General features: G+C 34.0%; 13 protein-coding genes, 6 long non-coding RNA genes and 4 other non-coding genes across 52 annotated transcripts; 13 read left to right on the top strand and 10 right to left on the bottom strand.

Moving 5' to 3' along the window:
* Positions 1-52,523: 52,523 nt before the first annotated feature.
* LOC145725597 (homeobox protein invected-like) lies at positions 52,524-63,146 on the bottom strand. Its single transcript, XM_081974401.1, has 2 exons — positions 62,485-63,146; positions 52,524-53,076 (listed from the first exon to the last, which is right to left on the bottom strand). Exons 1-2 carry the CDS (start codon positions 63,051-63,053, stop codon positions 52,560-52,562), a joined length of 1,086 nt encoding a protein of 361 aa, XP_081830527.1. The 5' UTR covers positions 63,054-63,146; the 3' UTR covers positions 52,524-52,559.
* Positions 63,147-81,881: 18,735 nt separating this feature from the next.
* LOC145725074 (uncharacterized) lies at positions 81,882-85,840 on the bottom strand. Its single transcript, XM_081973653.1, has 2 exons — positions 84,339-85,840; positions 81,882-84,284 (listed from the first exon to the last, which is right to left on the bottom strand). The coding sequence occupies exon 1, from the start codon at positions 85,751-85,753 to the stop codon at positions 84,473-84,475; it is 1,281 nt and encodes a 426-aa protein (XP_081829779.1). The 5' UTR covers positions 85,754-85,840; the 3' UTR covers positions 81,882-84,284; positions 84,339-84,472.
* Positions 85,841-86,153: 313 nt separating this feature from the next.
* LOC145724013 (beta-1,3-galactosyltransferase 5-like) lies at positions 86,154-113,471 on the top strand. 4 transcript variants are annotated; one of them, XR_014176903.1, is made up of 7 exons: positions 86,154-86,619; positions 91,483-91,739; positions 95,944-96,221; positions 101,467-101,618; positions 101,676-101,959; positions 102,036-106,464; positions 108,502-113,471. XR_014176903.1 is itself a non-coding variant. In XM_081972079.1 (7 exons), the coding sequence occupies exons 2-6, from the start codon at positions 86,523-86,525 to the stop codon at positions 101,942-101,944; spliced, it is 1,053 nt and encodes a 350-aa protein (XP_081828205.1). In that variant the 5' UTR covers positions 86,154-86,395; positions 86,469-86,522; the 3' UTR covers positions 101,945-101,959; positions 102,036-113,471. The 4 variants fall into 4 exon arrangements, 3 of the variants coding, with proteins under 3 accessions (XP_081828205.1, XP_081828206.1, XP_081828204.1); XM_081972079.1 differs by having other exon boundaries at positions 86,154-86,395; positions 86,469-86,619; positions 102,036-113,471; XM_081972080.1 differs by lacking the exon at positions 102,036-106,464 and having other exon boundaries at positions 109,623-113,471.
* A 3,867-nt stretch (positions 113,472-117,338) lies between these two features.
* Positions 117,339-119,382, top strand: LOC145725212 (uncharacterized). Its single transcript, XR_014177198.1, has 2 exons — positions 117,339-117,724; positions 117,980-119,382. It is a non-coding gene; the product is annotated as an uncharacterized LOC145725212 (long non-coding RNA).
* Positions 119,383-119,730: 348 nt separating this feature from the next.
* LOC145725729 (U4 spliceosomal RNA) lies at positions 119,731-119,871 on the bottom strand. Its single transcript, XR_014177380.1, has one exon. It is a non-coding gene; the product is annotated as a U4 spliceosomal RNA (small nuclear RNA).
* A 228-nt stretch (positions 119,872-120,099) lies between these two features.
* LOC145725736 (small nucleolar RNA U3) lies at positions 120,100-120,313 on the top strand. The gene has a single exon (XR_014177387.1). It is a non-coding gene; the product is annotated as a small nucleolar RNA U3 (small nucleolar RNA).
* An 11,505-nt stretch (positions 120,314-131,818) lies between these two features.
* Positions 131,819-131,959, bottom strand: LOC145725738 (U4 spliceosomal RNA). Its single transcript, XR_014177389.1, has one exon. It is a non-coding gene; the product is annotated as a U4 spliceosomal RNA (small nuclear RNA).
* A 228-nt stretch (positions 131,960-132,187) lies between these two features.
* LOC145725737 (small nucleolar RNA U3) lies at positions 132,188-132,403 on the top strand. Its single transcript, XR_014177388.1, has one exon. It is a non-coding gene; the product is annotated as a small nucleolar RNA U3 (small nucleolar RNA).
* A 6,240-nt stretch (positions 132,404-138,643) lies between these two features.
* On the top strand, positions 138,644-142,186 carry Naa40 (N-alpha-acetyltransferase 40). Its single transcript, XM_081974315.1, has 5 exons — positions 138,644-138,835; positions 138,892-139,148; positions 141,148-141,309; positions 141,607-141,762; positions 141,818-142,186. The coding sequence occupies exons 1-5, from the start codon at positions 138,830-138,832 to the stop codon at positions 142,020-142,022; spliced, it is 786 nt and encodes a 261-aa protein (XP_081830441.1). The 5' UTR covers positions 138,644-138,829; the 3' UTR covers positions 142,023-142,186.
* Positions 142,187-144,107: 1,921 nt separating this feature from the next.
* Nadk2 (NAD kinase 2, mitochondrial) lies at positions 144,108-156,108 on the bottom strand. 2 transcript variants are annotated; one of them, XM_081974313.1, is made up of 6 exons: positions 155,930-156,108; positions 152,429-152,693; positions 152,168-152,378; positions 144,868-145,044; positions 144,548-144,815; positions 144,108-144,466 (listed from the first exon to the last, which is right to left on the bottom strand). In XM_081974313.1, exons 1-6 carry the CDS (start codon positions 155,967-155,969, stop codon positions 144,234-144,236), a joined length of 1,194 nt encoding a protein of 397 aa, XP_081830439.1. In that variant the 5' UTR covers positions 155,970-156,108; the 3' UTR covers positions 144,108-144,233. The 2 variants fall into 2 exon arrangements, with proteins under 2 accessions (XP_081830439.1, XP_081830440.1); XM_081974314.1 differs by lacking the exon at positions 155,930-156,108 and adding an exon at positions 155,608-155,714.
* Positions 156,109-156,122: 14 nt separating this feature from the next.
* LOC145725521 (uncharacterized) lies at positions 156,123-157,933 on the top strand. Its single transcript, XR_014177319.1, has 2 exons — positions 156,123-156,208; positions 156,274-157,933. It is a non-coding gene; the product is annotated as an uncharacterized LOC145725521 (long non-coding RNA).
* qvr (glycosylphosphatidylinositol-anchored protein quiver) lies at positions 157,408-179,546 on the bottom strand. 5 transcript variants are annotated; one of them, XR_014177317.1, is made up of 6 exons: positions 179,171-179,546; positions 175,416-175,457; positions 174,581-174,628; positions 166,756-166,902; positions 159,915-163,007; positions 157,408-159,870 (listed from the first exon to the last, which is right to left on the bottom strand). XR_014177317.1 is itself a non-coding variant. In XM_081974316.1 (5 exons), exons 1-5 carry the CDS (start codon positions 179,196-179,198, stop codon positions 162,790-162,792), a joined length of 483 nt encoding a protein of 160 aa, XP_081830442.1. In that variant the 5' UTR covers positions 179,199-179,546; the 3' UTR covers positions 157,408-162,789. The 5 variants fall into 5 exon arrangements, 4 of the variants coding, with proteins under 4 accessions (XP_081830442.1, XP_081830444.1, XP_081830443.1 ...); XM_081974316.1 differs by having other exon boundaries at positions 157,408-163,007; XM_081974318.1 differs by lacking the exon at positions 174,581-174,628 and having other exon boundaries at positions 157,408-163,007.
* On the bottom strand, positions 163,050-166,699 carry LOC145725520 (uncharacterized). The gene is made up of 2 exons (XR_014177318.1): positions 163,599-166,699; positions 163,050-163,520 (listed from the first exon to the last, which is right to left on the bottom strand). It is a non-coding gene; the product is annotated as an uncharacterized LOC145725520 (long non-coding RNA).
* Positions 179,547-184,504: 4,958 nt separating the features above from the next.
* LOC145725596 (uncharacterized) lies at positions 184,505-252,059 on the top strand. The gene is made up of 10 exons (XM_081974400.1): positions 184,505-185,029; positions 214,438-214,478; positions 220,462-220,586; positions 235,132-235,296; positions 236,125-236,202; positions 247,679-247,812; positions 247,870-248,006; positions 249,955-250,126; positions 250,249-250,364; positions 250,422-252,059. Exons 2-10 carry the CDS (start codon positions 214,439-214,441, stop codon positions 251,933-251,935), a joined length of 2,481 nt encoding a protein of 826 aa, XP_081830526.1. The 5' UTR covers positions 184,505-185,029; position 214,438; the 3' UTR covers positions 251,936-252,059.
* Positions 252,060-255,733: 3,674 nt separating this feature from the next.
* On the top strand, positions 255,734-257,286 carry LOC145724600 (uncharacterized). Its single transcript, XR_014177050.1, has 3 exons — positions 255,734-256,782; positions 256,871-257,148; positions 257,202-257,286. It is a non-coding gene; the product is annotated as an uncharacterized LOC145724600 (long non-coding RNA).
* A 9,119-nt stretch (positions 257,287-266,405) lies between these two features.
* Positions 266,406-272,298, top strand: LOC145724609 (uncharacterized). Of its 3 annotated transcripts, none has more exons than XM_081972957.1 (2): positions 266,406-268,179; positions 268,235-272,298. In XM_081972957.1, exon 2 carries the CDS (start codon positions 268,501-268,503, stop codon positions 272,080-272,082), a length of 3,582 nt encoding a protein of 1,193 aa, XP_081829083.1. In that variant the 5' UTR covers positions 266,406-268,179; positions 268,235-268,500; the 3' UTR covers positions 272,083-272,298. The 3 variants fall into 2 exon arrangements, with proteins under 3 accessions (XP_081829085.1, XP_081829083.1, XP_081829084.1); XM_081972959.1 differs by having other exon boundaries at positions 266,406-267,021; positions 267,096-272,298.
* Positions 272,299-289,986: 17,688 nt separating this feature from the next.
* On the top strand, positions 289,987-423,768 carry Dad (Daughters against dpp). Of its 5 annotated transcripts, XM_081973554.1 has the most exons (8): positions 289,987-290,345; positions 290,410-290,576; positions 312,799-313,036; positions 350,269-350,322; positions 375,048-375,113; positions 409,007-409,219; positions 412,747-412,990; positions 418,870-423,768. In XM_081973554.1, exons 2-8 carry the CDS (start codon positions 290,502-290,504, stop codon positions 418,964-418,966), a joined length of 987 nt encoding a protein of 328 aa, XP_081829680.1. In that variant the 5' UTR covers positions 289,987-290,345; positions 290,410-290,501; the 3' UTR covers positions 418,967-423,768. The 5 variants fall into 5 exon arrangements, with proteins under 5 accessions (XP_081829680.1, XP_081829678.1, XP_081829681.1 ...); XM_081973551.1 differs by lacking the exons at positions 289,987-290,345; positions 290,410-290,576 and adding an exon at positions 300,404-300,792; XM_081973552.1 differs by lacking the exons at positions 289,987-290,345; positions 290,410-290,576; positions 350,269-350,322 and adding an exon at positions 300,403-300,792.
* Positions 298,547-300,044, bottom strand: LOC145725032 (uncharacterized). The gene is made up of 2 exons (XR_014177153.1): positions 299,458-300,044; positions 298,547-299,342 (listed from the first exon to the last, which is right to left on the bottom strand). It is a non-coding gene; the product is annotated as an uncharacterized LOC145725032 (long non-coding RNA).
* Positions 313,703-567,065, bottom strand: LOC145725031 (SRR1-like protein). 2 transcript variants are annotated; one of them, XM_081973557.1, is made up of 3 exons: positions 566,937-567,065; positions 565,989-566,876; positions 313,703-313,719 (listed from the first exon to the last, which is right to left on the bottom strand). In XM_081973557.1, the coding sequence occupies exon 2, from the start codon at positions 566,813-566,815 to the stop codon at positions 565,997-565,999; it is 819 nt and encodes a 272-aa protein (XP_081829683.1). In that variant the 5' UTR covers positions 566,816-566,876; positions 566,937-567,065; the 3' UTR covers positions 313,703-313,719; positions 565,989-565,996. The 2 variants fall into 2 exon arrangements, with proteins under 2 accessions (XP_081829683.1, XP_081829682.1); XM_081973556.1 differs by lacking the exon at positions 313,703-313,719 and having other exon boundaries at positions 565,892-566,876; positions 566,937-567,064.
* LOC145725033 (uncharacterized) lies at positions 358,121-358,953 on the top strand. Its single transcript, XR_014177154.1, has 2 exons — positions 358,121-358,856; positions 358,914-358,953. It is a non-coding gene; the product is annotated as an uncharacterized LOC145725033 (long non-coding RNA).
* On the top strand, positions 424,870-452,673 carry LOC145725027 (protein vav-like). Of its 2 annotated transcripts, none has more exons than XM_081973548.1 (14): positions 424,870-425,074; positions 425,123-425,381; positions 428,278-428,453; positions 429,634-429,684; positions 430,070-430,235; positions 434,831-435,031; positions 435,086-435,205; positions 439,084-439,362; positions 443,192-443,367; positions 443,433-443,639; positions 448,862-449,059; positions 449,603-449,761; positions 450,194-450,380; positions 452,429-452,673. In XM_081973548.1, exons 2-14 carry the CDS (start codon positions 425,166-425,168, stop codon positions 452,477-452,479), a joined length of 2,187 nt encoding a protein of 728 aa, XP_081829674.1. In that variant the 5' UTR covers positions 424,870-425,074; positions 425,123-425,165; the 3' UTR covers positions 452,480-452,673. The 2 variants fall into 2 exon arrangements, with proteins under 2 accessions (XP_081829674.1, XP_081829673.1); XM_081973547.1 differs by having other exon boundaries at positions 424,872-425,074; positions 448,859-449,059.
* On the top strand, positions 453,032-505,465 carry LOC145723978 (protein vav-like). Of its 12 annotated transcripts, XM_081972026.1 has the most exons (19): positions 453,032-453,308; positions 459,347-459,586; positions 459,808-459,983; positions 463,440-463,499; positions 463,588-463,732; positions 470,300-470,461; positions 470,518-470,718; positions 470,770-470,889; positions 470,941-471,095; positions 474,316-474,442; positions 474,503-474,702; positions 478,193-478,393; positions 488,751-488,957; positions 489,013-489,168; positions 489,228-489,405; positions 497,278-499,813; positions 499,967-500,020; positions 500,195-500,286; positions 500,439-505,465. In XM_081972026.1, the coding sequence occupies exons 2-16, from the start codon at positions 459,356-459,358 to the stop codon at positions 497,332-497,334; spliced, it is 2,376 nt and encodes a 791-aa protein (XP_081828152.1). In that variant the 5' UTR covers positions 453,032-453,308; positions 459,347-459,355; the 3' UTR covers positions 497,335-499,813; positions 499,967-500,020; positions 500,195-500,286; positions 500,439-505,465. The 12 variants fall into 12 exon arrangements, with proteins under 12 accessions (XP_081828152.1, XP_081828158.1, XP_081828156.1 ...); XM_081972032.1 differs by lacking the exon at positions 499,967-500,020 and having other exon boundaries at positions 497,278-498,942; positions 499,686-499,813; positions 500,140-505,465; XM_081972030.1 differs by lacking the exon at positions 499,967-500,020 and having other exon boundaries at positions 497,278-498,969; positions 499,144-499,813; positions 500,140-505,465.
* On the bottom strand, positions 513,373-565,612 carry LOC145725026 (immunomodulatory peroxidase-like). Of its 3 annotated transcripts, none has more exons than XM_081973546.1 (14): positions 565,481-565,612; positions 544,840-544,974; positions 535,795-535,965; positions 535,611-535,737; positions 530,651-530,860; positions 528,604-528,812; positions 522,457-522,650; positions 522,174-522,398; positions 521,943-522,111; positions 519,803-520,089; positions 519,573-519,740; positions 516,192-516,339; positions 515,968-516,124; positions 513,373-514,197 (listed from the first exon to the last, which is right to left on the bottom strand). In XM_081973546.1, exons 2-14 carry the CDS (start codon positions 544,955-544,957, stop codon positions 514,104-514,106), a joined length of 2,277 nt encoding a protein of 758 aa, XP_081829672.1. In that variant the 5' UTR covers positions 544,958-544,974; positions 565,481-565,612; the 3' UTR covers positions 513,373-514,103. The 3 variants fall into 3 exon arrangements, with proteins under 3 accessions (XP_081829672.1, XP_081829671.1, XP_081829670.1); XM_081973545.1 differs by having other exon boundaries at positions 565,451-565,605; XM_081973544.1 differs by lacking the exon at positions 565,481-565,612 and adding an exon at positions 551,603-551,762.
* Positions 567,066-576,716: the final 9,651 nt, after the last annotated feature.

The raw sequence follows: 576,716 nt of genomic DNA, 5'->3' as shown, positions 1-576,716 counted from the left end.
ACTATGCATGCATGCCACAATAAGAGAACCAAAATCGTCCGAGCCACAAATCTAATAATCACCCAGTGGTTATGGTAACAGATACCGACAATCCGATGTTTTGACTGCGGTCATTATTTAAAGCCCAGTTTTGACAGTCGAGGAGATTCGACTATTGTCGTGTATAAATAGGCCACCGTTCCGAAGGGTAAATGGGCATTTGTCAAAAACGAGGAAAAAGAAGCTTTTATATTTATTGCCGGATTAAATGGACCCATTGTGCCTTAATGGTCCTCATATAGGTGTTTATTTATAAAACTGACGAAATTGCTTAGCGGTGACAGTGAATGAACGGTTACACAATAGCTACCTGACTCTTAGATACGAAGATTGTTGTTTGGAATATTTCTGATTCCGAAAACAATGGAACTTAAAAGGGCACTTTTCGGTTTCTGATGATTAGATTCAGCTTGAATAATGTTAAAAAAAAAGTTACCTCATTTCTCAACGGAATAGTGAAAAGGTGAACATTTAAAAATGCAATGACCAAACACAGTTGATTGTGCTTTCTACGGTATAAACCGATAAACAAAATTGCCACGGATAATTCAATTGAATGTGTTAACGCGTGGTTTTGATCGAATTATTTCCAGTCAGCCCAATTGGTAAATACATATCTGTTAAAGTAAGGTAATAATACAATAATTTTTTTTCCAGCCAAACAAACGGAAATTGCCACCGATTATATTATGAACAATTATTCCGTAACAATGAAACAGTCCGTTTCGTCGATTTTAATTGATTGGCTGCGACATTAGCAAATTTAGTCCAGTCGTTGACTAAATCTAGTACAACGTGTTTACGAATTAGTCATAGTAAAAGTCATATTATGCTGGATTTGTACTGTTGTTAATCGGCAATGATTTATCGATTTATAGCGCTATTTTACCTTGTATGGACTTCATTTAGCATTTGCCTTAACAGTTGATTTCCGTCCACTACTTGTATGGTGTAGAAAAGGAGCAGCAATCTTACCTGAAAGAAAAAAATTTCATATTAAAATTGACTGCAAAACATTGTATTGGTTGCTTTATTTACATTCCAAGAATGTGATTTAAGTTTCTAGCAGTTTGATGCCAATGAAATAAATTTATTTATAAAGAAAATTTTATGTCAAATCTACCTTCAAAGAAATAAGACTTGCTTGCTATTTTGTCTTCTGCCAACACTTAAAACCAACAAAGTTTCCTTTCTGGCACATTTACAGAGGAGGTTTAAATATTTCTTCCAACTCCAAATAGTGTCGTTTATATCAAAAACAACAAATATCATTATGGTTGAAATTTGATTTAAATAAGCCACAATCTTTTAATGGGTTTTGCCATAAGAACTGAGAAAAGTATTGACCAAAATCACCTGTTAAACCCACTTGGAATAAAGAAATTACTGTTTTAAGGACATTTTTGAAATCCTTATCAAATTTCCTATCCAACAATGTGAGAAAACACTTGAAAATTCGATAAAGTCGGGGAGAAAAGTGGTGTCAAAATGGTGAAATGCCAGAAACACAGTTTAAAAGAACAGTCAGGGACAAAATTGATTATAAAACCCACTTGGAGAAAGAAAATTACTGTTTTAAGCACATTTTTGGAATCCTTATTAAATTTTCTATAAGACAATCTAAGAAAAACACTACAAAATTTGGTAGTCAGTGAGAAAAGTGTTTGAACTGCCAGAAACACTGTTTGAAAAGACAGTCAACGACAAGATCGCTTGTAAAACCCACTTGAAGTAAGAAAATGACTGTTTTCAACACATTTTTGGAACCCTCATTAAATTTCCTATCTAACAACATGAAAAAACACTAAAAAATTAGATACAGTCAGGGAGAAAAGCGGTGTCAAAGTTTGAAATGCCAGAAACACAGTTCGAATGGACAGCCAGGGACAAAATTGATGATAAAACCCACTTGGAGAAAGAAAATGACTGTTTTAAGCACATTTTTGGAATCCTTATTAAATTTCCTATAAAATATTCTAAGAAAAACACTACAAAATTTGGTAGTCAGTGAGAAAAGTGTTGTCAAAGTTTGAACTGCCAAAAACACTGTTTGAAAGGACAGTCAGATGCAAAATCGCTTGTAAAACCCACTGGAAATAAGAAAATTACTATTTTTAACACATTTTTGGAACCCTTATTAAATTTCAAAACACTACAAAAAAACACACAAAAAATTAGATACAGTCAGGGAGAAAAGCGGTGTCAAAATTTGAAATGCCAGAAACACAGTTCGAATGGACAGTCAGGGACAAAATTGATGATAAAACCCACTTGAAGTGAGAAAATGACGGTCTTAAGCACATTTTTGAAATCCTCATCAAATTTTCTATCCAACAAAATAAAAAAACGCAAAAAAAATTGATATAGTCAGGGAGAAAAGCGGTGTCAAAGTTTGAAATGCCAGAAACACAGTTCGAATGGACAGTCAGGGACAAAATTGATGATAAAACCCACTTGGAGAAAGAAAATGACTGTTTTAAGGACATTTTTGGAATCCTTATTAAATTTTCTATAAGACAATCTAAGAAAAACACTACAAAATTTGGTAGTCAGTGAGAAAAGGGTTGTCAAAGTTTGAACTGCCAGAAACACTGTTTGAAAGGACAGTTAGATGCAAAATCGCTTGTAAAACCCACTGGAAATAAGAAAATTACTGTTTTCAACACATTTTTGGAATCCTTATTAAATTTCCTATAAAATATTCTAAGAAAAACACTACAAAATTTGGTAGTCAGTGAGAAAAGTGTTGTCAAAGTTTGAACTGCCAGAAACACTGTTTAAGAGGACAGTCAGATGGAAAATCGCTTGTAAAACCCACTGGAAGTAAGAAAATTACTGTTTTCAACAAATTTTTGAAACCCTCATTAAATTTCCTATCTAACAACATAAAAAAACACTAAAAAATTAAATACAGTCAGGGAGAAAAGCGGTGTCAAAATTTGAAATGCCAGAAACGCAGTTAGAAATGACAGTCAGGAACAAAATCGCTTGTAAAACCCTCTTGGAGTGAGAAAATGACGGTCTTAAGCACATTTTTGAAATCCTCATCAAATTTCCTATCCAACAACATAAAAAAACACAAAAAAATTTGATACGGTCAGGAAGAAAAGCGGTGTCAAAATTTGAAATGCTAGAAACACAATTTGTAAGAACAGTCAGTGACAAAATCGCCTGTAAAACCCACGTGGAGTAAGAAAATGACTGTTTTAAGCACATTTTTGGAATCCCCTTTAAATTTTCTATCAGTAACCTGAGAAACATTACAAAATTTGGTACAGTCAGAAAGAAAAGCGGTGGCAAAGTTTGAACTGACAGAAACACAATTTGTACGAACAGACAGTGACAAAATCGCCTGTAAAACCCACTTGGAGTAAGAAAATTACTGTTTTAAGCGCATTTTTGGAATCCCCTTTAAATTTTCTATCAGTAACCTGAGAAACATTACAAAATTTAGTACAGTCAGGGAAAAAAGTCAAAATTTGAACTGCCAGAAGCACAGTATTTGTAATTTATCTGGTAAAAAAAAATATTTACTTTACCGGTAATTTTCCGATCACTATACTAAACAAATTACGAAACCAGGCACTTTTCAAAGAGAATTTTCACGTTTTTTGACACATCTGTTGAATGTTTTAAAAATCACCTTTAAAAGGTTTAATTAAGTATTTCATTTCAAAATACAACAAAAACAAGTACAAATGGTTACTAAGGCTTAAACACTGAATTCTCTGACTTTGTTTTTAAATCTTTGGTGTAAAACTAGTTGAGACTAGATTAAACTTAGTTTTGAATGTGACAGAATTGATGTAAAAGGTCACAGTCAAAGCAAAACAGGCTGAGTTGTTCTACTATAATAGACGTATCGTATGTTTCTTGATAAACGTTGTAGATTGTTATACATCTGTGGATAGCTAATGAAACGAGCTTTCCAACAGTACATAAACTTTGATAGGTTAGTCATCAAAACTTGTTTAATTTGTAAAATATCTGTAAAGTTGTTAACCTAAAAATGTCCATCAAAACATTGAATATTTAACTCACCGTTACTACTGATATTATCTCTATGCATACTAATGAAACGAGAACATAAATTTCTAGAATTCTGTATAATATAACCGATTGATATACTGAGTTTCTGATTACAGATTTCTGATTAGTAATACTTTTAGTCCGTAAACGGCAAATTCCAGAATCACTTTAAGTCAGATATTATACTCTAATTATTGAATTTAATTTGATACTATGATTTATAATTATTAGTAAGACAAAATTGAGTAACACTTACGAATGGATAATTATGAAAAAATTAAAGTAAAATGGAATGACTTAACCATATAATACAGATTGACATTTGAAAGTGCTTTCCTAACTATTGCTTTTGAGTTAAAAAATTTAATTTTAATTAAAATAATCAAAAATCACTGATTTTTAATGTTTCGTATCATAATTTTTTCGATTTTAATTAAAACCCTCAATTATTTGAAGTGATTTAAAATTATTTCGATATTGTACTAAAGTACGAAAGTTGTTGAACGTCTAAGTCCAAATCAGTAAAACTTTTGGATAAAAATCGCTGTTTATTGCGTAAAATGTGATCGCTACAACATAAATGTAATTTAGTTTCTTCCTGTCAAGCAAAATATCATTGCAACGTTTGGATTTCTACTCTGTAATAGAAGAAACAGCATGGGAATAGAGAAAAGAGGAAAATAAGTTTTTTGTTTAAGCCTTGCAAATAAAAATGGATTTTTTATAAATTATTTATTTTTCAGTAGATAGGAGCTTAATACATTTTGTTCAAGTTTTGTTTTTAGAAAGACTTTTCAGTACATTTTGTCAGTCTAATTAAAAAATTAGAATTTTTGATTTAAAACGTGATTTTTATTAAAAAAATCAGGTGATTTAAATCAGCCATCTAGATGATTCATCTTGGTTTTGTATCGGAAAATGTATTATTGAACTTGTGTTGGGAATATAAAAAAAATTCTGTCTTATATCCGACCATCATCAAACATAACTCGTTCAAGTGATTGATACGAAAAATGTTTACCTTTTTTGATTTAAAAGTGCGTTTTCACGGAAAAGGTACATTTTCTCGACAATGCATCGAGAAATAGATAGTTTTCAGAGTCGTATAATGAAAAAAAAATTTTTCTCGGTAACCTAATTTTAAACCGTCTCTGTACACATTCCCATCACCGTACTGCTTTCGAAAATTGCGAACCAAAAATTCGAGAAACGTTAGACAGAAACACTGTTTGAAAGGAAAGTCAAATAGAGAATCGCCTGTAAAACCCACTTGAAGTAAGAAAATTACACTTTTAAACACATTTTTGGAACCGCCATTAAATTTTCTATCTAGTAACTTGAGAAACACTACAAAATTTGGTACAATCATGGAGAAAAACGGAGTCAAAGTTTAAACTTACAGAAACACTGTTTTTGAAAAGCCAGAAGTTTGAAATGCCAGATACACAGTTTGAAAGAACAGTCAGAGACAAAATTGATTATAAAACCCACTTGGAAAAAGAAAATGACTAGTTTAAGCACATTTTTGAAATCCCTATCAAATTTCCTATTCAAAAACATGAAAAAACGCTAGAAAATTTGATAAAGTCCGAGAGAAAAGCTTTGTCAAAGTTTGAAATGCCAGAAACACAGTTTAAAAAAACAGTCAGAGACAAAATTGATTATAAAACCCACTTGGAGTGAGAAAATGACTGTTTTAAGTACATTTTTGAAATCCTTATCAAATTTCCTATTCAACAACAGGAAAAAAACACTAGAAAATTTTATAAAGTCAGAGAGAAAAGCGGTGTCAAAATTTGAAATGCCAGAAACACAGTTTGAAAGATGAAAGATCAGTCAGAGACAAAATTGATTATAAAACCCACTTAAAGTAAGAAAATTACTGTTTTAAACACATTTTTGGAATCCTTATTAAATTTACTATCCAATAATCTAGGAAAAACATTACAAAATTTGATAGTCAGTGAAAAAAGTGTTTTAAAAGTTTGTACTGTCAGAAATATAATTTGAAAGGACAGTCAACATCAAAATCGCCTGTAAATCCCTTTTGGAGTGAGAAAATGACTGTTTTAAGCACATTTTTGAAATCCTTATTCAATTTCCCATCCAATAAAATGGAAAAACACTACAAAATTTGTTACAGTCAGGGAGAAAAGCGGTGTCAAATTTTGAACTGCCAGAAATACAGTTTGAAAGAACAGTCAGACACAAAATCGTCTTCAAAACCCCCTTGGAGTGAGAAAATGACTGTTTTAAGCACATTTTTGAAATCCTCATTAAATTTCCTATCTAATAACATGAAAAAAACACTGCAAAATTTGGTACAGGCAGGAAGGAAAGCGGCGTCAAAGTTTGAAATGCCAGGCATACAGTTTGAAAGAACAGTCAGAGACAAAATTCATTATAAAACACACTTGGAGTGAGAAAATGACTAGTTTAAGCACATTTTTGGAATCCTTATTAAATTTGCTATCCAACCACATGAAAAAACACTAGAAAATTTTATAAAGTCAGAGAGAAAAGCGGTCTCAAAGTTTGAAATGCCAGAAACACAGTTTGAAAGATCAGTCAGAGACAAAATTGATTATATAACCCACTTAAAGTTAGAAAATTACTGTTTTAAACACATTTTTGGAATCCTTATTAAATTTGCTATCCAATAATCTAGGAAAAACATTACAAAATTTGGTAGTCAGTGAAAAAACTGTTTTAAAAGTTTGTACTGCCAGAAACACAATTTGAAAGGACAGTCAACGTCAAAATCGCCTGTAAAACCCTTTTGGAGTGAGAAAATGAATGTTTTAAGCACATTTTTGAAATCCTTATTCAATTTCCCATCCAATAAAATGGAAAAACACTACAAAATTTGTTACAGTCAGAGAGAAAAGCGGCGTCAAAGTTTGAACTGCCAGAAATACAGTTTGAAAGGACAGTCAGACACAAAATCGTCTTCAAAACCCCCTTGGAGTGAGAAAATGACTGTTTTAAGCACATTTTTGAAATCCTCATTAAATTTCCTATCTAATAACATGAAAAAAATACTGCAAAATTTGGTACAGGCAGGAAGAAAAGCGGTGTCAAAGTTTGAAATGCCAGACATACAGTTTGAAAGGACAGTCAGAGACAAAATCGTCTGTAAAACCCTTTTGGACTGAGAAAATGACTGCTTTAGCACATTTTTTGAATCGTCATTAAATTTCCTATCCCATGAAATGGAAAAATACTACAATATTTGGTAGTTAGTGAAAAAGCGGTGTCGAAGTTTGAAGGGCAGAAACACATTTTGAAAGGACAGTCATGGACAAAATCGTCTGTAAAACCCTTTTGGAGTGAGAAAATGACTGTTTTAAGCACATTTTTGAAATTTTTATCAAATTTCCTATCCAAAAACATGAAAAAACGCTAGAAAATTTAATAAAGTCAGAGAGAAAGGCGGTGACAAAGTTTGAAATTGAAACACAATTTGTAAGGACACTTAGTCACTTGGAGTAAGAAAATGACTGGTTTAAGCACATTTTTGAAATCCTTATCAAATTTCCTATCCAACAACATAAAAAAACACAAAAAAATTTGATACAGTCAGGAAGAAAAGCGGTGTCAAAATTTGAAATGCCAGAAACACAATTTGTAAGGACAGTCAGTGACAAAATCGCCTGTAAAACCCACTTGAAGTAAGAAAATTACTGTTTTAAACACATTTTTGGAACTCTTATTCATTTTTCTATCCAATAACTTGAGAAACACTACAAAATTTGGTACAATCAGGGAGAAAAACGGTGTCTAAATTTGAAATGCCAGAAACACAATTTGTAAGGACAGCCAGTGACAAGACCTGTAAAACCCACTTGGAGTAAGAAAACGACTGTTTTCAGCACATTTTTGGAATAGATAGTTTTCAGAGCCGTATAATAGAAAAAATATTTTTCTCGGTAACCTAATTTTAAACCGTCTCTGCACACATTCCCATCACCGTACCGCTTTTGAAAATTGCGAACCAAAAATTCCTGAAACGTTAGACAGTCGGGCAACTGGCGGCGTTGCAGTCTTCGTTTGGCTCGGCTCATCGCGTGCCCATACAGGACCACACACGAAGAAAGTTGTTAAATAAAACATAAAGCACGTTAACAGTTGTGTGTCCTTTATTTTCGCCCGCTGCTGCTGCTGCTGCTGAACTGCTTTTTGTCCGCCGGGAAATTTGCCGCATAACTTTATAAGCGGGACCGCCCGAGTCGCTGCTGCCTCCGGCCTTAAATATCGTTCAGTACTCATTACGCAACTAGTTCATTTCTAAATTGATTTAATTCAAAAGAATAACTATGATCCAATCTGATCGATAATAATTGCTAACGTGCCAAACGCGTATGTCGAAAGCACGCCACATTAACACGCATAAGAAAATTTACTAAAAACATAAAATTAGGTGAGTGTAATTGCGGATTTGCTTCGTGAGTAACCAAAAATATTTAGTTGCATAAAAATAACACTTTGCTTATTAATATTGACAACCCCTCTCTTGTTTTCACAATCCGGTAATAGTATATTACGTAACTAGTGCAAGAAGAAGCATTTTACGCACGATATGGAAAAAGTGTAATTCCATGAGTGCGTAAAATGCCTTAGAGCACGTGGAACGTACTATATTTTACCTACGACCAAATGGAAAGTGCTGTTTCCGCAATTCATATAATTCAGAGTAACTTTTCATTAAAAAAGTATATTTTCAACGTATTGACATCGTATTTGTACTAATCATAGGTATTATGCCACTAAAGAAAAAAATAATAACGTAATAAATTCACAAATCGTGTTACTTAAATAATTATTAGTGTTGTTCTTAAAATAATTATTTATGGTGACATTACAGTTATTAAGAAGAAAGGGAAAACTTTCAGTAATATTACTTGATGTGTTTGCTATTGCAGATAATATTCTAGACGAAGTGGTAGTTACTTAAAACTGTATGAACAATGCATTACGCTATCTCCATCTAATATACTCTGATAAAGGAAGAAATGTAAACAAAATCAATTTCCAGCATTAGAGCGATAGTTTGTGGCCGATCTTAGAACTGTGCGTAAAGAGGTTCATTACGTAACGGAAAACTATGCGTAAATAGCTATTTAAACTGAGGTCGTAGGTAAAAATACAAAAACCATCCGACAAGTTCCGTGCCTTGTCCTTTTTTGATTTCTGAATCTCTTATATACAGGGTGTCCGCTTTACGAGCCTCAATATAGGAATCTCGATTACTTGAAGAGAGATCAAAATTGAGCAACTAAGAGAAGATTAAAATGTCGCTTTAAAAATTCTTAGTACTTCCGGAGACATCCGAAAAATTTTGGAAATTACTGTATTTGCTATGATAACTGAAAACAAAAAGCACTATAATTTTTGATATTCGACGTTTCGTTTTTTAGTTTTTTCTACTTAAAATCTTTGTTAAATGACACTTTAAAGCGTTTTTTTTACAGCCTGAAACCTTTATTGCGTTTTATCGATATTTTGACAATCAAAAAACATTAATTAAACCTTTATAATCATCCATATCCTTGCATTCTTCAGGTAAACATTTAAAAATTGTCAAGATTTGCATCAACACCGGTAATAAAAACATCCCATATCTGAAATCCTCTGGATTACCAGATTTAAGCGTAAAATACCGTACATTTTGGCTCACATCCAGAATCTGGAGATCATTTTAAATAGTAGTAAATATGATTAGTATTTTAAATCAGAAAAGCAAGTCTATTTACATCGCTATAAAAAAACTGTAACTCGGTTATTTTTGTGACTTCAGAGAGGTTGAACCACTCAAATTAACCGTCTTGAGCTCCTTTTTTCAGTGGTGTTGAGCAAAAAATTCTATCTGAAAGATTGCGTACAGAGTGACCAAAAACAGTCAATCACCATACTTTTCATGCACACCCAGTATACTGGAAGCAAAAACGGTCCTGCAAACTTACGGTGCTGAGTTAAGAAGTTGATCAAGAATATTTTTGGTCCCTTGCAAATTTTTCGTAATTTTCACCGTTTTCTAGTTATTCAGGAAAAACTGGGTTAATGCGACAAATTTTCAAATAAGTTGAAATTATTGTGGTTTGAAATTTGAGCACCCTGTAACTCGGTTATTTTTTAGAGTTCAGGGTGGTTCAACCACTTAAAAAAACCGCCTTGAGCTGCTCTTTGCAGGGGTGTTAAGCAAAAAATGCTATCTGAAAGATTACGTACAGGGTGACCAAAAACAGTCAATCACTATACTTTTCATGCACACCCAGTATACTGGAAGCAAAAACTGTTCTGCAGACGTACGGTGATGAGTTAAGAAGTTGATCAAGAACATTTTTGGTACCTTGCAAATTTTTTGTAAATTTCACCGTTTTCGAGTTATTTCGGAAAAACTGAGTTAATGCGACAAATTTTCAAATCAGTTGAAATTATTGTGGTTTGAAATTTGAGCACCCTGTAACTCGGTTATTTTTTAGAGTTCAGGGTGGTTCAACCACTTAAAAAAACCGTCTTGAGCTGCTCTTTCCAAAAATGTTGAGCAAAAAATGCTATCTGAAAAATTGCGTACAGGTTGACCAAAAACAGTCAAACATTGTACTTTTCATGCACACCCAGTGTACTGGAAGCAAAAACGGTCCTGCAAACTTACGGTGATGAGTTCAGAAGTTTATCAAGAACATTTTTGGCCCCTTGCAGATTTTTCGTAATTTTCACCGTTTTCTAGTTATTAAGGAAAAACTGAGTTGATGCAACAAACATTGAAATCAGTTGAAATTGTGTTTTGAAATTTGTGCACCCTGTAACTAGGTTATTTTTGAGAGTACAGGGTGGTTCAGCCACTTAAAAAAACCGCCTTGAGCTGCTCTTTGCATTGGTGTTAAGCAAAAAATGCTATCTGAAAAACTACGTACAGGGTGACCAAAAACAGTCAATCACTATACTTTTCATGCACACACAGTATACTGGAAGCAAAAACAGTCCTGTAAACTTATGATGCTGAGTTAAGAAGTTGATAAAGAACATTTTTGGTCCCTTGCAAATTTTTCGTAATTTTCACCGTTTTCGAGTTATTTCGGAAAAACTGCGTTAATGCGACAAATTTTCAAATCAGTTGAAATTATTGTGGTTTGAAATTTGAGCACTCTGTAACTCGGTTATTTTTGAGAGTACAGGGTGGCTCAACCACTTAAAAAACCCGTTTTGAGCTGCTCTTTTCAGTGGTGTTAAGCAAAAAATTCTGTCTGAAAAATTGCGTACAGGGTGACCAAAAACAGTCAATCACTATACTTTTCATACACACCCAGTATACTAGAAGCAAAAACTGTTCTGCAAACTTACGGTGATGAGTTAAGAAGTTAATCAAGAACATTTTTGGTCCCTTGCAGATTTTTTGTAATTTTCACCGTTTTCGAGTTATTTCGGAAAAACTGGGTTGATGCGACAAATTTTCAAATAAGTTGAAATTATTGTGGTTTGAAATTTGCACACCCTGTAACTCGGTTATTTTTGAGAGTTCAGAGAGGTTGAACCACTCAAATTAACAGTCTTGAGCTCCTTTTTCCAGTGGTGTTGAGCAAAAAATTCTATCTGAAAAATTACGTACAGGGTGACCAAAAACAGTCAATCACTATACTTTTCATGCACACCCAGTATACTGGAAGCAAAAACTGTTCTGCAAACTTACGGTGCTGAGTTAAGAAGTTGATCAAGAACATTTTTGGTCCCTTGCAAATTTTTCGTAATTTTCACCGTTTTTTAGTTATATAGGAAAAACTGGGTTAATGAGACAAATTTTCAAATAAGTTGAAATTATTGTGGTTTGAAATTTGAGCACCCTGTAACTCGGTTATTTTTGAAAGTTCAGGGTGGTTCAACCACTTAAAAAAACCGTCTTGAGCTGCTCTTTGCAGTGGTGTTAAGCAAAAAATTCTATCTGAAAAATTACGTACAGGGTGACCAAAAACAGTCAATCACTATACTTTTCATGCACACCCAGTATACTGGAAGCAAAAACTGTTCTGCAAACTTACGGTGATGAGTTAAGACGTTGATCAAGAACATTTGTGGTTCCTTGCAAATTTTTCGTAATTTTCACCGTTTTCGAGTTATTTCGGAAAAACTGGGTTCATGCGACAAATTTTCAAATAAGTTGAAATTATTGTGGTTTGAAATTTGAGCACCCTGTAACTCGGTTATTTTTGAGAGTACAGGGTGGCTCAACCACTTAAAAAACCCGTTTTGAGCTGCTCTTTTCAGTGGTGTTAAGCAAAAAATTCTATCTGAAAAATTGCGTACAGGGTGACCAAAAACATTCAATCACTATACTTTTCATACACACCCAGTATACTAGAAGCAAAAACTGTTCTGCAAACTTACGGTGATGAGTTAAGAAGTTGATCAAGAACATTTTTGACCTCTTGTGAATTTTTCGTTACTTTTACCGTTTTCTAGTTATTTCGGAAAAACTGGGTTGATGCGACAAATTTTCAAATAAGTTGAAATTATTGTGGTTTGAAATTTGAACACCCTGTAACTCGGTTATTTTTGAGAGTTTAGAGTGATTCAACCACTTAAAAAAACCGCCTTGAGCTGCTCTTTGCAGGGGTGTTGAGCAAAAAATTATATCTGAATAATTGCGTACAGGGTGACCAAAAACAGTCAATCACTATACTTTTCATGCACACCCAGTATACTGGAAGCAAAAACGGTCCGGCAGATTTACGATGATGAGTAAAGAAGTTGATTGGGAACATTTTTGGTCCCTTACAAATTTTTCGTAATTTTCACCGTTTTCGAGTTATTTCGGAAAAACTGAGTTGATGCAACAAACATTGAAATTAGTTGAAATTGTGTTTTGAAATTTGAGCACCCTGTAACTCGGTTATTTTTGAGAGTACAGGGTGGTTCAACCACTTAAAAAACCCGTTTTGAGCTGCTCTTTTCAGTGGTGTTAAGCAAAAAATTCTACCTAAAAAATGTCGTACAGGGTAACCAAAAACAGTCAATCGCCATATTGCACAGCGTATACTGGAAGCAAAAATGATAATTTTTGAGAAAAAGGAACATTTTTAATTCCTATACCCTTTTCCGTTATAAGTTTCATGAGTGAAATGATCCCCAAAAGAGAGGGTTTTACAGTTTTTTTCAACATCATGCTAAAAACCATTGCAATACTCGAAGGTAGCCAAAACGAAAACACAAAATGAATGTGGTGCAAAACAATGGAAAATGATACAAAACAGAAACGAATCCCATAACTGAAAAAGGAAAACGTTTGACAGGAATTCAACTCGTCAGTGTTCAACACAAATAAATCTATTAACGACTTATTAATAAAATAGAAACGTAAAACAATCGGACAGTTTGTTATGCCTTGCTGGTAGACGAAACGATTCAGCTTTGACAGCCGCTTGAAGGATTTATTTATCGCGGACTATTGTTCGTGTAATTTATTTATTTGACGTTCGTCATCGGAAATCTTTATGCGCAAGAAGCAGCTTCATTTCTTCACTTTCCAGTCCTTTTTTGCAATCGAGTGGAATCCATTATTAAGAAATCTCCGTGCTGTAGACAACCAGGTCACTGAAAACATTCAAATGTTGTTTGTTTGGTTTGTCTATTTAATTAAGTTGGATGTAATGACTCTGTCTTGTTGACCAATTGGTAAACAAACCAAAACTAGTGTATTTAAGGAAAGTACTTTGATACGGTAGAAAAACGGATTTTTAATTTACTAGTACGAATAACGCAATGTTATTGTCTAGGATCAACTAACTACTACTCAACAATTCCAACAGCAACAACGGCAGTTCCAACAGTAACAACACGAATAATACCATCTTCACCAGGATGTGTTTCTAGAATTCTTCCTAGACACCTTCTACCAAAAGCACCATTGTGTTCCAGAAGCCAGATTTTGGGAAGCCGGTGCACCATGACTGGAAGGATGCTGCAACTCTGTGATGTAGTCCTTGGACCATCTTGACCAAAACTGTTGCATCAGTTGTGTTAAATGTTGATATCTATCAAGTCGTCCAGACTTCAACTCTTTAATGTCTGGTTCGGGTACAGTGAGTAAAGAAGCAACAATCAGAAAATGTCCCGGAGTTAAAGGATTTAGATCAATGATATCAGATGAAAGTGGTTTTAACGGACGGGAATTTAGACAGGCTTCAATTTGCACTATAATGGTATAAAATTCCTCATACGTTAATGATAGTTCGACGCATATGATATTTTACTGCTTTTATGGCCGATTCCCATATTCCACCAAAATGTGGGGAGAATAAAATGCCAATTAATACCTTCGTTCGTAAAAAAGTTATAAAATGAATTTTGACATTGAACCTGACTGAGGAAATTGCTCAATTCCCTATTTGCACTTACAAAAGTAGTACCATTGTCAGAATAAATATGTAAGCTCTTACCTCTACGCGATACAAATCTTTTGAATGCATTTAGAAAAGATTTAGTGGTGAGATCCGTAACCAATTCCAAGTGTAAGGCTTTAGTAACTAAACAAATAAAAACACACAAATACGCCTTCACTAATTGTTTACTTCTTGCCAATCCCACCTTAATATGAAACGGTTCAGCATAATCAACAGTCACATTTAAAAAAGGCCTACATGGGGGTAAGGTAATTGGCCCAATAATGTATCCATCGTAATAGGTTTTACTCTGAAGCAAACTACACAGTTTTCAAAACCCTTTTAACTTCATTTCGCCCTCCGATAGGCCAAAATCGAGTACGTATATTAGCAAGCAAAGCTTGAAGTCCTGCTTGCAGTAATTTAGTCAATAAGTGATTTTTAGGTAAAATTATCGGATGTTTCTGATCATATTCAAAATCTCGAAAAAGCAGTGAGACTGAGCTTCTAACTAATGAACTAATGAATTCATGTACCTAACCTAACCTAACCTAATCTCTCGACAAAAATCAAACACTTTCCACCTGAGTATGTAATATACTATTGTCTATATACAATTTTAAAGATGATCTGGCCTGTTGGCTTAATCTTGCTGCCAAGAGAGCACCACACAGTTGTAATCGAGAAAGAGTCAAACATTTTAAAGGAACTACTATTGATTTGGCACATAATAATTTAATGCTACATTCCTTATTATCAGTTGTAGACCTAAGATGCATGCTCCATACGCAATTTCAGATGCATCAGAAAAACCATGCATTTCGATTCTAATTGCTCTTGGTAAGTCTTCCAAGTAGAATATATTTGCATTGGAACACTTTCATCCCAATCTAAACACAATTGCCATGTCTGTTGTAATAAAATTATTGGTCCCACAATTCAACAGGATTTATTTTCCATTCTTAATAGATTTCGCAAATATCGATATGTTATGTCTGCTGATTGTGTCAAAATGTATAGACAAATCAATATACAATCTGATGGGACTAATAACTAGAATCTGGATTAAAAAGCAATAAAGTCGTGGAAAAAAGCGTTTAAAAAGCAAAATCGTTTTTCTCAAAAAACCACAAAACTCTGATTTTAGACTGTTTTGGAAACTATCAAATTTTTTTTTTAACTACTTGAAGAGCATTTGGACAGTTCAAAGAGCATGTTAAATAAAGGTTCTGGAATGCTTTAGAGGCATTTGAAAACTCTTAGAAGTTTCTAGACTGTTTTGAAAGACTTCCGACTGCTTTAGAAGAATTTTCGAGCCTTTTAGACTACTTTAGGAACATTTGGACAGTTAAAAGAGCATTGAAGGTTCTGGACTGCTTTTAAGGCATTTGAAACCTGTGGACGGTTCGAGAAACTTTTTACGACAATCTGTAGACCCAATTTTGACAAATTGCATTACAATTATTATGAATAATTATTCTTAATTATTATTTAAGGTAAATTATTTTTAACGCCTTGTATATTTGTTATCATTGAGTTTTCGAAAAAATGTTATAAAAACTGCTTTTTTTGTACTTATTTCACCTAATTTAAGGTCTTTTGGTATAAATATGCCTTTGCTGTGCATTGGAACCCCTCCTACAGTAAAACAAAATGCACATTTTGCAAAAATGGCATTTTTTCATTTTTTTAATGATTGTAACTTTTTTATTCGAACTCTTATAGATTTCACTAAAACGCCATTAGACAGAGGATAAAAAATACTACAAAATGAGTCAAAACCTGAGCCTCTCTAGCTCTTCATGTTACCGAGATATTGAATTTCAAAAAGAAGTAAAAAACAGGCCCCATTTTTAAATTTTTTCGAAAAATTAAAAATTTAAAAGTGCTTTTTTTGTACTTATTTTACTTAATTTATGGTCTTTTGGTATAAATATTTTCTTTTGCTGTGCATTGGAACCCTCCTGGAGTAAAACAAAATATTGCCAAAATTGCACTTTTTGCAAAAATGGCATTTTTTCAATTTTTGAATAATTGTAACTTTTTTATTCGAACTCTTATAGATTTCACTAAAACGCCATTAGAAAAAGGGTAAAAAATACTACAAAATGAGCCAAAACTGGCCTATCTAGCTCTTCATGTTACCGAGATATTGAATTTCAAAAAGTAGTAAAAAAAGACACCATTCTTTAAATTTTTTCGAAAAATAAAAAATTTAAAAGTGCTTTTTTTGTACTTATTTTACTTAATTTATGGTCTTTTGGTATAAATATGCCTTTTGCTGTGCATTGGAAACCCCTCCTGGAGTAAAACAAAATATTGCCAAAATTGCACTTTTTGCAAAAATGGCATTTTTTCAATTTTTGAATAATTGTAACTTTTTTATTCGAACTCTTATAGATTTCACTAAAACGCTATTAGAAAAAGGGTAAAAAATACTACAAAATGAGCCAAAACTAGCCTCTCTAGCTCTTCATGTTACCGAGATATTGAATTTCAAAAAGTAGTAAAAAAAGACCCCATTTTTTTAATTTTTTCGAAAAATTAAAAATTTAAAAATGCTTTTTTTGTACTTATTTTACTTAATTTATGGTCTTTTGGTATAAATATGCCTTTTGTTGTGCATTGGAAACCCCTCCTGGAGTAAAACAAAATATTGCCAAAATTGCACTTTTTGCAAAAATGGCATTTTTTCAATTTTTGAATAATTGTAACTTTTTTATTCGAACTCTTATAGATTTCACTAAAACGCTATTAGAAAAAGGGTAAAAAATACTACAAAATGAGCCAAAACTGGCCTCTCTAGCTCTTCATGTTACCGAGATATTGAATTTCAAAAAGTAGTAAGAAAAGACCCCATTCTTTAAATTTTTTCGAAAAATTAAAAATTTAAAAGTGCTTTTTTTGTACTTATTTTACTTAATTTATGGTCTTTTGGTATAAATATGCCTTTTGCTGTGCATTGGAAACCCCTCCTGGAGTAAAACAAAATATTGCCAAAATTGCACTTTTTGCAAAAATGGCATTTTTTCAATTTTTGAATAATTGTAACTTTTTTATTCGAACTCTTATAGATTTCACTAAAACGCTATTAGAAAAAGGGTAAAAAATACTACAAAATGAGCCAAAACTGGCCTCTCTAGCTCTTCATGTTACCGAGATATTGAATTTCAAAAAGTAGTAAGAAAAGACCCCATTCTTTAAATTTTTTCGAAAAATTAAAAATTTAAAAGTGCTTTTTTTGTACTTATTTTACTTAATTTATGGTCTTTTGGTATAAATATGCCTTTTGCTGTGCATTGGAAACCCCTCCTGGAGTAAAACAAAATATTGCCAAAATTGCACTTTTTGCAAAAATGGCATTTTTTCAATTTTTGAATAATTGTAACTTTTTTATTCGAACTCTTATAGATTTCACTAAAACGCTATTAGAAAAAGGGTAAAAAATACTACAAAATGAGCCAAAACTGGCCTCTCTAGCTCTTCATGTTACCGAGATATTGAATTTCAAAAAAAAGTAAGAAAAGACCCAATTCTTTAAATTTTTTCGAAAAATTAAAAATTTAAAAGTGCTTTTTTTGTACTTATTTTACTTAATTTATGGTCTTTTGGTATAAATATGCCTTTTGCTGTGCATTGGAAACCCCTCCTGGAGTAAAACAAAATATTGCCAAAATTGCACTTTTTGCAAAAATGGCATTTTTTCAATTTTTGAATAATTGTAACTTTTTTATTCGAACTCTTATAGATTTCACTAAAACGCTATTAGAAAAAGGGTAAAAAATACTACAAAATGAGCCAAAACTGGCCTCTCTAGCTCTTCATGTTACCGAGATATTGAATTTCAAAAAGTAGTAAGAAAAGACCCCATTCTTTAAATTTTTTCGAAAAATTAAAAATTTAAAAGTGCTTTTTTTGTACTTATTTTACTTAATTTATGGTCTTTTGGTATAAATATGCCTTTTGCTGTGCATTGGAAACCCCTCCTGGAGTAAAACAAAATATTGCCAAAATTGCACTTTTTGCAAAAATGGCATTTTTTCAATTTTTGAATAATTGTAACTTTTTTATTCGAACTCTTATAGATTTCACTAAAACGCTATTAGAAAAAGGGTAAAAAATACTACAAAATGAGCCAAAACTGGCCTCTCTAGCTCTTCATGTTACCGAGATATTGAATTTCAAAAAAAAGTAAGAAAAGACCCAATTCTTTAAATTTTTTCGAAAAATTAAAAATTTAAAAGTGCTTTTTTTGTACTTATTTTACTTAATTTATGGTCTTTTGGTATAAATATGCCTTTTGTTGTGCATTGGAAACCCCTCCTGGAGTAAAACAAAATATTGCCAAAATTGCACTTTTTGCAAAAATGGCATTTTTTCAATTTTTGAATAATTGTAACTTTTTTATTCGAACTCTTATAGATTTCACTAAAACGCCATTAGAAAAAGGGTAAAAAATACTACAAAATGAGCCAAAACTGGCCTCTCTAGCTCTTCATGTTACCGAGATATTGAATTTCAAAAAGTAGTAAAAAAAGACCCCATTCTTTCAATTTTTTCGAAAAATTAAAAATTTAAAAATGCTTTTTTTGTACTTATTTTACTTAATTTATGGTCTTTTGGTATAAATATGCGCTTTTTGCTGTGCATTGGACCCCTCCTGGAGCAAAATAAAAAAATTCCAAAAATTGCACGTTTTGCAAAAATAGCATTTGTTCAATTTTTGAATTATTGTAACTTTTTTATTCGAACTCTTATAGATTTCACTAAAACGCTATTAGAAAAAGGGTAAAAAATACTACAAAATGAGCCAAAACTGGCTTCTCTAGCCCTTCATGTTACCAAGATATTAAATTTCAAAAAGTAGTAAAAAAAACCCTAATACTCCATTCTTTCATTTTTTTTTTTGAAAAATTAGGAACTCGTCACAACTATTGTATATTTTATTTTGCTCTTCATGTATTTTTTTTTCTTACGAAAATGACAGTAAAAATTTGTTCTGCAATTTTTGGCTATTCATAAAAACTTAAAACCGGTTTTTATTAGTATATCAAAGGAAAACTGATTGATCATCAGCATAATGGTTGCTGTCTAGAAAACGTATCTACCAGAAACTAAAATCACAGTCACATTACCAGAGATTTAGTGAAATAAAATACCTTAAATACCTTGTCATGTACACATTTTGCCATGGGTTTCTATTCCACTCCCACTGTTACGACAAGAGATATTTGCGTTTTGATGAGAAAATAATCCTCGCAAAGGAAAACGACCGGGGCAGAAACTCGCAATGCAATTATTTAGCATTCTGACAACCATAAGATTAGCAGCTATTAAAGTCTTGTATAATAGGACGAATAGCTGTGTCAGTTATTTATTATGCGATACGCATATAAGCTCTTAATGGGCTATGAATGGAAAAATATGCCCGTCAGGATTAGTTTGATTCTGATAATGGTGGTAAGATTTTCATTTTTCCGATCAGATCGTTCAAGTAAAAGTATATACGTTTCGTAAGACCACACATTCGTCTCAATCTAAACGAACCGCCACATGTAACTTATTTCCATAAGGTTGTCTATCAAGATTATACAGCCAGCAATAAAGCAACAAAAAGCAGTTTAATGACATAATTTAAATAACCGAACAAAACTAAACGAGTAGTATAGAAGCGAATAATGACCGTTTTTATCGCATAATGACGATGACATCATTTGGTTTCTATTTCTATCTTGCTTCAAGTCATTATTCATGTTTGCTGTGAGTGGCAGTTTAATTCTGACAAGCTTTAAGATTAAGGTGTGATAGATTCAGGAGAGAAAATCGCTTAAAAATGCTGAAATCGATGCTTAAAATGGCTAACAAATGATGAAATTGATGCGTTATCAAATGTTTGAGAAATGATGAGATTGCTGATGTTAATTACTAAAATCGCTTAAAAATGCTGAAATCGATGCTTAAAATGGCTAAAAAATGCTAAAACTGATGTTTAAATTTACTTTAAAATGCTGAAATTGTTTAAAAACGCTAAAATCAATGCACATTGTCGCTTAAAATGCTGAAATTAATGCTTCCAATTGCTGAAATTGTTTAAAACTGATGAAATCATTGCTCAACGTGAGTGCTAAAATTGACACTTAGTTGCTTAAAAAATGATGAAACTTATGCTTAAAATCGCTTAAAAATGCTGAAATCGACCAAAGCGCCTTAAAAATGCCAAAAATGTATGTTTAAAATCGCCTCAAAATGCAGAAATTGTCTAAAAATGATGAAATCAATGCTCAAAGTGGCTTGAAAATGCTGAATTTCACATCTAAGAATGTAGAAAATGACTTTTCTTCCCAGGGAGTAAAAGTGCCACTAGTAAATGTGAAATTAATGTTCTGTCCAAAGACACTTTGTCAATATTATTTATTTATTTTATTATATTCCATTGCTTAAAAATCCTGAAATCGATGCTCAAAGTCGCCTGAAAAGTCATTTAAGAAAGTCAAAAATATTAAAACTTAGAGTAGGTTAAAAAGCACTAAAATCGCTTAAAAATGATGAAATCGATGCCTAAAATAGCTAAAAAATGACGAAATTGATGCGTTATCAAATGTTTGAGAAGTGATGAGATTGAATCGTTTAAAAATGATAACCGGTGATCATAGTGGTATGAAAAATGATAAATTTGTCACTGACAGCCGCTGAAAAATGCTGGATATTGCTTAGAAATGATGAAATTGATGCTTTAAAATGCTGAAATTGTTTAAAACGCTGAAATCAATGCACATTGTCGCTTAAAATGCTGAAATAAATGCTTCCAATTGCTGAAATTGTTTAAAACTGATGAAATCATTGCTCAACGTGATTTAAAAATTCTGAACTTAATATTAGAGAATGTCAAAAATGCAAAAAATTGAAATCATCAAACGCTGAAATCAATGCATATTGTCGCTTAAAATGCTGAAATTAATGCTTCCAATTGCTGAAATTGTTTAAAACGTGAGTGCTAAAATTGACACTTAGTTGCTTAAAAAATGATGAAACTTATGCTTAAAATCGCTTAAAAATGCTGAAATCGACCAAAGCGCCTTAAAAATGCCAAAAATGTATGTTTAAAATCGCTTCAAAATGCAGAAATTGTCTAAAAATGATGAAATCAATGCTCAAAGTGGCTTGAAAATGCTGAATTTTACATCTAAAATGACAAAAAATGCTTAAATTTATACTTCAAAATACTTGCCGGATAAAATTTACTTTTCTTCCCAGGGAGTAAAAGTGCCACTAGTAAATGTGAAATCAAAGTCCAAAGACACTTTGTCAATATTATTTATTTATATTATTATATTCTATTGCTTAAAAATCCTGAAATCGATGCTCAAGTCGCCTGAAAAGTCAAAAATATTAAAACTTAGAGTAGGTTAAAAATGCTGAAATCGATACTTAAAATGGCTAAAAAATGCTAAAATTGATGTTTAAATTGGCTTAAAAATTACGAAATTGATGCGTTATCAAATGTTTAAGAAGTGATGAGATTGAATCGTTTAAAAATGATAATCGGTGACCACAGTGGCATGAAAAATGATAAATTTGTCACTGATAGCCGCTGAAAAATGCGAAAATTGATGCTGGATATTGCTTAGAAATGATGAAATTGATGCTTTAAATGCTGAAATTGCTTAAAAACGCTGAAATCAATGCACACTGTCGCTTAAAATGCTGAAATTAATGCTTCCAATTGCTGAAATTGTTTAAAACTGATGAAATCATTGCTCAACGTGAGTGCTAAAATTGACACTTAGTTGCTTAAAAAATGATGAAACTTATGCTTAAAAATGCTGAAATCGATCAAAGGGCTTTAAAAATGCCAAAAATTGATGTTAAAAATTTGCCTCAAAATGCAGAAATTGTCTAAAAATGATAAAATCAATGCTCAAAGTGGCTTGAAAATGCTGAATTTCGCATTAAGAATGTCAAAAAATGCTTAAATTTGTACTTCAAATTACTTGTCTGATAAAATTTACTTTTCTTCCCAGGGAGTAAAAGTACCACTAGTAAATGTGAAATCAAAGATGTTCAAAGACACTTTGTCAATATTATTTATTTATATTATTATATTCCATTGCTTAAAAATCCTGAAATTGATGCTCAAAGTCGCTTGAAAATGCTGAAAAGTCATTTAAGAAAGTCAAAAATATTAAAACTTACAGTAGCTTAAAAATGCTGAAATCGATGCCTAAAATGGCTAAAAATGACGAAATTGATGCGATATCAAATGTGTGAGAAGTGATGAGATTGAATCGTTTAAAAATGATAATCGGTGATCGCAGTGTCATGAAAAATTATAAATTTGTCACTGATAGCCGCTGAAAAATGCGGAAATAGATGATGGATATTGCTTAGAAATGATGAAATTGATGCTTAAAATGCTGAAATTGCTTAAAAACGCTGAAATCAATGCACATTGTCGCTTAAAATGCTGAAATTAATGCTTCCAATTGCTGAAATTGTTTAAAACTGATGAAATCATTGCTCAACGTGAGTGCTAAAATTGACACTTAATTGCTTAAAAAATGATGAAACATGCATAAAATCGCTTAAAAATGCTGAAATCGACCAAAGCACTTTAAAAATGCAGAAAATGTCTAAAAATTATGAAATCAATGCTCAAAGTGGCTTGAAAATGATGAATTTCACATCTAAGAAAGTCAAAAATATTAAAACTTACAGTAGCTTAAAAATGCTGAAATTAATGACTAAAATCGCTTAAAAATGCAAAAATCGACATTTAAAGTGGCTTAAGAACGCTTAGGCTGGGAAATGCTAAAATTGATGTTTAAATTTACTTAAAAATGCTGAAATCGATGCTCAAAGAAGCTAAAAATAATGAAAAAACCTGCAAAGAAATTTGAGGAATAGCATTTAACTAACATGTAACTGAATTTGGCACATAATTTGAACAATTGGGCAGTTACGAACCTGAAATTCTCACTGGGGCTAGTAAATTGAACCTAAATAGCAGGACAGTACTAACAAATTTTTTAGAAAAAATTCTGGTTTAAGTTAAATGGCAAAAACCTTGAAAAACATTGGAGAAAACACAGTCAACTGACATGTAACTGAATTTACCTAATTGGGCAGTTACGGACCTGAAATTTTCACTGGGGACAGTTTTAATAAATTGAACTCAAATAACAGGGCCGTACTGAACAATTTGAAAAACTTAGAGAAAAATTTAAATGACTACAGCCTATTTAAACTCAATTTGAACAGTTTAAGTAATATCTTGTGCAGAAAGAGAAAAATCAAAGAAATAACGAAATTCAACACGCCTTAATAATCCCCATTTAATAAATCAAACGATCGCAGATCAATCACCTAAGTAAATAAACGGTCTTAATTTGAGCGAGGCCCCCGGGGGGTCAGCGAAGCCCCGCGGCCGCGGACCACCCAAGAAGGACCTCGGCCCCATGAATGATCCGTCTCAGCTGATCTTGGACCGGCTTCGTTTTACTTTGCGTATGTGGGATTCTTGTCGTGCCGACTTTGTTACACCGGAAACTTTAAAAGACCCAATACAGCGTGTCGTTTTGATTGCCATTCAAATTTGAACTTGTTATATACAGTGTGCTTCAAAAGTTATATACAAAAAAAATACATTCCACTCTGTTTATTCGTAACGAATCAAACATTAGAGAAGGTGAAGTATGTACATACATTGGACATTGGAAATTATAAGTTTGGTCAAATTTGGGACACCCTGTATACTAATGGATTATCTAGGGGTAAAGTAGACACAAATAACTACAAGTTTCATATCTGGTAATGTTTTGATAAAGTGAAAAATACAGGATTAAGGGGGTGGTCAAAATTCAATCAATAAGCCTGTACAGGGTGTCCGGATTTAGTGTGTTTTGACAGGAAAACCCCATTTCCCGGCTAGATAGGAAAAAACTGGTATACATGTCTAGAGGTCGATTTTTGAGAAAAGATTAATGGCAAAAACCGTATTTCGATACCTTGTCAGTTCGCGACGCTAGAGGGCGTTTTTGAAATTTCGATATTTAGCAAAAACCACCAAAAACAAGAGCCAAATTTGACGCCCTCTACCGGCCAAGCAGGACCACCTAGCCGTGTCCGGTCAACGTCACGTGATAGCCCCATTTATTAGCTTTCCTTCGTTATAGAGTGTTTATATACAGAATGTTTCAAATAAGTGAGTTACTCACAATTTTTTGAAGAAAGTGCCCGAAAATGTAGTTCAAATTAGAAATGTTTAGGCCTACTATACTAACAGCGGCCATATTAGATTTTGCTCGATTAAAGTGACCTTTTTAACTAATTTCAACCTGAGAAACTCGAATCTTACGTTCGTTTTGCTCTAACAGGGTTTCGGAAATGACTTTGAAATTATGTCAATTTTTAGAGTTTTCAGAGCGTGACACCCTTAAAAAATGGTATTTTGACAAATGACACTTTACGTCATTTTCGTATCATTAACCTAAAAGAATTTAGGCAGTAAAAGTAAATTTTAAAAATTCAAAATTTTTTTCTAAAAAAAATCAAAAGATACTACTGTAATTTTTTGACAATGCTAGTTTTTAATTTTTTAAGGTCAAACGGTGTCTGGTACCGAAAAAGTGCGTAAAAGGCAAAAATTGTATTCCATCGAGCTGCGTTTGTGGTAAAAAAATCAGACCTCTAACTTGAAACGTTTTTGAGATATTTAGCAAAAACTACAAAAAACAACGGTCAACTTTGACGCCCTCTAGCGACCAAACGGGGCAACTTAGCCATGCCGCCTTAACGTCACGTAATAGCTCCATTTATTAGCTTTTGTTGGTTAAAGAATGTGTATATACAGAATGTTTCAAATAAGTGAGTTACTCACAATTTTTTGGGAAAAGTGCACGAAAATTTAAGTCAAATTAGAACATTTTTGGCCTACTATACTAACAGCGGCCATATTGGATTTTGCTGGATCAAAGTGACCTTTTTAACTAATTTCAACCTGAGAAACTCGAATCTAACGTTCGTTTTGCTCTAACACTGTTTCGGAAATGACTTTGAAACTATGTCAATTTTGACAGTTTTCAGAGCGTGACACCCTAAAAAAATGACATTTTGACAAGTGACACTTTACGTCATTTTTGTATCATTAACCTAAAAGAATTTAGACCGTGAAAGTAAATTTTAAAAATTCAAAATTTTTTCCTAAAAAAATTCATTAGATACTACTGTAATTTTTTGACAATTCTAGTTTTTAATTTTTCAAGGTCAAACAGTGTATGTTACCAAAAAAGTGCGTAAAAGGCAAAAATTGTATACCATCGAGCTGCGTTTGTGTTAAAAAATCACACCTTTAACTTGAAGCGTTTTTGAGATATTTAACAAAAACTGCAAAAAACAATGGTCAACTTTGACGCCCTCTACCGGCCAAACAGGACCACCTAGCCGTGTCCGGTCAACGTCACGTGATAGCCCCATTTATTAGCTTTCCTTCGTTATAGAGTGTTTATATACAGAATGTTTCAAATAAGTGAGTTACTCACAATTTTTTGAAGAAAGTGCCCGAAAATGTAGTTCAAATTAGAAATGTTTAGGCCTACTATACTAACAGCGGCCATATTAGATTTTGCTCGATTAAAGTGACCTTTTTAACTAATTTCAACCTGAGAAACTCGAATCTAACGTTCGTTTTGCTCTAACAGGGTTTCGGAAATAACTTTGAAATTATGTCAATTTTGACAGTTTCCAGAGCGTGACACCCTAAAAAAATGGCATTTTGACAAGTGACACTTTACGTCATTTTTGTATCATTAACCTGAAAGAATTTAGGCCGTGAAAGTAAATTTTAAAAATTCAAAATTTTTCTGTAAAAAAATTCAAAAAATACCATCCTCTAAATTTATTGACAATTCTAGTTTTTAATTTTTCAATGTCAAACGGTGTCTGTTATCGAAAAAGTGCGTAAATGGTAAAAATTGATACAATTTTTACCTTTTACTTACTTTTAAAAATTGTATCCCATCGAGCTGCGTTTGTGGTAAAAAAATCAAACCTCTAACTTGAAGAGTTTTTGAGATATTTAGCAAAAACTACAAAAAACAACGGTCAACTTTGACGCCCCTTAGCGGCCATACGGGGCAACTTAGCCATGCCGCCTCAACGTCACGTGATAGCCCCATTTATTAGCTTTCGTTCGTTATAGAGTGTGTATATACAGAATGTTTCAAATAAGTGAGTTACTCACAATTTAAACAAAAATTGACTTGGAAGTATCGGGGAAACAGCCATAAGTCCCTGCTTATCTGACAGTTGTAAAATACGTATTAATCACAGATCTTATGATTTTTTTTTAGCAGATTTTTGCAAAATTTTGCGTTTGAATCAGTTTTTCCTTTTACATAAATCGCCGCCGATTTTATTGCCAACTTATGTGGCAAAATGCAATTTGAGTGCTTCTTAAAACACTTGTTGTATAATATTCTATGGTCACAATAGTTATGCTTTTCCAGGTTTTAACTGAACAGAATTGTGATAATTGTTGTAAATAAACCGTTATTTTTCAACGTGTTATACCAGGACCGTTTTAAACTTTATCCACAAGTGGTAAACCGCAGAATTGTGGCGAATATTCCAACCTTAAGAGTTAATCACCATATTGCCTTACAAATAAGAGGAACAATGTCGCAATAATCCCGACATCTTGTAACAATATTGCTGTTATTATATATTCGTTGCATAAATCAACGGTTGATTTATTAATTGCTAATGTACAGCCAGGCAATCTGACACGCATAGAAATCGACCGATCAATAATAGATTCGTTTTAATTGAAAAGTCGGTGATTTATTTGCTTTTTTCCTTGTAGATCTGAAGAAATATCACCGTTTGTTTGAGTATTGCGATGCATTTTAATGCACCTTCCATTTACACAAACGCATTTAATTGCATTTAACGACTCTCCCTTTTGAATAAGTGGGAGCAAACCCTTATAAGTAAATTGTCGATAATCGTCTTAGTTACATAACAAAGGTGTAGTTATTTCATTACTATTGTATCTTTGGTTTTTTTTTACCTTAAAAAAACATGGCTTCCACAGTAGTATTTCCTCAGTTAAATTCGGAAAGCTTAGGAAATTGAAAGTTACGTGCATTCTTAGAAAAAGACTAATAGGATATGGCTTCCAAAAAAAAAAAGATAAATTCAAACTTAAAGATGCAAAAGCAAAAAGTGTCATTGTCTAGTGTGTAACAGACAAACACTTAAAAGAAGCTTTGACCGCCAGAGATATGATGAATATTGTTAGATGGGCTCCCTTCGGAGGAGACACTTGGCCCATTGTGACCCATCACAAGCTAGTACCCCTCCAGTTCGCCCTGACAAAGCCGCAGAGACTCCTTGGCCGGGTATCCTCGTCTTCCAGACACAAGCGACATACCGGATCCTGTGACAGACCCAGAATGTGCTTCTCATATGACAGTGACCCGTGAGAAGTCCTGTCGCACATCTGAGGTCTTTCTGGATAATTCCATCAGGGACTTCGACTTGTTTCTTGGTTCCATGAGACATCGCGACTACCGCATGCCTCCGGCCTCCTTCCAAGCAATATCGGATCTTTGCCAGAAGATACGGTCCACAATGGCGGATACGACCGCGCCGGCTAATCCTACAATAGGTTCGGGCCCTACGGGACTCTTTTTGGAGCCACGAAGGGCCAACCTGCCCGCCTCAAACACCGGAGTGCCCTGGAACCCAAGTTAGACGTACCTAGGCAATCCGCGTGAGCGACAAGAGTGTTTTCTTACACTCCAGCACCAGCGCAGACGTCGTTAAATCAGCTTTTAAGGCAGCCATTCCTGCCTTGCTGTCCGTACAGATAAATATCTCCTTCCGGCGTAGCGATGAGTTTAAAATGAACTCCTCGCATCGGATGATCGCGAAAAACTCGGCTTGGAAGATGGTACAGTGGCAGCCTAGAGGGAAGCTAAGCCTCGTCCCAGAAGTCGCACCATACACACCTGCCCCTGCCCCCGTCACGGTTTTGGATCAATCCAACCAGATGGTTCCATGCGACGGGAAGATAGAGTTTTGAAAGAATTTCCAGTCCTTCCTCTCGGGTACTACAAACTTTAGAGGTCCGCTTGACAGAAACGTCGGAGGCACCCGATCCTGCTTCATCAACAGTTCCGGGCACTCCCTCAACAGCCCTTGAGATGACCCCACGATTCAGCTGAGTCTGTAGCATATTAGGACCTGCCAGTCTGTGGGCCGCCCTGGCGGCTTCTTTTTGTATAAACAGGGCTTGACATATCGATGCAAAGGAGGTGTTGTCAAACGCTCCCTCTATATCCACAAACGCCGCCAGGGTGGCGCATCCGGACGCACTGCCCCTCCAGCCTCTGTACAAGGTGATGAAGGGCGGCCTCCGTAGACCTACCCGCCCTGTAAGCGTATTGTTGCTCGTGTAGAGGAGCCACAGTGAGCAGCTCTTCCTTAATATGACGGCCCACAATGCGCTCAAGAGTCTTCAACATAAAGCTCGAGAGGCTGATGGGACGAAACGATTTCGGATTAGAATAATCCGCCTTTCCCAGCTTGGGAATGAACACGACTCTCACTCTTCTCCAGGCCCCCGGGATGTACTCCAGAGTGAGCGATCGCCTAAATATCCTCTAGAAGATGTATTTCATAGGAAAAGTGTGTTTACAAAACTTGCATTAAAAAGAATACTTCTTACTATGAGTTCTAAAAGTACTGAAAAATTAGAGGACCACTTTATGAAATTTGGTACGGTGATTAGAAAGCATTGGCTCAAAGATGGATAAATCAGATAAACTGTGCCATCTTCTACTGTCATTAAGTGAGGACTATTCATCAGCCATAGAGACCATTAATACAGAATACAGTCATAAATGTGGAAGACAAGGGCATTTGCTGACTGATTGCACCCAAGAAACACACAGTAACTTTAGAGGAAGAAGGAGCTACAGAGGAGCACAAAAAAACTCTCGTGGACTAGGGACATCACAACTCACAACATCTCAAAAGGTTCAACAAGCTCAGGAAGCAGTGGACAAGGACGTGGTGTTTATTGCATTAAATTGTGCTAACATCATAAATAATCAATACACTTTCATTTTAGTGAGACTACTGAATGAAGAAGTAAAGATAGGAACTGCCAAGAGTGGAGACATTTTAGTCACAAGAAACATTGGTTGGAACTTGTCTCTTCTTCTTACATTAGGACTGAGTCCTGGGTCTTCATCAATGATTAGCCAGGAGCAGTTGGGTGGGATGCTGAAGACCAACTTTCATACCATCTTATCCGTCCAGGAAGTGGAGATGTATTTGGTTTTTTCTCTTTCGCAATCTTTGCCAGCCGATCATCTGGCATTCTGTCCACGTGGTCTCTCCATTTTCTTCTTCGGTTTCTTGCCCATCTTATTACATCTTAAATCTCACATATTTCCCTTATTTCTTCATTCCTCTTCCGGTCAAGAACTGTCATGTCTTGTTATTGATCTTAGTGTTCGCATTTCAGTTGTTCTTAAAAGTTTAGTTTAGTTGTTGCTCTAGTATACAGTGTGACCCATTTAGAATGGAAACACCCCTATAAAATTTTAGGTTATTAACCGATTTCAATGATTTTTTTTTGAAATAATTAGGAATGAAATGTCTATTACGGGAGAAAATTTTAAATATTTATTTCAGTTTTCAGCTCATATTACGATACTTTTTCTTGATAGAAAATGGAGAATTTTTATTAGCGATTTTTTTATTGAAAAAATTACTACGCCACTGATTTTTTTTTTTTTTAATTTTTTTTTTTTTTAGAAATTAATTAATTAATAATTAATAATAAACAAGTAAATAATAACACCATTTCTATGGCAACAGTTGATGCAGGGTGTTCTTTTGTGACTGTTAGCTTAGAGGATTTTTGAATTTTAATTTGTCATAACTTTGTTATTAATGAATGGATTTTCATGAAATTTTGGTCACAGCTATTTGAAAGCACTATAGATCCAGTGGCGTAGTAATTTTTTTAATAAAAAAATTGCTAATAAAAATTCTCCATTTTCTATCAAGAAAAAGTATCGTAATATTACCTGAAAACTGAAATAAATATTTAAAATTTTCTCCCGTAATAGACATTTAATTCCTAATTATTTAAAAAAAAAATCATTGAAATCGGTTAATAACCTAAAATTTTATAGGGGTGTTTCCATTCTAAATGGGTCTCACTGTATATATTCTCAAGTTTTGCTAGTCGATTATTCACACTTTTTAGTAGTCAAATAAAAATAAAAGTGAAGCAAAATTTGATTGATTTTATAAGAGTAATAAAAACACAACATGGCTAGAAAACTAAAAGAATAAGAACTAATAATGGGGGTGAGTTTTCTAGTTATTTTTTTTTTTTTTTTTTTTGTTTGTTACAAATATGCGATTTGACACTTTATTTAACCTTAGTTTTTAAAAGTTCTCACGATACACCAAAGTTAAGGGGTGCAGTTTTGAAACCAACTGAATCAAATTCCAGGTGCATTTATAACTGGGACAGTCAGTTGAAAACCCCATAAAGAAGGGTAATTAAAGTCCAATAATCAACAAATTCCTTCGGTCCAGTTAGTGGTTTAATGTCCGTACGACGACATTATCTACTATAGGCAATGTGGGTTAATGCCTACCCCGAGGAACGTCCACATTTCTAATTTTTATTTATATGCTTTAATTGGGATAATTATTGTCATAAAAGCTTCTGTTTCGTTTTAATTGCGTCGAGTTCGCGGAAAGATGACGTTTGCTTGCAGCTTTTCCATTGAACCCGTGACATAGTCATAGATTATATAAAGACATACCAATGTGGTTGGAATTATTCAATCCAGGTCAAAGCTGTAAACTTACCTTCGTTTTAATGTCATCATTCTGAGATAAACGTTTATTATTATTACAATTGTATGTGCAAAATTGCACCACTAATTTGGTATTAAGTATTTCAAACTTGGGACTTCAGATTCCTTAATTTGTATTCGATAATTTACAAATTGTCAACCAACTAGTTGTCATCTTTGAATATAGGTATGTCGTATAAATTTTCTGATCATATTTTGAACCGTTGTTGTACCACCGGGCCTAAGAGGTGCATACGTTTTATACAGGGTGGCGCTAACATATTCTGCTAATTTTTTGAAATTTGAAATACCCACGGCACATTATATTAAGAATGATTGTTAATGCTATGACTGTTCTTTCAAACTGTGTTTCTGGCAGTTCAAATTTTAACACCACTTTTCTCCCTGACTGTACCAAGTTTTGTAGTGTTTCTTTAGGTTATTGAATAGGAAATTTAATGAGAAATCTAAAAATGTGCTTAAAACTGTCATTTTCTTACTCCAAGTGGGTTTGACATGCAATTTTGTCCGTGACTGTTTTTTCAAACTGTGTCTCTTTAACACCGCTTTCCTCAACACAGTTTTCGAAATTATACGTGTTTCTGAGATTTATGACAGTTATTTTGACAATTGTCACGTGACCGTCTAGCTAAATAGTGTTTTAGAATCACATGACAACTGTCACTAACGTCAAAACTATCAAACTGTTATTCAACCCAAAAATTGCAAAAATCAGAGATAAGAAAATTTTCTTGCAGTATTTGATATAAAACGTGTTTCTGAGGTTTACGGACTGTTATTTTGACAGTTGTCACGTGACTGCCTAACTAAATTATCCACGTGATATCTGTCACTGATGCCAAAACTGTCAATATTTGACTAAAAGTTGCAAGAATTAAAGTTTAACACAGTTTTCCTTACAGTTTTCGAAACGAGAGGTGTTTTTGAAATTTATGACAATTATTTTGACAATTATCACGTGACTGTCTAGCTAAATAGTGTTTTAGAATCACATGACAACTGTCACTAACGTCAAAACTGTCAAACTGTGCCCAAAAGTTTCAAAAATCAGAGATAAGAAAATTTTCTTGCAGTTTTTTTGATATAAAACGTGTTTCTGAGATTTACGGACAGTTATTTTGACAGTTGTCACGTGACTGCCTAACTAAATTATCCACGTGATATCTGTCACTGATGCCAAAAGTGTCAATAATTGACTAGAATTTGCAAGAATTAAAGTTTAACACAGTTTTTCTTACAGTTTTCGAAACGAGAGGTGTTTCTGAAATTAATGACAATTATTTTGACAATTGTCACGTGACCGTCTAGCTAAATAGTGTTTTAGAATCACATGACAACTGTAACTAACTTAAAAACTGCCAAATTGTGGTCAAAAGTTGCAAAAATCAGGATTTAGAAAAGTTTTCTTGTAGTATTTGATATAAAACGTGATTCTAAGAATTACGACAATTATTTTAGTAGTTGTCACGTGACTGCCTAACTAAATTAACCTCTGAAGCCACGTAATATCTGTCACTAATGCCGAAACTGTCAATATTTGACTAGAATTTGCAATAATTAAACTTAAACACAGTTTTCCTTACAGTTTTCGAAACGAGAGGTGTTTCTGAAATTTATGACAGTTATTTTGACAATTGTCACGTGACCGTCTAGCTAAATAGCGTTTTAGAATCACATGACAACTGTCACTAACGTCAAAACTGTCAAACTATGCTCAAAAGTTGCAAAAATCAGGGTTTAGAAAAGTATTCTTGTAGTATTTAATATAAAACGTGTTTCTGAGATTTACGACAAATATTTTAGTAGTTGTCACGTGACTCCCTAGCTAAATTAACCTCAGAAGCCACGTAATATCTGTCACTAATGCCGAAACTGTCAATATTTGACTAGAATTTGCAATAATTAAACTTAAACACAGTTTTCCTTACAGTTTTCGAAACGAGAGGTGTTTCTGAGATTTATGACAGTTATTTTGACAATTGTCACGTGACCGTCTAGCTAAATAGCGTTTTAGAATCACATGACAACTGTCACTAACGTCAAAACTGTCAAACTATGCTCAAAAGTTGCAAAAATCAGGGTTTAGAAAAGTATTCTTGTAGTATTTAATATAAAACGTGTTTCTGAGATTTACGACAAATATTTTAGTAGTTATCACGTGACTGCCTAGCTAAATTAACCTCTAAAACCACGTGATATCTGTCACCAATGCCGAAACTGTCAATATTTGACTAGAAGTTGCAAGAATTAAAGTTTAACACAGTTTTCCTTACAGTTTTCGAAACGAGAGGTGTTTTTGAGATTTATGACAATTATTTTGACAATTATCACGTGACCATCTAGCTAAATAGTGTTTTAGAATCACATGACGACTGTCACTAACGTCAAAACTGTCAAACTATGCTCAAAAGTTGCAAAAATCAGGGTTTAGAAAAGTATTCTTATAGTATTTGAAATAAAACGTGTTTCTGAGATTTACGACAATTATTTTAGTAGTTGTCACGTGACTGCCTAGCTAAATTAACCTCTAAAACCACATGATATATGTCGCTAATGCCGAAACTGTCAATAATTGACTAGAATTTGCAAGAATTAAAGTTTAACACAGTTTTCCTTACAGTTTTCGAAACGAGACGTGTTCCTGAGATTTATGACAATTGTCATGTGACCGTCTAGCTAAATAGTGTTTTAGAACCACATGACAACTGTCACTAACGTCAAAACTCCCAAACTGTGCACAAAAGTTTCAAAAATCAGGGTTTAGAAAAGTTTTCTTGTAGTATGTGATATAAAACGTGTTTCTGAGATTTACGACAATTATTTTAGTAGTTGTCACGTGACTGCCTAGCTAAATTAACCTCCAAAACCACGTGATATCTGTCGCTAATACCGAAACTGTCAGAATTTGACTAGAATGTGCAATAACTTAAGTTTAACACAGTTTTCGAAACAAAACTTGTTTCTAAGGTTTCTGACAGTGATGTTGACCTTTGTCACGCGATCGTCTAGCTAAATAGTGTTCTAGAACCTCATGACAACTGTCACTAACGTCAAAACTGTCAAACTGTGCTCAAAAGTTGCAAAAATCAAAGTTTCTTGCAGTATGTGATGTGATATAAAACGTGTTTCTAAGATTTACGACAATTATTTGTCACATGACTGTCTAGCTAAATAATCCTATAAAACCACGTGATGTCTGTCAATATTTGACTAGAATGTAGAAGAATTAATGTTTAACTGGCTAAACTCGATTAATTGTTCTTTTCGTGAATAAACGAGTTTAAATCACGTGTTTTATGTAATACTTTATTAAACTTTGACGCCTTATATTATACATAATATACAATGGTTGTGACGAGTTTCTAAAAGACCTAAAATAATAATTAACAGTAATTATGTATAATAAATTGTAATATACAGGGTGGTCCAAATTGATTGTAGGACAATTCAAGAGTGAAAACTACAAAATAAACTCCAAAGTATCATATAAACTCTAGTCGAAAAGTGGCCTCTAGCGGAGAAAAAAAGCAGTTTTTTTGAGGCACATATTTTAGGGTTTGCTAGCTCTGCTAGGGGGCGCTTTTCGACCATAGTTTATATGACACTTTCGAGATTATATTTATTTATATTATGTCAAAATTGTGTGTACAGATTGTTATAAAAACCGTGAAACGATGCAAATTTAACGTCAGTATTATTCATTGTCCGCACAGTAAATTTTCTCAAAAACTGCTGATTTTAGGGTAATGTAACGCTTTTTTAGGCAGTTTTGTGACCATATTGACCAGTTTAGTAGATGACTTGAGTTGAATTCAACCAATTAGCAATAAATAATGTCAACTCTTGTCCGATAATTAAGAAAAAAATTCAGATGGCCAAGAAAAAGTGTATTATTTCAATAATTACTCTAAACTACTTAATTTGATGACATGGAACAGTCACACGCTAAAAACGATGAAACCAGTCATACTTCACCGCATATATCCGGGGTGGGCCTTAATAATTATTGTTGTCGACCCAGGAATGCCTTAATTAGTTCTAGTAATTTAATTAACAAACGCCATCAAGGTAAAGTGGAATTTTAATCAGGAGGCCATATTCGATTACCAATAACCGTTAATGTATGTTTTATTTTTGCCAATGTCCTGGTTTCTTCCATTTTGAGGAGCAAACTTGAATTCGTGTACGTGGTACATCCCCATTATACCAAAGACGTTTTTCGTGTAGTAAATTCAGTTGAAATGATGTGTTTTCCCACCAATAGTATTACATAATAATATCATTAATACATATGTATAATTACAACTTGGGAACTGGTAATATTTTATCGTTAATCAGCACAGTATTTATGATACCAACCAAGTACTTCTCAACATTAGTTAACTAAGATATTTTCTATATTTTACGACCGTACATTTGCATAATTTATCAATTAACGGCGGTGTGTCAATGAGAGGATAAAAAGACATGATTATTAACCAAATGATAATTAGCGTTATGGAAATTAGACAACTTTTTTAATTAAGCTAGTGAATAATACAAAATGTGTATATTGTAAATTGATGGTATATTTCAAGTTTTATAACATTATTACATTTTGAATTCGAGACTAAAATCTGACATTTTATTATGTAAATACTACTATTATGTATATCTATAACGTATAACAAGTTTCACGTTGGCAGGTTTTAAAAAAATATAAATTTATATACTAAATTGCATTTTTCTGTGTTTTATTACCATGACTGACAAATAGCTACAAGAAAGTGTCTAAAATAACCAAAATTCATCATTCACTTTTCAAATATAGGCTAGGATTATGTTACGTTACTTATCAGGAGTAATAGCACTAATGCCGTCAATAGTATATTATTCAACGAGCATGTAATGATGGCTATTACTCACAAAAGTTTGCGTAAATCATCGAGTGAGAAGTAGCCATTACATGCGTGTAGAATACTATACTTTCCTTATTGGTACACCAGACAACAAAGTAAATTGAGCCACACTAATTTGGTTACTTTTCAAGTATAAAAGAAAATTCAGTGGTTGTTTTGTACCTTCATGGGATAAAATTTGACAGTTTCTAGGTTTAAAACTAAACCGCCGGGCAAATGTCATAGCTGTCAAAATTCCACTCATCAAGCTATAAAATGCGCTTGGTATTGCTTATAGTGATTTTACTGTGGTTTTACAGCTTTATTGAGAAGATTTTGACGGTTGTCATATTTAAAAATAGACTAAAAGAAAGTCAGATTTACACAGACAAATGTTATAAATGCCATAAGGAAGGTATAAATTGCATTCAACCAAAGTCACGCTAATTTTGTAACTTTTCAAGAATGTTTCGTTGTTTTGTGCCTCTATAGGATTAAATTTGACAGTTTCTAGGTTTAAGACAGAACTATAACTGTCGGTCAAATGTCATAACTGTCAAAATTCCACTCATCAAGCTATAAAATTCGCTTGGTATTGCTTATCACTATAATATAAAAATCACTATTTTACTGGATTTTAAAAGTGTGTTGTTGGTTTTACAGCTTTATGGTGCAGATTTTGACGGTTGTCATATTTAAAAATAGACTAAAGTTCAGAATCACACAGCCAAATGTTATATAAATATCAAAAATGCACTGATGAAAGTATAAAATGCATTTAAGCAAAGTCAAACTGATTTCGTTACTTTTTAAGAATGTTTCGTTGTTTTGTACTTCCATGGGATCGAATTTGACAGTTTCCAGGTTTAATGCAACTATCGGCAAAATGTCATAGCTGTCAAAATTCCACTCATCAAGCTATAAAATGCGTTTAGTATTACTTGTATTGCTTATTTGCTATACTGATTTTACTGAATTTTAACAGGGTGTTGTGGTTTTACAGCTTTATGGAGAAGATTTTGATGGTTGTCATATTTAAAAAATACTAAAATTAAGTCAGAAACACAAAACCAAATGTTATAAATATCAAAAATGCACTGATAAAAGTATAAAATGCATTTAAGCAAAGTCAAACTGATTTCGTTACTTTTCAAGAATGTTTCGTTGTTTTGTACTTCCATGGGATCGAATTTGACAGTTTCCAGATTTAAGACAGAACTGTAACTGTCGGCCAAATGTCATAGCTGTCAAAACTCCAATCATCAAGCTATAAAATGCGTTTGGTATTGCTTATACTGATTTTACTGAATTTTAACAGTGTGTTGTCGTTGTATAGCTTTATGGAGAAGATTTTGACGGTTGTCATATTTAAAAAAGACTAAAATTAAGTCAGAAACACAAAACCAAATGTTATAAATATCAAAAATGCACTGATAAAAGTATAAAATGCATTTAAGCAAAGTCAAACTGATTTCGTTACTTTTCAAGAATGTTTCGTTGTTTTGTACTTCCATGGGATCGAATTTGACAGTTTCCAGATTTAAGACAGAACTGTAACTGTCGGCCAAATGTCATAGCTGTCAAAACTCCAATCATCAAGCTATAAAATGCGTTTGGTATTGCTTATACTGATTTTACTGAATTTTAACAGTGTGTTGTCGTTGTATAGCTTTATGGAGAAGATTTTGACGGTTGTCATATTTAAAAAAGACTAAAATTAAGTCGGAAACACAAAACCAAATGTTATAAATATCAAAAATGCACTGATGAATGTATAAAATGCATTTAACCAAAGTCAAACTGATTTCATTATTTTTCAAGAATGTTTCGTTGTTTTGTACTTCCATGGGATTGAATTTGACAGTTTCCAGGTTTGAAATAAAACTGCAACTGTCGGCCAAATGTCATAGCTGTCAAAACTCCACTCATCAAGCTATAAAATGCGTTTAGTATTGCTTATACTGATTTTACTGAATTTTAACAGTGTGTTGTGGTTTTATAGCTTTATGGAGAAGATTTTGATGGTTGTCATATTTAAAAAAGACTAAAATTAAGTCAGAATCGCACAGCTAAATGTTATATAAATGCCAAAAATGCACTGAAAACGCATTCAAACAAAGCCACACTGACTTTTCAAGAATGTTTCGTTGTTTTGTACCTCTATGGGATTCAATTTTTTTTACTGAATTACTCTGAAGTATAACATATTCAAAAATCACCGATCATCGATTGACTCCTTCATGGTTTTCATAAGGTCGAAACTGAAGTAAAATTAGTATTAAGATAGAGTAGAATATCTCCAGAACTAATAGAGGTATAAAAATTATTTTTTTTGTTGAATTACTACTACCTATCCATAAATCACGGTCAGGAATTAAGTTGATGGTTTTCACAGGAGCAAAATTAAAGAAAAATCATAATTTAATCAACTACAGTGTAAGACAGAAATATTAATATCTCCGGAACTAATAGAGGTATCAAAATGATTTTTTTGTTGAATTACTGGACACACTCTGGGCTGTTACATATCCAAACCACGGTCACAGATTGAGTTCTTGATGGTTTTCAGAGGACCGGAATGAGGAAGAAAATAAAAATTTTTGCTAATATGTTAAATATCTCCAAAACTAGTAGGTATCAAAATGATTTTTTGCTAAATTTCAACAAAATTCCTCTGTTTTAAAAGATGTATATTGTTCCCCGTCTAAAATTAGGGCAAGTTTGTGTTATGTTACTTATTTGAAAAACTTTTTGAAATATACCCAAATTGTTTTCTTTGATCAACCCTGAGGATGACTAAAATATAGTCGAAAAGGTGGCTTGAGGGTAAGCACACTTTTCCAAGTTATTTTTCCGAAAAAATGAGAAAACGTGCAACACTGCATTTGTTTTAGTTTTTCAAACAACACATCCAAATGCAATTTTCAAATGAAGACACATTTTTACATACAATTTGATTAAGTTTTCAGAAAAATTCCATGGGTATATGCTTGGTGACATGGTTTTGTAATCAATTTAGTTAATTAAAACACTTACTGATTTGATTTACTACAAAACAGATTGGTAATATTATTGAAAAAGTAAATTAACGTATATGGAACAAGAATTCGTTACATTGTAGTAACTTACCGCCGTTGATCTATTCATTACGACCATGTTTGACCAATACCAACCATAAACGCAAAAGTGATAAAACCATTAAACATCTTTTTCTCTAAATCAGATTCTAATTAAATTACCATCAAAGCGCAATTAATTCACTTTTAATCGCATAAATCGCGCAATCATATACGCGTTTTGCATTTCTAACGACAGAAAAATGTATCACGGAACGGCCTCGTATATTATAAATTATAAAATAATTCTATGTTGTGTAACCTGTAATTTTCAGTTTTTTGTTACTATTTATTTAGTTTTTACTCGGTTGAGTACTGATTATTCAGCTATTATGAGACAATGTCCGTCAACTAGTGTGATTTGTTTGCTGGAGTCTCTTCCAAACTTTCAATCTTGTAAAACACGACCTGGGTTAATTCAATATTATTCAATGCCAACTGATTTGTAATCAAAGTCAAAACAACCAAGTTGCTTACACTACTAAAAATACTCCTTACTTGCACTAACACAATCAAACCGATGGAAATTATCGCCGATTATGGGAAATATGATACAGAAGGCAGGGACGGAAACGTTTCTAATTGAACCGATCACCTAAAGTGATCCAAAAAAAGTGTGATAAAAATAGCCAAAATAAAAGCGTACGTGAATTGCACAATACACTCTTGGCAAGCCGAGTGTGTTTTTAGCAAACTACAAAAGCCCATTGAAACATTTATATATCGGAGATTATGGCCCACCCACAATGTAAACCGAGTCGGCGATGATGGTTTAACACTTCAGATGAATACCACACACGCTCTTTCGTACTTCCTTCCTGAATCTAACTAGGGAAATATAGCTTCTGATCCCTTTATGGGGCAATTTTCAATTTTCAATTTTCAAGAAATTTTCTTTCTGCTCAGGATCAGTCTGACTCTAGGCCATCCCCAGGCAGGCCTCTTGGTGGTATACAAATCAATTGATTGTCTTGTGTGGTTTCTGAGCTTAAGATCAGTTATCTACAATCATACCATCTTAACCCCTAGATCTCTGATTCTTATCCTACATCATTATTTAGTCGGTTCTTCTTTATCATCCTATTCTTATTATCATTGTACTATCATCTAGGTCTTTCGTGTTTAGCAATTTCTGATATGCTTTTTGCTTTGTTGCTCTTTGATGTTGTAGTTCCTCATGGAGATGGAGAAGATACTACATGATCAGAACCTTATACACCCTGCATTTTGCAGATGATCAGGTTGTTATCGCACAAGACAAAGAGGACTTATAGAGTATATGACAAGGAAGCTATTAAAAGAGTACGAAGAAAAAAGGTAAACCATTCCAAAATCAAATATCTATGTATTGGAGACAACAGAGATGATCTTCACCCACAAGAAAATGAAAAGATAAGCTGCTGTACTGAATATACATACCTGGGAACAAAAATTGATAACGGAGGTCGTACAGAGAAAGGAATATAGGACCGAATTATAAAAGGGGGGTGATAGGCTGCCTGAACTAGATCCTGTGGTCCAAATGTATCTCTTGAGAAAAGAAGCACCTCTTATACCACTCAATATTCAAAAGTATAGTGCTGTACGGATGTGAAACTTGGCAATTAACAACAAATTTAGGGACTTTTGGCGTAGATCAGCAGGAAGAGCGAGATTGGAAAAACTGAAGGTCGAGACAACTATAGAATGGAGAAAGCTATGTCGGAACGAAACCTGCAACCAGGGGACTGGGAAGACAGAAGAGGTTGGACGCTACGAAACCGGTAAATATATATATTTAGTTTGTTGGGCTCTGAATCAAACTAGGAAAACTCATCGGGAATGATATTTCCTTCCCTGCACAGCTGTACCAACTTGTTCAATCCACCATTCTCAACCACTTGCTTCGAAGCTTCCACATCGCGACACAACCTGGATCACACTATTTTGCTGCAGCCTACGTTCAACATCTTCGTTGTGGGTAACTTTAGGAGATCGCAGAAAGTGTATCAATGCTGCAGGAGCCTACAATCTGCTGCAGCGCAAAGTAACAAGTTTTGGCAACATTTGGTTGTGGCAGAAAATTTAGTGATTGTAGATAATAATCTAGGAATAATTATATATAATCTTACGGATAATCTGGAATATAATTGTCATAAGACTCAAATATTTGTAAAACAATAAGAAACATACCGAATGATTGTCTTCTAATCAAGGTGCAGTCACCTGAGCCATAGGTTCGTTTCGCTCGGTCTCAGGTTGGAGTGTCTGTGATAATTTGAATTCCTGAATACTTTTCAAAGTATCTAATTGCGGTCGATTTGGTGCACATTGTACTTAAGGCTCTAAGAATGAGCACTCTTAAAGATGATCCCTCACATCTTTCGCAAAGTATCAGTAGCACAGGAATTATGTCAGCATTCTGCAGGTCTCTAAAAAGGTCATCATAGTTGATAGGGCATTGGAAAAATATGTTGCTTTGCATCTCATTCCTTTCTCTATCCATCAATTCTTGCCTTGTGTAAGTCTTATATCCAAGTCTAGTTGCTTAGAAGCATTAAGGTTTCTCCCTAACTTTGCCAATTGATCCACTTCTTCATTCCCGTTCATTTTGGAATCCAAGCCAATGATATCTCAAATCCTGCATCTCTTGCTTCTTTTTGTCTTTTTGTTTTTAAAGTGATATGATCATTTTTAAGGTTCACGGTATTGTCATCCAATTTTTGTATGGCACTCTTGGAGTTGGTGAGAATTAAGGCCTTCTTGATATTCTTCTTCAGTTTCTTTGGTAAGCGTGAGGTGTAGCTGTGATTATTTGTGAACCATGTGTGTATATAAAGATCCTTCCTCAGTTTCTCTGTTATTTCTCTAAACATTATTAAAACATTGTTAGATTTTGGAACGAGTGGGTATATCTGGGCGATGGTCTGTATTTGGATCTTCTCGGTCTATTTTAAAGCATTGAGTAGTTTGTAGGATTCCACCAAATATGGGACCTCTTCACCCTATCAATAAGAAGAAATGTCAAATTTCTTTGTTTGTATTTTAATATACCTGTTAACATTTGGGATAATCTGTTGTTGACAGGTAATTGTCTCCTAGCTTCGAGTGTTAACTCTCCTGCTTCCTCTCTCAAGGCATTTACCGGAATTGATCTCATACACCCCAATGCCATTCTAAAATTTTGATTTTAAATTTTTTCCATTTTTTAAGAGTTTTTTTTGGATATTAAAAAGAACTATCGATATTCGCGTTTTTTAGATCAGCTACAATGGTTATCATTAATGACCCATAAGATTTTCGGATTGTTCACGTGTACGTTACATCGAAACAGGGCTCTGCAAGCGAGAAACAACTTGTTCCATCACCGCCCATCAATGGTATCATTATGCAAAACGCTCAACTTGATTGATACTCTCTCTGCCCACATTAGGATTCTCCTAACTCCTTCCAGCCCATTTCAAAGAGAGATCTCTAGACAGGTGTGCAATACGTAATGTTAACCATATTATAATGGGATTCAGTTCGATGGTAATGAGCCTTAATAAACAACTTGAAGGAGAGACAGAAAATTGTATGAAGGCTTGTTATAGCTGAAAGGTACTTTGGCAGCACAAAACTTACAGGTATTAATTAATACGTGTAAGTTTACATATGAGAATTCAAAAATGCGTGTAATATGCATCAAGTATTGAAGAAGAAATAAAATTTCTGAACGTATACAGAGTGTTTGAAACTCTGGATGTACACTAGCAGAAAGCAGAAAGTCATTCTGAAGCTAACTTGTAATGTAAATACTTTACAATTTTCCCTTTTATTGAAGCTTGTGTCTATTTGTTTTTTAGCAACCTTCGTATTTGTGTCATATGCAAATTTTGCCTATTAGTTTGCAACACTAATTAAAAATTATCAAGTTATTGTATGCAACTAATGAGTATTGTTAATTTGGAATTCTAAATGTATATTTATACCGACTATTTCTAACAGTCTATCTGTACAACCTTAGCCGGAAGTAACAACTTTTGAATACTGATTTGGTGGGAAAATCCAATTTTGTGTATTTATCAGCAAGCAAGTTTTAACTTTTCTACTGTCAAGATGAAAATAATCAAAAAATCAGTATCAGTAGTATCTGTGAAATGCCGTGACCAAACTTGACTTTTTTAGGTCGTTTCTTACGAATTAGGACCAAAGATTGAGTTTGAACGTAACGTAAGAACGATCAAACTTGTCAACTTGATTTAAACTTTTGACATCATGTTCAACCAATTTATGGCAGTTGGTAACATTTTTTGGCAAATTTAGACGCTTTACAGACTGACGAAGTTTTACCAACTCTCCAGTATGATCTAGACTTTTACCAACATGTTCAACCAATTGTAGACTGTTGTCAATAATGTCTGTAGACACTTTCCAACATAGTTTAGACTTTTGACGAAATGCTCATCAAAGTTTAGACAGTTGACCACATGTTTAGTCCAATGTAGACCTTTCAGAAACTGATTAAACACTTTTGAACATTTTGACAACAAATTCTGCCATTTTTTGAGATTTGACAATATTTGAAGGCCAAGTTCAGCACTTAATCAACTGCTTAGACAAAAGCAAGTCTAAATAATTTTGACCATTTTTTCTAGCTGTCGAGGATGATCTACCCCCATTTGCACTTTAAACCTAGCTTAAGTTACGTGTAGTCCGGACTGTGACTTGGGATTTGTGACTTATCTGTATGGTCACAGTCTGAACCAAACTTACTTTAAGCTAGTCTTAAAGTACGACGGTGCAAATGGGAGCTAGACTTTTGACAACATGTTCATTCAACTAATTTTCGATTGCTGTCAACGTTTTGAGATGGCTCAAAAGGTCTAGATTTTTGTAGGCGCTTTCCAACATAGTTTAGACATTTGACAACAGTTTTATCCAAGTTTAGACAGTTAGCAACATGTTTAGACAATTTTAAACACTTTTAGGCAAATCTAGATGATTTTGAACATTTTAGAAGGTTTCCAGAATGATCTGGACTTTAGACAACATGTTCAACTAATTTTAGATTGCTGTCAACGTTTTGAGATGGCTCAAAAGGTCTAGATTTTTGTAGGCGCTTTCCAATATAGCTTAGACATTTGACAACAATTTTATCCAAGTTTAGACAGTTAGCAACATGTTTAGACAATTTTAAACATTTTTAGGCAAATCTAGATGATAATGAACATTTTTAGAAGCTTTCCAGTATGATCTGGACTTTAGACAACATGTTCAACTAATTTTAGATTGCTGTCAACGTTTTGAGATGGCTCAAAGGGTCTAGATTTTTGTAGGCGCTTTCCAACATGTTTAGACATTTCACACCAATCTTATCCAAATTTAGACAGTTAGCAACATGTTTAGACAATTTTAAACAATTTTAGGCAAGTTTAGATGATTTTGAACACTTTTAGAAGCTTTCCAGGATAATCTGGACTTTTGACAACATGTTCATCTAATTTTAGATTGCTGTCAAAGTTTTGAGATGGCTCAAAATGTCTAGATTTTTCTAGACACTTTCCAATATAGTTTAGACATTTGACAACAATCTGATCCAAGTTTAGACAGTTAGTAACATGTTTAGACAATTTTAAACAATTTTAGACAAGTCTAGATGATTTTGAACATTTTAGAAGCTTTCCAGGATGATCTGGACTTTTGACAACATGTTCAACTAATTTTAGATTGCTTTCAACGTTTTGAGATGGTTCACAATGTCTAGATTTTTCTAGACACTTTCCTATATAGTTTAGACATTTGACAACAATCTTATCCTAGTTTAGACAGTTAGCAACATGTTTAGACAATTTTAAACATTTTTAGGCAAGTCTAGATGATATTGAACATTTTTAGAAGCTTTTCAGGATGATCTGGACTTTAGACAACATGTTCAACTAATTTTAGATTGCTTTCAACGTTTTGAGATGGTTCACAATGTCTAGATTTTTCTAGACACTTTCCTATATAGTTTAGACATTTGACAACAATCTTATCCTAGTTTAGACAGTTAGCAACATGTTTAGACAATTTTAAACATTTTTAGGCAAGTCTAGATGATATTGAACATTTTTAGAAGCTTTTCAGGATGATCTGGACTTTAGACAACATGTTCAACTAATTTTAGATTGCTTTCAACGTTTTGAGATGGTTCACAATGTCTAGATTGTTCTAGACACTTTCCTATATAGTTTAGACATTTGACAACAATCTTATCTTAGTTTAGACAGTTAACAACATATTTAACCAACTGTTTAGACAGTTTTAAACATTTTTAGGCAAATCTAGATGATTTTGAACACTTTTAGAAGCTTTCCAGTATGATCTGGACTTTAGACAACATGTTCAACTAATTTAAATTGTTATCAACGTTTTGAGATGGCTCAAAATGTCTAAATTTTTCTAGACACTTTTTAATAAAGTTTAGACATTTGACAACAATCTTATCCTAGTTTAGACAGTTAACAACATGTTTAGACAATTTTAAACATTTTTGGGCAAGTCTAGATACTTTTCAGTCCTGTGAATCAAATTATTCTTGCGTATTTGACTAAATCCATTGTTATATCCAAAACCGAATGATTTGTGTAAGTTATGCAAATCTTAACACTGATTAAAGAAAATTAAATAACGATTTATAAGAATTAAAAAAATAAACCATGGCATAAAAGTACGTTTAATTAAAATAAACTATAATTAAATTAAGTAGGAAGAAACAAAAAATAAAATGAATAATGTTTTAATACCCTGAATTTTGAAAAAACTTCTAAATTATCATTATTTTTGATAGTAAAGAAATTTGTTTAGTGAATTTTTAACGAAATTTAAGATAAATGATATACAATTATTAGGCAAAAAAAAATTATTAATTAAAACACATATTGAAAACGACATTTTTAAATCATAACTTTTTTGTGACATGTTATTACACTAAAATAATAAAAAAACAAAATAATTAACGACAAAACTTGACATCTGTTAGCTGAAAAATTACCAACATAACAAAATTTAATGAGTATGAAATAATAATTATAATAAAGCAATCACAACACCGGTAATTACTGTTAAATTGTATTGGTTATTAATATATTAATCGAGTAAATTTTTCATACAGTTTGAAATTGAAACAATAAGCCGAAAGTTACATAATCCGGTTAGCAATTAATGATTTATTAAGGGAATAATTATAATGTTAACAAATTGAGACGTTGATAATATCTTGCTGCGTGTAGGTTTATGCAAATGATTAACTATAAATTTAACTCACGGGCGTTATTTAAACAAATAGCCGGAGCATGAACGAGAGAAATAGCGGTTATTAATAACCTTTAAAACGTAAAATTATCGTATTAGGTAAATTGGAAATAGGTAATGAGTTAAAACATCCAATTAACTAGTAATAGCTCCATATTTTAACTTATCGAATGTATTTTCTCTTTCCAATAATGCAAGAATCCGGAAAATAGGTAATATAAAGTAATGCATAACAGCAACAGTATTTTGAGGTTATTAATATATATTTTTTTCTGGTTTAGTAAATAATTGCTAAATTTTACGTCTCAAGGCTTCCTCCATTTACTGTACATGTAAAAATAGTTTTACTAAATAAAACATAACCTTGATTTTTTATTACTAAGAAATATAGTCAAGTTTTCCTTTTCGTTTATTGTTTATCACTAATCCGTTTATAGATATTTGGTCTTATTTTGCTTAACCTAACCAAGACCTGAACAGTATTTGTATAGAGTGTCTAAAGCAAAAGGTATTTTTTAAAAAAATTTAATTATATCCGCGTCAAAAACGAAGAGTGGAAATTCTTGGAAAAATCTGTTCAAATGATTGAGCTGGTTACTTGCCCAGACATTTTGAAAGAAGACTGAGTGGTTGCTAAAAAGAAGAGTCAGTGTTGATATACCTAATTGAGTTGGCTAATTACCCAGAAATTATAAAAGAAGACTGAGTGATTGACTTCAAAAGTTAAACATGTTTTAAAGAAGAATAAAATTCTATCCACGTCAGAAAAGAAGAACTGAATAATCTGTTCAGAAGATTGAGCTTGCTTAACTGTCCAGAAATGTTTGAAAGAGAAACAAGTACTAGTGGTTGATTTCAAAACCCAAGCATATTTTAAAGAAGAATTAAATTCTCAGTAAAGAAGAACGGAAGAATCAGTTCGAATGAATGTACTGGCATATTACCCAGAAATTGTAGAAGAAGACTGAGTGATTGCTTTCAAAAGCTTAACATATTTTAAAGAATATTTAAATTAATAGAAGAACGGAATAATTTGTTTAAATGATTGAACTAGCAAATTTTCGAGAAATGTTGAAAGAAAACTGAATGAGAGATATTGGGAGCCAACATATTTTAAAGAAGAATTAATAAGTTCTATCAACTGTCAAAGACAAGTCTTTACAACTACAAGTAAAAAACGGTCACGTGGCATTTCAAAAGAGTCACGTGTCACGTGTTTCAGTATATCAGTTTAATACTAAAAAATACGGTCACGTGACCCTCCAAACCTAAATTTGATGATTGGAAATGTTACGTAACCGTTTTTACCTTAAAAAATATTAGTTTAAACTTAACAACGGTCACGTGATCTTTCAAATACGATTTCGCCATTTAAAACACTTACGTGACCTTAAGAGCTTTAAATTAGTCACGTGACCATTTAAACAGTTTAAAAATATTAGTATAAACGTAAAAATTGCCATGTGACGTAAAGAATGACATTTTAATCTTAAAATAAACAGTCACGTGTTTCAGTATATCAGTTTCAAACTAAATAACGGTTACGTGACCTTTAGGATTCTGTTTTGACGTCAGAAAAGAGTCACGTGACTTTAAAAACATCAGCCTAAACTTCAGAATTCGGTTTTGACGTTAAAAAAAGTCACCTGATTTTTAAAAATAAATCTGATGATTGGAAACTGTTTCACTGTCAAAATAGTCACGTCACTTAAAAAATGTCAGTTTAAACTAAAAAAACGGTCACGTGACCTTCCAAATCTAAAAAATTGATGATTGGAAATGTTACGTAACCGTTTTTACCTTAAAAAATATCAGTTTAAACTTAACAACGGTCACGTGATCTTTCAAATACGATTTTCCCTTTTAAAACAGTTACATGACCTTTAGGATTCAGATTTGACGTTTAAAAAACAACAGCTTTAAATTTTTTTAAATTTAACGACTGAAATTAGTCACGTGACCATTTAAACAGACTTTAAAAATAGTAGTTTTAAGTGAAAAAGGGTCACGTGACCCTTCAAATAATATTTTGACGTTTACACACTTTTTGAAACTAACTCCATTTCGACTGAGCGTAGCTCCGTTATTTAAACAGCTACAAAAAAGTGTAAATAAAGAAAATTGTCGTAAATTTCATCCTCTACAAGATTGTATTAAGGTATTTTTGCCATTAAGGGCCTCTATAAGAAGTTATCAAGGCAAAAAGTGACAGAATGCACCAAACTGGTTTTTTTTAACTAACTTCATTTCGACTGAAAAATAAGCTTATGTTATCATTTTCAATGTAATATAGTGAAGATGTGACATTTTTTTTGTTTTTCTTCTTTATTTCAGTATTTCCACATCCTCAAGAGGCTCAATTTATATGACTTATTGCATTTTTGTATGTTCCCTGATGATTTATGGTATATTTGTGTTTTTTCACTTAAGTACTGAGAAAACATTGACATATCCTCCATAGAGAAATTGGGCAAATGTGCTCAAATAGTGCATTTTAATTGTAAAACCAACCAACAAATGGGAAAGCAAACTAGAAAAGATCTTCCAGACTGGGAAAAGTTTGACTGTTTTTAGGAATATTAATTCATCTGTATTATTATAATAGAAATAAAATAACACAAATATTATTTATTCATTACTTTGATTGTTTGCCTGTGGTCGTTTATTTAGGACGTTTCGACAACTTGTTCATTAATTACACACAAAACACTTTAGACCATGTTTTTTTTTTATTTTGATTGGAAGGCTTACTAATTAAAAATATCAGCGATTTTTCTCAATTAAAATTTTAACATACCAGTTTTACCTGAAAGGTTACTGCTTTAAGTCAATGACTAAATAATCATATGTACAGACAAAATACCTCAAGTGTCCCTGACATACTGAAGTGATAAACGGTTTATATATGTTAAAAGTAAATTGGGTGCTTAATTAATGTGTTTTTTTTTTTGCAGAAAACATTCTTTTTGGTTGTACTACATCGGTAGCCAGAAAATGGCTACAGAACCGATTTGGTAAGGGAATATGTGAGAAAATTTAAAGTGAATTTCTTGTGGCTTTTTCTGGAAAATAAGCAAAACGTCGAAAACTGCGTTTTAATTTTTTATTCTCATAGTTTTTAGGTAAAATATTAGAAAATTAACGTTATTATTTGCTTCTGAGTTATGAACGATAACTTTGGAAATTCTTTGTGATTTCTTCCCCTTTTCTTGAATTTTTAATGTTTAAAAATATTCTAAATGATATCATTTACTTTCTAACTTTTTGTCTCAGTAGTTCTAGAACAGTTTTTCTGTCCTCATGAAAAACAAAAGAAAATTAGTGTTATTAGTTATGGAGTTCAATAATAATGGCAATGTTTTTCTGTTTATGCCAAACTGGATTTTGAGAACACGATTATTTTTGCAGCAAATTTTAGCAGAACGAGGGGTAAGAGTAGAATTTGGTACACTAATTCCTAATATGCCAGTAATGCCCACTAATTTCTTGTAATATTCCTAATAATTAACCTAACCTAACCTAGATTAACAATACTCACTAACTTCCTGAATTATCACAACTGGAGAGTATAAAAAAACCTTTTTTAATTAAAAAAAGTGAAAATAAGAATGGGATACCCTGTATATTTTTTCATTTTTGTATTCTACGTCAAATGGTAGACATAAATTCGTGTATTAATATTATATACCTCTATCTGTATCCGTTTCTGAGATATTTACCATTTTATGTGAAATTTGATATTTTCGGTCTCCAAAACATTTTTAATTTTGTCCTGTTAGACGTCCTGTTCTAGGAATGGGTGTAGAAAAACGTCAAAATATATAATACAGTGTGGTCAAAAAATGAGTTCTAAAAAAGGACAGAAAGTTTAGTTTTTCAAACGGATCACATTCTCATAATTCTGTCTGAGTCTCTGTTCAAAATTAAAGAAGTTTGTATTAGGCCACTTATTTAAAAAAATCACTTTTTAAATTGATACATTGAACCACCCTGTAACTGCCAAAATAACCGAATTAATGAAGGTTAAAGTAGTAGTTGTCAGATTTAGTTAAAACTGTCTTTATTGTGACACACAACACTTTGTATAGACTTTTATATGTCAATGGATAGAAAATAAAATGTGTTTTCAAAAAATATGGCCTGTGTTGATAGGTTGCTTCGTTTGGCCGCCAGAGGACTCCAAAGCTAACTAAATGTTGACTGTTACAGCTCTAATATCTTTTAAGCATTTTTTTTTAAATCGGGCAGATACGGCCCTGATATTTGACACAAACCTAGCACAATAACTGTCAAATCTAGGGTAGTAGCAAAACTGTAGAAATACAATCATTAAAGTCGATTTTCGCTTGCACTAACTGGCCAACATAACGCAAAACCCATTAGGATAGTGGCGGTGTTTCAGGCAAATTTGGCCCTTACAAAAATTGTCATTTGCAAAAACAGTTTTTCAAAAAATTTCCAAGCATTACGTCGTGGTAGACCTAATAAGTCACGTGACCGTGTTTTCCTAATTTTCTATAGTCAAATTAGCCTTGAACCAGTCAAAAAATGGTTGTGGTGCATCCTATCACTAAACCGTAAATAACACACGTGTATTTGTAGCACTTTGTATCTACTTTTATATGTCGATGGACAGCCAATGAAATGAGTTTTCTATTGACGTATAAAAATCGATTGGTTAGTCGTTTGCCCGCTAGACGGCGTCAACGTTGACCAATTTTTTTGGGGTATCTTTTTGTTTAATCCTTATAAACTCGCTTGATTGCACTACTTTTAGTAGAGTTTTATACGTCAATGGATAGCCAATGAAATGAGCTTTCTAAAAATATCCCTTTTTGAGTTGACAGGTTAGACGGTTTGGCAGCTAGAGGACATCAAATTTGACAATTTTTTTATCACTTTCTTGGTGCATCAGTTTGTTTAATCCTCAAAAACTCGCTTAATTGCGCTATTTTTGGTAAAGTTTTATACGTCAGTGGATAGCCAATGAAATGAGCTTTCTAAAAATGTCCCTATTTAGGTTGACAGGTTAGACGGTTTGGTCGCTAGACGACGTCAAATTTGACCAATTTTTTTATCACTTTCTTGGTGCATCCTTTTGTTTAATCCTCAAAAACTCGCTTAATTGCACTATTTTTGGTAAAGTTTTATACGTCAGTGGATAGTCAATGAAATGAGCTTTCTAAAAATGTCCCTATTTAGGTTGACAGGTTAGACGGTTTGGCAGCTAGAGGACGTCAAATTTGACCAATTTTTTTATCACTTTCTTGGTGCATCCTTTTGTTTAATCCTCAAAAACTCGCTTAACTGCACTATTTTTGGTAAAGTTTTATACATCAATGGATAGCCAATGAAATGAGCTTTCTAAAAATACACGAACTGGGGTTAATAGGTTGGACGGTTTGGCCACTAGAGGGCGTCAAAGTTGACTCATTTTTTCGTGACTTTTTTGGTCCATTTTTTTGTTCAATCGTTAATAACTAGCTTATTTGCTACACTTTGTATAAGCTTTTATATATCAATGGATAGCTAATGAAATGAGCTTTTTATTGACGTATAAAGTTGATTGATTAGTTGTACGGTTTCGCCGCTAGAGACAGTCAAAGTTTTGAAAGTAAAAATACAAAATTCATAAGTTTTCTTTGTTTTCCAACGGATTTCATGGAAATTACCAAACTTTATTTATGTTTATATTTCAATAGTAGATGTATAGAAAAAAATAACAAAGAAACTAGTGAGAACAAACATTCTCTGTTCATAACTACTGACAAAAGTCAGTTGTCATGTTGTCAAATAGTAGCAGGAGAGAAAAAATGCCAAAAGAATTTAACAAATTTTAGGAGAATTCAAAAGAATGATAAAGAAAAAGCTAATAAGTGTACATCACAATTCTCACAAAAGAAAATTCTCGATAACTTACCGTTTTCCGTAAACTCCTCGTGGAGAAATATACCCTTAATATTAATTGTATGAAAACTTACCTGAACTTGGTCGATCCGAATACCTAGTGCAGTAAACCCAAGCAGGCCATAACATAGGTTGTCCATCTTTCCCAGTTTCCGTTTTGCTGTCACTACCACCGTCACCTTTTGGACTCAAATCGACCGGTCCCTTATCACCATCCACCCTCAAACTCTCACCAGGTCTACCACTCAAATTACAGGGTTTCTCTTGTAACCGATACTCGCCCGGGAAATTGGTGACTTTGTCTCCCACCAAACAAGCGAGTTTTTCGGTCGAAGTTCTGCGACAAGGTGGCGGTTTGCTTTTCCGAATCGTAATCGGATCTAGAATTTTACTGCGACCGAAATCGGCTTTGAGGATGTTGTCAATCGAGAATTTGAGGCTGCCTTGATTTATGGATGCGGCTGATTCGTTTGAATTGTTGTTGTCGCTGTTTTGAGGACTGGGCGGATGGGCGGAAACGGTCGTGTGCGACGAATGGGTGCTGGGGTAGAACGGGCTTCCAGATTGATATCTGCAAAAAAATACAAAGGTTAGGTTGTTCTTTTTTTTTGGTTAATACGGCATCACTGTAAAGTTTAATGTAGTGATGGGTAAATTACAAATACTGTGTTTCTGCCAATTTAAATTTTTGACACCGCTTTTCTCCCTGACTGTACCAAATCTTGTAGGGTTTTTTTGAGGTTATGGGATAGGAAATTTAACGAGGATTAGAAAAATGTGCTTGAAACTGTCATTTTCTCACTCCAAGTGAGTTTTACAGGCGATTTTCTCCCTGACTGTCCTTACAAACTGTGTTTTTGGCAGTTTAAACTTTGACACCGCTTTTTTTCGGTACTGTACCAAATTTGGTGTCGTTTTTTCCGGTTATTGGATAGTAAATTTAATGAGGATTCCAAAAATTTGCTTAAAACAGTCATTTTCTCACTCCAAGTGGGTTTTACAGGCGATTTTGTCCCTGACTGTCCTTTCAAACAGTGTTTCTGGCGGTTCAAATTTTGACACTGATTTTCTCACTGACTGTACCAAAATTTGTAGTCTTTTTTGAGGTTATCGGATAAGAAATTTAATGAGGATTCTAAAAATTTGCTTAAAACAGTTATTTTCCTACTCCAAGTGGGTTTTACAGGCGATTTTGTCCCTGACTGTCCTTACAAACTGTGTTTTTGGCAGTTCAAACTTTGACACCGCTTTTTTTTCCGTGACTGTACCAAATCTTGTCGTTTTTTCAGGTTATTGGATAGTAAATTTAATGAGGATTCCAAAAATTTGCTTAAAACAGTCATTTTCTCACTCCAAGTGGGTTTTACAGGCGATTTTGTCCCTGACTGCCCTTTCAAACTGTGTTTCTGGCAGTTCAAATTTTGACACCGCTTTTCTCCCTGACTGTACCAAATTTTCTAGTGTTTTTTGAGGTTATATGATAGGAAATTTAATGAGGATTAGAAAAATGTGCTTGAACTAATCATTTTCTCACTCCAAGTGGCTTTTACGGACGATTTTGTCTCTGACTGTCCTTTTAAACTGTGTTTCTGGCAGTTCAAACTTTGACACTGCTTTTCTTCCTGCCTGTACCAAATTTTGTAGTGTTTTTTGAGGTTATGGGATAGGAAATTTAATGAGGATTCCAAAAATTTGGTTAAAACAGTCATTTTCTCACTCCATGTGAGTTTTACAAGCGATTTTGTCTGTGACTGTTCTTTCAAACTGTGTTTCTGGCCGTTCAAATTTTGACAACGATTTTTTCCCTGACTGTACCAAATTTTGTAGTCTTTTTTGCGGTTGTATGATAGGGAATTTAATGAGGATTAGAAAGATGTGCTTGAACTAATCATTTTCTCACTCCAAGTGGCTTTTACGGACGATTTTGTCTCTGACTGTCCTTTTAAACTGTGTTTCTGGCAGTTCAAACTTTGACACTGCTTTTCTTCCTGACTGTACCAAATTTTGTAGTGTTTTTTGAGGTTATGGGATAGGAAATTTTATGAGGATTCCAAAAATTTGGTTAAAACAGTCATTTTCTCACTCCATGTGAGTTTTACAGGCGATTTTGTCTGTGACTGTTCCTTCAAACTATGTTTCTGGCCGTTCAAATTTTGACAACGATTTTTTCACTGACTACCAAATTTTGTAGTCTTTTTTGCGGTTATGTGATAGGGAATTTAATGAGGATTAGAAAAATGTGCTTGAACTAATCATTTTCTCACTCCAAGTGGCTTTTACGGATGATTTTGTGTCTGACTGTCCTTTTAAACTGCGTTTCTGGTAGTTCAAACTTTGACACTGCTTTCCTTCCTGACTGTACCAAATTTTGTAGTGTTTTTTGAGGTCATGGGATAGGAAATTTTATGAAGATTGGAAAAATGTTCTTGAAACTGTCATTTTCTCACTCCAAGTGGGTTTTACAGGCGATTTTGTCTGTGACTGTCCTTTGAAACTGTGGTTCTGGCAGTTTAAATTTTGACAACGATTTTTTCCCTGACTCTACCGAATTTTGTAGTCTTTTTTGAGGTTATGTGATAGGAAATTTAATGAGGATTAGAAAAATGTGCTTGAACTAATCATTTTCTCAGTCCGAGTGGCTTTTACTGACGATTTTGTCTCTGACTGTCCTTTTAAACTGTGTTTCTGGCAGTTCAAACTTTGACACTGCTTTTCTTCCTGACTGTACCAAATTTTGTAGTGTTTTTTGAGGTTATGGGATAGGAAATTTTATGAGGATTCCAAAAATTTTCTTAAAACAGTCATTTTCTCACTCCAAGTGGGTTTTACAAGCGATTATGTCTTTTCAAGCAGTATTTCTGGCAGTTCAAACATTGACGCCTCTTTTCTTCCTGACTGTACCAAATTTTGTAATGTTTTTTCAGGTTTTTGGATAGGAAATTTAATAAGAATTCCAAATATTACAGTAAACATCAAACAACAATTATTATTCTTATCTATAATAGATTATAAATGATAAACTGTCAACATTTCAAAAAAAAGCTATCAGTGTTCAATAATTGTCTCATTCTGTACATATCTGGCGCAAAACCGTTAATTAATACGTATATTTAACCTACTTTCATCCTTGACAATTATTATTATTGCAAAATTGTTCAAAACATAGTTCGTTACCAAGTTCCATTTAAGAAAATGTTTTTAATCGTTTCTTCTCGTTATTGCAATGATTAATTCGAAAAATGTTAATTACTAAAATGCTGGAAAAGTTCCTATTTAATGATGAAAGATACATCACGAAGCTCAATCTACGTTTTAATTAGGCTTATCGGACAACTTTTAACTAGTTTTTTTAATTTAAATTCAAGTAAACCGGATTTTCCATTCCCTATTTCTCGAATTATTTAAGATATTTTTAATGATACATTTTTTGTTGCATACGCAGTTATGAATCTTATTGGTAACCGAGTGAATAAGTAGTCTGGTTGAATTGCAAAACTATTACATTTCTAATAACTAATCTGTAGGTTACATGAATTGATGACTTTTAATGTTATTTCATAATGTAAAAAGTTGAAAAAAGTCAAAACAATTCTAACTAAACTGTTCACAGAAATAACCGGGACGGCAAAATTTTTGGAAATTATATGAAAATCAGGCTAGGAAATTGAAAATGTGTAAAGTAAATAAAAAAGTGAAAAAGGGAAAATAAACACTCGTAATTGTCAGATAATTTTCAATTTTTGGTCTGCAAGAAACTTTTCAAACAATTTGCTGTTTTTCGAGGGGTAAACCGCTGAGTAAAATTTTGTACAGTAATTCCTAATACGCCAGTAATGCCCACTAATTTCTTGTAATGACCAGTAATTCCTAATAATTAACCTAACCTAACCTAGCCTAACAATATCCACTAACTTCCTGCATTATCACAACTGGAGAGTCTAAAAAAACCTTTTTTAATTAAAAAAAGTAAAAATAAGAAAATAGGCGTGCAACGAATTAACCGGAATGGGACACCCTGTATATTTTTTTATTTTTGTATTCTACGTCAAATTGTAGACATATTTCGTGTATTAAAGTCATATACCTCTATCTGTGTCGGTTTCTGAGATATTTACAATTTTATGTAAAATTTTATATTTTTGGTCTCTAAAACATTTAAAATTTATTCATATCAAGGAAGGTTTTTTTCTTGGTGTTTGTGTTTTGCATTGTTAGACAAGGTTTGTTGTAGGAATGGATGCAGAAAGACGTCAAAATATATAATACAGTGTGGTCAAAAAATCAGTTCTAAAAAAGGACAGAAAGTCTAGCTTTTCAAACGGAACACATTCTTATAATTCTGTCTGATTCTCTGTTCAAAATTAAAGAAGTTTGTATTACGCCACTTATTTAAAAAAATCACTTTTTAAATTGATACATTGAACCACCCTGTAACTGTCAAAATAACCGAATTAATGAAGGTTAAAGTAGTAGTTGTCAAATTTAGTCAAAACTGTCTTTATTGTCACACACAACACTTTCTATAAACTTTTATATGTCGATGGATAGGAAATAAAATAGGTTTTCAAAAAATATGGCCGCCTGTGTTGATAGGTTGCTTCGTTTGGCCGCCAGAGGTCTCCAAATCTAACTAAATGTTGACTGTTACCGCTCTAATATTTTTAAAGGATTTTTTTTAAATCGGGCAAATACGGCCCTGATATTTCGCACAACCTAGCACAATGATTGCAAAATCTAGGGTAGTAGCAAAACTGTAGAAATACAATCATTAAGGTCGATTTTCGCTTGCACTAACTGGCCAACTTAACGCAAAACCCATTAGGACAGTGACGGTGTTTCAGGCAAATTTGACCCTTACGAAAATTGTCATTTGCAAAAATAGTTTTTCAAAAAATATCCAAGCATTACGTCGTAGTAGATTTAGTAAGTCACGTGACCGTGTTTTCCTAATTTTCTATAGTCAAATTAGCCTTTAACCAGTCAAAAAATGTTTGTGGTGCATCCTGTCACTAAACCGTAAATAACACCCGTGTATTTGTAGCACTTTGAATATGAATATATTTATTTATATGTCGATGGACAGCCAGTGAAATGAGCTTCCTCCCATTGACGTATCAAAATCGATTGATTAGCCGCTTGCCGCTAGAAGGCGTCAACTTTTTTGGGGTATCCTTTTGTTTAATCCTCAAAAACTCGCTTAATTGCACTATTTCTGGTAGAGTTTTATACGTCAATGGACAGCCAATGAAATGAGCTTTCTAAAAATACCCAATTTGGGTTAATAGGTTGGAGGGTTTGGCCGCTAGATGGCGTCAAAGTTGACTAATTTTTTCATGAATTTTTTTAAGCATCCTCTTGTTTAATCCTCAAAAACTCGCTTAATTGCACAATTTTTGGTAGGGTTTTATAGGTCAATGGACAGTCAATAAAATGAGCTTTCTAAAAATACCTAATTTGGGTTAATAGGTTGGAGGGTTTGACCGCTAGACGGCGTCAAAGTTGACTCATTTTTTCATGACTTTTTTGGTGCCTTTTATCGTTCAATCGTCAATAACTAGCTTATTTGCTACACTTTGTATAAGTTTTTATCTGTCAATAGATAGCCAATCAAATGAACTTTTTATTTACGTATAAAGTTGATTGATTAGTTGTACGGTTTCGCCGCTAGAGGGAGTCAAAATTTTTGAAAGTAAAATTACAAAATTCATAATTTTTCCTTGTTTTCCAACGGATTTTATTGAAATTACCAAACTTTATTTATTTTATTTATGTTTATACAGGATGATTCCAAAGTTGGGGCTTTCCTTTCACCTGCGAATAGGGCTTCAAAAAATAGTTTTTTTTTTTATTTGACGCTTTTTTGAAATATGAACAATAACGAAGATACAGGGTGTATACTATTGACATTTTATAGCATTTTTTTATCATTTTTTCAACGATATATAGAAAATCTAGATTGGAAAACAAATTACAGCGTCACAAGGCTTCAAACCTGACAACATCGCTGCAAACTCACAAAAAGTGACACAATTTTTGAATTAAAATATCTCAAAAACTGAAAAAGTTAGACAGTTTGCTCAAACGCCATATTGTGGAATTCTAGATTGGAAAAAAAAATCTAGATTGGAGTGCAAATTACAGCTTCACAAGGCTTAGCAACAACGCTGTAAACTCACAAAAAGTGACACAATTTTCGAATTGAAATTTCTCAAAAACTGTAAAAGTTAGAAAATTCGCTCAACCGACAATTTGTAACATTTTTCACCCTCTTTCTAGTTATATATAAAAAATCTATATTGGAGTGCAAATTACAGCTTCACAAGACTTCAAACTTAGCAAACAACGCTGCAAACTCACAGAAAGTGACACAATTTTCGAGTTGAAATTTCTCAAAAACTGAAAAAGTTAGAAAATTCGCTCAACCGACATTCTTTAACATTTTTCATCCTCTTTCTAGTGATATATAAAAAATCTAGATTGGAGTGCAAATTACAGCTTTACAAGGCTTCAAACTTAGCAACAACGCTGCAAACTCACAAAAAGTGACACAATTTTCGAATTGAAATATCTCAAAAACTAAAAAAGTTAGAAAATAAAAAAAAAATTGTTAATGTGTGTTGATAGGAAATAACCTGTCAGTTAGTTAAAATTAAGTTAAAGTAATTTTTTATTTTCGTTTTTTCAGTAAAACTTTGACACCCTGTATCTTCGTTAATGTTCACATTTCGAAAAAATGTTATTTAACCTTATTTTTTGAAGCCCTATTCGCAGGTGAAAGGAAAGCCCCAACTTTGAAATCACCCTGTATTTCAATGGTAGATGTATAAAAAAAATTATTTTATGATATTTTTTTATAATACATATAATTTAGACTTTTTCAATTTTATTAATAGTGTCCATAATACTAATGTAATGAGTAATGCCTACTTATTTCTTAGTAATGTTGCCAATTCCCAATAAGTAATGCCCATTAATTCCTACAGTTTGTACACTATAATACCCCTTGGGCATAAGTAATTATTATTTATTTTAAAAAATTTATAAACTTGCCGAAAACTAAATGAATTCAATTCAAGATAAAATGTAACATAAAAACAACAGAACCGTATTTAAAAAGTTAATGATGGTTCCACAAAGACGAAACGTCGGAATAAACAATGCCACAATAAAGAACATTAAATGTTGATATGGAGAAGTGTATTTAGTTTTGGTTTAGGTCCAATATTAACGTCACCAAAAATTAAAACGTAAAATCAAAAAATTCATTATTTTCAAAATATCTCACAAACTAAAAAAAAAATACGTTCTCTAAAGGATATTTTATTTCTTTCTTTCCATTTAACCAAATTTGTATCTCTAACCGTTTCCAATATCCTCATTGTGGCCTTCCTTATCCTGGACACACTGTATATCGATATAGATATTTATTAGTAATAATAAATTCAAGAGTATATTAAATAAACGATATTTTTTCAACGTCTATTATAGAAAATCGGAAAAAATTGCTATTTGACAATCAATCAAAATTAACTGAAAGTCGAGCTGAAAATGTCAAAATATTGTTCTGCAGTGGAACTATGTAAGGGAATAGAAAAAAATTTCTTTCTTTATCTCACTTTGACTTGCATCTCCTACTATAAGTCTGCCTTGTTTAAATCTCTGTTTCTATCTCTATCAAGTTACATAGTACCCCTACTGGTTTTGTTGCTACGGATTTGTTACTATTTTAAGTTTAACCGTAGGAATTAAAAATTAAAAAATACCGTTAGGAAATAGGCATATCTTACTTAATCTTAATTTTGTTCAAATAATGATGACGTTATGTGTTAGACGTAGAAAAACTTTTTTAAAAAATATAAAGCAATGTAAAAACTAAAAAAACAATATAATGATGTTTTCATTTACGTAATGGTCCGTATTACGCACAGTTAAAGTAACAGTAATTTAAAACCGGTCATTTGCCATAAACTAACTGCTCTAATCCTGAGGAAAATTGATTTCGTTTCCATTTATTGTTTTATCTATTTATTAGATAGAGATAGAGTTGTTTGTTTGGAAATTTCAAATTGAAATAATCAGAAGTTCTGAAGATGATCTGAAATTTCAATAAAAAGTCAATGAAATCTAAAAAATTTCAAAAATTTTAAGTTTTATAGAAATTTCCTGGAATATTTTAATAAATGTTTCAGTTACGAAAGCAATTTTATTGAAAATAACAAATAAAGTCTTTTGATATGTCATGTCATACTACTCAACTTCAAACTTCTGATTATCATAAAATAAAAATCATTCTAACCTGAAAACTCAGAAATATTTGAATTTTATTAATTTGATTCTCAATCTCCAATTCTCTTGTCACAGAAAAATGAATTAAAAATGACATAAGTCTATTAACTATGCGACACCTGAAAATTTCATGATTAGTAGGATGAAATTATTGAAATTTTATGACCACTTTGCTGAAAAGTTTTATTAATTTCAGGTGTTTGCTTGTTATTCAGATGGCATCCGAAATTTCATGACCACTTTGCTGAAATTTCAACTCGGTTCATGAAATTTAACAACCCTACAGAGATCATTGCGTAATGCATTGTTTGTACAGTTTTCTAGAATATCATCTGCAATAGCAAAGACATCAAGTAATTTTACTTTTTTTACCTACGACCTCAGTGTAAATAGTTAATTAGTTATCCGTTACGTAATGAACCTCTTTACGCACAGTTTTACGATGGGCCACAAACTATCGCTGGGCTCTCTAATGCTGGGAAAAATTGATTTTGATTACATTTCTTCCTTTATCAGAGTATATTAGATGGAAATCATGCGTAATGCCTTCAGTTCATACAGTTTTAAGTAACTACCACTTCGTCTAGAATATTATCTGCAATAGCAAACACATTAAGTAATATTACTGAAAGTTTTCCCTTTCTTCTTAATAACTGTAATGGTACCATAAATAATTATTTTAAGAACAACAATAATAATTATTTAAGTAACATGATTTGTGAATTTTACGTTATTATTTTTTTTTTGTAGTGGCATAATACCTATGATTAGTACAAATATGATGTCAATACGTTGAAAATATACTTTTTTAATGAAAAGTTACTGTGAATTATATGAATTGCGAAAACAGGATTTTCCATTCGGTCGTAGGTAAAGTATAGTACGTGCTCTAAAGCATTTTATGCACTCATGGAATTACACACTCGCCGCTACGCGGCTTTTAAGCGTAACTTTTGCCATATTGTGCATAAAATGCTTCTTACAGCACTATAGTTACGTAATATATATTATCGATGTAAAGAAAAATCGAGTGTCATACATCATTGAATTCAGAATAGAAAGAGCTTTAAGAATCTAACATAAAAACACCGTACTTAGAAAAACGAAATTTCAAGAATTTTCAAAGTTCAATATTAACGTCACAAAAAATTTGCTTTTTTCAAAATATCTCAAAAACTAAAAAGAATTACGTTCTCTAAAGGCCTTTTTAAGATATCCATTATCCTGGACACACTGTATACGAAATTTAAAGTTATTTTATTTTTTAATATTTAATCAGACTTAAGAGAGAATTATTTTTTTATCAAATATAACATTTTAAAACAAAATTTACAGTTGCACAGATTTTCTACACAATTTCCCGTTGAAATCCTTTTATTTTATGTTTATATGGTTACTTTTTTTTACTCTCGTTTAATGGAATTTGTTATGGGATTGGAAATAGCAGATTTCCGAATTATCTAAACAATGTCTACTGATGACCTACTGATTTTTGATATATGAGCATCAAAATGGGCTGGTTTTCAGTAATCAAAAAGCTAGTTAAATTGAAACTAATCAAAATTCTTAAATTTTGATTCTTCAGACAAAATCCAAAATAACTTCCCTACTAAGTGCGAGAAATGAATTTGACCAGTTTGTACTGATTTAAACTCGAATTCTCACTTTGTGGTATAGAAAAAAGTAATTCTACCTTGATCCAGGACTTCCGGGGCTATCACCACCGTCGCTTCTAACCGATCTGGGCGAGCACAAACTAGAACTAGTTTCGCCTGTCCGAAAATTCAATTGTTCGTTTCTGAACCCAAAACAACTTAACTGTTCACTCTTAAAACCTCCATGGTCACTTTTAAACAACAAACTATTGGAAGGCGAAGGACACTCGCCTCCAAACGATCGACTGCTGCTATTCGAAGGACTTAGTCTGTGATTTCCTAGTGACGAAATAGGACTAGAGGATACTCTGGCAGAATCAGCAGGATCACTACGTAGAGCATTATTGGCAATTCTTGATAGAGCGTTTAAATGATTTTCAATGTTTTTAAAGCTCAACGTTGAGGTCTCCTCCGTTGGAGTAGGATTGGTTGGTTGAATTTCATTACCCACCGATAAAACCGTATCGTCACTGGAACAACTGTTTTGATCTACGTCGCGTTCGAAATGATCACTATTCGAATCCATCGAGTCCGTTGGTGTCACTAATCGAGGTCTAAATACCAGATGATGTGGAATCATAGTAACGTTACCGGCTAGAGCTGCCATAATGTCATTTTTCGCGTTTCGTACACAGAGTCAATCGAAAACCACCACACGATCTGGCACCAACAGATCAAAACCATCGATCGATCTTCACGAACCAGCTTACAATAAAGATCTGACGGTTTGCCGAACATATTTGGGCGGGGCGAACCGGTATGGGTGGAGTCAGTTGGGCGGGGCCCAAAAGGCAAACGAATCAAGTGGGAGGACATCGTGTCGGCTTGTCCGGATCAGAGTTTTTTTCTGTTTTATTTATAGATAAAGGCGAGCAAAAAGTTGCCTGTCCGCGTATTAAAGCGGTTTTAAAGATATTCTACATGGAGTATTTAAACGTATTACGATGTTGGGCTGTTTATGCTGGTGAAGATTTTTTGACGTGATGTCTTGTTTGCGGAATGCGAACTCGTTGAAACGGATTGTCTGTGATGGGTGTCTGAACGGTGATTGGCTAGTTGGTAATTGTTTATTGCCCTACACGGTTGTTTTACGATTCCTTGGTGTTAGTGATTCTTCTCTTGACAAATCCTAACCAGTACCAGTACATGTGATGGTAACTTTTCCCTACATGTAGGGGAAAAATTGAGAATAATTGCAAGCTTAGGGAAATGTAAGGAATCATTTTTAACACGTATCTAATGTCCAGGACAACCCTGGACATGAGAGAGATGGAGGAGAGGAGATTAACAAATTCTTATTTTTTTTTAGATAAAAGTTGTAGATTACCTACATTTTCAGCATCAATCAACTTGTAATTTTTTCAATACCGTAAATTTGACCATTAAGACGCAAAACGGCTCTAAAATTGGAAAATTTAAAATCTCGCGCCAAGCGGTTGTTAAGTAATATTTACCTACCGCAGTGCTACCAACCTTTTAAAATCATTACAAATCGCGAACCGTCATTCTCTAATCAAAACATTCAAAACAAGTTTATTTAATAATAATTTTGAGTTACTATACCAACCTAATGCACGGAAAATAAAACGAAAACGTGATAATGACACTTCTGAATCTGGTAAGTTGCATTTATAACCTCTACCCAACTTATTTACTTTGTAGCTAAGTTTCTTAAGAAAACACTGGTTTTGGTTGCAATATTAATTAATATATATTAATTTATATATATTAATAATTTTTAATGCAAATATTTAATGAGGACGACCGAATCACCTATTTCAAGCCTTCATTCATAAAATTTCAAACGATTTAAAGTGATGAAAACGGTGGACAATGAAAGCCTGCCAGATCTTTGAAGATAAGTTTCCTTGCTCTACAGGGACAACCAGAAAAAGGCCAAATACTTCCTTCAAACAATATTGCCAAGTCAAAATATTTAATGGCGGTAGAATAATTTGTCAAAAAAACGGTAGATCAAAACAAATTCATTCATTTTACATTATTATAAAGGGTGTCTTTTAATAGTTGTCAAAAATTTTAATCATTGATTCTTGCTATAAATATACAAACCGTATTGCAAAAATACAGGTTTTTTCATTTTTTTTTATTAATAATTGTTTTCTATGTTTTGTCATTAGTGACAGATATCACGTGGTTTTAAAGGATAATTTAGCTACACAGTCACGTGACAATGTCCAAACCATAAATCTCAAAAACACTCTCTATATCGAATACTGCATGAAAACTTTTCTAAGCCCTGAGTTTTGCAACTTTTAAGCACAGTTTTAACGTTAGTACCAGTTGTTACGTGATTGTAGAACACTATTCACGTGACAAATGTCAAAATAAATCTGAAAAACACGTTTTATATCAAATACTGCAAGAAAACGTTTCTAAACCCTATTTTTTGCAACTTTAGAGCATAGTTTGACAGTTTTGACGTTAGTGACAGTTGTCACGTGATTGTACAACACTATTCAGCTAGACAGTCACGTGACAATTGTCAAAATAACTGTCATAAATCTCAAAAATACGTTTTATATCGAACATTTCAAGAAAATTTTTCTAAACAATGATTTTTACAACTTTATAGCATAGTTTAACAGTTTTGGCGTTAGTGACAATTGTCACGTGATTGTACAGCACTATTCAGCTAGAGAGTCACGTGACAATTGTCAAAATAACTGTCATAAATCTCAAAAACACGTTTTATATCAAACATTGCAAGAAAACGTTTCTAAACCCTATTTTTTGCAACTTTAGCGCATAGTTAGACAGTTTTGACGTTAGTGACAGTTGTCACGTGATTGTACAACACTATTCAGCTAGACAGTCACGTGACAATTGTCAAAATAACTGTCATAAATCTCAAAAACACGTTTTATATCAAACATTTCAAGAAAATTTTTCTAAACAATGATTTTTACAACTTTATAGCATAGTTTGACAGTTTTGGCGTTAGTGACAGTTGTTACGTGTTTGTAGAACACTATTTAGCTAGAGGATCACGTGACAATTGTCAAAATAACTGTCATAAATCTCAAAAACACGTTTTATTTTAAATACTGCAAGAAAACGTTTCTAAACTATGTTTTTTGCAACTTTAGAGCATAGTTTGACAGTTTTGACGTTAGTGACAGTTGTCACGTGCATGTAGAATACTATTTAGCTGGACGGTCAAGTGACAATTGTCAAAATAACTGTCATAAATCTCAAAAACACGTTTTATATCAAACATTGCAAGAAAACGTTTCTAAACCCTATTTTTTGCAACTTTAGCGCATAGTTTGATAGTTTTGACGTTAGTGACAGTTGTCACGTGTTTGCAGAACACTATTCAGCAAGACAGTCACGTGACGATTGTCAAAATAACTGTCATAAATATCAAAACACTCGTTTTATATCAAACATTGTACGAAAACGTTTCTGAACCCCGATTTTTGCAACTTTATAGCATGGTTTGACAGTTTTGACGTTAGTGACAGTTGTCACGTATTTGTAGAACACTACTCAGCTAGACAGTCACGTGGCAATTGTCAAAACAACTGTCATAAATCTCAAAAACACGTTTTATATCAAACATTGCAAGAAAACGTTTCTAAACCCTACTTTTTGCAACTTTAGTGCATAGTTTGCGGGTTTTGATATTAGTGACAGTTGTCACGTGAATGTAGAACACTATTTAGCTAGACGGTCACGTGACAATTGTCAAAATAACTGTCATAATTGTCAGAAACACGTTTTATTTCAAATACTGCAAGAAAACGTTTCTAAACCCTGATTTTTGCAACTTTATAGCATAGTTTGACAGTTTTGACGCTAGTGACAGTTGTCACGTGATTGTAGAACACACTATTTGCACTATTAGATTCTACGCAAAAAGTTTCTGTAGAAATGTATTTTTAGACATAAAAAATAATGCACCTGGAAGTTTTAAAGACAAATACGAATTCTGAGAAACATCCTACATCTGTCAAACGGTGACAGATTGACACCAACGGTTTTTGCCATTAAGTTTTCTATCAGTTTTCGCCTATCTCTATTAATAAGAGCACTTCCTAACGTCCAATTTGGCCCACTCTGTACTACAGCAAATTAATGAACTTGTGTGATCATCACAACTCAGTCTACGACCTCCTCGTGGCAATATTTCTCACTCGGTCACCTTAGTAATGTAAATCACTATTAGTGCGAAAAAGTACTATTTTCGCCATTAATTAAAAATTGTGCGACAAAGTATACACTTACAAAGTAGAAACTTAATGTACTAAGTGGTTTAACAGGTATAAAGGGATTATTCAGATAGTATCTATAAAAGGAACATTTTAAGTATATACGGGGTGATTGGTTTTATTTTATAATCCTTTACCGTCATTTGTCAATTGTTATTTTTACCGATCAGTTCAGTTATCCACTGGCAGTTATCTAGTGCAAAATTAGAAAAACATGTCATTGAAACTTAGTAGGTCAATTCAGTTTTGCTATATGCAAAGGCGACATTGCGTGTTGTGTCAATGTCAAATACGTTATATAACCACAAACAAAAATTGCTATTAATTCGAATATATTTTCGGAAAGTTTCGTTAATACGAAAATTCCCAGATTTGCCAACTCTAATTTTACCTAAACAAAAAAATAAATCATTCTGTAGTTAGATCACTTAGAACCTGTGAGAACTTGCTGCTTGGTTACATACAACCGGTAAACTTTGACGCGGCCATTAACGAAAATAATAAAAAGAAGCATCAGCCTTGAATGTGCCTAATCAAGAGTAATCGTTTTTGTTCGCTACTCGAAACTCACTCTGCTGAAAGTTGCTGTTCATGGAAGGCAATCATCCGCATTTTCTGTGGTAATTTGCGAACGCAACCGTCCGTTTTCATTAATTAAAATACTGTGAACCAGTGCAGATGATTCCGCTAAACGATTTAGACGAGTATTTTTATCACTTTATAGTTCCTTGAAACGACTGTCTCTGTACAGGGTTTTATGGCATAATTTAATTTTATTTAGAGCGAAAATGGCAACATTGACTTGCCATTTTTACCTTGCATCAGTGTATTTTTTGAATAACTAATATTGTCATACGTGACCTCCTGAATGTATTTTCTTACTATGCAGGGTGTTCAGTAAGCACATGATCAAAAGAGTACTGTAACTGTGTAACTTTTTCAAAAATTACCAGAACTTTTTATTTCGTAGTTAAAATTAATTTATTATTATTTAATCTGATGTATTGGTCCTTTTTCAAGGTTTTACTACTCTTGGTAAAATCTTTTAGAATTCATAGTTCTTCCGCAAAAAATGTTTTTTGGGTCCCCTCTGCTATTTACCATTTTACACATTTTTATTGCAAATAACCAGGTAAATTGATTAACTACAAACTATCAAAGTTTTGACGTTGCTAAAAAAAATAAAACATAATTTTCTATTGAAACTACCAGCCAGATCTCAAAAGCAGAAGATTCTCAAAAAAATAGAAATTACAACAAATGTTCGATATGCCAGCCATTTTCTCGGATGCATAGCTGGATCCTTCGAATGAAACCTTCCTCAACATTTCTGCATCATCCCGAATCACGTTCGTCTCGATCTGCACCCTACGGATTCCACAGGAGTAGCCTGGGCACCCCATAAAAAAATCGAATGGTGTTAAGTCGGGGTATCTAGGAGGCCATTCGACAGGAACATCTCTCCCTCTCCTTCCGATCCAATTGTGTGGGAAAGTGGTGTTTAAATGTGCAGTTACATTTCTATTAATGTGTGGAGGAACACCATCGTGCATGAATCACATCTGAGCACGCACATCGAGAGGGACATCCTCCATTAGAACAGGCAAAGTATTCACTAAGAATTCAAGACAAATTTCACCATTCAAGCGAGATATAATAATGGGTCCAAACTGACAAAATTACTCAACACCACATCACACATTTGTCTACTTCACAGGTCTACCTTGCTGGCATAACCCAACATTTCCTCTGATGATCTAATACCAGACAACTCCTGATAATCGACATCCTTGCGGTTGGTACGCTGTGGCCTAGAATCTGGAGCTGTACTGCCAGAATCACAATCTTTCAAACCATCATCAGGATGCAGCGTTGATGTGTAATCTTCCTAAAATACTTTTTCAGAACAACTGTTTTCCACGTCTTCTACCTCACTGTCATTTACTACTTCATTGCCATTAGAATTGAATTGTACGCACTCTAACCGAAGATTATTAATCCTGTCGTCTTGAACTTGATTAGTCTCCGGCAATCCATTCACTTCCTGAAAGGGTAAATGGGGTTATTCGCAATATTATTGGTTATACCACTATTACTCGCCATTTTAACCAACTGTGGAAACGACATCCAAGTAGAAAACCCTCCCATCCAATTCTAATGGCAATGAAGTAGTAAATGACAGTGAGGTAGAAGACTCGGAAAACAGTTGTTCTACAACGATAACATTCCCTGATAGGTCCCCTCTTCTTTTTCTGATTCCTTAAATTTTGTTGTCGAACTGCATTGACCTCAAGAGGCAGCTGGGGTACGGTAGTTTCAATCCGAGTGTTTACAAGCTGTTCTGCATGTGCACAACATAAATCTCTGACTTTCATCATGTTGGCATTGTCAACTTCGCTTTCCTTTAAAATGATCGCACGGTATGGTTGTAAAGCTGGTTGATTTGTATATAGATCTGCCAGAAGAAGTTTGAACTTATCAATGGTTAGTTCGTTGAATTCAAATAGATCACCATTGAGGTTTGCAAGATCAATAACATTAACTATGCTTATATCATAACGTCGTTGAAATATTGACCTAGTATCAGCAAATAGAACATTGAGCGTGTTGATAAGGTCATTGAAAGTACACTCGTGTGGATACTTAGGTGAAATACGTGCTTTTAAGCGATTGAACTCACTTTCAAAGGCTTGTAGTAATAAGTCTACGCATTCAGTATCCGAGAGGACTTCCTTCGCTCCGTCGAACGTAGTCTTGTGTCTGGCAAACCATTCTGGAAACGTGCAACCAGCTCTAAGGTCGTAAATAAATTCTCTTAAACGCTTTGTAAACGAATTGACGTCTAAAGTCGCAGGTGTGTTTCTTCCCTTCTCTTGAAGACATGTAATAAGCTCCCTTATCTGACTTTGGTGCCTGTTGTTGCATTTCTAGCTGTTGGGCTTTCAATAATTTAACGAAACGGTCCATCATAGTTTTAGTATCGGAATCCATTGTAAAGGTTCGAATGACTGCGCCAATAATGGGTCCAATACGATAAAACTTTTTATTTACAAACTGACATACAACTGACAAAATTACTCAACACCACATCACACATTTTTCTACCTCACAGGTCTACCTTGCTGGCATAACCCAACATATAAGGACACAGAAGAATGTCTCCGATGATACCCGCCCACACATTTATGCGGAATTCCAGCTGAAAGTGGTTAATACGCCTCACATGAAGGTTTTCTTCTGCGTAATGATGGAAGTTATGTGAATTAAAAACAACACTTCTAGAAAATCCAGCTTCATCGGTGAATACAATTTTGCTGGTAAAATTTGGTTAACCTGCCCGCGCATCTTAACCCTTTTTTATAAAGGGTAATAAAGGTAGATGTGCACCCAGCATTGTTTGTTACATATCCTCCACAAGAAATCAATACCTTTTGTATTAAGCTGTTTTAGCATTTCTGCGTTTATATTATCCTCGCCAGTGCTTCTGTTGTTTTTTAAATAGCAAATGACCTGTTGTATTTTGTTTTTTAAAATATCGGGTTTCTGTGCCACGTCTTTGATGGAAGGTAGTTGTTTTAACTGTTTTAGTTCTTCCTCAGGGCCTACATCCTCCTTGTAGAGGTTTTCACAGTATTGTCTTTATAGACTTCATCTGTGATAATTTTACCATTAACATCTTCTATTTTCCATGTCTTTGGTTTAAATTCTCTGGTGATTTCCTTGATTTTTTGGAAAAAATCTCGCGTTTTACTGGTATTGTGGAGTCTTTCTATCTCTTGACAAATCTTTAGTAAGTGTTAATTTTTGTCGTGTCTGCTCAATCGTTGGGAGCTGTCTTTCTTTCACCACATCCCACGTTTCTTCAGTAATCCATTGTTTGTTTTTTACAGTCTTGATGTTCTGTAGAATTATTTCTTTTTTGTCTCGATCTTTTGAAGATTTGCCACAATATTTCTCTATAGAATACGTTATTTGGGATTGTTTTCAGTCTCTCTTCTAGTTTTTTTTAAGAGATCCATGTTTCCAGAAATCAAAGACGGAGTATTCTCATTTATTTTCGGAACTTTGTTATGTATTTTTACTTGAACTAATAAAAGTTTGTGATCGCTGCCACATGTAGTAGTCTCTCTGATTTCTGTATTGGTTGCCAGGGGACGTATACCGTCGTCTTGGATAGTGGGAAAAATGACTATTTGCAACGGGTAGTTTCCTGTACTTACCTCGGAACCAAGATAAGTGAAACGTAGGATCACTCTCTGGAGATCAAATGCCGAATAGAGAGGGCCAGAGCTGTATTTCTGAAAATGTCTAAATTATTTAAGTTCCATGATCTATCGCTGCAAACTAAGATCAGACTATTGAAGTGCTACGTTTTTCCGGTTCTGCTCTACGGGGTCGAATCCTGGACTCTAACTGAAGCTTCCTGTACAAAACTTGAGTCATTTGAGCTGTGGTTATATCGACGTATTTTAAGAATCCCATGGACCGACCATGTCACCAACCTTAGGGTCTTAGAAAGAATGGGTAAAGACAAGAAGCTGCTTCTCTTAATAAAAACCCGTTAGCTGGAATATTTGGGACATATAATGAGAAATAGCCAGCGGTATAACTTACTACAACTGATTCTTCAGGGCAAGGTGGAGGGCAGGAGGAGGCCTGGTAGACGAAGAATATCCTGGTTAAAGAACTTGCGCTCATAGTTCAATACAACAACAGTAGGCCTCTTTCGTGCAGCGGTTGACAAAGTACGCATCGCCATGATGATCGCCAACATTCGTAACGGATAGGCACCACAAGAAGAAGTTTTCTGTGCAGAATTCCAATAATTTTCGTCCCGATTTATTCCTGGAACCCAATCTGTTACAAGATGTTTCACTTGTTCATCTTCCTGAGTTTGTCCAATTTTGGCGTCAGGAATGTTACCTTGAACAATCATTATTCCTTTGCTGAGTATTTCATGTATGTTTTTTCCATTTTATTATAGAAATCGTTTTTCGGTGCTTCCTGATGTTGGTGCATAGCATTGGATCATGTTCAAGTTACATGCTTTAGCATTGATTTTTATGGTGAGTATTCTGGAACTAATAGGATACTAGCCCAGTATGCTTGATTGTAGATGTTTTAGAATTTACCGTTTTTTGAGTTGAAAGGACCGGCTACCAGCCCAATGAGTATCACATATACCTACGATGTTAATATCTGCCACTTCTCGTTCCATAATATCTAGCTTACCAGGCTAGCAGCTTATTCATGAAGAGTCCTTGGACGTTCCAAGTAGCAATTAAGATATGCCTTCAAAAGAAAAACTTTGTTTTCGACAAAAGCTTTCTCACTGCCTTCCCTCCCAGAGATACGACAGTACCCTTTTGAACATGTGTTTACTGGACACCCTGTATTCAGCAGTACAAATAGTAGTGCTTCATTAGAGTGCTTGAAAACGCAATTATAATTGGTTGGTGGAGCTTGCCTGGTAATTTATCGCATTACCTCTGTGTCCGCAATTCAATATTATCTTGGCTAATAGTTTGAAAAGTAATTGACGGTTGCTAGACTAGTTATTAAGCCGAGTTAAAATCATGGTAATTAATATCTCGTTTCCGCCGACAGTGGGCATAACAATCTCGGATAATATTATCGCTGATGATCGCTTCAATAATCAAGATCATAATAATCATGAAAGCGAGCTCGCAATTACAATCTCGTTACCGTGTTTACAGAACATGTGCATTTCTCACCAGCTCGGTTCCCAATAAAATTAATAAAATCGTTAATTTAATTAGCGAGTGTTTTGCGGTAGCCTTTGTTCTCTTCTCTTTGCCTAATTAAATCCTTAATCAAACTGACTAATTAGCAGGTTTGATTAATTTTAATTCCGATTATCAACGCTAGGTCTTAACATAAATATTGCCAGGAAACCCCTAATAACAGCGTTGTGGATTGGTCGTTTCTCTTTCTCACTGACTTTGTTGATTACGTGGGTACGTAACAATTTAATTCATCCAAGGCTGTTACTACTGAGTTGATCATTACTATACGGTTTCTAATTTCAGATCTAAACGCGTTAGGCCTCCGTGTGATTTTGCTGCTTTTGAAGTGCAAATCTACAGGCTCACAGTTGTACAGCTCCAGGGGCCCAATTCTACAAAGTGATCCAAAATAGTTCGGTTTATTTCGATTACCTAAATTGGTATACGAAAAATTATTCACATTCACCAACACTAATCGAAAAAAATACTCGCATTCGATGAACGAAACGTGGCAACACCGATAAAACCACAAAAAAGAAGAAACGTCGTTACAAGACGTTACGGAAGGAAGAACCGGGAAAGAAAAAATGAATATAACCTAAAAATATTTGTTAGAGTTACCGATTCTAGTCTGATAACTACGAGTCCGTATTAAAAAGCACTAAAATCGTGAAAACAAGCGCTTAATAAGCAAAATTATTTTCCTTAAAAAAACATAAAAATCTGTAAAAAAGCTTTAAAAAACGCACAAAACTCTTTCAGAGATGCAAATATTTTTTTTTTTATGAGTTCTAGAAATTTTTTGAAGCTTTTAAACTGCTTTAGAAGCGCACGAAATTTTGATATCTTTTGGGAGCATCTGGACTGGTTGAAGAGCATTCTAGTTTGTTTTGAAAGGTTTCCGACTGTTTTAGAAGAATTTTGGTGTTTCTGCAGTGTTTTGAAATCTTTCTACACTACTTTAGGAGCATTGAAGGTTCTGGACTGCTTTAAAGGCATTTGAAACCTTGTAGACGGTTCTAGAAACCTTTAGAAGCTTTTAAACTGTTTTAAAACTGCTTTTAGACTGCCTTGAATTTTTTTAAAATCTTCTACACTAGTTGAAGATCATCTGGAAGCTTTTCATCATTTGGAAACTTCTAGACTGTTTTGGAAGACTTTCGACTGCTTGAGAAGCATTTTGGAGTTTCTGTAGTTTTTTTTTTAATTCTAACCGTTTTCGAGATATTTTCCAAAAACTACTTCAAAGTAGTTCAAAATTTTAACACCCTGTAGCTTGGTTATTTTTGGGAGCTCAGGGTGGTTCAACCACTCAAAAGAATGGTCTTGAACTGCTCTTTCCAGTGGTGTAGAGCAAAAAATTGTATCTAAAAAATTGTGTACAGGGTGAGCAAAAATAATGATCCACTAACAATTTTGTGCACACCCTGTATACACGCAACTGTTTTGAAGTTCAAACGTTACGTAGTTTGGTTTAGTGATCCATCAGGAACAATTTTGCGCTCTTGTAGTTTTTATGTAAATCTAACCGTTTTCGAAATATTTACTAAAAACCACTTTAATTCAGGCGGCGGTCAGTATAGTAGGAAAAACCTTCATTTTGACAAAATTTCGGTGCATTTTCCCAAAAAATCGGAAATAACTTGATAATTTGAAACGTACGGTATATACACATTAAATGATCGTAAGTGGCTAATGATTAGAGCTATCACATCATTGCCCCGTTTGGCCGCTAGAGGGCGTCAGACTTGATTACTTTTCTTCGGACATTTTTCCAAATATTTCGAAAACGGTTTGAGTTAGCAGTGTGAAATTTTTACCATGTATGCTCCTCAAAGCCCCCTATATAACAATATATTTCATTAAATATAACATTTTACCGGTCGACCTTGAAAAGTAAAAAACTAGATTTTTGACATTTTTAAATACAAATTTTTTGGAATTTTTTTTCATTTTGAAAATTGTCTTTAACTGTTTTAGTTAGTTTAGGTTAATAGTAGAAATGTGACGTAAACTGCTATTTGACAAAATATAATTTTTAAGGGTGCCATGTCTTGAAAACTGTTAAATATGCCCTAATTTTAAAGGCAATGACTAAATGGCTAAATGACTAAATCATTAGTTAAAATAGCCTTTTTAGACTACTTTAGGAGTATTTAGAAAGTGTTTACAGTTTAAAGAGCACTGAAGGTTCTGGACTGTTTTTAAGGCATTCTAGAAACCAGTCTAGAAACTTTAGGAAGCTGTTAAACTGCTTTAGAATGTTTCTAGAAAGAGAATGTTTTCGTCTCCCAAAAGTCTTCAATATCTCAATATAGCTATTGCAATTGTAAATTAGCCTATTCAACTTAAAACCATACAAAAAATAGCAACAAATAAGCACAAAAAGAACAAAAAAGCATTAAAAAAATCTGTCAAATGACGTAGTTTTGCGTAAATCGTTCACATTAGATAAAGCAAAACTCCTAGAAATCCGGACTGTACTGATAACTCTCTGAAGCAACAAACTGTAATGCTGTTAAGACTTTTCTCTCCACTGAAAGGGCAGATAGTCTTGTTGGATGATGCATGTGGTGTGAAACAATATTAATAATCGAAAAGTAGTAGTCCATATGCCCACAGTGGAGTAGTGAGTGTAAGTGAAAACAAAACTCAGAGTCGATCTCCAAAATACTTGTGGAGATCGACTCTGAAGAAGTAAAAATACAACGTGATGTAAGGTAAGGATGTGCACTAATCTTTCTTCGGAAGAAATCATTCAAAGAGCACTGGAGAAAATAACAACGGAAGTAAAGGTAAATGGAACACCCATTAACAATATCCAATATGCAGATGACACCATACTTATTGCCGCCAGATTTACATTGCTTGATTGATCAAAAAGACCAAATTTATGACTATAACAGAATCAGTCCAGCAGCAGAAATCAAAGGAGAACTAGTAAAGATAGTCAGTAAGAACAAATACTTAGGAACCACAGTCATTGAGGATAATGATTACAGAATATCATTAGGAATTGGGCAACCAGAACCATATTAACAAAATGAGTTTTGTTTTCACTTAATATTAATAATGGAAGACTGTTTACACGGATGTAATGAGTTGCAGGAAAGTGTTTATTGGGCAATTTTCCAAAAAGGTGAAGCAGCGAGGAACAAGGATGATAATACGTGTTTCTGCTTTTTGGCTTCATCAGGCATGCAGCTCCATCTGTATGAAAGGAGGTTCAAAAACCAACTGACATACACATAGTGAAACATATACGGGTGTAACATGGAAAAGCAGCTTATTCCTCTCTGCTTCACCTTTTTGTGGAATTGCCCAATAAACACTTTCCTGTAAATATTAATAACGTCTTCAAACAATGTTAACTCTGTATCATTTAATTCACTTAATGGATTTTCTGCAATTTTGTGACCAAACCTTCTTACAGAGATATCTGCTACTGCTTCTTCTAAATAATTGGCCACAATAAAGTTCGCAATCCACTGATTAATCGACGGACTGAAGGCAGAGGACGAAAGCAAGCAACAAATCACTTAACGACTTTTCTATTCTGAACTGCCAACCGGAAACTTGACAGAACCCCTCAAATTTAATATTTTTTTTGTGCAATATTTGATCATTCAACCAATGAATTCGACGGGTTTAACCCGAATCGTTTTTCGTCGCTTCGAATCGCTTTTGTTCAAACATTCGAGCCAAGAAATCGTATTAATACGAATACATGCAGCAGCATAGCAGTCGCAGATTCATGATGATTCACATGTCACTTGTATATTTCGTCTTGTAAGTAATAACCTGGTGTGTATTCTTGAAATGAGAGAAGGGACCAAGATACAAAGTATGCAGAATGTGACAGAGCCCTGCCATTGTCAGCTTCTTCTGTCACATTCTATCAACACTTCCTGATCCCTGCTTGAGGGTCACTAGAATATTTCTAGATTGGCTGTGAGGATTGCAAAAGGATGATTTGATTGGTTAGCACCAATGATTCTAATTTGGTACTATTAAGATTTGAAACTTGATACTACAAATAATTTGGTTTCCAAAAGCACAAAAGTGCTCTTAAAATCCCAGTTTATAGATGTTTATCATTCCGTCTTTGCCTTAATCTCATCAGCACACAATCTAGCGTATCACTCGCTAACCGCTCTTATCCTCCATCTCGCTCTAACCTCGTATTCCCAACGAAACTCTTCGATTAGCTCCCGCTGAGCTTCTCAACGACTCCGCGGCGTTTCAAATCTCTAAATTGGCAACGTGGATATAATAAAGATCCTTTACGTGGACCACACACGTCGCCGCAACGATTGGTCATCGGCAACGCCCTCCGCCAACCAACCCATCCCCCACCACGACCCTGAGGGCGGTAACGAGGCCTTTCTCAAGGGGAAATGGGTAGGTAGGGATGGGCCCCCTCCGACGGTAATCGGGGAGTGAGGGCGCCACGGGCGATGTTCAGGGGAACTGAGAAATTAAACGTGTGAAAACGAGATGGAGGATGAGAGGGAGATAAAAAGGGACCGCAACGGTTAAGTAAGGATCATAACCGGCAAGTGTTTTATGGGCGATTATGAGGTGGTATGGGTTTCGGTGTGTATGATTTATTTTGTTTGATATCGGGGCTCTGTTATTGAGCGCGCATAATCGTTTATCCATTTAATTTTCTTTTGTTTTAAGGATTGCGCTGTATAAGTAAATATTTGATAAGGATAACGAGATTATAAATCGACTGGCTGACGTGATTAATACCATTAATACCAAGGTTCTGCCATTTACGTCGTATTGTATAGTAGTTAAATTCCATGTTATAAACAAGCCCAATTCTTAAAAACAAGGTGACAAACTGTTACACTAATATTATGGTGGAACCTTCCTACATGTTATGAATACTAATCTTTTGCCTCCCTAATATCAGTAACAATTGGTTTCTTATTAACCAGCAAAAGCTATATCATTACTAAATAACAGTTAAAACTAAATGACAAAATGGTTGGTTTACCAACTTGGTAAATCGGAATTAAACCATCAAACCTAATTCCCAAAAGAACACTTTAAACAATAATTACTTTTACATGCACAAAATACCATACAGTAATAAAATAGATTTTGCTTACATTTGCTACACGATAAGGGCAGCTTTCTGGAAGGTTGGCACTAGCGACTATTATAATTATTTAGTAATGATTTACTATTTTTATTAATTTGCGAACCCGATGCAGATTGCGAGACGACTACATTATGTGGCACGAGACGGAGTCTTCTGACCGTCTTCTACCTTGCAGTAGCGGTGACTTGTCATCGCTAAAAATGCGTATGATGACTGTAACTTTGCATTTTACTATTTTGCCATCTTCGAATATGTGCTTTAATTTACTGAATTTATATTTTGTAAACCATACCAAATTCTAACCTTCCTACATGTTATAATATTCTTTTGCCTTCCTAATATATCAGTAACAATTGGTTTCTTATTAACCATCAAAAGCTATATCATTACTAAATAACAGTTAAAACTAAATGACAAAATGGTTGGTTTACCAACTTGGTAAATCGGAATTAAACCATCAAACCTAATTCCCAAACGAACACTTTAAACAATAATTACTTTTACATGCACAAAATACCATACAATAATAAAATAGATTTTGCTTACATTTGCTACACGATAAGGGCAGCTTTCTGGAGAGTTGGCACTAACGACTATTATAATTTAGTAATGATTTACTATATTTTCATTAATTTGCGAACCCGATGCAGATTGCGAGACGACTACATTTTGTGGCACGAGACGGAGTCTTCTGACTGTCTTCTACCTTGCAGTAGCGGTGACTTGTCATCGCTAAAAATAGGTATGATTTTACTATTTTGCCATCTTCGAATATGTGCTTTAATTTACTGAATTTATATTTTGTAAACCATACGAAATTCTATTCGTGACATTATAAGAATATGTCTGTAATCGCTTTCTTTTTAAGGTACAGGGTGTAGTATGTATTTTCAACACAGCTTCTAATTTAAACAATTTGCAGACTTTGATATTGATTTATTTTGGTTTTACACTTGTTTACAAATTACAGTTTAAGGTTATGGCTCTCGTCAATTTGATTTTGAATTATAGTTTCGTATCGATGTAGGAAATAGAAAACGCATAAAGATAGACAAGAAAGAAAAGGTCTTTCTACTAACAGTTGGTACTCTCTAAGCTGTTTTCTATCACATAAACACAGTATTTAAGGTTATTGATAAGTATCAGTGACAATAATTTGAATAATTCTACCTTTTTTACTTTCTTTCTCAGAATTAGTTTGTTTCGTTGCCATTATTGTTGTTTGTTTTATTTATTTTAGTTGTCTTTTCACTTTTAAATTTCTTATTTTCTTGTTTGACCATTTTTTTCTGTTACTTGTAAACATGTTACCGATTTTTGGATGAGAGTCCATTCCAGGCAGAATATTGGCCGTCCCTAGGTTTTTGCTCAAGGATCTTATCAAATAAGTAATATTGTGACGATAGAAATTCGTATATTATTTAAAAAATTTAAGTTTATTAAATTAGTGCTGATATTCAAAGATGCCCACATAGCAAAATTGTACAGTTACTTTCAGACAGGGGCATATTCTCAAAAAATGCCAGATATGTGCCCAGTATATGAAAGTATATTCTCAATACGTGCCTGGCATATTACTTTACCTATTTAGTTCATGTGCCAGGCATGTTTCTCAGGAATCTAAAAATAACATTGATGTAGGCGGAAATTTCAAAATTGTACTTATTTTGTAATTTCAGTAATTTTTGTAGTTTTTGTTTGGTTTGCGCGTTGTAATCTTCTTGTGCTTAGACACGAAAGACATATTCATATTTTACTTTTCTTATATCCATTTATAGTTTATACTATATTTTAGTTATTCTCATTTAATCATTCAGTTTGAAATAGTGTGTGTTATATCTTGTAACAATTTTACGAAACTGTTTTCAATTTATAACAAACTATACTATAGACACCAGTTTTCACTTCTCAGACATACACCTGGCATATACTTATTGGAATATTTAAAAAGTTAAATTTGTACAGCAGCCGGGTATATTGCCTGGCATATTCTCAAATTCATATGCTAGTCATATGCCTGGCATGTATTTTTCACATGAATATACTTTATTTGTTATGTGGGTGGAAAAATAAAAAAAATGCACAAGAAAAAAGAAACCAAATTTTCCAAATGCTTTTCATCGGTGATAGTGATGATATCAACAAATTCAGAGGTCGACGCGCCCTCTGTTGAAGAGGCATTGAAATAACCACTGAGCTAGAAAGACTCCGTCTAAGGTACTTGCAGTACTACTTGTATTGGTTAGCAGAGGTCGCTGTTTAAATTGATATGGAAAGGAAGGTAACTTATTGATTAAAAATGGATGTTAGTTCAGCAATTTTCTGCGTAGAGGGATCCAGCGGTTTCATTGTATTTACAATTGACATGTACTAGTCTTTTAATACAAAGTTTTACATAAAAGATTTGGTGTTTTATGACCGGCAATTCGTAAAATTTTGTCTCTTTTAAGTTTTAACATTTAAGGGCCTTTGGTATAAATATATGATCTTTGCTGTGAATTGGAACCCTTAGAGCAAAAAAAAAATAAAAATTCGCCAAAATTACACTTTTGACCAAAAATGTCATTTTTTCAGTTTTTGAAAGGTCGTAACTTTTTTATTTAAATTCCAATCAATTTCGCTAAATCGCCGTTAGAAAAGGGATTAAAAATACTACAAAGTGAGTCAAAACTGGCCTCTCTAGCTCGTCATGTTACCGAGATATTGAATTTCAAAAAGTAGTAAAAAGAGACTTTTAATATCACCCTATTCTTTCAATTTTTTTGAAAAATTAAAAGTTTGAAAGTGCTTTTTTTGTACTTATTTTAAGGTCCTTTGGTATAAATATGCCCTTTGCTGTGTATTAGAACTCTCTTGGAGCAAAATAAAAAATTGCCAAAATTGCACTTTTTGTAAAAATGTCATTTTTTCAATTTTTGAATGATTGTAACTTTTTTATTTGTACTCCTATAGATTTCACAAAAACGCCATTATAAAAAGGATAAAAAAACACTACAAAATGAAAAACTGGCCTCTCTAACTCTTCATGTTACCGAGATATTGAATTTCAATAAGTAGCAAAAAAAAGAGATATTTTTGAGACTTTTTAAGATTTTGAAAGGTTGTAACTTTTTTATTTGAACTCCAATCAATTTCCCTAAATCGCCATTAGAAAAATGATAAAAAATACTACAAAATGAGCCAAAACTCGCCTCTCTAGCTTCTCATGTTACCAAAATATTGAATCTTTAAAAGTACTTAAAAAAGACCCCTAATACCTACCTACTGAGAAATGAAAAATTTTAAAGTCCTTTTTTTGTGCTTATTTCAACTAATTTGAGGTCCTTTGATATAAATATACAATTTGCTGTGCACTGGGACCCTTATGGAGCAAAATAAAAAATTTGCCAAAATTGCACTTTATGCAAATTGCATTTTTTCAATTTTTGATTCATTGTAATTTTTTTATTTAAACTCTTATAGATTTCACTAAAACGCTATTAGAAAGAGGATACAAAATATTACAAAATTAGCCAAAACTGGCCTCTCTAACTCTTCATGTAACCGAGATGGATAATATGTTCGCCTGCTACAGTCTTCCAAGTAGTAAAAAATCCAATGTTTAATAATCAATATCTCGAAAACGACTTATATACCCTAACATGATTTTACACTAATTTTAGTATTTATAAACTTTATTCTTTTAATACATAAATAACTATCAATTATTGCCATGTGTATGACAATTAGGAAGTTTTTTAGGGATTTAGAAAGTTCATAGCACTTATAACATGAATAAGGGATCAAAATTCAGATGATGCAACAGAAACAGAAAATACTTATTCAGAAAAGTAGTCCATATTCTCGACGAGACTTTACAGTAACAACAATCAATGAAAAAATTCAAAGTCTAAGTCTCATAGTTTATATTGGACAACTACGTGACCTGGGTTTCACCTTCAAAAGGCATCATCAGACGTTAACACACGCACACAACTACCACATTTGAAGATGAATACAGTCAATATCATATCAATAACATATTATCTAATAGACAATATCATATTGACTGTACTCATCTTAAAATGTGGTAGTTGTGTGCGTGTGTTTTAACCATTGTTAACGTCTGATGATGTCTTTTGAAGGCGAAACCCGGGTCACGTAGTTTCCCAATATAAACTATGAGACCAACTATATTATGATTGTATTTGGTTAATGAAGAGTTTTTTGTAGTGTAATTGACTTTCAAACTCATACTTCGCTTTTATTTAATTTAACTGTTTACGTCCCTTTGTAATGAAAGAAAAGAAACGAATGACCGGTAAATAAAACACTCCCAAAGGGCCGGCAATAAAAAAGGAATTTAATTAAAATTCTCGCTCGCCGGGATCGTATATTACACGGGTAGGAATAAAACAAAACAACTACTAAAGCAACGATACAATTTCTTTAAACCGAATGCTTTAATCGCCTAAGTCTCAAGTAAATTAAATAAGCAAGTATATTCAGCTAATACTTTTAGGAGGAGGAGGGTTTAAGCAAGCAGAATTGCCTAATCAAATAACAGGAAGGGACTTTAAGTTAATTAATTTTTTTCTTGCTAAAAAAGTAGATAACACAAATAGACTTTAGACAGAAAATACAGAAAAGATACCCGATAGCATAGACAGAAAAAAATCAGAAAACTATTGGGCCCTAAGCTTAATGAATAGAACTCTGAAACTACTGTCTTGAAAATATTAGTTTTTCAAGAAAATAACGAAAGACTATGAAAGCTTTCACGGCCGGTTAAAACTGAAATACAAAAGTTATTCGGGCTTATAAGCCTACTTCTCCTTAGATGCCGTGACACCAAGACCACCCCAAAATTTCTCAGGATTAAAAGGACTTTCTAATCCAACCACGCTAAGAGAACCTACGATCGGACCGAACAAGCTCTTTAACGTGAAAAAATACAAGACACTCGCCGGGACTTGGCACGAAATGACCATAAACTTCTGGATATCAACTTACATCTGGCGAACGATTTACATGACTGGGAAAAAGTGGACCGTTTAACACACGAACGCAGGAGTATATCTGAAGCCATAGCGACAGAGCGTCAAAAAAGAAGTTTGAAGCTCTGACACAACATAACCGGCAAACGGATTTAGTAGACGCACCACCTGAAGACAGACAACGTAGAACTATTGTCAATCTTACTCAAAAGGAACGGTCTGCTGATGAACAGAGTGTTTTGAGCAAAGAAGGATTTTGCGATAGTACCTGCAAAGCTGCCGAGAGAGGAAATCATTGCAAATGTGGAAAGTGGAATATGGTCGTTGCCAATAAATACCGCGGAGCACATAAGAGCAGAGACGTCACGAATTCAGGACAACTAGACCAAGCAACAAACGAATTCGTCACTCAATCAAGACAGAGAGATCCTCATTTTACCTGCTAATAAAAGAAACGCAACAGTCATCATATCAACAACTGACTACGAACGGAAGATCGAAACCCTTCTGGATCCCATAACCTACAATAAGTTGCCACGTGATCCAACAGGTCGAATACTTAGAACCACAAACCAACTTATTAAAGATTCCACGACTGTCGCTACTGAGGATAGCTTGAAACTCAAGAAGACAGAGGCCCTTCCACCCAGACTTTATGGTTTGCCTAAAATACACAAGCCGGATGTACCTCTGAGACCCATCGTTAGTGCCATAGGAGGCCCTACGTATGAGATAGCAAAGTACCTTACGGAACTCCTTCAACCAAAAATAGGAAAGACGGACAGCTTCATCAAAGACTCAGCACATTTTGTGGACAAATTGCATGCCTTAACTTTATCTCCAGGTGACGTCCTTGTGAGTTTTGATGTTGTTTCTTTATTCACTATGGTACCCATCAAAACGGCTATGGAGCAGATAGAAGGAAATTTTCCACTGGACATCGCCAAATTGTTCACACACTGCCTAACCACCACTTACTTCCAGTGGCAGGGTGAATTCTTCGAACAGAATGATGGTGCAGCAATGGGCAGTCCTCTCAGTCCGGTAATAGCAAACAATTTTATGGAAACATTTGAAGTAAATGCCCTAGACACCGCTCTAAACAAACCAAAGTGCTGGTTTCGATACGTTGACGATACCTTTGTAGTTTGGAGCCACGGTGAAGACGAACTGCAGCGATTCTTGGTACATCTAAACTCCGTAAATCCAAGAATTCAATTTACTATGGAGACCGAAAAAGAAGGACGTCTACCTGTCCTGGATGTAATGGTGACAAGGAAACCTAATGGAACACTGGCTCACACGGTGTATCGAAAACCAACACACACGGATCGTTATCTCAATAGTGGATCTAATCATCACCCAAGCCAAAATAGAGGAGTGATCAAAACCCTATCGGAGCGGGAAAAAAGGATTTGCGAACTATCAGAATTAGAAAAGGAGCTGAAACATCTGGAAAGGGTTTTCGGATGGAACGGATACAGTAGACAACAATTCAACAGAGCCACTCACCCAAGAAAGACTTGCTTACCATACATACACAAGGTCACGGATAGGATTGGAAGGATTTTAGAGAAGCACAAGATCAAGAATGTCTTTAAACCAACCCGCACGATACAACAGAGTCTCAGATCGGCCAAGGACAAACGGGATTCTTTATCGGCTTCTGGAGTTTACAGGATCCCTTGCAGCTGTGGATCCGCATACATTGGAACTTTTTGATTTTGCCTTTTGAATAACCCCTTTAGATAACAACTGCAAAATCTCCTGCTGAAGGTAAATTTGCTCAGTTGGAGACCAATTAGATAATCTAGGAAAACCAACCTGATAAGGTGTCCTAGCAAAAGGTATTTTAAGGCCCATAATCCAATCACAAATATACTGTGGGGAACCAAGTAGCTCCCAATTTGATATAAAGTATTGTAAACGGCCTGCAGGCAAAATACTTACTGGAAAAGTTACTTCCTGTAGTAATTGCGTTGAGGTCGCTGTTTCGGTTGCCCCCTCCTCTTTTGAGTCTGATGTAGATTGTTCTGCGAAGATTGCCCAGGTTGATGTCGGTTTTCCCTTCGCTGAGGAAACGACGGGCGATAAGAGTTTAAAGGCTTTGAGACACCTACACGAAAACGAGCTAAATCCTGGCCTGATCTTTCTGCACTCTTCAGTGCCTTAATTTTTTCGCCAAAATCGGAACCAAATAAAAATTGATCGATTTTAGTGGTGGTAGCCAGGTGGGAAATGGATTTATTAAACGTCCTTGCTGCCAAATATCTCCTTTGTTTAGAAATCTTATAATGTAGGTTAGCTAGAATAACCCCAGCTTGACTGCACAAAGTAACAGCCTTATTAGTCAAGTCTTGATCATTAGCAAGAGCACAGGTAGTTAATCTGCCTATGGCAGACAGGGCAAAAGCCAGGTCGTGCTGGAAATCAGCTTTAAATTTGTCCCGAGTTAAAGTATCTTGTGACACAGTAACTGACACCTCTGGGTTCAAGAGGGGCGCATTAGCCAAAGGGAGATTATCAAGAATTGGATTGAGCAGCTGATATTTATTTACAAGCTCCTCTTTGGCACCATTGGTCAAAATATAGGACCAGCGAGTTTCTAACTCAGGATTCACTACAAAACTATTATTATTTTTAACTTGAGGGTTGTCCCCTAACAATTCCAACAAGTGGTCAGGAAGAGCATTTTGTTGCTCCCCTCTGTCCGAAGTTAAAGCAGGATTATGTCCGGAATTGCTCAAATTATCTTCAGTAGGCAAACCAGATAAAAAACTTCTTTCTGGGCTGGTCAAGAGAGAAATAACAGACCCACTTCGGCTTTGGTCACTGGTATCAAAATCTTGATCTTGAGTTTTACAGGAACGAGCCGAGTCACTATAAATGGGTTGCGGACGATCAACTGACGCCGAACCACATGAACTACGGACACGCCTGGTAGTAAAAGATATTTTTTGTTTTGAATTATTCCGACTAGGCGGACTGCTACTTAAATGCCGGGATTGCCGGGTGGAGGCTGAACCATGTCTCTCATATCGATCACACTCCTTGGACCTTCTCCGGCGAGATGAAGAAGGACTAGAGGGAGAACGGCCATCTTGTGCATGAGCATGATTGCCGCGACGAGCATCACCAGTCGAAACATTACTTTTCCCTCGACTACGGCGGTCAGAACGACGCCGTAACCGATCCAATTTTTCCTGTAAGCGTTGAAGCTCGTTATCGTACTTACCCATCCCAAAAAACTAAAAATCTAAAAGAAAAAACCTAAAATCGAAGATTAAGATAAGATTTTTATGATGCTACACCATATGCACTAAAAAGCGTAATGGTTACGTTTGACAGAGGATAGAACAATGATAGAATGGGTAAAGATGACAATTTTCTTTTTTATTTCTCTGAAATTAGTGGCTCCACCTAGCACCTAAAAGCGGTACTACAGTGTAAGTGTAAAGTGATCTAGAGGACGAAGCGCTGAATATAATCAGTTTCAAGCTGGTATAAAACAAAACGCACGTTCCCTTTCCTGGTAGTTTCGCCTGTTCTGGGGTTTGGCTTGTGACAGCACAAGTGTCCACTCTTCCCTAGAGTGAATTTGACATTTGACATTCCACATTTGACATTGCTTTGAGTTTGTTGATGGGTAACGGGGTGATAAAGATTAAAGATAAGATAAAAAATAATATTGATAAAATGATAAAATTTTATGGTCTTTTCACAGATTTGCTGTAGTAGTATCAGTGTAACAGCATTATCCGGACAATGCTCGTTGTTGTATTAATAACAGTTGTTGTGAATTGTACTTTAATTTAGTCAATGAAGAAATGTTTTGTTGCTAGGGCTCTATTTAAAATGATTGATTTAAATCATTATTGAAGGTTAAGTTTGCTGGAATCCAGGCACAAAATATATAATAATATGTATTTTTAAATTTTGCTGGTTAATGAATAGTGAGTTGGTGGAAATTAATATATCAATATTTTGCTAAACCTAAAAAGCAAAACCATGAGGGTGAAGAAAATAAATCCCAAATTGTTTATTGGATTATGGGTGCTCTTTATGTTTTTATTGTTCTTCACCATGATGACCAATGTGGGAGAAGGTAAGTTGATTTTTTATTTTATTTTATGTATAAACAAGCTTTATTTTGAAATAAGCTATAGACCAGTCCGAGGACCAGTCTTTCTGCCCTTGTGCACATTTAGTAGTTTAAGTTATACAATTATAATTATTTACTACCAACTATACAGATATAAATATCCAATTACAGAGTAGGAAAAAGAAAAATCTATATTTGTTTTAACTACTCTCTATCTATACCTACTAATAATTTAAATGAATTCAATCAAACCTACACTAAATATATCAATATTATCCTAAATTTGGTTATATAGACTACACATTACATTGATAAGAGTATTGTCGATCCATAAGTCTGTAAGTTGAAACACAAAAACTCAATTTAGCCAATAATTCAGAATCACTTAGGTATAATATCAGTTTATAGATGTGATTTTTCCAAGGATTTTCTAGAGGTTTAAAAGGGTGATTTCATAACATCAAATTTGGGAATATGCATTTCAAACCTACCAGTTTCCTTATAATATATACAGGGTTAAACAGCCAAACCTATATCATGTCTAGAGAATTGGGTTTTAAGCAGAAAGTTGAAATCAAGTTGTGTCCAAAAATGAGTTGTTACTGAAATACATTTCATTTGGTCTATATGTCAAAAATGTCATGTTTTCTAAGATCATTTTTTATTGATTAATCAAGATGATCATTAATTACGGAGATATCTTGCAATTTGAACACAAAACTGACACCTTATACATCATACACCCTAGGTAATATAACATTGGCTAGAAATTGTAATATACTATTAAATAAACCTACTATGAACTCAAAAGTAACAGACTTGGTAAGATAGTAACTATCGTATATTTACTATTTACACAGAGTATTATTTTTGACAGGGTTTGAAAATATCATGATATATATATTTTCAATCTTTATATACTTAGCTATAAAAAATATAAAAAACTAAAAAAATTGTTTTGTTTTATGCTTACTTAAGCTATATTTTGTTTTAACACAAATCCTTTTATAATAACTTATATTATTTCTATACAAAAAAAATAAACTTTTTATTATGCGACTCTGAAAACTATCTATTTCTCGACACACAGTAACAGCTTTACTAATCTCAGACAAATTAGAAAACCAAACTTTGTCATCGTTCAGTAAAGCTTACGTAATATTCTTGATACTTTATATAATAATTTTTTGATTCTTATGAATTACTGAAACCGGTTTTTATTCAATTAATAAAAATATCGAATATATCGGATATACAGGGTAATTCAAATTCGACCCTCACCATTGGGATCTCGGAAACTATAAGAGATACAAGAAAGTTTAAATTGGGGCAAAGTTGCGCAATGCAAAGCTCAACCAAATGCAGTTTTAAAAATTTCGATTTTCCAAGTACTTCCAAAGATATCCGAAAAAAACTGAAAATTTGAATTTTTGTTTTTATTTATTTCTAATCTTATTTGAAGAGATATTCCAAAATTAAAAGCACCTTTTCATTGCCACTTTTTCTCAGCTATTCGATGATGGATTCAAATTTGCCACACGACGTTTCGTTTTTTGGCAGCCATCATCAACTTTCTTTTTTCTTATGGGCGCCATATTGGATTTTTAGCCCACCAAATAGTACGTTTTATTCTGATTTTAGTGATGTATAATAACTTATGATTTGCTTCATAAATAACAAAATAATTCTATAAAAACTATTTTTACTTTAGTTATTGGCTTTGAATTATTGGGCCGTTTTAAAAAATGTCATTATTTGACAGTACTTGTCAAACACGATAATTTGGACGATCATTAGATCTTTTAGAGATTTTATCTTTGTTACCTTTGAGTGAATGAGACGTTTTATGAAGATTACTTGGTAGTACTTGTCACACGCAATTGGCCTGAACATACTTAGTCACAAAGGTGTACACGTGACTTAAACCGGTTTATTCACTCGAAGAGCTTAGGCCACTCGCTACGCTTGTGGACCTAGTTGTTCTTTTCGTGAATAAAAAATGGTTTAAGTCACTTGCTGTATAAATAACTATTAAATCACTCTGAATGACATTCGCTTATTTACAGATGTAAACAAACAAACATCAATGTTACATCTACGGGGCGCGGTGCAAATTTAATAGAACTGTAATTTTAGTTTTTTTTTTTAATATAAGAAGTCGAAATTTAATAAAATACTGTATAAGACACGTGACTTAAACCGGTATATTCACTCGAATAAATATGAATGAATAAAAAATGGTTTGTCACTTTCAAAATAAATAACTATAAACTGGCACTTAACATTATAAAAAATTGAAATTTGGCAAAAAATTAAGTTCCTAAAATGATGATCTTTCTCTTGGAAACATAAATAAGCCTTTTAAGTTAGAGATAATGCTAACAAATCTCTTTTTCTGATTAACCTAAATAGTTAACATTTTCTGCGGGGGTTTCTTTTCTAGATACATTTTCAACTATGATTGACGCTCTAATGATCGTCCGAATTATCGTGTTTGACAAGTACTGTCAAAAAATTTAAAAACTGACATTTTTTAAAACGGCCCATTAACTCAAAGCCAATAACTAAAGTAAAAATAGTTTTTATTGAATTATTTTGTTATTTATGAAGGAAAAAAAAAAATTATTATACATCACTAAAATCAGAATAAAACGTACTATTTGGTGGGCTAAAAATCCAATATGGCGCCCATAAGAAAAAAGAAAGTTGATGATGACTGACAGAAAACGAAACGTCGTGTGGCAAATTTGAATCCATCATCGAATAGCTAGGAAAAAATGGCAATGAAAAGATGCTTTTAGTTTTGGGATATCTCTTCAAATAAGGTTAGAAATAAATAAAAACAAAAACTCAAATTTTCAGTTTTTTTCGGATATCTTCGGAAGTACTCGGAAAATCAAAATTTTTAAAACAGCATTTGGTTGAGCTTTAAATTGCGCAACTTTGCCCCAATTTAAACTTTCTCGTATCTCTTATGGTTTCTGAGATCCCAATGGTGAGGGTCGAATTTGAATTACCCTGTATATCAAGCTGTAAATATCAAGATATATAAAATGATATTTATCATGATATATATCACTGGATATATATCCTCTGAACCCTGATTTTTGATGGTCTTGTACATTTTCTACAAGTTTAAATTATGTGAAGGTGACTCATCAATTTATCAAATTTATGTTCAGATATAAACATTTCAAAAGTATTCCTAGGAATCCCATGATAAGAAGAGAGAGGTTTTGCCAATTATTCCCTAGACAAATTTGCCTTGTTTTGAAGAAGGCTAACCTATCCTCATATGATAAGATAAACCCACTGAGTATTCTATTAATTGGTGAATCATCACTTAATAAAAGTTCTGAATAATGTAGTTCAGAGGTGCCTGAAAAGTCATTTGATTACTTTTTTGCCAATAAAATTCCATGAGAGGTCCAAGCAACATCAACAAACGTGTGGAAACATCAAATTGCCTAGATACAACCATTAATAAACCGAGGGGTAAACTGCTGAGTAAAATTTTCTACACTAATTCCTAATATGCCAGTAATGCCCACTAATTTGTTGTAATGCCCAGTAATTCCTAATAATTAACCTAACCTAACCTAGCCTAACAATACCCACTAACTTCCTGAATTAGCACAACTGGAGAGTCTAAAAAAACCTTTTTTAATTAAAAAAAGTAAAAATAAGAAAATATATATCAACTGCTGCTTATTTTACATGGGACACCCTGTTTATTTTTTGATTTTTGTATTCTACATCAAATTCTAGACATATTTCGTGTATTAATGTCATATACCTATTTATATCCCTTTCTGAGGTTTTTATGTAAAATTTGATTCATTTGTCTCCAAAACATTTTTAATTTAATCATATCAGGAAAGGTTTTTTCCTTGGTTTTTGTGTATTTTCATGTTAGACAAGGTTTGTTCTAAGAATGGGTGCAGAAAAACGTCCAAATATATAATACAGTGTGGTCAAAAAAACAGTTCTAAAAAAGGACAGAAAGTCTAGCTTTTGATTTTGATGCATTTTTTTTTCAATCGTTAATAATTAGCTTATTTGCTACACTTTGTATAAGCTTTTATATGTTAATGGATAGCCAATAAAACGAGCTTTTTATTGACGTATAAAAGTTGATTGATTAGTTGTAGGGTTTCGCCGCTAGGGACAGTCAAATTTTTTGAACGATTTATGTTTATATTTCGATGGTAGATGTATAGAAAAAAATATTGTATGATAATTCTTTTTTATAATATAATTTAGACCTTTTCATTAATAATACTAATTTAATGCCCAGTAATGCCTACTTATTCTTAGTAATGTTGCCCACTAATTCCTACAGTTTGTACACTATAATTCCCCAGTGGTTTACCCCTCGCAATAAACACATTACTCATACATGTAAATAAATTCATCATTTGCAGCAAATAATTATTTTTATTTAATTTGCTAAATGTGTTTGCAATAACTTTGTTTATCAATAATAATCTTGACAATAACAGATCAAAACCTGCATGTGGATTAGTGATACAAACATAACTTAATCCCAAAATAAATCTTTGTAACTGAATTAAGGTCTGAATTGAATGATGACACTTGGCAAATAAATATCTATCTTGTTATCGATTGATAAGAACTTTTATTAAGGCTGTAAATAAATTTGGATTTTGTGTAAACTGTAAAGGGAATTCTTTTAAATCTGAAAGTTTTGTACACAAACCTCAATAAATGTTATGTTAACTGATACTGTGGATATCTTCACACAGTGGAGTTGTAGTGTAAGTATCAGGAAATATCGGCAAAAAAATTGACTTTGTGTTTTTTGCTTATATTTTGCTATGACACTATAAATATTTACTGTTTTAGGGGAAGTTCCTGGCTGGGAGTTCAACATTAGCCGTAACTTAAACGACTATATACATAGGGAGAAGAAGACTGCAACAATAATGCCTAAAGATTTCTGTGATAATCCATCGTTCTTAGTGATAATTTGTATTTCGAGTCCGACTGGTTTTGAAGCCCGACGCGTGATAAGGTCCAGTTGGGGCATGGATAGAACCGTCATGGGTCACAATGTATCTCTCTATTTTTTGATAGGACAAACGACTGATTTAGAAATACAGGTAAGTAGATAACACTTTGGAGAAAGTGCAAGGTGATTTATACAAATGCAATAAGTAAATTAAATAGTTAGTGTCAAACTTCTTTTTTTTCTTCTCTTGTCATCTCCGCGGCGAAGGATATTCTTCTCATTTTCAAACTACTTTTGCCTTGGATTTTACCCTGTATAATCAATTACAACATGGTATATCTCTCTCTCCGTATAACATGTCCCAGGTAGTGTAACTTTGATGGTTTCTACAATCTCCACTCTTCTCATGCCTTGGTTGTTTGTCACATTGTGTTCCGTCCATGATATTTAAAGTATTCTTCTATACACACACATCTCAAAGGTTCAGGCTTGTTTACAGTTGCTGCGTTTAGGATCCAGTCCTTTATTCCATAAAACAAAGTTGAAAAGATCACTTTGCTATTCTGAATGTCAGATCCAGCTTCAAATCTCTTGTACCCAGCACTCTCTTCTCAGCTTATTAAAGTTTGGTCGTGCCTTTTCTATGCGTATTTTCATTTCTCTTAGAGTAGTTGTTGGTAGAGCTGATCATTGTGACCAAATATCTGTAGTTATCTACCTGTTCAACAGTTTTTCAAATATTTGCCTCACCTCTTTGTTCCAACAGCCGTGAAGTACGCACTTTTCGTTATGTTCAGGGTGATTTAGTGAGGAACTGAACAGGACCTCCTTGTATGAATATGATAAATTTAACGATAACCGTGTCAGGCAATTTTTTCTGCAGAATTGACAAATTTAGGCAAACAATCTTATTGTAGAAACAGCAGGGAAGATATTATGTTTTTTAAAGCAATGTAAGGTTTTTGGTTTAGTTATTGTAAAACAGGACAGGGTTAACAAGGTTAATTTTTTTCAAAGTATTTATCGGTAGTAAATTGATATCATCTGGTCTAATTAAATCAGACTAGGGAAGCGGATAGTACTCCTTTTCAGTCCCAGTAAGGGACAGATTACCACACGGTTTGGCGAGTGCCCGCCCCTACTAGCTGCTGTTTCACTCTTATTCTTCTCCCAGGAGGAAACAGGCCTCAACTCCATTTAACCACATATCTCATTTCTTCCTACCCCGCATCCAAACCGAACGACTGTCGAAAAATCTATCTAAAGAACGACTTAAATCTATAATCTTATTTCATGTATTAAGCTTCTTAATTACGAACTTATTGAACAAAATTGCCCTTTTTCTTGCTTTCTCAGTCCTCTGTGACTGTCACTATCACTATAATCTGTAACAAATTACTGTTGGACTGTGTAGATATATTACATTCCGTTTAAGTGTATAAAAGTCATGTTACTATTATGTTAGTGTTATTGTGAATAAGTTTCGGGCTTATTAATTCATTTGTTATTGGGCCTAAATACATAAATTACATAATATACTATTAAATTAGTTTGAAACCACCAATATATTGGAACTGTCAGATTGCCAACAAATCTTTGATAGTTAAATATCTATGACAATAGTTGTTTGCTTAAAAGCTATGCCTGTTAGAAGGTTTCAAGAGTACTAAAAGATCAAAAAACGTGAAATAACAAAAATAGTATATTGTACAAGGGTGGATAAGATGTCCCTCTCGCACGAGGACAGTCAATCAATCGGACGAGGGCGATATGGACAATTTGCCCGAGTTTTACAGGCTATTTTTTCTATGACTAATTGGAATTACTTACCAAATTTTACACAAATAAACACTCAATAGACACTTTAAGTGGCAGCAAAACCTTATTCGTAATACGTTATTTCACCACCTACACATGCAAAAATAACGGCTTTAACGTATTGCGTTGTAACGTAACTTTACGGACTATAACGTGTACGTTATACGCAACCCGCAAACAGATTTCTGTCAATCACCGTTTTATGATTCATGTCATTTTTCAAACAAAACATAGAACAATCAGATTTCAATTTGCGCTTTAGATTTACAAAAGAGTTAATTTACATTTTTTGGCAATAGATGTATATAAGCAAAACTAAAAGACTCCAAGAGATGGGAGAGCCATAGAGCTCTTTTCTTATCACTATATTATTTTCATTATGCAAGTGCATAAGCATCAAATCATCCAAGTCGTCTTCATCTTCCGAGTCGAAATCTAGAATAGCAATTTCAAAAATGTCATTCATTATGTAGCATACGTGTTATAAGTATACAAAATACAAAGAAAACAAGAATGCCTACAGTACACATAAACAGTACATATCAAAGAAAATTTAAGAGAAAACACGAGGTTAATAGATGTCCTGACTTATATTGTCATTTGATATTTGAAATAGCGTATACCGTGTAAGGTAAAACTTAAAACGAACTTAAAGTCAATTTTAACATAAACGCAAAATTCTTAAATACGTACGTCATCTTAAGAATTACGTATTACGTCTTCCTGCCACTTAAAGTGTCTAATGTTTGAAACGTTTCCGTATTTACATTATCACTTTTGATCGCAGCCAAAGTTTGTCCAGTGTCCCGGATTGTCACCGGGTGATAGCTGATTAACTTCGTCTTTTAGGTTGAGGTGTTGAATGGATTTGATTCATTGTAAATTGTAAGTTTGTACAATTTACTTTAACATATAATAAAGTAGATGTTTTTATTCTTTAATTGAACACTAACTTGAACGGCTTTTTCATTGCCTCAAAACATAAGCCAAAATGCAATGTTTTGATGCCAACTGTCGAGTGAGGATGACATTGTTTACGTTCAAGATTAGCTGTTATTGATCTATTTCATATCGCCAGAAATTGCCTGTGATTGGTCAATTTTATGTCGCACAGTTGCGGAAAGTCTAGGATTCTGTATTCGTTCAACCATTGGCAATTGCCTACTTATCCGTTCTCTAAACTGTTAAGGAATGAACCAATATCCCTGTAGGAGTAAAAAAAATTGGTTCCAACTGCGATATAAAAAATTCTGATAATTTTTAAAGACACTGAAAAACTTACTACTTGTCGAAGGCGGAGGAACGTTGTTGTGGAATCAAAACATGGTCCTTAGAAAGGAATTTACAGCACGTTTTATTTAAATCCTAATATTGGAAAAAAAAAACAGATTTCTTTCTAAGAACTTTGCTCACCAACTGCAGTGGTACCAGACAGTTCTTATTTACGTCAAGTCGTCATAGTATTGAGTTCTGATAATGCACTTACTGGACTGGACCCACTGAACTTTTATATTTATCATCATACTTTATTTTTCCGTTCTCAGTCAGTGCTGCCTGGCTAGCCGGCTAAACCTCAACATCTCGAAATGTAACGCAGTCTCTTACTCACGAAATAAAACCCTCGTACAATTTAATTATGCATTGTGCGAATCCACCCTTGACAGACACTATAAAGGACCTGGGAGTCGTTTTCGATGCCAGATTCTCTTTTATTCCTCACATCGAACAAGTGGCTGCCAGCGCCTCTAAAACTTTTGAGAAACTGCAAACATTTTGCTAACCAGGATACTATCAAAGTGCTGTATAACTCCTATGTAAGATCAAAATTGGATTACGGTTCAATAGTGTGGTCCCCTATATACAACTCCCGCTTTCAAACTCTTGAGCCCGTGCAAAGAAGATTCCTAAAATACTTGATGTTTAGAAAGGATAATGTATACCCAGAAAGGGGTTTGGAGCATAACCGTATTCTTCTTAGGTTTTCGGAACTTTCTCTGGCTGTACGTCTGGAATTGCAGTCACTCTCGTTTCTTTATAAACTTACCAACTCTAAAATAGACTGCCCATACTTTTTAGAGCGGGTTTCGTTTAATATTCCTCGTACGGCGGTCAGGCATCAACCAACTTTTTCATTGGCATTTGCGAGGTCCAACATCCTATCCCAAGACCCTATACACAAAGCCTGTTACAGCTATAACTGTGTAGCGGCTGACTCAGATATTTTTTGCGACAGTCTCACGTCCTTGTTGCACAGGTTTCACTCGTTCTCCGGCTTTCCCCCCTGAATCCTGTTGTCCACAAGCACATATCCTTTGCACCTACCTTTTTGTGATTGTATTGTGAAACTTCATTCTTGTTCGTCTTTTTTAATTTTTAGTATTTAGTTATTAATTATTTAAGTTTGAGTTCGTATACTACCTTTCAATTTTCTGTAAGTGGGCGTCGGCCTGTTGGAAATAAACAGCTTTATTATTATTATTATTATTTATGATTTACAATTTTTAAATAATTCTACTCATAAACAAGTTATATTTCAGAAACGCATTACTGCTGAATCACTCGAATTCGAAGATATTGTGCAAGAAAACTGCTATGATAGTTACAATAATTTAACGATCAAATCGGCGATGATGTTGAAATTGTTTACTCAGCGATGCCAAAGTACCGCCAAGTATTTGTTGAAGATAGACGATGACAGTTATTTGAACGTACCTAAACTGGTCGACGATCTGTTAACTCGAAATCGGACTCAGAATTTACTGATGGGAAACGCCATTTGCGGCTCAAAACCTATTAGAAACTACGGTGATAAATGGTAAGTATTTGTTATGTTTGTTTATTCAATTCAACTCATTGGTTATTAAAGTATTTTAAGTGTTTAATTTATTAATTGTTTACACACGGTTAAGAAATGCGTGTTTCATGTTAAAAAAGTGAAACACAAAAAGGATTTCAGTGCCATTTGGTGTCGAACGGGCAAACTATTTTTGACGTAAATTATGCTGGAGTTGTCGCTCCCATAACCCATCTATTTGTAAATAATTTGTAAGGTTTTTAACTTTTTCTAGTTTATTTAAAGTTGACTGTATATTTTGGCTGTTCTTTTAGAAACTCACAGTCAAAACACTAACAATTCACTGCTAGAGCATTCAGGATTGGATGTTTCATCAGTTTTATCATCTCAATAGACATAGTCGCACCTCAGGACAAATTCTGAATGGTTTATCCTTAAAACAGACCCAGTTAGAACATAATTCTGTGCCAAATTGTATTCTCGTCTCAAAACCGGCAAAGATCGATTCCGGTGTTGTTCTAGTCTGCATAATTGTTACTTTTGAGCCATTCTACGTCTGTTGGGACTACATTGGTCGCTGAATTTGGCTCGTTCGTGGTCAATCTGTGCCAAATTGTATTCTTTCGTCTCAAAACCAGCAAAGATCGATTCCGGTGTTGTTCTAGTCTTCATAATTGTTACTTTTGAGCCTATCTACGTCTGTTGGGACCACATTGGACGCTGAATTTGGCATTTCGTGGTCAATCTGTGCCAAATTGTATTCTTTCGTCTTAAAACCGGCAAAGATCGATTCCGCTGTTGTTCTAGTCTGCATAATTGTTACTTTTGAGTCATTCTACGTCTGTTGGGACTACATTGGACGCTGAATTTGGCTTGTTCGTGGTCAATCTGTGCCAAATTGTATTATTTCGTCTCAAAACTGGCAAAGATCGATTCCGCTGTTGTTCTAGTCTGCATATTTGTTACTTTTGAGCTATTCTACGTCTGTTGGGACTACATTGGTCGCTGTATTTCACTCGTTCGTGGTCAATCTGTGCCCAATTGTATTATTACGTCTCAAAATAGACATAGATCGATTTCGCTGATGTTCTAGTATGCATATTTGTTACTTTTGAGCCATTCTACGTCTGTTGGGACCACATTGGACGCTGAATTTGGCTCGTTCATGGTCAATCTGTGCCAAAATGTATTCTTTCGTCTCAAAACCGGCAAAGATCGATTCCGGTGTTGTTTCAGTCTGCATATTTATTACTTTTGAGCCATTCTACGTCTGTTGGGACTACATTGGTCGCTGAATTTGGCTCGTTCGTGGTCAATCTGTGCCAAATTGTATTCTTTCGTCTCAAAACCAGCAAAGGTCGATTCCCGTGTTGTTCTAGTCTTCATAATTGTTACTTTTGAGCCTATCTACGTCTGTTGGGACCACATTGGACGCTGAATTTGGCATTTCGTGGTCAATCTGTGCCAAATTGTATTCTTTCGTCTTAAAACCGGCAAAGATCGATTCCGCTGTTGTTCTAGTCTGCATAATTGTTACTTTTGAGTCATTCTACGTCTGTTGGGACTACATTGGACGCTGAATTTGGCTTGTTCGTGGTCAATCTGTGCCAAATTGTATTCTTTCGTCTCAAAACCGGCAAAGAGCGATTCCGCTGTTGTTCTAGTCTGCATAATTGTTACTTTTGTTTAACACGTTTGAACTAAAAATATTGTCTACTAAAAGCCAATTGCATCTTTCAAAAAAACTCACCCTACTTGCTCCTTATTTGGTTAAAAAACAATCCTCAATCCTGGTTCTTCTTTATTGCGTGAATTTTACGGCCTGGCTACACGGACGGACGTTTCTTATGTGTAAACCAAGTGGAAAGATGAAAACGTTCCACTCAGATAGAAAGTGAGTACTACTTAACTACCAAATTCCTCAACAGAAATCAAACAATTTTTTTTAGTATATTACAAAGTATGTAATATACTATTTATCATTCCCTGAAGTAAAGTTCTAACATTGTGTATCATTGAACTGCTGGGGTACTATGTAACTTGATAGAGATAGAAACAAGGCAGATTTATAGTAGGACATGCAAGTGAGATAAAGAAAGAAATTTCTTTTCTATTCCCTTACATATTTCCACTGCTGGTCTTTATAAGTACTCTTAAAATCTGAAGTGAATCTGAATCACAGGGTGTTAGGTTTGAATTAAGAAATCTGGTATACTTTGTTACTGACCCTGTGTACTTGCAAACCTCGTTTCACCCTCACGTCACGCGATCTTAGTGACTATAATAATATGCAAACTTCTTCTTCTTCTTCCAATGCGTATCCACTAATAGATGTTTGCGATAACATTTTCCATTTCTTCCTTATTTCTTGCGGTGTGTATCAGCGACTGTACATCGTTCACTGCCCTGTCCACTGTCTGATATTTCGCAGCCAAGACATTTTTTTCCTTCCGATCCCTCTCCGGCCTTCGATCTTGCCTTCAATCAATAGATGTAAGAATTGATATTTCGTGTTTCGCATTATATGCCCCAGGTATGCCGTTTTTCTTTTCTTAATCGATTCAAACAGTTCACGTTGTCTGTTGACTCGTCTTAGAACTTCTTCGTTTGTTAGTCTAGCCGTCCAGGGTATCTTCAGGATTCTGCGATACAGCCACATCTCGAAAGCCTCCAATTTATTGATTGCAGCCGCCTTCAATATCCAACCTTCCATACCGTAGAGAAGCACTGACCAAACGTAGCATTTAGTGAATCTGAGCCTTAGGTTAAGGTCAAAATCGGAACAGGTAAGCACTCTTCGAAGACTTAGGAATGCCTGTCGAGCTTGTTCAATGCCACATTTTATTTCCTTGTCTGATGTCCAGTCTTCGAAAAGCCAGGTGCCCAAGTATTTAAATTTATCTACTCTTTCTATGGGCCTTGCGTTAAATGTTATGGTGGAGTTTCCAAACATATTTAGGTTTCTAGAGATAATCATAAACTTTGTTTCTTTGGTGTTGATATTTAAGCCCATTGATTTGCTCTGTTCTCCTACCTTGTTGACCAGTTCTTGTAGGTCGTGTATGTTATCAGCAATTAAGGCCGTGTCGTCAGCATAGCGGATGTTGTTGATCCACACTCCATTGACTTTGATTCCCATTTCCACGTCCTCCAGGGCCTCTTGGAATGTTGCTTCCGAATATAAGTTGAATAGGAGTGGAGACAGCACACATCCCTGTCGTACCCCCCTTCTAATCTGTATGGCGTTGGACATATTATTGCCTAGTTTGATTTGCGCTGTTTAGTTCCAATATAGGTTTTCAATGCATCTAATGTCCTTTTGGTCTATATCAAGCCTATTGAGGAGCTGCTATGCAAACTTAACAACAAATATTCCAGTCTTTTTCGACACACTGTATACAGTCCTAACCTTGCTACCGCTTTAGATCTTCCAGCATTTCTTGTGCGTCTCTTAGACTGTCAGTTGTTATAACTATGTCGTCGGCGAAACTCTGTATTTATTACAATTAAAACAGGTAGATTTGTGCGAATTTGAAATATTTCGTTATTATCACCTGGTTTTAAGAAGATAGTTAGACATTGTATTTTGGTTTGGGTAAAAAGTGAAGGTATTGCTGATTGGATTGGTAATTTAAATTGAGAACTGAATGTTTCAGTGACCCAGTTTGGTTTGGTTGTTTCAAAACACGGAGATTAGTCCCGGTTTTTAAAAATTATTTGTGTCTCCTTTCTTTGTTTATTTGACCCAACATTATGTGGCATTTGCGCCGGGCTCTGGGAAAAATCTGGGACCTAAAACCACACGTTATGAGGTGGTTATAAGGCCGAGGATCTGTTATGGTTCATTGGTCTGGTGGCCGGCGGTGGAGAAGGCCTTCGTATCCTGGAAACTGGCGGGTTTGCAAAGACTAGCCTGTCTGGCAATAAGCGCAATGAGGACGTCACAGTAAACGCAGTAAACGCTCTTCTGGGCCGCCATGCATCGGGATTAGGGAAGACGACCATCTTTCAGACGGAATTATTTGCAATCCTCGAGGTCGCCACAAGCAAAGAAGTTACATAAGGACGAGAGGGAGTGATTGAGATCTACTCCGACAATCAGGCTGCCCTAAAGCCACTTTGTAGTGCCAGGATGGACAACAGACTGATTCAGGAATGCTGGGATACAAAGTGGCAGAACAGAAGCAGATAAACCTAGTGTGGATTCCGGCACATATGGGGTTTGCGGGAAACGAGCGGGCCGATGCACTGGCCCGGCTCGGGTCTTCTGAGAGTCCAATAACTGTCGAACTTCACATCATGGGATTAAGCAACAGACAGGTAGCAAGCTCACTAAATGACTGGGAGCTTGAAGGTACCACAGAGACGTGGAGAAAGGCGGAAGGGTGCAGACAAGCCAAGGAATTGATTGGAATCCCAAGCGACGCCAAGGCAAAATCTAAATGGTTGATGTCAAGGAGTCGCTGGGCCTTAAAAACACTGGTTGCGGTTCTGACAGGCCACTGTGGCCTAAACAGACATTTGCATCTACTAGGAATTGGTGATAGCCCCGTTTGTTCACAATGTGGAACGGCGGAGGAATCATCATACTGCCATCGCTGATCGTCTATCAGGAGGCGCTTTCTTGGGGCCTCCACACTCTCCTGAAGGGAACTGTCTTCCTTGGAGTGGGGACGGATCCTTGCCTTCCTCAGGGAGACGGGACGTCTGGTTGGCGTAGGTCATGGGTGGTAAGTTGGGGAGGGTTTGATGGGAAACGGCGTTAAGGGCCTTAAGGACTAATCGCCGGACCTTTTAGTGTCCTCCCGCATTATTACTACTACTACTACTACTGACCCAACATTAAATATATTCCAAGCTGCTTTCATTTTGTTTTTTGAGGTTGTAATATTACCACACAGTATTCAACAGTTTCTTCACTACCAGTCTTTTGTGCCAAACAAAGATCTTAAAAAAAAATGTACAACTCCTGAAGATGGGTATTTATGTGCATGAAACATGTAGAGCGTTTTGACCGTTACCTCTGTCTTTCTGAGGGCTTCGCTTCCACTGTGAGAATCACGGACTACTACTTTACTCCAAAGATCTTTTTAGGTGGCGAGAAGCCTGTTTGCTTTTATTAGTGACAGAGTTGGGACGATAATGAGTCGGGGCAAAACAAATATTGAATTATTGGAAAAAGCAGTCAAAAAATTATCATACTTTTTCTTTTGCACTTCTTTTATTTTGTTGGAGTGTCTATTACAGAGTCCTCTATGATTTGCAGGTACGCTGGTCCTAAGTATTTGTTTCCTGATGAAGATTACCCTAACTACCTTTCTGGTAGCGGATATTGCATGTCCAAAGATGTCGCTACGAAATTACTAGATGCAGCCATGACAACTCCTGTGTTTCACCTCGAAGATGTATATTTGACTGGTAATGTAACATTTTAAGTGCTTTTTGACACGACCGGAGGAATAATCATTCTTGTAGGCATGTGCGCCACTAAAATTGGTCAAGAACTAACACACAACGGCCGTTTCACTTTTCACTATATCAAACCGGACTATTGTTTGTTTAAAGATCTGATAGTTGCGCATTATCAGAGCCCTGAAAATATACGAAAAATTTACGAAGCGCTCAAAAATCCGGAAATACAGAAACAATGTCAAAGGGAGGAGAATGTTTTTATGGTGCACAAATGGTTAATGGACCACGTGTTCACTGTCAGTAAGCCCAAAAGAAGAAAGAGTTGTCCTTAATATTTAATCAAATCGGTAAGTTTATTATCGTGTTTTTACTTGAAAACGTTGTTACCTAATTAAGTAACGTTTACGACTTTTTTCAATTCAGAAATTAGCCAATAATATGGTGGAAATGATGAAACGAAGAGTGCGAGGCAGCTTTAAAACAAATTACTACAGTCCTTAGATAGTACTTATCTCGTTTAAACGATTGTGATGTGATACGACATACGTGATTGAAACATTTCTAGGATTTTAACTAGGTTAGCTAGCCTTTCTAGATTATTCCGGTAAACGGCTTTTTAACGCACACGAATATCCTTAAATTTTACAATGCAATTAGAATATTAGATTGTTATACAGTGCGTTTTTTTTAACGCGCAACATAGGATTTTACGTGTTAAATTTTTAAGCCCATGTTAGACCATTTTATTTTGGAACTGCAAGTCTATAACTTGACGGGTGTGTCTTTAGTACCCTGAAGCTTAAGTAAGTCTACCAATTTGGTCTAAAAAGTGATTAAAAACTGGAAAAAAATCATTTATTTTCGTAAAGATTATATCGTTCCATACTCCCTGTATGCATTGTTGTTCCTTGTTGTTTTTATACTGGCAGGGCAGGTAGCAGGTAAAGTGACATATTTTGACTGCATCACGACCCGACATCTTTTGAACGTCAAAAGGGCATTTTATGATTGTTTGGAATACTGTTTGGCTTCAAACGGAGGTCACTTTCAACAATTCACTTATAAAAATACTTCTTTTGTTCTTAACTTTCTTGATATAAAGTTAATGATCACCCTGTTTTACTTTCTACGCCAAATTTTACCTGCTACCTGCCGTGCCAGTATCAAAAACAACAAGCACCTATCATACATACAGGGAGTATGGAAAGATCAAATCTTTTCGAAAAAATATGATTTTTTGCAAGCTTTTTAACACTTTTTAGGCCGAATTGGTAAACTTACTTAAGCTTCAGGGTACGAAACAGCCACCCGTCAAGTTTTATACTTGTAGTTCCAAAATAACATGGTCTAACATGGACTTAAAAATTTAACACGTGAAATCCTATGTTGCGCGTTAAAAAAAACGCACTGTATAGCAACTATACGCTATCGATGGAGATTATTAACGAAATTTCAAATTAATCCAATTTACAGCATGTCCAAGATCTCGCTTCCCGTCAGAGCTACTGCAAAGGTTAAACGGGGAAAGTTTTAGAGAATTTAATAGGCAATCCAACACCGTTTTAAAAATATTTAATTTTTGCTTCGTTTTTGAATTATTTTCGAAAAACCTTAAACGACCATTTTCAAAAAAGTGCTGTGCTTTCGCTCGTTAGAGCAACTTTTTAAGGACTATCTTTCTGTGTATTTCGTTTTCAGTTCCGACGTTTCGGTCTCGAGATACCATCATCAACTTCTTTTTTTTCTTATGGACGCCATTTTGTTTTTTTATCTACACCATTTACACATGTAGTTTACAAAATATCACTTGGAATTTAAAAATATAAGTTGGATTTCAGAATCTATAACTTGTATTTCATTATCGTAAATTTGGTTTTAGAAAACGTAAGTTGTATTTCAGATTCGTCACTTGTATTTCGGAAAAGGTCACTTGTATTTTAGAACGCGTTATTTCAATTTCAGATTTTTTTGTGTTACTATGTGGTTATTAGTTCATTGTTTTTTTTAATATCTCTTTAAGCAAAAAAACCCGTCCATCGGGAGTATTAATTTATATAAAATATACAGGGTGTCCCATAACTATATGACAATCTCTCGGGGGCATAGAGGGAAGGTCAAAATAATACGATTTGTTCATATAATTAATTTTTTTTAAAGTCACTCCTAAGGGAAATATCGAGCCCCAAAAAACTGCCTTCCAATTAACGTTTTTGGCCGTAACTTTTGAAACACTTTGTATATTGTAATGATTATTGGGTTTAATGTTTTATCGAAAGAGACCTTCTATTTGACATGAAAACCAGGTATCTCGTCTTCGAAAGGCTGGAACTAACTGGACCTAAGACACAATTTGCTTAAACTTTGACAGCTGTCATTATTTTCGGCTGCAAACGCCATTAATGGATACTCTTAACATTTTTATCGAAAAATTGTACTCTTCTTTTATTTCGACAAAATAAACGGTTTTCGAAATAAATCGATTTTTTTCATTGAACTGCTTAAACCACAATGTTATTAAAAATATTCAAACTATTTACTTTTTTTACTTATTTACTTTTTTTTATTAACTTTTTTTGCTCCACTTTAATTTTCCAAATTACAAATGACCATGTCTAAAATCCAACTGCTCTTTTCTATACTACAAGTGACTAATCTGAAATACAAATTGCAATTTCGAAAATCAAAGTTATTTTTCTAAAATTGAAAGTACCTTTTCTGAAATACAAATGATATTTTTCAAATCCATCGTTTGATTTCTAAAATTCAACTGACGCTTTCTAAACTACATGTGTAAATGGTGTAGTTAAAAAGAGCACGTTTTTTGCATTAAAATTGCTGTTACAAAAAAAATACTTTTATGTTAAAAAAACAGTAAATCTTAAAATTACGTTAATGCAAAATCTAAACGATTACAAAATTATGAAAATGTAGTATGTAATTAAGGTCTAAACTAGCTTTCAATCTAACCAAACGTATCTTAATCTGGTAAGTTTTCAAAATGTCTCCCGTTCGCTCGTCGATACTTTTCGCAATTCTTTAGCACCCTACTTATGACTCTGCCAAGTGTTATTTCGGTTTATCATTGCAAAAGTATTTATTATCCTTTTTCGGAGAACATCAACATTTGTAGGAGGTTCAAACTCATAAATTTCATTCTTAGCAGGACCCCAAAGATGAAAATCTGAAGGGGGTAGGTCTGGGGACCTAGCTGGCCAGGGTATTGAACCGTTTAATGCAATGACATTGTTTCCAAAATTTTCTCTAAGAAAATCCATAACGATAACCATATCATATTTTATAAAATCAGCTTCATTTGGCACAATGAAGAAATCTCGAAGAGCTGGTAAGATCTCAGCTCTCGATAAATCCAAATACTTCCATTAAGATTACAATCAAATGTAAATGGCCCTATTAAACGATTTCCTAAAATGAGAAACATTGCTCAGTCGCAACTTTATTATAAAAGTAATATTTTATTTGCATACCAATGATTCCACACTAAATATTTAAGCCAAATTTTGTCTGCATCCGTCTTTGAACAACCTCATGGGGATTCTCTACAGCCCAAAAATGTCTGTTGTGCTTATTAAAAACACCACAATTAGTAATCAACACATGGCCCTATTAAACGATTTCCTAAAATGAGAAACATTGCTCAGTCGCAACTTTATTATAAAAGTAATATTTTATTTGCATACCAATGATTCCACACTAAATATTTAAGCCAAATTTTGTCTGCATCCGTCTTTGAACAACCTCATGGGGATTCTCTACAGCCCAAAAATGTCTGTTGTGCTTATTAAAAACACCACAATTAGTAATCAACACATGGCCCTATTAAACGATTTCCTAAAATGAGAAACATTGTTCAGTCGCAACTTTATTATAAAAGTAATATTTTATTTGCGTACCAATGATTCCACACCAAATATTTAAGCCAAATCTTGTCTGCACCCGTCTTTGAACAACCTCATGGGGATTCTCTACAGTCCAAAAATGTCTGTTGTGCTTATTAAAAACACCACAATTAGTAATCCTGCTTTCATCAGTCCATACAACAAAATTAGAGAATTCTGGGTCCTCATTATATTTATTAATGTACCAGTTCGAGAAACGAAGAGTCTTCTGGGATAATCGGTCTCCAAAAGTCCTTTCACAACTGTTGGCTTATAAGGATGATATCCAGAAGTTTTAAGAACTTGGTGAACAGTTGATTTTGGTACGTTTACATCTTATCCTACCATTTTAACAGATGCGGTTGAGTTTTCATTGAGGGCTTGCAAAATATTCCGATTCCGGATTTCATTATGAAGACGGTATGATCCCCTCGGTTTTTCAAAAGCACCGTATTCTAATAAATAAACAACTACATTTCTAAAGTGGGTCTTGTGAGGTTGGCGTCGTTCTGGATATGTCCCCAAATACCTAATTCAAGTCACGTCTGCGTTTCTGTCTGCGGACTGAAGATACAGTGCCAACATGTCAAATTTCTCCTCATTTGAATACTTATTTTGTGGTATTTCAATACAAATATTAATTACAACCACGAACGAAAGCTAGTCCTTAAAAAGTTGTTACTTAAACAGTGTTGCCAGTTGCAAATTTACATTGTCACTATCAGAAGACGGGCTTTAACAATTTCAGCTGTCCCGACAATTTAAATGTAATTTACAGACTTTTCAAGATTAAAAGTGACATTTTCCCGGTCACATGACTGTTGTTGACAAGTTCAAACTTAACTTTACAGTTTTGCCAGCTGTAAATTTAAATTACCACGTTCACGTGACGTGCTTTTACAACTTTAGCTTTTCCAAATGTTTAAATGTAGTTTACAGACTTTTCAAGGTTAAAAGTGACATTTTCTTGGTCACATGACTGTTGTTGACAAGTTCAAACTTAACTTTACAGTTTTGCCAGCTGCGAATTTAAATTGTCACGATCACGTGACGTGTTTTTACAATTTTTGAGGGCTTGCAAAATATTCCGATTCCGGATTTCATTATGAACACGGTATGATCCCCTCGGTTTTTCAAAGGCACCGAATTCTAATAAATTAACAACTAGATTTCTAAAGTGGGTCTTGTGAGGTTGGCGTCGTTCTGGATACGTCCCCAAATACCTAATTCAAGTCACGTCTGCGTTTCTGTTGGACTGAAGATACAGTGCCAGCATATCAGATTTCTCCTCATTTTAATACTTATTTTGTGGCATTTTAATACAAATATTAATTACAACCACGAACGAAAGCTAGTCCTTAAAAAGTTGCTCTAACAATGTTCAAGCCAAATTTGAAAATTTTTAAAATTAGCGAAAATACAGCATTTTTTTGAAAATGTTGTCGTTTTTTCGAAAATAATTCAAAAATGAAACAAAAATTAAATATTTTTAAAACGGTGTTGGATTGCCTAATAAATTCTCTAAAACTTTCCCCATTTAACCTTTCCTCTTACGGGAAGCGAGATCGATGTATAGAGAATCGAATCTTGGACATACTCTATTATTATAGTTTTGCGATATCGTCTAAAAACGTCCACATTTTTAAAAAGTTATATCAATTGTTGCAGCTAAACTTATTTGTTTTGCATGTAGAAAAGTAGGATTGTTGAAGAATTAAGAATTTGCAAAGTTTCGTTAGTACCTTGTAAAAACCGTTCTAAATTGAAAATAGGAGATTACTATGCTTTTCGTTTGCGTTTATTCCGCAAAAGTAGTTAGTAGTCTTAGTTTTAAAATTGAAATTAACTTGCAGTAGCTCTCATATCATTCTGTTTTTAATACAATTTTGCAGGCATAAATCAATATTAATTGTTGCTCTAAATATAGTAGAAATGGAGCTTAGAGAGAAGTATTTTTTTAATTACTTTTCCATTAAAGTTAAATGAATATTATTACCGAGTCTCTTCCGATTTGGCGCATATTTTATTATTATGGCAGCAGGTCTGCACAGGGCTGGTCCGTATATTTAAACAGCTTGTGACGATTTTATTTTTGCAGATAGGAGAAAGTTATAGGGCTTCACCTAAATTACCAAAAAATTTTTATAAATTAATAGATTGTTACAAAATTGGAAAAAAATTCATACATTTTTAATGGAACACCCTGTATATTTTCTGATGAGTTGATAGATCTTTTTATTCTGATTCTAAAAATATATATTAAGTCGACATTAGGTTTAGCTTTTTCGAATTATTGGCATTTAAAAGATTGCAATTTTATTATGTTTTAAAATTACAGTTGCAATGGATTTGGTTGATTTCAACGTTAAAAATGACGTTTTTCTGGTTAAATGACAGGTGTCAGTTTAACTTTACAGTCTTGCCAGCTGCAAATTTAATCACGTGACGTGCTTTTACAATTTTAGCTTTTCCAGCTGTTTAAATGTAGTTTACAGACTGTTTAAGGGTAAAAATGACATTTTCCGTGTCCCATGACTGTTGTTGACAGATGTTAACTTAACTTAACAGTGTTTCCAGTTGCAAATTTACATTGTCACGATCAGAACAGGTGCTTTTACAATTTTAGCCGTCCCGACAGTTTAAATGTAATTTACAGACTTTTCAAGGTTAAAGGAGACATTTTCCCGGTCACATGACTGTTGTTGACAAGTTCAAATTTAACTGTACAGTTTTGCCAGCTGCGAATTTAAATTGCCACGTTCGCGTGACGTGCTTTTACAACTTTAGCGTTTCCAAATGTTTAAATGTAATTTACAGACTTTTCAATGTTAAAAGTGACATTTTCTTAATCACGTGACTGTTTTTGAGAAGCTTCAACTTAACTGTACAGCGTTGCCAGCTGCGAATTAAAATTGTCACGATCACGTGACGTCTTTTTACAATTTCAGCTTTTCCAACTGTTTAAATGTAATTTAAAGACTTTAAGGTTAAAGTTGACAGTTGGTCAATATATTGTTTGGTTAAACTACGTCATTGTGACGCTAAGTTTGCTCTGCACACCTCGAATACTGATGACGTTTCTGGTCTGGCTAAACCAAATGTCAACAACCAAAAAATAGAAAATTGGCAGCCATTTGTGGCAGAGATTTTGGGTTGACAATGTTTTCGTTGTTCCTAACTTTTTGACGAGAAAATGGCATTTTATGACCAAAAAACACAAAACTTAATTTAATGAATTGGAAGCATTTACAGCATAAAACAAGTTAGGTTTTCAAAAATTCTAACATAATTAAATATAACAATTAACTAATCATTTACAATTAATTAACAATTTCAACATTGTCAACATAGTTTAAAGTTTGTTTGAAAAAGAAAATGTGAAATTAGTGATTTTTTGTTATGAAAAATGTCATTTTTTGCAAAAACAATCGACTTTTTGAGAAATTATCAATTTTTTGATGTGGAACACTCCAATGCTTTTAAAAACGTTTTTCAATTTCAAAAGCATACAATTTTCCATATTTGGTCTCTGCTTTATGCAAAATCAATCAATTTACACGATTATTTCCTTCCTATCAATTTTGACCAATCGCTATCAAGAATTAGTATAACAAATGTAAATTTTAAGTGGAAAAATCACTTAACAACTGTCAACTTAGCTGTCAGCAGTTTTTCCGGAAAGAAATTTTACACTCCTCACAGCAACATAAAGAATAGTGTTACCCTTTCTAGCTTGAAAGTTATTGTTCTTATTGTTTTAATTAAAATAAAATGTTTATTTAACTCAGGAAATAATCTTACCAAATATCCCTCGTGCATCTAATTTTTCCGGAAAAATTAAATGCACTAGGAATATTACCCCCGAAAAAAACTGCATTCTAGGAGACTAAATTCTGCAAAAATTGCTCTCAACTTGAACAATATTTATTCACACATTCACAACATTTTTACATCTTTGACACTCTGTATATCCAAGAAGGGGCATTAAAAAGATTATATTTATAGAGATCCTAATATTTTTGGGTGTTTTACCTTTTTTTACAGTTTGTGACAGCAATTCAGGAACACTCTGAATATTATTTTCAATATTTATTTGTTTTTTTTTTTTTAATAGTTGACGTTGGTTTTTGGGAGTTGGATCTGGTACTGGAAATCAAACTTCACAGTTTAATCAACGTTTTACCTTTAATTAAAGAATTTTTAAATGTTGCCAAATGAACAAAGTTTTTCAAGAAACAGTACAATATGGGAAAACGTGCCAATTTTGTGTTTAATATTTATAGTACTCTTTTTTGAATGCCATTAGAATTAAACAATAAACATGTCAAACAATCAACAACGACTAGAAAAATTGTAGATAAAATTCAGAGCTTAACAACACGTAAAATTTTATTACATAACAGAAAGAAGAAAATAATTTTCAGAATTTTGTTAAGCTCTGAATTGTGTCTACAATTTTTCATTCTCATTTCTTTATATTTTACAAATTATGGTTGTTTTTTAAATCTTTAAAATATACATTATGTGTCTCAAATTCGGTTATCTAATGAGATTTTTGTGGCCCCAAAATTTAAGATTTTATTGTGTTTTTTCACTTTACACTTGATTCCTATATTTTCAGTTCAGGATGACAGGTAAATTTACATCCATCAAGCAATTTACGTCACTTTTTGACCTAAATATTGCTGAACTGTCAGATTGACAGTGACATGACGTTTTAGATCAAAAGATTTCTTGAACAATAACTTTTTTCAAACATGACAATTCAAATTAATTAAGGTAGCTCATTTTAATTGGATTGTTCTGACCGCATTCGTTTTCACGATCCATGGAACGAGCAGAGCGAATGAGACAAAGACATTAATATCTTAGGATAGACCTGCCTAGTCATTCATAAATACACATAATTTTTAAGCATACACCTCTCTTTATCGATCCGTTGCAGCCGAAAGTAATGAATGAACAAACGGCGGGTGGGGATAGGTCTGTGCTAACACGTGTTTTAGGTTGTTGTCTCTCTCCTTATAGTCCAAAGTGGAATTTAGTGGCGGAAAACTGAATTGTGCATCTCATATCATATAGGGTTAAATGTATTGCTAATATTATTTATTTTTTTACTGAAAATTGAGAAATATTTTTACAAACTATTTGGAAATACCAGGTCACACCATCAAAATGCAAATAACAACAAAGCACTTTCAACATGGCCGCAATTTACTAGAAATACTACCACCAGCTAGGAGCTTCCCCATTGGTCAGCTTTGTATAGTCGTGTTCTGCGCTGTTGCCACGTTTCTTACAACGTTTTCGCAGTTTATGAGGCCAAATCATATTTTACAATGTAAATTTTAAAATACTCGTATATATTAATATGCAGAACAAATGTGTAGAAAAAATTCACACGAAAGTTTTTTTACAGTAAGACTTTCGCTATAGACTAATTTCCTCTTTCTTTTCGTCTCTTATAACTGTGTATTACTTGTCAGCGTAGTTGCACAAGCGGGCAACATTGCCTACATAATTGGCTCAAATTTTGGTGGGGTAAAAGATGTGCTAAATGCCGTTTATAATGTGACATTTCATCTTGGCACAAACTTTGATAGAATAGGGGCAGGTCTATATACGTTAGTATATATTAATGTCTTTGGAATGAGACATCACATTGACATAATTTGACCCAATTTTGGGCTTAAACCTGTTCGAAAACCCACTACCCAGCAAAACCGCTCACAAGAGAACCCCAACGCCTCCACTTCTCCGAAAATCCGCGGGAAGACCCTTAATTCCTTTAAACTTAAACTAAAATTGGATATATCTTATATTACAAACTAAGTCTCCTAACTTAAATACAATACTGCTTTTCCTCATACCCCCAAATTTCTTTCAGTGCTTGACCCCCTGTTCCTCCCTTATTACTCCACCCCCCATGGTCATTAATTATTTTTACCCACTCCACATTTTTCCTCCCCTCCTAAGCTGGACGGAGCTCCACCTGATTCTCCGTTCCCTCATCATTTCCCTCACCCACAACCTATCTTCTCTGTCGCACTCCTCTGTCACATGCTCCCCAGTCTCCTCTCCCTTTCCACACTCACATTCACCCCCTTCCACTCTCAACCTATGTTTACTCAAGTACCCTCTTAGGTTGCCGTGACCCGTGTGGAGTTGCGCCCCCCTAAAGGTCAACAGCAACCTATCCCGTTCAATTTTCTCAGACTGCTCCCACTCCGTCATAATCCACTCCTCCTGGTTTTCCTTCGGTACCACAGATTGCAAGACCCGAGATCCACTCTCGTACCCACTTGCCTCGCCCTCCCAACCCAACGGTCCGCCTCCTTAATCCCCTCATTACTCCTCTCCACCCATTTTATGCCTATATCCCATCCACTCATATTTAACCTCAAGCGAATGGATCCTGACGTCACATTCAAAAGTCTCAGGCGCACAATTCGCTAAATATGATGGACTTGCAATTGGTTAACAATCGCGCATACGCGCGATCTCCGACTTGATGGTGACGTAAAAATCGTCACCGGCCCGAGCCGAAACGGGCAACATTGCGCATATGAGATTAAGTAATCCTTTACTGTTTACCGTTCTTGGTCAGTGTCAACTTTGCAAACCACAGAACTAAGAACGGTCTTACAACAAGAATGTTCCAAATATAAATCATGGAATGTATCTAATGATTTGGCAAACTCCTATAGGTCCTACTGTGTTACTGCGGTGGATTTGTGAAAGAAATAGTATTGTGAATTTTTTATTCTAATTGCCTCTAATTGCCTCTCGAGGCCCTCAGGTGCCACGGCGGAGTACCGCATAGCACCCTGAGGGTATCCGTGGCCACGGTTCGGTAGCACGTTGCCCCGGCCAGCAGAAATTTTCTTTCCGCAGCGGCGAGGTGCCTCTTTACTCTACTGTCACTCCCTCTCCTGACAGTTGGTAAATTTATGGTTTTGCCAAATTACTTCATCGAAACGTCGCATGTGCTCTGCTCGCTCTATAGAGCGTGAAAACGAATGCGCCCTCTGTAGTCCGATTTAATAGTAATATTTTATAATTTTAGACTTAAGGAAAAAAAATGTTAAATTACGCTTATTAATTTTTTAGGTTTTGAAGACTAAACACTTTTTATTAAGTGCAATTTTATATTTAAAGTTTACTATGTAGGTTGGTTAATTTAGGTAAAATTTAGAACAACATGTTCGTTATTTTACATTTTGACTTATAAAAACATTATTCGTATACAATCATGGTACTTATTGAGTGCACCTTTTACTGTATTTATATTATATATTTTCTGTGTTGTTTCTTTTTTTACCGTTTTCCGAGAATACTCATACTCAGCACGGTTGTGTATTTATTTATTAATTTCGATTTTCCTACCTTCTAATTATCATCAAAAGTACCTTAATTAGTTATTAAAGAAGCTATTTTTAAAAGCCTGTAGTTGAACAAGGTACAAAATGGTTGCTATGTTATTTTGAGATTTCACTTACTAACTTTTGGTTGTTCCCTATTAAAATACTTACACTGACAAGAAACAAACGATTTTTTGGCTACTCTGGAAAGTATTAGTAGGTTGTTTAAAAACAGTTCATGTTTTTTTATATTTATACACCTTTGTCACAATATTGCAAAATAATATCGATCACTGCATAGCATATGCAGTCTATTACTGCTTTTTACTACTTTTAATTGGTAGGTGCTTCTACGATCCACTAAAATGTCTTTAAAGTATAGCCGTTACATGCTAAAGGTTATATTATTAGTTAGTAAAATTAGATTATTTTAAAATTTGAAACTCCTGTTAATTTAGTTCCTAAGAAACATGATTTAGCAATGTTTCAACAATTGTAGGTTGATAATATTTTAGTTAGGCAAATAACTAATGCTTTGTCAGAATGAAATAGTTTAAATTTTAATGTCGTTTTTAGGTAATTAAAATCATATTTTCAATGAATTATTGCAGTTTGATTTTGTTGTACCTGAATTTTTGTATGTCTTTTTGAAAGTCTACATGTTTACATATATGGAAGTGGGTTATTTTACCTTTACACGAGGTTTAGAAAATATAAGTCGCGGTTACACAGGAAAAAACAGAAATTTAAATAACGGATTTGGTAAAAGGTGTAAACCGGTAAAATAAATAAACATAGATGGAGTACTTTTAAAACCATCACTCTCGGGACTGGGTTGTTCCAAGGATTTCCTTTCTTGAACCGTTGGACGACACAATTCTAGTGATTTGTCTAATTGCAATATTATGTCATCGAAACTCTCGCGAGAGTGATTATCTTGATTAATATCCATTCTCTCAAATAAAAACTACAAAAAAAAACAGATCCCAGGGATGCCAAGTTATTTTATAAATGGAGAAATAACTAAACCTAAAACAAAACTAACCTAACTACTTTTCTACATCAGTAACTCTTCTATTCAGACACTAACAGGGTAATTGTTTGGCGCTCAATGTTTACATGCATGAATAGATCGGATACCAAAAACGATTGCAGATATAAACTTCTTATACATACTTATATATGAACTTCTGTCTATATTGTCACGTTTAAGGGTGCGTAGTGAGGGATGGTAGAGAAACAACTCAGGTCACAGGTAAGCCTTGTTTATTAAAAATAATGTAAACCAAACACTTAAGAGGGGTTATTCTTACCCCCAGAATAGAAGTTCGGGGAGAGTGAGTCTAGTTTTAGCCCTTCAGCTACACCGTAAAGGGGGGCACGCAAGGTGTTCTTGTACGATGTGACCAAAGGACCAAGTAGTCAACTGATAGGGTTAAGGGTTCTAACGGTCACTTCAAGTTGCGAGAGAACCCTTCTCTTTTCAGCCTGGGATCCTAAGAGGGTAGCGAGCCGATCACTTCAAGTTAGAGACTGTTGCTCGCCGACCGACCCGGAGACCAGTGATTTTAGATCCGCGCCAATATTCGTTGGCAGGGAATACGGCCTCAGATAGACGGATCAAGCAAGACTACTGCTTTTTACCATCCCATCGTTGTAGACCAAAGGATAGGTCTGGAAGAGGAAGTCGCTACAAGTCCAGTAGTTTTCCCTTTCGAGAAGTTCCCAGAGTTGCATCGGCATTCTCTGTCCTGGGAGAAGGATGCCCCCGCTGACGAAGGGGCTCTTCAGGCATCTCTGGTGGCCTTGGCAAACTATTAACGTGTCCAAACAGCCGGCTTTCGTCCGTCTGTTTTTACATCCTAAAGTTTTGGAGAGTTAGGGTCTGGTGAGTGGGGGTTGGTTTTCCCCCTTTTGCATAGCAAAGCAGGGGAAAGTGCCGGGAGTGCAGCCAGAGCCTAGTTAGCACCAGGTTAGCTGCGGAAAGGTTCTGCCCAGATGTTGAGAATGAATTCTCGCAATCCGGGGGGAAGGTCTTGGGGGAATTTGCGGTCCTCTTCTTGGCTGGTTGGTCCTGAATTGTCATCTATCTGAAAGAAAACTTATTATTAATAGTTACCCGTTATCCAGTAGTTGGTATCGGAGTCGTTTGTGGGATGCTTCTAGCTCCGGGTCGTAGTTCACTGCCTCTCGCAGAGTAACTGATTTTCGCTGCTTTCCGCTTTTTGGAATATCCAGTTTGATCCTTTCAGTTGTGGTGGTGAACTTCAAGTCTCGCTGGATGTCCACGTTTCTGACGTACCATGGGGCGTCCACCGCTGTCCTGAGCGCGATGTTTTCCACAGGTGATTTTAGATAGCCAGCGAAGCTGATGAAATACTCGTCGATTGACCCAGATTTCCATCAAACTTGCTTACATAGACGATTATTGTACTTCAGGTTTTCTGAAATTTGCTCACAACATTATCGGGGTATCAGTATCGTTTTTGAACAGCAGCAATCAGCTCAGTCTCTAGCTCTTCAGAGATGAAATCTGTTAAACAGCTTTGCAGCGTTCCCAACTAGTTTGCTTAAGCAGCAACAAATGCTTCCAATTGGTACCTTACTGGAACTGCCCAATGCAGATTACACTATCTTTAGCTTTAGTTCTCGAACATCAAACGACGGGGCGAAAACTATCGTATTTCCGGCCAGCCGTTTACGCAAGGTGTATTAACTGTTTGGAGCTTTCTACAAGCTATTCTTCCATCAGTCCGCAGCTTTAGCTTCGCAAGAAAATTAGATATATATATAAGTCTGACAATTCTAAAAAAATATTATCAAAAAATCTGACATCTCTACCTGAATATCCCTGGCATCCCTTAATAAATTTTAATTTGCGCAAAAAGAAAAAATAATCAATCTTAAAAAGAATAGATATTTTTAAGACGGTACAACTGATAAATCAGAAAATCGGATTGAGATCTGATGATCAACTTAGAAATTAAGTTAGGTATATCCGCTTTAGCAACCTGCCCCATATGTTACTTATTCTAAGTTTAGGCGTCTTTTGGTCAAAGTATTAAGCTGGAGTAACAGTGACCTGTGTTGTGTCCTTCAACCTGAATAAGTAACACTGTAAACATTTTAGTAAATATTCACTCCAAAATTTGCTTTAGTCTCTATCTTTGGCAAAAATTACAATTAAAAGGCACAAGAGACACCTAAAACATTTTTGTGATTCCAGCGTTCCCACATCTAAATGAAATGAGTGACTTTTTCTTCGACCCCTAGTAAATGATAGCATTTTTTGGATTCTGCTACTTAATCTCTGAACAATTTTAGTTCTAAAAAGTTTCTCTCTAAATTTTGTACCAAACATTGAAACTTTCTTACTTGGAAGGCTGTAGCAGTGTAGCAGTCATAATATAAATCTCAGAAAAGTAAAATAGGAATCAATACAAAACCCTTTTGTCTTAACATCATTATTTGCCTGCTATAATATACCAAAGATTATCGAATCAGTCGGTATAAGATAGAGAAGCCATATACTTGGTGAATGTAATTTTTGTAGTTCATTCTTCAAACAAAAGTGTAATTTTGTTTAACATGGGAACATTTTAACCACTTCAAATTTGCGTGTCTGTGTGTGGTGCTTAATGATTAATTCCAAGTTTCAGCGAACACTTTTCAGTCAGTGCATGTAAAGAGAAGACAAATTTTAGGTGCTGATGGTGACTTTAAAAGCAAAAACCAATCCACTAGGGCAGTAATCATATCTAATATGTTAATTAATGCAAAAAGATCACGTTTTTGTCTTAAAAACCATGCACAAAGCGTTACGAACCACATATTTCTAAAATTCATAATAATCTTTATCCAACCTAGATTGGTCTAAACTGTTATAGACAAGTTTAGTTCTAGAGTTAGCTGTCAGAAAATATTTTCCAGTGATTCTTCATGGCCAAACCCGTACCTAAATTAGTATTACTACACCGTATAGAGGGTAAAAGGACTGACTAAAAAGACGTCTACTTCTACTTTTAAGATCTACTCTTTTCATTCCTTCAGCTGACCACTCACAGTATGACTGTAACCGTTAACAGTGTTAGTAACCTTAAAACTAATGAAGGATATAGCAGTAATCTTTACCTCAATTACCTTTGTTTCTGTGTGATTATTTCCTTCATTGTACCAGCAGCCAATAAAATTCCGAGAACCTTTCTAGTTTCACCAATGGAAACCGTTTTATACTGATTAAATCCCTGGCTGCTAAAATTTAACAGTGATTAACACCACCTACCTTTTTCGAATACGTTTTTTGAAGAAAATTTGATATTAAACGAAACGGGATTTAGACACTTATAAAATTTAAGTTATCTTCTTCAATATTAACAATTAATAAATCACTGTAACGTAGTTTTCATTAAATAATTACATAAATTAAAATATTTTGACGTATGATTGTCAATTTGAAATGTAAACAAAACATACAAATTCTTGCTATTTTAATATATTTCTTAAACATAAAACAATGATTTTCAATCAAGATCGACATCCACCTTAATCTGAGTTTACAACTATGAAGGAGTAAATAAACACATTCCATTGTCATACCAAAATCCGGCATGCTGAAATGATAAATAGGCAGTTAGACTCGAAGAAACATCGAAATAACCGAGTTAAATGGTGTTCAAAGCGTACAAGAAGTGAATCCCACTACACATTACAAGCACGCTGATTACTTTAAAAAAATAAAAATAAATAGTACAAAATTGAATCTAGAACAAATAATTCAATTTATAAATGTGTGCAACGATGGAGTTACATGTGTCCTACATTTTGAAGACCCTTACTAAGGCGTTTTAAACTACACGTAAGTTTTTGGTGTTGCCTGTCCTTTGTTTGTTCCTTTCTTTGTTTCTGTACTAAACCTACATGATTTAGGTCTGTCTTTTAATTATATTATAATTAAGTGTTTTTATTTATGTATATGTGTTATAATAATCATATATCTGGAGTCAGTTCATGTGTTAAGCTAATTTTTTTTTTTTTTTTGTGAGCTAAATTGTGATATGTATTCTACACCCTCAGTGTAGCCACTATGTAAACAGGAATAATAAATTTTTAGAGTCCTGAGGATGACCACCAACAGTGGTCGAAACGTCGACTCGTGGTAGACAATAAACGTCTGCTTTTTTCTGGCCTAATCCAACCAATACCACTTAAGAAAAAAAAATATACATGGCTGAACGAAAATCTGTAGTGAGCCGGGGTGGTCTCCATAGTAACGCCGCTGTTTGTAATACAAACATTCAAAACAGTTTGTGAAAAATTCCGCGATTTAAAATGTCACGCTTTGGAAATTCTAATATTGTGGAAATTGATCAAGAAATTGAAAACTGTACTCCCAGGACTACAAAGAGGACACATATATCCATTTGGAATCAGTTTAGTGCCTTTTATGAAGAAAAAGGGTATGCTTTAAATGAAACAACTTCAGTTAAAAACCTTGCAAACATTTTGAAAGACTATGCGTTTAATATGAAAAAAGTTGATGGAACAGATTATAAAGAAGGAGTTATCAAAACAATGTGGAATATAACAGCCAAGCAGTTACAACAGCTTTATTTTGACAATTATAACATGGTATTTGATCCCTTTAAAGACGTAATGTTTCGACAAGCAAGAAAGAAATGCTCGAGATACAAAGCGAAAATTATTACAAAAAGATTCTACTAAAAAAAAGCAAAGTTCTAAAGCTTTCACCCCAATTGTTTGATGAAGATACCCCGGCTGGTTTACAAAAGAAGTTCTATCAAATTGCTGCAAAATAAAAACATCTGCCCTGTCAGACTTTTTAATAAACTAATCGCTAAGAGAACAAGCGCCATAACTACAAATAGATTATTTTTCTAAGTTGCAACCGATTTTGGACCAAGAATAGCAACAAACCATGGTACAAAAATAGTCCTTTAGGTAGAAATGAAATTTCAAAGTGGACAAAAAATGCAGCCAAAAAAGTTGGTTTAGTCATCACTCTAATCGAGCAACTGCAGTAAGCAATCTCTCTTTCCACGGTGTTGAAGAACAAGAATTAATAAAGATAACGGGTCACTCTAATGCAAGTTCTATAAAACCATGTTTGCAGCTAAATCCCGACCATCATTTAAATATTATTGAGAAAATGAGAAACATTCATTCTGAACAGATTCTTGCCAGCAGTAGTACTCTATCTCCCTCAGCCACAACAACTATAACTTCAAATTCAGCAGCTGCAACCACCTTAAGCAATGAAAATCTACCACCACGTGAAGTGAAGCAAGAAAGTAAAGACTCTACATACTCTGTAATTTATCAAAATTGCAATTTCTTTACTAATTGTTCAAACTTTAGGCCTGCTTAAATGTTAATGTAAAAAAATCAACATTTAATATTATTATTACGTTTGTGATGTTTAGTTTAATTAGTAGTTTTGTGTTGTTAAGTACTCGTAGTAGGTGTTCTTTTGTTAATAAAGCAAACGTTGAAAAATGTGTGTTTTCAGGAAATAATCTTGACATATACCCCTCGGCGTTCACGTTTTATCACGTAAAATGTGCATTAGTAGGTTTTTTGCAAAATTTTTCTTTTAGGCAAATGGTTTCGACTAAATAATTCTTTGGAAAAAATCCTTCGACCTGCGGTCTCAGGATTTTATCGTCGAATTATTTAGTCTCAATCATTTTCCAAGCAAAATTTTGCAAAAAATCACCTATGCACAGTTTACCCGATAAAACTTGAACGTCTCGGGATATAACCTATGAATAATTGACTAGGGCTTAGTCACTACAGTCAAAGTTTACATTTATCCGGTTTTTGTTGTTAAATTGATTAATATGGCCTCAATAGAGGCCTACAAAAATTGCCTTAGCGCACGGTCTTTCACGTGCACGTGGCGGGGTATTGGTTAAAGTTTTCAACTAGCAATAATCGCACCTCGGATAAACCTCATTGGTTACGATAATGCCACTGCGCAAAGCTAACACCCGCTTGGATAATTTTGCTACCTGCTTCTTCTTTCTATAGTCGAAAGGGCATTGTATGACTTATGGCGCTATCTGTTCTAAGCAAACGCATAAGATGGTGAAGGAATAGTGCAGGTATTCTCGTTTTACCTGGTGTCGACTACAGAGTGCACCACTTAAGATCTCTCGCCAACTTTGGCGGATAATGACAGTTTATAAAGCCACCTTGTCCAATGTAAATGTTAAGATCATACTTCACAGGATCATTTCTGTAGTATATCTTCGCATACTCTCTACTCACAAGTAGAGTTGTCGCAACCACGAGGATGAGGTACAGTCTCGTTTCTTGAGCGTGAGATATGTTCCTGAACCACCTTCACGGTGGGTCAGTGGACGCCGATGATCGTTCAACCATCGCTTTTTGCGGTTGGGGATGGAAACGAGGCAGTCTGAGTGGTTGCAATTTTTAAAAATGTAACAGAAATTTGTACACTGCACAGCAGAATGCGACAGTTTTCAATGAGTTGCACGGAACTCAAAAATTGCATATAACATTTTCTTCTGGAGGGTTATTCAAGTTTCCTGAGACAGTAAGATAGAAGCAGTGCAACACAAAGGGCTTGAAACTGACATTATTAAGGCACTTTTTTACGTAGAACACGATGACGTAATTAGAAAAAATCCATCGTCAATGGTTTCCGAGATATGGATGCTGACTTGGTAAATTCTTATTGCCGCCATTTTGAATTTTTGGAAAGCGCTTAAAAAATCTTTTTTATTATACTTAACAGAAAATACTACGTTTTCAACTGTTTATAAAATACAGTAAATATGACATTTTCGGAACAGCGCAGGGAAATTTTTTCCCGATCTTTCTTTCCGTGCGCTTAATAATAAACATAGATATCCATGATACTAGATATCCTATGGCAACCCGAAGAAAAAAAGGAAACTAGTAATGTGTCTATAGCAACGATTTATTTATTAATGACAATTTTTATTTTCTGTCAGTGAAAATTAAGTATTTATGTATTTATTCACCGCCCTCTGTACAAGAAAGCCTAGAATGTCGCTTTTAATGGCGGCGTTAGCGATTTTTTTTTTGTACACAAACCTATGGAGATGCAGTAGAAAATATGTTTTTTTTTTATTTTTTCGTGTAGTTGATTAGAAGTTGTGAGTGAAAAATCAAAGAACGCTTCATTCCTGATCCAGATATGTATAGATATGGCTTTTTATATCCAATAAAGTCCAGCCAAAGCAAGTTTGGTTAGAACCCTTTGTCTTGGAAAGTACAACAAACTAATGTAAAAACTGCTCAATCAAAGAAAATTGGGAAATCCTTGAATCTAGGTAAGCAAAACTGGTAAATGGGTTTTATATTATTACCAAGACCTTTCTTTTAAAATGTAAATCTGCCAATGAAACTTCTAAAAGCTGTCCTGTTTCTTCAGAGTAAACCTTTGTTGCTCTCAAAATGCAGGCGGCCTCAAAATTTAACTCACTTATGTATGTAAGAGGCAATAAGTTTACTGAATGAGAAAGCATATTGTACTTACCACTGAGTATTGTGTTGGAGTAAAATCATTCCAGTTCAAAGCTTTCAACCACTGTTGGGTTCGAGCAGGGTCTTTTGGAAAGGAAAGGACACTTTTGGGCCTTTCTCCAAATTGCTTTTACAATTTGGCAAACAACAAGTGTGACGGCATATTGTAGAGGCAATAGAATTTAAGTTAAAAAACCAACAACAAATTATATAGAACAATGAAGGAACAATAACAATAGTGATAACACAATAAAATGAACACAAACTACACTTTCACTAGAACAACAAACATATAAACAACAATATATAATAGCAAACAAAAATTACTTTGGCAAGTAATCCCAAGTCTTGACTTTAAACTTTAAAAATTAATTTAATCATCCAAAAACTCAATTTCCACAATACAAACAAATGCAAACTGTCAATCCCATATTTCGGCCATATTGGAATTTTTGGCATGCACCTTCTTGGCTTTCTTGTACAGAGGGCGGTGATTTATTACATTTTGCAAAAATGAATTCAGATTGTGAAGAAAATCGGGATATTCCCGAAAATATCTTACAACGAGCGGCAGAAGTGAGTGCAGATTTATTACCAGTGAAATCCAGGTTGAGATATGAACAAGAATATAACAGTTTTACCGAATGGCTGACTCAGAAACGAATCAAAATTGTGAGTGACGATATTCTTTTAGTATATTTTTCTGAAAAAGCCAACACTATGAAATCCTCCACTTTATGGAGTCGATTCTCTATGTTAAAGAGTTGTTTGGCAATAAAAGAAAATACTCACCATCAATATCCAAAAACGATTGCTTTTTTGAAACGACAAGCTGTAGGATATATACCAAAGAAATCCAAGATTCTTACAGCAGAACAAGTAACCAAATTTTTATGTGAAGCTTCAGATGGAGAATATCTACTAGCAAAAGTAATTTTAGTGTTTGGCATCTTCGGTGCATGCCGCAGAGATGATTTAATACGTTTCAGTTTAGATGATGTGGAAGATAATGGGCGTTTCCTTGTCGTGTTCTTACGAGATGGAAAAACTCACAGGTCAAGAAGTTTTACCATTACCAATGAAAATTGCAAATTCGATCCCTGTACAATTTACCGTAAATACGCAGATCTCCGCCCTAAACATATGGAGAGTAGAAGATTATTTGTCGTGTTCTTACGAGATGGAAAAACTCACAGGTCAAGAAGTTTTACCATTACCAATGAAAATTGCAAATTCGATCCCTGTACAATTTACCGTAAATACGCAGATCTCCGCCCTAAACATATGGAGAGTAGAAGATTATTTGTTGCATACCGAAACCAAAGATGTTACGCTCAACATGTTGGGTGCCATACTATCAGTGGTATTCCAAAACTTGTTGCAAAATACCTAAAACTAAAAAATCCCGAAGAATATACCGGACATGGGCTAAGGCGCTCTTCGGCAACCATGTTGGTGGAAAACGGCGGTGATTTGCTCACTTTGAAAAGACACGGAGGATGGCTTTCTTCCAATGTAGCAGAAGGATATATAGAAGAGTCCATACAAAGAAAAATTGAAGTATCACGGAAGTTGTTTAGCCCTTGTAACTTGGAAACTACAACATCTGTAACAGTCAATCAAGAGAACCAAAGCACACACGAACCCTCCGCTTCAACATCTTTAGCAGAGTCTTTAGTTCAACAAAAAGAAATGCAAAAGGGATTGAGCTTCAACAATAATACGAATTGTACAATAAATATTACTATTAATAATAACGGTTCTGACCAAAATTAATTTTCTTAGAATTACCTACTTGTATTTTTTTTGTTAATTTGAGTTGTATGTACTTATATTTTTACTGTTTTAAAAATAAAAATAAATATTCCCGATTTTCTTAATAATTTTTTTGCGATATTTTTTGTTTATGTTGATTTCAGGTACCTAAGTATAATAAAAAATATCGTTCATTACTCGTCCAGAAATGGATTTTCCGTTCTTGCATGACTTCCCGTGTTCGGCTGCGCCTCACACGAGAATTTGTCACGCGCGCACGGAAAAATCCTCATTTCTGTACTGGTAATGAAATATACTATTTCAATGATGTACTTGAAATTTAAATGTCACGGAAATCCATGTCAAAAATGACAATATTGACATAGAACAATGAAAATTCATTATTGTACTAGTAAAATAATGTAGTCTTTCTACGCAGGCAGATTACCACACCCTTTTTGAATAATGAACTATTATAAAATGGGAAGTAAAGTCCATAATCACCCAATTCTCAATAATGAAGGTGTAATACGAACACCGATGGTAACTCAAGTTCGGAGCACTCGTCAGTTTGGTTCGGAACACTATTGCCTTGCCTTTCACCTTTCACTGCCATCCAGAACATAATGAGCATTATTACCCCTAGGGCCCAACGTCTAATTGGCAACGAACAACAAATGAATTGCTAACTTACAGCTATCAAGGGAATATTATTAGGGAAGGTAGTACTTATTTGTATACCGGCGCCATCTATACGTACTATATACGACTTACAATTCAGAAATATACTTTATCTACTACTAGCACGGTAATGATACCTTACATAATATCTTCCCGACCTGAAATAAGTAGCCGCCTAAACTACTTAAAGTAATAAGTAGTAAATAGCCATAATTACAAACCTATTTGAAGTATTAAACGAATATACTTATACTTTCAGGTAATAAGTATTGAATTGAAACATTCGCAGTACAAGTAAAAAATAAACTATACTTAAAGTACTTTCATACAAAAGTTTAATTTTATCACAACTTAAGTAGTCTAAGTAGTACTTAGTTACTTATAAATTAAAAAGAAGTTCTTTAGTACTTTAAAAACATACTTTTTGTCTGTATGTCATTTTTTTTCAAGATCTGTGATGTTAGTTAATAAGTTAAATATTAGTCATATAAGGGGATTAACAAGCTTTTTATTTATTTTTTTTTTATTGACATTTTTTAAGTAATAAGTAGAAGTCATTTATTTAAAAAATACTAATTACTTTTGAACAAGTATTCCATTTTTAAAAGTATTTCAGTAAACTACCTGAAGCAGCGAAACTACTTATTACTTTATTACTTCAAGTAGATTTTGGTACCAAAAGTAATCCAGCTGTGATAGCTTCCTTTCGAGTTACGTAATGAGGGATTTTACCACAAAGGTGTATAATTATGTTAGTTTTATAGTCTATGGATTTTACAGTCACTAGTGCGATAATACTTGATTTTAACTCACTAGTGCGGTAAAACACTCTAAGAGTACAATAAAACATAATAATAATAATAAACAATCTTTATTTCATTACGAAATGGGCTATCGACCGAAATGGTCTTTCTGCCCTTGTTTGTGTACATTTGTTGGTTTAGGCTTACTTTAAGTTGGTATAATATAATAATCTAAAATAAAGTATTGCAAACATTTATCTTAACCTAAAATTACATTTTGTAACATTTATTATTGTCTTAGTTGTGTTATGTTTGTAAGTGTTCGAGTAGAGTCGTCGATGGAAAAAGAAAACGGGATTGTCTTGTCTGTCTTGTGAGGCAAAGAGGATTTAGTATGGTCCAGTTCTGTTGGTTGTTTTTCCATTTGGATTGAATTTGTAGTAGTCTTTCTGTTATTCTAGTTAAGTTTGTGCGCTGGTACAGTAGCTCATTTGGGGGATTGTGGAGTGAGTTTTGGGGATGTCTTATCCGTGTTATCAGTCTTAGGGCGATTTGTTCGGTTGTTTGTATATGTCGTTTAGTTCTTTCTGAGGCATTTGCCATAAGTACGTTGCCATAGTCAAGTAGTGGTCTACAAATTGCTTTGTATATTTTTGTAGCAGTCTTTATGCTAATTCCTTTGTTCTTGTAGGTCAGTGATTGAAAATGTTTTGTTCTTTTAGTCATTTCTGTTCTGATGTTTTGTACATGTTTTGTGAATTTAAGTTTATGGTCTATTGTAATGCCTAGGTATTTTGCGTAAGGTTTTGGTTCAGTTATGTGGCCGCCTGCTGTTATTGTAGGAGAGTTTATGTTGATTCTGACAATAAAACATTTTCCCAACATTGGCTAAGTTGAGTTTAAGTACAGCTTAGATAAGTTTAGTTTAGTCTGTGTTATTTTGCATCTGAATCTGTCACATTCAAACCTCAACTTAGCTTAAGTTGTACTTAAAATCGACTTGGAAGTGTCGGGGAACCAGAGGCATTAATTAGGTTTAGACGACCCTATTAGTATGTTAGGCGTTGGGTACTCCGGGTACTATATTTATGTCAGTTGCCCCAACATTGACTAAATTCAGTTTAGACTGTGTTATTTTGCCACTAATTGTACTTAAAATCGACTTAGAATTCTGAGAAATATGGGGAAAGCAGGCTTTAAACAAATGAAATTAGGAGAATAATCTCTAAATGTAAATTTGTATAGTGCTGCAAAGTGCAGAGCAGAGACAGAATAGGCAAACAAAACGACGTATCTTCTTTTATGATTCAATTAAAGTATTCTTTCATTTTGAAGGGAGAAAGTCTCTTAGGAGATAGAAACAACCCTTTAACCGTAAAAGTGGTTAGGTTAGGAATCTCTGGTCACCTACCAACGGTTAGTTGGTAGGCAACACAAAGGGTGCGGTTAAGCACGATTTAGAAATCGTCTATTCAAAAATGTTTATCTGAAGATTTCCTGAACAATAAGAGAGCTATAAGATGTGCTGCCACCTTGAAGAGATATATTCAGTTAAGCTCTGTTGAATTCTTGATAAAAGGTGACGAAACAGTATACAGGATGACCAAAGGAGGCTTTGCATGGGGATCTCCGGAGCTGCAAGAGATACGAAGTCGGTTAAATTAGAGTTGAGCAGTCAGGGTGTTTCAAAACACACAGCAGTTTAAAAAATCAGGTATTTTCAGTTTTGAGATACATAGAAAAGTGATTTTTTTATGTTTTATTTCAAATCATACCAAAAAAATAGTTGATGAGGAAAAAATAGTACCAGAAAAAAGAAACAAAAAAGTTTATAGCAAATGTTCAAAAAGGTAACATTATTTTCTAGACATAATTACGCTCTTCTATCCATTGAATCTACAATCTTTTGTATTCCATATTTTTTTCAAAGGTTTTCTTTATCTTAAAAGTTATTAAAACTTAAAACTTATGGGATTAAGCAATCCTTTACTGTTTACAGTCCTTGATTTAACCCAGCCACTCTCCCTCTCACTCTCTCAACCACTTTATGCAGACTACTATACTGCAACATCCCCCAGGTTGTCCGTCAGGATCTCGTACACCCCCTTACCTATCTCTCCCGCTAATTTTACTCCCTCTTCTATCGCCCTCAGTTCCGCCGCGAGGCTTTTCCTTTCGATGTCGTCCCATTTTATCCACCTCTCCCCGGTCGCACTCACCACCGCTATAGCCGTGAAATTCTCCGCCACACTAGCATCCACCCATCCCCATCGGCCTCTTCTTCGCCTTTGCCCCGTTCTCTTTCTTCTTCCCTGTCTCTCGAGGCCCTCAGGTGCCACGGCGGAGTACCGCATAGCACCCTGAGGGTATCCGTGGCCACGGTTCGGTAGCACCTTGCCCCGGCCAGCAGAAATTTTCTTTCCGCAGCGGCGAGGTGCCTCTTTACTCTACTGTCACTCCCTCTCCTGACAGTTGGTAAATTTATGGTTTTGCCAAATTACTTCATCGAAACGTCGCATGTGCTCTGCTCGCTCTATAGAGCGTGAAAACGAATGCGCCCTCTGTAGTCCGATTTAATAGTAATATTTTATAATTTTAGACTTAAGGAAAAAAAATGTTAAATTACGCTTATTAATTTTTTAGGTTTTGAAGACTAAACACTTTTTATTAAGTGCAATTTTATATTTAAAGTTTACTATGTAGGTTGGTTAATTTAGGTAAAATTTAGAACAACATCACACAGTTATTTTACATTTTGACTTATAAAAACATTATTCGTATACAATCATGGTACTTATTGAGTGCACCTTTTACTGTATTTATATTATATATTTTCTGTGTTGTTTCTTTTTTTACCGTTTTCCGAGAATACTCATACTCAGCACGGTTGTGTATTTATTTATTAATTTCGATTTTCCTACCTTCTAATTATCATCAAAAGTACCTTAATTAGTTATTAAAGAAGCTATTTTTAAAAGCCTGTAGTTGAACAAGGTACAAAATGGTTGCTATGTTATTTTGAGATTTCACTTACTAACTTTTGGTTGTTCCCTATTAAAATACTTACACTGACAAGAAACAAACAATTTTTTGGCTACTCTGGAAAGTATTAGTAGGTTGTTTAAAAACAGATCATGTTTTTTTATATTTATACACCTTTGTCACAATATTGCAAAATAATATCAATCACTGCATGGCATATGCAGTCTATTACTGCTTTTTACTACTTTTAATTGGTAGGTGCTTCTACGATCCACTAAAATGTCTTTAAAGTATAGCCGTTACATGTTAAAGGTTATATTATTAGTTAGTAAAATTAGATTATTTTAAAAATTGAAACTCCTGTTAATTTAGTTCCTAAGAAACATGATTTAGCAATGTTTCAACAATTGTAGGTTGATAATATTTTAGTTAGGCAAATAACTAATGCTTTGTCAGAATGAAATAGTTTAAATTTTAATGTCGTTTTTGGGTAATTAAAATCATATTTTCAATGAATTATTGCTGTTTGATTTTGTTGTACCTGAATTTTTGTATGTCTTTTTGAAAGTCTACATGTTTACATATATGGAAGTGGGTTATTTTACCTTTACACGAGGTTTAGAAAATATAAGTCGCGGTTACACAGGAAAAAACAGAAATTTAAATAACGGATTTGGTAAAAGGTGTAAACCGGTAAAATAAATAAACATAGATGGAGTACTTTTAAAACCATCACTCTCGGGACTGGGTTGTTCCAAGGATTTCCTTTCTTGAACCGTTGGACGACACAATTCTAGTGATTTGTCTAATTGCAATATTATGTCATCGAAACTCTCGCGAGAGTGATTATCTTGATTAATATCCATTCTCTCAAATAAAAACTACAAAAAAAAACAGATCCCAGGGATGCCAAGTTATTTTATAAATGGAGAAATAACTAAACCTAAAACAAAACTAACCTAACTACTTTTCTACATCAGTAACTCTTCTATTCAGACACTAACAGGGTAATTGTTTGGCGCTCAATGTTTACATGCATGAATAGATCGGATACCAAAAACGATTGCAGATATATGAACTTCTGTCTATATTGTCACGTTTAAGGGTGCGTAGTGAGGGATGGTAGAGAAACAACTCAGGTCACAGGTAAGCCTTGTTTATTAAAAATAATGTAAACCAAACACTTAAGAAGGGTTATTCTTACCCCCAGAATAGAAGTTCGGGGAGAGTGAGTCTAGTTTTAGCCCTTCAGCTACACCGTAAAGGGGGGCAAAGTGTTCTTGTACGATGTGACCAAAGGACCAAGTAGTCAACTGATAAGGTTAAGGGTTCTAACGGTCACTTCAAGTTGCGAGAGAACCCTTCTCTTTTCAGCCTAGGATCCTAAGAGGGTAGGGAGGACTTCAAGTTAGAGACTGTTGCTCGCCGACCGACCCGGAGACCAGTGATTTTAGATCCGCGCCAATATTCGTTGGCAGGGAATACGGCCTCAGATAGACGGATCAAGCAAGACTACTGCTTTTTACTATCCCATCGTTGTAGACCAAAGGATAGGTCTGGAAGAGGAAGTCGCTACAAGTCCAGTAGTTTTCCCTTTCTAGAAGTTCCCAGAGTTGCATCGGCATTCTCTGTCCTGGGAGAAGGATGCCCCCGCTGACGGAGGAGCTCTTCTGGCGCTCTTCTTGTCCTCCATTTCTTCTTTCTTCGTCAGCTCGCCAATCTCTGGTGGTCCTGGCAAACTATTAGGATGTCCAAACAGCCGGCTTTCGTCCGTCTGTTTTTACATCCTAAACTTTTGGGGAGTTAGGGTCTGGTGAGTGGGGGATGGTTTTCCCCCTTTTGCATAGCAAGTGCCGGTAGTGCAGCCAGAGCCTAGTTAGCACCAGGTTAGCTGCGGAAAGATTCTACCCAGATGTTGAGAATGAATTCTCGCAATCCGGGTGGAAGGTCTTGGGGGAATTTGCGGTCCTCTTCTTGGCTGGTTGGTCCTGAATTGTCATCTATCTGAAAGAAAACTTATTATTAATAGTTACCCGTTATCCAGTAGCTGGTATCGGAGTCGTTTGTGGGGTGCTTCTAACTCCGGGTCGTAGTTCACTGCCTCTTGCAGTAACTGATTCCGCTTTTTGGAATATCTTCACTGCGCTCTGTTTGATCCTTTCAGTTGCGGTGGTGAACTTCAAGTCTCGCTGGATGTCCACGTTTCTTACGTACCATGGGGCATCCACCGCTGTCCTGAGCGCGATGTTTTCCACAGGTGATTTTAGATAGCCAGCGAAGCTGATGAAATACTCGTCGATTGACCCAGATTTCCATCAGACTTGCTTACATAGACGATTATTCGGTGTAAAGTACAACCGGTATGATAAATGCGAATGTTGGAATCTGTGACAATATTAGCCTAATTACTTACTGTCTCTGACACGTTTACGGAATTTGTTCAAGAAACAAAACATCTAAAGATCACGTGGTGTGTTACACTATGACTCCTACTTCAGGTTTTCTGAAATTCGCTCACAACATTATCGGGGTATCAGTATCGTTTTTGAACAGCAGCAATCTCTTCAGAGATGAAATCTGTTAGACGGCTTTGCAGCGTTCCCAACTAGTTTGCTTAAGCAGCAACAAATGCTTCCAATTGGTACCTTACTGGAACTGCCCAATGCAGATTACACTATCTTTAGCTTTAGTTCTCGAACATCAAACGACGGGGCGAAAACTATCGTATTTCCGGCCAGCCCTTTACGCAAGGTGTATTAACTGTTTGGAGCTTTCTACAAGCTATTCTTCCATCAGTCCGCAGCTTTAGCTTTGCAAGAAAATTAGATATAGGTATATATGTCTGACAATTCTAAAAATTCTTATCAAAAAATCTGACATCTCTGCCTGAATATCCCTGGCATCCCTTAATAAATTTTAATTTGCGCAAAAAGAAAAAATAAATAAATCAATCTTAAAAAGAATAGATATTTTTAAGACAGTACAACTGATAAATCAGAAAATCGGATTGAGATCTGATGATCAACTTAGAAATTAAGTTAGGTATATCCGCTTTAGCAACCTGCCCCATATGTTACTTATTCTAAGTTTAGGCGTCTTTTGATCAGCAAGCTGGAGTAACAGTGTCTATCTCCTTCAACCTGAATAAGTAACACTGTAAACGTTTTAGTATAAATTCACTCCAAAATTTGCTTTAGTCTCTATCTTTGGCAAAAATTACAATTAAAAGGCACAAGAGACACCTAAAACATTTTTGTGATTCCAGCGTTACTACATCTAAATGAAATGAGTGACTTTCTTCGACCCCTAGTAAATGATAGCATTTTTTGATTCTGCTGCTTAATCTCTGAACAATTTTAGTTCTAAAAAGTTTCTCTCTAAATTTTGTACCAAACATTGAAACTTTCTTACTTGGAAGGCTGTAGCAGTGTAGCAGTCATAATATAAATCTCAGAAAAGTAAAATAGGAATCAATACAAAACCCTTTTGTCTTAACATCATTATTTGCCTGCTATAATATACCAAAGATTATCGAATCAGTCGGTATAAGATAGAGAAGCCATATACTTGGTGAATGTAATTTTTGTAGTTCATTCTTCAAACAAAAGTGTAATTTTGTTTAACATGGGAACATTTTAACCACTTCAAATTTGCGTGTCTGTGTGTGGTGCTTAATGATTAATTCCAAGTTTCAGCGAACACTTTTCAGTCAGTGCATGTAAAGAGAAGACAAATTTTAGGTGCTGATGGTGACTTTAAAAGCAAAAACCAATCCACTAGGGCAGTAATCATATCTAATATGTTAATTAATGCAAAAAGATCACGTTTTTGTCTTAAAAACCATGCACAAAGCGTTACGAACCACATATTTCTAAAATTCATAATAATCTTTATCCAACCTAGATTGGTCTAAACTGTTATAAGTTTAGTTCTAGAGTTAGCTGTCAGAAAATATTTTCCAGTGATTCTTCATGGCCAAACACGTACCTAAATTAGTATTACTACACCGTATAGAGGGTAAAAGGACTGACTAAAAAGACGTCTATTTCTACTTTTAAGATCTACTCTTTTCATTCCTTCAGCTGACCACTTACAGTTTGACTGTAACCGTTTAAACTTAAAACTAATAATGAAGGATATTGCAGTAATCTTTACCTCAATTATCTCTGTTTTTGTGTTAATAATTGAATAGGGATTAGTCACTACAGTCAAAGTTTACAGTTATCCGGTTTTTGTTGTTAAATTGATTGATATGGCCTCGATAGAGGCCTACAAAAATTGCCTTAGCGCACGGTCTTTCACGTGCACATGGCGGGGTATTGGTTAAAGTTTTCAACTAGCAATAATCGCACCTCGGATAAACCTCATTGGTTACGATAATGCCACTGCGCAAAGCTAACACCCGCTTGGATAATTTTGCTACCTGCTTCTTCTTTCTATAGTCGAAAGGGCATTGTATGACTTATGGCGCTATCTGTTCTAAGCAAACGCATAAGATGGTGAAGGAATAGTGCAGGTATTCTCGTTTTACCTGGTGTCGACTACAGAGTGCACCACTTAAGATCTCTCGCCAACTTTGGCGGATAATGACAGTTTATAAAGCCACCTTGTCCAATGTAAAAGTTAAGATCATACTTCACAGGATCATTTCTGTAGTATATCTTCGCATACTCTCTACTCACAAGTAGAGTTGTCGCAACCACGAGGATGAGGTACAGTCTCGTTTCTTGAGCGTGAGATATGTTCCTGAACCACTTTTACGGTGGGTCAGTGGACGCCGATGATCGTTCAACCATCGCTTTTTTTGCGGTTGGGGATGGAAACGAGGCAGTCTGAGTGGTTGCAATTTTTAAAAATGTAACAGAAATTTCTACACTGCACAGCAGAATGCGACAGTTTTCAGTGAGTTGCACGCAACTCAAAAATTGCATATAAAATTTTCTTCTGGAGGGTTATTCAAGTTTCCTGAGACAGTTAGAAGCAGTGCAACACAAAGGGCTTGAAACTGACATTATTAAGGCACTTTTTTACGTAGAACACGATGACGTAATTAGAAAAAATCCACCGTTGACTTGGTAAATTCTTATTGCCGCCATTTTGAATTTTTGGAAAGCGCTTAAAAAATCTTTTTTATTATACTTAACAGAAAATACTACGTTTTCAACTGTTTATAAAATACAGTAAATATGACATTTTCGGAACAGCGCAGGAAAATTTTTTCCCGATCTTTCTTTCCGTGCGCTTAATAATAAACATAGATATCCATGATACTAGATATCCTATGGCAACCCGAAGAAAAAAAGGAAACGAGTAATGTGTCTATAGCAACGATTTATTTATTAATGACAATTTTTATTTTCTGTCAGTGAAAATTAAGTATTTATGTATTTATTCACCGCCCTCTGTACAAGAAAGCCTAGAATGTCGCTTTTAATGGCGGCGTTAGCGATTTTTTTTTTGTACACAAACCTATGGAGATGCAGTAGAAAATATGTTTTTTTTTATTTTTTCGTGTAGTTGATTAGAAGTTGTGAGTGAAAAATCAAAGAACGCTTCATTCCTGATCCAGATATGTATAGATATGGCTTTTTATATCCAATAAAGTCCAGCCAAAGCAAGTTTGGTTAGAACCCTTTGTCTTGGAAAGTACAACAAACTAATGTAAAAACTGCTCAATCAAAGAAAATTTGGAAATCCTTGAATCTAGGTAAGCAAAACTCGTAAATGGGTTTTATATTATTACCAAGACCTTTCTTTTAAAATGTAAATGTGCCAATGAAACTTCTAAAAGCTGTCCTGTTTCTTCAGAGTAAACCTTTGTTGCTCTCAAAATGCAGGCGGCCTCAAAATTTAACTCACTTATGTATGTAAGAGGCAATAAGTTTACTGAATGAGAAAGCATATTGTACTTACCACTGAGTATTGTGTTGGAGTAAAATCATTCCAGTTCAAAGCTTTCAACCACTGTTGGGTTCGAGCAGGGTCTTTTGGAAAGGAAAGGACACTTTTGGGCCTTTCTCCAAATTGCTTTTACAATTTGGCAAACAACAAGTGTGACGGCATATTGTAGAGGCAATAGAATTTAAGTTAAAAAACCAACAACAAATTATATAGAACAATGAAGGAACAATAACAATAGTGATAACACAATAAAATGAACACAAACTACACTTTCACTAGAACAACAAACATATAAACAACAATATATAATAGCAAACAAAAATTACTTTGGCAAGTAATCCCAAGTCTTGACTTTAAACTTTAAAAATTAATTTAATCATCCAAAAACTCAATTTCCACAATACAAACAAATGCAAACTGTCAATCCCATATTTCGGCCATATTGGAATTTTTGGCATGCACCTTCTTGGCTTTCTTGTACAGAGGGCGGTGATTTATTACATTTTGCAAAAATGAATTCAGATTGTGAAGAAAATCGGGATATTCCCGAAAATATCTTACAACGAGCGGCAGAAGTGAGTGCAGATTTATTACCAGTGAAATCCAGGTTGAGATATGAACAAGAATATAACAGTTTTACCGAATGGCTGACTCAGAAACGAATCAAAATTGTGAGTGACGATATTCTTTTAGTATATTTTTCTGAAAAAGCCAACACTATGAAATCCTCCACTTTATGGAGTCGATTCTCTATGTTAAAGAGTTGTTTGGCAATAAAAGAAAATACTCACCATCAATATCCAAAAACGATTGCTTTTTTGAAACGACAAGCTGTAGGATATATACCAAAGAAATCCAAGATTCTTACAGCAGAACAAGTAACCAAATTTTTATGTGAAGCTTCAGATGGAGAATATCTACTAGCAAAAGTAATTTTAGTGTTTGGCATCTTCGGTGCATGCCGCAGAGATGATTTAATACGTTTGAGTTTAGATGATGTGGAAGATAATGGGCGTTTCCTTGTCGTGTTCTTACGAGATGGAAAAACTCACAGGTCAAGAAGTTTTACCATTACCAATGAAAATTGCAAATTCGATCCCTGTACAATTTACCGTAAATACGCAGATCTCCGCCCTAAACATATGGAGAGTAGAAGATTATTTGTTGCATACCGAAACCAAAGATGTTACGCTCAACATGTTGGGTGCCATACTATCAGTGGTATTCCAAAACTTGTTGCAAAATACCTAAAACTAAAAAATCCCGAAGAATATACCGGACATGGGCTAAGGCGCTCTTCGGCAACCATGTTGGTGGAAAACGGCGGTGATTTGCTCACTTTGAAAAGACACGGAGGATGGCTTTCTTCCAATGTAGCAGAAGGATATATAGAAGAGTCCATACAAAGAAAAATTGAAGTATCACGGAAGTTGTTTAGCCCTTGTAACTTGGAAACTACAACATCTGTAACAGTCAATCAAGAGAACCAAAGCACACACGAACACTCCGCTTCAACATCTTTAGCAGAGTCTTTAGTTCAACAAAAAGAAATGCAAAAGGGATTGAGCTTCAACAATAATACGAATTGTACAATAAATATTACTATTAATAATAACGGTTCTGTCCAAAATTAATTTTCTTAGAATTACCTACTTGTATTTTTTTTGTTAATTTGAGTTGTATGTACTTACATTTTTACTGTTTTAAAAATAAAAATAAATATTCCCGATTTTCTTAATAATTTTTTGCGATATTTTTTGTTTATGTTGATTTCAGGTACCTAAGTATAATAAAAAATATCGTTCATTACTCGTCCAGAAATGGATTTTCCGTTCTTGCATGACTTCCCGTGTTCGGCTGCGCCTCACACGAGAATTTGTCACGCGCGCACGGAAAAATCCTCATTTCTGTACTGGTAATGAAATATACTATTTCAATGATGTACTTGAAATTTAAATGTCACGGAAATCCATGTCAAAAATTACAATATTGACATAGAACAATGAAAATTCATTATTGTACTAGTAAAATAATGTAGTCTTTCTACGCAGGCAGATTACCACACCCTTTTTGAATAATGAACTATTATAAAATGGGAAGTAAAGTCCATAATCACCCAATTCTCAATAATGAAGGTGTAATACGAATACCGATGGTAACTCAAGTTCGGAGCACTCGTCAGTTTGGTTCGGAACACTATTGCCTTGCCTTTCACCTTTCACTGCCATCCAGAACATAATGAGCATTATTACCCCTAGGGCCCAACGTCTAATTGGCAACGAACAACAAATGAATTGCTAACTTACAGCTATCAAGGGAATATTATTAGGGAAGGTAGTACTTATTTGTATACCGGCGCCATCTATACGTACTATATACGACTTACAATTCAGAAATATACTTTATCTACTACTAGCACGGTAATGATACCTTACATAATATCTTCCCGACCTGAAATAAGTAGCCGCCTAAACTACTTAAAGTAATAAGTAGTAAATAGCCATAATTACAAACCTATTTGAAGTATTAAACGAATATACTTATACTTTCAGGTAATAAGTATTGCATTGAAACATTCGCAGTACAAGTAAAAAATAAACTATACTTAAAGTACTTTCATACAAAAGTTTAATTTTATCACAACTTAAGTAGTCTAAGTAGTACTTAGTTACTTATAAATTAAGAAGTAAATTAAAGAAGTTCTTTAGTACTTTAAAAACATACTTTTTGTCTGTATGTCATTTTTTTTCAAGATCTGTGATGTTAGTTAATAAGTTAAATATTAGTCATATAAGGGGATCAACAAGCTTTTTATTTATTTTTTTTTATTGACATTTTTTAAGTATTAAGTAGAAGTCATTTATTTAAAAAATACTAATTACTTTTGAACAAGTATTCCATTTTTAAAAGTATTTCAGTAAACTACCTGAAGCAGCAAAACTACTTATTACTTTATTACTTCAAGTAGATTTTGGTACCAAAAGTAATCCAGCTGTGATAGCTTCCTTTCGAGTTACGTAATGAGGGATTTTACCACAAAGGTGTATAATTATCTTAGTTTTATAGTCTATGGATTTTACAGTCACTAGTGCGATAATACTTGATTTTAACTCACTAGTGCGGTAAAGCACTCTAAGAGTACAATAAAACATTTTCCCAACATTGGCTAAGTTGAGTTTAAGTACAGCTTAGATAAGTTTAGTTTAGTCTGTGTTATTTTGCATCTGAATCTGTCACATTCAAACCTCAACTTAGCTTAAGTTGTACTTAAAATCGACTTGGAAGTGTCGGGGAACCAGAGGCATTAATTAGGTTTAGACGATCCTATTAGTATGTTAGGCGTTGGGTACTCCGGGTACTGTATTTATGTCAGTTTCCCCAACATTGACTAAATTCAGTTTAGACTGTGTTATTTTGCCCCTAATTGTACTTAAAATCGACTTAGAAATATGGGAAAAGCAGGTATTAAACAAATGAAATTGGGAGAATAATCTCTAAATGTAAATTTGTATAGTGCTGCAGAGTGCAGAGCAGAGACAGAATAGGCAAACAAAACGACGTATCTTCTTTTATGATTCAATTAAAGTATTCTTTCATTTTGAAGGGAGAAAGTCTCTTAGGAGATAGAAACAACCCTTTAACCGTAAAAGTGGTTAGGTTAGGAATCTCTGGTCACCTACCAACGGTTAGTTGGTAGGCAACACAAAGGGTGCAGTTAAGCACGATTGAGAAGTGTCCATTCAAAAATGTTTATCTGAAGATTTCCTGAACAACAAGAGAGCTATATAATGTGCTGCCACCTTGAAGAGATATATTCAGTTAAGCTCTGTTGAATTCTTGATAAAAGGTGACGAAACAGTATACAGAATGACCAAAGGATGGTTTGCATGGGGATCTTCTGAACTGTACGAGATACGAAGTCGGTTAAATTAGAGTTGAGCAGTCAGGGTGTTTCAAAACACACAGCAGTTTAAAAAATCAGGTATTTTCAGTTTTGAGATATATAGAAAAGTGATTTTTTTATGTTTTATTTCAAATCATACCAAAAAAATAGTTGATGAGGAAAAAATAGTACTAAAACCAGAAAAAAGAAACAAAAAAGTTTATAACAAATGTTCAAAAAGGTAACCATTATTTTCTAGACATAATTACGCTCTTCTATCCATTGAATCTACAATCTTGATGGATTCTAGATCTAGGGTTATGGAATGAAATACTTTTTGGTAACTGCCCTCATAAGTTGGTCGTCAGTATCAAATTGATAAATTATTTTTTTGATTTAACTCCAAAAAAAAAAGAAGAAAGTACAGTGCGGTCAAGTCTGGAGATCGTGCGTTCCAGGAAAAGTCACCATAGAAGATTCGATCCAAGTTTGACCTATTAGGCTGTCTTCTGTTGGTAAGATACAGGAGGAAATTGAAAAATATTACTTTTGAGGTACCCCCCGTATCTCCGATATCTTTAAACTTTTTGAAGAGGTGAAAACGGATTCTTATAGTTAATTGTTTTTTGTTGAAACCTTGTTTGTAAAAATAGTTATATACAATTATATATTTTTGAAAAGTTCACAATAAACCTAATAAAAAATAATATACAGGGTGTTCCATTTAAAAAAAACATATGTTTATGTCATAATTAAAAAACGAAAGATTTTGAGATACCTCAAAAGTGATATTTTTCAATTTTCCCCTATATCTTAACAACGAAATAGATTATGATAATTCTGCTGACGCCATGTTAAATTACACACACACTGTCGCAATCCCGTATCTTTAAAAATAAGTGAAATACCCTACAAAAGTGTCGAAAATGGGACACCCTGTACATATCTCAAAAATGAAAAAAAAAAATTTCAAATGCGCCATGTTTATGGTCTCGTGATGGCGCAACATTTTTAACTTAACCGACTTCGTAACTTCGTAACTCATGGTTTTGGAGATCCCCATGCATGCATCCATATCTGGGTCACCCTGTATGTTTAACAGTTTAACACAGAAACTAAAAGTTTGTTTATTTCTTTTTTCACCAGTCGGACTATATGCTGACAATTACCACGTGACTGCGCTAATCGTACACGATGGAGCGTCACGTGATAATTGCCAAATTCAAGTCTATTGAAGAATATAGGAACATAACCTATATGATTGTGCTGTCATATGTCGATACTGTCAAATTTCAAAGCCGGGAAGTTTCTGCCTAGAGCATTGGATTGGGAAGAAATTACAAATGGCCTTTGTTGATGTTTGACTCGTTTGTTGTATTTTTAAATTTGCTAATTAAATTGAATAGTTTAGATATTCAGGACAAGATTTCATTAATTAAGTGATAATTACATATTTGTGGTTAGTAATATTAAGCGTTAAATCATGGGGGTAAGCCAACTCTATTTGCCTGTAGACAGAGATACCTCATGCTTGAATTTTCACAGCGAAAAACAGCGGCTAGTTCTGCAAAAGGTAAGGAAAAACGGCTTCAAAGGAAGGAGGAACAGCAAAGAATACGCGACGCGATGGTCGTGGTAGCTGAAGCTAATAAAATTGAGAACCCCCTGGCGGAGTTCCCAGTATTTCAAAAGTACAACAAGAATGGTATAGTAGCAGATCTGATTTACAGAACCAGTACCCAATTGACGGAATCTGAAAAGAAGTGGGCGCTCGGTCTATTGAAGAAAAACATGCAGCTCAAGTAAGATAGTTTCGATAGATGGTTAGAAGCAAAATAGTCTCAAAAGTGGTTCAAGTGTTTAATTTTAAAAATACAATAACATAGATACAAAAGGAGGGATATAGAATTTTTTTTATTTGCCAGAGGCCTCTACAAGTGTTTGGAACCTTCCTAGAATTGTTTTAAATTGCCAGAGGCCCCTTGGACCAATTTTAAAGTGTCATAGACCTCTAAATACTACTGAAAACCTTCTAAAAAAGTTCTATACCCCTCAATGCTACTCAGAACCTTCTAAAAAGTGCCAGAGGCCTTTAGGACCATTTTGAAAGTTCTATAGACTTTTAAATGCTATTTAAAACCTACTAAAAAGTGTCAGAGCCCTCTACAAGTGTGTTCCCAGTATTGTCCTTCCCAGAATTGTTTTACTTTGTCAGAGGAATCTAGGGCATTTTTGAGAGTTCTATACCCCTCAATGCTACTCAGAACCTTCTAAAAAGTGCCAGAGGCCTCTAGAAGTGTTTTAAACTTTCCTAGAATTGTCTTAGATTGCCAGAGGCCTCTTGGACCATTTTTAAAGTTCCATAGACCTCCAAATGCCACTGAGAGTCTTCTTAAAAGTGCCAAAGGCTTCTACAAGTGTTTTAAATCTTCCTAGAATTGTTTTAATTTGCCAGAGGCTTCTAGGACCATTTTTAAAGTTCCATAGACCTCTAAGTACTAAAATACTACTGAGAACCTTTTAAAAAGTGCCAAAAGCCTCTAGAACCATTTTGACAGTTCCATAGACCTTTGAATGTTATTTAAAATCTACTAAAAAGTGTTAGAGCCCTCTACAAGTGTGTTAAATCTTCCCAGAATTGTTTTACTTTGTCAGAGGACTCTAGGGCATTTTTGAGAGTTCTATACCCCTCAATGCTACTCAGAACCTTCTAAAAAGTGTCAGAGGCCTCTAGAAGTGTTTTAAACTTTCCTAGATTTGTCTTAGATTGCCAGAGACTTCTTGGACCATTTTTAAAGTTCCATAGACCTCCAAATGCCACTGAGAGTCTTCTTAAAAGGGCCAAAGGCTTCTACAAGTGTTTTAAACCTTCCTAGAATTGTTTTAATTTGCCAGAGGCTTCTAAGACCATTTTTAAAGTTCCATAGACCTCTAAATTCTAAAATACGACTGAGAACCTTTTAAAAAGTGCCAAAAACCTCTAGAACCATTTTGAAAGTTCCATAGTCCTTTGAATGTTATTTAAAATCTACTAAAAAGTGTCAGAGCCCCCTACAAGTGTCTTAAACCTTCCCAGAATGGTTTCAATTTGCCAGAGGCCTCTAAGACCATTTTGAAAGTTTTATAGATCTATAAATGTTCTTGAGAACCTTCTAAAAAATACCAGAGGCCTCTACAAGGAGTTGCTTTAAAAATTATCTAACAGATAATATTGGATCTACACCCAACTAAAACGACCCATAAAAAGCTGCTGCCATAACTTAATTCCAGCTTGAGCACTGTAATGACGTCTTTTTCGGATAAATCAATCTTTTTTGAGACATGGGACGTTAATTGGGAAAGGCCCAAAAACTTCCCGAGATACTGACCTAAATAACACTTTCTTGTGTTAAAACAATACCAAAAAAAATTATTGGGCAATTGGGGACTACTTGAAAATTTTACTTTTTTGCACGCACTTCTTTCACACCCTGTAAAAGGCAGTTAGAGTGCATTAAAGCTAAAGCTTTTTACTTCAGTAAAAAGCCAATAAACCAAACCCAACGACAGTCCAAACCGCATTAAAATCTGTTAATTCGTTTCGAAATGGGGAGGTTTTAAAAATGACCAAAAAAATCACTGTCCCGTTTGACGTGGCGAGAAGTTTAGTTAATTTTGCAACTCTGTATCTTGAGAGCTCACTTTGTTTAGTCAAAAACGGGATTAGTCTTCTTCAAAAAATTAAAATAAGTTAAAAAATGTCTTAAAATACCGGGATACTTAATTTTGAATCAAAGGAAATTCAAAAACATTTTTTTCCAGATACGAGCAAAGCTCGTGGGGTTGGAGCGAAACGAAGAAAGCCGAAGAGTTGTTTGATGAAGCGGCCAAGTTTTTAATTGCAAAAAGTGCAAATGACGGTGCTTACCTTGGATTTTCTCATTTTCGATTTGACCTGGACGAGGGAATTGAAGTATTATACTGGTAAGTGATTAAATAACTTCATGTTTACCATGGCTATACTCCTAATCTAGTGTTTTGATTACAACAAATAGTATTACTAAAGCTGCAAACAAACATTACTGCTTGAAAATGGTGAGGTTTTGTTTTTTGTTTATCAATCCCAATCCTCATCAGAGAGGCTATAGGGCTTGATAACCAAAGAACAAAACCTTCATTCCAGTATAGTCAACTGGATGCCAGAAATGATAACAAACATTGCACAACAACAAACATTACTGCTTGTTTTAAATTGTTATCAGGTTGTAATGTAATTTTTAGCTACGAGTTGCAGTTAGATAATCACCTTCAAAGAAAGGGTTTAGGCAAATTTATGATGCAAATCCTCGAATTGATAGCATTTAAAAACAACATGAAAAAGGTTGTTCTTACAGTTCTGAAGAACAATAACAACTCAAAATTTTTTAAGGCCATAGGGTATGTACTTTATTTACTTTAGGGCGGAACACAAACTTACCTAGTATATATTTAGATATGAACTTGACGAAAGTTCACCAGTAGACGACGAAGAAGAAGTCTATCCCTATGAGATTCTAAGTAAAGTGAATAAAAGATTAGCGGCTACTCTACCAATCACCAATATCAACAAAAATCACCTTCATTCTCACAACAGTCACGGACATGGTCATATGCACAGTCACGCAAATGGTCACTGTTGTCCCGGCCATCATCATTAATTTTTAACCACACTTTTACTTGGTTTTACAGCTCTCATTTTTTTTTTCATTTTACTTATGCATATAGACGAAGTAAGTCAAACCCGAATTTTTATACTGTGTATTTATTTTCTTGTACGCAAATTTCGAAAATACAATAATGCAAGTTTCGTTCATATACGTAATGTTGTCTTTTTTGTCATCCTTTTTACCTTACTACTCTTTAGAGTGTTACGCTATTGTTTCTATTTATTTGTACAGGGTGTCCAAATAAGGAGTGACTTTCTGAGTAACTGTAGAGCAAAAACCAAAATTTTCTATACAATGACGTTTTTAAAATATTTGTAAAAGGAAGCCACAAAGTTGATTAAAACCTTTCTCCATCTTTTTTAAAGTTATTTATAAAACCCGGAAAAAAATATTGCGATTTTTTCGAGGGCTAGGGGGACTTCCTAATGGGTTTTGCGCGTTAGGTTGGCCAGTTGGTGCAAGCGAAAATCTACCTTAATGATTGTATTTCTAGAGTTTTGCTACTACCCTAGATTTGGCAATCATTGTGCTAGGATTGTGCCAAATATCAGGGCCAAGTATCTATATCTGCCCATCGCAGAAGAGACCTATTTTGGAAAGGGTAGTAATGGGCGTAAATTTACCGGTAACCGGGTAAGGTAAAGTAAAATTCAGTGTGCAAGGAAAATTTACCAGTAAATTCCAATTTGATCAGTAAATTTATGGGCTTGAAATATAGAAATAATACTCTAAGTTCAATAATACGATAAACCAAATGCCATTTATTCAATAAAGTGAATTATAATTTGCTTCATTTGTTACATTGAGTCGAGGTGTAAACCACTGGGGCATTATAGTGTACAAATTGTAGGATTAGGTCATTGCATTAGTATTATGGAAACTATTAATAAAATTGAAAAAGTCTAAATTATATGTATGTATTATAAAAAAAATATCATAAAATAATTTTTTCTATACATCTACCATTCAAATATAAACATAAAGTTTGGTAATTTCAATGAAATCCGTTGGAAAAAAAGAAAAAATTATGAATTTTGTAATTTTACTTTCAAAAATTTTGACTTTCTCTAGCGGCGAAACCGTACCACTAATCAACGTCAATAAAAATCTCATTTCATTGGCTATCTATTGACAGATGAAAACTTATTCAAAATATAGCAAATAAGCTATTTATTGACGATTGAACGAAAAAATGAATCAAATTTGACGCCCTCTAGCGGCCAAACCGTCCAACCTATTAACCCAGATTGGGTATTTTTAGAAAGCTCATTTCATTGGCTGCCAATTGACCTATAAACAAAAGCATGCACCAAAATCTCATGAAAAAATGAGTCAACTTTGACGCCCCCTGGCGGCCAAACCGTTTACATATCAAACCAAATAGGTATATTTTTAGAAAGCCCATTTCATTGGCTGTCCATTGACGTATAAAACTCTACCAAAAATAGTGCAATTAAGCGAGTTTTTGAGGATTAAACAAAAGGATAGCCCAGAAAAATTGGTCAACGTTGACGCCCTTTAGCGGGCAAACGGTACCACTAACCAATCGATTTTTATACGTCAATGGGAAGTTCATTTCATTGGCTGCCCATCGACATATAAAAGTATATACAAAGTGCTACAAATACACGTGTGTTATTTACGGTTTAGTGACAGAAAATTAGGAAAACACGGTCAGGTGACTTACTAGATCTACCACGACGTAATGCTCGAAAATTGTAAAATAAAATTGTATTATAAGTGTACTTTGAAGCATTTGGAACTTATTTGGTCAGTTTAAATTTGTAAATTAATACTTACCCATTTTCCAACAGATAATTGGTATGTTTTTGTCTCTCAGAAGCCTTCAATATCTCAATATAGCTATTGCAATTGTAAATTAGCCTATTCAACTTAAAACCAAAAAATAGCAACAAATAAGCACAAAAAGAGGAAAGAAGCAAAAAAAGCATTAAAAAATCTGTCAAATAACGTGTTTTTGCGTAAATCGTTCACAGTTCAAAGGTTTTGGTTGCTTTTATTATTTAGAAAAAGCAAAATTCCTAGAAATCCGGACTCTACAAATAATACACTGAATACAAAACTTTCTTCTACTTAAACCATTAATTGCTTCTCGTACAAAGTAAATACCTTAAATTTACAACATAGTAGATTAAATTTAGGTTAAGTATAAAAATAAAAGCATTAAATAAAAATCAACTTTTAGTCCTTAAACACTACGGTTCGTAAGGCATCTTTGGGTCGAATTTCCAATAAAGCAGTAGTGCCGTCATTGAAAGAAAAAGAAACTCCTCCGTCGATAACTAACGACGCGTCAAAGCATTTTGACTTAATTTCTATTTTTTGGGCAAATCCTCGAGGTTTAATGCCCTTTGGATCTGGCCATACGGCCGCAGAGATCAATTCTCTAATGGTATACGCCATCCGTTTATTATCTAAATAAAAAATTATGGCTGTATTACTTCGCTCGATTATGATGATCTTTGAGAGTATTTTGGTATAACAACTATACATACCTGGACTGAAAACCAAGTTTTTATTGTATATATCAGAGAGGACGGTGGCCAAACTATCCTTGCCTTCTGTAGGCTCAATATCAATTAACCTCAATAATTCCGCTACGTTTTGAACTGGCAAACGATTTATGCTCAGGTGCCAAGATGTGGATCCTGTCCCTGTGCACACACAAATTCCTGAACTTTTTAAGTTTGTAATTTCTGTTGACCCATTAAGTCTCAATTGTAAATGCGAAACTCTGGCTGATAATGACTCTCCCATAAACACCTATCAACAGTTATGATTATTATAGTTTTCTGTGACCAGATGAATTGTATACCTCATTTAAAGCCAAACATGGTAGAACTTTGGGTGTGTTCTCATTTACGATAGCGTCGGTTTTTCTTGGATAGAGATCAAATTCGTTATCATGAAGATATTTGGGTTTTAAGTTTTCAGTATCGCATACTAACAGCGATGTTCTGATTCGACTTCTCATGAGCCAGTGGAAATTACCCTGTAACATTCAATATTACAGTCAAAAACAGAGAGAGATTTTGAATCTTACTGAAGTGAACTTGTGTTTTGTTCCATCACAAATCAGTGCAGGCAATTGCATTTTTAATTAAACGTAGTTATTTATTATCTTAGTTATTTTAAAAATTTCAAACACTCCAAACCGCCAACTTTAAATTCAAAATTGGCTTGAATAGTTATTCGTGAACATTGCAATGTCCGAGACGGTGTTAAATCGCTAATAATCGAGTTACATTCAAAGCTTTATCGCATCATTGACAAAAGGAAAATTTAGATATTCCTGATAATATATTGGCTGCAGCCAACACTATAAGGTTGAATTTGCTTCCGGAAAAATCGAAAATCCAGTCTGAGAAAGAATATGAACAGTTTTGTGTGTGGCGAAACCAATTACAAGTTCGAGGTGCAGAAGAAACGGTGTTGCTAGCATATTTTGCAAAACTCGCTGCAGAATATTCTGTTTCGTCCTTATGGCCAAAATATTCCATGTTACGAGTGACCTTAGAATTAAAGGAAAGAGTGGAAATCGACAAATACGGCGCTTTAATACTGTCTTGAAAATAAGGATTTTTTTTTTCAAGAAAATAAAGAAAATTTATTTATTTAATTTATAAAAAAGGTACATTTTTGTAAGGATGTCAAGTGTTTACCATTATAGTTAGTTTTAGTAGGATTGTATGTAGTTATTAAGAAAATTAACAGTATTACTTGATGAACTTCAAAGGAGATGAAAAAGGTGGTACGTGGAGGTAGAAGGTGGGAAAAAAGTTTTTTTTTTTGTTTTTGGTGGTTGATTGTCAAGAGAGACTTTTAATGAGAGCTGGAAAGTCAGTTTTCTAAAAAAATCGAGCAAAAATCAGACTATTGAAGATCAGGGGATCTTAGAAAGCTATTTCCTTCCGGAACGGAAGTTACTGAGTGTAATACCGAGTGCTACCAGCAATTGTACCGTCTAGTCCACGTTATGACATGGAGCAGATTGTGATAGAGGACCTATTCTAGAAGTGGTTAAATCGATAACCGAGGAGGCCTCCCGGATGTTACCGAGATACAGCCTTTGCAGTTAAAAATCCACCTCAACGGAAAAGAAGAAGATTGGTCAACTGACGGTTTATTTTGGACAATTTGGACTCTTTGACGAAGAGTATTAGTTGTAAGTAGTTTGTAATTTTTTGTATGAAAGATATTTGTAGTTTCAATGATATATTTAGAAGCAGGATTTTTAGGTAGAAAGTAAGTTAAATAGGTTTAGTTATTTACCTTAAAAATAACTTGGCATCCCTATAATAGAATTTTTATTCAAGCTTATTTATTTAAATTTTCTTTATTTACTAGAATATTAGAATGAATGGTCAGGGTGAATCTGATGCCAGTTATGACGATATTATCATGCAACTAGGAGGTGAGGGAGATTTGAGTAAATCTCATCTTCAGGATGATAATAATCATGACAATACGTTTTATCACGAAGAAAAACGTCGGATATAGAGCAAAAAAATCAAAGGTATTTACAAGAGAACAAATCAACGAATTTGTACGTTCTGCTCCAGATAAGGAGTTTTTGGTGTTAAAATTGGAAGTCGAGGAGCCTTCTGAACCCATGAACTAACCAAGATGACCACGGAAGATGTTGACGTTTTAGAGGACAAGCTGATTGTTACTATTCCCGACTCCAAAACCCACAAGAAACGGACGTTCGCGATAGTATCTGAGGGCGAAGTCATTCCTGTGCTTTTATTTAAAAAGTATGCAATGTTAAGGCCAGCCCATGTTACCCTCCGAAGATTGTTTCAATCATATAGAAAAGGAAAATGTACAGTACAGCCTTTGCGGCATTCATTTCTTCGCTAAACTACCTCAAAAAATAGCTGAGTATCTTTCTCTTGAAAATCCTAATATGTATACTGGTCACTGTGTTAGAAGATCTTCGGCAAATTTTCTTGTTAATGCTGGAGGGGATATATTGGATTTACAAGAACTTGGTGGATGGGAATCAACGAAGGTTGCTAGAGGTTATCTAGAACAAAATGTGTCCAAGAAAGTTTCCATTTCTCGCAAAATTCAAATCGGCGATGCCTTCGGCAGTGGATTGAGCCCTAGGGAACCGCATGAAATGGAGAGGAATGCATACTCGGCCATTAATCAGCCTTCAAAAGACATAAATATGATTGTGGACTCCAAAGGCAGTGGAGTATCCGTTAAGTTTGAAAACTGTCAAAACATTGTTTTGAATATTCGTGAAAAGTCGTTTTAATATTTATCTGTTATCGAACCTGTTGTCCTTCGTAACTAACGTATTATTAGTAACTAAGGTTTTATGAAGGAATTAGTACATTTATGATGTTAATAATTATTAGTAAAGATTTCATATAAAATCGTCAATATACAAGTCATTTAATAGGCTTTGCGTTATAATTAAGATTGACCGGGTGACAATAAAAAAATTACAACCAAATTGTCACGAATGTGACATGAAGGTCTATTAAGTTTGAAAGTGCTTGATATTTTTATTCGATTATTCGTTAAAAATACTACATATAAGTTATGTTTTAATTTTATTCAGTACTTTTAAGCTACTTTATTAAGATGTCAAACCAGAGAGAATTTTGGCGTTACATGAGTTGGAAAAGCGTCCGATCGATATTGTGCGAACGCATCGACAAATCTAACATCCGACGAACCATCAAGCCGTTGGAAGAGCTCGGCCATACTGGTCGTCGTCCAGGAAGTGGCAGAAAGCGCACCGTTAGAACCGCTAAGAACCGAGAACGAGTGAGGCAAAATCCGAGGGTCTCCATGCGAAAAATCGTTCGTGAGACTGGTATTAATCGGGAATCAATCCGCCAAATAGCCAAAGAGGATCTACATCTCAAACCTTACAAGCTCCAAAAAGTTCAGCTCCTCACCGACGATAACAAGCGCGTACGGCTTGAAAGATGCAAACGACTCCTTCGTGCAGATTGGACGTTCCAACAGGACACCGCTTGGGCCCACAAAGCAAAAGCGACTCAGGACATTTTCCGGATTTCATTTCATTGAAGGAATGGCCACCCTACTCAGATCTAAATCCGATGGAATACAGTGTGTGGTCTATTTTGGAGACCAGGACCTGTGCTACACGTCACAAAACTTTGGAGTCGGGAATGGGACCAATTGTCGCCGGATGAGGTGCGTGGCGCGGCAGAAAATGTTCGGAAGCGTTTGGTACTCTGTCGATACGCACAAGGAGGCCACTTCGAAACCGACTGAGTATGTTAGTAAATTAAACATTTTATAGAGTTTTTACTAGAGGTCATTTTTTTATTGTCACCCTGTATATGATAGGTGATTTTAAATCTTTAATTATGTTTGCCTTTTCATAAGTTAAAAGTTGTTTCTTTATCAATAAATCTTTACCTTTAAAAAGAAGACAACTTTATTTTTAATGAGAACACATTTTCTCGTGTCAAAATTAACGTTTTTACTTACATACAGTGTGGAACAGCCAAATGGAATAAATCCGATAACGAATAAATGAGAGCGTGTTGCGAAAAACGCTTGGACACGTCGATTTGTATTTTTAGATGCGCATTTTAAAAAAAAATAAAATTATGTAGAGGGTGTGTCCTGTGACAGTGGCCGATACCAACTTTCTTATTTTAAATACAACCCCCTGAATATTATTAGTTTTTTGGATTCTTCAGAAAATTCTAGACATAATTCATGTACAGGGTGATTGATTGAATTTTGACCACCCCTTTAACTTTCTTAATTTTGATTTTTAGCAAAAAACGTTAAATACAAAACCAGTAGATATTTAGGTCTACTTTATTTTTAGATAAACAGTTATTATACAGGGTGTCCCAAATTTGAGTAATAAACCAAACTTATGTTTTTTTAAATACGATGACCAACTTTTTATCCGATATTTGAATTCTACGTCAAATTCTAGGCCTAATTGATGTAAAATGTCTGTATCGATATTCAACTGTTTCCACAGCAGCGTCCTTGATTGGTTGAATTTTGACCACCCCTTTAACTTCTTTAATTTTGATTTTAGCAAAAAACGTTAAATACAAAACTAGAAGATATTTAGGTCTACTTTATTCTTAGATAAACAGTTATTATACAGGGTGTACCAAATTTTAGTAACAAACCGAACTTATGTTTTTTTAAACACAATGACCAACTTTTTATCCGATATTTGCATTCTACGTCAAATTTTAGGAATTGATGTAAAATGTCTGTATCGATATTCAACTGTTTCCGCAGCATCTGTTACTTTAACAATGTTTCCTCGACTATGTGATTAAAGTTTAATTTAGTTACTCAAATTTGGGGCAGCCTGTATAATAACTGTTTATATAAGAGTAAAAGTAGACCCAAATATCTATAACTGTTGCTACAACTAGTTTTTTTACTAAAATAAAAAATACGGAAGTTAAGGGGGTGGTTAAAATTCAATCAATCAAAGACTCTGCTGCGAAAACATTTGAATATCGATACAGACATTTTACATTAATTAGGCCTAGAATTTGACGTAGAATTCAAATATAGATTAAAAAGTTGGTCATTCTATTTAAAAAAACATAAGTTTGGTTCGTTACTCAAATTTGGGACACCCTGTATAATAACTGTTTATCTAAGAATAAAGTAGACCTAAATATCTACTAGTTTTGTATTTAACGTTTTTTGCTAAAATCAAAATCAAGGAAGTTAAGGGGGTGGTCAAAATTCAATCAATCACCCTGTACAATGTCCCATACCTATCTTCAACTGTTTCGGAAATATTAAGTGTTTTCAGATGTATTACAAAAATTAACATTAAAAAAAGAAAATTATTTTATTTCACAAATTCGCTACATTACACTCAATACTTATTTTCGCAAACATTTTGACCATCTCTTACATTGAAATTAATGTTTTTTTGTTTTTTTTACATTATTTGTGAAATAATTATTAATATTCTTTTTTTTTAATGTTAATTTTTGTAATACATCTGAAAACACTTAATATAAAGAAAAGAAAAAAAAAATAAAAATAAATAAGATATATATCAGATATATATATTATTTTTATAAATAAGATAAATTCGAAATGATTTTTGTTCTTATTTATATGAGTTTTTGTCTTTTTTGTTAACGCTATTGTTTAGGCTGAATTATAAATGTACAATATTTAAACGAATATTTGGTTGGGTTGGCAACATGGTATCGGGTACCTAAACTTGAGGTTTGTAATTTTGTTTTTTGGGGAATTCATTCTTCTTATCGGTATCGGTTAAAAAAGTTCGGGACGCGCTAGTACAAAACTTATTAGTTCTAATTTTGTTAATCAGTATTTTTGTTTAATGGTCCTTCGACGGAGTGAACTTCGTACAAAATTTATTCGAAACACGAGAAGTTGGTGCTGTTTCCCTCTTTCATCCCTTTAACTATCCAATACCCAAATTCCTTTTACAATTACATACCTGATTGAAAATAAACATATTTCTTATGTTGAAATTAACATTTTTTTTACACAACAGCCAGTGCGGAAAAATATTTCTTTTATAAATAGTAATGGGCGTTTTACCGGCAAGGTAAAGTAAAATTCACTGTGACAGGAAAATTTACCAGTAAATTCCAATTGGACCAGTAAATTTATGGGTCTAATTTGCTGAAAAGATATCATTTTTCTGTCATGGCTGTCATAAATCTGAATCACTATACTTTTTGTGCACCCCCTGTATAGTGGCGGCACTGACGGACTGTGAAACTTCCGGGGATTAGTTTAGCAGTATTTTACGCACATTTTTGCTCTCTTTCAAATTTTTTGTAACTTTTACCGTTTCTGAGTTATTAAGCAAAACTGGTTTGATGCAACAAATTTTAAAATCAGGTCAAATTGTGATTTGAAATTTGAGTACCCTGTAACTCGATTATTTTTGGGAGTTCAGGGAGGTTGAACCACTCAAATTAACCGTCGTGAGCTCCTATTTCCAGTGGAGTAAAGGAAAAAATTATTTCTTAAAAATTGCATACAGGGTGGCCAAAAATATGAATCACTTTATTTTCCATGCACCCCCTGTATAATAGCGGCACTGACAGACTGTGAAACTTCCAGGGATGAGTTTAGCAGTTCTTTACGAACGTTTTTGCTCTCTTTCAAATTTTTCGTAACTTTTACCGTTTTTACCGAGTTATTTAGCAAAAACTGGTTTGTTGGAACAAATTTTAAAATCAGGTCAAATTGTGGTTTGAAATTTAGGCATCCTGTAACTCGGTTATTCTTGTGGGTTCAGGGTGGTTCAACCACTTAAAAGAACCGTTTTAAGCTCCGGTTTCCAGTAGTGCTGAGCAAAAAATTCTATCTGAAAAATTGCGTACAGGGTACCTGTACTTTTCATACACACCCTGTATACTGGAAGCAAAAACGGTCCTGCAAATTTACGGAGTTAGGTTAATGAGTTGATTAGGAATATTTTTCATCTCTTGCTATTTTTTGTAACTTTCACCATTTTCGAGTTATTTAGGAAAAACTGGTTTGGGGCAACAATTTTACAAATCGGTGAAATTGTGACCTAAAATTTGAACACGGTTTAAAGGACAGTCAGTGCCTGTAAAACTCATGTGGAGTGACCCAATCACATTTTTTAAATCCTCATTAAATTACCTATCTAATGACATAAAAAAACACTACAAAATCAGACAAAGTCAGGGAGAAAAGTGGTGTCAAAATATAAACTGTCAAAAAAAGACGGTTTGAAAGGACAGTTGACAAAATCGCCTGTAGAACCCACAGGGTGAGAAAATAATTGTTTTTAAGCACATTATTGGAATCCTCATTAAATTTTCTATCCAATAACCTAAAAAAACATTTTAAAATTTAGTACTGTCGGGGAGAAAAGCGGTGCCAAATTTTAGACTGCCAGAAACACAGTATTTGAATTTGACCAGTAATTTACCCATCACTATTAATAAAATGTTTCTGATCCTACTAGCACTACTACCATTTGTGACTGATGTTAAAAAGACAACTGTCAAATCTATTTAGCAAAAAATTATTACCTGGAATCAGTAAAAAGTTTGAATTTGACAGTTACTAGCTAATAAAAAATAATTCTATAATTTAATTATACTTACTGAATTCAACCTTTCAATAGCATTTCGAATATTAGTAGAATACTTTTTAGGTAGACATAAATAACCTTCAGATCTGTTTGGATCAGAATTGAACCCTACCACAGGCTTCTGATTATCAGTTACCATACTGGCGGCAAGCAGAAAAGTACCATCTCCTCCCACAGGTATAACCACATCTGAATCCTTAACATCTTCTTCAGTGTATAAATATCTAAAACAGAACTGTCATAACTAAAAACCACTTGTGTGCCTTGAACTAACCTGTTCACAACTTTAACACTAATTCCTAGGTTTTTGAAAGTATTCACTACATTTTCTTCAAACTTCTTGTGCAAGTCATGAAATCTTATCATCTTTTCTACATCCACACCCTTTCCTCGCAGAATTTCGAGGACATTTTTGTCTGTCAAGTTTTTATATTTTTTCTTTTCAAAATCAAAGCGCGACAGCTTTGAAACCACCAAGACTTTTTCGGTTCTGATTCCGTTATTACCTGACAAAGCTCTGACAGCAACATTGTATATACCTACAAATTGTTCCTTAGTTAACAGTTAAGAATGTACAAAAGATAATATGTATAGTCTTAATACCCCAGCAGACTAACACAAATAAAAAATATTATTTTATACCAGGTCTGTTGCTTCTTATCTATGTATTGTTTGAAAAACAAACCAAATTAAAATTGCTAACAAAAGATCTGCTTGATGATGAAAAAACTTAGTTCACTTTCACTCACTCAAGAAATTTACATTATTTCTTGTAATTCTGGTAAATTTTGAATTGTTTGCCCCTTAACACAGCATTATAAATAAGCAACACTTTTTTTATTAAGAATTATCTAATTTTTGACAGCATGTCTTGTGTTGTTCCTTATCGCATTAATCCTAAAAACAAGGCAGAAGAAACACAGTACAAATTATGAAAAAAACATTTAATTAATACAGAGTGGTGTAGTAGTAATTGGTTGGGTAAAGTGGGCCAAGTACATTTTATTTCTTCTTTACTCAGTCTCCACAAAACTACCCCACACTTCTTTGGCTAGGAGTTTTAGGAGCCTAATTTTTTACCACCCTTACTAAATTTGAAGCATTTTTTGGTCTTCAAATGTGTTGTATAATTTTGAATTGTGGATTTGGCCTTCAGAATCCCATAAATATGAGAGATTAGTTAGCAGGGTACTCTATTCAGTGACTGATGAGTCACATCCCTTTTCTCATTTCATTAGAGGAATTTCCAATAAAAATGTGGGTTTTATCATACTAACAGCTAGTCCAAAATGCGTTCAAACAAAAAATTGTAATAATTCAATTTCTAGTTATCTTTAATTTGCCTTTCTAGTATAATATCTGTTTTTCATTTGTGATCTTTGTCATTTTTAAAGCTAAAAAATAAAGTTTGATTTCTAGAACAATTTTTTCATCATGCTTAGCAAAATAACAATATCTTTGCAAAATGAAAGAGCAAAACAAACTTTTTTAGGATCAAAATTTTCAATTTGACAAATTTTAAGTAACTTTTTGTCGGTTAAGAATTGAAGTTAAAAAATAGACTATTTTTTGGTGTTTTAGGGCTTGCTAGAGGGCTCCAAAATGCGTTCAAACAAAAAATTGTAATAATTCAATTTCTAGTTATCTTTAATTTGCCTTTCTAGTATAATATCTGTTTTTCATTTGTGATCTTTGTCATTTTTAAAGCTAAAAAATAAAGTTTGATTTCTAGAACAATTTTTTCATCATGCTTAGCAAAATAACAATATCTTTGCAAAATGAAAGAGCAAAACAAACTTTTTTAGGATCAAAATTTTCAATTTGACAAATTTTAAGTAACTTTTTGTCGGTTAAGAATTGAAGTTAAAAAATAGACTATTTTTTGGTGTTTTAGGGCTTGCTAGAGGGCTTAACCACAATTTATATGACATTTTTGCATACTTATTTCTTATGTACTTTCAACCCTTTAGTTATCCTACAATCAATTTGGACTACTCAATGATAACGTCAGATTGAAATTCGCTCAGGAACACAGTTTCAAAGGTTTTCATTGGTATTTTGCTTAAAAGTTTTGTTTTCGTTAAGCCAGACACACAAAAGTTCCTGTAAAATGTATTTTGAGAAATGAAAACTAACACAGTTTTAAAGACATTTTTGTGGAAAAGTTTAAATTTATAGAAACAATTTTTATTTGCCAAACAATAATAGATAGAGACAAACAGTTTCTACCATTCAATTGTCAATCTCTAGTAAAGGTGTTTATAGAATTAGAACCATTCAATTTGGCCCACCTGGTTTTCTCTAGTGTCTAATAATAATGTTTGGTTGTTGTAACGTCAAGCTTGTTAGATAAATAAAATTCTCTAATAAAAGATATGCAAATTGAAAAATTGATTTGACCTTCAGCATCTCCCAGTTTGGCAACCCCTGTACCTCAAAAAATAGTCAAAATTTATTTATTTTTTTGTTTTTAATGGTGATTAAACAGAATATATTGTTGATATAAAATTGACTGATCCAACCCACTTTAGAAGGCTGTTAAAGACATTTTTGGTTACCGAAAATATCAAAATATGAAAAACACAAACATAACTGGCACAAAATAATAATCTAATAGATAAATTTAAGTTGCAAGGGGAAAAGTTGAAAGAAACTGTCAACAAACAAGCATAATTATAAATTTTAAATGTGGAATTTACCAGGACTTTTAAGGATTGGTTAAAGAACATGTTAATGAGGTCAAAATTCTGTCCCCCTCAGTTCACAACAAATAGACTAGGAGGGACAATTATTATGTCTCTGCCACTAGCCCTGGAATAGACTTTATGTAATATAGTGTGACTGTAATTAATTAAGTATTGCTCTCAAGCAAAAATAACTGTATAAAGTTTATTAGTGAATCTCAAATTAAGCTAAACACACCAAATCATTATTTGCAAAAACTATAGGAATACTTTGAAAGAGGACTTGAAAAAAGCTAGTGTAAGGCTAAGCTAGGCTGCTAATATTTATAGGAATTACAAATTGGGTCTTGTTAGAGATTTCATAACAGAAACTGGACCTTACATCTAAATGTATTCTGCCCCTAACAAGTAAATTAAGTACCCTTTAGCTTATAACAAAAGGTAAAAGGAGTACTTATTAGCCTCAATGATCTAATAATTAACAATATTTCTCTGCTTATTTATTTTAATTTAGTTTTTCTTGTTTGAGTAGTCTTAGGAGGATTGTTTGTGCTTGAGGGTCTAGTAGTGCGTCTTTTGGTGCACCTTCATGTTCTAGATATATAATTTCTAGGTAAAAGAAAACATTTTTTTCTGGTATTTAGAAACTACCAACCTAGTTTGCTTCAGGGATATGGCAAATGGAAGTTTAACTTTACCATAACATGTAAAAAAAAAGCAAAACGCTACGTCACACAAAAACTAATTTCACTAAAATATATGTACTCACCAATTTTAAAAGTAACTGAAATAGTTTTAAGTACTTGCATAAATGTATTATAAATATTAAATAAAGTTTTTTAAAAAAATGTTATTTTAACAGATTAACATAACCTAGCGCGTTATGATCTAAAAATCACATGACACACTGAATACAAAATCACACGGAGATCACGTGATCTTTGGATTCGAAATCACAAAACGAAAGAAAATGGTTCTTGAGCTGTCACTGCTGTCAGTCAGACAGAACAATGACAATTTTGCATTTTTGAGGTTATTATTTATTATTTTATTTTGTTATTAATTATTAATGAAAATCAACATGCCCTTACCTGGTATTTTATCCTTAAGGAATAACCGTGGACCCAACATCGATTTAGGTGAATATCAAGGATGCATTCAGATTATAAGAGTAATTTCTTGATACTTGCCAGTGCATAAGAAAGGAAGGTTAGTTTTCACTACTTTAATGCACTTTGAACTTATTTTATCACTATTGTGTGTATTTTATTGAAAAGGAGATAACTGTACGTCACCAACATTGCTTATACTGCTGTTTACTTACTCGACAACCATATGTTCAGAATTTCTCAACATAACTATAAACTGTTGTAATATTTCAACAAATATACCTACCCTCTATTTTTGATTAAAATAAACTTGTATTTTTATTTAGGTTGTTGCTTCTGAACTGTTTAGAATATGGGTTTGTACCATTTGCAGGATAGTTTGTATACAGTCCTGTAAATCAATGGCCCAAATCAGTTCAAAAACAGTGTCTGAACCGTTCAGAATCATGAACCTGAATAAAGCTAGTAAGTAGTAAGTCAAGCTTTACTGATTGCTGACAAAGTTTGGAGGCTGAGGGAGGCAAAGTCTGAAATCACTAACTAAAGCTGTTACCTACTCTTACCAACACTATTTCTTGTAAGACTTTCTGCAAATCATCCCAATTATTTAGTAAAATAATATATTGAAAAATTAATAAATAAACTGGTTATCAAAACAAATGGGACAGCAAAATTGTTGTTCTTTTTTCAGGCCGGTTTCTTTAAATTGATTGACAAAATTTTAGTAATTCTTTTGACAATTAAAATTTAATTAATTTCTTTGAAACTTGCCAGGGATCTGTGTATACATCAGGGTGTGTCTGAGGTACAGTTCAAAAATAAAAAATTTGGTCTAATGCCATGTTAGTTTACAAATTCATCTTTTGTCAAAAAAGAGGAAGATTAACAAGGTTAGGTAAGAAAAAGTAAAAAACTTGAACCGCCTTATACCAGGGTGACCCAAAAAAACTTTGGTAACAGAAGCTTATGTTTTATCTATCTTTCAATCTAATCCAACTCAAATTTTTGCCAGCATGGCAATTAAAGGCTGTTTACAAAATGTATTGCAAAATATGAAAAATGGATATATTTCTACTTCTCTCCTTTCAAATTCAACAATTTCTTTTAATCTTTTGCCCGATTAGCAAAGTTACTCTTAAATTATTACTATTTCAAGTCCAATAGACCGCTGTGGACCTGTTTTTTGTAATAAAAAATCGTTATTTTCGATTAAGTTTACCAAACAAATAAACATGGTTTATTTTTATTATAAAACATTTGATTTCAAGTTTGTCTGATTGACATTGAAATGTTTACCTAATATGGGTAAATTGAGATGTAATTTTGCTAATCCTACTTTACTTTCAAAAAAATAATCTTAAATTATTAAGGATTTAAAACAAGAAAAGTAACAACAACTCATTTTTAAAATTTTGCAGTAACGGTGTATATAGGTATAATCCACTATTAAAGCAACCATATTTAATTGTATTTACATTTATATTTCATAAGTTTATAAACAACAAGGGACAAGTAATGAGAATATAATAGATTAGATTGACATAGGATCATTTGCTACACACTTTTTTGGATCAAGTATCAACATTAAAAACACCAAGCTCTATTAGTGTGTTGCATATAAAAACAATTTGTTATTTTGTTGTAACAATTTTTTTGTTTATATTTGATAAGGTATATTACAAAGAAGACAAACTTATGGTCGATTACATCAACATATTTTTGGATTGCTGAAACTTAGGTGAGCTTAAAATATGTTGACACATTCGGCCATTAATGTTTTATATGGTACTTACAGGTCTGTTTTTTCACATTTTTCTTGTGTGTAGTGTGATTTAGTTAAGTTAATCGCTTTGTAGACTGGTTACTAAGCCTTTCACAATAAAATACTGGTTTAGAGAGAATTAAAAAGAGAGTAAAATTGGTAACAATTTGGTGACGGAATCAATTATTTTATACATACTATCACTTAATATAAAATTTCAAAAACTTAACACGCTTAAATATAGCAATATAATGAGATTTTCCGTAAAAGTTGCAGCGCAGCTGATCTTTACTTTGTTGTAATAATGAACAAAGTAAGAGATCGAATACAACTTTATCCTGAAATGTCGCTATACTAGCTTCACTTTGATACGCAACATTTAATATCAAAGGTGAAGCTAGACCTTAGCAAAATTTCAGGTATGCACACGATAAAAATAACCAAGAAAGGTCTAATTGTTACTTCTGTGAGGGGACCTAAAGTGAGATTGAGTAGTATGTCTAAGCAGAACATTTCTGATAACATCGATCAAAAAATGTTGGTGCTCACATACTAAATCGTTTAGAATTAGAATCGTCAGGACTGGACGGGAAGTGCTTTGAATTTATCTTCGTCAAATTCTTCCTAAGAAGCATGGCATGCTCACGATTCACTAATAATCACTGCAGTTCTTCTATTGTTCTACAGTCAAAACGATTTTCTAAGGTGCTCTAGAATGTTTCTAATTTCAACAGTCTCGGGTGTTTTGTTTTGTGTGTTGTTTCTACTACTTCATATATACAAAAAGTATTTATAATGTATTCATAGTGGTTTAGTTTAAATAGGTAAGGTGTATGAGTTAATAGAGATTCTTTAGAGGAAAATAGAAACATTCTTAAACTAAGTGCAAATCGTGCAGACACATGCTCTAAATTTAATCAGAATGAGAGTGAGAGTGATGAAGTTGGTCATAAAAAACTTTGTTAGAAGATTGAACAAAATAATACTTTACATAAATGACAAAGTGTGGTGAGAGCTTTTACTTTTTACAGTTATATGAAGCCAAAAGACAGGGTTAAGTATAAAATAGAGTTACATAAAATAATAGTGATTCTCAAACATTTCCACGGATAATTTGTTCTAAACTGTAGGTGGACTGGAGAGTTGCTAGTTCGATATCTTACATTTATGTCTAGCTCCAAATTCCGGTTGATCCCAATGTCCTTTATGGTAAGTAAGAACAGGTACACGCCACTGTCTGAGGAATACTGTCATATATGACAGAAAAGTCCATCAGGACTAAGACTATCCATAAATTCTAACAGTTTGCTTGTGTAACTAATTTGAATTTTGTAAAAGTAGCTTCTCCTAACTTATTTATTTACTTATCAAACCGTTTTGCAGAAATTAATAATTTGAAAGCATGGTTTTTGCGGATCCATGTATATTTTAACTTTTTACACATTTAAGTCTATTTACTTTTAAATTATTTCAAGAGACACTTGCCTTCTGACTCTTCCCTCTATAATTACCAAAGTGTTTATATTTAATTTACGGACAAACAAATAAATAAAAGTATGTTTGGAACAAATTTGAAAATTACTATTTTATGTAACTCACTGTAACATTAATTGAACTTTTCTTAACTGGTTACATCATGTAAATAGCTGATTTTAGAATTTCTATACTTACCTTAAAAGTTACAAGTTGGGTTCTATAAGACAAAAATTAATGACAAATTTAGCTCTGGAGACAGTGTTGTCAAATTTTGTTCCGTTTCCAACGATAATGGGAGTTTAATGTGATAATGCATGTCAACTTATTTTTTGATTTGTCATTGTAGTTTTTCTGAAAAATGTTTCTTAAGGAAGATATACAGTCCTCCAATTTCTTTTCTTTGCTATAATTGTTAGACTGTTTTTTAGACTATAGGTAATGTAAAACTGAACATTCAAGACTTGTGAGAGTCCAAATTTGTACTGAATAGTCGAAAAACTTGCTATTTACTATTTACCACTAGGAATAGTCGGTTTTCTCAGACTGTTAAGGCTTGAACTGACTTTACCAGGACTAAAGAGAGTCTAAAAGGTTATTTTCAGGACTTTAATTGGTGCACAACTCAATTTTCTGTACTGATACAAGTCTAGAAGACTATTTCGTTTCTAAAAATTACTTCTTCAGACTAATATCGTAGCGTTTAGTACCAATTTTTTTTACTTTTATTACTGAAGAAACTTGCCTTTTGGAAATAGTCTTTAACTCGATTTTTCAGTCTTAAAAAGCACAAAAAACAGTCTGAATTTGGATTGAAGCTTGAAATGACATTTTCAAGACTATGAACAGTGTACAAACTGGCTTTTAAGCCTGATAAGTCAAAAACTTTGTAAACATAGTCTTGAAACTCGATTTGAGGCACTGAAAACAGTCTTAAAGCACTAAAAACAATCTAGATTTTTAAGAAATGCTCGAATTTTTAGCACTGAGGTGTCTAGAAGTCGATTTAATAGTGACAAAGGTTGGAATGACATTTTAAGTCTGTGGAGAATGTTAAAATTGTTTTTTAAGTTTGCTATGTCAATTTAGCTTGGTGAAGATAGTCTTGAAACTCGGTTTTCCAAGCTGAAAGCAGTTTTGAAGCACTAAAAATAGTCCAGAATTCGAAGAAAATGAAAAGCAAAGTAAAAAGCACGAAAAGTTCGTTTTCAAGACAATTTTCATGAATCTAATGTCAATGTCCTGTATCTAAGACTGTATTTGTAAGACTAAAATATTGAAATTTGTCTTCAAATTATGAAAACTTACTTCAAATGCAAATTTTAAGCTTCTGATGTCACTTTTCATTAGTTCAGAGTAACTTTTTGGTATTCAAGTCAAATTTCGAGGTTAAATGTATGAATTTGTAGTCAAAAATTCTAGAAAAAATAGTTTTTCACGCCTACAAGTCAATTTTCAATATTAAAGTCTCTCAATTTGTATGAAAGCTAGTTACAAACACAATTTTTGGATCTTTGAACGTAATAAATCTTGAACAATGAAATTAAAAGAAACTGTAATTTTTGAAAAATATCCAGAGACATAGAAAATAAGGCAAAAACATGAAAACCACTTTCCTGTATCTACGTCCCTGGAGAATTTTGGCAAACGTCATTCATAATGAGTATTAATTTCATAAGTGCTTGTTCTGACAGTTATGACAAAAAAACGAGTTTTTAAACTGCAATTTGAAGGACTGTATTTTCCTTAGGAAGCATTTTTCAGAAAATGACTGAATGCATGTCAACTCATTTTTGAATGGGCTATGGAATGGTGAATTATTGACATTTAAAACTGGACCACACTGTATAAAGTAAGTTTCATTCCTGTAATGAAAGCTTCTTGTTCAAGAAGACTGTTACTGGCCTGTAGCTTTGAAATTCTTTATTTAGATTTATGCCATTCATATCCTTGCTTATCCTTTCAAAATCCATCTGATCAAAGTGGAATAATTACTTTATTGAACTGACTGCATTTTCAGCAAAAGTGTATTCTATTGAGCTTCACCTACTTGAAAGAGCTTTTGCATAAATTGGCCCCCAAGATTTCCGGACTTAACCTTCCTTGATTTGGATTTTTTGAAAGCTTTGAAGGGTTGAAAAGTTGCAAATCAATTAACATTTGAGGTACTTTGTAGATCCACATGTATCTATGCCAAAAGCAGCTAGATTAACTAGAAGTTTTAAAAACTAACAAATTTTAGCGAAATTCTATCGATACAAGCTTCCACTGAAGACGATTATGACTGACGGATAAGAATTTTGCAAATCCAATGTTCCCAAATTACTTAGCAGGTAAATATCATGGTATCCAATTAAGTTATGTTTTGGAACCTTTCAGAAAATGTTTCTATGTGTAATAGAAATTGCTGAAAAAGTTACTCTTCAGTTCAAAAGACAATTCATTTTCGTTTCTAGAAAGATGTTATTAGGGCTCATCCACATTTTGACAGAATTTCAGTTCAGCGTTTCGGTTTTAACAGAGTTATTTTCAAAAATTAAAATATGACAACAGTGTCTTTAGGTAGTAAATTATCATCAAATTTGGCAGCTAGTGAGACTTTTTCGACATTAATGTAGTTAATCATACAAACATGGGAATTCGTATCAATATTGCCAAATTGAATCTGAGAGAAAACACTTAAATCATTCAAGGTAGAACCATCAGTAATTGTTAATAGAATTTTTTCAGATTTGCCTCATGTTAAGCAAGACATTTTATGTATAAAGTAAATTGCTATACAAAAGCACAAACCAGTCAACATTTGTCTTTTTAAGTTGTTCAACTATACAACATATTTTATGACCATTAATAAAGTATGGCAATGACATGGTCAAAGCTTAATTTTTTTTTGCTGGGTATTATTATTGCTTCCAAAGAGTTTTTAAAAGAAATTAAATAAGATGTTGTTACATTTTCAAAATGCGATCTTTTTGTTTACTTGAAACTGTGCGTGATACATGTTTTAAAATGCAAAAAAAGTCCTTTTTAACTTGTTTTGATGTTCAATTGCACACTTGTGTGAAAGATATGAATGCCATTTTTTAGAGATATTGCTTAAAACTTACAACTAAAATTTGTCCTGTTATCATTTATAATTGGATTATTATTAAAACATCAAGTTTAAAACATGTTAGTCAAAGATTGTGGTTATTACGGAATTTATGTTTATCTTAAGTAACACAATTGCGAAAATGTTTTTGAGCAAGACTTCGAAAAAGTGCAATCAGTCTCGAAACTAGTGATATGAACTAATATTGTTTTACGTTTCTATATGATATGCTACAGAATTGAGGTGGGAAATATGTCAAAGTCGTTATACCAGCCCTTTATAGCATGTGGGGCGAATCCATACATATTTCTCGATCAGAAGTAAGTCCAAATTCTTTGGTGTTTTTACTTGCTACAGCGAAATGGGTTCAACAATGATGGATGATGTTTATCTTGTATTCATATTATCCGTTATTGTCCGCTAAGTCTCGATTTGTTCTAAAGCATACTGAACCGAACTTTAAATGTTGCATTTTTATCAAGAAAACTGAATAGGTGGGGCAAAAACTCATCTGGTCTAACTAATCATGCAACAGAGCAGGCGCAGCACTACAGCGGTCACTACTGATGCGATCGTGTGGGATAGGCCGGTTTGAAGACCGGCTCTGTTGCACATGTCCTCCTCACAAAAGCACATGTGACCCGTCCCGCTACTTTCCATCATGCACACGTGATCTACCATGAAGAGGTTGATTTGTAGTTGGGAGGTGCAGGTTCGTCTTACCACTTCGTAGGCTGAAAATTGTAATGATTGAATCAAAAAGCTACAGTATTAAGTTATCTCTAAGAATTACTGCAATCTTTGTAATGCTAGTAATAGATAAAACATCTGACAAGTATGTCCTCATCTGCACTTATAACGTGGGATATCGAAACTGCTTCATGCAGAAGCCTGAAGCCAGGCATATGAAGGTTTGTTGAAGAAAAAATTACCGCAAGAGTTCATATTCTATTTTGTGAGTGTTTCCTTAATAATAATGGGAAAAGCTGGCTGATTTCTGGTTACAAACCATCAGACAGTGGTGGTAGCCGCTTTACGTGTCCCAACCCTTCTAAAAACCCTCTCCGCTTTGTTCAGTGGAAAAGGATTTTGAGATTTTTGTTGATCTGGACAATGCGAACAGATATAGAACTGTATCACACATAAGTTTAGTCGTTTTAGAAGTGCGCAAATTAAGGTCATCCAAGAGACGTTCTCCAGGTCCTGGAAACATTCCAGTAGAGCTGCTCAAAGCTCGAGGTCCAGCTCTAATAGGAAGAATAGCGTACTTAATGAATAACTGATGCCAACAAGTTCAAGTGCCATCGGAATGGAAGATTGCTCACCTGGTGTCCATAATCGTAAGGATCCCAACTGCTACAGAAGATTATGTACAATCCCGACTTTTGAAAAAATATTTGTAAAAATATTGGATATCAAATTGACGAAAATCAAAGTGGATTTACCTCTGGTCGATCTTGTGCGTACAGATAATCTGTTTATACTACAACAATTGATAGAGAAAAGCATAGCAGTTGAGTCTGAAGTACATCTAGCCTTTGTCGGTTTAGATAAAGTATATCCAATTCCAAGATTTAAATTATGGAATGCATTACAACTAGCTGGGTATCACCTTTTGGGTATAATCATAGATCTCTACAGAAATAACACTTCGTACATAAAAATCGGCCATTTCAGAGCCAATAGCAGTAAACAAGGGACTAGGATGTATGTCCCCCTTTTATTCAACTTATATGTAGAAGTAGCCCTTCGCAACTGGAAAAACCATTGCCGAGGAATGGGAATCTCCATAGGAAACGTCCTCTTTTCTCTGAACTTGAGATGATTTCTATGACTAGAGTTTATGATGAAGCGACTTTCCAAAGAATATGCACTTTGAGGCCTTCAGCTTAAAGAAGACAGAATATCTGGTCACTATCTAGGATCTTGCATCTACAAGAACGGTTTGGAACAAACCGAATCAAGCAGAGTCTGAAAATAGGATGTTTAAATTATTTATGGTGGGATAAAGAATAGGACAGACAATGGTTGAATCGGTTCCCTCTGTTGGTTCGAAGGTGTGGACATTAAATGCAGACCTAAAGAGATGGACTCTACTTGAGAAAAAGTGCCAGAACATCAAGGCTGTGAGTACATAAGGAATAATATGGATGCTGCAGAAACGATCGTCGACAGAATAGAAGCAAGGGGACACAAATGGTTTGGGCATTTGTTGAGGATGCCAGACGAACGTTGCCAAAGAAAATATTTAAGCAAAATTCCCTAGGGAAAAGGAAAAGACGAAGACCTCGACGCACATGGAATGAGAGAGTAAGAAGAGCGATGGAAGCTAGAAACTTAGAGGAGGAGCATGGCTTGGATTGAGAGAATTGGCGTAGGAAAACGAAAATACGGCGATAAGCTGTCTCCAAAATCTACTATTTGGATCCTGTAATATATATATAGATTCTCTAAAGATGGTGGTAAATGTTCCATCGAAATGTCAGAAGGTTTTCTAGGTATCAAGACCTAGCCTAAGTCAGTGGTCTTGTGTTGGAACGACTAGGTTAATGTTATTTTCAACTTTTTCCCAAACAAATTTTATGGTTCGGTTCTTTTCAACCAGCGAGTTTGGTGTGACACTCTGTATCTTGCTATAATTTGGAGTAGTAGTAGGCGCATATTGAAACTCTATCCTACGTTACAGTTTTACAAACCCTACCACGATATAAAATGATATTCATCTGGATAATGGTAGGTATAGAACGAAATTACGGCCAATAAACCAGTTCATCAATGGACAAGCAATCAACAACATTAGATATGCCGACGACGCAGTTATTTTAGCAAATAACAATGAAGAGCTACAAAATATTATGCAAAACATATACATAGCAAGTGAAGAATATGGACTCTCCCTGAATATATCAAAAACAAAACATATGATGATTAGCAAAGGTCAGCATCCTCCAGTGCGTCTAACGATAAATGGTCAGGACATAGATCAGATGGAAACGTCTCTCGGAAACACAGTTAACGCGAAATGAGACCAGGCATCAGAAATGCGATCACGGATAGATAGGGCTCGCGTTTAATAACATGAAGAAACTATTTACCAGCAAAGATATTTCTCTACAACTAAAATTAAGATTAGTCAGGTGCTACATATTTTCTGTTTTCTTCTATGGTGTAGAGGCTTGGACCACAACTGAGGCCACTTTAAAGGAGAGATCCTGGACGGAACAGATCATTAACATGGAAGTCATGCAGAGGCTAGGGAAAAAGAAGGAAGTCGCCTTTACAGTAAAAAAACGAAAGCTGGAGTATTTTGGTCAAATACCATCTTCTACAGTTGGTTGTCCAGGGCAAGGTGGATGGATAGCAGGAGAGGACCAGGGAGGAGACGACATTCTTGGTTGCACAACCTACGTCAGTGGTTTGGATTGTCATCTGTTGACCTGTTTAGAAGCGCAGTAAACAAGATAAGAATAGCCATGTTAATAGCCAACGTCCGCAACGGATAAGAGGCAATGAGAGAAGAAGAAGAAACCAGTTTATATAAAAATAATTATTTTAAACTAAGTATTTCTTTAGATATCAAAAGGTTTTAGAGTGGATAAGGGCCTGAAGCAATAAGGATGCTGCCTCTCACCGACGTTGTTTAAAATATATCTGGAACAAGCTTTGAAAGCATGGAAACGAAAGTGTAAGGATATGGGCATCCCACAGACAATCAAGTAATTTTGGCCCAGGACTAAGAAGACCTGGAGTATATGACCCGGAAATTAGTTGAAGAATATACCAAATGGGGCCTTGAAGTGAACGTAAATAAAACCGAATATATGTGCATATAACAAGAACTTATCCTCGAAGATACACAACAGAGAATAAAACCCTACAACAAATATAAACACCTGGGAATGTACATTACGAACAACGGTATCAACATCCAAGAGGGCAACATCCAGAGACGTAGAGTCATTCAACCTTCTAAACAGTGTATTATGGGACAAAAGCATATCCAAAGCCAATAAACACCGAATATACAATAGCATCATCAAAAGCATAGTCACATACGGCAGTGAGGTGTGGCAATTAAAACAACGCTCAGAGAACTCGTTAAAGGTAACCGAGATGGACTTTTGGAGAAATCAAGGTCGGAAAGGATCCGAAATGAACGGATTCAAGAAATTATGAATGTCGTACATACAGTAGTAGAGGACATACACGTGGTGCAACTCAAATGGTATGGACACGTCCAGAGGATGGGAGAAGAAAGGCTACCCAAGCAAATCCTTAACTGGACACCACAGGGGAGAAGAAAAAGCTGGAGAGAGGGCATCATTACACAAGTTCGAGAAGGAGAATTGGAAGAAGACCTGTGGATGAACCAATGGCGACTGGAGATCGGAAGATGTCGAAGTCGAATATATTTCTTTAGAAATTTTCTGTTATCAAAAGTTAAATGCCCACGATGTAAATTAGTAATTTACTGATACTTACGCGATTTAGCATTTCTGACCATTTTGACACAACAGCCATTACAAGTCATAAGAGGTGGTTGATCTTTAGGCAGGGCTGTATAGTTAAATGGGTCCTTACATCGCATATCCGACCAACTGTCGCACTCATAACAATATATCTGTCGGGCTGCAAAATTCTCAATTAATTTCCTGCTACAACGTTAAGTTACGAAAACAATGGATTTACGACATACAAAGTTCAAATCTGCCAAGTTTAATAAATAATATGACCAAAAACGCATGTGAAATAATGCTTTTCATGAAAATTATTAAACTTACCAGCTTTGCATATACAAGCATGCAAATATGTAGTTATTACAAATTTAAAAAACACTTTTTGTTTAAGTGAAAGTTTATCATTGATTATATCTAACTACAGTATTGTGTAAGTGTTATTAATGTTAAAAAGCTGAATTAGCATTTGTTATTATAGTTTCAATAAGCTTTAACATTGATTCTCATGCATGATAATTCTGGATGAATATGGATTTACATATATAAGTACAAAAATTAGTATCCATATTAATCAGTAAACTGCTGGAGTGGGTAAAATTTATGTAATAGTGTTATTTTTTGCAATCTAGCCATGCTTTTTGAAAAGTGATGAAAAAACAAGCTAGTTGCAAAATGTTAGCGTGAAATCCATAAAATGACAGCCATAAAATGGGGAAATATTCAATCCGCACCAATAGAATCCTACTAGAAACGTTGACTGAATTGCTGAAAAAGAAATGGTAAATATCTGTTTTTCATATTTTTATGAAGTTGAAAATAATTTAATTACTTTACTACTAACCTAACTTATATTTTCTTGTTAGATGTGAGAGATTCCTTAAATCCTCATCAGAAGTTTTCAGGATCGTAAAATCTCTCTGCAGTACTTAAACTAGCAGTACTACCAAAACGTAAAAGAGCAAAACTGTTCCCTAGTTAATTCAAGGAGGTTCCTTGAAGTTCTGAGAAACTCCCCGTTCCATAAGCATTTTGGTCGTGCTCTACCAGTACCACCAAATTACAGAGCATATGAAATGATCCTGGGCAGACAATGATTGAACTGTATTCTGATGTAGGAAGGACTTTTTGTCAAATTCCAATAAATCTTTAGATTAAGGTACTTATTGACTGTTATTGTCACTCTCATTGTTATGACGAATACATAATTGTGAGAAACCCAGTCAACAAAGAAATTCAGGCAATCAAAAGAATAAGGTTTTGGGGGAAATATTTAAGAGACATGGAAAATATGGAGTATTCTGCAAAACCGGTTTGTTTTTACTAAAAGCCTTGAAAACATCTTTACAAATGCAGTACGTTTCTGGATTTTAAGGTCAATTTACTACTTACACAGCAAATTTGAGGATAGAAACCGCTGGAATTCAGAAATACTGGCTAAAATTGGGTTTGGTAGCATTTTAACTGGTTTTCCTTCATTTTCAGTGGTATTTATCACAGTTTGAGTAAAGTAAGGTTGGTTTATGAAAAAAATTCAGTTTGCTCCTGAATTTTAAATTGGATTAACTACTCACACACCAAATTTCAAGGTGGTAACCATCAGATTTCACAAATACTAACTAAAAATGTGTTTTGTTTTGTTGCATTTTAGGCAACTTTTTTGTATTTTCTATGACTTTTAGTATAATCTGACTAAAATAAGAATGGTTTGTGGAAAAGATGCCGTACTCTTTTGAATTTTAAGGTAAATTAACTGTCTGCATAGCAAATTTCAGGAAATTCAGTACGTTTCTGGATTTTAGGGTAAGTTTATTGTCTGCACAGTAAATTTCAGGGCAGTAACCCATTTATTTCAGATATACTGATTAAATTTGTTTCATAGCATTTTTACTGACTTTCCTTCATTTTCAATAATATTTATCACAATTTGAGTAAACTAAGGTTTGTTTATAGAAATATTGCACTACATTCCTGGATTTGAAGGTCAATTTACTATCTTAACAACAAATTTCAGGACCGTAACCCTCAGATTTCAGAACTACTGACTAAAAGTGTGTTTAAATGCATTTTAACTGATTGTTCATTCAATTTCAATGGCATTTATTTAGTCCACCTGAGGTAAGGGTAGTTTATGAAAAAAATACAGTACGTCTCTGGATTTTAAAGTGAATTTACTTTCTGAACAGCAAATTTCAGGGCCATGATTCCCCAATTTCTGAAATACTTACTGAAATTGTGTTTTGTTACATTTTAAGCAACTTTTCTGTATTTTCCATGACTTTTAGTATAATCTGACTGAAATAAGAATGGTTTGTGGAAATTATGCAGTACGTCCTTGGATTTTAAGGTAAATTAACTGTCTGCACAGCAAATTTCAGGGCCGCAACCCTCAGATTTCAAAATTACTGACTGAAATTGTGTTTCATTGCAATTTAAGTGACTTTTCTTCATTTTCAATCATATTTATCACAATCTGAGTGAACTAAGGTTTCTTTATTAAAATATTGCTTTACGTTCCTGAATTTTAAGATAAATTTAGTATCTACACAACTAATTTCAGGACCGTAACCCTCAGATTTCAGAAATACTGATCGAAATTGTGCGTAGATGCATTTTAACTGACTTTCCTTCATTTTCAATAATATTTATCGCAATTTGAGTGAACTAAGGTTTGTTTATAGAAATATTGCACTACATTCTTGGATTTTAAGGTCAATTTACTATCTTAACAACAAATTTCAGGACCGTAACCCTCAGATTTTAGAACTACTGACTAAAAGTGTGTTTTGATGCATTTTAACTGATTGTTCTTTCAATTTCAATGGCATTTATTTAGCCCACCTGAGGTAAGGGTAGTTTATGAAAACAATACAGTACGTCTCGGGATTTTAAAGTGAATTTACTGTCTGAACAGCAAATTTAAGGGCCATGATTCCCCAATTTCTGAAATACTTACTGAAATTGTGTTTTGTTGCATTTTAAGCAACTTTTCTGTATTTTTCATGGCTTTTAGTATAATCTGACAGAAATAAGAATGATTTGTGGAAAGGATGCGGCACTCCCTTGAATTTTAAGGTAAATTAACTGTCTGCACAGCAAATTTCAGGGCTGCAACCCTCAGATTTCAAAATTACTGATTTTATTGCAATTGAAGTGACTTTTCTTCATTTTCAATAATATTTATCACAATTTGAGTGAACTAAGGTTTGTTTATAGAAATATTTCAGTGTTCCTCGATTTTAAGGTCAATTTACTATCTACACAACAAATTTCAGTACCCTAACCCTCAGATTTCAGAACTACTGACTAAAAGTGTGTTTAGATGCATTTTAACTGATTGTTCCTTCAATTTCAATGGCATTTATTTAGTCCACCTGAGGTAAAGGTAGTTTATGAAAAAAATACAGTACGTCTCTGGATTTTAAAGTGAATTTACTGTCTGAACATGCAAATTTCAGGGCTGTGATTCCTCGATTTCTGAAATACTTACTGAAATTGTGTTTTGTTGCATTTTAAGCAACTTTTCTGTATTTTCCATGACTTTTAGTATAATCTGACTGAAATAAGAATGTTTTGTGGAAAAGATGACGTACGTCCTTGAATTTTAAGGTAAATTAACTGTCTGCACAACAAATTTCAGGACCGCAACCATCAGACTTCAAAATTACTGACTAAAATTGTGTTTTATTGCAATTTAAGTGACTTTTCTTCATTTTCAATAATATTTATCACAATTTGACTGAACTAAGGTTTATTTATTAAAAGATTGCAGTACGTTTCTGAATTTTAACATAAATTTAGTATCTACTCAACTAATTTCAGGACCGTAATCTCAGATTTCAGAAATACTGATCGAAGTTGTGCGTAGATGCATTTTAACTGACTTTCCTTTATTTTCAATGGCATTTTTCCAGTCTGCCTGAGAAAAGGGTGGTTTATGAACAAAATGCAGTACGTTTTTGGATTTTAGGGTAAGTTTATTGTCTGCACAGTAAATTTCAGGGCAGTAACCCATTTATTTCAGATATACTGATTGAATTTGTTTCATAGCATTTTTACTGACTTTCCTTCATTTTCAATAATATTTATCACAATTTGAGTAAACTAAGGTTTGTTTATAGAAATATTGCACTACATTCCTGGATTTGAAGGTCAATTTACTATCTTAACAACAAATTTCAGGACCGTAACCCTCAGATTTCAGAACTACTGACTAAAAGTGTGTTTAAATGCATTTTAACTGATTGTTCATTCAATTTCAATGGCATTTATTTAGTCCACCTGAGGTAAGGGTAGTTTATGAAAAAAATACAGTACGTCTCTGGATTTTAAATAAAATTTACTGTCTGAACAGCAAATTTCAGGGCTGTGATTCCCCTATTTCCGAAATACTTACTGAAATTGTGTTTTGTTACATTTTAAGCAACTTTTCTGTATTTTCCATGACTTTTAGTATAATCTGACTGAAATAAGAATGGTTTGTGGAAATTATGCAGTACGTCCTTGGATTTTAAGGTAAATCAACTGTCTGCACAGCAAATTTCAGGACCGCAACCCTCAAATTTCTAAATTACTGACTGAAATTGTGTTTCATTGCAATTTAAGTGACTTTTCTTCATTTTCAATAAGATTTATCACATTTTGAGTGAACTAAAGTTTGTTTATAGAAATATTGCAGTACGTTCCTGAATTTTAACATAAATTTAGTATCTACACAACTAATTTCAGGACCGTAACCCTCAGATTTCAGAAATACTGATCGAAATTGTGCGTAGATGCATTTTAACTGACTTTCCTTCATTTTCAATGGTATTATTCCAGTCTGCCTGAGAAAAGGGTGGTTTATGAAAAAAATTCAGTACGTTTCTGGATTTTAGGGTAAGTTTATTGTCTGCACAGTAAATTTCAGGGCAGTAACCCATTTATTTCAGATATACTGATTGAATTTGTTTCATAGCATTTTTACTGACTTTCCTTCATTTTCAATAATATTTATCACAATTTGAGTAAACTAAGGTTTCTTTATTAAAAGATTGCAGTACGTTCCTGAATTTTAACATAAATTTAGTATCTACACAACTAATTTCAGGACCGTAACCCTTAGATTTCAGAAATACTGATCGAAATTGTGCGTAGATGCATTTTAACTGACTTTCCTTTATTTTCAATGGCATTTTTCCAGTCTGCCTGAGAAAAGGGTGGTTTATGAAAAAAATTCAGTTCGTTTCTGGATTTTAGGGTAAGTTTATTGTCTGCACAGTAAATTTCAGGGCAGTAACCCATTTATTTCAGATATACTGATTAAATTTGTTTCATAGCATTTTTACTGACTTTCCTTCATTTTCAATAATATTTATCACAATTTGAGTGAACTAAGGTTTGTTTATAGAAATATTGCACTACATTCCTGGATTTCAAGGTCAATTTACTATCTTAACAACAAATTTCAGGACCGTAACCCTCAGATTTCAGAACTACTGACTAAAAGTGTGTTTAAATGCATTTTAACTGATTGTTCATTCAATTTCAATGGCATTTATTTAGTCCACCTGAGGTAAGGGTAGTTTATGAAAAAAATACAGTACGTCTCTGGATTTTAAAGTGAATTTACTGTCTGAACAGCAAATTTCAGGGCTGTGATTCCTCGATTTCTGAAATACTTACTGAAATTGTGTTTTGTTGCATTTTAAGCAACTTTTCTGTATTTTCCATGACTTTTAGTATAATCTGACTGAAATAAGAATGGTTTGTGGAAATTATGCAGTACGTCCTTGGATTTTAAGGTAAATTAACTGTCTGCACAGCAAATTTCAGGACCGCAACCCTCAGATTTCAAAAATTACTGACCGAAATTGTGTTTCATTGCAATTTAAGTGACTTTTCTTCATTTTCAATAATATTTATCACAATTTGAGTAAACTAAGGTTTATTTATTAAAATATTGCAGTACGTTCCTGAATTTTAACATAAATTTAGTATCTACACAACTAATTTCAGGACCGTAACCCTCAGATATCAGAAATACTGATCGAAGTTGTGCGTAGATGCATTTTAACTGACTTTCCTTTATTTTCAATGGCATTTTTCCAGTCTGCCTGAGAAAAGGGTGGTTTATGAAAAAAATTCAGTTCGTTTCTGGATTTTAGGGTAAGTTTATTGTCTGCACAGTAAATTTCAGGGCAGTAACCCATTTATTTCAGATATACTGATTGAATTTGTTTCATAGCATTTTTACTGACTTTCCTTCATTTTCAATAATATTTATCACAATTTGAGTGAACTAAGGTTTGTTTATAGAAATATTGCACTACATTACTGGATTTTAAGGTCAATTTACTATCTTAACAACAAATTTCTGGACCGTAACCCTCAGCTTTCAGAACTACTGACTAAAAGGGTGTTTTGAAGCATTTTAACTGATTGTTCTTTCAATTTCAATGGCATTTGTTTAGTCCACCTGAGGTAAGGGTAGTTTATGAAAAAAAGACAGTACGTCTCTGGATTTTAAAGTGAATTTACTGTCTGAACAGCAAATTTAAGGGCCATGATTCCCCTATTTCTGAAATACTTACTGAAATTGTGTTTTGTTGCATTTTAAGCAACTTTTCTGTATTTTCCATGACTTTTAGAATAATCTGACTGAAATAAGAATGGTTTGTGGAAAAGATGCGGTACTTCCTTGAATTTTAAGGTAAATTAACTGTCTGCATAGCAAATTTCAGGACCGCAACCCTCAAATTTCTAAATTACTGACTGAAATTGTAGTGTTTCATTGCAATTTAAGCGACTTTTCTTCATTTTCAATAATATTTATCGCAATTTGAGTAAACTAAGGTTTGTTTATAGAAATATTGCACTACATTCTTGGATTTTAAGGTCAATTTACTATCTTAACAACAAATTTCAGGACCGTAACCCTCAGATTTCAGAACTACTGACTAAAAGTGTGTTTTGATGCATTTTAACTGATTGTTCTTTCAATTTCAATGGCATTTATTTAGCCCACCTGAGGTAAGGGTAGTTTATGAAAAAAATACAGTACGTCTCTGGATTTTAAAGTGAATTTACTGTCTGAAAAGCAAATTTCAGGGCCATGATTTCTCGATTTCTGAAATACTTACTGAAATTGTGTTTTGTTGCATTTTAAGCAACTTTTCTGTATTTTCCATGACTTTTAGTATAATCTGACTAAAATAAGAATGGTTTGTGGAAAAGATGCGGCACTTCCTTGAATTTTAAGGTAAATTAACTGTCTGCACAGCAAATTTCAGGGCCGCAACCCTCAAATCTCTAAATTACTGACTGAAATTGTGTTTCATTGCAATTTAAGTGACTTTTCTTCATTTTCAATCATATTTATCACAATTTGAGTGAACTAAGGTTTCTTTATTAAAATATTGCAGTACGTTCCTGAATTTTAAGGTCAATTTACTATCTACACAGCGAATTTCAGTACCGTAACCTTCAGATATCAGAAATACTGACTAAAAGTGTGTTTAGATGCATTTTAACTGATTGTTCCTTTATTTTCAATGGCATTTTATCAGTCTGCCCGAAGTAAGGGTTGTTTATGGAAAAAATGCGGTGGGTCTCTGGATTTTAAGGTAAATTTGCTGTCTACACAGCAAATTTTAGCAAATTTATTTATGGTATTGGTGCGGATGGAATGAATTGAATGAATTCATTGAATGATCGCATTTTATGGAGATCTTCGCGCTAACATAAACCATAAACATAATTTCCACTTTAATATTTTAATTGTTTTGCTGCTTATACAAAAACAGTGCACATTTACACAGCTGAAACACAACAGTAAATTGTGATAGGTGAGATGCAAAAATAACTAAACTTACTCTGACATTCCGCTTTACAAACGGTAGTTATAGCTAGCAATATTATCACTGAAAAACAAAGCAAAAAAGAAAATTAATGTGAAAATACTTTATAGTATTATATGGCAAATCAAATATTTAGAATGTTCGATTTGATTTACCAACCAAATGATATGTGTGTATTTGTGTATACAGGGTGTTTTTACTTCCTCGGTCTATACAAGAGGGCTAAAAAACACCCTGTATAACTGTCCCCCCTCGACTATTGTACAGTTATGATAAAAATACCTGATAATATTTTTTGTTCAGACTATCCTGGTTAAGTAAAACCACCCTGTATGAAGCGAACTAAACATAAAGGAAATGTGATTAAAGCGTCTAATCATCTATATGTGTGTTTTACAAAACTTTTTTAACAAAACAATATTTTAGGACATGCTTATATAAATTGGATTTAAATCTAACAAAAAACATTAACAAGGTATTCTTATGCTTAAACTAATGTTAAATAATTGAGGCAAGAAACTTTCAGTAGTCAAAAGCCTCATTTTATGTGAATGAAACAAAATAATGCAACTAAAAAATTTAAAAAAGTTTTGTTTTTCTCTAAAACTATTTTGAAACTAAACTGTATAGTAGATATTTTCAAACCTTGTATGAAATGGTCTCTGAAACTATTAACAGGATTTTGAAATGGGAATCGTTCGGCAATTTCGGGTTTTCGGTATGTATAATGAAGTATAACATGTATTAGAACAAAAATTCCTAAATTCTAGATAAAACACTACTGAAAAAGTTATTGGTCTCTAGCAGAAATTTGCATAAACGTGTAGATTGGTTGAATTTTATTACTCACGCGCACATTCCCATTGAGTTTTTCCGAAATGTACAAAATATACTGTAATAAAATAGGTCGGTGCTTCAGTAATCAAAAATTCGTAAAAGTCAGTTGGAAAAACAAACACTTTACTGACATTTTATGTAAAGAACGCTCAAGTTTTCTTTTTTGCTTTTCCCACTAGCTTTCAGCACAAATCCACTACAGTATTATTGTACAAAAGTGTATGGTGGTGGTACTGTTAAAATGTCTCATATATTAGTTATGTTACCTTGTTTTGTTATATTAGAATGGACGAAAGTCTCCTTTCTGTTGTGGATTGCAACCAAGAGATAATTATTGGCAGTTCTAATAACAATACATTGTCAACCTAGTTTATAATAAAAAAAATAACCCTAACCTGACCTAAAACTTTACAGTTATACAATTTACCTCCCTGTATATTATTCAAATATAATAACTAAAATTCACTTTAACCAACGAGGAAGAATCAAGAAGAATAACGATTAATGTCAGTTGAACAGTTTTCTTAAAAATTTCATAACTCTAGCCGTTTCCGAGATATTCAACGTTTTTTTTTTTTTTTTTTTTTTGAACTGAACTTACCACAAATTTTGAGTGTGTATTCTGTGAATGAATGATAAGTGAACACACTTCCTGATATTCACATTCACAAGATTTGTGATCTAATTCTATCTACACGTTATTACTATTTTAATTATAAAACTAACGGTTTCTTGTGGTCAACTGTCAAATTATGTCTATTATGATTTAAATCTTTGTCTTACCAAACTACTTACCAAAAAAATGTTATTTTCAAAGTTTTTAAAAATAGTTTTGATGGTAAACTTGATGAGAATTTAAATAATTAATTTACTTATTAGTTTAGTTTAGTTTGATTTGGTTTTGAATTCTTTTTGCAGTAAAATAATTTTTGACATAATATTATCTCTAGGTTGCAATGCCAGTAATAGTTCATTTTCTTGTAATAGTGTAGTTCTTGTAATACTAAATACAGGGTGGTCCAGTTTTAAATGTCAATAATTCACTATTCGATGGCCCATCAAAAAATAAGTTGACATGCATTATGTCATTTTCCTGAAAAATGGGACAATACACTTCTTCAAAGTTCAGTTTGTCAAAACTGTCCACTGAGGTAGATACAGAAAGATTGTTTTAATTTTCGGCCTTATTTCCTACATCACTGGATATTTTTCAAAAATTACAGTTTTTACTGTTCTTGTTCAGTTTGAAAAAACAAGTAGGTTAAGTTATCTAATTCTTATATAATTCTGATTTAAATCTTCGTTTACGAGATAATTGAGTTATTACGTTCAAAGACCCAAAACCAACCCAACCTAACTTAAAAACTGTCTTAGAAACAGTGAAAATTAACTTAAAAGGCTTAAAAATTGTCTTTGTAACCAGTTTTCATAGTTTTCCGACAAATTGAAAGACTTTAGTCTTGAAAATTGACTTGAGAAGCTTTTAAAAACTGTCTTTGTAGTCAGTCGTCATAGTTTTCAGATAAGTTGAAGAACTTTAGTATTGAAAATTGACTTTCTCTAGAATTTTAAAAATGGACTTATTGGACACAAAACAGTGACTGAACCAACGAAAAGTGACATCAGAAACTTAAAATTTGCATTCGAAGTAAGTTTTCATAATTTGAAAACACATTTCAATATTTTAGTCTAAAAAATAGTTTTAAATACAGAATATTGACATTAGATTCATGAAAATTGACTTGAAGACTAACTATTAAATTTTTTTTACTTTGCTTTTCATTTTTTTAGAACTCTGGACAATTTTTAGGGCTTCAAAACTGCTTTCAGCTTGGATAATCGAGTTTCAAGACTATCTTCGCCAAGTTTTTGACAAAAAAAAACAATTTTTACATTATCCATAAGCTTAAAAATGCCATCTCAAGCTTTGTCACTATTAAATTGACTTTTAGACACTTCAGTGTTAAAAATTCGACCATTTCTTAAAAATCTAGACTTTTTTTAGTGCTTTTAGACTGATTTTAGCCTGAAAAATAGAGTTTTAAGGCTCTTCTCAGGATATTGACATTAGATTCATGAAAATTGACTTGAAGACTAACTTTTGAAGTTTTTTACTTTGTTTTTTATTTTCCTAGAACTCTGGACAATTTTTAGAACTTCAAATCTGCTTTCAGCTTGGAAAATCAAGTTTCAAGACTATCTTCGCCAAGTTTTTGACAAAACAGACTTAAAAAACAATTTTTACATTATCCATATGCTTAAAAATGCCATCTCAAGCTTTGTCCATATTAAATTGACTTTTAGACACTTCAGTTTTAAAAATCCGACCATTTCTTGAAAATCGACTTTTTTAGTGCTAAAAGGCTGATTTTAGCCTGAAAAATAGAGTTTTACGGCTCTTCTCAGGATATTGACATTTAGATTCAAGAAAATTGACTTGAAGACTAACTATTAATTTTTTTTACTTTGCTTTTCATTTTCTTAGAACTCTGGACAATTTTTAGGGCTTCAAAACTGCTTTCAGCTTGAAAAGTCGAGTTTCAATACTATCTTCGCCAAGTTTTTGACATAACAGACTTAAAAAACAATTTTTACATTATTCATAAGCTTAAAAATGCCATCTCAAGCTTTGTCACTATTAAATTGACTTTTAGACAATTCAGTGTTAAAAATTCGACCATTTCTTAAAAATCTAGACTTTTTTAGTGCTAAAAGGCTGATTTTAGCCTGAAAAATAGAGTTTTAAGGCTCTTCTCAGGATATTGACATTAGATTCATGAAAATTGACTTGAAGACTAACTTTTGAAGTTTTTTTACTTTGTTTTTTATTTTCCTAGAACTCTGGACAATTTTTAGAGCTTCAAAACTGCTTTCAGATTAGAAAATTGAGTTTCAAGACTATCTTCGCCAAGTTTTTGACAAAACAGACTTAAAAAACAATTTTTACATTATCCATATGCTTAAAAATGCCATTTCAAGCTTTGTCACTATTAAATTGACTTTTAAACACTTCAGTGTTAAAAATTCGACCATTTCTTAAAAATCTAGACTTTTTTTAATGCTTTAAGACTGATTTTAGCTTGAAAAATAGAGTTTTAAGGTTCTTCTCGATCTTCACAAGGTTTTCCCTTATCAGCCCTGAAAGCCAGTTTGTACACTGTCCATTAGTCTTGAAAACGTCATTTCAAACTTCTTCACTATTAAATTGACTTCTACACTCATCGGTGCAACAAATAGGAGCATTCTAAGCAACTCGGACTGTTAGTTAGTGTTTTAACACTGAAAAATCGACTTTAAAACTATTTATACTAGTAAAAGTTAAGTTTCAGACACTTCAGTGATAAAAGTAAAAAGTTTTGGCACTAAATGCTACGAAATTAGTCTTGAACACTATTTTTTAGAATTGAAATAGTCCAAAAATTTAATTTGAACTGTTACCAGTGTTTAATTGAATTCAAGACTTGTTTCAGTCCAGAAAATTGAGTTGTACACCAATTAAAGTCCAGAAAAAAGACTTTTGGACTATCTTTAATGTTAGTAAAGTCATTTCTACCTTTAAAATCAACTTTTAGACTACGTTTAGTAGTAAAAAATGAGTTTTATGCGCAACAATCTTTGAAATCAGACACTGGTCAATGGATTGCAGTATAAAAAAACGTTCTTCAGGAAAATGACATAATGCAAGTCAACTCATTTTTTGCTGGCCTATCGAATGGTGTGACACTTAAAACTGGACTACCCTGTATATTAAAAGAAAAACAAACTTACCTAAAACAGCAAACAATTCTCTATACATGTTTACAAGGCTCGCTTGCAATCACAGTCATTTGAAACAGCAGGAAATCGGTATTGATATATTGAACGCTATCAAATTCTCCCAGGATATGTGATCACACTGGATGACCGTAACATATTTTTTTGTATGATTTCCCGTAGTTTTAGTCGTAATTTTTAGCTGAAATCGCGACAATGTTCTAACATTCGTAGGGGGTTGAAAACGGGGCCGTATTGATTTTCCTATCTTGGTCAGGAGCAATGCAGTAGCGCGTCGAGGGTTATCGCGCAATATTCTGGGTTTACGTTAACGCTATTTCGTTTTGTTGTTATTGCAATTTATAGGTCACCGGGTCAGGAAAAAAACTAAATTGTTCCTAATGATGCTCGCCAGAAAAAAGCGCTAATTTGATACTCTTTGAAAAGGGAATTTTAATTCTACTGGAAGGCTTAATTATTTTGTTTGTAAACACATTTGTGCAGTCGTTATGGGTTAAATTAATTCCGGGTCTGAATAAATATGGTTCATGTCCAGAAATAGCAAAACCTTAATTTAGAAGTTATTAAGTGAACTTGGAAAAGGTTTTTAGGATTTTGATTGCAGTCGGTTCGATTACTATTTTCAAGTCAAAGTAAAAAGGCTAAAGGTTACTTTATTTATACAAATCTATTCTAAAAGACATGAATACACCGATTTTTAAGAAAACTACGCAATCGAGAAAACTTAAAGTAATTTAAAATAACGTTTTTATAAAATCGTGCAAAAAAGTACACTTTTTTGAATGATTTTTAGTGCAAAAAGTTCTTCTTTTTAGCAGTAGTGCAAAAAAGACTTTTACCTACGACCTCAGTGTAAATAGCTCATTACGCATAGTTTTCTGTTACGTAATGTACCTCTTTACCCACAGTTGTAAAAAAAGCGCACAGTTTTAAGATCGGCCACAAACTATCGCTCTAATGCTGGGAAAAATTGATTTTCTTTACATTTCTTCCTTCATCAGAATATATTAGATGGAGATCATCGCGTAATGCATTGTTCATACAGTTTTAAGTAACTACCACTTTGTCTAGAATATTATCTGCAATAGCAAACACATCAAGTAATATTACTGAAAGTTTTTCCTTTCTTCTTATTAACTGTGATGTCACCATAAATAATTATTTTAAGAACAACACTAATAATTATTTAAGTAACACGATTTGTGAATTTTTTTATTACGTTATTATTCATCATATTTGTACTATAATTAGTACAAATATGATGTCAATAAGTTGTAAATATACTTTTTTAATGAAAAGTTACTCTGAATTATATGAATTGCAAAAACAGGACTTTCCATTTGGTCGTAGGTAAAGTATAGTATGTCACACGTGCTCTAAGGCATTTTACGCACTCATGGAATTACACTACACAGTAACTTTTTCAATATCGTGCTTAAAATGCTTCTTACAGCACTAGTTACGTGATATACTATTTATGTTGTTTTTTTACTATGTTTTAATTGGTTAATGATTTTTAGTGCAAAAAAAAACATGTTATATTTGCTGCGCTTTTGTTATCAAACAAGTCGATTTTATAAAAAATGTTGTATGCAACCTATGAAAAAAGTATTTTTTTGCACACGTGTTGTTAAAAGAACTTTCACTTGCGTGTAAAAAAGATGTACTTTTTGCACTTGGTGCATAAATAACTATTTTGCCGATCAAAAAGCGTTTTTGTCATGTGATTTAGAACCCACCTGAAACAAAATAAAAAAAGCCATAACTGCACATTTTACAAAAATGGCATTTTTTCAATTTTTGAATGATTGTTTTTGTTTGAACTCTTATAGATTTCACTAAAACGCCATTAGAAAGAGGATAAAAAATACTACAAAATAAGCCTATACTGGCCTCTCTAGCTCCTCATGTTACCGAGATATTCAATTTCAAAAAGTAGTAAAAAAGACCTCAAATATTTAAATTTTTTGAAAAATGAAAAATTTAAAGTCTTTTTTTGTACTTATTTCACCTAATTTAAGGTCCTTTGGTATAAATATGCCCTTTGCTGTGCATTGGAACCCTCATAGGAGCAAAATAAAAAATTGCCAAAATTGCACTTTTTGCAAAAATGGGATTTTTTCAATTTTTGAATGATTGTAACTTTTTTATTTGAACTCTTATAAATTTCACTAAAACGCCATTAGAAAGAGGATAAAAAATACTACAAAATGAGCCTGAACTGGCCTCTCTAGCTCCTCATGTTACCGAGATATTCAATTTCAAAAAGTAGTAAAAAAGACCTCAAATATTTAAATTTTTTGAAAAATGAAAAATGTATAATGCTTTTTTTGTATTCATTTCAGCTAATTTAAGGTCCTTTGGTATAAATATGCCATTTGCTGTGCATTGGAACCCTCCTGGAGCAAAATAAAAAATTGCGAAAATTGCACTTTTTGCAAAAAAGCAGTTTTGTAATTTTTTTATGATTGTAGCTTATTTATTTGAACTCTTATAGATTTCACTAAAACGCCATTAGAAAGAGGATACAAAATACTACAAAATGAGCCAAAACTGGCCTCTATAGCTTTTCATGTTACCGAGATATTAAATTTCAAAAAGTAGTAAAAAAAGACCTGAAAAATGAAAAATTTTATAGTGTTTTTTTTATACTGATTTTACCTAATTTAAGGTCTTTTGGTATAAATATGTCCTTTGCTGTGTCACATGAGTTGATTGATCCTTCACCATAAAATCACATATTTTTTGACACTAAATTACGCTCTTATTTGACAAGTCACGTCAAAATGTCATAGAAAACAAAAGATAGAGAAGATTTCAAGCTTTCCAAAAGTATCCCTACATGAGTTGATTGGTCCCATTGTTTGACCCCTAGAAGGCGTCCAAGTTCCTTCACCATAAAATCACATATTTTTTGACACACACTGCTTTGACCCTAAATTACTCTCTTATTTGACAAGTCACGTCAAAATGTCATAAAAAACAAAAGATAGAGAAGATCTCAGGCTTTCCAAAAATATTCCCACTTGAGTTGATTGATCACACCGTTTGGCCGCCAGAAGGCGTTCAAGTTCCTTCACCATAAAATCACATATTTTGTGACACACGCTGCTTTGACCCTAAATTACTCTCTTATTTGACAAGTCACGTCAAAATGTCATAAAAAACAAAAGATAGAGAAAATCTCAGGCTTTCCAAAAATATTCCCACTTGAGTTGATTGGTCACACCGTTTGGCCGCCAGAAGGCGTCCAAGTTCCTTCACCATAAAATCACATATTTTTTGACACACGTTGCTTTGACCCTAAATTACTCTCTTATTTGACAAGTCACGTCAAAATATCATAGAAAACCAAAGATAGAGAAGATTTCAGGCTTTCCAAAAATATTCCCACATAAGTTGATTGATCACACCGTTTGGCCGCCAGAAGGCGTTCAATTTCCTTCACCATAAAATCACATATTTTTTGACACACGCTGCTTTGACCCTAAATTACTCTCTTATTTGACAAGTCACGTCAAAATGTCATAAAAAACAAAAGATAGAGAAAATCTCAGGCTTTCCAAAAATATTCCCACTTGAGTTGATTGATCACACCGTTTGGCCGCTAGAAGGCGTCCAAGTTCCTTCACCATAAAATCACATATTTTTTGACACACACTGCTTTGACCCTAAATTACTCTCTTATTTGACAAGTCACGTCAAAATGTCATAAAAAAACAAAAGATAGAGAAGATTTCAAGCTTTCCAAAAACATTCCCACATGAGTTGATTGATCACACCGTTTGGCCGCTAGAAGGCGTCCAAGTTCCTTCACCATAAAATCACATATTTTTTGACACACACTGCTTTGACCCTAAATTACTCTCTTATTTGACAAGTCACGTCAAAATGTCATAAAAAAACAAAAGATAGAGAAGATTTCAAGCTTTCCAAAAACATTCCCACATGAGTTGATTGATCACACCGTTTGGCCGCTAGAAGGCGTCCAAGTTCCTTCACCATAAAATCACATATTTTTTGACACACGTTGCTTTGACCCTAAATTACTCTCTTATTTGACAAGTCACGTCAAAATATCATAGAAAACCAAAGATAGAGAAGATTTCAGGCTTTCCAAAAATATTCTCGCTTGAGTTGATTGATCACACCGTTTGGCCGCCAGAAGGCGTCCAAGTTCCTTCACCATAAAATCACATATTTTTTGACACACGCTGCTTTGACCCTAAATTACTCTCATATTTGACAAGTCACGTCAAAATGTCATAGAAAACAAAAGATAGAGAAGATTTCAAGCTTTCCAAAAGTATCCCCACATGAGTTGATTGGTCACATTGTTTGACAGCTAGAGAGCGGCAAATTTCCTTCACCATAAAATCACATATTTTTTGACACACGCTGCTTTGACCCTAAATTACTCTCTTATTTGACAAATCACGTCAAAATGTCATAGAAAACAAAAGATAGAGAAGATTTCAAGCTTTCCAAAAGTATCCTTACATGAGTTGATTGGTCACATTGTTTGACAGCTAGAGAGCGGCAAAGTTCCTTCACCATAAAATTACTTAAATAAAGCCTCTTAATTGAGAAATCAAATAAGCAGTTATTGTTTTTTGATTTAAATGTATTTTCTTCTTCTCTTAAATATCTCATAAAAAGGTTGATGCAAATGGTTATTTTCGCTCTACACATCAAAAAATTGCAGGTTTATTATACATTTATTGTAAATTAATCTTGCAATGCGGAAAAGTAACTTTACCCGAGTGGGAAAAATCAATTTTTTAAACTGAAATTTAAAGAACTGTAATTTTCTTAGGAAGAATTTTTCAGAAAAATTAATTATTGACATTAAAAACTAGACCATCCTGTATAATTTATTGTCTACTCTATGGACACACTGTATATGCTGTTAAAAGAAAATGTTTACTTTCAGATTCAGGGGAAAAACAGTGCCAAAATTCTCGTGGTTAAACGGTACCATATGTCTGGTTCCGCCAATTTTTCTCTTGTGTAACTGACCAGCAGTAGTTGTCGTTAAGGCAGCTAGTGGTACCGACGGTGGTACTATATAGAAAGTGACGGCCGACAGGTGATTGCGGTGCCACCATCGCTAGCGAGCGTAATTCTTCCTTACAAGAACAACGAACCGTTCTTAAGACCAGCCGCTTTACTGTTGTGGTGGTGGGTGCTGATTTAATTCGGTTCAGGACAGGACTCGGACAACAAAGTGAAATTATTACTGCCGCAAGTTTTCAATGTGGTTTGCGTGAATGAACCCGATCCTGTTCTGCCACCCAAACCACAAAAGCACTGGGTACCACTTACCCGCCGTAGTTAAGTCACATCGGCCAGGTACCAGTGCGCAACGACGGTTTAGACACTATTATGTCCGAAATTTCGAGGGTTATTAGAAATTTCAACTAGTAATCGATATTGAGGTGGTGTTACACCAATGCTTTTAAATTGTTGCGAAATTTTCGTCGGTCTAAAAAAACAACTCGAAAAATATATCCCAGACAACGTTTCGCTACTTGTACGTTTCACCATCATCGGGGTTTACGCGGTTTCTCCCGTGCGAGTTTTCACGGTGAAGCAATATATTAACGGTTTACTTTCAAAATAATTGAAATTTTCAAACACTTTAGCTGACGTTTTTGCTTTGTGACTTACTCGTACATGATTGTATTTAGTGGCATGCCAAAACCTTAATTGAAAAGTGTTTTATTATTATAAACTGCTTTGGAGTGGAAAAATCGTGACGAAATTGCCTTTCCGGATAATGTTATAAACTTGAAATTTTCTCTTTGGAGTAATTTCTACTTTATACAATAATATACAAACTAGTGGAATCAGGTAAGTGTGCTAAGTGTTTATAAATATTTTAAAACTAGTTTGGGCTCTTTATATTAGGTTGTTTCAAGTAAACTGCTCGTCAAAAAGAATGGGACATGAAAATTTTTGGTCTTTTTTGAGCGGCTGTTTCTTCAAATTGATTCACTTGATTTTACTAATTTTTTTTTGAGGATTAAAAGGTATTTTTTCCTCTTTCTGATAACATAAATGATCTTTTTGAAAGTTGCCACGAATCCGAGTGAAAAGTGACTGAAAAGTAGTCAAAAAATGAAAAATTCAGTCTTACGCCATTTCTCGCAAAAAATATTTTTGGATTTCACAATAATATCTTATTTAAATAAGCTCCTTATTTAGTAATTACATTCACTTGTCTTTTCCATGTAGACATTTTGCACTTTGGAACCCCACTAACGATTTTACTTTACTATTAAATACTATTTTCATTCTAATACACCCACTCAAATGTTATCACTTAAAGTTTCCGAAAACCCACGTTCTAAAAGCATTATCAAAACGTTCTACGTCACTTTATACCTCTATATTGAACAATCCTAAAATACCTTTTCAGAACATTAACAAAATGGCGCTTTATGCAAAAATGGCATTTTTTAAATTTTTGATTGTTTTTAACTTTTTTGTTTGAACTCCTATAGATTTCACTAAAACGCCATTAGAAAGAGGATAAAAAATACTACAAAATGAGCCAAAACTGGCCTCTCTAGCTCTTCCTGTTACCGAGTTATTGAATTTCAAAAAGTGGCCAAAAAAGACCCCAAACCACCCCCATTCTTTTCATTTTTTTGGAAAATTAAAAATTTTAGTGCTTTTTTTGTACTTATTTCACCTATTTTAAGGTCCTTTGGTATAAATATGCTTTTTGCTGTGCATAGGAACCATCCTGGAACAAAATAAAAAATTGGTAGCCTTCAACAGAGGATTTTTAGTTAATTTAACGTCTAAAGATTGAAAACGTTTCAAAGCTGTGTTTAATGAATCCCCTAATTGTAAATGATTATTTTTAAAAGGTAAGTTTACGACAAAATTACCTCCTTTATCTCTTTTGTGTGTGTTTTGAAAATGAACTTCACATTCATTTTCTTCTCTTGAATAGGGCTTAGTATGTGGAATTTCTTTTATTGACCAAAATGACTCCAAATTCTTATTTAAACTTTCTAAACCCAAGTCAGTGAGTGAATGACAACAGTTTTGTGAAGAATACAATGATAGCTTATTATCAAAAGCTCCTGAAATTATCCATCCTAATTTGGTATTCTGTATAATAGGTTTTTTGTAACCAAGATTAATTTGTGATTTTAACAACAAATGATAAAAAATGTTGGCACCTAATAAAATTTTAATTTCAGCAGATTGATTAAAATTAGGGTCTGCCAAAGTTACATTATCAGGAATCTCAAGACATGAACAATCAAATGTAGTTTGAGGAATGTTATCAGTAATTTTTTCAATCACTAAGAATTGAAGTTTAAATTCATTATTATTAACTGTTGATTTAATTTTGGTTTTAACCAAACTATTGACATTTGAAACAGATGAATTAATCCCAACAATTGGTATATTAATTTTTTCTGAATTTTTGCACTTTTTGCAAAAATGGCATTTTTCCAATTTTTAAATGGTTGTAACTTTTTTATTTGAACCCGTATAGATTTCCTTCTCAGGGTGTAAAGTAAAAAATTATATCTTAAAAATTGCGGACAGGGTGACGAAAAACAGTCAATCACCATAATTATCATGCACACCCTGTATATTTCAAGCAAAAACGGTTTTGCAAACTTACGGTGCTGAGTTAAGGAGTTGATTAGGAACATTTTTGATTTCTTGCAAATTTTTCGTCACTTTCACCGTTTCTGAGTTATTTAGCAAAAACTGGTTTGATTCAACCAGTTTTCCAATCAGTTGAAATTGTAGTTTGAAGTTTGTACACCTTGTAACTCAGTTATTTTTAGGAGTTCAGGGTGTTTCAACCACTTAAAAGAACCGTTTTGAGCTCCTCTTTCTCAGGGTGTAAAGCAAAAAATTCTCTCTAAAAAATTGCGCACAGGGTGATCAAAAACAGTCAATCACCATAATTATCATGCACACCCTGTATATTTCAAGCAAAAACGGTCCTGCAAACTTACGGCGCTGAGTTAAGGAGTTGATTAAGAACATTTTTGATCTCTTGCAAATTTTTCGTCACTTTCACCGTTTCTGAGTTATTTAGCAAAAACTGGTTTGATTCAACCAGTTTTACAATCAGTTGAAATTGTAGTTTGAAGTTTGAACACCTTGTACTCAGTTATTTTTAAGAGTTCAGGGTGTTTCAACCACTTAAAAGAACCGTTTTGAGCTCCTCTTTCTCAGGGTGTAAAGCAAAAAATTCTCACTAAAAAATTGCGGACAGGGTGACCAAAAACAGTCTATCACCATAATTATCATGCACACCCTGTATATTTCAAGCAAAAACGGTCCTGCAAACTTGCGGTGCTGAGTTAAGGAGTTGATTAAGAACATTTTTGATCTCTTGCAAATTTTTCGTCACTTTCACCGTTTCTGAGTTATTTAGCAAAAACTGGTTTGATTCAACCAGTTTTCCAATCAGTTGAAATTGTAGTTTGAAGTTTGTACACCTTGTAACTCAGTTATTTTTAGGAGTTCAGGGTGTTTCAACCACTTAAAAGAACCCTTTTGAGCTCCTCTTTCTCAAAGTGTAAAGCAAAAAATTCTCTCTAAAAAATTGCGGACAGGGTGATCAAAAACAATCAATCACCATAATTATCATGCACACCCTGTATATTTCAAGCAAAAACGGTCCTGCAAACTTACGGTGTTGAGTTAAGGAGTTGATTAGGAACATTTTTGATTTCTTGCAAATTTTTCGTCACTTTCACCGTTTCTGAGTTATTTAGCAAAAACTGGTTTGATTCAACCAGTTTTCCAATCAGTTGAAATTGTAGTTTGAAGTTTGTACACCTTGTAACTCAGTTATTTTTAGGAGTTCAGGGTGTTTCAACCACTTAAAAGAACCGTTTTGAGCTCCTCTTTCTCAGGGTGTAAAGCAAAAAATTCTCACTAAAAAATTGCGGACAGGGTGACCAAAAACAGTCTATCACCATAATTATCATGCACACCCTGTATATTTCAAGCAAAAACGGTCCTGCAAACTTGCGGTGCTGAGTTAAGGAGTTGATTAAGAACATTTTTGATCTCTTGCAAATTTTTCGTCACTTTCACCGTTTCTGAGTTATTTAGCAAAAACTGGTTTGATTCAACCAGTTTTCCAATCAGTTGAAATTGTAGTTTGAAGTTTGAACACCTTGTAACTCAGTTATTTTTAAGAGTTCAGGGTGTTTCAACCACTTAAAAGAACCGTTTTGAGCTCCTCTTTCTCAGGGTGTAAAGAAAAAAATTCTCTCTAAAAAATTGCGGACAGGGTGATCAAAAACAGTCAATCACCATAATTATCATGCACACCCTGTATATTTCAAGCAAAAACGGTCCTGCAAACTTACGGTGCTGAGTTAAGGAGTTGATTAGGAACATTTTTGATCTCTCGCAAATTTTTTGTTACCTTCACTGTTTCCGAGTTATTTAGCAAAAACTGGTTTGATTCAACCAGTTTTCCAATCAGTTGAAATTGTAGTTTGAAGTTTAAACACCTTGTAACTCAGTTATTTTTAAGAGTTCAGGGTGTTTCAATCACTTAAAAGAACCGTTTTGAGGTCCTCTTTCTCAGGGTGTAAAGCAAAAAATTCTCTCTAAAAAATTGCGGACAGGGTGATCAAAAACAATCAATCACCATAATTATCATGCACACCCTGTATATTATATAATGGGCCAAAACTGGCCTCTCTAACTCTTTACCGAGATATTGAATTTCAAAAAATATTAAAAAATAACCCAAATACCCCCCATTATTTCAATTTTTTTAAAAAATTTTAAATTGTTTTTTCTGTACTTACTTTACCTAATTTAAGGTTCTTTGGTATAAATATGCCCTTTGCTGTACATTGGAACCCTCCTGGAGCAAAATAAAAAACTGCGAAAATTGCACTTTTTGCAAAAAATTGTTTTCATTTTTTCCATTTTTGAATAATTGTAACTTTTTTATTTGAATTCTTATAAATTTCACTAAAACGCCATTAAAAAGAGGATAAAAAATACTACAAAATGAGCCTAAACTGGCCTCCATAGCTCTTCATGTTACGGAGATATTGAATTTCAAAAAGTAGTCAAAAAGACCCCAAATACCCCCCATTCTTTCAATTTTTTTGAAAAAAAAATAAATTTTCAAGTTCTTTTTTTGTACTTATTTCACCTAATGCAAGGTCCATTGGTATAAATATGCCCTTTGCTGTGCATTGGAACACTCCTGGAAAAAAATAAAAAATTGTCATAAATGCACTTTTTGCAAAAATGGCATTTTTTCAATTTTTGAATGATTGTAACTCTTTTATTTGAACTCTTGTAGATTTCACTAAAACGCCATTAGAAAGAGGATAAAAAATACTAGAAAATAATGGACCAAAACTTGCCTGTCTAGCTCTTCATGTTACCGAGATATTGAATTTCATTTAAGGTCCTGAAATTCAATTTAAGGTCCTTTGGTATAAATGTTCCCTTTGCTGTGCATTGGAAAAAGATAAAAAATTGCCAAAATTGTATTTTTTGCAAAAAAAGCATTTTTCAAAAATTGAATGATTGTAACTTTTTCATTAATAAAGATTGTTTATTATTATTATTACAAAATATGGTAATTACTTTACATAACGCTGGTTTTTGTGCAAAGTTAGGTAATGTGTGTCGTGATTTTCAATCAATCGGTTCAAGATTAGGCGATATAGAAACCAGTAGCCAAATCTGGTTCACTTACCTTAACAGACCTAGTTATTATGTGAGCACGTACCAGTTACTGTTACGAACCTCGAAAAGTCCGTACCTACCTAAAATGCAAAATATTAAGGAAATGACCCAGGGTCGATATATGCCCGTACAATTTTTGGGAGTGTCCTTCTTATGTTTTATTAACAACAATGCAGCAAGTTTAAAGTCGACTTGGCGCAGGTGTATAAATACGCGGAATTATAAACCGCAATATTATCAAAAGGTGTGGTCGAAAAAATCCGTCAAGACAACAAGTAAACAGCCTTTCCAGTGAAGGTAATCGGCTTTTTAATGACATTCTTGTTGCTGCCATAACTATAACCTGATCGTCAAAATGTCGTAGGAATTTTTGCCACTCTAATTACAAAGAAACAACCACGGGTTTAATCAAATTTTTTCTTAATAGGAAACGTCGTTGAAATTACAATATATTCGAGGAAGCTATAAAAGTAGGAGAAAGTGTCTCATGAATTTCAAACGTTATTACGTTTTTACTATATTTTGTATGTCTATTTGTTTTCTTCTCTTCTTCTTCTTCTTCTATTGCCCTATCCGACTACGGACGTTGGCTATCATCATGGCAATGCGGATGTTGTTCCAAACCATTTTCGCAGGTTAGCCAGCCATGAAATTCTTCTTCTTCCAGGCCCTCGTCGGCTATCAACTTTGCCTTGGATTATGTTTTGGAAAATTTGTTATTTCTCATGATAAGGCCAAAATACTCTTCTACGCTTCACAGTAAGCATGATTTCAGGCTCACAACCCATTCTTCGGAGCACACTTCTTCGTTTGTAATTCTTTCTATCCAAGAGATTCTAAGAATTCTTTTGAAAATCCATTTCAAAAGCTTCTGACAGCGTCCAAGCCTCCACACCGTACAGAAGTAGTACTGTTTTCTTTTCACTTTGACTAATAATCTGTATCGCAAGACTTTGTTTAAACTGAATATTGCGAAGACGTTAATCTCTTTTACTACACGGGTGTGGTAAAGTACACTTTTCCGAACAGACTTAAGTGTGAGAAGGAGTATTTTTCTGCACCTGATGCGGTAAGGTTACATTTTCCGCGGTCAGTTTGATTTTTTAAAATTTAAAATCAAGAAATAACAACTGTTTTTTTTTTTAATTTTACTGTACTACATTTTCGTTTAACTTAATTAAAATTGATACTCGTAGAAAAATAACTTTATTATATGGTGCTAGAAATATCAATATTGTTTTTCATGGGAAAGTTGAATTAATATGAATCATGATTTTTGGTTGGGCAAATTTAAAGTAATAACAAAAGAAAAAAAATTGTACTTAAAACCAGAGCTGTCGATAGTAGGGACACTTAAAAGAACCGGTTTTGAGCTCCTCTTTTCAGTGGTGTTAAGCAAAAGATCCTATCTGAAAAATTGCGTACAGGGTGACCAAAAACAATCAGTCACCATACTTTTCATGCACACACTGTATACTGGAAGCAAAAACGGTCCCGGAAACTTACGGTGTTGAGTTAAGGAGTTGATTAGGAACATTTTTGGTATCTTATAAATTTGTTGTAACTTTAACCGTTTCTGAGTTATTTAGCAAAAACTGGTTTGATGCAACAAATTTTCAAATCAGTTGAAACTGTGGTTTAAAATTTGAATACCCTGTAACTCCGTTGTTAGTTCAGGGTGGTTCAACCACTTAAAAGAACCGTTATGAGCTCCTCTTTCCAGTGGTGTAAAGTAAAAAATTCTATCCCAAAAATTGCGTACAGGGTGACAAAAATAGTAAACCACCACACTTTCCTTGCACATCCTGTATACTGGAAGTAAAAATGGTCCTGCAAACTTACAGCGTTAGGTTAAGGAGTTGATTGGGAACATTTTTGGTCTCTTGCAATTTTTTTAACTTTTACTGTTTTCGAGTTTTATAGGAAAAAGTGGTTTGGTGCAACAAATATTTAAAATCAGTTGTCTGAAATTTGAACACGGTTTATAGGGACAAAATCGCTTGTAAAACCCACTTGGGGTAAAAAAATGATTGTTTTAAGCATATTTTTGGAATCCTCATTAAATTTTCTATCCAATGACATGGAAAAACACTACAAAATTTCGTACAGTCAGGGAGAAAAGCGGTGTCAAAATTTGAACTGCAAGGAACACAGTTTGAAAGGACTGTCAGAGACACAATCGCATATAAAACCGACTTGGAGTGAGAAAAGTACTATTTTAAGCACATATTTGGAATTCTCATTAAATTTCCTATCAAATGACATGAAAAACACTACAAAATTTGGTACAGTCAGGGGGAAAAGCGGTGCCAAAATTTGCACAGCAAGGAACACAGTTTGAAAGGACTGTCAGAGACACCATCGCATATAAAACCGACTTGGAGTGAGAAAATTACTATTTTAAGCACATTTTTGGAATCCTCATTAAATTTCCTATCAAATGACATGAAAAAACACTAAAAATTTTGGTACAGTCTGGGAGAAAAGCGGGATAAAGTTTTAACTGCAAGGAACACAGTTTGAAAGGACAGTCAGAGACGCAAACGCTCTTATAAAACCTACTTGGAATGAGACAATTACTATTATAGGTACATTTTTGGAATTGTCATTAAATTTCCTATCCAATGACATGAAAAAAACACTACAAAATTTGGTACAGTAAGGGAGAAAAGTGGTGTCAAAATTTGAGCTGCAAGGAACACAGTTTGAAAAGACTGCCAGAGACACAATCGCCTATAAAACCGACTTGGAATGAGACAATTACTATTTTAAGCACATTTTTGGAATCCTCATTAAATTTCCTATCAAATGACATGAAAAAACACTACAAAATTTGGTACAGTCAGGGAGAAAAGTGGTGTCAAAATTTGAACTGCAAGGAACACAGTTTGAAAGGACAGTCAGATACACAATCGCTTATAAAACCTACTTGGAGTGAGACAATTACTATTTTATACACATTTTTGGAATCCACATTAAAATTCCTAACCATTGACATGAAAAAACACTACAAATTTTAGTACAGTCAGGGAGAAAAGCGGTGTCAAAATTTGAACTGTAAGGACCACAGTTTGAAAGACAGTCAGAGACACAATCGCTTATAAAACCTACTTGGAGTGAGACAATTACTATTTTATGTACATTTTTAGAATCCTCATTAAATTTCCTATCCAATTCAATGAAAAAACACTAAAATTTTGGTACAGTCAGGGAGAAAAGCGATGTCAAAATTTGAACTGCAAGGAACACAGTTTGAAAGGACAGTCAGAGACACAATCGCCTATAAAACCGACTTGGAGTGAGAAAATTACTATTTTAAGCACATTTTTGGAATTCTCATTAAATTTCCTATCAAATGACATGAAAAAACACTACAAAATTTGGTACAGTCAGGGAGAAAACCGGTGTCAAAATTTGAACTGCAAGGTACACAGTTTGAAAGGACAGTCAGAGACACAATCGCTTATAAAAGCTACTTGTGGTGAGAAAATTACTATTTTAAGCACATTTTTGGAATCCTCATTAAATTTCCTATCCAATGATAGGAAAAAACACTAATATTTTTTTACAGTCAGGGAGAAAAGCGGTTTCAAAATTTGAACTGCAAGGAACACAGTTTGAAAGGACTGTCAGAGACACAATCGCTTATAAAACCGACTTAGAGTGAGAAAATTACTATTTTAAGCACATTTTTGGAATCTTCATTAAATTTCCTATCCAATGACATGAAAAACACTACAAAATTTGGTACAGTCAGGGAGAAAAGCAGTGTCAAAATTCGATCTGTCAGAAAAACAGAGTATTTATAATTTACCAGTAATTTACTGGTAATTTACCGGTCAAAGACTTGTGAGTCAAATGAAAAATTAAATTTCAACCTTCTGTATTTTTTTCCTTGACTGAAATAGGAAAAAATTGCAGAAAAACCTTTGTGTTTAAGGGTCTAAGAAAGGAAATATTTGCTTAGGAATGTTTAGTGAGCGCAAAGTGAATGTCTACTTCCGAAACTTCAATCCTTCCGTAACTCGGCCACATGGCAAAATTCAATGAAATGTTAAGGGACGAAAATTGTGGGAAATTTAATTTTCTACAAAAATCTAGGAGGTACATTTTGCCCTAAAGGCGCCAGAAAAAAGTTACCTTCCGTAAACTAAGACGAGATCTGCGAGTCCCTGAGAAACAATTTCAATCTTCGGTAGGTATTTTCTTTTCCTTGATAGAATTCGCCATTTCTAAAAGGAAAAATTGAAGCTGGTTTTATTTTCTACCAAAACCACCAAAATGTGTGTTAAAACAAAAATTGTGACGGATTGGGCCAAAAGGCAGAGTCTACCATATTTAGGACCAGTACTTTCACCTCCGGATAAATTTATTGTTGGGATAATTTCTATAAAAATGACAGTATTGACCAATAGCAGCGTCTGATTTCACGGTTTCCATTATCTTTAGAATAAAGTTATTCTGAACTGAAAGTGCTGGCCCTAAGAGTCATAATGAGTTCTTAATTATCTAAGTAAAATTTTGGAGGGTTGTTTTAAATTAATATTCTTAAATCTCATTCATTTAATTAAGGCCTTGGCATTGAAGTAAACTTTTAACAATCCTAATGTAGTTTAAAACAAAAAAAGGAACTAATGTTAAAAAAAAAACATATAACATATAAAAAGTTAAAGGATTAGTATATTAACTATGACGGATGACAGCTTACAATACGACTTCTAATTAAGTAACGATAGAATCAGTACAAAAGAACCGAGAAAATATCAGCAAATGCTTTAAAAGGAATTAGTACCTAATCAACATTATTCAAGTGGGTAGATCGATATTTTCCAAAGTGATCGTGATACCAAGGTTAAACGACTTTCATATTCTTGTGGTAATGTACCTACCCTACTTCAATGACTTTTTCTTTCACTTCTATACACTGCTATGAATTTTTAAACAAAATAGCAACATAAAAAGGACGTTGTTGAAAAAATAGTACTTCCTGAAGATATCGAAAATGGTGGTTGTATTTAAGTCTTAATAAACAAAGTCTATTTATTATAATACAACTTAGAGAATACCTTTAATTAGTTGATCGGTTATTAAAAATTCTATTTCACAAATATGAGTAAGGATATGGTTTGTGATCACAAAGTTCTTAAAATTGTCTCTAAAACTATATCTTTTTTTATATTGAAAATACATGTCTTATTATGTTTTTTTAACCTATAAGCATCCTTTCTAATTGTTTACACAGTTTTCCCCTTATTATAGGAAAGGTGACTTTTTTAAAGCTTTCTTAAAGTGCAAAAGTGCAGAAAAACCCAGAGTTTAAAAATTATACAGTGCGTTTTTTTTAACGCGCAACATAGGATTTTACGTGTTAAATTTTTAAGCCCATGTTAGACCATTTTATTTTGGAACTGCAAGTCTATAACTTGACGGGTGTGTCTTTAGTACCCTGAAGCTTAAGTAAGTCTACCAATTTGGTCTAAAAAGTGATTAAAAACTAGAAAAAAATCATTTTTTTTCGAAAAGATTTTATCGTTCCATACTCCCTGTATGCATTGTTGTTCCTTGTTGTTTTTATACTGGCAGGGCAGGTAGCAGGTAAAGTGACATATTTTGCATCACGACCCGACATCTTTTGAACGTCAAAAGGGCATTTTATGATTGTTTGGAATATACTGTTTGGCTTCAAACGGAGGTCAATTTGAACAATTCACTTATAAAAATACTTCTTTTGTTCTTAACTTTCTTGATATAAAGTTAATGATCACCCTGTTTTACTTTCTACGCCAAATTTTACCTGCTACCTGCCGTGCCAGTATCAAAAACAACAAAGAACAACAATGCATACAGGGAGTATGAAACGATAAAACCTTTTCGAAAAAAGATGATTTTTTGCAAGCTTTTTAACACTTTTTAGGCCGAATTGGTAAACTTACTTAAGCTTCAGGATACGAAACAGCCACCCGTCAAGTTTTATACTTGTACTTCCAAAATAACATGGTCTAACATGGGCTTAAAAATTTAACACGTAAAATCCTATGTTGCGCGTTAAAAAAAACGCACTGTATATATTAAAATAACATTTACATTAAATTGCACCCTTAACACTTACCACCTATACTTACCATAGCACCACCCACCAAGGAGGGGAGAAAGTTATCATCCATCATGATGAACGAGAATTGGAGAGGTATGCTATTACCATCCAAAATGCCATCATACAAAATTACAAAAAGTCGTGCCAACTGAGGGTGTTTCAATACTCTGGCAATACCTCCGCGTGATGATGGCAGGAACTGGAACACCTCAGATGGACAACAAGAAAAGCTTTCAACAAAGCAAAATTTACAAAACTACCTGAGGATTGGAACAAGTGCCACCTCAATCAAAGACCCTTTTAGTTGAAATTGTGGTTTGAAATTTGAATACTCTGTAACTCCGTTATTATTGGGAGTTCAAGGTGGTTCAACCACTTAAAAGAACCGTTTTAAACTCCTTTTTGTGGTGTTAAGCAAAAAAACCTATCTTAAAAATTGCGTACAGGGTGACCAAAAACAGTCAAGCACCATAATTTTCATGCACACACTGTTTACTGGAAGCAAAATCGGTCCTGCAAACTTACAGTGTTAGGTTAAGGAGTTGATTGGCAACATTTTTGGTCTCTTGCAATTTTTTTGTAACTTTTACTGTTTTCGAGTTTTTTAGGAAAAAGTGGTTTGGTGTAACAAATATTTAAAATCAGTTGTCTGAAATTTGAACACGGTTTATAGGGACAAAATCGCTTGTAAAACCCACTTGGGGTAAAAAAATTATTGTTTTAAACACATTTTTGGAATCCTCATTAAATTTTCTATCCAATGACATAAAAAAACACTAAAATTTTGGCACAGTCCGGGAGAAAAGCGGTGTCAAAATTTGAACTGCAAGGAACACAGTTTGAAAGGACAGTCAGAGACACAATCGCCTACAAAACCTACTTGGAGTGAGACAATTACTATTTTAAGCACATTTTTGGAATCCACATTAAATTTTCTATCCAATGACATGAAAAAACACTAAAATTTTTGGTACAGTCAGGGAGAAAAGCGGTGTCAAAATTTGAACTGCAAGGAACACAGTTTGAAAGGACAGTCAGAGACACAATCGCCTACAAAACCTACTTGGAGTGAGACAATTACTATTTTAAGGACATTTTTGGAATCCTCATTAAATTCTACCCAATGACATGAAAAAACACTAAAATTTTGGTACAGTCAGGGAGAAAAACGGTGTCAAAACTTGAACTGCAAGGAACACAGTTTGAAAGGACAGTCAGAGACACAATTGCCTATAAAACCTACTTGGAGTGAGAAAATTACTATTTTAAGCACATTTTTGGAATCCACATTAAATTCTACCCAATGACATGAAAAAACACTAAAATTTTGGTACAATCATGGAGAAAAGCGGTGTCAAAATTTGAACTGCAAGGAACACAGTTTGAAAGGACAGTCAGAGACATAATCGCCTATAAAACCGACTTGGAGTGAGAAAATTACTATTTTAAGCACATTTTTGGAATCCACATTAAATTCTACCCAATGACATGAAAAAACACTAAAATTTTGGTACAATCATGGAGAAAAGCGGTGTCAAAATTTGAACTGCAAGCAACACAGTTTGAAAGGACAGTCAGAGACACAATCGCTTATAAAACCTACTTGGAGTGAGACAATTACTATTTTAAGCACATTTTTGGAATCCACATTAAATTTTCTATCCAATGACATGAAAAAACACTAAAATTTTTGGTACAGTCAGGGAGAAAAGCGGTGTCAAAATTTGAACTGCAAGGAACACAGTTTGAAAGGACAGTCAGAGACACAATCGCTTATAAAACCTACTTGGAGTGAGACAATTACTATTTTAAGGACATTTTTGGAATTCTCATTAAATTTCCTATCCAATGACATGAAAAAACACTAAAATTTTGGTACAGTCAGGGAGAAAAACGGTGTCAAAACTTGAACTGCAAGGAACACAGTTTGAAAGGACAGTCAGAGACACAATTGCCTATAAAACCTACTTGGAGTGAGACAATTACTATTTTAAGCACATTTTTGGAATCCACATTAAATTTTCTATCCAATGACATGAAAAAACACTAAAATTTTTGGTACAGTCAGGGAGAAAAGCGGTGTCAAAATTTGAACTGCAAGGAACACAGTTTGAAAGGACAGTCAGAGACACAATCGCCTACAAAACCTACTTGGAGTGAGACAATTACTATTTTAAGCACATTTTTGGAATCCACATTAAATTTTCTATCCAATGACATGAAAAAACTCTAAAATTTTTGGTACAGTCAGGGAGAAAAGCGGTGTCAAAATTTGAACTGCAAGGAACACAGTTTGAAAGGACAGTCAGAGACACAATCGCTTATAAAACCTACTTGGAGTGAGACAATTACTATTTTAAGGACATTTTTGGAATCCTCATTAAATTTCCTATCCAATGACATGAAAAAACACTAAAATTTTGGTACAGTCAGGGAGAAAAACGGTGTCAAAACTTGAACTGCAAGGAACACAGTTTGAAAGGACAGTCAGAGACACAATTGCCTATAAAACCTACTTGGAGTGAGAAAATTACTATTTTAAGCACATTTTTGGAATCCACATTAAATTCTACCCAATGACATGAAAAAACACTAAAATTTTGGTACAATCATGGAGAAAAGCGGTGTCAAAATTTGAACTGCAAGGAACACAGTTTGAAAGGACAGTCAGAGACATAATCGCCTATAAAACCGACTTGGAGTGAGAAAATTACTATTTTAAGCACATTTTTGGAATCCTCATTAAATTTTCTATCCAATGACATGAAAAAACACTAAAATTTTGGTACAGTCAGGGAGACAAGCGGTGTCAAAATTTGAACTGCAAGGAACACGAGTTTGAAAGGACTGTCAGAGACACAATCGCCTATAAAACCGACTTGGAGTGAGAAAATTACTATTTTAAGCACATTTTTGGAATCCTCATTAAATTTTCTATCCAATGACATGAAAAAACACTAAAATTTTGGTACAGTCAGGGAGAAAAGCGGTGTCAAAATTTGAACTGCAAGAAACACAGTTTGAAAGGATAGTCAGAGACACAATCGCCTATAAAACCTACTTGGAGTGAGAAAATTACTATTTTAAGCACATTTTTGGAATCCTCATTAAATTTCCTATCCAATGACATGAAAAAGCACTACAAAATTTGAAACAGTCAGGGAGAAAAGTGGTGTCAAAATTTGAACTGCAAGGAACACAGTTTGAAAGGACAGTCAGAGACACAATCGCCTATAAAACCTACTTGTAGTGAGAAAATTACTATTTTAAGCACATTTTTGAAATCCTCATTAAATTTCCTATCTAATGACATGAAAAAACACTACAAAATTTGAAACAGTCAGGGAGAAAAGTGGTGTCAAAATTTGAACTGCAAGGAACACAGTTTGAAAGGACTGTCAGAGACATAATCGCCTATAAAGCCGACTTGGAGTGAGAAAATTACTATTTTAAGCACATTTTTGGAATCCTCATTAAATTTTGTCCTTGTCCTGCGGGCTGGAACTATTGTCCAGTCCTCTAATTGGACAGAATATTAATATCTGCTCAGATAGCAGGAGAGCCATCCAAAGCACTCAGTGTCGAGAAGGTAAGCTCCCGGCTGGTGCTGGAATGTAAAACAATCCTCGAGACACTCTCGTTGGGAAATAACATCCGCCTCATCTGGGTCATTCTGATGTTCCTGGCAATGAGGAGGCCGACCGGTTGGCTAGATTGGGCGCACAAGTGACACCGTGGACCGTTGGGATCTCAAAGAGTACGGCTACACGCTCCATGGGGGCCTTGGCCAGGCAATTATTTCACTGCCGCTGGGTTGTCGCCTCGGGCATGAGACAGGCCAGTGCTCTGAAAACTAAACAACTACTGAGACTCGACAGAAGCAATTTAAGAACGGTGACAGGCTTATTGACCGGTCATTGTCACCTTAGACGACATCAGTCTTTGATGGGTGTTGCTGAGGATGCTGAATGTAGGGGATGCTTAGAAGATGAAGATACTTCGGGACATGTCCTTATGAGCTGTCCTGCCTTCTGTTACGTGCGTATGCGCATACTGGGACAGCCAATGCTGTTGCCCAGGGACTTAAGAGACCTATGCCCCAGCAACCTAGTGGCTTTTATAAAGGACACTGGGCTGCTGTAGCTCCCTTACTGGCGGGACGTGAGGGGTCCATATAGGAGGCCTATACGTATTTCAAGGGCTGGAGCCCCCCGCGTCACACACTCACTCACTTTGGTGCATTTTCTCGGTTACAACCTGAAACACCCTGTATCATAAATATAGTAAAAGTAGTGTATGAGAAAATGTGTTCAAGTGCGTTTGCTGAGTCCAACTTTGGTATTCGTAATTTGTCTTCATAACCTGTGGACATATCGAGTGCATTGAACTAGTCGACGTATAAGTTTTACCGTCTTACTTCCGTTACGTTTACCATACAAGAAGCCATTATTACACACGGTCACAATACATTTATTGCATACGATTACTTCAGTTTGATTAATATGAGGATTTGTCGCCACGTTTCTTGTTATTGTTATGTTGCCAACCTGCTAGTTATAATGCAGAAGCACCGTCGACTTTATAGTACTTACTTATCTTGATTTCCTCTCTAACTCCTTTGTTTTAGAAAAATTTTGCGAATAACACAAGGTGAAAGAACAGTTCATGATGAATATTTTGAGTTTTCACACCAGTTTTTGAAACCCCAAAAATGACTGAGATAGGGAATTTTCAGAAAGAGCAGTTCAAAACAAACGTTTTGAGTTTCTTACCGTTGCTGAAACCACCAAAAATGGCGGAGATACGAGATTTTCAAAATATTTATGTAATTTCCAAAAAAAGATAAAGAATGTTAAATATTTCGAAAACGACTACACCATTTCCAAATGTAGTTCAGGAAAGGTCAAGTAATTCAGAATAAGCAACAGAAATGGTGTAGAAATATGGAAATTTTGCCAGAGACCAGAACGACGTCCAGAATGCAGTAAAATTTTGAAGGATGTAGTAGTCTATTTTTCACTTAGTGGGTTTGAAGTAAACTGGACAGGAGTGGTTAAACAACACAAAGTCGTCTCCACAGTAAATTTACATGTTTCGAGTGCAGAAGCAGCTCATCTTCAGAGGCTAGATGAAAACTTCTTATAAGGTGATATATTAACAAAATCCAAAAAAGCCTACCTTGTTAAACGGTATTATCAACTAGCTGTCATTCTACACAATTTCCAAATGTAGTTCATGATAGGCCAAGTGAAATTCAGAAAAGGTCAAGCGGAATTCAGAATAAGCAACTGCAATTCAGAAGTGCAATTCGGAAAAAATCCATTTAAATTCAGAAACATCAAATGAAATTCAGAACATTTAAAGGCAATTCCATAAAATACCTTATCTGTGGATAAAATTACCAAAGCCAAAACTCCAGGACACTTAAAATACTTTAATAAAATGAATGTTATGAAAAAATTACACAATTGTTACAAATTAAAGTGAGTTTTACTTGATATACTTTCTGAATTGCAATTAACAATTTCTGAATTACAGATGCCTGCTGAATTATTCTTTACATTTTCTGAATTACATTTAACCATTCTAAATTACACTTGACTCTTTCTGAATTACAACTAGAAATGGTGTAGAAATTCGGAAATTTTGCTAGAGACCAAAAACCTCCAGAATGGAGTAAAATTTTGAAGAATGAAGTCCATTTTTCACTAAGTTGATTTGAAGTAGACTGGACAGGAGTGGTTGAACAACACAAAGTCGTCTCCACAGTAAATTTACATGTTTCGAGCGCAGAAGCAGCTCATCTTCAGAGGCTAGAAGAACACTTCTTATAAGGTGATACATTAACAAAATCCAAAAAAGTCTACCTTGTTAAACGGTATTATCAACTAGCTGTCATTTTACACCATTTTCAAATGTAGTTCAGGATAGGCCAAGTGAGATTCAGAAAAGGTCAAGCGTAATTCAGAATAAGCAACTGCAATTCAGAAGTGCAATTCGGAAAAAATCTATTTAAATTCCGAAACCATTAAATCAAATTCAGAACATTTAAAGGCAATTCCATAAAATACATTATCTGTGGATAAAATTACCAAAGCCGAAACTCCAAGACACTTAAAATACTTTAATAAAATGAATGTTATGAAAAAATTACACAATTGTTACAAATTAAAGTGAGTTTTACTTGATATACTTTCTGAATTGCAATTAACAATTTCTGAATGACTCTTTACATTTTCTGAATTACATTTAACCATTCTAAATTACACTTGACTCTTTCTGAATTTTATAGGACTATTCTGAATTACACTTGACTCTTTCTGAATTACAGCTAGAAATGGTGTAGAAATACGGAAATTTTGCTAGAAACCAAAAACGTCCAGAATGGAGTAAAATTTTGAAAAATGAAGTCCAATTTTCACTAAGTTGATTTGAAGTAGACTGAACAGGAGTGGTTGAACAACACAAAGTCGTCTCCACAGTAAATTTACATGTTTTGAGCGCAGAAGCAGCTCATCTTCAGAGGCTATAAGAACACTTGTTATAAGGTGATACATTAACAAAATCCAAAAAAGCCTACCTTGTTAATCGGTATCATCAACTAGCTGTCATACTACACCATTTCCAAATGTAGTTCAGGAGAGGCCAAGTGAGATTCAGAAAAGGTCAAGCGGAATTCAGAATAAGCAACTGCAATTCGGAAAAAATCTATTTAAATTCCGAAACCATTAAATGAAATTCAGAACATTTAAAGGCAATTCCATAAAAAACATTATCTGTGGATAAAATTACCAAAGCCGAAACTCCAAGACACTTAAAATACTTTAATAAAATGAATGTTATGAAAAAATTACACAATTGTTACAAATTCAAGTGAGTTTTACTGTTTGAATTGCAATTAACAATTTCTAAATTAGAGTTGCCTGCTGAATTATTCTTTACATTTTCTGAATTACATTTAACCATTCTAAATTACACTTGACTCTTTCTGAATTACAGCTAGAAATGGTGTAGAAATACAGAAAGTTTGCTAGAGACCAAAAACGTCCAGAATTGAGTAAAATTTTGAAAAATGAAGTCCATTTTTCACTAAGTTGATTTGAAGTAGACTGGACAGGAGTGGTTGAACAACACAAAGTCGTCTGCACAGTAAATTTACATGTTTCGAGCGCAGAAGCAGCTCATCTTCAGAGGCTAGAAGAACACTTCTTATAAGGTGATACATTAACAAAATCCAAAAAAGCCTACCTTGTTAAACGGTATCATCAACTAGCTGTCATTCTACACAATTTCCAAATGTAGTTCATGATAGGCCAAGTGAAATTCAGAAAAGGTCAAGCGGAATTCAGAATAAGCAACTGCAATTCAGAAGTGTAATTCGGAAAAAATATATTTAAATTCCGAAACCATTAAATGAAATTCAGAACATTTAAAGGTAATTCCATAAAATACTTTATCTATGGATAAAATTACCAAAGCCGAAACTCCAAAACACTTAAAATACTTTAATAAAATGAATGTTATGAAAAAATTACACAATTGTTACAAATTAAAGTGAGTGTTACTTGATATACTTTCTGAATTGCAATTAACAATTTCTGAATTACTCTTTACATTTTCTGAATTACATTTAACCATTCTAAATTACACTTGACTCTTTCTGAATTACAGCTAGAAATGGTGTAGAAATACGGAAATTTTGCTAGAGACCAAAAACGTCCGGAATGGAGTAAAATTTTGAAGAATGAAGTCCATTTTTCCCTAAGTTGATTTGAAGTAGACTGGACAGAAGTGGTTGAACAACACAAAGTCGTCTCCACAGTAAATTTACATGTTTCGAGCGCAGAAGCAGCTCATCTTCAGAGGCTAGAAGAACACTTCTTATAAGGTGATACATTAACAAAATCCAAAAAAGCCTACCTTGTTAAACGGTATCATCAACTAGCTGTCATTCTACACCATTTCCAAATGTAGTTCAGATTAGGTCAAGTGAGATTCAGAAAAGGTCAAGCGGAACTCAGAATAAGCAACTGTAATTCAGAAGGGCAATTCGGAAAAAATCTATTTAAATTCCGAAACCAGTAAATGAAATTCAGAACATTTAAAGGCAATTCCATAAAATACTTTATCTGTGGATAAAATTACCAAAGCCAAAACTCCAAGACACTTAAAATACTTTAATAAAATGAATGTTATGAAAAAATTACACAATTGTTACAAACTAAAGTGAGTTTTACTTGATATACTTTCTGAATTGCAATTAACATTTTCTGAATTACATTTAACCATTCTAAATTACACTTTACTCTTTCTGAATTTTATAGGACTATTCTGAATTACACTTGACTCTTTCTGAATTACAACTAGAAATGGTGTAGAAATACGGAAATTTTGCTAGAGACCAAAAACGTCCAGAATGAAGTAAAATTTTGAAGAATGAAGTCCATTTTTCACTAAGTTGATTTGAAGTAGACTGGACAGGAGTGGTTGAACAACACAAAGTCGTCTCCACAGTAAATTTATATGTTTCGAGCGCAGAAGCAGCTCATCTTCAGAGGCTAGAAGAACACTTCTTATAAGGTGATACATTAACAAAATCCAAAAAAGCCTACCTTGTTAAACGGTATCATCAACTAGCTGTCATTCTACACAATTTCCAAATGTAGTTCATGATAGGCCAAGTGAGATTCAGAAAAGGTCAAGCGGAATTCAGAATAAGCAACTGCAATTCAGAAGTGTAATTCGGAAAAAATATATTTAAATTCCGAAACCATTAAATGAAATTCAGAACATTTAAAGGTAATTCCATAAAATACTTTATCTATGGATAAAATTACCAAAGCCGAAACTCCAAGACACTTAAAATACTTTAATAAAATGAATGTTATGAAAAAATTACACAATTGTTACAAATTCAAGTGAGTTTTACTTGATATACTTTCTGAATTGTAATTAACAATTTCTGAATTACAGTTGCCTGCTGAATTATTCTTTACATTTTCTGAATTACATTTAACCATTTTAAATTACACTTGACTCTTTCTGAATTACAACTAGAAATGGTGTAGAAATTCGGAAATTTTGCTAGAGACCAAAAACGTCCAGAATGGAGTAAAATTTTGAAGAATGAAGTCCATTTTTCACTAAGGTGATTTGAAGTAGACTGGACAGGAGTGGTTGAACAACACAAAGTCGTCTCCACAGTAAATTTACATGTTTTGAGCGCAGAAGCAGCTCATCTTCAGAGGCTATAAGAACACTTGTTATAAGGTGATACATTAACAAAATCCAAAAAAGCCTACCTTGTTAAACGGTATCATCAACTAGCTGTCATACTACACCATTTCCAAATGTAGTTCAGGATAGGCCAAGTGAGATTCAGAAAAGGTCAAGCGGAATTCAGAATAAGCAACTGCAATTCGGAAAAAATCTATTTAAATTCCGAAACCATTAAATGAAATTCAAAACATTTAAAGGCAATTCCATAAAATACATTATCTGTGGATAAAATTACCAAAGCCGAAACTCCAAGACACTTAAAATACTTTAATAAAATGAATGTTATGAAAAAATTACACAATTGTTACAAATTCAAGTGAGTTTTACTGTTTGAATTGCAATTAACAATTTCTAAATTAGAGTTGCCTGCTGAATTATTCTTTACATTTTCTGAATTACATTTAACCATTCTAAATTACACTTGACTCTTTCTGAATTACAGCTAGAAATGGTGTAGAAATACAGAAAGTTTGCTAGAGACCAAAAACGTCCAGAATGGAGTAAAATTTTGAAAAATGAAGTCCATTTTTCACTAAGTTGATTTGAAGTAGACTGGACAGGAGTGGTTGAACAACACAAAGTCCTTTCCACAGTAAATTTACATGTTTTGAGCACAGAAGCAGCTCATCTTCAGAGGCTAGAAGAACACTTCTTATAAGGTGATACATTAACAAAATCCAAAAAAGCCTACCTTGTTAAACGGTATCATCAACTAGCTGTCATTCTACACCATTTCCAAATGTAGTTCAGATTAGGTCAAGTGAGATTCAGAAAAGGTCAAGCGGAACTCAGAATAAGCAACTGCAATTCAGAAGGGCAATTCGGAAAAAATCTATTTAAATTCCGAAACCATTAAATGAAATTCAGAACATTTAAAGGTAATTCCATAAAATACTTTATCTGTGGATAAAATTACCAAAGCCAAAACTCCAAGGCACTTTAATAAATTAATATACTTTATAACACAATGAATGTTATGAAAAAATAACACAGTTTAGGTTAAAAGTTAAACTAAATTACACTTGTCTCTTTCTGAATTACAGCTGGAAATGTGCAGCAGAAAAAAACCACTAGCACAAACATCCTAAGAACCACTTTAAAATAATAATTTAAAAAAACTACATTATGTAGTTGATGAACCTTAGTGAATGGAAAATTCTTAGACATTTTGGAAAATTATAAAAATTTTTAGGAATAACGTGATTATTACCGTTTGCTGTCGAGTTGGTTGCCTAGGTGGAAATGGACGAATTGATAACATGGTGGTGCTAAGCAGATGGTGATAACGATTTGCTGTGGAGACGACTTTGTGTTATTCAACTTGGCAGTCAAATTTTGTTTTTGTCTTTATTTATGTGATGTCTCCAGAAAAAGTTTTACAATAATTTGGAATTTTCTTAGAAAGCACTTTTTTGGACATTAATCGGTATTCTCTTTGGCTCTTCGTATATCAGTCCAAAAACATTGTTTCAACATTACCAAACAATAAAATTATTGTTAAATTCTTGTTGATCCTCTAATATCTTAACTAATAAAAGAGATTAAATGCAATTTTCTATTTTGCCATAGACCACAAACAAGAATTTCTTTAAAATCACCATTAAAAAATAATTAAAACCATTAGTTTTTGACATTTTTCTTTATTTAATATTTTCCAACCTAAATAATTTTGATAAGTTTTTTTTTAAGTGAATTGCAAATTTTGTAATTAATTTAGTAGGGTTTTTTTTTGAAAATGGTTAAGTTTTCTTTATTATAAAATGAAGTCAGTTGTCAAAAATAACTAACATAACCTAACCTAACCTAACCTTTCTATTACATTGTTACGTTATCGGTTTTTGCTTTGAATTTGCCATAATGTACGACATTTACTAATGCCAACCAAAGACACAATTAGAGACATACACAAGGAAAACATTTTTTTTTGTGGCACTGTAGGTACTGTAACGACGTGAATTCAACAAAAATACATACTAAATATGGAAAAACATATAATTATGGATTGAGATTCTAGGTTACAAAATGTGGGTTAGCGCAACAGTAACATAAGGAAGGGACCGCAAAAGGAGTATAGTATTACATAAAGATAATGTGACAATCGAAGCATTACAATTAGTAATATGTAAAGCTTAACGGGATTACAGCAACGCATGCCTTTTAAATTACAAGTAGAAATGTTGTGTTAGATAATATAGGGTGTCCCAAGTTATTTGCGCAACTAGGGAAGAAAGTGCAATTTTTGCACCCGTTAACAATTTTCCGCTTTGCTTCGAGTTTTAAAGTTCAAGGGTGTAAAAAACAAAAAATGTTTTCACCGAGTTTACACGGTTTTAAGCGGGTGTAAACCCAGTCCACTGGGTGTAACAAATCACTCTGAACATTTTTGCAAAATTTCTGTAACTCTACCTGTTTCCGAAATATTCGCCGTTTTGGGGTTTCAGCAACTGTAAAAAGGTCAAAATGTGCGTCTTGAACTGATATTTTACTTCGTGCCAACCGCAGCACAATTAAACATATACAGGCTGTTCAAAAAACAAAAAATCTACAGTTAAATTTCAAATTAACATTCTGCCAGTTATGACTGCGTTTATCCGATTTTAAGTGGGTATAAACCTAATTCACTAGATGTGGAAAGCCATTCTAAACATTTTTGGTTTCTTGCAAAATTACCAAAACTATAACCGTTTTCTAGATATTCGAAATGTTATACTCTTTTTTGGAAATTGCATATAAATTTTGTATCTCCGCCATTTTTTGGGTTACAGAGACTGTACAAATCTTAAAATGTTCGTCTTAAACTACTTTTTGACTTTGTGCTAACCGCAAAATGATTGAACATATACAGGGTGTTCAAAAAACAAAAAACCCACAGTTAAATTTTAAATTAACATTCTGCCAGTTGTGACTGCGTTTATCCGTTTCTAAGTGGGTATAAACCTAGTTCACTAGATGTGGAAAATCATTCTAAACATTTTTGGTTTTTTGCAAAATTACCAAAACTCTAACCGTTTTCTAGATATTCGAAATGTTATACTCTTTTTTGGAAATTGCATACAAATTTTGTATTTCCGCCATTTTTTGGGTTACAGAGACTGTACTAATCTTAAAATGTTCGTCTTAAACTACTTTTTGGCTTTGTGCTAACCGCAAAATGATTGAACATATACAGGGTGTTCAAAAAACAAAAAACCCACAGTTAAATTTCAAATTAACGTTCTGCCAGTTGTGACTGCGTTTATCCGTTTCTAAGTGGGTATAAACCTAGTTCACTAGATGTGGAAAATCATTCTAAACATTTTTGGTTTTTTGCAAAATTACCAAAACTCTAACCGTTTTCTAGATATTCGAAATGTTATACTCTTTTTTGGAAATTGCATACAAATTTTGTATTTCCGCCATTTTTTGGGTTACAGACTCTGTACAAATCTTAAAATGTTCGTCTTAAACTACTTTTTGACTTTGTGCTAACCGCAAAATGATTGAACATATACAGTGTTCAAAAAACAAAAAATCCACAGTTAAATTTCAAATTAACATTCTGCCAGTTGTGACTGCGTTTATCCGATTCTAAGTGGGTATAAACCTAGTTCACTAGATGTGGAAAGCCATTCTAAACATTTTTGGTCTCTTGCAAAATTACCAAAACTATAACCGTTTTCTAGATATTCGAAATGTTATACTCTTTTTTGGAAATTGCATACAAATTTTATATCTCCGTAATTTTTTGGTTTACAGACTCTATACAAATATTAAAATGTTCGTCTTAAACTACTTTTTAACTTTGTGCTAACCGTAAAATTATTGAACATATACAGGGCGTTCAAAAAACAAAAAACCCAAAGTTAAATTTCAAATTAACATTCTGCCAGTTGTAACTGCGTTTATCCGATTCTAAGTGGGTATAAACCTAGTTCACTAGATGTGAAAAATCATTCTAAATATTTTTGGTTTCTTGCAAAATTACCAAAAACTCTAACCGTTTTCTAGATATTCGAAATGTTATACTCTTTTTTGGAAATTGCATACAAATTTCGTATCTCCGCCATTTTTTGGGTTACAGAGACTGTACTAATCTTAAAATGTTCGTCATAAACTACTTTTTAACTTTGTGCTAACCGCAAAATGATGGAACATATACAGGGTGTTTAAAAAACAAAAAATCCACAGTTAAATTTCAAATTAACGTTCTGCCAGTTGTGACTGCGTTTATTCGATTCTAAGTGGGTATAAACCTAGTTCACTAGATGTGGAAAATCATTCTAAACATTTTTGGTTTCTTGCAAAATTACCAAAAACTCTAACCGTTTTCTAGATATTCGAAATGTTATACTCTTTTTTGGAAATTGCATACAAATTTTGTATCTCCGCCATTTTTTGGGTTACAGAGTCTGTACTAATCTTAAAATGTTCGTCTTAAACTACTTTTTAACTTTGTGCTAACCGCAAAATGATGGAACATATACAGGGTGTTCAAAAAACAAAAAAAACACAGTTAAATTTCAAATTAACGTTCTGCCAGTTGTGACTGCGTTTATCCGATTCTAAGTGGGTATAAACCTAGTTCACTAGATGTAGAAAGTCATTCCAAACATTTTTGGTCTCTTGCAAAATTACCAAAAACTCTAACCGTTTTCTGGATATTCGAATTGTTATACTCTTTTTTGGAAATCGCATACAAATTTTGTTTATTCCGCCATTTTTTGGGTTACAGAGACTGTACAAATCTTATAATAATGTTCGTCTTAAACTACTTTTTGACTTTGTGCTAACCGCTAAATGATTGAACATATACAGGGTGTTTAAAAAACAAAAAATCCACAGTTAAATTTAAAATTAACATTCTGCGTTGTGACTGCGTTTATCCGATTCTAAGTGGGTATAAACCTAGTTCACTAGATGTGGAAAGCCATTCTAAACATTTTTGGTCTCTTGCAAAATTACCAAAACTATAACCGTTTTCTAGATATTCGAAATGTTATACTCTTTTTTGGAAATTGCATATAAATTTTGTATCTCCGCCATTTTTTGGGTTACAGAGACTGTACAAATCTTAAAATGTTCGTCTTAAACTACTTTTTGACTTTGTGCTAACCGCAAAATGATTGAACATATACAGGGTGTTTAAAAAACAAAAAACCCACAGTTAAATTTCAAATTAACATTCTGCCAGTTGTGACTGCGTTTATCCGATTCCAAGTGGGTATAAACCTAGTTCACTAGATGTGGAAAGCCATTCTAAACATTTTTGGTCTCTTGCAAAATTACCAAAACTATAACCGTTTTCTAGATATTCGAAATGTTATACTCTTTTTTGGAAATTGCATACAAATTTTGTATCTCCGCCATTTTTTGGGTTACAGAGACTGTACTAATCTTAAAATGTTCGTCTTAAACTACTTTTTGACTTTGTGCTAACCGCAAAATTATTGAACATATACAGGGTGTTCAAAAAACGAAAAACCCACAGTTAAATTTCAAATTAACATTCTGCCAGCTGTGACTGCGTTTTTTCGATTCTAAGTGGGTATAAACCTAGTTCACTAGATGTCGAAAATCATTCTAAACATTTTTGGTTTCTTGCAAAATTACCAAAACTCTAACCGTTTTCTAGAGATTCGAAATGTTATACTCTTTTTTGGAAATTGCATACAAATTTTGTATCTCCGCCATTTTTTGGGTTACAGACTCTGTACAAATCTTAAAATGTTCGTCTTAAACTACTTTTTGACTTTGTGCTAACCGCAAAATGATTGAACATATACAGGGTGTTCAAAAAACAAAAAACCCACAGTTAAATTTTAAATTAACATTCTGCCAGTTGTGACTGCATTTATCCGATTCTAAGTGGGTATAAACCTAGTTCACTAGATGTGGAAAGTCATTCTAAATATTTTTGGTTTCTTGCAAAATTACCAAAAACTCTAACCGTTTTCTAGATATTCGAAATGTTATACTCTTTTTTGGAAATCGCATACAAATTTTGTATCTCCGCCATTTTTTGGGTTACAGACTCTGTACAAATCTTAAAATGTTCGTCTTAAACTACTTTTTGACTTTGTGCTAACCGCAAAATGATTGAACATATACAGGGTGTTCAAAAAACAAAAAACCCACAGTTAAATTTTAAATTAACATTCTGCCAGTTGTGACTGCATTTATCCGATTCTAAGTGGGTATAAACCTAGTTCACTAGATGTGGAAAATTATTCTAAACATTTTTGGTTTCTTGCAAAATTACCAAAAACTCTAACCGTTTTCTAGATATTCGAAATGTTACACTCTTTTTTGGAAATTGCATACAAATTTTGTATCTCCGCCATTTTTTGGGTTACAGAGACTGTACAAATCTTAAAATGTTCGTCTTAAACTACTTTTTAACTTTGTGCTAACCGCAAAATGATTGAACATATATAGGGTGTTCAAAAAACAAAAAACCCACAGTTAAATTTCAAATTAACATTCTGCCAGTTCTGACTGCGTTTATCCGATTCCAAGTGGGTATAAACCTAGTTCACTAGATGCGGAAAGCCATTCTAAACATTTTTGGTCTCTTGCAAAATTACCAAAAACTCTAACCGTTTTCTAGATATTCGAAATGTTATACTCTTTTTTGGAAATCGCATACAAATTTTGTATCTCCGCCATTTTTTGGGTTACAAAGACTGTACTAATCTTAAAATGTTCGTCTTAAACTACTTTTTGACTTTGTGCTAATCGCAAAATGATTGAACATATACAGGGTGTTAAAAAAACAAAAAACCCACAGTTAAATTTCAAATTAACATTCTGCCAGTTGTGACTGCGTTTATCCGATTCTAAGTGGGTATAAACCTAGTTCACTAGATGTGGAAAGCCATTCTAAACATTTTTGGTTTCTTGCAAAATTACCAAAAACTCTAACCGTTTTCTGGATATTCGAAATGTTCGTAGTCGTTGTTGTAGTTTTTTAGGTTTTCAGGGTGTTCAAAAAGCATATACAGGAAGCGTGATTTGCTTTTTATAGTATCAATTCCAGATACTACATAAAAAAGTAAATATTCCTACTGGCACTGCATATGTAATTACATAAAGAGTACAAAAAAAATGTTAATTTCTGAAAATCCAGAAGACAAAAACAAAAAATATTAGCAATATCACTAAATAAAAATATTGTAATATACAGGGTGGTCCAGTTTTAAATGTCAATAATTCACCAATCCATAGCCAATTAAAAAATAAGTTGACATTCATTATGTAATTTTCCTGAAAAGTGCTTCCTAAAGAAAATACAGTCCTTCAAATTTCGGTTTAAAAAATCGATTTTTTTGTCATAACTGTCAGACCGTTGGAGCAATATTGATCAAATTTGGAACAAGCACTTTATTACACGTTATTACGGTCAAAGACCCAAAACTAACCCAACCCAACTTAAAAATTGTCTTGGAAACGGAAAATTCACTTAAGAAGTTTAAAAAATACTTCTACTAATGAAAAGTGACATCAGAAGCTTAAAATTTGCATTTGAAGTAAGTTTTCATAATTTGAAGACAAATTTCAATATTTTAGTCTTGAAAATAGTCTTAGATGCAGGACATTAACATTAGATTCATGAAAATTGTCTTGAAAACGAACTTTTCGTGCTTTTTACTTTGCTTTTAATTTTCTTCGAATTCTGGACTATTTTAGTGCTTCAAAACTGCTTTCAGCTTGGAAAATCGAGTTTCAAGACTATCTTCACCAAGTTATTGATATAGCAAACTTAAAAAACAATTTTTACATTCTTCATAGACTTAAAATTCCAAGCTTTGTCACTATTAAATCGACTTCTAGACACCTCAGTGCTAAAAATTCGGATATTTCTAAATAAACTAGATTGTTTTTAGTGTTTTAAGGCTGTTTTCAGTGCCTCAAATCGAGTTTCAAGACTATCTTTTCAAAGTTTTTGACTTATCACGCCTAAAAGCCAGTTTGTCCACTGACCATAATCTTGAAAATGTTATTTCAAGCTTCTTCACTATTAAATTGACTTCTACACTCATAGGTGCAATAAATTGAAGCATCTCTAAGAAATTCAGACTGTTTTTAGTGCTTTTTAAGACTGAAAAATCAAGTTTAAGACTATTTCCAAAAGTCAAGTTTCTTCAGTAATAAAAGTAGGAAATGTTGGTACCAAATGCTACAATAATAGTCTTGAGAACTAATTTTTAGAAATAAAATAGTCCGAAAATTTAATTTACTTCTAGACTTGTTGTCCAATCCAGAAAATTGAGTTGTACACCAATTAAAGTTTTGAAAATATACTTTTGGACTCTCTTTAGTCCTAGTAAGGTCCGTTCTAGCATTAAAAGTCAACTTTTATACTATTTTTAGTAGTAAAAAATGAGTTTCATGCACAATACAATCTTTGTCTTGATTTCCGGACTTTTTTTAGTTCTTGAATGCCAGTTTCAGACACTCAACCAGGATGGCAGTCTGAGAAAGCGAATCATAAGACCATTCCTAGTAGTAAAAAAGTTTTTAGACTATTCAGTACAAATTTGGACTTTCACAAGTCTTGGATGTTCAGTTTTAAACTATAAAACGATTTTTTAAATTGAAATTTGGAGGACTGTATCTTCCTTCGGAAACCTTTTTCAGAAAAATTACATAATGCAAGTCAACTTATTTGTTGATTAGCTATCAAATGGTGAATTATTGCCACTTAAAACTGGACCACCCTGTATTTAAATAATAAAGTAATATTTTCAATAAATAAATAATTATTTTAACATTGTCAATCTTGTTTTTAGTTTCTGATTGCTCCTTTGTCACACTTTCTGAAAAAAAAAAAGATTTTGTCCATGATTTTTGATATAATTATTATGCATTAACCAGAAAATTATCTTAAACAAGGAATGTAAGTAATCCACTTGCTCTTTTAGTGTCTGTCACGATTAATTACCATCCTAAAGCAATATTCTGATGAACTTAAAACATCACGACTTACCCTATAAAATCACTTTTCATCAAAGTGTTGTCCTCATCACCATTGTTCAATTACCGCACCTAATTCAAGAAAGGAAATTAAGCGAAAGGATGTTTAGACATTTCTTGATTGTAAGCAATGTCAAATGGTAATTGTTAGTTGCTAATTTACGCAGATGTTGCATCTAAAACCAGCACATTTTAATTACTCTTGTTCTTTTAATTGCAGAATGAAAAGACCACCCGGGCTATGGATTCTACTGTCAGCTGGTAAGTAGAAGCTAAAACACGATTTTACTACAAATTTTATATGAAAAATTGCGTGCAAGGTGACCAAAGATAGTCAATCACCATACTTTTCATGCACCCCCTGTATACTGGAAGCAAAAACGATCCTGTAAATTTACGAGGTTCGGTTAAGGTGTTGATAAGAATCATTTTTGGTCTCTTGTATTTTTTTGGTAACTTTTACCGTTTCCGAGTTATTAGGAAAAACTAGTTTAAAGCAACAAATTTTCAAATCCGTTGAAGTTGTGATTTGAACACTTTGTAACTTGGTTCGTTTTGGGAGTTCAGGGAAGTTGAACCACTCAAATTAACCGTCTTGAGCTCATCTTTCCAGTGGTGTTGAACAAAAAATTCTTTTTTCAAAATTGCGTGCAGGGTGACCAAGAACAGTCAATCACCATAATTTTCATGCACACCCTGTATACTCGACGCAATAACGGTCATGTAAATTTACGGTGTTGGGTTAAGCAGTTAATTACAAACGTTTGTGGTCCCTTGCAATTTTTTTTTGGAACTTTCACCGTTTCCGAGTTATTTAGGAAAAACTGTTTGGTGCAAAAATTTATAAATCAGTGAAATTTGAATAGGTACTGTTAAGAACAGTCAGAGACAAAATCGCCTGTAAAACCCAATTAGAGTAACCGAATCATGTTTTTAAGCACGTTTTTGGAATCCTCATTAAATTTTCTATTCAATATCAGGTAAAGTCTTGGAGAAAAGTGGTGGCAAAGTATACACTGCCAGAAAGACTGTTTGAATGGACAGTTAGGGACCAAATCGCCTGTAAATCACACTTAGAGTGAGAAAATGACTATGTTTAGCACATTTTTGGAATCTTCATTAAATATCCTATCCGATAACCTGAAAAAACATTACAAAATTTGGTACAGTCAGGGAAAAAAGCGGTGTCAAAATTTGAATTTTCAGAAACACAGTATTCGTAATTTACCGGTAATTTACAGGTCAAATTTTCCTGGTAAAGTAAAATATTTACTTTACTGGTAAATTAATATTATCCATCACTAGATTTAAGACGTAAGTTCAATAAAAGCTGTCTAAACCGTGGATAATATAGCGTTTTTTTCCACTAATAACAAAACTTAGGATAACAACAAAACAACAACTGTCAAGTCCAATTCATTTCATATGTCTTAATAGACATTGACATTATTATTTCCCTAGGTCAATAATATTTCCTTTTTTCTGGTGTTTGTGCCAGACTAGAACTAGAGATTAGACTCAAATTTTGACCTAGGTCAACAATTAAGACTATTAAGGTAGAGAAAACTAATTTCTCAATGTCTATCATGTTAGTAGTGAAAAAATACAGTTAATTTTGCGTGAGAACACTTTTAATTCGTGTTTCAACGAAGCAAAACACTGTATAATATAATGGTTAGTGAATACTCACGATATAATTTTTGCCACTAACTAGACACCTTATGGTTAAAACGCGGGCAACAAGACAACCTTCACCTACTAACGAATGTAAAACGGTAAGTTGCTTGTTTTCAACAATATTTTGTTGTTCCAATGCTTTTGTACTGGTGAAATTGAGGATTTAATAACACTTGAAAGCACTGGAAAACGTAATTATACCGTGGGGCTTTATTTACATGAAAAGTGTGTGAATTATTGTATTTATAAGCTGCAAATGGTGTGAACTGTGAACATTCAGCTTTCTGTACTTATGAATTTTAATATGTTCATGTTGGCATATATTTTACATTGAAGATATGCATCACAAATCACAAACAGAAAGTAGAGTGTTTTGTTTAAAATCAATAATTAGTAATAATTACTTAACAGTGGGTTTTTATTTTTTAAAAAAGTAAAGTTAACATTTTAAGACAAAAAAAATGTAAGTATGTAAAATGTAATTAAATTGTTAGGTTGTTGTAAGAATCATTTTCAAGAAAGAACATTTTTGGTCTCTTGCAAAATTTCCGTAACTCTAACCGTTTCCGAGATATGCAACCTTTTTCCTTTTTTTTCGGAAATTGCTTCAACATTTTGAAAATTCCGTATCTCCCGCCATTTTTGGGTTTCAGTGACTGTAGAAAGCTCAAAATGTTCGTTTCAAACTGCTCTTTCACCTCGTATAAATCCCAACATTGGTGAACATGTACAAAATGTTCAAAACACAAAAAGAAAAACGGTTAAATTTGAAACTAACGCTCTGCCAATTGTGGCCGCATTTACCCGGTTCTAATCATGTGTAAACCTAGTACACTGTATGCACAAATTTAGTCTGAACATTTTTGGTCTCTTGCAAATTTTCCGTAACTCTAACCGTTTCCGAGATATGCAACATTTTTCCTTTTTTTTTTTGAAAATTGCAAGTTTTTAGGTGCGAGTTACTTACTGTTCAAGAATTACAATAAGATTCCTATTGACAAAGCTATGGATTAAACAATCCACTACTAAAGCCTAGATTATATTTTTTTTAACTTTAACTGTAACTTTAGCATTAGCAATAAATTTAGTATTAATCTTAAGAAAGAAGGGATTTTATAAAACTTTTAATTGAACCATACAGTTTGCTGAAAAGTAACCTAACTTTTTTTAACGTTATTTTTTTTTTAAGTTTTGCTGCCTAATGCCACATTACTGCACTAAATATCAATAGTAAAAGAATATTTTTTTTAATTCTACTTCAGAAATATCATAAATAAAGCATAAATTCAATTTAAACAGAAAGTTTAAACATTGAAGATTTAACTTTAGTATTAGCTGTAAGAAAATTTAGAATTTTATCTAAAACAAACATTTTGTTTGATAAATCAATCAGGCTTAATACGAATAATAATAATAATAATCAGTGAATAATTATTAGTCAAGTAGGTAAATTAGTTAAGAATATAAATGGTACAAGAAAACATGACAAAAAAAATCAAATTAAACATTTTGTACACTAAAAATTGGAAAGTAATTATTGTTCAAATATTTATGGGCAATATTTAAATAGAACCCTGATTTCAAATATTTATTGAGGTTAGGTTGGTTACTTTTCTGTTCCCCAAAAATAGCGAAGTATTTTCAAAATTTGATTGCATTTTTCAAAAAAAGTAAAAAAGTGCTTACGAAAATTTTGTAAAAAACCAAAAATTTTTTCAGATTGACTAATCAGGACGTGTTGTGAGCGCTTTAGTTTCAAATTGGACTTTTTGGATTTTGTTTTTGTTTTTTTTTTGAACATCCTGTAGATGTAACTCGTTCTGTGGTTGACACGTGGTGGAAGGGTAGTTCAAGAGGAATATTTTGAGTTTTTTACAGCCTCTGAAACCCCAAAAATGGCAGAGATACGGAATTTTCAAAATGTTGATGAAATGTTGAATATCTCGGAAACGGTTAGAATTACGGAAATTTTGCAAGAGACCAAAAATGTTCCGACTGAATTTGTGCATACAGTGTACTAGGTTTACACATGATTAGAACCGCGTAAACGCGGTCACAACTGGCAGAGCGTTAGTTTCAAATTTAACCGTTTTTCTTTTTGTATTTTGAACATTCTGTACATGTTCATTAATGCTGGGATTAATACGAGGTGAAAGAGCAGTTTGAAACGAACATTTTGAGTTTTCTGCAGTCACTGAAACCCAAAAATAGCGGAAGATACAAAATTTTCAAAATGTTAATGCAATTTAAAAAAAAAGGATAAATGTTGCATATCTCGGAAACGGTTAGAGTTACGGAAATTTTGCAAGAGACCAAAAATGTTCCGACTGAATTTGTGCATACAATGTACTAGCTTTACACATTATTAGAATCGGGTAAACGCGGCCACAATTGGCAGAGCGTTAGTTTCTAATTTAACCGTTTTTCTTTTTGTGTTTTGAACATTCTGTACATGTTCACCAATGTTGGGATTTATACGAGCTAAAAGAGCAGTTTGAGACAAACATTTTGAGCTTTCTACAGTCACTGAAACCCAAAAATGGCGGGAGATACGGAATTTTCAAAAAGTTGAAGCATTTTCCGAAAAAAAAGGAAAAAGGTTGAATATCTCGGAAACGGTTAGAATTACGGAAATTTTGCAAGAGACCAAAAATGTTCCGACTGAATTTGTGCATACAGTGTACTAGGTTTACACATGATTAGAACCGCGTAAACGCGGTCACAACTGGCAGAGCGTTAGTTTCAAATTTAACCGTTTTTCTTTTTGTGTTTTGAACATTCTGTACATGTTCACCCATGTTGGGATTAATACGAGGTGAAAGAGCAGTTTGAAACAAACATTTTGAGTTTTCTGCCGTCACTGAAACCCAAAAATGGCGGGAGATACGGAATTTTCAAAATGTTGAAGCAATTTCCAAAAAAAAAGGAAAAAGGTTGAATATCTCCGAAACGGTTAGAGTTACGGACATTTTTCAAGAGACCAAAAATGTTCAGTCTGAATTTGTACACCCAGTGGACTAGGTTTACACATGATTAGAACCAGGTAAACGCAGTCACATCTGGCAGAGCGTTAGTTTCTAATTTAACGGTTTTTCTTTTTGTGTTTTCAAAATTCTGTACATGTTCATTAATGTTGGGATTAATACGAGGTGAAAGAGCACTTCAACACGAACATTTTCAGTTTTCTACAGTCACTGAAACCCAAAAATGGCGGGAGATACGGAATTTTCAAAATGTTAATGCAATTTCCAAAAAAAAGGGAAAATGTTGAATATCTCGGAAACGGTTAGAGTTACGGAGATTTTGCAAGGGACAAAAAATGTTCAGAATGGCTTTTTGCACCTAGTAGACTAGATTTGCGTTGTTAAAACTGGGTAAACGCGGTCACAACTGGCAGAGCGTTAGTTTTAAATTCAACTGTTTTTGTTTTTGCGTTTTGAACACCCTGTATATGTTCAATCATGTTAGAGTTAAGAAGAAGGCAAAGAACAGTTTGAAACCAACATTTTGAGAGTTCTTCAGTCGCTGAAACTACAAAATTAGCGGAGATACGGATAATTTTCAAAACTTTGATGCAACTTCCAAAAAAAAAAGAAAAATTATCGATTATCTCGGAAACGGTTAGTGTTACGGAAATTTTTCAAGAGACCAAAAATGTTCCGACTGAATTTGTGCATATAATAATGTTCCGATTTGAACTGCTAAATTCGAGGATTTTCTGAGGCAGAAAAAAATTGATATTCTGTCAGTTGTCATTAAAAAAACCAATAAAAATCAACGTTCAACCAGTCAGGAATATAGAAATAAAATATAAATGTTTGAACTCAGAAATCCGACTAAAAAAATAAAATACAGGGTGTTTCTATTTGAAATATTCAAAACATGTAAAAAAAGTGCATATGTGATGATATGTCATTTTGACGTGAGATTCAAGAAAAGTGCCAAAAGTTTTAGTAATTTAAGCTGTGCATGCTGTCAGATCAAGATTCAGCTAGTTATTGAGTAAAATATAATTAATCACCCTGTACATTGTCAAGCTACGAGTAGTACAACTCAGCCGGATATTGTTCCAGTTGAAATAATTAATTATTTCTTCTCCAGTGAGTAATAAGCATTATTAATATATGCTTATTACTCACTGGTTTTGAATAGATAATAACACCCATTATCACACCGTGAGTAATCACACCACAGATATATAGCAAAAACCAAAGTAAACTGCTTTTACGTAACAATGTAATAGAGACAAATGTTTCGAATATAACGCTTGTTAACGTTATCTTTGTTGTTATTCCTAAACTTATTACATTGTTACGTCATCTCAATGTACTTTGATTTTTGCAATAGCTGTCAAATTGTCTGGTACCAAACCGAATAATAGCAGGTGTGTTATTTTCTCTCGTTGTTAATACTTAACATAGCGAGTCGTAGAAAAAGTATAGTATTCTACACGCATGAGTAATGGCTATCTTCATGAGTAATAATCATTCATGCTCGTTGAATAATATACTATTAATTTCACTGAATAGACAATAACAAGAATATTAAATAACTTTATTATTTTCAGGTGTATTGTGGTTAAGTCTACAAGATGTTTACGGAATTAGGGCAACTGCACTGATTTTCGGAAAATCATCCACATCAACCACCACCGAAGCAGTATCTTCATCTGAAGCAACTAACGGAGTAGAGGTGAGCTATTACGTGTTTACGATTAAAAAAAATTACAATTCATCGGCAAAATCAAAGAAAAAAAAACGAAATCGATTTCAATGCTGTAACCGCATCAAATTCAATTATTGTTTGATTTTTTCGGCATTTTTTTTCTTGAGCTAAAGTAACAATAACGACGATTTGACCGTGCATACGTGCGATTAAAATATTAAACAACCGTATTCGGTTCACTTGAAAAAAAATAATAGAAAGTGGTCAAACTGCCCGCTGAAACATATTCAGACCGAGACGGAATTCCACCCGTAAGCAATAACACTCTAATCGTCCGCTATTAGTCAAATTGTAGACGTATTTGTTGTACAAATTGGGATCGTTTTGATGATTCGATTAGCGCACAAATTGTGTAAACGACCGCATAAAGTACTTTCCAAACATTTAATTTGAAAATGGTTATACTTAATAGGACAATATTGTTACGATTAAAGTCAATTTAACTCAACAATTAATAAATTTATTCAAAACACTCCGTACAATAATTAATTCAGCTACTAAAAACACTACTACAATTCCACAATTATTCCACTATTTAAACTTTACCGCGCTCCCAAATTCACTACTCCCGCCGTGTGAAACCGCTTCTTTATATTATTATTTTATCTAAAAAAATATATTTATATATTTTTCTATTTATTATATTTATATTTTATTCGCAAACCACGTTCTAGAATGACCGCAAAACGCTTCGCGATTTGCCTCGAATATCAAAGATGCTTCCAGGTGTCGCTTCCTAACTGTGGCCTACTTTAACACGCGCCTGGCCAGATATTGCGGCGCATCGGTTTCATCCCGAATCGAGTGCTCGTTCAGAAGTATCGAGCATAGTAGGCCCAAACCGTAACACTGCCCCCCTCTTAAAGCTGATCGTCCCGATCCGCTTCATCTAGTCCCTGGTATTTCTTGAGTCTGTCCAGATGGACAATTTTCATCTTGCCTTTGGGGCTGCGTTGGACTCTGTACGCGACGTCGTTTAACCTTTTTACGACATTGTAAGGTCCCTCCCAGTGTCGTTGCCATCTTTGACTTAATCCTTTGCTCCTCCTGGGTTGAAACATCCACACAGCATCACCTTCCTTATAATTGCCACCAGCTGGTCTGTGGTCCAGTGTCATCTTCAAACGGTCGTTGTTTGGTTTCATCTTCTCTCTCTCAAGTTCCTGAATTGTGCTGGATCCCTTCTGTAACGAACACTGGTCACACCGTTTACACCATTCCTCAACGTCTTTTCTGAAGTTAATCCAGTAAAATCGATCTCTTATTCTAGCCAAAGTCTGGCTTACTCCAAAGTGTCCTCCTCCGCGACTGTTATGTAGTTCTCGCAGCACATTCTCTTTGCCGGAATTGGGCACTATTGTTTGGTAAACAAAGCGTTTTCCGTCTGGACTTTCCCATTTGCGAGTAAGTAAGTTACGATTTTCCCGTGGGTTCACACAAAGTCAATTTAACTCAACAATTAATAAATTTATTTACACTTCAAAACACTCCGTACAATAATTAACTCAGCTACTAAAAACACTACTACAATTCCACAATTATTCCACTATTTAAACTTTACCGCGCTCCCAAATTCACTACTCCCGCCGTGTGAAACCGCTTCTATTAGATTCGCAAACCACGTTCTAGAATGACCGCAAAACGCTTTGCGATTTGCCTCGAATATCAAAGATGCGTCCAGGTGTCGCTTCCTAACTGTGGCCTACTTTAACACGCGCCCGCCAGATATTGCGGCGCATCGGTTTCATCCCGAATCGAGTGTTCAGAAGTATCGAGCATAGTAGGCCCAAACCGTAACAATATAATAATCTCTCTGCGTCCTTTGACGAGAGGGCACACTGTTGTTCTCCAAGCTTCTCTGTCCTTAGACTCCTGTAGTCCCAGTCCAACTGGGACTTGGTGATCTTCCTCACGGTCGATTTCCATCCACTTACCCCAACACAATAAGTCTCTCTAGATCATCAGTTCTTCGTGACAGATGGCCAAAGTATTTCTTTTATCTTTGGGGTTGTGTGTGAATAGGTTCTCCCAGGTTGTTGATGCACCCACGCGAGTCGCTGAGCGAAGCGGAACTCTTATTGATTATATGATCACTAATGACAGTAGTCTTTCGGTCAATGTGCACCTCACGCCAAAAATTAGTGACCACAATCTCCTGTTATTTTGCATTGATGGGAGATCCGTGGATAACTCTGATATAATAGTGCATAATAAGTCAATGAGAAATTATAGCATGGAGAGGTTGCAGGATTATTTGCTTCGTGTATACGAATGAAGAAATAGTATATGCCTTAAAAACAGCAAAAGAAGGAAAAAGCCCAGGCCCTGACGAACTTCCTATTGAGCTACTGAAAATTATAGAAACAGAATACATAGACATCTTGGTGAAACTGTTTAATCAAATATACAAGTCAGGTGTTATTCCTAAAGAATGGTTAGTGTCGACCTTTATTTGCCTGCCCAAAAAAGTGAATGCTAGGGAATGCAGCGACCACCGCACCATTAGTCTGATGTCTCATACACTAAAATTATTCTTAAAAATCATCCATAATCGCATATATCAAAAACTGGACATGGATATAGGGGAAACACAATTTGGCTTTCGGAAAAGTCTGGGCACGCGAGAGGCCCTTTTCGCACTCAATGTACTGATTCAGAGATGTCTGGATGTGAATCAGGATATGTACATTTGTTTTATAGACTACAACAAAGCGTTTGATAGAGTCCGCCACAAACAACTAATGGAAGTCCTCAAAGCAAAACAAATAGACTACAATGACCTAAGAATTATATCAAATCTATATTATGAACAACGAGCAAAGGTACGCATTAACGGACACATGTCAGAAGAAATCGAAATTAAGCGTAAGACAGGGATGCATACTATCACCGCTACTCTTCAACGCGTACTCCGAAGAGATCCTGAAAAAAGCACTGGAGGAAGAGACAGCAGGAATAAAAATAAACGAAATACCGGTAAACAACATTAGATATGCAGATGACACCATAATTATAGCGGAAAATATCGACGATCTTCAGAGACTAATGAACAGAATAGCCGAGTGTGGTCAAGAATATGGACTAACAATGAATGCTAAGAAAACAAAATTTATGAGAATATCAAAAACACAGAGATATAACGAGCAGCTGACAATTAACGGCACTAAGATCGAACAAGTAGATAAATAACTATATGACTATATGACTGTATCTACACTAATTGACTCCACAAATGACTACTCTAGAGAGATTAGAGCAAGAATAGAAATAGCACGAGCAAATTTTAACAAATTAAAAAGAGTACTCTGCACAAGAGATCTGAAGTTAAACCTAAGAGTCAGACTATTGAAGTGCTATGTCTTCTCAACCTTACTTTACGGAATGGAAGCCTGGACCCTGAATGCGGCAACTATCAGAAAACTTGAATCATTCGAGAGGTGGACGTATAGAAGAATTTTGAAGATACCCTGGACAGAACATGTTACAAACAACGAGGTAATGAGGAGGATAAACAAAGAAATGGAAATCATAGAAACTATTAAAACCAGAAAGCTACAATATCTTGGACATATCACACGTGGGACAAAATACGCCAGACTTCAACTTATAATGCAGGGAAAAATCCTTGGGAAAAGAAGTATAGGAAGAAGGAAAAAGTCGTGGCTGCGCTATCTGAGAGAGTGGTACGGCTGCTTCAAAAGTCCGAATAGCTGTGATGATTACCAACCTCCGTCGCGGAGATGGTACATGAAGAAGATACAAATGGGTCATTACGCACCCTCAGTTTAATAAAACGATCCTTTATTTACAATAACCCAAAATTTCATTGCAAAATGAAATACGGTTTTGACAGAGTACAAAAATATGTTGAGCGTTGCAACTGTCTCTTTTTTGGAAAAACATCTAATATTTCGAAAACGGCTAGAGATAGACATAGGGCATTGTACACAAAAGTTGGTCAGAATTTTGTGAGGAATCCAAATATGTAATAATATATAGGGTGTTCTATTTAAAATAAGAAAGTTGTGATCGACTTCCGGTATAAACGGAAGTGCAACCATCTTGAAAATATTTTAGTTGGATTGGGCATGCCCACATTAGTATCCTGCCAAATTTTCAAAACTCTCCTATTTATACTTTTTCCAATATCAATCGATGTCTTTCGTCGTGGGACACCCTGTATATGCAAGCGGATCAAGTCTTTTGACGAAGTCCACAGTTACAGCACGAGAAACTGTTCTGATTTTGTTTTGAGTGGAAATTGTAGAACAACACATATGTTCAATTCAGTATTGTACAAAGGTCTTCGGCATTTTAATATGTTGCCCAATGTAATAAAAAACTGTGATAATTTGAACAATTTTAAAAGATTTTTCCCCCTGCCTTTGTATTAACGGCTTATCACTGCGGTTTTTTCAAAGTTTTTTAAAAATCACCATTTTGTTTCCTGTTCGATCGCCTCTGCCGTGGATGGTGGATTGGTTTTACATTTATCTTTTTCACCCTAGGGTCTAACCCAGCCCTTAAAATGGGTCTAATTTTAAGTATTTTTGTTTAAATAGGATGTAGTGTCAGTTTTTTCTTTTTTTCTCCATTCAGGTAATTATTCAAATTTTTTAAAAACCCTTTTAATTTATACTACACGTGTTAAAAATTTAAATTCACAAAACTTTTACAACATGGGTCTCACTGTCTCCCCCTTTATAAAAAGACAGCCCGCACATTGATTGTCGAGTTGAGGTAGGTTTTTCCCGTTTGTTAAACACCTGTTTCGCATAAGTAGAGTAAGTTATTCTTGTAGCTCCTGAAGATGGCCATTTATATGTCCGAAACTAGTAGAGCAGGCCTTTGAAGGTCGTAATAAAGATTTGTGGAGACGACTGCGTGTCATTCCCCTCCTTTTGTAATTTTAAAAGAGCCCTAAGACAACATGTAATTTAAGTGCTTTAGCTTGTTTTTGTACAATGTTTTTACTTTTAATTCGTTACTTGTTTTTAAAGAGGTCCATATTTGTCCATTTTATTTTTTTTACATTAATTTTAATATATTTTTTTTATTTGCATGATTTGTCATATTGTTTATTTTATAGCTACATGCTAAATAAAATTCTCCAATTTAGAGTCAGTTATCAAAAAATTCAACTCAAACTAATGTTGAAGAGCAAAAAGGGAAAAACACAAATTACCAATAAGGTTCTGTCCTTAACATTAATCCCATATTTGTTAAATTATCTTCAATCCCACATTTATGCAAAATAAGCCAAGGCAAATTTCACAATGAAGACATAAATTAACATCGATGTGCAATCAATAACCTATACATACAATATCTAGAACTTGGTAATTTTATCTTGCGGTTCAACTAGCTATCTATAAGAAATAGTAATTTACTATTTTTGAAGGTTACTCTTTACCATCGAGTCGAAAAAGTGGTTGGGATTAGAAGAACATTTCTGGCTGAAAGTAGCATTTCACTCCTAAATCTGGCCCCAAAAGCTTTTTCCTACATTTCGATGAAAAACCTGTTTCAGAAGAAGTTAGAATGTCACAAAAGGTGAATGTTGCTTTCAACTACCTGTGTAGTTAAAATTAGTGTGAACAGGGTGCTGCATTTTCGATGGTTTTACGGGGTACAGAGAAAACGGTAATAGATAGAAAAAAAGTAGCATACGTGTTCTGATTTCTTTTTCTGAGTTGAGATGACTGGCGAAAAGTGGGCGGCACAAACTTCTTTTGTTTCAAAGATACGGGGGGTTTTCGAAAATTGGTCATTTTGGAACCTCCTCTGTATTTCATTTGCTATTAAAGTTATCAAAAAAGGAATAACGGTTTCCGGTAGAAGTTTTGACGTAGAATCCAATGGCGTAGTCAGTTTTTTCTATTACGTTTAGTTTCTGACATATGACAGTAAGTTATATTTTTTTAAATGGAACACCGTACATATTTTTAGTTCATTTAATTCTGTTGGTTTTTACTTTTTCAACGGTGTATTAAAACATATAAGTTTGTAAACGTTAATCTTGGTAATTAGAAAAAAAGCGTTTCCTTAACAAAAAAGTGCTAAATAATATGTATAAAAATACCCACAGTTGAAACAAAATTTGGCTATGTTCATATTAACATGTTACATGTCGTTTATAAACAGTTTTTTCAACTTCTACCTTAAAAATAGTAGAAAATAGAAATGGCCACTTTTCTTATTAAAGTGACGGTAGAACTGTTTGTAACTTAGAATTTTAATAAGATTTATTAAAAATATTTAATTTTCTGATGTGTTAGTTTATGTGATTTCCGATTTTGTTTGGTATTTTAGATATTGGCCTTTTTTTAGCTTAGCAAAGGTCTTTTTTTAAAATAACAGGATTAACCTCTACAAACTTATATGTTGTAATACATCGTTGAAAAGGTAAAAATCAACTGAATTAAATGACGTAAAAATATATAGGATGTTCCATTTAAAAAAATGTAACTTACTGTCATATGTCAGAAACTAAACGGAATAGAAAAAAACTGACTACGCCATTGGATTCTACATAAAAACTTCTACCGGGAACCGTTCTTCCTTTTTTGATAACTTTAAGAGCAACTGAAATACAGAAGAGGTTCAAAAATTACCAATTTTCGAAAACCCCCCGTATCTTTGAAACAAAAGAAGTTTGCGCCGCCCACTTTTCGCCAGTCATTTCAGCTCAGAAAAAGAGATCAGAACACGTATGCTACTTTTTTTATATCTATTACCGTTTTCTCTGTACGCCGTAAAACCATCGAAAATGCAGCACCCTGAACAGTGTTGCCAAGTCAAAATATTTAATAGCGGTAGATTAATCGATCAAAAAACGGTATATTAAAAAAAAAACAATTTACATAAGAAAAACAAAATTAATTTTTCATTATTATACATAAATTTTATTCAACGATTCTTGATCGAAAAATAATGTATAAACCAAAAATACAAATTTTAATTTTTTCATCTTTTGTTCACCGTTTTCTAAGTTTTAACATTTGTGACAGATATCACGTGGTTTTAGACGATTTTATCTAGGCAGTCACGTGACAACAGTAAAAAATATCTATCATAAAATCTCAGAAACATGCTTTATACCAAATACTACTAGAAAACTTTTCTAAACCCTGATTTTTCCACCTTTTAGCACAGTTTGATGTTAGTGACCGTTATCACGTGATTTAGAACACTATTTAGCTAAACGGTCACGTGATAATTGTTAACTGTCATAAATCTAATAATATATAATGTTAATTAATTTAGCTAGGCAGTCACGTGATCCACTTAAAGTAAAAAAAATTATATACTGTTTTAAGCACATTCTTGGAATTCTCATTCCATTTCCGATTCAATAACCCGAAAAAATACTACAAAATTTGGTACAGTCAGGTAGAAAAACGGTGTCAAAGTTTGAACTGCCAAATATTGACTTCAAACGATGTTTGAAAAGACAGTCAAGGATAAAATCGTAATCGTATCTGTAAATCAACTTGGAATGAAAAACAGTCATTTTAAGCACATTTTTGAAATCCTCATTAAATTTCCTATTCAATTCCCTAAAAAAAAACCTACAAAATCTAGTACAGTCAAAAAGAAAAGCGTGTCAAAGTTTGAACTACCAGAAACGTAGTTTGAAAAGCCAAATTCGCTGGTAAAACCCACTTGGATTAAGAAAAGGACTGTTTTAAGCACATTTTTGGAATCCTCATTAAATTTCCTATCCAATAACCTGAAAAAACCAGTACAATCAGTGAGAGAAGCGATATTTAAGTTTGAACTGCCAGAAACACAGTTTGAAAAGACAGTCAAGAACAAAATAATTTGCTGGTAAAACCCAGTTGGAATAAGAAAATGACTGTTTTAAGCACATTTTTGAAATACCCATTAAATTTCCTATTCAATAACCTGAAAAAAACCAGTACAATCAGTGAGAGAAGCGGTACTTAAGTTCGAACTGCTAGAAACACAATTTGAAAAGACAGTCAAGAACAAAATCGCCTCTAAAACCCACTTGGAATGAGAAAATAACTGTTTTAACCGCATTTTTGAAATCCTCATTAAATTTCCTATCCAATAACCTGAAAAAACCAGTACAATCAGTGAGAGAAGCGGTATTTAAGTTCGAACTGCTAGAAACACAGTTTGAAAAGACAGTCAAGAACAAAATCGCCTCCAAAACCCACTTGGAATGAGAAAATGACTGTTTTAACCGCATTTTTGAAATCCTCATTAAATTTCTTATCCAATAACCTGAAAATCAGTGAGAGAAGCGATATTTAAGTTTGAACTGCTAGAAACACAGTTTGAAAAAACAGTTAAGAACAAAATCGCCTCCAAAACCCACTTGGAATGAGAAAATGACTGTTTTAACCGCATTTTTGAAATCCTCATTAAATTTCCTATCCAATAACCTGAAAAAAACCAGTACAATCAGTGAGAGAAGCGATATTTAAGTTTGAACTGCTAGAAACACAGTTTGAAAAAACAGTTAAGAACAAAATCGCCTCCAAAACCCACTTGGAATGAGAAAATGACTGTTTTAACCGCATTTTTGAAATCCTCATTAAATTTCCTATCCAATAACCTGAAAAAAAACCAGTACAATCAGTGAGAGAAGCGGTATTTAAGTTCGAACTGCTAGAAACACAGTTTGAAAACACAGTCAAGAACAAAATCGCCTCTAAAACCCACTTGGAATGAGAAAATAACTGTTTTAACCGCATTTTTGAAATCCTCATTAAATTTACTATCCAATAACCTGAAAAAAACCAGTACAATCAGTGAGAGAAGCGGTATTTAAGTTTGAACTGCTAGAAACACAGTTTGAAAAAACAGTGAAGAACAAAATCGCCTCCAAAACCCACTTGGAATGAGAAAATGACTGTTTTAACCGCATTTTTGAAATCCTCATTAAATTTCCTATCCAATAACCTGAAAAAAACCAGTACAATCAGTGAGAGAAGCGATATTTAAGTTTGAACTGCTAGAAACACAGTTTGAAAAAACAGTTAAGAACAAAATCGCCTCCAAAACCCACTTGGAATGAGAAAATGACTGTTTTAACCGCATTTTTGAAATCCTCATTAAATTTCCTATCCAATAACCTGAAAAAAACCAGTACAATCAGTGAGAGAAGCGGTATTTAAGTTTGAACTGCTAGAAACACAGTTTGAAAAAACAGTGAAGAACAAAATCGCCTCCAAAACCCACTTGGAATGAGAAAATGACTGTTTTAACAGCATTTTTGAAATCCTCATTAAATTTCCTATCTAATAACCTGAAAAAAACCAGTACAATCAGTGAGAGAAGCGATATTTAAGTTTGAACTGCTAGAAACACAGTTTGAAAAAACAGTTAAGAACAAAATCGCCTCCAAAACCCACTTGGAATGAGAAAATGTCTGTTTTAACCGCATTTTTTAAATCCTCATTAAATTTCCTATCCAATAACCTGAAAAAAACCAGTATAATCAGTGAGAGAAGCGATATTTAAGTTTGAACTACTAGAAACCCAGTTTGAAAAGACAGTCAGGGACAAAAACGCACTGGGAGTTTCTCACTCCAGGTTTTAAGCACATTTTTGGAATTTCCATTAAATTATCTATCCAATAACCCGAAAAACATTACAAAATAAAACATGTGGATTTGGGATTTGCAGTATATAAAACATTTCACAACCCACATAATGGCAATGTTAAAAACGGTATATTGAATTTAAAAAATAAAAACAGGAGAACGGTAGAAGAACCACAAAAACGGTAGATATACTTTTTTAACAGTAGACCTGGCAACATTGTGAGTGTGAAACGTGCACATTCCGTCAAAACTTTGTTTAATCAATAATCAGGATTTTTAAAAAATAAAGGAAAATTGTTAAAGATTGTTTCTCAGTGTGTTTTCTTTTTTCAATTATCTGCAAATCACTTTTTCTGTTCCCTTCAACTGCCCTTTTTCTGTTCGACTAATTCTGTTCAGCTGAAATAACTTATAACCACCGATTAATGTTCTATGATAATGCAATAATTAGAAATGAACGCATAGAAAATATTTAGGGGAAAAAAATTGCCTGACCAAACTCGTTTTTGCAATGACATTTCAATAGAAAGCAAAATTTAAATCAGTCTATTGCAGAATTTCTAGGCGCAACTTTTATTTTTCAGCCTTGAGTTGCATATTGCAGTTTGATTTTTGTGCAATCACAAATCATTATGATTATAATGAGACGGTCAATAATTACTAGATTAATTGGAAAATTGCTAATAAATGGTGTTAATGTTTCGTGTGCGTGCATTTTTGTAATTCATGATGAATTGACATGATAAGAGAGAAAATTACACCTAAAATCCAAATCAAAGCCGCTTGTGAAAGCGTCATTAATAGCAACAACAATACCGAATGACTTAGGTAATAGTGAAGTGTTACAACGTGCTAAATAATTCAATAAAGCGCTTCAAAGAAGATCCTACGCAACATAGAATTTTAATTCACCTTGAAACCACAATGTTGAAACCAATACGGCAAAACTACTAACGACGTTATGCTACCGACACGGAAGTTTGGTGAAATGATTAATTTACATCTAATTAGTGTGAAGAGAAACAATAACAAAACCTCCAAATGGTGTCACCCTTGTGAATTATACACATTACGTTAAATCCATAACTTTTTATGTCTCCTAATTTTGCGCTGTGATATAAGAGCTTTATTACACAAGTTATGCTCTTAGGTAATTTGCTTCAGAGGCTTGCAATTAAAGTTACTTTTATGTGTGGTTTACTTAACTGTATAATGTGTACGGAATATGCAAAGTCAGAACGCTTTTGAGGTTTTGTTGTTGTATAATGCGTTTTTACGCCTAAAAGTTTCTTTTTGAGCCTCTCAGGATAACGGACTGTAACTTAGACCAACCTATCTGTTGGAACATTTTCAAACAGATCTCTAGAAATCTTCGAAAGGTAGTTGCGATCAGAAATAGCGCTATCAATAAAATATGGAGCAAAATATGATTTGTGTCAGACATTTCAGAAAATAATACTTTTAAACAGTCAGACTAAACAACATTCGTTACGCCGACGATACCACGGTGCTGGTAAATAGGTCTGTTCAGGGACTTCTGACTGTTGCATCACATTCCTTCACCTTATTTTATTAGACAAAGATCGAGAAAAAATGCGTGTTCTATAACATCATACTACCAGCTATTATCTGTTTGACGGTTAAACTAATGTCAGACTATTTTAACGGGGTCTAGAACGATACTTCTAAAAGTGGAGTAGTGATTTCGATTAAGAATTGATTTAAATTACCAGAAACCTCTATAGGGCCATTTTGAAAGTGCCAGAGACCTCTAAATGCTACTGAAAACCGTCTAAAAACTGTCAAAGGCCTCTACAAGTGTCTTAATTCTTATCAGAGTTGTTTTAAACTGTTAGAGGCCTCTAAGATCATTTTGAATGTGCCAAAGACCTCTAAATCTGTAAGTCTTAAATTTTCACAGAAATGTTTTAAATTGCCTTAGGCTTCTAAGACCATTTTGAAAGTTCCATTGACCTCTGAATGTTAAGAACTTTCTAAAAAGTGCCAGAGGCCTCTACAAATGTCTTAACCTTTCCAGAGTTGTTTTAAATTGTCAAAGGCATCTAGGATTGTTCTGAAAGTTCCATAGACTTTAAAATGCTATTGAGAAAAAGTGCCAGAGGCCTCTTCAAGTGTCTGAATTCTTACCAGAGTTGATTTTAACTGCCAGAGGCCTCTAAGATTGTTTTGAATGTGCCAAAGACCTCTAAATGATACTGAGAACTTTCTGAGAAGCTTCAGAAACCTCTACAACTGTCTTAAATTTTCCCAGAAATGATTTAAATTGCCACAGGCCTTTAGGACCATTTTGAAAGTTCCACAGACCTCTAGATGCTATTGAAAAAAGTGCCAGAGGCCTCTACGAGTGTCTTAATCCTTATCAGAGTTGTTTTCAACTGTCAGAAGCCTCTAAAAACATTTTGAATGTGCCAAATACCTCTAAATGCTACTGAGAACTTTTTAAAAAATGTCAGAGCTCTCTACAGGTGTCTTAATCTTCCCAGAGTTGTTTTAAATTGTCAGAGGCCTTTAGGATTGTTCTGAAAGTTCCATAGACTTTCAAATGCTAATGAGAATATTCTAAAAAGTGCCAGAGGCCTCTTCAAGTGTCTGAATTCTTACCAGAGTTGATTTTAACTGTCAGAGGCCTCTAAGATCTTTTTGAAAGTTCCATAGACCTGTAAATGCTATTAAGAACCTTCTAAAAAGTGCCAGAGGTCTCTACAAGTGTCTTAAGCCTTATCAGAGTTATTTTAAACTGTCAGAGTCCTCTAAGATCATTTTGAATGTGCCAAATACCTCTAAATGATACTGAGAACTTTCTGAAAAGTGCCAGAGGCCTCTACAAGTGTCTGAACCTTCCAAGAGTTGTTTTAAATTGTCAGAGGCCTCTACGATCGTTCAGAAAGTTCCATAGACTTTTAAATGCCATTGAAAATCTTCTAAAAAGTGCCAGAGGCCTATTCAAGTGTCTGAATTCTTACCAGAGTTGATTTTAACTGTCAGAGGCCTCTAAGATCTTTTTGAAAGTTCCATAGACCTGTAAATGCTATTAACAACCTTCTAAACAGTGCCAGAGGTCTCTACAAGTGTCTTAAGCCTTATCAGAGTTGTTTTAAACTATCGGAGTCCTCTAAGATCATTTTGAATGTTCCAAAGACCTCTAAATGCTACTGAGAACTTTTTAAAAAATGCCAGAGCCCTCTACAGGTGTCTTAATCTTCCCAGAGTTGTTTTAAATTGTCAGAGGCCGTTAGGATTGTTCTGAATGTTCCATAGACTTTCAAATGCTAATGAGAACATTCTAAAAAGTACCAGAGGCCTCTACAAGTGTCTTAAGCCTTATCATAGTTGTTTTAAACTGTCGGAGTCCTCTAAGAGCATTTTGAATGTGCCAAATACCTCTAAATGATACTGAGAACTTTCTGAAAAGTGTCAGAGGCCTCTACAAGTGTCTGAACCTTCCAAGAGTTGTTTTAAATTGTCGGAGGCCTCTAGGATCGTTCTGAAAGTTCCATAGACTTTTAAATGCCATTGAAAATCTTCTAAAAAGTGCCAGAGGCCTCTTAAAGTGTCTGAATTCTTACCAGAGTTGATTTTAACTGTCAGAGGCCTCTAAGACCCTTTTGAATTTGTCGAAGACCTCTAAATGATACTGAAAACTTTCTGAAAAGTTCCAGAATCCTCTACAACTGTCTTAACTTTCACAGAACTGTTTTAATTTGTCAGAGGCATTTAGAACCATTTTGAAAGTTTCATAGACCTCTAAATGCTATTAAGAGCCTTCAAAATAGTGCGAAAAGCTTTTACAAGTATTTTAAACCTTTCCAGAGTTCTTTTAACTTGTCAGAGGCTGCTAGAACCGTTTTGAATATGCCAAAGTCTTCTAAATGCTACTGAGAACTTTCTGCAAAGTTTCAGAGCCCTCTACAACAGTCTTAAACTTTCTCAGAACTGTTTTAAATTATCAGAGGTTTTTAGGACCATTTTGAAAGTTCCATAGACCTAAAAAATGCTACTGAGAACTTTCTGATAAGTTCCAGAGCCCTCTACAATTGTATTAAATTTTCCCAGAACTCTTTTAAATTGTTACGAGGGCTTGAGGACTATTTTCAAAACTTAAACTTAAATTCAAAACTTAAAGTTAAACTCAAACTCAAAATAAACTCACAACTTAAACTCAAAACAAACTCAAAACTTAAACTCAAAACTTAAGCTCCAAACTTAAACTCAAAACTTAAACTCAAAACTTAAACTCAAAATAAACTCAAAACTTAAACTCAAAACTTGATCTTAAACTCAAAACAAACTCAAAACTTAAACTCAAAACTTAAACTCAAAATTTAAACTCTAAACTTAAACTTAAACTTTCAGAAACCTCTAAAACTGTTTTGAATTTTCCAGAGACATCCAAGTGCTGCTGACAACCTTCTAAAAAGTGTCAGAGGACTACAAGGGTCTTAATCCTTCCAAAAATTGTATTCAGATGCCTCTAGGATCATTTTTGAGTGCCAGAGCTCTCTAAATAATACTGTACACTTTCTAAAAATGTGCCAGAGGCTTCTACAACTTTCCAAGAGTTCTTTTAAATGGTCAAAAGCTTCTAGATTCAATACGAAAATTCCAGTTAAATGCTACTGAGCCGTGTAAAAAGTGCCAGAGGCTTTTACATTATTTACATTACATTTTATTTGTTTTAAGACTAAGAAAACTACAAATGTACAAAAACTCAATATAATATATACAGGATGTCCAAGAGTGGATGGACCCTTAGACGTTTACAGTGACAAGGGACAATTTCGTTTATTTCTCAAGCATTTTTAAGACTCAATTTTTTATGGAAGGTATAAATAAGTTGAAAAGGGAATTTTAAGCCCGATAATGCAGAAAAACAAAATCCAACAAGAACCCTAAATTATATTATTTGTTTCCAGACAGTAAATAGCACAGAAGCCACCACAACTAACAGCACATCGAGTTCTTCAAACAGCTCAGAACCGACATTGACTGGAAATCCCCAGCTTGACTATATTTATGATCCCAATCTACCCAAAGTGTTGAATGGATATAATTTGTCTGAGTACCCCTTCTATGAAAGGGTAAGTACAAACTAATACGTAATCCAAAAATTAAATGTCTTTCTCCTCTGAAAAGGATGTAAATTAGCAGTAAGTTCCAAAAACTTTTTCTCTGTAATAAGTTTTATTCATCTTCTAATTAGTGATGTTAGTATTATGAACATTCTAATATAAATTTGACTTCACCATGGGTTTTGCTGTCTCCCCCTTGTAGAAAGACAGTCAGCGCTATTTCCAAACAAGTTTGTTGTGGAGAAGGCTCAAGTAATTAATCTTCTTAAAGAAGGTACAATTTAATGAAAAATAATTTAGTTTAATGAATGTTATGAAGAAGTTGGACAATTGGAAAAAAGCCAGACCACCTGCGTTATGCAGACGATATCGTGTTGATTTCTGACCGATCCGATGAAGAAAATGGTTGAAGCTTCCCCAAAAGTCATACTTGCCAAATTTCAATTTGGTATAAATCTAGTCTTCAGATGTAATGATAAAAGCAATAGAATATCAATTAACAAAAAGATCATCAGTCCTGCAAATTGAGTAGAAGACTGACTTGGACTGCTTTCAGCAGGTCATGTGTCTTGTAGTTTATGATTTAGTTTTGCTTTGAAATTGACCAATTAAACGGGAGAATTTTCAAAAAAATATTTTTAGCTTGTATCTGCTATTGAAATGACAGCAACAGATATTAATGTACAGATACTTCGTTCCACTACATGACTGAAACGACCAGTTACACCCTGGTTAGCTTGGTCTACTTAAATCATTCTTGCTTTAATGGTTTGGCAGTCTTAAAAGTGAAACTTAAATCACTAAATACAAAAATATTAACTAATTTTGTAATTTCAGGTACCAGCAGAAGAAATAGAGTTTAAGTGCGACGGACTGCATGACGGATTTTATGCTAGTGTACCTCACAAATGCCAAGTAAGTATTTTTTTTCTACGACTGTTTAATAATAATAGAGAGAATAGTTAATAACAGTCATTACCTACCCGTGAGTAAAGAGTTATTATTCACGGGTTTTGTCCAACCGCGGGCAAAGTAAAATGGCAATAGAAACATAAATGTAACGTCTGTAAACGTTTTTTTCTAATTTTGGCATATAAAGTGACACTTTTCAAAACTGATTAGAGTGACAAAACGTTTTACTTTATGTAACTAGTTATGAAAAGTTTATTTCATCACTCCCTGTTTTTATGCATTTCCGTAGAAACATATGGGCGACATCCATCATAACATGTCGTTGTCACTGTTTATACAAGGTGCTATGAAAGTGAATATTTGTGTTAAATCACTTTAAAAGATGGTTTTTACCGCTTTTTGGTCAAAATTAGAAAAAATTATGTATGCAACGTTTCGAAAATGTCTTATTGTGTAACTCATTCAAATTGTAGGACCTCGCTGCGCTAGCCCTACAAACATTCATTCGTTACACAAAATCGATCTTTTCGTAACTGGTTACATAAATAGCTATTATCTTCATGTGTCAAGTACAATGTCACTTCAATTTTTGAAACCGCTTTTCTCCCTGACTGTACCAATACTTGTAGTTTTTTTCAGTTTACTGGATAGGAAATTTGATGAGGATTTCAAAAATGTGCTTAAAACAGTAATTTTCTCACTCCAAGTTGGTTTTACACACGATTTTGTCCCTGACTGTCTTTTCAAACTGGGTTTCTGACAGTTCAAATTTTGACACCACTTTTCTCACTGACTGTACCAAAACTTTTAGTTCTTTTTCAGGTTATTGGATAGGAAATTTAATGAGGATTCCAAAAATGTGCTTAAAACAGCCATTTTCTCACTTAAAGTTGGTTTTGCAGACAATTTTATCCCTGACTGTCCTTTCAAACTATGTTTCTTGCAGTTCAAATTTTGAAACCGCTTTTCTCCCTGATTGTAACAATTTTTGCAGTGTTTTTTTATGCTATTAGATAAGAAATTTAATGAAGATTCCAAAAATATGCTTATAACATTCATTTTCTCACTTAAAGTTAGTTTTAAAGACGATTTTGTCACTGAATGTCCTATTAAACTGTGTTTCTGGCAATGCACACTTTGACACCGCTTTTCTCCCTGACTGTAAAAATTTTTGAAGTGTTTGTTATGCTATTGGATAGGAAATTTAATGAGGATTTCAAAAATGTGCTTAAAACAGTAATTTTCTCACTCCAAGTTAGTTTTACACACGATTTTGTCCCTGACTGTCTTTTCAAACTGTGTTTCTGGCAGTTCAAATTTTGACACCACTTTTCTCCCTCACTGTACCAAAACATTTAGTGTTATTCAGGTTACTGGATAGGAAATTTAATGAAGAATCTTAAAATGTGCTTAAATCACTAATTTTTTCACTTGAAGTTAGTTTTACACACGATTTTGTCCCTGGCTGTCATTTCAAACTATGTTTCTGGCTTTTTTCACTGACTGTACCAAATTTTGAAGTGTTTTTCTAGACTACTGTATAGGAAATTTAATGAGGATTCCAAAAATGTGCTTAAAACAGTAATTTTCTCACTCCAAGTTGGTTTTACACACGATTTTGTCCCTAACTGTCCTTTCAAACTCTGTTTCTGGCAGTTGAAATTTTGGCACCGCTTTTTTCCCTGACTGTACGAAATTTTGTAATGTTTTTTATGCTAATGGATAGGAAATTCGATGACGATTCCAAAAATGTGCTTATAACATTCATTTTCTCACTTAAAAGGAAGGAAATAGGAAATTTAATGGGGATTTCAAAAATGTGCTTAAAACAGTCATTTCCTCACTCCAAGTTAGTTTTACACACGATTTTGTCCCTGACTGTCTTTTCAAACTGTGTTTCTGGCAGTTCAAATTTTGACACCACTTTTCTCACTGACTGTACCAAAACTTTTAGTTTTTTTTTCAGGTTATTGGATAGGAAATTTAATTAGGATTCCAAAAATGTGTTTAAAACCGTGATTTTCTCACTCCAAGTTAGTTTTACAGACAATATTATCTCTGACTGTCCTTTCAAACTCTGTTTCAAGCAGTTCAAATTTTGACATCGCTTTTCTCCCTGAATGTACCAAATTTTCTAATGTTTTTTATACTAATAGATAGAAAATTTTATGAGGATTCCAAAAATGTGCTTGGAACAGTCATTTTCTCAGTCCAAGTTGGTTTTACACACGATTTTGTCCCTGACTGTCCTTTCAAACTCTGTTTCTGGCAGTGCACACTTTGACACCGCTTTTCTCCCTGACTGTATCAAATCTTGTAGTGTTTTTTCGGGTTATTAGATATAAAATTTAATGAAGATTCCAAAAATGTGCCTAAAACAGTCGTTTTCTTACTCCAGGTGGGTTTGACAAGCAATTTTGTCTCTGACAGACATACTGTGCTCAAAAGTTGAAAAAGTTTTCTTGCAGTATTCGATACAAAACGCAATTTTGAGATATATGACAGGTATTTTGACAGTGGTCACGTGACTGCGTAGCTAGATTATGTGATTTCTGTCGCTTTATGTCAAAACCGTTAAAATTTGCCTAGAACTCACATCTTCGTGAGTAATAATTTATTATATTACTCACGCTTTCATTACATACTCCTTGAATAATCTACTATTCTACAACACATTTCTGATTAATTGATAATTTTACATTATTATTAGTAATACTAGTGAGTTGGTATTAATCTTCTTCGACTACTAGACAAAAATAATCCTCTTTATAATTCAGTATTTGTTTTCTGTTATTGTTTGATGAATTCGGAACCACAAGCGGTTAATCTTATTTTACCGGATACGTTTTTGTGTAATTAGCAAAGTTGTGGGTTCTAAGATTTTCCATTGTCAACTAAAACAAATCTACTGAAACCATGGAATGCGGTTTTGGGTCAATGTCACGGCCCAGTCTGAATTTTGGGTTAAATTACTACTTTAACGCAGTTATCCTTGTATAGAATGTGCCAATCAGCGGTGCACGCAGCTGTTTCTTGAAAACGATGCATGGCCACATCTAAATATGTGTGACCACTAAAAATACCTGAAAATTTCTCTGTGTGTATCTGTGTCTATCCCCAGGTGCTGTCATCTATGTGGAACGAAAAAAAATTGACTCTTGCTTGTAGATCTGCTTGTTATAATTTGAAGTATCGTCCATCTTGGTTAACTCCGCCATTGCCTGGTCCTAAGACCAGGATGAGAAAAGAGAAAGGTTACCTACCTGCCTGGAGGCAGGAAAAGAAAAAGAAAGTAAACACAAAGCCATGGTATACCTACCCCGAAAGTAAAAAAATCACAAGAGAGAAAAATGAATCTTATATAAGACACAAGAACTCAGACTCAAGAGAATTAAAGGACAAATATAAATACAAAAACGAAATGAAGTCAATAACAGAGTCCGACTTATTAAACAGGAATACTGGGCAAACCTAAGGAGAGAAGAGCTCAAAAGAGAGTAGGTATGGAACACGTTAAGAAGAATAAAGAAATCAGTCATTGAACACATGGAAATCAAAAGCATCAACAAAGAACAATGGACTGGTTACTTATACAGGGTGGTCCAGTTTTAAATGTCAATAATTCACCAATCCATAGCCAATTAAAAAATAAGTTGACATTCATTATGTCATTTTCCTGAAAAGTGCTTCCTAAGGAAAATAGAGTCCTTCAAATTTCTGTTTAAAAAATCGTTTTTTTGTCATAAGTGTCAGACCGTTGGAGGAATATTGATCAAATTTGGAACACGCACTTTATTACACGTTATTACGGTCAAAGACCCAAAACTAACCCAACCCAACTTAAAAATTGTCTTGGAAACGGAAAATTCACTTAAGAAGTTTAAAAAATATTATTGTAGCCAGTTTTCATAGTTTCCAGACAAACTGAAAGACTTTAGTTTTGAAAATTGACTTTTCATGCAAATCATTTTTCATTTTCATTTCAATAAGTTTTCATAATTTGAAGACAAATTTCAATATTTTAGTCTTGAAAATAGTCTTAGATGCAGGACATTGACATTAGATTCATGAAAATTGTCTTGAAAACTAACTTTTCGTGCTTTTTACTTTGCTTTTCATTTTCTTCGAATTCTGGACTAATTTTAGTGCTTTAAAACTGCTTTCAGCTTGGAAAATCGAGTTTCAAGACTATCTTCACCAAGTTATTGACATAGCAAACTTAAAAAACAATTTTTACATTATTCATAGACTTAAAATGGCATTCCAAGCTTTGTCACTATTAAATCGACTTCTAGACACCTCAGTGCTAAAAATTCGAGTATTTCTTAGTAAACTAGACTGTTTTAAGGCTGTTTTCAGTGCCTCAAATCGAGTTTCAAGACTATCTTTACAAAGTTTTTGACTTATCAGGCCTAAAAGCCAGTGTGTCCACTGACCATAGTCTTGAAAATGTTATTTCAAGTTTCTTCACTATTAAATTGACTTCTACACTCATAGGTGCAATAAATTGTAGCATCTCTAAGAAATTCAGACTGTTTTTAGTGCTTTTTAAGACTGAAAAATCGAGTTTAAGACTATTTCCAAAAGTCAAGTTTCTTCAGTAATAAAAGTAAAAAATTTTGGTACCAAATGCTACAATAATAGTCTTGAGAACTAATTTTTAGAAATAAAATAGTCCGAAAATTTAATTTACTACTAGACTTATTGTCCAGTCCAGAAAATTGAGTTGTACACCAATTAAAGTCTTGAAAATATACTTTTGGACTCTCTTTAGTCCTAGTAAAGTCAGTTCTAGCATTAAAAGTCAACTTTTATACTATTTTTAGTAGTAAAAAATGAGTTTCATGCACAATACAATCTTTGTCTTGATTTCCGGACTTTTTTTAGTTCTTGAATGCCAGTTTCAGACACTCAACCAGGATGGCAGTCTGAGAAAGCGAATCATAAGACCATTCCTAGTAGTAAAAAAGTTTTTAGACTATTCAGTACAAATTTGGACTTTCACAAGTCTTGGATATTGAGTTTTAAACTATAAAACGATTTTTTAAATTGAAATTTGGAGGACTGTATCTTCCTTAGGAAACCTTTTTCAGAAAAATGACATAATGCAAGTCAACTTATTTTTTGATTAACTATCAAATGGTGAATTATTGACACTTAAAACTGGACCACCCTGTATAACCAGAACAAGACGACACCCAATATAGTAGTTATAACAGGAGAGGAAGTAGAAGTAGATACAAAAAATTTTAAGAATCGAAAGACACCAAACCAAAACCGGATACATAAGGAATTCATTAAATATGGAAGAGACCTACTAACCCAAGAACTAACAAAACTGTCTAACGACATTATAAAGAACGGTAAAATTCCTGAAGAATGGAGAAAAAGCCCAACAATCCCTTTATTTAAGGAAGGAGAAAGAACTGACCCTTCTTATAGAGGCATTACCCTCCTAAGCTCAGCGATGAAACTATTTACCAGCATTTTAGCTACCAAACTAAGTCCTGAATGAAAAACAACAAGGCACTCAGAAACACTACCCAAATAAGAGTAAACTCTGAATTAATTGGAGAAATAAGCAATATCAGGATCAGGAGTCAAGGAGACTGCTTTGGGATACAGAATGGGCAATACGAAAATAAAAGTTCGAAACCGAAGACAATCTGCAAAAATTTCAACAAGGAAGACGGGAAATGGAACATGGAAATCTCGAAATCTAAAACAAAATCGATAACCATAAATCGAAAACCACCAACACCAAGCAAAAGACCCAATAAGATGTAAACTAGTAATTAATGACGTAGAGTCGTAGATTTCGATTACCTGGGTTGGAAGATTTCCAGCCGAGGAAATTTGGAAGGAAAAGGTTATATTCTCAGCGGAAATTGCTACCGGATCCTACAGCTTATAATGAAGGGCAAAATAGAATGCCGTAGGGGCGTAGGAAGAAAACAAATCTCTTGGTTAAAGAACATCCGGGACTGGACAGGCATACATAGCGTCAAACAATTGTTTAGAGTGGCTGAAGACAGGGATCAACTCGCCCTCGTCAGGGGGACCTGACAGGGCACAATAAGAAGTAGAAGGACAGTAATGACCTACGGAGCAGAGATAAGAGCCGATACACGAAAAGAATACTCAGAACAACAAAGATGAACTGACACCAGCGATATCGTAAAAAATGGTGTAGAGCTCGACGAAGACACTGGAATACGTCAGCAGGATGAATGAAGATAGATTAACACGAATCGTCAGGGATAACATACGAACAGGAAGAAGACCCCTGGGCAGACCATCAAAAAGATCGAGGATCCACTTCACAGGGAAAAAATCAGTGAACTACAGGCGGTACGCCTTCTACAAAGGTTGAAGGTTGTCTTGGTGCCTTGTCTTGACAACGTTGTGTGCAAACTAACGATGAGATCTGTCATATTCTGAAGATGTGGGTTCTTGGCAACCACGATCATATCGTCAGCCAGTGTCATGTTATATTAAAGAGGAGAGGGACAAGATACATCCTTCTCTCTAACACTTCTGATCTGAACACTGAAGATTTCAATTAGCTTGTGATGAGAGACACATTCGAAAGCTGTTCGGTTCTAATGAATGATTTGAGGATTCTCAACTACAACATTCTTGTTAAGTGAAGTTCAGGTTACATTTAAGAGAAACCAAATAATTTAATTGCTTAAGCCGGCTCAAATAATCTATTCTGGTTTGTCCTTGTATGTCAGACACATATTATAAAACAATATATATTTTTTTTAATTTTGGAAGCTTTGGCAGAATCTAATAACATAATTTACAAATCTGCATACTAATGATGATGTCCTAAATTCGCTTTTTCCAAACTGTGTAACCTTCTTATGACAGTGAAAACGAATGATTTATGTTAGTAAAAAAAGAAATTCGAAGAAGTTTTCTAAAAATTACGTAATTTGAAAGTAAAATTCAATTAAGTTCTTTTGACATTTTACAGTCAACTATTTACTTCAGTGTTTAGTATTTCGGGTAATTACCTCATATTCGCCATAGCTAAAATAAAAATTATATAAGTAGCCTTGCAGTAGAACCGGATTTTTAACCCATCGCTTTCGAGTCGTTGAATTAAAAGGTTAAGTTATTCCAGCATGTTTATTGAACAGTTTTAGGAATTAATTATACAATTGTTAAAAATCCGAAAAAAATCTTTTCATCGCACCTTAAGAGCAAAATAAACATGCATATGACGAAATCCTTATAAACGGTAATAGCAGAAAAAACATTTGTGATTGCGTACCTATTGAAAAATGATAAAACCACAAGCAATCTACTAATGAATATTTTGCAACAAAGTTTTTTGTATCAGTTTAAGTAACGTGCATAAGTGTCTAAGTAGTCCATTGCAACCGCAATTCTCAGTCACCACGAAGTCAGCAGACGTATGGACCATACTTTTTGCACATATTTAGAGTATTATTATGAAACACATTGATCTATTTGTTGATTTAAAGATTTTAGAGTGTAATTAAGGAGTCCAACGTGGAGTGACTACTTATACATATACAGGGTGGTCCAGTTTTAAATGTCAATAATTCACCAATTCATAGCCAATTAAAAAATAAGTTGACATTCATTATGCCATTTTCCTGAAAAGCGCTTCCTAAGGAAAATACAGTCCTTCAAATTTCTGTTTAAAAAATCGGTTTTTTGTCATAACTGTCAGACCGTTGGAGCAATATTGATCAAATTTGGAACAAGCACTATTTACTATATTACACGATATTACGGTCGAAGACCCAAAACTAACCCAACCCAACTTAAAAATTGTCTTGGAAACGGAAAATTCACTTAAGAAGTTTAAAAAATATTATTGTAGCCAGTTTTCATAGTTTCCAGACAAACTAAAAGACTTTAGTTTTGAAAATTGAATTAGAAAAGATAAAAATTTCAGAAGCTTAAAAATTGTGTTTGTAACCAGTTTTCATGCAAATCGAGTGACTTTAATACTGAAAATTGACTTGTAGACATAAAAACTACTTTTTCAAGAATTTGTTACAACAAATTCATACATTTAAACCTTAAAAATTGACTTGAACCCCAAAATGTGACTTAACTAATAAAAAGTGACATCAGAAGCTTAAAATTTGCATTTGAAGTAAGTTTTCATAATTTGAAGACAAATTTCAATATTTTAGTCTTGAAAATAGTCTTAGATGCAGGACATTAACATTAGATTCATGAAAATTGTTTTAAAAACGAACTTTTCATTCTTTTTACTTTGCTTTTCATTTTCTTCGAATTCTGGACTATTTTTAGTGCTTCAAAACTGCTTTTAGCTTGGAAAATCGAGTTTCAAGACTATCTTCACCAAGTTATTGACATTAAGTAGCAAACTTAAAAAACAATTTTTACATTCTTCATAGACTTAAAATAGCATTCCAAGCTTTGTCACTATTAAATCGACTTCTAGACACCTCAGTGCTAAAAATTCGGGTATTTCTTAATAAACTAGACTGTTTTTAGTGTTTTAAGGCTGTTTTCAGTGCCTCAAATCGAGTTTCAAGACTATCTTTTCAAAGTTTTTGACTTATCAGGCCTAAAAGCCAGTTTGTCCACTGACCATAATCTTGAAAATGTTATTTCAAGCTTCTTCACTATTAAATTGACTTCTACACTCATAGGTGCAATAAATTGTAGCACCTCTAAGAAATTCAGACTGTTTTTAGTGCTTTTTAAGTCTGAAAAATCGAGTTTAAGACTATTTCCAAAAGTCAAGTTTCTTTAGTAATAAAAGTAAAAAATTTTGGTACCAAATGCTATAATAATAGTCTTGAGAACTAATTTTTAGAAATAAAATGTCCGAAAATTTAATTTACTTCTAGACTTGTTGTCCCGTCCAGAAAATTGAGTTGTACACCAATTAAAGTCTTGAAAATATACTTTTGGACCTTTTGGAGTCCTAGTAAAGTCAGTTCTAGCATTAAAAGTCAACTTTTATATTATTTTTAGTAGTAAAAAATGAGTTTCATGCACAATACAATCTTTGTCTTGATTTCCGGACTTTTTTAGTTCTTGAATGCCAGTTTCAGACACTCAACCAGGATGGCAGTCTGAGAAAGCGAATCATAAGACCATTCCTAGTAGTAAAAAAGTTTTTAGACTATTCAGTACAAATTTGGACTTTCACAAGTCTTGGATGTTCAGTTTTAAAATATAAAACGATTTTTTAAATTGAAATTTGGAGGACTGTATCTTCCTTAGGAAACGTTTTTCAGAAAAATGACATAATGCAAGTCAACTTTATTTTTTGATTAGCTATCAAATGGTGAATTATTGACACTTAAAACTGGACCACCCTGTATAGCCGGTTTCATAGCGTCCTCCGCCTTCTGGTTCCGAGCCTCCAGCCTCTTCTGTCTTCCCAGTCCCCTGGTTGCAGGTTTCGTTCCGACCTAGCTTTCTTTATTCCGCCAGTCCATGTCGCCCTGAGTCTTCCTCTTTTCTGTCTTCTTCTCTATCTGCTTAGGTATTCTAGTATCTTCCATCCTCTCCACATGTCCATACCATATTAGTTGTCCACGTTGGATCTCTTCTACTATAGTCTCTACCTTCATAATTTCCCTAATTTTGTCATTCGTTATTTTTTCCAATCTCGACCTTCCTGCTGATCTACGCCAAAAGTCCATTTTTAAAGATAGTAGCCGACGCTCTAAATTTGTTGTTAATTTCCAGGTTTCACATCCGTACAGCACTATACTTTTGAATATTTAGTTGTATAAGAGGTGCTTCTTTTCTCGAGAGATACCTTTGGACCACAGGATCTAGTTCAGGTAGCCTATCACCTTTTTCCCTTTGACAATTCGCCCTCTATTTCTTTCTCTGTACGACCTCCGTTATCAATTTTTGTCCCCAGGTATGTATATTCAGTACAGCAGCAGCTTGTGGATAAAGGTCATCTCTGTCGTCTTCAATACATAGATAGTTGGTTTTGGAACGGTTTACCGACAGCCCCCATTCTTCGGTCCTCTTTGTCTTGTGCGATAACAACCTGATCATCTGCAAAGTGCAGGGTGTATAAAGTTCTGTCATCACTTATTTGTTTGCTCATCCCACTACATGATCTTCTCCATCGCCTCAAAGCTTCGTTCAGATAGATTTTAAATAGTGTAGGAGAGAGACAACAGCACTGCCTTAAGCCCTTCGTAACCGGAAAGCTGTCTGAGATTTTGTTTTTCAATTTGATCTTAGAAGATCGACAATTTCGTTTAGTTGGACAAGGCTAAATATGTGGTCCAGACAAGAGCGACCGGCTCGAAAACCAATTGTTGCTTGTTCTTCAATTTCCAGAGGACTGTACGCTTCCTCTATAAACTTTCTGAGAATTTTCCCATAGAGACGGCTCATTGTACTGGTAACAGATATACACCTATAGTTAGAACAATCTTCCTTGTTTCCCTTTTTGTGTTCGTTTTCCGTTAATATATCTGGTAAACAGTTCCCTTATATGCTTTATGAATGTAGTGACTACTTTACATCTGGTAAATATATGTCCTAGGTACTTTACTTCGGGTACACCAAACTTACACTAGTTTTCGTTGAATCTCACATTAGCACTTTAGCTCTTTCAAATACTGCCTTCAATCTATCATCATCAACTCCCACACTATGACATCATCAATGTAAGTCTTTGAATGTGTCAGTGAACATTCTGTGGAACACCTCCAGGGTGGGTATTCTTGAAACGAGGGAAAGGAATTATGAAGAAAAAACGTGTAAAATCAGCTTCTTCTGTCACATTCTATCAACAGTTTTCTTGAGAATTCCGTTCGCTGCTTTCAAGAATTAGGCCCCTGGTGCAGAACATAACCCATATAGTACACGTAAGTTGCAATATCGACCATAGTGTCCTGCATTGAATTTAGTAAGTAAGTAACTTTCTTAAGCCAATTTTATCTGGTAAAATCCCTTGTTTCCATACAAAATGGAAAAGACTTGAGCTCCATTAATTCTAGCTGACAACTTATAATTACTTTGTTTAGGCTCTGAAGGATTTTCCTAAGAGGTTACACTACTAGATCAATATTTTCTTTAATCTTGATTTAATATTGTTCTTTCATCTCACCAAAACTTTCTAGAAGATAAGCATATCTACTAATTTAAGTCACTGAGCTCATTTGTAATCTCTGCTATTTGGAGAGCAGGACTTGGTCTTGACTAAGTTTAAACTTCTCTATAAAAGGTAATAATAACCTGAGCTATCTCTGATTTAAGTATGTTCATATCAGCTCCTGTATCAACAACTTGCAGTCAATTGAATGTTTTCAACCATTTACCATTCTTAAAATACTACCCACATGTCCTGTCTCCTTTACCATATCAATGCATAACGTGAAACTGATTAACGAAACCGTTTGCCACTTGATATACCCCTTAACAAGCCACGTTATATCTGTCCTTTACCACTAATTATTGTAAAAACTATAAATATTTCCAGGTTTATCATCATTGCCTTTTCGGAACGAGATACGACTTTTTATGTGCCAACTATACTGCCTTTGATCAAAAAACCTTCATCTGCCAGTTCGTTTCCGAAGTCGACTGCCAAAACTCGAAAAAGTTTTGGCACAGGTAAAAGCGATTTTCACTTGTCGTACAAGCTTAATTAGTAACCAAGTGCTCTTGCAGAAATGACGCCCTGTATACAGCCCAGAGCACCACCACCAGTGCTCCCGTTGACTTGAAGGCGGCAATTTATACTACAGCGTCGCCGGATGCTGCCGCTGCCAACCCTATTACACCATTAGCATCAAGACGACCACCGGGTGAGTAGACTTAACTTCGTTTTCTTCCTCGTGAAGTGGTATTTGTTCCGAATATTGGCGATCATCCTGGATATGATGACGAACTGGAATGAAGCAATCATATTCTTCTTCTTCCTGTTGCCCTTGGAAACAGACATTAAAAGGAGATGTTTGCTTTCGTTCCTCATAATTTGTTTAAAGTACTCAAGCTTTCTCTTCTCTTGGTGGTTCATTACTTCCTAAGTCCTTCTTCAGGCTTTAACCATCTGGTTGAAGGTGGCCCTTACTTTCTCTATTCTACACCTGACCTCCTGTGAGTGGTCCCAGTTATCATGGATCATAGTTTCCAGATAGGTGAAATTTAAGCGTCCATGACTTCGCAGCGTCGGTGACAATGGGAAACACGAACGTCCTGACCATCATTGTTTTGGTGTTTCTGGAGATTCCGTTATCTTTCTATACTCGGATAGTTTAACCCATAGCGATTCTTCATCTTATTTCTTCCACACAGCTACCTTCGTAAGTGATTTTTGCGCCTAGGTATGTAATTTCTTCACCACCTCAATTCCACCAACACATCTCGGGGTGGTGTAATCTTTTACTTTTTGACGTATTGATTTGCAGACTCTTGCAGAGAAGGCTAGATATCATCATCATTCTAGTCACTCGTGGCTTTGAGAGTAATCCATTCTGCATATAGATTAAACAAAACAGGCGAGAGAATGCAGCCTTGTCGTACTCCTTTATGAATGCTGAAACAAAGTTACTCAAGCTATGTTTTACTTTTATTTTGACTTATGTGCAGATGGGTATAGATTGCCAATAAGGTAGACGAGATGATCAGGTATTGCCATCTCCGTCATTATACTCCAGAGTTTGTTCCCCTTCACTTTGTCAAAACCTTCTGCTAATAGATGAAAGGTAGATTGGCACGAAGATTGATGTTACCCAGTAAGTTGGACAGATTCCTGATTTCCAGATCTTGCAGTTTTTTTGGGTTTAACTTTCGTTGAGCTGCTTCAACTTCAGCGCGTAAAATATCTGGTTATTAATTCTGTGCTGTTAAGTAAATATCTTCTTCTTCTTATTCATATTTAAGATCTCGCGATCTGTTTTGCAGGTTCCTCTAGATCAGTTCCTGGAAGGTGGACTGCCAGCTGTCCTTTCATTTCTTAGGTGGTCTTCCGGGTGCTCTTTTTCCTATTGGTTTCCCTTCAAGTGCGATGCGTGGCAGTCTTCCCTCTTCCATTCTTCTTACGCGAGCGTACCAATATCTTTTTCTTTGTCTCCCCCATCTTACGAGGTCTTGCATTGTTCCCTAATGTCAGTGTTCCTAATTCGGTCTATTCTTGTTTTTCCCATTATAGTCCTGAGCGTTTTCATTTTGGCTACTCGAAGCATTCTTTTCGTTGTGTTGGTTTCTTCTCTGGTTTCTATTCCGTATGTCATGATTGGCCTGATACAAGTCATATAGATTCTGACCTTGCTATCCTTTCGCATGTATTCGTTCTGCCTTAAGTAGCCAGCCCGACATGGCAGACGCTTTGTTGATCTGGCTTCTTAGGTCCTTCACTGGGTCGTGATAACTCGACCGATCCATATCCTGATATTTGAATTGTGAGACTTGATCGGTGATTTTGTCCTGAACTACCCGCTTACATCTTACGGAATCTTTAGCAAATGTTATGCTTTTCGTTTTTTCTATAGATATGGTCATGTTCATCGCTTGGCTGACCTGGCAGAATTTGTGTAGTTGTCTCTGTAGATCGTCTTCCGTTTCTGCGAAATTAGCTGCATCATCGGCGTAGCATACCATTCTGATTATTTTATTCTGTCCCATTCGATATCCCATATTTAGTGATGATACTACTGACATCTACTTTAATCCTGTTCTACCTTCTTTTTTCTTGATAAATTTACAACTATAGTCTAATTTTGTACACTTTATAGTGATTCGTTTGACTTTTAGGTGCTCGACGCCCTTACCGACCTGGTCGTAGAAGACCGCCTGTAGAATACTACGACGACGAATACTATGATGATGAAGAGTATTACGACGAAAGACCTAGATTGAGACGAAAAAGACCGAGAAGACCTGTTCGCGTCTACGACGATGATTATGAGGAATATGAAGACGAAAGGTAATAGGCCATTCGTCATTTATTGTACTTTGGTTGAAGGTTATAGCATGAAATAAACAATTAAAAAAAAACACACAAGTGAAGCTACCAATTGAACGATACATCTGAAATTCTTCTCTTAGATACGAAAGTCGACGTAGGCCATACCGTAATCGAAGACGAAATAAAGGCAGAAGAAAGCCAGAGTATGAAGACGAAGAGGTAGCGGACGATCGAGCTAAAGACGAAGAAGTTCAAGGTAGGTTATGATTACGTATACGTGATGGTCTTAATAAAGTGACTTTGATATTAATAGCACCTAAACGACCAAAAAACGAGGAACGTCGCAAAAATCCACCAGATGATGAAGAACCAGCCGAAGATCGGAATAGAAAACGACCTAGCGATCGTAAGAAAAACAACCGCCGACCTGTCCAAGACTATGAAGAAGATGAAATACCCGAGTCTGACGATAGTCACACTTATGAGCAACGGCCTAGAAAAAAACAGAACAGGGACAATGAAGGGCCGGTAAGCAGCGATGGTAGACCAATAATTAAATCAGCTACTGGAACTATATACGACAGACCGAGGGTAGCACCCAGGATTAATTTACCGGTTCCCAAGAATGCTGCCGACAAGTACGCGTACAAAGCTATAGGAAGCGCTAAGTCTGCAACTACTACTACGACTACTACCACCACCACCACCACCCCGCCTGTACAAGAAGAACAAGAGTATGAAGATGAAGAGTATGAAGAACCAGTGCCTGTAAAACGGCGTCCGACTGCGACTGTTAGAAATAGAAGACCTGAAGTTAAGCGGGAAAAAAATAAAAGTGAAGAAAGTAGGTCACCGTCCAACGTATCACGGTCGCGAACCCGAAAACCAGAAGAAACTGAAGAAACTACCAAAACTCCAACAAAGCCACGATTTGAAACATTACGTAACCGGTATCGAGCTAACATGAAGAAACCTGCTGAAGTTGTTGAAGAAGAATATGATGACGCTGACTATTTGGAAGAAACGGTGAAAAAAGAAGAGAAGTTGACTAGTAAAAATGATAGAAGAACTTCCACTACTACTACTACATCTAGCCCTACTACGACGACCACGACAACTACAACAACATCAGAGGCTCCAGTTCGTAAAGAATCAGTAATGCGAATTATAAAAAGACCTTTCCTGCCCAGCAGAGGTGGAAGTCCATACAATGGTAGAGGACTGCACCCAATCGGACTTAAAGCTGCAGATAAAGCAGTCTTGGAAAACGATTCCCAAGAGTCCAGGGTGGAAGAACAGGAACCTGACTATGTCGATGAGGAGCAGAGTAAAGAACTGGAACCAATCAGAGAATTCTCAAAAACTGATGACCGACCTAAACCTCTTTTCAAACCATCTCCAGTGATAGTCCCTGTTAGATCTAAATATCCACCGAGCGCTCCTGAGCTAATTTCTCCTGAATCATCCCGACTGCAAACTTACAAGTTAAGTCACACAACACCTAAAAATCTAAAGGATCCTTTAGACTTAAATGAGTACGATGTGACGTTAAACGAGGCGTTGAGCCCAACATTGCCCAATTTACCAGTACGAGCCTTTCCAACTGGATTTGGTTCGGCCGGAGATTATGGTTATACAGCATATTCCCGACCACGCTATGTGCTCGAACCAGTTCTGAGTCCAACCAATCACAATTACGTGAATGCCAATAAACGATCGCAACAAAGGTATGAAGCAGTCCCCCAAGTGCAATATACAGAAGCAAATCGCGGCTACAGACATCAGCAGCAACATGGACAAACGCAAGCGATACTGTCCGGATACTAAAGAATACTCAATCGAATAAGCCATATTCTAATGTGTTAGGGTAGACGTCTAGTTTTAAGTTTAGTCGATGATGGTTGTGTAAAATATTTTGTAAATGTATTTTAAATAAAATATTGCCTAGTGAGTGTTGTGACTTATTTTCCTTTCCACAAGTGTAGAAGTAGTTACATAAGTATTCGGGCAAAATTAAACCCATCAAGTTGGGCACATTAAATCCGTTCCTTAATAGTGTTACGATTTTCCCAAGTCAATTTAACTCAACAATTAATAAATGTATTAACACTTCAAAACACTCCGTACAATAACTAATTCAGCTACTAAAAACACTACTACAATTCCACAATTATTCCACTATATAAACTTTACCACGTTCCCAAATTCACCACTCCCGCCGTCGACACCGCTTCTTTTATATTCGCAAACCTCGTTCTAGAATGACCGCAAAAGGCTTCGCGATTTGCGTCGAATATCAAAGATGCTTCCAGGTGTCGCTTCCTAACTGTGGCCTACTTTAACACGCGCCCGGCCAGATATTGCGGCGCTTCGATTCCATCCCGAATCGAGTGCTCGTTCAGAAGTATCGAGCATAGTAGGCCCAAACCATAACACTTCATCTAGTCCCTGGTATTTCTTGAGTATGTCCAGATGGACAATTTTCATCTTGTCTTTAGGGCTGCGTTGGACTCTGTACGCGACGTCGTTTAACCTTTTTACCACATTGTAAGGTCCCTCCCAGTGTCGTTGCCATCTTTGACTTAATCCTTTGCTCCTCCTGGGTTGAAACATCCACACAGCATCACTTTCCTTATAATTGCCACCAGCTGGTTATGGTCCAGTGTCATCTTCATACGGTCGTTGTTTGGTTTCATCTTATCTCCCTCAAGTTCCCGAATTGTGCTGGATCCCTTCTGTAACGAACACTGGTCACACCGTTTACACCATTCCTCAACGTCCTTTCTGAAGTTAATCCAGTAAAATCGATCTCTTATTCTAGCCAAAGTCTGGTTTACTCCAAAGTGTCCTTCTCCGCGACTGTCATGTAGTTATCGCAGCACATTCTCTTTGCAGGAATTGGGCACTATTGTTTGGTAAACAAAGCGTTTTCCGTCTGGACTTTCCCATTTGCGAGTAATTAAGTCATCGCACTCAAAGCGAATTCCACTGCAACCAGTAACCCCTTACTGTTGGTCCATATCTGGAAATCTGTTGCCAATCCGGTTTCAAATCCTTCTCCAACCATCTTCTGATTACTTTCAAATCAGAGTCTGAGCGCTGTCCTTTTATTATGTTTTCCTTAGAAAGGCTGCTCTTCATTCTTTTTGTAGCCTCTTTGTCACCTTCGCGATTTGACCAATCCACCAACTATTATGAATTTGTCCTTTCCGGTACCTTAAGTATCAAAAGCTTGACGATCCTCTACATATCGCGGTAAATGTCTTTCCGGATTCTTCATTTCCTGCTCCTGGTTACGCCAGTTCTGCGGGGTCGGTAAACGAGACTGCTGTCTGCAATTCCAGCGGTAATGTCCTTTACGTCCACAATTATAACACCTAATGTTTCTTTTAGCAGAGGAGCTCCGGTGATTTGTTCTGATGTCCTGGTTTCGTCGGCACTGTGGGTTTGGAGAACAAGACCGCTGTCTGCAATTCCTTCTATAGTGTCCTTTGCGTCCACATCGATAACATTCCACTCTAGTGATCGGACGTGATCGTTCTAACTGTGTGGACTGACCATTCGAAGCGTCGAATATCAAAGATGCTTTCAGGTGTCGCTTCCTAACTGTGGCCTACTTTAACACGCGCCCGGCCTGATATTGCGGCGCTTCGATTCCATCCCGAATCGAGTGCTCGTTCAGAAGTATCGAGCATAGTAGGCCCAAACCGTAACAACAGTTTAGAGAACAAATAAGTAGGCAACTGCCACTGGCTAAACGGATATGGAATCACAGTCTAATGTGATAAATGATTTAGTTTTACAGATTTTTGAATCTGATTATACACCTTGTATATAATTCGTTTAATATTTGGATATTTCAATGCGATTTTGGCGCGCTTCGGAGTGTCCTCAACCGCAACTGATTGTAGAATTATTTTGCAGTGCAGTCGGCTTAAGGTACAAGATCGATAGTAGAAAAACATGTTTTCTATCGTCACAGAGACGCCTTTAATAATCTCCCTTTCTGTATATATCCAATTAAATCGGTTTTATCTGGATGAAATGAAAATATTCGACAAACATCCATGGCTGCCAAAGACGCCGCGACGGGCCCGGCCAGGGCGTCAGGGCGCCCCACTTGCGGCGCCACCGATTTTGTTATTCCGGCGTCATATTTCCCTTGAACACATGGAAATTGATACTTTAGTCAAATTACACGATGTCCATTTACTGACAACGCGTGTATAGGTAAGTGGCTTGCATTTATGTTCTCTTCCTGTAGCTAAAATTATATCATGCAATCCACTTTCTCATGCTCACTATCAGAATTTCCGTTAGATTTTCTAAAGACAAAATTATTTTTGTCTACTAGTAGAAGGTTTTTACCCCCTTTTACCAATGAAAACTGCTTTGTTTCAAGACAAAGACGAGTTTCACTTAATCCACTTTTACCACTTTTATTACATGATCAGACGAATTGGCAATATACTTCCGACTATCACGACTTCAAGACAACATTAAGCGCATAAGAAAACGCAGCCAAGAAACCATTAATGTACTGCAGAAAACATTTAATTAAAGCTCAATTTTGTTTGGCGGATTTGTATAAATTGGTCTCCACAACTATGTAGCATTACTCCGATTTCTGTAAGGATATGGTTTTAAAGTCATAAACCTCCAACAGTCTGCCTGGATAATGCTTGAAATACGTGTTCATTATGGAAAGTTTCCTTTGCAAGCAGAATTACAACAGCTTTTCTTCCCTTTAATTCCTCTCACCCAGTCCATCAAATCCTCTGATATGGTGGTCCACGTAGGTCCACGTATTTTGGAGTTAAAATCATCCAAAATGATTGTAATATCCTTGAAAACGGAGGATCTTGTTATTAACTGTGATTTGTTGATTCTTTGTATGTAGTTTTCAATAAAAGATAACTTAACTTTAATGGTTTTATTGCACTTTCTAAGTGTAACTGAAGATTACCCTGCCTTTTCCCAAAAATGGCTTCTCCAGTCTTTGCTACATTTACACGGAAATTAACATCTCTGACATTTGATAAAAATTGTCTCACACAACTTTTCACTAGATGATTGGTTGCTCCACTGTCAATTACAAAGGTTATATTATTGTCATCACTTATCAATGTTTCAGCATTCATTGACAGTTCTAAAGGTGTTATAAAACAAACTTCATCATCATCTTGCTCAGTTAAATTGCAATTTCGAGTTTGATTTCTAAGTTTTGGACAATCCATCTTTTTATGTCTTCTTACTCCACAATTGTAGCACTTATACCAAAACTTATTAGGTTGACCAGTTTTCTTATTACCTTTTGGTCCTCGTCCATGTTGCCAGTTTCCTCTTGCTGCGAAAGCTGTTTCTACTTGTTCACTAGATCCACTATGGTCATTAAACTTTGATTGCCTGGCTTCTTCCATCAGTAGCTTACTTTTTACAAATTCTAAGCTCACTGCTATAACGTCTTAGGAAAATATCACATCCAATGCTGTAACAACTCCTTGCTGCTGCCAGAAGTTGAGATATCACTTCAGTTTCTTGTATTGTCCCACCACAATTTGGTAGTTTACTGACTGTCTTTTCATAGTCCAACAAAAACTCACTTAATGCTGATTTCCCAGAGTATTTCAAATTCCTTAACCGTCTCTGCAGTTGTACTTGACTTGCCACACCTGACTGTACATATATTCCCCTAGGAGTGTCAATAATCTTTTTGGCAGTTGTTTTTTCTTTGATTACTCCTAGCACATTGTCTGCTAGACAATTTACAATCAAGTTCCTTGCCTTTACATCACTCTTTTTGAAAGTTGCATGTTCTGAAGGTTCAACTGGAGGAATTGTGCTCAACATCTCCAAAACCCCACGATGCTCAAGCAACAATTTCATTCGGAATTCCCAGTTGGAGTAGCCTGTACCATCGAACTGCTTAATTCCACCAATTGGTGCTCCCATCGACGCCATTTTATAACACTTCCTTATAGATCCGCTGCTGATGCAATAGACACTACCACCAAAGTTATCCTTTACTCGATTAACCACTATTTACTTCCTCAGACAACACATTCCGTCACTGGGCCCATAACCTGTGATTTGTTCATTCTTTGTATGTAGTTTTCAATAAAAGATAACTTAACTTTAATGGTTTTATTGCACTTTAAATCAGTGTTTAAACAAAATACATGACATGGCACGCATGACTTCGTACAACTACTACCCTTGACATCTTGTACATGACACACATGACAATTGACTTATAAACTAATACAGTGTTCATATACATATAGAATTGTTATCAACACTGACTACATCATAACCATAAACAAAATTCTGCAATTTCTGGGGCACTATTATCGCGACACCGTTAATGATTTCCTCTGCATGGCCTGAAAAAATAAATATTATTGCCTGGTATACTCTGGAAGTAATCCTATCCATGGGCTGTTATCTCCTTTTCGATTATTTGGACATTCTCTGGTTGTTATTTTAGTCCCCTTACATTCCAGGTCCATTCTTATCGGTTTTCCAAGAGTCAGTCTACGTTGACTCTGTCAAATCAATTCTTCCCAGAGATCCGATTGAGGAACTATTTAGGCTCCGGAGTTGTCTTGAGTTGAATTTTCTTGGGAAGGAAAATAGCAGAGTGCACCGGGTGATCAAGATCACCACTCGAGCAGGTGAGGTTACCATTTGGGTAGTTTTTTTGCACCCCAGATTTTCTTCGAGAAGAAGTTTTCTGGAGGACTGTATTGTAACATATTACAGAAATAAAACTAATAATAGTGGCTCTAGGAAGTGGCCCACCCGATTTAGTGTAGGGAACTGTTCCCATACAGTTTAGGAAAGTCCTTCGGAACTACAAGTTGGTCAATGATAATGAGGTATTTATAGAAGATAATGTAAGTAATAGTGACCACTGCAAGTTTGAAAGATAGTTTAAACAAGATGAATCACAACTTCCATTGCTTCCAGTTACCAACTAAACCAAATTTAAGAAGCCAACCATCACAATATTTGAATGACAACAATGTAATAAGGATAAGGTATCAAAACTCTATTTACTAGGCATTACATGAGCAATCTTTTCAAATTCCAGGTTTTGGTTGATCAATTTGCCAAAAGATGTCCAGACTAGTGATGGTTCATTTTAATCAAATTGATAGCATTATAAAATCTTTGCTGAGTATGTCTTTGATTGACAAGAAATTTCATCCCTCTTCTGCTAAAAAATTGTCTATTTTAGACTGTTCTAGAAAAGTTTATAAACTGATCTAGAATCATAAAGGAGCTTTTATACCAAAGACTTATTTCGGAAGCTTCTATGCTGCTTCAGGAGCATTTGGAAGTTTTTAGACGCTTTTTCAGATTCCATAGTGTTTTGGAAGCTTTCGATTTCGATGGTTCTAGAAATTGTTGGAAGTTTATAAACTGCTCTAGAATCATAAGGAAGCTTTTATTCCAAAGGCTTATTTCGGAAGCATCTATGCTGCATCAGGAGCATTTGCATGTTTTTAGACACTATTTTGAAAGAGTTTCTATATAGTTTTGACAGCTTGTGAAAATTTTTTGACTACTTCAGGAGCATTCAGAGGGTTTTTGGACATTTTGAAGGTTCTGCACTACTTTAGGAGCATTTGGAAGCTTTAAAACTGCTCTAGAGTCATAAAGAAGTTTGTAGACTAATGGAAGCATTTAGACTGTTCCCAAAGCTTTTGGAAGCTTCTAGGTTGTTTCCGGAACATTTCGAAGCTTTTAGAGTTTCTAAAGTGTTTTGCAAGCTTTTGAAATCTTTTTAGACTACTTCAGAAGCATTTGGACAGTTAAAAGAACGTATTGACTTCTTTAGAGACATTTGGAAATCTTAACTGGATCTGGAAACTTTTGGAAGGTTTTAATAACAAAGTTATGTCAGTATTTAATTATAATCCAACCAGTAAAATCAGTAAATTTGACAACACTACTTACAAATTTTGGCCTACTTTGACTTTTTGGAGATTTTCCGTCTTTGTCTCGCGCATGCAATTATCTATGTTTTTTTGTCAGTTTTAGATTTCTCACAGCTGTATATATTTTTATTAAGGGCTACACTTCACCTTAATTTTGATTTTAAAATATTTCAATAAATCAAAGCTAAATGGTTCTAAAGTTTAACCAAACTAAACCCCGACATCATGGTGACGGGAAAATTTTCTGTTTTAACAACTCTAGGTCTTTTCCCAGCCTAGATTATATTCGAAGACAATCCTAATGTGAGTTTCGCATTTTCTCAAAGTAATTTTCATTTAAGTTTTATCAGCAAAATTTGCTAAATAAATTTTAGCCGCACGCGCACTGTTTATAGAAAATATTAGAACAATGTTTTATTTTAATTTAAACGAATCAAACTTAATATTTTAAACTCTAGTGCTGTTATGAATGTTATTATTCTTTATTATGACACAAAGTACAGAGAAAGTCTGAAAAAGTACCGTTTTCAAGTGGAGAAACACGGACTCGTCATTTTATTTTATCTTGTATCTTTTTTAGCAATTTTAAGATAATTTGTTTTTGACACCGCATTTTTCCCTGACTGTACTAAATTTTGAAAGTGCTTTTTCAGGTTATTGAATAGGAAATTTAATGAGGATTCCAAAAATGTACTTAAAAGTGTTATTTTCTCACTCCAAGTGAGTTTTACAGGCGATTTTATCCCTGACTGTCCTTTCAAACTGTGTTTCTGGCAGTTAAAATTTTGACACCGCATTTCTCTCTGACTGAACTAAATTTTGAAAGTGTTTTTTGAGGTTATTGGTTAGAAAATTTAATGGGGATTCCAAAAATGCACTTAAAACAGTCATTTTCTTACTCCAAGTGAGTTTTACAGGCAATTTTGCCCTCTGACTGTCCTTTCAAACTATGTTTCTGGCAATTGAAATTTTGACAAAGTTTTTCTCTTTGAGTGTACCAAATTTTGTAGTGTTTTTTCAGGGTATTGGATAGGAAATTTAATGAGGATTCTAAAAATGTGCTTAAAACAGTCATTTTCTCACTCCAAGTGGGTTTTACAGGCGATTTTATCCCTGACTGTTTTTTCAAACTGTTTCTTAGCAGTTGAAATTTTGACACCGCATTTCTCTCTGACTGTACCAAATTTTGTAGTGTTTTTTCAGGTTATTGGATAGGAAATTTAATGGGTATTCTAAAAATGTACTTAAAACAGTCATTTTCTCACTACAAGTGGATTTTCCATGCGATTTTGTCCCTGACTGTCCTTTCAAACTGTGTTTCTGGTAATTGAAATTTTGACAGAGTTTTTCTCTCTGAGCGTACCAAATTTTGTAGGGTTTTTTCAGGGTATTGGATAGAAAATTTCATGAGGATTTCAAAAATGTGCTTAAAACAGTCATTTTTTCACTCCAAGTGAGTTTTACAGGCGATTTTCTCCCTGACTGTTTCTTCAAACTGTGTTTCTATCAGTTGAAATTTTGACACCGCATTTCTCTCTGACTGTACCAAATTTTGAAAGTGTTTTTTCAGGTTATTGAATAGGAAACTTAATGAGGATTCTAAAAATGTGCTTAAAACAGTCATTTTCCCACCAAGTGGGTTTTTTAGTCGATTTTGTCCCTGACTGACCTGTCAAACAGTGTTTCTGGCAGTTGAAATTTTGACACCGCATTTCTCTCTGACTGAACTAAATTTTGAAAGTGTTTTTTGAGGTTATTGGATAGGAAATTTAATGAGGATTCTAAAAATGTGTTTAAAACAGTAATTTTCTTACTCCAAGTGGGTTTTTTAGTCGATTTTGTCCCTGACTGACCTGTCAAACAGTGTTTCTGGAAGTTGAAATTTTGACACCGCATTTCTCTCTGACTGTACCAAATTTTGAAAGTGTTTTCTCAGGTTATTGAATAGGAAATTTAATGGGGATTCTAAAAATGTGCTTAAAACAGTCATTTTATCACTCCAAGTGGGTTTTCGAGGCCATTTTGTTCCTGACTGTCCTTTCAAACTGTGTTTCTAGCAGTTGAAATTTTGCACACCGCATTTCTCCCTGACTGTACCAATTTTTGTAGTGTTTTTTTAGGTTATTAGATAGGAAATTTAACGAGGATTTCAAAAATGTGTTTAAAACAGCGATTTTCTTACTCTATTACTGCTTTTGAGTGAGATACTTATATGACTCTAATACAACTGAGTGGCGAATAAGTTTGATGTGAGCAGACAGTTCACTCACCTAAAAATACCTTTGAGATTTCGTTATTGGTTTACGATACTTTTGATACAGAGTGTCTGCAAAATATCTGTACAGAATTCTTCCACAAATTCTTGAGGTAAAAACATTACCACAACTATCTCAACGAAATTCACAGACGAAAAATTAGAATCCGTTTATATTTTCAATCCATGGAAGATATTTCGACGTAAAACTTTCCCCATTTAACCGACTCGGTAGCTCTAAAGGTTACCGAGATACATGTAGAACCAATTTGGGACACACTGTATACTTGACAGGAAACTTGGTATTTTTTCCTTCTAGTTAGAAATTGTATAACATTTGTACCAAATTACGATATTCTATTTTTTTTTCAGTAATAATTAGCAGCATTTTTCAATTTCAATCGAAAAGGAAGAAAACGATTATTTCGACATTAGTTTATGTAAATTACAATAATATCAGACAAAAGTAGTATGAAAACAATGCCAGAGAGAAAGTCTCGACTAAATTATTGTCAGAAACGGTTGATGATTATATTCTTCCAAACTTCTGTCTGTCTAGACGCACTGCAACATTAGTAATTTTCGGTAATTTTACTCGACCGACCATGGATGGTACCATGTAATTTGGTTGGTTTTTGATTGCACCTCTGGAGTGCAGTTTTTTCATGATTCGTAATTTGTTTGCGTTTATTAGAACCAAAGAACCAGTTTCAATCTAAACAAATTGTTTACTAATATTGTACTATAAATATCTTGTCATAAGAAAGATTTCTGACATTTTGCATTTTTCAAATTGGACGTTCTCTAAGGTTCAGTTTAATGTCTTTTTTCTCATACCGATATTTGTGTTTACAATCTAAATAAATATATTCGTCACCATCGGGAAGTCGACATTTATCAAAATGTCTGGGTAATAATATGACAGAGGGGTGCCACGGTGATTAGGAGGGCTACTGGCGCCAAATCGGTGGTAGGGTGCATACAAACAAGTTGTCTCAGACACCGTCGTCGGAATGTAATACACACGTATTTTGATTGTCGCCACGGCGAGACTTTTGCCTTTTATTCTCTGCCCCTCATATCATAAACGACTCATTAGTCAGCAGAGATGTTACGATCGTTTATATATCAGAATCCACCAATGTTGACGAGTTTAACGTTCAGCCAAACAATATTAAAAAATTGGCAAATATAAGTAGCAATGTAATTATTGAAAATCTGTACTAGGAATACCCAGAAAGTTGATAAGCATGAGTAAAGTATGTATCGAAAGTCCTTTAGCAGTGTCAGGATAGGGAGAAGAGTTTCTACACCTTTTTTTCAGAAACTTCTTCTTTTTCTTCTTGGAGATCTGTTGATTTTGAAGCTGCCTCTGCATCTTTTCCTGGGAGGTAGATTGCCACTATCTCTCCATCTTTTGGGTGGTCTTGAGCCGGAAGGGTAGGGCTATTTTCGGAAGTCTGTTCTCCTCCATCCGCCTTACATGGTTGTACCACTGTCTCTTACGTTGTCTTCCCCATCTCAAAATATCTTGTATTTCCCATCTAATATCTGTGTTCTATCTCTTCTTGTTTTCCTCACTATTGTTCTCAGTGTTTTCATTTCGGCCACCCTTATAGCATGGGTTTGGTCTTGTTGGTGTCTTGATTGGTCCGATACAGGTCTTGTGGATTCCAAGTTTGCTCTATCTTTGTACGAATTTGACCAGACTGTATCTGGTAGGCATCCTAAGAGTGCTTTGTTAATCTGGCTCTGCAGGTCTTTAACTGGGTCGTGGGTGCTTGATGTGTCTATGCCCAGATATCTTAATTGCATCCTCTGTTCTATGGGATTGTTCTATGGGTATATTTTTTCAGGTTATTGCATAGGAAACTTAATGAAGATTCTAAAAATGTGCTTAAAACAGTAATTTTTTCACTCCAAGTGAGTTTTACAGGCGATTTTATCCCTGACTGTTTTTTCAAACTGTGTTTCTAGCAGTTGAAATTTTGACACCGCTTTTCTCTCTGACTGTATTAAATTTTGAAAGTGTTTTTTCAGGTTATTGAATACGAAATTTAATGGGGATTCTAAAAATGTGCTTAAAACAGTCATTTTCCCACTCCAAGTGCGTTTTTTAGTCGATTTTGTCCCTGACTGTCCTTTCAAACTGTGTTTCTGGCAGTTGAAATTTTGACACAGCATTTCTCTCTGACTGTACTAAATTTTGAAAGTGTTTTTTTCAGGTTATTGAATACGAAATTTAATGGGGATTCTAAAAATGTGCTTAAAACAGTCACTTTATCACTCCAAGTGGGTTTTTTAGTCAATTTTGTCCCTGACTGTCCTTTCAAACTGTGTTTCTGGCAGTTGAAAGTTTGACACCGCATTTCTCTCTGACTGTACCAAATTTTGAAAGTGTTTTTTCAGGTTATTGAATAGGAAATTTAATGAGGATTCCAAAAATGTGCTTAAAACAGTCATTTTCCCACTACAAGTGCGTTTTTTAGTCGATTTTGTCCCTGACTGTTCTTTCAAACTGTATTTCTGGCAGTTGAAATTTTGACACCGCATTTCTCTCTGACTGTACCAAATTTTGAAAGTGTTTTTTCAGGTTATTGAATAGGAAATTTAATGAGGATTCCAAAAATGTGCTTAAAACAGTCATTTTCCCACTACAAGTGCGTTTTTTAGTCGATTTTGTCCCTGACTGTTCTTTCAAACTGTATTTCTGGCAGTTGAAATTTTGACACCGCATTTCTCTCTGACTGTACCAAATTTTGAAAGTGTTTTTTCAGGTTATTGAATAGGAAATTTAATGAGGATTCTAAAAATGTGCTTAAAACAGTCATTTTCCCACTCCAAGTTCATTTTTTAGTCGATTTTGTCCCTGACTGTTCTTTCAAACTGTATTTCTGGCAGTTGAAATTTTGACACCGCATTTCTCTCTGACTGTACCAAATTTTGAAAGTGTTTTTTCAGGTTATTGAATAGGAAATTTAATGAGGATTCTAAAAATGTGCTTAAAACAGTCATTTTCCCACTACAAGTGGGTTTTTTAGTCGATTTTGTCCTTGACTGTCTTCTCAAACTGTATTTCTGGCAGTTGAAATTTTGACACCGCATTTCTCTCTGACTGAACTAAATTTTGAAAGGGTTTTTTGAGGTTATTGAATAGGAAATTTACTGAGGATTCCAAAAATGTACTTAAAAGTGTCATTTTCTCACTCCAAGTGAGTTTTACAGGCGATTTTATCCCTGACTGTCCTTTCAAACTGTGTTTCTGGCAATTGAAATTTTGACACCGCATTTCTCTCTGACTGAACTAAATTTTGAAAGTGTTTTTTCAGGTTATTGGATAGGAAATTTAATGAAGATTCTAAAAATATGTTTAAAACAGTAATTTTCTTACTGCAAGTGGGTTTTTTAGTCGATTTTGTCCCTAACTGACCTGTCAAACAGTGTTTCTGGCAGTTGAAATTTTGACACAGCATTTCTCTCTGACTGTACCAAATTTTGGAAGTGTTTTTTCAGGTTATTGAATACGAAATTTGATGGGGAATCTAAAAATGTGCTTAAAACAGTCATTTTATCACTCCAAGTGGGTTTTTTAGTCAATTTTGTCCCTGACTGTCCTTTCAAACTGTGTTTCTGGCAGTTGAAATTTTGACACCGCATTTCTCTCTGACTGTACCAAATTTTGAAAGTGTTTTTTCAGGTTATTGAATAGGAAATGTAATGAGGATTCTAAAAATGTGCTTAAAACAGCCATTTTCTTACTCCAAGTGGATTTTACAGGCGAATTTGAACCTAATCTGATTCAGAAACAAATTATTGCTTTTGAGTGAGATACTTATATGACTTTAATGCAGGTGAGTATCTAATATCTGTACAAAATTCTACCACAAATTCTTGAGGTAAAAACATTACTACAACTATTTCAACGAAATTTACAGACGAAAAATTAGAATCCGTTTATATTTTCAATCCATAGAAGATATTTCGACGTAAAACTTTCCCCATTTAATCGACTCTGTAGCTTTTCAGGTCTTTAACTGGGTCGTGGGTGCTTGATGTGTCTATGCCCAGATATCTAAATTGCATCCTCTGTTCTATGGGATTGTTCTTCACCACTAGCTTACATCTGAGTGGTTTTGTTGATAGAAATGTCAATATTGATTTATCGGCTTGTTTGGAAAAACTGGAAGAGTTGTCTCTGTAGGTCGTTTTCTGATTGGGCAATAGTTGCTGCATCATCGGCATAACACACCATACTAATTGTTGCTCAGTCTGTATCCGAGGTTAAGATCTGTTATTTGTTAATAATTTTGTCCAAACAAAAAGTCTAAATCCTCCCGGTGTTGGAATGTTTTTAGTGAGTTGATCTCCTGCTTTAACCTTTGTTAGGTTGTGGTTATTTAGGTCATAGATTATCTTAAACATAAACAATGCCCCTGCTGCTGTTAAACATAATAAAGGAGAAAGTCGTAAAAACAGCAAAATCATCATCATCTATGGCATCACAACCCTAGTTGGGTCTTAGCCTGCTGAAGAATCTTCCTCCATTCTTGTCTCTCTTGCGCCTTGGCTTTCCAATTCCTAACTCCCAGAATTCTTAGGTGTTTTTCCACCTGATCCTTATATAGCACTCTTTCGAGTACCAGCTGGTGTTTGGTAGAGAATCTGTTTTTTCGGTGCTTTCTCTCTGTGTGTGTGTGTCCTAGCCATCCTAGTCTGCTAATCTTGATCGTTTTTACCACATTCACCTGCAGTCCCTCTTGCTGCCACTTCTAGTGTCTTGAATGTTTGGATTATTCCTCGTGGTGTTTTTGCCATTAGGTCGATGTCATCTGCATATGTCATGGCTCCTATTTATGATTATTCCTCTAGTTGTTCTAAGAACAGCAAACACTGGTACATTTTTGTTTAGGAACTGAGGCCCCCGACTTATCTAGCCTTTGCGGACGATATAGACATAGTAGGAAGAACAACCATAGACATAAAAGAAGATTTCCTTAAACTAGAAAATGCTGCAAAGGAAGTCGGTTGCGCTGGAGGGATACTCTGTCGGCAGATTTAAGAACCATAAATATCGCCAAAGCCGAACAGCAAAATTGCTTGTCAAACCTATCTGGAGTGACAAAATTACAGTTTGAAGCACATTTTTGGAATTCTCATAAAATTTCCTATCCAATAACCTTAAAAAACAATACAAAATTTAATACAGTCGGGGAGAAAAGCGGTGTCAAAATTTGAACTGCCAAAACACACTTTGAAAGGACTGTCAGGAACAAAATCACCTGTAAACACCACTTGGAGTGACAAAACTATAGTTTTAAGTACATTTTTGGAATCCTCATAAAATTTCCTATCCAATAACCTAAAAAAAACAATACAAAATTTATTATAGTCGGGGAGAAAAGCGGTGTCAAAATTTGAACTGCCAAAACACACTTTGAAAGGACTGTCACGGACAAAATCGCCTGTAAACCTCACTGCTTGGGGTAACAAAATTACAGTTTTAAGTAAATTTTTTTAATCCTCATAAAATTTCCTATCCAATAACCTAAAAAAACAATACAAAATTTAATACAGTCGAGGAGAAAAGCGGTGTCAAAGTTTGAGCTGCCAAAACACACTTTGAAAGGACTGTCAGGAACAAAATTACCTGTAAACACCACTTGGAGTGAAAAAAAGACAGTTTTGAGCACATTTCTGGAATTCTCATAAAATTTACTATCCAATAACCTAACAAAAAAACAATACAAAATTTAATACAGTTGGGGAAAAAAGCGGTGTCAAAATTTGAACTGCCAAAACACAATTTGAAAGGACTGTCAGGAACAAAATTACCTGTAAACCCCACTTGGAGTGACAAAATGACAGTTTAAAGCACATTTTTGGAATCCTCATAAAATTTTATTTCCAGTAACCTAAAAAAACAATACAAAATTTAATACAGTCGGGGAGAAAAGCGGTGTCAAAGTTTGAACTGCCAAAACACACTTTGAAAGGACTGTCACGGACAAAATCACCTGTAAACCCCACTTGGAGTGACAAAATGACAGTTCTAAGCACATTTCTGGAATTCTCATAAAATTTCCTATCCAATAACCTGTTAAGGAGTGAAATTTGGCAACACCGAGAAGAGGAGAGAGAAAGTTACGATGCACGAGATCTGCACGTTTTGTTTAAACCTAAACAATAAATTTAGCAATAATACAGTCCACAAGTTTATTTAATATATTTCTTCCTACCCAGAACATTGGTCCTAGGAGCCGGATAGTGAATTGGTGAAGAAAACATCGGGAAAAGGAAGAAAAAGTTGAAAAATATCAAGTGAAAGGTGGCGATCACGAAATAAAGTTTGGAGCGGAGAATCGGAAGCAAATTGTTGAGCGTGGCGTTTGCGTGTTCCACCGCGGGTTCCTGTTATCCAAGTATTTATGTTTACACTTTCCTTGTTGTTTCCTTTTTTAAGGTAGATACTGGAGATTAGTGCTAAAATGGCCGAGTTAGCTGGATTACGGGCAAGGAGAACCAACATTGTCAGTCGATTGACAAGATGTAAAACGTATTTTGATTCAGTTAACAAGGATTTAGTGGACGACTTGGCAGTAGGTCAAGTACAGGTCAGATTAGAGAAAATTGCTCCAGTGTGGGACGAATTTAATGAGATTCAGTCACAAATTGAGAATGTCACCTCTCAAAATAACGAGATTGTGCCGGATGAAAGGGTAAGAGATGATTTTGAGTCAAAATATTTCAAGTTGATTGGTGATATGCAAGCATTGTGTAATAAATTTAATAGATCATTGGAGGGAAATTCAGTTGCTGGGTCAGAGCGAGCTTTGAGTCAAAACGGAAGTGCTGTAACTTCAGCAAATCGTGTTTCCTTGGTAAAGCTTCCACCAATCAAGTTGCCAACTTTCAATGGGCAGTATAGTGATTGGTTGGAGTTTAAGGACGCCTTTGTAGCTCTGGTAGACAGTGATGAATCTTTGACAGACATACAGAAATTTTATTATTTGAGATCGTCTTTGGATCAAAAAGTTCTTGAAACTATTAAGTATATGGATGTGTCTGAAAGAAACTATAAAGAAGCTTGGAAATTCTTAAATGAACGCTTTGAAAATAAAAAGATTATTGTTTATAACCATGTAAGGGCAATTTTTGAATATCCTGTTGTAGTTAGAGAGTCATATAAAGATTTGAGGAACCTTTTTGATAATATTACCAAGCATTTAAGGTGTTTAAAAAGTTTAGGTGAGCAAACAGAGGCATGGGATCGCTTAATTATTTATATCATGAGTAATAAGTTTGATAGTATAACACGTAGAGATTGGGAGACATTTAAATATGAGGGAGATCTACCAACTATGCAGGACTTGAATAAATTTTTAATGTTAAAATGTGAAGTTTTGGAAAAACTAGAGGTTTCAGATAGGCAGGAGGTTAGAAAGGTGTTCAGGGGTACAAGAGGTCCAGGACAGGGTAGTTCCTATGCTGCAGTGGATGCAGAGGACTCTTTAGCCCAGGAAAATAAATTTAAATGTTTTTATTGTCATCAAGATCACAGTATTTTCAAATGTGAGAGTTTCTTAAAACTGCCTACAGAAAATAGAATAACGGCAGTAAAACGTTTGAAATTATGTTTTATTTGTCTGAGAGACTCTCATCCATACTGGAAATGTAAGAGACCAAAATGTTTTCGGTGCAAGAAGGCACATAATACATTATTACATGCAGAATTTGATCAAAAACACAATACGCTTCCTAACACTCCAACCGATGGTGCAAAAGTTGAAATAACCAATGGCCTCGCCGAAGGCGCTAGTCACAGCAGCCATGTTGGTGTCGTACGAGTGCCGGCGGAATGCGCGGTTGCCGATAGTGTCAGTATTTCGAATAATGTAGTTAATAATGATTCTCAAGTATTATTATCCACAGCGGTTGTGCAAGTTTGTACGAAAGATAAAGTATTTCATGCTAGGGCGTTATTGGATAGCGGCTCGCAGAGTAACTTTATAACAAGGGATTTTTGTAAAAAAGCAAATCTGGCGGAATCCAAATTGAGTTTTAAAATAAAAGGGATTGGTCAAAATTTAACGAATATTAATTCGCAGACAAGTGTAAAAATAAAATCGCGTTTTAGTGACTTTTCTTTAAATATTAATTGTTTAGTACTTCCTAAAATCACTGATCGATTACCAGTAATGAGTTTTGATAAAGGATTATTGCCCATACCAGAAAATGTAAGGTTAGCTGACCCACAGTTTAATATATCGAGTGATATTGATATTTTATTGGGTTCAAACGCGTTCTGGGCAGCTGTCAAGGGAGAACAAATTAGACTTGGTTCAAATTTACCAATTTTGCAGAAAACAGAATTTGGATTTGTTATTGCGGGTAACTTAAATTTAAATTCTACGTGTCATATGTCTGTTACCTGTCATACCTTGTCGCAACAAGAGTATAGTGACAAACTGTTGGTTAAATTTTGGGAAATTGAGGATGTAGTTGGAAAGAAAAAAATGATGTCAAAAGATGAGGAATATTGTGAAATTTATTTTAAAGAGACTACACAACGAGATAAAAATGGCCGTTTTGTAGTAAGAATTCCTTTTAAGTCTAATTTAAAATTGGGAAATTGCCGAGATGTAGCTTTAAATCGATTTAATTTATTGGAAAAAAGACTGAATAAGGATTTAAATTTAAAGAAAGAGTATGTCGCGTTTCTAAATGAGTATGCCGAGTTAGGACATATGTCAGTAGTGACGGATGATGACATGGATGGATATTTTTTACCCCACCATGCCGTAATCAAAGGTGACAGTTTAACAACTAAATGTCGTGTTGTATTTGATGCGTCCGCTAAATCGGACACGGGTGTGTCGTTGAATGACATACAATATGTAGGCCCTACCTTACAACACGAACTATTTTCGATTTTATTGAGATTTCGGTTACATCAGTATGTTCTAACAGGAGACATATCTAAAATGTATAGGCAAATTAATGTACATGAAGATGACAGGAAATTCCAAAGGATCTTTTGGCGAAATGACGTTGGAAAAGTGTTACAGATTTTCAAATTGAACACCGTAACTTATGGTTGCGCATCTTCTCCATATTTGGCCGTAAAATGTCTTCATGTTTTAGCGGAGGAAAATAGTGAGAAATTTCCAGTAGCTAGTCGAGTTATAAAAACAGATTTTTATATGGATGACGTTTTAACAGGAGCGAATTCTAAAGAAGAATTATTAAAAATTCAGAGCGATATTGTTAGTATTTTAGCAAGTGCAGGATTCGAGTTAAGAAAATTTTTGTGTAATGATTTTTCAATTCTAAATAAGTTTGAAGTAAATAAAAATTTAGATGCTCATATTTTATCAATTGGGGAAACAGAGAACAACAAAACGTTAGGTATTTTTTGGAATCCTTTGAGAGATTCAATTCAATATAAGGTACAGGATTTTAAGGATAATGAGTTAAAGGATATAAATATAACCAAACGATCCGTACTGTCTTTGATAAGTAAGATTTTTGATCCATTGGGACTAATAAGTCCAATTGTAGTACAGGGAAAGATTTTAATGCAGGAAATCTGGAAAAATAAAGTGTCTTGGGATGATAACATTCCATTGTCTTTAGCGGAATTGTATTTGTCTTTTAAAATGAATCTTGTTGGAGTTGGAAAAATGGAAATTCCTAGACATGCATTAATGTCAGAATATGTTCGTATAGAGATGCACGGTTTTAGTGACGCCTCCATGAAGGCGTATGGTGCTTGTTTGTATGTACGCTGTATCACCAGCACTGGAAGAATCGGTGCTAAGCTGTTGTGCGCTAAATCGCGTGTAGCGCCTTTGAAACAGATCAGCTTACCCAGACTAGAGTTATGTGGAGCCTTATTGTTGGCCAATTTGGGTGCTAAAACGTTAAATTCTTTAAATGTTGAATTCAACAAGATTTATTGGTGGACAGATTCTACAATTACGCTGAACTGGATAGCTGGTGAACCTTACCGTTGGAAAATCTTTGTGGCAAATAGAGTGAGCGAAATTAGGTCACTGACAAACTGTAAAGATTGGCATCATGTCAGAACAGATAGTAATCCTGCAGATCTAATATCGAGAGGAGTTTCAAGTGAAACTTTAGATAATTCAAGTTTATGGTGGCATGGACCTGAATGGTTTCAGTCAGATGAAAGTACTTGGCAGTTGGAAAATGTAAATGTGCAAGAGCAGGAGATTCCTGAACAAAGAGTAGTGGTTTGTTTAAGTATTCAACCTTGTGATGAATTAAATTATGGTTTAGAGAAATTCTCCTCTCTGCAAAAGAGCTTAAGAGTGTTAGGTTATGTTTTGAGGTTCATAAAAAACTTAAAAATGAGTTGTAAAGAATGTAATAAGCAGACTGGTCCGTTAACTCCAGACGAGTTGAACGAGGCATTGGAACAATATATTAAAAATGTACAAATACAATGTTTTGCGTCAGAATATAATGCTTTACTTAATAATAAAGAAATTTCAAAATCTAGTCGTATTTTAGGTTTAAATCCATTTTTGCATAAGGGTTTAATTAGAGTTGGAGGTAGGATTGAAAAGTCAAGTCAGCCTTTTGAACAAAAGCATCCTATAATTTTGCCACAAGGTCATAAATTAACAGAAAGTATTATAAGAGAAGAACATATGCGATTGTTGCATTGTGGTGTTCAGTGTTTGATCTATTCGATACGGCAGCGTTTTTGGCCATTATCAGGTCGCAAATTATGTAAGGGAGTTGTAAGAAAATGTATTAAGTGCTTTCGTGCAAAGCCTGGAAAAGTTAATTATCTAATGGGCGACTTACCTGAGGTTAGAGTAAATGCGCATTCAGTGTTTTTAAATGTAGGGACAGATTTTGGGGGTCCTTTTTTACTCAAGGACCGATTTACCAGAAATCCAAAGTTGGTAAAATGTTATATATGTTTGTTTGTCTGTATGAGTACAAAGGCCGTACACATTGAGCTCGTCTCTGAATTAACAACTGCTGCTTTTTTGGCTGCCTTCAGACGATTTGTCAGTAGACGTGGCAGACCGACTAACATATATTCCGACAATGGTTCGAACTATATTGGAGCCAATAATGAACTAGGTAAGCTTTATGACTTTTTGGGAAACAATTGCGAGTACATCGCCAATCAACTTGCTAGTGAGCGTATAAAATGGAATTTTATTCCGGCACGTTCTCCTACTTTTGGGGGAATCTGGGAGGCAGGAATTAAGAGCGTAAAATTTCACTTAAAGAGGGTGGTTGGTGATAAGTCTTTAAATTTCGAGGAATTCGGTACCATTTTAGCACAAATTGAAGGTATCCTAAATTCCCGTCCCATTTGTCCTATCAATGATGACCCAGATGATTTGACGGCGTTGACACCAGGCCACTTTCTAATTGGCAGAACTCTTTCAAGTCTTCCAGAGCGGAGTTTCATGCAAGTTCCAGAAAATCGATTGCGGAAGTGGGAGAAGTTGCAGTCAATGGTGCAACATTATTGGGCCAGATGGCAAAGGGAGTACCTGACCGAACTCCAAGTGCGCACCAAATGGAAATTAAACTGTAACCATATTTTGAAAATAGGTACTTTGGTACTTATACGCAATGATAACGCTTCAAGTTTGCATTGGGAGTTGGGGCGCATTGTACAGTTGTATCCTGGAAAGGACGGTGTGGTTCGGGTGGTAAAACTGAAAGTGCGAGATGGAACCACTACTCGTGCTGTTAATCGCATTTGTGCGTTACCTGTTGAGGACTAACTTAGCTTTAATTGTTTATTACCTAATAATGTATTTTTAATGTTAAATCTAAGCTTATATGTTTTGTTGTAAGTACATAGTACTTCCAAAGGGGCCGGTATGTTAAGGAGTGAAATTTGGCAACACCGAGAAGAGGAGAGAGAAAGTTACGATGCACGAGATCTGCACGTTTTGTTTAAACCTAAACAATAAATTTAGCAATAATACAGTCCACAAGTTTATTTAATATATTTCTTCCTACCCAGAACATAACCTTAAAAAACAATACAAAATTTAATACAGTCGGGGAGAAAAGCGGTGTCAAAACTTGAACTGCCAAAATACACTTTGAAAGGACTGTCAGGAACAAAATCACCTGTAAACCCCACTTGTAGTGACAAAATGACAGTTTTAAGCACATTTTTGGAATCCTCATAAAATTTCCTATCCAATAACCTGAAAAAGCTATACAAAATTTAATACAATCGGGGAGAAAAGCGGTGTCAAAGTTTAAACTGCCAGAAACACAATTTGAAAGAACAGTCAGGGACAAAATCGTCTGTAAATCTAACTTGAAGTGAAAAAATGACAGTTTTAAGCACATTTTTGAAATCCTCATAAAGTTTCCTATCCAATAACCTCAAAAAACAATACAAAATTTAATACAGTCGGGGAGAAAAGCGGTGTCAAAGTTTCAACTGCCAAAACACACTTTAAAAGGACTGTCACGGACAAAATCGCCTGTAAAACCCACTTGGAATAAAAAAAATAGCAGTTTTAAGTAGATTTTTGGAATCCTGATAAAATTTCCTATCTAATATCCTAAAAAAACACTACAAAATTTAATACAGTCGAGGAGAAAAGCGGTGTCAAAATTTGAACTGCCAAAACACACTTTGAAAGGACTGTCAGGAACACAATTACCTGTAAACCCCACTTGGAGTGACAAAATGACAGTTTTAAGCACATTTTTGGAATCTTTATAAAACTTCCTATCCAATAACCTAAAAAAACAAAACAAAATTTAATACAGTCGGGGAGAAAAGCAGTGTCAAAGTTTGAACTGCCAGAAACACAGTTTGAAAAGACAGTCAGGGACAAAATCGCCTGTAAAACCCACTTGGAGTGAGAAAATTACTGTTTTAAGCACATTTTTGGAATCCTCATAAAATTTCCTATCCAATAACCTAAAAAAACACTACAAAATTTAGTACAGTCAGGGAGAAAAGCGGTGTCAAAATTTACCGGTCAAATTTTCCTAGTATGTAAACAGAAAACAGATTTTCCTCAAAACAAAACAATCGAAATATTTGTGTGGTCGTTTACACACATGCTCTATAAACTAAGTGTAACCTGAACGCAATAAACAGTGAAAACAACGCAAATAGTTTAAACGGGGAAAACATCATCAGTGGACACGAAGAAGAGCCATCGAGGCCGTCGTCGAAGAGTCGAGCCTTTGTGCCGCGGCTCTCGGAAGGGCGCCCGAGCTTTGGCGCGACGCCCGGCGTCCCTCGAAGACGCCGATGCCCGAAAAAAGCGACGCCGAAGGGGACGCCGATGCACCTCTTCTGGCCTGTTTATGGGCCTTTGTTTGTCACAACAAATATGTGTGTTTTGGATGCGATATTCTTTATTACCCCTCGTTTGCGGTTTTACAGTTGTTCTTGCAGATTTTCAACCGTGGATAATAGATGACGAAAAAGTTTTTGACTTATTCGTCGTTTTTAGGTATTATTTTAAGATTTGCGTTGATTTATGATGTTAAAAACAGAATAATAAACCCAAGACCCCAACATCAAGAAACCATGGAGAAGCTCAACTAAATGCTTGAAGAAGATGGTGAAGAACTAAACCATAATTCAGCAAAGCATTATCAAAACCAAAGAGACATTACTACGTAAGCAGAAAAAAACTATTAGTCGTAGTGAAGACTGGCAAGCATTTTCATAAATCGCTTTATAGGCAAAGGTTCAAGCTAATATCAGAAAAGACAAATTGCTCAAGGGCTCCAAGAATACACAATATCCACATTAAGCACAGAAAATAACTTTTGCGGTGTCACGAAAACCTTGTGCATAGAGTCGTAATCAATGCAATCATTTTGAGGTTGCTGAGTTTGGAGAACCTTTCTCGAAAAATAGCTTTGAAGATCCTAACATATGACCGATAGTTGGTTGAAAGAAACTTTGTCTTCTTCTTCTTTAGGTTATGTTAAGTGATAATCTGCATTCTACCATTCCGTTAATTAGTATCTGAAGATCTTCTGGAGTTTCTGCAATTACAACCGTATCATCGGCATATATGTTGTTTATTGGTTTGTCTTTTACTTTAGTATCTTGTTCCAAAAGTGCTCTGCTTATGATGTCTTCTGAGCATAGGTTGAATAAGGTGAAAGTATACATCCTTGTCTTACGCCTTTCTTAATCTCGATTTTTTCCGTTGTCTTTTGCTCAATCGGTTTGAGGTTGCCGAGTTTTGATGGAAAGACAATGTCGTTCAGAAACAGACCGCAGAACAACGACAAGATCTTGACATATGACCGGTAATTGGCTGGAAGAAGCTTTGTGAAAGACCAAAAATGGCGAGATCTCCAGAAAAAATATTGGACCTTTGTGGGAGTCTTTTATTTTTGTGGAAAGTGGTAGGTATATCATTAGGAAATGAGATATGCAAGTTGAGAGTATTTTAATAATGAGCTACATGATATGGAAGTTTAGAGAAAACAAAGAGGAGGTTAGGAAGGTGGGGAATGATAAGGAACTTTTGAGAGAGTAGAAGTATATCTAAGTTAGTCAATTGAGACAAAAAAACTTGTCGTTAGAAGAGCTTTTGTTGATCTCTAGAACCTCCAGAAGCTCCAATAAATTGCCTTTTTCACAGATGTGAAGAGCTTTGACCATTTAACCATTTCCCACATGCTTTACTTTATTTTACTGTGACAAGGACTTTGCAAGGAAACCAAGAAAAGTACATTAGGTTACATTGGACTGTGGAGGTCCAGTAGCATGGTCATCTCGTAAACAACCTATAGTATCCCTCCATCTTTCTTTTGCTACCACTTTTTTGTGGAAAACGTTGGAGAAAGCCTTTTGTCCATTAGCTGAACAGGCCATACTCAAACGGAACCTTTATCGGATAATGGCTTTTGATTCGCTCATTTGATGTAAAATTTTCAGATGATCTTTTAGTCAGTAAGTTGTTGGAAATATTTCACAATCAAGGAAAAGTGTTGAAGTAAATACTTATAAACAAAGTTTTGTTAACCTCATAAACATAACAAATATCTACGTAAGACTGCAGCTACTATGAATATGTATGATACTATATACCATACATATTTTTTTATGTACCCTATGTCGTACATATAAATAGAACCGAGTACCTAATTTCACTTACTGGATTCGCAATGAAAATATTTTAATAATAAAAATAACTAAATAGGTCGGACATGGCGTCGCGTCACACCGGCCACCGTCCCGACAGCAGGCGTCGCTCACGAAGACGACTTTGTTTGTTTCGTCCGGACGCTGAAGAATACTGGCCCCATCGAGGGGATTGTTTTGTTCCTGAATTCATATTAATTCGTACACTCTACAAGTCCATTTAAAATTTCACTAATTAAGTGAGATTAACCTGTTTAATTACACTTCAGTCTCACTTAAATTTAGGAAACTCTAAGGTCTAAATTTACCGTTATGTACCGGTTATTTACTAGTAAGGTAAAGTAAAATTGGAAAAGTAAAATACAGCGTGACAGGAAAATTTACCAATGTTACCCGTAAATTCCAATTTGACAAGTAAATTTATGGGTCTATTTCGAATTTGACAGGAAGATATCATTTTCCTGTCATGGCTGTAATTAATTTGAAAAACCATAAATTTAAAATCTTCCAGGGATGAGTTTGAACTTCTTTACGAACATTTTTGCTCTCTTTCAATTTTTTCGTAACGTTCACCGTTTCTGAGTTATTTCGCAAAAACTAGTTTGATGCAACAAATTTTCTAATCTGTTGAAATTGTAGTTTGAAATTTGAGCACCCTGTAACTCAGTTATTTTAAAGGGCAGGGTGGTTCAACCACTTAAAAGAACCGTTTTGAGCTCCTCTTTTTTAGGGTGTAAAGCAAAAAATTCTCTCTAAAAAATTGCGGACAGGGTGACCAAAAACAGTCAATCACCATAATTATCATGCACACCCTGTATATTTCAAGCAAAAACGGTCCTAAAAATGTACGGTGCTGAGTTAAGAAGTTGATTAAGAACATTTTTGATCTCTTGCAAATTTTTCGTCACTTTGACCGTTTCTGAGATATGTAGCAAAAACTGATTTGATTCAATCAGTTTTCCAATCAACTGTAATTGTGGTTTGAAGTTTGAACACCCTGTAACTCAGTTATTTCTAGGAGTTGAGGGTGGTTCAACCACTTAAAAGAACCGTTTTGAGCTCCTCTTTCTCAGGGTGTAAAGTAAAAAATTATATCTTAAAAATTGCGTACAAGGTGACCAAGAACAGTCAATCACCATAATTATCATGCACACCCTGTATATTTCAACCAAAAACGGTTCTGCAAACTTACGGTTCAGAATTAAGGAGTTGATTAAAAACATTTTTGATCTCTTGCAAATTTTTCGTAACTTTCACCATTTCTGAGTTATTTAGCAAAAACTGGTTTAATTCAATCAGTTGAAATTGTGGTTTGAAGTTTGAACACCCTGTAACTCAGTTATTTTTAGGATTTCAGGGCGGTTCAACCACTTAAAAGAACCGTTTTGAGCTCCTCTTTCTCAGGGTGAAAAGTAAAAAATTCTATCTTAAAAATTGCGTACAGGGTGACCAAAAACAGTCAATCACTATATTTTTCATGCATGCCTTGTATATTTCAAGCAAAAACGGTCCTGAAAATTTACGGTTCAGAGTTAAGGAGTTGGTTAAAAACATTTTTGATCTCTTGCAAATTTTTCGTCACTTTCACCGTTTCTGAGATATTTAGCAAAAACTGGGTTGATTCAACTAGTTTTCCAATCAGTTAAAATTGTAGTTTGAAGTTTGTACACCCTGTAACTCAGTTATTTTTAGGAGTTGAGTGTGGTTCAACCACTTAAAAAAACCGTTTTGAGCTCCTCTTTCTCAGGGTGAAAAGTAAAAAATTCTATCTTAAAAATTGCGTACAGGGTGACCAAAAACAGTCAACCACCATATTTTCCATTCACACCCTGTATATTTCAAGCAAAAACGGTTTAGAAAACTTACGGTGCTAAGGAGTTGATTAGAAACATTTTTGGTCTCTTGCAAATTTTTCGTAACTTTTACCATTTTCGAATTATTTAGGAAAAACTGCCTTGGTGCAGCAAATTTACAAATCAGTAAAATTGTGGTCTGAAATTTGAATACGGTTTAAAGGACAGTCAGGAACAAAATCGCCTATAAAACCCACTTGGAGTGACCGAATCATGTTTTTAAGCACATTTTTGGGATCCCCACTAAATTTCCTAAAAATCGAGTACAGTCAGAGAGAAAAACGCTGTCAACCTTTGAATTGCCAAAAGACACAGTTTGAAAAAACAGCCAAGGATAAAATCGCTTGTAAAACCCCCTTGGAGAAAGAAACTGACAGTTTTAAGTAAATTTTTGAAATCCTCATGAAATTCTCTATCTAATGGAATAAAAAACCATTACAAAATCATTACAAAGTCAGGGAGAAAAATAGTGTCAAAATATAAACTGTCAGAAAGACGGTTTGAAAAGACAGTTAGGGACAAAATCGCCTGTAAAACCCACTTGTAGTGAGAAAATGATCATTTTAAGCACATTTTTTGAATCCTCATTAAATTTTCTATCCAATAACTTGCAAACTGCAACCCTGCTACCCTCCCATCGCCAAGGGGATAGGTCTGGAAGAAGAAGTCGCTACAAGTCCAGGAATTTTCCCTTTCGGGAAGTTCTTCGAGTTGTATCGGCGAGGAAAAGGATGCCCCCGCTGACCGTGGGGCTCTTCTTGTCCTCCATTTCTTCTTTCTTCGTCAGCTCGTCCATCTCTGGTGATCCTGGCAAACTATAGGACGTCCAAACAGTCGGCAGTTGTGGTGGGTGATGGTTTCCACTCTTTTGCGTAGGCAAAGCGGGGGAAAGTGCCAGGAATGCAGTCAGAGCCCAGTTAGCACCGGAATGGTGTCCGGAGGGAAGGTCTGTGGAAAAGTTGCGATCCTTATCTTGGTTGCTCGTCCATCTGAAACAGCAAGAAAATCTGATTAATATTTATCCGTTATCTGTTAATCTGATACCGGCGACGTTTGTGGGGGGCTTAAACCCCGGTTCTCTCTGTTTTCCGCCTTTTGGAAAATCTAAACTACCCTCGGCTTCATCTTCTCCATTGGGGTGGTTGGTGTACTTCAAATGTTGCTGAATGTACCGAAAAAAAAAAAAACAAAATCTGTATTTCAGTATATGTTTAACTGGATCCTAGTCAAAACAGTTGTTGTGCAACATCAGGTGACATGTGTATTCCACTTTATGAGTTAAAACGTACAAATGGTGTCCCCAAATTTGTACGTTCTAACTCATAGAGTTGAGTACAGATCACACAACTGAGATGATGATCACAAGTTAAGTACACATCACAACAACTGTCTGGCCAAGTTAGTCTATTTAATGAAAACTCATCCAAACGAATTTTTATGTCACAAAGAGTAATTCAACAGTTTATCCAGGTTAGGTTTCTCCAGGAAACACATACCGGGTTTTTCAATGAAAAGTAGCCACCCTGAATATCTTCCAAAATAATTTCTCTGTTAAAAAATGCTAAAACACGTCAACAAAGATTGCAAGGGGGACATTTTTTTACGTAGGATTTGAATTTCTGCCATCAGCCCCTTTGCCGGGATAACCACCCCCACTAAGTTTTCAAATGGCACCATACCCTGTGTGGCACTTCGTTGGAAAGGGTATTTCATAAGGAATTAATTGCAGTATTTTATTTGTACATTTGCTTTGAATTGAGACCAAAAAAAATAAAAACATTTTTTTGTTATTTTGGTCAAGCTGCTGATAACACTACAGAATACCTGTTTTCCATTCCATGTTTTTGCCTCAGTCGGTCAACTTGTAAGTTCGTTTTGAAGGAACATTGTCGATATGGGTTACACGACTGCCGAAAGAATAGAAATTGTACATTTTTCATCCAGATAAATTAATTGGTCATCATTATGTCTTAAAGTTGATGCAAAAATTCATGGAAACTGGTTCAGTGACAAACAAAAAACATCAACCTGAAAGACAAATTATTAATGAACCAATTGAAGTTGCTGTTTTGGGACACGTTGCAATGGATAATAATCAGTCTTTAAATCAAATTTCCCTTGCATCGGGTGTTTCGACAAGCAGTGTATGGAGAATTCTAAAAAAACACAATTTTACCCATACAAGGTAAAATTGGTTCAGGAATTAAACGAAGATGACTATGATAGAAGACTACAATTTTGTGAAATTATGTCTACTAATCTGACAAACAACGTGAACTTGTTGTACAATATTTGCTTCAGTGATGAGTGTATGTTTTTTTTGAATGGAGAAGTGAACAGGCATAACTGTAGGTATTGGTCAGACACGAATCCACATTGGTTCAGGGAAACCCATACCCAATATCCAGAAAAACTTAATGTTTGGGCAGGTATTTTAGGAGACCACATCGTTGGTCCGTTTTTTCTTGACGGTAATTTGAATGGCGCTACTTATCTTGAGCTTCTTGACACCACTGTTGATCCCACCATAACAGAGCTACTAGAAAATGATGAAAATTTATTTGAAAATCAACTAATTTTCCAACAAGACGGTGCACCTCCACACTATTCACTTCCCGTTCGAGAATATCTGAACAATCGATTTCCTGGAAGATGGATTGGTTGACGTGGTCCCATGGAATGGCCTGCGAGATCACCCGACCTCACTCCGTTTGACTTTTTTCTATGAGGGCATTTAAAATCTAAAGGTTATGCAACACAGCCGGCGAATATTGCAGACCTTAGGCAGAGAATAATACATGAATGCCGACAACTGACACCGCAAGTCCTCACAAATGTTCGCGAACTCTTCCAAAGTCGCTTGTACTATTGTATGGAAGTTAACGGAGGTTATTTTGAGCCATTAATTAAATGATAACCACTATTTGCTATTATTTCTGCAGTTAACAAAAAATAAACACAAAACGTATTTTTTATTTTTTTTTGGTCTCAATTCAAAGCAAATGTACAAATAAAATAGTGCAATTAATTCCTTATGAAATACCCTTTCCAACGATGTGCCACACAGGGTATGGTGCCATTTGAAAACTTAGTGGGGGTGGCTATGGCGGCAAAGGGGCTGATGGCAGAAATTCAAATCCTACGTAAAAAGATGTCCCCCTTGCAATCTTTGTTGACGTGTCTTAGCATTTTTTAACAGAGAAATTATTTTGGAAGATATTCAGGGTGGCTACTTTTCATTGAAAAACCCTGTATACTTCTAGTAGGGTCAATAAATAAAAATGCATGTTTCCTTCATGAAATCTATGCACCTGACCGAAGCATTAATTAAAAGCAAAGTGCGAGCACTTCACCGATCATTAAAAGGAAAAGTAAAACGAGGAAGTACGAAAAGTCGCACCGAACGGTACCGTTATCTATCGCAAAATATTCTTCTCGGTTCAGGAAATGCCATACAACTACAGAATAAGTTACCGATACGCCATTTAATAAGCCTGTCCTCTTAAGAACGATTTAGCGCATTCAAATTGCTACAGGTTCGATTTGTACCAATAGGTAAATGTATAACCGAGGCAATAATTCTTTCAGCTTTATGATTCTTTAAAGTCCTTAGCAATAAGCGTTCTCCAGTAAAATCGAGCTTTTAATGAAAAACTGGCGGTCGTTGAGGCCAAACTTATTGTCGGTTTACCAATTTTCTCAATTACTTTTTTATATCCATTCTAACGAAGTAGGAATTAGCTAGTAGGTTATAGGTATTTGGCTTTAAGTTACGTCACGGTACGAGTCTAAAAAATCGTCGTTTTCGCACAAGGGTTTTTCTACGATTGTTTAATATTATTCACTAGTTTTGATAGATAATACCATCCATTACCTACCCGTGGGAGTCATTACACATCCTACTGGTTTTTTCAAATAATCTAAAATAAATCAAATTATAAATCTTTAACATAACAAAAGAGTAGTGATGGATAAATTACTAATACCGTGTTTCTGGCAGCTTAAATTTTGACACCGCTTTTCTCCCTGACTGTACCAAATTTTGTAGCGTTTTTTCAGGGTATTGGATAGGAAATTTAATGAGGAATTCAAAAATGTGCTTAAAATTGTGATTTTCTCACTGCAAGTGGGTTTTACAGGCCATTTTGTCCCTAACTGTCTATTCAAACCGTCTTTCTGACAGTTTATATTTTGACACTATTTTTCTACCTGACTCTACCTGATTTTATAATGGTTTTTTAGTCCATTAGATAAAGAATTTAGTGAGAATTCGAAAAATGTACTTAAAATTGTCGTTTTCTCACTCCAAGTGGGTTTTACAGGCGATTTTGTCCCTAACTGTCTTTTTAAACAGTCTTTCTGACAGTTTATATTTTGACACTATTTTTCTCCCTGACTTTACCTGATTTTATAATGGTTTTTTAGTCCATTAGATAGAGAATTTAGTGAGAATTCGAAAAATGTACTTAAAATTGACATTTTCTCACTCCAAGTGGGTTTTACAGGCAATTTTGTCCCTAACTGTCTTTTTGAACCGTCTTTCTGACAGTTTATATTTTGATACTATTTTTCTCCCTGACTTTATAATGGTTTTTTAGTCCATTAGATAGAGAATTTAATGAGGATTTCAAAAATGTGCTTAAAACTGTCAGTTTCTTTCTCCAAGAGGGTTTTACAGGCAATTTTGTCCCTAACTGTCTTTTTAAACCGTCTTTCTGACAGTTTATATTTTGACACTATTTTTCTCCCTGACTTTACCCGATTTTATAATGGTTTTTTAGTCCATTAGATAGAGAATTTAATGAGGATTCTAAAAATGTGCTTAAAATTGTGATTTTCTCACTCCAAGTGGGTTTTACAGGCGATTTTGTCCCTAACTGTTTTTTTAAACAGTCTTTCTGACAGTTTATATTTTGACACAATTTTTCTACCTGACATTACCTGATTTTATAATGGTTTTTTAGTCCATTAGATAGAGAATTTAATGAGGATTCTAAAAATGTGCTTAAAACTATCAGTTTCTTTCTCCAAGGGGGTTTTACAGGCCATTTTGCCCCTAACTGTCTTTTTAAACAGTCTTTCTGACAGTTTATATTTTGACACTATTTTTCTCCCTGACTTTACCTGATTTTATAATGGTTTTTTAGTCCATTAGATAGAGAATTTAATGAGAATTCGAAAAATGTACTTAAAATTGCCATTTTCTCACTCCGTGGGTTTTACAGGCGATTTTGTCCCTAACTGCCTTTTTAAGCAGTTTTTCTGACAGTTTATATTTTGACACAATTTTTCTACCTGACTTTACCTGATTTTATAATGGTTTTTTAGTCCATTAGATAGAGAATTTAATGAGGATTCTAAAAATGTGCTTAAAACTATCAGTTTCTTTCTCCAAGGGAGTTTTACAGGCCATTTTGCCCCTAACTGTCTTTTTAAACAGTCTTTCTGACAGTTTATATTTTGACACTATTTTTCTACCTGACTTTACTTGACTTTATAATGGTTTTTTAGTCCATTAGATAGAGAATTTAGTGAGAATTCTAAAAATGTACTTAAAATTGTCATTTTCTCACTCCAAGTGGATTTTACAGGCGGTTTTGTCCCTAACTGTCTTTTTAAACAGTTTTTCTGACAGTTTATATTTTGACACTATTTTTCTCCCTGACTTTACCTGATTTTATAATGGTTTTTTAGTCCATTAGATAGAGAATTTAATGAAAATTCGAAAAATGTACTTAAAATCGCCATTTTCTCACTCCAAGTGGGTTTTACAGGCGATTTTGTCCCTAACTGCCTTTTTAAGCAGTTTTTCTGACAGTTTATATTTTGACACAATTTTTCTACCTGACTTTATAATGGTTTTATAATGTTTTTTTAGTCCATTAGATAGAGAATTTAGTGAGAATTCGAAAAATGTACTTAAAATTGTCATTTTCTCACTCCAAGTGGGTTTTATACGCGTTTTGTTCCTGACTGTCCTTTAAACCGTGTTCAAATTTCAGATCACAATTTTATTGATTTGTAAATTTGCTGCAGAAAACCAGTTTGTCCTTAAAAAGTCGAAAATGGTAAAAGTTACGAAAAATTTGCAAGAGACCAAAAATGTTCCTAATCAACTCCTTAAACTAACATCGTAAGTTTGCAGGACCGTTTTTGCTTCCAGTATACAGGATGTGCAAGAAAATTATGATGGTTCATTATTTTTGTTCACCCTGTACGCAATTTTTAAGATATAATTTTTTGCTTTACACGCTGAGAAAGAGGAGCTCAAAACTGTTCTTTTAAGTGGTTAAACCACCCTGAACTCTTAAAAATAACTGAGTTACAGGGTGTTCAAACTTCAAACCACAATTTCAGCTGATTGAATCAAACCAGTTTTTGCTAAATAACTCAAAAACGGTGAAAGTGACGAAAAATTTGCAAGAGATCAAAAATGTTTTTAAACAACTCCTTAACTCAGCACCGTACATTTTCAGGACTGTTTTTGCTTGAAATATACAGGGTGTGCATGATAATTTTGGTGATTGATTGTTTTTGGTCACCCAGTTCGCAATTTTTTAGAGATAATTTTTTGCTTTACACCCTGAGAAAGAGGAGCTCAAAACGGTTCTTTTAAATGGTTGAACCACCCTGAACTCTTAAAAATAACTGAGTTACAGGGTGTTCAAACTTCAAACCACAATTTCAACTGATTGAATCAAACCAGTTTTTGCTAAATAACTCAGAAACGGTGAAAGTGACGAAAAATTTGCAGGAAATCAAAAATGTTCCTAATCAACTCCTTAACTCAGCACCGTAAATTTTCAGGATCGTTTTTGCTTGAAATATATAGGGTGTGCATGATAATTATGGTGATTGACTGTTTTTGGTCACCCAGTCCGCAATTTTTTAGAAAGAATTTTTTGCTTTACACCCTGAGAAAGAGGAGCTCAAAACGGTTCTTTTAAATGGTTGAACCACCCTCAACTCCTAAAAATAACTAAGCTACAGGGTGTTCAAACTTCAAATCACAATTTCAACTGATTGATCAAACCAGTTTTTGCTAAATAACTCAAAAATGGTGAAAGTGACGAAAAATTTGCAAGAAATCATTTTCATAGTCATTTTCAGGACTATTTTTGCTTGAAATATACAGGGTGTGCATGAAAACTATGGTGATTGACTGTTTTTGGTCACCCTGTCCGCAATTTTTTAGAGAGAATTTTTTGCTCTACACCCTTAAAAAGAGGAGCTCAAAGCGGTTAATTTTTGAGTGGTTCAACCTTCTTGAACTCCCAAAACGAACCGAGTTACAGGGTGCTCAAATTTAAAACCACAATTTCAACTGATTTGAAAATTTGTTGCATCAAACTAGTTTTTGCGAAATAACTCAGAAACGGTGAAAGTTACGAAAAATTTGAAAGAGAGCAAAAATGATCATAAAGAAGTGCTAAACTCATCCGTGGAAATTTCACAGTCCGTTACTATACAAGGGGTGTATGAAAATATTAGTGATTTTAAATTTACGACTTTTAAAAAAATAATTACACCCATTACAGGAAAATGATATTTTTCTGGCAAATTTCAATTATAATCCATAAATTTACTGGTCAAGTTGGAATTTACTGGTTAAATTGGTAAATTTTCCTGTCACGCTGTATTTTACTTTTCCAATTTTACTTGGTAAATAACCGGTAACGGTAAATTTACGACCATCATTACAAAAGAGTATAAAGGAGGCAACTGGTACATTTAAGAAGCATCGACAATCTGATTTTTGGAAACGTTTTTTGAAAATCAAAGTCCAGAAACTAGTATTGATCTACAAGGAAGGAAAAGCAATAGAACGTCTGAAAACCAGAAAAGCAGTATTTTCGTATAACGTGGAAACTAAATCATCAACATCTTCAATCGTCATCATAAGTTCGTCATGAATGGTCACGAAAAAGAAAGTCTACAGAATCTAATACCCAATCCGCCCATACCAAATCGAAAGGAAATCGCATACAGAGACTATCTCCATCTATTAATAGAAAATGAACGATGGTCAATAGAAAATTGGTGGCGTTTTCCGTAAATAACGGCGCCAACCGTCTACGAATGTTAAAAATGTTTAATGATCATTTCTCTTAAATTGGATAGGTAGGTAATTATTATCGACTTTGATTACGATCAATCGTAATTAGATTATGCCATCGCAAAAACTAATAAATTCGCACTTTTAGTACATCCTCTTCATTTAAATATCATTAGGGCATTTAAACGGGAAGACGGAAATATTATCTCTGTCGCGTCCATCCAACTTCCGCAATTTTTTGCTTTATTTTGTTGGTTCAGTAAAACTGTTGGAAGGTGTTAATTATTATGTCTCAGTGAAAGCAAAACCGCAATTTGATCTCCACAAAATGTATTAAATAACTGTGATCTGCCCATATCGACGCTGATATGGAGGCGGAAGAACAAGCAGGCTTTAGAGCGGGAAAATCATCGGTTACCAAGGGGCTCAAACAAGGTTGCTGCATGTCTCCAACACTATCTAAAATGTATTTAGAAAACGCACTTAAGAACTGGAAGAGAATATGCGAATACCAGTGGATGATGATTATACAGGTTACACCCTATCGTTCGCAGATGATCAAGCTGTTGTCGCACAAGATATAGATGACAGAGAATACATGACTCGCAAAGTAATGGAGGAATATAACAAGTGGGGTTTAGAAGTCAACATCGACAAGACAACAACAAGATCTGCGGCTGGCAACGGGACATTCCATTAAACATTGCAGTGAATACCAATATCTGGGAGTGAAAATCTCTAAAGACGGAACGCTCGACGAAGCAATAGCTGAGAGGAACGTTCAAGCACGAAGAGACAGAATTTCAAAAGACACAATAAAACATAGCATGGACTTAAAACACGACATTATCGATGACATTAGAACCCAGCAGTTGATGGGCCAATAACAACAAATAATGCCACAACACCGAATCCCAAAAAAAATACTAGATTAAAGGAAGAAGGAAAAGAGGAAGACCACGCAAGAGCTGGAGAGAGGGAATTGATAGTGAAGTTCGGGAAGAAGACATGTGGAGAGATAGAGAGAGGTGGAGATTTGGAATCGGAAGACATAAAACGTTGTAACCCCGATCTGCTCAACATGTTTTGAGGGTATCAGAAAGTCATCTTCAGGAGCTTAACAATGATCACTGGCTGTCATTCTGCAAAGGGGGCAGCATAACCCAGGCTATACAGTTGGTTCGTGTCACAAAAAAATATAAAAGTTTCTAAAGATGATTGGCTATTCTGGACCTGACTGCAGCCTAAACATGACGCTATGACCTGCCTCCACTGACTATGGCGCCATTATGGGTGTTTTTATAATTTGTGATTAACAATGTTTTGAGAGAAAACATAAATTTTTATCAATATTTGAATGATTGTAACTTTTTTATTTGAGCTCGTATAGATTTCACTAAAACGCCATTAGAAAAAGGGTGAAAAATACTACAAAATGAGTCAAAACTGGCCTCTCTAGCTCTTCATGTTACCGAGATATTGAATTTCAAAAAGTAGTAAAAAATACCCCTAATACTATTGATTTTTTTGAAAAATAAAAAATTTGAAAGTGCTTTTTTTGTACTTATTTTACCTAATTTAAGATCCTTTGGTATAAATATGCCTTTTACTGTGCATTGGAACCCTCCTGGAGCAAAATATGAAAATTGCCAAAATTGCACTTTTGGCAAAAATGGCATGTTTTCAATTTTTGAATGATTGTAACTTTTTTCATTGAACTCTTATAGATTTCACTAAAACGTCATTAGAAAAAGGGTGAAAAATACTACAAAATGATCCAAAACTGGCCTCTCTAGCCATTCATGTTACCGAGATATTGAATTTCAAAAAGTAGTAAAAAATACCCCTAATACTATTGATTTTTTTGAAAAATGAAAAATTTTAAAGTGCCTTTTTTGTACTTATTTTACCTAATTTAAGATCCTTTGGTATAAAGATGCCTTTTGCTGTGCATTAGAACCCTCCTGGAGCAAAATATGAAAATTGCCAAAATTGCACTTTTGGCAAAAATGGCATGTTTTCAATTTTTGAATGATTGTAACTTTTTTCATTGAACTCTTATAGATTTCACTAAAACGTCATTAGAAAAAGGGTGAAAAATACTACAAAATGATCCAAAACTGGCCTCTCTAGCCATTCATGTTACCGAGATATTGAATTTCAAAAAGTAGTAAAAAATACCCCTAATACTATTGATTTTTTTGAAAAATGAAAAATTTTAAAGTGCCTTTTTTGTACTTATTTTACCTAATTTAAGATCCTTTGGTATAAATATGCCTTTTGCTGTGCATTGGAACCCTCCTGGAGCAAAATATGAAAATTGCCAAAATTGCACTTTTGGCAAAAATGGCATGTTTTCAATTTTTGAATGATTGTAACTTTTTTCATTGAACTCTTATAGATTTCACTAAAACGTCATTAGAAAAAGGGTGAAAAATACTACAAAATGATCCAAAACTGGCCTCTCTAGCCATTGATGGATTCATGAATGATTGTAACTTTTTTCATTGAACTCTTATAGATTTCACTAAAACGTCATTAGAAAAAGGGTAAAAAATACTACAAAATGAGTCAAAACTGGCCTCTCTAGCTCTTCACGTTACCGAGATATTGAATTTCAAAAAGTAGTAAAAAAAGACCCATATACCCCCTCTCATTCTTTTTATTATTTTGAAAAATGAAAAATTTTAAAGTGCTTTTTTGTACTTATTTTAACTAATTTAACGTCCTTTGGTATAAATATGAATTTTGTTGTGCATTGGAACCCTCCTGGAGCAAAATATGAAAATTGCCAAAATTGCACTTTTTGCAAAAAAAAGCATTTTTTAAATTTTTGAATGATTGTAACTTTTTTATTTGAACTCGTATAGATTTCGCTAAAGCGCCATTAGGAAAAGGGTAAAAAATACTACAAAATGATCCAAAACTGGCATCTCTAGCTCTTCATGTTACCGAGATATTGAATTTCAAAAAGTAGTAAAGCAAGACCCTTAATACCTTCCCTTATCTCTGGTCTGTACTTGTTCTTCAACTTTCAACAATGTAACAATGTACTTTTGATATTTTTCGGTAATTTGCAACTTACAAGCAGCTGATAACCCATTGATTTACTCATTCATAGAATATTTTATTTTGAACGGTAGCACCACTATAATCAAAAAGACACTATCAAAATCATTTTATCTACGTCTAGCATGATAATGACTCATTACATAGCTCATTTTGAGTTAACGAGCAATTTTACCACACCACAGCACCGTACCATAAAACAATCATTCTTGCACTAGTGGCTGTAAAATCTATCATAACGTAACGCCAAGTTGGAGTTGGAACACTGTATAGATAGATAGATAGATAGATAGATAACAGCTTTTATTTAAAACAAATAATTACAGGGTAATTATGTTTAAACACGTCAAAGAAGAAAAAAGTATCTAGTATCAGTGGATAGATATACCTATACATATTTAACTTACTGCTAAGAACGTTGCACTTTTTGAAAGAACTCCTCAAAATTGTAAGGTTCGATGAAAACGAGAAGATTAAACAAATCCTTTTTAAACTTACCCAAACCTTGTGTTTTTCGAAGCTTTCTAGGCAAAGTATTAAAGCATTTTATTGAAAAATATGTACACTATTTTTCAGTTAAAGTTAACTTGTGTTGGGCAAGGTTGTACTGACTACTGATTCTGACTGCCTCTTGTGTTGTGTGAGTGATTGACTAAGAAACGTTCAAATAAATTTGGATTTCGTTTTAAAAACAATATGTGTTCAAAAATTGATATTGCTGGCAAAGCTAGAAGATCTTTATTTCTAAATTCATTTCGAAAAGTAGTTAACGGTGGCGACTTGGTGATTATTCTTAGTGCGACTTTTTGGTTAGTGAACAGAAAGCTTATGTTAGTGCTGTTTTCCCAGAATATGATATTGAATTTAAGCAATGAATACACTGTTTCATAATAAGCAATTCTTAATGTGTCTGACCTGCAGTGTTTAGCTAAAATTCTCAAAGCGTAGCATGCAGATGATAGCCTGGCGCTCAATCCGTCGACATGATAACTGTACGTCAGGCCAGCATCTACCTGCAGCCCCAATAGTTTGGTATTATTACTTATAGGTACAGTGTTAGTCTTGAGAGTTATGCTTTCTGGAAGTTCCACCAAATTATTACTCGTTTTGAAAATGATACACTGGGTTTTATCCATATTTACAGTAAGATGGTTCTGACTAAACCACCTCTCTATGTACTCGAAATGGTATATACAAAGTTCTTCAAGAGAAACAAATGTTTTTGCGTGCATTACCAAATTGGTATCATCAGCATAACTGACCAGGCGACCGTTCTGGAACACAACATTTAATGGAAGATCGTTAAGAAATATTGTGAATAAAAGTGGACCTAGAATGCTACCCTGCGGTACCCCCCGAGTGATACATAATTAGCTAGATTAGAAAATTATGATCAAAAGTATTGTACAGTAGTCGTGTTAGTGACTTTGTTTAAAAACCCGTAGCAAGTGCCAATTATTTTTAAAGAACGGACTAGTGAGGTTATGTTCGGGCATTTTTGACGTGACGGGGCAGAATAAGGAGAGATGTTATTAGATTGGGTAAAAAAATTTTTACCCTTTAAGAATGACCTCAAGCAGGTGAAAAAACACGCATGTCTGGAATTAGATCACAAATTTTAACCTACAAATGCTTTGAAAAATGAGTGATCATGAGAGTTTCAGTTGACATCTGGAAACTGTTTCTTTTCGTACTCGAAAAAAAGCAGCACATTTAGAATTAGCATTTGGGCCTTCTCATTGTAGCGCAGCATTTTTATACCTTTGATATTCGTTTAAATCAAAGTGACAGTAAATGTCAACGTTTTCAATTTGACAGGACGACAAAATTAACAACGTGCCTTTTTTGCTAAAATTGTTTATTTCACATGTTTGATATGCGAGAAACAAAGATGTAACAAGATGACATCATTCTCAAAAGGTAAAAATCCAACTATAACCATTTTTTATAAAAATTATCAATGTTTTCGATTTGATGTATAAAGTTGATACAGTCCACTTTTGTTTGTGTGTGTAATCACCCACTCCACCTAACCAGCACCAGCCAATTCAACCATATTTTGGTCCTTCGAGTCGGATGTTTCATCTACATATTGTGTATTGGTGTCTATTTGGACAATTTGAAGAAGTGATGATCAAAACTACAAGTCAGGTATTCCCTTTATCAGTTCCTTTCCTGCTTTTCACTAGTTTTTGCTATTAGTTTGCCAAATTGCAAAATTATTCGATTACAATTTGTTTTCAAGTATTTACCAATGCTATAAGTCTAGTTATATGGTTTTAAACTCAATTTTGAGTATCTATACCATTTAAGTCAACATTTAATTGGTGTTTGTAGCTATTATCCTCACTATTGCCATTATGGGGTAGGACACCGCCCTCTGTACAAGAAAGCCTAGAATGTCATTTTTAATGGCGGCGTTAGCGGTTTTTGTTTTGTACACAAACCTATCATTCAATTTTTTCGTGTAGTTGATTAGAAGTTGTGAGTGAAAAATCAAAGAACGCTTCATTCCTGATCCAGATATGTATAGATATGGCTTTTTATACCCAATAAAGTCCAGCCAAAGCAAGTTTGGTTAGAACCCTTTGTCCTGGAAAGTACAACAAACTAATGTAAAAACTGCTCAATCAAAGAAAATTTGGAAATCCTTGAAAGTAGGTAAGCAAAACTGGTAAATGGGTTTTATATTATTACCAAGACCTTTCTTTTAAAATGTAAATGTGCCAATGGAACTTTTAAAAGCTGTCCTGTTTCTTCAGAGTAAACCTTTGTTGCTCTCAAAATGCAGGCGGCCTCAAAATGTAACTCACATACCTATGTATGTAAGAGGCAATAAGTTTACTGAATGAGAAAGCATATTATACTTAACACTGAGTATTGTGTTTTAGTAAAATCATTCCAGTTCAAAGCTTTCAACCACTGTTGGGTTCGAGCAGGGTCTTTTGGAAAGTAAAAGACTGACACTTTTGGGCCTTTCACCAAATTGCTTTTACAATTTGACAAACAACAAGTGGACGGCATATTGTAGAGGCAATAGAATTTAAGTTAAAAAACCAACAACAAATTATAGAACAATGAAGGAACAATAACAATAGTGATAACACAATAAAATGAACACAAACTACACTTTCACTAGAACAATAAACATATAAACAACAATATATAATAGCAAACAAAAATTACTTTGGCAAGTAATCCCAAGTCTTGACTTTAAACCTTAAAAATTAATTTAATCATCGAAAAACTCAATTTCCACAATACAAACAAATGCAAACTGTCAACCACTATTTCGGCCATATTGGAATTTTTGGCATGCACCTTCTTGGCTTTCTTGTACAGAGGGCGGTGGGTCGGAAGAACAAGACTTAAGTAAATTAATAAGAAATAGGGGTAGTATTAAACAAAAATTAACTATTTTAGAGTCAGTTAGGGTGGCTCTACCAGATAAATTGCCAAGTTTGAATGATCTAGAGTTACGGCTCCGAAATAGCCACGATTTACTGATTGAGTTTGATGCAGTCCAGTCTATTATAGAATCTATTTGTAAAGATGAAGATCTTTCTGAACATTATGATGAACGAGAAGCATTTGAAAATCGCTATTATAGAGCTCAGGATAGTTTATCTCAATATGTAGCTAATCAACAGGTTCCATTGCCTCCTTCAAATGTCGATCCAAGTGCTGCTTGTTCTAATGACTCTGCAACAAACAATCTGCAAAACATTTTGCTACCCAAGCTAAAACTACCCACCTTCTCAGGTAACTTTGATCATTTTAAATCAAGTTTTACTTCTATTATATCCACTAACTCGGGGTTATCTGAATCACAAAAGTTTCAATTCTTAAAGGCATCATTGGAAGGTTATGCTGTCAGGTTTGTTGAAGGTTTGAATGGTATGGATAAACCTTTTACTAAGAACTTCTATGTGGTAAGTTTGATAAAAAAACATTTTCTTGTAGATGTTCATTTTCAACAATTATTAAGTATTTCTAGTGTGGATAAAGATAATTTTACTCCGGTAAATTTGACACATGAGACTTTGTTTGATTCTCTCTATTATTCATTTAATGTCCATTAAATTAGACAAAGCAACAATGCGTGAATGGAAAGAGGTACAATATGCTACACTGAATGAATTTTTTGGAGTTTTTAAAGAGTAAAGCAGACTTGTGGCAATCTATTGAACAGTCATCTGAAAGTGCATCTTATTCTAATGATCAAAGTAATAAACATTATAAATCACGAAAACAGCATTCAATAAATAAACACCAACTCAATTTGGTAAATAATGTAGAGTCTAATAACCCAAAATGCAATTTTTGTCCGCAAAAACCGTACAATATATCAGTGTCCAGACTTTCTATCACTAACGCCACAGAATAGGTATGCAAAGGTAAAACAGCTTCGTTTATGTGTAAATTGTTTGCGTTCAGGACACCAGTCAGACAAATGTACTTTAGGTTTTTGTAAAACATGCAAACAGTTTAATAAAACATTTAAACACAACAAGTCGTGTGGTAATAGTATATTATTTTATGCACTTAACTTAACTAAAAATAAAAAAAATTACAAAACTAACAGTGGTTACAACGGTACTCTCGTATTACTGATAGTTGTTATTGATTGTTGTTGGCATGGTGGATTCACTTAAAATTTATTGTGCCCTGGAAGTGTTGCTATGGCACAAAACAAATGTCAATCAGTTGTTATCAAACGGTGAGTACAGAAAAATCGTATTTTTTGAAAATGAACATTGAAGAGGCCGCCCAAGAGGCCATCGCTAGCCTTCTTCCAGAAAAATCTCGCGAGGCTTACAAAAAACAGTTTCTTGTTTACCAAAAATGGTGTGTTGAACAGAATGCAGAGAATTTTACGGATGAAAAGGTGCTCCTGCAGAAGTCTAAGAAGCTCAAGGCATCTTCTCTATGGAGCCAATATTCCATGATCAAAGCCACGATAATATCTGAAGCAAACGTCGACATCAGCAAATACAGTAAACTCCAGGCATTTCTAAAGAGACAGAATGACCATTATAAGCCGAAGAAGTCCAACACATTGGATTTCGACCATATAAGAGATTTTCTTCAAAATGCTCCAGATGAACAATATCTAGCCCAAAAGGTAAGATTATTTTCTTTACTTTGAATATTTTCCTGATAGTACTACTAAAAATAACACCATTGATTATTTTTGTCTACAAAACTACAAAATGTACTGACAGGAGACAATTTTGTTGCAGGTGGTGCTGATTATGGGAGTCGCTGGAGCATGTCGAGGAAAGGAGCTCTGCCAGCTAGACTGCAACGATGTCTCGGATCATAAAAGCTTTTTTCTGGTAAATCTACGAGGTACAAAATCAGAAAAGGATCGCTTGTTTGTGATAAAAACGTCTGGCGAAAACTCTACGAATGTAGTGGAATTAGTGAGAAAGTATATTGGTCTAAGGCCACCTACAAAGCATACACGCTTTTTTGTGTCTTACAAAAATGGGAAATGCATGACTCATAGGAAAAAATACATTTGGACAGCTACCAAGGAGAATTGCAGGCTACTTGAGACTACCAAATGCAAACCTATATACTGGGCATTGTTTTCGCAGATCATCAGCTTCTTTACTTGCCGACTCTGGAGAAACCATAGATGTGTTGAAAAGACATGGTGGCTGGAAAAGCAGTTCTGTTGCTGAAGGTTATGTTGAAAATTCATTGTATCAAAAGAAGAATGTTGCCGATCAAATATTCACCAATGTCTTCTCCGATGTTGATATGGCATCAGCATCAACCATAGAAAGATAATTTCAGAAAATGAGACAACGGCAACGGCGACTGCTACGTATGTGCAGAATATGTTTACTACTAAAATTGTTGCTTCCAATTGTCCACCCTTCGTTAGCCTTGCAAACTGCACCAAAGGGATTAAAAGTAATTTTAATCCCTTTAAATTTACTTTTAATCCCTAAAGTGCATAAAACATTTAAACACAACAAGTCGTGTGGTAAAGCAAATTACTACGACCTCGTCGTGGCAATACTTCTCACTCGCGACTATAAAAACGGTCTTACCACACTAGTAATGTAAATAACTATTAACTCACTAAATCATACACCAGACATTAAAAGCAGTTAACATAGACAGACTAATTTAACAAAGGGTATCGGGCAGATGTTTCTAGGCGCCTCATTATTGTGTCTTCCCTATAGTGTCGCCCTATAAATGGCCTTACTAGTCATGCAAAAGCAATTATGGCGCGACGTTTTTAACTTTATTGAAGCAAACACGAACTTTTTATATAAAGTTTGTTAACAAATTTGGTGAAAGTGCCATTATTTTAATGGATTCAAGATTCACCTAAAACCCACCCAAGGAAATCAATAATAAGTAATTACCACCCGCTATTTTTGTCCCAGTCCTTTTAGGTACAACTCGAGGAGGTGTTATATTTTACTTCCCTGACAGGTCTATGGAAGCCTTATCGGTAAAGTGGTGATTATGCGTATAATTCTTGGGGATTATGACGCCTTTTTTGGATTTAGTGGTCTTTAAAAAGTCAAAATTAGCCATATTTCGGTAGAAAGAAAAGTAAACAGGTGTCGTCGGTTTCTTTGAACGAATGGGATGTTTTCAGCAAAAGTAATGAAGGGTATAATGGACCTATTGTGAGGTGCGGTTTCCATTGTCACTGAGGTTGTAAATATGTTTAGGTAGAAATGTAGCAAGTGCTACTGGTGTTGGGTATTTTCATTATTTTCTTTAAAAATTTTTTAGTGGACATTTCCGACTTTTTAATGGATAATATACCTCTAAAGGTTACTCAAGTTTAACTTAGTAGTTTTTATGGAGGATTAGAGGATCTGCCTTCCAGACAGCTTGGTTGCTCCCATAATTTCAATCCAGGAAAAACTGACCGACTGGTTCAGCATTCAGATACTCTCAGTTAAGAGAGATTTTCTTTTGTCTAGAAGATTTGAGAATGCTTTGGAACGTTCTGACAGGTTTTAGAAAGATCTAAAGGACACTGAAAAGATCTAGGAAATATAGAACTGTTTTGGTGAGTTCTAGAAGGTAGAACGAGAGGTAGAAGGTCCTGCAAAGGTCTAGAAAATTGTCATACTTGATATGGAACAGAAAAATGATTCTAAAATTCCACAATACCTAAAAAACAGGTCTTTCAGACTTATATGGAGCCTTAATGAAGGGAGCATGGAGAGTTTAAAGAGTGCTCAAAGAAAAATGGAGAGAGAAAATGATAGGAATACGACTGCACAGATGATGATCAGACAAAAGACAGAATGATGAGCTGGCCAATTGATGGCAGATGATGATAACCAGGAAGACAACTAAGTGGAGGCTAGGAACAACTAAAAGGAACCCAGGACGAAGATGATGAATGATGATGATGAAAAAGTGTAGAAATTGTCATTCCCAGAAGGTTAAGATGTTCTGGAAAGTTTTGAAAAGAGCTTTACAAAGATCTAGAAGTTTCAAAAAGATTTTGAAACGTTCAAAAAGGCGTTAGAATGTTCTAGTGACTACAAGAAAGGTCTAGAATGTTTGAGAATGCTTTGGAACGTTCTGACAGAGGTTTCAGAAAGCTGTAAAGAGCACTGAAAAGTTCTAGTTTCTAACATTCACCGTTTCTGAATTACTTCGCAAAAAATAGTTCCAATCAGTTGACATTGTGGCTTGAACACCCTGTAACTCAGTTAGTTTTAGGAGTTCAGGGTGGTTCAACCACTTAAAAGAACCGTTTTGAACTCCTCTTTCACAGGGTGTAAAGCAAAAAATTCTCTCTAAAAAATTGCGGACAGGGTGACCAAAAACAGTCAATCACCATAATTATCATGCACACCCTGTATATTTCAAGCAAAAACGGTCCTGAAAATGTACGGTGCTAAGTTAAGGAGTTGATTAAGAACATTTTTGATCTCTTGCAAATTTTTCGTCACTTTCACCGTTTCTGAGTTATTTAGCAAAAAACTAGTTTGATTCAACCAGTTTTCCAATCAGTTGAAATTGTAGTTTGAAGTTTGTACATCCTGTAACTCAGTTATTTTTAAGAGTTTAGGGTGGTTCAATCACTTTAAAGAACGGTTTTAAACTCCTCTTTTTTAGGGTGTAAAGCAAAAAATTCTCTCTAAAAAATTGCGGACAGGGTGACCAAAAACAGTCAATCACCATAGTATCATGCACACCCTGTATATTTCAATCAAAAACGGTTCTGAAAACTTACGTTGTTGGTTTAAGGAGTTGATTAGGAACATTTTTGGTCTCTTGCAAATTTTTCGTAACTTTTACCATTTTCGATTTATTTAGGAAAAACTGGTTTGGTGCATCAAATTTACAAATCAGTAAAATTGTGATCTCAAATTTGAACACGGTTTACAGGACAGTCAGGGACAAAATCACCTATAAAACCCACTTGGAGTGACCAAATCATGTTTTTAAGCACATTTTTGGAATCCTCACTAAATTTCCTATCGGATGACATAAAAAACACTACAAAATCGACTACAGACAGAGAGAAGAACGCTGTCAACATTTGAATTGCCGAAAACACAGTTTGAAAAAACTGCCAAGGATAAAGTCGCTTGTAAAACCCTCTTGGAGAACGAAACTGACAGTTTTAAGTACATTTTTGGAATCCTCGTTAAATTCTCTATCTAGTGGAATAAAAAACCATTACAGAATCAGGTAAAGTCAGGGAGAAAAATACTGTCAAAATATAAACTGTCAGAGAGACGGTTTGAAAAGACAGTTTCGCCTATAAAACCCACTTGCAGTGAGAAAATGACAATTTTAAGCACATTTTTGAAATCTTTATTGAATTTCCTATCCAATAACCTGAAAAAGCACTATAATATTTGGTACAGTCAGGGAGAAAAGCGGTGTCAAAATTTAAGCTGCCAGAAACACGGTATATGTTTATTATACATTTATTGTAAATTGATATTTCAATGCGGAAAAGTGCACTTTACCGCACCCGAGTAGGAGAAAAAACAGTTTTTGTGTCAAAATTTGCTCTCTCTCTAGGGCATAAAATAACCGTGCAGAGACGTTTGTGCGTAATAGTATATTTACAACAAGGGTGAATAAGATGTCCATATCGCACGAGGACAAAAATTCGTTTCTCATTGCCTCAAAATGTTTTGAACTGTCAGTGAGGATGACAATCAGAAGAATTATATTCTTTACGTTCAAGATTAGCTGTAATTGATCTATTTCATATCGCACGGTGAAGATGGTCTGTGATTGGTCTATTTCATATTGCACGCTGAAAATTACCTGTGATTGATCTATTTCATATCGCACAGTTGCCGAAAGTCTAGGATTCTGTATTCGTTCAAGCGTTGGCAATTGCCTACTTATCCGTTCTCTGTTAACACGTTGACTGCCATGAGTACCAATATGGTTTCACAAAAAAAAGGTAAAAACAGCCGAGGGGGGTATATGTGGAGTCTAAATAAAAGACAGAAACATTAACGTTGTGAAACGCCAAATGCAACACAATCCTCTGTTATTTAGATGGAAGTAGAAGACGCTGGCCAGCAGGAACAGAAACTTTCGTTGGCCTGTGAATTGAGACGCATAGATGACTGACTATAAATGATAAAATATCAAAAAATGTCATCAATAATAGTATATTACATTTTATTCCACACCGTAAGTAACAATATACGAAGGGAACCTAAAGTTGGAGCAGGACGGAAGATGAACCTGTTGAGCTATGTGAATCAATTGATGACGATTCATTATCGCTAGGATGATATTCATCTGACCCTGAATCGGCTCTCTGGAAAATCTCTGGAAAATTTGATGCTGAAAGACGTATGTGATGACCAACATGTTGAAACGTGTTGGAACGTGTAGTCTGTGATCTGTCCAAGCGTGACTCTAGTTATGTACCACACGGCTATTAGGATAAAACATAGTATGTTGAGGCCGCGTGTTCCCCAGTTGAGTCTCACCGTTAAAAACATGTTACAACATGTTAAGATCCAAACTGCCCACAAAACTGTTGAAAAGGACCTATTTTAATAACTTTTATGCACTTTAGGGATTAAAAGTGCACTTTTAATCCCTGGGGGATTTAAAGTAAATTCTTCCAAATTAAACAATGATTTTATTGAAATTTTATTTATTTGTTAAAGTGTAAGGACGACAAAGGATAATTAACATAAACATAACTTAAATCTAGTTCTTATTATTATATATATTTACATTTATATTGACTTTGGTGCAGTTTGCAAGGCTAACGAAGGGTGGACAATTGGAAGCAACATTTTTAGTAGTAAACATATTCTGCACATACGTAGCAGTCGCCGTTGCCGTTGCCGTTGTCTCGATTTCTGAAATTGATCTTTCTATGGTTGATGCTGATGCCATATCAACATCGGAGAAGACATTGGTGAATATTTGATCGGCAACATTCTTCTTTTGATACAATGAATTTCCAACATAACCTTCAGCAACAGAACTGCTTTTCCAGCCACCATGTCTTTTCAACACATCTATGGTTGATCCAGAGTCGGCAAGTAAAGAAGCTGATGATCTGCGAAAACAATGCCCAGTATATAGGTTTGCGTTTGGTAGTCTCAAGTAGCCAGCAATTCTCCTTGGTAGCTGTCCAAATGTATTTTTTCCTATGGGCTGAGTCATGCATTTCCCATTTTTGTAAGACACAAAAAATCATGTATGCTTTGTAGGTGGCCTTAGACCAATATACTTTCTCACTAATTCCACTACATTCGTAGAGTTTTCGCCAGACGTTTTTATCACAAACAAGCGATCCTTTCCTGATTTTGTACCCCGTAGATTTACCAGAAAAAAGCTTTTATGATCCGAGACATCGTTGCAGTATAGCTGGCAGAGCTCCTTTCCTCGACATGCTCCAGCGACTCCCATAATCAGCACCACCTGCAACAAAATTGTCTCCTGTCAGTACATTTTGTAGTTTTGTAGACAAAAATAATCAATGGTGTTATTTTTAGTAGTACTATCAGGAAAATATTCAAAGTAAAGAAAATCTTACCTTTTGGGCTAGATATTGTTCATCTGGAGCATTTTGAAGAAAATCTCTTATATGGTCGAAATCCAATGTCTTGGACTTCTTCGGCTTATAATGGTCATTCTGTCTCTTTAGAAATGCCTGTAGTTTACTGTATTTGCTGATGCCGACGTTTGCTTCAAATATTATCGTGGCTTTGATCATGGAATATTGGCTCCATAGAGAAGATGCCTTGAGCTTCTTAGACTTCTGCAGGAAGTAAGCCAGGAGCACCTTTTCATCCGTAAAATTCTCTGCATTCTGTTCAACGCACCATTTTTGGTAAACAAGAAACTGTTTTTTATAAGCCTCGCGAGATTTTTCTGGAAGAAGGCTAGCGATGGCCTCTTGGGCGGCCTCTTCAATGTTCATTTTCAAAAAAATACGATTTTTCTGGACTGTTTGATAACAACTGATTGACATTTGTTTTGTGCCATAACAACACTTCCAGGGCACAATAAATTTTAAGTGAATCCACCATGCCAACAACAATCAATAACAACTATCAGTAATACGAGAGTACCGTTGTAACCACTGTTAGTTTTGTAATTTTTTTTATTTTTAGTTTCTCGCATTCTAAAGTGCATAAAATAGTATATAAACCTTGTGACTAAAGTGTCTTTTAATCCCTTAGCGAATTGTTTATAATATACTATTAATTACAAAAACACATATGGCCCTATAGTCAACGTGTTAAGGAATGAACCAATATCCCTGTAGGAGTAGAAAAATTCTTTGAAGTGTGATTTGACGGACTACAGGAAAGTCGTGTCCTAGAGCTCGGACTAAAAATTCACCACAAACAAACCATAAAACATGATAAACAAACACCAGTCCGCCTCTGCTTTATCGGTGGCGCCATTCCCTTCTCACTCTCCGCGCGCACCAACCTTCGCCGAGATATGACGAAAGACAACGATTCGAAAATTTTAGTCCACAGTCCGTATCTTGCCAGAGTAAGTTCAGGTCCGGTCTTAACGGCAAACGAGAGTACTCGCGTAGTGTCCGATCACGACGATACGCCGCCCCCCTTTTGCACCAGTGTTTTTCGTTTTCACGAAAAGTGTTTGTAGTGTCATTCGGCCGGGTAACATCGCAATAGTGGCCCCCAAATGTCCTTTCAATTGTTGCTATCCGTATCGCGAACGAAAGAGCCCTTTAATGTTTATGTTTCGACGTAAGAGAACGACCACTTTAACCAGAAAGTTGTTGAAGAAACGAAGGGCTAATTTAAATGGCTCTTCGGTCACCGACAGGGGCTTTTCACCGCCCATGGATAACAAGGAGAGGGACGTGCAGGAGCTGCTCAAGGAATTACAGGTGAGACGCCGGTTGCTCTAGCCGGTTTCATCCCTGGAGTCCTCCCCATTTCCTCCCCATTTCCTGGAGATGAAAGTCAGTGTCAGGTGGCCAGGATTGTAGAGCACATTTTTACCTCAAGGATCATCAACTTATCCAAAAGCCTAGAACCCTACTAACTACACTTCAAAACTAAACACCAACAGCTTTTTGATAAGTGTTCATCCATCCTTGTTCCAACAGTTTTTCAAAAAACTATACTACATTGTTTACCACACTATATTCTTAGAGCTGTTTATATAAAAATTGTTACAACCATTTGTTTTCACTGAGAGTGTGTTTAACTAATAAAATTGTTTAAAAAGTAAAAGCAGAGTATGCTAGTGCCGCAATTTTCCCCGATATTAGGCAGTGTCTGATGCTTTATAAGCTGTACAAAGTTAAATCGAAATGTCCTCAAATCAAATCGTTCTTTCTTCTTCAGGTGTCATCGTTGTTCCGAAGCTTATCATCAAAGCTTGATACTGCAGATCTAAACATTTGAAAGTTGTTGCAATTGTATCATTCTCTGAAGCTCTTCAACCATCAATCTTCAGTTGCATGATCCTCACTTTGTCCACAGCCAACCTAAAGAGTGTTGTGGTGTTTACTCCAAGGTGTTCTTCGGCGACCAGGACTACGCTTTCCTTCTATTTTTCCTTGAATAATATTGTGGAGCAATTCATATTTCGGATTTCTCATTACTTGGGCAAAGTACTCCAGCTTTCTTCTCTTTATGGTGTTAAGTACCTCTCTTTGCTTACTCATCATCCTGTCCGTTCACGATATCCTCAGCATTCTTCGGTAAATCCACATTTTGAAAGCCTCAATCCTCTTGCACATTGCTTCAGTGAGGGTCCATGCTTCCATTCCATAGGATAAAGACATAGATAGATATAATAGATAGATAAAGATATGCTAAAGACATAGTAATAGACGTATTCTTAAGGAAATTCTTAGTTCTTGAAGGATGTTCTATTCTGCTCTTGATTTCTTGAGTTAAGGCCTATTTTTCATTCACCCAGCACCCCAGATACTTGTACTTCTGTACTCTCTACTAATAATCAGATGCCGCAACTGGTATTTATCTTCCTTCATGACATGTCCCAAGTATTACAGTTTTTTCTTTTTCTGCATCCTCTGCAAAACCTCCACATTTGTCTGTCCACGATATTCTTAGTATCCTACGGTACATTCACATTTCAAGTGCTTCTATCCTCTTGATATTGATCTTTCTCAGTAGTCATTCAGAACACCTCCTTCATTTTAGTAAATGTGGCTCTAGCTTTTTCCACTCTGATCCTGATTACTACAGAGCTATCGTTATTTTCGTCATTCAACAGTTCTCAGGCAAGTCAATTTTTTGACCATGTAAGGGAAGTTTTGTGGTGATTTGGATACCACCATTATTTTTGTTTTGCTAAACTGATAATCCGTATTCTTCGCTGCATTTTACTGTGCTGTTAATTAGTATCTGAAGATCTTCTGGAGTTTCTGCAATTACTACCATGTCATCGGCATATCTTATGTGGTTTATTTGGATGAAATAATATTAGTGAACATCCCCATCTTACGCCTTTTTTAATCTCAATTTTCTCTGTTGTCTTTAGCTCTATTTGAATATTTTCTTTTTGGTACATACAATTTCAGTTCTGTCTTTCTCGACGATAAAATTGAAATTACTGACTGTTATTTTTGACTGTTTAACCGTAAATTATCATTGTTACCATGAACTAAGTTGAGGTTTGAATGAGACAGATCAGGTGCAAAATAACACAGTCTAAACTACACTTATCTAAGCTGTTTTGTGGAAAAACATTGCTTTGCTTTTATGTGTTTTTATCCGGAATTTGACATCCAAATTCTTCTTCTTCAAATACTATCTCGTCCCAAAAGGTTGGCTATCTTCATGACTATTCTCACTTTTGATGCTGCAGCTTAAAACAATATAATTCATATAACTAGAGTTGTACCATTTTCTCTGGTTATTTAACGAGGAAATGCGTCTTCTTCCTCTGCTTTTCTTCCCTGTAACTTTCCTTGCTTAATATTCTGCAACAATACATATTTCGGTCCCTCCTCAGCATGTGACCCAGATTGAGGTATTTTCAGCTTTCTTACTTTAATTCCATTCAATATTTTATTTTCTCATTCTTTCCAGTATCTCCTCATTTGTTACCCAACTCATTCTTAAGATCCTAAGATTTTCCTGTTTCTCAACTGATTTTGTAATTTTGTCATACATTTCTTGATAATTACTACTACGTCACTATTTCATCGACAACAATATCGTTTCGGCAATAAGTATGGTATCGTCTGCATACCGGATTTTGATAATAGATTTTCCATTAATCATTATTCCTGAAATTTTTTTTTTACCTTTTACGTAGAAAGTTTCCAAAAGGTTACATTATTCCTCCAGCAGAGTTTAAAAATTTACCAATTTTAAATTGATGGGTTTAATTGAAATTGTTAAACTGTAATTTTTGCAAATTTTGATATATCGCGTGGTTTTTGTTTTGTATCGAATACTGGAAGAAAACTTTCCTAAACCCTGATTTTTGCAACTTTTGAGCACAGTTTGATAGTCAGCGACAAAATCGCCTGTAAAACCCACTTGCAGTGAGAAAATGACTGTTTTAAGCACATTTTTGGAATCCTCATTAAATTTCCTATCCAATAATTTAGAAAAACACTACAAAATTTGGTACATTCAGAGAGAAAAGCTGGTATCAAAGTGTGAACTACCAGAAACACAGTTTGAAAAGGCAGTCAGCGACAAAATCGCCTGTAAAACCCACTTGGAGTGAAAAAATGGCTGTTTTAAGCACATTTTTGAAATTCTTATTAAATTTCCTATCCAATAACCTAAAAAAACACTACAAAATTTGGTACATTCAGAGAGAAAAGCTGGTATCAAAGTGTGAACTACCAGAAACACAGTTTGAAAAGGCAGTCAGCGACAAAATCGCCTGTAAAACCCACTTGGAGTGAAAAAATGGCTGTTTAAAGCACATTTTTGAAATCCTTATTAAATTTCCTATCCAATAACCTAAAAAAACACTACAAAAGTTGGTACATTCAGAGAGAAAAGCTGGTGTTAAAGTATGAACTGCCAGAAACACAGTTTGAAACGACAGTCAGCGACAAAATAGCCTGTAAAACCCACTTGGAGTAACAAAATGGCTGTTTTAAGCACATTTTTGAAATCCTTATTAAATTTCCTATCCAATAACCTAAAAAAACACTACAACATTTGGTACATTCAGAGAGAAAAGCTGGTGTTAAAGTGTGAACTGCCAGAAACACAGTTTGAAACTACAGTCAGCGACAAAATAGCCTGTAAAACCCACTTGGAGTGAGAAAATGACTGTTTTAAGCACATTTTTGGAATCCTCATTCAATTTCCTATCCAATAATTTAGAAAAACACTACAAAATTTGGTACATTCAGAGAGAAAAGCTGGTATCAAAGTGTGAACTACCAGAAACACACTTTGAAAAGGCAGTCAGCGACAAAATCGCCTGTAAAACCCACATGGAGTGAAAAAATGGCTGTTTTAAGCACATTTTTGAAATCCTTATTAAATTTCCTATCCAATAACCTAAAAAAACACTACAAAAGTTGGTACATTCAGAGAGAAAAGCTGGTGTTAAAGTGTGAACTGCCAGAAACACAGTTTGAAAAGACAGTCAGCGACAAAATCGCCTGTAAAACCCACTTGGAGTGAGAAATTGACTGTTTTTAGCACATTTTTGGAATCCTCTTTAAATTTCCTATCCAGTGACCTAGAAAAACACTACAAAGTTTAGTAGATTCAGAGAGAAAAGCTGGTAGCAAAGTTTAAACTGCCAGAAACACAGTTTGAAAAGACAGTCAGCGACAAAATCGCCTGTAAAACCCACTTGGAGTGAGAAAATGACTGTTTTAAGCACATTTTTGGAATCGTCATTAAATTTCCTGTCCAATAACCTAGAAAAATGCTACAAACTTTAGTACATTCAGAAGGAACAGCTGGTATCAAAGTTTAAATTGCCAGAAACACAGTTTGAAAGGACAGTCAGGGACAAAATCGTCTGTAAAACCCACTTGGAGTGAAAAAATGACTGTTTTAAGCACATTTTTGAAATCCTTATTAAATTTCCTATCCAATAACCTAAAAAAACACTACAAAAGTTGGTACATTCAGAGAGAAAAGCTGGTGTTAAAGTATGAACTGCCAGAAACACAGTTTGAAACGACAGTCAGCGACAAAATAGCCTGTAAAACCCACTTGGAGTGAGAAATTGACTGTTTTAAGCACATTTTTGGAATCCTCATTAAATTTCCTATCCAATAATTTAGAAAAACAGTACAAAATTTGGTACATTCAGAGAGAAAAGCTGGTATCAAAGTTTGAACTGCCGGAAACACAGTTTGAAAAGACAGTCAGCGACAAAATCGCCTGTAAAACCCACTTGGAGTGAGAAAATTACTGTTTTAAGCACATTTTTGGAATCCTCTTTAAATTTCCTATCCCGTGACCTAGAAAAACACTACAAAGTTTAGTAGATTCAGAGAGAAAAGCTGGTAGCAAAGTTTAAACTGCCAGAAACACAGTTTGAAAAGACAGTCAGCGACAAAATCGCCTGTAAAACCCACTTGGAGTGAGAAAATGACTGTTTTAAGCACATTTTTGGAATTGTCATTAAATTTCCTGTCCAATAACCTAGAAAAATACTACAAACTTTAGTACATTCAGAAGGAACAGCTGGTATCAAAGTTTAAATTGCCAGAAACACAGTTTGAAAGGACAGTCAGGGACAAAATCGCCTGTAAAACCCACTTGGAGTGAGAAAATGACTGTTTTAAGCACATTTTTGGAATTGTCATTAAATTTCCTGTCCAATAACCTAGAAAATTACTACAAACTTTAGTACATTCAGAAGGAACAGCTGGTATCAAAGTTTAAATTGCCAGAAACACAGTTTGAAAGGACAGTCAGGGACAAAATCGTCTGTAAAACCCACGGAGTGAAAAAATGACTGTTTTAAGCACATTTTTGAAATCCTTATTAAATTTCCTATCCAATAACCTAAAAAAACACTACAAAATTTGGTACATTCAGAGAGAAAAGCTGGTATCAAAATTTAAACTGTCAGAAATACAGTTTGAAAGAACAGTCAGCGACAAAATCATCGGTAAAACCCACTTGGAGTGAGAAAATAACTGTTTTAAGCACATTTTTGGAATCCTCATTAAATTTCCTAACCAGTAACCTAGAAAAACACTACAAAGTTTAGTACATTCAGAGAGGAAAGCTGGTATCAAAGTTTAAACTGCCAGAAACACAGTTTGAAAAAACAGTCAGCGACAAAATCGTCTGTAAAATCCACTTGGAGTGAGAAAATGACTGTTTTAAGCACATTTTTGGAATCCTCATTAAATTTCCTATCCAATAACCTAGAAAAACATTCCAAAATTTGGTACAGTCAGTGAAAAAAGCGGTATCAAACACTGCCAGAAACACAGTTTCTTTCAGACTCTTTTCTGAAATAATTATTTCCTGTCTAATTAGCAACTGATAGAAGAATTCAGCAAATTTTTATCAATTAGGTAAATTAGGTTTATATTAACCATCAGGTCAGGTGAATGAAATTCCTGTTTAATTGCTTACCAGTCTGTTTGACATATCTAATAAGAACACTTTATTTGGTCGTCGAAAGTTGTTTTTACGTTTTTCTTTTTGGTACAGCTTTTGCTAAATTGTAGCTATCTAACGTCTATAAAAATTTTTTGCTAGTAACATTATACCGGTAACTGGAAAACTATAAACAACCACATAAGTCGGACAATAATAGATGCGACTTCTTGATTCAAGCCTTAATTACGAAAACCTGTTTCTCTTGCTTTTCCCCGCTTTGTCGATAAATTATTGGTATTATTTTTAAACCGATGTCACTCTATTGCAGAAGTAACATAAATGAAAATTGCGCTGGAAAAGTAAATTACAGTTTAGTATAAAAAAAAGGGTGTCAACAGAAACGGAAGATATCGATCATCGAATGGTATTAATGAACTTTTGATAACTAGAGATAATAGTCGACCTTAAAAGAGGTTTGTAGTGGTTTGCACCGGTTCCTAGAATTCACACCTTCACTAATATCTGTTAAAACCCAGACGGATTCTAATCTGTTTCATAATGCTCAGGTGTGAAATAGGAAAAGATCCGAAAGTAAACAGCAGAATTGAAGTATTTTAATTTGAAAGTTTATGTCAATACGTCTTTGGTAATCGGTTAAACAAAACTTTATGTTAGCTTAGAATTTGGATTGGTTTATCCAAAAGTAATTTCCTCTACAAAGAATTTACAGTTAATTATAGAAAAAAAATACATTCAAATCAACGTTGCCAAAGCCAAAACTGTCAGTTTTTTCAGTGAGTCATTTTAGCAACGTCGAAAGCTTAAAAAGCTTTTAAATCATGGTTAGGTCACCTGATAGCTGTTAAAACTCATTAACTATTGAAACTCAATCAAATGCAAAACAGATGTAATTTGTATTTATACCTCAATATAGTCGCAAATTTGACATTTGTGTGTGACACTAAGTGACACTTTGGCAAGTTTTCTACATTCCCTGACAGCTGTCAACTGTCAAAACTCATTCAGCGGTAACATATCTACAACTGGAATACTAATTTTTTTGGAAAAAGTTTAACAATTGTATTGATAACTCTACAACAACACTATTCAAATTTAGACAGTCTAATAAAATTTAAAATTTGACAGTTGTGAGACAGTTTTTTGACTTTTGACACTAGAAAACGATTTTCTGGTTTTAAAAATTAACATTTTAAACTTGTCCCACTGTCTCAAGTTTGAAACTTTGAAAATTGCATTTTGCAACTGTAAAACCACACTATTCAAGTTTAAACAGTTTTTTGACTTCTGACACTAAAAAACGCCGACAGTCTGAAAATTAAAAATTTTACAGTTTAAGGTTGACAGATTTTTGGTTGACTTTAGACACTAGAAAATTGTTTTTTCACTTTCAAAATTAACATGTTCAGCTTGTATCGCACTGTCCAGAGTTTCAAACTTTAAAAATTGTGTTTTCAACTCTAAAACTACACTATTCATAATTAGACATGTATTTGACAGTATTAAGACAGTTTTTTTGACTTTTGACACTAAAAAACGCTTATCTGATTTGCAAAATAAAGAACTTCCCCTGTCTCAAGTTTGAATCTTTAAAAATTGCATTTTGTAACTCTAAAATCACACTATTCAAATTTAGACAGTCTGAAAATTGAAAATTTGACAGTTGTGAGACAGTTTTTTGACTTGTGAACACAAAAAACGCTTTTCTGGCTTTAAAAATTAACATTTTTAACTTCTATCTCACTGTCTAAAATTTCAATCCCTAAAAACTGCATTTTCAACTCCAAAAGCGCTGTTCTAATTTGGACAGTGTGATAATTAAAAATTTTACAGTATTAAGACAGTTTTGTTGACTTTTGACCGAGCTTTTGACACTAGAAAACGCTTTTCCGATTTGGAAAATTAGGAACTTCCCCTGTCTCAAGTTTGAATCTTTAAAAATTGCATTTTTAACTCTAAAATTATAATATTTAAATTTAGACAGTATGAAAATTGAAAATTTGACAGTTGTGAGACAGCTTTTTGACTTCTGACACTAAAAAACGCTTTTCTGGCTTTAAAAATTAACATTTTTAACTTCTATCTCACTGCCTAAAATTTCAATCTCTAAAAACTGCATTTTCATTTCTAAAAGCACTGTTCCAATTTGGACAGTGTGATAATTAAAAATCTGACAGTATTAAGGTAGTTTTTTGACTTTTGACACTAGAAAACGCTTTTCTGATTTGGAAAATTAGGAACTTCCCCTGTCTCAAGTTTGAATCTTTAAAAATTGCATTTTGTAACTCTAAAATCACACTATTCAAATTTAGACAGTCTGAAAATGGAAAATTTGACAGTTGTGAGACAGCTTTTTGACTTGTGAACACAAAAAACGCTTTTCTGGCTTTAAAAATTAACATTTTTAACTTCTGTCTCACTGTCTAAAATTTCAATCTCTAAAAACTGCATTTTCAACTCCAAAAGCACTGTTCCAATTTGGACAGTGTGATAATTAAAGATTTGACAGTATTAAGGCAGTTTTTTGACTTTTGACACTAGAAAACGCTTTTCTGATTTGGAAAATTAGGAACTTCCCCTGTCTCAAGTTTGAAATTAACATGTTAAACTTCTATTCCACTATTTCCACTGTCTAGCTGCTTTAAACTTTGAAAATTGCATTTTGTACCTCTAAAATCACACTATTGAAATTTAGACAGTCTGAAAATTGAAAAATTGACAGTTGTGAGACAGTTTTTTGACTTTTGACACTAAAAAACGCTTTTCTGGCTTTAAAAATTAACATTTTAAACTTCTGTCTCACTGTCTAAAATTTCAATCTCTAAAAACTGCATTTTTAACTCTAAAAGCACTGTTCCAATTTGGACAGAGTGATAATTAAAAATTTGACAGTATTAAGGCAGTTTTTTTGACTTTTGACACTAGAAAACGCTTTTTTGATTTGGAAAATTAGGAACTTCCCCTGTCTCAAGTTTGAATCTTTAAAAATTGCATTTTGTAACTCTAAAATTACACTATTTAAATTTAGACAGTCTGAAAATTGAAAATTTGACAGTTGTGAGACACCTTTTTCACTTCTAATACTAAAAAACATTTTTCTGGCTTTAAAAATTAACACTTTTAACTTCTATCTCACTGTCTAAAATTTCAATCTCTAAAAACTGCATTTTCAACTCCAAAAGCACTGTTCCAATTGGGACAGTGTGATAATTAAAGATTTGACAGTATTAAGGCAGTTTTTTGACTTTTGACACTATAAAACGCTTTTCTGATTTGGAAAATTAGGAACTTCCCGTCTCAAGTTTGAATCTTTAAAAATTGCATTTTGTAACTCTAAAATTACACTATTCAAATTTAGACAGTCTGAAAATTGAAAATTTGACAGTTGTGAGACAGCTGTTTGACTTGTGACATTAAAAAACGCTTTTCTGGCTTAAAAAATTAACATTTTTAACTTCTATCTCACTGTCTAAAATTTCAATCTCTAAAAACTGCATTTTCAACTCCAAAAGCACTGTTCCAATTTGGACAGTGTGATAATTAAAAATTTGACAGTATTAAGGCAGTTTTTTTGACTTTTGACACTAGAAAACGTTTTTCCGATTTGGAAAATTAGGAACTTCCCCTGTCTCAAATTTGAATCTTTAAAAATTGCATTTTTAACTCTAAAATCACACTATTCAAATTTAGACAGTCTTAAAATTGAAAATTTTACATTTGTGAGACAGTTTTTTGACTTTTGACACTAGAAAACACTTTTCTGTCTTTAAGAATTAACATTTTAAACTTATGTCTCACTGTCTAAAATTTCAATCTCTAAAAACTGCATTTTTAACTCCAAAAGCACTGTTCCAATTGGGACAGTGTGATAATTAAAGATTTGACAGTATTAAGGCAGTTTTTTTGACTTTTGACACTAGAAAACGTTTTTCCGATTTGGAAAATTAGGAACTTCCCCTGTCTCAAATTTGAATCTTTAAAAGTTGCATTTTTAAGTCTAAAACCACACTATTCAAATTTAGACAGTTTGAAAATTGAAAATTTGACAGTTGTGAGACAGTTTTTTGACTTTTGACACTAGAAAAAACTTTTCTGCCTTTAAGAATTAACATTTTAAACTTCTGTCTCACTGTCTAAAATTTCAATCTCTAAAAACTGCATTTTTAACTCTAAAAGCACTGTTCCAATTTGGACAGTGTGATAATTAAAAATTTGACAGTATTCAGGCAGTTTTTTTGACTTTTGACACTAGAAAACGCTTTTCTGATTTGGAAAATTAGGAACTTCCCCTGTCTCAAGTTTGAATCTTTAAAAATTGCATTTTTAACTCTAAAATTACACTATTTAAATTTAGACAGTCTGAAAATTGAAAATTTGACAGTTGTGAGACACCTTTTTCACTTCTAATACTAAAAAACATTGTTCTGGCTTTAAAAATTAACATTTTTAAATTCTATCTCACTGTCTAAAATTTCAATCTCTGAAAACTGCATTTTCAACTCCAGAAGCACTGTTCCAATTGGGACAGTGTGATAATTAAAAATTTGACAGTATTAAGGCAGTTTTTTTGACTTTTGACACTAGAAAACGTTTTTCCGATTTGGAAAATTAGGAACTTCCCCTGTCTCAAATTTGAATCTTTAAAAATTGCATTTTTAACTCTAAAATCACACTATTCAAATTTAGACAGTCTTAAAATTGAAAATTTTACATTTGTGAGACAGTTTTTTGACTTTTGACACTAGAAAACACTTTTCTGTCTTTAAGAATTAACATTTTAAACTTATGTCTCACTGTCTAAAATTTCAATCTCTAAAAACTGCATTTTTAACTCTAAAAGCACTGTTCCAATTTGGACAGTGTGATAATTGAAGATTTGACAGTATTAAGGCAGTTTTTTGACTTTTGACACTAGAAAACGCTTTTCTGATTTGGAAAATTAGGAACTTGCCCTGTCTCAAGTTTGAATCTTTAAAAATTGCATTTTTAAGTCTAAAATTACACTATTCAAATTTAGACAGTCTGAAAATTGGAAATTTGACAGTTGTGAGACAGCTTATTGACTTGTGACACTGAAAAACGCTTTTCTGGCTTTAAACATTAACATTTTTAACTTCTGTCTCACTGTCTAAAATTTCAATCTCTAAAGACTGCATTTTTAACTCTAAAAGCACTTTTCCAATTTGGACAGTGTGGTAATTAAAAATCTGACAGTATTAAGGCAGTTTTTTTTTACTTTTGACACTAGAAAACGCTTTTCTGATTTGGAAAATTAACATTTTAAACTTTTGTCCCCCTGTCTCAAGTTTGAATCTTTAAAAATTGCATTTTTAACTCTAAAATTACACTATTTAAATTTAGACAGTCTGAAAATTTAAAATTTTACATTTGGGGGACAGTTTTTTGACTTTTGACACTAAAAAACACTTTCCTGGCTTTAAAAATTAAAATTATTAACTTCTATGCCACTGTCTAAAATTTCAATCTCTAAAAACTGCATTTTTAACTCTAAAAGCACTGTTCCAATTTGGGCAGTGTGATAATTAAAAATTTTACAGTATTAAGGCAGTTTTTTGACTTTTGACACTAGAAAACGCTTTTCTGATTTGGAAAATTAGGAACTTTCCCTGTCTCAAGTTTGAATCTTTAAAAATTGCATTAGGTAACTCTAAAATTACACTATTCAAATTTAGACAGTCTGAAAATTGAAAATTTGACAGTTGTGAGACAGCTTTTTGACTTCTGATACTAAAAAATTCTTTCCTGGCTTTAAAAATTAAAATTATTAACTTCTATGCCACTGTCTAAAATTTCAATCTCAAAAAACTGCATTTTTAACTCTAAAAGCACTGTTCCAATTGGGACAGTGTGATAATTAAAGATTTGACAGTATTAAGGCAGTTTTTTTGACTTTTGACACTAGAAAACGTTTTTCCGATTTGGAAAATTAGGAACTTCCCCTGTCTCAAATTTGAATCTTTAAAAATTGCATTTTTAAGTCTAAAATCACACTATTCAAATTTAGACAGTCTGAAAATTAAAAATTTGACAGTTGTGAGACAGCTTTTTGACTTGTGACACTGAAAAACACTTTTCTGGCTCTAAAAAATTATCATTTTTAACTTCTATCTGACTGTCTAAAATTTCAATCTCTCAAACTCTAAAAGCACTGTTCCAATTTGGACAGTGTGATAATTAAAAATTTGACAGTTCTGAGGCAGTTTTTTTGACTTTTGACACTAGAAAACGCTTTTCTGATTTGGAAAATTAGGAACTTTTGCCCCCCTGTCTCAAGTTTAAATCTTTAACAATTTTCTGGGTGTTTTAAGGAATGTTTTCAATTAAAGGACACCCAACTGGAAATGTTGCTGACGGCTGTGAATACGGGCGGCGAGGAGCTCGGCCATTGTGTGCTGGTACCTCGAGCTTCTTCATACGAGCCTCATCTGCTGTCCTGTCAGTTTTGGCGATGGCCGGACGTCCGAGAAACCAGAGAACTTCGGCGGCTTCCGCAGTGCGGAGCCGCTGAAGATGCGGTTTACTCCTGCTGCAATCCTTTCCATTGGAGTCGCATTTGCTATCCTGGTAAGTAGTTTTAGTTTTTCATCATCGTACATAAATGACAATAGAAAAACTTCAAATTCTTGAAAGGAAGAAACATAATACTCAAGAGTTGCTAGAATGTGACTGAGAAATAGCTGACAATATCTTCATAGAATCTCTTGGATAATCTTCCCAGATTTCTCCTGACAGATTTGATGGAAACTAAAAACCTACATTTCACTTTCAACTAGTTGAAAAAGGCCAACTCAATTTCATTTCTCATTTAAGACATAATTCATATGGACTCTTACGATATACACCCATAATTAAATGAATGCTGACTGGGGCTCAGTCTCTAAGACCAGTTTGTTGGGTTATTTTAAAAATATTTTCAGTTTTACTACCCATAACCCGCTGGGTAATTTATAGTCCGTCAGAAAACGGTTACGTAATCGTTTTTTTTGTTTATTTAGTTATTTCTGGCGGTTTACTTTTGCTTCGACGTCTGCGTAGTAGGCCACTAGACTTATTTTTTATTAATTCTTCAATTGAAAAAGTTTTGAAAAAGTTTAATCCTCAGTGTAATCAATCCTTAAAATGGTTAAAATCAGTAATTTTTTGTGTGTTGGATTACTTTTAAAATGCTCTAAATCCTGTCCTAATGTTTCCTGCCAACACTCTACAATTTTAAGGTTTTCTGTTTTTTATAAAAAAATTGTATGTCCCTTAACAGGCTAAAATTAAAAATTTTAAAAACAAAAAGTTTGGAAACAAATGGTTTATTGGGTAATTTTCTCACAAAAAAATAGGTCAAAAAACAGAAGTAACGCAAAAAACGAAGATAAAAATTAATAAACATAAATAAATCGCAAACTAAAATAAACTTATGACATACTGCATAAAATTATACAATATTTCAAAATATTATGAATAGAACAATAATGTACAGGGTGTTTAAAAAATCGACATTTCTTAATTCGAATTAGTCAAGATATTTATGGAAAAACACACAACAATAGGGGTTCTATAAAAAAAATTGGATATACAAGTTGAAATAATTTGGATATACAGTATGTAAGAACCACCCTGTATATCCAAAAGTAATTTTTAACCATCCATCTCAATATGCTCTAAAATTTGGTACAGTCAGTGAGAAAAGTGGTATCAAGTTTGACCTGTCAGAAACACAGTTTGATAGGACAGTCAGAGACAAAATCGTCTTTAAAACCCACTTGGAGTGAGAAAATGAGTATTTTAAGTACATTTTTAGAATCCTCATTAAATTTCCTATCCAATAACCTGAAAAACACTACAAAATTTAGTACAGTCAGTGAGAAAAGTGGTATCAAGTTTGAACTGTCAGAAACACAGTTTGATAGGACAGTCAGGGACAAAATCGTCTTTAAAACCCACTTGGAGTGAGAAAATGAGTATTTTAAGTACATTTTTAGAATCCTCATTAAATTTCCTATCTAATAACCTGAAAAACACTACAAAATTTGTTACAGTCAGTGAGAAAAGTGGTATCAAGTTTGAACTGTCAGAAACACAGTTTGATAGGACAGTCAGGGACAAAATCGTCTTTAAAACCCACTTGGAGTGATAAAATGACTAATTTACGTACATTTTTGGAATCCTCATTAAATTTCCTATCCAATAATCTGAAAAAACCCTACAAAATTTGGTACAGTCAGTGAGAAAAGTGGTATCAAGTTTGAACTGCCAGCAAAACAGTTTGAAAAGACAGTCAGGGACAAAATCGTCTTTAAAATCCACTTGGAGTGAGAAAATGAGTATTTTAAGTATATTTTTGGAATCCTCATTAAATTTCCTATCCAATAACCTGAAAAACACTACAAAATTTGGTACAGTCAGTGAGAAAGCGGTGTCAAGTTTGAACTGTTAGAAACACATTTTGAAAGGATAGTCAGGGACAAAATCGTCTTTAAAATCCACTTGGAGTGAGAAAATGACTGTTTTAAGTACATTTTTGGAATCCTCATTAAATTTCCTATCCAATAATCTGAAAAAACCCTACAAAATTTGGTACAGTCAGTGAGAAAGCGGTGTCAAGTTTGAACTGTCAGAAACACATTTTGTATGTCATTTCTTGAAACTACGTGAAATTTTCTTTAAAATGAGGTGCAAGTCAATATTTTGACAGAAAATTCAAAATGGCGGCCTGGAAAGCCATTTTGTATGTCATTTATTGAAACTACGTGAAATTTCCTTTAAAATGAGGTGCAAATCAATATTTTGACAGGAAATTTAAAATGGCGGCCTGGAGCGCCATTTTGTATGTCATTTATGGAAACTACGTGAAATTTTCTTTAAAATGAGGTGCAAGTCAATATTTTGACAGGAAAATCAAAATGGCGGCCTCAAAAGCCATTTTGTCTGTCATTTCTTGAAACTACGCAATATTTCCTTTAAAATAAGGTGCAAGTCAATATTTTGACAGAAAATTCAAAATGGCGGCCTGGAAAGCCATTTTGTATGTCATTTATTGAAACTACGTGAAATTTCCTTTAAAATGAGGTGCAAATCAATATTTTGACAGGAAATTTAAAATGGCGGCCTGGAGCGCCATTTTGTATGTCATTTATGGAAACTACGTGAAATTTTCTTTAAAATGAGGTGCAAGTCAATATTTTGACAGGAAAATCAAAATGGCGGCCTCAAAAGCCATTTTGTCTGTCATTTCTTGAAACTACGCAATATTTCCTTTAAAATAAGGTGCAAATCAATATTTTGACAGGAAATTTAAAATGGCGACCTGGAAAGCCATTTTGTATGTCATTTATTGAAACTACGTGAAATTTCCTTTAAAATGAGGTGCAAGTCAATATTTTGACAGAAAATTCAAAATGGCGGCCTCAAACCGTCAAAAAATGCAACTTTTTTATTTGTCAATTTACAGTTGACGTCTCGTTGTCATTTTACGTTAAAATTTGCCGGAAAAGACGCTGGTGCAATCGGTTTTTTGATATCTCAAAAACTAACAGAGTTAGGCCTAAAATTTAACATTTTAACCATTTCTTTGCCAGGAACTCGGCCGGATTAAGAGATACATGAAATCTGACTAAAAAATATTTACAATATAATATGTGATATTATGGTAAAGGAAATTTGACGCCCTCTAGCGGCTAAACGGTGTTATCAATCAACTCTGCTCTATCTTTTGTTTTCTATGACATTTTGACGTAACTTGTCAAATAAAGGAGTAATTAGGGTCAAAGCAACGAGTGTCACAAAATATGTGATTTTATGGTAAAAGAATTTTAACGCCCTCTAGCGTCCAAACGGAGTTATCAATCAACTCATGTGGGTGTTGACAAAATACTCCAAAGTTTTAAGATTATTTCATGATTTACACAAATTGAAGAACACCAAAACGCTAAAAAAAATACGTTATTGACTGTAAATACCGGAGATCAAAATGCGTTCTAAACAAACATTCGAGAAACAGACTCTTCCTGTATTAACCAGTTATGGTGCAGGCTAAGCACTATTTGCCAACTAAAATAATGTTTGTCTAAGCGCATATTTGTTAAATAAGAATCGTCCTTGAAAGTCACATCCTAATCCGTATGTGCGTTCGCCATCTTTAGATACGTCTCGTACCTTTAAACCAAGTTCCAGAATTATCTTAAATCTGACTGACTTACTGATATTTACTTACAATAGTCAGGTTCCCCCTGAGATTCTCGAATCCACAGTCCACATGTGCAGAAAGTGGTGGTATGTGATTGGTCAAAAAAAAGCACCAAACTGACACCTACTTTTTTTGACCAATCACAAACTAAGATCAATTGTGCTGAGATTCTTGAATCCACAGTCCACATGTGCAGAAAGTCGCAGCCTCTGTGGTAGTATGGGATTGGTCAAAAAAGGCAACAAACTGAAAGCTACTTTTTTTGACCAATCACAAACTAAAATCAATTGTGCTGAGATTCTCGAATCCACATGTGCAGAAAGTCGCAGCCTCTGTGGTGGTATGTGATTGGTCAACAAAAAGCAGCAAGCTGAAAGCTGCTTTTGTTGACCAATCGCAAACTAAGATTGTGTTGAGATTGAGTCTCGAATCGAATAAAACAATTGGGAACGTAGTATCTAGAAGTCAGTGAAGTTGTTCATTACACTGACCCCGGGGTAGAGAAGACATAAAACGAAAGAGATCTCGGTAAAGCGAATTCTAAAAATACATCTCCTGATTCATATGTGAACCATTGTGTGTTCGGTCTATTTCTGTCTCACTCACATACATAAACGGAACGCACTAAAAGCAAAAATCGAATGTTTGCGGCATGTATTCAATTGTTCAGTAGTTTGTTGGAGTTTAGAACACAAATTCTACTAATCATATTTATGTAAATGCAGAAAAAGAATATTATTCAGAATAATACGTATTTTAGAAAGATCAAACAAATTTTTATGATGATACGAAATTTTTGATGGACAAAGAAGATTCTGGAATGATCGATACAAGAAGCAGGGGAAGACCATCAATACCCTGGACAGATGATTTAAAAGATCACCATCCAACTCAAGAACCACCTCCAGTTCAAGAATGGAAGACATGGAAACTCGTGGAAGAGGCCTATGTTCAACAATGAACAAATATGGCTAAATGATGATGATGATTCAATTCAACCATACATAAGTAAAAACGATGATAGTCATAGAATATATAACTTAAAAACACACACCTTAAGTTGATAAATGGTGTTAATACAGGTATAACTAAAAATTTTTCTCTTTATTGAAGCTATTATATTTTAAAACAAGTCATTATAAGTTTGTTCGTATGTAGATTATTAAAACGCACATTACATGCGACGATATAATAAAGGAACTCACGATAATCGATTTATTATATGAATCGCGTTCGAGATCTCGTAATTACCGGTGAGATATAGGTTATGGTCTGCCGAGCCCTATGAATGCAATTCCCCACATCGAAAAAGTCTCTGAGAATTACTTTCTATACGGCCCTTAATAGCTGACAGTCTTTACGTCCTGCCTTAATTAATACCACCAACCTTGGACTATGGAAGTTCGAGGAACTAGATGGAATGGCGAAAATGATCACGGCACGATTGCAGCATTGATAGCAATGAAACTGGTGATAATTGGTGCTAGTCTATAAATCCCATGCTCTAATATCTCCCAACCAATTCAATTCAGTAATATGATCGATTCGTGATCAATTTCACTCAACCAAAGTAAACTTAAAAATGGTAACGTTTAGCATGACTTTTGCCCTAACTGTCACTACTTTTGGCATCAAAAAGTCATTTGGAAAATTTTTGGTTTTTTGCAAAATTTCCGTAACTAACCGTTTCCGAGATATTCAATGATTTTTTTTGGAAATTGCATGAAAATTTGATATTTCCCCCATTCTGAGAGTTTCAGCGTTAAACGTCACTTCCCGTAAATCATGACACAATTAGATATATACAGAATGTCCAAAAAACAGTTAAATTTGAATGAATTTGAACCAAACCTAGGCATTTAAATGCAAAGGAGCATTTTGAACATTTGTGGGCTCTTGCAAAATTGACGTAACTCTAACAGTTTCTGAGATATTGGATTTTTTTTTTTAATTTACAAAAGTTTATATCTCCGCCATTTTTGGGGTTTCAGCGATCAGAAAATGTTCGTCTTGAACTGCTCTTTTATCTCGTGCTAACTAATGTGAAAAAAAAATGAAAAGGTCTGCTAATTGTGACTGCGTTTACTCGGTTCTGATTGGGTGTAAACTTAGTCTGTTGGATGCAGAAAGTAATTCTGATCTATTTTAGTCTCTTGCAAAATTTCCGTAACTTTAACCGTTTTCGAGATATTCGATTTTTTTACTTTTTTTGGAAATATTATGGAAACTGTAAAATCCGTATCTCCGCTAGTTTTTGAGGTTTAAGCGACCATAAAAAGCTTAAAATGGTTGACTTGAACTGCTTATTCATCTCGTGCTAATTGTAACACGATTGAACATATACAGGGTGTCCAAAAAACTAAACAAAAAAACTGTTACAAGTTTAAATTAACGCTCTGCCGGTTGTGACCGCGTTTACCCGCTTTTAAATGAGTGTAAACTTAGTCCAGTGGATGCAAAAAGTTATTCTGAACACTTTTGGTCTCTTGCAAAATTTCCGTAACTCTAACCGTTTCCGAGTTATTCAAGTTTTTTTTGAAAATTGTTTCAAAATTTTGAAAATTTCTTATCTCCGCTATTTTTGAGATTTTAGCGACTATAAAAAGCGCAAAATGCTTGCTTTGAACTGCTCTTTCACCTCGTGCTAACCGCGACACAATTGAGTATATACAGAGTGCCCAAAAAACAAACTAAATTTGAAACTAACGTGCTGCCAATATTGACCGCGTTTACCTACTTTTCGGAATCTGAAACTAGTGTAAACCCAGTCATTTAGGTGCAAAAGGGCATTCTGAGCATTTATAGTTTTTTTCTGAATTTTCGTAACTCTAACCGTTTCCGAGATATTCGACTTCATTTACTTTTTTTTTGTATATTGGGTCAAAATGTTGAAAATACCGTATCTCCGCCATTTTTGGAGTTTCAGCGACTGTAAAAAGCTTAAAATGTTCGTCTTAATCTGCTCTTTCATCGCGTGTTAATTTAAACACGATTGAACATATACAGGGTGTCCAAAAAACTAAACAAAAAAACTGTTTAAGTTTAAATTGATGCTCTGCCAGTTGTGACCGCGTTTACCCGGTTCTAAATGGGTGTCAACTTGCATTCCACTGCATGCAAAAAGTCAATCTGGACACTTTTGGTCTCTTGCAAAATTTTTTTGAAAATTGTTTCAAAATTTTGAAAATGTCCTATCTCCGCTATTTTTGAGATTTTAGCGACTATAAAAGCGCAAAATGTTTGTTTTGAACTGTCCTTTCACGTCGTGCTAACCGTGACACAATGGGAATATATACAGAGTGTCCAAAAAACAAACTAAATTTGAAATTAACGTACTGCTAATATTGACCGCGTTTACCTACTTTTCGGTATCTGAAACTAGTGTAAACCCAGTCATTTAGGTGCAAAAGGGCATTCTGAGCATTTATAGTTTTTTGCCGAATTTTCGTAACTCTAACCGTTTCCGAGATATTCGACTTCATTTACTTTTTTTTTTGAATATTGGGTCAAAATGTTGAAAATACCGTATCTCCGCCATTTTTGGAGTTTCAACGACTGTAAAAAGCTTAAAATGTTCGTCTTAAACTGCTCTTTCATCGCGTGTTAATTTAAACACGATTGAACATACACAGGGTGTCCAAAAAACTAAAAAAACTGTTTAAGTTTAAATTAACGCTCTGTCTGTTGTGACCGCGTTTACCCGGTTCTAAATGGGTGTAAACTTAGTCAACTGGATGCAAAAAGTCATTCTGGACACTTGTGGTCTCTTGCAAAATTTCCGTAACTCTAACCGTTTCCGAGTTATTCAACTTTTTTTTGAAAATTGTTTCAAAATTTTGAAAATTTCCTATTTCCGCTATTTTTGAGATTTTAGCGACTGTAAAAAGCGCAAAATGTTTTTTTTGAACTGCTCTTTCACCTCATGCTAACCGCGACACAATTGAGTATATACAGAGTGCCCAAAAAACAAAGTAAATTTGAAATTAACGTGCTGCCAATATTGACCGCGTTTACATGCTTTTCAGTATCTGAAACTAGTAAACCCAGTCATTTAGGTGCAAAAGGGCATTCTGAGCATTTATTGTTTTTTGCTGAATTTCCGTAACTCTAACCGTTTCCGAGATATTCGACTTTATTTACTTTTTTTTTATATATTGGGTCAAAATGTTGAAAATACCGTATCTCCGCTATTTTTGGGGTTTCAGCGACTGTAAAAAGCTTCAAATGTTCGCCTTGAACTGCTCTTTCATCTGGTGCTAATTGAAACACGAGTGAACATATACAGGGTGTCCAAAAAAAAAATAAAAAAACTGTTTAAGTTTAAATTAACGCTCTGCCAGTTGTGACCGCGTTTACCCGGTTCTAAATGGGTGTAAACTTAGTCCACTGGATGCAAAAAGTCATTCTGGACACTTTTGGTCTCTTGCAAAATTTCCGTAACTCTAATCGTTTCCGAGTTATTCAACTTTTTTTTGAAAATTGTTTAAAAATTTTGAAAATGTTCTATCTCCGCTATTTTTGAGATTTTAGCGACTGTAAAAAGCGCAAAATGTTTTTTTTTAACTGCTCTTTCACCTCGTGCTAACCGCAACAATTAAATATATACATGGTGTGTAAAAAAAAATCAAAATAAAAATTAAAAAAAATTATTTTTACATAAAAGAAATGTTTAGGTTAGGTTAGGTTGGATCAAGTTAATCATATGTTAACGGACTTTGTATAATATTATAGTTTGAGTAAAAAATGGGTATAATAATATTAGCAAATAAATGGGCAAAATTCGATTTCAATAAAAAAAACAAATATCACTGATTTTTTTAAAAACATAATAAAAATCATGATTTTTTCAATTAAAACTTGCAATTATTTTAAGTATGTAATTTAAAATAATTTTGATGTGTATTGCAAAAAATCAGAATTTTTACTCACTTTTTCAATGTTTCAAACATGTTTTGTTTTCATTTTGATTCTTTCTGTCAATCAAAATATCAGTGCAATGTTTCGATTTGTGCTTTGCACTTTGTGCAAAAAGTAGGAAAATTAGTTTTTTGTTAAAGCTTTACAATGAAAATGAAGAAAACTGATTTTTTTATTTTTTTTATTATTAATTATTTGGTTTTTAGTATATAAATGCCTAAAGAATATTTTTTGTTCTAGTTTTTATTAGTATAGTTAAAAAAATAGAATTTTTGATTTAATACATGATTTTTATTGATATTTTTATTTTTTATTATATGATTGATATTCACTGACGAGTTATGATATAAACAGGAATTGTTTACTTAAAATACTTGCGTAATCTTAATTTGATTGATTGATTGACAACAAAAAAGATTGTAAAATACAAAAAAAAAAACAAATTAACAAACTTATATGGAAATCGAGTAACACTCTTAAATTTGCTATTTTCCAAAAATTACAAATCTCCCAGTTTCATCCCATTCAGTAGTTTGTTTACTTAATTATAATTTTTATCACTAAAGTCCTTGTTGACAAAACCTTAGAACAACGACTATTATCACTTTGTACAACATGATAAATTGAATGTGTGTCATTTAAAATTTGGTTAATTGATTGATATCTAAATTTTGTTAACACATTTTATAGTGACGAAAAGGTTTTTGTGTTTATGTTTTAACAGTTTGTTTTGTCTGAAATTCTGCCATCATTTTCTTCAAATATCTTCAAACTGTTGTAGTTAATTTATGTGATATTTTTAAAAGAGAGTTGGCGGTGTTCCTCGAGTTGTACCTTTATTTGCCTAATCTGGAGTTTGCTTATCATGCTTTGAAAGGGTCCAAATTTAAAAAGTCCCATTATCAATTGCTCTAAAAGACTCTGAACAAAAGGTGTTTGAAGCTATGGTTATAATGGTGTTGTCAAAATCCATATGCAGAGTGTTGAAAAAACACATTTCTTATAAGTTTCAGGTAATATTAGAAAGATACAAGTTACTTAATACATAAATTTGATCAAATGCCATTATTTTGCAGAATTAGCCCTTATAAATTTTGCCATACCTTCTCTGACTATAAGGCTAGAAACAAATGGTGCTACTGTTAAATACTTTTCCATCAGATAGTAGGTTAAATTACTATTTTAATTGTATTATTTACACATTATGAAATATACAAATACAATTTTTAAAAAGTACACTCAAGTTTCTTTTTTATCTAAGAAGTCTAGTTTTCTTCATAAACAATCATAAAATTAGATAATTTCTTTAACTGAGGTACCTACCTGCTCTTACAATAAATTGAACTGAAATTGAAAAAACATGTTAAATAAATCACACAACAAAACCAAATTGATATGTATTTAATGCTGGGTAAATTTACAAAAAGAAATAAATAAGCAATCTATATCACAAAACATTTGAATGCACCTATCTGTGATGTTCTTTCCAGATAATTTAAATTGAATGTGGTTGTTGTTCCCAAGCCAAAGTTTAATTGGAACTTTCCGCCTTTGTTTACCACCAAATGTTGCAAGAAATTGTAGAACAACACATATGTTCAATTCAGTATTGTACAAAAGTTTTGGGGTTTTAATATGTTGCCCAATGTAATAAAAAACTGTGATAATTTGAACAATTTTAAAAGAGCCCTAAGACAACATGTAATTTAAGTGCTTTAGCTTGTTTTTGTGTAATGTTTTTACTTTTAATTCGTTAGTTGTTTTTAAAGAATTCCATATTTGTCCATTTTATTTATTTTATTTCTTTTCACAATAATTTTAATATTTTTTTTATTTGCATGATTTGTCATATTGTTTATTTTATAGCTACATGCTAAATAAATACCATTATTATTATTATTATTCTTGTAACACAAAAGTATGCACTTCCTGTGACAACTGTGATCATCATTCATTTTTTTCCCCATAATTTAGTGCAGGAACAATAAAAGTGTTGAAACTGGTTAAACTACACACTTAATGGTCTTGGTTGGTAATTTAACAGACACCAAGAGACTTGCACCGGTAGTCCATGTCCGTTTGTTTATTCGTTTGGAAAGTTAGTGGCGCCTGGTCTCGCGTGGCAATTAGCAAGGATAATGGACCGGACAATGCAAAGAGCCGTTACCATGGACTGGGACCATCTGAAACTAGATTAGAACAATTAGAACACCTTTGTGGTTAGTCGCTAAAAGCGTGAGAAATTCTCGACTTTTGTCGTCATTTGCTGCGTTCGTTCGGTGAAATCGGATTGCAAGTCGAAATTCCGGAAAAATTGCCTAATGTGTTTATAAGTCTGTGTTGTCAGGTCTACCATTTTTTGTGGTTTTTCTACCGTTCTTCTTTTTTTTTTTTGGATATAATCTACCGTTTTTACTAACATTGCATGATATTGCCATTATGTGTGGGTTGTGAAACATTTCATATCTGCAAATTGCCAGATGCACATGTGTGTTATTTTGTAGTGTTTTTTTAGGTTATTGGATAGGAAATTTAATGAGGATTCTAAAAATGTACTTAAAACAGTCATTTTCTTACTCCAAGTCGGTTTTACAGGCGATTTTCTGTTGTTTCAAACTGTTTTTCTGGCAGTTCAAATTTTGACACCACTTTTCTCTCTGTTTGTACTAATTTTTATACGGTTTTTTCATGTTCTTAAATAGGAAATTTAATGGGGATTCTAAAAATGTACTTAAAACAGTCATTTTCTTACTCTAAGTGGGTTTGACAGGCGATTTTGTTCCTGACTGTCCTTTGAAACTGTGTTGAAAGTGAAAAAGTTCAAATTTTGACACTACTTTTCTCCCTGACTGTACTAATTTTTGTACGATTTTTTTACGTTATTGAATAGGAAATTTAATGCGAATTTTAAAAATGTGCTTAAAACAGTATTTTTCTTACTCCAAATTGGTTTTACAGGCAATTTTGTCCTTGACTGTTCTTTCAAACTGTTTTTATGGCAGTTCAAATTTTGACACCACTTTTCTCCCTGACCGTACTAATTTTTGTACGATTTTTTCACGTTATTGAATAGGAAATTTAATGAGAATTTTAAAAATGTGCTTAAAACAGTAATTTCCTTACTCCAAATTGGTTTTACAGGCAATTTTGTCCTTGACTGTTCTTTCAAACTGTTTTTATGGCAGTTCAAATTTTGACACCACTTTTCTCTCTGTTTGTACTAATTTTTGTACGGTTTGTTCATGTTCTTAAATAGGAAATTTAATGGGGATTCTAAAAATGTACTTAAAACAGCCATTTTCTTACTACAAGTGGGTTTGACAGGCGATTTTGTCCCTGACTGTCCTTTCAAACTGTGTTTATGGCAGTTCAAATTTTGACACCACTTTTCTCCTTGACTGTACTAATTTGTGTACGATTTTTTCACGTTATTGAATAGGAAATTTAATGAGAATTTTAAAAATGTGCTTAAAACAGTAATTTCCTTACTCCAAATTGGTTTTACAGGCAATTTTGTCCTTGACTGTTCTTTCAAACTGTTTTTATGGCAGTTCAAATTTTGACACCACTTTTTTCCCTATTTGTACTAAATTTTGTACGTTTTTTCAGGGTATTAAATAGGAAATTTAATGGGGATTCTAAAAATGTACTTAAAACAGTCAGTTTCTTACTCCAAATTGGTTTTACTGGCAGTTTTGTCCTTGACTGTTCTTTCAAACTGTTTTTATGGCAGTTCAAATTTTGACACCACTTTTTTCCCTATTTGTACTAAATTTTTTACGGTTTTTTCAGGTTATTAAATAGGAAATTTAATAGGGATTTTAAAAATGTACTTAAAACAGTCATTTTCATACTCCAAATGGGTTTTACATGCGATTTTGTCTTTGAATGTTCTTTCTAACTGTTTCAGGCACTTCAAAATTTTGAAACCACTTTTCTCCCTATTTGTACTAAATTTTGTACGTTTTTTTCACGGTATTAAATAGGAAATTTAATGGGAATTCTAAAAACTTGCTTAAAACAAGCATTTTCTTACTCAAAATGGGTTTGACAGGCGATTTTGTCCCTGACTGTCCTTTCAAACTGTGTTTCTGGCAGTTCAAACTTTCACACCACTTTTCACTGTGACTGTATCAAATTTTGGAGTAATTTCTTTACCTTAAGTGAGTCACGTGATTGCTTAGAAAAAATATCCTCTAAAACCACGTGATATGTGGCACTAATGTCAAAATTTGCCTAGAATCTGCAAGAATTAAAGTTTAACACAGTTTTTTTACAATTTTCGAAACCAGACGTGTTTCTGACGTTTGTGACACTTATTTCGACAATTGTCACGTGACCGTCTATCTAATTAATGTTCTAGAATCACGTGATAACTGCCACTAACGTCAAAACTATCAAACTGTGCACAGAAGGGGCAAAAATCAGGGTTTAGAAAAGTTCTCTGGCAGTATTTGATATAAAACGTGTTTATGAGTTAGTTGTACGACAGTTATTTTAACAGTTGTCACGTGACTGAGTAGCTAAATTATCTTCTAAAACTACGTGACTAAAATTTGCAAGATTTGAAGTTTAACACAGTTTTCGAAAATAAAATGTGTTTCTTAGACTTGCGACAGTTATTTTGACAATTATCACGTGACCATCTAGCTAAATAATGTTCTAGAACCACGTGATAACTGTCATTAACGTTAAAACTGTCAAACAAAAGTTGCAAAAATCAGGGTTTAGAAAAGTCATGACAGTTGTCACGTGACTTCCTAGCTAAACTATCCTCTAAAACCACGTGATATTTGTCACTAATCTCAAAACTTAAAAAACAATTTGTCAAAAAAATCTGTATTTTGAAAGTATAATTGGGTTAGGTTAGTAGAATCGATGATGATTCAACACTGATTATTCTACAGCCATTAAATATTTTAACTTGGCAACACTGTGTGTGTGTGTGGGAAATAGTACCAATAGCACCGATTACATAATTCCTGAAGAATCTCCGGTCTGGCACCCAATTAGTATATCAATTTCCAAGAAAAACCACCTGACCTATCTAAGTCAATTAGAGTCGAAGGGGATCACTGTTCCAAAGAGATCACTACCTACTTTTAAGTGATTTTAAGAATTTCGACCGACATTTCTAGTCCTATAAAGAAATAACCTTCAGATGTGCATCATTCCCTATAAATATTGCGACACCACTAGAAAGAATGAGTTCTATCTGAACTGGAGATCTTCTCATCGCTTGATGTGCTGCCAACCAAAGAATGTCGGTTTAAAAGAAACAGTTAGGTACATCAAAGTACGTGGCTTAACTGCACCATTCTATCAAACGTTTTACGTCAAAATCATCATCAGATGCTGCAGCAATTAATAGAGAAAACTTTTCACTATTTGGAGATTAGTGGTGTTAAATTAGATTCCATTACATAATACAATATTTGCAATCATAATAGTTTTTTTTAAATATAAGAGTTGGTTTCATGTTAGCAGTTACTGCTTGAAACATAGTAATTAAGGCTTATAAGTCATTCGTTGATATAGAACATGCGATATGGATGCAATTAATAATACAGTCGGCCAACGCAATCTGTCTCAGTGTATGTAAATGGAAAATATGAAAATATTTATGAAGGACATTTTTGAGGATAAAGTAATGAAATTGATTACTAACATGATAAGATTTAACTAACATTTTGGCTTCTTCTTCCAAGCCTTAAAAACTAATGGAAAATTTGATACTGACTGAAACACAGTTTAAAAGAACATTCAAAGACAAAATCGCCTGTAAAACCCACTTGGAGTAAGAAAATTACTTTTTTAAGTATATTTTTAGAATCCTCATTAAATTTCCTATTTATGACCTAAAAAACGTACAAAATTTAGTACAAATACGTGGTGTTAAAGTTTGAACTGCCAGAAACACAGTTTGAAGAGACAAAATTGCCTGTCAAACCCACGGAGTAAGAAAATGACTGTTTTAAGCACATTTTTAGAATTCTCATCAAATTTCCTATTCAATAACCTGAAAAAAACCATACAAAAATTAGTACAGTCAGGGAAAAAGTAGTGTCAAAGTTTGAACTGACTGAAACACAGTTTTGAAAGAACATTCAAAGACAAAATCGCCTGTAAAACACACTTGCAGTAAGAAAATGACTGTTTTAAGCACATTTTTAGAATTCTTATTAAATTTCCTATTTAATAATCTGAAAAAAACCGTACAAAAATTAGTAGAGTCAGGGAGAAAAGTGATGTCAAAGTTTGAACTGCCAGAAACACAGTTTGAAAGGACAATCAGGGACAAAATCGCCTGTCAAACCCACTTGGAGCAAGAAAATAACTGTTTTTAGTACATTTTTAGAATCCTCATTAAATTTTCTATTCAATAACCTGAAAAAATCGTACAAAAATTAGTACAAATAGGGAGAAAAGTGGTGTCAAAATTTTGAACTTCCTGAAACAGTTTGAAAGAACATTCAAAGACAAAATCGACTGTAAAACCCATTTGTACTAAGAAAATGACTGATTTGAGTACGTTTTTAGAATCCCCATTAAATTTCCTATTTAATAACCTGAAAAAACCGTACAAAATTTAGTACAAATAGAGAGAAAAGTGGTGTCAAAATTTGAACTGCCAGAAAAACAATTTGAAAAGACAGTCAGGGACAAAATCGACTGTCAAACCCACTTGGGGTAAGAAAATGACTGTTTTAAGTACATTTTTAGAATCCTCATTAAATTTTCTATTCAATAACCTGAAAAAATCGTACAAAAATTAGTACAAATAGGGAGAAAAGTGGTGTCAAAATTTTGAACTGACAATTTGAAAGAACATTCAAAGACAAAATCGTTTGTAAAACACACTTGGAGTAAGAAAATGACTGTTTTAAGCACATTTTTAGAATTCTCATTAAATTTCCTATTCAATTACCTGAAAAACCCATACAAAAATTAGTACAGTCAGGGAAAAAAGTAGTGTCAAAGTTTGAACTGCCAGAAACACAGTTTGAAGAAACAAAAATGCCTGTCAAATCCACTTGGAGACAGAAAATGACTGTTTTAAGCACATTTTTAGAATTCTCATTAAATTTCCTATTAAATTACCTGAAAAAAACCATACAAAAATTAGTACAGTCAGGGAAAAAGTAGTGTCAAAATTTGAACTGCCAGAAATACAGTTTGAATTAACATTCAAAGACAAAATCGCCTTTAAAACACACTTGGAGTAAGAAAATCACTGTTTTAAGCACATTTTTAGAATTCTCATTAAATTTCTTATTAAATAACCTGAAAAAAACCATACAAAAATTAGTACAGTCAGGGAGAAAAGTGGTGTCAAAGTTTGAACTGCCAGAAACACAGTTTGAAAGAACAGTCAGGGACAAAATCGCCTGTCAAACCCACTTGGAGTAAGAAAATGACTGTTTTAAGTACATTTTTAGAATTCTCATTAAATTTCCTATTTAATAACCTGAAAAACCCGTACAAAAATTAGTACAGTCTGGGAGAAAAGTAGTGTCAAAGTTTGAACTGCCAGAAACACAGTTTGAAGGGACAAAATTGCCTGTCAAACCCACTTGGAGTAAGAAAATTACTGTTTTAAGTACATTTTTAGATTCCTTATTAAATTTCCTATTCAATAACCTGAAAAAAACCATACAAAAATTAGTACAGTCAGGGAGAAAAGTGGTGTCAATGTTTGAACTGCCAGAAACACAGTTTAAAAGGACAGTCAGGGACAAAATCGCCTGTCAAACTCACTTGGAGTAAGAAAATCACTGTTTTAAGCACATTTTTAGAATTCTCATTAAATTTCCTATTCAATAACTTGAAAAACCGTTCAAAAATTAGTAGGTACAGTCAGGGAGAGAAATGGTGTTTGAACTGCCAAAATTTTTGGTATTTTTTGAGCGGCTGTATCTTCAAATTGAGTCACCCGATTTTAATAATTTTTTTGAGGATTAAAAGGTATTTTCTTTCTCTTTCTGATGACCTAAATGATCTTTTTGAAAGTTGCCACGGATCCGAGTATACAGGGTATGACTGAGGTGGAGTCAAAAAATTAAAAATTCGATCTAACGCCATGTCTCGCAAAAATATTTTTTGGATTTTTCTATAAGTTTAATCGAGTCTGTTAGTTCGAGCAGTTTTGTTCTAAAAATATCCATTTTCACTATCCTTCTGAATTTGAACAAATTATGAACTCCGATTGGCTCTAACTTAATTTGTTCGCGTTCTACAGTGGTTTAAGAACCTTGCACAAGTGTATCACGTATGTTGGTGCAGATTAGCTGTCTTCTTAACCCCAGAGTGGTACCGGCCCACTCGAATTCCGTAAAAGAATTCCGAGAACGCCGTTTAATGGATGCATTGGCGGTCCTAATGATACGTCGGGCATGGCGCCGACAACGGCCCAGAGTCACCCTTTAGGGATTTTGCGGGTACCACGCATTTTTTATGGAGAGAAAAGTCAATATAATCTTCCTTTGATCTTTTGAAAGTTTGATATGATTAGAATAAAGAAACTGGTGTGCAATCAACTTCAGGGAACATCAGAATAACCCTCAAGATCAAATGGAATGCGGCTAAATTAAAAGCTTAAAGAATTAACATGTTGTGCACAAAAAAACAAGTTGCCTTTAGTGGGCGTTGGGCGCCGGCTGACGGCACTAAATGAATGAACATTCTTGCTAGTGACCAATTGAGGTTATAATTCATAGTATCTTACACACAGTTTTTCACTGAAACGAGGTCTACGACTTACAGCACATGCGTATCCATCATCCCACGATATCACGTAATGGAGCAAATCTCTTAAGGTATCGCAAAGAGTGGTTATTCCAAAAGCATTCCGTCTGCTCTACAGGACATACATCCACACATGACTCGTTCCCACATTAAGGTTTAATCTGAGCAGCATTTCGGTTTATCTACATGGTTATATCCAAATGCTTTTAACTTTTTTTTGTTTCAAGACCTTTCCGCCCCCGGATCTGTTCCCCTCTATCTTAAAAGCTCCCGCGATAACGACAGGACCTTTGCATTAAGTGATACCTATACCCGCAACCAGTTTGTTTATTTCGTATTGAACGGCGACCATCTGCGTGGGTCGAGTAGTATTGAATTCATGAATGAACCGCTCATCCCATAGATTCCGTTAATGCTAATGGTTAATTGATTTTTATGGTTTAAGTGCTTTGTTTAGAGTAATGAAGCTTGAAGTCATATCCACCTGGTGGTCAGTAGATAGAGTTTATCAATGAATGCTAAAGTGATCAATGAGTGTTTGAAACTAATATACGAGCTCATTTACATGATGTCTGTATCCTATTCAGGTCGGCTCTTGGTCTTTTCCATTCTAGCAATGTAGCCCAGCCCATCTCTATTTCTGTGTAATGATTCGCTGTATAATATTATCTGCAGTCTAATTCTCGAAACTTGATGTGACCAAACAACTTGTGAGCTCACCCATTATAAGGTTGGCAAAGCGTACTTCTTCTTTATCATCGTTCCCTCATTACTAAGAATCATAATCACTGACAAGTTGTGACGTTATTTCTCTCCATTGACTTCGATCCCAAAGTATATTTACGGAACTGCAGAACGAACTACCGGTGGCCTTTTGGGTCTGATCTGGTGAGCGCCTTCTAAATCTTTGCCTTTCAGTGTTTCCCAAAAGTATCAGCTTCTCCAAGTTGTTATAATCTCTTCGTAGGATGTGTTTAAAAAATCTCAATATATTCGCCAGGTAGGTAGAAGAGAGTCTATTGCGGATGTTCAGTTCTCTAAGGATTGACTCGTTTGTCCTGTCCGTCTACGGAATTCGGAGCATGTGTCTCCACCACCACATCTTGAAGGCATCAATTCTTTTTCTGTCTGCTTCGTTAATTGTCCACATTTCAGCTCTATATCGGATAGAAAAATTCAACGATCTAGGTTCATTTTAGTGATTGTCTTTCCAAATCTTAGCACTTTTACCTAGTCCTATTCTCCACTTTCACTTGAACTCGTGTTACTAATATAGCCCATTTACATGATACTGTGACAACGATTTGAAATTTTTGTAGAGCGTCTGTCAATTGCAGAGTGTTAGTCAACTATCATGATTTTGGTTTTCTCCGCGTTTATCATAAGGCCACAGTTATTGCTCTCCGTCTCCACTCGGTTTAGGAGATCCAATATTTCCCACGCAGCTATTAGTGTTGTATCGTCTGCATATCCCTCTTAATTGAAATTCCTCCATGGCAATCATCCTCATTATGTATTCTTCATAGATATTAAAGAGATCTGGAGAGAATCTCTGCATCCCTGACGATCGCTCTTGCAGGTTTTGAATGGGAGCAAATAGTACTAGAAGTCCTTGAATACTAGCGATCAAGCTCAGAAATACGTATGTATGGTTAATTCGTAGGGTTTGCATTATTGGTCACGTGATGATCAATTTTCGAGAATTGGACTGTATTCCATTACATCTTCATTTCTCACTCGATCCGTCAGGGTCAAGTCAAGCATCGATCTCTTCATTTAGTTTTCCTGCGGTTTTCTTCGTAAAAGTTGGGATTTCTGCGCCGGAAGGGTATCAATTTTCCATACTCCGCCCATTCCAGGGTAATTCGCTGGTTTGGTTGTCTTTAATTATTCTAATTTCGTGGCTCAAATATATAAATATTTGTAGATCAGTTCTTTTATCTGTTTTTGGACATAAGCCATGTCTTTTCCACTTGTGTCGCTTTTGTGCTATCCGGAACTAGCTTCGACCTACTTCTTTCTTCATATCATCTATCCAACGCTTTTATGGCCTACCTTTACTTCTCGTTGTTTCTCTGGATCGCCAAAGTACAACCCTAATGATCCATTTTTCACTATTCTGGTGTGCAACTACCCAGCTCCACTTCAACTCGGCCACAGATGATCTTACGTTTGTAACTCTGGTCTTTTTCCTAATTTCTTGATTTCTCACTTTATCTCTAAGGGAAGTAGCACGTTCCATAGCTTTCTGAGCTACCGGCAAGCCATCAGCACTCTGTCTAGTCAGTGTTGTCCAATCCGTATGTTGTCACAAGCATTTATCATCGACTTCTCGTTTCAGGTTTATGGGGATGTCAGTGTTCTCAGTATGTGTTTAAATTTACCGAAAGAAGCCCACGTGAGTCTTACTAGTCTAGTTATCTCCGCTGTTTGATTTTCTTTTCCCAGATTGATTGTATGACCTCGATAAACGCTATCTTCGATATTCGCAACTATCTGATCGCCTATGTTGATATGAGCATTGCCCGGGTTTATTGTTTTGGTCTTGCTGCGTTCAGAAGCTTCATTCAATCGATGCAACATTTCTGTTAGTTTGCTGGAAATGATGACGATGTCATCTGCAAAGCGTATATGATCCATCAATCGTTATTCCCTTACTATACCTAGAATCTATTCTGGCGTTGTTGAGGGCATTTAAAAAGGATCATGTTTCTATAGAATCAAATGCCTTTTGGAAATCAACAAATGCAATCTTCCATGGCAATCATCCAATGCCTTCCTCATTATGTATTTTCCATAGATATTAAAGAGATCTGGAGAGAAGATGCATCCCTGACTCTCTCTCTTGCAGGTTTTGAATAGGAGCAAATAGTACTAGAATTCCTGAGTGTTTTATGTCAGATTTGTTTGTTGATATTGGTTTACGCCAATAGATTGAGAACAAGGGTCGCAAATGATACTTTCATTCTATATAAACCATCGGCTTAATGAATGATGTTCTTGTCTACGTAACATTCTGAAGATTGTTTTAGATTGCAAGTCACTTAAATCATTTGACACAAGCTTGTTTGTTTTAGTTTGATTTTAACATGATTTTCTTCGGAATAGTTGCTGTTATATATGAGAACTGACTGGAAAATGGCCAATCGAAGAATAATAAAAGCATTTAAAATGTGGGCCTACAGAAGTATGCTGCAAATATCATACACAGAACATCGTACTTGTCAATTTGACTAAAAATCACCACAAAGCTACCAACCAGGATAAACCAATCATACCTACGATATTTTAGACACATTTCAAATAAGAACGAATGGAATGGAAAAACTTAGTGGAGGGAAAGTAAACGCGCTTGGTGGATCAAATTCATTGTAACGTTCAGAAGCTTCATTCAATCGATGCAACATTTCTGTTATATGGAAATGATGACGATGTCATCTGCAAAGCGTAAATGATCAATCAATCTTTATTCCCTTTTGTTCCCACTGAAGTTTTTTGAAGACGTCTTTCAGATTTTGTCTGTTTTCGCCTTCGGCGTAGTGTTCAAATTGAATTAATATCTCTTTAACATTAAACTATAAAAAACGTTGTGCCAAGATAAACTTAAAACAGATGTTCCCCAAAAAAAAATTGTTAATGTTTTTAATCACCGTCACTACGAATCGAAACTAATGTCTTCCTGATTGACTTTAGGCTTAAATGTAGGTCATTAATGGCGTTCTTAATACTTGTAGCTTTTACATCTTCGCATAACGGGGCAGTCAATGAAACCTTCTTGCTAAGCCGGATAATCGTCTTAAGTAATGATACGTGTTGGTATTACGCAACTGTGAGGATGGTTTAGATATCAAGATGGCGCCAACTGTGGGGAGGTGAAAAATATTAGTCTTTGGCAACAAAAAGTGGTTAATTAATTATTTTCAATGTATGTTTAGCACATTAATCCATCATCATGTATCAAAAATGTTAGAGTAGGTGTTTAATATATCGGTTGCATAGGAATCGCTCAACGTAATCGATAATTCAACTGGACACAGCCAAGTGTATCCTACGCTGAAAATAGTGGGTCTAGGTACGAATTATAGCGATTCAAGTAGGTATAACGTTAATTAGCGAGTTAGATGCATAATAGAACGGGATGACGTGAATGTAACCAGGCAGGCGCCTCGTCTGGTAAACATTTATCGACTGAGGCGCCATCGTGCTATTTTCGTTGTATATGTACTTAACTTTTATTCAAAATAAGTTGCCGTATCTATATTTACTTTTGCCGGTGTAGGCTGGGGAGACGGTGTCCATGTCGAGGTCGATGCTAATTATTTTTGTTTTACACTATTTGAAGAACCTAAACCACTATTCAAATACCGATCGAAATAACATGAATTTCAACGCTACGTACACACATCAAGAGCTGAACATGTTTGAAAATCTCAGCCATATGCGTCAACACAATAATTATTTACAAATGTGGTACGTAAAGTCCAGAACTTTGCACATCTATTAATTGGGAGACTCTGCTTGGTCGACATGACCTTATATTGCTCCAACAATGGCTAAAAACTGTCCAAATGTTTAATATTAACAAAGATAACGGTATATTCTATGAATTTTAATCGATTAGAGAAAAATAATAAATTTAATGCAATTAAACGAGACAATCATCTTACAGGCTTTACATGAATCCCGTCTTCCTGCTGTAACATGAAGTAATATGACTTATCACCGGATCACTCTCGAAATTTCCTGAATGTAATTCCCTCTTTCTCGAAAATTGTTGAGACATCATATCTCCATTGCGCGGGTCATATACAGGTGTGGTAAATCCAACACCGACCATAGGAAAACCGTGTAACTGACAGAGAAACGTAGATAATTGCATGCGCGGAACAAAGACAGAGAACGAAAAAAAAGTACACCATATTTTCAGCGCGCTGTTGCCAAAATCCACCCCGTCGACAAAATTAATTTTAAATTAATTAATTTAATTTTGTCAATTATCTGCGTTTCTCTGTCAGTTACACGGTTTTCCTATGGTCGGTTTTGGATTTACCACACCTGTTTGGACGTTGCCGTATTGACAAATTCCTCCTTTAAACCTCACAATATGTGTCTTTCATTAAGCAATTATAAATGAAAATGAGAAAACATTATTGTTTTGAAAAAAAAAACATTCTAAGAATCTCACATGTTTTGCATGCAATAAATGCTTTTTTTTTCGAAATCTGTATAATTCATCATTCCGTTTATTACTACGCAACAAACAATACACCAGGTTCACATCTGCTCGTGGAAGATGTGGCAACCTAGGGCATAGTCCCAACTGACAGTCGGCTAAACATTCTAAACAACATTTTGAGGTTAGGAATTTTAAAAAGTTGAAAAACACCAAAAACTACAAACAGAAGAAATAAAAACTTAATTTAGGGTTGTTATTGTGAGACCTTCGTAGAATTTAAGATTTTTCTTCACCAAACTGGAAAACTTGCAACATTTGGTGGTAAACAAAGGCGAAAAGTTCCAATCAAACTTTGGCTTGGGAACAACAACCACATTCAATTTAAATTATCTGGAAAGAACATCACAGATAGGTGCATTCAAACGAGTCATTAACAGCCCAATACCAACGTTTCAAGAATTATTCCATAAAATTTGCAAGAAAGGAAAGACAATGTGTGCATCGTGGGGACTATTAAATCCTAAAGCAGTGTTTTAACTTATAACAGAATTGTTGGTGTTTTAAGAACTTGCTTCTTGGTTTTGTGATATAGATTGCTTATTTATTTCCCTTTGTAAATTTACCCAGCATTAAATACATATCAATTTGGTTTTGTTGTGTGATTTATTTAACATGGTTTTTCAATTTCAGTTCAATTTATTGTTAGAGCAGGTAATTTTATGATTGTTTATGAAGAAAACTAGACTTCTTAGATAAAAAAGAAACTTGAGTGTACTTTTTAAAAATTTTATTTGTATATTTCATAATGTGTAAATAATACAATTGAAATAGTAATTTAACCTACTATCTGATGTAAAAGTAGCACCATCTGTTTCTAGCCTTATAGTCAGAGAAGATACGGCAAAATTTATAAGGGCTAATTCTGCAAAATAATGACATTTGATCAAATTTATGTATTAAGTAATTTGTATCTTTCTAATATTACCTGAACCTTATTAGAAATTTGTTTTTTCAACACTCTGCATATGGATTTTGACAACACCATTATAACCATAGCTTCAAACACCTTTTGTTCCGAGTCTTTTAGAGCAATTGATAATAGGACTTTTTAAATTTGGAGCCTTTCAAAGCATAATAAGCAAACTCCAGATTAGGCAAATAAAGGTACCTGAAACATAAGCTATTTAGTATTAGCAGCTCATTAATACCTCTACCAGAGTCCTTTTTATAGTATTAGGTAAATCACCTTGTCAGCTTCTGCTAAATACACCTTTACTCTATATCCATGTTTCTTCGAGAACCACTGGCTTGAATAAACTTGTTTTTTGTAATGTTCTTGTAAAAACTCTTCTTGGGAGTAAGTAAATATATGGGCTGTTTCATTGTGACAGTGTTTTATATTAGAAAAGGCATCCTTTTCTGTTCCACAAACTCTAGTTCCTTTAGAATGTTTCACTGGATCCGTTGATAGTTGTAAAGTGTATTAAGAAGGTGGCATTTTCAAAACTGACTACCGAGATGGCGGCCGATAGCCTTGTAGTGATTTTTAGTCAAATTGACACGTTAGTACGATGTTCTGTGTATGATATTTGCAGCATTCTTCAACAATTCCGAGGAAAATCGTGTTAAATTCAACTAAACTAAAACAAACCAGCTATCAAGCTTGTGTCAAATGATTTAAGTGACTTGCAATCTAAAACAATCTTCAGAATGTTAATTAACTTGACACAAAACACTAAGGAATTCTAGTAGTACTATTTGTTCCTATTCAGAACCTGCAAGAGAGATCGTCAGGGATGTATCTTCTCTCCAGATCTCTTTAATATCTATGGAGAAAACATAATGAGGAAGGCATTGGATGATTGCCATGGAAGATTGCATTTGATTCTATAGAAACATGGTCCTTTTGAAATGCCCTCAACAACGCCAGAATAGATTCTAGGTATAGTAAGGGAATAACGAGCGATGGATCATATACGCTTTGCAGATGACATCGTCATCATTTCCAGCAAACTAACAGAAATGTTGCATCGATTGAATGAAGCTTCTGAACGCAGCAAGACCAAAACCATGAACCCGGGCAATGCTCATATCAACATAGGCGATCAGATAGTTGAGAATATCGAAGATAGCGTTTATCGAGGTCATACAATCAAACTGGGAAATGAAAATCAAACAGAGGAGATAACTAGACTAGTAAGACTCACGTGGGCTTCTTTCGGTAAATTTAAACACATACTGAGAACACTGACATCCCCATAAACCTGAAACGAGAAGTCTATGATAAATGCTTGTGATAAGATATGTATTGGACAACACTGACTAGACAGAGTGCTGATTGCTTGCCGGTGGCTCACAGAGCTATGGAACGTGCTACTTCCCTTAGAGATAAAGTGAGAAATCAAGAAATTAGGAAAAGGACCAGAGTTACAAACGTAAGATCACCTGTGGCCGAGTTGAAGTGGAGCTGGGTAGTTGCACACCAGAATAGTGAAAAATGGACCTTTAGGGTTGTATTTTGGCGATCCAGAGAAACAACGAGAAGTAAAGGAAGGCCATAAAAGCGTTGGATAGATGATATGAAGAAAGAAGTAGGTCGAAGCTAGTTCCGGATAGCACAAAACCGACACAAGTGGAAAAGACATGGCTTATGTCCAAAAACAGATAAAAAAACTGATTTACAAATATTTATATATTTGGGCCACGAAATTAGAATAATTAAAGACAACCAAACCAGCGAATTACCCTGGAATGGGCGGCGTATGGAAAATTGATACCTTTCCGGCGCAGAAACCCCAACTTTTACAAAGAAAACCGCAGGAAAACTAAATGAAGAGATGGATGCTTAGCTTGAAAAAAAAGATGTAATGGAATACAGTCCAATTCTCGAAATTTGATCATCACGTGACCAATAATGCAAGCCCTACGAATTAACCATACATACGTATTTCTGAGCTTGATCGCTAGTATTCAAGGAATTCTAGTACTATTTGCTCCCATTCAAAACCAGCAAGAACGATCGTCGGGGATGCATCTTCTCTCCAGATCTCTTTAATAAATATGAAGAATACATAATGAGGATGATTGCCATGGAGGAATCTCAATTAAGAGGGTTTAAATCTGAGATATGCAGACGATACAACACTAATAGCTGCGTGAGAAATGTTAGATCTCCTAAACCGAGTGGAGACGGAGAGCAATAACTGTGGCCTTATGATGAAAATCATGATAGTTGACTAACATTCTGCAATTGACAGACGCTCTACAAAAATTTCAAATCGTTGACCCAGTATCACGTAAATGGGCTCATATATTAGTAACACGAGTTCAAGTGAAAGTGGAGAATAGGACTAGCTAAAAGTGCTAAGATTTGGAAAGACAAATCTATTACGATCACTAAAATGAACCTAAATCAATCGTTGATTTTTTCTATCCGATATCATTACACAGAAATAGAGATGGGCTGGGCTACATTGCTAGAATGGAAGTCAGGCTATGGACCAAAAATTGTTGGAATGGAGACCAAGAGCTGCCAACGAAGATCTCCCAGTCGATAGACGAACGACCTGAAGAGGCTAGCTACAAATTGGATTGCAACAGCCAGGGACGTTTGAAAGAAACCTATATCCAACAATGGGCTGCATGGTGATAATGATGATTGATGACTAGTTGGTGTTAGTGTATTTGGCAAGACCCAGAAGATCCTTTTCGTGTAATTTCATGTTTAGTACAGTACGGATTAGCAGTATTATTGGAAGTTGTTATGAGAAAAGTTTTTGATTGAACCACACTTAGGACTGTAGATTGGATGGGAAAATTCCAATAAACCAAGTTAGAATCTTGATTTATAATTTCTGTTTTGAAAACATCTGACTTGAAACAATATGCACATCAACTTTTTACTGTCTAGCAGCAGTTTGTGGGTTCTGCAATCAAAATTCAACAACAAGTCTTGAACCCCATCGCGGTAGACTGATGCCACCCATCGATACGGCGCCAGCGCTATCTCTTCGCGACAACCAAGCCGACTTCTTTTGTAATTAGCGGGGTTCCTCGTCCCGCACGGCACCGGGTCTGATGGTTCCCCGTCGGACGGGTCTTTATCGAAATTGCGCTGCCTACGTCCGTCCGTCGATGATAATTTCATAGTAGGTACCTTATTATGTTACCGACAATGAAAAACACTGCTCATGTCTGCAACGTTTCAAGATTACGATTATTTTATTTTTTCTCTTTTAGTGTTTTTGTTCTCAATCATATTGATGCACCTAAATATTGTAGTATGTCTGCGTTCATCCAAGAGAACATCTCTAATGATGTCATATGCTTATGATCTGATGACGAACGATTTTAGAAAAACCAACAAAACGTCTGATCAATAAAAAGCAGAGAAGTCTGCAGAAAATCTTCTACCTACAAAATCAAAATAGTACTACCTAACAAAAAATATGACAAAGTTCTAAAACTCCTAATGTGCCAATAATGCCTACTACTAATTTCTTGTAATAAATTCTAGTTTTTTGAATGCAACCCAACTTTGGGCTATTCTTCGCGGTATTTCTGCTTTTTGATATACTTTATCAATTTTGAGTCATATATACTCTTCTACATCTCTTTCCCTCCGATTCAAAGTTTTTGTGATGTTGACACCAAGTCCTATTTTTTGAGAAGCATGGTGTAGTTGTTTGATCATAGTCTTCAGTTCCAATGGGTCCTCGCTTATTAAAACCACGTTGAGGGTGTTAATTCCGTTTTCGTTTTCGGGTCTTCATTTAATTTAACTACTATTGCTGATGTTTCGTATATAGATTTGAGGAGTCCTGGCGTTATCTAAGGAATGCATAATAATTGCCCATTATTCCACTGATTCAAAAGCTTTCTGGTAGTCGGCAAACGCTGAGTGGATATTGATGTTGTATTCGTTTGCTTTTTCAATCAGTAAACGGGTGCAGGTGATTTTTGTACCAAAAATGTCATATCTTGTAAAACCCTCTCTAATTATTGTTCTCCGTCTACATAGAGGTTGTGTTAAGTGTCAAGCCAAAATGTCGACTGGCAGTGACGACCCTGTTCAGCAGTTTTTGTGGGTCCAGCAAGAAGGACAGTATCGTCTGCATAACGCAAGTTATTAATGGTTTTGCCAAATACTGTGATACCTGTCGAATCTGTTAAATAGAAAAAAAGGAAAGATTGTAAAAATGTGCCTAAAATAATTTTTTATTTTGCTCCAGGAGTGTTCCAATGCTTAGCAAAGGGCATATTTTTACCAAAGAACTTTAAATTAGGTAAAATAAGTACAAAAAAAAGCACTTTAACATTTAAAAAAATAAATAAATGAATTTTTGAAATTCAATATCTCGGTAACATCAAAAGCTAGAGTGGCCAGTTTTGGTTCATTTTGTATTTTTTATCCTTTTTCTAATGGCGTTTTAGTAACATCTATAAGAGTTCAAATAAAAAAGTTACAATCGTTCAAAAATTGAAAAAATGCAATTTTTGCAAAAAGTGCAATTTTGGCAATTTTTTTTTGCTCCAGGAGGGTTCCAATGCACAGCAAAGAGCATATTTATACCAAAGGACCTTAAATTAGGTGAAATAAGTATAAAAAAACACTTGAAAATTTTTAATTTTTCCAAAAAATTAAATAATGGGAGTGTATAAGGGGTCTTTTTTACTACTTTTTGAATTTCAATATCTCGGTAACATGAAGAGCTAGAAAGGCCAGTTTTGGCTCATTTTGTAGTATTTTTAATCCTTTTTCTAACGGCGTTTTAGCGGAATCTATAAGAGTTCAAATAAAAAGTTACAATCGTTCAAAAATTGAAAAAATGCAATTTTTGCAAAAAGTTCAATTTTGGTAATTTTTTTTTGCTCCAGGAGGGTTCCAATGCACAGCAAAGAGCATATTTATACCAAAGGATCTTAAATTAGGTGAAATAAGTACAAAAAAAACACTTGAAAATTTTTCATTTTTCAAAAAAATTAAATAATGGGAGTGTATTAGGGTCTTTTTTACTACTTTTTGAAATTCAATATCTCGGTAACATGAAGAGCTAGAAAGGCCAGTTTTGGCTCATTTTGTAGTATTTTTAATCCTTTTTCTAACGGCGTTTTAGCGGAATATATAAGAGTTCAAATAAAAAGTTACAATCGTTCAAAAATTGAGAAAATGCTATTTTTGCAAAAAGTGCAATTTTGCCAACTTTTTTTTTTGGTCCACCATATTTATACCCAAGGACCTTAAATTAGGTCAAACAAGTACAAAAAAATCACTTTAAAATTTATTAAAACGTCATTTTCTTACTCCAAGTGGGTTTTACAGGCGATTTTGTATCTGACTGTCCTCTCAAACTGTGTTTCTGACAGTTCAAATTTTGACACGATTTTTCTCCCTGATTTTACCAAACCTTGTGGTGTTTCTTCAACTTATTGGATAGAAAATTTAATCAGGATTTCAAAAATGTGCTTAAAACAGTCATTTTCTTACTCCAAGTGGGTTTGACAAGCCATTTTGTCTCGCACTGTCAAAATGTGTTCTAAAGTTGTAAAAATCAAGATTTGGAAAAGTTTTCTTGCAGAATTCGATACAAAACGTGTTTCATTTATGACGGTTAATTTGACAGTGGTCACGTGACTGTCTAGCTAAATTATCCTGCAAAAAACCACGTGATACCTGTCACTAATGTCAAAATTTTCAGTTTTCGAAACAAGATGTGTTTCTGAGATTTATGACAATTTTAGACATATATATCAGATTAGTCATAATAACGAAAAATGACAAAAATTTGAAAATGCAATTTTTTTAGAAAACACTACTTGTTCATAAAAAAGTTATAACATTGGAACTGATTTGATACAAGAACCACTTTGTCAGAAAAGTTTGACCACTTCTGACTTGCTCTGTATCAGCATTAAGAACATTATGAACTTTGAATGGTAGAAAAAGTGGTCAAAAGCCAAATTTAAGGAAAGTACCATAAATCAGAGGTAAAACCCAACTCCAGGCAGTAAATCAACCTCGTGTTTCCAATAAAAACGAGTCCAGACCACGGTGTGAGCGTGTGTGAAATTAGAATCATGGAAAACTTGGATTGTTGTGGTTAAATGGCGCATGTTTGGCAGCATTTCGCCCAGCAACCGTTTGGAATAATGCGAAGCGCGTTTCCAGTTTATTAAAATCGCAAACAATGCGACACCCATCCGACTAATAATAGAAAAATGTGAATCACAATTTTCCCCAAGTTTAAACAAAAAGAATGCCGATGGCAGGTCGTTTTCTAAGAAATGGGGTACCATGTTAAGTTCTCGGTACTCGGGGGCCGGACCAGATGTTCGGCTTTGGAAAAATGCCGGGCCGGTGTATTGAATATCCTGATTGTTTTTTATATACCGGCGCCATGTCCGCTGAAGAAAAAAGATCAAGACAATATCATTAAGAGGGTCAAGCTCAAGCTGTATTAAGCTCCAAGCGGAGCTTCTTCAGTCCAGTGCGAGACTGGGGCTCTTAAGGTGAAGATGTTCAAAGTGGATGGTCTGGGACATGTAGACAGCAGGTAGCAAATTGACGAAGGCTCGTCTGTGGTCCGTGGAGTTGTTTTTTGGGAGTCTTAATTTTTTTTTACATGTCGAGCCGGTTCTAAAAGCCGTGTTATGACAGTTTATAGAGACATATGAACATGTCTGCAACTACTCAATAAATTATTTTTATAAATATTTTTTGATTTAATGAGTTTTGCAAGTTTTTTTATTAATTTTTTCCATGTTCCTTAGGTGGAAATTAAATCATCACTGTCCAAACATTAAAAAGTCACAGAAAAGAAAAAAGTACGGAACCATCCTAAATCCACTATTTTTCTGAAAACATGGGGCCATTTTCTAATAGAGAGAATTTAATTGAAAAATTGTGTTTTTACAGTTCTCTATTCTGTTTTATTTGATTTGATTGATTTGATTTGTTTATTTAACCACAATATACATGAAATGTATGCTCAGCAAGTCATCTTAACTCAAGTAAATAATTCCTACAATCTACAATATGACAAAACGCTAACAGATAAAACTTATCCTACATGTATACAGGGTGGTCCAGTTTTAAGTGTCAATAATTCACCATTTGATAGCTAATCAAAAAATAAGTTGACTTGCATTATTTCATTTTTCTGAAAAACGTTTCCTAACGAAGATACAGTCCTCCAAATTTCAATTTAAAAAATCGTTTTATATTTTAAAACTAAACATCCAAGACTTGTGAAAGTCCAAATTTGTACTGAATAGTCTAAAAACTTTTTTACTACTAGGAATGGTCTTATGATTCGCTTTCTCAGACTGTCATCCTGGTTGAGTGTCTGAAACTGGCATTCAAGAACTAAAAAAAGTCCGGAAATCAAGACAAAGATTGTATTGTGCATGAAACTCATTTTTTACTACTAAAAATAGTATAAAAGTTGACTTTTAATGCTAGAACTGACTTTACGAGGACTCAAGAGAGTCCAAAAGTATATTTTCAAGACTTTAATTGGTGTCCAACTCAATTTTCTGGACTGGACAACAAGTCTAGAAGTAAATTAAATTTTCGGAATATTTTATTTCTAAAAATTAGTTCTCAAGACGTATTATTGTAGCATTTGGTACCAACATTTTTTTACTTTTATTACTGAAGAAACTTCACTTTAGGAAATAGTCTTAAACTCGATTTTTCAGTCTTAAAAAGCACTAAAAACAGTCTAAATTTCTTAGAGATGCTACAATTTATTGCACCTATGAGTGTAGAAGTCAATTTAATAGTGAAGAAGCTTGAAATAACATTTTCAAGATTATGGTCAGTGGACAAACTGGCTTTTAGGCCTGATAAGTTAAAAACTTTGTAAAGATAGTCTTGAAACTCAATTTGAGGCACTGAAAACAGCCTTAAAACACTAAAAACCGTCTAGTTTATTAAGAAATACCCGAATTTTTAGCACTGAGGTGTCTAGAAGTCGATTTAATAGTGACAAAGCTTGGAATGCCATTTTAAGTCTATGAAGAATGTAAAAATTGTTTTTTAAGTTTGCTATGTCAATAACTTGGTGAATATAGTCTTGAAACTCGATTTTCCAAGCTGAAAGCAGTTTTAAAGCACTAAAATTAGTCCAGAATTCGAAGAAAATGAAAAGCAAAGTAAAAAGCACGAAAAGTTAGTTTTCAAGACAATTTTCATGAATCTAATGTCAATGTCCTGCATCTAAGACTGACTTGAAATTTGTCTTCAAATTATAAAAACTTACTTCAAATGCAAATTGTAAGCTTCTAATGTCACTTTTCATTAGTTCAGTCACATTTTGGGGTTCAAGTCAATTTTTAAGGTTTAAATGTATGAATTTCTAGTAACAAGTTCTTGAAAAAGTAGTTTTTATGTCTACAAGTCAATTTTCAGTATTAAAGTCTCTCGATTTGCATGAAAAGTCAATTTTCAAAACTAAAGTCTTTCAGTTTGTCTGGAAACTATGAAAACTGGCTGCAATAATATTTTTTAAACTTCTTAAGTGAATTTTCCGTTTCCAAGACAATTTTTAAGTTGGGTTGGGTTAGTTTTGGGCCTTTGACCGTAATAACGTGTAATAAAGTGCTTGTTCCAAATTTGATCAATATTGCTCCAACGGTCTGACAGTTATGACAAAAAACAAATTTTTAAACAGAAATTTGAAGGACTGTATTTTCCTTAGGAAGCACTTTTCAGGAAAATGACATAATGAATGTCAACTTATTTTTGAATTGGCTATGGATTGGTGAATTATTGACATTTAAAACTGGCCCACCCTGTATACAAATATAAAATAACATACAAAACTGACGCTCACTTTTAAAAAAACATAATTAAAATCCTCCTCCTCCTCCTCCTCCTCGGTATAAAAAGAAGCGTCAATAAAAACCTGCTTGACCGACCTCTCAAAAGCATAACCCTCCAGTGTCCTGATGCAATCAGGAAGTTTATTATAAAACCGTAAATTAGGACAATTTTTAGCAGAAACTTGAAGTCGCCTGCGAGGTAAACGCAATAAATTAGCGTTTCTGGTGTTAAAACGAATGCACTTGAGAGTGCATGGTGTAAAGCGATTTACTCTTATGAATTTCATTTATGCAGCCGAACATATATGCCGATGGAAATGTTAAGATTTTCAAATCCTCAAAATGCTGTCTACAAGAATCTCTAGGTCCAAGCCTCAACATGATTCGGATCGCTCTCTTTTGGAGCCGGAAGATTCGAATAGAATGAGCAGAGCCCCCCCAAACTGCTATACCATACTGAATTTTCGAGTGAAACAATGCAAAATATGCCGTTCTTAGGACTTTTAGTTCTAATGTGTCTCTCAGATGTCGCAACATAAATAAGACAGTGGCGAGTTTATTGGAAAGGCAGTCAATATGCGCATTCCAACTCAAACGATCATCAATAGTCACTCCCATCAAAGTGACGGTATTACCATTAGACACGTTATCCGAAGTAGAGATAATCAACTCTTGAGTTTTAATGTGATTTAAGACTAATTTATTATTAGAAAACCAAGACTCGACTCTCGTTTGCATCTCCCCAGAACGAAACAACAGCTCCGAGAGTGTAGCCCCGCTAGACATAACGGTTGTGTCGTCAGCGAACAGATAACAATTGGCTGGCTTTACATACTCTGAAAAATGGCAATCTTCGAAATTTTGTGTTTGTGTCTTGAAAGACTTTCTGCCCTTTCGAGAACTTAATTTTTGAGGCAAATATTTGACCACCCTGTATCTATATATTTTCGATATTTTTCTTCTGCAGCTCTTAGAACAAGCTTTCTTTAATACAAAAAATCACAAAAACCAAGAACGAATTTGACATAAAATGGTAAATATCACAGAAACAGATACGAACATAAAAAGAATTTGGCGTAGAACTTGAAAATTCAAAAATATACAGAGTGTCCCATTTAAAATAAAAAAAAGCGTCAAATTCATATAAATTTTTGATTCTAATAAACTTTTAAATACCGTTTAGGATGGGGTAACCCTGTATAGCTTATCGTGTTTCTAACGCTTTTTCAACTTCCTCAATTATTTATAGTGTCAGTTGGTAAAGGGAAGTTCATTCCCCGGAAAAATTGCACAAGAAAAATAATAATATTAAATAAACAGCAAAATAATGGTAATTAAGTGAACATACGGGCGTTATGATAACACCCGCATATAATGTCCTACCATGTTATTACCTGTCTCATTACAAAAGGTATAGTGTATCATTAATAGCTAGATGAAACATTATTATACTATAATTGATGCTTGTTATACAGGATGATTCCAAAGTTGGGGCTTTCCTTTCACCTGCGAATAGGGCTTCAAAAAATGACGCAATTTTTAAATTAAAATATCTCAAAAACTGAAAAAGTTAGACAGTTTGTTCAAACGCCATATTGTGGCATTTTCTATCTTCTTCCCAATGACATAAAGAAAATGTAGATTGGAGTGAAAATTACAGCGTCACAAGGCTTCAAAACTACGGCGTCGGAAGGGTTTAAACTTGGCGACAACGCTGCGAACTCACAAAAAGTGACACAATTTCTTAATTGATATATCTAAAAAAACTGAAACAGTTAGAAAATTCGTTCAAACTCCATTTTGTAGCATTTTACATTTTCTTTCCAGCGGTATATAAAAAATCTAGATTGGATGCCAAATTACAGCCTCACAAGGGTTCAAACCTGGCAACAACGCTGCAAACTCACAAAAGTGACACAATTTTCGAATTGAAATTTCTCAAAAACTGAAAAAGTTAGAATATTCGCTCAACCAACATTTTGTAAAATTTTTCATCCTCTTTCTAATAATATATAAAAAATCTAGATTGAAGTGCAAATTACAGCTTCACAAGGCTTCAAACATGGCAACATCGTGTCTCAATTTTTGAATTAAAATCTCTCAAAAACTAAAAAAGTTAGAAAAAATAAAATAAAATTGTTAATGTATGTTGATAGAAAATAACCTCTCAGTTAGTTGAAATTAAGAATGAAATTATTATTATTTTCGTTTTTTCAGTAAAACTTTGACCCACTGTATCTTCGTTAATGTTCACATTGTATACAGGGTGTCCCTTAATGCCATAGTTATTAAAGTTCTGTTACGAAAACACCTTGAATGTATATAGGATGGATAATTATGTAATTCTGAAATCAAGCTTGTAACTTTTTGTTCAATTTTGAAGTTTTCGTTTGAATTCACTAAATTCTTTCAGGTTTTCAAACCTTGCAGAACGTTAGAGTCTGTTTCAGAAGGCTTTTGAACGTGCTAGAAGCTTATAGAATGTTCTAGAATAAGTCTCGAATGTTATGTCACGTTTTTAGAGGGGTTTTACCACGTTGTGGCGAGTTCTAGAAGATTTTACAATGATCTGGAAGGTTTTGAAACGTTGCAGAAGACTCTCAAAGGTGCTGAAACTCTCCGGAAGTTTCTAAAATGTTATAGAACGTTTCAGAGGGAGGTTCTAGCAAGTTGTATAAAGATTCGGAAGGTTTTGGAAGTTCCGAGTTGTTTTAGAAGATGCTAGAAACCTGTAGGACGTTCTAAAAGGCTTCAGATCGTTCTGGCAAGTTTTCGAAACTTTTTTAAAGATCCGGAAAGTTACAGAAGGTTATAGAAGATGCTAGAAACCATTAAGAGGTTCTAAAAGACTTTCGAATGATCTAGAAAGTCTCAGAGGGCTTCAGATCGTTCTGGCAAGTTTTGGAAACTTTTTTAAAGATCCGGAAAGTTACAGAAGGTTATAGAAGATGCTAGAAACCATTAAGAGGTTCTATAAGTCTCTCAAAAGTGCCTAAAAAGTACCAGAAGCCTCTACAAGTCTCTTAACTTTCCCAGAGTTGTTTTAAACTGTCAGAGCCCTCGAGGACCATTTTGAAAGTTCCGAAGACCTCTAAATACTGTTGAGAGCCTTCTAAAAAGTGCCAGAGGCTTCTCCTAGTGTCTTAACCTTCACAGAACTGTTTTAAATTGTCAAAGACCTAGAGGACCATTTTGAAAGTTCCATAGACCTCTAAATACTATTGAGAACCTTCTAAAAAGTCCCAGAGGCTTCTCCTAGTGTCTTAACCTTCACAGAGCTGTTTTAAATTGTCAGATATTTAGAGGGCAATTTTGAAAGTCCCATAGACCTCTAAATGGTATTGAGAACCTGCTAAACCTTTCCAGAGTTGTTTTAAATTGTCATAGGCCTCTACGAGCATTTTGAAAGTTCCATAGACCTCTAAATACTATTGAAAACCTTTTCAAACCTTCCTAGAGTTGTTTTAAATTGTCATAGTCGTCGAGGACCATTTTGAAAGTTCCATAGACTTCTAAATGCTATTGAGAACTATCTAAAAAGTGCGAGAGGCTTCTACAAGTGTCTTAACCTTCACAGAGTTGTTTTAAATTGGCAGACACCTAGAGGACCATTTTGAAAGTTCCACAGACCTCTAAAGGCTATTGAGAACCTTCTAAAAAGGGCCAGAGGCCTCTATAAGTGTCTTAACTTTCCCAGAGTTGTTTTAAATTGTCAGAGACCTAGAGAACCATTTTGAAAGTTCCATAGACCTCTAAATACTATTAAAAACCTTCTAAAAAGTGCCAGAGGCCTCTACAAGGGTCTTAACTTTTCCAGAGCTGTTTTCAATTGTCAGAGACCTAAAAGACCATTTTGAAAGTTCCATACCCCTCTAAATGCTATTGAGAACTATCTGAAAAGTGCCAGAGGCCTCTGCAAGTGTCTTAACCTTCACAGAGTTACTTTGAATTGTCAGAGACCTAGAGGACCATTTTGAAAGTTCCATAGACCTCTAAATACTATTGAGAACCTTCTAAAAAGTGCCAGAGGCCTCTACAAGTGTCTTAACTTTTCCAGAGCTGTTTTTAATTGTCAGAGACCTAGAGGACCATTTTGAAAGTTCCATAGACCTCCAAATACTATTGAGAACTATCTAAAAAGTGCGAGAGGCCTCTACAAGTGTCTTAACCTTCACAGAGTTGTTTTAAATTGTCAGAGATCTAGAGGACCATTTGGAAAGTTCCATAGACCTCTAAATACTATTGAGAACCTTCTAAAAAGTGCCAGAGGCTTCTCCTAGTGTCTTAACCTTCACAGAGCTGTTTTAAATTGTCAAAGACCTAGAGGACCATTTTGAAAGTTCCATAGACCTCTAAATACTATTGAGAACCTTCTAAAAAGTGCCAGAGGCCTCTACAAGTGTCTTAACTTTTACAGAGCTGTTTTCAATTGTCAGAGACCTAGAGGACCATTTTGAAAGTTCCACAGACCTCTAAATGCTATTGAGAACTATCTGAAAAGTGCCAGAGGCCTCTGCAAGTGTCTTAACCTTCACAGAGTTACTTTGAATTGTCCGAGACCTAGAGGACCATTTTGAAAGTTCCATAGACCTCTAAATACTATTAAGAACCTTCTAAAAAGTGCCAGAGGCCTCTACAAGTGTCTTAACTTTTCCAGAGCTGTTTTTAATTGTCAGAGACCTAGAGGACCATTTTGAAAGTTCCATAGACCTCCAAATACTATTGAGAACTATCTAAAAAGTGCGAGAGGCCTCTACAAGTGTCTTAACCTTCACAGAGCTGTTTTCAATTGTCAGAGACTTAGAGGGCCATTTTGAAAGTTCCATAGACCTCTAAATGCTATTGAGAACCTTCTAAATCATTCCAGAGGTCTTAAACAAGTGTCTTAAACCTTCAGAGAATAAATACTAAGTGCTTTTACGTGTAACAAACTTTACAAATAGCATTTATTTTCAGAAACACCACCACCGCCATATAGTCGAACTAATGAAGATAGAATACGACCTGAAGGTAAGCAACTCTTTGGTTTTATTACTCGGTTAATGATGGTGTACGCAAACTATTTTTACTGTATCTGTTTCATAATTCGTCTTCTGCTTACAACTACGATTACACCAAACCGTGTAATGTCGTCGAAGACTGCTTTCTTTGTACTAAGGTTTATTTACTCAAGTTAGAACATAAACACAGCAGTAAAAAGGGTGTGGCTCCGTTGCATAAACTCTGGTGCCACAAGGCTGCAGACTAGGCCGCTTGAGTTATTTGTGTTATGTTACGTTGGCAGTTTTCTCGGAATAACACGCTCTTAAATGCTTATAAGCCATTTTATTGTGTGTTTTCGACACAAATACGAGTGTGTTTCATATCTTCCGTACCAGAAAAGGTACCAGTTAAGTTATACATCCGCAAACACGCCTAGCGTAATTAACTGATGGTGTGTTTGAGAAGCACTCTAAATCTCATTCATAACAGTGAGGACGTGAAACTAGTCGGCTGAAAGGAGCTATATCCCATTTCCCGTCTATTTATCTCGCTATTTTCCCGGTTGATGGATCTTTTGTTAGGATAGTGGACACTTGTTGCTTGCTTTCTCCCTTCGATCGGATGTGTACACTGAGAGAAAACTGAACGTTCTTACTTAGAACTTAAATACAATCAAAACTTCTGGAAGTTGTTTACTTTGTTCTTCACCAACAATCTTTAAACTCATTAAAAGTGTCTCATATTAAGACTGTCCTAGTGGATTTTCTATTTTAGGTATTGTCCACTGAGTGGATTTTTTTCAATGTATCAAATCTCGTAAACGCCAGTTTTTATCTCCTTAGTGTATTTACGTTCTTCTTTTATTCCGATATTTGCAATTCACTTGTTGATTTTATTGGGGGGTATTCTTGAATGGAAAGGAAGGAGTTATCAAGAGAAAAGTGTAAAAAATGTGACAGGAGCCTGTCCGTGTGAACTCCTTCTGTCACATTCTATCAGCACTTTTCTTGAGAATGTTGTTCTTTACTTTCAAGAATTCAACCCGAAACCACATTGTAAGTAGTCTTTATAGCTCCATGGAGCCATATTTGTCAGTTCTGATGTTACAGAACAATTTTATACTGTGCTTGCGTCACGTGACAGCTGTCATAACTGTTAAAACCCGTCCATGAGTAACCTGACGCTATAAAATATAGTTGCTCATTTAAGAGATTACATTGGAAGTTAAGTTTAAAAATCCATGGATCCAAATTCAAATACTTTAATACTTTGCTTGCGTCACGTGACAACTGTCATAATTGTCAAAAATTACTCACCAGTGACGTGAAAGTGTAAAATGCCAATTTATAGGTTTTTTGAGGAATAACAGTGTAAGTTCTGTTTAGTGCTCTATGGACTTAAATTTGACAGTTGCGACGTTAATAAAACACTTTTATACTTTTCTTACGTCACGTGACAGCTGTCACAACTGTCAAAACAACTTACCAGTGACTTGAAAGTGTAAATGCCAAATTATGTGCTTCTTTGATGAATTGCAGTGTAAGTTGTGTTTAGAGCCCCATTGAGTCAAATTTAACAGTTCTGACGTTAAGAAATACTTTTATACACTTCTTACGTCACGTGACAGCTGTCATAACTGTCAAAACTTACTCACCAGTGACCTAAAACTATAAAGTTAGAAGTTGTTACTAATTTGAAAAATTACACTAGAAGTTGCGTTTACACCTCAATGGAGCCAAATTTAAGCGTTGGGACGTTAAGGAACGCTTTAGTACTTTGCTTGCGTCACGTGACAACTGTCATAATTGTCAAAAGTTACTCACCAGTGACGTGAAAGTGTAAAATGCCAATTTATGGGTTTTTTGAGGAATAACAGTGTAAGTTCTGTTTAGAGCTCTATGGACTCAAATTTGACAGTTGCGACGTTAAGAAAACACTTTTATACTTTTCTTACGTCACGTGACAGCTGTCACAACTGTCAAAACAACTTACCAATGACTTGAAAGTGTAAATGCCAAATTATGTGCTTCTTTGATGAATTGCAGTGTAAGTTGTGTTTAGAGCTCCATTGAGTCAAATTTAACAGTTCTGACGTTAAGAATTTTTTTTAAACATTTCTTACGTCACGTGACAGCTGTCATAACTGTCAAAACTTACTCACCAGTGACATGAAAGTGTAAAATGCCAATTTATGGGTTTTTTGAGGAATAACAGTGTAAGTTCTGTTTAGAGCTCCATGGAGTAAAATTTGACAGTTATAACGTTAAGAAACCACTTTTATACTTTTCTTACGTCACGTGACAGCTGTCACAACAACTTACTCACTAGGATGACTTGAAAGTGTAAATGCTAAATTATGTGCTTCTTTGATGAATTGCAGTGTAAGTTGTGTTTAGAGCCCCATTGAGTCAAATTTAACAGTTCTGACGTTAAGAAATACTTTTAAACATTTTTTACGTCACGTGACAGCTGTCATAACTGTCAAAACTGACTCACCAATGACCTAAAACTATAAAATTAGAAGTAGTTGCTAATTTGAAAAATTACATTAGAAGTTGTGTTTACAGCTCAATGGAGCCAAATTTAAGCGTTGGGACGTTAAGGAACACTTTAGTATTTTGCTTACCTCACGTGACAGTTGACATAACTGTCAAAACTTACTCACCAGTAACTTGAAAATATAAAAAATCGTCACGTGACAGCTGTCATAACTGTCAAAACTTGTCATCATCATCATCAACATCACCAGTGACTTGAAAGTGTAAAATGCCAAATGATCCGATTTTTAAAAAAATTGCAGTGTAAGTGGTGTTTATAGCCCCAGGGACCCAAATTTGACGTTAAGAAACAGTGTTATACTTTTCTTACGTCACGTGACAGCTGTCAAAACTGTCCAAACCCGATCACCAGGAAACTAATACTATAAATTAGAAATAGTTGCTAATTTGAAGAAATACACTGTAAGTTGGGTTTAATAAAGCTCCATTGAGCCAAATTTGACCGTTGGAACTTAAAGAACACTTTAATATTTTTCTTGCATCACGTGACAACTGTCAAAACTTACTCACCAGTAACCTGAAAGTGTAAAATGCCAAATAGTGCGTTTTTTTTGAGGAATTGCAGTGTAATTTTTGTGTGGTTGTGTTTAGAGCTCTATGGAGTTAAATTTGACACTTTTGACATAAAGAGAAACTTCTAATAGTTTGCTTGCGTCACTTAGTGAGTTTTGACAGTTGACAGCTCTTAATTGACGTAAAAAGCAAAGTGTCACTTAGCCTCACAAATTTCAAATTTGAGGCTTTAATGGAGGTGTAAATACAAAGTATTTGAAAGTTTCTTGCCACTGCTGAATAAGTTTTAATATAGTTATAACGAGTGTCACCTGACTATAAGCCATGCTGTGTCAAGTCATAACTGTCAAATTTAACGTCACAACTGCCACAAATTCTACAGAGTTACGAATAACAATTTGACGCGTGTTTTATCACACTATTTGACATTTTACAGCTTTACAGCACTGTTTAATGAGTTTGGACAGCTGTCAGGTGACTATAAGCCTGTCATTAATCGTCAAAGTTCAAGTTATACCAATCATATTAATTAAAAGCTTCTTGACATTTCGTCGTTGCCAAAATGACTGAATCCATAGTTTTGGCTTTGGCAACGTTGATTTGACTGTAATTTTCAAGTTTTTGTATTGGTAATCAACTTTTCAACTAATTAACCGACGAATGCTAGGGAAAGGCTTCGCAAAGAATTTCTCACAAATATACGCCACTCTTTTCGCTAAATCAGCCAGGTGTACCACCTGTGACTTCGCATAGGTACTTGACAGTACTAACCACAAGAACTGCCGGCTTTAATTCCCAGTTCGAGTACTTTTAAAGGTACATTTTTAGAAAAAACGAAAACATGCAAGTCGATTGCGGTGAAGTAAAGTGTATTTGCATTTACCCAGCTGCATCTACAGAAAACCGGCTGATAAAGCGACACGAAAGATGATGAGAGCAGTAGCAACTTGGATAGTTTGTATATGGGAAGACACTCGACAATGTTTTTGAACAATCTTTGCACTGTTAGTAATATAGCATTGAGGAAAGCAATCATTGAAAAAGACGTGTTTGTTTATTTAAAAAATTAATAGTTTAGTCACTTACTAATGTTTGAAGAATAACCAAGTCCCATTTTTCTTGAAAAAATTACAAGAAATTGTGTAGGTTTTTAAGAACTGCTAAAAGCAGGTTTAATCACAGAAGTTTTATATGGTTTAAAGTTAATTTTTAGCTTTTTTGATGTAGAGACTAGTGTAAGGCAAAAAAAGTCAGACAATACCAATGTTAAGTGCAGAAAAATGCAACTTCAAGTAAAATTTAATGAAATGAGCGAACTGGGGTTTAAAAAAGTTCAAGTAAGCTAAGATGCAATAACTTTATAAATAATGACCAAACGTGAGTTAAACTTGGGGGAAAACACCAGACAATACTAAAAAAGTGAAAAAGGTGGATGCCAGACTCTTTGAATTGTCAAGTCAGACATTTTTTGGTTATTTTTCCATTTTCTGTTGAGACTTTCATTTTTTCAATGGAGGAAAGTACCATTTTTCTTCCATCTACCCTGTATCTCTAACTGTTTTCAAGATTCCCACTGCCCTTCTCAGGATTCCTCATCTTGGACGCTGTGTATACAGTTGTTTACGCAATGAAACACTCTTTGTTAACATACAGAACAATCGGCTTTGTCATTTTTGGTAATTTATATAGGAAATCCCAAACCTTCAGGAATTTTTTGTATCTCCTACAACTTAAATCCTTAGTTAAATCAGTTGAGATTTGAAATTTCCAACCAAATTCGCTGTAAAGGTCTGACGTTCTAACGGAGTACAAAACAAATATTTAACCAATGTTTATACTGTAAACAAACCTTATAATAGCAGCGGCGTTTAGCTAAAACCATGTAAAATATAATTATGATTTTTTTCTTTTTAAGTCACTTTCCTAGGGTAGACCTTAATCCAACAACATCCATTTTGAATATGAAAGTTATCGGAAGTTATCTCTTCTTTGCTGTTTGATGGTGATCTCGTGCTTCTCTAGTTAATCTAGGATAGTAACGTTGTGATCGATCCAAAATCTCCACCCCTTCAAAACGAATATCGTGCCCTCTAGAAAGTGCTTGCCACCGCAGATTTCTCGGTCTACGGATCCACAGCTGCATGGGACTCTGTAAACTCCAGAAGCTGATAAAGAATCCCGTTTGTCCCATTTGTGGGGGTTGGTTTAAAGACCGTCTTGACCTTGTGCTTCTCTAAAATCCTTCCAATCCTATCCGTAACCTGGTGTATGTATGGAAAGGCAAGTCTAACCAACTTTCCATCTCCCGTTTGTTGTCTACGTAGTTGGATGCTCTGTTGAAAACCCTTTCCAGATGTGTAAGCTCCTTTTCTAACTCTGATGGTTCGCAAATTCCTCTTGCCCGCTCCTTTCGATACACCGTGTGAGCCAGTGTTCCATTAGGTTTCCTTGTCACCATTACATCCAGGAAAGGTAGCTTCTGTTTCGCTCTCCATAGTAAATTGAATTCTTGGATTGCTGCAGTTTGTCTTCAGCGTGCCTCCAAACAACAAAAATATCGAAACCATCACTTTGGTTTCTTTGGAGCAGTGGCCAGAGCATTTACTTCAAAGGTTTCCATAAAATAGCTTGCTATTACCGGACTGAGAGGGCTGCCCATTGCTACACCATCATTATTCATCCTGTCATTGGAAGTAAGTGGTGGTTAGGCAGTTTGGCGATGCTCCATAGTCGTTTTGATGGGTACCATAGTGAATAAAGACACAACATCAAAACTTACTGGAGATAAAGTTAAGGTATGCAATTTGTCCACAAAATGTGCGTGAGAGTCTTTTATGAACCTTCCTATTTTTGGTTGAAGAAGTGTTGTAAGGTACTTTGCTATCTCATCCGTAGAGTTCCTATATGGCATTAACGATGTGTCTCATTGGTATATCCGGCTTGTGTATTTTAGGTGAACCATAAAGTCTGGGTGGAAGGGCTTCTGACTTCTTGAGCTTCGAGATATCTTCCTAAGAAATTCCATTCCAAGCCCGGATAACTTTCATATTTCACGTTTGACCGGCCGTGAAAGCTTTCATAGTCTAACATCCATTTGTTCCATTCTAGAATTCAACACTTTCTATTGAACATAACGGTGAATTTTTTTAGATTGATATGTGTTACAGTATAATTCTCTTTTATTCCTGAATGATACATTTTCAATTTTCTCTGAGCATCAGTTTGCAATAGCAATTCTTTTACTGTTATCTACGTATTTTAAGTTGGCAGCATGTGAGGCCATAGTCAATAATGACCGGTATTGACCCTGTCGCCGACAAAAAAGTACTGATTGTTAAGGTTGGTTTATTGGAGGTCGTAAACCATTCCTACCACATAATGAGTGGTTTATGGTACAATCAGTTAGGAAAAATGCCTGGCACGATTGATTTTCGGTTGGTATTTCAGTAGTAAGGATAATACGAATGTTCGGTCGTAATCGCAGTTGTTAAAAATCAAAATTCGTCGGGTGTGTCGATGCTATGGCATCCATCGTGGTGCGGCGTCGTCTGGCCGCCATCTTCTATTTTTAGCACCGCCAGGCGCCAGCCAGGAAGCACCGCCGTACCGCCGCGAATGATTTATCACGATTACGGTGGCGACTTTCTCCCTTAAGAATACGACCTTCGGGTTTTTTTTCATTATTTTTATACAAGAAATTCCATTACACATTTAATTGAGACGATTGAGCGTCCTGTTACTTCCATATTTACACAACCCCTGTGCGTGACGTATGTACGGGACTATTCAAGATTAGAACATATTTCAGAAGAAGTAAATGCCCCTCAAGAGCCTGAGTTACTAAGATCGGAAGTTGAATATGCCATAAAACTTCTCCGAAAAAAAAAATCACCAGGTGCGGATCAAATAACGGCAGAGGTGCTAAAGGCTCTGGGCAAGGAGGGAATAGAAATCTTTCCCAAAATCTGTAACCTTATAGGGAAAACAGGACAGTGGGCTGAAGATTGGGGAAAGTGGCTGGTCATTCCAATATTCAAAAAAGGTTCGCCCTTGGAATGCAACAACTACAGAACGGTTTCTCTTATCTCCCACGCTAGTAAGATCTTCCTCCTTATCATACATAATAACCGTCTTAAACAAGCAGGTTTTGTTCAAGGAAAAGGAACTAGGGAACAAATATTAAATGCCAGGCAACTTATTGAAAAAGCTAGAAAATTTAATATCCCATAGTGTATCTCTGCCTTGTAGACTATCAAAAAGCATTTGATCAAGTAAACTGGAGCTACCTTTGGACCATAATGGAGGAAGTGGGAACGCCAAAACACCTGGTTCAACAGGTGCGCAACGTCTATCAGAAAAACAGCGTGAAGGAGCTTCAAAACGACTGCAGGAGGCCTATTCTTGAAAGCAGGGAACGGAATTCTCAAGAAAAGTGTTGATATGATGTTCCTGTCACATTCTACAGGTCTTTTTCTTGATAATTCCCTTCCCTCGTTTCAAGAATACACACCCAGGAGTTAGACAGGGTTGAATTGTTTCACCTACCTTATGTAACGTTTATAGCGAATACGTCATCAGAGAAATTCTAGATGAGTGGCAAGGCGGAATACCAGTTGGTGGAAGGCGGATCAACAACCTCCGTTATGCCGACGACACACTGATCATAGCGTCAACAATACCAGAAATAACGGAAGTTATGAGCAGACTATCCGTTACTAGCTTAAACGAAAATTATGATAGTTGATACCTACCAAAACAGCGAAACTACATCCTTTGGAGAATAATGGAAAGAGGAGGAGGATATTTGCGCAACTAGGGAGGAAAGTGCAACTTTTGGTTCCGCGAACAATTCAAAGAGGCAAAAAGCAGTTTACTTCAGAGTTGCGCATTTAATTTTTTCTACGACCAATGTTATGTTTTATGAAAAAAAGCAGGATACAACATAAATATCTGGCTGAAGGTGCTCTCTGGCTGTCTTTAGAAAGTGTGACTTTTCCTGGTGGCACTTTTCCTCCCATGGGAGGAAAATACTTTCAATCTCATTGGAGGCACTTTCATCTTTCAAATTAGGGAGGAAAATGTTATTTTCAAAACAAGTATCTATCTATTATTACCGTTATAATAGGTGAAAAAGGACAAGTTTTTACAGAATTTTATTAGGCTATTTATCAAAAAAAATCATTTTAACTTAATATATTAAGTGTAATATAGCAACAACTATTAAACAATTCGTGAAAAAAAGTTCTAAAAACAGTTGTGGCGTCCAGACGCACTAGAATAAAAGGAATAGCTAATATTCCACAAAGAAAAAAGAATACTACACCCACAGAAAACCTGACAGCTTAACCACCGAAAAACCTGAAGAAATTACCCAGCCTGAGCTTCCTATCAAGAGTGAATTTGAAGATCAGAATGCACCACCATCTAAACCAGATACTGAAAAACCTCCTCAGTCCATCATGACTGAACAAAGTAATAGTTTAACTTCAAGTAATGACTTACCTAACCCACTTTCTATGGAGCCTGGAACTGAAAAACTTCCAGCAGCAGAGGACATAAAAGCTAAAGAACCTACAAAACCATTAATGCTTCAAACCAGTAATCAATCCAAATGTAATTAAACAGAGAACTTTGCCTAAAGAAATCCCAGTTACTAACAACATAAACCAGGCTCCTAATGTGGAGGAATCAAAAGTTATTGCTGCTGCTAACAATGTACTAATACACAATGATGTGCTAGTTTCAAACCCTGCAATAAGTAGAAAAGTGGCTTGTGACATTACCAAGCCAATTTCTGAAGCCTCACCCTCAGAAAATCAACCAGTTTTGAATGAGGAGAATGTTTCCAATGTAGTTTTTCGTAATCCTGACTTTTTGGGCTCTGATACTGAATATCCAGGTCCACCAGCAAGTCCCAGTAAAGATAATCGGTAAGTTTTTTTGGTTTATTTAGGAGGTAAATGACTAGTATGATTCTAAGGCAATTTTTAGAAGGTTTTCATTGTTTCCAGCCATAATTAGGGGCCTCTGGCAACAAAACAATTCTTATACATGGTTTAGAATACTTTTAGAAGGTTCTGAGTAGCATTTCGGCCTCTGACAATTTAAGACAAGTCTGGGAAAGTTTAAGACATTAATGTAGAGCCCTCTGACACTGTTTAGAGGTTTTAAAATTGCATTTAGAGATCTATGAAACTTTCAAAATGGTCCTAGAAGCATCTGGCACTATTTAGAAGATTCACAATTGCATTTAGAGGTCTATGGAACTTTTGAAGTGGTCTTAGAGGCCTCTGGCACTATTTAGAAGGTTTACAATAGCATTTAGAGGTTTATGGAACTTTTAAAATGGTCCTAAAGGCCTCTGGCACTATTTAGAAGGTTTAAAATTGCATTTAGACTAAATTAGGGATCTATGGAACTTTTGAAGTGGTCCTAGAAGCCTCTGATACTATTTAGAAGGTTTACAATAGCATTTAGAGGTTTATGGAACTTTTAAAATGGTCCTAGAGGCCTCTGGCACTATTTAGAAGGTTTAAAATTGCATTTAGACTAATTTAGAGATCTATGGAACTTTTGAAGTGGTCCTAGAGGTCTCTGACACTATTTAGAAGGTTTACAATAGCGTTTAGAGGTTTATGGAACTTTCAAAATGGTCCTAGACGCCTCTGGCACTATTTAGAAGGTTTAAAATTGCATTTAGACTAAATTAGGGATCTATGGAACTTTTGAAGTGGTCCTAGAAGCCTCTGACACTATTTAGAAGGTTTACAATAGCATTTAGAGGTTTATGGAACTTTCAAAAAGGTCCTAGAGGCCTCTGGCACTATTTAGAAGGTATAAATTGCATTTAGACTAATTTAGAGATTTATGAAACTTTCAAAATGGTCCTAGAAGCATTTGGCACCATTTAGAAGATTCACAATTGCATTTAGAGGTCTATGGAACTTTTGAAGTGGTTCTAAAGGCCTCTGATACTATTTAGAAGGTTTACAATAGCATTTAGAGGTTTATGGAACTTTCAAAATGGTCCTAGAGGCCTCTGGCACTATTTAGAAGGTTTAAAATTCAGTTTTTCATTAATGTTTTAATGAAGTTTTGAATAGAATTATTAAACTTAGTAGCTAGCACATGGCAAATAAAATAAAATTAATGAGTTCTGGCGCGAGGCGGATGATACGGCAGTTCAACATGAACTCCTGCTAGCTTGGGTGTTGCATGCAAAGCGGAATTGGTGGCGCTGCTGTACTTCCGGCTCTTGTATGGCGGGATGGTTAAATGGTGGTGGAGTTTTGTTACAAAGTTAAAAAAAAGAGAAAGAAAAACTCCCTGAAACAATATGCAAATTAATAAATAAATATGAACATAATCAAACGGTTGGCATTTATTCAAATTAACATTAATTTTGACGACGTACTAAATGCTCGGCTCACAAAATCAGTGAACTGAAACCCATAAACAATTAATTATTATTTAACAGTAAATTCACGGAATAATAAAAGTACTAGTTGCTAGTTCGGTGTCCGAGTTAATTGCCGGCCTTTTGATAATAAGCATTAACAACCGATATCGCGTTATTAGAAGCAAAATATTGGTAAACCGAATGCCGCCGTCAAAGGAATTAAAAAATAACACGCATTCAACAAATGAAATACCAAGGTCAGAATTAAAAATAGCGCATATAAAAAAATTACTAATAAGATTGATAATAGGACATCTTATAGAGTCGCGGAAATTATTTCCGTGCCGACAAGTTGGAATTTATCGAAAACATAAATTATTTGGTTAGAAAAACAAAGCAAACATGAATATAAACTAGGTATTTAAAATATTGTTAGCAGTCAGATTTTATGTTTCTTTAAATATTTCAGAATGTGACGAAGGAGAGACGAGTTTTGGTTTTTTTTTAGCATATCACACCTTTTTACGACTTTTTTTCAAGTTCGTATGACTAACACATTGTCTAGACAATTTTACAGTTAAATAATAATAGTTTTGTCCCGATTCTTCTTCTTCTTCTTCTTGAAGTGATGAAGATCGGCAACAATTCTGGCAAAATCGTCTCTGTCTTGGACTCTTCTTAGAAGGGAGTTTGAATCTAAGCCTGTCCCTTATGTTTTTCAGCCAAGAGCACTGTCTCTCAATCTTTCCCTCTATTAATCACTTGTAGGAATCTGTACTTGTCCTGTCTCGAGAATTGTTCGATCTTTGTTCATTCTATGTAAGACCTCTTGATTTGTGGTATGATCGCTCCATGAAATACTCAGCATTCTGCGGTATACCCACATCTCAAATGCTTCCAGCTTGTTAATACTGCTGTAACCTGGAATACACATTCAACAAAGTTGAATCTTATGTTTAAATTAAAATTGGCTCTAGCTTGCTCTATACGGGATCTAATTTCTATCACAGGGTTCAGATTCTCGCTGATCCAACTTCCTATGTATTTAAACTTAATGACTTGCTCTATTGGTGAACCGTATACATGTTGAAGTAAGTTGTTCGGATTGTGATTTACTTGCATGGTCTTTGTTTTTGAGATATTAATCCTGAGTCCCATTTCGTCACCTGAAGTCGATATGCTGTCGATTAGGAGTTGCAGCCCTTCAGGACTGTCTGCGATTATCACTGTGTCATCAGCATATCTTAAGGCGTTTTGGAAAATAGCATCTGAATACATATTAAAGAGCATGAAACTAGCTTTTTTCGGTGTTTTCCAGTTTGACAGACACCACTTTTTAGATCTTAGCCAATTTAATTTTTATAATTTAGGCAACCCCCTAATATCCGCCTAAACGATACCGTTATCTACAAACATGATCAGCCAGTAGTAGTCAACTAATAAAAGAATCTCGCAGGTGTTCACAGTTTTGGGGGGTGAATTGCGGATGTCTACACATTACATTCTTATATTCTACCCCTCCCTGTATTTGCTGGCGCCATGTATTCGTCATGCAAGCCACCAGACTATAATGGCCTAAGTAGATGATCATCCGCACCAACAGGATGTCACATCAAGGGAGTAGACGAACAGCACCAAAAATTACGAAAAAACATTATTTAGTAATGAAAAATACTCTCATGATTGGAATAATGTCAGAGAAAACCAGTTTCATGAAAATTCGCAAATCTTTTAATGACTGCAGAAAGTCTGTACAGGGTGAGCCAAATTGGTGATTTTGTTTATCTTTAGAGATTGGTATTGGTAGATGTGGATGGGGGCACATGTACAGGGTGAATCAACGATAGAGTAAAGTAGGTAAATGACGGTAGAATAATCAGTCAAAAAACAAAGTAGATCAAAACAAATTCATTCATTTTACTTTCATACAGGGTATCAAAAATTTTAATCATTGCTATAAATAATATGAAAACCGTACTGCAAAAATACAGGTTTTTTATTTTTTTAATAATAATTGTTAAATCACGTGGTTTTAAAGGATAATTTAGCTAAACAGTCACCTGACCATTGTCAACATCATAAATCTTAAAAACACGTTTATATCAAATACTACAAGAAAATGTTTCTGAACCGGGATTTTTGCAACTTTAGAGCTTAGTTTGACAGTTTTGACGTTAGTGACAGTTGTCACGTGATCATAGAACACTATTTAGTTAGACGGTCACGTGACAATTGTCCAAATAACTATCATATATCTCAGAAATACGTTTTATTATCAAATCCTGCAAGAAAACGTTCCTAAACCCTGATTTTTTAAACTTTAAAGCATAGTTTGACAGTGTTGACATTAGTGACAGTTGTCACGTGATCGTAGAACACTATTTAGCTAGACGGTCACGTGACAATTGTCAAAATAACGGTCATAAATCTCAAAAACTTGTTTTATAACAAATACTGCAAGAAAACGTTTCTAATTCCTGATTTTTGCAACTTTAAAGCATAGTTTGACAGTTTTGACGTTAGTGATAGTTGTCACGTGATCGTTGAACACTATTTAGCTAGACGGTCACGTGACAATTGTCAAAATAACGGTCATAAATCTCAAAAACTTGTTTTATAACAAATACTACAAGAAAACGTTTCTAAACCCTGATTTTTGCAACTTTAAAGCATAGTTTGACAGTTTTGACGTTAGTGACAGTTGTCCCGTAATCGTAGAACACTATTTAGCTAAACGGTCACGTGACAATTGTCAAAATAACGGTCATAAATCTCAGAAACACGTTTTATAACGAATACTACAAGAAAACGTTTCTAAACCCTGATTTTTGCAACTTTAAAGCATAGTTTGACAGTTTTGACGTTAGTGACAGTTGTCCCGTGATCGTAGAACACTATTTAGCTAGACGGTCACGTGACAATTGTCAAAATAACGGTCATAAATCTCAAAAACTTGTTTTATAACAAATACTACAAGAAAACGTTTCTAAACCCTGATTTTTGCAACTTAAAAGCATAATTTGACAGTTTTGACGTTAGTGACAGTTGTCGCGTGATCGTAGAACACTATTTAGCTAGACGGTCACGTGACATTTGTCAAAATAACTGGCATAAATCTCAAAAACACGCTTTATATCCAATACTGCAAGAAAACGTTTCTAAACCCTGACTTTTGCAACTTTAGAGCATGGTTTGACAGTTTTGACGTTAGTGACAGTTGTCACGTGATCGAAGAACACTATTTAGCTAGACGGTCACGTGACAATTGGCAAAATATCTGTCATAAATCTCAGAAACACGTTTTATATCAAATACTGCAAGAAAACATTTCTAAACTCTGATTTTTGCAACTTTAGAGCACGGTTTGACAGTTTTGACGTTATTAACAGTTGTCACGTGATTTCAGTCATAATATTATTTGTTTTTTTCTGTTTCTTGATTGGTCCATTTAATAACGGGGTAGATTTTGATGAGCGAGCGGGGTAAAGTTATTGGAAATGAGGTAGATCTACCCCGATCGGGGTAGCTTTGGCAACGCGGCTTGGGTCGTTTTCTTATCAATTTAAAAATATTTTTGTATTAATTATTATTGTTTCGGTTTTCACAAACAAAGATTTCTAAAATATTATTATTTTAAGTTTAAAAATGTAATTTTTAGACTGGTGGTGGATATTTATTAGGTGGTAATGTTACTAATACGAGCATAATCAGTCTGTGAAGAAATTTAGCCTTTATACCTTCTGTACAGTATTAACCAACCAAACTTACCATAAAACAACTAAAACAAAATGGTTTCGAGTTTGTTGTGTTTTTACGCTTTTTTTCCTTCTTTTTTTCTTCTAAAATTATCACTGACAAGCGTAACTTATCCTCGAAAACTGTCGATCGAGAACTAAAGGGGGAAGTAATCTGCACGTAATAATAAAACTATATTATGTTGAAAACAAGCGGCGTCGCAGCGTTGATGCCAAAACAAACAGAGCGTATGTTAAAAATAAAGATGATGACAATAATTATTATCTACAGTGGAACCAAGCTGATCTCTTATCAGTAAGTTCAACCAATGTTGATTTCTGTATCATTTATTCAACAGGTCGTAAATTAAATCCGGTTTTATTAAAATTGATAAAAACATGTTAACATTTTGCCGACATCTCTAATCAACATCAAACAACCGCACGCTTTCTGTATAAAATCAAATTTTAATTTCAAATCCAAAATATGTTATTAAAAGTTTGATGTTTCTGAATGAAATGTAGTGGTTGTTAACTAGTTAGGCACTTACTGTAGGTAATTAGCATGTAGTTATAAAATAAACAATATGACAAATCATGCAAATCAAAAAAAAAAAAAAATTAATGTAAAAAAAAATAAAATAAATAAAATGGACAAATATGGACCTCTTTAAAAACAAGTAACGAATTAAAAGTAATAACATTATACAAAAACAAGCTAAAGCACTTAAATTACATGTTGTCTTAGGGCTCTTTTAAAATTGTTCAAATTATCACAGTTTTTTATTACATTGGGCAACATATTAAAACACAATCATTTTTTGGACAGGTAACATGCTTACAGTCGTGGACATTGTTGCGATGGGAGTATACCTGTTGCATCGCAATATGCACCTCATTGCTCGATTTTGCACAATCTGGATCTGATCTATCTTAAAACCGTACAAAAGAGCAGAACAAAACTTGAGATGAGGGGCCGCAATACAGTTATTCAATAACAGTCTGGTCTCCATAGACAATTGTCTTCCAACTCTCGAAATGTAGCCCACCTTCTTCAATTTTCGAGTTATATAATCAGCGTGGGCATAAAACTTCAGTTCGGAATCAAAAATGACTCCCAGATACTTTATTTGACTCTCGTACTTAATCCTGGTGCCATTCATAATTACATCGAGCTGCTCCAAGGAGACGTTTCTCAACCTACTTTTTCTCCCAAATGGACAAAACTTTGACTTGAGTGGATTGACACTAAGCTTATTTTTACATAGCCATCTAAATATATTTTCCAAATCGTTGCTTATGTTCGTCTGCATAAGATTCAAGTTACTCCCAGATATGTAAATCATTGTATCATCTGCGAACAGCTAGATATATAGACATGCTATTCTTATACTTTTACTCTTTTGATTGATTAAAGAAATATGTTTTAATTAAGTGCTTACTATGCTACAGGATCGCTTATTAGGTATTTAAAATTAATTTTTGGCATGTCAAAATATTCTTACTTTTAACAGACCGCCTCACTTGAGAGCTTTGCCAACGTTTTAATTGCATTTTTGTTTGTGGCCCAAAAATTGGGAAACACACTCTGCTTAACACACGTTTTTTTCTTCCACGACAAAACGTTCCCAATGTTAAAGGCCAAAAACTCAATGACCTAGTCGAAATTACACTAATACTACATTACAATGGAGATTAAATATACGACAGTTATATTTCAGCGTTTTCAAACTGAACGCCACCTAGGGAGTCAATTCGGATAACTTTTATCGCTTTATTACAGCTAAAAACAATAAACTGTGCTGTAAACTGTCAAGTTTTGGATACGAAACTGTTTGTAATAGGGCTGAGGAAATCTCCAACTAGTAATCAGAGAAATAGATACTAACGCAAATCCATTGTCCACGTGAGCCTTGATAATTGTCATTTCATGTCATGTCAAACGTATACTGAAAATCAAACAAAATTAGGATGACGTCACAGCCGAGAAAATTGGCAAACTTGCCGCCAAAGTGCAGAACAAATGGTTTTGTGTATACATATTTACTAGGGCGTTAAAAATTTCAATAACTTTCTAAAATTGATTGAGCCTCTAGAGTCATTTTGGAAATGGTAATAAAAACGACCCAAAATTTGGCAAAAGCCTCCACAATGATCCTAAATTTGTAAAGATTTTTTTTTTAATGTTTCTAAATATTACTGAAATTATCCTAAAAATTGCCAGAAGCTTCGACAAATGTCGTAAACAGTCCAAGGTTTTTTTTGATAAATTTGCTAGAAGATTTTCTTGAATAAATTTGGAAATAACTTCTAAAGAGCGTTTAAAAACTCCGAAAAACTGCCAGAAGGTTCTAAAAGTGTCCTTAACCTTTGAAAAAAAGAAAAAAATCTAAATCTAAATCTCTACAAGTGTCCTAAACTGTTTAAGATTTTTTTTTTAAATTGCCACTTACCTTTAATACTTCTGAAAGTGTCCCAAAAATTTCCAGAAGCTACTACAAGTGTCCTAAACCGTTGAAAAACTTTTTAAAATTGCCAAAGGCCTCTCCATTATACTGAAAATGTTCAAAAAATTGTCAGAAATTTCAACAAGTGTCTTAAATTGTTAAAATTTTTTTTTTAATTGTCAAATGCCTTTAATACTGCTGAAAGTGTCCCAAAATTTCCGAGAAGCTTCTACGAGTGTCGTAAACTGTTGACAAACTTTTTAAAATTGCCAAAGGCCTTTAAATATTACTGAAACCGTCCCAGAAATTGCCAGAAACCTCGACAAGTGTCCTAAACTGTTTAAGATTTATTTTTTAAATTGCCTGATGCCTTTCATGGAACTGAAAGTGTCCCAATAGTTTCCAGAAGCTACTAGAAGTGTCCTAAACTGCTGACAAACTTTTTAAAAGTGCCAAAAACCTTTAAATATTACTGAAAATGTCCCAAAAATTTCCAGAAGCTACAAGTGTCCTAAATTGTTGACAAACTATTTAAAAGTGCCAAAGGTCATTAAATATTACTGAAAACGTCTCAAAAAGTGCCAGGAATTTCAACAAGTGTCCTAAACTGTATGGATTCCAAAAATGTACTTAAAACAGTTATTTTCTCACTCCAAGTGGGTTTGACAGACGATTTTGTCCCTGACTGTCCTTTCAATCTGTGTTTCTGGCAGTTCAAACTTTGACACCAGCTTTTCTCTCTGAATGTACCAAATTTTGTAGTGTTTTTCTAGATTACTGGATAGGAAATTTAATGAGGATTTCAAAAATGTGCTTAAAACAGTCATTTTCTCACTCCAAGTGGGTTTTACAGACGATTTTGTCCCTGATTGTCCTTTCAAACTGTGTTTCTGGCAGTTCACACTTTGATATCAGCTTTTCTCTCTGAATGTACCAAATTTAGGAGTGTTTTTCTATGTTATTGGATAGGAAATTTAATGAGGATTCCAAAAATGTGCTAAAACAGTCATTTTCTCACTCCAAGTGGGTTTTCCAGACGATTTTGTCGCTGACTGTCTCTTCAAACTGTGTTCCTGGTAGTTTAAACTTTGATACCAGCTTTTCTCTCTGAGTGTACCAAATTTTGTAGTGTTTTTCTAGGTTATTGGATAGGAAATTTAATGAGGATTTCAAAAATGTTCTTAAAACAGTAATTTTTGTACTACAAGTGGGTTTTACATTCGATTTTGTCGCTGACTGCCTTTTCAAACTGTGTTTCTGGCAGTTCACACTTTGATACCAGCTTTTCTCTCTGAATGTACCAAATTTTGTAGTGTTTTTCTAGGTTATTGGATAGGAAATTTATTGAGGATTTCAAAAATGTGCTTTAAACAGTAATTTTTTTACTACCAGTGGGTTTTACATTCGATTTTGTCGCTGACTGCCTTTTCAAACTGTGTTTCTGACAGTTCACACTTTGATATCAGCTTTTCTCTCGGAATGTACCAAATTTTGTAGTGATTTTCTAGGTTATTGCATAGGAAATTTAATGAGGATTCCAAAAATGTGCTTAAAACAGTCATTTTCTCACTCCAAGTGGGTTTTACAGACGATTTTGTCCCTGACTATCTTTTCAAACTGTGTTTCTGGCAGTTCACACTTTGATACCAGCTTTTCTCTCTGAATGTACCAAATTTTGTAGTGTTTTTCTAGGTTATTGGATAGGAAATTTAATGAGGATTCCAAAAATGTGCTTAAAACAGTCATTTTCTCACTCCAAGTGGGTTTTACAAGCGATTTTGTCCCTGACTGTCTTTTTAAACTGTGTTTCTGGCAGTTCAAACTTTGACACCAGCTTTTCTCTCTGAATGTACCAAATTTTGGAGTGTTTTTCTATGTTATTGGATAGGAAATTGAATGAGGATTCCAAAAATGTGCTTAAAACAGTAATTTTTTCACTCCAAGTTAGGTTTACAGGCGATTATGTCTGTCGGTATCGCGGTCTTGTTTACCACATAACATTAGTAATAGTCCGACAATCCCGTAGGTTAAATAATGCAGACAAAAAATGTACGCAATATAAATGTCGTATATGCGGAATAATATGTTGAGCGGTTACTTTTGGTATTCAAATGAATCGAACTATGACACTTGATTAAGCATTGTTAGAGTTTCACGTCCATGAATTATATACGTGTGCCGACAATGAGTCACGGATTTTTTTCAAACAGCGCCTATTAAGCTATTTCAATTTTTTTTTTGAACCTAACTCATGCATAACCTTTCTTCTTTAGTGCAAATAATAAACTAATCAAATAGACAAAAATAAAGTCGTAAATTACGTTGTTAAGTCCTGCGTAATCTGATACCAATTCACGACGATTATTCAATTTCAGAAAATCTCTATCAATTTTCCGGTAAACAATAAAAATAAATCTCCACAAATCCGTTCTGTCAGCCTCTCCATATGAAATGCAGTGATATTTTTATTAATTGCAAAAGCACCGGCAAAATATCACTTGAGCGTAAATTGACCATTAAAAGTAAAATTCAGTGTGACAGGAAAATTGACCAGTTGAAATTTGAGCACCCTGTAACTCGGTTATTTTTGGGAGTTCAGGGAGGTTGAACCACTCTAAGTAACCGTCTTAAGCTCTTCTTTCGAGTGGTGTAAAACAAAAAAATTCTATCTAGAAGATTGCGTACAGGGTGACCAAAAACAGTCAATCACCATACTTTTCATGCACACTCTGTATACTGGAAGCAAAATCGGTCCCGAAAACTTACGGTGCTGAGTTAAAAAGTTGATTAGAAACAAAGAAAACAATTTTTCAAATCAGTTAAAATTGTGATCTGAAATTTGAACACAATTTAAAGGACAAACAGGAACATAATCGCCTATAAAACCCATTTGGAGTGACCAAATCATGTTTTTAAGCACATTTTTGGAATCCTCACTAAATTTCCTATCGGATGACTTAAAAAACACTACAAAGAGTACAGTCAGCGAGAAAAACGTTGTCAAAGTTTGAACTGCCAGAAACAAAGTTTGAAAGAACAGTCAGTAACAAAATTGCCGGTAAAACCCACTTGCAGTAAGAAAATGAGGATTTTAAGTACATTTTTGGAATCTTCATTAAATTTACTATTCAATAACCTGAAAAAACTTTACAAAATTTTGTAAAGTCAGAGAGAAAAGCGGTGTCAAAGTTTGAACTGTGAGAAACACAGTTTGAAAGAACAGTCAGTAACAAAAACGCCTGTAAATCCCACTTGGTGAAAGAAAATGATTGTTTTAAGCACATTTTTGGAATCCTCATCAAATTTCCTATCCGATAACCTAAAAAAAACTACAAAATTTGGTACAGTTAGGAACAAAGCGGTGTCAAAGTTTGAACTGCCAGAAACACAGTTTATAGGAACAGTCAGGGACAAAATTGCCTATAAAATCCACTTGGAGCAGGAAAATGATTGTTTTAAGCACATTTTTGGAATCTGCATCAAATTTCCTATCCTATAACCTAAAAAAAAACTACAAAATTTGTTACAGTCAGGAAGAAAAGCGGTGTGAAAGTTTGAACTGCCAGAAACAAAGTTTATAGGAACAGTCAGGAACAAAATTGCCTATAAAGTCCACTTGGAGCAAAAAAATGATTGTTTTAAGAACATTTTTGGAATCCACATCAAATTTCCTATCCGATAACCTAAAAAAAACTACAAAATTTGGTACAGCCAGGAAGAAAAGCGGTGTGAAAGTTTGAACTGTGAGAAACACAGTTTGAAAGAACAGTCAGTAACAAAATCGCCTGTAAAACCCACTTGGTGAAAGAAAATGATTGTTTTAAGCACATTTTTAGAATCCCCATTAAATTTCCTATTCAATAACCTGAAAAAACACTTTCAAAATTTGGTACAGTCAGGAAGAAAAGCGGTGTCAAAGTTTGAACTGTCAGAAACACAGTTTATAAGAACAGTCAGTAACAAAATTGCCTGTAAAACCTACTTGCAGTAAGAAAATGAGGGTTTTAAGCACATTTTTGGAATCCTCATCAAATTTCCTATCCTATAACCTAAAAAAATTATTTGGTATAGCCAGGAAGATAAGCGGTGTCAAAGTTTGAACTGCCAGAAACACAGTATTTGTAATTTACGAGTAATTTACCTTGTTATTGGACATTTAGTGACAACCGAAATTGGTATACAGGGTGTCTTAACCCTGTTTAGACGCTGTACATACAGAGAATTTTTTGAGAGCAATTTTTGATCACTCCGTATGTTTGATGTTTTTCTGCACTTAACCTAAAACCAACCTTGTTGAACACGACGAAACATAAAAACCAAAAAAATACGATTTTTCATATATATGCCAAAATTAAAACTATTTTTAAAGCAAATGTCAAATTTCACATAAAATGGTAAATATCTCAGTCAGGAAATTTGTAAAAAAATAGAGTTACATTTAACATAAAATATGTGTTGAATTTGCAGCAAAATCTAAAAAAAGAAACAGAAAAATAAACGGGGTGTCTGATTTAAAATATCAATACTTCCGGTATAACAGGAACCGTTATTTTAAAAATCTTTTGGATAAACTCGACTTCTATAATGGATTACTGCTGTTCGTGGTGGACCACCCTGTATAACATTGTCTTCATTTTTTCAAATAACCAATATAATATAATCTGAGACACTATTGTCCGTTTCCCCAACATTTCTGACAATTTCCGTTACTATAATAATATACAGGGTGGATGGGTTCATTGTAACTATTTGAGATGAAGCTAATATGTATCATTTTACAGTTTATTTTAGACATGAGTTTGACCACCCTGTAGCTCAATGGCAAGATACACATTCCTAGTACAAATGATATGATCTTTGTGGTCTCATTAATGGCCAATTCAAATCACTTTAGTGAAATTAATATCGTTTAGGCGTGAATACCGAAAAATAAAAGGTTTCGATCGTAGCGCCACCCAACAACCGTTACATCGGCGTCTTTCTTCTTTCTTCAGATTTCACGATTATCATTGCGTGATTCACGGATCTGTTGTTCAAATAGGTAAGCGAACAGAGACGGAGCGATAGGATTCGATTCGTAAAGAACGAGAACGACGCTTCCGAACCGCTGTATCAGGTGCTTCGTAACAGGGTCATCTGAATGCTGAAAGGCTGAAGAACGAAAGAAAGAGGTGCGCTGGGCAGCCTTAAAGGTCATTGTCTCGTGTTGGTCTTTTCTCTTGCAAAGATCAACGAGCTGGTACTCGTAGAATTGAATTTGTCATCCGTAATTAGTACACGACTGAGGTTTGTCCACCCGAATGTTGTTTGGGGTTCTTTGTGTCATTTTCAAGATGGTTTTTGATGGTCACGTGATTGATTTTGCCTTTGCAGTGTTGCCAGCTGAAAATTGCATTGTCTAATACAATTTCACCTATGACAACTGTCTCAATTTTGTTTATTAAATTTTCAATGTTCTCACTACATTTTTAAAGTCATGTGACTTGTGTTTTTGACAGGTCTCAACTGGCCTTTACAGTGTTGCAAGCTCAAAACTTCATTATCAATGACACGTAACGTAGCTCATACAATTTCAGCTTTTGCAACTGTCTAAATTTGATTTACCCAAATTTCAACGTTTACACTACATTTGAATAGTCACGTGAGTATTTCTGACAGGTGTCAACTGGCTCCCACGCAGTGTTGTAGGTAGCAGCTCTACCGAGATATTGAATTCTTTAAATTTTTTAGAAAAATGAAAAATATGCCCTTAGCTGTGCATTGCAACCCTACTGGAGCAAAATAAAAAATTACCAAAATTGTACTTTTTGCAAAAATGATATTTTTTCAATTTTTGAATGATTGTAACTTTTTTATTTGAACTCCTATAGATTTCACTAAAACGCCGTTAGAAAGACGATAAAAAGTACTACGAAATGAGCGAAGACTGGCATCTGTAGCTCTTCATGTTGCTGAGATATTGAATTTCAAAAAGTAGTAAAAAAAGACCACTAATACAATTCTTCCAATTTTTTCAAAAAACGAAAAATTTTAACGTGCTTTTTTTGTACTTATTTTACCTAATTTAAGGTCCTTTGATATAAATATGCCCTTTGCTGTGCATTGCAACCCTACTGGAGCAAAATAAAAAATTACCAAAATTGTACTTTTTGCAAAAATGATATTTTTTCAATTTTTGAATGATTGTAACTTTTTTATTTGAACTCTTATAGATTTTAGTAAAACGCCATTAGAAAGACGATAAAAAATACTACAAAATGAGCCAAAACTGGCCTCTCTAGCTCTTCATGTTGCTGTGATATTGAATTTCAAAAAGTAGTAAAAAAAGACCTCTTCCAATTTTTTCAAAAAATGAAAAATTTTAAAGTACTTTTTTTGTACTTATTTCACCTAATTTAAGGTCCTTTGGTAAAAATATGCCCTTTGCTGTGCATTGCAACCCTACTGGAGCAAAATAAAAAATTGCCAAAATTGTACTTTTTGCAAAAATGGTATTTTTTCAATTTTTGAATGACTGTAACTTTTTTATTTGAAGTCTTATAGATTTCACTAAAACGCCATTGTAAAAAGTATGAAAAATACTACAAAATGAGCCAAAACTGGCCTCTCTAGCTCTTCATGTTACCGAGATATTGAATTTCAAAGAGTAGTAAAAAAAGATCCCTAATACAATTCTTCCAATTTTTTCAAAAAATGAAAAATTTGAACGTGCTTTTTTTGTACTTATTTTACCTAATTTAAGGTCCTTTGGTATAAAAATATGCCCTTTGCTGTGCATTGCAACCCTCCTGAAGCAAAATAAAAAATTTCCAAAATTGTACTTTTTGCAAAAATTATATTTTTTCAATTTTTGAATGATTGTAACTTTTTTATTTGAACTCTTATAGATTTCACTAAAACGCCATTAGAAAGACGATAAAAAATACTACAAAATGAGCCAAAACTGGCCTCTCTAGCGTTTCATGTTACTGAGATATTGAATTTCAAAAAGTAGTAAAAAAAGACCATTAATACAATTCTTCCAATTTTTTCAAAAAATTAAAAATTTTAAAATGCTGTTTTTGTACTTATTTTACCTAATTTAAGGTCCTTTGGTATAAAAATATGCCTTTTACTGTGCATTGCAACCCTACTGGAGCAAAATAAAAAATTACCAAAATTGTACTTTTTGCAAAAATGGTATTTTTTTCAATTTTTGAATGACTGTAACTTTTTTATTTGAACTCAGATTTCACTAAAACGCCATTATAAAAAGTATGAAAAATACTACAAAATGAGCCAAAACTGGCCTCTCTAGCTCTTCATGTTACCGAGATATTGAATTTCAAAAAGTAGTAAAAAAAGATCCCTAATACCTTCCAATTTTTACAAAAAATGAAAAATTTGAACGTGCTTTTTTTCAAAATTGTACTTTTTGCAAAAATTATATTTTTTGAACTCTTATAGATTTCACACGTCCAAATGTCTTTTCCTGTTCTCGCATGACTTAGTCACGCACGCACGGGAAAAACCTATTTTCGGTACCGTTAATGAAATATATTATCACATTATTGCATTTTGTCTGAGCTGAGAGTTTAAAGGGCTATAACTCGGTCACGTGACCAGTTACGTGTTAGCACTAAGACAGCTTTTTTGTTCTAAATGACCAGAGGAACAAAAAAGCTTCAGTAACTTTGGTGGCTAACTTTAACCATTACCGAGTTAGCGGGACTGAAAGTTTGGTTAGGGCACCAGGTGAGTTTGAACCCATGAAGTGGCTTCCAAGTCGAATATCTTGGAAACGGTTAGAGTTACAGAAATTTTGCTTGAAACCAAAATTAAAGAGCACTTTAAGACAAACATTTTGAGAAATATTTGAAAAATAACCGAGATATGGAATATTTTGAAAATTGTTGTGCAATTTCCAAAAAAAAAAACTTGACAATTTGACAGCTTGTTTCTTTCACGTTTTGACCAGACGTGCACAGTATTTAACATCGTTGATCCTATATTCATGTGTTGGGTGTTCCTTTGCTTGTTAAAGCCCACAATAGATTTTAAAGGATAGTAGGCGTTGTTGAGTTACTGACGTCCTAGAAAACTCACATTTTTGTTGTTTCAGATCGAGCTCCTAGCGAATTGCCATTATTGACCAGGAATTCGTTCGAATCGCTGACTACGAGTGGAGGTATGTTAAAAAATACCTCAATTTTTACCAAAATGATATGCAGGGTGATCCAGTTTTAAGTGTGAATAATACACCATTCGATAGTCAATCAAAAAATAAGTTAATACATGCATTATGTAATTTTCCTGAAAAACGCTTCTTAAGGAAGACACAGACCTTGTTATTTACTAGAGTAATTTTAAAGTTTGTTTTTTCAGACTGTAATTTTTGAAAAATATCCAGTAAAGTAGAAATTTTCTGTATCTACGCCACTGGACAATCTGGACAAACTTTGGTATTAATTGAACTGTATTTTTCAGGATGATGGGCATGACATTTAAAACGGGACCACCCTGTATAGAAACCATATTTTACTGAAAATAGAACAGCTCCTAACGGCAATTAGTTTATAAATTGCTATTCTATTCAATTAAATTTAATAACCCAGACGGGACATATTTTCCCATGACCGAAGCGACATCACACGGTTAGTGACATATAAGGATAAAGCTATTTTGCAATCGTTGCATTTCAAATAATTTTTCTCGGTGGCGTTTTTCGCACTTCTAGAATTTTAAGTTGCAGATTTATGAGCGTTTCTGTATAAATTGGCATTGCTCACCGCTTGTTTTACAAAAGCTTCGTATTTCTACGGAATATCTGAGAAATTGCAGTTTGTTTGGTCAATAGTATTCGAGTCAGAGATGATGTTTGGTGGGGAAGTGAATTTTTAATAATCATTGAAAGTTTCTTCGTATTTACTCATCAGAAATGTGGAAGACGCTTCATTTTATCTAATCTACTAGTCAAGATTAATTTTCACTCAGACCTTTCTTCTTCTTGGTCTCTTCAAAGTTGACAAACGAAAAATGTTATCAAATCTGACAGTATGCCTTCTCTTGACACTATAACTTGAAGTCAAATTTCCTGAATTTCTTGCATTTTACAAGATCCAGATTTAAGGATAATGATTAAAACTGTTCTTAGCTGTTTGTAATTGAAATTACCTTTAGTTATACATTTACTAATTTACTATCATTTCTGGCATCTAGTACTAGAATGAAGGTTTGGTTCTCTCATGAGTTATGAGACAATTTAATGCACTTTTTGCCTGCCAAAGGTCAGGAATTTAAAACGGGACACCCTGTATATTTTAAGATCAACTAACTAATCAACTTTTATACGTCAATAGAAAGCTCATTTCATTGCCTATCTAATAAACCAAAAAAGTCATAAAAAATTACTACTAACTTTGACGCCCTCTAGCGGCCAAACAGTCCAATCTATTAACCCACGTTGGGACACTTTCAGAAAGCTCATTTCATTGGCTATCCGTTGATGTACAAAACTCTACTAAAAATGGTGCAAACAATCAAGTTATTCAATATTGAATCAAGGGATGCACCAAAAAAGTAATGAACAAATTGGTCAACTTTGACGCTGTCCAGTGGCCTATCCGTCTAACCTATCCACCAAAGTTGGGATATTTTTAGGAAGCTCATTTCATTGGCTATCCATTGATGTACAAAACTCTACTAAAATTGATGGAATAAACGAGTTATTGGGCATTAAACAAAATGGTGCACCAAAAACGTCATAAAAAAGTAGTCAATTTTGGCGATATTTTTAGAAAGCTCTCAGTTAATTTTGAGAGTTCAAGGAGGTTGATCCACTCAAATTAACTGTGTTGAGCTCAAAACAAAAAATTCTATCTTAAAAATTGCGTACAGGGTGCCAAAAAATCTAAATTACTACACTTTTCATGCACCCCCTGTTAGAGTTATTTTGCAAAAACTGGTTTGATAAATTTTCAAATAAGTGAAATTTTGGTTTGAAATTTGAGCATCCTGTAACTCCGTTATTTTGGGGAGTTCAGGGTGATTTAACCACTGAAAAGAACCGTTTTGGGCCCCTCTTTCCAGTGGTGTAGAGTAAAAAATTCTATCCTAAAAATTGCGTACAGGGTGACAAAAATAGTGAACCACCACACTTTTCTTGCACACCCTGTATACTGGAAAGAAAACCGGTCCTGCAAACTTATGGTGCTGAGTTAAAGAGTGGATTATAAACATTTTTGGTGTTTTGCAATTTTTTTGGAAATTTCACCGTTTTCGAATTATTTAGCAAAAACTGGTTTGGTGTAACCAATATATTTAAATCAGTTGAATTTGTGGTCTGAAATTTGAACACGGTTTAAAGGACGGCGAGGGACAAAATTGACTGTAAAACCCACTTGGAGTGAGAAACTGACTGTTTTAAGCACATTTTTGGAATCCTCATTAAATTTCCTATTCAACAACCTGAAAAACACTACAAAATTTGATACAGTCAAGCAGAAAAGCGGTGTCAAAGTTTAATCTGCCAGAAACACAATTTGAAAGAACAGTCAGGGACAAAATCGCCTGTAAAACCTACTTGGAGTTAGAAAATTACTGTTTTAAGCAAATTTTTGGAATCTTCATTAAATTTCCTATTCAACAACCTGAAAAACACTACAAAAAAAGGGTAAAGTCAAGGAGAAAAGCGGTGTCAAAGTTGAAACTGCCAGAAACACAATTTGAAAGAACAGTCAGGGACAAAATCGCCCGTAAAACCCACTTGGAGTAAGAAAATGATTGTTTTGAGCAGATTTTTAAAATATTCATTAAATTTTCTATTCAACAACCTGAAAAAACACTACAAAATTTGGTACAGTCAAGGAGAAAAGCGGTGTCAAAGTTTAATCTGCCAGAAACACAATTTGAAAGAACAGTCAGGGACAAAATCGCCTGTAAAACCCACTTGGAGTAAGAAAATGATTGTTTTGAGCACATTTTTGGAATCCTCATTAAATTTCCTATTCAACAACCTGAAAAACACTACAAAATTTGGTACAGTCAGGGAGAAAAACGGTGTCAAAGTTTAAACTGCCAGAAACACAATTTGAAAGAACAGTCAAGGACAAAATCGCCTGTAAAACCTACTTGGAGTGAGAAATTACTGTTTTAAGCAGATTTTTAAAATATTCATTAAATTTTCTATTCAACAACCTGAAAAAACACTACAAAATTTGGTACAGTCAAGGAGAAAAGCGGTGTCAAAGTTTAAACACAATTTGAAAGAACAGTCAGTAACAAAATCGTTTGTAAAACCTACTTGGAGTGAGAAAATTACTGTTTTAAGCAGATTTTTGGAATCCCCATTAAATTTCCTATTCAACAACCTGAAAAACACTACAAAATTTGGTACAGTCAGGGAGAAAAACGGTGTCAAAGTTTAAACTGCCAGAAACACAATTTGAAAGAACAGTCAGGGACAAAATCGCCTGTAAAACCTACTTGGAGTGAGAAAATTACTGTTTTAAGCAAATTTTTGGAATCTTCATTAAATTTTCTATTCAACAACCTGAAAAAACACTACAAAATTTGGTACAGTCAAGGAGAAAAGCGGTGTCAAAGTTTAAACACAATTTGAAAGAACAGTCAGTAACAAAATCGTTTGTAAAACCTACTTGGAGTGAGAAAATTACTGTTTTAAGCAGATTTTTGGAATCCCCATTAAATTTCCTATTCAACAACCTGAAAAAACATTACAATATTTGGTACAGTCAGGGAGAAAAACAGTGTCAAAGTTTAAACTGCCAGAAACACAATTTGAAAGAACAATCAGGGACAAAATTGCCTGTAAAACCTACTTGGAGTGAGAAAATTACTGTTTTAAGCAGATTTTTGGAATCCCCATTAAATTTCCTATTCAACAACCTGAAAAAACATTACAATATTTGGTACAGTCAGGGAGAAAAACGGTGTCAAAGTTTAAACTACCAGAAACACAATTTGAAAGAACAGTCAGGGATAAAATCACCTGTAAAACCTACTTGGAGTAAGAAAATGACTGTTATGACAGAAACACAGTATTTGCTGGTAATTTACTGGTAATTTACCGGTCAAATTTTCTAACTAGCCTATCTTATCAATCTGTTAAGCTTAGGAGTGTTGTTTCGAAGACCACCGAATCGTATAGCTCATTAGTCGAAAAAGCTGTATGGATTGAAAGATTATTGCATTAAGATTATTATATTTTATCGCTGTTGACGTTTATATTCAGGACACGTGACACTTTTGTTCCATACAATTTGCATCACAACCGCAAGAATAATGATCAATGACTCGGTGTTTTGGTTTTGTACGGTTTTTGGCTCGATTGTCAAGACAGTTTGTTGGCCTTCTGCAACAAGGTGAATAAATTGTTATAAATATCATTCACCGGTCTAGTTATTCCAAATACAGTTTTCTCGTAGTCCAACCTAACTGTCTTGTTCCTATCTGTATTGTTATATTAATACGCTCATAACCATAATTGTACTGCAACCAGACCAGAAAAGCCATTTCCTAGTCAAAAAATGTAAGTGTACTACATAATCTGTAAAACCGCAACCTTTCTGGCGCCAAGATAAAAACTGTTTAAATTACCAACAACTAGACAACAATACCGTAATTTGGTTAAATAGCTATTCACCTTTCATTTATTACAATTACCGTAAAAAAAGAATTGTACATTGCAAATTTATGACTCACACAGTCACTTTCTGTACATGAGAAATTAATAATACTATCATAGGAGTAAACTCGTGTTTTCATCATCCAATGCATTGATGTAAAATACCTGCGCAATTGACCAAAAAACACAAATAACCTATTAGCAATTATTTGAAAATTTTAATTGTTATTGAAATTGTATTTAAATACGAATTCAACGTTGCCGTCTGTTTTGAAATTTTTGCAAACGTTCGAGCAGGTGCAACGGGAAACAATTAAAACGGTCGCGTCAGTTAAACAAGCGCGAATCCATTAAGTCGGACAAAAGCGGATCTGGCAACATGGCAACATCGCACCGTGCCGGTACTACTTAAAATAGAGATTACGCTCGTATGGTGGCGCCAAGATTACGACGGACTCGCCGGTCGCGGCCCGACAGCGGCCATCATGATTACGTCACGCTCTATCGACCAATCACGTCACTTGGCGGGTCAATCACGATTTCGAAAATCGACACGCGGTACTCCCGGTACTCGTTTCTACCGGTATCCGTCAAGGATGTCCTTGTTTTTGTTAGTTCCAATCGTCAAATCTACACGGATTAAAGTTTTTTTAATTTTTGCAGTTTAAAATTGATTCTGAAGAAGGTCACGTGACGCGTTTTTTGACAGATGTCATCTGGCTTTAACAGTGTTGCAAATTCAAAATTGCACTTTCAGTGTCACGTTACAATTTCAGCTGTTACAACTGTCTAAATTTCATTTAGCAATTTTTCTTAGTTCAAATTGTTTTTTATGGTCACGTGACTGTTTTTGACAGATGTCAACTGGTCTCTACAGTGTTGCAAATTAAAAATTGCATTTTCAAAATTACGTGACATTGTATTTTACAATTTCAGCTTTTACAACTGTCTAAACTTGGTTTAGCAATTTTGCTTAGTTCTAATGATTTTTTATGGTCACGTGACTGTTTTTGACAGATGTCAACTGGTCTCTACAGTGTTGCAAATCCAAAATTGCATTTTCAAAGTTACGTGACGTTGTATTTTACAATTTCAGCTTTTACAACTGTCTAAATTTGGTTTAGCAATTTTGCTTAGTTCTAATGATTTTTTATGGTCACGTGACTGTTTTTGACAGATGTCAACTGGTCTCTACAGTGTTGCAAATTTAAAATGCATTTTCAACGTTACTTGACGTTGTATTTTACAATTTCAGCTTTTACAACTGTCTAAATTTAGTTTAGCAATTTTTCTTAGTTCAAGCTGTTTTTTTATGGTCACGTGACAGTTTTTGACAGATGTCAACTGGTCTCTACAGGGTTGCAAGACGAAAATTGCATTACAACGTCACGTGACGTGTATGTTACAATTTGAATTTTTACAACTGTCTAAATTTGGTTTAGCAATTTTTCTTAGTTCAAGCTGTATTTTTATGGTCACGTGACTGTTTTTGACAGATGTCAACTGGTCTCTACGGTGTTGCAAATTTAAAATTACATTTTCAAAGTTAGGTGACGTGTATTTTACAATTTCAGCTTTTACAACTGTCTAAATTTGGTTTAGCAATTTTTCTTAGTTCAAGCTGTTTTACTATGGTCACGTGACTGTTTTTGACAGATGTCAATTGGTCTCTACAGGGTAGCAAGACGAAAATTGCATTACAACGTCACGTGACGTGTATGTTACAATTTGAATTTTTACAACTGTCTAAACTTGGTTTAGCAATTTTTCTTAGTTCAAGCTGTATTTTTATGGTCACGTGACTGTTTTTGACAGATGTCAACTGGTCTCTACAGTGTTGCAAATCCAAAATTGCATTTTCAAAGTTACGTGACGTTGTATTTTACAATTTCAGCTTTTACAACTGTCTAAATTTGGTTTTGCAATTGTGCTTAGTTCTAATGATTTTTTATGGTCACGTGACTGTTTTTGACAGATGTCAACTGGTTTCTACAGGGTTGCAAGACGAAAATTGCATTACAACGTCACGTGACATGTATGTTACAATTTCAATTTTTACAACTGTCTAAATTTGGTTTAGCAATTTTTCTTAGTTCAAGCTGTTTTACTAGGGTCACCTGACTGTTTTTGACAGATGTCAACTGGTCTCTACAGTGTTTCAAATTCAAAATAGCATTTTCAAAGTTTCGTGACGTTGTATTTTACAATTTCAGCTTTTACAACTGTCTAAATTGCATTTAGCAATTTTTCTTAGTTTAAGCTGTTTTTTATGGTCACGTGACTGTTTTTGACAGATGTCAACTGATCTTTACAGTGTTGCAAATTTAAAATTTTTAAAGTTATTTGACGTGTATTTTACAATTTCAACTTTTACAATTGTTTGAATTTGCTTTAGCATTTTTTTTTAGTTTAAGCTGTTTTTTATGGTCACGTGACTGTTTTTGACAGATGTCAACTGGTCTTTACAGTGTTGCAAATTCAAAATTGCATTTTCAAAGTTACGTGACGTTGTATTTCACAATTTCAGCTCTTACAAAACTGTCTAAATTGCATTTAGCAATTTTTCTTAGTTTAAGCTGTTTTTTATGGTCACGTGTGTTTTTGACAGATGTCAACAGGTCTCTACAGTGTTGCAAATGCAAAATTGCATTTTCAAAGTTACGTGACGTTGTATTTCACAATTTCAGCTCTTACAACTGTCTAAATTGCATTTAGCAATTTTTCTTAGTTTAAGCTGTTTTTTATGGTCACGTGACTGTTTTTGACAGATGTCAACTGATCTTTACAGTGTTGCAAATTTAAAATTTTTAAAGTTATTTGACGTGTATTTTACAATTTCAACTTTTACAATTGTTTGAATTTGCTTTAGCATTTTTTTTTAGTTTAAGCTGTTTTTTATGGTCACGTGACTGTTTTTGACAGATGTCAACTGGTCTTTACAGTGTTGCAAATTCAAAATTGCATTTTCAAAGTTACGTGACGTTGTATTTCACAATTTCAGCTCTTACAAAACTGTCTAAATTGCATTTAGCAATTTTTCTTAGTTTAAGCTGTTTTTTATGGTCACGTGTGTTTTTGACAGATGTCAACAGGTCTCTACAGTGTTGCAAATGCAAAATTGCATTTTCAAAGTTACGTGACGTTGTATTTCACAATTTCAGCTCGTACAACTGTCTAAATTGCATTTAGCAATTTTTCTTAGTTTCAGCTGTTTTTTATGGTCACGTGTGTTTTTGACAGATGTCAACAGGTCTCTACAGTGTTGCAAATGCAAAATTGCATTTTCAAAGTTACGTGACGTTGTATTTCACAATTTCAGCTCTTACAAAACTGTCTAAATTGCATTTAGCAATTTTTCTTAGTTTAAGCTGTTTTTTATGGTCACGTGACTGTTTTTGACAGATGTCAACTGGTCTTTACAGTGTTGCAAATTTAAAATTTTCAAAGTTACTTGACGTGTATTTTACAATTTCAGCTTTTACAATTGTCTAAATTGCATTTAGCAATTTTTCTTAGTTTAAGCTGTTTTTTATGGTCACGTGCCTGTTTTTGACAGATGTCAAATGGTCTCTACAGTGTTGCAAATTCAAAATTGCATTTTCAAAGTTACGTGACGTTGTATTTTACAATTTCAGCTCTTACAACTGTCTAAATTGCATTTAGCAATTTTTTTTAGTTTAAGCTGTTTTTTATGGTCACATGACTGTTTTTTGACAATTGTCAACTAGCTTTTACAGTGTTGCAAGCTCAAATTTGCATTATCAACGTCACGTGACGTGGCTCTAACAATTTCAGTTGTTACAATTGTCTAAATTTGCTTTGGCATTTTTTTTAGTTTAAGCTGTTTTTTTATGGTCACGTGACTGTTTCTGACAGATGTCAATTGGTCTCTACAGGGTAGCAAGACGAAAATTGCATTACAACGTCACGTGACGTGTATGTTACAATTTGAATTTTTACAACTGTCTAAACTTGGTTTAGCAATTTTTCTTAGTTCAAGCTGTATTTTTATGGTCACGTGACTGTTTTTGACAGATGTCAACTGGTCTCTACAGTGTTGCAAATCCAAAATTGCATTTTCAAAGTTACGTGACGTTGTATTTTACAATTTCAGCTTTTACAACTGTCTAAATTTGGTTTAGCAATTTTGCTTAGTTCTAATGATTTTTTATGGTCACGTGACTGTTTTTGACAGATGTCAACTGGTTTCTACAGGGTTGCAAGACGAAAATTGCATTACAACGTCACGTGACATGTATGTTACAATTTCAATTTTTACAACTGTCTAAATTTGGTTTAGCAATTTTTCTTAGTTCAAGCTGTTTTACTATGGTCACCTGACTGTTTTTGACAGATGTCAACTGGTCTCTACAGTGTTTCAAATTCAAAATAGCATTTTCAAAGTTTCGTGACGTTGTATTTTACAATTTCAGCTTTTACAACTGTCTAAATTGCATTTAGCAATTTTTCTTAGTTTAAGCTGTTTTTTATGGTCACGTGACTGTTTTTGACAGATGTCAACTGATCTTTACAGTGTTGCAAATTTAAAATTTTTAAAGTTATTTGACGTGTATTTTACAATTTCAACTTTTACAATTGTTTGAATTTGCTTTAGCATTTTTTTTTAGTTTAAGCTGTTTTTTATGGTCACGTGACTGTTTTTGACAGATGTCAACTGGTCTTTACAGTGTTGCAAATTCAAAATTGCATTTTCAAAGTTACGTGACGTTGTATTTCACAATTTCAGCTCTTACAAAACTGTCTAAATTGCATTTAGCAATTTTTCTTAGTTTAAGCTGTTTTTTATGGTCACGTGTGTTTTTGACAGATGTCAACAGGTCTCTACAGTGTTGCAAATGCAAAATTGCATTTTCAAAGTTACGTGACGTTGTATTTCACAATTTCAGCTCGTACAACTGTCTAAATTGCATTTAGCAATTTTTCTTAGTTTCAGCTGTTTTTTATGGTCACGTGTGTTTTTGACAGATGTCAACAGGTCTCTACAGTGTTGCAAATGCAAAATTGCATTTTCAAAGTTACGTGACGTTGTATTTCACAATTTCAGCTCTTACAAAACTGTCTAAATTGCATTTAGCAATTTTTCTTAGTTTAAGCTGTTTTTTATGGTCACGTGACTGTTTTTGACAGATGTCAACTGGTCTTTACAGTGTTGCAAATTTAAAATTTTCAAAGTTACTTGACGTGTATTTTACAATTTCAGCTTTTACAATTGTCTAAATTGCATTTAGCAATTTTTCTTAGTTTAAGCTGTTTTTTATGGTCACGTGCCTGTTTTTGACAGATGTCAAATGGTCTCTACAGTGTTGCAAATTCAAAATTGCATTTTCAAAGTTACGTGACGTTGTATTTTACAATTTCAGCTCTTACAACTGTCTAAATTGCATTTAGCAATTTTTTTTAGTTTAAGCTGTTTTTTATGGTCACATGACTGTTTTTTGACAATTGTCAACTAGCTTTTACAGTGTTGCAAGCTCAAATTTGCATTATCAACGTCACGTGACGTGGCTCTAACAATTTCAGTTGTTACAATTGTCTAAATTTGCTTTGGCATTTTTTTTAGTTTAAGCTGTTTTTTTATGGTCACGTGACTGTTTCTGACAGATGTCAACTGGTCTCTACAGTGTTGCAAGCTCAAAATTGCATTATCAACGTCACGTGACGTGGCCTTAACAATTTCAGCTTATATAACTGTCTAAATTTGGTTTAGCAATTTTTCTTACTTCTAATTGGTTTTTTATGGTCACGTGACTGTTTCTGACAGATGTCAACTGGTCTCTACGGTGTTGCAAATTTGAAATTACATTTTCAAAGTTAGGTGACGTGTATTTTACAATTTCAGCTTTTACAACTGTCTAAATTTGGTTTAGCAATTTTTCTTAGTTCAAGCTGTTTTACTATGGTCACGTGACTGTTTTTGACAGATGTCAACTGGTCTCTACAGTGTTGCAAGCTCAAAATTGCATTATCAACTCTTTTTTCTCAATTTTTCTTTAAGCTGTTACGTCGACCTGCGGTACCCCTTTCTACCAGTAAAAGTACCAGTAAAGTTCTTCAAAGTTAGCCCTTTTTAGGTCCATTTTTCTCCAAAAAAAGTTAGCCAGATGGAAAAATTAACTTTTTAACTGGCAGAGCGTTAGTTTCAAATTTAAATGCAATTTCCAAAAAAAAAGTGAAAAACTCGAATATCTCGGAAACGGTTAGAGTTAAAAGGAAATTTTGCATGATACCAAAACTGTTGACACATGTTACACCCTCTTAGAACTGGGTAAATGTGATCACAACTCGCAGAAGGTTATTTCTGTTTTTTTTTTTTGTTTTTTGAACATCCTGTGTATGTTTAATCTTGTTGCACTTTTAGCACAAGGTAAAACATTTTATCTAAAATGTTATGGTAAATATAAGCAAACGGTTTTTAAATGACAATTAGTTGTTATAACAGACCAGAGGGTAGACAGGTGTGGAAGATGAGTTTCCACCTGGCGCCTTTCCACCCGCTTTCTATTAACACCTGTTCAAAAAGGCCCAACACAATTACAAAGTGGGACAGAACACATTACTTGTGTGCCAATTTTACACAGCAAATTGATGTTACTAAACCACTCCTTGATAAATATGGAAACCTTATTCAAACAAGTACTTGAAAACACTGTAGTGCAAAATGGTGTGAATATAAAAGAAAAAAACTGAAAACTGAGTGGATTGAGTAACTCTGGAATTTAAAAATAAAATGGGCCTGTCCCACAATTTTTTTTTATTTCATAACTACAAAGACGGATTGAAAATATTATACCCGTATTTTTTTGTTTTCAAAAATATTAAGTCTAAATAGAAAAAAAATGATGATAAAAACTACATTAATCTCATGTTTAAAACGCCCGCCGCCGGTGACGTACTACACTATCAACCAATCAGCGACAAGAAGTGAAACAGATGGCGTGCAACAGCCAATAAAATCGCCCAGAATTACATACGTCACATGCGCGCCAAAACAGATCTTTTAAATTTAATGGACAAATTCAAACTAATGTAAGAACATTTACGATCATAATTTTTTCTTCAAGAATATGAAAAATTAGTTTTTTGATCCTATTCCTTCCTGGAATCGAAGGATCATTAAAACAAAAATTTATCATATGTGGGATAGGCCCATTGGCTTGTTGTACAGGGTTGGGTTGAAGGAAGATGAATGGAATACAAATAAACCGTTAAATCGAAAAAGAGCATTGAAGGTAAAAGGTTGCATTTTCTCAAGGTACGTTTGCGGTAAAAATATCAGACCTCTAACTTGAAGCGTTCCTGAGATATTTAGTAAAAACTACAAAAAAGCAAGGCTAACTTTGACTCCCTCTAGCGACCCAACCGGACAACTTATCCGGGTTTGCTCAACGTCACGTGAGCGCACCATTCATTAGCTTTCTTTTGTTTTATGGCTCGTATATACACGATGGTTCAAATAAGCGAGTTATTCACGATTTTCTGGATAAGTGCACGAACAATTTGCTCAAATTAGGAATTTCTGCTCGATTTGAGAGGCGGACTGTTAGAGCAAAAATAGTTGAGAATCAATGCAGACATTTTACATTTACAGGAAATTTAATAAGGATTCTAAAAAGGCGATTTAAAGAGTCATTTTTTTACTTAAAATTATTCTCTAAAACTACGTGATGTTTGTCACTATTGTCAGAATTGTCAAAATTTGACTAGAATTTTCAAGAATTACATTTTAACACAGTTTTTGAAACAAGACGATTTTTTGAGATTTAACAGTTATTTTGACAATTGTCACTTCATAGTCTAGATAAATAGTCTTCTAAAATCACGTGACAACTGTCACTAACGTCAAAACTGTCAAACCATGCTCAAAAGTTGCAAAAATCAGGATTTAAAAACGTTTTCTTGCAGTGTTATATATAAAACGTGTTTCTGAGATTTATGACAGTTATTTTGCCAATTGTCACGTGACCATCTAGCTAAATAGTGTTCTACAATCACGTGACAACTGTCATTAACGTCAAAACTGTCAAGCCATTCTCAAAAGTCGCAAAAATCAGGATTTAAAAACGTTTTCTTGCAGTGTTTGATATAAAACGTGTTTCTGAGATTTATGACAGTTATTTTGCCAATTGTCACGTGACCATGTAGCTAAATAGTGTTCTACAATCACGTGACAACTGTCACTAACGTCAAAACTGTCAAGCCATTCTCAAAAGTCGCAAAAATCAGGATTTAAAAACGTTTTCTTGCAGTGTTTGATATAAAACGTGTTTCTGAGATTTATGACAATTATTTTGCCAATTGTCACGAGATCATCTAGCTAAATAGTGTTCTACAATCACGTGACTACTGTCACTAACGTCAAAACTGTCAAGCTATTTTCAAAAGTTGCAAAAATCAGGATTTAAAAACGTTTTCTTGCAGTGTTTGATATAAAACGTGTTTCTGAGATTTATGACAGTTATTTTGCCAATTGTCACTTGACCACCTAGCTAAATAGTGTTCTACAATCACGTGACAACTGTTACTAACGTCAAAACTGTCAAACCGTGCTCAAAAGTTGCAAAAATCAGGATTTAAAAACGTTTTCTTGCAGTGTTTGATATAAAACGTGTTTCTGAGATTTATGACAATTATTTTGCCAATTGTCACGAGACCATCTAGCTAAATAGTGTTCTACAATCACGTGACTACTGTCACTAACGTCAAAACTGTCAAGCTATTTTCAAAAGTTGCAAAAATCAGGATTTAAAAACGTTTTCTTGCAGTGTTTGATATAAAACGTGTTTCTGAGATTTATGACAGTTATTTTGCCAATTGTCACTTGACCACCTAGCTAAATAGTGTTCTACAATCACGTGACAACTGTTACTAACGTCAAAACTGTCAAACCATGCTCAAAAGTTGCAAAAATCAGGATTTAAAAACGTTTTCTTGCAGTGTTTGATATAAAACGTGTTTCTGAGATTTATGACAGTTATTTTGCCAATTGTCACGTGACCATCTAGCTAAATAGTGTTCTACAATCACGTGACAACTGTCACTAACGTCAAAACTGTCAAACCGTGCTCAAAAGTTGCAAAAATCAGGGTTTAAAAACGTTTATGTTACGTAAACGTAAACGTTAACGTTTACAATGTTTCATATAAAACGTGTTTCTGAGATTTATGACAGTTATTTGACAATTATCAAGTAGGCCTAAAATTTGACGTAGATTTCAAAAATCAAAAAATTATTTGTAAGTTTGGTTTCTTGTTCAAATTTGGGACGCCCTGTATACTAATGGATTATCTAACCCAAGCTCGATGACTACGGTTTTTTTCAACATTAATTTTTTTAAGCTGAAAACAGCTGAATATCAGTCGGTATAAGATATGTTACATGAAAAATACCCCAAAATGTTCGTAGAATCCATAAATGCAACAAAAAATAAAGGTTCTCATTTGAAAATGTCAGCTGGAAAGCCGCATATCAATTCTGGGACACCCTGTATATCTAATTTTTTCTCAAAAAACTACTGAAGAATCGAAAGGAGAACTCGAACAGACTGAAATTAAAAAGAAAACTTTTGAAACCCTAAGCAAAGTTTCTTTTGAAAGCGAAAAAATTGTATATATCCTGTTAATGCAAGAGAATATACATTTAAATTGTCTGCAAGTTGTAAAGTATAAACGATCTACTTTTAAAGTTCTGCCGGTCATGTGAAAGTAAAATTCTTCTAAATTGTTTTCGATAGACCACACAAGCGGTTTGCAAACCATGCAAATTAGAGCTCGAATCAGCTAAGAAAAGGCCACAGGCGTCATCAAACGATGATGTCACGATCTCTATACGTCTCGCTTTAAATATTGCTGCTCTCGTTACTTTCCAAGTTGTTGCAGCCAGTCAGTGGCGTGCTATTATTTTATCAGTAAAATGAAACATTTTCGTCGTTTTTAATAAAGAAAATAAAAGACAACAAGTTTTTCAAAGGAATGGAAACTCCTTCTGCTTCTTTCTTCATAAATTGTAAGACGTTACTGACGATTTCACGGCCTTGGCTGTATATGATAACACTTTTCTTTCCAACCTTTTTGAAAGACATTTTGACAAAATAACGTTTTTTATTCATAACACTATGTGAACTTCAACTGCGACCATCAACAATACAACCAAAACACCAGACTAAAACGGAACCTAACCTAACCCCCTAAGTCTCCCTGTCCGCCACTACATTTTTTTAAACTTGGCAACACCGTTTAGAGTGCCGGCTAGTAAAAGCATATAAAAAGGTCCAAATGTCCCTGGCCGCTGCCGCATCTGTTTTAATTGTGTCCAAGTAAAAACCGTACTACGTTGCCAAGTGGCTTTTTGACCGCTTAACAATATATTTTCGGGAATATTTTAATAGGACGCCTCTGATTATATCTAATGCGACGGCAACTGTAGAAGGAGAAAGAAATAGTTTTAAAAACTGCGTCATTGATGATGCGGTGGCCTTTTCTCATCTGATTCGAGCTCTACCATTAAGCTTTTCGAACGTTCATCAGCTTGTTTGGTCGTTTTCTTTTTTGCCGCAAACCCCAATTTTGAAACAACAATTATGTTGGTTATCTGAATTTTTGGTCGTTTTGGTAATTATATTCGTTGTCAGCTCCAATTTGGTCTGCAACGTTCACTTAATAGGTCCCGAGACTATAACCCCTTTGCCAAGCCAAACAAACTTAAATATCCGCGATTTTTGAAAACAGACAATGGTATATAACGCCAAATAAAATAAACACGCTACACCGTTCGTACGAACTAACAAAACTAACAAAATGGCAAATATATGTCTATAAAACCATTCTGGTTACTATTACAGATGCAAATTGATGGCGAGCCGGCGCCATACTTTGTTTAAAAATAGCTGGCGGAAATCACTGCGCCATTAGGTTTGCTTATTACATTTTGTATTGTTTTTATGGCAATTTGTTGTTAACATTTTGTTTTTGCGCCATGGTTCTCTGCATCTTCCTATAAATCATGTAAGGTTCTACGATGTCTGTCAAAAGATTATAAATCTACTGCCGATGGGTTTTTTTCAAACAGATTCTAATTTCAGGTTTTTCAGCCAGGGGAAAACGATTAAGTCCATTTTTTCCAAAAAAAAGTTAACCAAACAGAAAAATCTTAAAACTCCCTATTTGGTCAAATTATCAATTCAAATGGTAAAACATAAAAAATGTCTTTTTTAGTCAATTCTCCAGCTTCAAACAAGAAAATTTGATTTGGTCAAATTATAAAGTCAATTTTCGTATCTGAAATGTAAATTTGAACAACTTTTCAAGTTTCAAATGTCAACAGAAAAAAGTTGTTCAAGTTTTCAAATAAATCCTCCAGCTTAAAACAAGAAAATCTGGAAGTTTCCTATTTGGTCAAGTTATCAATTCCGTTTTCATTTCTGAAATGTAAATTATATGAAATCATCAACTTTTCAAGTTTCAAATATCTAGAAAAATGCCTTGTTCAAGTTTCCAAGTCAAATTTCCAGTTTGAAACAAGAAAATCTTAAAACTCCCTATTTGGTCAAATTATCAATTCAAATGGTAAAACATAAAAAATGTATTTTTTAGTCAATTCTCCAGCTTCAAACAAGAAAATTTGATTTGGTCAAATTTATAAAGTCAATTTTCGCATCTGAAATGTAAATTTGAACAACTTTTCAAGTTTCAAATGTCAACAGAAAAAAGTTGTTCAAGTTTTCAAGTCAATCCTCCAGCTTAAAACAAGAAAATCTGGAAGTTTCCTATTTGGTCAAGTTATCAATTCCGTTTTCATTTTTGAAATGTAAATTCTATGAAATGATCAAAGTTTCAAATGCCTAGACATGAAAAATGCCTTGTTCAAGTTTTCAAGTCAAATTTCCAGTTTCAAACAAGAAAATCTTAAAACCCTATTTGGTCAAATTATCAATTCAAATGGTAAAACATAAAAAACGATTAATTCACTCTGTACGTTGAAGTTAAAAACCTTCACCAAAGTGGCCGAATTCTGTTTTCTCTTTTAGTAGACACCAAAACTACAGTAGGACTTAATCTAAACTGCTTTACGAGTCACATCAGTTTTCAGGAAATGTTAGAAAACTAATTAATTGGAATTTGTAGATGTAGATATCTTAGTCGGAGATCTACCTAAAAGAGTAGGATACAAAATGGGAAACACTTACTTCAATGTTGTCTGCTACGCAATCTGAATCAGCAAAACAATTAAATATGGTCATTAACACAAAACCAAATGTTTCGTATCATCCAAAGAGCCAACATGATGCAAACTGGAGATTGACCAGAAAATTGTAGAACTAGTAATGCGAACGGTTGAAATGAAAATAATAAGAAGTATACACGGAAAAACGACAGAATCAAAAGCAAAGAAGACATAGGAAGGTGGGTAAGACAGACAAGAAAATACTGGAATAAACACGTAAACAGAATGGAAAACGAACCCAAGACAGACCTCTAAAACGCTGGAAACTGTGCTGGACATCAACGTCCAAAAAGGTATAATAGGACATTATTATGGACACCCATATTAGAAAGAAAGAAGAAGAAGATATCATTAAACTTGATGAAATAGCAGACAGGTGGCTAAAATGATATTTCCACGACATTTTCAGTGTAAATAAATGTGGTAAGGCTGCGTGTAAGTGAATCAAGATATAATCGAATTTGACTAACGATGGGATCGGTGTTACGACATTGAATCGTTACAACATAGGAATTAAAATAAAGCGGCACCAGGACAGGAAAAACAGGTAGACGAATCGGAATGACATCAGAGTCGCAGCAGTAAGTCCACAGTCACATTACAGTCAACCGCTCTCTTCTACTTCATTCAAGGTGATCGAGCAATTTTCGCAAACGACTTCGCTATATTTCAATTCACTTATCATAAAGCTGCATTTAAGACACTCTTCAGCAAACAACATCCATCAATGATGAGGAAAAGTCACGGAACAATCAGATTACATTTACAGGAGAAAACTGCAAAGGACAAGGCTGACTGATACATGATTGACGAGTCAAAGATATACAAAAAAGAGTGGTTTTCATTATATTATGGCAAAACTCTACAATTAAATCAACGAGATGCCCCCCTTGCTGCCCCAAACCCGGGGGGGGCACCATTATGGGTGTGGTATCTCGTCGCGACATTCACGTGTGATTTGTGTTTAAATTTAGAATAACCTTTTTTGCCTGTTTTCGGCAACTTTTTTAATATTATGTGGTTATTATGTATATTTATACAAATCCAGTCAGGTTTTTATAATGTCGTTGTCAATATTCTTCTAGCATATCATATATCGATTGTATTTTAGGTGCTACGTCGCCATTTAGTCGATTCGTATTTTATGAGCCAATTCCAACCACAAACTAACCTTTATACCAAATGGATGTGGAAGAGACAATGTTTTGATTACTACGAAGGCGTAGAAGGGCCACAGACGTTATTTTTCTTAAATTTTGACTTCAAACTCCAAAATTAACTAAATTCCGACTTCAAATTTGGAAATTAACTAAATTCCGACTTCAAACTCGGAAATTAATTAAATTCCGACTTCAAACTCAAAAATTAACTAAATTCCGTCTTCGAACATTGGAAATTAACTAAATTCCGACTTCAAACTCGGAAATTAATTAAATTCCGACTTCAAACTCAAAAATTAACTAAATTCCGTCTTCGAACATTGGAAATTAACTAAATTCCGACTTCAAATTTGGAAATTAACTAAATTCCGACTTCAAACTCGGAAATTAACTAAATTCCGACTTCAAACTCGGAAATTAACTAAATTCCGATTTCAAACTTGGAAATTAACTAAATTCCGACTTCAAACTTGGAAATTAACTAAATTCCGACTTCAAACTTGGAAATTAACTAAATTCCGACTTCAAACTCGGAAATTAACTAAATTCCGACTTCGAACATTGGAAATTAACTAAATTCCGACTTCAAACTCGGAAATTAACTAAATTCCGACTTCAAACTCGGAAATTAACTAAATTCCGACTTCAAACTCGGAAATTAATTAAATTCCGACTTCAAACTCGGAAATTAACTAAATTCCGACTTCAAACTCGGAAATTAACTAAATTCCGACTTCAAACTCGGAAATTAACTAAATTCCGATTTCAAACTCGGAAATTAACTAAATTCCGACTTCAAACTCGGAAATTAACTAAATTCCGTCTTCGAACATTTGAAATTAACTAAATTCCGTCTTCGAACATTTGAAATTAACTAAATTCCGACTTCAAACTCAGAAATTAACTAAATTCCGACTTCAAAACGGAAATTAACTAAATTCCGACTTCAAACTCGGAAATTAACTAAATTCCGACTTCAAACTTGGAAATTAACTAAATTCCGACTTTAAACTCGGAAATTAACTAAATTCCGACTTTAAACTCGGAAATTAACTAAATTTCGACTTCAAATTTGGAAATTAACTAAATTCCGATTTCAGACTCGGAAATTAACTAAATTCCGACTTCAAACTCGGAAATTAACTAAATTTCGACTTCAAACTCGGAAATTAACTAAATTCCGACTTCAAACTCGGAAATGAATTAAATTCCGATTTCAAACTCGGAATGTTGTCAAACTGACTAATTTTACTAATTTGGTTTGAAGAGTATATGCAATGTTATCAAACTGACAAATTCTACAATTTTGGTTTGAAGAGTGTTTGCTTGCAATGTTGCCAAATTAACAAACTCTCCTAATTTAGATCGAAGACTGTTTAAAATGTTGTTTAACTGACAAAATTTGGTAATTTGGTTCAAAAGTATCCTTGCAAATGTTATCAAACTAACAAATTCTACAATTTTGGTTCGAAGAGTGTTTGTAATGTAACCAAACTGACAAGTCCGACTAATTTCTTTGAAGTGTGTTTGCAATGTTGCCAAAGTTAACAAATTTTACTAATTTGCTTCGAAGAATGTTTGCAATGTTGCCAAACTGAAAAATTTTGTCTAATTTGGTTTAAAGAGCTTTTGCAATGTGACAATGTAAATTCTGAGTTCGAAGTCGGAATTTACATTGTCAATTTGCAAAAGCTCTTCAACCCAAATTAGACAAAGTTTTTCAATTTGGCAATTTTAAGCTTTTTACAAGTCATTTCAGAGCAAAAATTTCTAGGAAAGTAATTTCTGAGCAAAAAACCTTTATAAAGGTGATTTCCGAAAAAAGTCACTATAAAAGTTAATTCAGAGCAGAAATACCATTTAAGTAATTTTTGAGCAAAATTACTGTAAAAGTCATTTCTGAGCAAATTCACTATAAACTAGTGATACTACAATATAAAAATGGGGAAACAGCTAAATTCGAGGATTTAAAGAAATTGTCTACCACATAAGACATAAGTAATATTTTGTTGTTTTATATTATTAATTATTATTACAGAACAAAAGAGGAAAGAAGTATATAAAAATCACTTGACATTTGTTATTCTTTCATAACGAATTGCGGTTCATGAACTTCTTATTGATATAATAATACTTTCAGTTTAATAGTTTTCAAAAACATACTAAGTTTGTTAAACTATAGTCTAACCGGCGAACCTACGGAGTAATAAAAGCGAGAATTAGGAGGGGTTGGCCCGCCCCGTCCATTAGTATTGGTCTATATCCGGTCCGTTTTACAATATAATATCTTCTTCTCTCTCTAATATAAGGACTTCTCGGGTCTCATGTCTCGATTCACTTTTACGTACCTGTTTTACAGTGTAATGCGGGTCGACCAAAGTTGCCGCCCATCGAATTTTATTACTCCGTAGGTTCGCCGGATAGACTATAGTGCACAAATACAAGTTTCTACTAATCTATTCGTTAAGTCATCATTATTTAAATCTGATTATAGTGACCCATCAAGGGTTGATCAATAACAATGTTTTGACTGATAAATTGATCACGTTCTCCATCTGAAAGAGTCTACTACAAGAATGACCCTCGTAAGTCATTTTTATGCCGACCTAAGCATTTATTTTTCTCAGAATAATAATTAATAACACGTTTTAATTAATAATATGCGATCCAGCGGCGGTGTCCTTTTTGAAACGATACCAAGTGTTATCGACAAGTCTCGATAAAATGCGATTTGGTTTTAAATTAAATATAAATTCTGTCGGGCGAGAGCTGAAGTTGTTTAGTTTTGCGTAATAAGTTTCGGTTACGGAATTTTCTAACTAAATTTATTAAAATCAAGCCCTAAATTAAATCAAGGGCTGAAAGAGGAAGATTGCCTTGCGAGGTGTAAAGTCATTGTTTCCGCCTCGGTGTAATTAAAACATTTGTGCGTAAAAACATTACCAACTGTCGGTTAACGTGCAAACAAACAATCTTTGGACTTCGACCAGTGAAAAATGTCAGTACACGATCCCGACCTCCCGAGACTTCGGCAAAGAATCCTGCGTCGCGGATTCCATCAATCGCCAGGCGCCACGACGGACGTCGGTCGGCGACGTTGAATGACCCAATAGCTAATTTTACCAATTGGCAACCACACCGATCCTGTACCAGGAATCGGGATGTTTACTGCCAGTCTTGCCGCCAATTTTTACGGAAAAATTCTTAGACCGTTTGATTATTAAACTACTGTTTTTACTTTCTTACGAATCGTTGTGTGAAAAGATGTTTAAAAGCTTCTTATGACATAAAGACATTGTCTAGATCAGAGATCTCTGATTTTTTTTTGCCAAATTAAACCATGCGTTTATCCACCAGTTTCTGAGATACAATTTGCAATGTTTAGTTTTTCACAGTAACATATCCAGTAGTGGAATGGCGTTCATTTGTCCTTAAATGAAGATAAATAACTAGTCTTCTTCTTCATCAGTTTTTGGACATAGGCCTCTCCGTGTCTCTTCTACTTCTGTCAGTCTTGTGTTATCTGTATCCAGCTTCCCCTTACTTCTTCCTTGATATCATCTACCCAGCGCCTTTGTGCCCTAACTCTACTTCTCGTGGTTTCTCTGTTGGTCCATTTTCACTGTTTTGGTGTGCAGCACGCCCTACCCAGCTCCACTCCAACACTAGTCTTCCTCCAATTTCCTGATGTTTTACTCTTCGATTTTGTCCCTGACTGTATTTTTAAACTGTGTTTCTGGCAGTTTAAATTTTGTCACCACTTTTCTATTTTACTGTACTAAATTTTGTAGTGTTTTTTTAGGCTAGTGGATAGGAAATTTAATGAGGATTCCAAAAATGTGCTTAAATCAGTAATTTTCTCCCTCCAAGTGGGTATTACAGGCGGTTTTGTCCCTGACTGTCTTTTTGAACTGTATTTCTGGCAGTTTAAATTTTGTCACCACTTTTCTTTTTTACCGCACCAAATTTTGTAGTATTTTTTCATGCTAGTGGATAGAAAATTTAATGAGGATACCAAAATTGTGCTTAAAACAGTCATTTTCTCACTGCAAGTGGGTTTTACAGGCAATTTTGTCCCTGACTGTCTTTTTAAACTGTGTTTCTGGCAGTTTAAATTTTGTCACCACTTTTCTATTTTACTGTACTAAATTTTGTAGTGTTTTTTTAGGCTAGTGGATAGGAAATTTAATGAGGATTCCAAAAATGTGCTTAAATCAGTAATTTTCTCACTCCAAATGAGTTTTACAGACGATTTTGTCCCTGACTGTCTTTTTGAACTGTATTTCTGGCAGTTTAAATTTTGTCACCACTTTTCTTTTTTATCGCACCAAATTTTGTAGTATTTTTTCAGGCTAGTGGATAGAAAATTTAATGAGGATACCAAAATTGTGCTTAAAACCGCCATTTTTTCACTGCAAGTGGGTTTTATAGGCAATTTTGTCCCTGACTGTCTTTTTAAACTGTGTTTCTGGCAGTTTAAATTTTGTCACCACTTTTCTATTTTACTGTACTAAATTTTGTAGTGTTTTTTTAGGCTAGTCGATAGGAAATTTAATGAGGATTCCAAAAATGTGCTTAAAACAGTCATTTTCTCACTCCAAGTGGGTTTTACAAGCGATTTTGTCCCTGACTGTCTTTTTAAACTGTGTTTCTGGCAGTTTAAGTTTTATCACCACTTTTCTTTTTTACTTCACCAAATTTTTTAATGTTTTTTAGGTAAGTGCATAGGAAATTTAATGAGGATTCCAAAAATGTACTTAAAACAGTCATTTTCTCACTCCAACTTGGTTTTACAGGCGATTTTGTCCCTGACTGTCTTTTTAAACTGTGTTTCTGGCAGTTTAAATTTTGTCACCACTTTTCTATTTTACTGTACTAAATTTTGTAGTGTTTTTTTAGGCTAGTCGATAGGAAATTTAATGAGGATTCCAAAAATGTGCTTAAAACAGTCATTTTCTCACTCCAAGTGGGTTTTACAAGCGATTTTGTCCCTGACTGTCTTTTTAAACTGTGTTTCTGGCAGTTTAAGTTTTATCACCACTTTTCTTTTTTACTTCACCAAATTTTTTAATGTTTTTTAGGTAAGTGCATAGGAAATTTAATGAGGATTCCAAAAATGTACTTAAAACAGTCATTTTCTCACTCCAACTTGGTTTTACAGGCGATTTTGTCCCTGACTGTCTTTTTAAACTGTGTTTCTGGCAGTTTAAATTTTGTCACCACTTTTCTATTTTACTGTACTAAATTTTGTAGTGTTTTTTTAGGCTAGTCGATAGGAAATTTAATGAGGATTCCAAAAATGTGCTTAAATCAGTAATTTTCTCCCTCCAAGTGGGTATTACAGGCGATTTTGTCCCTGACTGTCTTTTTAAACTGTGTTTCTGGCAGTTTAAGTTTTATCACCACTTTTCTTTTTTACTTCACCAAATTTTTTAATGTTTTTTAGGTAAGTGCATAGGAAATTTAATGAGGATTCCAAAAATGTACTTAAAACAGTCATTTTCTCACTCCAACTTGGTTTTACAGGCGATTTTGTCCCTGACTGTCTTTTTAAACTGTGTTTCTAGCAGTTTAAGTTTTGTCACCACTTTTCTTTTTTAATACACCAAATTTTGTAGTGTTTTTTAGGTAAGTGGATAGGAAATTTAATGAGGATTCCAAAAATGTGCTTAAAACAGCCATTTTCTCACTCCAAGTGGGTTTTATCGGCAATTTTGTCCCGGACTGTCTTTTTAAACTGTGTTCCTAGCAGTTTAAATTTTGTCACCACTTTTCTTTTTTAATACACCAAATTTTGTAGTGTTTTTTAGGTAAGTGGATAGAAAATTTAATTAGGATTCCAAAAATGTGCTTAAAACAGCCATTTTCTCACTCCAAGTGGGTTTTATCGGCAATTTTGTCCCGAACTGTCTTTTTAAACTGTGTTCCTAGCAGTTTAAATTTTGTCACCACTTTTCTTTTTTACTGCACCAAATTTTGTAGTGTTTTTTCAGATTAGTGAATAGACAATTTAATGAGGATTCTAAAAATGTGTTTAAAACAGCCATTTTTGTTACTCCAAGTGGGTTTTACAGGCAATTTTGTCTCTGACTATCAAGTTGTTAAACTGTAATCAAAAATTAAAAAATCAGGGTTTAGTTAGAAAAATTTCCTTGCAGTATTCGATAAAAAATGCGTTTCTGAGATTTATGACAGTTATTTTGACAGAGGTCACGTTTAAAAACCACGTGACAAAGTCAAAACTGTCAAACCTTGCCTAGAATTTGCAAGAATTAACATCGTTTTCTTACAGTTTCTAAAACATGACAAAAAAGTACTTTTGAAATTGGATTGAAATTACTAGTAACTTACAAATTGTTTAAATAATAATATCTGTAGATTTGCATCATTTTTCTCATTTTAAAATATACATTATTTGTCTTAATTTAAATATGAAAAAATAAAGAAAAGTGACAAAAAGTTAAAAATGATATTTTGATTGAAAAAGGCTACTCATTTGGTACAAGAATCACTTTGTCAGAAATATTTTACTTTATTTTTTGATAAACCAAATCATGTTTTAGTGATTTCTGATTCAAAACAGCCTTTTTTGACAATATTGACCGAATATTACTCGCATTACTGACAGAGGCCGAGAAAGGGAAATCCCTATAGCTCTCTGAGCCATCCACAAGAGAACAGCATACTCATAGACTTTTCATTTCAGGTCTATTGGGATGTTCTTCTCTTTCGCTGTATGACCTAGGTAAACTTTGACATTCTTAACGATCTGATCGCCTAAGTTGATATGACCATTGTCGAGGTTCATTGTTTTGATCTTGCTTATGTTCATTGTCTATGCTTCTAGGAGCCTCATTCAATTGATGCAACATTTTTGTTAGTCCGCTGGAAATGATGACAATGTGATATAGTAGATTTCCGTATTTCCCCAGAAGGAGGTCACTGACTGATCTCTGGGTTAGTCTGGGTACGCCTCTTGTGTAACGAGAACGTGGAGCATTAGGTGACCCAGTGCCACATCCGAGAATCATCCCTGCAAAGGAAATAGTGTGGGCGAGCAGCAAGAGTTGCCGTACAGTAGGCACAATCTGATAAAGTCATTCCTCGTAGAAACTATAACCGTCACTGTCACATCCACGTGGTCTTCTCCTAGGTTTTCACCCTTTCCGCCTCTTGGAAGTGCACAAGACAATTCCCCGTAGACTTTTAGGAATCGACGTTTCCACTTAGAGATTCCACCATCTCCACTCGACCGGCTGCGGAATTCGGTCGTCAACTTCAAATTTCCCTGAACACCGTTTCTAGAAACGTGGTTTCTTAGTTGCAACTTCTAACTTGAAAACCGAACTGGAGTCTAGGGTTCATTCAATCCCGCTAAAGCATTCGCCCTCCGCGCCCTCTGTATGTTGTAGACAATAAAGCGAGTTACCAATGGACCAAGTTTTCTTCCCTCTTAGCTACCCTTTAACGTGACAATATCCTATTCTGTTGTTTTTTTTTCTATTAGGGTTCGCAATGTTTGTAGAAACTCAGTTGTATTGGCTTCAAAGGGCTTGCTCCACTGGTTGATAGAAATCTAGTTTTCTTGAAAGACGGATAAGATATAAAGGTGTTACAGAATAGAACGGTAGATTTGTATTATCCTCCTTCTTGAAAAAAGCACAACTTCTGCATTAAACCAAGGATTCGACATTCTACCATTCTGTAAACATTTGTTGAACACTCTGGGTTTTCTCTATTTTACGTCCTCCAAATTTCAACCTTGTTTTCTCCCGGCCATTTACCGTTCTTCTGTCTCTTCTGAGCCCACATTTGTTACTATTACCCGATAACAGTCAGCTTCTGCGGCAGTAGCCCTGTAGAATTCTTCAATGATTTGTGGAATTTGCTAAGGATCACATACAACCGTGTTTTTATATTTGTAATTATTCCACTAGACAATCTTACTTAGCAACTTACGGTTTAGAAACAGAGTCAATGACGGAAAGTGCTGAACAGTTGAGATTAATGCAAAGAGCAATAGAGCGCATCATGCTTGGAATCAGTCTAAGAGACAAAATCAAAAATGAGGAGATCCGACGAAGAACTACTTGGACATCATGAAGCGTATCTCGGAAAGCAATGTGAACCATAACAGTGACAGAACCAAGGCAGAACAAGAGTAGCGTAGGCAGACCCCAGAAAAGGCAACTAGAGGATATCAAACCGATTTCGGGGAAAAGATGGTCCCAAACAGCACAAGACAGAAATGCATGCAAGCGGATGAAAGAGGTCTACGTTCAGGAGTGGACAAAGGAGCACTGAAGAAGAAGAAGACAATCTTGATCTGAGAACCTTCATATACGATACGAAGTTTGGCGATCCAAATGGCTAACATGGTCCTGGATATTGCAGCTCTGAAGATGTCTATTGATGAGCATCCAAACCATTTTGTGAGATCCCCTTTGACGTTCGTTGTTTTGTTGTCAGTAAAGTTTTCTCATATTCCTCAGCAGCTCCTCATTTGTTACTCTTTGTACCCATGGCATGCAGACTATTTTTCTGTACAAGTACATCTCAAAGGCCTCCTCCTCTCTAGACCAGGGTTAAGAGTCCAACATGAGATCTGATTATGTGAAGGCTGTTTTCAATTGTGTGAACCCTCTTTGAGTTTTTCAATGTTTATGAGCATACTGTGTGTTGATCAACGCGGTATTAATAATCCGCCATGATCACAGTGTCATCCGCATACCGAATAAGTATTAACTTTCTTACTCTCCATCTGTTGTTGCTTGTTCCACTCTCACATCGGCAATTTGGTGCTAATAGAGGTTGGAGATGATGTTTATTTCCTGTTGGTCTACTCCGGTTCCTTTCAAGATTTCGATCATAGATTTCTTAAGTAATTTGCGCTCTTCCTTTCATTTTTCCAACTCTTTGTGTTATCATTTGCATGGTAGTTTGGAACTTCCTGGTTTTTTAGTTTGTGACCTGATCTTCTTAACTGCTGTTTTTATAGATGTTATCAATGTTTCAATGAGTTGATCCATATTATTTTCGGGAGCTTCTTCCCATGGTAAATGCTTTGCTAGTTCTTTTTGGAATTCCTCCTGTCTCGCTTCCAGTTCTTCACTTGTTAGAAATCTAGGTTGCTTGTGATTAACTTATTTCTTTCAATTTTGCTATTAATGTAACGTCAACAAAAATCCTTTTTGGAAATCGTTGATATGATGCAAATTACTCAGGTTGAGAAGTTTTTAGCTGGAACGTTATAAAACGTTGTGCCAGGTGTAGTCAACTTGACAAATAAACCGAAATGAGCTGGGAAAAATAAGTTTTATGAAAAAATGTTATTCTCTGCCAATTTTTAATGGTTTTACTGCACCGCGAACGACAGTTACATTTGTGAAACAAGCACATCATCATATTTGTATGTGATTCGTGTAACTCGATCCATGCGACAGATTTTTACAGAAAAATGACAATAATAATTTTCAATTTAAAATTATTGCTTTATTAATAATCACTGCGTGGAAACGATAATTAAGCATTATCTAGTTAACATGATTATTTAAAATACTGTGTAAACATTGCATTTACATATTCAGCAATTTTTTGCTTTACGTTGTTGACTGTTGTGTCGTGGTGTATTACCAGGTAAATGAATTTAAAGAAAGAAATAAAGGAAACACGAGCATTTGGCTGTATTTCAAAGTCCCAAACACAATAAACCAAATTAAACATTTCCCAGAACTGATGTGACAAATTCTATTAATTGGCAGACATTTTTTCTTCTCCAACCGAGCTAAACAGTTATGCTTGACTAAATTGTTTTACAACATTTATTAGTGTCAGCAGTAAAAATCTATATAATTATTGTCCATTATCAATCAGGTCATCTATGTAGACAATAAGATAACAATTACTTAACTACCATTTTTGTTTAACTGTTATTTCTATGTTAGCTGTTGCCATACTTACAAGTTCACTGGTTTTTGGATCACCCTATGCATGAATAACTTACGGTGTTGCCAATTATTTTCTATCTGTTTTAAAAAGTAAACGTGCGGTATTCAGAAAACGGTTAGAGATACAGATTTGGTTAAATAAGAGAAAAGTAGTTGTCTTTAGAAAACATCATTTTCTTTTTTTTATTATTTTTTTTAAATAAGGACACTTCTCTACTGCCACTGTCAATGCTAATTCCGATGTTTCGGTTTTGCAGAACCATCATCAACTTTATTTTTTTTATATACGGTCTTGATGATGTATGACACTTTTTTTTAAGGTTTTTTTGAAGTTTTTGTCCAGGCTAAGCAGGTCGATTTTGGGCATTTTTCCTTCATAGTTTCAGTTAATTGGGAATTACTTGCTTATTTGAAACATTCAGTATGGATACTTTATAAGACCCTATTAAGATCAGTGTTTTCAAGTCAAAATATGTAATAACGGTAGAATAATCGGTCAAAAAACAAAAGAAGAAAAAATAAACAATTTTAATATTTAGAACAAGGTGTTTTTTTAATTTTTGAAAAAAAAATGGAAATTATTTATTTGATTTTACATCGAAAAGTAATACTAACTTGCTATAGTATAAACCCTACTTCAAAAATACAATTTTTTTTTTATATATTTTTATTATTGTTTTAAAGGATATTTGTGCTAGACGGTCACGTGATCACTGTCAACATAACTGTCATAAATCTCAGAAACACGTTCTGTTTTGAAAACTGTGTTAAATTGAAATTCATCAAAATTCTAGTCGAATATTGACAGTAGATATATCGCATGGTTTATAGAACAATTTAACTAGACAGTCACGTGACCACTGTCAAAATAACTGTCATAAATTTCATATTTTATATCATTTCATAAACATATTTTTTAAATCCTTATTTTGTAAATTTGGAGCACAGTTTGACCGATATTTTGACGTTAGTGACAGTTGTCACGTGATATTAGAACTATTTACAGTCAAGAAGAGAAGTGGTCAAAGTTTGAACTTCCAGAAATACTGTTTGAAAGAACAGTCAAAAACAAAATCGCTGGTAAAACCCACTTGGAGCGAGAAAATGGCAGTTTTAAGCACATTTTTGGAATTCTCATTAAATTTCCTATTCAATAACTTGAAAAAGCACTTTAAAATTTGGTACAGTCAAGGAGAAAAGTCTTGTCAGAATTTGAACTGTCAAAAACACAGTTTGAAAGAACAGTCAAGGACAAAATCGCTGGTAAAACCCATTTGGAGTGAGAAAATGGCAGTTTTAAGCACATTTTTCGAATTCTTATTGAATTTCCTATTCAATAACTTGAAAAAGCACTTTAAAATTTGGTACAGTCAGGGAAAAAAGCCTTGTCAGAATTTGAATTGTCAAAAACACAGTTCAAAAGGACAGTCAAAAACAAAATCGCTGGTAAAACCTACTTGGAATGAGAAAATGACTGTTTTAAGCACGTTTTTGAAATCCTCATTAAATTTCCTATTCAATAACCTGAAAAAACCCTTCAAAACTTGGTACAGTCAGGGAGAAAAGCGGTGTCAAAGTTCGAACTGTCAAAAACACAGTTTGATAGGACAGTCATGGACAAAATCGCTGGTAAAACCCACTTGAAATGAGAAAATGGCAGTTTTAAGTAAATTTTTGGAATTCTCATTGAAATTTCTATTACAAAACTTAAAACAGCACTTCAAAATTTGGTACAGTTAGGCAGAAAAGCGGTGTCAAAATTTTAACTGTTAAAAACACAGTTTGAAAGGACAGCCAGGGACAAAAATGCATGTAAAACCCACTTGGAGTAAGAAAATTACTGTTTTGAGCACATTTTTGGAATCCTCGTTAAATTTCCTATTCAATAACTTAAAAAACACTACAAAATTTGGTACAGTCAGAGAGAAAAGTGGTGTCAAAATTAGAACTGCCAAAAACACAGCTTGAAATGAGAGTCAGAGACAAAATTGCTTGTAAAACCAAATTGAAATAAGAAAATGACTGTTGTAAGCACATTTTTGAAATCCTCATTAAATTTTCTATTCAATAACCTGAAAAAAACACTACAAAATTTGGTACAGTCAGGGAAAAAAGCCTTGTCAGAATTTGAACTGTCGAAACACAGTTTAAAAGGATAGTCGAAAACAAAATCGCTGGTAAAACCCACTTGGAGTGAGATAATGACTTTTTTAAGCACAGTTTTGAAATCCTCATTAAATTTTCTATTCAATAACATAAAAAAACACTTCAAAATTAAGTACAGTCAGGGAGAAAAGCGGTGTCAAAGTTTGAACTGTCAAAAACACAGTTTGAAAGGACAGTCAAAAACAAAATCGCTGGTAAAACAAAACCCACTTGGAGTGAGAAAATGACTGTTTTAAGCACATTTTTGAAATCCTCATTAAATTTCCTATTCAATAACCTGAAAAAACACTACAAAATTTGGTACAGCCAGGAAGAAAAGCGGTGTCAATGATTGAACTGCCAGAAACACAGTTTGATAGGACAGTCAAGGACAAAATCGCTGCTAAAACTCACGTGGAGTTGGAAAATGGTAGTTTTAAGCATATTTTTCGAATGCTCATTGAATTTCTTATTCAATAACTGTGTCCCAATGGGACTCTTTCTATTTTTCACAATTTTCGTAAGTCATTTTCGTTTTTTCTTATTTTTGACAAGAAATGGCGAAAAAGTGAAATACTTTTTTGGTAATTTCATTGTTTGTATAAGTAGAACAACCTTCTGAGAGATAACTTAATATATTTTCAATGAAGTTGAAATTAGTGGATATTACTTTACTGAAAAATAGTTATTATTATTAACATTTTCCTGTGAGGAAGTTCTGTCATTCTCGTGCATTTGCACCAGAGTTCTCGAGCACAAATTAATTTAATTTTCTTTCTTTTATTGTCCAATGAACAAGTGAAAATTGAAAATGTGAAACAGACTAATTTGTAAAAACCTTAACCTCATTTGTTTAAAAAAAAAGTTAAAGTTGTCAATATTGCATTTAAAAATAAGAATGAAAAATAAAAATTAGCGTGTCGTATGATTGGGTCTTAGGAATGAAAAGTGCATTTTGTGAAAAGTTAACCTTTTTCATTCTCTAAGAAAAAATAACATTTTACGTTTACAACGTTGCTCTAGCATAAGATTTAGGTAAAAACAATATTATTACAATTACAGATTGACTTTTAATTCTATGTACTTGATCAATGGTGTTTCTCTCTGAAACCAAGCTGATGAGAAGGAATTTGGCTATTCTCTTCAATTACAGGTTTCATTGGTTTTAACAGAATTTTCACGAATTAGTATTATTAAGAAGAGAAAATTTTATTATTTATTTATTTTATTTACTTGCTTTCATACGTCATACAGATTGAAAATGATACTTATTTTAGGTATATCAAAAGAGCTTTAGTAACATGACATAACTCAAATTATACAGAATTACAACTTTTAACTTTTGTAAGTTAAATTAAATTTTTACGTGGATTTCACAATGTTGCACCATAGAAAATTTTTGATATTCAAAAAAATACCGTAAATTTAGGTTTTAAATGTGCTATTTGTGCACGAATTGCTTTTATCACTCGATTATCGCAATTAATGATGGCATGATGAATCAGTGACACAACAAAAGCGAGTAATAAATTACTTAAACTGAAAGTACCAATTTTAGTGTTTAGCGAGTAATTGGCAACATCGACAAGTCTCACACTTCATGACATAAGTTCTTATTGACTAAGGTGATGTGCCGGTAGATAACGGGTATCCTTGACTAATAGCAAGGTCCTCTAAAAATAAATCCGGACGAAATTTTTGCTGTAGTCGATTGATAGTAGTAATCTAATAATCTTGAAATTGTTTACCAGAGAGACTGACGCCCAGTATTAACAGTCTCCGATTTGCTGTCAACAGGACTTTAATTCATTTTTTCCTATAATTTGTGGTATACGTGATAACGCTCACGTAGAGGTTGGTGTGAATTGCATTCGGTCAATACCCTGTCTGTTAGTCAAAGTTTTGGATCATTACCAACGCGGGCGGAATGGGCCAGTTTACCACCAGCAGCGAAAAACCAAATTTACCGCCCGCTTGAGTCACCCACTTTAGAATAGCGACCTTCCGCTTCGCGTCGCGTAATGCTCAACTTTCTTCTGATGCAAAGATCATTAGCCTGAATTGTATAATCCAATCGTTTAAGCGAGTACAATACACTTCCAGGTATTATCATGGTGACGACCGAAATGTGTGCAAACAATATAATCGCTGAATTTCCGGCGCCACCATATCGGCGCGACCTTACTAGGCCGTCACCATGACCGGATCTGTCGCCATGTGACGTAGCGATTCCGACAAGTGGGCGACGACCAATGTTGCCAGGTCTACCGTTAAAACAGTATATCTACCGTTTTTGTAGTTCTTCTATCGTTTCTCTTCTTCTTCTTTCTTTCTTCTCCTGTTTTTTGTATATAATCTACTTTTTAATTACGTTATTGCCATTATGTTGGTTGTGAAACTTTTTATATATATTTTCAGTTTATTGAATAGGAAATTTAATAAGGATTCTAAAAATGCACCTGAAACAGTCATTTTCTTACTCCAAATTATTCTCTAAAACCACGTGATGTCAGAATTATCAGATGCCATTATTGTCAGAATTGTCAACATTTTACTAGAATTTGCACATTTTAACACAGTTTTCGAAACAAGACGATTTTCTGAGATTTAACAGTTAATTTGACAATTGTCACTTCATAGTCTAGCTAAATAGTCTTCTGAAATCACGTGACAACTGCCAATAACGTCAAAACTGTCAAACCATGCTCTAAAGTTGCAAAAATCAGTGTTTAGAAACGTTTTTTTTTTGCTGTATTTGATATGAAACGTGTTTCTGAGAATTAGGACAGTTATTTTGACAATTGTCACTTTATAGTCTAGCTAAATAGTCTTCTGAAATCACGTGACATCTGACAGTAACGTCAAAACTGTTAAATCGTGCTCTAAAGTTGCAAAAATCAGGGTTTAGAAACGTTTTCTTGCATTATTTGATATGAAACGTGTTTCTAAGAATTATGACAGTTATTTTGACAACTGTCACATCATAGTCTAGCTAAATAGTCTTATGAAATCACGTGACAACTGTCACTAACGTCAAATCTGTCAAACCATGATTTAAAGTTGCAAAAATCAGGATTTACAAACGTTTTTTTGCAGTATTTGATATGAAACGTGTTTCTGAGAATTATGACAGTTATTTTAACAATTATCACGTTACCGTCTAGCTAAATAGTGTTCTACAATCACGTGACAGCTGTCACTAACGTCAAAACTGTCAAACCATGCTCTAAAGTTGCAAAAATCAGGATTTAGAAACGTTTTCTTGCAGTATTTGATATAAAACGTGTTTCTGAGAATTATGACAGTTATTTTGACAATTCTCACTTCATAGTCTAGCTAAATAGTCTTCTGAAATCACGTGACAACTGCCACTAACGTCAAAACTGTCAAACCATGACCTAAAGTTGCAAAAATCAGGATTTAGAAACGTTTTGTTTCAGTATTTGATATAAAACGTGTTTCTGAGAATTATGACAGTTATTTTGACAATTATCACGTTACCGTCTAGCTAAATAGTGTTCTAAAATTACGTGACAACTGTCACTAACGTCAAAACTGTCAAACCATGCTCTAAAGTTGCAAAAATCAGGGTTTAGAAATGTTTTCTTGCATTATTTGATATAAAACGTGTTTCTGAGAATTATGACAGTTATTTTGCCAATTGTCAAGTAGTTTTCTACAATTACGTGACAACTGCCACTAACGTCAAAACTGTCAAACTATGTTCTAAAGTTGACAACTATTAAAAGACACTCTGTATAATAATGTAAAATTAATGAATTTGCTTTGATCTAGCGTTATCTACCGTTTTTTGACTGATTATTCTACCGCCATTAAATATTTTGACGTTGCAACACTGTGACGACGACGTTGCAACGTTTCTGAATTGAATTTGTTTTTTAAAGAAATACAACGATAATTAAATTCAGTGTTTCTGTTCCAGGGTCATCGATGACGAACCATCTGGAATGGTGTACGCTAAAATACTGGGAGATGCAAGAAAGAGTTGGTCCCGTGGTTCCTATTGGATCTCACCACGTGAACATTTTCGGTCATGAACGATACGGGCTCGATGGACTTAGCTTGGAGTCGTTAGGTCAGAACAATGCAAGACAGCCAGAATCTAGTCGGAAAACGAGGGTTAAAATTGGATTAGGTAAGGACAACTGAACATTTCAGTTTTTTTTTAAATATTCAGTTTGGGGAAAACTTCTGTTATAACTGAAATTATCACATTTTTAAATAAAAAGTTGAAAAATGAAGATATTACTGTTCAATGAGGTGCTTTTCACGAAAATGCCCAAGTGCAAATCATTACAACATTTTTTTTTTCTAAATTGTAAGTATTATTTTATCCGTACTGAAGTCCCCAGGGTGCAAAATGCCGTACTGAACATTTTTGGTATCTTGTAAAATTTCCGTAACTCTAACCATTTCCGAGATATCCGAATTTTTATATTTTTTGTTTAAATTGCATGTACATTTTCAAAATTTCTTATTTCCGCCTTTTTTGGGGTTTCAGCGATTGTAAAAAGTTCAAAGTGTTTGTTTTGAACTGCTCCTTTACCTCGTGCAAACCGTATAACGCAAGTGAACATATACAGGATGTTCAAAAAATAAACAAAAAGAAAAATAGTGTAATTCTGTATATTTTTGGTTTCTTGCAAAATTTTCGTAACTCGACACAGACGACAGATGTTTTGACGTTAGTGACAGTTGTCACGTGATATTAGAACTATTTACAGTCAGGGTAAAAAGCGGTTTCAAAGTTTGAATTGCCAGAAACACAGTTTGAAAGGACAGTCAGAGACAAAATTGCTTGTAGAACCACTTGGAGTGAGAAAATGGCAGTTTTAAGCACATTTTTAGAATCCTTATCGAATTTCCTACTCATTAACCTAAAAAAAACACTTCAAAATTTGGTAAAGTCAGGGAGAAAAGCGGTATCAAAGTTTGAACTGCCAAAAACACAGTTTGAAAGGACAGTCAGAGACAAAATTGCTTATAAAACCCACTTGGAGTGAGAAAATGACAGTTTAAAGCACATTTTTAGAATCTTTATTGAATTTACTACTCATTAACCTAAAAAAACACTTCAAAATTTGGTAAAGTCAGGGAGAAAAGCGGTGTCAAAGTTTGAACTGCCAAAAACACAGTTTGAAAGGACAGTCAGAGACAAAATTGCTTATAAAACCCACTTGGAGTGAGAAAATGACAGTTTAAAGCACATTTTTAGAATCTTTATTGAATTTACTACTCATTAACCTAAAAAAACACTTCAAAATTTGGTAAAGTCAGGGAGAAAAGCGGTGTCAAAGTTTGAACTGCCAAAAACACAGTTTGAAAGGACAGTCAGAGACAAAATTGCTTATAAAACCCACTTGGAGTGAGAAAATGACAGTTTTAAGCACATTTTTAGAATCTTTATCGAATTTCCTACTCAATAACTTGAAAAAACACTTCAAAATTTGGTACAGTCAGGGAGAAAAGCGGTGTCAAAGTTTGAATTGGCAGAAACACAGTTTGAAAGAACAGTCAGAGGCAAAATTGCTTGTAAAACCCACTTGGAGTGAGAAAATGACAGTTTTAAGCACATTTTTAGAATCTTTATCAAATTTCCTACTCAGCAATTTAAAAAAACACTTCAAAATTTGGTACAGTCAGGGAGAAAAGCAGTGTCAAAGTTTGAACTGCCAAAAACACAGTTTGAAAGAACAGTCAGAGACAAAATTGCTTGTAAAACCCACTTGGAGTGAGAAAATGGTAGTTTTAAGCACATTTTTGAAATTCTCATTAAATTTCCTATTCAATAAGTTGAAAAAACACTTGTACAATTTGGTATAGTCAGGCAGAAAAGCGGTGTCAAAATCTAAATTGCTAGAAACACAGTTTGAAAGGACAGTCAGGGACACAATTGCTTTTAAAACCCACTTGGAGTGAGAAAATGACAGTTTTAAGCACATTTTTAGAATCTTTATCGAATTTCCTACTCAATAACTTGAAAAAACACTTCAAAATTTGGTACAGTCAGGGAGAAAAGCGGTGTCAAAGTTTGAATTGCCAAAAACACAGTTTGAAAGGATAGTCACACACAAAATTGCTTGTAAAACCCACTTGTTAATTTGAAAAATAGTTAAATTAGTAATTAACTGTCTGCCGGTTATGACCGCTCAAGAATAATTCTTAATATTTTTGGTTTCTTGCAAAATTTTCGTAACTCTGTTTCCGAGATATTCGACTTTTTTTTTGGAAATTGCATCATTATTTTAAAAACTCCGTATCTTCGCCATTTTTGGGGTTTTAGCGACCATAAAAAGTGCAAAATGCTTGTTTTGAACTGCCCTTTCATTTCATACTAACCGGAATACGATTGAACATATACAGGGTGTTCAAAAAAAACAGTTAAATTTAACGCTCTGCCAGTGAAGACCGCGTTTATCCGAGTCTAAGTAAACTTACTACTGGCTGCAGACAGTCATTCTGAACATTTTTGTTTTTCTGCAAAATTTCCAACCGTTTCCGAAATATTCGACTTTTTTTGGGAAATTTCATAAAAATTTTAAAAACTTTGTTCCTCCTCCATTTTTGGGGTTTTTACGACCGTAAAAAACTTAAAATGTTTGTCTTAAAATGTTCTTTTAAGATAACATTTTTGGTCTCTTGTGAAATTTCCGTAATTCTAACCGTTTCCATGATATTCCACTTTTTTTGGAAATTTTGAAAATTCCTTATCAACCGCCATTTTTGGGGTTTTAGTGATTGTAAAAAGCTCAATATGATCGTTTTGAACTGCTCTTTTCAACTCTAAAAGCGCTATCTGCTTTTAATAATATGAATTCCAGATACTACACGAAAGAGTAAATATTTTTAGGGGAAAAATGAACATTTATCCTCCCCCTGGCTTTTCAAAATGTTAAAGTTTGTGTATCGAACATTTTGGTATCTAAATTATACTTTTTCCCTGTAAACAGATACTGAATAAGATGAGAAATTTCAAAAATTCTGTTTTGTTTCTGGATTTAATGATTAAATGGCTGGCAGTAGAGTTACCTTACATTTTTATCAGATCAGATCAAAGTTTCGTCATGGTAATCGTTAATCAAATTACTCGATGACGGTATTAATCATCTGGTGTACTCTTAACTATTTAATCATTGAATGACTCAGCAATCAGCTATCGTTTTTTTTACGAATTCCTATAATACCAACTTTTACAGCAAAATGCCAGGTCACTTAATTAGTTTTATTTGGAATATTTGAACAATGCGACGATTTTAGAGTAGCTTATAACTTGAGATGATAAAAAAATGCAAATTATTGCTTTTTCAATAATTGGTCAGCAATGATCAGACATTTTCATCTTTGCATTTCAAACTTGCGGAAAATAACTTGATGCACATTCCTATCTTCAGTTTTTGTTAACAAAATGTCGATTTGTCGAAAAAATTGTACTTTTTAAGTTATATTTGGTATTAAATTTCAAATATACGACGTTATACTGGAGATATCTAAAAAGTAGGATAGAAATCTGTTTCAGACAGCAAAATGCCCAGCCAAATTCTGAAATTTTCAATGATTTATTTACTTATTTTTAATTTATATTTTGCCAGAATATTACTCAAGTTCCAAGTGTATGATAAATTGCCTTAAAAACTTTAACTAAACAAAAAATACAATTTTCAGGAATAACTTTATCCCGCGATTCTGACGGTTTCGTGTGGCTGTACAACCGGTCGGATCAGCCGGTGTTTGTCGATTCGCTGTACCTGAAGGGCGGCTATGAGGACCCATATGGGTGGCCGACTCGCGTGCCGCCCGATTCCTGCTTGTGCGTGCACGCACCCTGTAGTCCCCAAATGTTTGGTTGGGATCAACTGATGGCGGACGGTTGTCAAAAAGGACCTGCACCTGATCCAAATTCCATAAGGTAAACTATTAGGTAGTCAAATTTATTTGACTACTAAGTCAAATAAATGACTACTAAGTCAAATAAATTTGTTTTTAAGTTACCAATTTGCCATTTAAAATTTGTTATAAAATGTGAAACTTTATTTGTTTTTTCCTTCATTCCCTGTTTATTGGTCTTACTCCATATCTCCATGATGATGATGAATTTTCGACAGTTTCGGCTTTGAAATGACAGTTTTGACAAATCAAATGACAGATTTTGACAGTTTACCTTCGGAATTTACACAGTTTGGCCTTAAAACTTGTCAGTTTTTGCTTGAAATTTTCGTATTTTTTTTTGGTTTACATTTTGACTAATCTGTAATTTTGAGAGTTTTGGTCTGAAAATGACTGATTTTGACACCTTACTACCTGAAATTGACAGCTTCAGGTTTAGAATGACAGTTTTGACAAGCAAACTGACATATTTTCACATTGTTCTCTCAGCACTTTGTGACTTTGGTTTACTCCATATCTCCAATTTTTCCAGTGGTCACGTTTGAATTTTCGACAGTTTCGGCTTTGAAATGACAGTTTTGACAAATTAAATGACAGATTTTGACAGTGTACCTTCGGAATTTGCACAGCTTGGCCTTAAAACTTGTCAATTTTTGCTTGAAATTTTCGTATTTTTTTTGGTTTACATTATGTCTAATCTGAAATTTTGAGAGTTTTGGTCTGAAAATGACTGAGTTTGACACCTTTTGCTACCTCTAAATTGACAGCTTCAGGTTTAGGATGACAGTTTTGACAAGCAAAATGACACATTTTCACATTTTTCTCTCAGCACTTTGTAACTTTGAATTACTCCATATCTCCAATTTCTCTAGTGGTCACGTTTGAATTTTCGACAGTTTCGGCTTGGAAATGACAGTTTTGACAAATTAAATGACAGATTTTGACACCTTGCTACCTCTAAATTGACAGCTTCAGGTTTAGGATGACAGTTTTGACAAGCAAAATGACACATTTTCACATTTTTCTCTCAGCACTTTGTAACTTTGAATTACTCCATATCTCCAATTTCTCTAGTGGTCACGTTTGAATTTTCGACAGTTTCGGCTTGGAAATGACAGTTTTGACAAATTAAATGACAGATTTTGACACCTTGCTACCTCTAAATTGACAGCTTCAGGTTTAGGATGTCAGTTTTGACAAGCAAAATGACACATTTTCACATTTTTCTCTCAGCACTTTGTAACTTTGAATTACTCCATATCTCCAATTTCTCTAGTGGTCACGTTTGAATTTTCGACAGTTTCGGCTTTGAAATGACAGTTTTGACAAATTAAATGACAGATTTTGACAGTGTACCTTCGGAATTTACACAGTTTGGCCTTAAAACTTGTCAATTTTTGCTTGAAATTTTCGTTTTTTTTTTTGGTTTACATTATGTCTAATCTGAAATTTTGAGAGTTTTGGTCTGAAAATGACTGAGTTTGACACCTTTTGCTACCTCTAAATTGACAGCTTCAGGTTTAGGATGACAGTTTTGACAAGCAAAATGACACATTTTCACATTTTTCTCTCAGCACTTTGTAACTTTGAATTACTCCATATCTCCAATTTCTCTAGTGGTCACGTTTGAATTTTCGACAGTTTCGGCTTGGAAATGACAGTTTTGACAAATTAAATGACAGATTTTGACACCTTGCTACCTCTAAATTGACAGCTTCAGGTTTAGGATGTCAGTTTTGACAAGCAAAATGACACATTTTCACATTTTTCTCTCAGCACTTTGTAACTTTGAATTACTCCATATCTCCAATTTCCCTAGTGGTCACGTTTGAATTTTCGACAGTTTCGGCTTTGAAATGACAGTTTTGACAAATTAAATGACAGATTTTGACAGTGTACCTTCGGAATTTACACAGTTTGGCCTTAAAACTTGTCAGTTTTTGCTTAAAATTTTCTTTTTTTTTTTTGGTTTACATTTTGACTAATATGAAATTTTGAGAGTTTTGGTCTGAAAATGACTGATTTTCACACCTTGCTACCTGATATTGACAGCTTCAGGTTTAGGATGACAGTTTTGACAAGCAAAATGACATATTTTCACATTTTTCTCTCAGCACTTTGTGACTTTGAATTACTCCATATCTCCAACTTTTCCAGTGGTCACGTTTGAATTTTCGACAGTTTCGGCTTGGAAATGACAGTTTTGACAAATTAAATGACAGATTTTGACACCTTGCTACCTCTAAATTGACAGCTTCAGGTTTAGGATGACAGTTTTGACAAGCAAAATGACATATTTTCACATTTTTCTCTCAGCACTTTGTAACTTTGAATTACTCCATATCTCCAATTTCTCTTGTGGTCACGTTTGAATTTTCGACAGTTTCGGCTTTGAAATGACAGTTTTGACAAATTAAATGACAGATTTTGACAGTGTACCTTCGGAATTTACACAGTTTGGCCTTAAAACTTGTCAGTTTTTGCTTAAAATTTTCTTTTTTTTTTTTGGTTTACATTTTGACTAATATGAAATTTTGAGAGTTTTGGTCTGAAAATGACTGATTTTCACACCTTGCTACCTGATATTGACAGCTTCAGGTTTAGGATGACAGTTTTGACAAGCAAAATGACATATTTTCACATTTTTCTCTCAGCACTTTGTGACTTTGAATTACTCCATATCTCCAACTTTTCCAGTGGTCACGTTTGAATTTTCGACAGTTTCGGCTTGGAAATGACAGTTTTGACAAATTAAATGACAGATTTTGACACCTTGCTACCTCTAAATTGACAGCTTCAGGTTTAGGATGACAGTTTTGACAAGCAAAATGACATATTTTCCCATTTTTCTCTCAGCACTTTGTAACTTTGAATTACTCCATATCTCCAATTTCTCTTGTGGTCACGTTTGAATTTTCGACAGTTTCGGCTTTGAAATGACAGTTTTGACAAATTAAATGACAGATTTGGACAGTTTACCTTCGGAATTTACACAGGTTGGCCTTAAAACTTGTCAGTTTTTGCTTGAAATTTTCGTTTTTTTTTGGTTTTTCATTTTGACTAATCTGAAATTTTGAGAGTTTTGGTCTGAAAATAACTGATTTTGACACCTTGCTACCTCTAAATTGACAGCTTCAGGTTTAGGATGACAGTTTTGACAAGCAAAATGACATATTTTCACATTTTTCTCTCAGCACTTTGTGACTTTGAATTACTCCATATCTCCAATTTCTCTAGTGGTCACGTTTGAATTTTCGACAGTTTCGGCTTTGAAATGACAGTTTTGACAAATTAAATGACAGATTTTGACAGTGTACCTTCGGAATTTACACAGTTTGGCCTTAAAACTTGTCAGTTTTTGCTTGAAATTTTCGTATTTTTTTTGGTTTACATTTTGACTAATCTGAAATTTTGAGAGTTCTGGTCTGAAAATGACTGATTTTGACACCTTTCTACCTGAAATTGACAGCTTCAGGTTTAGGATGACAGTTTTGACAAGCAAAATGACATATTTTCACATTTTTCTCTCAGCACTTTGTGACTTTGAATTACTCCATATCTCCAACTTTTCCAGTGGTCACGTTTGAATTTTCGACAGTTTCGGCTTTGAAATGACAGTTTTGACAAATTAAATGACAGATTTTGCCAGTTTACCTTCGGAATTTACACAGTTTGACCTTAAAACTTGTCAGTTTTTGCTTGAAATTTTCGTATTTTTTTTGGTTTACATTTTGACTAATCTGAAATTTTGAGAGTTTTGGTCTGAAAATGACTGATTTTGACACCTTGCTACCTGATATTGACAGCTTCAGGTTTAGGATGACAGTTTTGACAAGCAAAATGACATATTTCCACATTTTTCTCTCAGCACTTTGTGACTTTGAATCTGTTAATACATTTTCGTGATTTTTTTTGGTTTACATTTTGACAAATTTACCTTTAAATTTTGACAGGCTTAGTCTGAAAATGACATTTTTGAAAGGTATAAGAACACCTTTTGATATTTTCTTTCCTACTGTTTGACTTTGAACCTGTTTCATTGAGAGAACGACAGTTTTGTCACGTCCTTTCAATTTTATAATTTTTACTTGAAATTTTGAAGTTTCCGCGTGGAAATGACAGCTTTGACAAGCAAAATGACAGATTATGACACTTTGCTACCTACGTGTTGACAGTTAATCTCAAAAATTGCAGTATAAATGTTCAAAAAAAATCCCAGTTTTGTCTCGCTCAGATTCCCTCGTTGTCACTTTGTATTTTGACAGTTCCGGCATCAGAAGGACCGTTTTGACAAGTCGAATGACATATTTTGACTTTTTTCAGCCTTGAAGCAAAATATCAGTTAAAAACTGAAAAACGGTCACCACGCGACTTAAAAACATCAGTTAACACTGAAAAACGGTCACGTGATCGTTAAATAATATTTTGACATTTAAAACAGTCACGTGCTCTTTAGGATTTCGTTTGGACGTTAAAAAAGATCCACTAGACCTCTAAAAATAAATTTAATGATTGAAAATCGTCACGTGACCATTTGCACTGTAAAATGTGTCACGTGATGTTAAAAATATCAGTTCAAAACGATCTCAAAAACGATCACGTGACATTTAAAATTAAATTTTACGATTGAAATTAGTCGCGTGACCATTTGCACTTTAAAACGAGTCACGTGACTTAAAAAAACGTCAGTTTAAACTTAAAAACGGTCACGTGATCTTTAGGATTCCATTTTGACGGTGGAAAAAAGTTACGAGACCTTTAAAAACAAATTTGATTATTGAAATTTGTCACGTGACCATTTACACTGTAAAACGCGTCACGTGATTTTAGAAATATCAGTTTAAACTCAAAAACGATCACGTGACATTTAAAACTAAATTTGATGATTGAAATTAGTCGCGTGACCATTTGCACTTTAAAACGAGTCACGTGACTTTAAAAAACATCAGTAAACTTAAAAACGGTCACGTGATCTTTAGGATTCCATTTTGACGGTGGAAAAAAGTTACGAGACCTTTAAAAATAAATTTGATTATTGAAATTCGTCACGTGACCATTTACACTGTAAAACGCGTCACGTGATTTTAGAAATATCAGTTTAAACTCAAAAACGATCACGTGACACTTAGAACTAAATTTGATGATTGAAATTAGTCGCTTGACCATTTGCACCTTGAAACGAGTCACGTGACTTTAAAAAACATCAGTTTAAACTTGAAAACGGTCACGTGACCCTTCAAATAATATTTTGACATTTAAAACAGTCACGTGATCTTTATTTAGGATTCCGTTTTGACGATAGAAAAAAGTTGCTAGACCTTTAAAGTTAAATTTGATTATTGAAATTCGTCACGTGACCATTTACAATGTAAAAAGTGTCACGTGATTTTAGAAATATCAGTTTAAACTCAAAAACGATCACGTGACATTTAAAACCAAATTTGATGATTGAAATTAGTCGCGTGACCATTTGCACTTCAAAACGAGTCACGTGACTTTAAAAACCATCAGTTTAAACTTGAAAACGGTCACGTGACCCTTCAAATAATATTTTGACATTTAAAACAGTCACGTGATCTTTAGGATTCCGTTTTGACGTTCAAAAGACCGGCTTTAATCTTTATGCTTTCTGATTTGTCAAGATTTAATTGAAAACTTTACCAACTGGCAACCGGATGATAGAAGTGGCTCCTGTCAGCTAATTGGTTGAAAACCGTCTACGTCATATCTAGCGGGAGTTTTAAATGTTACTATAAAATTTGAATCTTTTCATTCAATTATTGTATTGTTAGTATTTTTTAAAATAAAAAAAATAACTAAATTTCATATTTTTTTGCGTTCAATTCTAATATGAAATCAAAAAAAAAGTGTTATTAACTCTACTTTTTCTTTGTTTTCCAGGATTAGCTTTGTCAAGGGTTATGGTAACGGTTACTCCAGACGTGAGATTATATCTTGTCCGTGCTGGCTGGAAATTCTACTGGCTCCGTGCAGGTGATTGGTGCGACCAGACCGTTTGTCGAAAACTAGGAAACGTACATTCGAGAAAGCTCTAGACGGGGTAGAACACAAGAAAGTGACACGTGTGATAAACAGAGACGCGAATAACTAGTTTGTTAATGTACGATTGTTGGTCGCAAGAATGAAAACTGGGGCCAAATCAACTTAATTGTCTTTCTGGGTGCGCCCATCAGTTTTCATTCATCAAATAGTTTGTAACAAGCCAGTGCACAAAAAGGCTGAGTTATTATGTTTAAGGAAAACGTTAATGTTACAATCCGTCCCTTGCTTGGTTTTTTTTTTTGTATTTTTGTACTAGACTTGCCACAAGGGCCAATCAAAGGGACACGAAAGTGTCCTTTGATACGCCCTTCGGTTGGTTTTATAAAGAATGTAAAATGTTCAGTCTCAATAAGAAGACCGTATCATTGTTACATAGTTTAATATGGTGGGAAACTGAAAATAACTTGTCGATTGTCGTGCAATTTCTACACCAAGACTGCTAAAATTATAGTTCCAACCGAGAGTAATATTACTCACAGGCATTTGTAAAAACCAGCTACAAATTTGACTACCAATGATTATCCACAGTTAGTTGTCCCAACTAGAGTTGTGGAAAATAAAATTATTATTTGAAGAATTCCAACTCAAAAGCATTTTGATCAATTTACTTTGGACAAGTAAATCCAAATTTTTATCATCTGAAAAATCGATTGGAAACCCAGCCAATCCAGTTATATTCACCACAGAATCGTTTGGTATACTCTAGTTGTATACAGGTTGGTCCATGTTGTTGGAGTTGACATGCATTATGTCATTTTTTCATGTCATTTTCATTTCATTCAAAAACCTTCCCTAAAGAAGATACAGTCCTCCAAAAGCGAGTTTCTTTTTTTGGAGGAGCAATTTTGTTTAAATTTGGAATGAATCCTCGTATATGATGTGAATAACATTTGTCAAAACTGGTGTAGTGGAGTTTTTACGCTCACTGGATATTATTGAAAAATGACTTGCATTTGAAAACGATGTATCTCTTGTAAAATTTTGTTTTAAAATTGTATTTTCTATTATTAGAAAATATAGTTTTAAGGCCCAAAAAACAAGAGAGAGGATTCAAATCTGGTCATTTGGGAGGTTTACAAAATAGTCAAAGAAACACAATCACAAAGACTTGTGAGAGTCCAAATTTGTACTGAATAGTCTAAAAACTTGTTATTTACTAGAAGTCAAGTGTTTATTTATCTAAAAATATTCCGGAAATCAAGACAAATATTGTTGCGCATAAAACTTATTTTTTACTACTAAAAATAGTCTAAAAGTTGACTTTTAAGGCTTGAAATGACTTAGTAGGACTAAAGAGAATCCAAAAGTTTATTTTCAGGACTTTTTCTGGACTGGAACAAGTCTAGAATTATTGAATTAAACACTGGAAACAGTCCAAATTCATTTTTTGGAGTAAGAGTAAGTTTCTTAAAATTAGTTTTCAAAATTTTTACTTAAGAGTCTGAAACTTGTTTACTGTCATAAATAGTCTTAAATTCGATTTTTCAGTCTTAAACCACTGAAACCAGTCTGAATTTCTTAAAAATGCTATAATTTTTGGAACCGATGAGTGTAGAAGTCAATATAATAGTGAAAAAGTGACATTTTCAAGACTATGGACAGTGTACAAACTGGCTTTCATGCCTGATAAGTCAAAAACTTTGTGAAGATCTTGTAACTAGATTTTTCAGACTGATCACAGCGTGAAAGCACTAAAAACAGTCTAGATTTTTAAGAAATGCTCGAATTTTTAGCACTGACGTGTTTAATAGTGTCAAAGCTTGAAATGACATTTTTAAGCTTATGGAGAATGTAAACATAGTTTTTTAAGTCTACTACGTCAAAAACTTGGAGAAGATAGTCTTGAAACTCGATTTTTCAAGCTGAAAGCAGTTTTAAAGCACTAAAAATAGTCCAGAGTTCTACGAAAATGAAAAGCAAAGTACAAAATACTTGAAAGTTAGTCTTCAAGTCAATATTCATGAATCTAATGCCAATATCTTGTATTAGAGGCTAAAATATTGAAATTTGTCTTCAAATTATGAAAACTTACTTCAAATTGCAAATTTTAAGCTTCTGATGTCACTTTTCATTGATTCAGAGTCACTTTTTAGTGTCCAAGTCAATTTTCAAGATTTAAATGTCTGAATCTGTAGTCAAAAATTGTAGAAAAAGTAGTTTTTTATGTCTACAACTCAATTTTCAATAGGTCTGTTCGCAGAAAGGATCTCCAACTAATAATCAGAGGAATATGTCCAGCTATTGGCCATTTCCCTTAAAATGTCAATGTCACGTGAGCATTCAACCAATAAAAGCCAACAATTTCCGATTTTCAGTGGGAAACCAGTTTGAAATTGCCTCTACGAACAGACCTAATACTAAAGTCTTTCAATTTATTTGAAAATGACCGACTCAAAGACAGTTTTTAAGCCTCTCAAGTCAATTTTCAAGACTAAAGTCTTTTAATTTGTCCGAAAACTATAAAAACTGGCTACAAAGACATTTTTTAAGTAAATTTTCACCGTTTCCAAGACAATTTTCAAGTTGGGTTGGATTAGTTTTAGGTTTGGACTGAAAAGTCTAGAATTCAATTAAACACTAGAAACAGTCCTAATATCGTAGCATTTGGTGCCAAAATGTTTACTTAAGAATCTGACTTGTCGTTTACTATTATAAATAGTCTTAAACTCGATTTTTTAGTCTTAAAGCACTAAAACCAGTCTGAATTTCGTAGAAATGCTCCAATTTTTTGAACCGATGACTGTAGAAGTCTATTTGATAGTGAAGTAGCTTGAAGTGACATTTTCAAGACTGTGGACAGTGTGTACAAACTGGTTTTCAGGCCTGATAAGTCAAAAACTTTGTGAAGATCTTGAAACTAGATTTTTCAGGCTGATCACAGCGTGAATGCACTAAAAATAGTTCAGAATTCTAAGAAAATGAAAAGCAAATTACAAAAAACTTGAAAAGTCATTTTTCATGAAAATGTCAATATCTTGTATTAGAGACTAAAATATTGAAATTTGTCTTCAAATTATGAAAACTTACTTCAAATTGCAGATTTTAAGCTTCTGATGTGTCACTTTTTGGTGTCCAATTTTCAAGGTTTAAATGTGTAAATTTGTAAAAATTCTAGAAAAAGTAGTTTTTTATGTCTACAAGCCAATTTTCAATACTAAAGTCTTTCTATTTAGCTGAAAACTATGACGACTAACTACAAAGACAGTTTTTAAGCCTCTCAAGTCAATTTTCACCGTTTCGAGACAATTTTGAAGTTGGGATGGGATAGTTTTAGGTCTTTGAACGTATCAACTCAATTGTCTCGTAAACGAAGTTACAAATTAGACTTTTATAGGAGATATTTTCTTTTTCAATTTGAACAAGGAAATTAATCTCGTTACGTAGAAAATAAGACAGAAAAATGAAAACCATCTTTGAAGGACTGTATTTTCCTTAGGAAGCATTTTTCAGTAAAATGACATAATGCGTGTCAATTTTTTGATAGGCTATCGAATGGTGAATTATTGACATTTAAAACTGGACCACCCTGTATTATACCAAATTGACAAAACAGGAACACCAATGGTAGTTTTATAGGTTAGGTTGATATTGAAAATATCAAAATATAGCTGGCAACATTGTAAAGGCAAAGTTGTACTAGTCAAAAACAGGCACGTGCCCATAAAAAAGGTAATTTAAGTTAAAAATAATCACCGGATTCTGGGAATGCAATTTTTGAGTTGGTAACACTGTAGAAATGGCGGCACTAGTCACGTGAATATAAAAATATAAATTTAATAGCAAAAACCGATTTTCCGAAGGAAAATGTAAAATATACTGACAATAAACTTACGGTAATATTACTACCGATTGGAACAAACCTTATTGGTATACTTTTAGAGCTTATTACAAGTAAAAAACAATATATTTTAGGAAAATACCTTAAACTACATCTATACCACAATGAGATGTATTTTTAAGGTGAAGCAGAATATTCTAATGTATTTGGTGCTTTATGAAGACTTTTAAAGTCTTTTTCGTAGAAAAGGGACCATATAATTCCTTATTTTATTTAATTTCAGTTCATCTTTTTATATCAATTATTCAAATGTTACCAATATTAATTTATTGATTTTTATATTAAAAAACCACAATATGGAAGATAATTTTTTAAATATTTAAACCAAAAAAATTGCGTTAACAAACTTCGTTCAACATTTCCATATTGTTTGTGGCTATTGTATGCCACAATTAAAAAATCGTACTTATCCATTAGTCTTCTTTTTGTTAAATCTAATATTATACGTTATTTTCAATTACTTACGTACTAGTCATTTATTTCCCTTTAAGGAAACGCTTTAAAGTGTACGATAGGTCCATATTAAACGCAGTTGTCTTTAGTGCCTTGACGTAAAAAAAACAGCAAAATATTTATAGAAATTTATTAAAAAAAACTATATTTAACGGAATATAGTTATTGTAGCTTGATTCCGATGATTTATGTGTGACTACTTGGTCTGGTTTTAAAAACCAGCATTAGGTACTATATAACTTACAAAACTCGATTTTTTTATTCACATTTTAGATTTACGTGACAATCAATGTCAATAAAATACCGTCAGGAAACTCGTAATTATAATATATTATTGTAAATATTATTTAGTACACCTACCTATTGATGCTTTTGTAGCAACGATGACATATTGGGGCAAATTGTCCCGCTATTTATAAAAATAAAATTGACTAAATACCTATGAATGAGCTTGTTTTCATTACCTGATCCTTTATTTTCCCTTAAATAATATAATTTCACCAAAATTGTTCCAAAAAGTTGCCAGGATTTGCTGATCTCAAACAGAATTTTGTACATGGATTTTTAAAACATTTTTAAATTCGAAACATGAAGCTATAAAATTGACTTAAAATGGTTTAGAACTGTTATTTGAGAGGATGTTTATTTTTACTTTTATAGCTTCATTTAGAGGCATTGGTCAAAAATCCTGCCCATAAAACTCTAAAAAACATTTAATGTGAGTTTTCTACCAATCTGGTACTAGTTTTAAGAAAGTTTTGTCATTTTATAGCTTTATGGAATTGTATTTGACAGTTACTACTGTTGTGACTAATCTAAATATATTCACAATAGACAGTTACACGTCACAACTGCCAAAAAAGTACTCGTGAAGATATAAAGTATGTCCTAATTCTTTCAAGGATGAGTGTTTAACAGTTTGTGGCAAATCGAAATACATTCACAATAGACAGACACGTCACAACTGCCAAAAAACCACCCATGAAACTATAAAATGCATAATAATCTGATTTACACTGATTGCTTTTAAACAAGTTTTGTAATTTTATTGCTCCATGGAGTGGTATTTGACAGTTTCCAAATTTATGACAGACTGAAATAATATTAAAATAAACAGATACACGTCACGACTGTCAAATTTCTACTCATAGACCTATAAACAAACATTTAATATAATTTACAACTATATCAACCATAACAGAGTTCATTTAAGCAGGTTTTGCAGTTTTCTAGCTTTATGGAGTGGTATTTGACAGTTTTTCCACCATTGCAACTGTTTTTCAAAATAGACCTGTTACCTGTCCAGTATTTAACTTATGAAGCTATTAAGTAGTTTAAGTGACTGTTTTAGTTTATTACCTTTATATTGATCTGATTTTTCCAATTTACACATTTGTAACTGATTAAATCCGAAACGTACAATTGTATGTCACACCATTCATGGACCTATAAAAAGGCATTTTATTTACCACCAACGGTAATTTTTGCGGCTGTGACGCGTTCATTGGATTTTTGATAAAATAAAATATTTTTATATGCAGTAGTATATTAATTTTAATACAATTTGCATAACCTCAATTTGTTTGTATTTCCAATTCGTTATAATTTAGGACATTTCTGCGATAACTGTCTACGAATATGAGCAATAATTTATTTGAATTATTTACCGCAGTGTGGATATTTTAATATATTTAATGAAAAGTAACCAAAATGCGTTTGTATTAGTGATATTTCAACCGTCAAAGTAGATAGGTAAGTAAAAAATTCCTTTTATGTTTTTAGTTATTTTATTATTTTTAGTATGTAATTTTAACAACAATTAGTAAGTCGTATAGTGGAAATAATGGCAACAGCTTTAGACGAAGAATATATGCCTATGTGGCAGGAATGCTTGGATTGGCTTTTACGATGGAAAATTATACCACAGCAAACGAATTGTACTATAACCGACTTACCACAAATACTAAAAGATGGCGTTCTGTTGTGCAAATTGCTTCATAAAATGGATGAAAACTCTATTGACATGGAACAGGTCTTCACAAATCCTACAGACTCGGAGGTATTTCTTCACATTTTTTCTCTGTATGGTTCAATATTACATCGCTAGTGATTCTGTAAGAACCTTGAAATGTACTTTGTGACGTAGTAAGAGACATTTCAATTTGATAACGTACGTGGAAGTGTAAAGTCGAAGAACGCAAATTACTGATTTCACAGGTTTCGGCCTTTCTCGGCCTCTGTCAGTAATGCGAGTAATTTTCGGTCAATAATGTCAAAAAAGGCTGTTTTGAATCAGAAATCACTAAAACACGATTAGGTTTATCAAAAAGTAAAAAAGTAAAATATTTCTGACAAAGTGATTCTTGTACCAAATGAGTAGCCTTTTTCAAAAATATCATTTTTAGCTTTTTGTCACTTTTCTTCATTTTTTCACATTTAAATTATGACAAATAATATATATTTTGAGATGAGAAAAATGATGCAAATCTACAGATATTATTATTTAAACAATTTGTAATTTACTAGTAATTTCAATCCAATTTCAAAAGTACTTTTTTGTCATGTTTTAGAAACTGTAAAAGAAACGATGTTAATTCTTGCAAATTCTAGGCAAGGTTTGACAGTTTTGACGATCAGACAATAAAAAAGACAATCAGGGATAAAATCGCCTGTAAAACCCACTTGGAGTGAGAAAATGACTGTTTTAAGAACATTTTTAGAATCCTCGTTAAATTGTCTGTCTAGTAACCTGAAAAAACACTACAAAATTTGGTACAATCAGGGTGAAAAGCGGTATTAAAATTTAAACTGCCAGAAACACAGTTAAAGTCAGTCAGGGACAAAATCGCTTGTAAAACCCAGTTGGAGTGAGAAAATTACTGATTAAAGCACATTTTTGGAATCCTCATTAAATTTCCTATCCACTAGCCTAAAAAAACACTACAAAATTTAGTACGGTAAAAAAGAAAAGTGGTGACAAAATTTAAACTGCCAGAAACACAGTTTTAAAAGACACTCAGGGACAAAATTGCCTGTAAAAACCACATGGAGTGAGAAAATTACCATTTTAAACGCATTTTTGAAATCCTCAATAAATTTCCTATTCAGTAGCCTGAAAAAAAAAACACTACAAAATTTGGTGCATTAAAAAAGAAAAGTGATGACAAAATTTAAACTGCCAGAAACACAATTTAAAAAGACAGTCATGGACAAAATTGCCTATAAAACCCACTTGCAGTGAGAAAATGATTGTTTTAAGCACATTTTTGGTATCCTCATTAAATTTTCTATCCACTAGCCTAAAAAAATACTAAAAAATTTGGTGCAGTGAAAAAGAAAAATGGTGACAAAATTTAAACTGCCAGAAACAGAGTTTAAAAAGACAGTCAGGGACAAAATCGCGTGGAAAACCCACTTGGACTGAGAAAATGACTGTTTTAAGCACATTTTTGGAATCCTCAATAAATTTCCTATCCACTAGCCTGAAAAAAAACACTACAAAATTTAGTACAGTAAAAAAGAAAATTGGTGACAAAACTTAAACTGCCAGAAACACAGTTTAAATAGACAGTCAGGGACAAAATCGCCTGTAAAACCCACTTGGAGGGAGAAAATGAATGTTTTAAGCACATTTTTGGAATCCTCATTAAATTTCCTATCCACTTACCTAAAAAACCACTACAAAATTTAGTGTATTAAAAAAGAAAAGTGGGTACAAATTGTAAACTGCTAGAAACACAGTTTAAAAAGACAGTCAGGGACAAAATCGTCTGTAAAACTCATTTGGAGTGAGAAAATGGCTGTTTTAAACACATTTTTGGAATCCTCATTAAATTTCCTACCCACTAACCCAAAAAACACTACAAAATTTGGTGCAGTAAAAAAGAAAAGTTGTGACAAAATTTAAACTGCCAGAAACACCGTTTAAAAAGACAGTAAGGGACAAAATCGCCTGTAAAACCAAGTTGGAGTGAGAAAATGACTGTTTTAAGTACATTTTTGGAATCCTCATTAAATTTCCTATCCACTAGCCTGAAAAAACCATTAAAAAATTTTGTGAAGTAAAAAAGAAAAGTGGTGACAAAACTTAAACTGCCAGAAACAGAGTTTAAGACAGGCAGGGACAAAATCGTCTGTAAAACCAAGTTGGAGTGAGAAAATGACTGTTTTAAGTACATTTTTGGAATCCTCATTAAATTTCCTATCCACTAGCCTGAAAAAGCATTAAAAAATTTGGTGAAGTAAAAAAGAAAAGTGGTGACAAAACTTAAACTGCCAGAAACACAGTTTAAAAAGACAGTCAGCGACAAAATCGCCTGTAAAACCCACTTGGAGGGAGAAAATGACTGTTTTAAGCACATTTTTGGAATCCTCATTAAATTTCCTATCCACTAGCCTGAAAAAAAAACAATACAAAATTTAGTACAGTAAAAAAGAAAATTGGTGACAAAATTTAAACTGCCAGAAACACAGTTTAAAAAGACAGTCAGGGACAAAATTGCGTGGAAATCCACTTGGAGGGAGAAAATGACTGTTTTAAGCACATTTTTGGAATCCTCATTAAATTTCCTATCCACTAGCCTGAAAAAAAAACAATACAAAATTTAGTACAGTAAAAAAGAAAATTGGTGACAAAATTTAAACTGCCAGAAACACAGTTTAAAAGGACAGTCAGGGACAAAATCGCTTGTAAAACCCACTTGGAGTGAGAAAATGACTGTTTTAAGCACATTTTTGGAATCCTCATTAAATTTCCTATGAATTCTGTCTCACTCAACTCACTATAAACAGAAGAGAGTTAGGGCACATGTCTCTTTCTACGTCACATATGCTTAGCTTAGTTAAATTTGAAACATAAATCAAAATGATAAATAACAAATTACCATATTGTATGTGTATTTGTCTGTACTTATATTAAAGAATAATTGTTAATAAATTTTTATTTTCTTTTTTAGTACGAGTGGTCGAAAAATGTTCGCTTGTTCCTAATCATTTGTCACAAAACATTTGGTTTGAACCCGGATGATCTCTTTAAAGTGTACATGCTAACTAGGCTAGGCAATTTTGAAAAAGTCCTGTACAGTTTGTCAGCTTTGTCACAAAGCAAAAAAGCTTTGCAAACTGGAATCATGTAAGTTTGTACTTATTTTTACAACTAACATTTTTTCCTGTCAAATTAAATAATTTATTAAAAATGCCTGTTAAATTAAAAAAAAAATGTTGTTATTAGTTAATAAATTCAAAATCGGCAGTTTAAAATTGCTGCTAAGTATTTTTTGGTATATTTTATGATAACTCAAATATTTCAATGACTACTTAGTAAACATACCAGCAAAAAAAATAAACATTTTGACAAAAATTTATACATTTTTCTTGTAAAGTTGGTGATTGGTTTTAGAAACACTCTGGATATACAGTGCGTTTTTTTTAACGCGCAACGTAGGATTTTACGTGTTAAATTTTTAAGCCCATGTTAGACCATTTTATTTTGGAACTACAAGTCTATAACTTGACGGGTGTGTCTTTAGTACCCTGAAGCTTAAGTAAGTCTACCAATTTGGTCTAAAAAGTGATTAAAAACTGGAAAAAAATCATTTTTTTTCGAAAAGATTTTATCGTTCCATACTCCCTGTATGCATTGTTGTTCCTTGTTGTTTTTATACTGGCAGGGCAGGTAGCAGGTAAAGTGACATATTTTGACTGCATCACGACCCGACATCTTTTGAACGTCAAAAGGGCATTTTATGATTGTTTGGAATACTATTTGGCTTCAAACGGAGGTCACTTTGAACAATTCACTTATAAAAATACTTCTTTTGTTCTTAACTTTCTTGATATAAAGTTAATGATCACCCTGTTTTACTTTCTACGCCAAATTTTACCTGCTACCTGCCGTGCCAGTATCAAAAACAACAAAGAACAACAATGCATACAGGGAGTATGAAACGACAAAACCTTTTCGAAAAAAGATGATTTTTTGCAAGCTTTTTAACACTTTTTAGGCCGAATTGGTAAACTTACTTAAGCTTCAGGGTACGAAACAGCCACCCGTCAAGTTTTATACTTGTAGATCCAAAATAACATGGTCTAACATGGGCTTAAAAATTTAACACGTGAAATCCTATGTTGCGCGTTAAAAAAAACGCACTGTATTATTACGTTAGTCACCAAATTTTTTAAAATGTTAATAAAATTAATTCTACTTTAATGTGTTTCTCAAAATGCTTGATAAATAAATTTTGATTCATTTTGTAATCTGTTAAAACACATATTTTATGAGATGTTTGATAAGTTAATGAAATTTTTTTTAGGGGTTTTACCGAGGGTTTTACCGTTCCCAACGCAGTCAAGAATTGCAGCAAGTAAGTTAATATTTGTAATTTTATTAAAATGCAAATTCTAATACTATTTTCCATTCATTCATTACTATTTTTAATACAATATCATATAATAATGCCTGTATGAATCATATTAATAACAATGAATAATCGTTAACACTATATTATAGTAGTATAAGTTAAAATAGCACTTTACTATTTATTTAAAAAAAAGCATTTTTCAAAATGTGTAAATTTAGTATTACCCATCCAAAAACATATTTCTGGATGAAAATCTATCCATTTTAATTTTCAAATTTCTCATCCTTGTTTGTATAGCAAACTACGCTAATTTTTACAAAAAACTAAGGTAAATATTTTCCCATGTTAGGTAAAAAGCACAATTATTCAACAAATATGTTTATTGCAGAATGCTAAACGAACCATTATGTAACAGAGATCGTATAATAAAGGAACTGATCGACTTTGAGAAAAAAACTGTAAAGCGATTGTCTACGCTAAAAAAAGAGTTACTCTTGCCTCTACAAGACTGCTTGAAACCGTCTTACCACGCATGCATATTTTATAAGGTTGAGGTAAGTCGTTTTAGTAATAATTTTGATGATTTTGACATTGATTGTTGAGTGAAATTCTTGAAAGAGTGAAAGAAGACATTTCAATTTGACAGGTGACTGCAGTCTAGAGTCCGGATTTGAGAATATGCCTGGCATATACCCGGCTGCTGTACAAATTTAACTTTTTAAATATTCCAATAAGTATATGCCAGGGGTAAGTCTGAGAATGGAAAATTGGTCTCTATAGTATAGTTTGTTATAAATTGAAAACAGTTCCGTAAAATAGTTACAAGATATAACACACTATGTCAAACTGAATGATGAGAATAATGAAAATATAGTATAAACTATAAATGGATATAAGAGACGAAAAATGTGATGATGTCTTGTTTTAAAACCTCCCATTTTCATTCAGCCGTTGAGCTTATTCAAGCACAGGAAGATTACAACGCGTAAACCAAACAAAAACTATAAAAAATCCAAAAAAAAAAAACAAAATTTTGAAATTTCAGCCTACAGCAGTGTTATTTTTAGATTCACGAGAAACATGCCTGGCACATGAACTAAAGGGACAAAGTAATATGCCAGGCACGTAATGGAATATACTTTCATATACTGGGCACATATCTGGCATGTATTTGTGAATATGCCCCTGTCTGAGTGCCACTAATATTCCAGGCATACAATTTTGCTATGTGGGTACAAGGTTTCAAATGCCTTAAAAGCAGTCCAGAAACTTCAATGCTCTTAAAACGGTCGAAACACTTTCCAAATGCTCTTGTCTAAAGAGGTTTTAAAACACTACAGAAACTACAAAATGCTTCTCAAGCAGTCGGAAGCATTTCAAAACAGTCTAAAAGCTTCCAAATGCTCTGTTTTTCTCTAGTCTGGAAGCTCTCAAAATACTTCAAAACTCTCTAAAAGTTTCTGTATGCTTTTAGAGCAGTTTAAAAGGTTCCAAAAGTTTCTAGAACCGTCTACAAGGCTTGAAATGTCTTAAAAGTAGTCCAGAACCTTCAATGCTCTTTAAACGGTCCAAACACCTTCCAAATGCTTCTAAAGTAGTCTAAAAAGGTTTTAAAACACTACAGAAACTTCAAAATGCTTCTCAAGCAGTCGGAAGCCTTTCAAAACAGTCTAGAAGCTTCCAAAAATTTTTGGAACTCGCTAAAAGCTTCCGTATGCTTCTAAAGCAGTCGAAAGCCTTCCAAAAGTATTTAGAACAGTCTTAAAGCTTCCAAATGCTCTTCATCTAGTCTGGAAGCTCTCAAAACATTTCAAAACTGTCTAGAAGTTTTCGTATGCTTTTAGAGAAGGTTCGAAAAGTTTCTAAAACCGTCTACAAGGTTTCAAATTCCTTAAAAGTAATCCAAAACCATCAATGCTCCTAAAGAGAACTTTCAATGCATTACAGAAACTCCAAAATGCTTCTAAAGCAGTCCTTCAAAACTGTCTAGAAGCTCCCAAACGATTTCCAAGCAGTCTAAATTTTCCAAAAAATTCTAGAACCGTCTAAGAGTTTCCAAATGGCTCTAAAGCATTCCAGAACCTTCAACATGCTCTTTAAACTGTCCAAAAACCTTCCAAATGCTCCTCAAATAGTTGAAAAACAATTTAAAAGTTTCCAAAACAGTCTAAAACCTTCCGTATGCCTCTAAAGCAGTTTAAAAGCTTCAAAAAATGTCTAGAACTTCAAAAAAACTCAAAAAAGTAAAAAAAATTGCATCTCTGAAAGAGTTTTGTGCTTTTTTATAGATTTGTATGCTTTTTTGAGGCAAATAATTGTTTTTTTCACGAATTTGGAGCTTTTTAATCCGGACTCTATTTAAGAAAGTTTGGAAAATAGTCGGTTCCGCAACAATGCATAATGTGACTAAAGAATTTATAAGTAATTTTAGAAAAATTATTAATTTGGCAACATTGCAAAAATTTACAAAATAGTCAGCAAGACAATACTGTGAAAATTTGATAATAAGTTTAAAAAATGGAAGTTTGACAAACCTGTAAAAGTTTGGTAAAAAATTAGAAAAATGGTCAGTTTGACAACGCTGCAAAAATTTGATAGTAAATTAGATAAATGGTCAGTTTGGCAACACTGTACAAATTTGGTAATACAGTCGAAAAATGGTCAGTTTAACAACTGTAAAAATTTGGAAAAAAAGTAAAAAATGGCCAGTTTGACAACAAAAATTCGGTAAGAAATTAGAGAAATGGTCAGTTTGAGAACACTGTAAAAATTTGGTAATTTAGTAGAAAATGGCCAGTTCACCAACACTGAAAAAATTTGGAAATAAAGTAGAAAATGATCAGTTTGATAACACTGTAAAAATTTGGTGATACAGTAGAAAAATGGTCAGTTTAACAACACTGAAAAAATTTTGAAATAAAGTAGAAAAATGGTCATTTTGACAAGAAAAAATCCGGTAATAAATTAGAGAAATGGTCAGTTTGGCAACACTGTAAAAATTTGGTAATTTAGTAGAAAATGGCCAGTTCAACAACACTGAAAGAATTTGGAAATAAAGTAGAAAATGGTCAGTTTGATAATACTGTAAAAATTTGGTGATACAGTAGAAAAATGGTCAGTTTAACAACACTGAAAAAATTTGGAAATAAAGTAGAAAACTGGTCAGTTTGACAACACTTTTGAAATTTCGTAATAAAGTAGAAAAATTGTCATTTTGACAAGAAAAAATCCGGTAATAAATTAGAGAAATGGTCAACAAAAAATTACAAAAAATTTGGTAATACAGTAGAAAAATGGTCAGTTTAACAACACTTTAAAAATTTCGTAATGCAGTAGAAAAATTGTCCGTTTGACAACAAAAATTCAGTAGTAAATTAGAGAAATGGTCAGTTTGAGAACACTTTTGAAATTTCGTAATAAAGTAGAAAAATGGTCAGTTTAACAACAAAAATTCTGTAATAAAGCAGAGCAATGGTGAATCTGAGAACCCTGAAAAAATTTGGTAATACAGTAGAAAAATGGTCAGTTTAACAAAACTGAAAAAATTTGGAAATAAAGTAGAAAAATGGTCATTTTGACAAGAAAAAATCCGGTAATAAATTAGAGAAATGGTCAGTTTGGCAACACTGTAAAAATTTGGTAATTTAGTAGAAAATGGCCAGTTCAACAACACTGAAAGAATTTGGAAATAAAGTAGAAAATGGTCAGTTTGATAATACTGTAAAAATTTGGTGATACAGTAGAAAAATGGTCAGTTTAACAACACTGAAAAAATTTGGAAATAAAGTAGAAAACTGGTCAGTTTGACAACACTTTTGAAATTTCGTAATAAAGTAGAAAAATTGTCATTTTGACAAGAAAAAATCCGGTAATAAATTAGAGAAATGGTCAACAAAAAATTACAAAAAATTTGGTAATACAGTAGAAAAATGGTCAGTTTAACAACACTTTAAAAATTTCGTAATGAAGTAGAAAAATTGTCCGTTTGACAACAAAAATTCAGTAGTAAATTAGAGAAATGGTCAGTTTGAGAACACTTTTGAAATTTCGTAATAAAGTAGAAAAATGGTCAGTTTAACAACAAAAATTCTGTAATAAAGCAGAGCAATGGTGAATCTGAGAACACTGAAAAAATTTGGTAATACAGTAGAAAAATGGTCAGTTTAACAAAACTGAAAAAATTTGGAAATAAAGTAGAAAAATGATCATTTTGACAAGAAAAAATCCGGTAATAAATTAGAGAAATGGTCAGTTTGGTAACACTGTAAAAATTTGGTAATACAGTAGAAAAATGGTCAGTTTAACAACACTAAAAATTTCGTAATAAAGTAGAAAAATGGTCCGTTTGACCACAAAAATTCAGTAGTAAATTAGAGAAATGGTCAGTTTGAGAACACTTCAAAAACTTGGAAATAAAGTAGAAAATGGTCAGTTTGATAACACTTTTGAAATTTTGTAATAAAGTAGAAAAATAGTCATTTTGAGAACACTGTAAAAATTTGGTAATACAGTACAAATATGATCAGTATAACAACACTGTAAAAATTTGGAAAAAAAGTAGAAAATGATCAGTTTGATAACACTTTTGAAATTTCGTAATAAAGTAGAAAAATTGTCATTTTGACAAGAAAAAATCCGGTAATAAATTAGAGAAATGGTCAACAAAAAATTACAAAAAATTTGGTAATACAGTAGAAAAATGGTCAGTTTAACAACACTTTAAAAATTTCGTAATGAAGTAGAAAAATGGTCCGTTTGACAACAAAAATTCAGTAGTAAATTAGAGAAATGGTCAGTTTGAGAACACTTTTGAAATTTCGTAATAAAGTAGAAAAATGGTCAGTTTAACAACAAAAATTCTGTAATAAAGCAGAGCAATGGTGAGTCTGAGAACACTGAAAAAATTTGGTAATAAAGTAGAAATATGGTCAGCTTGGCAATACTATAAAAAATGTGGTAATAAATTGGAAAAATGATCAGTTTGACAACACTGATTAGGGATTTTAAATATACTATAGTTGTACATCTGTAGTATGAGGAAACCCATGGTTTATATGACAAAAACATATCCTAAAATGCATTTTGGTCACGACAACCAAAACATCCCATAGAATTAGTAAATTACTAATAATTTCTGTTGTAATTTAAGGAGATGCTTGAACTTCATACGTCATGTTTATCAGAACTGACGAATTCGGAGAAAAATTCAGTACTGAAAATCAGTAGACTGGTCGAACAATACCAAGAAAAATTTCTAATTTACGGTAGTTACTGTGCCAATTTAAGCCATGCTGGTTCTTTGATAGAAACGTTACGTACCGAGCACCCAAATTTTGATCGGATGGTTACAGTAAGTTGCAAAAATATGTTTCTATACTTGTGTATTAAAATTGTACGAAAACAGATGTACGAAAAGCGAGCTGAAAATGGAAAAGCCAATTTGCTGGAAGAAATCCTGCAAACAGAAGCGAATAATGCAGGAAAATATAAAATGATTTCAGAGAGACTTTATGAAGAATCAAAGGTAAGAGAGACTAAACATAATAAGTATATTATTAAACAAGGTTTAGACAGAAGCTTTTATTGACCGTATGTTAAGATTAAATCCCGAGGAGCAAAGCGTTGTCTAAACCGTGGATAATGTAGCGTTTTTTCCACTATTAACAAAATTTAGGATAACAACATGAAGAGACAACCTTTGATATCAAATGTGAACGATTTATGCAAAAACGCGTCATTTGACAGATTTTGTTGATGCTTTTTTTGCCTTTTTCTTTCTTCTATTTTTGTATGGTTTAACTAGTTTTTTACAAAACTTTTCATGTTTTTAAAAATAAACTAAACTAATAACTGATTTGACAAAAAATTGCTATATTGAAGTCTTCTGAAAGACAAAAACATGTTGCAAAATGTATAAGTATCAATTTAAAAATTTAAACTGACCAAAAAATTTCCAAATACTCCTGAAGAGGTCTAAAAAAAATTGATAACATTCCAAAACACTATAAAACGCCTTGCAAAGCTTACAAAGCAGCCTAGAAGCTTCTAAATATTTTTAGAACAGTCTAAAAGCTTCCAAATGCTTTTCAATTTATCTAGAAACTCTCAAAAGCTTCCGTATGCTTCTAAAGCAGTTTAACAGCTTCCAAATGTTTCTAAAACCGTCTACAACGTTTCAATTATCTTAAAGGCAGTCCAGAACCTTCAAGGCTCTTTAAACTGCCCAAACACCTTCCAAATGCTTCTAAAGTAGTCTAAAAAGGTTTTAAAACACTACAGAAACTCCAAAATGCTTCTCAAACAGTCTAAAGCCTTTCAAAATATTCTCGAAGCTTCCAGAAGCATTTAGAACAATTTAGAAAAAATTTCAAGGCAGTCTAAAAGCTTCCGTATGCTTCTAAAGTAGTTTAAAAGCTTCCAAAACTTTAAATTCACATGTCTTAAAAGAAGTCCAGAACCATCAATGCTCCTAAAGCAGTCTAAAAAGATTTAAAAACACTACAGAAACTCCAAAATGCTTCCCAAGCAGTCTAAAGCCTTTCAAAATATTCTAGAAGCTTCCAGAAGCATTTAGAACAGTCTAAAAGATTCCAAATAATCTTCAACTAGTCTTGAAGCTCTTAAAAAATTTCAAGGCAGTCTAAAAGCTTCCGTATGCTTCTAAAGTAGTTTAAAAGCTTCCAAAACTTTAAATTCACATGTCTTAAAAGAAGTCCAGAACCATCAATGCTCCTAAAGTAGTCTAAAAAGATTTCAAAACACTACAGAAACTCGAAAATGCTTCTAAGCATTTCAAAACCATTTAGAACAGTCTAAAAGATTCCAAACGCTTTTCAACTCGTCTAGAAGCTCCCAGAAGATATTCAAGCAGTTTAGAAGCTTCCAAAAAATTTTGTGAACCGTGTAAGAGATTCCAAATGCTTCTAAAGCACCAGAACCTTCAATATGCTGTTTAAACAGTCCAAAAACCTTCCAAATGCTCTCAAGTAGTACAAAAATCTTTTGAAAGTTTTCAAAACAGTTATAATCTTCCGTATGCTTCTAGAAGCTGCCTAGAAGCTTCTAAATGTTTTTAGAACAGTCTAAAAGCTTCCGTATGCTTCTAAAGCAGTTTAACAGCTTCCAAATGTTTCTAAAACCGTCTACAAGGTTTCAAATATCTTAAAGGCAGTCCAGAACCTTCAAGGCTCTTTAAACTGCCCAAACACCTTTCAAGTGCTTCTAAAGTAGTCTAAAAAGGTTTTAAAACACTACAGAAACTCCAAAATACGTCTAAAACCTTCCAAAACAGGCTAGAAGCTTCCAAAAGCTTTTAGAACACACTAACGGCTTCTAAATAGACTTTAACTAGTCTAGAAGGTCTCAAAAAATTTCAAAGCAGTCTAGAAGCTTTCGTATGCTTCTAAAGCAGTTTCAAAGCTTTCAAAAGTTCAAATTCACATGTTTTAAAAGTAGTCCAGAACAATCAATGCTCCTAAAGTAGTCTAAAAAGATTTCAAAACACTACAGAAATTCCAAAATGCTTCTAAAGCAGTCGGAAGTCTTTGAAAACAGTCTAGAAGCTTCCAAAAGCATTTAGAACAGTCTAAAAGATTCCAAATAATCTTCAACTAGTCTTGAAGCTATTAAAAAATTTCAAGGCAGTCTAAAGGCTTCCGTATGCTTCTAAAGCAGTTTAAACGCTTCCAAAACTTTAAATTCACATGTCTTAATAGAAGTCCAGAACCATCAATGCTCCTAAAGTAGTCTAAAAAGATTTCAAAACACTACAGGAACTACAAAATGCTTCTCAAACAGTATAAAGCCTTTCAAAATATTCTAGAAGCTTTCAGAAGCATTTAGAACAGTCTAAAAGATTCCAAATAATCTTCAACTGGTCTAGAAGCTCTAAAAAAAATTTAAGGCAGTCTAAAAGCTTCCGTATGCTTCTAAAGCAGTTTCAAAGCTTTCAAAAGTTCAAATTCACGTCTTAAAAGCAGTCCAGAATCTTCAATGCTCCTAAAGTAGTCTAAAAAGATTTCAAAACACTACAGAAACTCCAAAATGCTTCTCAAGCAGTTTAACAGCTTCCAAATGTTTCTAAAACCGTCTACAAGGTTTCAAATATCTTATTAAAGGCAGTCCAGAACCTTCAAAGCTCTTTAAACTGCCCAAAAACCTTCCAAGTTCTTCTAAAGTAGTCTAAAAAGGTTTTAAAACACTACAGAAACTCCAAAATATGTCTAACCTAACCTTCCAAAGCAGGCTAGAAGCTTCCAAAAGCTTTTAGAACACTCTAATGGCTCCCAAATAGTCTTTAACTAGTCTTGAAGCTCTCAAAAAATTTCAAGGCAGTCTAGAAGCTTTCGTATGATTCTAAAGCAGTTTAAAAGCTTCCAAATAATCTTAAACTAGTCTAGAAGCTTTTAAAAAATTTCAAGGCAGTCTAAAGCTTCCGTATGCTTCTAAAGCAGTTTCAAAGCTTCCAAAAGTTCAAATTCACATGTCTTAAAAGCAGTCCAGAACCATCAATGCTCCTAAAGTAGTCTAAAAAGATTTCAAAACACTACAGAAACTCCAAAATGCTTCTAAAGCAGTCGGAAGTCTTTGAAAACAGTCTAGAAGCTTCCAAAAGCATTTAGAACAGTCTAAAAGATTCCAAATAATCTTCAACTAGTCTTGAAGCTCTTAAAAAATTTCAAGCCAGTCTAAAAGCTTCCGTATGCTTCTAAAGCAGTTTAACAGCATCCAAATGTTTCTAAAACCGTCTACAAGGTTCCAATATCTTAAAGGCAATCCAGTCCATTCAAAAAAAATTTGCATCTCAAAGAGTTTTATGCTTTTTTGAAGAAAATAGCTTTGCTTTTTTTCACGACTTTAGTGCTTTTTAATCCGGATTCTACTAATTAGCCTCTGTCAAGTCAGTGTATATTTTATATGTCTTAATAGACATTGACATTATTATTTACCTAGGTCAATAATATTTCCTTCTTTGTTTCGTGTTTCTGCCAGACTATAGTCTATCCGGCGAACCTACGGAGTAATAAAAGCGAAAATTAGGACGGGTTGACCCGCCCCGTCCATTAGTATTGGTCTATATCCGGTCCGTTTTACAATATAATATTTTCTTCTCTCTCTAATATAAGGACTTCTCGGGTCTCATGTCTCGATTCACTTTTACGTACCTGTTTTACAGTGTAATGCGGGTCGACCAAAGTTGCCGCCCATCGAATTTTATTACTCCGTAGGTTCGCCGGATAGACTATAGAACTAGAGATTAGACTCTGTTATTGACCTAGGTCAACAATGACCATTAAGGTAGAGAAAACTAATTTTTCGAGTTACTAATCGGTCAATAATGGATATGTTTATCATGTTAGTAGTGGAAAAAATTGATTATTTAATTAACGGTTTGTTATTTAGGAAGGAATGGAACGTGTAACGTTAAAACGCGTTCATGAAACCATTCTAGACATATGTGTTTACCTGAACGAAATGAACAGAAGTGTGGAACACCTAAGCCAAATTCTTGATATTGAGAGGAAAATCATTAAATTAAATGAGGCGAATTGCAGACTGGCTCATTATGGCAATATAATCAAAGTCATGCAAATCAGATTAAAATCAAGCGTACAAGAAAGGTTCAAAAAGAGGCGTATGTTTGTATTTGATTTATGTGTTTTGTTATGTGATATTTTAGAGGTAAGTAGGCATGAAAATACAATTTTTTCACTTTGCTTTGTTCATATTTTTTTCATCGTTTAAATGAAATCGGTACTTACTGTCTTTGAAATAACCAATTCAACAAAAGTTGCGTTAACAAAGCGGCTAAGAAATTATTATTGTCAAAAATATACAACGCGCAAAATGTGATAATTCTAGTAATGGGGGTAAATTTGGAAAAGTTAAATTTAGTGTGACAGAAAATTTAGGTACCAATTTTACCAGTAAATTTCAATTTGACCAGAAATGTATGGGTCCATTGCTTGAAAGGTATCTTGATAGGTAATGGCTGTCATTAATTTCATTTAAGTCATGTTTGGTCAATATTGTCAAAATGAAATCCTGAAAAATAAAGACTATAAATAAAATGCTGATTTTATTCGTTTTATATTGTTTTAAATATTTTGGTTTATCAATAATAAAATAAATAAAGTAAAATTTTTCTCACAAAGTGATTGTTGTACCAAGTGAGTAACAATTTTATAATTTTTTTATGAACAAGTAGACTTTTCTAAAAAAAAAATTGCATATTTTTTGAGATGAGAAAAATGAGGTAAATCTGAAGAAATCATTATTTAAACAATTTGAAATTTACCAGTTATTTACTGACAGTTTCACGTCTTGTTTCGAAAATTGTAAGAAGTCTGTAATTTGTGCAAATTCTAGGCAAAATTAGACAGTTTTGACATTGGTCACAGATATCACGTGGTTTTTAAAGGATAATTTAGCTAGGCAGTCATGTGACCACTGTCATAAACTTCAGAAGCACGTTTTGTATCGAATACTACATGAAAACTTTTTCAAACTCTGATTTTTGCAACTTCTGAGCATAATTTGACAGTAAAAGAAAATTGCTTGTCAAACATACTTGGAGTGAGAAAATGACAGTTTTAAGCACATTCTTGAAATCCTCATTAAATTTCCCATCTAATAACATGAAAAACACTACAAAATTTGATAAAGTTAAGAAGAAAAACGGTGTCAAAGTTTGAATGTAGTTTAAAAGGACAGTCAGAGACAAAAAAAACCCACTTGGAATGCGAAAATTACTGTTTTAAGCACATTTTTGGAATCCTCATTAAATTTCCTATCTGATAACCGGAAAAGATACTACAAAATTTGGTAAAGTCAGGGAGAAAAGCGGTATCAAAGTTTGAACTGCCAGAAACACAGTTTCAAAGAAGAGTCAGGGACAAAATCGCCTGTAAAACCCACTTGGAGTGCGAAAATTACTTTTTTAAGCACATTTTTGAAATCCTCATTTAATTTCCTATCTGATAACCGAAAAAGATACTACAAAATTTTGTAAAGTCAGGGAGAAAAGCGGTATCAAAGTTTGAACTGCCAGAAACACAATTTGAAAGAACACTCAGGGACAAAATTGCCTGTAAAACTCACTTGAAGTGGGAAAAATATTATTTTAAGCACATTTTTGGAATCCTCATTAAATTTTCTATCCAATAACCTGAACAAACTCTAAAAGATTTGATACAGTCAGGGAGAAAAGCGGTATCAAAGTTTGAACTGCCAGAAACACAGTTTGAAAGGAGATTCAGGGAAAATATCGCCTGTAAAACCCATTTGGAGTGAAAAAAATGATTATTTTAAGCAAATTTTTGAAATCCTCATGAAATTTCTCATCCAACAACCAGAAGAACACTACAAAATTTGGTAAATTCAAGGAGAAAAGTGGTGTCAAAATTTGAACTGACAGAAACCCAGTTTGAAAAAACAGTCAGAGCCAAATTGCCTGTAAAACCCATTTGGAGAGGGAAAATTACCGTTTTAAGCACATTTTTGGAATCCTCATTAAATTTCCTATCTGATAACCGGAAAAGATACTACAACATTTGGTAAAGTCAAGGAGACAAGTGGTGTCAAAGTTTGACCTGCCAGAAACACAGTTTGAAAAAACAGTCAGGAACAAAATCGTCTGTAAAACCTATTTGGAGTGAAAAAATGACTATTTTAAGCAAATTTTTGGAATCCTCATTAAATTTCCCATCCAACAGGCTGAAAAACACTACAAAATTTGGTACAGTCAGGGATAAAAGAGGTGTCAAAGTTTGACTTGCCAGAAACACAGTTTGAAAGGACAGTCAGGTACAAAATAGCCTGTAAAACCCATTTGAAATAAGAAAAGGACTGTTTTAAGCACATTTCTGAAATCTTCATTAAATTTCTTATCCAATAACACGAAAAAATAAAATTTAGTACAGTCAGGGAGAAAAGAGGTGTCCAAGTTTGACCTGCCAGAAACACAGTTTGAAAAAACAGTCAGGAACAAAATCGCCTATAACACCCATTTGGAGTGGGCAAATTACTGGTTTAAGCACATTTTTGGAATCCTCATTAAATTTCCTATCTGATAACCGGAAAAAAAACTACAAAATTTGGTACAGTCAGGGACAAAAGAGGTGTCAAAGCTTGTACTCTCAGAAACATAGTTTGAAAGAACAGTCAGGGAGAAAATCTTCTCTAAAACCTATTTAGAGTGAAAAAATGACTAGTTTAAGCACATTTTTGGAATCCTCATTAAATTTCCCATCCAACAACCAATAAAACACTACAAAGTTTGGCACAGTGAGGGACAAAAGAGGTGTCAAAGTTTGACTTGCCAGAAACCCAGTTTGAAAGGACAGTCAGGTACAAAATAGCCTTAAAACCCATTTGAAATAAGAAAAGGACTGTTTTAAGCAGATTTCTGAAATCCTCATCTAATTTCTTATCCAATAACATGAAAAAACACTACAAAATTTAGTAAAGGCAGGGAGAAAGAAGGTGTCAAAGTTTGACCTGCCAGAAACACAGTTTGAAAAAACAGTCAGGAACAAAATCGTCTGTAAAACCTATTTGGAGTGAAAAAATGACTATTTTAAGCACATTTTTGGAATCCTCATTAAATTTCCCATCCAACAACCTGAAAAACACTACAAAGTTTGGTACAGTCAGGGATAAAAGAGGTGTCAAAGTTTGACTTGCCAGAAACACAGTTTGAAAGGACAGTCAGGTACAAAATCGCCTGTAAAACCCATTTAAAATAAGAAAAGGACTGTTTTAAGCAGATTTCTGAAATCCTCATCAAATTTCTTATCCAATAACATGAAGAAACACTATAAAATTTAATAAAAGCAGAGAGAAAAGAGGTGTCAAAGTTTGACCTGCCAGAAACACAGTTTGAAAGGACAGGTCAGGAGTGGGAAAATTACTGGTTTAAGCACATTTTTGGAATTCTCATTAAATTTTCTATCCAACAACCTGAAAAAACACTACAAAATTTGGTACAGTCAGTGAGAAAAGCGGTGTCAAAATTTGAAGAAAAATTTCACCGGTAAACTACAAATACCGTATTTCAGACAGTTAATATTTACTTTACCAATAATTTACCCATCACTAGATTCACACAGAGATTCCATGGATAGAGGAAATCTAAAAAGTACGTGAAAAGACTGTAATAGGTCTGTTCGCAGAACGAATCTCCAACTAATAATCAGAGGAATCTGTTCAGCTATTGGCCATTACCCTTAAAATGTCAATGTCACGTGAGCATTCAACCAATAAAAGCCAACAATTTCCGATTTTCAGTTGGATACCAGTTTGAAACTGCCTCTACGAACAGACCTACTATTCTTTTCATTTCATCAACCATGTTGCCAATTTTATAAAAAAAAATTTTGTTGATAACACAAAACAGTTAAACTTACTCTGTTAAGAATTAGGGTGTGATAACGTACTGAAGAGCTTGGACTTATTTCCAATACACCCTGTATAAGTGAAATAGTCTAAAAATTTTTGTTTTCATTTGCAGAATAATGACTGTGTATACTTTGATCTATTACATACATGGAAATTAAAGTGGAGAATGGCAGGTCCCAGCCACAATAACATAGTGTTGACTATTGATGACCGCTCAATAGCCTACGTCATTGTAACGTCATCGAACGAACATAGGAACGCAATTATTGATGCAATAAAACAAGCTCAGTAAGTCCAGCCTAATTGAATTTGTGGCATCTGATTTACTATACAAAAACACTTTTTGGTTTCAGAAGCAGTTGTGATCATAACTTGTTAAAGAAACTCAATCACAACTTTCAACCTTACACGTTTGTTAAGCCAGTTAAATGTGACTTTTGTCACAAATACCTTAAAGGAGTAATTTTTCAAGGATACCGTTGTCTGAAATGCAATTATGTCACGGATAGACAATGCATATTTAGTAGCAATATTGCACGATGTAAACAACTAGCTTCATGGTATGTTCCATTTTATTTTATATAAAATATTATTAAGAAAGATGTGTCTCTCACGAGATTAGGAAAGTTTTGAAAATTTGACAACATAGTAAAGTCAGTAAATAGTATAGTCTCTAACTGTTTAAGAGCATATTGTTAGGGATTGGCGCCTACTATGCTCGATACTGACCAAACGAGTACTCGATTCGGAAAAGATTCCATGCGCCGGAACATGGCCTGGCGCGTGTTATAAAAGGTCGCCGTTAGAACCGACACATCTGCAAGATAGATAGTGTCAAGAAGACAAAGAACGACAGGAATAGAGTAACGCAAAACTATTAGACGTCGAGAATAAGTTGCCTTAGAGCAAACAAACGACAGCAGAGAAGCCAGTTTTACAGTAATCACCAGAACCAGAATCAACAACATCAAACCTCCTCAAAACATACGACGGTCAAACTCTAATCGCTCAACGAAGCACTAGTAGCTGCTACAGAACATCGTTTTGGGGATCGGCAGAAGAAAGGAGTTTATCAAACCCGATTAAAGGCACGACAGCAGAAACCCGGTGAAAATTTACAAGAGTTTGAAGCCTTGTCCATTTGGCTTATCAGCAGTTTCAGAAGAAATCCAAAAAGAATTTGTGACACAGTACCCTGTAGACGGGATTAGAGATCCGGTGGTAAAGAGAATGATAAAGATGTTCAAGGGGAGCAACTTCAGTGAAGTGTTGGGAAATGACTTAAAGCCAAAGGCCAGTCCACACAGATCATGTCTAACCATTAGAGTGGAGTGTATTATCAATACGGACGTTCCGCTCTCCCACGAGGAACGTACAATCATCCAGCAGGAATCAGTAGAAACTCCTCCATCTGAAAACATTGTCAGATAAATGGAATTGTCCGATAAATGGAGTCCCGATCAGGTTTGCTGTTGCAACGTGGCAAGAAATCACTAGCAAAGGCCTGACGTTTAACTTTGAGCTCATTGGGACTCCCTTGTGGTTAAGTTGCGAAAAGGAGCATGGGAGAGCGTTGATGGAAAAGAGATAAGAAAGCAGCTGACGTCCACGTACAAATTCCAAGTCCAACAACGTCCAAGTAAATTTGGCCAAGACGTGAAATTATGGTCCACTTGTACAGCTAACCAAGGACCACAGACCAGATCCCCGAGACCTGTAAAACAGTACAACGTAGGACTGCCATTTGAAGGTTTGACCATAAATGTCACTTGTCCTTTTTCTGAGACAGAGTACATTCTTGTTGCCGTGGACTACTTTAGCAAATGGCCTGAAGTGTTTACTATTCCAAATCAGAAGCCAGCACAGTCGTCGAAAATGTTTTCAGTAGCTTTGGTTGGAGTTACATTCTGAGCAGTGGCAAAACTTTGGTTCCAAGCTCTTCCGGAGGCTCTAAATCCTCAGTCGGATGGTATGGACGAAAGGTTCAATAAGACCATAGAGCAACAAGTCAAAAGTTGTCGACCAAGATTGGAAGGATTGGGACCAGCATATTCTGCTCTTCTTGATGGCGTATAGAGCAGCAACCCACAACTCAACATTTGATCGGCTTCCATGTGTTTGGATCTCCTACAGGCCAAAGCAAGGACAGTGAGGACTACGTTGACGAGTACTACAAGAAAGATCGCTGGAACATCCATGAGCTTGTCGGGGAAAGTTTGAATTTAACTACTGACCAGATGAAAGCTCGTTATGACCTTAAAACCAATCCTGGAAGGTTCCAAAAGGATGATAAAGTTTGGTTGTTTAATCCTCAAAGGAAGAAAGCCAAATCACCGAAATTGACCGGTTTGGAAGGGACCTTACTTTTAAAACACTACAGAAACTCCAAAATGCTTCTCAAGCAGTCTAAAGCCTTCCAAAACAGTCTAGAAGCTTCCACAAGCTTTTAGAACACTCTAAAGGCTTTCAAATAATCTTTAACTAGGCTAGAAGCTCTCAAAAAATTTCAAGGTAGTCTAAAAGCTTCCCAAAATTTCAAATTCAAATGTCTTAAAATCAGTCCAGAACCTTCAATGCTCCTAAAGTAGTCTAAAAAGATTTCAAAACGCTACAGAAATTCCAAAATGCTTCTAAAGCAGTCTTTCAAAACAGTCTAGAAGCTTCCAAAACCATTTAAAACAGTCTAAAAGATTCCAAATGCTTTTCAGCTAGTCTAGAAGCTTCCAGAAGATATCAAAACAGTCTAGAAGCTTCCGTATGCTTCTAGAGCAGTTTCCAAAATTTTCTAAAACCGTCTGCAATGTTTCAAATGCCTTAAAGGCAGTCTAGAACCTTCAAGGCCCTTAGAAACTGTCCAAACACCTTCCAAATGCTCCTAAAGTAGTCTAAAAAGGTTTCAAAACACTACAGAAACTCCAAAATGCTTCTCAAGCAGTCTAAAGCCTTCCAAAGCATTCTAGAAGCTTCCACAAGCTTTTAGAACACTCTAAAGGCTTTCAAATAATCTTTAACTAGGCTAGAAGCTCTCAAAAAATTTCAAGGCAGTCTAAAAGCTTCCCAAAATTTCAAATTCAAATGTCTTAAAGCAGTCCAGAACCTTCAATGTTCCTAAAGTAGTCTAAAAAGATTTCAAAACACTACAGAAATTCCAAAATACTTCTAAAGCAGTCGGAAGTCTTTCAAAACCGTCTAGAAGTTTCCAAAAGCATTTAGAACAGTCTAAAAGGTCCAAATGCCTTTCAACTAGTCTAGAAGCTTCCGTATGCTTCTAGAGCAGTTTCCAAAATGTTCTAAAACCATCTACAAGGTTTTAAATGCCTTAAAGGAAGTCCAGAACCTTCAAGGCCCTTAGAAACTGTCCAGACACCTTCCAAATGCTCCTAAAGTAGTCTAAAAAGGTTTCAAAACACTACAGAACCTCCAAAATGCTTCTCAAGCAGTCGAAAGCTTTCCAAAAGAGTCTAGCAGCTTCCACAAGCTTTTAGAACACTCTAAAGGCTTTCAAATAATCTTCAACTAGTCTAGAAGTTATCAAAAAATTTCAAGGCAGTCTTAAAACTTCCCAAAAGTTCAAATTCAAATGTCTTAAAATCAATCCAGAACCTTCAATGCTCCTAATGTAGTCTAAAAAGATTTCAAAACACTACAGAAATTCCAAAATGCTTCTAAAGCAGTCGGAAGTCTTTCAAAACAGTCTAAAAGTTTCCAAAAGCATTTAGAACAGTCTAAAAGATTCCAAATGCTTTTCAACTAGTCTAGAAGCTCCCAGAAGACATCAAAACAGTCTAGAAGCTTCCGTATGCTTCTAGAGCAGTTTCCAAAAATTTTCTAAAACCATCTACAAGGTTTCAAATGCCTTAAAGGCAGTCCAGAACCTTCAAGGTCCTTAGAAACTGTCCAAACACCTTCCAAATGCTCCTAAATTAGTCTAAAAAGGTTTCAAAACACTACAGAAACTCCAAAATGCTTCTCATGGAGTCTAAAGCTTTCCAAAACAGGCTAGAAACTTCCACAAGCTTTTAGAACACTCTAAAGGCTTGCAAATAATCTTCAACTAGTCTAGAAGCTCTCAAAAAATTTCAAGGCAGTCTAAAAGCTTCCCAAAAGTTCAAATTCAAATGCCTTAAAAAAAGTCCAGAACCTTCAATGCTCCTAATGTAGTCTAAAAAAATTTCAAAACACTACAGAAATTGCAAAATGCTTCTAAAGCAGTCGGAAGTCTTTCAAAACAGTCTAGAAGTTTCCAAAAGCATTTAGAACAGTCTAAAAGATTCCAAATGCTTTTCAGCTAGTCTAGAAGCTTCCGTATGCTTCTAGAGCAGCTTCCAAAAGTTTCTAAAACCGTCTACAAGGTTTCAAATGCCTTAAAGGCAGTTCAGAACCTTCAAGGCTCTTTAAACTGTCCAAACACCTTCCAAATGCTCCTAAAGTAGTCTAAAGCCTTCCAAAAGAGTCTAGAAGCTTCCACAAGCTTTTAGAACGCTCTAAAGGCTTGCAAAAAATCTTCAACTAGTCTAGAAGCTCTCAAAAAATTTCAAGGCAGTCTAAAAGCTTCCCAAAAGTTCAAATTCAAATGCCTTAAAAGAGTCCAGAACCTTCAATGCTCCTAATGTAGTCTAAAAAGATTTCAAAACACTACAGAAATTCCAAAATGCTTCTAAAGCAGTCGGAAGTCTTTCAAAACCGTCTAGAAGTTTCCAAAAACATTTAGAACAGTCTAAAAGATTCAAAATGCCTTTCAACTAGTCTAGAAGCTTCCAGAAGATATCAAAACAGTCTAGAAGCTTCCGTATGCTTCTAGAGCAGTTTCCAAAAATTTTCTAAAACCATCTACAAAGTTTCAAATGCCTTAAAGCCAGTCCAGAACCTTCAAGGTCCTTAGAAACTGTCCAAACACCTTCCAAATGCTCCTAAATTAGTCTAAAAAGGTTTCAAAACACTACAGAAACTCCAAAATGCTTCTCATGGAGTCTAAAGCTTTCCAAAACAGGCTAGAAACTTCCACAAGCTTTTAGAACACTCTAAAGGCTTGCAAATAATCTTCAACTAGTCTAGAAGCTCTCAAAAAATTTCTAGGCAGTCTAAAAGCTTCCCAAAAGTTCAAATTCAAATGTCTTAAAATGAGTCCAGAACCTTCAATGCTCCTAAAGTAGTCTAAAAAGATTTCAAAACACTACAGAAACTCCAAAATGCTTCTAAATCAATCGGAAGTCTTTCAAAATAGTCTAGAAGCTTCCAAAAGCATTTAGAACAGTCTAAAAGATTCCAAATGCTTGCAACTAGTCTAGAAGCTCCCAGAAGATATCAAAACAGTCTAGAAGCTTCCAAAAAATTTTAAAATGCTTAAAGAGTTTCCAAATCCTTCAAAATGCTCTTTAAAGAGTCCAAAAACCTTCCAAATGCTCTTCAAGTAGTTCAACAAAATTTTTCAAAACAGTCTAAAATGTTCCGTATGCTTCTAAAGCAGTTTGAAAGCTTCAAAAAATGTCTAGAAGTTGAACTCAAAAAAGTTGAAAAATTTTGCATCTCTAAAAGAGTTTTGTACTTTTTTAAAGATTTTTATGGTTTTTTTGAGAAAAATGATTTTGCTTTTTCTTCACGATTTTAGTGCTTTTGCTTTTAGTCACATTCAAAACGCTTACCTGATGTCGATTACATCGTTACGTCATCCTGTTTTAGTTTGATTTTTCGTATACGTGTTACAGTACATAATTGAAATGCTGTATTTTAACAACAATGACCAATTTCGCCCATCAAAATCATGGTTATGTTATTTTAGCAGGATTCATGCTGATAAATCGTACATTAATAATGATCCGCTGAAAGAATATAGTGATTTGTGGTATGTCGGTGAAATGGATACAAAGATTACTGCTGAGAAGCTACAAGATAGGGAAACCGGAACATTTTTGGTTAGAAAACGTCAGGAAACCAATTTGAAGGCAGGAAACTGGTTTCATAAATATTCCATCAGCTTACGGTAATTCTCATCTAGTAAATACATAATGTAGTATATAAAAAAACCGTTTTCATTATACTTCTTTGAAAACCCTATATTTTCATCTCTATTAAGAGTAACAGAAAACGCAGTTTTTCTGTGCGCCCGCACGGAAAATTTTTTCCGTGCGCTCATTTAAAATGCTGAGTAAATGATGAAGATATTAAATTTAAGATAATTTATAAGCAGGCAAATATTTAGCACAAACCTGCATTGTCATTTAATCTGTAAATGCTGGAATATTTGGATATATTTCCGCAGTATTTCTTGATGTTTTATAGACATTGAATGACGGTGATAACTTACAACAATTAAATCACCTTTGAACTACTTTAAACTAGTCATAGAAATGATCAGTTATGTAATTTTTTCTCAAGTCTGGTTTTAATGCCTTCGTTTTCATAGAAGTGTAATGAAAAATATCGTTAATAATTCGTCCAAAAATAGGTTTTCCGTGCTAGCATTGGTCATACGCGCACGGAAAAAGCTTTATTTTTGTACTCCTAATGAAATATACCATTTCAGGTGCTTTGACTCGATAAAACATATAGCAATCTTTTACAAATTTGATCGTGCTGGAAACAAATATGTATGGTCGGTAAATATAGAAAAACGATTTTTCGAAAGTATAGACGATTTGATCAAGTTTTATCAAAACCACAGCTTGAGAGAAGTGTGTCCACGGTAAGATTGTCTAAAAATCATCTAAAACTGTAGTGATATTTTTTCTACTCGGGTGCGGTGGAAAAGTGCACTTTTCCGCACTCATTTGAGTGCGGGAACGAGTACTTAAAGATACTTTTTCGCATTGCAAGATTAATTTACAATAAATGAATAAACTTGCAATTTTATATTTGTAGAGCGAAAAGTTACTTTTCCGCACTCATTTTATTTTTCAAAAAAAAAAAAACATTTAAATTAAAAAACCATAATTGTATATTTGATGTCTCAATTAAGAATACACTTTTAATCCGCTTTGCGTCGTTCGGGCAACTGGCAGTCTCATGCGGGAAAGTACCACTTTCCGCACTTGTTAGATAAATAACTATTAACTGCATGGGAATAAACGAAATATGCTTGATCTGAAATTTGCTAATTTGTTTTAATTGTATTTAGTTTGCGGTCAGCAATTAGCCTGTTGTATCCATTATACGAGTTGAGAGGAATTGTGGTTGAACTTTACGAACAGAAGAACGATGAAGAATTAACATTAGTTTTGGGTCAAACCGTGACAGTATTAGAAAAAAATGGACCAATTTCGTCACTTACTGATAGTTTTTGGAAAGGCAGAACCAACAATAAGGTAAATATTTATTTATTTATTTATTTATTGTGTGGATTCTTATCAAATATCAAAATTGTACAAAACTTACTTACAAATATTTAGTTCAGTCCCATAATCAACTGAAGGGTCTTTTACCACTGATACTTTCATTTTTTGGTGTGCATTAGAACCCTTTTTGGAGCAAAAAAATAATGAAAATATTGACAAAAAAATGGCATTTTTTCAATTTTTGAAAGATTGTAACTTTTTTATATGAACTCTTATAGATTTCATTAAAACGCCATTAGAAAGAGGATAAAAAATACTACAAAATGAGCCAAAACTGGCCGCCTCTCTAGCTTTTCATGTTACTGAGATATTAAATTTCAAAAAGTAGTAGTAGAAGACCCCTTATACACCCTCATTCTTTAAATTTTTTTGAAAAATGAATAATTTTAAAGTGCTTTTTTGTACTTATTTCACCTAATTTAAGGTCCTTTGGTATAAATATACCTTTTGCTGTGCATTGGAACCCTCCTGGAGCAAAATAGAAAATTGCACTTTTTGTAAAAATGACATTTTCTCAATTTTTAAATGATTGTAACTTTTTATTTGAACTCTTATAGATTTCACGAAAATGCCATTAGAAAGAGGATAAAAAATACTACAAAATGAGCCAAAACTGGCCTCTCTAGCTCTTCGTGTTACCGAGATATTTAATTTCAAAAAGTAGTAATAAAAAACCCCCATTCTTTCAATTTTTTTGAAAAATGAAAAATTTTAAAGTGCTTTTTTGTACTTATTTCACCTAATTTATGGTCCTTTGGTATAAATATACCTTTTGCTGTGCATTGGAACCCTCCTGGAACAAAATAAAAAATTGCCAAAATTGCACTTTCAGCAAAAACGACATTTTTTAAATTTTTGATTGATTGTAACTTTTTTATTTGAACTCTTATAGATTTCACGAAAACGCCATTAGAAAGAGGATAAAAAATACTACAAAATGAGCCAAAACTGGCCTCTCTAGCTCTTCGTGTTACCGAGATATTTAATTTCAAAAAGTAGTAATAAAAAACCCCCATTCTTTCAATTTTTTTGAAAAATGAAAAATTTTAAAGTGCTTTTTTGTACTTATTTCACCTAATTTAAGGAACTTTGGTATAGTCAAATTTTTACCCTTTGAGAATGACGTCAGGCAGGTGAAAAAACACGCATGTCTGGAATTAGATCACAAGTTTTAACCTACAAATGCTTTGAAAAATTAGTGTGTTCAGAAGGGACTGATGATCAATCGGGATGACACCTGGAAACTGTTTCTTTTCGTACTCAAAAAAGCAGCACATTTAGAACTAGCATTTGGGCTTGCACATTGTAGCGCATTATTTTTATAGCTTTGATATTTGTTTATATCAAAGTGACAGTAAATGTCAACGTTTTTAATTTGACAGGATGACAAAATTAATAACGTGCCTTTTTTGTTAAAATTGTTTATTTCACATGTTTGATATGCGAGAAACAAAGATGTAAAAAGATGACGTCATTCTCAAAAGGTAAAAATCCAACTATATAAATATACCCTTTGCTGTGCATTGGAACCCTCCTGGAACAAAATAAAAAATTGCCAAAATTTCACTTTCAGCAAAAACGGCATTTTTTAAATTTTTGAATGATGAACTTTTTTATTTGAACTCTTATAGATTTCACGAAAACGCCATTAGAAAGAGGATAAAAAATACTACAAAATGAGCCAAAACTTTAAATTTTTTGTAAAAATGAATAATTAAGTGCTTTTTTTGTACTTATTTCACTTAATTTAAAATTCTTTAGTGCATTGGAACTCTTTTGGAGCAAAAAAAAATTGAAAATATTGACAAAAATGGCATTTTTTCAATTTTCGACAGGGTCATACTGGTTATTTTCCTCACGTTATCGAGATATTGAATGTCAAAAAGTAGTTAAAAAAAACTCCTAATACACCCATATTCTTTCAATTTTTTTGAAAAATTGGTTATTTCACTTTAATTTAAGGTTCTTTAGTATAATAATATGCCCTTGGCTGTGCATTTTTATTTTTTTTATTTTAGATCGGATATTTTCCCAAGAATATGATAATCCTGGAAGGCAAACTCATCTGAAAGAACAGAAGCAACAGGAAAAGTGACTAAGTTTTTAATATAAATTGTCAAATTGGAATGACACTAGCTTTTAGCTCTAGAAACTAAAAACTTTAGTTTATCACCATGTTTTTTGATTGAACCTATCTATAGACGAGTCTATGGATATTCACCCTGTATAATAAAATGACAAAAAAACTTGAATCGTTATAAATTAGACATTTTTTTATTTGTTCAGCAACCTTTTTAAACAGTTGATGTCCAAAATGTATAGGAGTGTGCAAAATATATAGTATAATAGCTTGTGATACATCAAAAATATTTGAAATGGATAGGACTATTCAAAAATACAATAATATACAGGGCGTTCCATTTAAAATAAGCTGAAGTTGACTACTTCCGGTTGAACGGGAAGTAACAAAAAGAGGAAAAAAAAAAATATATAAATACATAAACATCACATGGCACCATGATTAGAAATCAGACGGTGATCACGTGACTTTTTTGACTCAACCGAATAACAGAAAGAATACGGCTAGTGTCGACAACCCTGTTGACAGTTGACACATGGATTGACCGCTGACAAGTACGTTTGACAGAAAGCATATTTTTCAAATAGGAAAACAAGAAAAATAACACTTTATTTGTTGTAAAATCTTGTTTAGAGAATCTCAATGATTGAATGGCAATATTACTGGAATAAATAAACACCGGACTGCTACTGGATTTCATTGTCAACCGCTGAACGTGATTGATACCCACAATAGAAATATGAAGCATCTACTTTTCCAAACAATAATTGAATGGTTAATGTAACTTGAGCCTACTGGAAGCTGAAACAGCATTTAAGGTAATTATTTAACATTATTACTTGATTAATTGTTCTGATTTACTAAGTTTAATTGAAAACTGACATGTTTCTTTACTAAAGTGAATAATTATTAGTAACCCAATTGCAACACTGATAAAACAGCAGTAACTCAACCAAAACCATTCATTTAAGTGTATTTAATATTCCTCTCATTAACCCTGATAATGCTAAATTGATAGACAAGGAAATCAGCAAGGCCAGTTATGTGATGAACTCCATAAAATATCTGACCAGACTGTAATTGCAACATTACACTATAAAAAATCAACAAGTCTGATTCGAGGTCCATTTATTATTATTTAATATTTTATTGCACTGCCTGTTCCAAATTGTACTAGTATTAATGGAATTTGTTTGATAAAATATTGGGTAACCTGTGGTAAATCCTATATTTTTAAGCTGGCTTAAGTCAAGTTACAATTTGAATGTGAAAGTTTTGGTCCCAAATGTCCTAATCAAAAGCATTGAGGTAAATATAAAACAATTTCACAAATATTTTGGTGCATTTCACTGTAAGAGCATCAATTATTCATTGAGTAATATAGGCTAGAAAGTCCTGAAAACTAGTTAATACCTACCCGACCCCTTCAAACTAATACTCAGTCTGAGTTGCCAAGTGCCATAGCAAAACAGTCAAAATGTATCACAATTTTTGCTATTTGGCTAGGCCTCTCCCAAGGGGTAGATTTGCCAAGGTATTTTAGTGTACAAACTCGAGGTATTATGAGGCATTTTGAGGTATATTTTCATTGTAATTTTGAGTGAAATAAAGCCTATATAAAGGAAATTTTGTGATATTTTAACAAATACATTGCAGTAGACAATATAGTGTATCAATACAACAAAATTGGCTGAAAATTGAAGGGAAAACAAAGGCACATGTAATTATTATGCTACATGGTATTGAATTGAAACAATCTTCATTACAAATTATTATAATAATTTACCCATTTTTCAACATTTAAACTATATTTTTAAGGTCACGTGACTGTTTTGACAGGTGTCAACTGGACTTTCCAGTGTTGCAAGCTTGCAAAATTGCATAATCAAAGTCATGTGATGGGTCTCTTACAGTTTCAGCTTTTACAACCTTCTAAAACAGTCTAAGTTTAATTTACCAAGTTTTTAAAGTTTAAACCACATTTTAACGGTCACGTGATTAATTTTGACATACAAAGTGTAGCAAATAAGCTGTTATTAACAATTGAACAAAAAAATGTAACAAAAACGTCATGATAAAATGAGTCAAATTTGACGCACTCTAGTGGCCAAACCGTCCAACCTATTAACCTCAGTTGGGGTATTTTTAGAAACCTCATTTCATTGGCTATCCATTGACGTATAAAACTTTACTAAAAGTAGTGCAATTAAGCAAGTTTTTGAGGATTAAACAAATGGATGCACCAAAAAAATGGGTCAAATTTGACGCACTCTAGCGGCCAAACCGTCTAACCTGTCAACGCAAGTTGGGATATTTTTAGAAAACCCATTTCATTGGCTGTCCATTGACGTATAAAACTTTACCAAAAGTAGTGCAATTAAGCAAGTTTTTGAGAATTAAACAAAAAGATACCCCACGCCTTCTAACGGACCAACGGCTAACCAATCGATTTTTATACGTCAATGGGAAGCTCATTTCATTGGCTGTTTATCGACATATAAAAATATATACATAAGTGCTACAAATAAACGTGTGTTATTTACGGTTTAGTGACAAACATTTTTTGACTAGTTAAAGGCTAATTTGACTATAGAAAATTAGGAAAACACGGTCACGTGACTTACTAGATCTACCATGATGTAATGCTTGGAAATTTTTTGAACCACGGTTTTTGCAAATGACAATTTTCGTAAGGTTCAAATTTGCCTGAAACATCGCCGCTATCCTAATGGGTTTTGCGTTATGTTGGCTAGTTAGTGCAAGCGAAAATCGACCTTAATGATTGTATTTCTACAGTTTTGCTATTACTCTAGATTTGGCAATCATTGTGCTAGGTTTGTGCCAAATATCTGGACTAGAGCGGTAACAGTCAAGGAAAACATTTAGTTAGCTTTGGAGCCCTCTGGCGGCCAAACGAAGCAACCTATCAATACAGGCGACCATATTTTTTGAAAGCCCATTTTATTTTCTATCCATTGACATATAATCTATACAAGGTGTTGTGTGTTACAATAAAGACAGTTTTGACTAAATTTGAAAACTACTAATTTAACCTTCATTAATTCGGTTATTTTGACCGTTACAGAGTGGTTCAATGTATCAATTTAAAAAGTGATTTTTTTAAAATAAGTGGCGTAATACAAACTTCTTTAATTTTGAATAGAGAATCAGACAGAATTATAAGAACGTGTTCCGTTTGAAAAACTCATTTCACATAAATGGTGAATATCTCAGAAACGGATACAGATAGGTATATGACATTAATACACGAAATATGTCTAGAATTTGACGTAGAATACAAAAATTAAAAAATATACAGGGTGTCCCATTTAAAATAAGCAGCAGTTGATATCTACTTCTGGTTAATTCGTTTCACGCATATTTTCTTATTTTTATTTTTTTTAACAAGACTCTCAAGTTGTGATAATTCAGGAAGTTACTGGGTATTGTTAGGCTAAGTTAGGTTAGGTTAATAATTAGGAATTACTGGGCATTACAAGAAATTAGTAGGCATTACTGGCATATTAGGAATTAGTGTACAAAATTTTACTCAGTACTCGCATTCTAGGCATGTAGCAATAACATAACAAGTGTATTTTATAAATGGACTGATAATTTACAGTTATTCATATTTTATTTTAGTGATCTGTATTTGACTCGATAAATAATAATGTTCAATGTGTGTTTATGCATTTAATACAATTTCTGGGAGTTTAATTTAGATTATTTATTAACAATCACACTTTTTCCTTATTTGTTTTTGATTGGTTTATGTAAAGAATGCCTTAATACATTTTTATCAGGCTGTCCATGTCTAACAAAGAAGCCGACCACAATTTCACTTGAGTTGTTTGAACTAACTTCCTATAGACTATACTATAAAATAATTTTATAGTTTCTATAGTTACTATGAAAAATAGTAAAGATCTCAATGGCTTCTCTAGTTAATCTAGGATAGGAACGTTGTGATCGATCTAAAACCTCCACCTCTTCAAAACGAATATCACGTCCTCTAGAAAGTGCATGTTCTGCCACCGCTGATTTTTCGGTCTGTCCCAGCCTGGAACTTCTCTTGTGCTCTGCTATTCTTGTGTTGACACTACGTTTAGTCGTTCCAATGTATGCGGATCCACAGCTGCAAGGGATCCTGTAAACTCCAGAAGCCGATAAAGGATCCCGTTTGTCCTTGGCCGATCGGAGACTCTGTTGTATCGTGCGGGTTGGTTTAAAGACCGTCTTGACCTTGTGCTTCTCTAAAATCCTTCCAATCCTATCCGTGACCTTGTGTATGTATGGTAAGCAAGTCCAGCCAACTTTCTCTTCAACATACCCCGTTTGTTGTCTACGTAGTTCGATGTTTCTTGGGCGAGTGGCTCTGTTGAATTGTTGTCTGCTGTATGTGTTCCATCCGAAAACCCTTTCCAGATGTTTAAGCTCCTTTTCTAATTCCGATGGTTTGCAAATCCTTTTTGCCCGCTCGGATAGGGTTTTGATCACTAATCTTTTTTGGCTAGGGTGATGATTAGATCCACTATTGAGATAACGATCCGTGTGTGTTGGTTTTCGATACCCCATGTGAGCCAGAGTTTCATTAGGTTTCCTTGTCACCATTACATCCAGGAAAGGTAGCTTCTTTTTCGCTCTCCATAGTAAATTGAATTCTTGGATTTACGGAGTTTAGATGTACCAAGAATCGCTGCAGTTTGTCTTCACCGTGGCTCCATGGTCAACATATCGAAACCAGCACTTTGGTTTCTTTGAAGCGGTGTCTAGGGCATTTACTTTAAATGTTTTCATAAAATAGTTTGCTATTACCGGACTGAGAGGACTGCCCATTGCTACACCATCATTCTGTTCATAGAATTCACCCTGCCACTGGAAGTAAGTGGTGGTTAGGCAGTGTATGAACAATTTGGCAATGTCCAGTTGAAAATCTCGTTCTATCTGCTCCATAGCCGTTTTGATGGGTATCATAGTGAAATATAATGGTACATAGTTGAATAAAACTCACAAGGACGTCACCTGGAGATAAAGTTAAGGCATGCAATTTGTCCACAAAATGTGCTGAGTCTTTGATGAAGCTGTCCGTCTTTCCTATTTTTGGTTGAAGGAGTGTTGTAAGGTACTTTGCTATCTCATACATAGGGCCTCCTATGGCACTAACGATGGGTCTCAGAGGTGCATCCGGCTTGTGTATTTTAGGCAAACCATAAAGTCTGGGTGGAAGGGCCTCTGTCTTCTTGAGTTTCGAGATATCTTCAGCAGCGACAGTCGTGGAATCTTTAATAAGTTGGTTTGTGGTTCTAAGTATTCGACCCGTTGGATCACGTGGCAACTTCTTGTAGGTTATGGGATCCAGAAGGGTTTCGATCTTCCGTTCGTAGTCAGTTGTTGATATGATCACTGTTGCGTCTCCTTTATCAGCAGGTAAAACGAGGATCTCTCTGTCTTGATTCAGTGTTTTAAGAGCTGTTCTTTCTCCAAAAGTGAGATTGCTTTTCGGGGGCTTTGCTCGCTGCAGAATCCGTGACGTATCTGCTCTTATGTGCTCTGCGGTATGTATTGGCAACGACCGTATTCCACTCTCGACATTTGCGATGATTTCCTCTACCGGCAGCTTTGCAGGTACTATAGCAAAATTTCCTCCTTTGCTCAAAACACTCTGTTCGTCAGCAGACAGTTCCTTTTGAGTAAGATTGACAATAGTTTTACGTTGTCTGTCTTCAGGTGGTGCGTCTACTAAATCCGGATGCCGGTTATGTTGTGTCAGAGCTTCAAACTTCTTTTTTTGACGCTCTGTCGCTATGGCTTCAGTTATACTCCTGCGTTCGTGTGTTAAACGGTCCACTTTTTCCCAGTTGCTCCAATGTAATTCGTTCGCCAGATGTAAGTTGATATCCAGAAGTTTATGGTCATTACGTGCCAAGTCCCGGCGAGTATCTTGTATTCTTTCTTCAATTTCAAAAAGTACTTGTTCTCTAGACAATTTTATACAAATTTACTGTTATCTTGGATCGCGAATAAGATAAAATTTTAAAAATGGGGGTGTTTTACCGGTGTAATTAACTGGCTTTCAGCCCTTTTTAAAATTTTATAATTGAACCAAATTGTTTGTATAATTTTTGCCAGAATTTCCACCCATAAAGTTGAAATAGAGCCTACTGCAGCTTATGGGCTTTTTAGGCATCTGGTAGTATCTAACAAGACAGAGGCTTACACCTTTAAAGAGAAATTATTTCTTGTTTAGTAGACTAGTGTTTTGCCAGCAAAACACTTGGGTGCTATTGAAAAGTTGGTGCATATTTTCGGTGGATCCGGCAACATTGCAAGATCAAAAATATGTATTTTAGGAAGAGAATAAAATTTTATGTTCAGACATTTTCTAATACACTGTAGTAATCTCAATTACACTATTCTGTAGTTTTATTGAAAAAAGCTGTTATCTTTATCATATTAATTATGTTTGCACTAGATTAAATTTAGTTTTCTGATACTTTAGTTTTGAGAGGTAGGAATTAAAGCCTTGGCCATTCAAGTTAGGGTAATTTTTTAGCTGGAAATGTCGAGATAGTGCTCAAACTGTACTGATTGCAATAGGGAAATCTGCAGTGTTGTTAGACTTGTCATTATAGTGGTTTCAAGAGAAAGTGTGACTTGGAGAAAGGTCTGCTTAACTTCTAGTGCTTCGCTTCTTATCTAAAAATTATATATTTTTGCATCAATACAATGATAAAATAAATAATATTTGCTAAACCAGAAACAAAAGCTTTTCAACAAGATTGACAAAAAATTAACAAATCATTTTGTTCACTCACTGTATATGGTTACTCAGAAGAAAATAATCATCAATTTGTAGTTTGTTACCATGGCCACAGCTTATCCAGACTCAAACGATGAATTGTGGCGTGAGTGCACCAAATGGCTAACGCGATGGGAAATGATCAGAAGTGATCACAAAGCCAACTGGCCGACTAGTTCGATTGATGATTTAGCGAACATTCTAAGAGATGGAGTTCTCTTGTGCAAATTGCTCAATAAAATTGATCCCGGATGCATTGACATGAAGGACGTCAATTTAAAACCTACTATGGCGCAGGTATAAATAATAATTTTACTATCAGTTTTCAGTTTGTTTGCACATTTCTTACTTATCGTTCTTGATACTTAATATTGCATTTTACTTGCTGTTGAGCTGAACGGTAAGTAAACCGGGTTCAGTTGAACTACTTCTTGGTTTGTTAGTCTAGAAATTTACCTCTAATTTAGTCCGTTTTTATTAAATCCCATACCTAACAAGATTTACCTGATTGTTTCCAGTTTCTGTGCTTAAGAAATATCGGTTTGTTCATCAAAACCTGCATAACGTCTTTTGGTCTGGGACCATCCGACGTTTTTGAGGGATCCATGCTTTTTGACTTGTCAAACTTCCACAAAGTTTTATGTACTTTGTCAGCGTTGTCAGTGAGTGAAAAAGCACTGAGCAGCGGTATACCGTAAGTATTCCACCACCTTATTAGTAGATTGTAACAAGAACTTTGTAACAAGAGTTTACAGTTTTAAACGAATGTCCAACATTTTAATTATCGAATTGAAAAGGTGGTTGTAGTGGGTTTTTTGGTCTGGTATTAACCGAAAAAAACTGTGTTCTTTAGCCAACGTTTCGACTTTCATTTAAGTGATCCTCGGGGCGCTACAAACCCACTACAACCACTATTTCAATTCAATTATTGCCGTCACCAAATTTTAAGATTTAAAGATTCTTAATCTCTTAGGAAATAATGTCATAACCACGTTTGTTTAATTTTAATGTCTCGTTATAGAAAAAAAATGTTATAATTCTGTAATATTATTTATTGTCTGTACTTAACGTTTTCTTTCGTTTGGGTTTGCCATTTTGGGTCACTTAATCAAAACTAACTAGTTCTATAAGCTTTGTCTGGAAGGCACTGAAATGTTGCAGAAGGCTTTGGACCGTTCTGGCTAGTTTTAGAAGCTTCTTAAAAGATCTGTAAAGTTTTTTGAAACGATGCCAAAGGCTCTATAACATTGTAAGAAGTTCTAAAAGCTTCTGCAAAGGTCTGGAGGGTTTGGGAACGTTGCCAAAGGCTCTAGAACGTTTTGGCGAGTTCTAGAAGTTTTGTCAAAGATCTAAAAGGTTTGGGAACGTAGTCAAAGGCTCTACAACATTCGGACAAGTTCTAGAAGCATCTGCAAAGGTCTGGAGCGTTTGGAAACGTTGCCAAATACTCTAGAACGTCTTGGCTAGTTCTAGAAGCTTTATCAAAGGCATAAAAGGTTTTGGAACGTTGTCAAAGGCTCTATAACATTGTGACAAGTTCTAGAAACTTCTGCAAAGGTCTGGAGGGTTTGGGAACGTTGTCATAGGCTCTAGAACGTTTTGGCGAGTTCTAGAAGCTTTATCAAAGATCTGAAAGGTTTTAGAACGTTGTCAAAGGCTTTATAACATTCTGACAAGTTCTAGAAACTTCTGCAAAGGCCTGGAGGGTAAGAAAACGTTGTCGAAAGCTCTAGAACGTTTTGGTTAGTTTTAGAAGCTTCATCAAAGATCTAAAAAGTTTGGGAACGTTGTCAAAGACTCTACAACATTCTGACAAGTTCTAGAAGCATCTGCAAAGGTCTGGAGCGTTTGGAAACGTTGCCAAATACTCTAGAACGTCTTGGCTAGTTCTAGAAGCTTTATCAAAGGCATAAAAGGTTCTGGAATGTTGTCAAAGGCTCTATAACATTCTGACAAGTTCTAGAAGCATCTGCAAAGGTCTGGAGCGTTTGGAAACGTTGGCAAATACTCTAGAACGTCTTGGCTAGTTCTAGAAGCTTCATCAAAGATCTAAAAGGTTTTGGAACGTTGTCAAAGGCTTTATAACGTTTTGGTTAGTTCAATAAGTTATATCAAAGACCTGAAAGGTTTTGGAACGTTGTGAAAGACTCTAGAACGTCTTGGCTAGTTCTAGAAGCTTTATCAAAGATTTAAAAAGTTTTGGAACGTTGTCAAAGGCTCTACAACATTCTGACAAGTTCTAGAAGCATCTGCAAAGGTCTGGAGCGTTTGGAAACGTTGCCAAAAGTTCTACAACATTGTGACAAGTTCTAGAAACTTCTACAAAGGACTAAAAGGTTTTGGAACGTTTTCAAAGGCTTTGTAACATTCTGACAAGTTCTAGAAACTTCTGCAAAGGCCTGGAGGGTAAGAAAACGTTGTCAAAAGCTCTAGAACGTTTTGGTTAGTTCTAGAAGCTTCATCAAAGATCTAAAAGGTTTTGGAACGTTGTCAAACGCTCTACAACATTCTGACAAGTTCTAGAAACTTCTGCAAAGGCATGGAGGGTAAGAAAACGTTGTCAAAAGCTCTAAAACGTTTTGGTTAGTTCTAGAAGTTTTATTAAAGACTTGAAACGTTTTGGCTAGTTAGAAGCTTCATCAAAGATCTGAAAGGTTTTGAAATTTTGCAGAATGCTCTTGAATGTTCTGACTAGTTCGGAATTATTAGGGAAGCCATTTGTAGGTTTTCTCTAATGCTGATAATAAAGAAAATGCGTTAGCGGTTTCAATATGTCATACTTTTTTAAAATCACCCTGTAGCTCAGAAACGAGAGCAGTTGTGGAAGGTGCGACTGCACTATTTACAAAAAATCCGCGTTGCTCTACCTTTGCTAGAGTTTTGAGAATACCCCTATAAAACCATCGAATTTGAGACACTCTGTACATGTGATCTCTCTGTCTCTTGATCTAACTTACCTTAGTTGCAGTAGAAATACAGAGTGTCAAAAGTTTGGCTGGAAGGAGTTTGTTGGGTGTTTGGTTAAATAATTCCAATCTGATTCAATTTTTATTGTAAGTTTTAGAGGGCGCTACCTACACATATTTAAAATGCCTTAAATTTTTTGAGCCACTCCGTATTTAACTGTAAATTAAAAATTCTTATTCTTTAAAGTATTTTACATAAAAAAGAGTTGATTTGAGCAGAGGTTTTGGGGAAAAATAGTTTTGTATGAAAATAAATAGCAGTGACACTATAATTGTTAACATAATTTAAAAAAATACGTATTTACTCGTGTGTTACATTTCAGAAAATAATTATTTACCAAAAAAAGAGATATGCAAATTTTCTTAATTTGTTTCTAATTGACTTTGGGTTGTGTTAAAAAAAAGGAAAGTTGCAAGTGTTTTCATGGCATGATATCTTAATAATTAATAACGTGTACCAGTAGAGTGTTAATTAAATTTAACTTTGATTGTTTATTTTGGGAATTTTATGTGTGTTATGTGCTCAAACGGTTTTGAAGTAAATGAGAGTTGGTCACTTTGTATTTTGAAATGAATGGTTGGTTCAAATTGCAAACTGTTTGCAACATTCCCAAACAGATTTCAGTAGTCCAAGCAAAATTCCAGCTTAGAGCTGCGCTACCATTGAGTATACCATAACTTTTTTTACCAGACAAATTTCTACAGCCGTGGTCACTGGACCAACACAAGCCGGATAATTGACTAGTTTGCTAAGACACAAAGCACCTTTCTTCATTAACAACGCAATTTCACGTATTCATTATAAGCTGATGCTTCAGTGAACAGAGAAAATAAATAATAGGTTTTTAAATAAATGTAATTTAACATAATTATTGGAGCAGGCAGATGAACCAGCCGCAGGTTTAGTTTTTCTCCGACGCGCGCTTAAAAATGTTCGTAAAAAATGTGCCAAAGCAATAAAGTTATATAGTTTGTGTGGCAGAATGGGGTACATTGATTAATTTTGGATTGAAACTCAATGATTACTAACTATATTAATTACTATTTACATAAAACTAAACGATAATTAAAATGTTGGAATTGAAACAATTTTTACTGAAGCCCGACAAACACACTAAAATAACATTATATGGAAATAAAGGATGTTGGAAAATAGACCATTTAGACAAAAATACGTTTTTCAGAGGGTTCTACGCTCAAAATCACAAAAGCGAAGACGAGGAAATCTACCAAAGCTTAAAACGGTAAGTTCTCTTGGTTTACCTTTATTTATTTTTAAGATTGACTTTTCAAGTAAAGTTGTGTTGAGTGAGGTTTAAATACATTATTTAGCAGCCAAGTGCCAGTGGTGCACACGCCCAACGGCACCACCGACCCTCGTTGGCGTATGTTTACCATCCCCTGTCCCCGAATTGAGAGTAAAGAAGACGTTTATGACGATTTGTGTTACGTTACTTTTCAAGCTACTCTGCCAGAGGTCAGATATATGGCGGTTTTGGATTTTGTGTGCATAGTTTGAGAATGTTAGCTTGATCGATTTCACCATTTAGAATTCAGTGTAAAAGTTATTAAGTAGTTTTCGATTTTATTTTTTTTTCATTATGTTTTATAGCATGTTCGGATTTCTGTTGTGAGGTGTAGTAGGGTTTATGACATATAGTAGATACGCCATTTTCAACTATTCAAGAGTGGCGCATTTTGATTAGCATATTTTGTTCCGCTGGTGTTAATATGGTCCCACTAATTCAAGGCTCAAAGCCACCACTGAAAACTATAGTAATACTGTGCAGGGTGGTCCAGTTTTGTTGTTATTTTGGTAAACAGCAAGAACCGAGGGGTAAACCGCTGAGTACAATGTCCACTAATTCGTTGTAATGCCCAGTAATTCCTAATAATTTCCAATAACTAATCTAACCTAACATAACTGTAGAAATTGGGCTTTAATTTGTATACCTTTTGACCTACAAAAATTAGTGAAATCTCTGGAAAAATATTCCTTTCCATTATCACAACACAGAGGAGCAATTCTAGTGTTAAGTTTAGCAGAAAAATCAGCAACAAATTGCTTCCAGCAGTCAAAAACCTCACTTTCATGTCTAATTAGATATACAATACAAAAATGCGAAAAATCAGGTGTTAAAGGGTCACAAATATCAGGGTGAATCAATTCCAAAACCCTACTTGATTTTGGTTCACTTTTCTTATTAAAAGGTAACTGAGTCATCTTACTTTTAACACACACTTCACAAATTGATTGAAATTCCTTATTTGTAGTAACATTTTTACAAACAAAACCTGTAACCATATTATTTTACAACTTTATCATATTCTGATATCCTAAATGCCCTAAGCGCTTATGCCAAGTCATCAAATCAGTTTGTTTATTCAATGTTAATGCTGAACATTGACAATTGCTTCAAACTTTCTTAACTTGAATGTCAATTCATATAAACCATTAATTTTGTTCCCAATGGCAATGTTCTGCATTCCTTTACTAATAAACACTTTCCCTGCTCTAAGTCATACATCAAATCCAGGTCTTTCAATTTTTTGTACTGACATTAAATTATGTTTTAAATCTGGCACAAACAAAACATCTTTCAATGTTAAATCTACATAACCAGTTTCACTTTTTAACATTCCTTCAATATTTCCTATCTCTGTGGCAAAAACTACAACTCTATTTTTAGCAATATTAATCTTAAGTGGTTTGTCTAACTTACGGCTTTCTTTGAAATAGTTTGCTACTTTAACCATGTGATCAGTTGCTCCAGAATCCAAGTACCATTTAACATTCCCTAGAGCAGCTTCTCCACTGGTCACCATGCATGCAGAGGTCAGAAATGCAAAACCATCCTCCTCTTCTTGATCCTGGTCAGCTCTGTCCGCATTGTGACCTTGTCGAGAACCCCCATTGTTGTTTTTCCAGCAGTTTAACCTTTTATGTCCAGCCTTCCCAACAGTTATAACAGTTGAATTTAAAGTGTTGTCTCTGACCCATATTTTGACCATTCCCTTCAGTCCAACTATGCCCTCTCTTCATATAATTTCCATGAGGTTTTCCTGATCCCTTTCCACGAGTATTAAAAGCTGAACTTGAATTTGTATTCACATTCTCTTGACTTCCTGATCCAACAATTTCCCTTTAACAAACTCTAATGTGAGTTTGTTTGGTTCTAGAGTTTCAAGAGCAGTAACAAGTGGATCATCATATTTAGACAACAAAAGATGGCAAACAATGTCTGTTTCTGCTAATTTGGCACCCACTGACTTCAATTCACGAATAGTCTCTCAAACTTTACAAAATGAGTTTCCAACAAGTCACCTTGAGATAGTTTCATTAATAATAGCTTTTTCCTAAAAAATAATTGATTTGCGCTGAAACACAGCTTCCAAAGCCTTCCACATTCCATAAGCAGTTTTCTTGTCCTGGACATATTCCAAATGGGAATTGCCAATGCACTGTATTAATATGGCCTTGCACTTCTTATTCTGTCTCTGGAATTCTTCATTTGGATTCATTTCCTCATTTTCTATGCATTTCTTGACATCATTACTGTCTATAACATTACTGTCTTACTGTAAATAACACGCGTATTTGTAACACTTTGTATATACTTTTATATGTCGATTGACAGCCAATGAAATGAGCTTTCCATTGACGTACAAAAGTCGGTTGGTTAGTGGTACCGTTTGGCCACTAGAGGGCGTCAACTTTGACCATTTTTTTTTGGTGTATTCTTTTGTTTAATATTCAAAAACCCACTTAATTGCAGTATTTTTGCTAAAATTTTATACGTCAGTGGAATGAGCTTTCTAAACATTTCCCAACTTGAGTTGATAGGTTGGCCGCCAGATGAGCGTCAAAGTTGACTATTTTTTTATGATTTTTTTTGGTGCATCATTTTGTTCAATCTTGAATAACTAGCTTATTTGCAAGACTCTGTGGAAACTTTTATATGCCAAAGGATAGCCAATGAAATAAGCTTTCCATTGACGTATAAAAGTTAATGGATTAGTGGTAGCATTTTGCCGCTAGAGAGCAAAATTCAAAATTTTTTATGAAATTACCAAACTTTATGGATTTTATTTATGTTTAAATTTGTATGGTGGAAAAATAGAAAAAAGTCCTCCAGTAATGCCCATTAATTCCTAAAGTTTGTACACCATAATGTCCCAGCGGTTTACCCCTCGGCAAGAACGACCAGTAGAAAAAACAGGTTGTTGTCTAAAGATAACCAAATTATCTTCATCCGCTTTTAACTTGAGTCCATTTAACTATAGCAAATGTATTTATTTGTTCACTATAAAAAATCACATTTCTTAACATATCGATTAAACATACAGGGTGATTTACAAATCCGATGTATTAGCACCGCATCCGGAGATGTCGGAAAAAGACAAAATTTATTATTTTACTACTCATTGTAAAGTCTGGGGATCTGGATCCAGTGATCTAGCAGGCCTCACAACTGGTTCACTTCGTCCAATAAAAACACAACTTTATGGTTGATGTTGTTAAGCAGGATTTGGGAGCAAAATAAAATAAATTAGCATTTCTTGCAGAACTGTTAACAGCTGTTTTAGAGAGTTTGTTGATGTTCTGAATCTTATTAAAAATATAATTCATCATTCTGAACCATTATTAGATACTTTTTGCCCAGTTAAATCAAGCGATTTATTAGTTGATATTACAAAACGTTGTAGGTGAATTAACGAAAATATGTTTTACATAAGAATTTATATTATTTTTCTTGTGTCAAAAGTATGGTTTTTTATTCAAAAATTTAAACCTACGATCATCATCATCATATAGCAGCTTGTCTCGTCCACTGCTGGACATAAGCCTCTCTTAACATAAACCATTTTGCTCGGTCTTGGACGCGTAGGTGGTTTAGCTTTTCTTCATTCACGTTTATGCCCTTATTGTCTAATTCAATCTTATTATACATATATTCTATCAGAGTCGTGAAGAGTTTGGGGGAAATTGTATCGCCTTGTCGGACACCCTTTTCGATCTTGAACCGATCTGTTTCTGCATGTATTTTTACGTTTGCTGCTCATATAGGTATGTGTCGTAGTATGGAAATGTAACGGTGGTCTATACGACAGTCTGCGAGAGCTTTAAACAATTCATGGTGATTTATGGAGTCGAAACCTACGATACCATTGCTGTAATCAGTTTGTTTGACCAACACTGACCAACCTCATCAATTTGTATTTTTTGAAGATGTACTACATTCAATAGTTTTTATTTAATTAATTTTAGGGGCATCACATTGTTAGATATATCAAAAGATTCTCGATTCAGTTTTCAATGTTTAATTTTTCAAACCCAAAATGGTTAGTTAATTTATTTGTATTTTATTTTTTATGTGTTCTCACTCTAGTTGTAGATGGATGAAAAAAACCAGTGCCATGCACAAGAACTTACAAGAGAGCGATACCGCACTGATCTGATCTAGACAAATTTTAGGTTTAAAACTACAGGAACTGTAGGGGTATTAGAGAAGTAAAGTATTTTTTTTTTTAATGTAAACTGGAACACCCTTTACAGAACTTGCTTTATTTATGATTGGGTGGGGTCACGTTTTCTGTCAGTTTTCATCTAAATATGTTTGTTTCTTCCCGATCAATTTTATTACTTTATCTGCTCCGTGAACCTAGTAGACCAGAAATTCGCTTTTATGTCAAATATCAAAAATTATCAATCTCTAGTATTATTTCTACATCTACAGGGTTGCCCAGTTTTAAATGTCAATAATTTACCATCGTTTAGCCTATCAAAAAATAAGTTGGCATGCATTATGTCATTTTCCTGAAGAACGCTTCGTAAGAAAGACACACAGACTTGTGAGGGTCCAAATTTGCACTGAGTAGTCTAAAAAGTTGTTATTTACTACTGGAAATAGTTTTAAAATTCGTTTCTTCAGACTACAATCCGTTGTAGAGTGTCTGAAACTTGATTTCAAGCACTAAAAACAGTCCGGAAATCAAGACAACTATTGTTGCGCATAAAACTAATTTTTTACTACTAAAAATAGTTTAAAAGTTGACTTTTAAAGCTAGAAATGACTTTACTAAGACTAAAGAGAGTACAAAAGTCTATTTTCAGGACTTTAATTGGTGTACAACTAAATTTTCTGGATTAAAACAAGTCTAAAATTCAATTAAACACTGGTAGCAGTCCAAATTCAATTTTTGGACTAATTCAATTCTAAAAATTAGTGTTCGGTGTTATATTAGTGTTCGGTGTTATATATAGCATTTAGTGCCAACATTTTGTACTTTCATCTCTGAAGAGTCTGAAACTTATATTTTACTATGATAAATAGTTTAAAATTCGTTTTTTCAGACTGCAATCCGTTGTCGAGTGTCTGCAACTTGGTTTCAAGCACTAAAAACAGTCTGGAAATCAAGACAACGATTGTTGCGCATAAAACTCATTTTTTACTACTAAAAATAGTCTAAAAGTTTACTTTTTAGGCTAGAAATGACTTTACTACGACTAAAGAGAGTACAAAAGTCTATTTTCAGGACTTTAATTGGTGTACAACTAAATTTTCTGGATTAAAACAAGTCTAAAATTCAATTAAACACTGGTAGCAGTCCAAATTCAATTTTTGGACTAATTCAATTCTAAAAATTAGTGTTTGAGGTTAATATCGTAGCACTTAGTGCCAACATTTTGTACTTTCATCTCTGAAGAGTCTGAAACTTATATTTTACTATGATAAATAGTTTTAAATTCGATTTTTCAGTCTTAAAGCACTAAAAACAGTCCGAATTTCTTAGAAATGCCCCATTTTTCTTGCACCACTGAGTGTAGAAGTCAATTACAAGTATAGAAGCGTAAAATTACATTTTCAAGACTATGGACAGTGTACGAACTGGACTTTCAGACCTGATAAATCAAAAACTTTGTGAAGATTCTGAAAAGCCTTAAAACTCGATTTTTCAGGCTGAAAACAGCCTTAAAACTCTTAAAAGCACTAAAAACAGTCTAGGTTTTTATGAAAAGCTCGAGTTCTTAACAATAAAGTGTCTAGAAGTCAATTTATAAGCGACAAAGCTTGAAATGGCATTTTTAAGCTTATAGAAAATGTAAAAATTGTCTTTTAAGTCTGATATGTCAAAAACTTGGTGAAGATAGTCTTGAAACTTGATTATCCAATCTGGAAGCAGTTTTAAAGCCCTAAAAATAGTCCAGTTCTAAGAAAATGAAAAGGAAATTTAGTCTTCAAGTTAATTTTCATGATTCTAATGTCAATATCCTGTATTTAACACTATTTTCAAACTAAAATATTGAAATGTGACTTCAAATGCAAATTTTAAGCTTCTGATGTCACTTTTCATTGATTCATAGTCACTTTTTGGTGTCCAAGTCAATTTTCAATGTTTAAATGAGTGAATTTGTAGGCAAAAATTCTAGCCAAAGTAGTTTCTCATGTCTACAAGTCAATTTTCAATACTAAAGGTTTTCAACTTACCTAAAAACTAGGACGACTGACTACAAAGACCTTTTAAGCCTCTCTACCGTTTCCAAAGCAATTTTTAAGTTGGGTTGGGTTGGTTTTGGGTCTTTGAACGTAATAACTCAATTATCTAGTAAAACAAGTTTCAAATCAGAATTTGAAACTTTGTTTTTTCCTCAGGGAAGGACTGTATTTTCCTTAGGAATACAGTATTTTAATTACCATTTAGTTCCCATTACAAAACCATCAATCAATGTTTACTTTGTGTTTTAATTAGTTTCCAGCGCTTTCTCTACTTATTAATTTTGCATGCTTTATTTTGTTTTGGCAGCCAACCTGATCCGCCACGCCACGTAGATTTAAGACATGCATTTGTTGACACTGAAATCGGATTAACATCCGAGGAAATTTATCAGGATTTGCTTCTAGCGCGGACAGCTGTTGAGGTATAGCTTACGTTATTTATTTCAAATCATTCAGGATTCAATTCAATTCAATTTCAAAGCGACAACTTATTGAGTATTTTAGTTTACAGTTCATCCATTTGGTTATTGAATCTATAATTTTAGCAAACTCAACCTCAAGAAAAACGGGATTTCGTTATAAAAGAACTGTTGGATACGGAGAAAAACTATGTAGACGTTTTGAATAAGCTGAAAACCAATTTCATGATACCATTGAAAAATCATATGAAGCCAGATGAACACTCCCTTGTTTTTTATAAAATCAAGGTAAGTCTTAATTTCTATTAGTAGAATATAAACCAGACTGATTGGTTTTCTTGTAGGAATTATACGAAGTTCATTCATCCTTTCTTATTGAACTGACTAAAATTAGGACCAATCCAAACGTTAAACTCAGTCAAGTGTTTCAGCAATTTAAGGAAAAATTCTTAATTTACGGCAGTTACTGTGCCAACTTAACCAAAGCTACTACTTTATTACAAGAAATGTGCGATCAAGACGATTCGTTTAATCAGGCTGTTATTGTAAGTTTAACGGTTATTTTTCGTTATTTTAGTGACATTGTTACTTTTCAGAGATACGAAAAAGAAGTGAATAACGGTAGATTTAAGTTAAGGGACGTGCTTTCCGTGCCAATGCAACGAATATTAAAATACCATTTACTACTAGCTAAACTAATTGAAACCACAGAAGAAGTGAGTATAATTTAGGTAGTGATACGGAATCAATAACTAAAATTTTCATAGAACCATGATGAGTATTCGGATTTAAAACGGGCGTGGGAAGCAATGCTGGATGTTGCTGGATACATAAATGAGGCTCATCGGGACGTGGAACATTTAAATGTGATACATAATCTACAGGAAAATATTGTGGAGTGGGAACATGAGCCGGATGTAAAGTAAGTCACATTCAAGTCTAAATATTTCATATAACTGCGCACGGAAAATATCCATACCACTTCTAAATGTCCGAAATGCGTCAGCCAAATTGAATAAACAAAAATTGGGTTTGAAAGGGCGTTGTTCTACAATCAGGACGGTTATTCAATTTGCCTCAAAATGATTTCTTCATAGATACAGCGTGAGCCAAATTGGTGATGCATGTATGGTTAATTTGTTTATCTTAGAGAAATTTATGACAAACTCCTACCCGGTTTCCAAATTTAATAGAATTATTTTTTCCCGTTTTCTAAAAAAAAAATAAGAAAGTATAAGGGAATTTTGTAATTTACCAGAGAGCTTTTTTAAATAATTTCATTTGATCTTTTCTGAATAACAGTGTTATTGTTTATTAAAAACTTGTTTTCTCAACTTTTCTTTTTTCTTAACTTTGCGGTGAGCAAATTTTATGATTTTTGTTTACTATCAGGAAATTCTTCAAGGTTTACTTAAAAAAAAAACAGGAAAACTCAATTTTTCCACTTAATAGTATTAATCAATACACATTTGAAAGGGAAATTGTAGTGATAGGCGTAAATTTACCGTGACTTTTTGGAGGCTAGTTTAGCTAGGCAGTCACGTGACCACTGTCAAAATAACTGTCATGAATCTCAGAAACACGTTTTGTATCGAATACTGCACGAAAACTTTTCGACACCTTGATTTTTGCTACTTTTTAGCACAGTTTGATAATCAAGGACAAAATTGCTTGTCAAATCCACTTGGAGTCAGGAAATAACTGTTTGAAGCACATTTTTTAAATCCTTATTAAATTTTGTATCCAATAACATGAAGAAACACAACAACATTTGGTACAGTCGGTGAGAAAAGCGGTATCAAAATTGAAACTGCCAGAAACACAGTTTGATAGGACAGTCAGGGACAAAATCGTCTTTAAAACCCACTTAGAGTGAGAAAATGAGTATTTTAAGTACATTTTTAGAATCCTCATTAAATTTCCTATACAATAACCTGAAAAACACTACAAAATTTGGTACAGTCAGTGAGAAAAGTGGTATCAAGTTTGAACTGTCAGAAACATAGTTTGATAGGACAGTGAGGGACAAAATCGTCTTTAGAACCCACTTGGAGTGAGAAAATGACTATTTTACGTACATTTTTGGAATCCTCATTAAATTTCCAATTCGATAACTTGGAAAAACACTACAAAATTGGGTAAAGTCAGGGAGAAAAACGGTGTCAATATATGAACTGCCAGAAAAACAGTTTGAAAAGACAGTCAGGGACAAAAAAAACCCTGTTAAACTCACTTGGAGTGAGAAAATGACTATTTTAAGTACATTTTTGGAATCCTCATTAAATTTCCTATCCAATAACCTGAAAAACACTACAAAATTGGGTAAAGTCAGGGAGAAAAACGGTGTCAATGAATGAACTGCCAGGAAAACAGTTTGAAAAGACAGTCAGGGACAAAAAAGGCCTGTTAAACACACTTGGAGTGAGAAAATGACTGTTTTAAGTATATTTTTGGAATCCTCATTAAATTTCCTATCAAATAACCTGTAAAACCCTACAAAATTTGGTACAGTCAGGGAGAAAAGCAGTGTCAAAGTTTGAACTACCAGCACAGTTTGACAGGACAGTCAGGGACAAAATCGTCTTTAAAACCCACTTGGAGTGAGAAAATGACTATTTTAAGTACATTTTTGGAATCCTCATTAAATTTCCTATCCAATAACCTGAAAAACACTACAAAATTGGGTAAAGTCAGGGAGAAAAACGGTGTCAATGAATGAACTGCCAGGAAAACAGTTTGAAAAGACAGTCAGGGACAAAAAAGGCCTGTTAAACACACTTGGAGTGAGAAAATGACTGTTTTAAGTATATTTTTGGAATCCTCATTAAATTTCCTATCCAATAACCTGAAAAACACTACAAAATTGGGTAAAGTCAGGGAGAAAAACGGTGTCAATGAATGAACTGCCAGGAAAACAGTTTGAAAAGACAGTCAGGGACAAAAAAGGCCTGTTAAACACACTTGGAGTGAGAAAATGACTGTTTTAAGTATATTTTTGGAATCCTCATTAAATTTCCTATCAAATAACCTGTAAAACCCTACAAAATTTGGTACAGTCAGGGAGAAAAGCAGTGTCAAAGTTTGAACTACCAGCACAGTTTGACAGGACAGTCAGGGACAAAATCGTCTTTAAAACCCACTTGGAGTGAGAAAATGACTATTTTAAGTACATTTTTGGAATCCTCATTAAATTTCCTATCCAATAACCTGAAAAACACTACAAAATTGGGTAAAGTCAGGGAGACAAACGGTGTCAATGTATGAACTGCCAGGAAAATAGTTTGAAAAGACAGTCAGGGACAAAAAAGCCTTGTTAAACACACTTGGAGTGAGAAAATCACTGTTTTAAGCACATTTTTGGAATCATCATTAAATTTCCTATCCAATAACCTGAAAAACCCTACAAAATTTGGTACAGTCAGGGAGAATAGCAGTGTCAAAATTTTAACCTGCCAGAAGCACAGTTTGAAAGGACAGTCAGGGACAAAATCGTCTTTAAAACCCACTTGGAGTGAGAAAATGACTATTTTAAGTACATTTTTGGAATCCTCATTAAATTTCCTATCCAATAACCTGAAAAACACTACAAAATTGGGTAAAGTCAGTGAGAAAAACAGTGTCAATGTATGAACTGCCAGAAAAACAGCTTGAAAGCACAGTCAGCGACAAAAATGTGTGTAAAACCCACTTGGAGTGAGAAAAATTAGTATTTTAAGCACATTTTTGGAATCTTTATTAAATTTTCTAATATTTTTATTTCTCAATAACCTAGTCATTGAGAAAAGCGGTGTCAAATTTTGAACTGCCAGAAACACAGTTTGAAAAAAAAGTCAGGGACAAAAAAGGCTTATAAAACCCACTTGAAGTGAGAAAATGACTGTTTTAAGCACATTTTTGGAATTGTCATTAAATTTCCTATCCAAAAAAACACTAAAAAATTTGGTACAGTCAGTGAGAAAAGCGGTGTCAAAATATGAACTGTCATAAACACAGTTATTTGTAATTTACCATAAACTTACTGGTAAAGTAAAATATTTACTTAAATATTTACTTTACCCGTATTTCACCGATCATAATCATGTTGATTCTATTTTATAGTGTTACTGTTCTATTGTCTTGTTAATTCGAATTCACAATTTTAGGCTCTCTAATTATGGCAAACTAATTAAAGATGCTGAATTGAGAATAAAAGCTCACGACGACCAAAAGACTAGAAACAGATATGTGTTCATTTTTGACAAATGCATCTTGATTTGTAAGCAATTACGGGTAAGTTATCCCGATTTAATTTTATTTATCTTGTGAACGAGTTGTTTTTTTCTTCTTCAGAATAATCAATTTGCCTACCGGGATCTACTTAACATAATGGAGTACCGTCTGGACAAATCGCACCGAGCCGTTTTAAACAGTCAAGCGCGTTGGCCGTACAATTTTCTACTAGTTAGGATTGACCAGCAAATGGCCTACACGGTTTACGTTCGAACCGTCGAGGTTAAAGATCAAATTATGAAAGCTATCGCGGATGCGCAGTGAGTATAAAGCCTAGTTTATAAAATAAAATTTAATTTTGGTAATATTAGTACTGAGAATAGAATCAATTCTTATGACTAGAGTCCGGATTAAAAAGCACTAAAATCGTGGGAAAAAAAACGCTTAAGGGCGTCAACACGTTGTTTTGACCGGATATTTGTCAATATTCTGGAATGAATTGCAGCTAATTGAATAAACATTTCTACAAATTTTAAAAACTGACTGATTCAGGGAATATAGATGTAGTTAATGTGTAAAGTAAGTTTGCATTTAGGGTTTTTTAGAAAGAAAATTATTATCCATAAAAAATAGGAAAATTTCGATTAAGTTGGCGTAATAATTTGAAGATGTTAAAGTAGTAATATCTAACTATTATTGACAAGAGTTATCCTTCGTCTATGCATCTAAAAAAAGTTGGCGTAAATATATTTATTAATAGATCGGTGATTCTTTCCAGATAATTCCTTTGCAAAACGTTCTTAAAACCTATATTACCTATATGCCCTTCTTTCTTTAACTTCACATGGTTTTTGACAGTTTTGATACATAGTACAAATGATACAGCCACAGTCTGCCGAATAAACAGCCTTAAGAAGCAAAATCATTTTCCTCAAAAAATCTGTAAGCACAAAACTCTTTCAGAGATACATTTTTTGAGTTCTAGACTACTTTTTTCTTTTCTAGCTTCTAGACTGTTATGAAACTGCTTTAGAAGAATTTTCGAGTTTCTGTACTGTTTTAAACCCTTTTTAGACTACTTTAGAAGCATTTGGACAGTTTAAAGACGATGAAGGTTCTCTGGACTGCTTTTAAGGCATTTGAAACCTTGTAGACTGTTCTAGAAACCTTTGGAAACTTTTAGACTGTCTTGAAATGTTTTGAGAGCTTCTAGAATGTTCTAAAAGGTTTGGGAAGGCTTTCGACTGCTTTAGAAGCATTTTGTAGTTTCTGTGATATTTTGAAATCTTTTTAGACTACTCTAGGAGCATTTGGAAGGTTTCTGGAGAGTTTAAACAGCATTGAATTTTTTGGACTGCTTTTAAAGCATTTGAAAACTTTTGGAAGCTTTTAGACTGCTTTAGAAGCATACAGAAGCTTTTAGACTACCTTAAAATTTTTTGAGAGCTTCTAGACTGGCTGAAGATCATTTAGAAGCCTTTAGACTGTTCTAAAAGCTTTTGAGAACTTTAAGACCGTTTTGGGAGGCTTTCGACTACTTGGGAAGCATTTTGGAGTTTCCTTAGTGTTTTAAAACATTTAAGGAGCATTTGAAAGGTTTTTGGACAGTTTAAAGAGCATATTGAAGGTTCTGGAATGCTTTAGAGGCATTTGAAAATTCTTAGACGGTTCTAGATGCTTTAAACTGTTTTGAAATCTTTTGGGAGCTTCTAGACTAGTTGAAGAGCATTTGAAATTTTTTAGACTGTTGTAAAAGTTTTTGGAAGCTTTTAGACTGTTTTGAAAAGCTTCTGACTGCTTTAAAAGCATTTTGGAATTTCTGTAGTGTTTTAAAATCTTCTTAGAATACTTTAGGAGCATTGAAGGTTCTGAACTGCTTTTAAGATATTTGAAACCTTGTAGACGGTTCTAGAAACCTTTGGAAGCTTTTAAACTGCTCTAAAACGCATACGGAAACTTTTAGACCGTCTTGAAATGTTTTGAGAGCTTCTAGAAGGTTCTAAACGCTTTTGGAAGGCTTTCGATTGCTTTAGAAGCAATTTGGAGTTTCTGTAGTATTTTGAAATCTTTTTAGACTACTCTAGGAGCATTTGGAAGGTTTCTGGAGTGTCTAAACAGCATTGAATTTTTTGAATTGAATTTTTGGACTGCTTTTAAAGCATTTGAAAACTTATCGAAGCTTTTAAACTGCTTTAGAGGCATACGGAAACTTTCAGACTGCCTTGAAATTTTTTGAGAGCTTCTAGACTAGCTGAAGATCATTTGGAAATCTTTAGACTTTTCTAAAAGCTTTTGGAAACTTTTAGACCGTTTTGGAAGGCTTTTGACTACTTGGGAAGCATTTTGGAGTTCCCGTAGTGTTTTAAAACATTTTTAAACTACTTGAGGAGCATTTGAAAGGTTTTTGGACAGTTTAAAGAGCATATTGAAAGTTCTGGAATGCTTTAGAGGCATTTGAAGATTCTTAGACGGTTCTAGAATTTATTGGAAGCGTTAAACTGTTTTGAAATTTTTTGGGAGCTTCTAGACTAGTTGAAGAGCATTTGGAATTTGTTAGACTGTTCTAAAAGTTTTTGGAAGCTTCTAGACTGTTTTTAAAAGCTTCCGATTGCTTTAGAAGCATTTTGCAGTTTCTGTAGTGTTTTGAATCTTTTTGAGACTACTTTAGGAGCATTGAAGTTTCCGGACTGCTTTTAAGGCATTTGAAACCTTGTAGACGGTTCTAGAAAGTTTTGGAAGCTGTTGAACTGCTCTACAAGCATATGGAAGCTTTTAGACTGTCTTGAAATCTTTTGAGAGCTTCTAGATAAGTTGAAAATGCTTTTAGACTGTTTTGTAAGGCATTTTATAGCTTCTATAGTGTTTTGGAGTGTTTTTTGCATTTTTTAGACTTCTTCAGGAGCATTTGGACATTTTTTGGTCAGTTTAAATTTGTAAATTGATATTACTAATTTTGCAACAGATAATTGGTATGTTTTGGTTGTTCAGAAGCCTTCAATATCTCAATTCAGCGAAAGTCATTATTACCACTTAGGGCCCAATGACCCACTGTGCGACTTTACAGAACCAATAAGATTACGTCAAAACTTCTGCGTTTTTTTGTCAAAGCAGTTATTTTACACATATAACCACTTGCCCCTAATATTAATAAACTATTTATTCTAACTTATTTTAAAAACTTGAAAAGTTTGTTTTGTCAAAAACTAGTTAAACCGTACAAAAAATAGCAGCAAATAAGTACAAAAAAATCTGTCAAATGACGTGTTTTTGCATAAATCGTTCACATATTAGATGTCAGAGGTTGGTTGCTTTTATTGTTTACAAAAAGCAAAATTTCTAGAAATCCGGACTCTACTTATGACAGAAAGAGTTAATAAACAAAAAATTAATTTAATTTTAATACTAGTAATAATGGAATTTACTTAAAATTCAAAATTTCTTATGGCTAATACTAAAGTTAAATCTGTTTACGTTTCTCGCATTTGCGGTAGACAACCCCCAGTATTGACAGATGAATATTATCACAAAAATGATAGGTTCCACCTGATTTTACTTTCTTTTTCGTTTCATAAATAAATTATGAAATAATAATAATTAATAATTAATAATAATAAATAATAATTAATCATAAATTTATCATTTATAAATACCTTCCATCTTTACAGTTAGAAGTTAAAAGGAGAAGGTTTTAGTTAAAACTAATATTATTACTAATACTAATACTAAAATTAAATTTTGTTTTATCCACCAGGCTTAACTTGGCACTGTTTGTATTAATTTGACGACTAATAAACAAATATCCATTCGCAGGGACAATATTCAGCCAAAATCACTGTCTTATACGAATCATAACTTTGAGCTTCACACGTTCGCTACGCCGGTGCAATGCGCGTATTGTTGCAAGTATCTCAAAGGACTAATTTTCCAAGGGTACCTGTGCCACAAATGTAATTGCGCGGTAGACAAAGCTTGTATACAGTTCAGTGGCAAGTGTGGCGTCCCATCTATAAGGTAAGTTTTTGATCTAATTTTGTTTTAATGTGTTTGATTTTGTTTTCTTATCAAGTTTTCATAAGGAACGAAGTTGTATATGGTGCGACAAAATTTACCCACCCCAAAAAATTTAAGTTTATTTTATGAAAACTCTTTATAAAAACATGTAAAATGTTTTATAAAAAACATCATCGAATAGGAACATAACTTTGCGCAATAATTCAAATGGAATTTGAGTAATTTCTTCGCAAATGTTTGCCTTTAAAGCTTCTATCGTCTGTGGGCGATTAATGTAGAGTTTACTTTTCTCTTCAGGCACTTTCAAGTGATCTTTAAGTTGTCTCCGCTATCTTAAAACGACTTTTGCCAACTGCAAATGGCTCATACAACTTTCAAGTGTCTTCAGGCATCTTCAAGTAACCTTTCAGTGATCTCTGCCACTGCAAATGGCTTCTGCAACTTTCAAGTGGCTTCAGGTACTTTCAAGTGGTTTTTTAATTGTCTCTGCCACCTCCAAGCGGCTTTTGCCAACTGCAAATGGCTTCTGCAACTTTCAAGTGGCTTCAGGTACTTTCAAGTGACCTTTTAGTTGTCTCTGCCATCTTCAAACGACTTTTGCCAACTGCAAATGGCTCATACAACTTTCAACTTCTTCAGGCATCTTCAAGTAACCTTTCAGTGATCTCTGCCACTGCAACTTTCTAGTGGCTTCAGGTACTTTCAAGTGGTTTTTTAATTGTCTCTGTCACCTCCAAGCGGCTTTTGCCAATTGCAAATGGCTTCTGCAATTTTCAAGTGGCTTCAGGTACTTTCAAGTGACCTTTTAGTTGTCTCTACCATCTTCAAACGACTTTTGCCAACTACAAATAGCTCGTGTAACTTTCAAGTGTCTTCAGGCATCTTCAAGCGACCTTTCAGTGGTCTCTGCCCCTTCAAATGGCTTCTGCAACTTTCAAGTGGCTTCACGTACTTTCAAGTGGCTTTTTAATTGTCTCTGCCACCTCCAAGCGGCTTTTGCCAACTGCAAATGGCTTCTGCAACTTTCAAGTGGCTTCAGGTACTTTCAAGTGACCTTTTAGTTGTCTCTACCATCTTCAAACGACTTTTGCCAACTACAAATAGCTCGTGTAACTTTCAAGTGTCTTCAGGCATCTTCAAGCGACCTTTCAGTGGTCTCTGCCCCTTCAAATGGCTTCTGCAACTTTCAAGTGGCTTCAGGTACTTTCAAGTGGCTTTTTAATTGTCTCTGCCACCTCAAAGCGGCTTTTGCCAACTGCAAATGGCTTCTGCAACTTTCAAGTGGCTTCAGGTACTTTTAAGTGACCTTTTTGTTGTCTCTACCATCTTCAAACGACTTTTGCCAACTACAAATAGCTCGTGTAACTTTCAAGTGTCTTCAGGCATCTTTAAGCAACCTTTCAGTGGTCTCTGCCCCTTCAAATGGCTTCTGCAACTTTCAAGTGGCTTCAGGTACTTTCAAGTGACCTTTTAGTTGTCTCTACCATCTTCAAACGACTTTTGCCAACTACAAATAGCTCGTGTAACTTTCAAGTGTCTTCAGGTATCTTCAAGTAATCTTTCAATGATCTCTGCCACTGCACATGGCTTCTTCAACTTTCAAGTGGCTTCAGGTACTTTCAAGTGACTTTTTAATTGTCTCTGCCACCTTCAAGAGTGGCTTCTGCCACTTTTCTAGCGGCAAATGGCTTTTGAAACTTTCAAGTGGCTTAAGGCACTTACAAGTGACTTTTCAGTTGTCTCTGCCACCTTCAAACGACTTTTGCCAACTGGAAATGACTTCTGGCACTTGTTGTTGTTGTTACTGGGTTTTTTTTGGTACTACCAGCTAGGGGTATTTTACCAACTCGTTACGAGAGAGGCTCAGATAGTCGGGCTAGAGCCCCTGAGCCCCAGATAGCTACAAAAAGATCTGAGCAAAAGATATAGTCATTCCTTGTGGAAACTATAACCGTCACTGTCACATCCACGTGGTCGTTTCCTAGGTTTTCACCCTTTCCGCCTCTTGGAAGTGCACCGCACAAGACAATTGCCCGTAGACTTTTAGGAATCGACGTTTTCACTTAGAGGTCCCACCATCTCCACTCGTCCGGCTGCGGAATTCGGTCGTTAACTTCAAATTTCCCTGAACACCGTTTCAAGAAACGTGGTTTCTTAGTAGCAAAAAATGGCACTCACGAAACTGACCTGCGGTACGTTCCAAGTTGAAAACCGAACTGCTTCTTCTGGCACTTTCACGTGAACTTTCAGTGGTCTCTGCCACCTTCTAGACACTTTTGCCAACTACAAATACTTTCTGCAATATTCAAGTGGCTTTAGGCACTTTCAAGTCACCTTTCAGTTGTCTCTGTCATCTTCAAACGACTTTTGCCAACTGCAAATAGCTCATGCAATTTTCAAGTGTCTTCAGGCATCTTTAAGTGATGTTTCTGTGGTTTCTGCCACTGCAAGTGGCTCTTCTTCAAGTGGCTTCACTACGTAGTACCTACTTTCAAGTGACTTTTTAATTGTCTCTGCCACCTCTAAGCGGCTTTTGATAACTGCAAATGGATTCTGCAACTTTCAAGTGTCTTCAAGCATTTTCAAGTGACTTTTCCGTGGTCTTTGCCACTTTCATGAGTGGCTTCTGAAACTTTCAAGTAACTTAAGGCACTTTCAAGTGAACTTTCAGTGGTCTCTGCCACCTTCAAGTATGCCCATAAGAAAAAATCTGGTGTTGTCAAATCAGGGAAATTTCAATCTCATCTTTTTATATCAGCTTGGCAGGAAAAACGTCTCTAAGATGAGCGACCGTTTCACTAGCTGTATGACATGTAGCGCCATCCTGCTGAAACCAGAAGTTTTGTAAGTCAAGTTCTTCCAACTGTGGTTGCAGAAATTCACGTATTATTGTTCTCCATATCGTTCTCCATTAACAGTAACTGCATTGCCCCTGGCATCTTCAAAAAAGAAAAATCCAATGATTCAACCACGATCTTTCGATCAAACTGCACTTTCTCTTGAATAAGGCGCTGATTTTCTATTCCCCAAAACCGATTATTTTGATTGTTTATCACGATTTGTACGTATTGCAAACGTCTTTGAATATCAATTGGCTGTAGTCTGAATACTGTTTGAATTGAACGTTTTTGGTTCTGCGCGAACATCAGTCCGAACAAGCTCAATATTCTCCAGGTCTTCCAGTATCCCTTACTGTGTCACTTTCCAAAAATGCGTTTGCTAAATGTCGAATTGTTTGTCCGTGTCGAGCTCTACGATTGCCGGAATGCGCTCTCCTAAAAGCGCGTTGAGTTAAAATTATTGAAGAAAAGTTTTGAAAATACAATTTGGCAATTTCTGCGCGTTGTTGAGCCGAACAACGCTCCATATCAAAATTCTCTATCAGAGACACTGCTGACAAGAAAATGACAAAATTTTAGCAATATATTCCATAGGTAGGTATATTTTGCCTCACCTTTTATTTCCAGAAAAATAATTTCAATTATTATATAAAAAACAAATTTTTTACTCCGTAATTTTTGCTTGAAAATATTCTGCAGTTTAGGATTCGGTTTTGATAAAAAAATAACATTTTTCATAAAAAATTGATTTTAAGTGTTGTGAACGTTTGTTTTCCATACGGGGCATCCACAATATAGTTTTGGAATATGCTGTCATGGAGTATTGTTGTATTTTTCTTTTCATCTTTTTAAAATCCCCGTTAGGGGGCCTATTAATAATTGTACACTGAAATGTTTATTTCTCCATCTTGCAATTTGTCGTATATATTGAATTTGAGTAAGTTTTTTCCTCTTCAAACTTATTCAAGAATTGGGGATAGGAAAGGTTAAACTCTACAGAGAGAACCTTACCAACAGTATATTTGGAGTTTAATTACGTCCGTTGGCACTACTTTAGACGCCAAACTGTATTCTTACGTGTCAAAACCGGAAAAGATCGACTCCGATGTTGTTCTAGCCTACAAAAATGACACTTTTGAGCCTATCTACGTAATTTAAACGTTCCAAGAATTGATTTAAATTACCAGAAACCTCTAGGGTCATTTTGAAAGCGACCAGAGACCTCTAAATGCTACTGGCAACCTTTTAAAAAGTGCCAAAAGCATCTACAAGCGTCTTAAACCTTTCCAGAGTTATTTTAAATTGTCACAGGCCTCTAGGAATGAGTTTTGAATGTGCCAAAGATCTCTAAATGCTACTGAGAACTTTCTGAAAACTTCCAGAGCCCTCCACAACTGGCTTAAACCTTCTTAGACTTGTTTTAAATTGTCAGGTGCCTGTAGAACTATTTTGGAAGAGCCAAGACTCTCTAAATAAACCTTCTAGAAATTGCCAGAGACGTCTGTAGTGTCTTAAACTTTCCAAGAATGGTTTTAAATTGTCAAAAGCTTCTGGATTCATTGAAAAGTGGGAGTGGGCTCTAAATGTTATTGGCAATCTTCGAAAAAGTGCCAAAAGTGTCTTAAACCTTTCCAGAGTTGTTTTAATTTGTCAGACTCCTCTATATGACCGTTTTGAACGTGCCAAAGATCTCTAAATGCTACTGAGATCTTTCTGAAAAGTTCCAGAGCCCTCCACAACTGTCTTAAACCTTCTTAGACTTGTTTTAAATTGTCAGGTGCCTGTAGAACTATTTTGGAAGAGCCAAGACTCTCTAAATAAACCTTCTAGAAATTGCCAGAGACGTCTGTAGTGTCTTAAACTTTCCAAGAATGGTTTTAAATTGTCAAAAGCTTCTGGATTCATTGAAAAGTGGGAGTGGGCTCTAAATGTTATTGGCAATCTTCGAAAAAGTGCCAAAAGTGTCTTAAACCTTTCCAGAGTTGTTTTAATTTGTCAGACTCCTCTATATGACCGTTTTGAACGTGCCAAAGATCTCTAAATGCTACTGAGATCTTTCTGAAAAGTTCCAGAGCCCTCCACAACTGTCTTAAACCTTCCTAGACTTGTTTTAAATTGTCAGGTGCCTGTAGAACTATTTTGGAAGAGCCAAGACTCTCTAAATAAACCTTCTAGAAATTGCCAGAGACTTCTGTAGTGTCTTAAACCTTCCAAGAATGGTTTTAAATTGTCAAAAGCTTCTGGATTCATGGAAAAGTGGGAGTGGGATCTAAATGCTATTGGCAATCTTCGAAAAAGTGTCTTAAACCTTTCCAGAGTTGTTTTAATTTGTCAGACTCCTCTGTAGGACTGTTTTGAATGTGCCAAAGATCTCTAAATGCTTCTCAGATTTTTCTGAAAAGTTCCAGAGCTCTCCACAACTGTCTTAAATCTTCCCAGACTGGCTTTAAATTGTCATAATCCTGTAGAACTATTTTGGAAGAGCCAAGACTCTCTAAATAAACCTTCTAGAAATTGCCAGAGACTTCTGTAGTGTCTTAAACCTTCCAAGAATGGTTTTAAATTGTCAAAAGCTTCTGGATTCATGGAAAAGTGGGAGTGGGATCTAAATGCTATTGGCAATCTTCGAAAAAGTGTCTTAAACCTTTCCAGAGTTGTTTTAATTTGTCAGACTCCTCTGTAGGACTGTTTTGAATGTGCCAAAGATCTCTAAATGCTTCTCAGATTTTTCTGAAAAGTTCCAGAGCTCTCCACAACTGTCTTAAATCTTCCCAGACTGGCTTTAAATTGTCATAATCCTGTAGAACTATTTTGGAAGAGCCAAGACTCTCTAAATAAACCTTCTAGAAATTGCCAGAGACTTCTGTAGTGTCTTAAACCTTCCAAGAATGGTTTTAAATTGTCAAAAGCTTCTGGATTCATGGAAAAGTGGGAGTGGGATCTAAATGCTATTGGCAATCTTCGAAAAAGTGTCTTAAACCTTTCCAGAGTTGTTTTAATTTGTCAGACTCCTCTGTAGGACTGTTTTGAATGTGCCAAAGATCTCTAAATGCTTCTCAGATTTTTCTGAAAAGTTCCAGAGCTCTCCACAACTGTCTTAAATCTTCCCAGACTGGCTTTAAATTGTCATAATCCTGTAGAACTATTTTGGAAGAGCCAAGACTCTCTAAATAAACCTTCTAGAAATTGCCAGAGACTTCTGTAGTGTCTTAAACCTTCCAAGAATGGTTTTAAATTGTCAAAAGCTTCTGGATTCATTGAAAAGTGGGAGTGGGCTCTAAATGTTATTGGCAATCTTCGAAAAAGTGCCAAAAGTGTCTTAAACCTTTCCAGAGTTGTTTTAATTTGTCAGACTCCTCTATATGACCGTTTTGAACGTGCCAAAGATCTCTAAATGCTACTGAGATCTTTCTGAAAAGTTCCAGAGCCCTCCACAACTGTCTTAAACCTTCCTAGACTTGTTTTAAATTGTCAGGTGCCTGTAGAACTATTTTGGAAGAGCCAAGACTCTCTAAATAAACCTTCTAGAAATTGCCAGAGACTTCTGTAGTGTCTTAAACCTTCCAAGAATGGTTTTAAATTGTCAAAAGCTTCTGGATTCATGGAAAAGTGGGAGTGGGATCTAAATGCTATTGGCAATCTTCGAAAAAGTGTCTTAAACCTTTCCAGAGTTGTTTTAATTTGTCAGACTCCTCTGTAGGACTGTTTTGAATGTGCCAAAGATCTCTAAATGCTTCTCAGATTTTTCTGAAAAGTTCCAGAGCTCTCCACAACTGTCTTAAATCTTCCCAGACTGGCTTTAAATTGTCATAATCCTGTAGAACTATTTTGGAAGAGCCAAGACTCTCTAAATAAACCTTCTAGAAATTGCCAGAGACTTCTGTAGTGTCTTAAACCTTCCAAGAATGGTTTTAAATTGTCAAAAGCTTCTGGATTCATTGAAAAGTGGGAGTGTGCTCTAAATGCTATTGGCAATCTTCGAAAAAGTGCCAAAAGTGTCTTAAACCTTTCCAGAGTTGTTTTTGTTTGTCAGACTCCTCTGTAGGATCGTTTTGAATGTGCCAAAGATCTCTAAATGCTACTGAGATCTTTCTGAAAAGTTCCAGAGCTCTCCACAACTGTCTTAAACCTTCCTAGACTTGTTTTAAATTGTCAGGTGCCTGTAGAACTATTTTGGAAGAGCCAAGACTCTCTAAATAAACCTTCTAGAAATTGCCAGAGACTTGTGTAGTGTCTTAAACCTTCCAAGAATGGTTTTAAATTGTCAAAAGCTTCTGGATTCATGGAAAAGTGGGAGTGGGATCTAAATGCTATTGGCAATCTTCGAAAAAGTGTCTTAAACCTTTCCAGAGTTGTTTTAATTTGTCAGACTCCTCTGTAGGACTGTTTTGAATGTGCCAAAGATCTCTAAATGCTTCTCAGATTTTTCTGAAAAGTTCCAGAGCTCTCCACAACTGTCTTAAATCTTCCCAGACTGGCTTTAAATTGTCATAATCCTGTAGAACTATTTTGGAAGAGCCAAGACTCTCTAAATAAACCTTCTAGAAATTGCCAGAGACTTCTGTAGTGTCTTAAACCTTCCAAGAATGGTTTTAAATTGTCAAAAGCTTCTGGATTCATTGAAAAGTGGGAGTGTGCTCTAAATGCTATTGGCAATCTTCGAAAAAGTGCCAAAAGTGTCTTAAACCTTTCCAGAGTTGTTTTTGTTTGTCAGACTCCTCTGTAGGATCGTTTTGAATGTGCCAAAGATCTCTAAATGCTACTGAGATCTTTCTGAAAAGTTCCAGAGCTCTCCACAACTGTCTTAAACCTTCCTAGACTTGTTTTAAATTGTCAGGTGCCTGTAGAACTATTTTGGAAGAGCCAAGACTCTCTAAATAAACCTTCTAGAAATTGCCAGAGACTTGTGTAGTGTCTTAAACCTTCCAAGAATGGTTTCAAATTGTCAAAAGCTTCTGGATTCATGGAAAAGTGGGAGTGGGCTCTAAATGCTATTGGCAATCTTCGAAAAAGTGTCTTAAACCTTTCCAGAGTTGTTTTAATTTGTCAGACTCCTCTGTAGGACCGTTTTGAATGTGCCAAAGATCTCTAAATGCTTCTCAGATTTTTCTGAAAAGTTCCAGAGCTCTCCACAACTGTCTTAAATCTTCCCAGACTGGCTTTAAATTGTCATAATCCTGTAGAACTATTTTGGAAGAGCCAAGACTCTCTAAATAAACCTTCTAGAAATTGCCAAAGACTTCTGTAGTGTCTTAAACCTTCCAAGAATAGTTTTAAATTGTCAAAAGCTTCTGGATTCATTAAAAAGTGGCAGTGGGCTCTAAATGCTATTGGCAATCTTCGAAAAAGTGTTAAAAGTGTCTTAAACCTTTCCAGAGTTGTTTTAAATTGTCAGACTCCTCTGTAGGACCGTTTTGAACGTGCCAAAGATCTCTAAATGCTACTGAGATCTTTCTGAAAAGTTCCAGCGCCCTCTACAACTGTCTTAAACTTTTCCAGAAGTGTTTTAGTATGCCATAGGCCTCTACAAGTGTCTTAAACCTTACCCAGACTTGTTTTAAATTGCCAGAGGTCTCAAAGACCATTTTGATTCTGCCAGAGACTCTCTAAGTGGTACTGACAACCTTGTAAAACGTGCCAGAGGCCCCTACAAGTATCCTAAACCTTCTAAGAATTGTTTTAAATTGTCAGATGCCTGTAGAACCATTTTGGATGAGCCAAGGCTCTCTAAATAATACTGCAAATCTTGAAGGAATTGCCAAATACTTCTACTATAGTGTTTTAAACCTTTTTAGATTTGCTTTAAATTGTCAGAGGCCTCTAGGACCGTTTTGAAGGACCTCTATATGGTAATGAGATCTTTCTGAAAAGTTCCAGCTGCCTCTACAACTGTCTTAAACTTTTCCAAAACTGTTTTAAATTTGCCAAAGGCCTCTAAGACCATTTCGAATCTGCCAGAGAGCCTATAGACTCTCCAAGTGCTACTGACTACCTTCTAAAAATTGACTTTACTGGACTATTTGCAGTGATTCTAGTGAATTTCCAAGATCAAAATATTGGAAAATGGTAAAAATTCATGAAAATTGACATACTGAACCAATTCCAGTCATTCTAGGCATTTCTCAAGATCAAAACGTTGAAAACTAGTCAATTTCATGAAAATTGACTTATGGGACTATTTACATTTTGTCATTTTAGCCAATTTTCAACTAGTGACTATCCTGTTCGCGATTCTAAACGCTGCCAAAAATCGTTTGGTTCAACAATAACAAAAAACCTGTTAAAATCTCTTATTTTGTCTGTCAAGAGTGTCATTCCGTTGCTAAAATTGTCAGAAAACGTGTCAAATTTCAAGTAATAAAAATTTATCTTTTGCCCAAAAGCTAAACTAGCTAGATTTTACCATTGAAATTTTCAAAACTGTAATTTTTAACATTTTATAAAAAATATAACGCAAAAGTTGTCAAAGTATTGGAAAAACCAAAAAAGGACTATTTTTTATCACTGAAACTATCAGGGTACAATAATACAGGGTGTCCCATGGGGAAATACCGTGATCGATATTTCTAAAACTACAAAAGATAACTTTGAAAATTTCAGGGTTTAGTAATTGCGGTAAGGCCTCCACATCTAAAATATTTTCACTTTTGTGGTACCACCGTAATTACCAACTTCACTATTTTAAATGGACCATTCTGTATATTATTATATTTTTTTGCTGCACCTAAAGATTTACAGTATGTTTCATGTATCATAACCTATCTCTCTATATGCAACTGTTTTCGAAAAATGATGTTTTGATACTCTGAACCGTCATAGCTCTTAATCAGATAGAGATAGAGCCAAACGGTTTGCATGTTCCTATCTTAACTTTTTGAAATCTATCACCCGGTAATATTTTTCAACTTTGACAGGTGACAAACATTTATAAGAGTGAAAAATTGACACTTATGCAAAAACGTTGGAAAACCCTGATTTATTGTTTTCTGTGGGGAAAGACCAAAAATATACTGATGAAAGTCAATAAGTAAAAATTTAAATAAGTTAACAAACCTTATGGGGAAAAGCAAAATAATAGAACGTAAGAGTATGTACTAAATGGTTTTTTTTTTTGAAAATTTTAGAGTTTGAGAAGAAATTTGAACTCAGCGGACACTGTGCAGATGGTTGGGAAACTCAAGGATTTTATCTTTTGGTCCATAACTTTAAAAACTAACAGAATTCTTTAAAATCATTCAAATTATCTGTAACATGATAGTTTTTTGTTATTTAAATCTTTTTAGATATAGTAGTTCATTACTATATTTGAAAAATTGTAAAATGGTTTCTAATGTAGTAGAAGTTTCCACATTGCAATGAGTAAAACTCTTCTTAACGGTGGTCTTAGGAAGATGAAAACTTTAGGTCGCATTTTCCAAGAATTTTTACAATTTTGTTCTTTTTTTAATATCCTAGTCTCATTTATCGAACCATCTTGGTCGTGTCCCTTATCAGCTCACTACAGTATACTTTGCTAGATTACCACCGCCTACAACTAATGGTTTACAAGAAATGGATCCTCTCAAAGATAAATTATGGTATGTGGGTCAAATGGATAGGACCACCGCACGCGACAAACTAATAAACAGAGAAAACGGAACGTTTTTGGTTAGGATAAGTCCAACATCAAGCAGTAGTAGCGGCACAACCAACTCAGGAGAACAGTCTTATGCGTTAAGCCTGCAGTGCGTGCATTTTTGACCTCTTTTGAAACGTATTTAACTTTGAAAACCATTTTAGATCACACGGTACTCCAAAACATATGAGAATATGCTCTAAAGCTGACGGACCTAGTGACGCAAAAAAATACTACTTGTCACAGTCGCGGTTCTTCAACAGTATAGAAGAATTGGTGTTATATTATGAGAATAATAGTTTAAGAGAAAATTTTGCCAGGTAAATGCTAGGTTAGCACGCAGAGTGACGGTGTTTGTCAATTTTCTGCACGCTTTTAGGCTGGACGAGGATACTAGATTGTTGTATCCGTTCCACCAATTACGGGCCGTTGTTCATAAACCGTATGAAGCTATGGACCGCAGTCAGTTGACGTTACAAAGAGGTCAGGTGATTAGTATAATAGGTAAAGATGGTTACCGAGAAGGATTTTGGAAAGGCAGAACGGACAGCAATCAGGTAGGCAGTAGCAAGTAATTATATTCAGTTTGTATAGGTATATTCGCTCAAAACCCGAATTTTTGAGAAAAAGTTTTTTATACTGAGCTTATTTGAAGAGATAATTGTAAAAGGCTGGCACATTGTAGTAGCCACTGGGAGGTGTCAAGTTTCGATTTTTTAGAACCATCATCAACTTTCTTTTTTCTGTATTGTGTAGCTGACTAAGACACATAGATACCTGCATGCGCGAGACAAAGACAGAAAACCTATTAAAATGTTGCAACATAATTTTGTTTTGGCCTACTGGCACTAAGTTTTCAAACGAAATGTACACAGAAACCGAATTAAACCCAAGAAACTTATTACTTTTACATCAAAATGGAAATGATTAGGAATCTTCTAGTAACAAAATTAATTTTCCGGTTGTTAAAGATGTGCTTTGCCATATAATTAATAATTCGTTCAAACATGGTATATTTCCAGAGCAATTAAAGATAGCGTTGATTAAGCCTTTATTTAAAAAAGGAAATGCGGATTTGATGGAAAACTACAGGCATATTAGTTTGTTACCGGCTTTTTCAAAAATTTTTGAATTATGTATGTGTAAACGGTTGATAGATTTTCAAGCATTGTAATTTATTGAGCTTAAATCAGCATGGTTATGTGCCTGGAAGGTCCACGCAGACTGCAATATTTAACTTTACAAAACGGATATTAGAAAGTATGGAAAAAGGTAACCTGGCGATTGGCATCTTCTTGGACCTGTCAAGGGCGTACGACTGTATTGACCCAGATATGTTGCTTAGAAAACTTAAGGCTTACGGTGTACGAGGTCAAACATTACATTTGTTTTCATCATATTTAACTAATAGGCAACAAAAAGTTAAAATATTAAAAAATGGACAGAATTATTTCTCAAGTCTGAAGGAAAATAAAATTGGAATTGCACAGGGAAGCATATTGGGACCTATTTTATTCATTGTATTTCTTAATGACCTGAGCAACATTCTGCTTTCAGAAAATGAGCATGTGACGTGTTATGCCGATGATACGAATTTATTGACAGGGGGAAGAAATGTAGAAAGCCTAGCACTATCGGGAGAAAACTTATTTTGCAGAGCACAAGATTGGTTTAAAAGTAACAGATTATTACTTAATAATAATAAAACAAAGGTTCTACTCTTTAGAACAAAACAATTTAAAATTGAAAAACCTGGAACACTAACTTTTGGACAATCAAATACAGAGCTCGTAGAACATACCAAATTTCTTGGAATTCATTTGGATGAATTCCTAAACTGGTCAAATCATATTTTAGAGTTAAACAAAAAGCTTAGTTCAGTTTGCTATGGCATACGAGTTACTGCGAAATACATGAATGAAAGAACATTAAAAATCCTATATTAAGCAAACTTTGAATCTGTGCTCAAGTATGGGATAATATTTTGGGGTTCTAATAGCTTAATGGAAAAAATTTTTGTTTTACAAAAACGAGCACTTTTCGAGAATAGTCAAGAAAATTGGATACAGGGAGAGCTGCAGGGGGGTTTTCAAAGCTAATGGCATTCTGACGGTGTGGGGACTATATATTTATGAATGTATAGTATTCTTTTTCAAAAACAAAAGTATGCTTGATCTGGAGGTACATCATAGTTATAACACTCGAAACGTAAATGTAAATTATCCGATACACAGATTAACTATAACCGAAAAAAATCCATATTATGCCTGTTTGAAGCTTTTTAATACATTACAAAATGATTTAAAATTAGAAAGAAATGAGAAACTTTTTAAAAGAAAGGTAAAACAGATGTTAATTAATTTAGAGCCATATTGTATCAGGGATTATGTAAGAGACTATTAGGTGAACGCTCATCTTAAAATGACGCTGTTTCTTTTTGTGTTTTCATGTATGTTTTTTGTAGTTACAGGAAATGTATTGTGACCATAATTAGAAATAAAGAAGACTATCCAAATTTTGCAAATAATCTATTGGACGAATTTAGAGAAACATTTGACAACGTCGCAACAAATTTTCTGTCTTTGTCTCGCGCATGCAGGTATCTATGTTTCTCAGTCAGTCATATGGTTTTCCTGTATAGTCGTCGGCATTAATTAATTTGGCCGTTGTACGTCATCAGTGAGTTTGACCTTTTCAAACGTATTCGTTTTGCTAAGCGATTAGTTGCGAGCTATTTCGCTCTCTTTCTTTCTTTCTCTCTCTCTCTCTCTCAAACGTGACCTACTTAATCTTGATTTTTAACGAGTTGTGTGTACATTGTTGTCGGATTGTCAGTTATCCCAGTTTGCGGTTTTTGTTGTAATTGAAAACTGCTTTTAAAATCTTAAGAATCTTGCGATATATTCCATATTATTTAAGCGTATTTACAGTAAATAATCGTGATTTATTAAAGGTAGTTAATAGCTAGCTAGTTGTGTTAGTCTTTGTACAGGGTTGGTCCGTATAGGTATTTATTTTATGGCAAACGTGATAAAATAATAAAAAGTTAATACATTTTGAATGGAACATCTTGTATATTTTTTTGATGAGTTGGTAGATCTTTTTCTTCTGATTCTAAAAATATATAATAAGTTGACATTCCGTTTAGCTGTATTCGATTTATTGGCATTTAAATAATGACGTGCTTTTACAATTTCAGCTTTTTCAACTGTTTAAATGTAATTTACAAACTTTTCAGCTGCAAATTTACTTTGCCATGATCAGAAAATGTGCTTTAACAATTTCAGCTTTTCCAACAGTTTGAATGTAATTTACAAACTTTTCAAGGGTAAATATGACATTTTCCGTGTCTCATTAGTGTTGTTGACAGATGTCAATTTTACTTCACAGTGGTGCCAGCTGCAAATTTACATTGTCACCATCAGATGACGTGCTTTTACAATTTCAGCTTTTCCAACTGTTTAAATGTAATTTACAAACTTTTCAAGGGTAAATATGACATTTTCCGTGTCTCATGAGTGTTGTTGACAGATGTCAATTTAACTTAACAGTGTTGCCAGCTGCAAATTTACATTGCCACGATCAGAAGACGTGCTTTTACAACTTCAGCTTTCCCAACAGTTTAAATGTAATTTACAAACTTTTCAAGGGTAAATATGACATTTTCCGTGTCTCATGAGTGTTGTTGACAGATATCAATTTAACTTAACAGTGTCGCCAGCTGCAAATTTACATTGTCACGATCAGATGACGTGCTTTTACAATTTCAGCTTTTCCAACTGTTTAAATCTAATTTACAAACTTTTCAAGGGTAAATATGACATTTTCCGTGTCTCATGAGTGTTGTTGACAGATGTCAATATAACTTAACAGTGTCGCCAGCTGCAAATTTACATTGTCACGATCAGATGACGTGCTTTTACAATATCAGCTTTCCCAACTGTTTAAATGTAATTTTCACACTTCAAGATTAAAGTTGACATTTCCTGTCATTAGGGGATCGAACGTCGAACGATGACGTAATTTGACACTTGGTCAATATAGTGTTTTGTTAAACTACGTCACCGTGACGTCAAATTTGCTCTGCGCACTGGACGGAGCCTCTGTTGAGATAATATTTGAATATTTATGTTTCAATAGACAACCCACAAAACACGCAGTCAGCTGTGCATTTATGTCTAGTGGGTAGGTAGTCTTGATATATAGTAACTTTTGTTTTTGTTGGTTGGTTACTAGATCAGTATCGGTAATGTTTTGTTGGTCAATGTTGAACTGTTTAGCTGTTTTTCCCGGCTGCATTATTTTACAATAAACTTCTATTAATTTTCCGGTCATCGGCGTTTTATTTAACAGGTTATGGGCCCAGGTACGTCGTGTCGGTTTTAGGGCAGCCTGTTGATCGGAAAGTTCGGGTAAAAACGAAAGTAAAAAGTCGTCACATTGGTGTTCACGTTCAAGTCGTGTTTTTTTTTCGCGTGGTGTAATTGTAATTACGTTCAAGTCGTATCATTAAACTAAAGACTAAAGTGATGGCTTCAGCAGCAGTCAAGTTTGACTCCAGTATCCCGAAGTTTGATGGCTCAAACTTTCAGCTATGGAAGTTCAGTATCACCATTTTGTTGAAAGCAGAAAATCTTCTGTCCATAGTCAATGGCACAGAAAAGATGCCCGCCGATCAAAGCTCTGAAGAGTGGAAAGTTTGGGATTTGAAGAATTCCAAAGCACAAGTGCTGTTGTTATCGTTATCGACAATAACACAGCAGCAGATGCAATTTTTAATAAATTGTGAGGATGCCGCTCAAATGTGGGGACGATTAATTTCAATTCATGAACAAAAGACTGAAATCTCAAAGGAACTACTTTGGCAACGGTTCTACGAATATAGGATGCCAGAAAACGCGTCAGTTGCTGAACATATTTCCTCAATAGAACTTTTAGTGAGACAGTTAAAAGATGTGAAAGAACATATAAGTGTTAGTGCCATTTGCTCCAAGGTCATTAACAGTTTACCATCCAAGTTCAATGCTTTTCGCACTGCATGGGACTCTGTGTCTAGTGATCAACAAACTTTTGAAAATCTGACAGCCAGACTCCTGAAAGAAGAAACCAGAATGACAAATGATGACTCTGAAATGTCCAGGCTTGCATTAGAGGTGAGGGCATTGCAAAGCCAATTGGAAAATACAAATCTCAAGAAAGGTAAAACCAATATTCAAGACTTAAAGAAAACCACTAGTTGTAATTATTGTAAAAAGAAGGGTCATTGGGTGCGTGAATGTAGAAAAAGAATGTATGATGCTAAGAAAAACCAAAATAATCATGACAGAAATGATTCTCCACCTTCAAGTTCAGCATATATCTGCGACATTTCATCTTTGTACAGTGCAAGTCATGATTTGGAAAAGGATGAGTGGATTTGTGACTCAGGGGCTAGCATGCATATGTCTGGTAATAAAGAATGGTTTAAAAACCTGAAACCTGTTGAGAATCCCATGTTTGTCAGAATTGCAAATGACAAATTGATAGAAGCGACTGGAACAGGTTCCATTGAAATTAAAGTTTTTGTTGAAGGTCAATGGCATGATAGAATCATAAATAATGTACTGTACTTACCAAATATTAGTAGAAGCTTGTTTTCAGTGGGAGTAATGACTGATAAAGGGTTTACTCACCATTCCTATAAAGACAGATGTGAATTTCGTGACAGTGATGGAAACATTTCTTGCACTGGAGTAAGGAAAAATAATTTGTGGATTATGAAATTTAAAGTGGTACCTCTACTTGAATGCAACTTAAGTCTTGCCAGTAAAAATTCACTAAGATTATGGCATGATCGTTTAGGTCATGTTAACTCCAAGGCCATTTTGAATACTACTAAACTAGTCAAAGATTTGAACATTAATGACAAGGAGGACTTTTTCTGTGAAGTTTGTCAACTTGGTAAGCAGTCAAGGAAGTCACATAAGAAACTCGAATCCAGAAGAAGTGAAAAACCAGGAGAAATGATTCACTCCGATGTTTGTGGACCAATGAACATCTCATCGCCCAGTGGATCAAGATACTTTGTATTATTCAAGGATGACTGCAGTGGATATCGAACTGTCTATTTTCTGAAAGCTAAATCAGAAGTTTATACAAAGTTTGTGCAATACCAAGCTTATGTTGAAAGACAGACTGGCAACAAAATAAAATTTTTAAGAAGTGATCAAGGTAAAGGTGAATACCTCAACAAAGAATTCCAAGACTATTTGAAGAAAGAGGGCATATCACATGAATGGTCAGCACCCTATACTCCACAACAAAATGGCAGATCTGAGAGGGAGTTGAGAACTATTGTGGAAAGTGCTAGATCAATGTTGATAAATAAACATGTCCCTCAGGAGCTGTGGTCAGAAGCAGTGAACACAGCTGCTTATCTGCTTAACAGAACAGCTTCTAGTCAAGTTCAAAATATGACGCCTTATGAAAAGTGGTTTGGAAGAAAACCTGAACTGAAACACATCAGAATTTTTGGAAGTCCTGCATACATGGCTATACCACCTCAATTTCGCAAAAAGTGGGATCCAAAATCCAGAAAAGTACTGTTTGTTGGATATGAAGGATATTCTTCAAATTACAGACTCTGGGATGCAGCTAAAAGAAGAATAGAGGTTAGCTGCAATGTAACATTTAATGAAAATGAAGCAATGGATTTTGAAGAAGAAGTTTTTACTCTGAAATTTGGAAACTTTGAACATACTACTACTGATGAACAGACTGAAGTTGAGGAAATAATAGAAGAAGAAACAGACAACATCGAAACACCCAGTGAAACTGTAACTGAGTCTTTAAATAGTGATGATGACTCATATCTTGATGCTGAAGACCCTTATAATTTTGGAAATAACGAGTTGTTGAATGAGAATAATTTTGAAGAGCGACAACTGCGTGACCGAACCAAGATTTCAATCCCATCTAAGTTTTCTGAATTTATATGGATTTTCCTGAAGCTAACTATAGCTCTATTTATGAACCTGGCTCTTATGATGATGCTGTAAGTTGTGCGGACTCCAGAAAGTGGCATATAGCAATGGAAGAAGAAATGGACTCTTTAAAAGAAAACAACACTTGGGACTTAGTGAAACTGCCTCCAAATTCAAAAGTGGTTGACAATAAGTGGGTTTTTCGCGTAAAAACTGACGAAAACGGTAGTGTGCAACGTTTTAAAGCCAGACTTGTAGCTCGTGGTTTTACACAAGAAAAAGGAGTGGACTTTGAAGAAACATTTGCACCTGTAGTTCGTTATGACTCAATTCGTGTTTTGCTTGCATTGCACTCAGTCAACAACAGAGGCTGAATATATAGCTTTAGCTCTAGGAACGCGGGAGGCTTTGTGGTTAAAGTCATTTCTCAAAGAATTGGACATCGAAATACCCTCAATAAGGATAAATGTGGATAATCAATCAGCGATAAAGTTGGCTCATGCTCACCAATTTCACAGCAGAACCAAACACATCGACGTGAAAGTGCATTTTGTGCGGGATGAGTGTGAAAAGGGCAATATAATCGTAAGTTATGTGAACAGCAGTGAACAGTTAGCAGACTTATTTACTAAAGCGCTTACAAAAACTGTATTGTCTAATTTAATTGAAAAGCTACTAACTTGTCATAATTTTTAAATGCTTTGTTATTGGACAGCTACACATAACTTGTTCGTGTGTTACTTGGTAATAGTAGTTCTTAAATATAAATGTGATGTCTGTAAATATTCAAATAAGTGGGAGTGTTGAGATAATATTTGAATATTTATGTTTCAATAGACAACCCACAAAACACGCAGTCAGCTGTGCATTTATGTCTAGTGGGTTGGTAGTCTTGATATATAGTAACTTTTGTTTTTGTTGGTTGGTTACTAGATCAGTATCGGTAATGTTTTGTTGGTCAATGTTGAACTGTTTAGCTGTTTTTCCCGGCTGCATTATTTTACAATAAACTTCTATTAATTTTCCGGTCATCGGCGTTTTATTTAACAGCCTCGAATACTGATGACGTTTATATAGGCCCTTTGATTATTATTGACAACTGTCATTTTGAAAAACAGTAAAATCGAAAACGGCTAAACCAAATCTCAACTAGTTATACATTTTCAATACCAGAAGAAAAAGATTTATCAACTCATCAGAAAATATACAGAGTGTTCTATACAAAATTTGTCAACTTTGTACGTTTTTCACTTTTGTCATGGTCTCTTATTCATTAGTATTTTCTTGTGATTTAGAAGAAGCGACATGCAAAAATAGAGGCGCCACAAGCTGTCTAAATATATTTTCCTTATTTTTCTGTGAAACGTTCATATTTGTTTAGGGATTTGAAAATATACATTACGTTCATTGTAAAAGAGACTTAAAACGTAAAAGTCTTTCTAATAATTTTTAAAATTTTAATTCCAGGTTGGTTACTTTCCTGTGACCATAATTAGTCTGGAAGGCGAAATTAGATTTGATTGAATTCAGAAAATGTGTCCTATTGAAAAATCAGTAAGCTAGTCATTGGATGGAGGTAAGACAAAACATTGTGGGTATTAACAGGAATTATATTGCTCTAAAAAGACAGTCAAATCAGGCTTAAACAACTAAATGTGACAGTATCAGTATTTCATGTATCAATGTAAGTGTTCTTTTTAAACAATAACATCCATATAGTGTGTAAGGCACCAAGATCTGAACTTGAACCGGGCTGTGCCCGTTTTTGGGTCATAAAAATGCGAATCTCATCGAATATATTTAAATTATTGTTGCTCATATGTCGTGGCCTAATTGTCGCTTGTGGTGCTGATTTCGAAAGTATGCTGAGAGACCAAGATTCTAAGCTTTTGTTTGACTTACAAATTAGAAAAACATTATGTTTTTTTAAAAGTTAGACAGGAGCTTGAAATTTTGGTAAGTTGTTAGTGTCAATTATACAATAATGTTTTTTACTATAATAATTATTATATTTCAGTTGTTGTCTATGAATATTTACTTATTTGTGCCATTTGTTGAGAGTTTTACGTATTCTAGTAAGTGTTGGGTAAGCCAGAAACCAAAAAATATGTTTTCGACATTTCTCTGATAATTTACCATAAAAAATCAAGTACAACGGTGTAATTACAACTTTCTGAACAACAGTACAGAGTCTGTTCTGTCTATTCAATTGAGTGTTAGTAGAGCTTGGTCTTCGCAATCGTTCTTCTTACGCTATGACACAAACAAATCTAACTTTAAGTGTTTTTACGAACATTTCATTGACGTGAAAAAAGCTTCCAAAAGCTTTTAAAACAGTCTAAACGCTTCCAACAATTTCTTGAATCGTCTAAGAGTTACCTAATGTTTCTAACGATGTTCAGAACCTTCAACATGAACTTGAAAGTGTCCAAATACCTTCCAGATGTCCCGAAGTAGCCTAAAAAGATTTTAAAAGCTTCCAAAACGGTATCTAGTGACTTTTAGAACAGTCTAAAAGCTTTCGACAATTTCTAGAACCGTCTATATAAGAGTTTCTAATTCTGTTGAGAACCTTCCACATTAACTTGAAACTGTTCAGATACCTTCCAGATGTCCTAAAGTAGTATAGAAAGATTTCAAAACCTTCCAAAAGAGTGTCTAGAAGTTTCCAAAAGTTATTAGAGCAGTCTAAAAGCTTCCACCAATTCCTAGAACCGTCTAAGAGTTTCCAAATGTCTCTAATGCTGTCCAAAACCTTCAACATTAACTTGAAACTGTTCAGATACCTTCCAGATGTCCTGAAGTAGCCTAAAAAGACTTCAAAAGCTTCCAAAACAGTGTCTAGTGATTTCTAGCACAGTCTAAAAGCTTTCAACAATTTCTAGAACCGTCTAGGAGTTTCCAAATGTCTCTAATGCTGTCCAAAACCTTCAACATTAACTTGAAACTGTTCAGATATCTTCCAGATGTCCTGAAGTCGTCTAGAAAGATTTCAAAACCTTCCAAAACAGTGTCTAGAAGTTTCCAAAAACTTGTAGAACCGTCTAAAAGCTTCCAACAATTCCTAGAACCGCTTACGAGTTTCCAAATGCTTCTAATGCTGTCCAGAACCTTTAACATTGACTTGAAACTGTTCAGATACGTTCCAGATGTCCTGAAGTAGCCTAAAAAGACTTCAAAAGCTTCCAAAACAGTATCTAGTGACTTCTAGAACAGTCTAAAAGCTTCCAACAATTTCTAGAACCGTCTAGGAGTTTCCAAATGTCTCTAATGCTGTCCAAAACCTTCAACATTAACTTGAAACTGTTCAGATACCTTCCAGATGTCCTGAAGTCGTCTAGAAAGATTTCAAAACCTTCCAAAACAGTGTCTAGAAGTTTCCAAAAACTTGTAGAACCGTCTAAAAGCTTCCAACAATTCCTAGAACCATCTACGAGTTTCCAAATGCTTCTAATGCTGTCCAGAACCCTTAACATTAACTTGAAACTGTCCAGATACCTTCCAGATGTTCTGAAGTAGCCTAAAAAGACTTTAAAAGCTTCCAAAACAGTATCTAGTGGCTTCTAGAACAGTCTAAAAGCTTTCAACAATTTCTAGAACCATCTAAGAGTTTCTTTTCTGTTCAGAACTTTTCTAATTCTGTTCAGAACCTTCCACATTAACTTGAAACTGTCCAAACACCTTCCAGATGTCCTGAAGTAGTCTAGAAAGATTTCAAAACAGTGTCTAGAAGTTTTCAAAAGCTTTTAGAACAGTCTAAAAGCTTCCACGAATTCCTAGAACCGTCTAAGAGTTACCAAATGTTTCTAATGCTGTTCAGAACCTTCAATATGAACTTGAAACTGTTCAGATACCTTCCAGATGTCCTGAAGTAGTCTAAAAAGATTTCAAAACCTTCCACAATAGTGTCTAGAAGTTTCCAAAAGCTTGTAGAACAGTCTAAAAGCTTCCAACAATTCCTAGAACCGTCTAGGAGTATCCAAATGCCTGTAATGCTGTCCATGTACCTTCCAGATGTCCTGAAGTAGCCTAAAAAGACTTCAAAAGCTTCCAAAGCAGTATCTAGTGATTTCTAGCACAGTCTAAAAGCTTTCAACAATTTCTAGAACCATCTAAGAGTTTCTTTTCTGTTCAGAACTTTTCTAATTCTGTTCAGAACCTTCCACATTAACTTGAAACTGTCCAAACACCTTCCAGATGTCCTGAAGTAGTCTAGAAAGATTTCAAAACAGTGTCTAGAAGTTTTCAAAAGCTTTTAGAACAGTCTAAAAGCTTCCACGAATTCCTAGAACCGTCTAAGAGTTACCAAATGTTTCTAATGCTGTTCAGAACCTTCAATATGAACTTGAAACTGTTCAGATACCTTCCAGATGTCCTGAAGTAGTCTAAAAAGATTTCAAAACCTTCCACAATAGTGTCTAGAAGTTTCCAAAAGCTTGTAGAACAGTCTAAAAGCTTCCAACAATTCCTAGAACCGTCTAGGAGTATCCAAATGCCTGTAATGCTGTCCATGTACCTTCCAGATGTCCTGAAGTAGCCTAAAAAGACTTCAAAAGCTTCCAAAACAGTATCTAGTGATTTCTAGCACAGTCTAAAAGCTTTCAACAATTTCTAGAACCATCTAAGAGTTTCCAAATGTTTCTAATGCTGTCCAGAACCTTTAACATTAACTTGAAACTGTTCAGATACCTTCCAGATGTCCTAAAGTAGTCTAGAAAGATTTCAAAACCTTCCAAAAGAGTGTCTAGAAGTTTCCAAAAGTTATTAGAACACTCTAAAAGCTTCCACCAATTCCTAGAACTGTCTAAGAGTTTCCAAATGCTCCTAATGCGTTCCAGAACCTTTAACATTAACTTGATACTGTCCAAACACCTTCCAGATGTCCCAAAGTAGCCTGAAAAAACTTCAAAAGCTTCCAAAACAGTATCTAGTGACTTCTAGAACAGTCTAAAAGCTTCCAACAATTCATAGAACCGTCTAAGAGTTTCCAAATGTTTCTAATGGTGTCCAGAACCTTTAGCATTAACTTGAAACTGTCCAGATGTCCTGAAGTAGTCTTAAAAGATTTCAAAACACTACAGGGATTCCAAAATGCTTCTAAAGCAGTGGGAAAGCTTTTAAAAACAATTTAGAGGCTTTCAAAAGCTTTTAGAACAGTCTTTTCAGTGGTGTACAGCAAAAAATTGTATATAAATAATTATGTATGTATGACTGTATTAAAGTTCAAACGTTACGTAGTTTGGTTTAGTGGTCCATTAGGAACAGTTTTGCACTCTTGTAGTTTTTATGTAAATCTAACCGTTTTCGAGGTATTTACTAAAAACCACTTTCAGGCGGCGGTCAGTAGGACAAACCTTCATTTGGACAAAATTTCGGTGCATTTTGCCAAAAAATCGCTAATAACTTGATCATTTGAAACGTACGGTATAGACACATTAAATGGTCGTAAGTAGCCAATGATTGGAGCTATCAAGTGACGTTGAGCGGGCACCGCTAACTTGCCCCGTCTGGCCGCTAGAGGGCGTCAGACTTGATTACTTTTTTTCGGACATTTTTCTAAATATCTCGAAAACGGTTTGAGTTAGCAGTGTGAAATTTTCTGAAACTTTCATTAAATATAACATTTTACCGGGACCCCCCTTGACTTGAAAGTGTGACTTTAAAGTTTCAGGCTTACCCGACTTTATAATAAATGGTGTCCTATAAACACATGATCAAAAAGTATACTGAGACATTCTTTAGCTGAAAAGTTAACTGATTTAATGAAAAATGGTTGTGTAATTTAGAATGTTTAGTTTTAGATTACAAATTAACATTTTTTTTAATAAAAGTTAGACCAAAAATAGTCGTTTTTTTGCGCTAAAAAGTGTCTTGGTACCCTTTTGATTATGTGCTTCTAGTACACTCTCTGTACTATTTGAATATATTCATATATTGTATTCTAAAAATTCATATCATTTATTATGTTATAATAAAACGAAATCTCTATTTAATTAGATCTGAAGTCTCGTAGTTAAAATAAGAAATAGTTTTTGTTGATAATAAATTTTATAATAATTATAAATTTTTGTGATTTGACTAAATTAAGTGGGCAGGAAATTGTTTATACAGGGTGAGTCTGGGAAGCGACACCCCTTTGTTATTTCCTAAACAAGAAAAAAATTTAAAAAAAAACTATAAAATAACGTTTTTAACTGTAAATTGTATTGCATATTTAAAAAGAACATTAAATTTGCAATATTTTAATATAATTTTTCGAAATATTCAACATTTTCCAAAACTTGATATTTAAATAATAGGAAGTTTCTATTCCCTGGTACTAAGGTATCTGATGTGTCCAATGATAGTCCTTTCGACTACTGTCAGTCATAATTAGAAATTTGAATTAGGCAAACATCCTAGCAGATAATCAAATCAAATGATATGACGCACCTTGATTGGGTTTGATACAATTTCCAAACAAACTTTATTAGATATTATGGAAAACTATAAAAGACAATAATTGTAAATTGACCGTCATTTGAACACATTGGAATTTAATTAATTTGAAATTATGACAGTAGCACTGATAGTAGTCGTAGGGAATACCATTAAACTCAACAGATACCTAGTACCATGTAATAACAACTAGATTATTTAAATACCAAGTTTTATAAAATGTTGAATATTTCGAAAAATAATTAATATTTGACAAAAATATTGTAAATTTAATGTACTTTTTAAATATCCAATAAAATATACAGAATTTTATTTTTGGTTGGTTTGGTGTTGCAAAATATAGTACCTACATATGAACACATTAATTCAAACTTTTTTTCAAAATATCTTTTTTATTAAGAAATAACAAGGGGGTGTCGGTTTCCAGACTCACCCTGTATAGCAAAAATCAAAGTAAAATACGATGATTTGTAACAATGTTTTGATTTTTGCCATATTTGAAGATTAATAGTCTATTAGAGATTACGCCAAAAAAAATAAAAATTAAGTAAAATTGTACGGTGCCAAATTTGTATTCTGTAAGGTTGCTTATATAGAATTAAGGTCCAAATAAGGTTTTTGAACTGTAAGTTTATCGTCCGCAAAGAAATACTCATTGTACAGGGTGTTTCATTATAAACTACCCCCCCATTTGACTGGTAATTGTTTTTAATTTAAGAAAATATTTAACGAAACATTCTGTATCACCGCGTACTTTTTTCGTGTATTAAGAGTAAAAAGTACGGCTTTTCTGTTCTGAAAGTGCCGTTTGGTGCTCAGAAAAACCAGGAAGCAGCATCATTGTCAAATTGCTCAATCGTGGAAAGTTTTTTTTCCACACGAGAAAAATCAACCAATATTTACTTTTACGATTTATAACGACAGCGCAAAATTGGTAATAATACAATGTTGCCGCTATTTTTTCATCGTTTTGGGTGATTTGTCTGACTATAACTTGTGTTTCCTGGTACAAACTTCAAGTATGTCTATCAAGTATATTTTGTACATACAAGTATGAAAAATTCAAAGTTTTGTATAAAAAATCAACAACAAATGATTGCAAACGAATGCTTTTAAACGAACCAAAGTTGTAGAATCAAATTTATCACTTTGGCAATGTTGCAAACACATTTTGAACCAAATTGGTAGAATTTGTCAGCTTGACAATGTTGCAAGTGCATTTTGAACCAAATTGGTAGTATTTGTCAACATTGCATACAGATTTTGTGGCAAAATTGGTGAAATTTGTCAGTTTCGCAATGTTGCAAACACATTTCCAACCAAATTGGTAGAATTTGTCAGTTTGGAACATTGCAAACAGATTTCCAACCAGATTAGAAGAATTTTCTAGTTAATCAACATTGTAAACCAAATTGGTAGAATTTGTCAGCTTGACAATGTTGCGAATGCATTTTGAACCAAATTGGTAGAATTTGTCAACATTGCATACAGATTTTGTGGCAAAATTGGTACAATTTGTCAGTTTCACAATGTTGCGAACACATTGCCAACCAAATTGTAAAATTTGTCAGTTTGGAACATTGCAAACACATTTCCAACGAGATTAGAAGAATTTTTCAGTGTGTCAACATTGCCAACACATTTTAAGCCAAAATGGTAGAATTTGTCAGCTTGACAATGTTGGGAATGCATTTTGAACCAAATTGGTGGAATTTGACAACATTGCGTGGCAAGATTAGTAGAATTTTTCAGTTGGTCAATATTGCAAACACATTTTAAGCCAAATTGGTAGAATTTATCAGCTTGGCAATGTTGCGAATGCATTTTGAACCAAATTGGTAGTATTTGTCAACATTGCATACAGATTTTGTGGAAAAATTGGTAAAATTTGTCAATTTTGCAATGTTGCGAACACATTTCCAACCAAATTGGTAGAATTTGTCAGTTTGTCAACATTGGAAACACATTTGAAACCAACTGGTTGAATTTGCAAACCCATTTTGTACCAATTTGGTAGAATTAGCCAACTTGCCAATGTTGCAAACACATTTTGTAGCAGTTTGGTAGGATTTATCAGTTTGAGAACATTGTAAGCCAAATTGGTAGAATTTGTCAACATTGCATACAGATTTTGTGGCAAAATTGGTAAAATTTGTCAGTCCAATCAAATTGGTAGAATTTGTCAACATTGCAAACACATTTTCAGCCAAATTGGTAGAATTTGTCAGCTTGACAATGTTGCGAATGCATTTTGAACCAAATTGGTGGAATTTGACAACATTGAATACAGATTTTGTGGTAAAATTGGTAAAATTTGTCAGTTTGGAACATTGCAAACACATTTCCAACAAGATTAGTAGCATTTTTCAGCAGATTGCTAGGATTTGTCAGTTTGTCAACATTACAAACACATTTGGGATTAACTGGTTGAATTTGTCAGTTTGGCAACATTGCGAACCGATTTTGTACCAATTTATTAAAAATTGATAAATGCTGGCAAACACATTTTGCAGCACATTACTAGGATTTGTCAGTTTGAGAACATTGTAAGCCAAATTGGTAGAATTTATCAACATTACAAACATATTTTGTGGCAAAATTGGTAAAATTTGTCAGTTTGTTAACACATTGGTAGAATATGAGTTTGATAGCGTTGTAAACACATTTTCAACCAATTGGTTGGATTTGTCGGTTTGGCAACATTGCAAACCCATTCTGTATCAATTTGGTACAAACCAAACTAACCAGATACCAAATTGATTCGATGTTGTCAAACTGACTAATTATAGTAATTTGTTACATAATGTGTGGGCAATGTTGCTAAACTGACATTTTGTACCAAATTGGTAGAATTTGTCAGTTTGAAAAATCTCTCATCTTGGTATACAGGGGTTTTTGTGAATTTTGTGAATATATTAATTCACTAAGATTCCGAGAAAGTAAAAAACGGATATTTGTGCTGTTTCAATTAACAAAATGGACACCCTGGACTTTATTTATCACTAAAAACTACGGAAAACCTCATAAATGTCGTCCGAGTGTATTTTTGATGTGAATGTTATTAAGGTAAGAAAATTCACAAATGTTATGCAGCTACTTAACTATAATAATATATTTTTCATTATGAGCAACCTTTTGAGTTACACTCCCATTGTTTATATTAAATTAATAGTTACTCTGTATTGTTATTTTTTAAATAAAATGTATGAGTGTGAAACTGGTCTGGTTTAAATTTACAGAGCACTCTTCCTGTATTTCTGTTATTTTATATTAGATCTGAAAATAACGGACATTTATACAGTTTTTCCATAGAATCGAGTGTCACCTGGTTTCAACCAAATTGCGAAACGTAATCCAAGGAAGGAACTCCGTAGCTCAAGATTTTATTTATTTGTTATTAGGTCAAATAAAAGTCTAAAACAGGGTTTTCTACGTAACATTCTGGCAAAGTTTGACCAATTTAGAACAATAATTGTGGATTTTTGCTGGAATAACCCAATAAATGGACAAGGTTTCTGAAGAAGCTATAGGTTATGTTAAAGAAGACACTCCGGGCTACAATTTGCAAAAAAAAATTATTTGAAACCTGCCAAAATAACCGAGTTACACGTTGTCAAATATTTGAAAAAGTTTGACCAATTTAGAACAATAATTGTGGATTTTCGCTGGAATAACCCAATAAATGGACAAGGTTTCTGAAGAAGCTATAGGTTATGTTAAAGAAGACACTCTGGGCTACAATTTGCTAAAAAAAATTATTTGAAACTTGCCAAAATAACCGAGTTACACGTTGTCAAATATTTGAAAAGGTTTGACCAAATTTAGAATAATTTTTGTGGATTTTCGCTGGAATAACCCAATAAATGGACAAGGTTTCTGAAGAAGCTATAGGTTATGTTAAAGAAGACAATCTGGGCTACAATTTGCTAAAAAAAAATATTTGAAACCTGCCAAAATAACCCAGTTACACGTTGTCAAATATTTGAAAAGGTTTGACCAATTTAGAACAATTATTGTCGATTTTCGCTGGAATAACCCAATAATTGGACAAGGTTTCTGAAGAAGCTATAGGTTATGTTAAAGAAGACACTCTGGGCTACAATTTGCTAAAAAAAATTGTTTAAAACCTGCCAAAATACCCGAGTTACACGTTGTCAAATATTTGAAAAAGTTTGACCAATTTAGAACAATAATTGTGGATTTTCGCTGGAATAACCCAATAAATGGACAATGTTTCGGAAGAAGCTATAGGTTATGTTAAAGAAGACACTCTGGGCTACAATTTGCTAAAAAAATTGTTTGAAACCTGCCAAAATAACCGAGTTACACGTTGTCAAATATTTGAAAAGGTTTGACCAATTTAGAACAATAATTGTGGATTTTCGCTGGAATAACCCAATAAATGGACAAGGTTTCTGAAGAAGCTATAGGGTATGTTAAAGAAGACACTCCGGGCTACAATTTGCTAAAAAAAATTATTTGAAACCTGCCAAAATAACCGAGTTACACGTTGTCAAATATTTGAAAAGGTTTGACCAAATTTAGAACAATTTTTGTGGATTTTCGCTGGAATAACCCAATAAATGGACAAGGTTTCTGAAGAAGCTATAGGTTATGTTAAAGAAGACACTCTGGGCTAACAATTTGGTAGAGAAATTATTTGAAACCTGCCAAAATAACCGAGTTACACGTTGTCAAATATTTGAAAAGGTTTGACCAAATTTAGAACAATTTTTGTGGATTTTCGTTGGAATAACCCAATAAATGGACAAGGTTTCTGAAGAAGCTATAGGTTATGTTAAAGAAGACAATCTGGGCTACAATTTGCTAAAAAAAATTGTTTGAAACCTGCCAAAATAACCGAGTTACACGTTGTCAAATATTTGAAAAGGTTTGACCAATTTAGAACAATAATTGTGGATTTTCGCTGGAATAACCCAATAAATGGACAAGATTTCTGAAGAAGCTATAGGTTATGTTAAAGAAGACACTCTGGGTTACAATTTGCTAAAAAAAATTATTTGAAACCTGCCAAAATAACCGAGTTACACGTTGTCAAATATTTGAAAAGGTTTGACCAAATTTACAACAATTTTTGTGGATTTTCGCTGGAATAACCCAATAAATGGACAAGGTTTCTGAAGAAGCTATAGGTTATGTTAAAGAAGACAATCTGGGCTACAATTTGCTAAAAAAAATTGTTTGAAACTTGCCAAAATAACCGAGTTACACGTTGTCAAATATTTGAAAAGGTTTGACCAATTTAGAACAATAATTATTGTGGATTTTCGCTGGAATAACCCAATAAATGGACAAGGTTTCTGAAGAAGCTATAGGTTATGTTAAAGAAGACACTCTGGGCTACAATTTGCTAAAAAAATGATTCGAAACCTGTCAAAATAACCGAATTGTACTCTGTAAAACTTTTTGAAAACTCACGTTTAACTCAGTTCAATTTGAATGAATTTTTAGTGGAATAACAGAATTATTTGAACACAGAAAAGCTATGTAATGTAATTTAAGGACACTCTGTACTACAATTTGATAAAAAAGGTTATTTGAAATTTGTCAAAATAACCGAGTTACAAGCCGTCAAACAGATGTTTATTCAATCTGAAACAAATGTATATTTTTGGTGGAATAACCAAATTATTTCACAAAGTTTCTAGGGAAGTTGGGGATCATTTTAAAGAGGATACTCAGGGCTACAATTTGGTAAAAAAGCTATCAAAACAACCCAATTACAAGCTGTCAAGCTTATGAAAAACACAATTTTAACTCAATTTAGAACAAATGTGTTTTTTGGATAGATTAACCAAGTTATTTGACATTGTTTCTAGCAAAGTTATAAATCCCTTTAAAGAGGACAGTTTTGGCTACAATTTTATAATAAAAAACTTCCACAATTCCTGTCAAAGTAGCTTGGTTACAAGCTGTCAAATTTTTTAAAACTTTGGTTCCACCCAATTGGATGTTTGGTGGAATAATCCAATTAATGGACCATGATTCTAGAGAAGCTACTTTCAATTGTAAAGCTCCACGATCCGAATTGAGACTAATTTTGACAGTTGTGACGTGGCTGACAGATGTCACGTTACTTTAAGACGCTTTTTAACCGAATTGTGACGTCACAACTGTCAAGCAACCTTTCATGAAGTTATAAAGTCCATTTCAATCACCGAAAATTGAGACTTTCACTTTTTTAGCTCGACGATCCCAATTGAGACTAATTTTGACAGTTGTGACGTGACTGACAGCTGTCACGTGACTTTCAGACTCTTTTTACTTTGATTGTGACGTCACAACTGTCAAACAATCTTTCATGAAGTTATAAAGTCCATTTCGATCACCGAAAATTGAGTCTTTCACTTTTTTAGCTCGACGATCCCAATTGAGACTAATTTTCACAGTTGTGACGTGACTGACAGCTGTCACGTGACTTTCAGACTCTTTTTACTTTGATTGTGACGTCACAACTGTCAAACAATCTTTCATGAAGTTATAAAGTCCATTTCAATCTCCGAAAATTGAGACTTTCACTTTTTTAGCTCGACGATCCCAATTGAGACTAATTTTGACAGAAGTCCATTTCAATCAACGCAAATTAAGACTTTAATTTTTTTAGCTCCACGATCTCTATTAATACTAATTTTGACAGTTGTGACGTGGCTGACAGCTGTCACATCACTTTAAGACTCTTTTTACTTTGATTGTGAAGTCACAACTGTCAAACTACCTTTCATGAAGTTATAAAATCCATTTCAATCAACGAAAATTGAGACTTTCACTTTTTTAGCTCCACGATCCGAATTAAGACTAATTTTGACAGTTGTGACGTGGCTGACAGCTGTCACGTTACTTTAAGACGTTTTTTAACCGAATTGTGACGTCACAACTGTCAAACAGCCTTTCATGAAATTATAAAGTTTATTTGAACCAACGAAAATTAAGACTTTCACTTTTCTAGCTCCACGATTCGAATTCAGACTAATTTTAACAGTTGTGACGTGGCTGACAGCTGTCACGTCACTTTAAGACTCTTTTTACTTTGATTGTGATGTCACAACTGTCAAACAATCTTTCACGAAGTTATAAAGTCCATTTCAATCACCGAAAATTGAGACTTTCACTTTTTTAGCTCGACGATCCCAATTGAGACTAATTTTGACAGTTGTGACGTGACTGACAGCTGTCACGTGACTTTCAGTCTCTTTTTACTTTGATTGTGACGTCACAACTGTCAAACAATCTTTCACGAAGTTATAAAGTCCATTTCAATCACCGAAAATTGAGACTTTCACTTTTTTAGCTCGACGATCCCAATTGAGACTAATTTTGACAGTTGTGACGTGACTGACAGCTGTCACGTCACTTTCAGTCTCTTTTTACTTTGATTGTGACGTCACAACTGTCAAACAATCTTTCACGAAGTTATAAAGTCCATTTCAATCACCGAAAATTGAGACTCACTTTTTTAGCTCGACGATCCCAATTGAGACTAATTTTGACAGTTGTGACGTGACTGACAGCTGTCACGTGACTTTCAGACTCTTTTTACTTTGATTGTGACGTCACAACTGTCAAACAATCTTTCATGAAGTTATAAAGTCCATTTCGATCACCGAAAATTGAGTCTTTCACTTTTTTAGCTCGACGATCCCAATTGAGACTAATTTTGACAGTTGTGACGTGACTGACAGCTGTCACGTGACTTTCAGTCTCTTTTTACTTTGATTGTGACGTCACAACTGTCAAACAATCTTTCACGAAGTTATAAAGTCCATTTCAATCACCGAAAATTGAGACTTTCACTTTTTTAGCTCGACGATCCCAATTGAGACTAATTTTGACAGAAGTCCATTTCAATCAACGCAAATTAAGACTTTAATTTTTTTAGCTCCACGATCCCTATTAATACTAATTTTGACAGTTGTGACGTGGCTGACAGCTGTCACATCACTTTAAGACTCTTTTTACTTTGATTGTGAAGTCACAACTGTCAAACTACCTTTCATGAAGTTATAAAATCCATTTCAATCAACGAAAATTGAGACTTTCACTTTTTTAGCTCCACGATCCGAATTAAGACTAATTTTGACAGTTGTGACGTGGCTGACAGCTGTCACGTTACTTTAAGACGTTTTTTAACCGAATTGTGACGTCACAACTGTCAAACAGCCTTTCATGAAATTATAAAGTTTATTTGAACCAACGAAAATTAAGACTTTCACTTTTCTAGCTCCACGATTCGAATTCAGACTAATTTTAACAGTTGTGACGTGGCTGACAGCTGTCACGTCACTTTAAGACTCTTTTTACTTTGATTGTGATGTCACAACTGTCAAACAATCTTTCATGAAGTTATAAAGTCCATTTCAACCAACGAAAATTAAAACTTTCATTTTTTAAGTTTCACGATCCGAATTCAGACTAATTTTGACAGTTGTGACGTGACTGACAGCTGTCACGGGACTTTAAGACTCTTTTTACTTTGATTGTGACGTCACAACTGTCATAAAGTCGCCAAGGAAGCTATAAAGTTTATTTGAATCAACGAAAATTAAGACTTTCATTTTTTAGCTCCACGATCCGAATTTTGACAGTTGTGACGTGGCTTACAACTGTCACTTGACTCTAAGACGCTTTTTAACCGGATTGTGACGTCACAACTGTCAAACAACCTTTTATGAAGTTATAAAGTTTATTTGAATCAACGAAAATTTAAACCTTCATTTTTTTAGATCTACTATCCGAATTGAGACTAATTTTGACAGTTGTGACGTGACTGACAGCTGTCATGTGACTTTCAGACGCTTTTTACTTTGATTGTGACGTCACAACTGTTAAACAACCTTTCATGAAGTTATAATATAAAGTTCATTTCAATCAACGAAAATTAAAACTTTCACTTTTCTAGCTCCACGATCCGAATTGAGACTAATTTTGACAGTTGTGACGTGGCTGTCAGCTGTCACGTTACTTAAAGGTAGTTTGACAGTTGTGACTTCACAATCAAAGTAAAAAGGGTCCTAAAGTCCATTTCAACGAGCATTTCAATCAAGAAAAATTGAGACTTTCATTTTTTTATCTCCACGATCCGAATTGAGACTAATTTTGACAGTTGTGACGTAGCTGACAGCTGTCACGTGACTTTAGGACCCTTTTTTACTTTGATTGTGACGTCCCAACTGTCAAACAATCTTTCATAAAGTTATAAAGTCTATTTCAATCAACGAAAATTAAGCCTTTTACTTTTCTAGCTCCACGATCAGAATTCAGACTAATTTTGACAGTTGTGACGTGGCTGACAGTTGTCATGTGACTTTAAGACTCTTTTTACTTTGATTGTGACGTCACAACTGTCAAAAAGCCGCCAAAAGAAAGCTCTATAGTTTATTTCAATCAACGAAAATTAAGTTTTTTTCTTTTTTAGCTCCATGATCCGAATTGAGACTAATTTTGACAGTTTTGACGTGACTGACAGCTGTAAATAGTTGCTTGGAAAACACTGACATCTTCAATGACAGGTTTGTGGACTTTTTTTGTGCAAGAAATCAAAAATTGTATCTGCACTTTTGGCTTTCCTCTTTTTCTTGTTTCTTTTCAATTCATATTTCTTTTAATCTGCGGATTGTGGAGGGCTTTCTTTTTCTCACCTTTTAACTCTTATTCTGTTAATTCAGTGTTGCCAGATCCGTCGATTCGATTTCCCCAGTCGAAATAACAAAAAATCTCCAAACTGTCACTTTTATTCTGTTTCTTTAAAGATGACAGGTGTCTTTATTTGGCACGTGCTAACTTGGTTACTATGACAGCTAAAAATTTCGTTCAAACGTCAAAATGTGGCTCGTAATTTTGACTTTCTTTTACCTGAATACAATTTTCATTAAAAAATTACAAATAACCGAAATAGTTGACGTGAAATACAACAGTGTAACTCTACTAGAAATAGTGAAGGTGTCACAATTTGACAGCTCCTACCTCGGTCTCTATGAAAGTTAGGAGGTTCTTTTAAACGTCAAAATGTAGCTTGTCATTTTGACTTTCTTTTTACAATACAATTTTTTTTCAAAAATTACAAATAACTGAGATATTTGACGTTAAATACAACAGTGTAAATTTCAAATTTAAAAATGAGCGAAACTCGATTTTTTTTACAGATATTGAATAACCTTTTTTTACCAAATTGGAGTTCAGAGTGTGCTCTTTAAAATGTTCTTTGGGTCTCTAGAAACATTGTCAAAAGATTGGATTATTACTACAAAAATTCACAATTATTGTTCTGATAATCTTGATTCTGAGTTTTCAAAAATTTGACAACTTATATTTTGGGCTACTTTGACAGGTATTGTAAAAGTTTTTTGTACTAATTATACTACTAATTATTAAATTGTAGCCAAGATTGTTCTTTAGCTTTTTTAAACGCATTAGCTTGTAACTCAGCTATTTTGACAAATATTGTTTTGGAGGAATATCTCCCTCAAATGACCTTTAAGGGCAAAAGTGCCCTGAAGCGATCTTGTAGAGAATTTAGTTCGCTACAACTCTTCTTATTACACTTTCTTGCCATTTTGTTCAAATAACGGAGTTATGCACTCGTTTTGTTTTTTAAAATCGTTTTGGAGGAATATCTCCCTCAAATGACATTTTTGGGCAAAAGTGCCCTGAAGCGATCTTGTAGAGAATTTAGTTCGCTACAACTCTTCTTATTACACTTTTTTGCCATTTTGTTCAAATAACGCAGTTATGCACTCGTTTTGTTTTTTAAAATCGTTTTGGAGGAATATCTCCCTCAAATGACCTTTTAGAGAAATCATTATGTCGTCTGGGTTGTCCTCTTTTTGGTTACCTAAAACTTTTCTAGAAACAATGTCAAATCACAGGATTATTCTATAAAAACCACATTTCTTTTAAATTTAGTTAAACCTGTTTTCAAAAGTGTGACAGCTTCTAACTCGGCTATTTTGTATCAGGTATGGTGACAGCTGTTCTTACCAAATTCAGCACGAAAATAAATACTTTCACTTTTTTAGCTCCACAATCCGATTTGAGACTAATTTTGACAGTTCTCAGTTGTACCAACCAACGGATCTCCGATTTTACCGAGTAAACAAAACAAACCAATTCAACAAACACAATTTATTAAGAGCAAAATAGGTAAATATTGCGGTTAGTTCGTGTAAACGAATCGACATTTGTCACGGAAAAGGTTACTATGGTTCAGATCTATCTACACTTATGACTATTAGACAAAAATATACTTTTAACAATAATATGGCATGGTAAGTACAATCTATACAACTCTAAACAAAACTACGGACAAGAAGACAAGCTAATATAGCTCAATGATTATTATTAAAAGTATTTCGCCTTTTGAGTAGTATTAACCACTTCTGGCAATATTGTATAAACATTATTTATTTATTGTTGATTCAAAAGGCATTATTAGTTACTAAATTATTCTACGAAAGCTATTTGGCTCGGTGACAGGTAATACAACGTGTATAAACGGTTAACAAATTAAGAAGAGTATTTTCTACAATCTTCTATTGGCTATTGGTAACGCTGGTAATTAAATGGTGAATGGAATGGAACTATGTTCTTCCAAGTCACAACACAAGATTAAAACTGACAAATATAACCGTAAACTAAAAAAAAATAGGAGTATAACAATGGCGTGAATAAAGTTTTCATTTAAAGCTTGACAAAGCAAAGCTTTCATAAAAATTCATAAACATATAAAGTTAATTTGTACACACACTCTCTTATACTAAACTCTTAAGTTCTAAAGTAAAACAGCCGTTAAATTAGTCAGTCTTAACGAAAAAATGACTTCTCCGACTTACAAATAATTACTAAGCGACGGCATTGCTCAGATACTCAAATTCTTGCCAGTGATTCAAATTGAGCTTCGGTATGGCACTTGAAGAACAGTCGACAAGATTATTCCTGTAATATAAGAGAAAAATAATAAATTATTAGCTTAGATGAGTTTAGCAGTTCTTTACGAACATTTTTGCTCTCTTTCAAGCATTTCGTAACTTTTACCGTTTCTGATTTATTTAGCAAAAACTGGTTAGATGCAACAAATTTTCAAATCTGGCAGTTTGAAAATTGAGCACCCTGTAAGTCGGTTATTTTTGGGAGTTCAGGGAGATTGAACCACTCAAATTAACCGTCTTGAGCTCCGCTTTTCAGTGGTGTAAAAGAAAAAATTCTTTCTTAAAAATTGCCTACAGGGTGGCCAAAAAATATGAATCACTACAATTTTTATGCACCCCCTGTATAGTAGCGGCAGTGAGGGACTGTGTCACTTCCAGGGATGAGTTTAGCAGTTCTTTACGAACATTTTTGCTCTCTTTCAAATTTTTCGTAACTTTCACCGGTTCTGAGTTATTTAGCAAAAACTGGTTTGATGCAACAAATTTTCAAATCTGGCAGTTTGAAAATTGAGCACCCTGTAAGTCGGTTATTTTTGGGAGTTCAAGGAGGTTGAACCACTCAAATTAACCGTCTGGAGCTCCACTTTTCACTGGTGTAGAGCAAAAAATTCTATCTTAAAAATTGCATACAGGGTGGCCAAAAAATCTGAATCACTACAATTTTCATGCACCTCCTGTATACTAGCGGCAGTGAGGGACTGTGAAACTTCCAGGGATGAGTTTAGCAGTTCTTTACGAACATGATTGCTCTCTTTCAAATTTTTCGTAACTTTCACCGTTTCTGAGTTTTTTTAACAGAAACTGGTTTGATGCAACAAATTTTCAAATCTGTCAGTTCGAAAATTGAACACCCTGTAAGTCGGTTATTTTTGGCAGTTCAGGGAGGTTGAACCACTCAAATTAACCGTCTTGAGCTCCTCTTTTCACCGGTGTAGAGCAAAAAATTCTTTCTAAAAAAATTGCATACAGGGTGGACAAAAAATCTAAATCACAACAAATTTTTATGCACTCCCTGTATAGTAGCGGCAGTGACGGACTGTAAAACTTCCAGGGATGAGTTTAGCAGTTCTTTACGAACATTTTTGCTCTCTTTCAAATTTTTCGTAACTTTCACCGTTTTCGAGTTATTTAGCACAAACTGGTTTGTTGCAACAAATTTTCAAATTTTCAAGTCTGGCAGTTTGAAATTTGAGCACCCTGTAGGTGGGTTATTTTTGGGAGTTCAGGAAGTCTGAACCACTCAAATTAATCGTCTTGAGCTCCTCTTTCCAGTGGTGTAAAGGAAACAGTTATTTCTTAAAAATTGCGTACAGGGTGACCAAAAACATTCAATCACCACACTTAAAGGACAGTCAGGGACAAAATCGCCTGTAAAACCTACTTCTAGTAAGAAAATGACTGTTTTAAGCACATTTTTGGAATCCTCATTAAATTTCCTATCCAATAACATGAAAAAACACTACAAAATTTGATACAGTCAGGGAGAAAAACGGTGTCAAAATTTGAACTGCCAGAAATACAGTATTTGTAGTTTACCAGAAGTCAAATATTTACTTTACCAGTAATTTACCCATTATCACTAATATTTTTTTATTCACTCATTTGAGTGCGGGAAGGAGTACTTTTTCGCACCGGATGCGGTAAAGTCACTTTTTCACCCTTTAACTGTAAAACCCCCCAACTGCAGTCTCGTGCGGGAAAGTACCACTTTCCCCACTTGTTAGAAAAACACCTAGTTTTGCTATACGCGTAAAACGTTTTAACAAGTAAAACTTACCTTTTGGTGATTCTTTCAAAAACTTTCTTCTGCATTTGCTGCACGTCGTCAGTATTATCACAGATAATTCTCGCGAAAGAGATGTTTTCAATTTCGGCCAACTGACTCTTCGAAAATGGATTGGGCTGTCGTTTGTTGTTGTAGAAATATCGATCGCCTTAATGTAAAAACAAAATCACGCTGTATTACTGTCTCTATAGATCATTTTGACGGTTCAAATGTACCTTGACGTGTCCGTAACATTTGATCAGCGACAATGCAAGTGAACGTCGGCCCGAATAAGGAATCGCCTCTAGCTTTTTCTAGTAATCCGCCAATAATGAGATCGACATCGCGTGGACTAGAGTAAATGTGTTGTAAAGCTAGAATATCCTGAAAAATTATAGATTATATTTCAATTTATTTTTACAGAAAATGCCAAAGAGGATTTCAGAAATTTTGGGAGAATTTAAGAAAAAAATTACTGAATAAGCACCTCAAAAGCGACCATTCAGCCAGGGAAACTTTTTCAATTATAAAATTCCAAGTAGGTACTGTTAGTAGTCTTTACAGCTCGATGGAGCCAAATTTGACAGTCCTGACCTTAACGAACACTTTTCTTGCAACACACAAGTGACAGCTGTCATAACTGTCAAAACCTCTTTTCCCGTGACCTATAAAATTACAAACAGTTGCTTCTTTGAGGAATTGGACACTGGAAGTTGTGTTTCAAGCTCCATGGAGCCAAATTTGACAGTTGGGACGCTAAGAAACACTTTCATACTTTGCTTGCACCATTGACAGCTGTCAAAACTCACTCACATGTGTATTTGGTCAATTTTGACAGCTTATCATTTTAACTTTTTTAATATCAGATTGTCACATCAGACTCCTTTAATTGGCTTCGAGTGTTTATAGAATAGCTGTCAAAAAATACGGTTATTTTGTCACAAATCCTCAGTTGCACTAAATTCAGTCAAACCGGTATTTCTGCAATTTTGACAGCTTGTAACTCGGTTATTTTGACAGGTGTCGAGGAACTTTTAATGTCAAATTGTAGCCCGGAGTTTCCTCTTTAAAATGTCCTACAGTGATTCTGAAATAGTTGTCAAACAACACGGTTTTTATATCACAAAACCCCAATTGCACTAAATTCAGTCAAACCGGTATTTATTGAAATTTTGACAGCTTGTACCTCGGTTATTTTGACAGGTCTCGAGGAACTTTTAATGTCAAATTGTAGCCCGCAGTTTCCTCTTTAAAATGTCCTACAGTGATTCTGGAATAGTTGTCAAACAACACGGTTTTTATATCACAAAACCCCAATTGCACTAAATTCAGTCAAACCGGTATTTTTGCAACTTTGACAGCTTGTAACTCGGTTATTTGGACAGGTGTCGAGGAACTTTTAATGTCAAATTGTAGCCCGCAGTTTCCTCTTTAAAATGTCCTACAGTGATTCTGGAATAGTCAAACAACACGGTTTTTATATCACAAAACCCCAATTGCACTAAATTCAGTCAAACCGGTATTTATTGAAATTTTGACAGCTTGTACCTCGGTTATTTTGACAGGTCTCGAGGAACTTTTAATGTCAAATTGTAGCCCGCAGTTTCCTCTTTAAAATGTCCTACAGTGATTCTGGAATAGTTGTCAAACAACACGGTTTTTATATCACAAAACCCCAATTGCACTAAATTCAGTCAAACCGGTATTTTTGCAACTTTGACAGCTTGTAACTCGGTTATTTGGACAGGTGTCGAGGAACTTTTAATGTCAAATTGTAGCCCGCAGTTTCCTCTTTAAAATGTCCTACAGTGATTCTGGAATAGTGGTCAAACAACACGGTTTTTATATCACAAAACCCCAATTGCACTAAATTCAGTCAAACCGGTATTTTTGCAACTTTGACAGCTTGTAACTCGGTTATTTGGACAGGTGTCGAGGAACTTTTAATGTCAAATTGTAGCCCGCAGTTTCCTCTTTAAAATGTCCTACAGTGATTCTGGAATAGTCAAACAACACGGTTTTTATATCACAAAACCCCAATTGCACTAAATTCAGTCAAACCGGTATTTATTGAAATTTTGACAGCTTGTACCTCGGTTATTTTGACAAATGTCGAGGAATTATTTTACTTCAAATTGTAGACCGGAGTTTCCTCTTTAAAATGACCTACAGTGTTTCTGGAATAGCTGTCAAACAATAGATTCTTCTTTTCTTTGAGGAATTGCGTTGTAAATTTGTCAGTTCTGACGTTAAGAAACACTAATACTTACGTCACAACTGTCAAATTTCGCTCCATAGAACTATAAATACAATGTGCAGTGTGATTAATCCAAGAGGGAGATCTATTTTGGATTGGTAATTTCGCGTCACAGAAGAAACCCGAGAAAACAGCAAAAACGTGAATTTTGCCAATAAACGCCATAACTCACATTCTAATCGTCCGATCTGAGTGATTTTTGAGTAGGCTGGTAGGTGAGACTGTGCTCAATCGAGAGTAAAAAAATCAACCTGATCAGAGTTAATACAGGCGCGGAGCAGCACAAGAAACTCGAGAAAATAGCAAAAACGTGAAATTTAGTGAACGGAAAAAACGCTATAACTCACATTCTAAACGTACGATCTGAGTGATTTTTGAGTAGGCTGGTAGGTCAGACTGTGCTCAATCGAGAGTAAAAAAATCAACCTGATCAGAGTTAATACAGAGGCGGAGTAGCACAAGAAACTCGAGAAAATAGCAAAAACATGAAATTTAGTGATCGCAAACGACAAAAACGCCATAATTCACATTCTGAACGCCCGATTTGAGTGATTTTTGCGTCAGCTGGTAGGTCAGACTGTGATCAATCGATAGTAAAAAAAAACAACCTTATCAGAGTTAATACAGGGGCGGAGCAGCACAAGAAACTCGAGAAAACAGCAAAACCGTGAAATTAAGTGACCACGAACGACAAAAACGCTATAACTCACATTCTAAACGTCCGATCTGAGTGATTTTTGAGTAGGCTGGTAGATCAGATTGTGCTCAATCGAGAGTAAAAAAATCAACCTGATCAGAGTTAATACAGGGGCGTAGCAGCAAAAGAAACCCGAGAAAACAGCAAAACCGTGAAATTTAGTGACCGCGAACGGCAAAAACGCCATAATTCACATTCTAAACGTCCGATTTGAGTGATTTTTGCGCCAGCTGGTAGGTCAACTTGGGAATCAACTTGTTCAGAGTTAATACAGGGCCGTAGCAGTATAAGAAACCCGAGAAAACAGCAAAAATGTGTTACTTACTCTCACAAGTGTCAAATTTGGGGCTCTATTGAGATGTACTGAGACAAGGTGCAACTTGTTTTGCATTTAATACTTTCTTGTCACTGCTGACTCTAAGCCACGCTGTGAAGTGACATTAAGTGTCATAATTGTCAAATTTAACGTCACCACTGCCAAATTTAACTCCACAGAGTTTGCACAGACATTTTACAGCTGTCAGGTAACTATCAATAAACGTCATAGCTAGTTCAGTTTGTCAAAGTGGCTCACGTTTTTCAATCCACGCGAATTAAAAGCTTCGTGAGCTTTTCGACGTTGCCAAAATGACTGAAGCAATTAGTAATATAACAGATTCTTACCTGATTACTAATAGCGTCCGAAAAGTCAGCAAAGTTATGAGCCTCTTCAAGTCCACACGCCTTCCTGTAATCGGCGTAGCTGGGAAGTCCGTGATCTCTACCTCTTTGCAGATCAAAACTCAGAACGTCAAAACCATATTTTCCGTTTGTGTATAGTTGATTAATTAACTGAAAAAAAAAAAAAGTTCAAACTTAAATAATTAAAACAAATACCATTATAAACTACTCACGTCGTCAGGGAAATAAACGTCTAATCGTTGACTAGATTGAGTGGTCAATCCTCTAGCCAAAGAATCCAGTATACCTTTATGCCTCAACAGGCCCGGATTGTGGAAATAGTTGCGCATAAAGATGGATTCATTGACAGTTCGGTTTTCGTCATATAATTTTGGCATTCCGTCCGACAAAGACTTGACTGAACGCATCACTGCTGTTGCGAACGCGTTAGATACCGAAGCATCAGATTCTTTATTATATGAAGTCGAGGAGCTCAGAATTTTATTGGCCGCAGTTGGCCCTTGAAAAATTAACATAAATTCATTGTTATCAAAGATTACAATAAATAATAAAAATTATATAAAGAAAGTCATTAAGGTTTAATTTCTTTCAATGTTAGAATCGTTAGAATGTTCGTTTTTGGTAATGCCAGCAACTTCAAAATTATACTAAAAATGTTTCAAACTTTAAAGTGGTCTGAACCTCCCAACAATTTTGAAAATTGCCAGAGAGTTCTAGAATTATTTTGGAAATGTCTGCAACCTCAAACGAATACTAAAAACCTTCCAAAAATTGGCAGAAATTTAAGAATACGTTCTAAATCATTTGCCGGAAGCCTCTTAGATTCATTTTGGAAATGCCTGGAACTTCAAAAGTAAACTGGAAATCTCCTAAAAATTGTCAGAAGTTTCGGAAAACATTCTAAACATTTTAACAAATTTTGAAATTTTGCCAGAACCCTCTAGAAACATTTTGAAAATGTCTGCAACCTCAAAAGTATACTAAAAATCTCCCAAAAATGTACAAATATCTCAAAAAGTGTCCTCAACATTCCCACAAATTATGAAATTTACTAGAGAGTTTTAGAATTAGTTTGGAAATGCTAGAACCTCAAAAGTATAATTGGAATCTCCCAAAATTGACAGAGATTTGGAAAAACATTCTAACAAATTTTCAAAATTTTCCAGAAGTCCCAGAACCATTTTGGAAATGCCTGCACCTCAAAGGTATACCAAAAACCTCCCAAAAATTGCCAGAGAGATCCAGAATCATTTTGGGAATGCTAGCAACCTCAAAAGTATACTAAAAACATTCCAAAAATTGCCAGATATTTCGAAAAACGTTCTAAACCTTCTAACAAATTTTGAAAATTGCCAGAGAGATCTAGAATCATTTTGGGAATACTAACAACTTCAAAAGTATATTGGAAATCTCCCAAAAATTGACAGAGATTTGGAAAAACGTTCTAAAACCTTCTAACAAATTTTGAAAATTTGCCAGAAGCCTCTAAAATCATTTTGGAAATGCCTGCAACCTCAAAGGTATACCAAAAACCTCCCAAAAATTGCCAGAGAGATCCAGAATCATTTTGGGAATGCTAGCAACCTCAAAAGTATACTAAAAACATTCCAAAAATTGCCAGATATTTCGAAAAACTTTCTAAACCTTCTAACAAATTTTGAAAATTGCCAGAGAGATCTAGAATCAATTTGGAAATATTAGCAACTTCAAAAGTATATTGGAAATCTCCCAAAAATTGACAGAGATTTGGAAAAACGTTCTAAACCTTCTAACAAATTTCGAAAATTTGCCAGAAGCCTCTAAAATCATTTTGGAAATGCCTGCAACCTCAAAAGTTTACTGGAAATCTCCCAAAAACTGACAAATATCTCTAAAATTGTCCTCAACCTTCCAAAAATTTTTAAAATTGCCAGAGAGTTCTAGAATTAGTTTGGGAATGCTAGCAAACTTCAAAAGTATACTAAAAACCTTCCAAAAATTGCCAGATATTTTGAAAAACATTCTAAACCTTCTAACAAATTTTAAAAATTGACAGGAAGTTCTAGAATCATTTTGGAAACACTAGCAACCTCAAAAGTATACTAAAAACCTTCCAAAAATTGACAGAGATTTGGTAAAACGTTCTAAACCTTCTAACAAATTTTGAAAATTTGCCAGAAGCACGGTTACAATTTGCTCTTATCCTTATCTCATCACCTATTAGCTAAACGCGGCCGAACTGAAACGTGCCTCGTGACGTCACACGGCACTTGGATCGAAATACGTCGTTTTGTAAAATAGAAAAAAAACTTTACAGACCAGTTTTTTTATATGTAAAATGTGCAATAAATATTAAATTTTGTAAAAACTCACCTAGTATAGATGGTAGCCATTCACTGTAAGTGATTTTCTGCATTTCCGCTACCACTATCCTTCTCGATTCCTGGAACAACTTCTCATCGTTCCAGTGAGGATTCAATTGTCCCAGTTTTTCCGCGATTCTATTGTGTTCCCGGTACCATAAAGTGTGCACCAGAGTCAACTAAATTTCCGTTACATCGCAATTATACGAACCAATATGAAACGAAAATATTATTATATTACCTGCGGTTGGAAATTCACTCTAGCGTCGCCGCTTTCAAAACAGGTAGAATTTTTATAAAACAACTGACAATCCTGCGTGGGATTTCTAGAAAGCGGAAGAAATTTCCGTTTCTCGTAAGTTGAGGTGAGAAGTTTACCGCCGGTGAACGTGCGTAGCTCGTCGGATCTTCTCAAAGTTGTTCCGTAAATCTGAGAACCGTCAAGGTAATGGGTCGCTTGATTTATCTGAAAAGAAGTTTCTGATGTAATTGACTGTATTTTTAGTTGATCTGTCGGCATTTACCTGATCAGAAGCACCAAAACTGCAGTCGGACCTAATAGCTGGAATAGATCTTACAAAATTCAGACAGGTAACACCTTCTTTGGCATATTTTTTGTCGTCTGTAACGTAAATTGGTGAGCAGAAAGGGTGCACGTATCTGGGAGTCAGATTCACCCCATCTGTACTACAGCATTCGATTGGACTCTCAGTGTGAACTAAAATAAAGAAAAATCAAATTTTTTCATCCAATTTCATTATGATATTATTAAAATTACTTAGTAAAGTTCTAATGGGATAGCCATAACACTAAAACCGCAATTATAAAAATACAAAACTAACAAAAGGTTTTTGCAGGTCAGAAACACTAAAATGGTGGATTCTGATCCGTTAAAATGTCACCAGAAGTTTTAAAACTGTTTTCTTTGCTTTTGAGCGAAAAAAATTTGACGCCCTCTAGCGGCCAAATCATTTAACCTACCAACCAGTGTTGTCATATCTTTAGGAAGCCCATTTCATTGGCTATCTAATGATATACAAAAGTTTATATAGTGTGAACCAAATAAGCGAGTTATTTACGATTGAATGAAACACTGCACTGAGAAAAGGAAAAGTAAATTGCATTAAATTTGACGCCCTCTAGTGGCCCAACCAATAAATCAACCAACTAGTGTTGCCATATCGTTGAAAAGCCCATCTCATTAGCTATCCATTGAAGTATAAAAGTCTACACAGAGTGTACCAAATTGGCGACTTATTTACGATTGAGTTAAATATTAAACCAAAAAAAATGAAAAAAAAAAACGGTCAAATTTGACTCCCTCTAGCGGCCGAAAGGTTTAATCTACCAATCAGTGTTGTCATATCTTTAGAAAGCCCATTTCTTTGCCTATCTATTGATGTATAAAAATTTATATAGTGTGGCCCAAATAAGCGAGTTATTTACGATTGAATGAAACACTGCACTGAGAAAAGTGAAAAGTAAAAATAGTCAAAGCCTAGAAAGAAAAACAACGGAAACATGAATAAATAATAATAATACAAAAAGACATAAAAACTATTTGTAGCAAAATATTTTCAATACTAAAAATGTAAAACCAAATAATTAATTTTCATAAAGAAAAATATTGTGATAAACAAGAAAAAAGTTAAAGCAGAAGAAAATAATTAGACAAGAAGAAAACAATCCAAAAATATGGAACATACACAGAACAAAATATCGAAGGAAAACAAGGAAAAAAATAATCGAAATGTTTTAAAAACTGAAGCAAAGAGGAGTGAAATAACTAAGAAACACAAAAAGAAACCAAAAACATGGAGGAATTAAAGAATGTTAGTGAGTGGTATAATTACAAAAAAAGCAGTAATACATGCAGGTCTAAATAAAAAGAAACAATAAAGGAAAACGTAAAGAAATAATGATAGTAGTAAGTAAGTTGGAAAATAAAGGTAAAAAATGGGAAACATTTAGAAGTAAAGAGGAAAAAAATACTCAAACAAAAAAATAAAAAAACAGTCAAAATTCTGATGAAAAAAGGGCAATAGAAACATGAATAAATAGTAATAATAATAATACAAATACAATCACTCGTATTTATTTTATTAACTATCTATTGATGTATAAAAGTCTACACATAGTGTACCAAATTGGCGAGTTATTTACGATTGAATGAAATACTGAACTTTGACGCCCTCTAGCGCCCAAACCGTCAAACCAATTAACCAAAGTTGTCATATTTTTACAAAGCTCATTTGATTGGCTATCCATCGACATATTAAAATCCCTACCATGTCAGTCAAATAAAGAAGTTATTTAGGTGCAAACAAAACAGTGCATGAAAATTGAACAGAAAACATCGGTCAGCTATGACGCCGTTTAGCGGCAAAACGATTCCACCGATTATGCAAAGTAGTTCTATCGCTGGAAAGCCCATTTCTTTGCGTATCTATTGATGTATAAAAATTTATATAGTGTGGCCCAAATAAGCGAGTTATTTACGATTGAATGAAACACTGCACTGAGAAAAGTGAAAAGTAAATTCATTAAATTTGACGCCCTCTAGCGGCCCAACCAACAAATCAACCAACTAGTGTTGCCCTATCGTTGGTGACATGATTGATATTGAAAGAAAGAATGAACACCAAAAACATGAAGGAATTAAAGAGAAATATATTATGAGTATAAAGTGAGTTGAACAGAAAAGCAACAAAAAATTAGGAAAAATAAAGAAGCAAAAACGAGTAAAAAACATAGGAAAGAAGAAAAAAAAGACTGTAAATTTATTCTAAAAAAAACAGAGTGACATATGTAGGAAAAAAACTATCAAAGTCTAGGAAGAAAAACAACGAAAACATGAATAAATAATGATAATACAAAAATACATAAAAACTATTTGTAGCAAAATATTTTCAATACTAAAAATGTAAAACCAAATAGTTAATTTTCATAAAGAAAAATATTGTGATAAACAAGAAAAAAGTTAAAGCAGAAGAAAATAATTAGACAAGAAGAAAACAATCCAAAAATATGGAACATACACAGAACAAAATATTGAAGGAAACCAAGGAAAAAAATAATCGAAATGTTTTAAAAACTGAAGCAAAGAGGAGTGAAATAAGTAAGAAACACAAAAAGAAACCAAAACATGGAGGAATTAAAGAATGTTAGTGAGTGGTATAATTACAAAAAAAAGCAGTAATACATGCAGGTCTAAATAAAAAGAAACAATAAAGGAAAACGTAAAGAAATAATGATAGTAGTAGGTAAGTTGGAAAATAAAGGTAAAAAATGGGAAACATTTAGAAGTGAAGAGGAACATAGATAAGAAGAGGAAAAAAATACTCAAACAAAAAAACAGTAAAAATTCTGATGAAAAAAGGACAATAGAAACATGAATAAATAGTAATAATAATAATACAAATACAATCACTGGTATTTATTTTATTAACTATCTATTGATGTATAAAAGTCTACACAGAGTGTACCAAATTGGCGAGTTATTTACGATTGAATGAAATACTGAACTTTGACGCCCTCTAGCGCCCAAACCGTCAACCCAATTAACCAAAGTTGTCATATTTTTACAAAGCCCATTTGATTGGCTATCCATCGACATATTAAAATCCCTACAATGTCAGTCAAATAAAGAAGTTATTTAGGTTCAAACAAAACAGTGCATGAAAATTGAACAGAAAACATCGGTCAACTATGACGCCTTTTAGCGGCAAAACGATTCCACCGATTAAGCAAAGTAGTTCTATCGTTGGAAAGCCCATTTCTTTGCCTATCTATTGATGTATAAAAATGTATATAGTGTGGCCCAAATAAGCGAGTTATTTACGATTAAATGAAACACTACACTAAAAAAAGTGAAAAATAAATTCATTAAACTTGACGCCCTCTAGCGGCCAAAAGGTTTAATCTACCAACCAGTGTTGTCATATCTTTAGAAAGCCCATTTCTTTGTCTATCTATTGATGTATAAAAATTTATATAGTGTGGCCCAAATAAGCGAGTTATTTACGATTGAATGAAACACTGCACTGAGAAAAGTGAAAAGTAAAAACAGTCAAAGCCTAGAAAGAAAAACAACGGAAACATGAATAAACAATGATAATACAAAAAGACATAAAAACTATTTGTAGCAAAATATTTTCAATACTAAAAATGTAAAACCAAATAATTAATTTTCATAAAGAAACATATTGTGATAAACAAGAAAAAAGTTAAAGCAGAAGAAAATAATTAGACAAGAAGAAAACAATCCAAAAATATGGAACATACACAGAACAAAATATCGAGGGAAACCAAGGAAAAAAATAATCGAAATGTTTTAAAAACTGAAGCAAAGAGGAGTGAAATAAGTAAGAAACACAAAAGGAAACCAAAAACATGGAAGAATTAAAGAATGTTAGTGAGTGGTATAATTACAAAAAAAAGCAGTAATACATGCAAGTCTAAATAAAAAGAAACAATAAAGGAAAACGTAAAGAAATAATGATAGTAGTAAGTAAGTTGGAAAATAAAGGTAAAAAATGGGAAACATTTAGAAGTGAAGAGGAACATAGATAAGAAGAGGAAAAAAATACTCAAACAAAAAAACAGTAAAAATTCTGATGAAAAAAGGACAATAGAAACATGAATAAATAGTAATAATAATAATACAAATACAATCAATCGTATTTATGTTATTACCTATCTATTGATGTATAAAAGTCTACACAGAGTGTACCAAATTGGCGAGTTATTTTCGATTGAATGAAATACTGAACTTGGACGCCCTCTAGCGCCCAAACCGTCAAACCAATTAACCAAAGCTGTCATATTTTTACAAAGCCCATTTGATTGGCTATCCATCGACATATTAAAATCCCTACAATGTCAGTCAAATAAAGAAGTTATTTAGGTTCAAACAAAACAGTGCCTGAAAATTGAACAGAAAACATCGGTCAACTATGACGCCTTTTAGCGGCAAAACGATTCCACCGATTAAGCAAAGTAGTTCTATCGTTGGAAAGCCGCCGATTTCATTGGCTATCCATCGACATATAAAGACTTTACATTATGTGTCAAATGAGATAGTTATTCACGATTGAATAAAATGTTTAAAAAAACGTGATATAGAAAACACGTGGGTAATGATGAAAAAAGTCAAAATAACCGCCAAAAGTCACGTGACTTTTCACCAAAAGGCGGTCAAAATGGCGGAATTGTGTGTGACTTGTGAATGAACAGAAAAGTAAGAAAAATTTAGAAAATGGTAAATCAAAATGGCCGGGATAAAATCACGTGGCGTTGGAAAAACTGGGTTGGAATGAAACAATTAAAATATGTCAAAATGGCGGAAAAGTCACGTGATCTTAAAAAAAAAGGCTGTCAAAATGGCAGAATTGTGACTGAACAGGAAAGTAAAAAAAAAATTAGAAAAAGGCAAATCAAAATGGCCGGGATAAAATCAAGTGGCGTTGGAAAAACTGGGTTGGAATGAAACAATTAAAATATGTCAAAATAGCGGAAAAGTCACGTGATCTCAAAAAAAAAAAGGCGGTCAAAATGGCGGAATTGTGACTGAACAGGAAAGTAAACAAAAATTAGAAAAAGGCAAATCAAAATGGCCGGGATAAAATCACGTGGCGTTGGAAAAACTGGGTTGGAATGAAACAATTAAAATATGTCAAAATGGCGGAAAAGTCACGTGATCTCAAAAAATGTAAAAGGGGAAAGTTGTAAGAAATTTCATCTTTTACCAGACTGCATTAGGGCTCTTTTACCCTAAAGGGCCTTCTCAGGGAGATATTTCCGATTATTTCCTTCCTATCAATTTTGACCAATCGCTATCAAGAATTAGTATGACAAATGTAAATTTTAAGTGGAAAAATCACTTGTCAACAACTGTCAACTTAGCTGTCAGCAGTTTTTCCGGAAAAAAATTCGAAAAAATTGCACACTTCTCACAACAACATAAAGAATAGTGTTACCCTTTCTAGCTTGAAAGTTATTGTTCTTATTAATTATTGTTCTTATTGTTTTAATTAAAATAAAATGTTTATTTAACTCAGGAAATAATCTTACCAAATATCCCTCGTGCATCTAATTTTTCCTGTAGAAAAATTCAATGCACTAGGGATATTACCCCCGAAAAACTGTGTTAACGCACAAAAAGTGCTTGAAAAGACTTCATCCAAGTTTAAAGAGGGTACAGTGTGTAAAAAAGTGTACAACAAGGAAATTGTAGAACATTTTATCCTTAACAAGATTGCATTAGGGCACTTTGGCCCTAAAGGGCCTCCTCAAGGCGATATTCTTTAAAAACTGTGTAAAAACACAAAAAAGGCATTTAAAAAACCCTAAACAAGTTCAACTCAGTTATTTGAAAAAATATCAAAACAAAATGGGAATTCCTATGTTGTTTTTCAATTTAGCTGTTATATATTTTTGAAAAGCTAATATTTTCAAAGTGGTTATATTTAGTTAAGGGCCAGTACTGTCACCTTCGGATAAATGTATTCTTAGGATAATTTCTATAGAAATGACAAAGTTGACCAACCAAGTAGCGCCTGATTTCACGGTTTCTATAGAAATTTTACTATAGAACTAATCTGAGGTGAAAGTGCTGGCCCTAAAAAGATAATTAGAAACACAAAAGTGAGTAAAAGTAATACAAATCTTACTTGCAACAGCAGTGGCCGACCGGCAAAGATCGTGTTCTAGAAACTGAGACCATTGCATCAAAGCTAAGGTGGCTTTCCAGGACGGTTTATTGCCAGTTTTAATCAACGAATTCACTACGGATCGGGGATTTGGCAACGGTTGTTTCGTCACAGATCTGCGTGGTTCGTGCACGCCATCACTGTAGTCGGCATAAAGTAAACGCGAATATCTGGAAAAAATACATAACCAAATGAGAATTTTACATCGTAAATTAATAATACTAAATGTCACTTAATATCTGGTAACTGGTAATATCTATAATCTATTAGTTTATAAGTTGGAGTGAAAGTTTGGTAAAAGACAACTCTAGTAGACATACGCAAACAATGAAAGATCAATAATTTTCTAGCTAGAACTGTTGCAAATTCGGTTATAAAGCCATCAGAAAAGACTAATATGATCAATAGCTAAAAATGCTCCACATCTGTTGAATTCATTGACAAGTAAAAGACATTGACTACAGTCTTCATTGTATTTTATATTTAGAATAAGTGCTCTAATTACCTAAGTTTTCACATTAAAAGATCTGTTCAACCAAAGGGGCAAACATAAAGGACAACAATTGGAATTGACTTGGAAACTGTGAAAATTGATTTTAGAGGCTAAAAACCTGTCTTTGTAGCCATGAAAAACTACTTTCTCTAGAATTTTTGACTACAAATTCACACATTTAAACTTTGAAAATTGACTTGACACCAAAAAGTGACATCAGAAGCTTAAAATTTGCATTTGAAGTAAGTTTTCGTAATTTGAAGACAAATTTCACTATTTTAGTCTTGAAAATAGTCTTAAATACAGGATATTGACATTAGGTTTATGAAAAATGACTTGAAGACTAATTTTTCACGTTTGTTTACTTTGCTTTTCATTTTCTTACAACTCTGGACTATTTTTAGTGCTTTAAAACTGCTTTCAGAGGCTTTCTTTCGATCCATGATTTCGGATTTGAAAGCGTTATGATCTAAAAGTCACATGGCACCATGATTACAAAATCACACGAAGAGCACGTGACTTTTGGATCATAACGGAAAGAATATGGCTAAGCTTGAATAATCTTCACCAAGTTTTTGACATGTTTTTAGTGCTTCCAGGCTGTTTTCAGTCTAAAAAATCTTGTTTTAGGACTATTTTCACAAAGTTTTTGACTTATCAGGCATGAAAGCCACTTTGTACACTGTCTATAGTCTTGAAAATATTATTGCAAACTTCTTCACTACTAAATTGACCTCTACACTCATCGGTGCAAAAAATTGCCATATTTCTAAGAAATTCGAACTGTTTTTAGTGCTTTAAGACAGAAAAACCAAGTTTTAGGCAATTTATAATAGTAAAAGTTAAGTTTCGGATTCTTCAGTGATGAAAGAGAATTTTGGCACTAAATGCTACGATATTAGTCTTGAACACTAATTTTTAGAATAAAATTAGTCCGAAAATTTAATTTGGACTGTTACCAGAGTTTAATTGAATTTTAGACGTTTTAACCCAAAAAATTCCTGTTTTAGTCCTGAAAATAGACTTTTGGACTCTCTTTAGTCTTAGTAAAGTCATTTTAAGCCTTAAAAGTCAACTTTTAGGCTATTTTTAGTAGTAAAAAATGAGTTTTATGCGCAACAATCTTTGTCTTAATTTCCGGACTGTTTTTGGTGCTTTAAATCCAGTTTGTCTAAATCAGAAGTCTGAAAAAACTAATTTTAAAACTAAAGCTAGTATGTAGTAATTAATTATTTTTTGATGGGATATCGAATGGTGAACTGGGTACTATTACCGCACTACCACTGGTGTGGTAAAGTACTGCAATGGTATAGTAAAGTAAATCACTTATTACCGCACTAATGTGATAAAATCAAAGTCCAATAACTTGAAAGCTACTATTAATACTGACAAGAACAACTTTTTACATTTTGTGACTAGTTACAGGATAACCCCCCCTCGTTTCATTTAAAATACTGTTATAATTTTGCTCACCAAAATTAATAAACATTATTTTAAGATAACAAATTTACTTACCCAGTAAATGATTCGCCGTTATGTCCCTTTTCGGCATTGTTACAGCTGCCATTTATGCTTCTGTAAAGAGAATTGGACTCTTTTTGATCGCAAGAAAAATCTTGTAGTTGACACGCTTCATCCAATTGAGTGTTTTTAAAGGTAAATCTGGACGATACCAGCTTGGCGCAATCCTGATATGTTAATGGAGAACTGCTGGCTTTGGAGAGTCTGTAATTAAAATTAATAATTTCAGTAATTGAATTAGTTAAATGCCATGGTTACTGATGATTACTATACATTTTCAACATCAGTCACCATAATGAGATACTTTACCATAATGATTGTGTTATGAACTAAACATTTTGTAAATTGCATAATAAAAAGCACAGTTAAAACAAAAAATTGTTGTTTGAGATGTTTTTTAAAGTTCAAAGAGACGAACAACAGAATGACGACAGCAAGAAAAACAAGACGAAGAACGACAACGCCTGGAAAAAAGAAGAATAAGAAAGGCGCTACCAACAGGATGAGGAACGCCAACACAGAGATCAAGAAGCTCTGGAAATCAATCAATCTTTTACAAAAAATTTTCGGAAGATCAGTGCAAAGCTGGAGGAGTTTTTGTTCATAATTTGTAAAGAAATTGACGGAAAAATATACCAATTTTACCAGTAAATTCCAATTTAACCATCTAATTGAAATAAATGGAAAACCAAATGAGTAACAATCTTTTTTTATGAAAAAGTAGCCTTTCTAAAAAAATAGCAATTTTTAGGTTTTTGGCAATTTTCTTTAAATTTAAATTATGACTAATATGTTTTATATTATTTATTATTTATATTTATATTATTATTTAAAGAATTTAAACAAACTAGCAATTGCCAAAATAACTCCCAGAAATCTTAGAAACACGTCTTGTTTCGATAACTGTAAGAAAAGTGTGTTAAACTCTAATTCTTGCAAATTTTAGACAAATTTTGACTGTTTTGACATTAGTCATAGATCACAGTCACAGGAGAATAATTCGGCTAGACAGTCACGTGACCACTGTCAAAATAACTGTCATAAATCTCAGAAACGCACGTTTTGTATCGAATACTGCAGGAAAAATTTTGAAGTAAACCCTGATTTTTGCAACTTTTGAGCACAGTTTGACAGTCAGGGACAAAATTGCTTGTCAAAACCGTTTGAAGTAAGAAAATGACTGTTTTGCACATTTTTGAAATCCTCATCAAATTTCCTATCCAATAACCAGAAAAATACTACAAAATTTGGTAGTCAGGAAAAAAAAACGGTATCAAGTTTGAACTGCCAGAAACACAGTTTGAAAGGACAGTCAAGGAACCAAATCGCCTGTAAACCCACTTGGAGTAAGAAAATGACAGTTTTAAGCACATTTTTGAAATCCTCATCAAATTTCCTATCCAATAACCGGAAAAAACACTACAAAATTTGGTATAGTCAGGGAAAAAAGCGGTGTCAAGTTTGAACTGTCAGAAACACAGTTTGAAAGGATAGTCAAGAGACAAAATAGCCTGTAAAACCCATTTGAAGTAAGAAAATTACTGTTTTAAGCACATTTTTTAAATCCTCGTCAAATTTCCTATCCAATAACCTGAAAAATACTACAAAATTTGGTACAGTCAGCAAAAAAAGCGGTATCAAAGTTTGAACTGCCAGAAACACAGTTTGAAAGGACAGTCAAGGGACAAAAACGTTTGTAAAACCCACAGAGTAAGAAAATGACTGTTTTAAGCACATTTTAGAAATCCTCATGAAATTTTCTCTCCAATAACCTGAAAAAACACTACAAAATTTGGTAGTCAAGGAAAAAGGTGATATCAAAGTTTGAACTACCAGAAACACAGTTTGGAAGCACAGTCAAGGGACAAAAGCGCCTGTAAAACCCACTTGGAGTTAGAAAATGACTGTTTTAAGCATGTTTTTGAAATCCTCATTAAATTTTCTATCCAATAACCTGAAGAACCTATACAAAACCACTACAAAATTTAGTATAGTCAGGTAGAATACCGGTATCAAAGTTTGAATTGCCAGAAACACAGTTTTAAAGGACAGTCAGGGACAAAATCGACTAAAAAACCCACTTGGAGTAAGATAATGACTGTTTTAAGCACATTTTTGAAATCCTCATGAAATTTTCTATCCAATAACCTGAAAAATACTACAAAATTTGGTACAGTCAGGGAAAAAAAGCGGTATCAAAATTTGAACGGCCAGAAACACAGTTTGAACGGGCAGTCAAGGGACAAAATCGTTTGTAAAACCCACAGAGTAAGAAAATGATTGTTTTAAGAACATTTTTGAAATCCTTATAAAATTTTCTCTCCAATAACCTGAAAAAACACTACAAAATTTGGTACAGTCAAGGAAAAAGGTGGTATCAAAGTTTGAACTACCAGAAACACAGTTTGAAAGAACAGTCAAGGAACAAAATCGCCTGTAAACCCACTTGGAGTAAGAAAATTACTGTTTTAAAGCACATTTCTGAAATCCTCATCAAATTTCCTATCCAATAACCTGAAGAAACATTACAAAATGTAGTATAGTCAGGTAGAATAGCGGTATTAAAGTTTGAATTGACAGAAACACAATTTTAAAGGACAGTCAGTGATAAAATCGACTAAATAACCCACTTGGAGTGAGAAAATGGCTGTTTTAAGCACATTTTTGGAATCCTCATAAAATGTTCTCTCCAATAACCTCAAAAATTATACAAAATTTAGTACAGTCAGGGAAAAAAAGCGATGTCAAAGTTTGAACTGCTAGAAACAGTTTGAAAGGACAGTCAAGGGACAAAAGCGCCTGTAAAACCCACTTGGAATAAGAAAATGACTGTTTTAAGCACATTTTTGAAATCCTCATTAAATTTTCTATCCAATAACCTGAAGAAACACTACAAAATGTAGTATAGTCAGGTAGAACAGCGGTATCAAAGATTGAACTGCCAGAAACACAGTTTGAACGGATAGTCAAGCGACAAAATCGTTTGTAAAACCCACTTGAAGTAAGAAAATGACCGTTTTACGCACATTTTTGAAATCCTCAAGAAATGTTCTCTCCAATAACCTGAAAAAACACTACAAAATTTGGTACAGTCAAGGAAAAAAGTGGTATCAAAGTTTGAACTACCAGAAACACAGTTTGGAAGGACAGTCAAGGGACAAAAGCGCCTGTAAAACCCACTTGGAGTAAGAGAATGACTGTTTTAAGCACATTTTTGAAATCCTCTTCAAATTTCCTTTCCAATAACCAGAAAAATACTACAAAATTTGGTACAGTCAAGGAAAAAGGTGGTGTCAAAGTTTGAACTACCAGAAACACAGTTCTAAAGGACAGTCAAGGAACAAAATCGCCTGTAAACCCACTTGGAGTAAGAAAATTACTGTTTTAAGCACATTTCTGAAATCCTCATCAAATTTCCTATCCAATAACCTGAAGAAACACTACAAAATGTGGTATAGTCAGGTAGAATAGCGGTATCAAAGTTTGAATTGCCAGAAACACAGTTTTAAAGGACAGTCAGGGACAAAATCGACTGAAAAACCCACTTGGAGTGAGAAAATGGCTGTTTTAAGCACATTTTTGAAATACTCATCAAATTTCCTATCCAATAACCTGAAAAATACTACAAAATTTGGTACAGTCAGCGAAAAAAAAGCGGTATGAAAGTTTGAACTGCCAGAAACACAATTTCAAAGGACAGTCAAGGGACAAAATTGCTTGTAAAACCGACTTAGAATGAGAAATGACAGTTTTAAGCACATTTCTGAAATTCTCATTACATTTTCTATCCAATAACCTGAAGAAACACTACAAAATTCAGTATAGTCAGGTAGAAAAGCGGTATTCAAGTTTGAACTGCCAAAAAACTTTTCGTATGTTTCGTGGTTTTGTACCTCCATGGGATCGACTTTGACAGTTTCCAGGTTTAGGACAAAACTCTAACTGACATCCAAATGTCATAACTGTTAAAATTCCACTCATAAAACTATAAAATACGTTTGGTACTGCTTATACTAATTTTACTGGATTTCAGAGTGTTTTGTGACTTTACAGCTTTGTGGAGGGGATTTTGACGGTTGTCATATTTAAAAATAGACTAAAACTAAGCCAGAAACACACAACCAAATGTTATAAATGCCAAAAATGCACTGATGAAGCTATAAAATGCATTCAACCAAAGTCAAACTGATTTCGTTACTTTACAAGAGTTTCGTTGGGATTAAATTTGACAGTTTCCTGGTTTAGAACCAGAACAAAAGACAGAACTGTAACTGACAGCCAAATTTCATCTGTCAAAATATGATCAAGGTTTAAGAATAATACTATAGACTTCTACGTCGCCACAGGAAAAATTTTAAATTTGAATTTGACAAATAAAGAAGCAAAAACATGAATCTTTCTATTAACTGTTACGTCACTCCATTTTACTTTGGTTTTTCGTTAGACAGTGTGTCCAGGGCAAGGAGGGCCACTATGGAAATCTTGAAAACGGTTTGAGATACAGATTTGTTTAAATGGGAGAAAAGTCGCGTAATCATGGCCTTAATAAAATACCATTGAGAAAACATTGCATTTGTTTGGTTTTTAAGTGATTTTAAAAAAAAAATAAATTTTTTCTTGGACCTAGACCAAAAGTAATGACACTCTTCCACAGCAACTTTTAAAGCTTTTTTTTAGAGACAACAACATCAACTTCAATAATGTATGACACTAAAAACCTCAAATCAGTAAAATCTAAAAATTAATTATTTACAAAATATCTAAAACACCTAAAAAAATTTTCTAAATGTCATTTTATTAAGGCCACGATTACGCAATTATTTAGCTTAGCCTGCTCACATTTAGCCAAATCTGTATCTCTAACCATTTCCACGATAACCAGTGAGTAATAGCCGTGAGTAATTGTAACTCATTCATTCCGTTTATACACAGTGATTGACTATGTAATACTGACCTGTGGCAATATATGTTCAGTAATTGGTTAGACGCCCTTAAAGCAATCAGGGCATTCTTTCCTCTCTCTAGTGCTTCCGCCTCTGGTCTATACGAAATAAACATCCCATGAGATGGCGTATCATCGGCTACCTAAGGAACAAGCTTTTTCAAAATTAACCATCAACTATGCAGCAACTTGAAACTTGCCTTAATGTTGGACGATAATAGATTGTTCTCCAATCTCTTCATGTAGCCTACGATGTTAACAGCAAAAGTCACGCTCGCATTTAGGTCATCCAGCGTGATGTGGTCCAAAATATCGAGCATTTCGTGATTGGTGACTGTGCTGCTGATCGAATTTTCTTCGGATTCACCTGCGAACATACTCGCCAAGTCAGGAAAACATTGGGTGGACAATTTCCGACCCCCAAAACATTTTTAACCCGGAAAAATTCTTATTACTGTCCGTCTGTTTTTTCGACTGGAAAAATGTAAATGATATTTGTTTACTTAACATGAGTAATAGTCCAAGACTACTCTGGACATAGGAACTATAACTTGGAAAAACGGTTTTTCTTGTTTCTGTACGTTTTGTTTGATTGAGAAACCTTTGTAGAGCGCAATTTTGGCTAGCAATCTGTAATTTTGCCAAAAATTTTAATTTCGCGCCGCACGTTTACAGTAACCACAAGCTCAGTGTTGCCAACCTATTAAAATCAATATAATTTCAAGGAATTAATGGGCATTACTGGAGGTACATTGGTATTTTGAAAACTATTAATAGAATTAGGAACGTCTAAATTATATTATAAAAAAAATTATTTTATGATTTTTTAAATTTTTTAATTCGGTTGGAATATAATGAAAAATAATGATTTTTGTAAGTTTACTTTTAAAAAGTTTCACGTTCTCTAGCGACAAAACCGTACCCCTAACTCATCAACTTTTATACGTCAATAGAAAGCTTATTTCATTGGCTATACATTGACATATAAAAGTTTACACAAAGTGTGGAAAATAAGCTAGTTATTGACGATTGAACAAAAGAATGCACCAAAAAAGTCATGAAAAAATTAGTTAATTTTGACATCCTCTAGCGGCCAAACCGTCTAACCTATCCATTCAAATTGGGAGACTGTTAGAAAGCTCGTTTCATTGGCTATCCATTGACGTATAAAACACTACTAAAAATGGTGCACATAAACGAGTTATTGAAGATTGAACAAAAGGAGGAGGCACGAAAAAAGTCATAAAAAATTAGTCAACTTTGACGCTCTCTAGCGGCCAAACCGTCTAACCTATTAATCTATGTTAAAAGCTTTTTAGAAAGGTCATTCCATTCGCTCTCCATTGACGTATAAAACTCTAGCAAAAATAGTGCAATTAAGCGGGTTTTTGAATATTAAACAAAAGGATACACCAAAAAAAATTGGTCAAAGACGCCCTCTAGTGGCTAAACGGTACCACTAACCAACCGACTTTTCTACGTCAATGGAAAGCTCACTTCATTGGCTCTCCATCGACATATAAAAGTATCTACAAAGTGTTAGAAATACGCCTTTTTTACGGTTTACAAACAGGGTGCCCCAGAAACACATTTTGACTGGTTAGGGCTAATTTGATCCTGGAAAATTAGGAAAACACGGTTACATGAGCTACTAGGTCTACTACGACGTAATGCATAGAATTTTTTTGAAAAACCGATTTTGCAAATGACAATTTTCGTAAGGGTCAAATTTGCTTGAAACACCACCACTATTCCAATGGGTTTTGCGTTATGTTGGCCACTTAGTTACAAGCGAAAATCGACTTTAATGATTTTATTTCTACAGGTTTGCTACGGCTCTAAATTTGACACTCACTGTGCTAGGTTTGTGCCAAATATTAGGGCCGTACATGACCGATTTAAAAAAAAATCCCTCAAAAAAGTTAGAGTGGTTACAGTCAAGAAAAACGTTTAGTTAGCTTTGGAGCCCTCTGGCGGCCAAACAAAGCACCCTATCAACACAAACAGTCATATTTTTGGAAAGCCCATTATATTTTCTATACATTGACCTATAAAAGTCTATACAAAGTGTTGCAAATAAACGAGTTGTTTGACAATAAAGACAGTTTTGACCGAATTTGACAGCTACTACTTTAACTAACCTTCAATAACCTGATTATTTTGACAGTTACAGGGTGGTTCGAATTCAGAAAATTAGTGGATATTGTTAGGTTAGGTTAGTTATTGATATTTCTGATGTAGGTTTTTCAAATAGTAATACTTTGATTCGTTTTAAGATAATACACACATTTTTTGTTTTTTTTCCTAAAGAGATGATGAATCAACCAACAAAATTTGCTTGAAAAACTCTTTTGCAAAGTAAATATGGTTATTGATGATATGAAATTTGAGGTTATACAAGCAATTTGTATTATTATTCTGGTTCCAACTAGGGTTGATTAAAGTGTCAACTCCTGCCTGATTGATTGTCTTTATCACATTTTTGCTCTATTTTCTTACCATAATTAAGAGAGATAATATTTGAAAATTATTAAAATTCCGACAAAAGCCAAAATTGTTAAGATTTTAGTAGGTTGGTAATACTTCTACTTGTTTATCGACCGAGTGGCGCGAAATTTAATTATAAATGGTCAAACCTGAAGCACTGAAAAAAAAAACGTGTTGTACCTACAATTTTTATTAAAAAAGTAGTTCAATTAAATGAACCGTACAAGCGCAAAAAAACTAATTTTTCCATGTAAATCTATCCTATGTCCAGAACGCTCCTGGACTGCTATATAAGTGAGTTATGAATGTGAGAAAAAAGTGTGGCAACAGTATAGAAAGCTCAGGTGAAGAATATTGTGCTGTAACAGATTTTAACATAAACCGTTACATAAGTATAACAACCTATTCAGATCCATTCTGTTCTCAATAAATCGACAAAAATAAAGTCACTTTTATATTTAGTTTTGGCATCGGGCCGAAAGGACCATACGAACGAGATCCAATTTATGATTTTTAGGCCAATAGTATTATACAGGGTGGTCCAGTTTTAAGTTTCGATAATTCACCATTCGATAGCCCATCGAAAAATAAGTTGACACGCATTATGTCATTTTCCTGAAGAACGCTTCCGAAGAAAACCCAAACTCTCCAAACTTGTTTTTTTTTTGCTAACTGTCAGACCGTTTTGGATCACTTTTGATCAAATTTGGAACAAGTAATTTACTTAATGGTTCAAAAGGATTCAAATCTGGTCAACTGTAGAGGATTACGAGTTAATTTTTGATACTGAAAATAGTCAAAAAAAAAACAGGATTTTTGGGCTAATTTTTCCTAGCCTTAACTGAAACTGAACATTCAAGACTTGTGAGAGTCCAAATTTGAACCAAATAGTCTAAAAACTTGTTTTTACCGCAAGAAATAGTTTTTTCAGACTGCAATCCATTGTCGAGTGTCTGAAACTGGATTTTAAGCACTAAAAACAGTCCAAAAATCTACTAAATAAGAATAAAACTATTTTTTTACTACTAAAAATAGTCTTTTAAGGCTATAAATGACTTTACTAAGACTAAAGAGAGTCCAAAAGTCTGTCATTACTGTTCAAGACTAATATCGTAGCACTTAGTACCAAAATTTTTTACTTTCATCACTAAAGAGCCTGAACATTGACTTTTACTATTATAAACAGTTTTAAACTTGATTTTTCAGTCTTAAAGCTCTAAAAACAGTCCGAATTTATTAGAAAGGCTCCAATTTTTTGCACCAATGTGTGTAGAAGCCAGTTTAATATTGAAGAAGTTTGAAATAAAACATTTTTAAAACTATGGACAGTGTACAAACTGGTTTTCAAGCCTGATGAGTCAAAAACTTTGTGAAGAGCCCTAAAACTCGATTTTTCAGACTGAAAAAGTTCTAAAAGTCAGTTCAATAGTGACAAAGCTTGAAATGACGTATTTAAGCCTATCGAAAATGTTTTTAAATCAAACAAGATTTTTTAGACTGAAAACACTAAAAACATGTCAAAAACTTGGTGAAGATAGTCTTGAAACTCGATTTTTAGAGTTCAGTCCAGAGTTCTAAAAAAATGAAAAACAAAGTAAAAAACTTGAAAAGTCAGTCTTAAAGTCAATTTTTATGGATCTAATGTCAATATCCTGTATTTAAGGCTATTTTTAAGACTAAAATATTGAAATGTGTTTCCAAATTATTAATTAATTAATTTTCAATACTAGTTTTTCAGCTTAACTGAAAACTATGACGACTGACTACAAAGACCGTTTTTAAGCCTCTCAAGTCAATTTTCAAGACTAAAGTCTTTCAATTTGTGTGAAAACTATAAAAACTGGTTACAAAGACAATTTTTAAGCCTCTCAAGTCAATTTTCACCGTGTCAAAGAAAATTTGCTGGTTTCTAAGTCAATTTTCAAAACTAAAGTCTTACAATGTGTCTGGAAACTATGAAAACTGACTACAAAGACATTTTTTAAGCCTCTTAAGTAAGTTTTCACCGTTTTCAAGTCAGTTTTTAAGTTGGGTTGAATTGGTTTTGGATCTTTGAACATAATAACTCAATTATCTCGTAAACGAAGTTTCAAATCAGAATTTTATAAAAGACACTTATTTTTTCAAACTGAACAAGAAAGTTAAAAAAACTGTAATTTTTGAAAAAACATCTTTCTGTATCGAGTTTCGATAAACGTCATTATTATTTTTTGATGGGCTATCGAATGGTGAATTGTTGATATTTAAAACTGGACCACCCTGTAGATTACAAAAATAAAATTGGCACTAAAATGAATCGTAAGGTTATTGGATCCAACGCAATGAAGCTGTAAACTAGAAAATTCCAACGTTTTTACTATTGCTTTGATGTCTATTGGTTTGTTTGGTATATTTAAACTTGAATTAAAATTTGTTCAAAAATGTCATTCAAAGCGTAAAAACCTTTTCAACTTTATAATGCTAAAAACCAACTAAACCGTATATTAGCATAATTTAGTTCTAATATGAATGTTAAAAGCAATATTTATTCTCATACACGTCGTGAACAAATTTAGTCGTTAAACAAAGTTGAATTGTTGATCAGTTAAATGTGTTAATAATGATGTAAATATGTATTGAACGATAAAAATTCATACCTTTGTAACGCACAACAAAACTGAATTAATGGTAAAAAACCTCCGATGTTTCATAAAATGAGCTTAATAAATAAAAAAAATTACCAAAAATACATAACAATTTTCTTCTGAAATCAGAAAAATTAATGACAGCATTGCATAATCCAAAACAAGAATAATAGTACAAACTAGGATATCAATTTAAAAAAAAAAAGAGCAACTCCGTTGTTTGAGAAGCTAGAAAAAAGTGTAAATAATGAAAGATAGGAAATTTCATCCTCTACAATATTATGTTAAGGTGTTTTTTCCCTTAGGAGTTAACACGACAAGAATAAGTGAAAGGGTGCATCAAACTGCTTTTTTAAACTAACTCCATTTTGATACAGAGTGGCTCCGTTGTTTCAGGAACTACGAAAAAGTGTTAATAACGAAAATTGAAGGAAATTTCATCCTTTACAATATTGTATTAAGGTGTTTTTTTGCTTAGGAGTCTCCTTAAGGAGTTAACAAGGCAAGAAGTGACCGGATGCACCAAACTGCTTTTTTAAACTAACTCCATTTCGACTACGGGTAACTCCGTTCTTTAATTAGCTACAAAAAAGTGTAGTTGACACCTGTCAAAATCAGTCACGTGACTGCTGAAATTGAGTTTAATTGTTGAAAGTTTGGTAAATTAAATTTAGACAGTTGCAAAAGTTGAAATTGTAAGAGACATGTCACGTGTGGCTTTGATAATCCAATTTTTCAGCTTGCAACACTGTAAAGGCTAGTTGACACCTGTCATAATCAGTCACGTGACTTTTAAAATTGAATTTAATCGTTGAAAGTTTGCTAAATTAAATTTAGACAGTTGCAAAAGTTGAAATTGTAAGAGACATGTCACGTGACTTTGATAATTCAATTTTTGAGCTTGCAACACTGTAAAGGCTAGTTGACACCTGTCATAATCAGTCACGTGACTTTTAAAATTGAGTTTAATCGTTGAAAGTATGGTAAATTAAATTTAGACAGTTGCAAAAGTTGAAATTGTAAGAGACATGTCACGTGACTTGATAATCAAATTTTTGAGCTTGCAACACTGTAAAGTCCAGTTGACATCTGTCAAAAACACTCACGTGACTTTTAAAATGTAATTTAAACATTGAAAAATTCGTAGGTAAATCAAATTTAGACAGTTTCAAAAACTAAATAATGAAAGTTGTAGGAAGTTTCATCTTGTACAATATTGTATTAAGTGTTTTTTTCAAGAACCATAAGTGGGACACCCTGTACATTTTTAGGTCAGTGGATTGCGCACACTCAGGGCTACACAGTGACCCAAAAAGTTCTACAGAAAAACTGTCCCGTTTCCCAGATATTTAAAGTCAAACTTCGCGAAGGAATTTCTAGAGAAGTGACGTCACTGCGCTCAGAAAGCCAAAAGTCAAGAACTTGAAGTGAGACACCCTGTACATTTTTAGGTCAGTGGATTACGCACATTCAGGGCTACACAGTGACCCAAAAATATGTCCCGTTTCCAAGATATTTAAGGTCAAAGTTGGCCTTTGATCAGGAAATATTGCAAATTCACATAAACAAAAATTATTCTTGAAATTATTAAAATAAGCTAAATTATAGAAATTGTTTTTTAAAATTACAAATAATAAGCTAAATTATAGAAATTGTTTTTTAAAATTACAAATATCACTAAAATTACAGAAATTATTTGTAGAAAAATTCTGTTTTGTTTTTAAATACGTGAAACAAATAAGAACCACTTTGAAAAAATCAAAGGTTTGGTCAATTTTCGTTTCTTATTATTAAGTTCTTATTAAAAATTTACTTGTAGACATGAAAAACTACTTTTTATAGAATTTTTTACTACAAATTCACACATTTAAACTTTGAAAATTGACTTGGATACCAGAAAGTGACTCTGAACCAATGGAAAGTTACATCAGAAGCTAAAAAATTTGCATTTGAAGTAAGTTTTCATAATTTAAAAACACATTTCAATATTTTAGTCTTAAATACAGAATATTGACATTAGAGTCATGAAAATTGACTTAAAAACTAACTTTTCATGTTCTTTTTACATTGCTTTTCATTTTCTTAGAAATCTGGACTATTTTTAGTGCTTTAAAACTGCTTTCAGCTTGGAAAATCGAATTTCAAGACTATCTTCACACAAGTTATTGACATGGCAGACTTAAAAAACAATTTTTACATTCTCCATAGACTTTAAAATGTCATTCCAAGCTATGTCACTATTAAATTGACTTCTAGACACCTCAGTGCTAAACATGTAAGCATTTCTTAAAAATCTAGACTGTTTGTAGTGCTTTAAGACTGTTTTCAACCTGAAAAATCGAGTTGGAAGACTATCTTCACAAAGCTTGACTTATCAGGTCTGAAATCCAGTTTGTACACTATCCATAGTCTTGAAAATGTCATTTCAAGCTTCTTCACTATTAAATTGACTTCTAGACACTTCAGTACTGAAAATGTAAGCATTTCTTAAAAATCTAGACTGTTTGTAGTGCTTTTAGGCTGTTTTCAGTCTGAAAAACTGAGTTTAAAGACTATCTTCACAAAGTTTTTGACTTATGAGGTCCGAAAGCCAGTTTCCATAGTCTTGAAAATGCCATTTCAAGCTTCTTCACTATTTAATTGACTTCTAGACACTTCAGAGCTAAAAATGTAAGCATTTCTTAAAAATCAAGCCTGTTTGTAAGTGCTTTAAGGCTGTTTTTAGTCTGAAAAATCCAGTTTGAAGACTATCTTCACAAAGTTTGACTAATCAGGTCTGAAATCCAGTTTGTACACTATCCATAGTCTTGAAAATGTCATTTCAAGCTTCTTCACTATTAAATTGACTTCTAGACACTTCAGAGCTAAAAATGTAAGCATTTCTTAAAAATCTAGACTGTTTGTAGTGCTTTAAGGCTGTTTTCAGTCTGAAAAGTCGAGTTTTAAGACTATATTCACAAAGTTTTTGACTTTTTAGGTCTGAAATCCAGTTTGTACACTGTCCATAGTCTTGAAAATGTCATTTCAAGCTTCTTCACTATTAAATTGACTTCTAGACACTTCAGAGCTAAAAATGTAAGCATTTCTTGAAAATCTAGTCTGTATGTAGGGCTTTAAAACTGTTTTCAATCTGAAAAATCGAGTTTGATGACTATCTTCACAAAGTTTGACTTATCAGGTCTGAAATCCAGTTTGTACACTGTCCATAGTTTTGAAAATGTCATTTCAAGCTTCTTCACTATTAAATTGACTTCTAGACACTTCAGAGCTAAAAATGTAAGCATTTCTTAAAAATCAAGTCTATTTGTAGTGCTTTAAGGCTGTTTTCAGTCTGAAAAATCGAGTTTGAAGACTATCTTCACACAGTTTGACTTATCAGGTCCGAAAGCCAGTTTGTACACTGTCCATAGTCTTGAAAATGTCATTTCAAGCTTCTTCACTATTAAATTGACTTCTAGACACTTCAGAGCTAAAAATGTAAGCATTTCTTAAAAATCTAGACTGTTTGTAGTGCTTTAAGGCTGTTTTCAGTCTGGAAAATCGAGTTTCAAGACTATATTCACAAAGTTTTTGACTTTTTAGGTCTGAAATCCAGTGTGTACACTATCCATAGTCTTGAAAATGTCATTTCAAGCTTCTTCACTATTAAATTGACTTCTACACTCATTGATGCAAAAAATGGTAACATTTCTAAGAAATTCGGACTGTTTTTAGTGCTTTATGACTGAAAAATCGCTATTTCGGCTGTATAAGCCAAAAAATCTCAAATTCAAGGTTTTCTATTATGAAAATAACTCTCCAACATCCTACAATTAGTATCTATCTAATTTTGAAAGATCAAAAGCTTACCTTTTGAGAAAAATTAAACTACTTAAACCATGAGACTTGGTCTTTTTGATTTTAGTATCATATTCTCTACAGATGTAACTGTGTTACACCCTAAAAGAAAATCGAAGTAGAACAGAAACAGAATGTTTAAATAGATGAAATAATAATAAAAGACAGATTTGAAGAACTTGAGATAGTGGATTAGTTAGGTTCGGTAAACACTTGGAAGAACGCAAAAAGTAAATATTTAACCAACATTTTCTTCCATTTGTTTACAAGGTAAACATGACAAAACATCTTACCAACAAACGGTAAATGGAAAACTGGTGACCTGGTTACAATGCCTGCCTGAATTGACAGAACCCATATGAACAGTATTCCCAAACAAGGCTTGGCTAGTTGAGAGCTTTGCACGTTCATTTTGGCACAACCGGAATCTGTAAAGAATAAAATACAACTGATTTAGTAATGTCTGTGATAAAATGAAAATTATCTGCTAAATTACAAACAAACGGAAATCGAACAAATAACGTATTATTGTTTTCAGATTTATCAACCAAACTGGAATTATCGATTAATTCATGAAAGTGACAAATGTTTTTGTTTTCTCATGTCTCCAAAGCAGTTATTACATTCAGCTGTTCCGTGATCCATTAGCAATTGTAATTAGAGAAAATTCTAGGTAATATGTTAATTACGCGCGAGATATTGGATAATCAAGGCAATTTAGTAGTAAATGGACAATAAGAAGCAATTTCGAATCAGTTAACATGGGAAAATTTCCTTTTGAGGTTTATTGTTATATACCGGGTGACTTAGTAAAGAACGTTTCTTAATATATGCGCACGAGTGGATACTAGCTCCTCCAAAAATATGAAAAAATGTTTCTATTAACTTTTACCTTCTAAAATTGTGTATTTTAGAGATGACAATGTCACAGTATGACCATCATGTTTTTCTGACTGACTGACTGCAGATTATGACATTTAGTACCTTTTTTGTGTATAAAACATTCAAATTAGCGTCTCAAAACCATACTTTTTCCAGTTGCTGGGAAAAAAAACGCCCATTCAAAGCACCTTCACCAATTATGAAAAAAATACACAAAAACATTGCTTATTTTGAGTACAAATAGTTATTTGTTTGCAGAAAACAATTTTTTGGTCAATTTCAACATCTGCACCACTGTATCTCTAAAATTTTAGAGGTTAAGTTAATACTGCTCACATTTTTGGATGAGCTAGCATATCCTGAAGTCTCTCCTATACGGAGGGTGGTGCAATTTTAAATGTCAAATTTGGAACAAGTACATATGAAATTAATACTCATTATGTGATGTTCTATCGTGATGTTCATAGTAATTCTGAACCGTTCAGGAACTGTTTTGGACCATCTGCATGGATGAGATAAGTATTGCTGTGTACTGATTTACAGGACTCAGTACATATTCGAAACAGTTCAGAATCAATAACGCGAACAAAGGTAGTGACGTTTGTCGAAACTGTCCAGTGGCGTAGATACAGAAATATGGTTTTAATTTTTTCTACCACAGAATATTTTTCAAAAATTAGAGTTTTTTTTACTTTTCTTGTTCACTTTGAAAAATTGAGTATTTTTATAACATTCTGATTAGAAACTTCGTTTACGAGATACTAAATGAGTTATTATGTTCAAAGAGCCAAAACCAACCCAACCTAACTTAAAAATTGTCTTAAAAACGGTAAAAATTGACTTCTTGATCTTTGTAACCAATTTTCATAGTTTCCAGACAACTTACAAGACTTTAGTTTTAAAAATTGACCTAGAAACCAGTAAATTTACTTGGAAACGGTCAAAATTTACTTGAGAGCCTTAAAAACTGTCTTTGTAACCAGTTTTCAGACAAATTAAAAGACTTTAGTCTTGAAAATTGACTTGAAAACTGAGAAAAGTGACTTGAAAAGCTTAAAAACTGTCTTTGTAGTCAGCCGTCACAGTTTTCAGTTCAGTTGAAAAACTTTAGTACTAAAAATTGGCTTCTTGATCTTTGTAGCCAATTTTCATAGTTTCCAGACAAATTACAAGACTTTAGTTTTAAAAACTGACTTAGAAACCAGTAAATTTACTTAAAAACGGTGAAAATTGACTTGAGAACATTAAAAATTGTCTTTGTAACCAGTTTTCATAGTTTTCAAACAAATTGAAAGACTTTAGTATTGAAAATTGACTTGAAAACTGTGAAAAGTGACTTAAGAGACTTAAAAACTGTCTTTGTAGTTAGTCATCATAGTTTTCAGTTAAGTTGAAAAACTTTAGTATTGAAAATTGACTTATTGATATTTGTAGCCAATTTTCATAGTTTCCAGACAAATTACAAGATTTTAGTTTTAAAAATTGACCTAGAAACCAGTAAATTTACTTAGAAATGCTGAAAATTGTCTTTGTAACCAGTTTTCAGGCAAATTGCAAGACTTTAGTCTTGAAAATTGACTTGGAAACTGTGAAAAGTGACTTGAGAAGCTTAAAACTGTCTTTGTAGTCAGTCGTTATAATTTTCAGTTAAGTTGAAAAACTTTAGTATTGAAAATTGATTTCTTGATCTTTGTAGCCAATTTTCATAGTTTCCAGACAAATTACAAGACTTTAGTTTTAAAAACTGACTTAGAAACCAGTAAATTTACTTAGAAACGGTGAAAATTGACTTGAGAGCCTTAAAAATTGTCTTTGTAACCAGTTTTCATAGTTTTCAAATAAATTGAAAGACTTTAGTTGTAAAAATTGACTTGGAAACTGTGAAAAGTGACTTGAGAAGCTTATAAACTGTCTTTGTAGTTAGTCATCATGGTTTTCAGTTAAGTTGAAAAACTTTAGTATTGAAGATTCACTTGTAGACATGAAAAACTACTTTTCCTAGAATTTTTGACTACAAATTTAGATATTAGACCTTAAAAATTGACTTAAACACCAAAAAGTGACTCTTAACCAATGAAAAGTGACATCAGAAGCTTAAAATTTGCATTTGAAGCAAGTTTTCATATTTTTTCAAATTTTAGTCTTAAAAATAGACTTAAATTCAAGATATTGACATTACATTCATAAAAATTGACTTTAAGACTAACTTTTCAAGTTTTTTTACTTTACTTTTCATTTTGTTATAACTCTAGACTATTTTTAGGGCTTTAAAACTGCTTTCAGCTTGGAAAACCGAGTTTTTGACATAACAGACCTAAAAAACAATTTTTGCATTTTCCATAGGCTTAAAATTGCCATTCAAAGCTTTGTCACTATTAAATTGTTATCTAGACAGTGTTAAAAATTTGTCCAATTCTTAAAAATCCAGACTTTTTTTAGTGCTTTAAGGCTGTTTTCAGCCTGAAAACTCGAGTTTTAAGGCTTTTCACAAGGTTTTGACTTATCAGGCCTAAAAGCCGGTTTGTACACTGTCCATAGTCTTGAAACTGACATTTCAAGCTTCTTCACTATTAAATTGACTACTACACTCATCGGTGCCAAACATTTTAGTGCTTTAACACTGAAAATTAAGTTTCAGACTCTTCAGTGATGAAAGTAAAACATTTTACCACTAAATGCTACGATATTAGTCTTGAACACTAATTTTTAGAATTGAATTAGTCCAAAAATTTAATTTGGACTGTTACCAGTGTTTAATTGAATTCTAGACTTGTTTTAATCCAGAAAATTAAGTCGTACACCAATTAAAGTCCTGAAAATAGACTTTTGAACTCTCTTTAGTCTTGGTAAAGTCATTTATAGCCTTAAGAGACTTATGGAAAGCCAATTTCTCTTGTTTTTTTTATTCCTGTTTATTAGTTCTCAGTATTTTTCTTATTAGTCTTTAAGCAGTTGTAGACCTAGAGAACGACACGAAAAAACTGGATAACATGTTGATCTAGTTTTTATATTTCCTTAAACTAGATGATTCAATTTTAGTTTTTTTCTTCGTCTATTTTTCTTTTTAATAGAAAATCCGACTCGGCAGTGAACCGACCAAAGTAACAGTCAAAAGTAATCCAGAAATATCAGGCAATGAATAGGGATTCATAAGCTTTTCAGGGCACATAAAGAAGAAGAATAGAAAACTCATTTGGTTGGACACTTTAGAACTAATTTTAGTTTTTTCTGCTAGAAAAGTGTCATTTAAGATATTCTGGTTTGTTGTTGAAACTAAAAGTATACATTTTGAAATGGAAAAGAAATATTACAATCGTAATTTATAGTTTACTTGTACTTAATCAAAAACAATTCAATTTCCTTTTAATATAAAATTGTTGTCCAATAAAATTATCCAAATGGATGAAATCGCATATTTCCAAAATACTATCAATTCGTAGTACTTTTTTAAAGATCCTTTAGTTCTTATATGCCCTTGGGGCGATTGTGAATTCAAAATGTCAGCAATTTTGGACCAAACTTCTTCCTTGTCTTAGTCAACGAATTTCTTATTTTCAATAATGTTCTTATAGCTGAAGAGAATATTTACACATTCGGTTCGGTATTTGAAAAATTTGGGGTTCTTGCAATACATTTCAGAAAAACTCGTTAAAACAGACAATTTCTGTCACGTTTTTGGGTTATTGGTTACCTTAGTAAAGCCAACAGTAATCAACTTAGCTTAATTGCTAAGAATAAATAGATTTTCTGGTAAATAAACCTTGAAATTATCTAATAGTCGGGAGCTATTTCAATAATATTATGACTATTTTAATATGCTACTCATATTCTAATTATATACATATTATTATGTTTGTATTGCATCTGTATCTAATAATATGTTATTGCTGCTGAGCATCTCTAACGTTTTTTATTATTTAATGTGCCAAACGTTTACTTTCGTTTACTTATTTACGAGGGCAAACAAAAAGCTGACAAATACAAATGTATGTACATTTTTCTTATTACACATTCTTTGTAAGAAAACATTTTTGTTAATTTTTCGATTTTAAAAGTTCAAAAACCGAAAATTGGAAACTGAAAAATGCTGTAAATTATTACTGAAAAAAAAATAAAGTATCGTAGTTTGGTACAAATGTTATACAATTTCAAGTCAAACTTGAGGGAATAAATATCAAGTCGTGTAGTTCCCTATCAAGTATACAGTGTGTCCCAAATTGGTTCTGCATGTACTACAGAGTCGGTTAAATGGGGAAAGTTTTAGAGAATTTTATGTGAATTCCCGGTTTCTAAATTAAATTATCTTTCTCCGATTTCCGGAAAATTGGAAAAACTTTAGAGGCAGCATTTTAAACATTCGCTTACAGCTCCTTAACGAGAAAGTTTTGAAGAGTTTTGAGATATGGATATTTGTAAATTCTTGTAGCCGCCATCTTGAATTTTTAAAAAAATCCTTTTCAATGATGGTATTATTTAGTTTCTAAAGGGCAGAAAAACGTTTTTTAAATTTTTGTCGTGGAAAATAACTCTTGGAAAATGTCGCCGCCATTATGAAAAACAAATGACTAACAGTGGTTTTTACTTGATTTTTGCGTACAAAATGTAGTAAAATTTGGTACAGTCAGGAAGAAATGCGGTGTCAAAATTTCAATTGTCAAAAACACAGTTTGACAGTCAGGAACAAAATCGCCTGTAAAACCCACTTGGAGTGAGAAAATGACTATTTTAAGCAGATTTTTGGAATCCTCATTAAATTTCCTATCCAATAACCAGAAAAATACTACAAAATTTGGTACAGTCAGGGAGAAATGCGGTGTCAAAATTTCAATTGCCAGAAACACAGTTTGAAAGGACAGTCAGGGATAAAATAGCTTGTAAAATCTACTTGGAGTGAGAAAATGACTGTTTTAAGCACATTTTTGGAATCCTCATTAAATTTTATATCCAATAACATAAAAGAACACTTCCAAAATTTGGTACAGTCAGAGACAAATGCGGTGTCAAAATTTCAACTGCCAGAAACACAGTTTGAAAGGACAGTCAGGGACAATATCGCCTGTAAAACCCACTTGGAGTGAGAAAATGACTGTTTTAAGCACATTGTTGAAATCCTCATTAAATTTCCTATTCAATTACCTAAAAAAAAACTTCCAAATTTCGGTACAGGCAAGGAGAAATGCGGTATCAAAATTTCAAGTGCTAGAAACACAGTTTTAAAAGACAGTCAAGGAGAAAATCGCCTGTAAAACCCACTTGGAGTGAGAAAATGGCTGTTTTAAGCACATTTTTAGAATCTTCAATAAATGTACTATCCAATAACCTGAAAAAACACTTCCAAAATTTGGTACAGTCAAGGAAAAATGCGGTTTCAAAATTTCAACTGCCAGAAACACAGTTTGAAAGGACAGTCAGGGACAAAATCGCCTGTAAAACCCACTTGGAGTGAGAAAATGACTGTTTTAAGCACATTTTTGGAATCCTCATTAAATTTCCTATCCAATAACATAAAAAAACACTTCCAAAATTTGGTACAGTCAGAGGGAAATGCGGTGTCAAAATTTCAACTGCTAGAAACACAGTTTGAATAGACAGTCAGGGACAAAATCGCCTGTAAAATCTACATGGAGTAAGAAAATGGCTGTTTTAAGCACATTTTTGGAATCCTCATTAAATTTCCTATCCAATAACATAAAAAAACATTTCAAAAATGGAAGTATTTTTAACTTTAAACCTCTATAAAGAAAAAAATAGTCTGGCAATTAATAAAATAGACAGTTACAAAAATTTTCCATACACCCTGTAAGTCTATAATCTGACATCTGTTATAACCTGTTCTCATTCATATTGTTTTGATTGCTTATCTGCGATTGATAACTTATAGTTTTCTTATTATTTGTGATTTTGTTACATAGAAAAACATGGTCATTAAATAGTCTCAATTTTTTAACACTCACACATTTTAATTGAGATTGATCGAAAAAAATTCAGATTCGCAATCTATTCTCTTTAACGAGCTTTCAAGGACCTACAAAGTATATTTATAGAGTTTGTGACTTGCCGCATCAATTTTTACCACGCAAATTATAGGACTATTAATATGAACATAATTTAAACGTATTTTTTTCATTTAATTTTGAAAAAAGATATTTTTAAAGTAATTCTAAAGCCACTTACATAATATTTAGCAAAAACACTTCAGAACACACTTAATTCAATAGTAACTATAAAAATAACAAACACTCCGTTAGTCCTTCGATTAATAAGCGTGAGAAAACGCGGTTTTACAAAACATCGACTGGTCTCAGTAATTATAAACAGACTAACTGAATACTAAAACGCGGTTTCCCCAGTTTCGACTTAAGTAATATTAATGACGTCAGACTTGTATTTGTTTACGTACGCGCATACTGCTTGACACATTCTCAGCTGTAGTCCAGGATGACGGTCAAATTGCATTTCATTGAAAAGTGGTTAAACTAAGTTCTTACTCAATTATTCATAAATATACTAAACTGATACACCTGATTTTTATTTATTTTTCATTTTTTGAAAAAGTCTGTAATATAGTATATTACGTAACTAGGGTTGTAAGGAGCACTTTACGCACAAAAACAAAAGAGTCACATTTTCGTTTCGCGTCTTTGTACCAGTTTTTCAAACAGCTGACTTAGAAGTCACTAGGACTCCCTAAAATCACCAGAAATTGTTATTGAATAAAATGAAAATGGAAAATGTGAACAAAAATTCAAACTTAATAATAATATTTTAATGGATCACCTTGTATATTTTCTAATTAAGTGATAGACCTTTTTCTCCTTTTTTGTAATAATTTACTAACAATAGTCAAAATAACTGTCATAAATCTTAAAAACACGTCTTGTTTTGAAAACTGTAATTCTTACAAATTCTCGGCCAGTTTTGACATTAGTCACAGATATCACGTGGGTTTTGGAGAATAATTTAGCTAGGCAGTCACGTGACTACTGTCAAAATAACTGTCACAAATTTCAGAAACACGTTTTGTGTCAAATACTGCAAGAACACTTTTCTAAACCCTGATTTTTTGAAACTTTTGAGCACAATCAAGAACATAATCGCTTGTCAAACTCACTTGAAGTGACAAAATTACAGTACTAAGCACATTTTTAGAATCCTCATTAGATTTCCTATCAAATAACGTCAAAAAACACTACAAAATTTAGTACAGTCAGGGAGAAAAGCAGCGTCAAAGTTGAACTGCCAGAAAAACAGTTTGAAAGGACAGTCAGGTACAAAATCGCTTGTAAAACCAACTTGGAGTGGAAAAATTACTGTTTTAAGACATTTTTGGAATCCTCGTTAAATTTCCTATCAATAACCTAAAAAAACACTTGTGTGCAAAATTTCACATGATCAGGGAGAAAAGCGGTGTCAAAATTTGAATTACCCAGAAACACAGTTTGAAAGGACAGTCAGCGACAAAATTGCTGGTAAAGCCCACTTGGAATGAGAAAGTGAAAGTCTTAAGCACATTTTTGAAATCCTCATTAAATTTGCTATCCAATAACCTGAAAAGCATCAGAAAATTTAGTACAGTCAGGGAGAAAAGCGGTGTCAAAGTTTGAATTGCCCAGAAACACAGTTTGAAAGGACAGTCAAGGACAAAATAGCTGGTAAAACCCACTTGGAGTGAGAAAATGACTGTTTTAAGCACATTTTTGAAATCCTCATTAAATTTCCTATCCAATACCCTGAAAAAACACTTCCAAAATTTGGTACAGTCAGGGAGAAATGCGGTGTCAAAATTTCAACTGCCAGAAACACAGTTTGAAAAGACAGTCAGAGACAAAATAGCTGGTACAACCCACTTGGAGTGAGATAACGACAGTTTTAACCACATTTTTGGAATCCTCATTAAATTTCCTATCCAATAACCTAAAAAAAACTACAAAATTTGGTACAATCAGGGAGAATAGCGGTGTCAAAATTTGAATTGCCAAAAAAACAGTTTGAGAGGACAGTCAGGGACAAAATAGCTGCTAAAACCCACTTGGAGTGAGAAAATGACCGTTTTTACCACATTTTTGGAATTCTCATTAAATTTCCTATCCAATAACCTAAAAAAACACATCAAAATTTGGCATGATCAGGGAGAAAAGGGGTGTCAGAGTTTGAATTGCCAGAAACACGGTTTGAAGGAACAGTCAAGGACAAAATAGATGGTGAAACCCACTTGAAGTGAGAAAGTGACAGTTTTAACCACATTTTTTGAAACCTCATTAAATTTCCTATCCAATAACCTCAAAACACACCACAAAATTTGGTACAGTCAGGGAGAAAAGCGGTGTCGATGTTGAACTGCCAGAAAAACAGTTTGAAAGGACAGTCAGGAACAAAATAGCTGGTAAAACACACTTGGAGTGAGACAATGACAGCTTTAACCACATTTTTGGAATCCTCATTAAATTTCCTATCCAGTAACCTAAAAAACACTACAAAATTTGGTATAATCATGGAGAAAAAGTTTATCAAATTTTCATCATCACTACTGATTTTGCAATGTAATTAATTTGCGAAAAGGGTAAACCTGATTTTCAAAATTGCTGAATTTAGCTGTTTTAAATATTTTTTTTTTTAAAGATTAGGTCACGGCTTATAAATATGAATTATAAATACATATACTATAATGCTGAACTCAATTGCCCAAAATTACCAAATCAAAACTTCTTAAAGTCGATTTTTAAAAAACTGTTATTGCTGTTATTAGTTATTGAATTTGAATATTATGAGCTGCTGAAATAACCTCATAAAGACTCAAAATCGCCATAGAAATGCTGAAATTAACTGTCAAAAATTATGAAATCGACTCAATAAAATTGTGAGATTCGATTAATGAAATTAAAATACTGAAATTAAAATAAAATACCTGTAAATTGCTGAAATTAACCTTGGAAAGTGCTAAGTCTAATTTCAAACAGGCCACAGTTGCCATATCTCCGAAACTGCTTGAGGTATTGAGCTGTCATTTTTGACAGATGTCACTCAAGTGTCAGAGAGTAATTGTAATAAATATGACAGTTCTGTTACTTGCACACAACTCTGACAGGAAATTATGGAAAGTCATGTTTGTGTTCAAAAGGGAGTTTAGCTTAGTTGACAGGCTACAGTTGCCATATTTCCGATACTGCTTGAGCTATTGAGCTGTAATTTTTGACAGATGTCGGTCTAGTGTCAGAGAGTAATTGTAATAATTATGACAGTTCTGTCACTTGTCTATAACTCTGACAGGAATGTTCTAAATAGGCATAAAACAGTTTGACTCTGCCACATTACAGGAACTAGAAGCCCGATCACTAAAATTTTTGACAGTTTTTAATCTAAAATCAATTGTACTAAATTTGACAGCTGTAGCCGTGACACAAATTAAAAAATTAAAGAGTAAATCAACCAAAGTAGGCATTCTTATACAGATTCCTAATCAAATATTTTGGAACTGAAAAGCATCAAATTTTGTACGAAATAGCTAACCCGTGTTATTGTTTGATTCAATCGAACCAGTATCAGTACAATAGAATATAAATCAGACCGACATTACATAGTTAATCTAAAAAACGTTAACACGTGTCTAGTCTAACAATACTTGTTACCACAGTTATTACTTTATACCTGTTAAATAAGGAAGCATTTTTAGGTTAACAATAATGCATTACCCAACCCAGGACACAAACTGGCTTGACGTTAATTACACACAAATACCCAATTAATTCCTTAAAATGTTCTGAAATGTCCAGTTGTTGTGGTTGTTCACTCAATCTTTTCCACCATAATAATCCAATTATGAAAGAAGGAGCTGGTTTGGTTCACTGGACCCATCCAGAGGCAGCTCTGAAAAGGGAGACATTTTTGCAATTTTGTCCTGTGGGCTAGCTGTTGTCCAGTCTCTAAATTGGACAGAATATCAAGCTCAGACATCCAAGCACTCCCGGCTGGTGCTGGAATGCAAAAAACAATTCTCGTTGAAAAATGGTATCCGCCTGGATGTTCCTGGCAATGAGGTCACAACAGTTTGGCTAGATTGGGAGCACAAGTGACGTCCATCGGCACCCAAACCGTTTGTTTAGGTCTTAAAGAGCACTATGGGGGCCTTGGCCAATTGTTTTACTGCCCCTTGGTTGCCACCTCGGGCATGAGATAGACCAACAAAGTCATAAGTGACCTCCATCAGTTTTTTTGATGGATGTTACTGAGGATCCCGAGTGTAGAGGATGCTTAGAACACGAAGAAACTTTGACAACTGTCCTGTCTGTTCTCACGCTTTCTGGGACGGCCAGTGCTGTTGCCCAAAGACGTTTTTCCAGGGCAGGAGCCCCCCGCGTTTCTCTCATTCAATCATGCCATCCACAATCAATTGGAAGGTCTTTCCCTTGTTTATGGTCGCCAGAATTGTTCGCTCCTTATTCATTCTACGTAAGACCTCTTGATTGGTGATATGATATACATTAAAATGAAAAAAACTAAACACTACATCAGACAACAAAAACCACAACTTTCTAGCTTTAGTGGCAATTGCCTAGTTACATCCATTCTCTAAATTGAATTCAAAATGAAATAAGACAATTCATTTGAAAGTTGAAAGTTTTAAAGACTAGGTAATACGTCCGGCTACTAAAACAACCCGTTTCATAGCCTTCAAGACCTTCTATAAGTTGGATGTGAATCGTGCTAAGTAAAACGTACGCCATGACTTTCAAATCGCATTAATATGAAATCTACTTTGAAAAAATCTAATTACAAAGTTATCCGCAAAACTGTCTATCAATATATACAACGGAAAGGAGAATGATCTGAATATTCTTGAAAAACAGTCATGATGTCACCGTTTGCGCTTAGATAATGAGTTCATCTGAGTTATAATACAGTTTTAAAATTCGCGTGTCGTTTTATCTGTCTTCTCGAGATTTCCTTGTTCATAGCAGCCCCTCAAGATTCAGTTCTTCTAGGAATTTCAGGATCTTCAAGGGGTCTACTGAAGATATTCCTTCTACAGTCAGCTGGTATAATGCCTGTGTGTTCAATCTTCTATGGTGAAACACTCCATCAGCAGGATGTGGTGGAGTGTCTCTGGATCTTCTCCGCAGAAGAAGACAATATCCTGTCAGAAATCCCGTTATTGCTTTGAGACAAAATTTGCTAAGGTTAAAAGAGAGATTTCTGTGCCAGTGCGTTGCTCTCATTTCTTCTTCAGTTCTTCCTGGACGTATACATTTCCAAGACCCCAGATTGGTTCTGGACCCATTAGTGGAGTTGATGCTCCTTTTCGTGCCAGAGTATCTGCTTGTTAATATTCATATTACGCCAATTGATAAAGTTTAACAAGCCATTGCCATTTTTTAACTTAAAGAATAAGGTAAAAAATGTGTTGCATTTATGCAGGGAATAAAATATAAACAAGTCTAAGTTCCATAAATGTATTGAAAAAACGTACATAACTCATGTGTATTTACACAAGAAATTGTGATATGGGGTCATGGGGTTTTGAATTGCTTGCGTCAATAGAAAGCTAAAGGGCAACGTCAATCATTGTGCTTATCTTTTTAAATAAATTGATGGTAAATATTTTCTTAACCGGAAATCTAATTTAAAATTAATAGAAAGACAGTGAGATTCTTGTACAATTTATAAACTTTTTTAAATTTTTTCCGTACCTGTCACAGTTTTCGAGAAAATTACAAATTTATCATAAAAAACACCCCAATGTGTTCTCTACCAATGTGCAGTATGAAATTGAAATATGTCTTTTCTGAAAAACGGATTTTGCTTGAGAAGGGTTGCAAATACAGAACTCTATACCAAACTATTATTTTCATATGGATTTATTCCAGATTTCAATGTTGTCACATTTACATAACATCAGTGGCAACAAGGAATTTTTAATGGGTGACCCTAGTAACTGATGCTACTTTTAGATTGTGCTACGTGCTCGAGATAATTATTGTTCCTTATCAGTTTCTGCCTAAATATTGTCATTTTCCAGATTTTCTTTGTTTAAATATTGGCATTTTCAATATTTGGAAGGCTATAATAGCACCTAATAGCAGGAAAACGGTTAAAAATCTAGTAAAAACGGTTTGCATGTTCCTGTCTTACTATTTTGAGACCTAAGTTGGTATTTTCAAAATTTTCATAAAAACTCAAGTTTTATTTGTTTTTTTTTTTTAAATAAAATTTTCCTTTCAAATCCTCTGTCTTAGCTGATCATCAGGTATATTGTAGAGTAATATTATTAGTACCTTTATGAATGATTTACTTCCAGTAATAAAGTACCAGAGACGTATTTGTCCATGAAGGCTCAAAAAGTAAAAAGTTGGAAAATATAGAAATTTATAGGAAATTTGCATGAATAAGTAAGGGAATCTAATCTAATCTCCAGGATGACATTTTTGTTTTTATAAATTGGGTATGCCACAATAAACTTGGCTGAATTTCATGTTTTTCAAAAGCCAAGATTTAAAAACATGCACACAAAAAGATAAAATTGGGTTAAAAATTAAGTTTTCCTGAAAACATAAGAGGAATTTATAGATAATGATGACAAATCTCTTCTTCTAGTTAACCTAAATACTGTATAAAACCTTATACCAAAATAACAAATCATGATCAATACAGATTTTGGTGAGAAAAACACAAATCCTGTTCTATAATGTAGGGAAAGAACAAACATAGTTCCTTTATTATATTCAAATCAATTGCTCATATGTGCAGTATATCTGTAGCAAACAAATGTATTCAGATGCTGTAACAACTATAAGTTTAACTTTCTTACATGATAACCTATAAAAGCTAAATTATTTGTAGACCATTCCAGAATCATTATTCTTCTTCAGACTTCAAAAAGACAGATTTTTAACCTTTAACAACAGACATTTTATTACAAATATTACTTTTTACTTGGATAACAATAATTATTATAAAATCTTTATTATAGGATATTTTGCTAATCTTTTAGATAGTTAAAACCAACTTTGACCCTAAATATCTCAGAAACTGTTTATTTTCTGTTGGACACATTTTAGCTTGTTTTGCAGATCTTGATAAGCTGAGTTGAATGAGATATTAATATACAAGATGATCCATTTGAAATTTTTGATTTAAGTCACTTTGTTGAACACAGTAATGTCACTTTCTAAGCAGTTTCAGTGTGCGTTTGTTTTGTTTTTGTTGTATTAATCTTAATTATTTCTTAACTTCTTCTGTTTAACTTAAATATCCTTAATCCTATTAAATTTATAATGCAGAAACAACATATTTACATACAACAGGACATCCAAAATTTAATTGTTTGTAAATTCCTATGACTGCAAAATAGGCATTACAAATCTTTTTTTTACAGAAAAGTTATGGATTATGTTTTCTTAGAATTTGGAGCATTATGTTTTTCATAAATTACTAATTCTTAATTCTTACATAAAGATATAAAGAAAATCGAACTTGACAGTAAACTGTAACAATTGGTATTTCAATAATATTACATTAAAGTAATGATGGGCGTAAATTGACCAGTAAGGTAAAGTAAAATTCAGTGTGACAGGAAAATTTACCAATTTGACCAATAAATTTATGGGTTTTATTGGAATATGGGTTTAAAAGAAGACATACAGCGTACAACGCACAAAATGAAACCACCCTCTTGCTGGTTTGAATACATCTAATATATTTCATAGTGAGTATGTATATCAGAAAAAGTACTCACTCAGGTTCAACAAAAAAAGGTGTGTAGTATTGATTTATCCTTATCTGTACCTGAACATATAAACATACTGTTGAAAAACAATATTTTGTTTTGTATATTTCTATACTCCCACTCAAAACAAAAATTCTAGTCTAATTAACTATCTATAGTTAAACCAGCTTTATAATTTTTAATCTGAGGAAAAATACAATGATCCAACATTTGTTGCTAAGAATTGGGGAAACCTCAGAAAAACCCAATTAGATCATAATAATACAGTTTTAACAATTCAAATCAACTGTTTAACTTAATTAATAATATAATTTTTTTAACTTTAATAAACAAAACAAAAACTATAATCACAATGTGAACAAGCATAAATCAATCAGTTATATCAAAGTTTATCTTAAATTCATAATATTAAATTGAATTCATTTCTCAACTTTTGAAACTGTACTGCAGGAAGTGGCTTTGTAAATGGATCAGCTAGTTGTTTATCTGTAGAGATATATTTAAGCATTATTTCCTTTTGGGCTATTTTATCCCTAGAGAAATGATATTTTACATCAATATGTTTTGATCTCTTGTGATCTGTTGGATTATTTGCGATAGCAATGCATCCATTATTATCTTCAAAGATAATTATTGGATTTAAAATTTCCAACTTTATGCTGTTTAAAAGACTTTTCAACCAACAAGCTTCTTTAATTCCCTCATAAAGGGCCATATACTCAGCTTCAGTAGATGAAGTTGCTACTGAGTTTTGTCGCTTGGTATTCCAGCATATTGTATTTTGATCAAACAGTTTAAAGATATAGCCAGTGGTGCTTTTACGATCTAACTGATCATTTGCCCAATCAGCATCAACATATCCATATAAAATATTTTTAAAATCATTTCTTTTATATACTAGCTTTAAGTTTATTGATCCTTTAATATACCTTAATATTCGTTTAAGATTTTGCCACAGCTCTTTATTGTTTTTCGTTTGGTAACGACTTAAAATATTTACAGCCATACATAAATCTGGACGAGTACACAGCATTGCATACATCAAGCAACCTATAAGATTTTTACATGGTGCATCATAAAACTCATCTTTATTTAATGCTACATAATCTAACTTTGTTGGTAAAGGTGTATTTATTGGGTTACATTCAGTCATATTAAACTTACTTAAAACACCTTCAAGATAGTTAGTTTGATCTAAGGTAATTATGTTGTTTATTCTATTGACTCTTATCCCTAAAAACATTTTGATCTCTTCCAAGTCAGTCATTGAAAATTGCTTTTGTAAGTAATGTTTAAATTTGTTTAAAATATCAATTTTATAAGTCACAATTATGATATCGTCAACATAAAGCAATAGATAAATATTTTCAGAGATGTTTCCTTTATCTAAAATATATAAACATCTATCGACAGATGAACTTTCAAAACCAAGTTCTTTTATTAGAGTGTCAAAATGTTGGAACCAACAACGGGCTGCTTGCTTTAGTCCATAGAGCGCTTTATTTAATTTGCATACATGGTTTTCTTTTGCTTTAACACCTTCAGGTATCATCATATAAATTTCTTCATGGAGTTCGCCATTTAGAAAAGCGGTTTTTACGTCCATTTGGTGTATTAACAGGTTATACTGATTTGCAAAAGCCACAATTATTCTAAATGTTGTAATTCTAGCAACCGGTGCAAAAGTTTCAAAGTAGTCTAAATAATACTGTTGACTAAAACCTCTTGCTACCAGCCTTGCCTTATATCGTACAGAATTAGCATTTCGTTTTATTGCAAACACCCACTTACAACTGACAATATTTTTGTCATTTGGACGAGGTATTATTGTCCAAGTATTATTTTCAATTAGCGATTTATATTCATCATTTATCGCTTTCTCCCACTGATCTCTATCATCGCGGTTTTTTACTTCCGCATAGGATTGTGGTACATCGCCAATTACAGATTGAGCACTTATATAACAGTTGTTTAATATGCTGTCATTTTCATTATAAGAGACAATTGGTTTGCCTTTGAGTCGTGCACTTCTCCGTAAATTGGGTGTGTCCGGAAAAGAGTTCGTACTAATAGTTATGTCATCTGATTTTGAGACATCAAATTTATTAGCAACTTCTATTAAATCATTGCTTTCATCGACATTGATATGATTTTGTTTCTGTCTTTTGACAACTAAATCATTTAGATCAGAATCATTTTGTGAGGTAGGCCTTGAAGTTTTGAAATTTACTTCATCGACAATAATGTCACGAACTATAACAAAGTTGTTCGTTTCCACATTTAGTACCTTATAGCCACTAGGCGTATAGCCTACAAGAACACCTTTATATGACTTCTTGTCAAATTTATTCTTTCTGTTCTTGTCATGAACATAGACAGTAGACCCAAAAATTTTTAAATGGTCTAGCTTTGGCTTTTTATTGTGCCAAAGTTCAAAAGGAGTTTTATTTGAAGAAAGAGACTTAGTAGGTGTTAAATTCAGTAAATAAGCAGCAGTTAAAACTGCTTCACCCCATAACTCCTTACCTAATTCAGCTCCATGTATCATAGCACGGGCTTTCTCTGTTAAGGTTCGGTTCATGCGTTCAGCAACCGCATTTTGTTGAGGCGTATATGGTACGGTTAAGTGGTATTGAATGCCTTTTGTCCCACAAAATGATTTAAACTCGTTAGACAGATACTCTTTTCCATTGTCACAATATAAATATGCCAATTTTAAATTAAAGTGATTTTCACTCTTTGCCAAAAAATCTTGAAAGGTGTTAAAGACTTCACTTTTGGTTTGAAGTAAATAAACAACAGTATAATGCGTAAACTCGTCAATAAATGTTACAAAATAATTTTTTTCATCAATGGTTGATGGTGTTATAGGGCCACATACATCAGTATGAACAATAAATAAAGGTCTTGTTACATGACTTCTATCTCGTGTTTTTGAAAAAGGCAATCGAAATTGTTTACCATAAATGCATGCTTCACAAAGTTTATCTGATGGGTTAATATGTTTAATTGGTTCCATATTTAAGAATAAATTATTTCTTTTTATTTCAAGAAATTTTAATTTATCAATATGACCCATTCTTGCATGCCATAACTGGTAAGTTGCATCTAATTCATTTTTGTCGTTAATAACTTGGTTACAGCTTATGTTATTTATAATGAAATCGACAACTATTAGATTTTGTTTTGACTTACCAGTAAGTAAAATAGCGCCATCCTTTCTTACTGTTACTTGTCCATTTTCACTAAACAGAATACTCATCCCGGCTTCCTGAATTCGTCGAACAGATAGTAAGTTGTACGGAATATCAGGTACATACAAAACATTTTCCAGTGTGCCAGAAACTCCCAGATTGGTAATGACGTTAATTGATCCTCGTTTCAAAGCACTAATGCTCTCATTTTTCTTTGCAATTGAAATCTTGAGAGGTACCGGCAAATCTACAACAGTGGAGAAGTAGTCTAAACTATTGACTAAGTGATCCGTTGCGCCGGAATCTAATAGAAATGTAACTTCCCTTGAATTAGTTCTGTTATTGAATTCAGAAAATGTAGTTGCAGCTCCAAAAACAAAGCTGCCACTAGTTCCGGCCGATAGGGTATTTTGAGCCACCCTTTGAGGACATTCATCCGGTACTTGTAACGTTTTCTTGTAGTAATAGCAATTTTTCTTCTCGTGGTTTCTTCTGCCACAATGATCACATTTCATGGATTTTGAATGGCCATCATATCCTCTTCTCTGATACTGAGTTTTAAAGGCTCTTGAAAATTTCTGCTGATGGGTTGATTTAAACTTCTTCCATTTTCCTTTGCTACCACCAGGTTTTTGATTTCTTTTTGTAGAGTCTGTACTTGATAGAAGCACTTTTCCACTGGTATCCATTTGTTCGTTATTAAGTTTTACTTCATAATCCAGCAAGCGAATTTTAACGAAACCTAGGCTTAAGTTTTCGTCCGACATTGTTTGAATTGCGGTGACCACTGAGTCATACGATGCTGGTAGAGTTAACAAAAGTCTCGCTATCTTACTCATTTCATTTAGCGAAGCTCCAGCTGCTTGTAGCTCAACTATCATTTCATCAAACAACATGAAGTGATTTGCTAAAGGGGTATCTCCACGATACTTGAAAGTTAGTAGCTTCTTTTCCATTGCTAGTTGTGTTGCTAAACTTTTCCGGTCATAGATAGAGTCCAATTTTTGAACTATTGCTTTTGCTGTTTCACTTTCAGTCGCAAAACTAAGCATTTGATCACTTAAATGTTCGATAATAATGCCTTTAGCAATACGCTCCGATTTCTTCCATTTTTCGGTAAGCACATCAGGTTCTTCATCGTCGAGAACATTTAATGCATTTTCTTCTGCTAGGAGGGCACGCACTCGAAATTTCCATACAGCATACTTTTCACCATTAAATGGTTTAATATTTCGCTTTGTCAACTTTTCACTCTCCATTTCAACTTCACAACACTAACTCACTACACCAGCGCGACTGGGCCCATAACCTATTGGAATATGGGTTTAAAAGAAGACATACAGCGTACAACGCACAAAATGAAACCACCCTCTTGCTGGTTTGAATACATCTAATATATTTCATAGTGAGTATGTATATCAGAAAAAGTACTCACTCAGGTTCAACAAAAAAAGGTGTGTAGTATTGATTTATCCTTATCTGTACCTGAACATATAAACATACTGTTGAAAAACAATATTTTGTTTTGTATATTTCTATAGGTTTAATTGAAATTTGCTTCAAAAATTGCATTTTTCTGCCATGTCATTAATTTAAAAAGTCTTAAATCTGAATTACAATAATTGTGTACAGGATGGCCAAAAAATCTGAATCACTACACTTTTCTTTTTCATTCATCATACCCCCTGTATAGTACTGACTGACGGAGAGAGTTTCTGAGTTATTTAGCAAAAACTGGTTTGCTGCAACAAATTTTCAAATCAGTTGGAATTTGAGCACCCTGTAACTCGGTTATTTTTGGGAGTTGGAACTACTCAAATTAACTGTCTTAAGGTTCTCTTTCGAGTGGTGTAAAACAAAAAATTATATCTAAAAAATTGCGTACATGGTGACCAAAAACAGTCAATCACCATAATTTCATGCCACCCTGTATACTGAAAGAAAAATCGGTCCCGCAAACTTACGGTGCTGAGTTAAAGAGTTACTTAGGAACATTTTTGGTCTCTTACAAAAACTTTCACCGTTTTCGAGTTATTTAGCAAAAACTGGTTTGACGCAACAAATTTTCAATTCAGTTGAAATTGTGGTTTGAAATTTGAACACCCTGTAACTTAGTTATTTTTGGGAGTTCAGGGTGGTTCAACCACTTAAAAGAATCGTTTTGGGCCCCTCTTTCCAGTGGTGTTGAGCAAAAAATTCTATCTGAAAAATTGCGTACAGGGTGACCAAAAACAGTCAATCACCCTACTTTTCATGCACACTCTGTATAGTGGAAGCAAAACCGGTCCTGCAATATACGGTGCTGAGTTAAAGAGTTGATAAGGAACATTTTTGGTCTCATGCAATTTTTTTGCAAATTTCACCATTTTCGAGTTATTTAGCAAAAACTGGTTTGATGCAACCAATTTTTATATCAGTCGAAATTGTGGTTTGAAATTTTAACACCCTGTAACTCAGTTATTTTTGGGAGTTCAGGGTGGTTCAACCACATAAAAAATTTGAGCTCCTCTTTCCAGTGGTGTTTAGCATAAAAATCTATCTGAAAAATTGCGTACAGGGTGACCAAAAACAGTCAATCACCATACTTTTCATGCACTCTGTATACTGGAAGCAAAACCGGTCCTGCAAACTTACGGTGCTGAGTAAGCTGAGTTAAAGAGGTGATTAGAATCATTTTTTGTTTTGGTTTGATGCAACAAATTTTCAAATCAGTTGAAATTGTGGTCTGAAATTTGAACACAGTTTAAAGGACAGTCAGGGTCAGAATCGCCTATAAAACCCACTTGGAGCAAGAAAATGATTGTTTTAAGCACATTTTTGAAATCCTCATCAAATTTCCTATCCGATAACCCACTTGGAGCAAGAAAACGATTGTTTTAAGTACATTTTTGAACTCCTCATCAAATTTCTTATCTGATAACCTAAAAAAACTACAAAATCTGGTAAAGCCCCCAAGAAAAGCAGTGTGAAAACACATTATTTGTAATTTACCAGTAACGTACTGCTAATTTACCGGTCAAATTTGCCTGGTGAAGTAAAATATTTACTTTACGGGTAATTTACTCATCACTACATTAAAGTAAAATACAAATTGACTTTCAAACTTACCATCTATCAGATTTTTCCAAAAATACTCACTTCTAACCGGATTACAGTTCCATACATTTATCACACAAAATTACGAAATACAACACTGTACTTGTAAAATAATAAATACAAAACTAGGATATTCAAAGTGAAATTAAAAATCAAAACAATAACAAAAATTTAAAAAATGTCAACAAGAGTGAAGTTGGGTGCTTTAACTGTCAACATCAGCTGTTTCGTATATAGAACGTAGGACAAAAATAGGTTAGTTATTTGTTAGACCATTTTTACTACATTTTGATGAAAAAAAAGTTATTGTGTGTAATTTAAGTAGGATTGTTATAGAAAAACTTTCTTGTGTTATACCTGATTGTTTTAGTAGCAAAATGCAGTATAAATGGTATAAAAATGAATTGTCCTACGTAAACAAGTCAAGGGTTTTCTTGCAAACTAAAACACCCCTTATTCAATCAACATTAATAATTTTAATGATAAATAAGGAGCAACAACAAATATAAACTACTACATTTTGTGCTATTAAAAAATATTTGTATTTAACTTTTTTTTTTACCTATTTTGAGTATTTTTTATGAATTCTACATCACTATTAAAATATTCGGGTTCTGAACAATGATTCCAAAAATCTTTGGGCAACAACTGCAATTTGCTTTTAGGGAAAACATGTATGGAAGTGTCATTGAACACATCAAACAACCTAAATCCATTTACAATGGCAAATTCTAAAGCATATGGCAGTATACAATTTAAATAACATGCAGACTTTGTTATTGAATGTCTTGAATTGTTTTCTATAACCGCGTTAATGCTATTTCCTATTATAATGCATTTACTTAATAGATTAACGCCCCAATTTGACCATAACAAATTGTTCATCAACTGCTTAGGGCAATGTGGAAGATAAAATATTACAGAACCCTGACAGTTGAGAAGATTGTATTTTCCTTCAACATTAGTAGCCAAAATGTTAATTCCCAATTGACTTAATACCTGTAAATCATTACTATTAAATGAAGGATCACAAGCAACAGTTTCCACCTTAAATACACTTTTTATTAGAAGTAGCAAAGCTAACTGATACCGCGGAGCTGATAATTCTGAGACCCTTCCCAAACCAAAACATACAATTTTCACTATTTTAGGGTTGTCTAAACCAGCTAGACTTTCTTTCAGTAAAGCACTGACAGACTGAAAAAAGTCACTGGAAGAAAGTTCTTCCTTTGCTTCGTTAACTCTCCTTATTGCTCTCTCAAAGTCGCCAACACACCAATCTGTAACACTACAGTCAGGGTGTCCCGTGGACTGTCCCGCACTGCTTTTTTGCCGGCCCTTTCTTTTGTAGTGTACTGTTTTAAAATCACCATCCATTAGGAACTCATATCATCCAGCAAGTTCATTTCAATTCAAAGAAAACTAGCTGATAATCAACCTTCAAAATGTCCGTTTAGTTCAGTTTAGTTGGTAAATTGTTATTTCTATTTTAAATTACCTGGAAGTTGAACTTAAGTATTTACATAATTATTTAAATTTAAAACCAAAAAAACATAAATAAATTTGAAAGGAATGTTAGGTTAGTTGCATGAAATATGCAAATTCTTCTTTTCTTAAAATTCTTCTGATGGATTTTCTTGCCTGAAACTTTTTGACAAATGACAGATAACCTAACCTCTTCTGATCTCATTTGACTGTTGAATTTTAAAGTGGACTGTTAACTGTATCTTTTTGATTTTAAATTAAAATTAATGGGATTTTTAAACCAAAGAAATCATAACTAACTTATTGAATCTTCAGAAATCGAACTTGACTGAATAGAGTGTGTATTTTACAAGTGATACAGCATTGGAAGATGAGTACTAAAAAAACAGCTCCTCCTCCTGGATTTGGTAAGTTTTTCTGGGTTTTTAATGTTTTGTGAAAAGGCAAAAAATACCTAAATATTTATTTTCGTCAGCAGAGAAAAACTATTAATACTAAGCTAAGCTAGAAGGTGTTTGCATCTTTGTTCTGAGAGAAACTTAATTAAGTGTTCGTCCAATAACTAAAGTTTTAAAACAGTCTACAAAGACACTAGAAGATCAAATTATTATTGGTATTCTTCCCCCTCAACCAACCCTTAACGTGACAATATAAAACTGAAAATCAATATAAAACAGTTAACTTAGATTTTAGAAAATGTAAGTTGTATTTCTCAGATATATTTCTTCTCTGTGAATCTATCTGCCTAGACAATGTCCAGATATTCCCTCGGATATTCCCTAGTCTTAAAAAAGATCCGGTTTTGTTTAGACTATTATCAGTTACAGTGAACAACATTTTGAGCATTTATTGAAGAAACATTTTATTTTACAACAATTTTTTGTATTAGCTAATTTTTGTGAAATATTTTTATTTTTTCAACAAACCAGAATAAAAGATATTGTGTAAAAAAATGAAGCTTCTAACTTAAAAACTGAATTTGTGGTGAGTTTTCAAAGTTTTAGTTCAAACTTCCAAGATTAATGAAAATTGAATTGTGGTGAATTTTCAATGTATTTTCAAATTTGTGTAACTTGATACATTCTGTAAGAATAGCCATAAAGAAAATAGGATTTCTATTTGAAAAAATAGTTGACTTCATAACTCAAATTTGGGACACTCTGTAAAGTTTTCTTAAGTCAAAAAGGTGAAATTTAATGGTTATTTGCCTTACAAGGGTGGAAAGTGCAACTTTTGCTCCCACAAACAGTTGTGCATCTAATTTTTTCAACAACTTATGTTTATAATATAAATACTATGTCAATAATGTTTGATAATATTAGTACTTGGATTAAAGAGAAGGTTGTTGTTACCAAGGATATGTTTGTCAATCTGTTTTGTTTGTTTTCACAATGTCAGAGACCACAGATTTTCTGGTGGCACTTTTACTCCTTGGAAAAGGAAATACTTTATTCCCTAAGGAGTAAAAGTGACATTTTCATCCCTCAAACGAGGGAGAAAAGTTTTATTTTCTATAGGAGTTCTACAAAAATGTGTTTTTAAACTGAAAAATAACACACATTATAAAAACTTACTTAAGAAGTTCATGAGTTATTCCACAAAAAAAAAAAAAATAGAGAAATATTTCTTCTTAATGCCTTTCATTGCCTTTTCCTTCAGTCACTTTGAATAATTTATTAATAATATCTAACCCATCGCTAATGAATGATTCAATAATAATTCTGTAAATTTATTTCAGATTATGATGAAGTCTCTGGAAAATTTGTTCCATTGCCCTCATTTGATTGGAAATGTAAGTATTTTAAGTATTTGCTGTAGATTATGTTATTGTTATAGATGTCACAGAAGGAGGTTCCCAAACAAAAAACAAACAGTGAATTCTTACTGGTTACCCATACAACCAATTTTTTAATTATTGTTATTTTTAGTATGTCTCCATTCTTTAATTTTTTTTTTAAATTAAACATTTTGAAGGGAGGGAAAAGTTTGTTATGCTAAAAGCGAGGGGTGTGACACAATAATATTTGGGTCACTCACCAAATAATATTAATAATATGCAATAATCTTACTAATCTTGATAATACGACATAATCCAATAATATAGTACATAATGCAATAATACTAATAATAATCTGAATAATACGAATAATACCCCATAATATAAATAATGCAGCATAATCTTGATAATACCACATGATCCAATAATATAGTAAATAATCTGAATAATACGAATAATACGGCATAATATGAAAAATCATAAAGCGGTGGGAATTGTTGGTTATTAAGAATAAATATAAAGATTTTAAACCAACTAAACCAACTGAAGATTGAAAAGTGTAGAAATAATTATGCAGGTATGTTTTTTTGCTTGGTTATTATAAGGAGCTTTTTGCTCGGCTTGTGACAATAATAAACTGACAAATTTTTTTATTTTATTTATTTATTCCCTAAGTATTTTGCCAAAATGTATTTATCGTCTTTAAATTAATAATTTATGCAATTACATATTAAATTACTAGTGGGTGATTAAATAAGAAACAACATGGGCAGTATTGAGGAAATTGAAACTGATACATGTTCGAAACAAAAATTAAATAAAAAAATATGACCATAAAAACCTCGATCAAAACACATTCAAAATATCGAACTGATTGGTTCGCACATCTACGTGAAACCAGTAGTAAACTCGAATTTGTTATGACAGCTTTATTTACTGATACCATTTTTGTATAATATTGCATCATTAATATAATATGTAATAATCCAAGTAATAAAGAATAATCCTTAATAATACGCTAATCAAGCAATAATACGTATAATATCAGTATTATTTCGAATAATACAATAATACTGACATAATATCAATAATATTGAATAATCCATAATAATCCTCATATTACCATATAATATCAATATTATTTGGAATAATGCAATAATACTGGTATAATACCAATATTATCAATAATATCGCATACCATTGAATAATCTATGATAATCCTCATATTATATAATATGGGCCCAAATTTAAGAGAGTGTCACACCCCTCGCCTGTACATTTTCACAATGTTTGCACAAATTTATTTGTGGAGAGTATAATTAACTATAGTATACTGCATTTCAAATTCGAAGTAAATATCTAAGTGTAGTCGCTATGGAGGAAAACCAAAATAAAATTTACACCCCGACATTTTTTCTAATTTTTATAAGCATTTTGATGTTTCCCCTTCGGTAATTTAAAAAAATTGCAATGTTGCTAAACTTATTTTTAGTTGTAAGTGACTCCATTCATTTTCAACCTTTTTATCAACTTTTACCCCGCCTATAGGCCCTTCATACAGTTAGAATTATTCCTGGGTTTTTTCAGAACCTTTTGAAGGACCAGTCATACAAAAGGCTCACAATTACAGGGGTAATAGCATTATTTCTTATTCCCAGCACCTACTTAGTCAAAAACGAAATTAGGTTTATTACTGGTTAGGTAACCAAATATTAAGAAAGAAAAGAATTTCCTGGAGATTACCAAGCTTGTTTTTAACAGTTAAAGAAATCTGCACTAGGACTCCGTGTGATATAAGATATAAGTAGAGTAGAATTCTATTTATCGACTATATTCTAGGTGTCGGACATTCTATGCACAAAAGGCTAGAAAGCCAAAATGTGGCGAGAATTGGAAACCTTTAAATGGTGCCAAATTCACGCGATGTTGTGGCTTTCTAGCTCTTTGTGCATAGAATGTCCGACACCTAGAATATAGTCGATAAATAGAATTCTACTCTACTTATATCACACGGAGTCCCAGTACTGGTAAATGAAAGGCAGTTTATTGTATGTCGTAAAAAACTAAACGTCTGGGAATTCCCAACATGTTCAGACTATGTCGGAATAGATGTTTTTTCTATCACACAAGTTAGTTAAAACTCATACTTTTTTCAGCTTATCTTGATGGGAATCCTAAAAAGAAACCACCAACCCGTAGCAGTACCTCAAAGCAGACAAAAGGTATTTCTAATATAAGTTAATAAACATTCTTTCATTGAAGAATAAAATATTCCTGCTTAGGTGGCGCCTTGAATTCAACGTTACCAACGAAACCATGTCTTGTACCTGGAGTAGGTAAGATAATACCAGTTTTGTATTACACATAAAACAATTTACTCAACTAATGCTATGAATGATTTCTAAAACTCCAAAAAATTATATAGAAGATAATCTCCGCTCTTCAGCAGACGGCAGTAGACCGAATAATTATATAGTGTTGTTTCTGTTATTTCTGGCAGTTCAAACTTAACACCAGATTTCTCCCTGACTGTACCAAATTTTGTACTATTTTTTCAGGTTGTTAAATAGGAAATTTAATGAGGGTTCCAAAAATGTGTTTAAAACCGTCATTTTCTCACTCCAAGTGGGTTTTACAGGTGATTTTCTGCCTAACTGTCCTTTCAAACTACGTTTCTGGCAGTTTAAACTTAACACCGGATGTCTCCCTGACTGTACCAAATTTTTGGAGTATTTTTTCAGGTTATTAAATAGGAATTTTAATGAGGATTCCAAAAATGTGTTTAAAACAGTCATTTTCTTACTCCAAGTGCGTTTTACAGGCAATATTGTCCCTGACTGTATCAAATTTTGTACAATTTTTTTAGGTCATTGAATAGAAAATTTATTGAAGATTCCAAAACTCTTACTTACTCCTGGACTATTTTTTCAGTTATTAAATAGGAAATTTAATGAGGATTCCAAAAATGTGCTTAAAAGAGTCATTTTCTCACTCCAAGTGGGTTTCACAGGCAATTTTGTCCCTGACTATCCTTTCAAACTGTATTTCTGGCAGTTCAAACTTAACACTAGTTTTCTCTCTGACTGTACCAAATTTTGGACTATTTTTTCATTTATTAAATAGGAAATTTAATAAGGATTCCAAAAATGTGCTTAAAAGAGTCATTTTCTCACTCCAAGTGGGTTTTACAGGCAATATTGTCGCTGACTGTTCTTTCAAACTATATTTCTGGCAATTCAAACTTGACACCGGTTTTCTCCCTGACTGTACAACATTTTGTAGTGGTTTTTCAGGTTATTTTATAGGAAATATAATGAGGATTCCAAAAATGTGCTTAAAAGAGTCATTTTCTCACTCCAAGTGGGTTTTACAGGCAATTTTGTCCCTGACTATCCTTTCAAACTGTATTTCTGGCAGTTCAAACTTAACACTAGTTTTCTCTCTGACTGTACCAAATTTTGGACTATTTTTTCATTTATTAAATAGGAAATTTAATAAGGATTCCAAAAATGTGCTTAAAAGAGTCATTTTCTCACTCCAAGTGGGTTTTACAGGCAATATTATCGCTGACTGTTCTTTCAAACTATATTTCTGGCAATTCAAACTTGACACCGGTTTTCTCCCTGACTGTACAACATTTTGTAGTGGTTTTTCAGGTTATTTTATAGGAAATATAATGAGGATTCCAAAAATGGGCTTAAAAGAGTCATTTTCTCACTCCAAGTGGGTTTTACAGGCAATATTGTCGCTGACTGTTCTTTCAAACTATATTTCTGGCAATTCAAACTTGACACCGGTTTTCTCCCTGACTGTACAACATTTTGTAGTGGTTTTTCAGGTTATTTTATAGGAAATATAATGAGGATTCCAAAAATGGGCTTAAAAGAGTCATTTTCTCACTCCAAGTGGGTTTTACAGGCAATTTTGTCCCTGGCTGTCCTTTCAAACTGTCTTTCTGGAAGTTCAAACTTAACACCGGATGTCTCCCTGACTACCAAATTTTTGAACTATTTTTCAGGTTATTAAATAGGAAATTTAATAAGGATTCCAAAAATGTGCTTAGAACAGTCATTTTCTCACTCCAAGTGGGTTTTACAGGCAATTTTGTCCCTGACTGTCCTTTCAAACTGTATTTCTGGCAGTTCAAACTTAACACCGGATTTCTCCCTGACTGTACCAAATTTTGTACTATTTTTTCAGGTTGTTAAATAGGAAATTTAATGAGAATTCCAAAAATGTGCTTAAAACAGTCATTTTCTTACTCCAAGTGGGTTTTACAGGCAATTTTGTCCTTGACTGTCCTTTCAAACTATATTTCTGGCAATTCAAACTTGACACCGGTTTTCTCCCTGACTGTACAAAATTTTGTACCATTTTTTTTAGGTTATTAAATAGGAAATTTAATGAGAATTCCAAAAATGTGCTTAAAACAGTCATTTTCTCACTCCAAGTGGGTTTTACAGGCAATTTTGTCCCTGACTGTCCTTTCAAACTGTATTTCTGGCAGTTCAAACTTAACACCGGATTTCTCCCTGACTATACCAAATTTTGTACTATTTTTTCAGGTTGTTAAATAGGAAATTTAATGAGGATTCCAAAAATGTGCTTAAAACAGTCATTTTCTTACTCCAAGTGCGTTTTACAGGCAATATTGTCTCTGACTGTCCTTTCAAACTATATTTCTGGCAATTCAAACTTGACACCGGTTTTCTTCCTGACTGTACAAAATTTTGTACTATTTTTTCAGGTTATTAAATAGGAAATTTAACGAGGATTCCGAAAATGTGCTTAAAACATTCATTTTCTTACTCCATGTGGGTTTTACAGGCAATTTTGTCCCTGACTGTCTTTTCAAACTGTATTTCTGGCAGTTCAAACTTAACACCAGATATCTCCTTGACTGTACCAAATTTTACCAACCAAATTTTACCATTTTTTTTTAGGTCATTTAATAGGAAATTTAATGGGGATTCCAAAAATGTGCTTAAAACAGTCATTTGCTTACTCCAAGTGGGTTTTACCGGCTATTTTATCGTTGACTGTCCTTGAAACTGTCAACTGTGTGTTTTCTGTCACTAATGTCAAAACTGTGAAAACTTGACTGGAATTTGGAAGATTTTAGCGTAGTTTAATACCAATTGTAACGCTTTTTAAGTGATTGCTTTAGTTTAATAGCTCTATGAATCCAAATTTTGCCAGTTGACACGTTCGCAACAGGTTAAATTTGAAACATGCATATGTATGTCAGAACTGTTATATTCCTATTGTTATTACCTATAAACAAACATTAAATGAGATTTGTCCTGATTGTACTGCCTTTAAACATTGTTTTATAGTTTGAGAACTCCATGGAGTTGTATTTGACAGTTACCGCCATTGTGACAGATCGAAATATATATGACAATAAACCTACACGTCACAACTGCCAAAAAACAACTTATGAAACTATAAAATCGTTTATACTGAACGTATTGCTTTTAAGCAAGTTTGGTAGTTTTATAGCTTCATGGTTGGTTTTGAGAGATTCTAAGCTTGTGACAGATGATCGAAATATGGTCAGCGTTCATTTTCTTGCTCCATGGAGCGAGCAGAGCAAATGTGACGTAATTTGAAAGTTGGTCAAAATGATATGATGACATTATAATGTGTACGTTCACCCGACGTCAGCGGCTTAGAAGCTAAGTAAGCAGTCATAACAAACTAAATAGGACCGCTTACTTAACCTCTAAGCCGCTGACGTCGGGTAAACGTGCCCAATGTAACGACTGCTTTGGAACGGTGATTACCATTGTATTCCCATTAATTATAATTATTATTTACAATTGCAGACATTGATCCACAAACTGGAAAGTATGTTTTTACGTCGTATGAAATGAAAGGTGAGTTTTTCATGGATAATGTACTTGATATAATTCTACCAGTTGCTGTATTTGTCAGCCGAAGTAGTTTATTACGTATAGCGGACAGAAAGAAGATCATTACGGTCGTGGTAGCTAAAAATGCAAATACTCTTATGACGTTGCAAACTGAAACTAAACTGCGTTACGGAGTTGAAGAAGACATAAATTTGTGTTAATCTGAATTAACAATTATTGATTTCTTCAACCCCGCAAACAGCACTAAAACTTTTACTTAAATGTTTTTTAGATTTTCTAAAATTTGTCGGTGCTCCTCCTCAAAACCCACCACCAACATTCGGCTCTTCCAAACAAGGTATTGCGTTCATTTACATTCTGTTTAACTACACTAAAATGTTCCATTTATCTTGATTAGCCTACGTAACATACGAAAATGAGCCAAGGCAGCCGTCTAAGTATCGTAAATCTACCAAAGGGGTTCGAAAAGAACTTTTTAAATCTGTGGATAGTGAACCCAAGAGGAAAGAACGAAAATCAATCACAAATTCAAATGCTCGTCGCGGTTTACTAGGAGGTTCGTCCAATCAGGTTTGTTTAATTTTTGAAATGCTTATTATAGAGTTAACTTATATAAACTTTCAGAAAATGCGTACAAAAGTCAATATTATGTCGACCATAAGTGAACAACATACAAAATCTAACATTCCTGTTTCGGGCCAAATAATAAGCCAGGATCAATCACCGCAACCGCAATTATTAGTTGATGATGAAGGCATTAAAACTCCAGATTCAGTGTCATCTGAAAAGAGTTTTTTACGCATGGAACGATTGTGCAAAACTCCAAAGGTACTTTCTTATTTAGCATTTTTATTATCTTAACAACAAAAAATGTTTACAACTGAGTAGAATACAGGGTGTTTCTAAATAAGTGTCCTAACAGAAAACTGTAGATTCCGCTCTTTAGTTTTCGAGATACAGGGTGTCAAACGTTAAATTTCTTTTCAGTTTTTTACTAATATATTAGGAACCGTTTGAACTACAGGCTTTTGTACAGGGTGGCTTAATTTGCTTATTCTTATAAACTCCACACTTACTAAAAATTTTAGTGTCAGTTTACACTATACGTTTAAACCTTCTGACATGTTTTAGAAACTTCAAGGATTTCCTGAAAGCTTCTAAGAGCTTTCTAATGTGTCTAGAACGCTCTACAAAGTTGTAAACACTTCCAGATCATTATGGAAGCTTCCAAAGCGTGTAGAATGTTCTAAAAGCTTCTACGAATGTTCTGGACGCTTTCAAAATCTTCTGAGATCTTTTAGAAACTTCCCAATCCTTTTTTAATGCTTTATTAGCTTCCAAGAGGTTCTACAACTTTCTTTTTTGTTTTTACGTTTTTTTGTTTCTACTTCCACAGCATTCTAAAATCTGAATCCAAATGCCTAATGCTTCTACGACGTTCTCAAATTTCCCAAAAGCTTCTGAAATGTTTTAGAAGCTTCTACGACGTTTTAGACAGTTTCAAACGCCTCTAGAAGTTTCTAAAACGTTTTAAAAGCTTTAAAGAGCTTCTACGACGTTTTATTAACTTTTAAAAGTCTCTAAAAACTTCTAAAATCTTCCAAAAGCTTCTACGACGTCCTCAAAGTTTCCAAAAGCTTCTGAAATGTTTTAGAAACTTTCAAATATTTTTCTAAAGCTTCTAAAAGCTTCAAAATGTCAATAAAAGCTTTCATAACCTTTCACGACGTTCTAGAAACCGATAAAAGCTTCCAAAAGCCTCTAGAATGTTTTTACGACGTTCTAGAAATTTTGAACAGCTTCTAAGAGCTTCTACAATATTTTATAAGGTCCTAGGAGCTTTAACGATGTTCTAACAAATTCCAAAAGCCTCTGGAATGATCTATACACTTCTACGACGATCTAGACGCTTTCAAACTCCTCTATTATGTTTTAAAAGTTGTCAAGAGCTTCTACGACGTTCTAACAATTTTCAAACGACGTTTTATTAACTTCTCTCTCTATAAACTTCTGAAATGCTCTTAAAGCTTTAAAATGCTTCTACGAAGTCCTAGAAGTTTCCAAAAGCTTCTGAAATGTTTTAGAAACTTCTCCAAATGCTTCTACGACGTTTTAGACACTTTCAAACGCCTCTAGAATG

Source organism: Ips typographus, linkage group LG2 (genome assembly GCF_016097725.1).
Source record: "Ips typographus isolate SLU linkage group LG2, UJ_Ityp_2.0, whole genome shotgun sequence".
Classification (NCBI taxonomy): domain Eukaryota; kingdom Metazoa; phylum Arthropoda; class Insecta; order Coleoptera; family Curculionidae; genus Ips; species Ips typographus.
The sequence above is the reverse complement of the archived record's forward strand: the minus strand, read 5'-3'. Positions and strand labels throughout refer to the sequence as shown.

Coding starts and splice junctions, on each gene's coding strand:
- LOC145725597 (XM_081974401.1), bottom strand. CDS start 63,053: ATGGCAGCTCTAGCCGGTAACGTTACTATGATTCCACATCATCTGGTA. Junction 53,077..62,484: donor CCCGGAAGTCCTGGATCAAG/GTAGAATTACTT, acceptor ATTTTTTTGCAG/ATATCAATCTGGAAGCCCGT.
- LOC145725074 (XM_081973653.1), bottom strand. CDS start 85,753: ATGGGTAAGTACGATAACGAGCTTCAACGCTTACAGGAAAAATTGGAT.
- LOC145724013 (XM_081972079.1), top strand. CDS start 86,523: ATGAGGGTGAAGAAAATAAATCCCAAATTGTTTATTGGATTATGGGTG. Junction 86,620..91,482: donor GATGACCAATGTGGGAGAAG/GTAAGTTGATTT, acceptor TTACTGTTTTAG/GGGAAGTTCCTGGCTGGGAG. Junction 101,619..101,675: donor CGAAGATGTATATTTGACTG/GTAATGTAACAT, acceptor TCATTCTTGTAG/GCATGTGCGCCACTAAAATT.
- Naa40 (XM_081974315.1), top strand. Junction 139,149..141,147: donor AAGAAAAACATGCAGCTCAA/GTAAGATAGTTT, acceptor ATTTTTTTCCAG/ATACGAGCAAAGCTCGTGGG. Junction 141,310..141,606: donor GGAATTGAAGTATTATACTG/GTAAGTGATTAA, acceptor TGTAATTTTTAG/CTACGAGTTGCAGTTAGATA.
- Nadk2 (XM_081974313.1), bottom strand. CDS start 155,969: ATGTTGGGTCCACGGTTATTCCTTAAGGATAAAATACCAG. Junction 152,694..155,929: donor CCTTAAGGATAAAATACCAG/GTAAGGGCATGT, acceptor AACAATTTGTAG/GTATATACAATGTTGCTGTC. Junction 145,045..152,167: donor CTATTGAAAGGTTGAATTCA/GTAAGTATAATT, acceptor TGAATGTTACAG/GGTAATTTCCACTGGCTCAT.
- qvr (XM_081974316.1), bottom strand. CDS start 179,198: ATGTATAGAGAATTGTTTGCTGTTTTAG. Junction 175,458..179,170: donor AGAATTGTTTGCTGTTTTAG/GTAAGTTTGTTT, acceptor ATTTTATTACAG/TATATTTTGTACATTTCGGA. Junction 166,903..174,580: donor TTGTAAAGCGGAATGTCAGA/GTAAGTTTAGTT, acceptor AGAATTTTGCAG/CCCGACAGATATATTGTTAT.
- LOC145725596 (XM_081974400.1), top strand. CDS start 214,439: ATGAAAAGACCACCCGGGCTATGGATTCTACTGTCAGCTG. Junction 236,203..247,678: donor GTGTACCTCACAAATGCCAA/GTAAGTATTTTT, acceptor AAATATTTCCAG/GTTTATCATCATTGCCTTTT. Junction 247,813..247,869: donor TCGAAAAAGTTTTGGCACAG/GTAAAAGCGATT, acceptor GTGCTCTTGCAG/AAATGACGCCCTGTATACAG.
- LOC145724609 (XM_081972957.1), top strand. CDS start 268,501: ATGAGTTTTGATAAAGGATTATTGCCCATACCAGAAAATGTAAGGTTA.
- Dad (XM_081973551.1), top strand. CDS start 300,634: ATGTTTATGTTTCGACGTAAGAGAACGACCACTTTAACCAGAAAGTTG. Junction 375,114..409,006: donor ATCGCTGACTACGAGTGGAG/GTATGTTAAAAA, acceptor TTTCTGTTCCAG/GGTCATCGATGACGAACCAT. Junction 412,991..418,869: donor CCTGATCCAAATTCCATAAG/GTAAACTATTAG, acceptor TTTGTTTTCCAG/GATTAGCTTTGTCAAGGGTT.
- LOC145725027 (XM_081973547.1), top strand. CDS start 425,166: ATGGCAACAGCTTTAGACGAAGAATATATGCCTATGTGGCAGGAATGC. Junction 425,382..428,277: donor CAAATCCTACAGACTCGGAG/GTATTTCTTCAC, acceptor TTTCTTTTTTAG/TACGAGTGGTCGAAAAATGT. Junction 428,454..429,633: donor GCTTTGCAAACTGGAATCAT/GTAAGTTTGTAC, acceptor AATTTTTTTTAG/GGGTTTTACCGAGGGTTTTA.
- LOC145723978 (XM_081972032.1), top strand. CDS start 459,356: ATGGCCACAGCTTATCCAGACTCAAACGATGAATTGTGGCGTGAGTGC. Junction 463,500..463,587: donor ATCTACCAAAGCTTAAAACG/GTAAGTTCTCTT, acceptor TACATTATTTAG/CAGCCAAGTGCCAGTGGTGC. Junction 470,462..470,517: donor TTGTTTTTTATAAAATCAAG/GTAAGTCTTAAT, acceptor GTTTTCTTGTAG/GAATTATACGAAGTTCATTC.
- LOC145725026 (XM_081973546.1), bottom strand. CDS start 544,957: ATGAACGTGCAAAGCTCTCAACTAGCCAAGCCTTGTTTGGGAATACTG. Junction 522,112..522,173: donor GAGTGAATTTCCAACCGCAG/GTAATATAATAA, acceptor ACGGAAATTTAG/TTGACTCTGGTGCACACTTT. Junction 516,340..519,572: donor CGGACGCTATTAGTAATCAG/GTAAGAATCTGT, acceptor ATAATTTTTCAG/GATATTCTAGCTTTACAACA.
- LOC145725031 (XM_081973557.1), bottom strand. CDS start 566,815: ATGGATGGTGATTTTAAAACAGTACACTACAAAAGAAAGGGCCGGCAA.